At 43.6% G+C, this 576,716-nt stretch overlaps 3 protein-coding genes and 1 long non-coding RNA gene across 16 annotated transcripts; 3 read left to right on the top strand and 1 right to left on the bottom strand.

Moving 5' to 3' along the window:
* The first annotated feature begins 111,489 nt into the window (after positions 1-111,489).
* Positions 111,490-248,758, top strand: LOC142022198 (uncharacterized). 6 transcript variants are annotated; one of them, XR_012647879.1, is made up of 8 exons: positions 111,526-111,615; positions 153,453-153,589; positions 177,408-177,533; positions 181,720-181,860; positions 187,086-187,191; positions 194,507-194,794; positions 198,848-198,908; positions 199,004-199,438. It is a non-coding gene; the product is annotated as an uncharacterized LOC142022198 (long non-coding RNA). The 6 variants fall into 6 exon arrangements; XR_012647881.1 differs by lacking the exons at positions 153,453-153,589; positions 199,004-199,438 and adding an exon at positions 245,501-248,758 and having other exon boundaries at positions 111,490-111,615; XR_012647880.1 differs by lacking the exons at positions 153,453-153,589; positions 199,004-199,438 and adding an exon at positions 211,510-211,797 and having other exon boundaries at positions 111,490-111,615.
* Positions 156,822-387,515, bottom strand: PREX1 (phosphatidylinositol-3,4,5-trisphosphate dependent Rac exchange factor 1). 4 transcript variants are annotated; one of them, XM_075011780.1, is made up of 40 exons: positions 387,112-387,515; positions 295,268-295,339; positions 289,119-289,241; positions 281,974-282,078; positions 276,825-276,926; positions 262,465-262,626; positions 256,344-256,477; positions 250,438-250,553; positions 248,838-248,987; positions 244,179-244,326; positions 238,413-238,513; positions 234,038-234,141; positions 232,973-233,022; positions 228,902-228,977; positions 220,933-221,005; positions 217,860-218,002; positions 206,345-206,437; positions 201,763-201,911; positions 199,557-199,642; positions 194,544-194,680; positions 193,722-193,893; positions 188,895-189,061; positions 187,945-188,106; positions 187,121-187,331; positions 185,751-186,030; positions 183,829-184,029; positions 177,509-177,597; positions 176,660-176,742; positions 174,812-174,902; positions 172,230-172,358; positions 171,182-171,223; positions 168,511-168,728; positions 167,185-167,284; positions 165,548-165,691; positions 164,429-164,543; positions 163,854-163,920; positions 163,016-163,203; positions 162,230-162,332; positions 161,511-161,578; positions 156,822-159,125 (listed from the first exon to the last, which is right to left on the bottom strand). In XM_075011780.1, exons 1-40 carry the CDS (start codon positions 387,262-387,264, stop codon positions 159,083-159,085), a joined length of 4,950 nt encoding a protein of 1,649 aa, XP_074867881.1. In that variant the 5' UTR covers positions 387,265-387,515; the 3' UTR covers positions 156,822-159,082. The 4 variants fall into 4 exon arrangements, with proteins under 4 accessions (XP_074867881.1, XP_074867882.1, XP_074867883.1 ...); XM_075011781.1 differs by having other exon boundaries at positions 185,751-186,027; XM_075011782.1 differs by lacking the exons at positions 276,825-276,926; positions 281,974-282,078; positions 289,119-289,241; positions 295,268-295,339; positions 387,112-387,515 and having other exon boundaries at positions 262,465-262,756.
* Positions 387,516-447,585: 60,070 nt separating this feature from the next.
* On the top strand, positions 447,586-523,720 carry ARFGEF2 (ARF guanine nucleotide exchange factor 2). 3 transcript variants are annotated; one of them, XM_075011391.1, is made up of 39 exons: positions 447,591-447,949; positions 464,595-464,625; positions 470,575-470,698; positions 471,879-472,025; positions 472,781-472,960; positions 473,904-474,123; positions 475,616-475,687; positions 476,043-476,194; positions 477,186-477,316; positions 478,262-478,496; positions 479,140-479,239; positions 479,662-479,801; positions 481,179-481,287; positions 483,166-483,367; positions 487,862-487,973; positions 488,526-488,731; positions 489,711-489,795; positions 489,895-490,066; positions 491,716-491,867; positions 492,258-492,386; positions 492,880-493,038; positions 496,002-496,149; positions 498,524-498,623; positions 499,421-499,461; positions 499,550-499,719; positions 501,728-501,879; positions 502,010-502,182; positions 508,907-509,067; positions 510,095-510,225; positions 510,331-510,460; positions 510,990-511,125; positions 512,070-512,208; positions 512,290-512,344; positions 513,050-513,164; positions 513,557-513,687; positions 514,785-514,953; positions 516,227-516,365; positions 517,987-518,104; positions 519,312-523,720. In XM_075011391.1, the coding sequence occupies exons 1-39, from the start codon at positions 447,811-447,813 to the stop codon at positions 519,486-519,488; spliced, it is 5,382 nt and encodes a 1,793-aa protein (XP_074867492.1). In that variant the 5' UTR covers positions 447,591-447,810; the 3' UTR covers positions 519,489-523,720. The 3 variants fall into 3 exon arrangements, 2 of the variants coding, with proteins under 2 accessions (XP_074867493.1, XP_074867492.1); XR_012647839.1 differs by lacking the exons at positions 516,227-516,365; positions 517,987-518,104; positions 519,312-523,720 and having other exon boundaries at positions 447,588-447,949; positions 513,538-513,687; positions 514,785-514,921; XM_075011392.1 differs by lacking the exons at positions 512,290-512,344; positions 513,050-513,164; positions 513,557-513,687; ... (2 more) ...; positions 517,987-518,104; positions 519,312-523,720 and having other exon boundaries at positions 447,586-447,949; positions 510,990-511,111; positions 512,070-512,187.
* Positions 523,721-527,883: 4,163 nt separating this feature from the next.
* Positions 527,884-570,722, top strand: CSE1L (chromosome segregation 1 like). 3 transcript variants are annotated; one of them, XM_075011795.1, is made up of 25 exons: positions 527,884-528,011; positions 536,594-536,689; positions 537,320-537,462; positions 542,758-542,859; positions 544,135-544,280; positions 544,601-544,691; positions 544,942-545,049; positions 546,898-546,990; positions 550,340-550,507; positions 550,587-550,716; positions 551,975-552,040; positions 553,759-553,961; positions 556,221-556,305; positions 557,749-557,810; positions 559,271-559,407; positions 559,557-559,660; positions 560,530-560,627; positions 561,310-561,460; positions 562,483-562,691; positions 563,320-563,417; positions 563,607-563,692; positions 566,294-566,375; positions 567,184-567,330; positions 568,459-568,690; positions 569,550-570,721. In XM_075011795.1, the coding sequence occupies exons 2-25, from the start codon at positions 536,605-536,607 to the stop codon at positions 569,637-569,639; spliced, it is 2,916 nt and encodes a 971-aa protein (XP_074867896.1). In that variant the 5' UTR covers positions 527,884-528,011; positions 536,594-536,604; the 3' UTR covers positions 569,640-570,721. The 3 variants fall into 3 exon arrangements, with proteins under 3 accessions (XP_074867896.1, XP_074867897.1, XP_074867898.1); XM_075011796.1 differs by lacking the exon at positions 527,884-528,011 and adding an exon at positions 528,301-528,743 and having other exon boundaries at positions 569,550-570,722; XM_075011797.1 differs by lacking the exon at positions 527,884-528,011 and adding an exon at positions 529,883-529,901 and having other exon boundaries at positions 569,550-570,722.
* Positions 570,723-576,716: the final 5,994 nt, after the last annotated feature.

Here is a 576,716-nt window from a genome sequence, read left to right as displayed (position 1 = left end):
TCTACAATGACTCCATGACATAGTTTGTCTTCAGGAACCATCTGCAAAATGGGATGCTTAAATATCATACCAACTGATGGCCAAAGGAACCAAATTCCTCATTGGTCTGATTTCTGCCAGAGGGAAAAATATAGCCTAAAATATTTTACGGAGTTTGGCTCAGAAAGGAACAGGAATAGACCTATGCTGAACTTTAAAAATAACATGGGGCACTGGTTCAGTTTGGAGTTAGAGACACGGTTACCATTACAGAACAATTTATCCCTATTTCATGCAAAACCCTTTTCTTTGAAGGTCTCCCATCTGGGTACTGACCATCCCAGCATGCTTTAAGTTAAGAGAACTGAGCAGGTATATTTGCAAGCTACTAATATCTTATTTTTTGACAATTCTTACAAGTGAATTGACCTGGCAACCTCAGCTGCAGTGGTCATAAGATGGTAGATTTCAGGATCCTGACAAAAGGCAGAAAGGGGAGCAGTAAAATATACACCCTGGACTTCAGAAGAGCAGACTTGGGCAGGATCCGCTTGAAAGCTAATATGAAGGGGAAAGGAATCCAGGAGAACTGGCAGTATTTTAAGAAGCCTTGTTGAAGACACAGGAGCAAACATCCCAACGTGCAGTAAGAAAAGCAAATATGGTAGGCAACCAGCTTGGCTTACCAGGGAAATATTTGGCAAGCTCAAACTCCAAAAAGGATGCATATAAGAAGTAGAAACTTGGATGGATGATTGAGGAGTACAAATATATTGTTGGAGAATGCAGGTGAGTAATCAGGATGGCAAAAGCACAACTGGAACTGCAGCTAGCAAGAGATGTGAAGGATATTAAGAAATGTCCGTTGAAACTTGTTAACAATGAGGGTGATCAGGGAGGGTGTGGGGCCCTTTCTGGGTGAGGGAGATAACCTTGTGACAGATGATTTGGGAAAAGATGAAGTACTTGATGCTTTTTTCATCTGTCTTCACAGACAAGCTTAGCTTTCAGACTACTGCACTAGGAGGTGGGCAGCCCTTGGAGGGGGAAGAACAGGTTAAGAACTATTTAGAAAAGCTAGATATACACAAATCAATGGGTATGGGTTTGAGGAGAACGATTACAGAGCTGGAGTGCATGACCCATGAGGACGAACTGAGGGATCTGAGCTTCTTTAGTTTACAGAAGAGAAGACTGAGGGGTGATTTGATAGCAGCCTTCAACTTCCTGGAGTGGGCTTCTAAAGAGTATGGAGAGAGGCTGTTGTCAGTTGTGATGGATGGCAGAACAAGGATCTCAATTTAGAGGGGAAGGGGTAGGTTGGACATTAGGAAAACTATTTTACCAGGAGAGTGGTGAAGCACTGGAACACATTACCTAGAGAGTTGGTGGGATCTCTGTCCCCAGAGGTTTTTAAGTTCTGGCTGGGATGATTTAGTTAAGGTCGATCCTGCATTGGGCAGGGGGCTGGATTCTATGATCTCCTGAGGTCCCTTCTAGCCCTAGGATTCTATGATTAAGGTTTTGTTGAGCAGAACAATTGTTATTTTGATGCCAAAGTGAGCAGCTTGAAAGCATGCTGGGGAGGGAAAACCAACAATTCCCAGGAAGATTCACACAACTCCAGTGTTCTGAGCGCTTGCTCTACTGTTCAAATGTTGTCTCATGATGAGGGAGCAGGAGACATTCCAAGGTGATTGATGGAGGAAGGGGGAAGGCAACAGGAGAGGACCACAGGAGCCCTTTGCAGACTACACTGATTTGGAAACACTTAGGGGCCCCTTTCCAAAACATTCAGTAAGAACTGCCAAAAGACTGCTGCGTAATGATTGCCTGATATGAGTAAAATGGCTGAGTGTTCTTTTAAATTTTGCCCCTGGCAGGGAGACCCATGGTGCCTGCTGCCATATCAATAGCCTTTCGTGCATGAATACAGTTGAGTAGGAATGTCTCAATAGCCAGATAACAAACATAACAGACATTACCGGAGTCCTGATATATTCAGATGCCTGTGATCATGGAGACTACTGAAACTTGATGAGAGAAGTGCTTGTTGGCTGGGTTACAAGATAGCAAGTGTGAAAAATTAGGGTGAGAGGAGAAGGGTGGGTAATAAAATAAAGTCCCTAATATCAGGGTAGTTCTGATAATATCCAGCCATCTGATCACCTTGTTACTGGTTCACGAGAAGGGCATGTGTTTCCCAAGCCATGATTGTGTTTTTTCCTGTGGGTCAGGAAGGGGAATTCACTGCATCCATATCAGTCCTAAAGTTGCCACTTGGGGGAAGTGAAACTCATTTATTGGTATTTACAAATGTTTAGTGACTTTTCAGTCCCTCCTGATAGCATGTAATCCTAGTAGTGTAAGGATGCACTTTGTGGCACACAGTCTCGCTATTGTCAGGAGACAACATAACACATTGACCAAGAAGTGAGGAGACTTACTGATGTGTGAAGGGGAGGAACAAAGGGGCGACTCAAAGCAAGTGAAGCCATGCTTGCTGTGTGTTTGTAGAATCTCCTGGGCTGATTATGGTTTTACCGTGCCTTATGTAGGTCACTTGGCTGACATGCTGTTAATGGTTCTTAAATCAGTTATAGTTCTAGTGGTGATAAATGACTTTCTTCCTCGGGGAAAATGGGTGTTAAGGTTAGCAGTGTAATTGCCTTCATGACCGAGTCAGTGTGGACAGAGGAAAACGATTAACCTATTTAAATACAATTATTTTGGGGAAAGAAACTGTGCATTGACAGAGCCCAGTAGCAGTTCCATCATATAAGGAGACCATGGTCAATTATGTCCAAACAGATCAGCCTAGAAGACTGATGAATGGAAAAAAAATATTTGATATTGGTTTTTTAAGTTACTTGAATAATTTGTATATAGTCCGGTTAGAACAAGTTAAAGTCAGAGAAACTTCTATTGAAGAACAAGGTTAGTTGTACCTATAAAGTAAGCAGGCTAGTTCCCAACTTCAACTTGAAGTGAAGTTATTGAGTGTGATAGGAATTAGGAATTCCACCCACGGAGTAATCTCCATGCTCCAGATGCCAAGGAGATGGAGAGACTTTGCCCACCCCCAAGCAAAAGTCTCTCTGCTCCTTTTGTCTGGAAGCCATAAACCAGCCAATGAGAGCTGAGATTTTTGTAAAGGGAAGGGAGCAGTATACAAAGCCTCCCACTCCTTCCCACCATCAGGAACAGATTGCTACCTGGAGCAGAATTTGTTTTTTGTCTCTGAAGAACTGGTTTGTGCCTTGTTTTCTACGCTTGCAACACGTCTGAGCAGTGTCTTACAATAGAATTTTATAACTTTTACATGCAATATTGCTGCACACTTTACCAGGACAATAACAATCAGCAACTATGAATGTTTAGATTCTCCTGAGGCATACCTGTACAAAATTCATAAGTTTTGTAAAAAGGGTGAATATAGAGATTATGAGCTTGAAAATAAAAAAAGCTGTTTTGAAATACATACTTCATACAACACTAGTTTAGATTAATTTTGCTGCTGGTTTTGTATGTTATGAAAGCACCTTCTGATAGTGAGAAACTGGGAATCAACCACCATATGTGTAAATCACAGATGAAATATATTCAGAAATAATATTGTTACAGTAGAAAATTATCCAAGTGTTGATCTATATATATAGAGAGAAGCAGTTGCCAACTCCTGTCCTGTCCTAGTTGGAAGTGACCTGTTACTCCCTACTGTCTTCTTTCCACATTTTGGGGGGGCTTCTAATCTGTCTGGAAATGTCCTCTGGAGCAGAAATATAAAATTTTCCCTCCCTCCATTTTCATGGACTACATGGGACCAGACTCTCCCGGTATTTTAGCAGGTGATGCTCTGCTTCAGTATATCTGAGTTTAAAGGGCCTAGACAGTAGCTGACTTAACTCTGTAGTAAGATTTATGCATTTGAACACGAAAAATGGAAGAAAACATCATAGTTGAAATTTAAGGAACCTAAAGATGCATGTTATAACTATAACATCACCACATCAATGTGAAGTTCTTAAGAAGGTTCTTTTCGGAACAATGCAGACCTGTCTCCTATAGCCAGGTTACCTTTTTCTCCCAATGGGGAAGCTCTGCAAGAATTGAATGCTTCCCTTGTTCGTCCATGGTCTGTGATGTGACGCCCCACCAGCCCACATGTTTTGGCAGCCCTCATATTTTGGGGGCTGTAAATTCACTCAAATTATTTTATGGCCCAGTGAAAAGAAGTCAAAATGAACTTCAGTGAATTTACTTCCCTTTTCTGCTTGCTCATCAAAGCCAGAAGAACCTAATAAGCAGAAGATAAATGGAGCTCAGCTTGCAGAGGGAATAGGAAAAAATAACTGAGCTAAGCGCTGGAATTATTAAACAGAGGAAGATGGTATGAATAGCACACAGTATTAGAAACAATGTGCTCTCTGCACTGGTGCCAGTACTACTGGGTTTTACAGTAACCAAAAAAATTGATTTATCAATACTGTGCCATGGCATATACTGAACTCACGGTTTTGATCAGTCGCTGCTTTTCCCCATCATAGTTAACAATACATATTTTTAAATAAACTGCTGATTTGAGGGTCATTAACTTCTATGTTATGGGCGAGAACAACGGGCAACTTTCCATTTGCCCCTTAGGTGACTAAGGTCTTAATCCTCAACTACTATAGCAAGTGGGAGTTTTGTAACTGACTTCAATGGGAGAAGGAGGTGGACTTTAAGTGGGATATAACTTGTATAGAATTCTTTTACTGGGTGAATTTCATCCTTCACTCCATGACCCTGAAAAGCTTAGTGCACACCCTTACCTTTATGAATTCTGAGCAGTTCCTGAAAGCAGTTCCTGTAGTGTTTTGGGGCAATATATGGAGAGAACAAAATTTCAAACTTGAATGTCCAAGGTGCAGGTGTTTTACTCATTTAAGTACCTCCTTTTTCTTCTTCTTTTTCTTGGTAGCCCGTCGTGTATGACAATGACGTCTTGATCTTGCACAGGCTCATCGGTTGTGGACTCGCATGTGGCTGAGGAGTCCAAGCTTTGAATGGCATGGGTGTTCACAGTAGGAGCACGGGAATTGTCCTGCTCTGTTGGTGTGGCTGCTGCTGTTGCTTTTCTCCTCTCTCAGGCATCAATCAGGCATATGCGTTGTTGCTCTTCGAAGTAGTCATACGCATGTCGCACGAGAGCATGCCAGCCTGTTCCATCTTCTGCATGCTGCTCTAGCTGCTTTGGCTCTAATTCAGCATGAGCAATGTTGGCCTTCACGCAGTCTTTATACTTCTTTACGCCTGCCTTGATTCCATTTGCCCTGGGAGAGTTCACCATAGAGGAGCTGCTTAAGGACTCTTGACTCCTCCATTCGTATGATATGCCCTGTCCAGTGAAGCTGGGCTTTCAGAATCATGGCTTCCATGCTTGTGGTTCCTGCTGCATCAAGGACTTCCAGGTTTGTGAGTCTGTCCTGCCATCCAATATGCAGTCCTGACCTCAGGCTGTGTGTTGAAGCACTCCAGCAATTCCACAGGTTTTCTGTACAAGGTCTAGGTTTCACATCCATACAGGAGACTGGTCAGGACGGCAGCCGTATACACTTTCAGTTTAGCGAACTGTCAGATATTGTGCCATAAGTGTACAGTCATCAGCAAAAAGGGCTTCAAGGATGAGCCTCTCAAGCATCTTGGTTTTAGCATTCAAATGACAAAGGTCAAAAAGTGACCCATAAAGCTTGTACTTTATGTAGACTCCATGGTCCCAGTCCCTAAGTGTGTGGCTGAGGATGCATGTAAACAAGAGGTTGAATAACACTGGGGTCATCGTGCACCCTTGCTTTATGTCACTGGATATCTCAAATGGGTCTCACATGAGGACTTGCCATTTGAAAGAAAAAAGCCAGCCAAGTCATCATGGAACAGACATATGAAGTTAACGACTCTTCTTGGGCAGCCAAATTTTGACAGGATAATCCAAAGGGCTTCTCTGTTGACGGTGTCAGACATCTTGGTCAGGTCTATAAAGATGGCATATGTACCTAGATATGGAGTTAACTCATTTTTTTTGAGTGCTGAGCAATGCCTGACAAGCTAAGGTTATTCAGTGAGTGTTGTGTGTGCTTAGTGCCTCTGAAAATCATCACTTTTTAAAAATGTTTATGTTTAAGTATGAATATGTGCTTCACTTAATGTCAAAATTTTCATGTATGGATGTCTTTGCCCCATTTCATTCATTTAACTCAATTCTTCTTAGTCCCTCAGTGTTATCTTCCTAAATAAACAGTTTTAAGATGTATAAATATGGTGCCACATAGAAGACCCTCTAAATGTATCAGTTTAATCCAGGTGATATGCTGTAGCCATCTGAAAACAAACAACAATTATGTCCTGAAATGATGTGGAAATTTCCCCTGACTATTTCACATAAACAAGTTCATTTGTTCATTCAATAAACGTGGAGTACTTCAAAGCAAATGTCTATATTAAGGATGAAATGCAAAATTTTGGTTGGCAAAATTCTCTCTTCATACCTAAAGATTTGTTTATCTAACAGCTTGACACTAGAGAGCTAATGTGCGTGTACTAAAGGGACAGCTTGAGCTAAAAATTTAATTTTTTGGATAGAACATCTAGATGTGTTGGTCTATGTACTCATATGAATGGATACAGAATGACCAGTGTTAGCTGGCATGTCAGCTTTGGTAGACTAGCTTGAAGAACATGCACAATGGTTATGCACAGACTCCAATCCTAGTTAATGCAGCTTGAAGTGGCTCTATTGTTAAAATTAGAATGACAAAGACTTGGGCCACAGTCTGCCCTGACTTACATACTATGAAACCTCAGTGAAGTTGAACCTGGAAGGGCAAAGTAGTTTGTAAGTGAGAGCAGAATTTAATATCTCTCAGTCCATAGCAGGGTAATTGTCTTTGTATTTGCTCTCTATCCTTATTTTAATTTCTCAGTCAAATAGCATCTGTGAGTTTTCACTCAAATGCTGAGAGTTCATGTTTGGACCCCTTTTTTGTTCATTTTTTCCATGTGGATTCATGCAAATAAGTCTTTCTTCACCCAAAATTTTTGTGGGAAGTCTATTTTTTGCTTTGGAATATCTATGTTTGCCTGAGAACAATGATAATACTTATTCATGCTAGAAGTGCTTGTCCTCTGCTTTTAAAGCACGCATTATCCAATCTGGAAGAACAATAATAACCCATATGATTTAGGTGACTAACTGCATAAGACAAGTGACTGCTCAAACATATGATCATCAGCCAATTAGGTATAATGAACAAGTGTGTAAATACCAACATATAATTGCAGTCAGTAAATGGAAAAACAGTCAGTGTCTCACATTGCTCACTACAGATAGGTGGGCCACCTTTAATGATGTGGCTCAGATAGTAGGAAGACTCATTCATCACCTGAGAACCCTCCCATCCCCAACTTGTCTCTAATATATGCCACACTCGGAGACACTGGCTAACAATATCCTCCTCAGAGTGAGGTGGATTCTTCAGAGAAAACCTGTATGCCTCTGTTGGGTGTTTTCTTCTGCTTGCTGTCAACTCACGGCAATGTGGGCTAATCCTCGGGGGCTGCCATGAGGTGGGAGTGATCAATTTTGAAACACTCTTAACCTGGCCAAATCCTGAAACCCTTACTCTGTCTCAGCTCATACCCCTTGTAGAACTAGGAACAGGAGAGGCAGGAGTTTCCTTTGCTTTCTGTTTTGTGTGGGCATGTGTGTAAGGAGAGTGGTAGAGAGCTGTGGTTATCCTTCACAGAAGACTTTCATGAGATTTCCTGGGGGTAGGGTGGGATGGGGGGCAGCACAGGACCCATTTGTCTGGGGGCCATGTGCCACTGTATTAAATCTGAGCCTTCTGTGGCTCTGTGCTAACTGAAGTTGTGCTACTAGGGAATCTCCAGTTAGCGTTTTATCCCTGGAAATTCCTTTATAAAGGGGAGCCCAGCATGAAGGGGCTCCACATGAAAGATAATGCAGCATCTGACATGTTGAACTTTCCACTGTTTCTCTTCAGTGGGAAATGAGTGTGCATCCAGGCCTAGCTGTTCTGTCTCATCCCCATTTGCAGCTCCTCAGGAGAGGATAACAAGGCCGTTTGCCACTGGGGTCTAGGGCAAGATGGGAAGGGAGCTCGTATCTGCACCCCTGAAAGCGGCAGGGCCAAAGATGGTAAGCCCTTAGTGCTGCCCAGATCATGGTGCTGCCCCCCTCCCAGCCTGGACCTCTGGTCCCTTTGAAATTCTGGGCCCTGGGGCTACTGCCCCCTTTGCCCCTCCCCCCCACTGTTGGCAGGTGTGGGTGAGAGAAGGAAGAGTGGTGCAGAGATGGTCATTGCCTGTTCTGTGTAGGGCAGCCCTATGCAGAATCTAGGGGTGTGACCTGGGCTCCTGTTTTCATTCAGTGAAAGTTTGTGCTGATTAGCGCCAATGGGAGTTTCTCTAGAATAAGGCCTGCTTGCAGGCAACCCCTCAGGCTCTTAGCCTGGGAAGTGGTGATTTCCAGTGGTGTCATGAACACATCCATCCTCCATGGCTTTATGGATAAATGAGAGGCGAGACCCAGAACTATGCCAGGGGCAGATGATATTTTCTGTTCTAACATGGGTTCCTGGTATGGAAAAACCTGAGAACCACTGGGCTACAGACTTTGGCTCCCTATGCCAAGTGTGCAAAGAGTGAGTTTATTATTTGTATGGTAACCACTGGATTTTGAGTTGGGGCTACACAGTAACTCTTCCAATGCCACCAGCATGTCTTATAAGTCACCTCGGCTGCGTTTACACTACAGAGATCTTTTGAAAGAAGCTCTTCTGGAAGATCCGTTCTGAAAGAACTTCTTTTGAAAGACAGCGTCCACACACAAAAAAGCAGATCAAAAGAGTGATCTGCTCTTTCGAAAGAGAGCATCCACACAGCCCCCACTCTCTCAAAAGAATGGGCCAGGGACTGAAAATGAAGACTGTCCTTTCGAAAGAAGGGCCCTATGGAGCATCTACACAAGTTTTCTTTTGAAAGAAGCTTTCAAAAGGGGGAGCTCTTCCTGAAATGGGAAAGGAAGAGTGATGTCAAAAGGAGCCCCACATTCTTTAGATCTACTTTTGAAAGAATGCTTTTTGTTTTGTAGATGTTCCCTAGGCTCTTTTGGAAGAGTTCCCTTCTTTCCAAAAAATCTTACACAAGAACTTGCTAGTGTAGACTCAGCCCTCTACTTTTAGTCTGACCGTTCAAGCAACTTTGAGATGCTGTGTCTGTTTGCCTAAATATTGCCTGAACAGCTGAAGTGAGGGGGTAATAGGCCACCTTCTGTGCCTGCTTCCTTTTAACTAGCTACAGAATGATGAATGGAATGCTTTGTATGGCAGAATCAGAACTGAGATATTACCTGCCTGTACATATCCTCGAACGACAAGATGGGTAAGGGAATAGCTTTTATTGGGCCAGCTGCTGTTTGGTGGGACAGACAAGAGTTTCCAAGAGTTCTATGTGTCTCAAAATCTTGTTTTTCTTACCAACAGGAGTTGGTCCAATAAAATATTACCTCACCCATCTTGTCTCTAATATCCTCGGACTGACATAGCTACAACTACACTATGTATGCATGTCCAAAATTGTTTTCTGTTAACTTACCTAACAGTTGACAGTCTCTTCCCTGAAAAATAAAATTAAAATAAATTGGCAAACATATTTGTTGTTCAATGTATTAAATCTGTTAAGGATCTCTGGCCAAGCGACAAATACGCAATAGGCGTCAATTACATTAGTCATGGTGTACATTTTATAAAAATGTTGTTATCCTTTTATGCATTTGTTTCTGGAACTAAAGCATGTTGATAAGGGGCTAATTATAAACAGAGGTGAGATGAAACAGAAAACAGCTGATGATTGGAGGCATTGTAATGACACTTCCCTTAGCTACGAGAATGATGCCCGTTATCAGAGTTCTACACAAACTCTGCCTTCCTGAGGCTGAGGAGGAACTTGTGGGTGAACTGCAGGATCCTGTTAAGTATGATCTATTTAAGTAAAGTTTGGCTCAGATCCTCACCTCCTACTAAATTCTGTTTGCCCTGCCAGAGTGGAAGAATGGGATCTTAAACCAGCTGTAATGGGGCTACCATGGAGTCTCGGAACATGCTGACCTCACTCTACCTGTTCATCCACCTCTTCTCAGCATATAAGAGGGTATGTGAGGGACAGGAGAGGGTGTCAAATTATCCAAGGGGCCAGAATAGCCCTTTGTGGGTCCAGGATCAGCGAGGTTCAGAGTTCAGCCTGAGACTCTTGCTTCTTGTAGTTTTGTCCTGTCTTAATCTTGTTTTATTTAGGTAGAAGTGGAGATAGTGGAGTTCATTATGAAACAATGCATCCAACATCATATTTTTTCACAATAAGAGTGGGCCAGAACCAGAGCTGCTTAGCTTGAGTACCCATGTATGCTGAAATGTGGCGGTTCAGATTAAATTGGAACAGCATCCCTTAGCTTTGATTTTTGCAAAGCCTAAACCTAAAAAAACCCAAAAAACTCATACCGAATCATCTTCGGTTTTGCTCAGCTGTAGAGACAAATAGATTAAAAACAAAATAAGCCAATGCAAGAGCACTTTTGTGCTGGGAAACTCCAAATGCCAACTCTCTGGCCCATTGCTTCTGCTGTGTTGGGTAACCCAAACAAGCACCATACCAACAGATCAGAACATCCATAAAATACTGATCAACTTCTAAATCATTGTTGAGTTTTCTACTTTATTTTAATGCCAGGTGTTTAAAGGTGCATTAAAAAGTTGACTATGAACAACAACAGATCAATAAAAACAGAAATCCATAGTAACGGAGAGTAAGCCGTGCTAGTCTATACACTATCAAAACAAAAAGCAGTCAAGTACCACTTTAAAGACTAGCAAAATAGTTTATTAGGTGAGCTTTCGTGGGACAGACCCACTTCTTCAGACCATATCCAGACCAGAACAGACTCAATATTTAAGACACAGAGAACTAAAAACAGTAAGCAAGGAGGACAAATCAGAAAAAGATAATCAAGGTGAGCAAATCAGAGAGTGGAGGGGTGGGGGGGGAAGATCAAGAATTAGATTGAGTTAAGTATGCAGATGAGCCCCTATAGTGACTCAGAAAGTTCACATCACGATTTAAACCATGTGTTAATGTTCCGAATTTGAATATAAATGTCAATTCGTCCGCTTCCCTTTCTACAAAGGAGCGATAATTTCTTTTCAGTAACACACATACCTTGAGGTCATTGACAGAATGGCCCATTCCATTAAAATGTTGACTAACTGGTTTGTGGATCTGGAGTGTTTTGATGTCTGTCTTGTGCCCATTGACCCTTTGTCTAAGGGAGTTAGAAGTCTGTCCAATATACAAAGCATCTGGGCATTGTTGGCACATGGTGGCATATATGATGTTAGCAGAGGAGCATGAGAAAGTGCCCGTGATTCTGTGAGTAACCTGGTTAGGTCCAGTGATGGTATTTCCAGAGAAGATATGTGGACAAAGCTGGCAGCGGGCTTTGTTGCAGGGAAAGGTTCCAAGACTGGTGTTCCTGGGGTATAGACTGTGGCTGTTAGTAAGGATCCTCATGAGGTTGGGAGGTTGTCTGAAGGAGAGAACAGGCATGTCACCCAGGGCCTTCTGGAGTGTAGCATCCTGATTAAGAATAGGTTGTAGGTCTTTAATAATTCGTTGCAGTGGTCTGAGTTGGGGGCTGTAAGTGATGACCAGTGGTGTTCTGTTCTTGGCTTTTTTGGGCTGATCTTGGAGTAGCTGGTTTCTGGGTATGCGTCTGGCCCTGTCAATTTGTCTGAGCCATTTGTGCAAAGGAGCCACTTAATGCGGAGCTGCTACATTTAACTGTTTAAAATGGCATGAAAAAATAAGGAATATAGGTTGAAACTCTGAAATCTGGTATACTCTCATCTGGCAATATCTGTGGTCAGGCAGGACCATGGCTCTTCCAGAACCAAAGAGTCCTGGGGCTGTGAGGGGGAGGTGGGGGTGGCAGCTCGGCCAGCAGCTGGAGCTCAGCGCAAGGCAGCTACACCTGGGCAACAGCAAGGGAGGGCCAGCAGCAGCCATGGAGCCTGGGCCCAGGAGCAGCAGCGATGGAGCCTTGCCCTGAAAGGAGCGGTCAGGGTGGGAAGCTGGTAGCCCGGGCTGGGGAATGGCAGTTCACAGCAGCTCATCGCCACAGCCCAGGGAAGCTGCAGCTGGGTCTGGGAAATGGCAGCTGAGTCACAGCAGGGGAGCCTGCAAAGGTGGGTGGGGGAACAGCCGGTGACTTCTTGATGGGAAGCCCCGGAGCAGGGGCTGTAGGCCAGCGGGGGGCATTGAGCTCCCCTGGTCCGGCAAAATCCCCAGTCTGGTACCGTTCAGGTCCTGAGGGTGCCAGACCAGGGAGGTTCAACCTGTATATTATGTCTCCCAGCAGTCTAAAGAAATTGTCGTCACAACTAAACATTTGTGGAGGAAAAGGTGATGGTGGCTAATTAAAATGATCATTGGATGTAAGTCATAGATATTGGAAATGGAAAAGCTCCATTCCGTCATCAGTTTTCAGCTGTTGATTGTTAACTTGGTGCACAAGGAGCTGATTTGCAATTATTGATTCAAGAGGTTCCTTTCACTCATGTGCCAGCTTATTAAGAAAAAGGTGGAACAAAGGGGTTTGAGCAGGGACAAACTGATTGGCACTTATTCCCAAATCTGCCAGTTCAGCCAGTCTGTGTCTGCAGACAAATAACTCTATACTAAAATTTCTGCATTCAGCACCCCTATCTTGCAGAGTTGTTGAGGTACAATAAATGTTCAAGTGCTGTCAGCTCCAGAGGTGAAAGGTTCTGTGGGAGGGCAAAACTGCCTCTTTTTCTTCTTCTCTGTGTCTCTTGCAGTGAGAATTAAAAGTCACGCTGGATTCCTCCTTCCTTGCTAGCTGCCTGTGTTTTGGATAACCTAAGCTCTCCAAGCTGACTGGCACCAGCTGCTAAAGCAGCCTTGCAGACAGCCTTGCAGGCTTTCCTTTCCGCAGCGTGGTACGGTGCAGGGACTCTGCTTTCACTGGCCGAAAAACAAAACATTTTCACGGGTCGAAAGCACAGCAGCAAATTAACAAAAATATTTATGGCAGTAAGAATAGCTAGTTCAACATTAATTTTCTTGTGGAGATCAACCATTGCAAGGTAGTTTTCAGCATGGTAGCTGTGTTGGTCCCAGGTTATTAGAAAGACAAGGTGGGTGAGGTAATAATCTGCTGCTTTTTGTTTTGTTTCGTGGTTAGCAGTAATGCATATTTATTTACTGCAGAAGTTGGTCCGATTAAAAATATTCCCTCACCCACTTTCTCTCATTGAAATATGGGGCATCTTGCAAGAATTTCTGGTTTGGAATTTAGCTGAGAGAATCAGATCGCAAGAGTGACAAGGTGGGTGAGGTGACATCTTTTATAAGACCAACTTCTGTTGGTGAGAGATGAACATTGGGGCTTATGCAGAGCTCTTCTTCAAGTCTGGAAAACATACCCTGAATGTCACAACTACATACAAGGTGGATCAGATGGCTGGGGCACGGGGTCAAAATTTTGATGCAATCTGTACTTTTTTCTGGTCCCATGAATGGGTCTGTTATACAAACTAAGATTTCCTTAAGTCCTTTACATTTATTTACTTATTTAAACCTCCTTAAGCTACAGCTACACTGCATACTGCTCTCAGTGGTGTGTCAAGTATATAGCCAGGTAGCCCCCTTGGCACTGGTTTAAGTAGCAGCGCAGATGGTAAGCCACAGCTTATGCAAGTAGAATGCAGGCATGTCTGCACTTGCTCTGTGCAGCACCCCACTTACCCACGCCAGGCCTGCCTGTCTGCACTGCTGTGTAGTATGCTATTGTCTTCAAGCTTCTGGCGCCTTTCTCTGTTGTGGAGAGAGGCTCTGGCAGTACATGTTGGCGATGACTTGTCTAGGGCTATGTATATTCACTCAATAGTTGTCTAAGAGCAGTGTACACCCAAAAAGTATGTTAAAAGAATGCTATTTAGGTTATATAGTAAAGCACTTAAAAGTTAGGAAAAGTCAGATTTATGGTGGGCTGCACAAGCTGAATTTTACCCATTTGGCAATCTGTTCTGTGCACTGACTGAGGTGGGGGCCTGTAGGGAAAAAATAACACCTTAACTTGTAATTAAAGACTGAATTGTAATGCATATGTGCAAGGTGGAGAACTATGTTGCATAGGCAACCAAAAACCTGACAAGTGCTAGCATGTGAGTGCTTGATTTTTCAACAGAGAACATTCTTTTAAATAGTTATTTTCATTTTATTTTTACAACAGATTTTATTATGTGCAGCTGTAACATGTAGGACACAGAACCTCACCCATCCCTTCCTGTAATAGGCCCATAATGTCTGGCTGAGTTACCAAAGTCCTCATGCCTTGATTTAAAAGACTTCTAGTTACAGAGAACCCACCATTTAGTCCACTTTGAATGATCAAGTGACCCATGTTTCACACTGCACCTGGCTGGTTGGGAGTCCAACCCAGCCCATGTCTCTCTTTCTCCATGTTGCTAGGATGGGTGGAGGGGCAGTAGCTGTAACAATCGCTGGGGTAGTGTGCTAAGTATGTGGGTTCATGAAGGGAAGGGTCACAACCAGGGTCTCTTCTCAAAATTACAGCCCCTACAGCAACAACCTGGTATTCCCAAGGCAGGGTGTGCTGCTACTGTCTCTGCTTCAGTAGTAGTGTGTTCCTGAGTTTAGAATGGTCAGTGAGTTGGGCACCTGGTCAAAATTGTCCTGAGGAAAACAAGTTAGAGAAGGGAAACAGGGATTTTTTTTTTAAAGCACATAACATCTCACTAACTCTGAATGGAGTTTTCATGGCACTGAAGAAAGGCATTTTTCTCTAGCCCAAGAGCATTTGCTTTGACCAATAGCAAACGCCTGTTGCAAACAGCTGAGCTGGGTCACAAGAATCCTTCATACTAGAAAGTGTCTGGTCATGAAGAGATGGTTATCAGCTCCCCCTTATATGCTGGGAAAGTTTAATTTATATCTTCTGGCTCCACAGAGTGCAAATCACACCAAATTACCAGGATTATTAGCGCAAACTATGTGGAGCCCTATCTGTGCTTATTTTTCTGGTTAGTGGGGCAGGCATGAAAAAGCTGCAGTTGGGCCTCCTGCCTCCATGGGCTGTCACCTCAGAGCTCTCTCCCTGACCATCTTCATGGCTCTGAATGCAGAGCACATGGGGACCTGAGGCAGCTCCAGAGAAGTGATGGACTCAAGTACGAGGAGCAAACTGGACCTTGTGGAAAGGAGAATACGCTCGAGGCTCTGCAGTGGGGATGCAGCATGAGGTGTGACCTTGATGTGGGGGGGGCAGTAGAGAGGGAACCCTGTCAGGGGAGGAGCCTTGGCTAGGAGAGGAGGAGGTGTTTTGGGGTGATGAGGGGAGAACAGGGAGGTTTTTGGTGTAAAGGAAGAAGACACTGGACTTACGGGAGGAGGAATGAGCGAGGGAATGTTTGTGGAGAGGTGTTGTTTAGTGTCTTGGTGGTGGCTAGACTCACGATGGGGAGCTTGCACTCTGATGAGGGGTGGTTGTGTTTGCTCCTTTCTCTCTCCCAATTTTTCCAGCCACGTTACTGTACTGATAAGCTCACCAGACTGAGCACAGGATATAAAGTCTGGTCCCCTGAATTACTCTAGCCACTAGTTCCCTGAGGCTAGCTTATGTTATAGTAATGCTTTTGCTATTTTAGTGTCACAGCTGTGCTCATGGGCAAAACGAAAGGAGCTCAAGAAGATCGATTTTGACTTGTCAAAAATTTTTCAAGTTATTCACTTTAATAACTGCCTCACTTCACTTGTTTAACTCCACTCAGCCCAACTCATTACATGGTAAATGTGATTTACTGTCTTTAATGCAAACCTAACTGTGTACAAGGCAATTTTGTCAAACAAGGTTTACCCCTCTGGATAGAAAATAATAGCATCTTCTGGCAAAATTCTCCTCTTGATCCACATGCCGGATCTTGACTCCTATATTCTCTCTCCTTCCACGCACCTCACCCTCATTGGGAGAGTATCAGAGGCAAGATTCACCATGCAGATCTGAGAGGAGAATCAGACCCTTAATCATCATTGTTTGTTCTTTATTATGACTTGCTGAACGCCAATGGTATGTTTCACTCTGCAAATACATGTAAAGAGATGTCGATCTGAATCTTGTGGTTACACACCTTATTTTCAATCTTTATCTCATGCACGTGCATGCACACACACACAGTAGGTACAGAGGCAAGATGAATTGGAAAGGGGGGAATCCTGTCCAGTTAGTGATATTATAAGAATACCTTATTACGAATTTGCTCTAAGCTTTGATAACCTACCAGGGTCTTAACCCTGTACCTGAGAATCTGTGAATAAATTCCTGATGCAAAGGGGACTCTAGCTGCAGTATTAAATCTCTTCTTTTGCATCATTCACTTTGCAAGTGAAGCACAGGTAGAGAGTGGACATTTTGGCATCTTTCTTCAAATGGAGATCTCGATGATGAATATGAAGGGCTATTGAGAGGATGTCTTTTATGTGTACTCTGACATGTATTGGTGCTGTGCTGAAGTCTCTCATACTGTTGTCAGCAGCCTCCATTTCTTCTTTTATTTCAGAATCTTATCAGACAAGATGGCATGTAGGTTTACAGTAAACATACATGACTGGCAGCCCATCTTTTTTGCTAACGATGCACTTCAGAGACATAATATGAGTATGAGAGTGTAGCACTTCCATAGGAAAGTGTTCCTGAGAAAAGCTGAAGAGATTATATAGCCATATTTTTCTGTGCCAATGTCTGTCTCGTGTTGGATACATACACTGAGGTACATGGGACTCTTTTTTTTGTATAGGTGGGCACTGATGTGCACAGAATGATCATAACTCTACTTCATAGAAAAGAGAATATTTACGATATGGCTGTGAGGAGAATGGAACATGGGCTTTTCCAGGGATAGCCTCATATGAGCAGGTTTGGTGGGAACTCCTGTCACTTTATGGCCCTATTTATGGGTGGTGGAATATCCAGTGGACTGAGATGTCTAAGTGGGCTTCCACTCTGCAAGTACCTGTGAACCATCAACACTTAAATGTTACTCAGTTCACTCCACATATTTCCAATAACAATGGAATGTCCCCACCTTGCTTGGGTGTAAGTGTTTCTAAGTGAATCTGTCCCCACTTCCCTCTCCCTTGAAAGCAAGAACTGGATTTGTATCACAGGATGATAAAGAGCTGGCCAGCTGTGAAGTAGAGTTAACAAACAAAAGGACAGTTCATTTGTCATGAAAAGAAAAGATACAGCTGCACAGTATTTGGAGCTCACATTAATGCAAACGGTGTTTGGTTAGTATTCACCATTTTTCAAATACAAGTTGCATTTAGTATACATCTAAAAATTACATGTCCAGCTGCTTGCTAAAGGGGAAGAATGGCACAAAGGCTGACCCAAGCTGCTGGCTAAAGCCTCCTTCCCTGTTACGCAGGACTGCAGGGCTCTTGTCTGTGCAACAGTCTGTTACCTGCATGGGGCTGGCATTGTTCCTCATCCAAGCCCTGCCTGTCCACCCAGCACAGCTGTTGCTGCTTACCCAAACCCTGCCTGCCCTCTGCATGGCTGGCTGGCTGTTGCTTGCCTGAACTATGCTTCCCTACTGTGCTGATAGCTTTGCTGCTTACTCCCCCGCATGTTCCCCTGCACCTTGGTAGAGGTGCATGCCCCACTTTTTTGGAAAAAAAGTGGCATTTGTCCAATTTGCTGATGATCAGCTGGCAAGAGCAAATGGGATAAAATCCCACGTTTGTCAAAAAGTCAGGGCAACGGGGACAGGTCTCAAAAAAGGGACATTTCCAGCTAAAATGCAGTCATCTTAATTGTTGCACTGTGCTGAGATCCCCCAAAATAGGATGATTCATGGGAAAACAACAGATCCATGGCAAACTGCAGCACCATTTCAATTATGTGGGCTTCTCTGCTATACGAAGTGAGGTGAAGTTTGCAGACTGGAAAAAGACAGAATCAGTAGGAAAAGAAGTGTCCTATTTAAGCTCCAAAGATAGTTACACCCAGGAAATAAAATAAAATATTCTTAAAATCTGTGTAAAATATCTGGCAGTATTTTGCAAAGGACAATTGAGACACACACTTTTAAACATTCAATTGTTCAACAAATGTTATAAATAAATATTTTCAGAATAGATGTGAAGGCATTCATATCATTGCTCTAGTTTTCACATTACTTTTGCTTTTCACAAATATTGTTGTAGGTAAAGAAATTTCATCCTGCTATTTGAAAATTAAGAAGCTGTGAATGGTAGCAGCTGTCATCAGTGGGGTCTATTCTCAAGAATGGTCAGACATTTATTTTTGTTCCATTCTCCCAGCTCTACACTGAAATATATTTATATCAAGTGATTGAATAATATAAAATTTGCTTAAAAAAATCAAGTTTGTTACACCAACTGTGAAGAGCTGGATCACAGAAATCCACCTGGGGAGTTGTGCCCTGATGTGTTCATCAAGCCACTGATGCCCGCCTTCCTGCCCTCTGGGGCTCCACACCACCCTGCCCTGGGGTTACTGCCCCCCTGCAGAGCAACACAGATACTGAACTAGCTCAGCTATAAGGTCTTCGCTAGCAGCCAGGAATCCAAACTCCAAATGGGATCAAAACCCCAAAATGATATATCTTATTCTTTGTAAAACTTTTACACAGAGGAAGTTAATACAGGTGTTTGCCTCCTTTATCCAAGAAAGTATATGCACAGTGATTGCTCCCTACCCTAGGTAACAGTGATTTACATGGGGATTGATATTAAAAGTGTTAAGTATAAAAAATAGCATTTAAGTGATTGCGATTGAAAACAGACAGCTTAAAGGAAATTACGAAGTAAAAATAAACAAAAGGTGCCAGCTAATTCTAATACAGTAAACTCTTTCATATCCAGCAACCCTGGGGTGGGGAGGTTGCCAGGTGTTGAAATATTCCAGATAATAAAGAGCAGCTTCAGAATCACCAGTGGGAGGGCCTGGGGTAGGGACCCCACCAGCCCTGCAGCTGGGGTGCAGACTCCTGATGGCAGCTTCAGCCCCGGGGCCCAGCTGGGGCTGTGGGAACCCAGGCAGCCCTGGGGTTGGGAGCCAGCAGGGATGCAGAGTTCCACTGGCAGGTACAGCCCCAGGGCTGAGAGCCCCTCCTGCAGCTTGGAAGGAGGTGGGGCGCGCACTGCATAGGCTGGCTCTCGAGGGGTGGGGTGTTGCTCATGTGCTCCCGTGTTTGTGCCGGTTATCTGAGAGTTCCGTTTGAATGAATACTGGATAAAACAGAGTTTACCATATACAATGAAACTTGTTACACACAAATTCTTACCCTAAACAGTTGGTCTTACTTCAGGCCAGAGTTGATCTATTTCTGACCTGGGCCTACCAGCTTTGCCTTCACCATTTTGCCATGGTTCTTTTGTTTCCAGGTCTTTTTGTGTGTATCTTCTTAGGGTGGATGAGGCAGTTTGAAAGGGCACCTGAAGACAAAGATCTGATAGCTTGCCATTCCTTAAAGAGACCAAACCTGTTGTGCAGTCTCCCCATCCCCATGGAAAAATGGACTCCAGTAACAGGTGGCATGGACACATTCTGTGTCTTTTTAGGACCAGCCACAGTTAGGGCTTGCAGGAAAAACCTTTATTCTTCCTTAGCACAGTTAAATTAAAGCCAGATTCACATTTTATATTTCTAACTTCACATACAAGAATGATACATGCTCAAAAATAGGATATACACATTCAGCAGATTGTAACTCTAAAATTGATAGTTTACATGATGCATGTTGCATAAAGCATCTTTGAGCAGTGCATATTTATAGTCATAAGCCAATTTTGACACCAACTATTTGTGGATGTTGAGAAATGGGGGAATTTCACAAGTTAAACTCTTCACTGTGAAAAGTTCACCCAGCTCTTCTGGGGGGATAAAAATGAATGGACACTATGAGGTTTAAATTAACACTTTCCTAGACTTGTCACAGTCATTAGTTAACACACACACACACTGACAGGATTTCTTTTTTATCTTGAACACTAGCTTCTTAATAGCTGCATAGGGCTCTAAGTTAAAAAGAACTGGGACGTGGTGCAAAGAAGCATACATGAAACCTGAATATTTTATTTCTGGAAGGAAAATAGTAGGTTGTTAATCTTTAAGACATTCCTTTAACGAGCCACTTAGTTTCATCCAGGGCTAGTTTCTGCTAATGTTGAATTAATGCCCCTTTCCAGAAAAAATTCCAATAAACTGTCAGCTGCTGCTTCTTGAAACGATGCACAGCATTAGCTCCCTCTTTTACATTCAGATCCTTCTGGCATAACTTCACTCCTGACCTTTCGTGCTTTCTACACCATTTAAACTTTAAGTAGAATCATGAAAAAGGATATTTCACTCAATAGAGATGTTTAGCACCACCAGAAAACACAGAATCTGATGCACAGATAGCCAAACTTTGTATATCTGCAGTCTGTGTGGGTTATCTGCTAGGATCTCAGGGGCAGCGTATTACTTATTTGACGCAAAGAAGTAGGGCAGTGTTGCGAAGAGGGTAGAGCACACCCTGGGACTTGGGAGACCTGAATTGTGTTCCTGACTCTGATATTGGCCTGCTGTGTGACTTCGTACAAGTCATTTCCCCTGCCTGTCTTTAAGTTTACCCTTCTGTCAAATGGGGTTAATGATGATTACCTTCTTTCAAAGTGCTTCGAGATTTACTGATTAAAAAAACACTATATGATAATTAGGTATTGTTATTGCTTCATTAGTATGAGGGTTATGATCTGATGAACACATTTCATTACAGCATAAAAGATTCCATCCATTCCAGGTTGACTTCCAAAACTACAGAGTAAGTAGATATGAAAGAAGAAACAGCAGCAGCAGCATACCACACTTGACAAGAGTGTGTTATTGCCCCAAACCTATTCTCCATTTATTTACAAATCATCTTGGTCCTTGTTAAAGTTCTGACCTTATAAATTCTATTTATATCTCTTGGCCTACCAGAGACAACTCTCACCTTAGAGTTTAAACCCTTCCATTCTTGTAGACAATATGAATCCAGCTCCCCTTTCCAAATCTGGTTATTTTTGTCATTTGTAAGCCTTTCCTAAACATTGCATGGTGGAGAAAATATTCTGTGGCAGAGGAAAATATCCACTGAAGATCACAATGAATTTACATTTTACTGGGATGATATTTTGAAGTCAGTGCAGCATAGCAAAGAATTGCTCAAAACTGGCTGTAAAATAAGAGGGTACAGTAGATGCCCCAAAGTCGATTTGGAACAAGAAGCACCTCCTCTTTTACCTCTGATATTTCATTGTCAAAGCAAATGCATATTAAACAGGATTTCAGAGTTCCATAAAAGAAACAAAAGCTGTGAAGATGGTATGGAATATATGTGCAATATTTGCATTAATTAGCTTATCGGGGTAAACTTCGCAACATTCATAACATTTCCTTTGGATTCTCTAAAGCAAGGGGTCTGAATGATAATTTTTTTTGGACAATGGTATTTTCTTTCTTTCCATGCCAGAGTAATTAAAACAGCTTATTTTGCTTTGCGAGAACTGGCCCCTGGACCTTGTTTTGCAGAGGAACATTTGTCAGGGATTCCAGTCCACTGGATTTTATCTGTCTGAATAGCCCCTGAACAGAAAATGCTCCTTAATTTCATTTGGGTCATTAATGAGGCAGAATCAATGTTGTTTACTCAAAAGAGAGGCGTAGTATGGAATAAATTTGCACAGCAGTAAAAATAAACACAAAGACTGCATAAGAGTACAAAATGCAAATTGTATTTGTGTTTTGTTCATGAATGTTAGCTGATGGCTGGGTAATGTGTGGTGAGATACCAACTATGCCTTCATTATCATCCGAGACTTTAACTGCTAGAACGAGAAGTTCTTCTGCGGCGGGCAGCCTGGGTGAGGCTGACGGATGCCGCAGGGTCCTAAACACCCGAGTCTTTTACTGCTAGGACGGAGTCCCTTCTCAGTGGGCAGCCAAGATTGACTGATGGGCGCCCCAAGGTAGTACCAAGAGCCTCCTACACCCAAGACTTCAACTGCTAGGATGAACTGTCCCTTCACAGCGGGCAGTCAGGATTGACTGACGGGCACCCCAGGAGTCTGCCCCATGGAGGCAGCACGACTGTACGCTAGGCTCTTAGCACACTCACCAATGGCCAGGCTGTTATAGCCAAATGGGTAAGGTTCTTTTAATTGTGCCGGCTGTGTCACAGTAACAAAGAAAAGCAACAGTCAGGTTAAGGCTTAACTGGTTACAGGTTTATTAAGCTACAATTTCAAGCGTGTGATTACAAATGGCTATTGCCTGCTTCTTATATGTTAGCAGAGTACAGGTGTTAATAGGTCACATTACAATCAAATACAACGACATCAACTTATAGAGCTCTAATTCTTAAATGTGTACACTAAGGAAAGGAGACCTTAATGTGGGCACTTCTTACCCTCCTTGCATCTCTCGATGCCAGCGTAGCCAAGCCAGGATCGGTCACTCAATTCCGCGGAAAGACGAAGACGAGGTTGGCTGTCCCTAGTGGTGGACCTCGGGAAGCAATCACCTGACCCGACCAGCAGATAGTTGGTGAAAACACACTCAGAATCAGCGTGTTGCTGGGCCCATCTTTATACCCCTTGGGTCACGTATTCTCTTTCTTATCTGTAATGCCAGATTGTACTGGTGCGTCTTTGTGATGCCAGTTCTTACAAGGGTGGTTTCTACTTAATTTACACTTGTAAGAGAGGGAGATAAGTAATTTAGGAGTACAGGACATTCTTTTACTAGGGCGGGGATTTCTCTCCTGGGATGACTCTGTGGGTGCATCAATTATCAGTACCAGCCAAAGGCAGTGTCTGAGGCCCCTTTATTAACGGTTAGCCTGCTAATCCTCTTATCTATGTTTTCTGTTCCTCAGGGTCACGATGAGCCAGCACATCTGGGCCTCCTAGAAAGGCATCAGAGACTGTGCTGTTGACTGTTGTTTGGTCTCCTGTGTGCTTTGAGGCACCTTAGAGGGGCAGCAAACTGGTCTGTAACGGGGGAGATATCTGTCTGGCTACATTCCATCCCCTGATGCACCACACTACATCACAGAATGCAAGGTGGTGGTGATGCCAGCACCTCTTGCCCTCCTTGGAGAAATCTAAAAGTACCCAATGAACGGATCGGGGGACGTGGGATCGCGGAACTGGCTAGGATCACTTCCCAGCTCTATGTATCGGATTTGTATGGAGGAGATAGCCACATTAATCAACCGTCTAACAATACACAGAGTTATACAGAGAACAGTTACTACAATGAGAATGATTAAGACAGTGGTTACAATGGAGTGCAGAAATGGAGTGAGAGAAAATCCTAATTGTTGAGCTAACCATTCTAACCATGAGATCTTTTCATTCTCAGTTACAGCATGTAGGACTTTTACTGCATCTTTGATGGCAGATGCATCCTGTTCAATCTGTCCTGAGTGATGGACGTAAAAACAACAAGATTGATTTATTACAGCACAAACTGCTCCTTGTTGTGCTAGGATTGCATCTAGAGCTATTCTATTTTGGAGAGCGAAGTGAGCTACTGATTGGAGCTGTTCATTTAGGAGTCCTAATGTGTCTGCAGTGTGATTGAGGGCTATTTCCAATTGCCCTGAAATATTTACCAAAGCTTTTTCAAGTTCAGCTACTCCCAGCCAAGGGAAAAGTGCACGGGTAAATTTATGAAAACCTGTGGGTCGTTCGATGAAGGGATTGAGGGTGAACTTTTTCTTGGATCAGTGCAGGAAGCTTCCCAGGTTGGTTATGCCGGGAGCGGTGATGTGAGGATGTACTGTTAATCCTCCGGGCACAACATGTCCAAGCGAGCACTGTCCAGTCCAGCCTATTGGCAAATATTTATAGGCTTTTTCCCCACAGACGAAAAATAATCCGGGCTCCTTACTGAGAATAGGGGAGTAAGGCCCTTTGCACCACCCCTTCCCTTTGGGGTTAGGTTTGAGGGCATGATATAGGGTACAGTAGTCATCACTAGTGGTAGAACAGTGTAAAGCAAACAATAAGTCATGCAAAATTTGATCTGACTGGAAGAGGTCAGGCTTAGCACATTGGTTTGGTAACAAGGTGCTAGAATTTCATGAGGATGGGGTTACAGATGTGTCTCGTGCTAGGGAGAATAAAGAGAGAGTTATTATACCAAACTTAGCTCTCTGGGTACATATCAAAGTTTAAAGGGATAATTGCGGTGTTCCCAATACCAAGCAAAGGTCTGAGACCCGGGGAGACATTAATAATATTTCCCCAGCAGTTTAACGGTTCCCCTTCCTCCTGCCGTGAGTGGATGTCCCAGGCCCCCAATTTTTTATTCAATGATACAAGGTGAGTGCATTGATGATCATCTAAGCTGCCCAGCTGGGGCTCGGTACTCCCTTTGTTTTCAAAACAAATGGGGTACATTTCCTTAGATGATCCCACTACATACTCCACCGGTTGCCCCCATATAGTATGTTGCCATTGCCCCAGCCTACCCCAGAGTTATTGTGTAGACTGTCGTCAAACCATGCTGGTCCCCACCGGAAGATGTTGCTCTTGTTCCACTAGTCGTTTAGATTGAGCAGCACAAACTTGATTCCTAGTCCGGCGGAAGAGTTGAGCAGTGTACACATCCAGCAGTTGGTGGTGCCAGCGATGGAGGCGATGGTTTGAATGGCACCTTGGAGTGGGTGATCGGGTATGGCAATGATGGCTTGGACGAAGAGGAGGACTATGATGACTTGAAGGAGCGTGTCCCTTCTCAGCCGGGTTTTTCCTAAATAGCTCATTTTATAACTGAATACAACGATTAAAGATGATACAACAGTGAGCAGTAGATATACAAAGAGTTCATAATGTTCCTTAGTATTCGGGCAGGTCTTGGGAGGAGTCCATTCTGCCGAGAGGTTGTTTGGGGCCATTGAACTATCCTTGCAACAAATCACATCATCAGTCGGTCTTGGATATAATCCAAGCCTCAGTGATAGTTATTGGTGCCCGTCCAGAGCCGGTGGTGGTCCATACTCCCTTTCCTCTATATGAGTGTAGTACATAAGTCTGTGTTCCCAGGCTGGGGTGTTTGACCATTACAGCATCCCCGGGCGCATATTTAGAGGTTTTTAGTGGCACAGTGTGTGTAAAAGAGGTTTCCCTTGTGGGGAACAATCCCCTTCCAATTGGACTGCCCGAAGGGGTCTGTCGATAAGTTGGACAGGGTGGTGCAACGACTAAACAATCTCCCCAGGTACCGTCTGTGGGTTTTAAGTGACCTTTTAGTAGTCCATTCCAGCGTTCAACTATGCCATTGGACTGAGGTTGGTAGGGGAGATGGTAAACCCACTGAATTCCGTTTTTGATAGCCCACTCCTATATGACCTTTATTTTTAAAGTGTGAGCCATTATCAGATTGGATTTCCTGAGGTGTGGGGACGAGTGTGATTAAATGGTTCAGTCCCATGATGGTGGACAATCCTGTTGCCCATCGAGTGGGGTATGCAAACCCAATTCCTGAAACAACTTCCACTCCAGTTAGGATATATTTCCACCTTTGCCTAGTAGCAGGTAGTGGGCCAATGTAATCAACCTGCCAGGTTGCCCATAGTGTGTTCCCATCTCAGCCTGGCAAACCGTTGCCCTTTGGCTATGTGTTTTTGGGTGTTGGCACAGATAGCAGAGGCTTGCACCAGGTCTCTGGCCTGTTGGTGGGTGATAGGCCACCTCCTGATATGTGCTTGTCGTACTAGCTCCTCACTTCCCGTGTGTCCCAGGGTGTCATGCAACCATGTATACAGGCATTCCCAGTTTACCTGTGTGGCAAGGATTTGGGCTACTGCAACTGCAAAGTTATTTAACTATGCAGCTGGCGAATTATCCTTTTGGTGGGCCAACACATGGCCTATACTTAAGGCATTTTGGGTTGCATGATGATATATCCACTTCCAGTATTTCAATCCCCATACAGGTTTTCCTCCTATTTCCCAGTTGTTATTTTTCCAGTTGGTTATCCACTGAGTGGCCCCTGCCCATACTGTGTAGGAGTCAGTATACACTGTGTTGGCTCCTGCTTCATAAGCTAGTTTGATAGCAGCTAGTTCAGCCAGTGGGCTGATCCCTCTATATCTGTGGTTAGGGGTGCAGCCGACGCATCTGCTGGGACTGCTGCAGCTCTCCCTTTCCATTTCCCTTTAACCAGCTTTGCGCTGCCATCTGTGAACCATACTCCCTCAGGTTGAGATGGGTTAAATGGAGCAGCATCCTTAATGGGAGATGGCTATGGGGGTAGGTGGTATTCTGCAGGCATTCCCACCTTCCACAGGGATTCCTTAACCATGGTGGGGTTTTGTGCGGTGTCCACCCCACTGAGCCTGTGGTGTATGTAGAGTGCCCACCTCTGCACAGTCATCTTCTGGGCTACCCCAGGTGGCAACTCTTTCCCCTCTGATATAGGCTTGATGATTGGGAGAGAAGTGTGAAGCGTAATGGGTTGGCCTTGGGTTAGTTCCTCTGTCTCTCTCAGGGCTGTGTAAGCCGACAGGAGTACCTCCTCAAAGGTGTGTAGTTAGTCTGTGACCCCTGCCATGACTTTGAGCCAAACTGAATAGGGTGACGGGGCACAGCTTCACTCTCCTGCCATAAAGCATAGGAGGATCCAGTATTTCCCACCGTGAGATACAGGTGAAATGGGGCATTGGAGTGTATTGGGCCCAAAGCCTGATAGGTATGGATTTCACTTACTAGTTGCCTGAGGGCTTCCTCATGCATGGGAGCCCATTCCCATATGGCACTCTTTTTAAGTAAGTTGTAGAGGGGTCAGGCTATGATTGCAAAACCTGGTACATGTCTTCTCCAGAATCCTAGGACCCCTAGCATCTGTCTTAGTTGGGTCTTGTCCTCTGGGAATGACGCCTGACTCAATTCACTTACAGTTTCATCAGGTATTGACCTGCACCCTCCCATCCAAATAGCACCCAGGAATTTTACCTCATGAGGGGCCTTGACACTTGTCAGGTGGTAGATCTAAACCAAGGTCTTCCAGTGCTGTTTTTACCCTGGTCATGGCTTCCTGTACCTCCTCGGAGGTGTCCCCTCCTATCAGGATGTCGTCTATGTACTGTAGGATCTGGGTGTTAGGAGGCGTGACTAGGCTGTCTAAAACCTTTGCTAGTGTGCCATGGCAGATGGTGGGAGAATGCTTATAGCCTTGAGGCATGCAGGTGAACGTGTACTGGACCCCTCTCCAGGTAAAAGCGAACTTTTCCTGGTCCTGAGGTTGCAAAGGAACCACGAAAAACATGTCTTTTACATCTAATACAGCTAGCCATTCTTTATTCCAAGTTTGTATGGTACTTATAATGTCAGTTATGTTGGGGACTGCCGCTATTAGAGGCCCCGTGTTGCTGTTAAGTTTGCAGTAATCTATTGTGAGCCTCCATTTTCCGTTGGGTTTCTTTATAGGCCAAACGGGTGAGTTATATGGAGAGTTGGTGCGAATTAGAACATCCCATCTTTCCAGGTCTTTAATGAGCTCAGAGACTGGGCTTATGGCTTCTGCTGGGACATTATACTGTTTTATATTGGTCAATGTAGAGGGCGGGAGAGCAGGAGCGCTACTGAGTAGGTTGATTGTGTGCGTGGAAATGTCTCCCTCCTCTAAAACAGTAGTATGAGGCTTGAAACCAGCTCCGAAAGCCCATCTCTCTCTGTTTATTGTTCCTTCCTTTCCTCTCAAAATGTCCATGCCTAGTATGTTAGCATTTTCAAGGATCACCTCATGCTTCGAGGCTGTCTGTAGGGTTGCAAAGGGATGTCTAGCTTTACTTTGACCAGGGGGTATGTTACAGTGGTACCATTTACTCCTGTAACTAGTACCTGTTTCCGGCCAGAGGGTGGCAGGCTGTGAAAACTTTCTCGCTTCATCATAGACACTTGAGCTCCGGTGTTTACCAAAAAGGGTATTACATGCTTATCATTCACAGTTACATGGATTCAGGGGTCACTAGCTGATCTTTTCTCCCCTTTGGACTTGAGTTGATTGACAAGAAGGGGAGACTGACCCCTGCCATTTAGTTTCCCTGGTTGAGATCGATCGGGGACGACAACTCGTGTAATTGCTGCAGTAATGGCGTGTAAAGAGTATCTGAGTGGGGAGGGGCACTGGGAGTCGCATCTACCTTTTCCCAGTCAGTCTTTTAAAGGTAGCCAGAAACTTTTAGTCTTTCGGTTGGCAACCCGTGGATTACATCTCTGGGGTAGCCTAGAGCCAGGCACTGTTTCCATAACTTGGTTCGGAGTTCCTTTTCCTCTGGGGTTACCTCGTGTCTGAGCTTGAAGCCCCGCTGTTTCTTAGATTTAGAGCCTTCCTATTTGCCTTTTGGGTCTCCCTTTAGATTCCGTACCTTGGCCTTGGCCAGCGGTGCCTTGCCTTCCCCAAACTCTCAAAAATACTGTATCAAGCGGTGCAGTAGGCCTTGAAAGGTAACATTACTGTCGGCCTGCAGGTCAAGTCTGAGAGATAATGCAATTGCCTTATGGGCACTAGGAGCTCCCTTTAACACGGGTCTCAGATCGTTTACTTGGACCCGATGTTCCCATGGGCTCCTTTCTTCTCTTGCGGGGTTGTTATTTAACCGGCTGAGCAAACTGATAATGGCCACCATTTGAAGGGCTTGCTTAGCCTCCTCTATGTTCGTCCATGGCGCTACGGTGGGCTCATCCCGATCTGCCGGATGAATCCCTCCTGCCCATCTACAGGCTAGGGTCCAAAGTGATTTTGGGTTTTCATGCTTGGGGTGATCAAGGAATATTTCAGCACCTAGGTTAAGTCAGTCACACTCGCGGGTGGCAAGGCCTACGTGCCCTGCCCCGGCATTCTACATGCAGACTAACCATTCTGTTATTCCTTCCCTGGGTTCCTTAGCGAACTCCTCCTGTATTTCCTTCAGCTCTGAGGGTTTATAAGTTCGGGTGGTGACTCTGGTTCAGGGTACCTGTTTCTTTTCTTTCCCCCTTTTTGACTTTCTCTTCGAGCCTGTAAATGGCCCTGTGGCCGAGGCTGGCCCCTCGCTATCCTCTTCTGCTGCTGCACTCGAGTTGTCCCCTTCTGACTTTTGGTAGGTATAGACTGGTCGTAGCTGGTCTGGGTGTATCTCCTTGTCAGACAAGGGGGAAAATTCGTCACCGAAGAATCCCAGATATCCCCGTCCCAATCCTCAGCATCTAGCCACGGAGCAGTTTCTACTTTGGCTTGATTAATGCTCTGCGGTTTGGCTACTAGTTTCTCCCTGTGTTCAATACCTTCCTTCTCAATTGGGGGAGCAGCCTTTGCTAAGATGTTCTATATCTTTGTTCAGTGTTCGTACTCGAGTGTCTAAATTCTGGCATTCTTTATGCCGTGTGTCCCTCTCTGCCTGTATCTTAAGGAACTCTGTTTCCAGGTCCCAGTAGTTTTTACAGGCTTCTTGCCATATGTCGGTTAGGAGCCAAATGCAAGCATCTTTGCCTTTCCTTTCTTCATTTTGCAGGCAGTTCTCTAGTTACAGAAATGCTGCCAGATTTCCTTCAGTTTTCCCCAGTCTTTCCCTATCAGATCCTTGCTCCACTGCGGGTTGCCCCATCCTTCCTGGGCCAAATTCCTTTCTAAGTCGGGGAAATCCATGTTGTTTATCGTGACTGGTTTCATTTTGTTAGTGTTAGTACAGCCTAAGTCACAGTCCTGCCATGACTATACCAATTCTGTTAGCCAATGGCCGGGTAATGTGTGGTGAGATACCAACTATGTCCTCGTTATCATCTGAGACTTTAACTGCTAGAACGAGAAGTTCTTCTGCAGCGGGCAGCCTGGGCGAGGCTGACGGATGCCCCAGGGTCCTAAACACCCGAGACTTTTACTGCTAGGACGGAGTCCCTTGGCAGCGGGCAGCCAAGATTGACTGACGGGCACCCCAAGGTAGTACCAAGAGCCTCCTACACCCGAGACTTCAACTGCTAGGTCGAACTGTCCCTTTGCAGCAGGCAGACAGGATTGACTGACAGGCACCCCAGGAGTCTGCCCCGTGGAGGCGGCACAACTGTACACTAGGCTCTTAGCACACTCACCAATGGCCAGGCTGTTATAGCCAAACGGGTAAGGTTCTTGTAATTGTGCCAGCTGTGTCACAGTAACAAAGAAAAGCAACAGTCAGGTTAAGGCTTAACTGGTTACAGGTTTATTAAGCTACAATTTCAAGCTATTGCCTACTTCTTATATGCTAGCAGAGTACAGGTATTAACAGGTTACGTTACAATCAAATACAATAACATCAACTTATAGAGCTCTAATTCTTAAATGTGTACACTAAAGAAAGGAGACCTTAATGTGGGCACTTCTTACCCTCCTTGCGTCTCTCAATACCAGCGTAGCCAAGCCAGGATCGGTCACTCAGTTCCACGGAAAGACGAAGACGAGGTTGGCCATCCCTAGTTGTGGACCTCAGGAAGCAATCACCTGACCCAACCAGCAGGTAGTTGGTGAAAACGCACTCAGAATCAGCGTGTTGCTGGGCCCATCTTTATACCCCTTGGGTCACGTATTCTCTTTCTTATCTGTAATGCCAGATCATACTGGTCCGTCTTTGTGACACCAGTTCTTACAAGGGTGGTTACTACTTAATTTACACTTGTAAGAGAGGGAGATGAGTAATTTAGGAGTACAGGACATTCTTGTACTAGGGCAGGGATTTCTCTCCTGGGATGACTCTGTGGGTGCATCAATTATCAGTACCAGCCAAAGGCAGCTTCTGAGGCCCCTTTATTAACGGTTAGCCTGCTAACCCTCTTATCTATGTTTTCTGTTCCTCAGGGTCACGATGAGCCAGTACATCTGGGCGTCCTAGAAAGGCATCAAAGACTGTGCTGTTGACTGCTGTTTGGTCCCCTGTGTGCTTTGAGGCACCTTAGAGGGGCGGCAAACTGGTCTGTAATGAGGGAGATATCTCTCTGGCTACAATGACTTAATTCCCTGTTGATGGCACAACTCAACACTGGGGAAAGCGGGCAGTTTCCCTGATTTAAATAACTCCCTCTATACCTAACTTTGCTATGAAACTTTTAAATGCACCTCAAACTTGATGGCCAATAAAAGATCTGAGAATACTCATCTATTCTGTTTCCTCAAGTGTGGCCTTGTGGTTAAGGAACTTGATAGGGAAACAGGAGACCTTGATTCTGTTTGTGGCTTTTCACGTATTTCTTATGTGACATTGCACAGTTTTGATAATCTTTCCGTGCCTCACTTCTCCAACTCTAACCCAAGAATAATAAAATTTCCTTACCTCTCAGGTTTTGGTTGAGTAAATTCATTAACTTTTGTTACTCTATAGGTCAATTATGTGTGCTGTAGAAAATGACCTACCTAAAGAACTTCATTCATTCATTACAAGATTTATGTTCGGAGAAGGGGCTTCCCAACAGAGCATAATTAAGGGGAAAAATATGAAAACTTGTATGAAGGCAAATTAGGATTTGTGTCGTGCATGCTGTTATGCACGTGCAAATTTCAATTAGCTTGCACAGTTTATGGTTTGGCTGCACACCAGGAGGGTAGGCATTCTATTAATCACCTTTATTCTTTCTGCACAAATGATCCACCACTGTTGTCTTCTCCAATATATTTCTTTAGGCTTCTGCTGATATTCTCTCTGCCAGATTCCCTTAAGTATTCATTGTCTTTGGCATTCACAGCATAAATGGAGGTACCAGGCACACAGTGGTACAGAGTCTGCCAGAGTTAGACCTGTGAAAGGATACATTTGAGACTGGCTTACTATCTGCCACTGTCAGCTATTTAGATTCTTGAAATGAACCACTTTGTAATAGTGTTTGTGAAAGAATGGTGCACTGACCCCAAAATTATTTCAGTAATCTGGGACCTTTACAATGAATGAAAGTGAAAAGAAATTCTTAGTATGAAAACTCGCTCTCTAATGCAAGGTTTCTTAAACTTTTTGAGAGCACGGAAAACCAAACAATAATTTCTTTAATGTGGAACACCAACGAAAATTTTCTCCAAAAAATTGTTGTCAGATCAAAAAAAGTCAACAATATATGCAGCAAAAAAAAAAAAAAAATTGGCTGCTCCTTTCTGTGATAGCTACCTGGTTTTAATAACAGAACATATATACCATCAGTATATTTTTCCAAATACTTGTGGCACATCTGTGAGTTGTTCATGGAACACCAGTGTTCCGTGGAACATAGTTTAAGAAACGCTGCTCTAATGAACTCTTATTTTGTGCTGTTGTAGAAACATATTGGCTATGTCTACACTAAAGAGTTTTGTTGACAAAACCCTGGGTTTTCGACAAAATTTGCAAAGGGTCCACACTAAAAATGCATTCCATCAACAGAACGCTGCAATTTTGTTGATAGGCTTCTGCCTCTCTGCCACAAGACAGAATGCTTTTCTTGACACTCTATCAACAGAAAAGCCATGTGGGTGCTCTGGGGGGTTCTCTTTCGACAGACAAGGCTTCTGGGTCAATGGGCAGCCCTGTCTGCTGTGTTTCTGGTTAGACGTTCTGTCAAGACAGTGGCTGGGCAGTCTGGCTGCTTTGTCAACAGAGCGGACCAACAGAGTGATCTGCTTTCGTGTACAACAAGAAGTCCTGTGGTACCTTATAGACTAACAGATATTTTAGAGCTTGAGCTTTTGCGGGCAAAGACCCGCTTCATCAGATGCATGAAGCGGGTGTTTGCCCATGAAAGCTTATGCTCCAAAATATCTGTTAGTCTATAAGGTGCCACAGGACTTCTGTTCTCGAAGATACAGACTAACTCGTCTACCTCTCTGATGCCTGCTTTCATGCGTAATCACAATCTGTCAACAGAAGATTTGTTGGACAATATCTTCTGACAGTAACTTCCATCAACAGATCACTGTAGTGTTGATGTAGCCATTAAGTTTGCTTTTCATGCTGACTAAGCTGATAGAGGAAGTAGAATTGTGAACACAAACAACAGCACAAACCAGTACTTAAAAAGCCATGCGAATGCTTAGCTACATGGAGAACACTATAGACTTTTCTCAAACTTCTGCATCCAACCTGGAGTGCAGTCCTGCACTCTTTATTCAGCACAGCTACAAACAAAACATCCATTGACGTCAATGGGAGCTTTGCTTGAATGAGGTCTTGACCCTTGAATTGTAACTATATCTACAATAACTAGCCTGTCTGGAGGCTGAGACATACATTATACACAGTTTTTTATGGTTGATTTATGCACCATCTCCCTGCCCTCTCGCCCCAGCCTTACTTATGAATGCCTTGGAGGTATTTCAGAAAGTTAAATGGGAGCCCACTCATGGTCCCATGGAATATTACATTATATCTTGAATACAAGTCAAGTGGAAGACTAATCTCTCTTCTGTTTTATAATTATTGTGGGGACATAAATTGAGCAACGTATGCTTGGTTAGCTGTCCTACCTTTCTGCTAAGTAGTGAATTTACAGTGGATGCATGGGCTGAAGTGATTATTCTCAGAGTTTACGGGATCTGAGTTCTTTTTAACTGATAAATCTAATTTATATGGATTGGCAATTCTAACAATGCATTTTCTGGTTTCAGGGGGGCACCATGTGACACACGTTCAGTTTAATAACTTGCCCAGATTAGGTTTTGCATAATGTAAATCTGAGGTGCAAGATATTTTGTCTCTTACGCTATGAATGCAATTAGCAAGAACACAAGAGCAAAATTTATTTTCCTTGGAAAGAAATAGTCTGGTATGCAAAAAAAACCCACCATTATTTGCAGTACTGAAACTTCATAATATAGTCAGCAATGCACTGAGTGCATTTAGAATTCTGGGATGAATAAAACATGGAATTAATTGCCAAAGAAGAACCTTAGCCAGACTGCATGAGATCTACTACTGTACTGGATAAAAGCTGTAACTTATGACAAGCTGCATTCTAGTCCTAAAGGAAATGATATTAATACTGGAAAAGGTTAACCAGCACTTCACATAATTTGTGGTAGTCAATATTTCTCCCCTTGAAGATTCAGGCTGAGGGTGGGATTTGGATGGAGCCTACTGTGCTGGCTGCAGTTTTATATAGAGCTGTGGAATATACCTATCATCTTGCCTTAGGGTAATAACTTGGTTCAACGTGCAGTGGCTTATAGGATCAGAACACATTAGGAAAGAAAGAAAACTAGGCCAAAATTTTCAAACTTGAATGCTTAGTTTCTTAAGTATATACAGAGGCTCCTATTTAAAAGTGGCATGTATTTTTAAATGTGCTGAGTACCTATAAAATCCCTCCAGGGTAGCAGGGCTCAGCATGTCTTTAAAAAAAAGAAACCCAAAAAACAAAAAAAATCCACTTTTGTTTCAGAAACTAATTTGCATTTCAGAGCCTGCAAAAGGCACACATTTTTGAAAAATTTGTCCTAGTTTAGAAAACTTTGGATGAGAATTTTACTAAATAACTACGGATGGCTTCTCTTTGTTTTTACTGGAAAAATTTGATGCAGTTGTTGTGTGCCATAATCAAGCCCCAAAGGACAAACAGAAAATACATATTTTAAAAAATTTTCTGGAAACATATAATGGAGAAGCGTATCTGGTTCTGGTCTTTGATATGTCAAAAAGTTCCCTCAGGTTCACAAAACTGAGTTGTTTTATGGGCTTGCAATGAAATAAAGCAAAATCGGTGGTTTCATGTGGCCTTGATAAGAAACAAGGGAATGTGTGATGGTTGTCAGTGAATTTCACTTTGAGTGTGTGGGTCCACATGTTAAAAGAAAGATCCAAGGATGGAAAATTATAGAGTTCAAAACAAGAAAATATTCAAATGAACACCCTCAAAGTCCAACCAGCAAGATAGGTAGAGCTGGAAACAGAGTCAAAAAGGTTTAGGAGGAAATCCTTCTCTACCTTTTCTGGCTCCGTTGCAGTTCTTGCTGGCCCTTTTACACAGTGTAAAAGGGTCCTCAAAGCCCCCCAACTATTTGGGAGTGGATTCCACTGGTGCAGGGCTACAGACAACACTGTAAGGTTATCTCCTGAGGATCACCTCACAAGTCCTGGCATGGGAGGCATATTAGACGTGCAGCTGGGTTCAAACGGGCAGCAACACACAATGCTTGTAGAAATTTTCAGCAGCCTGGGGTTTCTTGCAGTAAGTGAGATATTCAGCATCTCAGTTCAACTGCAGGCCTTTCCAGGCTCTGACATAGCCCTGTATCAGGTGGGTTTACAAGTGTCAGGACCACAGGCCTACTAGGTCTTCGGATGGTATCCTTAGCCACTGTGCCACAGCAGTGCATTCAGCTGCTGGCCCTGACCAGTGGCCACACTTCCAGCCCCAGAGCAGATGGACAAGCAGGACTCTCAGTGGGTACCTGGACTGTATAACAGCCCCAGTGAGAAGAGGAAGCTGTCTGAGCTGGCCGGTTGCTGCCTAGACTGCCTTGTGCAGCTGCTCTGCATTGTCCTGCTGTTCTCCTACCTCCTCTCCCTAACTCACAGATTCAGCCATTTGCACTGGCTCTTCCAGCTACTGACCGCTGCAAGAACTCCGACCATTGCCCTGGATTGCTTCTAATATGGATTGACATATTGGCTCCTTCATCCCTTGTTCACCTTGACTACAGCTCTGGACTGCCCCCTTGGCCACCAGGGATTATAAAAGGTGGCTTAAAGCCTTGCTGCCCTGGGCTACCAATTTTGCACTATGCTGCTTAGAAGCAAAGCACAGAATCTCACTTTTAATCATGTCATGGTCCATGCTATCACTAATCCAAGGAGGACCTATTCCAATAAATGACCTACATAGATTTCTATTTTATTTTCATTACTTTTCTCCTAAAATGTTTCTTACTGGCACTGGATGCATCTATTTTTAGGTTCATTTTGAACAGAGCAGAATTGTCAGACAAGTTTTTTCAGGAGTGCAAAGAAACCCGTGGCCCGGTTCTCCCACACTTCACCTATTATTATTATTATTAGGCAGCCTGTGAAAAATACTTAGGAGACAGGATGTCAGATATTTTTAAGGGGTTATAAAAGTACTAATGTATTGGCTTAGTTTGTCTTCCTGCTGAAGATTGACAGTTGGATCAGAGCAAGTGGCAGAGACATAATGCTTTTGTGGGACTTTCAAAGGGTGCAGCAAAACTAATGAATCAGAGGAAGAGGAATAGCAGCTTTATTGTTTTCTACTTTTTGTACAAGAAATGCATGGACATACCTAGAGAAAAAGGGTGGCAAATATAAGAATATTTGAAGCTATGTGAGAGGTTCCAGAGTGACCCCCTCCCCACAGCCCCCTTGAAAACTCAACCCTTCTGGATACTGACTAAAATAAACGTTCAGTGTCATTCATAGATGGTGGATATGAGAATACGAACAATTGCAGCTCATGTCTTTTGTATGTAACCAGAACTATGATAGAGGTGGGAACAGAGGACTCTTAAGAGACTGGTGCATGCCCAAACATTTTATGCAAAATGTATGTAGATTTTTGAGGTCCTTTTCATTTCTATGTAAATTATGACTGAAAAGGCTTCTTTATTAATAGTTCAATAAGTTTATGGGAAATCAAGTGAGCATCTGGCTGAGTGAGAGAGATGCAGAATATTTGTCTGAGTAGTATTGCAATGAACAAGGCCCTTCACACCAGAGCAATTTTGATGTTAGTATTTGCCCTACTTTTATTTGTTTATTTAAGCAAGATGTTTTTTTTGCAGCTCCCTACACACTCCTGATGTGAAAAGTCTTTTTTTTTAAAAAGTTACAGCATTTTAATGAGAAATGAATATCCATACCTTGAGTTTATGTTTCCAGTATAATTAATTTGAATTTGTATCTTTTCACATGCAAATGAAGTTATTGAGAACACTGCCAGCTCTAATCCTGCCACTCTTTGGAGCTTTGCAAGTTCACAGGCTACGTTTTCAGTTGAAGACACTTAAAACTGAACCTTTTCTTGTGATTTGTGCACTACTGGGGTGTCCTGTCACATTACGCTAAAAGTAGCAGTGTGGCCAATTTAATGTAGTGCTAACTAGTATGTCTTTTTAAACTGTGCCAAGAATAGATGGGCATTTAGAAGAATTCTCTGGTTTTAGAATTACTTGCCACTTTTTGTGGAAGGTTTGTTTACTTCCAGCTGCACTATTTCAGTTGTTACAATTTTTTTTTGTTTGTTTTACTATTGAAAAGTTTCAGCTATGTCTGCCACAGCAGAGAACTACTATGCGCTGGACCTTTCTAGACGGTACTCTATTGTCTGGCAACATCCATGGTCTGACATGATTTTAGTTAGGCAATTACCACTTATCACGGGGGTGGCCAAGTGTCCTGTTGTCTCATAAAGATGGTTTGCATTCACCAGTCCTGACTCTCAGTGTTCTGTGCTGTTGTTTAGCTCTATTTACCCCTAGAAGTCTTCCAAGAGCCCAGTAAGCAGTGGAATATTGATAATGCCGCTAGTCTATATTGACCTCCCGTGATTCCACAAATTCTCTGGTTTGGCACTGGTTATGTCCCAAGGGTGCTGGACTAGAGAGGCTCAACCTGTAGTCAAAAAGTTTAAAGATTCAAGTTACAGACATTGAAACAAGGCACTAATTTAGTGCTACAGTTGAAGATTCTGCAACATTTTAATTCAGGCTATCGTGGGCCAATTTTTCAGCTGTGACTGCTATACATTTGCATGCAAATTGGTCTATCTCGGTAGCCAAGCATGTGTGAATGGATTTGTTTGTGTAAATGCTTGGTTCATATCTGAAAAACATGGAAACAGAGTTGTGGTGAGCTGAAAATGTGTCCCTGGACAGCACGATGGAATTATATGCTTTCCATTTATCCCAGAAATTGCTGTGTTAGGTAGGATTCCAGTTACAACAGTGTAACTGCATCCATGTTGACAGATGTACTGATATCATTTTGATTTAAAAAAAAAATCATGCTCCTTACCTAAGTAGTTACACTGGTACAAAAATTCTATGTAGACAGGGACAATATCCCTTATGGTAAGACTCAGTTGTATTTAATGCAGTGAGGAATCTTAAGGATACTAGACAGAGTTGGACCCTGTAGTCCTGGGTTATTTGATTTCCAGTTAGACTCATGCAGTCTGTGCTATGTAGAGTCAACACACAGAGATCTCTGTTCGTCTTGGTACTCACAAAGCAGCCCTGGCTGGGACTGCTGACTGCTAATAATATGCTATCTTCTAGAACTACTATCCTGGCCCCTCTCCTGCTAAGCAGTGATGTAGCTGGCAACATCCCTGTCCCATCTGCTGGGATGCCCTCTCCCTCACTTTGGGGGAAATATGGAACAAATGTACCCAGAGAGAACTATGACATGGCTATATGTGACACAAAGCCATCTTAGACTTTACAAGGATTTTGGGTTTGCTACAACACTTACCCCAGGCCTGTGTATGGATTGTATCTAACCCTCTCTCCAATCCTGGGAAATGCTGTGGAGAATATTAGTCCTCTCACTGGCAGCCAGATGCTGGGATAGAGGACTGATGGGGATTTTGTTGTTTGTTTCTGACTGAGGTGTTCCAGTCTGAAACTCTAAGGGGTGGGAAAATCGCTTAGTCTTCAGGGTTTGCTGGGTCCTCCTAAGATGCACATTTTAATGTAATCATTTGAAAAATGACACAGTGTGTAAGGGAAAAAAAATTGCCTGTTCTATAAACTGAAAATGTGACATTGCTGGCACTCTATATATTAAACTGCCAAGGGGGATTTTTCTTCAGTTCTGAGACACCAATAGACGTATTAAGAACAAGTCAAAAGCTATTTCTTTTTCAGCCTGTCAAACCTGCCAGGTTTGGACACATCCCTTGTTTGCTATGTGCCTGTCTGAAGCCACTTTGTTCTACATCTGTACGGTCATCTCCGTTAAATTTTAAAATGAAAGCCTGCTGCACGCGGCCTGGTGAACTGACATTCAGGGATAAGGTCACCATCTGCTCAGATGCTCAAAGCTTTGTGCTGAAAATTGCATTTTGCTTTGACAATGACAGGCCCTGGATGGTTCATAGGAAGGGTCAAGTGAAAACAGGAAAACCAACAGAAGGCAACTTTGATTTACTAGAAAACCTGACATAACTCCTTAGCTTTCAGTTTAGAGAGCCCAGTTTGCCTTCTAATATATTTGTGTTTTGGCCTTTACAACGATCTGCACATTCATTGAGTGCACTCCACTATTATGCTGTGAATGTCACCCATGGTGTATTTGGCTCATCTGTCCCTTTTCAGGTATGTTGTCTGCCCACTCACTCACCTCTCACTGATCTGCTTTGATTTCTTCTTCAGTAGCACACTTTTGGCCAGCCCTGAAAGAGATGGAGGTAGCAGACTTATATGGTACTTGTGTACTGTATGATATGTGGTTTCCTTGAGTAAAACTTAGAACCTGCCCCAGATTTCTCATTTGGTTTGCTGCTGTTTTACATCATGAAACAAGAACTAGGTTGACACTAAAATAAGGACCCAATCCTACACGTGCTCCTTGTGCAGAATACCCGTTGAATTCAACAGGACTTTTGGCTTGCAAGATTAGATCTGAGAAGTCTAATCATACTAATCAAAGAGGTATTGATAATGGGATAAATGGAGATGAGTTAATGTTTGCATTTATGACCAAAGCCACAGTTGAACCCAGTTCTCTAATTCATAGGATCTGATATTGCTTTGCTAGTACAGCTGGACAGAGAATAGATCTTTCAATTTGCCGGCAATTCCAAAAACAAAACAACAACAAAAAAGAAAACATTACTTTTAGGCCTACCTGAAAAATATTTTTGATGAATCAAAGTAGATTAATAACACTTTGGGTGACAATAAATGTTTTGATCCCAAAATTAAATGTTTTTGTTCAGTTTCAAGTATTTTTAGTTGTTTAAAATAATTATGTTGAAGGACATTTTAAATGAAGTTATTTCAAACTGAAAAATGGAAATATTTTGTTTTGAAAAAGTTGAAATGCTTTGACTTTTTTGGATTGTTTATATAAACAGTTTGGCAAAACCAAACTTGACTTCTGGTTGGTATTAAATCTACATTTTCCCTCAAAAAGATTAGCTAAAATGTCATGCAGCTTTGCTGAGCAGTTTTACACTAGTGTAATTTCACTGACTTTGAGTTACTTCTGGTTCAAATCTGTGTAAGTTACAGCAGAATCAGTCCCCATGTACATATATATGCACACTGAAAAATCTTTTCTTTGGTCTGTTCTGAAAAAGACTCAGTGTTGCAAAATTGTCAGTCGAGACTTGAAGCTTTAAATCTGTTTTCAGTAGACCTTGTACTCTGTTGCTTTGACAGGTGACATAAGTATTGACCTGGAAGCTATTTTGCTAACTGAGGCTTTACATTTCTCATTCTTCAGCATTTCATTTTGGGATCCTTTTTATTTTACAGAGCTCATTGTATAGGAAGCAGCACAGCTGTGCAAATAAAGTGAAACCAGCAAAAACATCTGCAGGGAAATCTTACTGGCAAGATGTGTACATGGTTATCTTATAAGTATGTACTGCACTGCATTCACATATTAGAAAGCAGGGGAGAGTTAATTAAGAAGCCCTAGCAACCCAGCACATATTGATTAAAATGTAATTGAAACTAAATGGAAACCTTCATTCTTGGCATCCATCCAACAACCTTTTCATTTCTTTTCATTTTCGAAATAAGTCTGAAAATGTGATGTTCACAATTAGAAAGTAATTTAATTAGTCACCAAAACTTTGATTTGCAAATTAATATTCAAATATATTCCGCCTCGTGGCTGCTGGTTTCTTCTCATTCTAATTTTTTCTGAAAGAGTGTCAGTTACAGACTGATGTAATTACAAGACCAAATATCAGACATCAAAGGAGCAGGTTTCCTCCAGGATCTGGGAAACTAAGAAAAGGGAAAATTAAATATCATATCAGAATAAGATAGTCAGATCAAGGAATATAGTGACGATAATTGCAAAATTCGGACTCTGCTCATGCAAATACCAGTGTGGTGTAAGAAGAAACTCACAGAAAAAAACATATTTACTTTTGAGACTTGTAATGCCATTTTCTCACTTCAGGTTGCCACCGTTGGGTATAGCAGAACATTCCCTAATCTTCCTGTAAATAGGGGGTGAGAAAATGTATTTTTATTAATTGAGCTATCCACACACTATACAAATTTCCCTTACTGTCTATAGAAGGCAATTTAGTGCATCACAGCTGAATTGAAAACATGAGTTCTCTAGACTGTGTTAATCTTATCCAGCTCAGGAGGGGTTAACATTAATTTCAGTAATTGTTAGAAGTAAAACTCTTTGTGGGATAGATGCACGTGTATGACCCTGTCCCCATTTGAGTTTGGGTATGCATTTTTCATGTGAACTTCAGGGAAAAATCTCTCCCACTGCCATCTTGAAAATGGAAGTCCAGATTCTTGGGTGGTGTAAATTTGTCTAGCTTTGTTAAAGCAAATGGAAGTGTTCATTTACACCAGTCGAGAACATGACCCTTTAAAGGTCCTCAGAGTATAGCTATCCCCTTTTGGAAGATAGCAATTTCCTTCACATAGGAACCTCTGTTTTGCCTAATGTGTTTGCTTTAAGAAATAATACATGAGTGCACACTCCTCTTCCCCTAAAAGGGTGTGTTATGTCCCCTCCCCCTGCCCTGGCGTGGTTGAATTAGTAGCTCTTTTAGCCACTAAAGTTGAAGCTGAGCAGCTGGCTAGTGTTGTGAAGGGGAAAACAAAAAAATCAGCACTGACAAAGCAGCAATAAACATGCTGAAGAGGAAAGAACTAGAAAGAGCAATGGGATTAAACACTGGGAAGAGTGCATTCCAAGAGCTCAGAGCAAAGATTGTTGTGAATCTGCAGGCTCAATTCTGGGAGGTGCTGAGTACCCTCAGTTCCCACTGACCTATAATACAATGCAGACCTCCATTACAATACTGAACATTAAGATTCTCAGGCCTTGCAAAGAGGTGCTCAGCACCTTACAGGTTTCTGGTGCATTCCCTTTTATTTTTGACTTCCTATCCTCAACAGCCCTGACCTTTTGAAATATTAACAGGTAAATAAATCTCTTTCTCCATGCCTCTAAACCAGTGGTTCCCAAACTTTTCGGCATCATGCCCCCTTTTGATTTTTGAGAAACCTCACGCCCCCTGCCACCTCTTCTTTACCACGGGCCAGCCACCCCCAGCTGCTTGTGAGCCACTTGCCTGAGCCCTTCCCCTCCCCTCCGCTCCCCCAAAGCCAGGCACCACCAGGCTCTCATCTAACCCCATCTTCCTCTTCCCAGCCAACTCTCACTCACTCACCTTTGCAGGAAGTAGCTAGCTCCACATGAGCCTTTGTTTTTTATAGCGGCTGCGCTGGGTTGCCCACATGAAATGGCAGGGGCTGAGAGCTGGAAGCAAGGGCCAGCTTTTTCTTTGTATGGGAAGAATGACTGGCCGGGGGGGGGCTGGGTTGCCTCGTGCCCCCCCCACCGAATTTCTTCATGCTCCCCCAAAGGGGTGCACCCCCCGTTTGGGAAACCATGCTCTAAACAGTCTTATCCCCGATCTCTGGGCCTTTTTTGAGATAGTGCAACCACATGTGTACACTGCGGACACTCTGCTGATCGGCTGAGTAGCATTTGAATTTCTCCTGGGTGGCCACCCAAGTGCTCAGCTTGCAGGGAACACTGGTAACACCTAGGTCTTTTTCCCATGTACTTACAGATAATTTTGCACCCTGCAGAATGAATAAATGGTTTAAGTGAAATCGTGGGGTGAGGGGAGGAGGGGAAATGGATTTAAATAGCATGCTTGTGAATTCCACCTACTTGTTTGAGTTCCCCCATGAAAAAGAAGCTATTTGACAGAGGTGGTTCTGTCATTGCTTATAGATGACCAATGCATAAATGTGTTGGAGACCTTTCTGGTGGCAGGCAAGTCCTGAAAGATCAGCCATAAAGCCTGCCATAGCCCCAGACAGTACACAAATTTCTACAAGAACTTTACAAAGGCAGATTTGATGTTCCATGTCCAGGGTGATAGTCTCCTGGGCCTGGGAGGGAGGAGAAATTGTGTCTGAAGTATGGTTTTCTCCACCTGTAATTTTATGTAAAACAGAAAACTAAGCGAAAGCGGAACATAGCCCTGTGTGCATTAGAAGTGGTCAGCAGGCTGCACGGCAGTAGTCGCTCACCCATCTTCCAGTGACAAAATGCTGTATCAGATAACATATTGTTAGCAGAGTTATCTGTACCACCACTCTGGCCATCTTCCACACTCACTTATCAGCTCCCCACCAGTGAGTGCTTCGAGTTCCTTCAAGTACAGTCCCAAGTGTATTCATCTCCTATACTTACGAGCTGTTTACTTTAAAACTGCATTACAATTTTAAAAATACATCCTTTTGTCCTTGTTTTTTTTTTCTTTCACTCTTGTAATTCATTGAATACATTTTGTGCCTTTCAGCTTCTGGTCTCAGGGCCAAAAATGATATTTCAATCCTTGACAAAGTGGCTATGGGGTAGAACTGGTGGCCAAATTCCGAAGTGCACTTGTCCCATCTCAGAGCTTAATTTGCAGTGTATCTGTGTATGCCTGACACATTTTTGACTTTATCATAAACATCAAGTCTCTTATGGTCCATAGGCATTGATGGTCAAACTCTCTTTCATTAAATGAGTGAGCTTGAAAAACCCCAAATGTTAGAAAGTTAGCTGAGATTGTCTTGGCTCAGAAACATCTCTCTAATGATATTTTTAATTGAATCTAAGGTGCATGTTTGTGTCCCATGGTATCAATCCTAGTTAAAATCTTTCCTGTCAAAATATATCAGCAGTGACTGACACAATGAATTTTTCCACCTCTGAGAATTGTTAGTGCCATTGCAATAAGACATCTTAGTTTCTGCAGAATGTGTATCATATTCTTCACATTGCCTCTTAAATAAATGAGAGCAAGTGGAAAAACTAAATTCCATTTCTTCAGCTAAAACCACTTTCAATTGAAAGAAGCTCTCAAATTCCTTCTGGGTAATTCAAAGACAGATGGACGGTAAGACAGTGAATACTGCAAAGCATTCTACTTCGGTGCAGATAGCATGTTTGTTAGTGATATGATGCCACCCTGATAACAACTCTCCCCCCATTACTGAAGGTGAAGCACAATGAAGTTATACAACAAAGCAAACCAGATCAAAGCTGTATTTTTTTTTAAAAAAAAGGAAAATTCCACCGACAGACACTGAACCTCTTTGAAAAATATTCAATATCCACCTATGCCTTTGCTTATCAGCGTATTGTCTCAAGGAGGATGGGCATTCAAATATCCAGTCCTGTGGTTCTCCCAACCCCAACCCCCCGTCAAAGCAATAATAATGCTATTACTATAGGTATTTAGTAGCTCTACCTGCATGCAGAAACAATAACAGATAATAAAAAGATGTAATAAACACTTGGCAATGTAATTAAATAACTTTTGGGTTAGATCCTAGTATTCTGACATGTTGTAGGCTGCCAGCTTTCCAAGGGTATGTATATACCTATATTGGCAGCATCTGACTAGTTAATGGTTTGTTATGGCTATACAGACAGACTACACGCTTCAGAAAAATAGACCCCAGGCATAGCATGCATAATGCAGCTTTCATTCTGGAATTTTCATGCTGGAGTTGAGCTGCATTTGTATCTGATTCTCTAGCATGAAACTCAGCTGAGTAGATGCACGTGTGCAGAAAGAGCTGCAGCCCTTAAGATACATTTTAGCTAAAAACAGTACTGGATAATCACACAGTAGCTGTGTCTACACGTGCACGCTACTTTGAAGTAGCGGCGCTAACTTCGAAATAGCGCCCGTCGCGGCTACACGCGTCGGGCGCTATTTCGAAGTTAACTTCGACGTTAGGCGGCGAGACGTCGAAGTTGCTAACCCCATGAGGGGATAGGAATAGCGCCCTACTTCGACGTTCAACGTCGAAGTAGGGACAGTGTAGACGATCCGCGTCCCGCAACGTCGAAATTGCCGGGTCCTCCATGGTGGCCATCAGCTGGGGGGTTGAGAGACGCTCTCTCCAGCCCCTCAGCTCACTGGTGGCCGCGTGGAGCGGCCCCTTAAAGGTCCCCTCCCCATCCCTGCCTCTGCAGGAAGCTGAGGGAACGTGCAGGCTGCAGCCTGCACACGCGGCCAGCCTGCACCACCCTCAGCCCCTGAGAGCTGCGATGGCCGCCCGGCAGCCCTCCCAGCGCCCCCAGGGGACCCCCCCAAGGGGAGCCAGGGCAGCCAGCCCAGCCAGAGGGCCAGCCAGGCTGGGAAGCGGCAGCGGGGCCCCTTCTGGATGGAGGCCGAGCTGCGGGACCTGCTGGGGCTCTGGAGCGAGGAGGAGGTGCTCCAGGTAATGGGGAGCAAGAGGCAGAACGCGGATGCGTTCGCTTGGCTGGCCGACGGCCTGGCTGCCCGGGGTCACCCTGCCCACACTCCTGACCATGTTAGGAGTAAGGTGAAGGAGCTGCGGCAGGGTTACACCCGGGCCCGGGATGCGGCCAGCCGATCTGGGGCCGCCCCGTCACTTGCCCCTTTTACAGGGAGCTCAGGGACATCCTGGGCTCCCGGCACACCTCCTCCCCTCCGGCCACCCTTGACACCTCGGCTGACGAGCCCCAGCAGGCCCTGCAGCCGGAGTCCGCCCTGGAGGCAAGCCCTGCACCCCGGGGGCCCCCCCCCAGAGGCCATCCCCGGGACATCGCGGCAGGAGGAGGAGGAGGAGGAGGAGGAGGGGGGCTCCTCCTCTGCAGAATCCAGCCTGCAGATCCTCCTCCTGCCATCCCGGAGCAGCAGCAGGGCCTCCGACCCCCGGGGATCTCCGGACCGTGGGAGCGGACCGACAGGTAGGTACCCCTCTCTGGTGGACACCCCTGGGCTTGAGGGGCGGGGGTAAGAGATATGTGTCCAGGGCCCCCCACATGCTCACATGGCCATGGCCCCAAGGACACCAGGGCCATGGCCCTCACAGCACTGCAGCCATCAGCCCGTGCCCCCCCCACCCCACATGACAGTGCCATGCCCCATCCCCGGGCCAGGGGGGAGCAGAACCTCGAGGGGCCCCCGGGAGGAGAGGGTGGGACACCCCGCAGCAGCAGCAGCAGCATGTGATGGAGTTGGGGGAGTGCCAAAGGGAGACTCAGGCTACATATGAGCCACAAGAGCCGAAGAGCTCCCAGGGCCAAAGGAGGATCCTGGCGCTACAGCTGGCAGGTGACACCTCTGCCCTGAACAAACAGGAGGGAGGAGCCGAGCTGGCTTGGAATTGGGGGGCGAGGGCGAGGGCCACAGGTAGAGGCTAGGGGAAGGGAGAGCTGGTAGGCAGCCAGCCTGAGGAGGGGGAAAGCTGCATCCCAGAGGGGCCCCCCTTGGGGTCTTCTCCCCACGACGGGTTGGAAGGACTGTCTCTTCCGACAGCTGGTGCTGTCACTCCTGCCAGAAAGTGGCCATCTGTGGCCTAAGAAACCTCTCCTGCTCTCAGACCCTGCGGGGTGAAGTGAGAGTCGCTCCCACCAGGGGACGGGGTGCAGGGCAGGGGGACCCCTGAACCCCATCCATCACAGCAGCATCTCCCGGGGACGGGGATGGGGAACCTGCAGCACAGGGCTGGGGGGACAAAGGCCACGGCTCGGGGCCCACACTAACGCCTGTCTCCATTCTTCTTCCCCACTGCCTCTCCTGTGTCCTGCACCTGCACCATCAGAAGGACCAGAAGAGAGCGCCGGCGAGGCGTCAGTTGTCCCGGAGAGCCCTCCGGGACCATCGCTCCAGGGCAGCCCCTTGGCCGAGGACCGACCGGCCCCGCGGCGGGCTAGACAGCGGACCCCGCGCCTCCAACCGCCGCCGGCGATGGACCCCCAGCTGCTGGCCATCCTCCGTCGGCAGCTGGAGGTCGCGGAGCAGCACCTCCAGCTGCAGGAGCGGGCGCTGGCCTGGCGCCAGGAGGCATGGGGGGCCTATATGCAGACATTTAACCGCCTGGTGGACTACCTGGCCCCCCATGCCGCGCCGGCCGACCCATCGCCCGCCCTGCCCGCTCCTGCAGCCCCACCACCAGCTGCTCCGCCCGTCGCCGGCCCGTCCGCCGTCGCCCCGCCACCCACCCGCGAGGGCCAGAGCGCCGAGGGACCCCTGGAGCCACCTGACACTCGCCGGCCCCCATACCTTCCGGTCCAGCCCGCTCCCACCCAGCCACGGACCAGGCTGCGAGCGCGGCGGGGCTCCCGGACGGCCACGCCCAGTGCCGGGCTATAGGGGCGAGGGGCCCGGGATGTGGCCCCCCCCTTGTATATAGTTGGACCCTGTTTTTTTGGTCCCCCCCGTTTGCCCCGTCCCCCCCATGTAAATAGTTCTCCCCTTTCTCCTCCCTGGTTTTCTTTTTATTATTTATGGCACACAGTTGTTTCTTTGGATTGTTTTATTTTTGTACATATTGCTTTTGTTGAACGTTTGTACCTAGTTTTCTGTTTGTGGTTCACGTATTTATTTACATCCAAAAAAAAAAAGGCTCGGAAAGAAAAAAAAAATTTACGTTCAGCCACAAGTGCGTGCTGTCATTTGTCCAGGACAAGTTGGGGGGGGCGGTGGGGTGCTCCATGGTGTGGGCTTTGGGGCAGGAGTGTGGGGGAGGAAGGGGCGGGCAGTAGGGGGCCTGGGCAGAGTTCACCCCGCGGCCTGTTCGTCGAAGTGGGCCTGCAGGGCCTCCCGGACCCGGGTCCCCTCGGGGTCCACCTGCCGACTGGGGGCAGCAGGTGGCTGGACATGTGCCCTGCCGGCCTCCGCAGCCCAGCCCTGCAGAAAGGTCTCCCCCTTGCTCTCGACCAAATTGTGCAGGGCGCAGCAGGCACCCACAATCAGGGGGATGTTGTTGGGGCCCGCATCCAGGCGGGTCAGGAGACATCTCCAGCGTCCCTTCAGGCGGCCAAATGAGCGCTCCACCACCTGGCGCGCACGGTTCAGGCGCTCGTTGAAGCGCTCCTGGCTAGCGGAGAGATGGCCTGTGTAGGGGTGCATAAGCCACGGCCGGAGGGGGTAGGCCGCATCTGCGATGACGCAGAAGGGCATGGTGGTGTCCCCCAGAGGGATCTCCCGCTGTGGGATGTAGGTCCCCGCCTCCAGCTGGCGGCACAGGCCCGAGTTCCGGAAAACCCGGGCGTCGTGGGTGCTGCCAGGCCAGCCCACGTAAATGTCCTGGAAACGTCCCCGGCTGTCCACCAAGGCCTGCAGGACGACAGAATGGTAGCCCTTGCGATTCAGGTATCGTCCGCCACTGTGATGCGGGGCGCGGATGGGGATGTGAGTCCCATCCAGAGCCCCGAAGCAGTTGGGGAAGCCCAGGGTGGCAAAGGCGGCGATGGTGGCATCTGGGTCCCCCAGCCTCACGAGCCTGTGCAGGAGCATGGCGTTGATGGCACGCACAACCTGCAGAGAAAGCACATGGGACAGCCCCAATGAGGGGTGAGCAGGGTGTGCGTGGCCCTGCCCTGGCCCCCCTGCCCTGCTCTGGCCCCCCTGCCCTGCCCTGCCCTCCCCCCGTGGGTTCGCTTACCTCCATGAAGACAGCCCCGACGGTGGCCTTTCCGACACCAAACTGCTGTCCCACGGATCGGTAGCTGTTCGGAGTGGCCAGCTTCCAGACAGCGATGCCGACCCATTTCTGCACTGTGAGGGCACGCCGCATGGCAGTGTCCTGGTGCCTGAGTGCGGGGGTGAGCCACTGGCACAGCTCCAGGAATGTCTGCTGGGTCATCCTGAAGTTCCTGAGCCAGTGGTCGTCGTCCCACTCCCCAAGCACCAGCCGCTCCCACCAGTCAGTGCTGGTGGGGTAGCTCCACAGCCGCCGGCGTGTGAGGCGGGGGGTGGAGCAGGGTGCTGCAGGGGTAGGGGTTGAGCCCTGCTGCCCTGGGGGCATCTCCTCCCCTGGGGCAAGGAGGTGCTCAGCTGCCTCCCACATGGCATGGGTCAGGGCAAGCCCTGCTCCTGCCGGGAGGGCTGGGTGGACCTCTAGCTGCTGCTGCTGCTGCTGCTGCTGCTGCTGGGGGTCCATGACTGCGGCGCCCGGGGTCTGTGTGCCTATGGCTCCTCAGACTGCGTGCTGTGCAGGCTGAGTGTGTCTGGGAGGGGCCCTTTAAGGGAGCGGCTAGCTGTTGCCCCGGAAGCGCTAGTCCGCCCTGTGACCCTGTGTGCAGCTGTGCCTGGCAGCCCTATTTCGATGTGTGCTACTTTGGCGTGTAGACGTTCCCTCGCTGCACCTATTTCGATGTTGGGCTGCGCAACGTCGAAGTTGAACATCGACGTTGCCGGCCCTGGAGGACGTGTAGACGCTATTCATCGAAATAGCCTATTTCGATGTCGCAACATCGAAATAGACTACTTCGATGTAGGCTTCACGTGTAGATGTAGCCAGTGGGTGCTAGAATTTTTTCTACTGATTGAGTGCTCCAGTAAAGTATACAGTATTTGCTGATGATAAAATGATATAAAAGGGGAATCAGAAGCCTTCTGTGCTCTTTTTAAAGTTGGTCATATTGACTTTACGTACTCTGTAACTTAGATACTTAGTGGTTATCTACCACCTGCGTGAAGCATCATGCCAAGATAGTACTGCACATGGTTCACTAGGCATTTTATGAAACAGTCCCACAGCCTCAAGCGTGCAGGTGCTTAAAGCTTTTCAGAACTGTTTAGACTCTACTCTGGAGGTCCTGTTTGCCTTCAGGAGCAGAGTCCTTCATGCTGCTTTCATGAGAACAGCACTCTTATCTGATTGGGACTCAGTCAAGTAGAGGGAAATGTAGGTTTATTAGATTACAGCTTTTTGGTGTGCTCTTCTCATCCCTTCCAGATTAAATAAGGGAGAAAAGAAAACATACAGTTTCTACCTAGCAGAGGAAGCCCAGAACTGTGAGTGTATGTGGGAACGGGAGTAGAGATAGTGCAGCTCTGCAGTCAGTTATATTGCCGCCGCCACCACCACATGGGCCAAATTTACAGATCTGAGGCATGCAGACTGTGACTTATGTATAGAATTGTAATTATGTATGTAAATTAGCTACATTTTCACGTATGGACCTTATGAAAGTTTGTTAACATAGGCATAGTACATAGCCGCACATAGCTAAAGTCACTAATCCTTCATTGTCCTAATCTTCAAATTCACCAAACTATAGACCAGTGTGATCTGGCATTTGAGCCCTCATTAATCTGTGGACGGTAATAGGACTTCAGCCGTTCAATATGAGTTTATGGAAAATGGATCTTGTCAAAGTAACACAGTTTATTTCTTAATTATTAGCAGTTTGAATGATAAGGGTAATAGAGGTGATGCCACTCACTTAGATCTCTTCAGGGTGGTTTTGACTGGGTGCTACTCAATGCTTTGATAAAGAAACTAGACCAATATAAAATCATAGCGCCATATATGAAATGCATATATATATTTTAATAATAATTGATTGGAGGGTGTCTTTGGGGTGGTCCCATAGGGTCCCATGTAGCTTGGGCTGGAGACAGATTTTGCCAGTTCTCAGCAATTTGGGGGTTGGGGTTTGGGGGGTGTGGCTCAGTTCTGGGCTCGAGGAAGGGGTGGGCCTTGGGGAGAAGTGGTGGGGTTAGGGGGCAACCAGGCCTCAATGCCATCTGGACCATACCGCACAGGGCCTCAGTGGCAATTTTTAAAGGCCTGGAGCTGCAGCCAGGCATGCTGCAATTTAACATTTTTTTATCATTGACCTGTAAAAAACATTATTGGTAAAATTTACATATGACAAATATTGGGGATATAACTAAACTAGCCATGAGAAGTGGATAAGGGTACAGAACAATCTGAGTCACTGGTCACGTGAGTGCAAGCAAACAATATACATCTTAATACAGTCAAGTGTACAAATTCTTCAGACAGGAACAGAGAACGTAGGCCATACTTATAGGATGGGAGAGTCTAGGCCAGGAAGCAGTGACTGAAAAGGACTTGTGATTTATGGGCGATAATCAGCTGAATGTGAGTTCTCAGTGTGACACTTGTCAAAAGAGCTATTGTAATTCTTGGATCTATAATTAGGGGACTATCAAGTAGGAGAAGGGAGTTATATTATCTCTGTATTTAGCACTGATGTGACAACTTCTTGGATAACTGTGTCCCATTCTGATGTGAGAAAGTCAGAAGTCATGTTGATAAATTGGAGGGGGTTCAGAGAAGAACTGTGAGAATGATTAAAGAATTGGAAAATCTGCCTGTCGTGAGAGACTCAAGGAGCTCAATCTGTTTACTTTAACAAAGAGAAGATTGAGTATATATGTGTAGACTGTGATCAAATCACCCCTTAAAGAATAGAAATTGGGTGGGAGAGGGCTCTTCAGTCTAGCAGACAAATGTATAACAATATGTAGTGGCTGGATATAGAAATAAGGTGGAATTTTTTAGCAGAGAAAGTTATTGGCGTTGGAACAACTCAAGGGCTGGGTCTACACGTGCCCCTTCCTTTTGAAAGGGTCATGTTAATGAGCAGGTTTGAAATATGCTAATGAGGTGCTGCAATGAATATGCAGCTCCTCATTAGCATAATGGCGGTGCGGCGATTTGAAAGTGCGGCTTTTCGAATTGCGCTCTGCCCGTGGAGACGGGACCTTCCAAAAGGACCCCCCCAGTTTTCGAAAGCCCTTCTTCCTATCTGTGATCAGAAGAAGGGCTTTTGAAAACTGAGGGGGGGTCCTTTCGGAAGGTCCTGTCTCCATGGGTGGAGCGTGATTCGAAAAGCTGCACTTTTGAATCACCGCAGGCGCCATTATGCTAATGAGGCGCTGCATATTCATTGTAGCACCTCATTAGCATATTTCAAACCTGCTCATTAACATGCCCCTTTTGAAAGGACGGGGCACGTGTAGACCCAGCCAAGGTGGATTCTTAATCACTAGAAATTTTAAAATTAGACTAGAACGTTCTAATAAAACAACCAGAACTTATTTAAGGGAAGGATGCAGCTTGTTTTATACAAACTACATAATCACAGTGGTCTCTTTTGATCCTATAATTTATGATTCTATGAATCTATTATTTTATTATACTATATAGGGATTTTCTTTGGTAAAAATAACTACTATGTATACTTGATCAATTAGCCTGTTTGTTTATCAGCTAACACCCTCCCCCCACCCAAGACGAATAGTCAAAAATGGAAAATTGCTCTGGTTCATTCATAAGCCAACCCTATATTTCAGGGCTTGACAAACTTTATATCCCAACCCATCAGGGTAAGATGCTGGTATGCCAGGACATTTTGTTTATGTGAATCATCAGCAGTCACAGAGCCCAGTGCTGCTCTGAGTGTCTGCAATTCGCTGTTCCCTGCCAACTGGTGGCGGACAGCATGTCCCTGAGCCCACACTGCTTCTCTCTGCCCATATTGGCCGGGAACAGCAACGGGATGTCAAAGGGATCTGTTTCTCTCGACGCTTCAAGTAAACAAACACACTGGCGCACCAGCAGCTTACCATGACAGGCTGGGTGCCCACATTTGCTGACCTATTCATAAGCTGACCCTTTCTCTTTAATTCACTTGTTTTAACCAAAAAAAAAAAAAATCAGCTTATGAGCGAGTACAAATGGTAGGTTGTATCTTGTTGAAAATCTTATTCAAATGTTTTTCAATGAATAAAGAGTTGAAAATGCATCTTCTGGATTGTACACCAGTTACATAAAGTGCATGTAAAATACAGGTTGTATGGTGAAACAAAGTCATTTGTCTTTGACACCTTATAGACTAACAGAAAAGTTTTGAGCATGAGCTTTTGTGAGCACAGACTCACTTCATCAGATGCTGGTTCAGTGAGTCTGTGCTCACGAAAGCTCATGCTCAAAACTTTTCTGTTAGTCTATAAGGTGCCACAGGACCCTTTGTTGCTGTTACAGATCCAGACTAACACGGCTACCCCTCCGATATTTGTCTTTGACAAACCAAAACATTACGTGGCTCAACCATGAAAAGTGTCCCGGTTCATTTACTATTCTGCCTCAAAGCTGCTGAGCTACGGCAGTACAACTAAGTTGGCAGCATGGTAACCATCTGAATGTAATGTAATGTGCTATGACAACTCATAACTATAATGAACTCCCAAGGGCAGGAGATACTTAGATACATTACCTGGCTATCGACACTTAGACTCCCTTGGTTAAGTGGGTAAATGACACTGAAGGGACTATCTGTGAAAGCACCATGAAAGACAGAAACAATTTGCTTTACGTTTAGGGTGTGAAAGCTCTGAATAATTCATATAGTATTCAAGCTACTTTGGATCTTTATTTATCAGAATATGTTCACAAGTTCCATTAGGGTGTTTAAATACAATCAATAGAGTATTGCTGCAAGCCAAGATTAAAATTGTGCCACTGTGTCTAAATGATGGTAACACGTGTTTTAAAGATCCCTGTTCTAGGAAATGATTAGCACTACCAGTAAGATTCAGTCCTAGACAGCGTTATTGATCTGAATGTCAGTCCTTGGATCCTTGAATTACTACTTTATGCCTGCAAGATACTTCTGTACTTTCAGCCCAAATGAAACAAGTTTCAAGAAGCGGAGCAATAATCTCCCTCCCTATATCACATGTGAAAATGCTTGATTTGGGTGCCTCCCAGGGTTGTGTCCTGAAAAATCACATTGCTGAGATTTCTCTGCTCTGATTCTTTCACCCCCGCACACAGTCCTTAGAAACGTAAGGCTCAAATTTTCACATGTCCTTACTATAACTATGCAAGCAAATCCGGTAAGTATAACTCCAAACAGAGAATTAGATGCATTTATTGCTGTGGGTAGCAGGTATTATAAACTGGGAAGGGCTGTGCACAACAGACAACCAGCAATGGCTCTGTCCATGCTCTGTTCTCAGGCACCCTCCTGTTTCCCTCTGCCTCTGCCACTGTGCAGTGGCCCTGGCTTGGGCTGGGACTATATCACCTGCTCTCTGACTCCCAGAACTCTGGGGCCAGGGAAGCTGCAACTGTGCCACCAGCCTTTCTGGTGCTCCATGGCTGGGGAACCTGGAGCCATGTCTCTTGCCTTTCCAGTGCTCCAAGCCTGGGAGTACAAACCTGTGCCAGTGGGTGCAGAGATGGGGGACTCTGGCCATCAGTGGGGGTGAGGGGTGGGGTCACAGGTGAAAGGGGCGTAGCTGGAAATTAGACTCCTCCTGCAAGTTGTTCATGCTCCACCCATATTTATTGCTGTATTTGCTGTGACTGAATGTTCGGTTGTAGTATGTGAGTATGCACATTAGGCAAATTTCTGGGAAAGTGGGCATAAGAGATCAGTTAGATGATTTGTGTGAGTAGTTGTTGTTACAGTGGGATGAGATGTGTATATTTAGCTTACTGAACACTTTCCATGAGAAAAGATTCTCTGAGAAGCCCCCTAAGCTTCTTTCCTTCTTTCAGGAAATAACTGGTTTTTGCAGATAAGGAAAGTAGAGTGGATCTCATATCCTTGGATTTCAGTAAGGCATTTGATATGGTACCACATGGGAAATTTATTTAGTTAAATTAGGGAAGAGCAGTGCAAGGATTGTGAGATGAATTAACTGTAGAAGAAAGAAGGCAATAGGTTGCATTGAAAGGTGAATTATCATACTAGAGCAGTGGTGGGGAACCTGAGGCCTGTGGACCCCCTGACTGTCTCCCTTTCCCATGCACCTCTCACAGACTGGGGCACTGGAGCCCTACGCTTCTGACACCTCCCCTTCCTCTTTCTTCCCAGAACTTTTGGAGGAGCTGTGAATGGCCTAACTTGTGCACTGTCCCTGCTTCTCTCCCACTCTCCCAGAGCTGGAACACTGCAAATCAGCTGTTCACAGTGTTCCAGCACTGGAGGAGAGATGGAGGAGTAGGGACAAAGCACAAATCAGGGAATTTGTGCGCTCCAAAAGTGCTGGGAGGAGGGTTAAGAGGAGGAAGTGCGGGGCTCTGGTGCCCTAGTGCATGAGCGAGGATGGCAGGGGGAGGCTGTGGGCCACAGGTGGAGACCTGTGAGCTGCTGCGGCCCACCAAGGGGAAGGAGGGCCGCTCATTTGGGGTCACTCGCCGGTGGAGGTTGCTCAGTGCTGGAGCAGAGGGATGTCACTAGTGGAGTTCCTCACGGATTGATCTTGGGACCAGTCACATGGCTGGTGGACCCTCAGGACCTTCCTCATCAGTTGCCCCTGCCCCTGCCTGCACACAGCTCCAGATACCCCCTCTCTGCACCTTGAGCTATTCCCTGTCTTAGCAAATCCCCTAGCTAGCCTCTCCCGGCATCCTAAACTGTTTTCAGACTTTTTGAGATAAGCCCATCTTTGAATTATAATTTTTAATTGCCTCCCCAAATCCCGACTGAGTGAGTGGCCAGTTGAAGGGAGTCAGGGGGTGGGGGTTGTACTCCCTCCTTAGACCCTTCCTGCAGATGGAGCCTCAGACACCTATACCCAAGGCCCTTCCCCTGAGGTATCCTCTCCCATGCTGGGCTCTGTAGTTTAAGAGCACTGGGGACAAGGGAGGGGGCAGGAAATGACCCCACATCCATATTGCGATGTTCTGGGTTCAAGCATTGTTGATAAGACATTGTCGAATTTATGTTTTTCTTTACGCACAAAACAAATAACACACACCATAGGCAGGAACACTAACCCAGGAACCCATCCCTGCAGCAAACCCCGTTGCCAACCCTGTCCACATATTTATACAAGTGACACCATCACAGGTCCTAATTACATAAGCCACAACATCAGACACTCATCTACCTGCACATTCACTAACACAATATTTGTTATCGAGTGCCAAAAATGCTCCTCTGCCATGTATATTGGACAAACCAGATACCCTCTGCACCAAAGGATGAATGGACATAAATCTGACATCAGGAATGGGAACACACAAACCTGGAGGGGAACACATTAACCTCCCTGGACACTCAATAATGGATTTGAAAGTAGCCATTCTCCTACAAATACTTTTAACACAGAATCACGAGGGAGAGGTGAATTGGAATTCATTTACAAATTTACACCTTTAACCTTGGCATGAATAGAGATCTTGGCTGGCTTATGCATTTCAAGGACAATTTCACCACCTTTTGATACTCACAGGAATGAAGCACATCCAATTTAATTTGCTTCATTAACTGGTCCTACTACTGACAGGTAACTTCCTTCCCCCACTGCTCTCTGCTGTATAAACCCTGGATTCTGTTTGTTCCACTCCAAATCCATCTAATCAAGTTGGTTTTACCCAGGAAAACTCATGATCTAGTAAAATTGTTAGTTTTTAAGGTTCCATGGGCCTGTTTGTTATTTCTGAGGTTACCGACTAACACAGCTACCCCATGAGACTTTTTGCACACAAAGTATGTTAAAAGTGTAGTAGCTAGACTGCAAAATCTAGAACCTGAAAATTAAGAAATGCCAGTTTTATGGTTGCCCATTTAACCATAATTCTGCCCTGGTGCCCCCCATTGTGATACAATCTGTCATTACTTGATACAGTTTTTCCCAAAAGAGGGGGTGACCATCTGTCCCCTACTGGGTGGGACAGTTCCGTATTTGAGATGCCGAAAAGGCATCCCGACTTATTTTTTAAAAGGGACCAAATGTCCCAGGTTTAGGCCCTTTGGCGCTGGGGGAGGCAGGGAGGGCTCGGGGGCGGGAGTGCCCATGGCCATTGCTTCCCCAGGGCTCTGGGGCCCGGAGTGCCTGGGGCCACCGCTTTGCAGGGCCAGGAGTGCCTGTGGCTGCTGCTTCCCTGGGGCTTGGTGCAGCTGGGAGAAGCCGCCTCTCACTCCCATATCTCCCAGTCATGTACTTGGGACAGGGATATATGGTTGCCCTACCAAAAGACCATGCTTCATTCATTACACAGGAGGGTCCCACAACAGTCCGGGTGGACTCTTGCAATTTTACCATGATTTCGAAGGCCACAGTTGCAGAATTCATCGAAGACTAACACAAGAGGGATGAATCAGGGCTGGATGGCAATCATAAGCAACTCCTAATTCCTAAACAATGTTGATAGAGAGAGTGTGAGTGTCATTTCTAAATGATACTTTTGTAAATCACCAACAACATTGTCTGGTAACAGGTACTGAATACAGGCAATTGCTGTTCTGAAGAGTTTATATTATCAGTAGAAGAAAAGGAGAGAACAGGATACACTGAGATGCCCAGAGGACAGTTTATCTTTACGTTATATTTTTCCTGTTCATTACGTGTAGATGTTAGGAAAGAAATAAGCCCTGAGGGGGATTCAAGTCTTTGGTTTCAACACTCTTCTTACTAAAGCCAATGATAAAACCCTCTTGATTTCAGGGGAAGTGGGAGCAGGCGTTTTCTTCTCTGTTCCCACAAAATATGAACTCCGTGACTTTAGCCAAGCTCCTGCAAGCTCTCCAAGTGTCTGTGTTTTGAGCAGTGGTGGAATCAGATTCTAATTCAAGGGAAGCAAAATTCTTTTTCTTCCACTTCTTGGGGACAAAAACATAAGGAAGAGGGAGAAAAGAAAGAGGTTTCCTTGCCTTCCCCTGTGCCTCTGGCCAAAGACCTAAAGAACATTGTTGCCCCTTTTTGACCTGAGTCGGTGGTCAAATTTTTAGACCCTAGGTTGTTCCAATTGGAAACGGAAAGTGATGCGGTTTGGCAAATGCTGGTGCTAGTTTCTGGGCAGACTTTAACTAGGCCTTGTTTTAGGTATGCTCTCCTATCTGTCTCTTACACTGTGTAAATGGAAGGTGCATTCACACATCAGTTTGAGTGAGGTTTTAACTCAACCTATAGCACAGTTTCATCTAGCCCATAGCAATAAAAATGCCTATGTATTGACATTGAAATCATATGCACCAACTTTTTAGAAATATTATACCCATGGTATTAAACGTGTTTGAAATCACTGGGGCTTCTACCCAGAATCCACAATGCGTTTTCTGTATTGCTGATCTTAATAACTATTAGCCAGATGAAATGCTGTGTTCTGTTTTACAGCAACATTCCGAAGACTTCTCTCCAAATTTGTACTATCCCGCAGTCCCCATCGGCCTGCTTTTTCTTTTATATGGAGACACAGTTATGTAACAGCATTTGCCTGCATTATTTCAATCCACTGCCTTCAACAAACCTGTGAGATAGACCCAATATGCTCACTGGCTGTGACTTCAGGAAGACCTCTGTCCTCATTTCCTGGACAAAGTGCTTGGTAGCAGATTGCTTGGCATATATCAATTGAAAATCATAAAGAAAGCATGCTAATAAATGTTAATATAATGGCCTGAAACAGTGCTCAGAATTTCTGCTTGTATTTTATTTGAGAATCTGTATTTTCCTGTGCTAGACAGTGAGTGAACAAAAATGGCTCCCAGCTAATGTTCCCTGTAAGCTGAGCACTTGGGCACCCGCCAAGGAGAGATTCAGGTGTTGCTCAGCTAATTAGCAGAGTGCCCACAGCTGGGAGCATGTGTTCCTATTGGTGGTGCACATCCAGGCATGCCTTGGTGCACAAAATAAAATTTACTCTGCCCATGAATGAAAAAAATTAGAGGGAACACTGCTTCCAGCCTACAGCTGCAAAAGACAATACTTCCTACCACAAGCTGAATTAAATAGCAGTCTTTCCAAAAATACATTCATAAGTTAACTGCTGGGATCCCTGATTTCTAGAAAGCCTCTACAGCTCATTCTGAATTACATGCTTGATTTATATGAAGGTGTTTTCTACATCCATTGAACATGGTTAGCATGAACTCCATATTGTTAGCAGTCATTGACTAACAGTCACAGTGACCTGCTGTTTTATGAAACAAAGCATCTCTGAACCCTGGGCTGGGCCTGAGAACTTTGGACATACTGGGATAATTTGTTGAATGGGCGTCAACTCAGTCTCGCCTTTTAACAGGTGCACTTTTCTGCCTTCCATTAATTAAGCCTGCAAATGACAGGCTCTGTCAATCCATCTGACTGTCCCCATAGACAATAATGTGTAGTTGCTAGGAACCATACTGCCAGTCCATTCAAGTAGGTAGGTGATTAAATTCTATAATTTCCACCTGCAATTTGTTGCAGGTGCCAAGATACACATGCTAGTCTCTGTGGGTATAAAATTCACCAATAGAGTTAGAGGCCATCTTTGAAAATTAAATCCAAATGTCAAAAAATGCGTTAGTGAAACACTGGTGCCATTGTTCAGTTCAAATCCACAAGAAGCCAGAAAATATGAACATTAAGTTTACGACGGAAATGTTACCTCAGCTGTGTTGCACAGCCTTTGCATTTTATGGCAGACCATTTGGTACTTAATGAGCAAGATAGTAAATGGTCCTTGCCTGAGGGACTTGAGATGACCTTTCAGGGGGCCTGCCTTTTTCAGTTATTTTTCTTTTTAACAGATAGTTTTGATTATTTTGATTTTAACTTTGTCTAGTGCCTACAGAGTGCTGGCTGAGAAGCACAACTGCAGAAATGTTTGAAGAAATAATTTTATTCCCTCCTTTCCACAGGCTGATAAACTGAGGCACTGAGAGGTGTGGCTCAGCATTTTCTAAACTGAGTGCTTAACGTTATGGGTCTATGCACATATTTAGGTGACTAAATGGTTGGAATGGTTGTCCAAGGGCTGTGCCACAAGCGGCTCTCACTGAGTTTAGTGGAAATTGTTGGTTATATGCCTCATAGAAAATAAGCCCTCATGTTTAGCGGAATCACTTTAGGCTCTCCTTCTTGATCATCTCAATGACTTGCACAAGCTCTCATTGATTCAGAAGCAGGACTAGACTCCATGAATTCAGAATGCCAGCCTCATTGTCTAATCATGTGATAAAAGGCCTTATCACAGATCTACACCTTGTGTCGTAGAACAGCAGATTATTTTTAAACATCATTTTTATTTTTCTGGGTGAGAGTTTCAAAAGTGTGCATGCATGAATATGCATTTGCATGCATGCTTTCAGAGAGCTGGCTCGTTTTCCTTTTGGTTCCTTCTCATCTGGTTTTTGTTTGTTTCTGGGCATTGTGTTTATCAAAACTCTACTGACAGTGAGTCATCACGGGATTAGGATTAATGGTTTGGCAATGACACATTAGTTACTGAAACACTAACAGGATCATTATGTTCATTGTATTTTTCTGAGATTTTTATCATCCCCAAGAAATATGTGCATCACACTGAACTTTAAGTGCTTTTCACTTAATTATCCTTTGAGAGATCCACATAGGCCATTGTTGAAGCTAGTCCTGAATGGAGAACCATTTAATGCAAATAAAATACAATTATTGTTTTAAAACTATTAAGAACACATTTGAAATTGCAAAAACATTTAGCTAAATGGAAATGATACAACCACTAGACACAGTTGCACAGATGTATTACAGTATTAATTTCAATTTATATTTATGGTCGTCTCATGTACCATAAATAATAATATACTATTCTACAACCTTTTGGGGTTTTAGAACCTTTCCCATCTTTCTCAGCAAAAAGATGGTAGGATTTTCTTTCCCTCGTGGTCAGGATTGCTGTTTGCAAGAGCCTCACATTAAATTGATACTTCTGTCACATCAGTTTTCTTCTTCGTCTGCTTCTTCTTCTTTCTTTTTTTTTTTAAACGAGCATGACTTCATTTTTCCATTTACAGGAAATGAGATGAAATTGCCGCAGGTAAGCAAGAGTCTCCTTGATCCTGTTATACGTCTCTCCTTTCATCATCAATTGAATATCAAGGCAATTTGTTATGCAGAAGTTACATTTGTGGCAACTTCAGTATAGAAGCACTGTTCTGAATTATTTATTGAAAAATGAAATGGCAGTGTGCCAGAGAGCTAAAATGAAATTCCTTCTATTGATAGGTACTTTATTTTTCAAGTTACAGAAACATATAAAGCCTGAGTAAGTTTTTCCAGTAACTCTTTCATTCCTGAAGCACAACTTATATGTTCCTTCAATCCAGAATTAATTTGAAAGAATTGGCTTTCTAGGGAGCCTTATCATGCCATTATATCCAGAAGTGTATTGTATAATGGCAACAATAAAATCATACCAACCTGGAACCCCAGAAAGGTGTTACTGATTCAGTGAGGCTAGAGGGGAAAGAACAATGCAGATTTTTTTCTTCCAAAAGGAAGGAATGTGCATGTTTCTCTGTATCCAGGAAGAAGACAGTTTGCCAGATTCTCTCTGCTGCACAATAATGAGAGGCAGCTTGACTTCTCTAGCATAACTTGACTTGTGAGATGTAGTGTTGAGATTGTGGCTGTTAGGTTTGTGAAATATTATATCGCACATTCCGTGCTTCCCTTCCCCTTCTCTTTCTGCTTCTTTGACACTTCTAGCAGGGAGAATTTTCTAGCAGGGAGAATTCTAGCTTGATAAATTTTTGCAGGTTAGGTCCATAAATGGCTATTAGCCAGGGATAAAGTATGGTGCCCTAGCCTTCAGAACAAAGGCAGGAGATGGATGGCAGGAGATAAATCACTTGATCATTGTCTTCTGTTCTCCTTCTCTGGGGCACCTGGCATTGGCCACCGTCGGCAGATGGGATGCTGGGCTGGATGGACCTTTGGTCTGACCCAGTATGGCCATTCTTATGTTCTTATGTTCTTAGAATGCATCAAAGACAAGTTATGTTTTCAGGATGTTGGTCCTTAGAGTAGATTCCTAGTGTCTGTTCAGATTCGATTGCTGAACTTACAGGCTTCTGACCACATTACAATCAGATACTTTTCTGGATGAATCCCATCTTTCAAGAATCTGTAGATTATGGTTCTTTGTAGAAATGTTTTGCAAGTGCAGAAGCTTGCATGGCACATAGTTTAAGAGCTGGACAAAAGCCCTGATTCAGCAACGCATTTAAGCACATGCTTGAGGCTCATTAAAATCTTTCATTAACTTCAGTGAACTTTGAATCAGGCTTCAAATGAGGGAAAAGGGCTGGCATAATAGGACCAGTGAATTTCACCCCGTGCATCTCAAGTCAGAAGTTTGTAGTGCCCAACCAGTTCTGAAGCAGTAGCTACTATATTGTATAGATGTGTTTTCTTTAAATTGTAACTGGATACTCCTGAATACTGTTCCTGTGTAACAAATAAATCAACCCTTTTTTATGTGTGTATGAGGAATGTGTGTGTTAGGAGAAAAGTGCGGAGGCCATCACCAGACCACCACTATAGTGGCTACTGCTATAATGAACTAGCCACATTATCCTGAAAGTATATTTATTGTTCAAACCAACTAGCCAAACTCAACTAGCCAAGTAGCCACATGTGGCTAGTGGTTAGCATGTTGGACACTAAGGAATAAATATTCGTATGGCCAAAAGTCCTCTCTCTGTGATAAAAGAACTACGTGTTAATGAAGCCTCTTTAAACATAGTATGTTGAGCTTTTATGAAAGTGGCCACTAGTACCCTAACCACAGGACTTGAACTTCTGATCAAGGTTGTGGTGTGGAGGGTTGATGGCTAAAGGGTCCTGCACTGAAGCTAAAAGCATTGCCAATGGACAGTTATTTGAATAGCAGGTAAATATAAATCAAGAGCAGTGTGTGTTCAAGGAGGAATGATGGTGGTAGAGCCTAACAGTGGGAATGCTGAAAGCTCAGATGCTAGAACAAAAGCACACTGGACTTCTCTGCCTGCACTGCTGTCTTTTTTATATTTTTCTTTACAAACAGTGTTAGAATCCTAAGCCCTGGGATAGATGATACATTAATGTGTTTTAATAGGTACACAGAGATGATATGTAGAATGATTGACTACCAAATCCAATTTAGACTAGGCATATTGGGGAAAGGGGATACTGCTGGCTTTTGTAGCTAAAGAGGTTTGCTGCTTTGCAAAAACAAAAGTTGCATCAGAACAAGACCATCTTTAGCTGTATTGGAGAGATGGCTGGAGGAAATTATTGTGAGGACTCTCCCTCCCCATCCAGTTGTTTCATCTAAATCTCTGAGAAATCTCTTACTATAATGCAAATACAAGATTTAATAACAGCATAGTGTAAGGCGTAGCATGGAAAATACATCTCTAACTTAAATTGCTGATACAAGGTTTCTCATACACTTCAACACTTCCAATTCCATGTGCATTAGGGAAAAAATTACCATGGAAACATGTCCAGTTCAACTTTCAGCAAAGATGAGTGGTAATTAATTGTTCAAACTGATCCCCAACCCACCCAAATCAGTTCAACAACCCATAACTATTTAGAAAACCTTGGTTTGTAGTAGTATTTCTATTGATATTAATCTGGTTTGTTTATATAAAGAATCTGTGTATAATCTCTCTCTCTGTGTAAATACTTTATGGAAACTGAGCTTTGGCTCCTTCCCCTACTTTTATAATACATCAGTTCAGCTCCTCTTTATGTGTTACAAAGAAGCAAAATAAGCTATTCTTAAATACCCTTTGCAGATCTCATTCAGCACTGGTCGCTATACCTAAGAGTAAAGAGCTTTAGATTTTCATGTTGGTGGGAAATTACCAATAGCATGTGCTGATGAAAATTCTGAACTTGCTGCAGGCTGTTAATGCACCCGATTTCCAAATATTTGTGGTTTTGGCAGAAATCCCCTTGTGCTGATAAAATAATCCAGTACATAACATATTCAGAAAATGGTTGAGTTGTGTGTATTTGTATTATAACAAAAATGTATTGTTAATCTAGTGTAAGGGTTCTCAAGCTGTGTTTTGGGACCCCCAAATGGGTCACCACCTCATTTTAATGGGATTGCACTCACCAAGGCTGGCATAGACTTGCTGGGGCCCAGAGCTGAAATCAAAGTCCCCTGTTCCACTACCTGAGGCCGAAGATTGAGAGTTTCAACCCTGTACATTGGGACTCAGGTTATAATCCCCTGCCTGGGTCAGTGGGGCTCGGGTGGTCTCTGGCTTCAGGCCCTGTCCTGGAGCAGAATGGTCATTTTTATTGTCAGAAGAGGGTCGCAGTGCAATGAATTTTGAGACCCTGATTAAGTGGTAAATACTAGAGTTGAGCTTTGGACTCTTGCTCCTGGCCAGCAAGAATTGGGAAAGCTTGAGAGGATAAAACTCTCCATCCCTGTGGTAGTGAGAGAGAAGGGAATGGGCAAACTCTCTAGCCAGTATATGTATTGCTCATGATGAGCTCTGGATGAACCATTTACATGGCTCCTGATCAATGTTCCCTCTATTTTATTCCATCCATGAATAGAAAATAAAATGAAGAGATATTTAGGAGAGCCTACAGCACTGCACAACTGAATTTTCAATTGATTATCCAGCAACAAAATGTATGATGGAAAGCAAAGCTCAAACAGAGGCCAAGCTAAAACCCACTTTGAGATCAAAGCTGGTCCAAAAGCATGATCCAAAATTGCCAAGGTGACAAATTTAGAATGGGTTTATGGCCTAATTGCAATGAAGGAATGAACTGACTCCTCTGTTTTATTAACATGACTGTTTATTAATCATGGGAAGTCTTTGGCTTCCAAACATTACAAGAAGAACTCAGCATTTGCTGCACATTTTTGTCCTTTCGATGATGATTTGTTAGGAAGAACTTCTGCCTATTACAGGTCCACATTTCTCTTCTCTGCAGCTGAAATTAACAGCTTCCACACCAGTGCAAATTATACTTTTTGTCAAGTTTTCTTGCTGGTGAATAGTAGAGTTGATAAAGCAAAATGTGATCCCTATTTGTATGTTCTTTCCCCTGGGATTTCTGCCATGTGCCCTTTGGACAGCCTAAAGGCACATGCTCATGTGCTTATACCAAAGATGTTTTTTAATGCATCCTGAAAAGAGAGCGCACACACTGAACTTTCAGTGGGGAGGAGGGGCAAAGGGGGCAGTTGCCACAGGGTCCAGCATTTCAGATGGTCCCAGAGCTCAGACTGCTGCTGCTGTGGCAGCAGCCGGAGCGCTGGGCTTCTGTGAAGTGTCGTGGCAGCGCTGCTGTGCTGCTCCTCATGGCTCAGGGAGTGGGGGGGGATGTCAGTGCCGCAATCCCAGCACCATGAAGGGCTGATGCCCTTGGTCCTCCCCCTTCCCCCAGCTTGACCCTGTCCCTTCCAGGGGGCACAGAGCTAAGACACCCTCCTACCTTGCCCCAGGGCCTGTGGTGGTTGTCAACCCCACTGCTTTCATGACAGTTTGTTCTTCAGCGGCCATAAAGTCTCTGATTTTTACACAAGCCTCAGTTCCTTGCAAGCAGAGTTTTGCAGCTATAAATAGTAATACAAATAGCTAACGATCTGTTTGCTCCTACATACGGAGTATCTGAAAGTAGATGTCCAAGTGCTACCAGCTGTGGGAACAAAATTGCCAAGCACTATTATGCGCATATACCAAATTGCACCTGCATTATTGGAGACCATTGTTAAAAAAAAAATGGATCCAGCATGTTTTCTCCTGATCCAAATGGTTACATTGATCTAGTGTAATTGTTGGGGAAGAAGGTGGTGTTAAAATATTTTAATGTGGTGTCCCTAGGAATGTGATAAAGATTGCCAAACACTCTAAAACAAACAGCTCTCAAAGATGCTATGTCTACACTTACATTCCTCTTTTGAAAGAGGAGTGCAAATGAAGGAACTTGAAAATGTAAATAAGACACTGATTTACATATCTCATGCTTCATTTGCATAATCTCTTTTTGGAAGAGATTCTTTTGAAAGAAAAGAAGCAGTGTACACAGGGTTCTTTCGAAAATAAACCCCATCATTGATAGAGCCCTTCTTCCTGAACCGAAAGACCTGTGGTGCAGCTGGTGTGCGGACATGCAGGTTCACGCTGGAGCTCTGATTTTGAGACCCTCCCCTTTGTGGGGTGTTAGGGTCCCAAACTCCAGGCTTCACCTGAATGTCTATGTTACAAGTTTCAGACCAATGGCCCTAGCCCCACCAGCCTGAGTCCGCTGACTTGAGCTTGGAGACGTGTTGCTGAGAGATTTTGGTTGTTGTGCAGTCATGTCCTTAGTATCAGAACTGTATCACTGGGCATAGTATATATCACCCTGTCCCAGCCAGCACTGCCCATCTCAGAGCAGCTCCTGCTCATGGGAGGACCAGATAGGTACAAATAGGAACAACTCTGACTCCACGGTCTCACATTTTGGAGGGAAAAGCATGAGAGGCTCAGTTCCATTGCAGACCCACTCTGAACTTCCCCAGTCACCAAAGTGGGCATCTTTGAATCCAAGATTTTGATCTGAGCTCATCTCTGGTAAATATTTAACCTGACATTTTTCCTTTCTCTTTTCCCCCAGAGGTAGGCAGGGCCCTACTTAATTCACAGCCATGGAAAAATGTGTCATGAACTGTGAAATCTCCTCTCCCCCCTGTGAAATCTGGTCATTTGTGCACTTTTACCCTATACAGATTTCATGGGAGGAGACCAGCATTTCTCAATGTGTTGTCTTGACCCAAAAGAGTTGCAAGGGGGAGTCACAAGGTTATTTTAGGTGGGTCATGGTATTGCCACCCTTACGTTTTGCTGCATTCAGAGCTGAGTGATCAGAGAGCAGCAGCTGTTGGTGGGATGCCCAGCTGGCAAGGGAGCACCTTGCCAGTAGTGTAAAGGATGACAGTACCATACCGTTCTTACTTCTGTGCTGCTGCCTTTAGAGCTAAGTACCCAGAGGGTGGTGGCTGCTGACTGAGGTCCCAGATCAGCAGGCAGCAGCACAGAAGTAAGGATGGCAATACCATACCATACCATACCATACCATACCTTCCTTCTGTGCTGCTGGCGATTCTTCTGCCCAACTCTGAAGACATAACATCCTGTACAATAACCTTGCAACCGCCCCTTCCCCCAAATCCCTTTGGGGTCAGGATCCCTACAATTACAACACCATGACATTTCAGAGTTAAATAACTGAAATAAAGAAATTTACTATTTTGAAAATCCTGTGACTGTGAAATTGACCAAAATGGTCCATGAATTTGGTAGCTCCTTACCCCTAGGTATTAAGTGGCTTTATTTAAAGGCACACTGTGTTCCCTCTTTAGTTCTTTCTTAGCTCGGGCCCTGCATTAGAGCTTGGTGAAATTTTTCAACCAAACCTTTTTGGTGAGACGTGCAGATTTGGGTCAACTGAACGATTTGCAAACTCCTGCTGATTTTGATTATTTTTTTTTCAGTTGCAAATAACCTAAAGAGATTCCAGAAAAGTAAATCCATTTATTTCAATATTTTCTGTACAAAATGTTTTGAGTTTTCCACTAGAAACAACTCTTTGTTTAGAAATTACCTTTAATTTAAAAAAATAGGAAAACTCAAAATTAAAACGAACCATTTCCACATCACTTTTTAATTAAGTGAAAGTATAAAAAAAATCATTTCACGTTGACCCCTCCGCATATTTTTTTAATTTCTGGAGAACTGGAAAATTAACAATCCACTAAGCTCTACTCTGCTGTGATCGTGTGAACTTTGCAAGATCTACTTTTGAATGTTTGCCACTGCAGTCTCATATTTTATGACTCCCACTGATGTAGTGTGACAGGTCTGTCCTTTAGTTTCCAGGACTGCTGAAGCCTGATGCATTTACTCTTAGTCTAGCATGCCCAGTGCTGATGCATACACATTCTCTGATTTCCAAGAACATTTATTCTAGCTGAAACAGTGTGAATTCTAAAGTAGTCATCAGATAAGTAAAGCCCTTCTTCTGGAGCTTTTGTTCTAATGGTTTGGCTTAAGATGCCTTGAGTAAGGAGATATACAGAGGCTTTCATGAGGGTATAGTGATAACATAGAATCACAGAGCAGGAAGGGACCTCAAGAGGTCATCGCATCCAGCCCCCTGTCCCAAGCAGGATCAACCCCAACTAAGTCATCCCAGCCATGACTATGTCAAGCCAGGACTTAAAAACCTCTAGGGATGGAGATTCCACTACCTCCTAGGCAACGCATTCTAGTGCTTCACCATCCTCCTGGTGAAGTAGTTTTACCTAATCTCCAACCTAGTCCTCTCCTTCCATAACTTCAGACCATTACCCCTTGTTTTGCTGTCTGTCACCACTGAGAACAGTTTCTCTTCATCTCTTTTAGACCACCCCTTCAGGAAGTTGAAGTCTGCTATTAAATCACTCCACAGTCTTCTCTTCTGCAAACTAAATTAGCCCAAATCCTTCAGCCTCTAATACTTAGTAGTATTTTCTTTCATTCTTTTAAATGCTCGTATTTTCAGTACTTCTGGGTTGCTGACCTTTCATAAAGATATCTATGCTTCACAAGCATACCTTAACATTTTCTTTAGCTTTCTAAAATAAATTTTATTTGTTTGTTATTTTGCGGTATTCAGTTTTATCCATACTGTTAGCAATGTTGGCCTATCTTTGGGGTTTTCATTCATGGATCAAATTTGAAACTGACTTGAATGTGAATATGAGTTGGATCCCTAATGATTTGCATCTTCAAAACATGACCAAAACATGTGAACATGACCAAATATTTTCAACAATCCTATAAGATCAGTAAGTATACATTATCCCCATTTTACAGATGGAAAAATTGAGGCAGAGAAATTAAGTAGTCTGCCTAAAATTGCAACAATTATCATACTCGAGCTTAAAACTCAGGAGTGGGTGAGCAGATGTCCAGATGTTATAGGGACAGTCCTGATATTTGAGACTTTGTCTTATACAGATGCCTTATTACCGCCCACCCCCCCATCCTGATTTTTCACACTTGCTACTGCTCACCCTAAGAGTCTAGGTCCCACTGCTGTGACCAGACTATAAAACTGCACGTCTTAGTAATTTTGTTATCCATTTTAACTTGGTGAATGGTAACATAAAATACTTTATATTCTGGTATAAATAAAATTAATTTGGAACAGTTTTTCTCAGAGCCCTCCAAAAGGAAAATAATTTATATCAATACATAGAAGCAAACATATGCTAAATTGCTTTGCAACGGTGCTGTTTAGAATTCCCAGCAAAGTCATCATGTCCTAATATTTTCAAACATGAACATGATCATTTAGGTAAGACCTGTACTGGAGTATCTGATTCATGACCTGCCATCATAACAAGACTGATTTCAGTCCTCCTTGCCTATCTTTAATAGCCTACTTCAAATCATGAATAAACACAAGTGGAAAAAACAAAAACTTATTGGAAGAATAAAAATAAAAGAGAATCCAAAATGTGTTTTGTTTTTTCATTAAAATTGTAATGCAATTTAACAACTGCTGAACATCTTGTTGTGTTTGAAGATTGTGTTTATTTCACATGAAGACAGCTTGGTTGTGTTTCAAAAAATGTTACTGTGCAGTAATCAGAGTTCTGTTGTTTATTGCATAATTCTTATCTGCAAGATCTCTGGATAGAGAAATCGGTTTGAACAAATAAATGCTTAGGTTTTATAACAACTAGCAGGCCATTAAAGAGTTTTAGCTTCATTTTTATTATCCCAAGGGAGACCCTTGTTTCTTTCTCACCTGCGACATGTGAGATGGATGTTTGAATGGCAACTGACTTCTATAACCATCCCATAATGCAGGAGCTTCAGCATATCTCTTGGTAACTCTGAAACATACAGACACTTTTTCACCAGTTCATCCAGACATCAGCAAACCAACTCTGCAGAAGGTACCAAATTAAAAGGCATGTATATTATTAAACAATTTAAACATTAATTTAGGTAATAATCCTGATATACTTGGCTAGTGAAAAGCAGTGACATGCCAAACATGTTTATACAGGTACAAACATGAATTTGACTGGTTATGACTAAAGACTATAATGAGATTTACCTTGTTTGTAGAGCTCTTTGAGGTGTACAGATGAAAAGCACTTTATAAAGAGGTGTAGGCACTATCATCTTTTTATTAGTATTTTATAAGTTTGCCAGGATGTTGGAGTAGAAAAAATACAAATAAAAAAGCACATTTTATGGGCTTAATTACTTTTAGACCCTTGAACAATATGGGGTCTAGTGGCAATGTGGACATCCCTCTGTTTTATGGCCATTTGTTACTCCATAAAAGATTTTAAACCACTTTGGTTTTATTTTTTTAGATTAGATTTCTCCAAGTGTCAGTAATTCATTATAGGGTACATGTGCATTATTTAATAAAGTGAATGTTATTTGAGGGAGTGTGGCCCAGTGACTTGGGCAATGGACAAATGATTCAGGAGATAAAGATTTTTATCTCCAGCTCTGCCTTTATTTTCCGGTGTGACCTTGTACGAGCATCTTCATCTCTCAGATCATGAAATTGTCATCTGTAAAATGGGAATATTGATTCTTATTTTTCCTTTATAAAGTTGTAATAGGGCAGCCTGCTTTAAGGGCCAGAGGCCTGGGATGCCTGTTCACTAATCAGACTTACCAGAGCAGGAGATAACTATTCCCTATAAAAAGATGTACGAAGCTCCAGGACAGGATCAATTGGTCTGTCTCCTGCAGTAGTTCCTGAGGAGGCAAGAACTATATGGGAAGCTCTGTGAATGGCGACTAGTGGGACCTGGCTGTGGACGGAGCCCCAGATGGCGTGCCGACAGCAGGGCCTGGCTGCTGGGTGGTGGATACTGTAGTTAATTGGAGCATGAGGCCCTGAGGGTGCAGGTCCTAGGGTAACTATCTTGCTCACCTTGCCCCAAGTCAGTCATAGTCAAGATTAGAACTTAGGCCTGACTACTGCTGAAGGTTTTGCTTTCCTGCTGTGACTTTGTGGGTGGCTTGGAAAATAAATGGGACTAGAAGGAAGGAGTGAAGACAGATTTGGGCTGTGGGGATAATTCCACAGGCTGTTGAGTAAAGCTGCTAATTTCCAAAAGCATTGTGAGATTCATGGATGAACAAAGTTATGTAGGTGCTAGTTATTACATTCTCACCGTCATCACACCATAGAGTACAAATGAAAGACATTTGCCTAACTAAGCAGGTATCACCCTGCTTAAACTTCCTAAACTGGGAAGTAGGCTGGTGCTTACACAAATCCCTCTAGATTCACACTTGCCACTCCACTAGGAGAAGTGACAAAAGTGCAGGCCCTCCACTGAGTACTTTCTGCCAGCTCTACCAGCATGTGCTGCAGCATCCTGCTAACCTTACACACCCTGGGGGCCAAAGTGAGAGGGTGTGTTGGCTCACAAGATGATTATGTGCGACACCCTGCACCATTCATGACAAGGAGAGTTTTGCCATTGGTTTCTGGGGAGCCTGTTCCCATAGTATTTCATCCCACTCTTTGCTTAGTATAAAAGAAATGTCAATAATCACACTGAGAAACTCTGGAAAGGACTTTATAAAGCCCCGGGGTTAAAGCATTATTCCTCAGCAGCAGAATAGTAGAAAAAAGGCAGTTCTTGGGTTGTAGCTCAGGCGGTCAGTGCACCATCAACCTTGTCATTCTTTGGAAACCCCCTGCGGTCTCTTTTCAGAGACCATGTGTAAGCCACACACACATTCTGGGTGTGGTGTATGATCCCCTGTTGTGGCAGTGAGACCACTTACAGAGAAGCGAATGAGTCTGCTCTACAGCCTTATCTGACAGGCATTTGGCTTTTAGTTTATGTGCTGGGGGCTCACGTTTTAAGTTCCAGAGTCCCAGGTTCAGTTCCACCTGTTAACATTTCACTGTCACATGCCACTTCCTATGCCAGAGGCATTGCTAATTTGCATACATACTCACAACACTTATGTGCACAAGACAATGCGAACAATGGGATCAGTACAACTGCCATGCCTAGTTCTATGATTTGTAGAGGGTTGGGTTTCCTTTGGGAAGGTGCTATGCTAAGTGGAAAGGCAAGGAAGAGAAGGGAGGTGAGCTGAACAAGGCAGGGGAGTCAGTGGCAAGTGTGGGGTGCAGCTGAGGTGAAGAGTGCCAGGATTTGGGGAATCAGTGCAACTTATGCATGCTGTGTGAGATTATGAACTCTTTGTATGTATCTCTACCAAGCTGGAGACTCCATTTTGAATTCGCACCACTTTGCCTTCTCTGTTGTCCTTCTACTTTTATGCAGGACTTAAACTACCAAGGGAGTAGTGATATAGGGGTGGCAACAGAGCAGAAGGTTGTTCAACTGGGCTGGTCTTCCGGTCAAATACAAACATCCTAGGCAATTAAGGATTTTCCAGATCTGGATTCTTCAGAATTTTCCAGATCTGAAGAAGTGGGTCTGTCCCACGAAAGCTTATTACCTAATACATTATATTGTTAGTCTTTAAAGTGCTTTTTTGCTTTGTCCCAGGCAATAGACTGTCTTCCACCCAGGAGAACTGGCTTGTCAAGAGAGATGTTGTTGGTAGCAAAGTAATCTGAGAAAGGTCTGTGATCATCTGAGGATCACGACCAACATCAGGAGACCACCTGACAGAGGGGTAGAAGAAAATCAGGAGCCAGTCTATTCAGGGTGTTTAGCTATTGTCACCATCTTGAGCAGAGGGAAGTTGTTTCTGAGTTCAGGCAATCCTGAACACAGAAATGGGTGAACTAGAGTGAGGGGCATTGAGTTCGGGGTACTTGTTGTTTTGTAAATGAGCTATATGCTCTGTGCTTTACTCCATCTGTTAGAAGAAATTGCGTCTATGTCATGCTGTACCTATGCTGTGCCCTTGAAGATTTTCCTGTGGTCTCAGAACACCCACAGAGCTGGAGGTCTGGAAGAAAGTATAGCTCAGCTATGGAGACTATGAGTTGTCAGTAGTAGTCTCAGGGAGTAGGCAGTTGGACTGTGGAGGTCTGAGTTCTCAAGAGGGGGTCCGAGACAGAGGATGTGCACCCTGAAGGTATGCCTAGACACCCCAAACTATGGGTACTGTACTGACTCTGTTCAGATTCCTGAAGCTTGAAGGCCACAGGGAATCCACATTTGAATCTCATAACAGTGAGCATCCAGGAAAGGAAGCTTGACTGGATTTGTTGCAGTGCTGACTGTGAGGGAAGGAGAGGGCTGGTGTAAACAGCCCATCAGCACAGGACAGAGAATATCGAGTTAAAACGGTAGGAATGTCCAAAGGCTCCTGTTCTGGCTGCTGCTGGTCCTACTGGCTGGAGTCTCTGCTGGCCCCTCTCAGATGTAGTCTATAAAGTTAAATATTCTGACTGACATTGATTTCAGGATGTAGAGTTGATTCCCAGACCTGAAAAAAGCTCTGTGTAGATATCTTGTCTCTCTCACCAACAGATGGTCCAATAAAATGTATTACCTCAACCATGTTGATTTCAGTGGCTGTTTAAATGTCCAATTAAGTCACTGGGCTGAATTTGCCCAAAAACATTTATTTGGACCTGGCACATAGGATAAAGTGACCGTGAATCAGCAGCAGCTGTGGGTGGAATTGATACTGAAGTTCAAGCCTAGAATACTTTAACTAGAGAAGTTACATCCACTGACCAGAGTCAAATCAAGGCTACCAGCAGGGGGGACAACAGAATTGCTGGGCCTGTGGGTGAGTGAGGGAGAAGCTGGCTTCATGTTACCAGAAGAGGTGGGGCCCCATGCAGAAGGGGCAGTGCTAGGGACAGCCAGCCCTCAGTGCCACCTCTACCACGCTATGCCCCTCCACACCCCCGCCCCAGCCAACCCTCTGAACTGCCCAGCGTGCAGTGTGCAGGTGGGGCTCCAGTGACAATTTAAAAGGCCCAGGGCTCCAGCTGTTGTTGTTGTACCAGGAGTGGTGGTTGGGCGCCTCAGGCCCTTGTAAATGGCTAGGCCCTGGAGCAGCTGCTGCCTGTGCTCCCTCTCTCCCTGATGGTGGGCCTGGCTATGAGGGGCTCAGCTGTTAGGGAAGGAGTCAGTGCCCTGGGTTCCAGGACTTAAGCTGCGTAACACCATTCTCTTTGTTAATCCTACATATACCTGTGCCGGCCTCTTGGCCTGAATAGTGGCACCTCCTTATCTTCTACTGAGTAGAGAAGGAAATTGCAATGTTCAAAAGCTGTTCTGAACTAATTGTCCTTTGCAGGTAGACGAGAATTTAATGTACTCTGTAACAGCGATGTTATTAGTTTAATGTTGTTTTAATCTTTTATTCAGGGTGTGTTTAGGTTCCCTGGAGTGGGAAACCGTTTCTATGAGCAGCAAAGATTAAAAGTACATTAAAGCCACTATCACCACTGCTACCAGGCAACACATTAATTCCTACTGCATATATCAGAGTTATATTCCTGCTGTGCACAGTGCAGCCTGAGTCTCCTTACAGAGTGAGAGAGGAGCCTAGCTCAGCCTCCATGGTGATTTGGGCATCAGCGTACCCTCTGCAGTCTGGCGGGTGGTATTCTGTCTGCCCCAAAATTCGTCCGATGTAGCCTCGTTGTTGTACACAAAGTACATTGGCTTTGAGCAGAAGACCTCTATGGGATTATAGAGACATAAGATGGATAGAAAGCAGGTCTATGTCTACACAGCATGCTGCTGCTGGCAGGGTCATGCAAATGAGGGCACTCAACAATGCAAATAGCCGTTCGTTTGCATAGTTGCACACCTCATTTGCATAGTCATGTGAAATCACTGTTCCCGCAGAGGTTTCTGTTGTCACAAAAGAAGCCGTGTAGTTGGGGGTCTGTTGGCAAACAACTCCTCCTCCGCCCAAATCAACAGGCTCTTATCCCTGAAAAAAAAAAAAAAGAGGGATAAGGGGCTGTCAACAAGGGGGGTTTTGGTCAAGAGAAATCCATGTACATGGCTTGTTTAGTGACAACAGAAGCCTCTGCCGGGACAGTGATCTCACACAACTATGCAAATGAGGCACGTGACTACGCAAATGAGCATCCATTTGCATTGTCAAGTGCCCTCATTTGCATGACCCTGCCAGCAGCAGCACGCCACGTAGACATAGCCCAAGAAGGAGAAGGGGCTGCACATCAGCACTGGGATGCATTGGCAAAGCTAGCGGGGGAAAGCTCGACCGCTGCTGCCTGGATATGCTCCATGCGGAACTCGACTCTCACTTTGTAGTACAATAACTTCAGTACTTAGTTGTTTTAATATATTGTAATGGGGTGTCTGTCCCACTCTGGAGAGAGAAGTGTTAAAAGCAAATGGGAGGCAGCATCTGCAAACAGTGAGAGGCTTAAAGGGAGCCAATCAGAGGGTGGCTTTTGCCATGAGCCCTGGTATAAGGAGCTGCTCAGCACAGCAGAGGGCAGTTGGGTCCTGGCCAGTGCAGGTGCAGGACCAGTTCCCAGAGGGAAACACATTGGATGGAGGAGTGCAGACCTGGCTCAGGGAGCAGAGAGAGAGAGGCACCAACCTGATACTTGCCTGCCTGTAGGCCGTGATACAAGGGCTGAGAAGGTGCAAAGGTCACGTGGAGTGACCCAGGGAACAGGAGCTGTCAAGGGGAGTGAAAGAAGGCAGGACATGGCTGCAGCTAGAGAGTCCCTGGGTTGAGACCCAGATCAGTGGGCAGGCTTGGGTCCCTACCTTGCCATGCACCGAAGCATCGCCTTTTCTGATTTCAGCTTGCCTTTGGGGCAAGGGGCTAGAATTTGGGGCTGCTGTTGGCCATGTTGGCAGGCAGAGTTCTCTCTATCTTTTTATCCACAGACAGAATAGATTTTGTTATGTGCAGGTGGACACCTCCAATAGAAACATATCCAGCCCACTGAGAGTGCCTGTAGACACTCGCTAATCAGCTGGGTGGCACCTGAATATTTCCTGCAGAAGCACTCATCTTACAGGGAGCACTGCGGCGGGTGTAAGGACTGAGGGCTGTTGATGCTGCTGGACGAGGGGCAGAACGGTGTGGTGTGCACTGCTGAAAGGCGGTCCCCTGAAGAGAGCACCGCGGTCCAGGAAGCAGTGCAGGTCCAGAGCCAGAGGGTGGAGACAGTGGATCAGAGTGATGATGGGTGGGGCACTCAATGGTCAGATCTAATTCCTGGTGTGGCCAGCAGGACATGCTGTAGCAGTGAGATGACCCTACTACACAAACATAGCAAAACCTTCCCATTTATGAAGTTTAATAAGTTATGAAAATAAAAGTGGTTCATGTTAAGATTCAAGATTTTAGAACTGGGCATACACAAAGGCATGTAAAATGTCACCTTTGTGTGTAATTTATGCATGCAGTTTCCATTATCATTTGTGCAGCTGAATGTGGCTAAAAAAAGTAGGTAATTAGCTGACTCCCTGTAGACTTGTATTTACCAGGTTGAAATGTGTGCAGTAGTAACATGGAAGATTTTATAAGCAATCTCTTCCCTCCATCCTCAGCCCCATCAGCTAGCAATATGTACAAGTTAGGAATAAAAGGAGAATACTTAGATCTCTTGCCATCTAGATTCTAAACTGCTCTTCTTAAATGTGTCATAATTTATCAGAAAGCTCTTCAGTCAGAAGACTGTTTGGCTGCAGAGGTAATCGTCTTGTGTATTTGGAAAGGGTACAAATACATTCTTTGAGAGTTGTTGTGGAAATAGCTCTGTAGTTAGCTGACAGGAGGGACAGTGCAGACGGGAATGGTGTGAAGTTATAATGGGTTCTTTCTAGCAGCCATCTATCTTCATGACAACAAATGCAAACTTTGCAATACCTCAGCTGGCAGATAATGAATAGCTTATAGTGCTACACTAACAAACTTCCTTTATAATTTCAGCAGATTCCAAAACACTATTCAGAGCATGACAGCTGGTTTGTCCTCTTTGGTTATCAATCTGGCAACCACTAAAGAACTGGAAATCAGTAAGATCCCATCTACTAATATAGGACATTTATTCAGCTTATACTTACACAGAGCTATACTGTTATTATGACAGCTTCTTTCTACTTATAAATAAGCTGCAATTAATTGTGCAGATATGACTGGAATTATTACCTAGTTAGGATGTTATTTTTATGTGTATGGCACAATAATATATTTCAAAACTTAAGAGTTAAATTTACTATGTTGTATCAAGTATCAGAGAGGTAGCCGTGTTAGTCTGTATCTTCAAAAACAACAAGAAGTCCTGTGGCACCTTATAGACAAACAGATATTTTGGTGCATAAGCTTTTGTGGGCAAAGACCTGCTTTGTCATATGCATGACTCTGACAAAGCGAGTCTGTGCCCATGAAAGCTTATGCTCCAAAATATCTGTTCATCGATAAGGTGCCACAGGGCTGCTTCCTGTTTATGTTGTATCAGATCTTCCAATGTTACTTTCTCTCCTTAAAACGAACTCTTGTCTTGCACTCTTTCTTACAGAGATGGCTATGTGGTTTTGGATCGTTATAAAACTTCCCCATGCCCCAGGACTGCCAATGTCAGATCCCATTCCAGAAGTTTAAGACTGCCATCTCAATAAGTATATGGTCGATTTTTAAAATCCCACTGGATTCCCCCAAAGTGCATAAAAAAGGAGTTACCTCATTCCTTGGCATAGTAAGATTTCATAAACTCACTGCTGCTCTTGTAGTTTCAGTGTTCAAACTGAGTGGGAGAGCAAGTAATGAAAGTTCAGTCTCTTGAGTACAGTATGGACTGCATATGTCAAGTCTTAAAAAAAATTCTAACATTCAGTTGAGTCTCATAAATTAGTTTTAGTATGGTACAAAGCAAAACATAGACAAAAGGAGACTTTTTCATTACACTCCATTGATTTATTATGGGCTTTTCCTGGATCCGAATCTCCGGGTTTAAATATTGCATCCCAAGGAAAATCTGTATATAGTACTTATAGTATATACCGTATATCAATATAAATGGAACCATTTCCAAATATATAGCCCTACAGTGTATTCATTATCTAACAGGAGACTATGACTCAGCTGCTTGACAAGTTTTAAAAGCTATAAAAAGAATGAACACCAAATTAGGCTTCAATGAAATCTGTGAACCTTTTTTTTAACTGTAGGCCAGATCCAACATCAGTGATTTTATTCATCCATTACATTTGTTTTCCGTGGAATTGACTAGTCAAAAGTGCAGACATGATCAAGGGCGTTGAAAGTTCTGTGATCTTGGTAATTTAATAAATCAGGAAATGTGGCTTGATGTTATGTGTGAGTACTGAGCACTATAGGTGGAGCCATAACACAAATAAGCAATAATTACATATCTTTCCATTACAGAGTGATGCCTCTGCAATGCCCTCATAAGATGAAGAATTCAAGGACAGAAGAGAGATTGTAGGAGGGGACTATAGGCCTGGGTGGGATTTAGGGAAAATCCCCTTTGGAGTTGGGCCTGACTAGTTATTCCCTCTCCTGGTTCTAGTAATGCTGGTCTGTCCTGATTACACCAATCCCAGAAATCTTTCATGTAATTGTTTTCTTAGAGTGAGCCTCCTTGGTTAGTCAGTGATGATGGTCCTGACCTAAAATTCAGGAAAGACCATACAAGTCTATTGTGCACAAGTCTTACTAACACATCTAAATGTGTTTTATGGGGCACAAGAAGTTATGTCCTTTAATTGGAACAAGGCCTGTGCCTCAGTGAGCAAGCATAAAGCAAGTTTCAGGTTTAGGTACCTTCCTAGGCAGGGTTTCAGATATATTGATTAGTGGTAGATAAGTGTCATTCTCAGACCGCAAAGGGGTAAATAGAGGGATTGAGCAGTGACACAACTTCCTCAACTTCACACGGTGTGCACGTGGCAGAGCTAAAGTGAAAACTCAGGAATTCTGCCCCCACCTCTGACTCATTAGCTGCATTGTGAACCAGTATATTGGTGAGAATCGTGAGAGAAAGTCTTTGCTATTTTAGTTCTGTTATGTGCGCTTCAAACTACAAAGGGAAAGACAGTGGGAGAATGAGTCTCAGTGACCACGCCTGCTGATTATGAGTTCAGAAAAAAATCGTGCTGGTGCAGCTGCCATCCTGCCATCCTGCCTTCCCTGAAGTTTGAGGAGATGGCTGAGTTTTACAGTGTAGAGAATTATCTCTTTCTCCGGCATGGAAAAACTACTATAAAGAAAGTCTTAGTGCCCCAAAAGCTGGCTGGTCCTGCCCTAAGGAATGGAAATAGAAGAGAAATTACTTTGCCCAAATTGTTAGTTTTCCCTTTTCTGCAGTGCCAGAATCCCATTTGAGCTGTAAAAATGGCTTTTTTACATTATAATACACGTGATTATTAGAATGTGAGAAACAAGAATAATAAACAATATATTTTACACAAAGACAGGGGAAATTTCAAATTGCCATAAATGATGCATTATGAGCTGCAGAGACCAAGGAACCTTGGCCTAGTAGAGAGTCTCCTGGTTTGAGTCAAGGCTCCGAAAATCAGTTTCACAACTGACTCAACTTGATCAGACCCATAGGTGACTCATGGTACCATTTGGGAGGTGCAGTGGCCTCCCTGTGTCCCTGTCAAAGTCTTAATTGCAAAGGGGGTGCTCCCTCATGCCCCTTACCTGTTCCTCTGGATGGCCCTACCTTGCACCCCCCCGCAGGCACCAGTGGCCTATGGTCAGACCAGGAGTGATATTCAGGGCAGGCATTCCTGTTTCTCTCTCGCACATAGCTGGGTGCTGCGGTGGAAGGGTAATAATGAGAGGAAGCCTCTTAGGCCCAGTTTTTTAAATGTATTTAAGTGTTGCTGCTACATGAAGCGTTGCAAACACTCACCTATGAAGAAGCCTAAAACTCACATCTAAAAATAATTGAAACACAGTGACAGTGGATGGGGTTTAGACTGCAAACGAGACTTAGGTTCCTAAGTCAGTTAGGTATTGCAGTGTTAGTGCAGCAATGCCTACATAAATTTAAAATTCTGTGCCTTTAAAATCGTAGTCCAGATCCCCTACCTGGATAATTTGTATAGCCCCATTTAAATCAATGGAGCTCTTCAGGTCATACCAGTTGAAGATATGACCTAATACTAATAAAGCTTGCAACGTGGTAAAGAAATATAGAGGCAATCATACATTAATTGTAGCTAGCTAGGTATCTGTTTGAGACACAGGAGGAATGAATGCACATCTATTTGCTCTGCACTCTGCTGAGTATTTTGGACTGTGTTTTCATTGCATGTTTCTCAATACAGGCCTGACCCATAGCCGGATGGAGTTAATGGAAGTCTTCAGCAAGCTCTGGATTATGTCCTATTTCTTATGCTGCTGTGAAATTGACTTAAACTGCCTAACACCAAAATTCCAGCTGAAGAGGCAGGAGCCTCAGGCAGAAGTAAACCTGCAACACACATCATAGGCTTCTTTGTGGGAAAGACTCAAATAAGAAGGCAGGCTTAGACCTGCTTCTGAAATGCAGGTTTTCAACTCAAGACCAATTCCCATCCAAATTCCCCTAGAACAAAGGTGGAAAAAAGGCAGACTTACCCCGTCCTTGAATTTGAAGGTATCAGACAGAATGTTATTTACCTCGGATCTTGATGGTTGTAATAAAAGACAACATTTTGTGACCTGCAGCCAGTGACTCAGAAAGGGTAAACGGAGAAGTCTGAAGTTTCCCTGACAAGTCCACAATAGGAGCCTGTTTTATAACTGTTGTTTTGATTTGTTGGGCCTTTCCCTGGGGAACCCCTTATCTGGCTTCAGAATACGAGCTCCTCATAAAGACAGTACCGTAATTTTCAGCTTGGTGAATGGGGAAATGTGTTGCTGTGTGGGGAAATCCTGCTGCAAAGGCACAAGAACTATGGAGAAGCTGAGATTTTCCTGTTCTGTGGGTAGGGCTCAAACAAGCACAGGAAGACAGTGGAAACATTGTGACCCATCTCTTTTCCTCAAGAGAACCCTGGCTAGATCTGCAAGGAGAGTCCTTTGTAAAAAACCCAACTCCTGCTTGGAGATGAACGTTAGTTGTTGCATTTTATGTTTCAAATGAAGACTTTTATCCTTTGTGGGGTCCAGTCCTGGAGGTCCCAATCAAGCTAACTCTATTCAAAAAGTGCTGCTAAGTCAAGCTGTGGGATGCCTTATTCCACGGCACACTACGACAACAGCCCCCTCTGCTGGTGAGCTCTGCCACAGGGTGGCTGCCTCATTCCCTGGCATCCCATGCCTTGGAGAAGCTCCTCTGTGAAGAAGCTACTCATTCCCCAGTGTGGCAATCCCTGCTGCCAGGGATCCACCGCTGTCGCATTCTCTGCCCCCGCCACCTGCCAGGAGGCTGAAGAGCCCCTATTTTGGCACCCCCCCAGGAGTTTGTGGAGCCCCCATCCTCCAGTCCCTCTCATTGGAGGGCTACTGAGCCCCCACCTCCAGTGCCCCACCATGTAGCAGTAGCCCTCATCACCAAAGAGCCCTGACATGGGGCAACAGTCCCCATCCTTGGAGGCTGGTGTCCTGTATCTGCCATAGGGCAATGTGGTCACCCTAAGTATCTGCCTTCCTCTTGTTAAATCAATAATGCAAATGAGAGATTATGGTCCATATCAGAACTCTCAGTGGGACATGAGTGACCGCTGAACTGTTTAATAATCCATTTCCTGCCAAAATTGCTGTTTATCTTCCACATTTATACCTAGAGCATTGCAGAGGGTACTAAATAATTGACACTGCTCTACCCTTTTCAATCCTTCCTCATAACCCGAGAGCTTGTCAGATTTACAGACTGCCTCAGGTCTTCATTTCTATATGGTGTGAAGATGTACTGCATTCTATTTAGACTGCAACTATTAGCACAGATCATCCCAACCTTACAGCTTCAGAGTCACTCAGAAGAAAAGGAGGAGATTGTTAGCCCAGAATGGGTGCTCTTATTATGTTTTCTAGGGGGTACATTATTTATGCTAATTAAATGGACAAAAATGTAAATCAGGTGTAGAAATGATCTCTGAATTGGTCAATTATCTTTCTCTAATGCATAGCCCTGACTGCTTGCTTACATGTACACTCTAAGCTTTAACATAGGAAAACCTAGGGATCTAATACCACTTGTATTTTAAAAAATGAGTAATTCCTTATGTGGTGGATCTGTTTCATTAGACCCAGGTAATGCAATACTAACAATAGTTGGTGAGTACTCACCAACTAGGGCTACACTGAGCTGTAGTGCCGACAGCTTGATGCAAATCAGCAGCCTTGAAAATGCAACTTACCGCTCATTTGCACATTCACACAAGATCACCCTGCTGGCAGAGGCTGCTGCCTACAGAAGATAGGCAACGTAGAGGTGGTTCTGTCAGCAAAAATGCCTTTTGTCGGCTGCCCCTCATGCCTGGAAAACATCAGGGATAAGGGGCTGCCGACAAAGGGGGCTTTTGGTGGCAGAGCCACATTTACATTGCTTGTTTCTGCTGACAGCAGCCTCTGCTGGCAAGGCAATTTCATGTGAATAGGCAAAGTAACCACACAAATCTGCAAATGCATATTCATTTGCGTTTTCAAGACCGCTCATTTGCATCAAGCTGCTGGCACTACAGGCCAGTGTAGCCCTAGCCACACTGGATAGCGTTTTAGTTGTTCAAAATGCCATAGAAACACTAATTAATCCTCTAAACACAGTGTAAGGTAGGTGAGTACTAATTACCTATAGGGATAGGTAAAATCCCTGAGGCACAGGAGGAAATAAAAATGTCCCTGAGCATTAAAAACCTGAGTGTTCTATTTTGCAATTACCAAAGATCCACATTCTGTTATTTCTGACCTATACGTGCAGGGCACCCTTGTGTTCGTTTGACTGAGTGTTCAACTAAGCAGGAAGAAATATCAACACGAAGAAAGCCTGTACAATGTCTCACTTTAAATGTGATCTCTTCAATAGTCAACATCTTCTGCCCCCAGTACTGCAGTAAGATCGGCAATGGGTGGATGAGGGGAGACATTGCTTCTTTATTACTGTGCTGCCTTTGAAACACTTTTCTTGCCAAAGGGGCTATTTCTCCCTCGTTCCTTTCAATGTACTTCTTCACTGCTGGATTCTTTACCCTCCTCTTGTGTTGTCTAATAAAGCAAAGATGTGCCCCACTTTCCAGGCATCATATGTAGATTTTTTTTGATAGGGAGAAGAAGGAAGCTTTGAAAAATCAGCAGTCAATGGTAGAGGGTGGGGAACGGGATAAAGCAGCTGGAAATGGCAGAGCTTTTTAGCATCTTGCAAAATAAACAGAGGCGAGAGCGAGTCCTTAAGCAACCATGACTGTCACAGTATCAGGGATGTGTCTTGTATTCTAAGAACTCAAAGTGGCACGTTTCTGGTGGTGGTGGGGAACCATCAGCTAAATATAAACTTCTGCTATCATTCTGCTTCTTGATAGCCTCAGCATGCTTTCCCTGTGCCCACTTTAAATATTATAAAGGATATTTAGCCAATTACTGTGTGAAATGTCTGTAAGGATATAATTTTACTTGCTTTTTTGCTCCTTTTTAATTTTTATCTTATGGTGATATTACTGTGAATCATTAATACCTTTGATTATTAATATAAGCATCTGAATAGAATCATTTATTACAAATGCATATTTTAAATTTTGATTTGCTTCATTTACAGAAATGTCCAGGCTACCATTTGGAATCTCCTGCCTTTTTCCCCCAACATTCCTTCCCCTTTTTTGACACAATATTTTTCAAGTCCTTAGTAGCTGAAGGCCTCACTGCAGTAGTCCACCCCTATTCATCAAAGCACTAAGGCCAGAGTGAGACTTAAAGATATGGCTAAAATTAAGCATATGCTTAGGTGCTTGGCTGAATCAGGGCCTGGGTAATTATTAAAATGCTAACACTCTTTAACAGCTATGACCCAAAGCTGATTGAAATCAAAAAGGCTATGGTTACATTACAGTGATCTGTCGACAGAAGTAACTGTTGGAAGAGATTTCCCAACAAAACTTCTGTCAACAGAGTGTGACCGCACACAAAAGCCAATCAGGAGAGCTCTCCGCTCTCTCGCCAGAGCGGCCAGACTGCCCGGTAGCTTTCTTGAAAAACCAGGCACCCAGAAGCACAGAAGACAGGGCTGCCCTGTCTGTCCTGGATGCCCTGTCTGTCGAGAGAAGGTAACCTCTCCCCCGCCTCCCCACTGAGCATCCACACAGCTTTTTCGTCGACAAAACCTGTTGACAGCAGCATTATGCCTCATGGCTGAGAGGCAGAAAGTTGTCGGCCAAAGTGCCGACTACTGTCAAAAAACTGTTGATAAAACACATTCTGTGTGTGGACGTTCCACCTGTTTTGTCAACAAAAACGGGGTTTTGTTGGCAAAACTTGCTAGTGTAACTGTAGCCCCAGAGTCTTTCCATTGATTTCAGGAGGCTTTGGACTGGGCCCAGAATGAATAAAATTGGCATCTGTAGGGAGTCTTGTGGTACTGCCCAAGTTACCTTGCTCCATCTCAAATACTCTGTATTTACGTTCACACTGTCTTCCCTATCCAGACTTACCTTGATCCCTTCAAGCAACTCACTCATCATTTCTGTGTCACTGAGCTTCTGGAGCAGAACTGTCTAATGTCTCCCTAAAGCCCACATGAATGTACACAGCTTCTCTGTTTTGTTATTTCATAAAAATGAAATCTCTCAGATTTCTTGAACTCGGATCTGTTTTTCCATTACTCCACAAGGATTCTTCCTAACTAAATTTTCTAGGTCTCCTTGTCGCCATTTGTACTGCATTATATAGGGCTTGTCTCATAATAATGTGGGGTCACAGAGGTTATTTGCTCAAGCTCAGGCAATCGTACAAGAAAATACCCATGAGTATTTTAAACAAATTAGCTTCAGCTACATATGAGCTCCTTGCACATTCTAATTTCATGCACATTCCTATACAAAGTGAATTTTAAGCTCATGTGCTCAAACACTCTTGGAAAGCTGCTTAACCATGTGCACCAAAAACCTTATTACAAATTTTTCATGCACCCAGTCGGGTAACACAAGTGGTATTGCAGGATATTGGTGAGCAATCTCATCTGAGGGAGACAGCTTGAATTTTGGATTTCAAAGTTTGACAGAGTTTTGTGTAATTTTCGTTCTGTCTATGGATTGCTTTGTCCAACAATTTCCAATAAGAATGCAATAAAAATAGACAGGTTGTGGACATTTTGTGAACATAATAATCTGGAAAAAATAATTTACTTGGCTTTGTAACTAACCCTCTCTCAACACAATAAAATGGTTTTTAATATTGGAATTTAGAGTAAATTTTGTCTTTATCGGCATTCTGTCATCCAGAACTCTCAAAATACTGGCATTTTAACCAATAGTATATTTTAGTTACATCTTCTCTAAGTTCAATATAGTGAAAGTAAACAAAAATAAATATAGCAAATACAATATAACTTTACAGTGTACAATGCTACTGTTGTTGGTAAATAAAGTACTCTGCATATATGCTTGTTTGTTTCTTATTATCTAATTTTGTTTTTCTTTAGCGTTATGCATTGCTAGGTATACCTCTCTATTATCCAGAATATTTGAATATCTGGCCACCTTCCAGTCCTGGGGCTGCCAGATATAAAAGAGTTTACTGTATCACAGCTTGGATTCCTTCTCAATGTGTATGCAATTAACATGTTAACACCTGAGCTACATTCAGACTTCACCATACTGTTTGTTCCTTTTTCTGATCCAAAAGAGGAACGGTATGTAGATTCTTAGGGGTTCTTGATACTTTTTGATAACTTCTTTTACAACAGTGGTTCTCAATCAGGAATCTGGAGTCTTCTGGGGAGGCATGAGTAGGTTTCTGGACAGAGCTAGTATTAAAGTTGCTCTGGCTCAGAGAAGCAAGCTGAAGCCTACTGCATGGGCCTGAATTTTGGGATTCCTGAGCCCTGCCACCTGGGGTGGAAGCCAAAGCTTGAGCTAAATAGCTTTGCAACATGAGGCCATGAGCACTTGTCCTGCTTGGTACCCTCTCATACCAGCCCTGGATTTTGTGTGCAGAAAAATAGTTATGACACATGTTGGCCATGGAGTTTATAGCAGGTTTGGGGGTTGGTCTCAGAAAGAAAAAGGTTGAGAACCCCTTCTCTAGAATTCTCTCAAACATGGAGTTTTGTCTCTTAACAGGCCAAAGCTGGGGATCTAATTAGGCTGCTTCAGTTGGCCTAAGTTTCTGTCTATGTGGGTATGGGAGGGGATGTGGTTAGGACATAATGCATTCTCATATCCAGCTCTTTCAATGTCTCATTAAGATCTGCTGCAGGCTGCCTGAAGTTACAGCAGCCATGAGACTGCTCTAATTTACACTGGAGGCCAAAAAACCTCCCAGGAGCAGAGGACTTTGGAGGAGGGGAAATATGGTTGTAGCTACCTTTGCCTCCTGTATGCTATTCTTTGCTGTCTGCAGTACATCCAGATCTGAGAACTGAGGCCCATATGTTTTGGTTTTACACACAATCTCCTTCCATTTTATTTCTGTGGGTGATGTGTCAGTTAATTCTCCACAAATCCTCTTTGTGAACACAGACTCAAATGATTAAGTAATTATATTTTAACAGTATTATTTTCTGCTGTTGATAAATCATGTTAGATGCCTCAACGGTTTTATTCCCTCTTTCACTGACGCATCAAATTTTTCACGTGCTTGACAAATGTCCAACTATTTATCTTAAATGCATGTGTAATCTTCTTTGTTTCTCACCTTAACCATTCCTATCATATTTATACTGTTGGCTCCCTTCTGTCACCTCTCCAGTTCTTGCTGTCTGTTGTTTTATACTTCCCCAATCCCTCTTTCATAACTTTGATTACTCTTGGTATGTTGTTGCTCATAAATGTTGATTTCTTTAATCCTAGTATTATTGGATGTAGGATACATAAACCCAGGTCAGGCACAAATTTATTTTCCCCCACTTTCTTTTCATGTCTGCTGCTTTGTTCATTTCATCTCACCACTTCCCACAGCCTTGCAAAATTTGCCCTTTGGAAGAAATCATGATTTGTGTTGGTTTCTCTAATTTCTAGCCATTTAAATTGTTTACATGCTCAGTCAGATTCTCTGATCTACAGGATGAACTCTTAAACTGTCATGTTTGGGTACCCTCCTAAGTAATTAATGTAATGATACAACCACACACTTATTTCACAGCATGAGGTTCTTACCACTCAATGGACATGATTTTCATTTACGTTAAGTCCCCTTTACAGTTTTCTGGCAATGTACAGCAGCCTTACATTTCCAATCACTTTGTAGTCCCTTTGCACTGCAAGAGTGTTGTAAAGGGGACTTACACTGCCATGCTGCCTACATTCTACCTGCTGCATTTCAAACGTGCACTTGCTCTACCCAAGCTGGTGCGCAAAAAGTAGCGGTATCTTGTGGGTAGCAAAGGCAGCTGCTCAGGCTAACCACATGACTGTGTTGGAGTCCAGGTGAATTTGTCCACAAGCAGCTTTCTGAGCTGAGCTAATGCCTATGCTACCCTCTGCTATACTGCTATTTTTAATGTGCTAACCTAAGCCTACCTAATGTGAGTCTGTCGACCTGAGCTGATTAGCACATTCCTAGCTGTAGTATGAACATACCCATAGCAAGAATCTGGCCCAGTCAATCTCAGGTTGTGTCTAGCTAATGGAAATCTTCCTTTTTGAACTGACAAGTTTTTAAACCTTTTGGGTTTCAGTTTATCATCTCAGTGTGAAAATCTTTCTGCTCGGGAGGTGTGTATAAAATTTTGAAGTCTATTTACTCTCTTCATGTCCCTGTAGGTTGGACGTAAAATTATATCTGTTGCTAGATCTTCCAGGATCTTTGATCTCAGCTTTTTTGTGAATTTGCTTTAATGTTTACTTTTTTGCTAGTTGTTCACTGTTTGTGTCCTCCTATGTTCTGTATGTCTCTTCCTGGCTTTTTAATGGTTTCTTTACGGTGTCCTTGACTGCTACCCAGGCCCTGTCTATGGTCCAGAGAGGCCCAGGCCACTTCCAGTTTTTAGGGTCCCTTGTCATATTAACAATAAAAAATGACGTGTGTGAAAGCAAAATAAGGCACCAAAAAGATTGAGACATAATCTGAATATTGTCTCTAGCCTTTTTCTGTACAATGCACTGATTATTGAGGAAAAGTCTAGTTTTGAGCCCCCCTTTGAGCTTGAGGCCACAGCCAAATGGCTGTTCTGTGGCTGCACACCCCTGAAATCCCCTGCCCTGATTGGCACTGCTGCTTCTCTATATCTGCTGTTTTCACTGGTGTAACATGGCCTTGTGGTTTGAGATTGGAGAGGGCTACGGACAATCTGGATTTTATCTTTTAGCTCTGCCTCTGGCATCTTGGGTGACCTTGGTCAAGTGCTGAAATTGATTCAACAATTTTTTCAACACTGGTGAGCCACATCTGGAATATTGTGTCCAATTCCGGAGCCCCCATTACAAAAAGGACGTGGATGCATTGGAGAGGGTCCAGTAGAGGGCAACAAAAATGATTAGGGGCTGGAGCACATAATTGATGAGGATAGGCTGAGGGATTTGGGCTTGTTTCGTCTACAGAAGAGAAGAGTGAGGAGGGATTTGATAGCAGCCTTCAGCTACCTGAAGGGGGATTACAAAGAGGATGGAAAGAGGCTGTTGTCAGTGGTCACAGATAACAGAACAATGACAATGGTCTCAGGTTACAGTAGAAGATGTCTAGGTTGGATATTAGGAAAATCTATTTCACCAGGAGAGTGGGGAAGCACTGGAATGCATTACCTTGGAAGGTGGTGGAATCTCTGTCCTGAAAGGAGTCCTGGCTTGACAAAGCCCTGACAGGGATGATTTAGTTGATATTGACCCTGCTTTGAGCAGGGGTTTGGACTTGATGATCTCCATCTCTTCCAACCTATGATTCTAAGAAATTTTCGGTTCCCTCTCTGTAAAACAGGGATAATAGTTCTCCCCCAAACAGTCAAATAAAGTTAAATTCATTAATGTTTTGGTGTTGTCAGGCCCCACTGTTATGGAGACCCTTTACTGTAAGTATCCAGATACTTATAAGATTCAGGGGCCACAAAGCTGTACAAAATCATACAGGGGCAAGTGTGGTTTGAAGCTACCTTAGCTTCTTCCTCTCCATCTGAACTGCTAACTCTGTACTTCACCTCTTGCGTCAGATCTACACCAAAGCAGAAGGCTGAATTAAGGTATGCAAATCCTGCTATGTTAATGATATAGATGGAGTCAACACACCTTTATTCAGGCTTCTTTGCCACCTCTGCTGTGGGAGGTCAATGGGTATATGTGCTCCCATCAACTTCCCTTACTCCTAATGAGGGTCAGGAGTATTGGCACAGGTGTAGGTGCTCTTTGAGTTCGATTTAGCATATACCTACCGGGTGAGTTAAATTGAACTCCGAAAGATTAACCGTCACCACATCAATCTTAACAGAAGTGAAGATGTAGCCTTGGAGAATCTCACTCAAAGCACTTAGCCAGTGAACGCACCTGAGCTGAATGCACAAATGCAGTCTTTGCATGTATAATAACTTGAATCTTGGAAGCACTATTTTGGAAGCTCACTGAAATCCTGTGTTCTTAAAACTTTGGCAATTGTAAAGCAAATGCATGGTGTGCGTTTTGGTAAGTCATGAGGATGGGTTTTCCCTCAAACAGTCCTTTCTGCCTGACATAAAGGCTGTGTCTACACTTGCATTCCTCTTTCGAAAGAGCATGCAAATGAGGTGCATATTTACGTATCGGGCACCTCATTTGCATATTCTTATTTCAAAATAGAAAAAGGGAAGAAGGATTCTTTTGAAGATGGGGTTTACTGTCGAAAGAGCAGCGTCTACACTGGTATTCTTCTTTCAAAAGAAGCTATTTCGAAATAAGAATATGTAAATGAGGTGCCAGATATGTAAATCTGCACCTCATTTGCATTTTTGATTTCCTTCGTCTGCATGCCTCTTTCAAAAGAGGAATGCAAGTGTAGACACAGCCAAAGAGCGGGAGAAGGATTTCATTCAGAACTGAACTAGCTGCCTACCTGCATTCCTAATGTGTGTGCCACTTTGAAAGCTGACTTTGGAAACATGGCCTTGTCAATATTTTGTATGTGTTTGAAACTGCTTTTAAATACCCCCGGTGTTCTCCCTTTTATTTGGTACTCACTCACTTTATTAAACTGTGCTAGTCGTTTGGTGTCTGTCAGTGAACATTCTTGTTGTGTCTGTGGTGTTTGGATATCTAGTGTAGAACTTAATCATGCTGGTAATGTCCTTTAATAAACCAGTAAAAAAGCCACTCACAAAAATGCGGGACTTGTTAAAATGCATAATCATTTGCTCTGCAGCGTGCTCACCTCTCTTGTCCAATTCCATAATGGGCAGCCTGCTCCTCTGATTTTGTATTTGTATTAATGTAATTGCGCTCCAAGTTTAGCTGACCTGAAATCAAGCTGAAACTTTTCCTTTATATACAACTCATTTTTTTTGTTCTTGTGTGCATCTTAATGGCTATAGTTAAAAACTTGTGAATAGTAGCAGTGATAGCCATTTTTGTATGTATATATTTGTAAGGGTGTGAGAAGAAGGCCAGCCAGGGCGGGGATTGAGCAGGGCCTGTTGGCCCAATCACAATATTATAAAAGCTGCAAATGTCATCCTGGGCTATATTTCCTCAGTCGTGCTTACACTGAAAATATATATATATATATATATCTCCTTTACATTCAGAATGAATGGAGAAAACCAATCAATAAAATGAAAAGACAAATAGTTCAGCAACCTTGATTATTTCTTGAGGAGAAATAGTGCCTTATGGGGTCTGTGACATGCTTTGTAGTACCCAGAGATTTCAGTTTGTACTTTTTTCCTCAGGCCACAATAAAAATCCTCCATTTGCCCTGAAAAGCTCCTCTCAAACTTAGAATTCTGATTGTCTGCATCATTGATATGCCTGCTACTGTGCAGAATCCAACAACTCCAATTCAAACTATGTCCCACAGTACTGCACTTAAAGCAATAATTATCTAACCTGCTGTGCTTTAGGATGGAACTGTGGTAAAGTCTCTCACCTCACTTTTATTAGGTATCCATCAGGGTATGAAGAACTGGTGTTGCTGTCTAGAGAAACAGGATTTAATAAAGCGATTTCTATGATGCCCGTGAGTTGCTGTCTTTTAGGGGAAATTGTTAACGCCATGCTTTTTTATTCCTTCTCTGTTAAAACCATGTAAGTTCAGCTGGAGCCACATTACAGCAGAAGATCAACCCACTCAGGGTTCATCTTTCAGGGTTTCATTTCCCTCATGTGAGGAATGACGCTCCCGGGGTGAACGTCGATCCATGTACTCCTCGTGAGAGGTGAGGAATAAGGAAGGTCGACCTTCTGCCATGTGGACAGACGTGGAAGTCAATCACAGATAAATCAATTTTACCTACGCAATTGGCACAGATACATTTGTGTATCAGTGGTAGACATCTATGTCTAGTGTAGACATAATGTTAGAAAAACAACTCCAAGTTGCACAGTAGGCACCATATTTATCTATTCAGTTTCAAATAACATTTGTTATTGCATATCGGTAAATGCTCTGCCTTACCATAGTCTGTCATCTCCTCAGCAACTCCAAGAAACTGAACTTGTCCTAAGAATTCTTACATTCTGAGACTCAGCTTTGTTGTACTGAGTGAAGACCTGCAAAAATGACCCTGAATTCATGAGTAGTGCAGCACATAGGAAGTTACATATGATCTGTAAGTCCTGCTCATTCAGTAGGTAAGATAATTGCATGGTACATAATAAAGGACAAAACTCAGAAGGAGAGAGGTTATTTTATGTATTAACTTCCTCTCACCAGATTGAAAGTCCCGAAATCAACTTGCAGGTGTTCGCTGGTTCTCTCCATGTATTTTTAAATCTGCGTTTTTTTGGTTTTTTTTTTTAGAGAGAGAGGGAGGGAGGGAGAGTTTTTGAAAGAGCAAAAATATTATTGAGCTGAAATCAGGCCTGGTTGCAAGACGGCAAAAAATTCCACTGATATCAGAGGAAGAGAGAGAGATCCTTTTGGCCAGGTTGAAATTTGGCCCTGTATTTAAACAGGCTTGATTTCAATAATTTTTCTTTCTGCATAGATTTGTAATTCACTGTTTGTTAAGAGAAAATAATAAAAATTGAGCACTGTCTCATCTGCAGGTCAAGGTCTAAACCCACCCTTTGTCTTTGTAATGACACTCTTATCTAAAAACCACACACATTCCTTTCTATCTGGTTAGCAGGGTAGTTAATTATATTACTCTTGGCTATGATAGGAGTGTTACTGCTGCGGCCATGCCTAATGTATATCTCCTTACAAAAATGTTTATCAGCTTGTCCATGCACAAAGGTAGTATTTGAAAAACCATAAAACAGAAGAGAAATTTCAACAAGTTGGTTTCTTTTGCAATTTCTTGACACTGGAAGTCCAGATGGCTTTGACGTTTATGAAGTTTGTCCTGCTCATTCCTTTCAACCTGCAGCATAATCTGTTTGCACCAAGACATAGTACTAAGTGGGTACTTCGTAATAAAGCAAAAGCTTAGTTATCTAGCATGCAGATAACTGGCATGTTGGGTTAATCAGCATGTGGTGGCTGCAGGGCTGGTTACCCATCCAGGGCCAGCAGCAGTCGAGCCAGTTACCCACGCAGGGCTGGCAGCTGTGGGTAGCTGGTGGAGCAGAGCCGGGGACCATCCAGCACAGTTGATTATCTGGCACTCCCAGTTTCCTGGGGTGCCAGATAATAGAGATTTTACTGTACAACCACCTAACGTTGAGATAGTTCTAACCCACAGTAATAGTATTGCCTCAGGTTCAGGAAAACACTTACATTTATGTGAGTGGAATTTTCAGAAGCACTCAGCACTGACCTAACTCTCATCCCATGGAAGTTGGTGGAACTGTTACCATTGATTTTCATGGAAGCGGTTAAGCCGGTGCTGAATATTATTGAATATCTCACCCACGTGGCTTTGCTTAAATGCTTAAAGGCTTTGCTGAATTAAGCCCATTTATTATCATTGTTTATTTTTATTAGAGTAGAACCAAGAGGACCTCGCTGAGATCAGGGCGCACTGCAAATTATTCATCTTATGCTATTAGTTACTAGTGAGCTTGTTGGAATGTTATGAATCCTTTACCCTTTCAGAGGTATTTTGCTGAAACTTCATAAAGGTAAGTGACAGCCCTAAAGAAAATAAGCCCAGATTTCGTGCCAATAGCAATAAATGTCAAAGTGTTCAAAAGCTTGAGGGAAAATTTTGCTAATGCTATTTTTTAAATTGCATGTTACAACATCACCTAAAGAAAAATAAATCCTCTTCTTTCTGGGTCTAGCAGTTCATTTAAAGTTGTTTCTGGCGTAAAAATCAATGGAATCCTGGCGACCCCACATCTGATCTTATGCCATTTCTTTCTCTGCATATGAGGCATAAACATGGTAGAGAGGCCGATACAACAAATGTTTTGCAAAATAGTGGGCTTGAGACAACACCATTTGAACAGTATGGGAAATGTTATAACTAAATTGTGCTGATGAAATAAGATGGAACGGACATTGCAGGTTGAACCTCTCTAATCTGGCACTCTCTGGTCTGGCAACATCCATGATCCGGCAAGAGTTTCGTTAGCCGGGTGGCTACTTATCGTGGGTGTGGCCAAGTTTCACATGGTACCATAAAGTTTCTTTATAGCCAACAGGCCTAACTTTCAGTGTCTGTGCTGTTATTTACCTGTAATTTACCCCAAGTATCTTCTAAGAGCCCAGTAAGTAGTGGAAGTGTTGGTTATGCAGCTAGACAATATTGACCTCCTGTGGTTTGGTGAATTCTCTGGCTTGGCACTGGTCAGGTCCCAAGGGTGCTGGACTAGAGAGATTCAACTTGTGTACCTGCACCATCACTTAGGACACATTTTAAGATTCGAAGGATAGAGTGGATTACTGTTCCTTCCTGGCAACTATGGAGTTTCTCTTGCCAAAGGTCTCTCTGATCTGCTGGCCCCGTCTGCGAGAGATTTGGGATCCAGGAAATCATATGCTTGCTCCTAGTCATGTCCCTTGTGATTACAGCTGTTAATTTTAAGGGGCTCAAGAACCATGACAGGTACACAGATGCATACATGAATGTGTCTGAAGGCACAAGGCCTTGTTACTGTGCCATAAGCATGTGTGCTCTTCAACAGCACCTGAGTTTAGACATGCAGATTGGGCTACTGTGCACATGTGGATCGGGCTTGTACCCTGGCATGCAAGCATGTGTGCATGCAGCCCCACACTTATACCTGGCATTTCACACTCTGAAAAGCAGTGCACTCAGGTGAACACACATGAAACATCTGGGCCTCAATGTTTTGCTATCGTACATGTTTCTCAAGTAATCTATATCTCAATTGTGCTTCACTCTAAGGGACAGAGCTCATTTTAGTGCCAGAGGTATTTAACTGCCACACAAACTTGATGGTGCCTCAATTTGTAGGAAGCTCTTCTACAATTATGGACTGTAGAAATTAGAGATATGTGTTTCATTTAATGGGATATTTCATTATTCAGTATGTGGTTTCTCCCAAATCAGAAAGGAAATGAAGACCTTCAAAATTTCCTACCGAATAAAATAGCTAAGTGGGTAAAAAGCATGTTTTGGGTCAATTGAAACGTGCTGTTTCAAAAACGGTGAAACACTTTGTTTCAGTTTGGAGGTTAATGTCTTTACATATTAATATAAGAGAAATGTTTTTTCTATTCCAGAAATATCATAACAGAACACTTTAACATTAGTGAGCTGTTTTTCCCCCATTTTAGTGTAATTTTTTTGCATAAATTCAACACTGCTCATATAAAATTTCAATCAATTATAGAATCGTAAGATTAAAAAGAACATAGAGCGGTCATTTAGCCCAGTCCCCTGCATTCATGTGCAGCTCAGAACTGGACACAACACTCCAGTTGAGGTCTAATCAGCATGAATTAAAACAAAAGTATTACTTCTTGTGACCTGCTCACAGCAGTCCTGCTAATGCATTCCAGAATGATATTGATTTTTTGCAACAGTGTTAGACTGTTGATCAATGTGCCCTCTAATCTTTCCATGCATGTGCAGAATAATTTTGCTATGTGCACTCAGATGTGTGGATGTGCACCACCAATAGAAACACAGGCTGCTGGCTGTGGATGCTGTGCTAATCAGCTGGGCAGCACTTCAGTCTCTCCTAAGTGTCTGCCCAAACACTCAACTTACAGGGAACATTACTGTTGAATCATTTTTAGATTGAGATCCACTCTGACCCTAGATCCCTTCCGACAGTTCGCCTTTCTAGAAAGCCATTTCCCATTTTGTATGGGTACAACTGATCATTCCTTCCTAAGTGGTGTACTTTGCATTTGTCCTTATTGACTTTCAGACTATTTATTTCAGTCCAGTTTGTCCAGATCATTTTGAATTTTAATCCTATCTTCCAAAGCACTTCTAACCTAACCCCAAATGCAAAACTTTCAGTTGGAAAATTATCTACTGGCTTTATAATGATACTAATCTCTTTTGTAAAGTGCTTTGAGATCTACTGGTGCAAAGTGCTGTAAAATAGCAAGGCATTTTTAATAATAGAGAATCATGAGCCTGAGAGTGTAGAATGTGTTAATTTACAAGAAATGTTGTTTCTCACAGAAATAGGTATTTTGTGTAGCTGATTGAGAAGTGGGTAACTGCAACAATGTGATGGTTAATAAGCAATAGAAACCCTTAGAGAAAAATACCTTACTGTGTTTGTAGACCTGGAATAAGGACTCTCTACATGGTGCTGTGTCTGAGCTAGCCTGACAAGCCTCAAGACTAAAGTCTGGCAGGCAAGTGTAACGTAAGCACCTCCCGCCTCTGCCTACATATCTGCTTCATAGATTCTCATCAATGCAATACTTCTCAGGGTATCAGAGACAGAAAAATATTGGGACTTTACTACCACCTGCTAGTTTGTGCCCCTCTGTTATCTTTTGTCTTATATTTAAACTCTTTGGGGCAGGGACTGTATTTTCTGCTCTGTGTTTGCACATCACCTAGTGCAAGTGTAGGCCACACACCTACTGGGTGTGGTACACTGTCCCATGCAGTGGCATTTAGACCACTTACAGAGAGAGAGAACGAGTCTCCTCTACACCCTTGGCTGAGAGCCAGCTGGCTTTTAGCACCAGTTGTAGAGACTCCTGCACGATGCTCCAGTTCTGCCTTTTGGTGGTTACACAAGCCCATGACTGAGAGTTCTAGATGTTACTTCAATATAAGTTAATAGTAATATTTGACAGTGGGTTTTAATTTTTACATATAGAAGTGAAGGCCAGATCATCAGCTGGTACGAATCATCCTATCTCTACTGACCAGCTTTTTCCAGATGGTTATTCTGTTTCCATACTCATTTTATTGCTGCATAACTCCACTAACGTCAGTGGACTAGTGCCTGATTCACACCTGTGTAAGTGAGCATAGAATCAGGCCTCTGCCCCCTGGGAGCTAGACTGGATCTCACTGATTTTACTCAGGTCCTCTTCAAGCAAGGAGAATGAGGAAATAATGTTCCCTCACCTTTGTCTCAGTCTGGATTCCACCCAGACAGCTAGCACGGAATGAGTTTGCTATACCTAACCCTTCAGCAGAGCCAATCATTCAGTTTTCACCCTGCCCACTCCTAATTCCAAATTACAGCACCTAGAGGACCTGCACATTTCCTGCATTATTTTCTGTTCTAAAGAAATATTACAGCTTTCTTCGGATCAATTTATATTCATTGCTTTTGGCAATTACCATGATAGAATTTATTCACACCAGCCGTATTCCCACTGCTGGGATAAAGAGGTGGTTATGTTTAGAAAGGAAAGCTCAGTTTTTCTATATGCCATATATCAACTCTCAAAAAGATCAGCTCCAAACTTACTGCTAGATCTGCTTCCACTTACCCCTCAATCAAATCCCCCTTCCCCTCTAAAGCACAACACCTACCTGTCTCCAGGGTATCCAAACATCTTTTCTCCATTTATACCAACCCCAGAGCAGTAACTCATATTCAGCTGGGAAATGCCTGTTTGCTATGTATATCATTGCCCTCTCTGAGCCAAATTAGTGCCGGACTTGCAATAATACTTTGGCTGTCTACACTAAGGCAAACATACAGGCTGACATAGCTGGCAGCATTACAGGTGGTGTATCTGAAGAGTGTGTGGTCATGGCCTTGCCTTCCTACCTCAACACACTGCTGATAGTGATAGCTTTGTGAGTAATAGAGCACAAAGAAGGGTGATGCTGGATCTTCTGATTCCTGGGGTGGGAAATGGACATGGAGGAGCAGCTGGGTAGGGGTGACTATGTAGCCAAAATTCAACAGTACTAGAAGTACTAGAAGTTCAGAAGAAGCAACTAGCAAATCGTGCTGTTGTTGGAAGGGGAGGAGGCCTGGAGAAATATACTTGGCCTGACTCATCAAAGGCAGGAGGACTCAATAAGCAGTGAACATGTGCATTGCTACATGCTTTTGTACTATCAAAACAAAAAAGCAGTAAAGTAGCACTTTAAAGACTAACAAAAGAATTGATTCGGTGAGCATCTGGGCATTGTTGGCACATGATGGCATATATGATGTTAGTTGAGGAACATGAGAATGTGCCCATGATTCTGTGACTAACCTGGTTAGGTCCAGTAATGATATATCCAGAATAGATATGTGGACAAAGCTGTCAGTAGGCTTTGTTGCAAGGAAAAGTCCCAGGACTGGTGTTCCTGTGGTTTAGACTGTGGCTATTGGTTAGAATCCTGGCCTGTCACCTAGGGCCTTCTGGAGTGTGGCATCCAGATTAAGGGTAGATTGTAGGTTGCAGCCCCCAACTCAAACCACTGCAATGCATTATTAAAGACCTACAACCTCCCAGCCTTATGAGGATTCTCACCAACAGCCAGTCTATACTGCAGGAACACCAGTCCTGGGACTTTGCCTTGCAACAAAGCCCACCGCCAGCTTTGTCCACATTACCTAACAGGTATCAGAGAGGTAGCCATGTTAGTCTGTAGCTTCAAGAACAACAAGTCGTCCTGTGGCACCTTATAGACTAACAGGTATTTTGGAGCACAAGCTTTCATGGGCAGCATCTGATGAAGCGAGTCTTTGCCCACGAAAGCTTATGCTCCAAAGTATCTGTTAGTCTATAAGGTGCCACAAGACTTGGACCTAACCAGGTTAGTCACAGAATCACGGGCGCAGAATCTCATGTTCCTCAACTAACATCATATATGCCATCATGTGCCAATAATGCCCACATGCTTTGTATATTGGACAGACTTCAAAGTCTCTCAGACAAAGAGTTAATGGGCACAAAACAGACATCAAAACACTCCTGATCCACAAACCAGTTAGTCTAAATTTTAATGGATTGGGCCATTCTGTTAATGACTTAAGCGTTTGTGTCTTATTGAAGAAGAATTTTCACACTGCTTTGGAAAGAAAGAAAGACTGCTCAACTCTTTCATATTCAAATTCAACACATTAACATGTGGTTTGAACTGGGATGCAAATTTTCTGGGACACTATAGGGGTTCTTTTGCATACTTAGCTTTATCTAATTCTTGACTTCCTCCCCTCCCCCCCCCCCCCCCCCGCTCTCTGATTTGCTCACCTTGATAATTTTTTTTCTGATTTGTCAATGTTGATTACTACTTTTTGGTTCTCTATGCCTTAAATATTGAGTCTGTTCTGGTCTGGCTATGGTCTGAAGAAGTGGGTCTGTCCCACAAAAGCTCCCCTAATAAATTATTTTGTTAGTCTTTAAAGTGCTACTTTACTGCTTTTTTGTTTGATAGTATATAGACTAGCACGGCTTTCTCTCTGTTACTTATTAGAAGTACTTACTTTTCATTAAGAAACTTTTAACCTCTGACATTTGACATGGCCTGTAGTCTTTGTCTCATCTTCATCCCTGAGCTTATTCTGCTGGTGTGTTGTTGTTTTGCATTTGTACAGATTTTAGAAAAATGAGTAAAAAGGTACAAAATGATTGGCAACACTGCTGTCCTCTGGGAACTGGGTGTTGCACACCATCTCATTTCAAATCCGTCTCCAAAGAACCATTAGAACTACTGACCTAAGGTTAATTTCAACTCGTGTGCTATAAAAAGTAAAAGGCTCTGTGTCCTGTTCTCAATCCCCAGGGTCATTGACTCCCACCTAAATTCATAAGGGATCACAAAAAAGCTGAAAAACAACAGCAGTCATATTTCTGTATATGCAGACAAAAATAAGTTCCTTAGTTTTTTCTTTTCTTTTCTTTTTTCTTTTCTTTTAAAAGTCCAATTTTCCCAAACTAATCAGATTAATGAAACTTTTTAGTGGCTGATGACTGGAGGAAAGCTTCGCTGATTAAATACCAAACCTGACAGAGTATCAGTCATTGCTCTTTTTGATTACATACAAGACTAATCTCTGTCACTGTATAATGAATACTCTGGCAAACAGTCTGTTGATGGTAAATCATTTACATTAATCAAATAAAGTAAGCAAGAGATGTCATTTGCTGTACAAGACAAGATGCTGGCTATCTCATTGCTAAAGACGCTGGTGGGACAAGCATGTCCTTGATGCATTGTGGACCTCTTTAGAGAGATGAAAACCTCCAGCTGGAATAGATTTTTTTATGGTCTTTTGTTCCAAAAGCAGAATATGGATTTCTTGACTCTTGCTTTCACTGACCCAGAATATTTCTATAAACAGTTCATCAGCAAAGCAAATTTTAAGAGGTAAGGAATTCCAACTATAAATAACAATGAGCAGAAAATTGATATTAAAAAGAAATCTTGTTCTTCATAGTGCTACATTTAGCAGAAGGATGACCATTGAACGACCAGTCCAAAGGAACAGCATTGTCCAGTAGATTTCTGTGCACTACAGTGATTTTTGAGGGGGTCACTGACTTAATAGATGGTGTTTATAGTGGGGGAGTCTATAGGAAATTAGTAGCTTTTGTACTCAGTTAAACACCCAAATAAAACTACACCTCCACTCCACAAATATTATTCTTGTTATATTATGCACTGTCAGATTGAGAGTAAATTTATGCACCACAAAATAAGGCATAATTGTAGTGCAGATAGGTGTATCCAAGCTAACTTTAAGCCAGCTAGCATGGGTAACAATAGTAGTGAGGGTTGGGTGAAACAGACTTCAGTGCAAGCTCACTGTCCTAGTGCTAGCTCACCTCGGAGAGTGAATATGAACCTGGGATGCTAGCTTGTGACAGGATCTATGTGATACAGACATATCTTAAGTGAGTGGCCCAAGCTCTCTTAGAAAGTTTGTGCCGGATCATGGAATTGAACCAAGTGCCAGGCTAGTGTTAAGACTTGAAATAAGATGAAGGTTTCTGACAATAAGAGGAGTGAATTTCTGAAACAGCTTCCAAAGGTGAGTAGTTATGTCTGGAAACTAACTGACTTCAAAACTGAACTTGCTAAGCATATGTGGGGATAGTCTAATGAGACTGCCTCTAATGGTGAGTAGCCAATCTGTTACTCCTAATGGCAAATATCCCCGATGAATGGTTAGGCCATGCTGGATGGGGAGGGCTCTGAGTTTCTGCTGAAATTTTTTTTCCTCTGTCTGGTTTCTGGCTCTTGCCAAAATGCTCAAGGTCCATGTGACAGTCACAGGAGTTGGGAAGGAGTTTTCCCATGGGTCAGATTGCCAGAGACCCTGTTTCATTTTGATTTGGTTCGGTTTTTACCTTCCTCTGCAGCACGGATCATGGATCATTTGCAGGTTTAAACTAGGATTCTGTTTAAGTTAAAATCTTTAAATTATGATTTGAGGACTTCTGTAAGTCATCTTGAGCTTAGGGATCTGTTACAAGAGGGCATGGCTGATATTCTGTGGCCTACTATGTGCAGGAGGTCAGACTAGCTGATGATCATAATAGTTCCTTTTGGACTTAAAATCTCTGAATCTATCCTAAGTGCTCTACCTTCATTCCTCTCAAGCCATTGCCCGGGAAGTTTTGATGTCTAATTGTGAAAGGGCAGAGAGAGACAGTGAATAAGTCCTTGCGAAAGTGGCCTGTGTGAAAAGAGGACTGGTGGCATTTCAGTATGTCATTAGGTCCTGCTGTAAAACTACTGACATCAATGTTACTGTGACACTGATAGACCAGATGCCAGCCCATGTCAAGGCCCCATGCCTCACTGAACACAGACAAATGTATAGTTAGAAAGAAGTCTGGCTTACCTGTGTGTTAATGTCCAATGGTAATGCTAAGTTGAGAAAAATGTGTTTAGACTGTTCAAAATGTTTGTGGGATACTCTGTGCATTGATCTCCCTTATAACTTCAATAGCTCGAGTCAATAAAATTACATTGTTTGCATTGTAAACCTCGAAATTTGCGTTACACCTAATCAGAATAGAAGCATTAATTAAGGCAAAGTGCTCAAGCTGGCCCATTGAAGGCAAATAAGGTATTGTGTTTCAGGGGTGTAGCCTTGTTAGTTCGTTTCACCACAAAGGAGAAGGAGTCCTGTGGCACCTTACAGACTAACAAATATATTTGGGCATCAGCTTTTCGTGTAGCATCAAAGGAGAAAGGCGTGCTGTCAACAGAGTCTATCGCCCTCCCCTTCTTGGAGGATGAACTCATCCTATCAGTTTGTACTCTGGAGTAGGTGGAGTAAAAATCCCTGACAAGGAGAAACTCAGTCTCTTTGCTGTTTGGACTCTTAGAACATCTGGAGCTAAGAAACAAAAAACAGGGATTCCCTGGGATCAGCCTGGGCTAGCTCTACAAAAACATTCAGTGCTGACAGATTATTATATCTCTGTCACCTTTTGGAACCATCACTCTGAGCTCATATGTGCACACATGTTAACTGCTTTAACTTGTAACTAACCAATTTCTCTTACTTTATCAGTGTACTATACAATTGAGTACCAGTGTTGTCTCTGGTATGAGATTTAAGGCACAAATTGGTCTGGGATAAGCAACTACTCTCTGGGGACAGGGAACAATCTGACCACTGATGACTGAGTCCAGGTTGCCTGGGTTGTAAGATAGACTGGAGTGTACAAGGGGACTGTCTGTGACTTCATTATAAGGCTGCAGTAGTAGTTTGAGAGTTCACATTTGTTACTTGGTTGGTGAAATCTAATGGTAGAACATAACATCTGTTTGGTGCGTCTCTCCTGCTTTTTGATGCTCTGTACTGAGATTGGCACGGTTGTGAACTGCTCCAGGTAGTGTGACAGTAGTTATGCCAGGAATGAACTCAGCCAAATGCTAATACGTAGATCAACTTTTGGTGGAACAACAGCATTTTTGTTCTGGGCTGTGATTGACTGAAATCTTTCTCCTATCATGTAATTGGTGATTGTAAGTTGCTATGTACATTGATGGCTCTACAGAAGTAATAAAATACCCCTGAAGAAATCACATTTGGATAAAGGCTGTGAGCAACCAGTAGCTAATTTGTAAAAGCAATGCCTTGTTAGTTTTTATATGAACAACTCAAGAAAAATGGGTTCCCTATATTACATGGCAGGCCTACTACAAATATGACACATGGGCTACGTCTACACATGCACGCTACATCGAAATAGCTTATTTCGATGAATGGCGTTTACACGTCCTCCAGGGCTGGCAACGTCGACGTTGGGCAGCACCACATCGAAATAGGCGTTGCGAGGGAACGTCTACACGCCAAAGTAGCACACATCAAAATAAGGGTGCCAGGAACAGCTGCAGACAGGGTCACAGGGCGGACTCAACAGCAAGCCGCTCCCTTAAAGGGCCCCTCCCAGACACACTTGCACTAAACAGCACAAGATACACAGAGCCGACAACTAGTTGCAGACCCTGTGCATGCAGCATGGATCCCCAGCTGCAGCAGCAGCAGCCAGAAGCCCTGGGCTAAGGGCTGCTGCCCACGGTGACCATAGAGCCCCGCAGGGGCTGGAGAGAGAGCATCTCCCAACCCCTCAGCTGAACATCGAAGCAGGGCGCTATTCCCATCCTCTCATGGGGTTAGCGACTTCAACGTCTCGCCGCCTAACGTCGAAGTTAACTTCGACATAGTGCCCAACGTGTGTAGCCATGACGGGCGCTATTTCGAAGTTGGCACCGCTACTTCCAAGTAGCATGCACATGTAGACGCAGCTCTGGTATGCTTTTGTGGTCCAAGATACTTTTTCAGAAGGAATCAACCACAGCAAAAAACTCAGTTAGAAACTTGAATTTAAAATCAAAAGACCATGATTTTCACCACATCACATGCAATTGTGTGCTTAATTTGCAAACATAATTACTGCACCTGCATGGGTGAACTAAGCAGTTATACATGCAATTGAACATCCCGTTGTCCATTTAGTGTTAAGAAATCAACACCCAATTTGGCATGTTGTTGCAATAACTGTGTGCAGTCCTCATTGGTAACATTTTCAGAATTAGAGCCCTGTAAGTGGAGAAGGGACTTGGAAGAATGGGAAGTGCAGAAAAGAAGAGGTCCAGTAAACATCCTAATTTTTAACGGGCATAGTCAAATATAATGTTTGTCCACTCATAGCTGTTATGGATTTTGCCTAGGATTTCTAGTCAAATGTAAGGAACCCAAGCAAGCCACCAAGACAGAGTACAAAGTGTATTACAAGTTAAACAGTGATAGCGGTAACAAAATTACAGCTCGAAAGCATTTGTACCCAGGGCCGATTATGAGATTTCATTGTTTATGTATGTTTTGCATGTACAGATGAGAGACAGACTGGGTCTTGTCTGCTTTTCTTTCAGCTCAGGACTTTTTAATGGTGATGGAAATTATATCGGCTATAAATAACTTTGAATGAAGTGTCTGAATTAAAGGTAACCAAAATACTTTGCACTACAGCCACAAAAGCATCTACTTAAAAATAAAATGGTGTACTTAAGATCCAAAAACATAGTAACTTCTTAACCACTGGGTATCTGAAGATACCGATAAATGTCAAGTGCAGAATTCAGATGAATATATAGTAGATCTAAGTCATAATCAAATAATAAAAGAGAATGGGTGGGATTTTCAAAGCACCTAAGGAGCATTTCAGGCAGCTCATTCTTCATCAGCTTGGCCTAGTTGATACATACTACATCCCACCAGGAAAAAGAAATGAAAGAAAGAGCTGGATGTGCCTAAATGGAGAGCCTTTGAAAGCCTGAAGAACACCGCCAAGAGCAAATTTCTTTTCCATTTTTAAAAAAGTATTTGTCCAACCAACCATGAGAGTTGGAACTTATGGCAAAGGATAAAAGGCTGCACCATCTCTGGAGGGTTGTTACAGCCAACTCTTAAAACAGTCTGTGTTCTGTTTGTTCCATTTTATGTTCCTGTATAGCTTTTAGCAGGCCCATGAAAAAGAATGTTATTAGTGCTATTTTTCTGTGATTGTCATAATAATATACTTTGGGAACAAAATGATACCTGTGCTTCTGTGATTATGCACTTGTGAAATAATGCAATGTTATAACACTGATTATAACAAGAACAAAAACACTGCAGACAAATTCATTGTTTTGACAGTTTCTCCATTTTGATAACAAAGATTCAACAAGACTAGGAAAGGGTATAAAAAGAATACTGATGTTGTGAGAGTTGCGATCATAATGTCATTGTTCTCAACAGAATGACTAGGGGGGAAGCAATTGATGAACACACTCTACAAAGAAAAGCATAGAGACAACTGCGCCATCCTTCAAAGCTAAGCTGGGCCAGTATCCATCATCTTAAACTGAGCCTTCCTTGTATTTATGTTATAAAACACAGGAGGTGATTTTTGCCTAGCTAGTACCATGGAGTTAAAATAATGGAATAAACAAAAGTGACAACCCACTGTCTTTTTAATATTATCTGAATCCCATTTTTTTAAAATATTCTACATTAGTATCTCTTGCAGTTAACATTTCGGGTCCTCATTACCATCTTATTTCATCTTCAGACGTAGGAACATAAAACCATAGAAATTACCAGACTAGATCAGACTCATAGTCCATTTAGTCCAGTATCCTGTCTCCAATAGTTGCCAGCTGCAGGAACAGTGTAAGAAACTGTGCAACAGTCAGTTGTGAGATAACCTACACACCAAAGGTCATTCTGATCCCTTATAATTAGAGATTAGTGTAAACTTTGATGCATGAAGTTTTATATCCCTTCCAAAAAATTAACCATAATTCTGCATAGTCTGGTTTTCCACATTTATATGGAATCTTGAATCTTGCTAAATTCTTGGCCTCAGCAATATCCTGTGACAATGAGTTCCATGGCCTAATTAAGCATAATGTAAAAAGGTAGTTGCCATCATGCATTTTGAATTTGTAACCTCTCAGTTTGGATAACCTCTTTTCCTTTTCATCAAAGTGCCAGATTCATTTCTTCAGCCTTGCCTGAAATAAATAAACATTAAACATTAAGAAAAGTCTTACATAATTTTCTCTGTAGGGAAAAGAAGTGGGAGTGAGCCAACCAGATGTGAGAGATGCTAGTCACGTTGCTTAATGCATTTTTGGAAAATAGCTCACATACCAGGGGTAGTATAAGCAGCAGAAAAAATATAATATCTTATCCTGGTTTTATAGTTAATTCTGTACTTCTGGATTGTTCTTGTTTGCTTTCTCAACAAATGTCTGGGCAAGATGGCCTTATTATAAAGGAATACATTTCCAAACAGTCTCCAAAAAGGCTCTTGGGTCATTTTCAAACATTCCTGTTCATATACATAACACCTATGTGATTATTTTAAAATTACAAGCTCTGCATCTCATGAAACTAATGTGTCATATAGAGGGGACCAAATCTCTTTACAAATGTCACATTGAAAATGTTCATTCAGTTTTGAAAGATTCTACACATTTGAATGACATGTCTTACACTTAATACGAGGAATGTTGTTGACACCAGAAACATTTCTAAAGTCAGAACCAAAATTTTGAGTCACACCACTGTATCTATATAAATATCAAGGGATGTGGCATCAACACCACACATGGGAGACAGTAGCCTAGGATGTGGAGAATGACGATGACTTGTCAGAGAAGGAATGTCAACTTTTGAGGAAAATTGCTGTGCCCTGCTCTCAGAAAAAAATGACAGAAAAGAAAGGACAGAGAGATGTTACGCAGCAATGATGGCCCAACCCTGACTTCCAACTCTACCTCCCATATCTGTCAATCAGCCTGTGGCTCTTCAGTTACTGAAGGACCCACAAAAAATAAAACTGGTGAAGGAGATCATCCTGGACATCAAGGATCACTGCTTTCTTCAGTAAAGAGAACCTCGACCCAGATGAATTGAGAACTGTGGACACAAACTCACTATAAGAAAAAAAATTCTCTGTGCAAAGCTGTCCAATTCATTCCAGACTGGTTAAGTATGATCCCATCTCTAAATTAGACATGGACACAGTAGATTAAGTGGGTGGTTTTTTTGACTATCCAGATTTCTGGGTCATGGAACTGTGAGGATGAAGCTGAGATTATATAGCAAATCTTAAGGAAATTGCCTTGTTAGCATATATGCCATTCAGCTTCAAATAGTTTGGGAACTTTGCAGGATGACCTTCAGAAAGGCCAATTAATCATGATATCAGGGGCACATATGCAAAATCTGAAACCCTGTTGACCGCTAAGGTGGGTAATACCTGTCTAGTTTCATACAATGCAGCCTTCAAAACTCAGTATTTTAGGAAGAGTTTTATGGTGTGCCAGAGACACACCTTTCAAATACCCCAAATTATATGTAAGAAGCTTCTGTAAGCTGGTCTGACTCTAGCAGATTCTGCTGTTATTGCTGCAGGATGTTGCTAGTACTTCAGGATTGTTCCTTGTTTGGCTTTTCTTAGAGCTCCAGTGTTAGTAGCCCTAGTGGAGACTGCAGCATGTTGATTCAGCAGAGCTCAGTCTTACTCATAATGAAAGACCACAGGCTCAAGTCAGTGGCAAAGGTGCCTGGCCAGGTTTCTTGCTGACAAAGCATGGGACTAGTACCCCATGGGAACTGCATGTGTACGAACACATATATGTCCTCAACAAATTCATTCAGCATATTAGGATGGTGGCTCCAAACTAGCACAGAGATGTCCCTCCTATGACTTCTCCTTTCATACATAGATACAAACAAGTTATATATTACACTCCAGATGTTGTTAAGTACCAACCTTATCCTGGTGCCTAATAGTTTAAACAAAACATCCTCATCTGTTATCCTGTGATTCCCTTCTATATTGTTGGAGCATGAGTGTGGCTTGTATCATCTCTTGAGAGTATGTTCAATCTTTGCTTCCAAGAGTAACTTCTGTAGACAGATGCTTCCAGTGTAGACATAGCCTCAGAGAAATTATTATGTTTGCTGCCTCCAAAGATGCAGAAGACACTTCACTTTAATACACAGCATGGAAATGGTTTTGTAATTGAGCAAGAATAAATTTATTAACAAAGAACTGAGAGTTATGTGCTGATAAGCAAGAGAAAGGGAGAGAGCTATGGTTACAAACAAAATAAAACATGCTTTCTGAAACTTAATTTCAGCACGTTACAATCTTTGCTCAAGCAGTTTTTGTATGTTGCCAGCAGCTCAAACCCAGGCTATATGTTCACAGAATGAAAGGGTGCTGTTCCTTTGGAAAATGATGGATAAAAATAGTATCTCTCTGCTCCCCTTATATTACCCAAAATCCATTGTCTCTGGCTCAAGACACAGGAAGGATTCCTAGCTTTCAGACTCTCACCCCTTGTACTCACTAAACTGCTTGTTGGTTTGATGGCTTCATTTACCTGAAGTGTAAATGTATTTTCCTTGTCCTCTGCCAGTAATCAAGACAGTCAGGTAAATACACATTCCTTTATCTAGGGCGGGCTGGGTTTATGAGCTGCCTCACAAACACATATACATGTGGGCTGGGAGTATTTTCTTAATAACTCTTTCTGCTCAACCCATGCATTCATCCTGCAATGGTTTTTCGGGCTGAATATGTTACCAGTTGGCATATGATCCTTACTTGGCATCTTTAAGATAAGTATTGTGACAGCAGGGTGTTGAGACTAATGAATGAGTCAAGCTTAATATGAGTTACAGTATAATGGGTTCTCTGCCAGTTGGCACTGAGTGGCTCTTAAGGCCACAGCTATGTCCCCACGGTTCATTATCCACACATTTGCTTTGAAATGAGCCTGCGCCATTAGCTTCAATGTATTGCCCGCATTTCCCCACATCTCACACGTGTGTCACACAGCACTGAGGAAATGCAATCTCCTCAAAATGTTTCAGGGTGTCTTAATTAAGTGCAATGCAATATACCCCAGTGAGTGATTCGAGTCAGGAATAGCCTTCACCTGCTTTCACAGCAAAGCATATGCAGGCTGTGGCTTGTGATCAACAACTTTTGGTGCCAGTGTTAGGTGCCAAGGGTGTATTTCATTGCAGGCCAAGTGTTCCAGGCACGCACTGCAAGTTTAGAAGTATAATCAAGTTATTTATTGAGCTGAGCAAAGTCAAAATTAGACTCCAGAAATGTTATGTACGTTTGGGGTCTTTGAATCATTTTGTGTGCTGAGATGGCTGTGGTATGTTATGCTTTTCATCAGTCATGGGCAGTGTCATTACTTTCAATCTCTGGAAGTATTTTACAAAAAAATGTCTATTGGCAGAGGGTAATATCATCTGCTCTTGCTTCATTAGTGTTGTTTTCCATAGATTTCTAACAATCAGGCAAAGGCTCTGATTTAGAAAATAAGCTATTAATAAGAACAAAACCCTTAAGCACATGGGAAAAGAGCCCTTTCCTGTACTTCTTCAAGTTGTTTGATGATGATAATATCAGGTTTTTTTAAGGAGAAACCACAGTTCCTTAGTTCAGTTCTCTAAGGGGGAAGTAGTTTTCAAATATTGTGTTAAGAAAAGGCAGGGATCTGACTCAGAACTGTGGATCCAGACATCCATGGACTTTGATAAAGATTCTGTATTAGAATTTGGGAAGATCTCTATCTCTAGATGAGATCAAACCAGAACCCCCGATCCAGCTGCCCCCAAACTAGAGAACAGTTCACAGCTTGTTGGGGTCCACCTCTAATTTTGTGCAATTAATGAAATGTATGTAGCTAATAAAATACATTTATTACTATTTTAAACTGTAATTTTCAGGAATTCAGACACAAAACTGCATGTACAGTGAACCCTCGAACTACGCGGCTGACAGCTGCGCAGCTGCGGGAAGGCAAGGAGAAGTAGCCAGGAAACTGATCAGCCACAGTGGGCTGATCAGTTTCCCAGGTCCCGCGGGCAGCACGGAGCTGGGAACCAAGCAGCAGCCTGGTTCCTGGCTCCCCACCCCGACTTGCGTGAAAATTTGCATCACACGAGGGTTGCAGGAATGCAACCCCAGCATAACTTGGGGTTTTATTGTATTTGCACTTATAAGTTATGTATGCAATAATCATAATTGTGCTGGCAATATAAAAACCTGGGTCTTCCAGTCTAGACATCTCCTGTCTCTTCTCTCCAAAATGCCAGTTTTACTCTACTGCAATTTCACTATTTTAGTAAAGATAATTCTAATTTACTGTAGTGCAAATGAGGGTAAAATCAGGTCCATATTCAGTTCAGGCTCAAGTGTTCTTTGAGCACAACTGTGAGCAAGGGATGCTGGCTAAGCTGCTGCAGAAACTGAGTCATAGTTCCCTCCCTATTTCCCTTGTGCTCTGTAAACTGCCCTGTGGCTGTGAACTGGTGCTGGCCTGCATCACATGTGATATCACCTGTGCTGGCTTAGCTATGTTGGCTTGCAAATTGCAGAAGATGAAGCTTCTGCCTGACCACTGTTGCCTGTTCTGAATGAGGCCAGGAGTAAAGGGCCTGAATTCCTGACTTCCTGCAAGTTGCCTGAACCCATGGTCAGGGTAGATCAGGGTAGATCACGCAGAGATTTAAGGGCATTCTGATTTTCCCTTGTGTCCATTTGAAGGTGAATAATCCAAGTCAGTTGGAACAGATTTTAAATTTATACTTTGTTAGTTGTGTTAAACATACCTGGAATTACAGACTGAATGTAGCAGTGGCATTATGTTAATGTTTGAATCTGCCAAACAGAACCTGGAGAGAAATATCACTCAGGTATCTGAACAGGATTAGCATGATGATAATACAGACTGAACCTCCAAAAACCGGTATTCACTGGTCCGGCAGGGCTATGGATGTTACGGGACCAGAGATTCTGGGTTGGGAGGTTAGTAGGGGAAGCCCGGCTGCCTTGGGTAGAGGAGCCCAGTGGGGCTGTGTCCTTGTACAGATGGAGCCAGGGTGCAGGGCCGGGCCGTGACCAGGAGCCAGAGCTTGACCAGGAGCCAGAGCCAGCTTCTAGGGGTAGGACCATGCTGGCAACCCAGAAGCTGGAGGTGTCACCTATGGGGTTGGTGGAGTGTCCAGCACCCCAGCCAGGGCTGGAGCTGGCTGCTGCAGGTAATGGGGTTGTGGTCATGCTGGCAGCTCCCATGGGGCCGGGACCATTCTCGCAGCCCATTTGTGGTGGAGATGGTGCCCATGGTGCCATCAGGATGGTGTCATCCTGAGCTGGCACCTGTGGCACTGGGACCATGTCTGGCAGTCTGGCTGGGGCTGGAGCCAGCCTCCTCATCTGGCAGCCTGAGGTGGTCAGGCCAGTGTCAACCCAGCAAGGGCAGAGGTCCAGGCAGGGGATAATGGGGCCCTGGGGCTAGAGGTGTTACCGGCGGGGAAGGTGAGGGGGGCAAAGAGAAGCTGATAGCAGACTGGGTGACCAAAGCAGGGTACCTCCCTTTCCTTCATCTGGTAAATTCTCTGGTTTGGGACAAGTCAGGTCCCCAGGGTACCAGTCAAGAGAGCTGCAACCTGAAGGGACTTTACAGTTCTTTCTGCACTGAAGATCTATTCCAGCTTTCTGCTTTCATGCAAAAAAATCAAAGGTTGCACTGCACAGCAGAGTGTCACACATGCATGTCCCTTTTCCTGCTTTCTCCTCAGGAGTGCCATCTCACCAGAGACATGATCAGATCATCAAAAATGAACCCCAAACACAGTAAGGCAACCTGTTATTGTCACCTTCTGTTTCCAGCCATACCTGTGCAAGGCTTGATTAATTAAAAACAATTTTCAGGAGATGCACAGTGCTACCACTGAATACCCACACAAAGAACAGAATTTGTATTGTGCCTTCTTGAATTATGAAAAAGGAAAGGACTTACACAGACTCTTCTGAACCCTCCAGGCATGAGCTAGGTTTCAGGGAATCTCCATTTTATGAGAGAAATTCCTGTGTGAGCCAGGGAAATAAATTATTTCTGGACACAATAAATAATTGGCTGTTTCTAGCTAATATCAAAAGAGTCCCAAAGCAATTCTTTGCAGAGGAGCTGACATATAGGATACTGCAATTGTGTATGTGCTTGGAGTAGAAGAACCTAATAGATACATTTTTCCTCTCAGTGAATGACATGCCTGCTGAAATCAAAAAGGTGCTGCCTGTCAATCTCTCCTTCCCAGGCTGGTTTTGGCTCTCCCAGCTGTCTCTAGAATAGCACAGAAGTGACTGCTGCATTTCAAAGAGAAAACAGACAGATTGTTGCTTGTGTGCATGGACCATGAAGGGAAACAGCAGACTGAAATTAATTGAAGGGGGAAAAAGAAACCATTTGGTAAGTAACATAGTGATAGAAACCACTTTATTTAATAATTCCACAATGAAATGGGTCACAGCACCTGGTGAATAGAAAACAAAAACTCTTATAAGTGTAGCAAAGAATTTTAGGCTGGAGTATGCAGGGTCCAAAATGTGTTCCTTTCTGTTTTGCCCACCTGGTGGGATGCTATGGACACTTTGCAGGAAGTCCCCAACTTACGGATGGGTTGTGGACCAAAAGTTCATTTGTAAGTTGGTTGTTTGGAACAAAGAACGCATTTTCCCATAGAAACAATGTTATAACAGATAGTTAGCTTCCTAGGCTAGCCAACAAAAGCCAATTTAACGCATAATGTTGCTGAAATGCTGTATGTTTGCAATGGAAATATTGTACCTAGTTTCTTTATTTCATCTTGAGTGCTGGTGCTTGAGGAGAAGGCAGGTTTAATTAGAGGAAGTAAGTGGGTACATGGAGATTCTGAATGGAACTTCTGGATTTTTTCCTGGCCAGCAAACAGCCCCCACCTACGACTGCACTGAACACCCACTCACCAGTACGCGTGAGAGCAGGCTGGAGGATTCTGGAGGAGCAGCTGGTGGCTGTAGAGAAGCCGTGTTTGCCCTTTCAGAGCACCACATCTCTCCAGCCACTGGCTGTTCAGCTGCCCCCTGCTCCTCTGGAGTCCTCCGGCCAGCACTTGCGCTGCTTGGCACTATTTGTGCCTCTTGCCTGCTCCCCTGAGGCTGCAGATGAGCTCTTGTTTATGTGTGCATCTCTTTGTAAGTTGGATGTTCGTAACTCAGGGAGTGCTGGTACTTTGAACACGTTAATTCTACCTGTTTCCATTTCTTCCACATTCCAAGCATGCTTCCTAATTTCTGTAGTCCGTCCTTATTGTCTAGGTAGGAAGAGAATGGGGAGAAATCTTGCAAATAGCCAAGAGCTGACAGAAGGATAATATCACTTACAAATACTTCCCCAGGGAAAAAGAACACAATCCACTCTAAAGTTAAGAAATCTCAGTTCCCCCTTTGGTTCCTTCATGAAGTCTGGCTTGGCATTGAGGGCCATCATTTTGAAGTTTGACCTGGCTACTGGAACAAAATGGACAATTGCATGCTGGCCACTGAAGCCTTCATGGGACATAAATTGATTGGAAGGCTGATGTTTGCTGCAGGCTAACCTCTATCGCTCCTAGCATAATCGTTTCTGGGCCAAACTTTCGCTATCTCTGTAATAACACAGGTGAATGGCAGTACCAGGGACAGCTGCAAATGATTAGTCTCATCTCAGCAATAAGAAGTTAATAGGTGTACTTAACAGCAAGTCATGCTGCATCTGTGCCTGACACACTTCCTAGTTTTATCCTGAACACCTGCCTCGTATGGAACAGCTAAGTAGTTATGGGAGCAATAACAAATAAGGCAAGGACCTTCATTGCAGATTAATGAGCAGGGGGACAAGTCTTTAAATATGCCACTGCTAGGAGAAATATGTGGTACTTCAGCTTAGAAAAGAGGAGACTAAGGAGGGATATGATAGAGGTATGTAAAATTATGAGTGGTGTGGAGAAAATGATTGAGGAAAAATTATTTACTTGTTCTCATAATATCAAAACTAGAGGACACCAAATGAAATTAATGGGCAGCAGGTTTAAAACAAATAAAAGGAAGTTCTTCAGACAGTGCACAGTCAACCTGTGGAACTCCATGCCAGAGGAGGCTGTGAAGGCTAGGACTATAACAGGGTTTAAAAAGGAGTTAGATAAATTCATAGAGGTTAGGTCCATTAATGGCTATTAACCAGGATGAGTAAGGAATGGTGTTCCTAGCCTCTGTCAGAAGCTGGAGATGGATGGCAGGAGAGAGACTGCTTGATCGATACCTCATAGGTCCACTGCCTCTGGGGTAGCTGTATTGGCCAGTGTCGGCAGATAGGATATGGGGCTGGATGGACCTTTCGTCTGACCCATTATGGCTATTCTTATCTTCTTCCTCTTCTATAAACAAAAAAAAAAATACAGTCTTTTACCTTCTTATGAAGAATGCTGCAGGGAGACAGAGACTGAAAGATGCTAGAAGGATGTTGCCCTACAGGAATTATGTTTCCTACAATAATAGCTAGACATAAAATGGCCGTGTCTACACTAGCCCCAAACTTCGAAATGGCCACGCAAATGGCCATTTCGCAATTTACTAATGAAGCGCTGGAATGCATATTCAGCGCTTCATCAGCATGCGGCCGACTGCGGCACTTCGAAATTGACGCGCCTCGCCGCTGCGCGTCTCGTCCCGACGGGGCTCCTTTTCGAAAGGACCCCGCCTACTTCGAAGGACTTTCGAAAAGGAGCCCCGTCGGGACGAGACGCGCAGCGGCGAGGCGCGTCAATTTCGAAGTGCCGCGGCCGCCTGCATGCTGATGAAGCGCTGAATATGCATTCCAGCGCTTCATTAGTAAACTGCGAAATGGCCATTTGCGTGGCCATTGAAGTTTGGGGCTCATGTAGACGTAGCCAATATGTAGCAATTTCTGAAGGGCTATACTAGCTTACACAGAGGATTTTGGTTATCTTTGTTTCATTGTAAGAACTCGGTTCTGGCTTCATTCAAAAGTATTGTGCAAACCTAAACGGAGATTACAGGGTGGTCTCCTTCACACCTGAGTAGACAGAGTTAAGAACCTGAAACATATTTAGGCATATTTACTTAAGTGGAATTATTTTAGAGGTGCTGAATATTACTCATTTCCATTGACTTCTGGACTTGAAAATGGAAGACACACACATGAGTTCTTTGAGAACTGTGCGTTTTCAGTGCCTCTGAAAATGAGGCTGCTTTTATTTAGGTGCCTAACTACGCATGTAAGTGTTTAACTAAGATGGGGAAAATGTGGATCTGGAATTAAAATTCCATAGCTCAAGAACATTTAGTTTTAGCAGCTAACGTGGCAGGATATGGTTGTAAATTTCAGATGTGGATTTCATGTTGGTGTAGCTCAGCTATGAGGTTCTAGCTTGGGTGCATTTCTCCTCCCTAGGTCTGGCCCCATCAAAGTCAGTGCAATGTTTATCTATTTCTGTGCTAAGTCTCTTGATGAGTTACCCAGATTGCTCTTGAATTTGGTTCAGCAATACGGCTCTTCATTTAATTTTTTTGAATGGGAAAAGATAGGGTGCTCCTTCAGTGCCTTTAGTGATCATCTGACTTTTCTTATCTTTGTAAATTTCAAAACATAAACATCAGTGACACGTTTAAATCTCTGCTAATTAGTTGCAGTTCAGTTAATGTATGTATTCCTCTAGCAATTAACAGATGTACATCAGTGCCAGTGTCAAAAACTGGAAAGGAGCCAGTCTGGGGCTTATTATCCCACCAGAAATCCTTGGTTGCTAATCACTGCTTGATAAAGATTAGACAGTTCCCTGCTGATGCTTGACTATTAAATTCCATTTATACTGTTGCCCCATAAATACTATAAATTCTCTTTCATTAGTGCACTGCTCAGAAAACCCTTTGAAAATGGAAGTTTCATTTGAGGATGACTGAACAAAATGAAATTTAATTAGACCAGAAGACCCCTAAACCGCCATTGCTTCTTAGCATGTAGTAACTCTGCAGTAACTCTTTTGAGGCAGTTCTGCTACAGTGTTTCAAAATAAATGTGTCGTATTAAATCAGTAGGGCATAGTGAGCTGGGACACACAATGGCTTTGGTCTAAAGGCCATAGATTTACAGATATCCCAATTCTCTTTATCGATTTTTAAGATGAATTGCACCCATTCTATGCTGCTCCTGTGCAAAACAATCAGTTTTCCAAAACAAGATGCTCCATTGAAAGTCAGTTTTCCAGCTGGAGAAATTATGTCTGTGTTTTTGCACACAATTAATGTGAGAAGCATTAGAAATTTAGAACTGAAAGACATTGATCCAGAATTTGAAGGGTTATGTTCTTCTGAGTTCATTATAGATAGGTGAATTACAGTACCTGGATACTCCTCCTTTCTTGTTGGGTAGATGGGTTTCTATTAGGAGCAATATATTGTGTTGTTTGATAATTTGATTGGTGAATGAGCTTGCAAAGACCAACTTGAAAGCCTGCCTGTCCTTTTATCCATCCATTTGTACATCAGCCCTAAAAGCTGGGTGGTTGGCAAGAAATAACCTTTGAGGATCTTGTGTGTAGGACATCTTGCCTAATGATCTGTGTCATTGGTAAGACTGACTGTCCTTAGGGTTACCTTACGGCTGATGTTATGAATGATCATCATAGTCAGGGAGAAGAACTGCTAATGCTCTAAAACATCTTGCAGAACACATGGATTCTTAATAATGCTGGTAATCTTTAAGTAGTATTCTTGAAGTATTATTCTTTTTTTTCTGCCTTTCCATCCCTTATTCCATCTTATTCACTCTCCAAGCTTCCTACAATTTTCTTAGATCCCCTCTCCCACTTTTACCTCTTTGTTAGCGTCTAATTGATTTTAAAATGTCCTACATTTGGTCTCAATCAGCCAATCTTAGTGGGTGGGGGACAAAGAGGGTAGTTGGCCTGGAGCCCAGTGATTCAAAGGGGCCTGGGTCTCCCAGCCATCACTGATGCTACAGCAGCAGTGATGGTGGCCAGAGCTGTAGGTCCTTTAAATTGCTGCTGGAGCACTGCTCTGCTCAGCTCCAAAGGCGGAGGGCATCCAGCACTGCAGTCTGGGCAGTGCTGAGGGCCAGCTGCCCCCAGCCCCACCCATTCCACCTGAGGCCCCACCCATTCCAGGGGTGCAGAGCCAGCCCCCCTCTACACACACCAGGCCTGTGGGCCTACGGAAGCTCTTGGGCCCCGATGACACACATTTTCATTTCTCTGAAGGCAGCATTTATTTGTTCTTTCACTGGGTCTTTTGTCAATGTGCTGCTAAAGCTCTCTAACTGCACCCGCTGTGCTAGTGACTATGACAGAAGGTCCACACTGGGAAATTATAGGCATGAACTTCAGGCTGGGGAAAATGCATAGGCCAGTAAATGTAAATATTACTAACTGTATCATACCTCCAGATGCTATTCTCCTTGGGTGACTATCCGTCCCATGTTATTTTTTAAAAGGGACTAATTGTCCCGTATTTGGGCCCTCCCCTGCTGACCTTTTCCACCAGCAGTCACTTCCCCAAGCCTCAGGGAAGCCGGGGGAGTGTGGGCAGCTGCCACCTCCCTGCTGCTTTCCCAGGGCTCTCGGGGAGTGCTGGTAGCTGCTGCTACCATGGGCTCCCCGGGAGTACCAGTGGCTGTCATCTCCTTTCCCAGGTCTCTGGGGAATGGTGGAGCTGGGAGGAGCCATATTTGGGACAGGGAGATACGATCACTTTATACACCCCTCTACCAGTCAGAAAGTTCATCTGCCACACTGCTAGTGCTGCTTATTAGCAACATTGAGGCCAACAACACACCTGCTTATTTCAACCTGCAGGAAGGCTACTCATTACTCATAAAAGAACTTACTGGGAGCATCTACACTAGGAACTAACTTGGAAGTTATAAATTTGTACTTAGCTACAGTTAGGCACAACATCGAAGTAGCCAGCAGAGAGTCTACACACCTTTTCCCTTACTTCGAAGTTAACTTCAAAGGAGGGAGCCCAACTTCAAAGTCGTTACTCCATTCCCGGGAATAGAGTAGCAGAGCCAGAGTGTGTGTAGATGCTCAACTTTGAAGTTGCTTACTTCAAAGTTGTACTTCAAAGTAAGCAACTTTGAAGTTATTTTTATTGCGTAGACACAGCCAATGGCTATATGTTTGTGATTTAAGAAATCTGAAGCCATGGAGCCATAGAATCAAAGAGCCTGGGGACACCTACACAATCTGGTCTCCCACACAGGGGTGTTTGAATGTTTGTATTACCTTGATATTTGGAATTACAGGTGAACTTTTCACATCCAGCAATCTCTTGTCCAGCAACATCCGGCATGATTTGATTTAGCTGGATGACCATTTATCATGGATGTGGCCAAATTTTCCATGGCTCTATTTTGTTTACAGCCACAAGTCCTGGCTCTCAGTGTTCTGTGCTGTTATTTAGCTGTAATTTGCCTCAGACATCTTCTAAGAGTCCAGTAAACAGTGGAAGTGTTGGTAATGCTACTAGACAATATTGATGTCCTGTGGTCCGAAAAATTTCAGCACTGGTCAGGTTCCAAGGGTGCCAGATTAGAGAGGTTCATCCTGTACATAGAAGTCATGTTTAAAAACGGCAAAGGTAAGGTGGGTAGTTGAACTACACGAGTGCGGTAACTATGTGTACAGGTATGTCCAGATAAGTAGCTTATTCAAGAAGTCTCTTCTGTCTCTGTCTTCCATTGAGAGTCAGGTAGAAGATGATTCAGCCCCACAGAATGACTGACTGTCTCTAGCACAAGAAAGGTGAACTCAGTGGAGATGCAGGTATTCTGTGCACCAAACTGTAAAAAAGTTGTCCTTGAAATTGTGTGGTACGCTGACTGGATCTTCAGATTTGTCCCATAAGAAATGTTATTTTGCAAGCTTATTATTAAAGTGATGTCAGAATTTCAAGGACTGCAGCTTCCTGTTTGAGGCTGCAATGTCAGAAGATAGACAGCTGTATGGAATGAACTGAGAAAACCCCATACTAATCTTGTCCTGCATTGCCCCATTGCATTGATCCAAGAATTCTTTCTGGAGCAAACTTCCATATCATTAACCCCCTGCTGCCATCTTCTGTGGTTGTGAACTGGGCATCAAATAGAAAATGAAATTTCGTTCTGCCTTTTCCTCTGGCACATGATAGTCCTCTCCACCCTTCTTGAAATGAGTTCTGGGCAAGTGGCTGAAATGAAAGAACTGTTTTGTTGCCAACATCTGGAATGCGTTACACCCACAAATGTCTGGAGCAAGTGAGCGTCATTAAAGTCTAAACTACCCAAAAATAGCCTCTTGCAGATTCTTCCCTATCCATGTCTTCAGCAGCTACAAATTTCTAGCAGTGCAGCTTTATCACTCAGAGTGTTACAAGTCCTTTGAAACCTGCCATTTTGATAGAATTTGTCCACCTTCAGTAGAAACAGAACAGTTCTGATTGGCGATATCTCCTACAGGTATTAGAAATATAAAAAGACTTATTGTTTTACCCAGTCTCTTACCTACTATAACAACAAGAAGTGCTGTGGCACCTTATAGACTATGCTCCAAAAGTCTGTTAGTCTATAAAATGCCACGAGACTTCTCGTTGTTTTTGCGGATACAGGCTAATGTGGCTACGATACTTGTCTCTTACTTACTGTAAGAGTTCTTGTGTTTGGTGCAGTCTAGTGCTGGTATGAGATAGGAACCAGACTGAAATATCTATCCACCATGTTGTAATACATCAGTAGCCATCTGGGTCTGCTGCACACTATGGCAGACTGACCTTCACATTGTAGAAGGAATAGAATTCTCATTCTTCTGTGCCCAGAACCCAAACACCTGTCAGTTGAACTCAGTGAGGCCGATAGGCACGACAGGCTCTGGGGCAAGGTGAGGGAAGGGGCAGTGCCAAGGGCGGAAGTGGGGAGGCTTAAGGCAGTCAGGCCTTAGTGCTGCTCAGACTGTAGTTCTGCTCCACAATCTGAAGAAGTGGGTCTTTCCCATGAAAGCTCATTACCTAATAAATACAATTGTTAGTCTTTAAGTTGCTTCAGGGCTACTTCTTCTGCTTTACCAGCATGTAGCCTACCACAAAAGTAATAAATCATTTTGCTTTATTAAAACTCTATAATTGTTAATGGTAGTATCAGGAATAAGAGTGCTGCTCTGAGAACTGTAGAATACGCTAACAGGATCTCAGTATCCACTACACTTGGTGACAGTGGCAGATAGTGACAATGGAGCATCACGTACCAGTGCCTTGTAATAACAATGCTGCAAGTGGACAGTCCCATTAAGGTCTGGCAGTCAGCTGGCATATTTCACATTAGGAGGCTAAACCTGTGCAATTGTATTTTTCCAATCAGTTTTTAACCCTGTTCTTGTTCTGTGGGGATAAGGGGACAAAAGAGCAATTGAAAATTGTATCCTTCTTTCTACACGTAGCTCTTAAAAGCCCATGATGGTTTGTGCTAGAAACGCCAGAAAATTGTTGAATAATAGATAGCCTTTCCCTGCCACTCAGCAATAATGTCAGTTCTCTGTGCAGAATCATGACCTCGTGTTTGATGTGTCTGCTACATACATGTCTAATTGACTAACTAACTAGGAAGAAATGGGTGTTCTGACTTTCCTGGCTGATGGCTACATCTACACAACAGCCTGATTTTAAAAAAATAGTTATTTCTAAATAGCCATTTTGAAATAGCTTACTTTGAACAAATACAACCAGACACAATATGCATTTCAAAATAGCACCCAGCTATTTCAAACAAGCATTTCTGGTTCCGTAGCATCATTTTGAAATAGTGCCATTGGAGCCCATTATGGCCTATTTTGAAACAGGCATTATTCCTAAGGGAATTATGTTTACCGGAATCAAAATAACGCACCTATTATTTTGAATTTAATTTCAAAATAGTGTGTGTGTCATTTAGGCACTGCCAAATTTATTTTGAAATAACTGCATTTATTTCAAGATAACATGGCTGTGTATATACCTAGCTTTTTATATGGATGATAGGAGCTGCGTCTACACGTGCACGCTACTTCGAAGTAGTGGCACCAACTTCGACGTTAGGCGGTGAGACGTCAAAGTCGCTAACCTCATGAGGAGATAGGAATAGCGCCCTACTTCGACGTTCAACGTCGAAGTAGGGACCGTGTAGACGATCCGCGTCCCGCAACGTCGAAATTGCTGGGTCCTCCATGGCGGCCATCAGCTGGGGGGTTGAGAGATGCTCTCTCTCCAGCCCCTGCGGGGCTCTATGGTCACCATGGGCAGCAGCCCTTAGCCCAGGGCTTCTGGCTGCTTCTGCGGCAGCTGGGGATCTATGCTGCAGGCACAGGGTCTGCAACCAGTTGTCAGCTCTGTGTATCTTGTGTTGTTTAGTGCAACTGTGTCTGGGAGGGGCCCTTTAAGGGAGCGGCTGGCTGTTGAGTCCGCCCTGTGACCCTGTCTGCAGCTGTGCCTGGCATCCCTATTTCGATGTGTGCTACTTTGATGTGTAGACGTTCCCTCGCTGCGCCTATTTCGATGTTGGGCTGAGCAACGTCGAAGTTGAACATCGACGTTGCCAGCCCTGGAGGACGTGTAGACGTTATTCATCGAAATAGCCTATTTCGATGTCGCAACATCGAAATAAGCTATTTCGATGTTGGCTGCACGTGTAGACGTAGCCAGGATGAGCTGCTCCAACATGTTAGAATAGTTTTTGTGATTTAAAAAGAAAAATTATTTATTTAGCTCAAAATGTTTCATTTTCAATTCATCTTTTAACAACAACAACAAATTAAAATGACAGCTTTCCAAGTGAACCTTTTATTATTTTTAGGAAAAATATTTCATTTAGAAATATTTCTCTTTAAAATTTCAGGGATTTTTAATTTACTCTCACTTCTTATTATTTCTCCTGGAAAAGTGTGAACAAATTTGAAAAGGGAGCAAGAGAATTATTTTCCTTGAATATTACAAAAAAACTGCCTTTGCAGTTTTATAATAGGAAAAAGGGGACAAGAGTAAAATAAAAGTGAGAGAGAATGGGCTTAGAGCAGAAATTTCCCTGCTCCTTTCATATGGAAAATTCAGATCAATTCAAAACCTTTTGAAAATTTGTCATTATGAACATTTTTGAAAGCCAACAGTCATAAAAAATAGACCTTTTGATCTTTTAAAATTAATTATGATTAAACATGTTATTAATCACTCTGTTAAGCAATAATATATACCATTTATCTAAATATTTTTGATATTTTGTACATTTGCAAATATATTGAGTTCAGTTAGAACCCAGAATACAGTGTACAGTGAGCACTTTGCATTTATTTTATTACAAATATTTGCACAGTAACCATAAAATGAATATTATTTTTACTTCATCAGACACAAGCACTATAGTGCAATCTCTTTATCATGAAAATTGAACTTACAAATTTAGAATTATGTACAAAAATAACTATATTCAAAGATAAAATAATGTAAAACTTTAGGCCAGAGGTGACAATAAGTAGTCTGTGGGCTCGATGTTATTCACCAGAGTAAGCCTCTTGTGAGCCCCCAGGCACTTAATTTACTTGAGAGTCCTCAGGCACAGCCATTCACAGCACCCACTGGCTGGGAACAATGAATTGTGGCCACTGAGAGCTCTGAGCATCCGTGCTTGCAGGTACTCAGGTAAATAAAGTGTCAGGGGAATTGTGTCTGCCTGTGGGTCTCTTATTGCCCACTCCTACTTAAAAGCCTATGAGTCCACTCAGTTCTAGTTCTTGTTCAGTCAATCACTCAGACAAATAAGTTTGTTTACATTTGGAGAAGATAATGCTGCCCACTCTTTGTTTACAATGTCAGCTGAAAGTGGTAACAGGCATTCTCAGGCTACTGTTGTAGCTGAGATTGCAAAATAATTACATGCCAGATGCACAAAATCTTTGTATGTCTCTTCATACTTCGAACACCGTTCCAGAGGACGTGTAGCCATGCTGATGAGTTCTGCTTGATAACCCTCCACATCAGCATAGACTGATGCATGTTCATTTTCATTATCTGAGTTAGATGCTACCAGCAGAAGGTTGGTTTATTCTTTCTTTCTTTCTTTCTTTCCTTCCTTGGTTCAGTAGTTTCTGCATCAGTGTTGCTCTCTTAAGACTTCTGAATTTATGCTACACACCTTGTCCCTCTCAAATTTTGGAAGGCACATAAGATTCTTAAATCTGGCATCCAGCATTGTAACTATCTTTAGAAACATCCCAGTGATACCTTGTGCTTTGTTAAATTGGAAGCAAAGGGATTTGAAAATGACCATTTACTGTATCATCATCCAAGTCCTTTATAACATGAAATATATGGCAGAATGCAGGTAAAACAGAGCTGAAGACTTACAATCCTCCCACAAGGAGTTCAGACACAAATTTAATTAACACATTTTTTTTAATGAGCACCGCCAGCATGGAAGCATGCCTTCTGGAATGGTGGCCAAAGCATGAAGGAGATATGCATATTTATTCTTCTGGCACATAAATACTTTGTGAGATTGGCTACAAAAGTCTCTTGCAAACACCTGTTCTTGCTTTCTGGTAATGTTGTCAATAGGAAGTGGGCAGCATTATCTCCCCTGAAAGTAGACGTTTTGTGCCAGGAACAGGAAATGAAACTGAGTGGACTTACAAACACAAAAGTTTTGCATTGTTGGTTTTGAGTACAGTGATGTAATTTTTAAAAAAATCTCCATTCGTAAATTGCACTTTCACAATGAAGATTGCACTACAGTGCTTCTGTGTGGTGAACTGAAAAATGCTATTTTTTGTTTATTATTTTACAGTGCAAATCAATGTATTTAAAAAATGTAGAAAAACATCCAAAATATTTAGTCAATTTCAAATTGCTGTTGCTTAAAACTGTGATGAATTTTAATCACAATTAAATTTGCGTTAATTGCATGAGCTGTATTTAATAGACAGCCCTAATTTTTTTTTATATTTGTGAAAAAAATCCATTTGCAGTGAAACTCCATGTTTTGCCAAGAACACATTTTGTCAGAATAACATTAGCCATATCTTATTTTCCTACACTTTAGTCTGGCAACCTCATGAAAGAGGCTATTGCAGAGTATGGAATTTTCGGGACCCTGGTAGTTCATGCTAGAGTTGGGAGGGTGGGATCTGCGAGGATGGGCGTGTGAGGGTGATAGGGATGTGAGGTCTGGGTGTGAAGGGGATGGGCACGGGCATTCTCCTGATGCCAGTCCAGGGGGCATGTATGGCTCTGCTCCCCACCCCCAGCTCCCAGGCACTGCCTCCCACTGTTATGAAAGTGGTGGGGGCAAGGCCTCTGGAGACACTTTCTGCTGCACTGCCTTTCCTCCATCTGAGCCAGGGGAGAAGGAGACTGCAGTATGCAGAACCACTTCCTTCTGCACCACAAATGTCTCCAGATTAGGGACACTTGGAGTACGGAAGTTCAGGTGTATTTGTTTTGAGTTAAAAAAAAGGCATTTACTAATTTCACAATTAGGTGTGAAGAACATATGTTCACCTGCACAGTACTGTTACTCTAGGCTCGTCCATCCAAACAGACAGGTGTGACTGTTTATGGAAAGGATGTAGATGCATTGGAGAGGGTTCGGCTCAGGGCAATGAAAATGATTAGTGGGCTGGAACATGTGACCTATGAGGAGAGGATGGGACATTTGGGTTTATTTAGTTTGCAGAAGAGAAGAGTGAGGAACGGCTTGATAGCAGCCTTCAACTTCCTGAAAGGGGGCTCTAAATAGGATGGAGAGAGACTGTTCTCAGTGATGACAGATGGTAGAACAGGGAGCAATGGTCTGAAGTTACAGAGGGAGAGGAGTAGGTTGGATATAAGGAAAAACTATTTCACCAGAGAGTGGTGAAGCACTGGAATGTGTTACTGAGAGAGGTGGTGGAATCTCCATCCCTAGAGGTTTTTAAGTCCTGGCTTGCCATAGTCATGGCTGTGATGATTTAGTTGGGGTTGACCCTGCCTTAGACAGGGGGCTGCATTAGATGACCTCCTGAGGTCCCCTCCAGCCCTGGATTCTATGATATCAGTGTAAACTATGATTCTATGATATCAGTGTAAACTGTCACCAAAAGCATCACCACCACACACCTAACATGGCAAAAGACAACAAGAACAAGTTTCTGAGGAATTGGTATACAGGGAATGGTTATGATATAGGCTGGGCCCCCCTTGGAGTGAAGACTACATCTTCCAGCTTTTCTCCAGTGCAAGAGGGTAGACCAACTTGCAGAGCCCTTGAGCAAAGTGGTGGGGGACTAGCTCGGTGCTCCAGTAGGGGCAGGGACTCAGGCAGAAGGGACAGGGTTGGGGCAGCCAGACATCAGCACTTCCTGGAGTATGCCAGAGCTGCACCATCCCGTCATCTGCAACCAGGCCTCAGAGCCTCAAAAAGCATGCTCTGCAATGTTCTGGTAGCAATTTAAAAGGCTTGGAGCTCCAGCCACCTCTACTTGTGTACATTGCTTCCCCTTTAGCTAGGTGGAGAGTCAGGAAAAGCAGACAACGTTACCAAGAGTTTGCCAGAAATGCTACTGCCCCTTTGTAAGAAGATCATAAAATGGCAGTCAATTGATATAGCCCATGTCGTCCAAGAGAACAACATGCCTAAGCTATGGTGAAAAGCCAGAATAGTAGCTATATAAAAACCATGAAAAAATTGTGCCGTTCCAGCTAGCTACTGTCCAATATTGGGTCTGAGGTGTGTTTACAAACTTCCGAAGTTACTGATTCTACAATGAATCAGACCCACACTACAGCAGGCTCTAAGTGTTGCCCTGGGAGCCTTCAGACCTAATAGAAACACTTATGTTCAAGTTCTTGCTCTTATCCCCTTTACAGAAAATTGTTTCCAACCAAAGAAGATGGGGGCAGGGGTGTATCTTGACTTGGTGGCAGCAGCTTATGGGACCGTATGGCCCACTGGCCCTCTGGTTAAGATGTCACCCTTGGGCTACGTCTACACGTGAAGCCTACATCGAAGTAGCTTATTTCGATGTAGCGACATTGAAATAGGCTATTTCGATGAATAACGTCTACACGTCCTCCAGGGCTGGCAACGTCGACGTTCAACATCAACGTTGCACAGCACCACATCGAAATAGGCACTGCGAGGGAACGTCTACACGCCAAAGTAGCACACATCGAAATAAGGGTTCCAGGCACAGCTGCAGCCAGGGTCACAGGGCAGACTCAACAGCAAGCCGCTCCCTTAAAGGGCCCCTCCCAGACACACTTGCACTAAACAACACAAGATCCACAGAGCCGACAACTGGTTGCAGACCCTGTGTATGCAGCATGGATCCCCAGCTGCAGCAGCAGCAGCCAGAAGCCCTGGGCTAAGGGCTGCTGCACACGGTGACCATAGAGCCCCGCAGGGGCTGGAGAGAGAGCGTCTCCCAACCCTTCAGCTGATGGCTGCCATGGCGGACCCCGCTATTTTGATGTTGTGGGACGCGGATCGTCTACACGTGCCCTACTTCGATGTTCAACTTCGAAGTAGGGCGCTATTCCCATCCCCTCATGGGGTTAGCGGCTTCGACGTCTCGCCGCCTAACGTCGATGTTAACATCGAAATAGCGCCCAACACGTGTAGCCGTGACGGGCGCTATTTCAAAGTTAGTGCCGCTACTTCGAAGTAGCGTGCATGTGTAGACACGGCTCCGGTGACGTAATATACCTATGGAAATGATATTTTGACCCTGACAATCCCAACTGATGTGAGCCAGTAAACTGAGCACATGGAGGATCCAGAAGAACAAACACCCTTGGGGATCTGTCCCCATTCCAACATCTTTTAACTTATTTATAAATCATCTGCCTCTAACATTTTGAGACCAGTTAAGTTGGCAGAAGATGTTGGCTGAGCTTCAAGAGACAGACTTCAAAAAAGATTGAGAAAAACTTGAACTAAGAGAAGACAGTCCTCAGTGAGTATTTGAAGTGGAGACTTAAGCCTAATGAGTCAAAGATCGTTTGGAGCTGTTTCTAGCTCAGTTCTGCCAAATCAGTAAACCTTTGATTTAATGGACTAATGTGAGGGTGGGGTGTCTGTTAATGCCAAATGTCCATTAAACATGAGGGTTTACTCTATTTCCCTAGCACCACCCCCCGGCTCTATCAGCCCCCCACCCCCAAATATATTGATGACGCACCAGAACTGTTGGAGACACTGGAGCCTCTTGAGCCACCGTTGTGGGAGGAGCTACTACACCAGGAGCTGTGGCTACAGGATCCTCCACCATGGCTGCAGGAGCCTCATCACGGCCTGGACTGCCATCATGGCTGCAGGGGCTCCTCCAGCTGTGGTGGCTTTAACTGCGAGATGGCTCCTGCTGCTGCTCCAGTGACTCCAGCCACAGTGAAGGCCCCAGCTGCGGCAATGGCTGTTCCAACAGTGGGTCCGGTGAGTACTTTCATGTATAACGGACTTCAAAAACAATGGGGGAGCGGCTGGAGGATGCCCATTGTTTCTGAAGTCCACTGACTCGAGGTCCACTAAATCAGGGGTTTACTGTCTTTCATGAGAAGTCAGTATCTTCTTGAATTAAGGGTGACTGGCCCATGACCCAAACCCAGTATCTATAGGAATAATTCTGTCTCAGAAACTTACCCGCAAAGACCACCTCATCAATGCAGCTCAGATGATGACAAGCAGAAACAGCCTTTTAAACAGGTGCGTAGGTGCAACTTTTGAACTAGTACATTGCTGAGCATGAGGGCTCTCTACTCAGGTGAAGAATACTGTGCTCCTGTATGGTGAAATTCTTCCCATACAAAGCTAATTAATAGAAAATGGAATCAAATGAAGAGAACAGCAACAGGGGGTGTGAGACGGACAAACATGAAATGACCACCCTCCCCTCTCATATCTTGCATTCTAACATCAGCTGCTTTGTTGCAGCAAAGAGACTCTTTTAGAAATTTTGGGGGATGCCACAATTGTTACATAGGAAGCACCTGGCCACCAACTCATCAGTAGAAGACCAATTTGTACTATGTTAGTGTCCATCTCTATGGCGAAGGATGCCATATTGTGCTGAGAAGTATGGGAATGAGGTTTTCCCTTTGTAAGGAACTCTTTCCTCATCACCCAGACTGGTGTAAGACCACCTGGCTTTAACCTGCTATGCTATCCCCGGAGAGACCTTACTCATTTCAGATCCTGGGAAGTGAGGGGTGCTTCAAAAGGCATCCAACTGAATGTCTGCTCATCTCATGCTTGTCTGTCAGGACAACATTTCAGACTCCACACTGCTGACCCACTTTTTGAGACTTTTGACATTTTTCTCCTGTTTTATCTTGTTAGTTTATATTTTGTGTTTTGAACCTTTGTCCATCTTTATTGTGCCACTAGTACATTCTCTAATGATAAAAAAAATCAGCTATATCAGCGTGATAAAGGAGTTCCACTGCATTATAGCTGATTTCATAGGAATGAGATCAAGAATGCAATCATTGCCCTCCCTTCTGTTTTTCTCCATCCCTGATCCCTTCTGCTCCTAATCCTGGGAAGCCTTACTCAAATGTTCAGCTTTACTTCCTGTGAAATGAGTGGCAGTACACACAATGGTATAGCTAATTTCTATGCATGTATAAGTTTTTCCAGGATCGGAGCCCATGTGAACACAGGGGGAAGTGAGTCCTTCATAGCCTATTTTCAGTATATTAATTTCACATGTTCTTTGTGAAAAGCTCAAAGGTTCTGACTTCTTCTATTTCCACTCTCAGGCTTGCATGTAATTAAAATAGTGGCAGACATCATTTTACTTCATGAGTAATGAAACCAAAGCAGATCATATGTCATTTGTGATATATGTGGTTAGTCAAGTGTAAACTACTCCCTCACTATTTTATGATGTGAGTCAGCAATACATACAGTGCAGGAGCATTTCTGGGGCTTATAGAGATCCTACATGGACAATCCTAAAGCCCAGGCATCTTTCTCATATGCCCTGCAGAATCAGACTGGTGCATAGTTTGAAATGAGTGCACCAGTTAAAAATACCAATGACCCTGTTTCCTTAACTGATGCATTGATCTAAGACTGTAGTCATAACCAAAAAGAATATTTTTTTTCATATTCTGTGATGAAATGTTCAGTTTTTTGGGGGAATCCAGAAATAAGCAGTATATTTTCTGACACCTTCTGTATTCAAATTCTGAAACTAATCCCAAAGGATTTCAGATGTTGTGTGCAATTCTTCCTTTCTGTCTTTCACTAAACATTTTCTCCCACTTAACACCACTGGAGAAAATAATTGGTGACATAGAAACAATAATAGAAACAATTTTTTTTCTCAGAAAGGTGCACTTGCCTTGCATCAAAGCCCAGCATCTTGAGCTGCTAGTGCCTTCCCCATTTCATAGAGATGGGGATCACTTTTGCGTTGCACCATTCCCATGTCATCTAAAGAGCCAGCAAATATTGTAGATGAATCCTGCCAAAACTGCAGTAATTATTCTCTGAGAAGTGACGGGCGTGTTATTAAGGCCATATGGTGTTACACATAGTTGATATAATCACTCGTCAGAAAGAGCAGTATTTCTAGGGCAAGAATATTTAGCAACATAAACCTGACTGATAGTCTTAGCATTATACACATATGCACTTCTTGCCAGGAAACCAAGGAAATCATCTATTCTTAGAAGAGTAAATGCATCATCTGGGTAGCAACACAAATTATTTCTGGGACCCAAGATAAAAATGATACTTGTGCTCTGTTTTCTGGTCAAGCAAGATTGAAGATGGCCATCATAACCCTTAGGGCACACTGCATATTCCTCTCTACTAGCATTTTTTGTTGTGGTTGTTAATGGTGACTTCACTTTGTGTATAGATAACCTCTGACCCCCGGGGCAGCTGCTCGTGCCTCTTCCCCATCCCCTGACCCAGACACATGCAGCTGAGTGGTGATACCGGCTAGAAGAACAGTACCAGTTTCTGCTGGAAATAGAGGCATTTTGGATGCAATACCTTTGTCTTTCTTGTCTGGTTCTAGGATTTAGAGAATAAATATAAACTAACACTGGAGAGTCTTGTTTTGGCTCAGATTGCACAGTTCTTACTGGCCTGCTGTTTCTGGGGGTGTCATGGTGCCACAGTAATGACAGGAGAGCACTACAGCCATAATTCTTCCTTTGTTACTTCCGGAAATCTCATTGTGCATCTCTGCATATGGCCGGTTTAGCTAGAGATAAGGAGTGCATGTCTAAGTGCTTGGTTTTTGCCAGGAAACTCTCTTTACAGAGGGTCTGATTCAGGCCCCTTGTTGATAGGAATCCTACTCTGAACATCGATGGCCCATGGATCAGGCCCTGGTGAAGAAAGCTGTGTCAGCTGATAACTACAAAAAGCCTCTAGCTGGAAGCTAGCTGGCAGGGGGTGGCACACATATTCATGAAGAGATATTCCATGCCTTAGAATGAGGATCATATTATAGCGATGTAGAGGCCCAAGTCCCTCAAGACCCCAACATGTTAGACATTGTATGCATGTAGCAATGTCATGGCACTGGGAACAATCAAAGTTATACTGTTCTCCACAATTAAACTGCTTATCTTTGCTTGCTCCATTAATGATGATGATTGGCTAATGCGATAATAGTAAACTAAAGGTTTGTAGCTGATCTCCACTTTTTGAGTTTGAGATGCCTACTGATTGATCAAGAACAATAATGAGCGATACTTTCACTGTTGCATTATGGATTTCATGATACATGCTGGAGATGCTGAGACCAATTATTCGCCAGTGGAATTCCACTGACCTAAGTGGCATCACACCAGGGATGAATTGAGACTATTAAATTACCAAAAAATAGCTTAAATCCATGGATTGATTCATTATTCTGAATGTACTGAATCTCTTCACTTACTGATGGTAGATGTGCATTCAGTCCCTCTGGCCCTACGTGTGTCAAGGTGGGTACACTAAATGGGTGAAAACCTTTGAAAATACTAACCATAGTCTCCCAGGCGAGGTCCTCAAACATGCAACTGTATAGGAGTTAGGCAGCCAAACATCTTTGAGGATCTGGGGCTAATTGTACTTCCCAAGATTATTGTGAGGATCAGTTGGGTCCTCTTAGTGCAGTAAAACAGAGACAAGTATTATAATGAATGAGGCATACATTTGCTCACTGAACTCATAAACTTCTTTCCAGGCCCATAAATTGCTGAAACTGCTCAGGAGCAGATAGCACTTAGCCTTTAAAACATATTTTCAATAAAATCTTTGTGATAATAAATCTTCTTTAATGTTTGTGTTTTTAATGCCAGTTTCTAAGTGGTTATTACATTCATGGTCTCCAAGGGCTCCAAGATATTTTGTTGTTCCCACAGAAATCCACAGTGAAAAGCCTCTGATGTTAACTTTGATATTTGTCCCACAGTTCTGTTCCTTTATAATTTTCAGGTGCAGAGTGTTTTTCTGTATTTTTTCGTGCTTGTAACATATATTGCCCAGTATTCCATTAACTAGCATACGGGTATTTTAGATACAGACTGTCCTGAATTTTGTAAGTTCAGGAAAAGAGAAACAAATGTATTCACTGTTAAGAAAATACAGAAGGCTACATTAATCTCTGATGTTGCTTTATGATTTCAGTGAGGTGACATGAGGGATGTATTTGACCTGTAGAAATTGACATGGTGAATTTCTAACATTCACAGAGAATTTGCTTTTCCTTTCATTGACCTTTGTGTGCACTTGATTATGGTGCTACTTCTTTTAGCATGGCCTGAGCGGAATGGTGCTTTATCTGTGGAGGAAACATGCTCAGGCTGTGACAGCTGGACAGCAGGATCCCATCTCTCAGTGGAATGCAGTGTATTACTTAGAATTGAGGCTGAGTGAACAGAGAGGAAGGTAGGGAGAAAAGCAAACCCTCCTGCCATGGATAGGGGTAGAAGCAGGCAATGAACATCTCTGCTCTGAGGAAAAAACTTTTAATCTTCTGTGTAATGAGTGTCACTGCTGTTCAGCTTGGATAGGTTGTCGGGTTGGATATGCTTCTGGAGTGAAGCTCCTGGCACAGCCTGTTTAATGCATAAGTAATGTCTGTATTCAGTGGAAATAAAATGAAATTAAATGTGCATTAAAAGCACTTACAGCATTTTTATGGCTAAGGTTGATGAGCTTGTGAATAAAGCAGGATTCCCCTGTAGCAAGGTGAGAGGCCATGGGGCAGCCAGGCCAGTGGTGGACAAGGACTTTGTGTGGTGTTCTGGGAGATGCACTATAGAAGATGTGAGATGAGGTGTACAACTGCTCCTATGGGGCAAAGGGCTAATTGATAAATGGGCTATAGCTGTCACAGGGCCGGGATGTACACAACGGTCTTCATGAGATGCAAACCTGCCCATACAAATTAAAGATCATCCCACAAGGGCGGGCTTGTATCGATGAGTGTGATCCAGAGCCCACTGAAGCCCTTGGGAGTCTTTCCATTGACTTCAGTGGGTTTGGGATTGTGTCCTATATGTGTATTCTGAGGCACTATCTATGCAGGAGTTCAGCCCCAGTGTAGTTGCCCTTGTGCCATTGTATAGTGTAGAGTAAAATAAATGTAATTTCACCAGTGAAATTTACCATGATTTCAAGTAAAGGAAATTTCTTCTGGTGCAAATTCTTGTTTTTCTTGTCTCTCCTAGGGGCTTGCACTGGGCAGCTGTGCCAATTGCTGGCCAAGGATTGCAGAGTTGTGGCTAATACCCTGTTTATATACCACCCCCCACCCCACACACACATTGTTTTAGTTTAAGGAGGAACAAACATCAAGGTAATAATGACCACACAATAATGTTTCTCGAGTGGAATGGAAAATGCCTGAATAAGGCAGGCTAGCTGTTGTCACTATCCAGAAGGTGAATCTAAGAGTGCTGGCCAGGCATGATAGGAGACGGGAATGAAAAAAAACCCCAGAAAACAAGATTGCAAAAGTGAGGGCACCTGCTGTTTAAGGACAAATCTAGTATAAATGGAGGAGCTGAGATGTGTGTGAATCAGGAAACAGGCTGTAATGTTACAGTATTATGATTCACAGTATGCAGACATGCTAAGTTCAGTAAGGGAGGCAGGAGGAGATGTGATAATATAAACAAGGGTGGACATTATGTCTGAAGAAAGAAATAACATTCACATTGGATGGTAAATCTGAGACCCCACCAGCTCAAGGCTAAATACTGATGTGGTAAAACAAAGATAATAGAAAACAATTACTGATCTCCCAGGGCAAGGTGAGAAGACAGATCAGGAAATATTTATGCACATAGGGGACTGTACCAGAGTTAGACCATTGATCATAGGAGACTGCAATTACTCTGCCATTGACTGGAACGAGAATTATGGAGGGATTTAGGAAGCAGAGGATATATATATTGACAGATTTCCTTATCCTGCATTCTCAGCAGCCAACAAAAATCAGAAGACCTTTGGAAAAAACTTCATTAGCCAGGTGAAGGGAAGCATCTGCTGACTGAAATAATCAGATTTGAACAGAGTCTGTCAGCAGTTAGCATAGTGTAGTTGAAGCAGAGTTTGCCTCTGGTTTACAAACACAGGAGGACATTGGAGGACCTTGTTATTTTAGTTTACTTTTATTGCTGTAGCTTTCGGTTGAGCTGAGCATCATTCTAAGGACAAGGCATCCGCTTTCAGGGCTCTCTCTCCTGCCCTTGACTGAAAAGTAACCACTTTCCATCTTCAATTACCTTAAACAAATGCAGGCACAAACACTGGTGATAAACTCATCTCCAGGAGAGAAGTCAGAGAGGGAAGTGCGTAGTTAGAGGGCTCATCTTCAAAACAGGAGCACACTGAGGCCACTATCTGATGTCTTCACTCTTCAGAAATTGCCCATGTTCCAGCTCTTTTTATACTTTGCATCCCTGAGAAGGGAGCAGGTACACCTGGGTCATGGGACTTATGTCTCCTCGCCCTCCTAATGCACCATGTTTAACCTTGCCTGCTCCCTCTTGCAGTACTCACTCAGCCTTATGCTAGAACAGCCTTACATTCCCTTCTAGGGATGTGCAGAATCCCCTGTAACTCTTCACTGAGTGAATCCCAGCTGCACTGTCTGAAAGATGGACTGACAATCAGGCAACCGCCAGATTTCCAGATCATCCTTTGACTTCAATGCAGTGCACATGCTTTGCTTAGTCATAAACTTATTGGCTAGTCAGTACAACCATTTGAGTCCCAATGTCGCAGCCGTCATCTTGACTGACACTGTAAGGTCCTCCAGAACTAAAATCTTGAAGTAACGTCTTTAGATGGGTCTATAAGAGAATAATGTCCTCTGTGGATTGGGTACAGAGAGGGATCTGGAACACACACCCCCTCCTTGGGTACATTAGCATTTCCTCTTGTAAACACCTGCTACCAACATTCTTTTTACTACAAAGCAATGATGAAAATAACATCCCCTGCTCACTTAATGTAAATAAGTTATCAACATTTCACAAGCTCCTTTGTTTTCCCATCCCACATTCTCTTTGCTGTGACCTCTCAAGCTTTCAGAAAATGTAGAGTGAGCTGAAGAATGTTGCTTGGCATCAGCGAGGATGGAGCCTGCTTTAAAAGAAAAACTAAGGTGAAGAAAAACCTGTAAAATTAAACTGTCAGAAATGACAACAAAAGCCCAGTGGGAGGAAGAAAATAAGCAAGGAGCAATGTTAAACATATACATAAACATTGTAAAAGCCATTTTAAAAACTTCCTGCGAAAAGGCAGAATAGGTAAATACAGGCTAATGGAAGAAAAAATATAAGTACTGTATATTCACCAAATAAGGTACAATACCACTTTAAAAAGTGCCCAGAGTTCACTATAAACCAGATAAATATTAATGCAAATGCTGGCATTTCTTCTCTGAATTCCAATGAGACAGCAGGCTGTAAATCCAGAAGAGAGCTAATGGGGGCTCCATTCATGCTGTTTTCATTAAGATCAGAGCAGCCTACGTTTGAAGTCAGGTGACACATGCTACAGTGCCCAACCCAGGGGTTCATTTTCAACTTGTCAGGGGACTATGAACCTAATTTGCATATCATGGCCAAGTTGTAGCATGGTCCTAATCATTAGCACCAAACTGTTCAACAGTCAGCCACAAGCATGTTTCAAGTGTGGTATTCCGTTTCTGCTACCCCCCATCATGAGGGGGTAGGAGAAGCTTTGAAGGAGCTGCTTATTTCAAACCAAGTGGCACTGAATTGGAAACTGAAATTAAATTGAAATAACTTATGCAATTTGCATTGTGCAAATTTTGTAAGTTATTCTGAGTTATGGCTACACCGTAACTGTAGCCTTGATGTTCAGTGCTTGCAGGATCAGATTCTCAGCCAATGCAAATCAGCATAGCTCTACCAGCCTGGAATACATGGCATGTTTAAAGTTTATATCTACTGAGGATCTGTCCCTGTGACTGAAGGAATTGATATGCCTTACATTTCTGACACAAATATGCATTGGAAATATGCTTTCTTGGAATAAGCTCTATAACTCTACACTACAGAGATCTTTCAAAAGATGTTCTTCCAGAAGATCTCTTCCGAAAAAACTTCTTTCAAAAGAGCGCATCCACACATAAAAAAAGCAGATCAATTCGCTCTTTTGAGAGAGAATGTGCACACGGCTCCCCCTCTTTTGAAAGAAGGGGCCAGGGATTGAAAAATACAGCACCATGAGGACTGCTTTTTTGAAAAAAAGGCCCGGGGGCATCTACGTATATATCTTTCATAAAATATATATATATATATGTGTGTGTGTGTGTATATGTGTGTATATATATATATATATATATATATTTCCGAAAGAAGCTTTCTAAAGGAGGCACTCTTCCTTATCCAGGAGCAGAAGATGGCTTCCAGAAGAAGAGCACATTTTGTGTATGGACGCTCTGCATGTTCTTTCGGGAAATCTGCATGTTCTTTCAAAAAAGGGCCTGATTTTCCGAAAGAACTTGCAATGTAGATGTGGCCTCAGAGTGTTTTGCTGTTTTGTTGAACAGCCCTGTCTGTTTACTCCTGTGGTAGAATATTGTGGGAATGGAACAAAAAAGGAAAGAGGTTAAACAAAGAAACACTTGTGTGTGATTGCATATACACACACACAGATACATATAGTTGCAGCATGTACTCAGGGTATAAGGGTTACTGGGTTAAGCCCACCACGTTTGTTTGGTTTTTGTTTTTTTTTAATTTGGAGAATGATTTTTTTAGAGACTAAGATATTCAGGAGGGATTCAAGACCAAAGGACTGGGTAATTTTGTGGTAGATATAAGACAACATATCACAGACTCACACAGGAGGATCATACAATAACTGGGCCTGTCTATTCCAGGTAAAAGAGGAAAGGCAACCACTGAAAAATGTCACACTAGGAAAAATAAATTCATGTTTAATTAAAATACTCAGCTACTCTTATCAAGTCAAATCACTTCCACAGACAAGGAAATAACTTTCTTTGGACTCTTACTTCTTGCTTTTTGAATATCCTGAGACTGACAGAACTACAACTGCACAGGGTACAACAGTATGAAGTAAGTTTGTTACTGAAGTAGATCTGCTTATGGGGAGGGGTTGTTTTGTCTATACATCCCAATGGATTCAAGCAGCTAGGCCCAGAGCTCTTGGTATGCTGTAAACCATATACCCCTCCATGCTATATTACTAAGCACAACAGCTAGCTATAGTTATAACACAAAGGCCATTGCTTTTTCTGTACCAGGTATGTGTGATGAGTTCTCACAAGAAGCTCCGACTTGTCAACCCTGGGAACCTTGTAGCCACCACCAATGTGTCTCATTCCGAGACACAAAGAGAAGATAAAAGAACAAGAAAAACAGCATAGCTTTATTTTTTTAATTGCATGGGATTTAATTTTCTTAATGTGGCTATAATAGGCTGTGTTTTCTGCAAGCGGCACGACTAAAATGGACTAATACCATAGTTCAACAAGTTTGCCCATGCAAAGAGAATTAGCACCATCTACTGGCCCTATGAACAAAATCATCCATCCCTTTATCTTGGCCAACTCTCCCTTCCTGTGGAAGCAAGACCACTTCGGCCTTGTGCCACCTTGTCACACTGCAGGCTGTTCAAGCAGTGTGAGTAGCTGTAGTACAAGCTATTCATTCTGCCATTTGGATATTTAGGTGATAGTCACATTATAAAGGGGAGGCAGCATATTCCTGCAGATAGGGCTCTGGATTAGAAATCTGAGTGCTCTGTTTGGCTCTGCTGTTGGCTCAGTGTGAAAGTTGTCAACTTTCTAACAGCAAAAACACCCTTGCCTGCCTCTACACCGCCCGCTCCCTGAGGCCCACACTCTTGTCCCACCTCTTCTCTGAGGCTCTCCTCCCACTCCATCCCCCTTCCTCCATTGCTCACTCTCCCCCGCTGTCACTCACTTTCGCTGGGCAATGGTAGGAGGTTGGGGTGAGGTGCTGGCTCCAGGGTGGGGCCAGAAACAAGGTGTTGAGGCCGTAGGAGGAGACTCCAGGCTGACGCAGGTGGTTGGAGGTGCTGGCTGAATGAGGGGTTCAGTTGGGGGTGTGGTTTCAGGGTGGGGATGGGGATGAGGAGCTTGGTGTGCAGGAAGGGGCACAGAACTGGGGCAGGAACTTGGGGCAATGGGAAGGCGTTTCAGTTGTAAGCTCTGGCCGGGAGACATTTACTTTGGGTGGCTTTTAGAAGTGACTGGAATGTTCCTCTGGCTTTTGGGCTCAAGGTAAACCAGGGGGCTCTGTGTGCTGCCCCCTGCTTGACTCACTCGTTGCCCTTTTGTGTCGGATCCACACGTCATGCTTCTGAGAGCCACATGGAGCCCAGGTGGGCAGGGAGCCTGCCTTAGCCCCTCTGTGCTCCTGACTAGACTTTTAGTGACCTATTAAAATCTCCCGGGTTGGTTTCAGTAGTGACTGGAAGCTTGGAGCTGATTCTGGTAGACTCGTGACCAACCTGGGAAGGTTGTCAGTCTTACACTGTGGGCAATTCATTCACTCTGTCTTTGCCTCCTTTCCTCCGCCTGTAAAAGGGGGATTACAATACCTATGCACCTTTTTATTGTATATTGAGATCTCTGGATGGAAAGTGCTGTGTAGGAGCAAATCATTACTACATGTCTAAAATGGACAGATTAACTCTCTAGAAATGGTACTTACAGAACAATTATGAGTACATTCCCCCTTTACAAAATCTGGCCTTTCGTGTTTTGTCTTCACATCCAGCTCACACCACCAATCATAACCTCAGCACACAGCTGCCTGAGGCTCAGGGACCAGCTGGGGTTAATGGCTGAAGGAACAGCTGAGGGTAATCAGCCCTTTTCAGCTAGTCACTTTTTGCCAGTAAATGTCTCATGTTGTCATTATTGCTTAAGTAATATCCTTGCTACTGCATGTGAGAGGAGACAAAGAGAGGGCCTTTGATTTATAGGATATGATCATTTCTATGTGGCATTAATGTGTCCCTCTAGAGCATGATCTTTGGTAACATTAGTTCGGCAGTGCTCATTCTTTATCAGAATGACTTGTCTTGTCCACAGCCAGATGAAATTAATGATTTGTTTCCAAATGTTTATGAAACTTTTCACAAAAATTTATTTTCAAAAAAACCCAAGTAAGAATCATCATATCTCTTTACTCTTCAGGGTCTCAAAGCTCTTATACAGCAATGGTTGCAACTGGTGCTTGTATGCAGCCACCTCTAGGATGAAACGTGCTAAACAGGACACTGCAAAAATACTGAGACCAATGAGTGAAGAATTAGGTTCTAGTGGAACTTGCAGTGGGGGCGGGGGGCATGTTGGATTGAAATTAGAGAATGTGGATGTCTTTACCCTGGGTGGAATTCCATGAAAACCCTGGAGCCTGTATTTTCAGTCCATTGAGAGATTCTACAGTAATAATTAAAGGTTGATTAGCTGTAGTGCAGGTGTGGAATGCTGCATAGCTAAGTTCATGAAACAGAGTAATGGATGGGAAGAAGAATGCAGTGGACACTAATTCTGCATTAAGAGAGAACTCACATTTGTATCTCATTGCAGGTCTGAGTCCAGAGAGGGAAGTGTACTGCTAGCACCATGTTAGCCTAATGAAGATCATACTTAAGTCTGTGTTCTCTATAGATGCATCACATCTGTTCGCAGACCCTACCTCTTTCTTGACCCTCCCCACCTGCAAGCAGTGGCAATCATTGAGTTTGGAGAATTCTGCCGAGCACACGTTAATCTTGTGCTTATTCTTGCTCCTGTTTATGTGTAGCCTCTGTTTACATTTGCTCTGAGATACAACAATCCCTCGCTCTGCACTGAGTTAGGACTTGCAGGATAAAGGTTTTTGGCTTTGATGTTTATTGCATATTGCTTTACAAGCAATGAACAGTTGAGTGGAAGAGCTTTGTATTTGATGGGTGTTTGTGCCATTTCATTTCACTCTTTGAGCTCCTGTAGAAAAGATGGAACCAGTGTGGAGGAAGTTTCTGGAGACTGTTAGGGATAACTTCATGGTACAAGTGCTTAAGGAACTGAGCAGGGGCCATGCACAGCTTGACTTGCTTCTCACAAACAGGGAAGAAATAATAAAAGGAGTAGAAGTGGGTGGCAAGCTGGGCTGCAGTGATCATGACATGGTAGATTTCAGGTTTCTGACAAAAGGAAGGAAGGTCATCAGTAAAATACAGACCCTTGATTTCAGAAGAACAGACTTTGACTCCCTGAGAGAATTGATGGACAGGAGCCCCTGGGAAGCTAATATGAAGGGGAAAGGAGTTCAGTAGAACTGGCAATATTTTAAAGAGATCTTATTGAAGGCACAGGAACAAACCATTCTGATGTGAAGTAAGAAAAGCAAATATGGTAGGCAACCAGCTTGGCTTACAAGGGAAAAAATCCTTGGCAAGCTTAAGCTCAAAAAGGATTCATATAAGAAGTGGAAACTTGGACAGATGGCTAAGGAGGAGTATAAATATCTGTCTGGAGAATGTCGAGGGGTAATCAAGAAAGGGAAAGCACAATTGGAATTGCAGCTAACAAGGAGTGTAAAGGGCAACAAGAAGGGTTTCTACAGGCATGTTAACAATAACAGGGTTATCAGGGAGGGTGTGGAGCCATTACTGGATGAGGGAGGTAACCTCGTGAAAGATGGTGTAACCAACCAGGCTTGGGTTCCCCAGAAACGAGGCTGCACCCAGAAGGCGACTGCTATATTTGGTTTATTGAAAGCACGTGACATCCGTGATGGGAGCCCCGGAGACGCCGCAGTCACCAGTGGGGGAAAACCCGACGCGTCGGAGCTTCGCTCGGGGAGAGGCTCTGTAACAGGCCTTCTAACACGAGCTGATAAAGCTGAACTCATTAACATAAGGTTGCCTAAAATTGACTATGCATTCCTATCACTATCTCTTGTGGCCTACTGCCAGCATAGCCTTGAAGTCTTGGCAAGTGTGCCTTGTTCTGCAGTAGTTCCCATGGCAGTTATGTTGCTGCTTTTCACCTTGCACAGACTGGTCTGTTTAGATTCTCCTGAGGATTCACAGAGGGGTCGGACTGCACTCTTGACCGTTACAAAGTCTTCTCACACCCTACAGGTGGTGTGGGAAAGGCTGAAGTACTCAGTGCTTTTTCTGCCTCAGTCTTCACAGACAAGGTCAGATCCCTGACTACGGCACTAGGCAATGCAGTATGGGAGGGAGGTGGGCAACCCTTGGTGGGGAAAGAACAGGTTAAGAGCTATTTAGAAAAGCTAGACGTACACAAATCCATGGATCTGGATTGAATGCATCCAAGGGTACTGAAGGAATTGGCAATGTCATTGCAGAGCCCTTGGCTATTATCTTTGAAAACTCTTGGGGATCAGGAGAGGTCCCAGATGACTGGAAAAAGGCAAATGTAGTGCCCATCTTTAAGAAAGGAAAGGACGGTCCAGGGAACTATAGACCGGTCAATTTTACCTCAGTCCCTGGAAAAATCATGGAGGGGATCCTCAAGGAATCTGTTTTGCAGCACTTGGAAGAGGGGAAAGTGATCAAGAGTAGTCAACATAGATTCATCAAGGGCAAGTCATACCTAACCAATCTGATTAGCTTCTATGATGAGGTAACTGGCTCTGAGGACATGGGGAAGTCAATGGATGTGATATACCTTGACTTTAGCAAGGCTTTTGACACAGTCTCCCACAACATTCTTGCCCAGAAGTTAAGGAAGTAAGGGTTGGATACATGGACTGTAAGATGGATAGAAAGCTGGTTTAATGGATGGGCCCAGCTGGTAGTGGTCAATGGCTCAATGTCTGGTTGGCAGTCGGTTTTAAGTGGAGTGCCTCAAGGATCAGTTCTAGGGCCAGTGCTGTTCAACATCTTTATTAATGACATGGATGAGGGGATAGATTGCTCCCTCAGCAAATTTTAGGTTGACACTAAGCCAGGGGGTCAGGTAGATTCACTGGAGGGTAGGGATAAGGTCCAGAGTGATCTAGACAGATTGGAGTATTGGGACAAAAGAAATTTGATGAGGTTTAACAAGGAGGAGTGCAGAGTCCTGCACTTGGGACGGAAAAATCCCAAACACTGTTACAAGCTGGGGACCCACTGGCTAAGTAGCAGTTCAGCAGAAAAGGACCTGGGGATTGCAGTGGATGAGAAACTGGATATGAGTCAACAATGTGCACAAGTAGCCAAGAAAGCCAATGGCATATTGGGGTGCATTAGGAGGAGCATTTCCAGCAGATCTGGAGAAGTTTTTATGCCCGTCTACTTGGCACTGGAGAGGCCACATCTGGAGTATTGCATCCAGTTCTGGGCCCCCCAGGGTGGAAAGAATGTGGACACATTGGAGAGGATTCAGTGGAGGGCAACAAAAACAATTAGAGGGCTGGAGCACGTGAGCTATGAGGAGAGGCTGAGAGATTTGGGTTTATTTAGTTTGCAGAAGAGAAGAGTGAGGAACAGTTTGATAGCAGCCTTCAACTTCGTGAAAGGGGGCTCTAAAGAGGATGGAGAGAGACACTTCTAAGTGGTGACAAATGGCAGAACAAGGAGCAATGATCTGAAGTTACAGAGGGAGAGGTGTAGGTTGGATATAAGGAAAAACTGTTTCACCAGTGGGGTGGTGAAGCACTGGAATGTGTTACTAAGACAGGTGGTGGAATCTCCATCCCTAGAGGTTTGTAAGTCCCAGCTTGACATTATCATGGCTGGGATGGTTTATTTAGGGTTGTTCCTGCTTTGGGCAGGGGGCTGGACTAGATGACCTCCTCAGGTCCCTTCCAGCCCTAGGATTCTATGATTCTACAGAGTTCTGATCCTCTTAGGGACAAAGCCTACTAAATGTAAAAGGCAAATCAAAGAAGACAGTGAAGTTAAACAAGGGTTTATGAGCTAAACACTCACAGTCCACAGACCTGGGCACATATTCAGCTCAGAAATAAGCTCTTTTAAGTGATTATTTAACCCCCACCCCTACTCCACCCCTCTGTGAAATTCTCTTGCTGTTATCAGATTCCCTGAAAACACCCAAGAATGCATTATTATGTGACACCACAACTGAAACTCAAGTATCAGAGATGATGCTTGAGGTTCCATTTTAACCTTGTAGTTCACCTTACATCTCTCTTTACAAATGAATTGTTGACCTCTGGTGGGTGCGAAGTAGAGAAGAATTATTCTACTCATTTGGCTTACTGCATTCAAAAGTACCCTGGTACTGTTAGCCAATGAAAACAGCATGATTCTCTCATGCTTCAGAGCTGTTTTCAATGATATATTTATCTGAATCTCAAAACAGGCTGGGAGTCAGCATGTCTACAACAGGACTCACTAACGGGTGCTTTGGCTGGAAAAATCACTGTTGTTATCCTTAGAAAGGGGTTTTAGCAAAGAACTAAGATGAGCAAAATCTAAGGTTAGCATCCAGATTATCATAACATACTAGAACTAGAAGGGACTTCAAGAGGTCATCATGTCCAGACTCCTGCCCTCACAGCAGGACCAGGCACCCTCCAGCTCATCCCTGCTCTTAAGTATCACCTGCTATCTAACTTGCTCTTAAATATCACAATGAAGGAGATGCCACAGCCTCCCTAGGCAATTTATTCCAATGTTTAACCATCCTGAGAGGAAGTTTTTCCCTCATGTCTAACCTAAACCTCCCTTGCTGCCCTCAGAGGTCAAGGAGAACAATTTTTCTCTGTCTTCTTTGTAACACAGTTTTAGGTATTTGAAAACTGCTACCATGTTCCCTCTGTCTTCTCTATTTCAACCAAACAAACCAAAGTATTTCAATCTTCCTTAATAGGTCATGTTTTCTAGACCTTTAAACATTTTTGTTTCTCTTCTCTGGGCCCTCTCCAATTTGTCTACATCTTTCCTAAAATGTGGTGCCTACAACTGGACACAACACTCCAAAAGCATTGATAACAGGTGAGGTCTCTACTTTAGATGTCATTCAAGGCTACCCAGGACCAGGTTTATAAAGCCTACTGGGAGTTTCAAAAGTAACTGAGTGAGGTGTGTAATTCATATTTGACTTTCAATTAGCAAAACATTTTACTTGACTTAAATCTGCATATTTTGATGAAAAAAGTCTGAGCTCAAAAACACTGCTCAGCTCTGTTTGTGTCAAGTGGTGATTCCTTCCATGACAACACTGAAGGAGGCAAAAAGAACATCCAGAGAGAAACCTATAAAGCAATTACCTCTTCTTGTGGGTTCAAAGAGGAAATGAAAGAACAGCTCATGCTTCACTCTAACTATTGCAAACTCTATTATGGGCTGCCACAGGAAAGAAAAAAAGAATCCTGGTGATTAAAACAAAACATGGCTTTTTAGTCTCTGTTCTTGCTGAGACTTTTAACAGTCTTATTTTTTATTACAAGCAGTGATGAGCTGTTAGTGACTGGTAAGAGAGAGGATGGATTATGCGCTTAGATTTACCATCTGACTAGGTTAATTTTCCAAGATGTAATTATTTATTTTCAGTCCTAACTATAGTGAATTTAATGGAACACAGAGTTAAAATTAGAAATCTGACAAACAAATACTGTTTATTAAGAAGCCAATGAATAATGGAACAATCTGACAATCCAAGACCTATGCCATCTAAATTGAACTGGAGTGTATGGGAAAGATGTTACATTCCAGTGCTTCCTAGCATCAATTTCCATTACTGGTGACACACTGCTCCAAATATTCACTAGCTAGGGTTGTTTCACTACTTTGAAAGGAGCAGGATTGGGAGTTTGTGTTATGTATTTTAAATCTATTTTGAGTGATTTTTGTGGGTTTTGAGAAGAATGCACTTTCCTGCACATGTGGAACCACTCAGCATGCCTGAAAATTTATATGGACTACAGTCAGTCTGAAATTAATGAGGCTGAACATCTTTGAAGCTAGTTACACTGTCTCATAAGAGCAGTCCATCACCTGTGGTTCCTCCAGATGAGCAAGAGTGGAAGAAAGTAGTATTACCACAATAATGATATACAGAAAATTACATCATGTGCAGAAACAATGAGAAGTCCTGTGGCACCCTATAGACTCTCAGATTTTTGGAGCATAAACTTTCTTGGGCAAAGACCCACTTCGTCTACATGCATCTGACAAAGTGGGTCTTTGCCTCTGCTCCAAAAAATATGTCAATCTATGAGGTGCCACAGGACTTCTCATTGTTTTTGTGGATACAGACTAACACGGCTACCCCTCTGATACTTGTCATAATGTGCAGAAAGTTACATGCAGTGAAATTAGTTTTTAATATCATCTTAAAACTGATCATTCGGCTGTATTGATCAAAAATTGCTTTCTAAAAGCCAATATCTAGGACTGCTGATATTTTACTCCCTGCTCATATTAAAAGTTGGGTTCTCTGTGAAAAGGAGCAGATCAGACATGATCTCTTTAACATTCTTTGACTTTTAAATATAGATAATTTCAGACCATAATTTCATTTATGTGCAGGTAAAGAATGTAACAATTTGGGGAAGAACCAGTTTAAGGTAGCTGCAACTAGCTGACCTACTTTAGTATTAAAATGCCTGGCAGGTCACATTCTACCTTTGTTGGGTAAAGGTTTTGGGTCCATATGTGTTGTCAGTTAAGAAAGTTCACCCTTGTATCACTCTGGATGTATAGATATATGGATGACTCTGTGTGTATAATGGCCCAGATCCAGAGCAGGTGTAAATTTAAATCAAGAGCTGATTAATACCCACTGAAGAGTTGGCCCAATATTTACTTTATTACTGATGTCCGTTAAGATCAATAGGAATCGGGGAACAATATCCATAGCAATTCTGCCTTAGAAATTGCTAATGCACCATCACTGTATTACGTCCCTGCACCATTATTGCAAAGCAATGTCCATGCATATTTTTCAGGAGATAATTGAAAAGTATTTAATGAATAATTCTTTAGGCTTGGGGTCCCCTCTCTCCCTGCACAACATGGGCAGTGGGTATCATAGGCAGGGGAAGGCAATGCCTTGCCGAACTGCCTCATCTGGCAGTGCCCATGCTCCGCCAGAGGTCCCCAGGCTCACTCCCCAAGCCTTTCCCTGTAGGGGAAGAGCCTGGGGCAGGCAGGCGGGGAGCTGCACCTTGCTCCTGCTAGGTCTCCAGAGCTCTGGCGACAGGGCAGGCTGCAGCTGTGCCACCCATTGGTTCCCCCGCCATGCTGTTCCCATCGATTCCATTGCGTATGCATGGGCAGGCAAGAAGTCACGGGGGGGGGTGGAGCCTCAGGCAGAAGGGGTGGGGCTCTGAAAGCTTGACTCCCCAAGCCATGGCGTTCTCTACCACCCATGTTGCACACCATTTGGAATAGCAGAAAATATATGTTTTGGAGTCAATGCATGGGACCGGTTATCACTTTAAATCAACTCTTCGTTGAAGATGAGTCCAACAGTATAAATTTAAAAGTAAGAAGTAGAAAAATACAAACCTCTGATAATATTCAAGCGGACAGCACAAAAGAAAGCACAAGAACTGTGTGATGAAAGGGGTAAGCTTTACTGGGATCTCTAAGATGGGCTGGGCAGCAGCACACCATGCTAGGAGGAAATGTGGGATATGATCCAACCTCAGCCACTGACATACACACATCACTTCACTTCTCCGAGTTGTTTAGCAACTGGCAGCTGCAAAGCACTTTGTGTTTGCTAGGGATTATTAATAGAGAGGTCTAATGAAATTATAGCTGTGTAGTGGTTCCTGACTGAGAAGTGCAGCCAATATATTTCCAGAACCTTTAATGAGAAGGGTTTGCTCTTGTGCAAGTGGCATCAACTTATCATGAATTCCTTCTATTTATTTACTTTAGTGTCTGAAAAAGCCTACTCTTTCTCTCAAAGCCAGCGTGGTTTTTACCTATTGCTGTGAAATACTGGTGTTTCTGTAGATTTCTTTAATGTAGTTTACAGTTTTATTAGTGCCTTCAACAAAAACGCTCTGGTTATGAGGAGTAAAACTAGTAAGCATTAGCTTGCTCAGAAGGTTTTATGTGGCTCTGAAATGATTGATAATAAAATCTGCTTTTGAAGAGTATTTGTGGTTTCATAATGGATGAAGACAAAGAAAACATACTGGATGGTAGGTGTTCAGAGCAGGTATTTGAGAAAGGGTTCCAGCGTCAGGCTTATTACATTTGAGACAAAGGGTGACTTAATAGTTAGTATCAGCTTAGGACTTAAAATTGGAGTGCTCCACCACAAAACTTACTCTGAAATCTTAGATGTCACTTGGCCACAGATCCACAAAGGGACATATGCTATGTCAAAAATATGAGCTAGTGATGTGATTCCCCTGCTTGTATATACAGAATCTTGGAATACTGGAACTGGAGGAACTTTGAGAGGTCATCAAGTCCAGTCCCCTGCTCTCATGGAAGGACCAAGCACTGCCTAGACCATCCCTGAAAGGTGTTTGTCTAATCTGTTCTTAAAAATACCCAATGAAGGAGACTCCATAACCCCCCTAGGCAATTTATTCCAGCGCTTAACCAACTTGGCAGTTAGGAAGATTTTCCTAATGTCCAACCTAAACCGCCTTTGCTGCAATTTAAGGCCATTGCTTTTGTCCTATCATCAGAAGTCAAGAAGAACAATTTTTCTCTCTCCTCTTTGTAACACCTTTTAAATTCTTGAAAGCTGTTATCACATCCCCTCTCAGTCTTCTCTTTTCCTGACTAAACAACCCCATTTCTTTCAGTCTTCCCTCATAGGTCATGTTTTCTAGATCTTTAATAATGTTTGTCTTTGCTCTGGACCTTCTCCAATTTGTCCACATCTTACTTGAAAAGTAGTACCCAGGACTGGACACAGTACTCCAGCTGAGGCCAAATTAGTGCAGAGTAGAGTAGAAGATTACTTCTCGTGTCTTGCTTACAACACTCAGTTAATACATCTGAGGAGAGCCAACAGACCTGAAGCAAAACAAACTCAGAGGGGAAATGAAGAATATGCTTTTAACATTGAGAATAATTAACCCTTAAAACAATTCACCAAGGATTGTGGTGGATTCATTATCACTAGCCATTCTGAAAATCATCATGGGATGTTTTCCTGAAAGATCTACTCCAGGAATTATTTGGGGCAGTTTTATGGCCTGATTTATACAAGAAGTCAGACTAGGGGATTGCAATGGGCCATTCTGGCTGTGGAATCTACTGTATGAATCTGCAGGCTGAACCTCTCTAGTCTTGCACTCTCTCATCCAGCAGCATCCATAATCCAACATAATTTTAGTTATCTGGATCACTACTTATCATGGGTGTGGCCGAGTTTCCCAAGGTCCCATAAAGTTTTTTTATAGCCATCAGTCCTGGCTCTGAGTGTTCTGTGTTATTCAGCTCTAATTTATCTTTAGATGTCTTCTGAGAGCCCACTATGCAGTGGAAGGGTTGGTAATGCTGCTAGAACATACTGACCTTCTGGGGTTTGGCAAATTCTTTCATTCTGCACTGGTCAGGTCCTGAGGGTGCCAGACTAGACAGGTTCACTGGCCGTGTCTACACTAGCCCCAAACTTCAAAATGGCCATGTAACTGGCCATTTTGAAGTTTACTAATGAAGCGCTGAAATACATATTCAGTGCCTCATTAGAATGCGGGCGGCCGCAGCACTTTGAAATTGACGTGGCTCGCCACTGCGCGGCTCGTCCCGACGGGACTCCTTTTCGAAAGGACCCCGCCTACTTCAAAGTCCCCTTATTCCTATGAGCAGATGGGAATAAGGGGACTTCGAAGTAGGCGGTGTCCTTTCGAAAAGGAGCCCCGTCAGGACGAGCTGCACGGCAGCGAGCTGCATCAATTTTGAAGTGCCGTGGCCTCCCGCATGCTAATGAGGTGCTGAATATGTATTTCAGCGCTTCATTAGTAAACTTCGAAATGGCCGTTTACATGGCCATTTCGAAGTTTGGGGCTAGTGTAGACATGGCCATTGTGTATAAGCGAAAGGAAATAAGGCCTAATTTGTATATTATCCCTTGTGGCAGGATATGGTAGGGCTTGTATTGGCTATAAAGTTGTTATTTCACAAAGCTATAATAAACTCCAATTGAAAAAATAAAAGAAGGCTGAGTTCACGTGGGCTCAGAGTTAAATGGTGCATCCTTTGCAGATCCTTCATTTCCTAATATTGTGTTCATATGGTAGCTTCATTAACTCCCATGCAATGATTTGAAAGACACTTTTCAACCAAAAAGCCCCACAATTTTTCAAGCTCTGCTTATAACGTGAATTTGATTTTTTACGCATTAAAACTGTGATAAAACCATGCTAATTGTTTTTAATTATCTGCAGACAAAAATGCCTCACTCATGTAAGTAATTATGTATGCAATTTCAAGATGATTAAATAATCACGATTCTCTGCTTATTGCCCTCAAAGTACCTTTAACTAAATTTGATTTTAAGAAGGATCAAGAAAATAATGACTTGTTTCAAACATTATTTTCTAATTTTAATTCTAGTTGATTAAAAATGAGACCTGTTTTTCCCCTGCAGATTTTTCAGGGCATTTATCAATTTATAGTGTCTTTTTTAAAAAAAATCTGGAGCACACAGTCCCTTCTAGAGACAGTGTGCAGATCAGAGTCAGTCAGGAGTCATTCTGCTTCCATTCTTCCGATCACCTAGGGCGGGGGGGGGTCATTTCCAGACAAACCCCCCTCCCTCCCTCAGCAGCACAAGCCAGTCAGCTCTGGCACTCCAACCATGTAGGGAGCGCCATGGCTGGAGCACCAGCTGGCTTGCACTGCTGTGTGGGGGGCAGAATTGGGGGATCACCTCTATGTGCTACTTGGAATTGCTCTGTGTGGGCACCAGCTGCCGTCACTCCAGTTAATGGGAGAGGCGGGGGGGCCATGCGAGTGGCTGCCTTCCCTGCAGCATGCAGAGCCACATGGCGTGAAGTATGTCCCTTCTCCCCAAGTAGGTGTGCCATTGCCCCCATCCCCTGCACCCTTCCTTCCAGCCCCTGCACCTCCAAATCCCTACGTACCTTTCCCCTCACCCAGACCCTCCCATTCCAACCCCCAGCATGCTCCTGCACCCTCCCTTCCACTCAGACCCCACATGCCCACCCAGCTCCTCCTTTCCCTTCCAGCCCTCTCCCTCCCACCTGTAGCCCATTCCTGAACACTCCCTCCTGCCCTGACTCCCCACCCACCCAGCTCCTGCACCAGCTCTCCCACAGCCCCTCCCTCCCCCACAGTCCCCAGGTGCCAGTCCTGAGTGCCGCACTTCAAGTAAGATGTGGACAAATTGGAGAGAAGACAAAAAAAATTATTAAAGGTCTAGGAAACATGCCTTCGGAGGGAAGACTGAAAGAACTGGGTTTGTTTAGTCAGGAACAGAGAAGACTGAGAGGGGATGTGTTAGCAGCTTTGTACTTCCTGCACCCTACCTCCCACCCAGCCACCCACCCCAGCCTGCTCTTTTACCCTCCCTCCTGCCCAGACCCTGCAGCTCCTCCAGCCCACTCTGCAGCAGCCCCTTCTGTGCACTGAACCCCCTGGTTTTGAGGGGGTTGTTTTTCCTTTTGTTTCTCACTTGCATGTAGTCCTTGACTGACTTGTCTCTGGGTTAGTGGCTCCCGACTCAGAAAAGCTTCCCCACCCTGACCTAGGTTCTCCACCCCAGCCAGACATCTCATTTGTAAAGGGAAAGTCCCAGAATTTAAACGCTCCCACAGGCTTTTTTTTTCTTAAAAACATGTAAATTGTCCCACACTTTCCATCTCCTGCCCCTCATCAGTACATTTTTTCTGCACACCACCTCCAGGATACAGCCATTCCTATCCATCCACACAGCCAAACTCTGACAGGCTCTGATCATTCTGTGACTCGATTACAGCAGCAGCCGTTCTTTGGCCTTGCTAAATGGAGCTGTTCTGCTCATATGCACTTAGAGTGCTGCGTCCAAGAGATCTTTTCCTAGCCTGTTACTTTGACCACCTCTCCCCTCTCTTCACACCACTCCACTGGCTCCCCTTCTCAAGAGCATCAAATAAGAGCTACTTGTTGTCATCTCTTTTCAAGGCTCACTTTGCCTTCCCTTACCTCCAATCTGCCTGTGATGCCAGCCTCCATGGACCACTTACTAACTTCTCAAACCAACACCCTTATGCTTTTCTCCCATGCTGTCATCGCTGCTTTTGAGCTGGGTGCCTGTACACATCCTCAAAACTCTTCATTATTCTCCTTCAAATCCCTCCTCAAAACTCTCCTTTGCCGTGATGCTGGCCAACAGGGGTGATGTGTGTGGGGTGCATGTGTGTGGGCTGAATCACTTCCAGTGGGGTGGGGCAGTGACACACACACACACACACACACCCTGGAGCAGCACAGCTCGAGAGCCGGGAAGCTGCTTTCAAGTTGTGCTGCTCTGAGGGATTGGCAGTGGGAAGGGGGAGGGACTGTACTTGGTGTGGATCTCCTGGAGGAAGAGTGGGAGGGGTACAGGCAGGGCAGAAATGGGCTGGAGCAGAGCATGTTTGGAAGGGGGTGGAGCATGGTTACACAGGGGTGCGGAGTTGGCAGGGCAGGGGCACATGGCCAGTGCCCACCCCCTAGATCCCTCAGACCAGTCACCACAGCTGACCAAAGAACTTATCAGTCAGTGGATAGGCTGCTGATGTGCTAAGACCACTGCCGGTCAAGCTTTGCAATATTGTCTCACTGGTTTCTTGAATTCCCTTGTCTGTCTGCCTATCGCCATCTGCAGTCTCTTGTCTTAGATTGTCAGATTTTCGGGGCAGGGATCATCTTTTTGTTGTGTGATAGTACAGCACCTAGCACAGTGGGATTCTGTGCCACGACTCTGGCTATTAGGCACTATGGTACTACAAATAATAAGTCACAATAATTAACAGTAATAGGTTCTTAGATTTTAAGGCCAGAAGGGACCATGAGGGTTAGGCTAGGGGGGATTCCATTTTTACTGATAAATGTCAGGAAACGTCAATTTCACCATAACCACCAAACTGACAAAAAGATTTCCATTGGTATTAGTAGGAATTTTAAATAGGCAAAATAAGAAAATGCTGCTTGAGAATTTATCAGAACCCTATCTGATAAAATGTGTTCCAATGCCAGTGATAATTATGGTCTGTCCCCTCTTAATAATATCCTTAAATTGTAAATAGGGTTATCATATAAAAAAGAGGATACCCCCAGAGAGGGAGTGTACCTGGATCAGTATCTACTAACTCATGTTGTATTCATGTGTTTTAATATATATGGTACGTCAGTACTGCGTTAGTTGGTAGATACCGATATATATACATTCCCCTCTCAGGGGTGTCCTTTTTTTTGAAAGGTCAAACTGTAAACATGTAAATTCCTAAACTATCTAAAAAGTTTTAAATGATTATTGTTGTCAGTGGAAATGATAAAAAATAAAAAAATGAATTATGATAGTCTAGTCTGTCCTCTTGCATTACACAAACTGTAAACTTCTTCCAGTCACTCCTGCATCTAACTCCACAAACCTGTTTGAAGTAGATCACTTCTAACAATATCTGAACACTCCATCTAGTGCTATAAGTGCAGAGTGATAAGAGCTTCCATCGCTTCCCCTGGAAAACTAATAAACCAAGGTGAATAGATTATACCATAGGCCAATTTTTTGACATTTAATTTAATTTTTTCCACTTGGGGATTTCATGACCTTTCCTCTCACTTCCTGCCCCCAGAGAACTCCTGATTAGTGGAGATAGAGTGGGGTCAAGCTTCTTAGGGTGGATCCTGGGGAAACTGCACCTTCCAAAAGGAATGATTCGACTTGTAGAAAACAAGCCAAAAAGCTGCATTTGCTCATTTCGTTTGCATGTAAAACATTTTTGGATTTACCCATCGTGCTCACTGTACCTTACCAAATCCTGGGACAAGGAACATGGGTCAAAGCAGAGACCAATAATTCATCCCTGTCAATCTCACTGGACATCAATGTAACACCAAGAAGTGGTGCCAAGGGAAATAGCTTTATTGAGACTGTGTTGAGATCAGTGCTACTCTGCCAGGTCTCTACAGTAATTAAAATCTGAATATTTGGGAAGAAACACCACAAAATGTTAGCTGGAAAATCAGTGTCGACCAGAGCTCCCTGCATAAAACAGACAGCCTGTGAGTTTAGTTGTAAGAAAAGAGAATTAACTGACTCAAAGGGATTGACAGTATCTGAGGATGCAGAATGGCAACTCAGAAAGGAAAAGGAACTCAATCAGAAAGTTAAGACCCTCTTCTCGGCAATGGTGGAAAAGAGCATCACGCAGCTGGGGAGTAGGAGTGGGAGAGAAGTTGTCATTTGGTCTCCACTGAAGCTGGGCTGGCCATGAGCTAGGCTGGCCCAGGGCTGTAGCCAAAGTGAGACTGAAGAGTAGGCAGAGAGGGGTGCAGCCAAACCTGATCAACCCAAGAGCTGTAAGCCACTCACTCATGCTCTGCTAAGGGTCCCCACTAGCTGTTGTACCATGGTCCCTGGCTGTCTCGCTGCTTCTTGCAAGGTGGGATTGGCAGGTCCATAGAGGATGGTGATGTTGCTATGAAGAGGATATGTTTTTTCCTTCTGTGTTTTGGTGCAGGGAATAACCATCCTAGAGTGGCTGTCCCCAGTTCCTCCATAGCAGGCCTCAACCACCAATTTATTTTGGTGCTTCTCTTGTGGGGATTCAACATGCAGGGCCTCAGGGCACTAATCGGGGAGCTGCTAGGATGTCATGGACTTTCTCTGCACACTGGCCAGTTTCAATGGGTTTGGTGTTTGTCGGGCTGTACGGAACAGGAACGTCTGGCCCTAAATAATTAAAAATGAGTGATAACATTATAAACAGACGAGAGAGCTAAGGGAAAGGGCAAATGAGAACTGCACTGGGGGTGTACTCATGCACAAGACAAATGGCTTGGTTTAGCATGCAACATGAGAGCACAAAAGAGCTGCCAACAGGCACATTTAGTCAGGCTGATGTAAGTGCCATTGATATGTCAGATGCTGACTCCAAGGATGATACAACAGAGAACATAATCAAACAAGGGCAAGGCTCCTGGAATAAATAACCTAATAATCAACATGCTGGAAGAGCTGTCCCTGAGAAAGAAATTGAAAGCCACCCAAGGGGCCTGGAAAGAAATGTGAGAATCATCAGGAAAGAGTAAACTTCTCCCTGGGGCCTGCAATGAAGCCATTATACACTGATTTGTACTGTACACAGAGAGACAGACACTCTGTGTGTGTATTTGTATCAATACCCTTTAAGAACTGATTTTCCAAGTAAGGGGGAAGAAATAACATTGATATTTATGGCTCTTTCCTAATTTCTAGTAATAGTGACAGACTGGTGAGAATTCCAGCATTTTGTAAGCATCTGACTCTTACCAACATACATTGGAAGCAGTTGCGAGTTTCCTGTTGCCGCTCTGAAAAGACATACTAAACTACATCATATTCATTCATTCCAGTTCGTAATTATGCACAGTATTGATAGACTATTGGTATAAATGCCTCATCCCAGAGCTCCTCATATCCCTAAATTCCTGTTGAGATCAATGACAGTTAGGGTCCTAAGACCCCTGTGGACCTGGGTCTTGCCTTCTGATACCACTCACTATTTAAGATATTGTCATATCATAGGGCAGGTTTTTGCGTTAGAGGGCCTAGAGCTTTAAAGTTGTAGAACTGGCTCAGTAAAATCTGTCTCTTTTAGAGAACACTGTGAAAACCTGCAGAGGCTTTACCGGTTTCCAACAAGCAAGGAGTTAACTCCCTGTTCAACTGCAAACTCTTTATTCAGCTGATTGGGGTAATTCATGAAGCACAGCTGGAGTGAAAGGTTCCAATCAGGTAAGGCAGGGACCTCTATAAGAGCAACTGCTGAGGGGAGAGCTGGGAAATGCCTCTGTTAGGGCAGGGTTCTCTATCTGGGAGGGATGGGCTAAGCTGTAGTTCAAGGGGGAAAAGGGCTGGTTCAGATTCTGAACTATATTAGCTTATATTTGTGTTTGCCTTGCTACCTACCTCCTATCAAGCCATGAGAAGAAAGATTTTCTGTTGCTTAACCCAAATGTCTCACTCCTGTTATTCCTTGGTTTTCATTTCCCCTCCTCCTTTTCTTCTTTCTACATAGATTTACCTGGTCTTTGTTTAAGGCTAGTCTTTGTTGTGTAGTTTGTAACTTAGGAAGAAACAATTGTACTGCTTCATCTAGTATACTGGCAGGGGAGAGGAGGTGTGTTTTATGTTACTATCTGGTCATGTACCACTGCAAACAATAGTGGCCAGAGAGGCGGCCATTATTCGTGACTGCTACCGGTGGAATTTTAGTGTCAGGCACACCTAGGCAGATGCATCACACAAGGGAGTACAGAAAGTTGATTGGAACAACCCCTTTGAATGCTTCTTAGCAGGCTAAAGCAGGCCCTTTGTTCAGGGACAGAGATTTTGTAGCTTCAGCAGAAGCATTGTTCTTTACAGGGCTCATGACTTAGCAGCACAATGGGAGCTTTTCAGGGGCACATTTAAGTTCACTACAAATGGAGCAGGGAATGCTAAAAACATACCAGCATTAAAATCTTAGTTTTCAGGCAACTACAATTTTAGACCTAAACCGCCTGAGTAAAACTAAACTCTTGTCCTATTCTGTCATGCAGTAATGGATCAGAACAGTGTTTTAGTAACAATCATTACAAAGGAGTCCTCTTGAGAGCTGCCCTTTCCTTTGGCAACATTTCTTTAAGCTCCTCTGAACAGCAGGTGACCAAACTGTTAGGTCCTGGCCAGAGGCAGATAAGAGACAGTTATTACAAGAGCTGACTCCATCTCAGTCTGCTTCCCTTTATGGGGAGCTTGCAGAAGGGTCTCCAGCATGCAGGTGTAGGCCGCTCATAATTAACACTGCAACAGGGGCTTTCACTGGCTGAGCTCAAAGTTCCAAACAAATGTTATATGCTGTAAGTGAGCATCCCAACTTCCCTGGGAGGTAGGAAACATTGCATTTCCTGTTCTACAAGGGGCTAAAATGAGGCACAGAGCGGTTAAGTGATGCATAAAGTGGCAGTGGCAGAAGGGAGTAAATTACAAGGACCCGGTCAGTCTGTACTTCCTGCTCTCATGACAATCACAGTACAGCAGGTGAAGCCTGTGTATGGGGCTGGGCTGAGGGGTAACCATGTACCAGACAACCTTACTTAAGCAATAAGCAGTTTGGGTTTTTTCATAAAATTGTTATCAGTGGGATAGAATTTGATCACAGGCTGTAGCCTCCAAATGCTGGGCAAAGCCAAAACTGTTTTAATCCAAAGCAGGAAACATTGCCCCCTGAGATCCTGCTCTTCTACAGAGGCTCTTAGCTTGTACAGCTGCTGTAGCACTCACAAATGCATCAATATGTGAGAGAATGATAGCCTCATTCCAACATTTAGGTGATACACATACTAGTTTAGAGAAGAGTTGTATTGGGGTAAATGGCTGAATCGGGGATCACCTTATTTACAAAACTAAATCCTCTCCTTTTGTGAGTAAGCTGGTTTGGATTGGCTGACATTGTCTTTTATCAGTGAGTATTAGCCGTGTGTCTAGAAGCCCATTGATTGCCTCTGGTACCATTTAGTATGATCTGCTGTGCCAGACATTGATGAAATGTTTACTGTAGTTATCTTGGAAGCAGGCCTGCTTCAAATGATGCATTCTGTACAGTGCAAGGGTGACAGTTAGCAGCTACTGTTTTATAATTTCGAAACATTTTACAAACATGACCTAATAAATCCTACAACCTCCCTGCCCCAAAGAGGTAGACACATGAGAATTCTTATACCTGTTTTACCATACAGATGGGCAACTGCAGCCTGCTAGTTATGGGCCTTCCTGAAGTCCAGGAATGGGCAGGATCACAGCAGGACTAGAACTTTGGACTTTGCCTCTTCCCCTGTTTGAGCCCTTTGACACAAGAGAGGAATATTTTCTACTAAGCAGATTCATTTCACTGGCCATCCCACTGGGATTGTTTTTCCACATGCAGCTCCCTGCCCTGAGTATCAGCTCCACAGCTTCCATTGGGTGGGAACTATAGCCAATGGGAACTGCCACCTGTGAATGTGGGCAGCCCTCAGAATGGGGCTGTGCATGCTGGCCACTTCCAGGAGCTGGCTACGTGCCATCCAACTTGCACCCACACCCTGAACCCCCTTCTAAACCCTAACCTCAAGCCTTGGGTCAGAAGCTCCTCATGTACCCAAACTCTCTCCTCCCACATTTCAACCCTGCCCTAGCCAGCCCGATGAGTGAGGGTGTGTGAGAGCAAGCAACAGAAGGAGGGCCCTCAGAGAAGGGGTGGGGCCTTGGGCAGGTCAGCTGAATAGGTGGGGGCAAGCAAAGGGATCAGTTTGCCCCAGGCCCAGCACAGCAAAGGTGCTCGGAGCTCCAGATCTGTTTCAAGTGCCGCAGCAGTGCTGCTTGGGCTGCGATGAAGTGAAGGTTGGAGTCCCCACTCCATGTCCTGGGTGGTGCTGAGAGCTAACTGGTCTTGGCCCTGCCTCTTCCACTCTTGGCTCCGCCCCTTCTGGAGCATTAAGCCAGGTCCCCTCACACCTTGCCCCGGGGACCTGTGCCAGCTGTCAGCACCACTAGCCTTGGGCTAAGGGTGGATAAAGGCAGTTTGGTTTTGTGTGATTAGAAAGTTGACAGCCCCACTTGGGCTATGACTCTTTTTTAGTTCTGAAGATTCCCGCTCCTGAGCCGGCTTTGCTGACTTCAGTGGTAATTTGGCATGAGCATAGCCTTCTACCTCCAACAGTGCTCTCTTTTTCAGGCCTGGCCTCAAACTTCACAACTGGGCAGCCTCAGAACTGCTCTATCCTGTTGTTAATGAGAATTCTGAGCTGAAGCTGCATCTGTAGGTGGCACTGCATAAACTGTCAGAGCTGAGCCTGACAAAGTCAGTTTGACCAGCTCTCAAAAACAACTTTTCTGAACGCTGTCAACTTTTGACCTTTCCTAACTCTGCAAAGTCCTAAACTTTGTTTCACAACAAAGATCTAAAGGGCGTAACTTGTATAAATAAAATCATATCCTCTTTCATTGTAATATGAACCGTTTAATATTAAAATGTTCTAGCACGTATTTAATGAGAAAACACATACATTTTAATGTAAAAGAGTGCACAGTGTAAATGCCCTTAGATCATCTTCTATGTGCCTTTCATGTCTGTATGAACGGCGTAAATGTTGGGCAGGATTCTCATCTGGTAGCAAAAATCATATATACTGAAGACGACAAAACTGTACTGATTTACCCCAGGAGAGGATACTGGCCCCTGTTTTTGTTTCTTGCTTTCAATAGTTTTTTTTCTTTAGCTATCATTACAGTGAGTTTTAAGGGATATCTGTCAAGAAATGTCAATCTTCTCCTTCCTAATCTTGGAAGATCTAATCTTGCCATCGTCTTACCAGCAACTGGCAAGATTAGATCTTCCAAGATTAGGAAGGAGCACAACTGCTTTAAAACAAGGTGCTCTGCTGATCTGACTGCAGCGCAACGCATTCTGCAGTAACTGGCTCTTGTGTTTGGGATGTAACAAGAGACAGACTCACATAAACCTCTGCTGTGGACTGAGGTGGCTCAGAAGGAACACTTAAAAGTCAACAAAACAAACGTGTGTTCCCCCACCCCTTGCAAAAACACTGTCTGAGAATGAAGGACACAAAAACATTTAATAACTCAGGAAGCCAACATAACCTCCACAGAAGTGTTGATAAGTTATTTTCTGCTATTTGAAGCAATCAGATGAAGAAAATCTCCACAGCCAAGTGGGAAGAGATGATTTTAATGTAACACTTGGGACTAGATTGCTAACCAAATAAAAATGGACTTCATTAATGCCCTTTTCAGCACAAAAATAAAACACCCGCCCCCAAATAAAAACAAAAACAACAACAAAAACCCCTTCATTCTCTAGAATGTACATCACTCCAAACAGATTCTGGAGTCTCCCAACAATGAATTGTTTTAAAAGATACTATGGCTTTTCTACAGTAAGAGAGAATATTGTTAGGTTCCTCCAGTGCAGCTGAATTTTGTTAGATATGGGTGAATTGTTATTAAGGCACTCACTCCAAGAACATTATTTCTGGCCTGAGACTGCTGACATTCAGTATCAGTCAGTAATTTGGAGAACATTACTGCACTAATGCTAATACTGACAGAATGGAGAATGATTTTGAAACAGAAACAAATAAAGTACATTATATATACAATTCTTTTTCTTTTAACTTAAAAGCCTTCCTAATACATTTTAATAACTGTATTAAAGACTACTTAAATACTGAAAGGTTTTAAATAATGTAGAATTGTGTCCAGTAAACTGGGATTAGCTGCGTAATTGCCAGCATATTGGTCCCATTTTAAACAATATAATTTTATTTAAATCTTGTATATATAATAACATGATCCAAAACAGATACTCCACTCCACATAAATAACTATAGTTCTTCTGATGTGGTTTTAAAAACTACATCTGTTCAAATATCAGACTATAAGACTGCAATTTATTTTCTTTGTAATTTCTCCTAAAAATCCTTCATTGCCAGACTCTCCTGTAAAATATTATTGTATTTCCAGAATACATAATAGACCATTAGTAAAAAATGTTAACCCCAAACCTGACTGCTACAGTAAGTAAGAGGAAGTGATGGTAAGAAGTATTATGGAATGTATACTCTGCAGCATACAGAGATTGGTTCTCACTGGGCTGAAGAGGAAAATGACTCTAAAAGAACTTTGGGTTCATATGTGAATAAACCAGAAACTTGAACTACTCATGGTCCAAAAGTGCAGGTCAGTATGTTACACCAGCAGTATTCCTGTTGCTTTACAGACGACCACTGACCAAAATGATGCTGGCAATTAAATGGATGCCAGCTACATTACTGGGAGAGTAGATGTGCTTCATCTTGCTTTGCTTTATGGATCCATAACTTGAAGGCCACAACTTTCAGCCAAGAGCACAGCTGAGTCCTTAGTAAAGTTGCAGTTTCTTGACGTGGAGTTGCCATTCCCTCGGGGCATTCTGGCCGAAGGCAGTTCTTTTGTCTTGGCTATAGAGTGATTATGGTTAGAGAACTTCTCCAATTAGCCAAGGAACCACAAGGATCTTTGCTTGTATACAGTAAGCTTTCTCAGCAGGTGGGCCTTCTGGAGTCATCTCTTACTGAATACATGACACCCAGCACCTCCTCCCTGGTCCATTTAACACCACTAGTGTCAGTTGTTATGGGTTCTTGGGCAGGGTTGATCTCCTCTGAATGCTTTAATAATTCCATACCACGGGTGTCACTTTCATTGTTATAAGTCCCCATCTAAAGGTGGCTCACATAGCCTGTAGAGTCTAAAAGGGAGGATTAAAAATTTATGTTACATGGCATAATGATACTAAAAGTTATTAGCATATGACATTCAGTTTCTTTATTGCTCTAAAAACAGTTACTGATGGTCTGACAGGAAAGATTCAGCTCGTTGTAATTAATCACCTTGCAAACTAAATGTGCCATTAGGGAATTTCTAATTAAAACAGCGCTGTTATTATAAAAATTACTTCTATTTTTGAGACCTCACTCCCCCCCACCCCTGTGCAATCCAAGTCAGATTTTGGCCCTTAGCTGTTGACAATCTGTAAATTATTTAACTATTTCTCCTAGACATTTATAACTGAGAGAACACTCATTTCACTGTGATGCCAATTAATGTGCTTGTCAGTATGGTTGATTTAACCTTGTTTACAAAGAAATTTCAAAATCACAGAAATTGGAGCTAGACAAGATGCTGAAAGTGGGGATTTTTCTCCATCACTCCAGTGCATGATGGTGCCCTGCAGCAGGTTCTCCAGCACTTTGTTCTAGTTTAAGTTTAAACTCAAATAATGAGGCTTCCCTAACTTCCTTTCCAAGCCTCAGAGAGGTAGCTGTGTTAATTTGTATCTGCAAAAACAATGAGGATTCCTGTGGCACCTTAATGACTGATATTTATTTGGGCATGAGCTTATGTTTTAAAGATGCCATAGGACTTCTTGTTGTTTTTCCTTCCCAAGATTATTCCACAGTCTAACAGACCTCACTGCTAGGACATGTTTCCTGATACTTAGCCCAAATTCAGTTTACTTGAAATTAATTTACCTTTGCTCACTTCAGCTCCATTTAGTCTTATGCACAGCATACTGATGAAACCAAGTAGGAACCTGTGGCTCTGGGTGTTTCAAAAATAAGCTGTCTAAAATGAAAGGTTCTTTAAAACCCTAACATCAAATATGAGTCTTTTCTTACCTTCATTCTATCTTGTAAACCACAACTCTAGCTCCGATGGTATTTATCCTGAACTATTGCAAACACATTATAACTTTAGGATCATAAAAATGGATCCTAGGTAATGCATATTCATTAGAAAGGGGAAATGTCACTGCTACGGGAAGCGTGATGGCATTCAGAAAATGACAAGACTGGGCATGCTCATCCCTTATTGAGCTGGCACTTGGAATTTGAGGTGGGGGTGTGCAAATGTAGCAGAACCAACATATTGTCCCTGTGCAACTTCTCTGAGAAAGCAAAATTAGGCCAAACTGTGTCACAGACAACTTCACCTCAACCACCCACTCCTGTTTTCATGCCATAGGCTTGAAATAACTTTCTGCAAGCACCTAAAAGGTGCCATGGTCACCAAAGACAAGGGATTATTTAGGTTGACCCAATGAGGTATAGCTAAGAGAAACTGTCACGAAAAGGAAAAGTTGACTCTGAAATATACTTATGGTCTAAGCCTCAGCTCATAGGCCCTCCAAAATGGATCAGATCAGACACTTTAATAGGATAAACCTGCACAATCAAGGAGGGATGCTGCATATGCCTGCTCATGTCTAGGCCCAGAGCTGACTTGCCTTACTTAACTGAATCCCAGTAACTTCCAAAGGAGCAGATGCAGACTCATTGACTTCCATAGGCTACTTGCATAGACATGCAGGATTTGGCCCTAGCATTCTATGAATGGTCAATGCAGCTATAATGAAACCCTCTTCTCTCTCCTGGGTCTGTTTGGGAGGGTTGACTATGAAGGAACAGGGAGAAGGGAAATGGGTTAAATCAATCTCTCTCTGGCAGTAAAAACCAAAAGGGAGACACACTGACTATCTTCAGCTCCTTTTGGTAGTCAAGAGAGATTTGCAAGTGTGTAGCACCTATCAAGCTTGACCCTCAGACAACAACAGAATGGCTGTGACTTTGAACAACTGGTTCATCTAGGAACTGCATCATCATAAATTCACTCTGATCTTAGCTGCTTGCTCTTAAACCTACTCTGCAGTAAATCATGAGGCACTCTGACTATTCCAGACACTTAGCAGGGGTCTGGCCAAAATATTAGCTCATGAATTACCTTTGCAGAGTTGCAATTAGATCTGCCATTCAAGCATTTCTGCTCCTCAGCATACCACAGATAACCGAGAGCATCTGAGCTTTAGCCACTCATTGGCACTGTCAAAAAAATCAGCAGTGATGTTGTATTTAAATGACATTGGAGTCCTATAAGTTAACGGCGAGTGACAGGGGATTTTGAACAAAGTTTTTTAAAATACTGGTGCAGTTGGTTTAGAATAGTGATGGTTGGAATAGTTTTGTGTACTACTGCTGAAAAGTTTGTTGTTTTTGAAAGAAAAGAAAATGTCACAGCTGGGTGAAAAGATGCAATACAAATACTCAGGTAACACATACTGTACATAATAACCTACCGAGGTGCAGACTGTGGCATCTGATCCATCACTTTGAGATTTTTAGCAGAGATTTCAACCCTTGGTCCCTAAGGAAACACAGAACTTATGGCATTCATAATATCAATAAAACATCTGACTCATAGGGGAAAATATTGTATCAGGAGTCTGATTTCTATCTGACAATCCATAAACTACTTTTAGTAGCTCTGAAATCTACTGGGTGAGTACATCAGTCATCTGAATTTACTTAAGATGACAGAAGTCCCAAAGCACGTTATAAGCACTGCTGTCTAACACTAGGAGATTTCCACCATGTCGTGTTGTATGCAAGAGAACACATTCTGGCATAAACAGGACATGTATGTACACATTGTGTACATGTACACAATATGATCTACATTTTCCAAGACTCTTTTGTATGCACACTTTACAAGGACATAAGCCTACATATTCTGTACATTTTTCAAATATCTGTGCACATACTTTAAATAATGGAAGCCCAGGCGTGCAGTTTAAATACCCTCATGCATACACATGGAAATGTTCAAATTTCCTCCTGCAAAGTGTGCATGCAATTGCATAAAAGTTACCATGTCTGGATGTGGATGTGTTTATTCATAACGCACAACTCCATAGAAATTAACTGATATCTCTGCAAAGAGATCCCAGAGATTACGATGGTGGCACGCAGCAGATCCAGCTAAGGAACTAGTAATAGAAAGGACCTAAATACTCACTTGCTTTCTCATGATGTCTATAGCCTGCATGATACATTTGGGTAAAAGTCCATGACTTCGAGCCAGTATGGCTGCTTGTTCCAGGGACACACTCAATGTACTTCTGGAAACAGGCACATAAAGAAACCATAAATCCACAAACCATTCTTTAAAGTTACCTACGACTTTTAACAAAGCTACTTCGCTACTAACTGCAAAGGGACTTGGCCACTACACCATTTTTAGGTTTACTTTCTGGCTTCCCATTTAAAATATATAACCATTTATGCAGCTCAGTGACTGCCTGCTCTGCTACAGCAAATGGGCTCCAGAAGCTATTCTGCAGTGATTTCATGGTATCACATGTCTGTGTTTCATTGCTGTCCTAATGTGGTTCGTAAAAGTGTCTTCCATCAGTTAAAACTCTTCCAAAAATAAGTATTTTTAACATGGATATTGTGGCCCCTTTACATAAATGGCATCATTGGAGTGTAAAAGAAAGGAAAATAAATAAAACCATTTCTTAGAGGAGGTCACTGAAAACTGTGTTTACAGAAAGACATAGGCTCTGTGTGAAAGGTTTTCAGTAGTTGCACTGGGACATTTTGTCTCAACCACTGTACAGCCATGATAGACCTCACAATCTACCCTAAAATACAACTTGCTAACAGAAGGGCTTTTTTCATTCTCACTTTTTTCATTCTCTCTCTCTAGCGTCATGTAACTGGCTTAGGTATATTGCTTAGACTCCTATAGGGAAAAAAATTAGGATCTCAACAGTACTATGGAAGGTTTCTTCAGTCTCACCTGTGCATCCCAGTGCCACACATGGCAATCTGACAGGCTCCGAGCCGGTAACAGAGTTCAGAAGATATAGGCAGCAGCCCAGCTCCTGATGTGTTACTACTAGGATATCCCGACTGGGTGGGTTTTGTACTAATGAAGGACTTCATCAGTCTGCACAGCTCATCCATTGCATTAATGGGGCGAATAAGCTACATAGGAACAGTGAACACACACATCAGTGGCATATTTATGCCTTCGTTTACGTTGACCTGCACAAGATTTTTTCTTCCCATGTGTAATGCTCTGTGTTAACAGCTCCTTGGCAGTTCTACAATAACCATTATTCAGAGTAGAGATGATTTGCAGCATAAAAGGTTAGGACATGACAAGGGTTTGAGACCGTCTCTTGCAAGTGAACACAAAGCATATCTATCTATTTTACAGTACATGTTAACACTGCACTGACGGAAGTCCCTGACTTGTCTTTTCTATAATAAAAAGACCTGAATCTGTTTGCTTCTCCAGAATGTGCAAACATTCACATGAAATAGCTGCCCAAAGACAGACTAGGTTCACTATTGAATTGAGTTTTGGGCGAGGGCCTGAGTGAGGTTGCTTTTATTGTGGTTTTATATGTTGTGAACAAAAGACCCAAGAAAATGGAATTAAGTGATTGTTCGTTACTAAACTGATGGCACTGATTTCTGGGTGACAGAACTTGAAATGATCCTCAGAAAGACCTAGTGAAGACTTTAGGGTAGGGAATGTCTTTTTGTTCTGTATTTGTATAGCACTTTGTGCAAGAACATCATGGACCACGAAAGGGGCTGTAAAGTGCTACCACAACGTGAATTAATACCTGATCAATCTTCACTGCTGTTGTATTGGAATCAGTAGGCAAGTTGGATCTCTCAAGGTAAAATGTCCTGCAATTAGCCATTAAGAATTGCGTTAGTAGGTGAGACTCTCACTTCACTAACTACTGCAAAACATCTCAGATGGATCTGAAAGGGCGTTCCTGTGGTCAAAAATGGTGCATTTTCTTACTGAAGCACTTGGATTGTTTCTTTCTGTAGTAATTAAAGACTAACAAAGTCTCTTTAATTCTACTTTAGCTATGGCAAAAAGAATCTGAAGTCCAATATAGATGGAAATTGCTTCTGACACAATCTATATTGTAGGAGGACTTTACAGTTAAGGCTACTTTTTGCTAAATAACTTGGGGCTTGCAGTCTAGAGATTAAAAAACAACATGTGAAATTTAAACAAATTATCTTTTTTCTGAGACCTCTTTTTTCATAACACAGGCTTATTCAGAGAATCACTGTGCACAAGATATGAAACCATCAGCAAAAAAAAATTGGTCTATGAAAGGTCCTAAACACACAGTCCCATTTTCTTTTGTATTGGCAGATGGCGGGAGAGGTACATTACCTGAGTTTGCGGTAATACTGCTGCACTTTTTCAAGTGAGACTCCATTTATCTGTTGCTGGAATTCTTCTAGAGATGAGTCCCCTGGCTGTGACTGGTTGTCCAGGCTTTCAAGAGCTGGAAGGAGACAAGATTTTTAATAAGTGTATTACTCTGGCTATCATTTTATCACTTGTTTTTCTCCCTAGTTCATCCCCCGGTAGACAACTGCCAAAATATGTCAAAGACCAATCCTATGGAAAAAATGAGAGGAACTGAATTTATTTCCCTTTGTGAGGATGTTTTCTGTGAACCACAGCTTTCATTATGACTTCACAGAGGGCAATGGCTCCATAGTACCAGATCACTGCAATATGATTGTACTGCTATTTCATTGCAGCAAGTATCCTATGCTGGATGCTACAACACATGAAAATGATTAGCTGGGCCACAAGAGGTCCCTCGACTTTGGGCCCAGATGATTCTATGAATACATGTCTTTGCAAACAAAATGCCTCTTTTAGTCTATGGCACAGGCAGATGGGCATTTCCAGACTGGAGCAGACCCATGGTCTGTCTTACCCAATATCCTGTCTCTGACAGTGATTGTATGCTTCACAAGAAGATTTAAGGCATCTGTAGGGATAATCTGCTCCCCAGGTGTATCTCATCCTAACCTTCTACAGCATATTAACCCCCTACCCTGTGATAGCAGTTTGTCATTTGGGGGGTGGGAATCATGTTACCTTTTAAAATATTTTTATGGAGTTGTCACTTTTGTGTCAATCACAACTGTCTGAAAAGTCTCAGAGAGGTAGCCATGTTAGTCTGTATCTGGAAAAACAAGGAGTCCTGTAGCATCTTGGAGACTAACTGATTTATTAGGGCATAAGCTTTCATGGGTAAAACCCACTTCCTCAGATGAACTGGAATGAAAAAATTTCCATTCTAGTTCATCTGAGGAAGTGGGTTTTACCCATGAAAGCTTATGCCCTAATAAAGCCATTAGTCTGTAAGGTGTCACAGGACTCCTCATTGTTTCCACAACTTCATGCTTATTCCTTAACAACGAACATTAAAATGTTTAGCAGCTCATTCGATTCACATCACTTGTTTTTCTTGGTCAAGAATTTTGGGGGCACCTTTTGTAAAGAGCACTGCGTGCAGTTTCACGCTCCCCCCGTTCTGAAAGCGAGAGGGCAGTTTGGAGAAGTAGTAGCTGTCCAGGTAAAAGATGATCTTCAAGGCCTGCCGACTTCCTTCAATGTGGTAAAAGACATGAGTATCTGGGGAAACAAAAACAAAGTCATTTGTATTTTACCAAGACAGATGTGACTGGCAGTATCTCAGCATGCCAGTCTATTTACTAGCATCTTGTGAAGCAAAAGTTAGAAGTTGTAGCAAGCAAAGGAGGTTATGTAGCAAGAGATGATATACTCAGAACCAGCATGTTGTTTACAAGACATGGCATCAGCGAACGAGATGCTTGATACCATCATGCCAATTGCTTTGCTTGTACACAAGATCCCGTTCCCCCACTGTGTCTCTCTTTTCCATTAGATTTCTAACTCTTCAGAGTGGGAATTGTCTACTCCAGCTCCTGACCCAACAGGGCCCTGCCCTTGACTTGCCCTCAGCTCTAGCTCAGCTAACATGGTTATTAATATTAGTACTGTCATGTGAGCTTGTACTGGGTGGGCATGGCAGGGGGCTGTGCCCTTGTCCTTGCAGACAGGCTGGTAATTTACAAACATCTGTCTAGACTGGCTCACCCCAGCTGCCATGCCTTTTCAGTTGCTGGGCAAGAAACACAAACAGGGCCCCTTGGTTCCCAATTGTAGAGATTTTACAAGTGGCATCATTAAATGAACAATGGCAGTGAGGCTGACATTATCAGCCCTACTATCACGCAATCAATTAACAGAGCTGAATGCAAGGTTCTCTGCAATTATTTGTAGCTGGGTATAACATCTGTTAAACTTCAGCCACTAGAGTTGCCAGAAAGTCATTCCAAATCACTGACACCAAATTGCATAGCACCAAAAAGCACAGACTGCACAATACCAGCCTGCATTCTTATAGTACCTTGAAGCATGTAAGATTCCAAGATGCTCCACACACAGCAGCTGTTAAGTGCAGCCACCTCTGGGGGTAAGGAATTATAGCCAGGTGGCACAGCAGTGGAAGGAAAGAAGTTTCTTGGCTACTATAGTACATCACTTTCTGTGCATTCATGGAAAACTGCCGGGCCTCTTTTAGCATGTAGTGACCACCCAGGTTTTTAAGGGCTTGTTTAACTGATTTCCATGCACAGAAAGTGATATGGTGCTCAGTGTAGCCATCTTAGAAAGATAAGGGGCTGAACAGAGCCAGGTAGGATGTGAACCTGCAGTCTGAGTCTAGCTATGCCAGAAGTGGATGGCTAGGCAAATAAAAGATAGCAAGGGGGATGCTAATCTCAGTAAGTCTCCCCATCTTGCTCCCGTGAGGCAAAGGCTGTCTAGGAGGAAAGCTGACTGGCTATGTGCCTTGCCTACCCAGTCCAGAGTACAGGCAGAGCTGATCTGAGTAGCCATTCTAGGGCCCAGTTGTGCACGTTAGCCTTGGCTGAGGTGCTGAGTATCTTTAACTCCCACTACCAGTCATGGAAGTTGAGCGAATTCAGCTTGTCAGCACCCTTCACGATTGTGGATTTTGGATGGAGTTAATATCATGGCTACCCAGCAAAACAAGCAAGAAAGACAAGCTCATAGGAAAAACTGAAGAAAAAAAATCTCACTTGCTACGAGGCTTTCGTCCAGCTGCTTGAAATAAAAGGCAACCTTGTCCAGCTCAGACAGAGTGACTGAGATGTCTTCTAGCATGACACGCTCTTCCTTCTGCGGTGGGGAGAAACAGGCTCAAATGGGTAATCTGTCCAAAATGAGAGTGGAACCGACGAGCACAGACGTTCGAGGTGTGGAGAGTGGGATGGTGAAGGAGACAGACAATGGGGGATGGGGTCTTTCACCAGATCCAGCACAGGTCAGTACTGAGTGACGGTTGTTTCTATTTGACGATTGTGTGAAATGGACTTTGGCTGCCTCAGACCAGTTCTCAGCGGACAGGGCTTGGCCAAAATCAGCAGTATCAATTCCCTTCTTGGTAGACTCTGAGGGGAGGCCAAGGAATGAATGGCTCTTGGAGAGCAAACTCCCTTCTCCAAAAATGCACCTGCTCCCCACCCCAGAGTAACCTGAGGACTAAGCCAATTTGTTAGTTAGGGTGTGCTCTCATCCCCTGCAAGTTCAAGGAATAACACAGCTGTACACAGGACTGTATTTAATTGTAACACATTGTCCATCACATTTCTATTTAACCATGGGCGTAAAATGTGTATAGCTCTTGCTTTTGTCAGACCCGATTTCCCTTCATAACTCCACACTTGTTTTCCTTTTAAAATTATCATGTTAGCTGAGATCCTGCAGGAGCTGGTGGCACTTGCTTAAGAGCTTCCAGGTCACCACAGACCAGTGGATTTATGACTCCCGCCCCTCTTATCCCCAGATGTGGGGCCTGTCAGGGTTGTCAAAGCCCATACGTCAGCATAAGTGAGAATATTTAATACCTCTGCCTGTGCTGAACTTGTATGGTGACTTCAGTCAGTACATGCAGAAAGGACCGGACTTGTAGTTTGCCCTTTGCTCTGGGAACACTAAGAACCATTTTTGTCAGCTTGTTGAAATTCATTTTCTCACCAGCAGAGGTCAGGTCACGCACACTTTCCCAGCAACTCTGAAGTGAGTCCATGTAAAGAAGGCAGCGTTAATCCAGAGAATGAAACCTCTGGATGGAATACCAACCTGCCACTTCTCTATGGGGCAGGCTGTCTATTATCTTTCACTGGTGAAATGGGTTCACCAGGCCAATACTCTAGCATTTTGTGGGGCTCAATGTGTGCTGTATAGGATATTACAATGAGAAGAACAGCAGGCTCCATATAAACAAAGTCAGAGGCTCTGGCCAGGATGTGAGTAGGAAGAGTGTGTCTAGGTGACCTTGAAGAGACCAAGGGAGCCAGCATTTACTGTTGACGGGGAGGCATGTTCTTTAGCATGTCTCTTACCACACTGGGGGACAGCAGGGACTGGTAGTGGAGTAAAACCCCAGTGGCAGCTATCTGCTCCAGCCATTTCCTGCTGGCGTCCCTGCTGCTCTCTTCGTATTCCCCATTGTTGTTGTATCGGTAGTTGAGAGCAGCCAGCAACTGCTCCGAGAAAGTGCAAATAGCAGCCACGAGGGCCTGGCAGAAAATGACATCACGTCTTAACTGCAGCTCGGTATCTGTCAGAGAGAGAGGGGGAAGAGAGGCATAAAGGAGTCAGAGGGAGTTTGTCTTACATTCTGTCTCAGACGATCTCGCTGTATGGCCTTTGGCTTGCACTGGGTCCTGTTATCTGTCCCCTGGTGGGAGTGGGCAAAGGTGTGTGAGAGGATTTTCCAGCCCACTCTCCCTTTTGTTTCCCCCCATACAGTTGCCCTGCACCTGCTTGTCCATTTGTCTGGTAAACGCTAGATGGGGCTCCCTGTGTTATCAGTGCCAGACCTGGCCTGATCCCCTTCCTTGACAACTGCATTCATAAAACAGGGTCTCCACTATTAAAGCTGTTGCTTCCCCTAACTCCCATGTTATGAAGGAGTCCTGAACGTGATGTCCATTAACAAGGGTGCCTATACGGTACCACTTGGTTCCCGTTTGCCTTGGGGAATCTGCAGTGTTAACTATGCTTCCACTGGGCTTGCCAGTCAGCCAAAGACTAGCTAGATAAACTGTGTCGCACTCCAGGGGATTGCTCCTAGTGCAAAGAACATGCAAATGGCAGGAAAGGGAAGCACATGAATAAATGAGGAGTGGCTTCCTAGGCCCCTGGGGTTCCTCCTGATGTGCACTAGGTAGGGGTGTTGCGGCCTCTCTAATTCCTGAGACAGTGTTTTCTGCAGAATGAAGTGAAATACATCACGCAGAGACTTTGAAGATAGATTAGTTTTATGAAGCACTGAATGCAACAGTAAAAGAACTAAGATGATCAAGACCAGTGACCTGATCCTCAGCCCAGGGCAAGTCCCCTTCACATTGTTGGAAATACAGCAGAGAGACCTCAAAGCTGCCCTACAGCCAATAGAATCCATCAGTGATGTAAAGGTGGCACAGCCAGCTCCACAACTGCTCCTCTGCCCTCTCTACAGGATGTTCCATAAAGGGCTGAGGAGGAGGGAGAGGATGGGGTGAAGCCAAAGCTACTGCAGCTCTACTTTACACCAGAGGTTGATTTGGACCCCACCCAGCCTCAGGGTTGGGGGAAGCAAAAAGATTGTTTAGAGCTGCCCTTGCCTTCCATCCTTACTTTGCGCAGATGAGACTCAAGCCCTAGATTTTCAGCCATCTTGTGATCCAGCAAATGCTGTGGACATTTTACTTGTTATTATGTATTACCTTTTATACAGATACCTCTAAGTATTTAAATGTGCAAATGAAGTTACTGCACAAATAGGGAGAGAGAGTGGTCTCTGATTTGCCAGTGTATAATTTTTCACCTTGGAAGGATGAGACCTGCAATCTATGCTGGTGCAAATTCAGGGTACATTTACAATGCAATGTAAGTCCAGAGTTCAAATTCAGACTCAAAAGCCTAACTCCTCCCCGCCTTCTGTTTGCTCAGCTAGGGCTTAGGCCAGGGTCCTGGGACACTATGAGGTAGCTGTCCAAGCCCGAGCAAAGTTGGGACCCAGAGTTCAAGCCCTATTGCATTGCCGTGTATACACAGCTCCACTGGACTCATGGTCTGGGGATCACACAATTCTGGGGGCTGACTTTTTTTTGGGCTCTGGGCAGTCAAGCGTGGCATACAATCAAGTTTTCCCACACTGTGACATGAACAAAGAGCTAGAGTGGTCCCATTTTGCGAGGGTGAAAGGAAGTCTGGGACATAGATGGTTGGACTGAGGCCTGTGTAATGCAGTGTAGATGCTGGGGATCCAAGGTTCCACCAATTCCAAGCTAGCTTACAAATGAGTGTAGACACTCAAGTGCTAGGAGGACAAACTCAGTGATTGCTAATTTATGCTCTTCTAAGACTGGGCTTATGTTGCTGTACAGATGGACCCTTAGGGTCTTCGCCAGCTCCTATTAAAATCAATAACAAACCTCACACTGGCTTCAGTAAGGCCAGGATCAAGCCCTTAGGATTCTGATATGTATGCTTGGCTCTCCTTAACACTCAAAGGTTTAAAGGAAGTGCACATCCTGAAATTACACACAGGGAAAAACTCAAACTCCTTATCTGTAGAATCTGTTTGAAGAAGGCCACAACTTCATAGCGAATTGTGCACTGGGTTCTCATTTTGTGTGGGTCTCCATCACAGCAAAAAAACAGTGGAGACCTTCTGGGAATGATGCTTCTGCAAGGGGAAGAAGATGAAGAAAGGGCAAAGGGACAGGGTGTTTGACATTTACAACATGTCAGGCGGTACAGGAGCATACAGCTTGCAACCTCAAGACTAAGCAAGACTGAGCAAAAAGGTAGTGAAAGTATGAAAGAGCTACCCAGCATGAGGGATGCAAGAGATGGCATAATGTCATCAGAGCCTCGCCAAACAAGCACACCCCTTACTTGGATAATGCATTGTGACTGGAGAGAGAGAGATTCAAATATACATATACTGGCCAAACTACGCATTTTCACCTATCTGCCACATGGCGATGTTTTCCACCCATACACCAAAGCAGAAGGCCTTACCTGTGCATTTTAGCAAGGCCAGAAGAAGTTGATTCTTCCCATCTAGAACAGTAAAAAGAAGGAAGGCCGTGATAAACATGACACAAAGATGTATTTGAGGCCCCTCTCCCTTTCTATTTAGTGTAGAATTAATCCTCCATAAGACAAAAGTTTAATAAGACAGAAAGGCATAAATAAGGCACCTTTAGAGATTAAATGCTCCCTTGACTACTCTGAATTATTGGGAATAAATTGTCCACATGGAGGTGCCCTACAGAGCCGACCTCAGGGCTGGGTCTTGCACTTGAAAGTAGAAGTCACCATGCTTGGTCATCCTACCTGAATCCTACCCGTGCTTTTTAAGCAAGGCATTGTGTGATTGTAATGGCTCAGGGAGTTACACAGGCTGATTACATCCACTGCTTTCATTCACCTCCTTCAGAATCGGCTTAATTTTTTCTATTTCATTTTCTTTAAGTGTTTTTAAAAATTACACAGGCAAGTGTAAGTCCCTCTGCCCCAGTTCAGTCCCTACGGAAAGCAGGCTAAGAAAACTTTGAATGATCTTGAGGAATTTTTTCTATCTCCTCCTGTGGTGCTGCACTACATCATCACTGATAAGAACAATAACCCACCTAACCCTCTAAAATCCAGGTTCATTGATAACCTATATTTTAATTACCAAATTAAAAATAGAGGACAAAATTAACTACCAGACTGGTTGGCGGAAATCTTCCTAGCATGGCATCTGCAACCTGACATAGTCTGTAACAACGGCTTCCGAGGAAGATGCAAAAAAACACATTCTTATTGGTGCCAGGGCTTAATCCTCGGCACCTCTGGGTCTGCCATATTGATTATGAAAGTAAAACTGTGCTCGAGACCTGGCATCTCTTTCACAGAAATTAAGCCCTGAATAAAACCATGCACCGGGCAGTTACAGAATAACCTGCCCCATGACTGTTTCCTCCTGACTCTGACGGTTAAGATGTTGGCATATGCTCTATAAACTAAGCATTCCTGTAACACTGAAACTGAAAAATGACCCCCCCCCGCCCCATTCACAGACCTTCCACATGTTTCTGAATGGTTTCGACAAGGTTCTTTATACGCAGTGGAAGATTCCAGGGATCTTCTTGCACACTGAACTGAATATTATTTCGACATCTTATTGTGGTTTCTTCCTTCTGTTTAAATTCTGTGGTAAAATAGATAAAATCAGTCCAGGGAGTGAAGAGAGGCCACATATCTCAGCATAGTCCAGTAGCTATATAATTTGCATATACGTGTAACCAATGAATACGCCACCTACTGCAACCATCCGTGGATCTGATACAGGTGGAAAAAAGAGTGCCATTTCCTATAGCTCTGTAAAAAGCAGTTCTAGCTTATATTTTCTGTCTCATTAGGGTGACCACCGACCCATCTCAGGTGGGACAGTCCTGTATTTGGGAGGCCAAAAAGGTGCCCTGACTTATTTTTTTGAGTTCTCTGAGCCTCAGTGAAGCTGGGGAGCCCAGGTGGCTGCTGCATTTCTGCCGCTTCCCTGGGGCTTGGGGAGAGCCATCGGCTGCGGCTTCGCTGGGGCTGGAGGCAGCGGGGGCGGCTGCCCCTTTCTAGGGCTCCAAGGGACGGCTGGTGGCTGCTGCTTCCCCGGGGCTCCTGGGGACCACTGGTGGCTGCTGCCTCCTTCCCAGCTCCCCAGGTCTTGGTGGAACTTCCCCTCCCCCCATATCTCCCTTGCCTGTATTTGGGACAGGGAGATATGGTTGCCCTATGCCTCATACACAAAAATTAGGCATGCAACTCACATGCACAATACACAGGAATTGTGTGATTGACTTTTTTTTTTCAATACATTACAAATATATCCCTAAGCACCTAAGTTCTGCATTCCCTTCTTAAGGCTGCTACTGCTGGGAACGTGTAAGTTAATAGCCCTCTTTGCTTCACCAGGTAGAATCCTATGTATTTTGAACTGAAGGGATAAATTCTATTCCCTCTTATGCAGGTCAGCCAAACAATTTGATGTCACTGATAAAAACCTACGGCCGCACACATACTGTTTGCCAAATAACTGTTTCCAAAAGAGAGACAGAATGCTATGCAAATTCACACCCACCGCTGACATGTGACCCCAGTGAGCTCTCTCTTTCATGCTCATTTACAAATCAGGACTGCACTGAGAAGATACTTTCGGCAAAGATTCCAGCTGACTTAGAATCAGGGTTTGTATATTTCTGTGGTGTGATTCTTGGAGATTAACATGGGACAATCCTGAAGCTGAAGTGAACTGAAAGGCTCTTTCAGTGCAATTGATCCAGTATGAATGGACAAGTCTGTGTTCAAGTGAAGCAAACAAAATAAATCTTGATGGAAATATATGCAGGGTGGCTGCCATTTCCTTATTGCATTCAAAGAGTGTGAGGGCAGGGACAGGTATTCTACAGCTATTTAAATGTCACAGGGCCAGGGCGTCTTCAAAATATTTCCAGTGTCCAGGGGGCACCTCTCCTAACTCCAAGGAAGAGTGATGCTGCACTTTTTAAAGTTGACAGTGGGAACGGAGGATAAGAGAAAGAGATTCTGACTAGGGCACCTGAAGATCAGCCAAGATAATAGAGGAGACTTTAGGTCCCAAGAGAAAAAGGAAATGCAGCAAATGTTTAGGAAATAAAAATCCTTTTCAGAGAGAAAAAAACCCACATTCTGGTCACCAAACTCATGAGACCAAATTTCCATCATCCTCTTTGGGGGGAAAAAACTCACAGCATCGTTTAGTGCTCTCTCTGGGAATGGGTTAGTTTCTGCAATGTGAGTTGGTGGTATTTGAGGATGAGCTTACTTTGGCAATTATCCAGCCCCCAAAAGAAGTTGCATAAGTGCTTAAGCATACTTATTCAGAATGTTTGGGTGTCACAGAGCTGCAGAATCTGACCCTACGTCAGCTTGTAAGAGTTTTGCTACTGAGTGTCTTGTAAGAAGTATAGAGACGCTAGTGAACAGAATACTAACAGTCAGCATGTCACTAGTCACTTGTATGTCCAGTTACTGTGACTGCGTACATAACAAACTATAGATCACACTCAAAAGCAGATTTAAAATTAGCCATCCTGCAACAAAAACACTTCAAAAATGGACTCCAAAGAGAAAATGAAGAGCCACAATTCTTTTGCAAATCTGACCTCATCAATTTAGTACTGAACAAAGACTGGGAATGGCTGGCCAACTACAAAAGCAGTTTCTCATCTCTTGGTGTTCACACCTCCACATCAGCTGCTGGATGTGGGACACATCCTCCCTGACTGAATTGAACTTGTCACCTCTGGTCTTTCTCTTGTCTGGTACTCCTTTCTTTCCATGTGCCTGTATATTTAGACCTGCCTCTGGAATCGCTGCTACATGCATTTGACAAAGTGGGTCTTTGCCCACAGAAGCTTATACTCCAGTATAGCTGTTAGTCTATAATGTGCCACAGGACTTCTAATTTTTACATAACTATTGTAACCGCATGTGCAAATTATGCATGCACAATTTTGTACATAAGCTTGGGTGTACTGATTTCTGAACCTCTAGTTCTTTATATTAAGGGCTTGTTGTTTTCAACAAAATTACATTTTATTTAATATAAGCAAACCATTTTTCTGTTACCTTGTAAACTGTGGTCCATTGGAAAGTGCTTGGTTTCTTCAAAGGCCTTGGATATGACTGGTCCTTTGAGGAGTGCATTGATAGCATCCACCTAGAACAGGAATTGAGTTAGGTTTTTTAGTCAAACTTCAGGAGAAATTTTGAAGAGTCTACGCATTGTGTAAAATAAGTTGCTTTTAGTGCAGGGGTGGGCAAGATCTGCCCCTAGGGCTACAGAGGGGGCCAAGGTTCAAATGTTGCTTCCGCAATCGGAGTTGAGATACTGGGTTGCACTGCCCCACCCCCAGCAAAATCTCTCAGCTTCTAATGGCTGGATGCATAAAATTGACCATTGGGAACAAAGAGATTTTTCTGAGGGTACGGACAGTGCAGCACAATCTTTCAGCTCCCGTTGTCCAGCTTCTGTCCAATAGGAGGTAAGAGATTTTGCTGGGGGTGGGAAGCCCTCCCCCCAGTACAGACAGCCACAGGGAGCAGCCTTTGGGCTAGGGCTGCTGGCAGTCAGCTCAGTGGTTTGAACATTGGCCTGCTAAACCCAGGGTTGTGAGCTCAATCCTTGAGGAGGCCATTTCGGGGTCTGGGGCAAGTAGATTTAAAATAAAAATGTTAGGAATAGTGCTTGGGCCTGCCAAGAGGGCAGGGGACTGGAACTTGATGAACCTCCCAAGGTCCGTTCCACCTCTATGAGATGTGTGTAATTAATTAAAGCCTGTCTGAGAGTGCTGCTGGCCAGGAGCTGCTTAAGCAAGCACCTTCTAGACAGAGTCTGCTTCTTGCACTGCACGCCTACTCCCTCCCAGGCTCTACACCCCAAGCCAGAACCGTCTCCTGCACCCCAATACTCCGCCCTAGGTCACAATCCCCTCCTCCATCCAAATGTCCTCTCAGACCTCCCATTGTCTCCTGCACCCCAGTTCCCTACCCTGAGCTCCCTTCCACACCCAACCTCCATCCCAGACCCTGAACCTGCTCTATAAAAGAGTGTGGCTATTAACCACTTACCAAAATCTTGGAGTGCCCCCCACATCAAAAACCATTGCACACCCCTGTTTTAGTGCATGTTGGCACTGACACATTTACTTAAGCTAAGCTGGGGGTCTCCACACCACAGTCTAGGTCTATTGATGTTGATGGAAGTCGAAGTCTTAGTGTATATAATTAAACCATGCCAACCTCAGCTTTTCCCATGAGTATGGTCTATGGGTGTATAGTGTGGGCAGGAAAGTAATGATGTGGGCTGTGGTAAACAAGCTGCACAGAGAAGAACAATTTAGGGAAGGTTATAAATGTGCAAAGACACCTTCTGGTTACATTCTTTTCCTCGAATAGGGGATACATTTTCCAAGAACTCCGTCTGAGATCGATTCTGATCACTCATAATCAGGGTTGCCTGTAAGCTGAGCTCTTGGGCAGCTGCCCAGGAGAGATTCAGGTGCCATCCAGCTGATGAGCAGAGTGCCCCCAGAGGGCAGCATGTGTTTCCATTGGTGCTGCACATCTGCACATGCCTTGGTGCATGTAACACAACTTACTGCACCCATGGATGGGAAACCCTAGAGGGAACACTGCTCTTCATAGGAAGATTTCACTCGTTGGTTTTCACACATCTATTATCAAAGCCTCTGTCATGAATCCAAGGTTGCAGGCCCCCCTTGCTGCAATCACATAAAGTGACTTCAATGTTGGTGGAGACAAAAATGTTTCCTCAAACTATCTCACATCCACTTCCTCTCCTCTTACTCCAAAACCTTGTTATCTGGATCTCTACTGAGAGATGATTTGGTGATTGTCTCTGATAGTTCTGGGACGGACCGCAGGCTGCCCCATGTAATTGCTAGTGTCCTATACCTGGTTAAAAAGATGCTCCAGACAGCCATGGAGTTTGTCTTGTTTGTCTGAAGGAATCCTCATGTCACTGGGAAGTTCATCACCTAACAAGGAAAAGATGAATTTTTTTATGAACCTGGCATGGCCAAACTGTGGTTCATGAGCTGTGACTTAAAGTGTGGCTCTCAGAGCCTCCATTTACCCCACTCCCCTGCCCAGTCTCTGCCTATAAAACTGGGCTGCTGGGAGTTTAGTGCTTTAGCCCGATGATGGGGTGGTGGGACTAGGGGCTTCTGCCCTGCAGGGATGTGGGTCTAAGGACTTTCGCTTCATGTCCCAGCAGGCACCATCCTATGGGTGCATGGCTTGTGGGTCCTGAATACAAGATTATTGTTTGTGGCTCAGAGGGTCAGTAAGTTTGGCCACTCCTGAAATAAACCATCTAATCACTTGTAACGTGGTCATGGCTCAGCCAAAAAGGCCCTGTGACAGTGGTTTTAACTATGAAGAACATTACTGCAATATAATAACCTCAAAGAGCTCAGTGAAGACAAATTGGGCACTTGTGAGCTCTCTTTCCCCAAGCCACAAATCAAAATATTTTTCAGACTAGCCACATACCTTCTGTAAACAAATCAGAAACAAAGAACTCTAGTTTGGCCTATTTTCTCCGCTGTACACCATAATTACAACAGTCCCGCAAGGAAAGCACAGTCTTTGAACTCCTTAATTATTGTGTGACAAGAACTTGGCCTACGTTCCTTTGCAGGGATCACCTTTGCAGCTAAATCACAACCAGAAAAGCTCCCGTGCCCGCTGACATTGGAGAGTCTTTTATTGTGCCTGATTGAGAGCCAGGCACTCACTCACCTGATCCCATCTCATCACTGCCCAGGTATGAGCTGTTACTCCGCACGCTGGTATAGGAGAGCACTGAGTCCCGGTTACTGTTACATTCACTGGAAGGAGAAGAAAGGGAGAGACTGAATGTTTTTCCTTACCCAGGGCTTTGACTCATTTATCACTCAATTTATATTCAACCCTACGGTCCCTCAGTGAAATTTCCTTACTCATCAATAGGAGTTTATTTGACTAGCGATTGAATAATACAAATAAGGTCTCCTGATTTGGCGAGTAAAGGTATGTCTACACCATTGTTCCCTGTAAGCTGAGAGCTTGGGCAGTCAACCAAGAGAGATTCAGGTGCTACCCAGCTCATTAACGGAGTGCCCACAGTGGGCAGCATGTTTTTCTATCAGTGGTGCACATCCACACATACCTTGATGTGCATAACAAAACTTATTCCACCCAGAAATGGAAAAAAATTAGAGGGAATGCTGGTTTACATTGCAGTTAAAAACCCATGACAGGCCCATGCCAGCTGACTTGGGTTATGGGGCTGTTTAACTGCAGGGGAGATGTTCAGGCATGAGTTGGAGCTGGGATTCTAAGATGCTGTGAGTTCAGATGGTCCTAGAGCTTGCTCCACTGAAATTATACAGTCTCTTAGCCCATGCCCTGGCAGCCCAGGTCAGCAGGCACGGGCAAGACAGGGGTTTTAATTCTAGGCTAGATGTATGCTAAGAGAGCTCATTATATGCATATGAGGTGACTGATACAAAATTAAACTGTGGGCTTGATTCTCCATGCTGGTTACAGATTCTCAGGCATCTAACTCAAGCATAAATTAAGGCTGCAGGAGTATGGGGATGGGAACCTTAATGACCTTATGCTAGTGAAGAAGTGGGCATAGTGGAGCCTTCCTCCATCATGCCCACTCCCTCCTCTTCCCTTGCCACACTCCCTCCCCTTCCTGCCCCTGCCATTGCTTTCTCCCCTAATACTGGGAAGGGATTAGTGCTGACACAAGAGGCAGTGGAATTGGGAGGCAGAGCTGGCTCAAGAAACAGTAGAGTCACTTCAGCCACCTTTACGCCACAGGAGATTCCTTGTTCACATGGGGAATTCACCACCACAATTCACCTCCTGATTCAATTTCACTTTGCCCCACATTCACGGTGCAAAGAGAATGGGATGGACTGGCAAATCCAGTTCACTATTTTTAATCTCTCCTTGCCATAGAATATTTTATGTCCTAGCTTTGGAAACCAACCAGCATTGATTTTAAAAAATGCAAACCTAAAATAGAAGGGCTCTTCACTTTGGTACTGGAAGCATGAGTATAATTTCCATCCTGACTCATTAATACACAGAACTTACAAAGCCCTATATCTCCCTAAAGTGGGTTTTGTTTGCCTTTGTAAGACTTATTATCAGTAAGGTCTGTTTTCGCTTCCTTCTGAAGAAGTTTAAAGGGTGATAGGCCAATACTTATGATTGTTTCAGTCAAGTACGAAGCCTTATGAGAAACATGGCTTCTGAATTAGCTGTCCCAACAGTCAACAAGAAAGGAGCGTGGTTAATGTGAACAAGGCATATTCTTATCTAAAATTTGCTCATTTTTGTAGTTCCTCAGTATCCATTTTCGGGATCAAAAACTATCAGAATACATTTGAGTAATTATTGTATCTGTTACATGTACGTAATTGCTTGCCTCTGTCTAAAAATGATAAGACAGAATAATCTCTCTCATCTTACATTTACGTGTAAAATTTTGAAGCAAATGACAGCTGCACAGAGAATCTATCTTTGATGTCACTCTGTTACCCATAGTAGATTAAGTTCAGTTACAGAATCTCTTTGAGTAAATCAGGGTTCAGAAATGAGCTTTCTATTAAAAGAGAGAGACAGTTCTTTATATTTCATTATAAGACTTTCAAAGCACATACCTAGGTTTTCATTATGGGTTGGGCAAATGTCTACTAGGAACAAATTTGAACTCACCAAAGTCACCTACTTGGTAACTAGCCAAGGGTTTGCACAAGAAAAAAATTTTTTTGACTTGTGACAAAACTCCAATTGTAGAAGAAATAAATGTTAATTCTGGTGATTGAGACTCTACAGTGCAAGGTATCACTGTTCTATAACAAGAAAGATAACGAAATAACACTTCTAATCAAACCATTATGGCTTATTTTTCCTCACTTTGCAGATCCAAAAATACATTGAGGCTGTGTCTGCACTAGCCTCCTCCTTCGAAGGAGGCATGATAATCAGCCTGAGCAGGGAATAGCAACTTCAAAGCACCAGCAAGCCATGTAGCTGTCGGCTAGTGTAGACAAGCCCCGAGGGTTCCATATAAACTGACATGAACATTTGCTGGTTCCAGACTGTTTTTTAGTAAATTTCAGTGTTCAGTAGACACTGCTGCTATTACATTCTCACAAAATCCTGTCTAGCGACATTTCCACAGCAGGTAATGCAGTGGACATACTGAGCCTATCTATGCATCACACAGGGCAAGAAGAGACCATGTAGGTAGTTGTGAAGAATTCCAGGTTACCAGCATCAGCTAATGCAAAAAAGCTATAATGGCAAATAGAGTCAAGCCTTCTATAAGCTGGATGGTCTGTTCAGATATGTTGGTGTAAATCTAGAATAACTACACTAAACCCTTGAAATGCATGATTTCAAGTTGCACTGAACTCACATTAACGTGAGTTAAGTGCAACTCAAAATCCCACAACCCCCACCTGGCTCACCACCCCCATGCATAGTCAGTGACTCCAAGTGCTTCTCCTGCTTCCCTGGCTGCAGAACATGTGTTCTGCCAGGGGAAAAAGCTGTGCCTCGACTTACACGAAATTCAAGTTATGCAAGGGTGCATGGGAACACAACCCTTGCATAACTCAAGCAACTACTGTATTGTCTTCACTGACAGACTTGGCTGGGGTTACAGAGATCAGAATAAGGACCTTTGCATCCTTCAGCCCCAGGAGCAACCAAATATGTGCTAACTCCAACTGGAGTCACCCAGGACCAAATCACCACTTCTGAGAGTTTATCCCAGCCTAGCACAGTAAACAGACGCCAAAGCGTTACCACATTTGCCAATCTGGTTTTCCACTGCTCTGCATCTTGTGTTGCCACTTGCATCAGAGCACAAGGAGAGGAGCATGCAACCATTCAGCTAGAGTAGAATTTAACTCTTCCATTGCATCACAGAACACAAGGCACTGGAGAACCAGGTCCATACTGCACAAGCTCCAGAGATGTGTGATTAGACTGAATTATTCTTATCTTTGTAGCTTTCTTTGATGAGCCTGCTGTGTACTAGAGCAGGCCTAGAACATGCAAATCCATCTCCATTAGAAAATGGGAAAAGGACAACTTGTTTCATCTCTTATGAAGTCCTGCTTTTAAAAATATACTCTCCCAAGAAAGACAGCTCTTGTAGAGTGTGTGAGATTTCCTTCAGCAGTATGTATTCCAGAGAAGCAGCAAGTCAATCTTGTCTCAAAAACAAGATTTTGAGACACCTGAATAAATATTTGGGTTTGTGGTTTCAAAGACCCATTAAAAAAGACTGAATGTTCATTTCTGCTTCTCGGCATTTAATGCTTCTGGGAAAATTGTTCACAGACTTAAATGAAAAAAATCCTCTCACAACAGAATCTATTATAAGATTAAGCCGTCGATAAAGTCTTGAGCATCTTTGGCTCATAATTATATGGCATAGGATGGAAAAAGTCACAACAGACTTCTAGATGTTCTGAGAAAATGTAACTTTCTAAAAGCCCTGGGTTTTGGGGGGTTGTGAGTGGGGTATAGGTAAGGAGCGTTGGCTCTGTTTTGCTCTGTGGTAATAAGTACAGTGAGATAACCTGAGCTTAATAATATAAAACTGGCTACAAAATAAAGCATCAACTTGAAAATACTGCTGTTTATTTCCTAAGAGGAAATAAACCCCAGAGAAGCTGGCTCTAACTTGAGCTGCACCCAGGGGTTCTAATCCCTAAACACATGGATTGGGATTTTCAGAACATTTAAGAAGACAGTTAGGTATCTTATTTCTCTAGGCACCTTTAAAAACACTAGCTCTGGTGGGCATCTCTCGGGACAATGGCTAGGGCACCGGTAATTAGGCTGTGCTGTGCACCTGAGACGAGAAGCTGGTTCAGAGTGCTAACAACCTGCAAAAAACATTTTTCTATGCTTAATTCTATCCTGCCAACCTGAAGAGGGACCCCAAGAGCTGACTAGCAGCTTCACAGGACTTTCTGCAAGAAATGGCACAGGAGCCTGTATGCCTACTGAAAAACCATGAGAAACACACTAATCTGCTTGAAATGAGGACCCCTCCCGGTCTTCTTGTACCCAAGGTAGGTCTTACTGCTTTCTCCTAATAGACTATAAACTATAGATTGATGCCCAGCTGATCAGCGTATTTGGGAACCAGAGGCAGGCAATACTGGAGGATCGTACATGGAGTAATTTAATGGGGAGTACATTCTGCTTTACACACTACATTGGTCTTATAACCTTCCCATGAACAGAAACACTCTTGGGGCCAGAATAATCCTTTGTGTATTTCTGCATACATGACTGGAGATACACCAAGGATAAATCTAGATGTCTGTGTTTGCCAGAGGAATTACATGGAAGTTTGTCAGCCCACAGTGCATAACTGTACCAAGGCTGTGTCTACACTAGCTCCCAACTTCGAAAGGACCATGCTAAGTAGGGTGTCAGGAGATTATTAATGAAATCCTGCGGTGCATATGCAGCACTTCATTAAGATAATTCTCTCCCGTGGCAACTTCGAAGAGGCAAACTTCGAAGTGCTGGCTTGCATGTAGCTGCGGCTAACCCACTGGTACTTCGAAGTCCCTTTACTCCTTTTCAGTACATTTTAAGGAGTAAAGGGACTTCGAAGTAGCAGTGGGTTAGCTGCAGCTACAAGCATGCTGGCACTTTGAAGTTTGCCACTTTGAAGCTGCCGTGGGGGAGAATTAGCTTAATGAAGTGCTGCCTATGCACCGCAGCACTTCATTAGTAATCTCCTGACAACCGACTTACCACGCTCCCTTCGAAGTTGGAGGCTAGTGTAGACACAGCCCAGGAGTAGTTATTGTAGCAGATCACCACACACACACACACACACACACATTGGGAACTACAGTCCAGTACACACGTTTATTTTGTTTCCTTATCATTCCATGTATTATCTAGAAACTTTCACTTCAAAACTAAAATCACAAGGGCCAAAGCAGCATAATTACAAGCCTACGGGTGAGCTCTCCTGAGAACTGGGGCTACGTTAACACTCTCTGCCCTCAAAAACTCAGACTGGGACCAAGATATAACCATCAGTATTATCACTACCAAAGTCTAATTAGTCTGTATTTTATGTTGACAAAAATATCTTGATACACAAGGCACTCAACCATCAGGACCAGAAACAGAAGCTGCTGTGCAGGTCTGGGTTACTCCTCCTGAACCCTGGGGAGAATTCCCACAAGAAGCTGCTGCACTTCACTGGAGAGCGGCTTTTTTTTTTTCTGACTTTCTGTGACTCTCTGATCTTTTGACCTTGCAGTAAATGGATCCTGTGATAGCCTGTGTAACGTATGAACCGTGTCCAACTGATGAGATGTGGTGAATCCTGTTCTAGATACACTTAAATGCGTAACATATGAGCAGGAACCGGAGCTTGTTCTTACGCTTTCTGATACCAGTGGGAGTATTGCCACAGGCTTCTGTGGGAATGGAATCAAGTCCTAAGTGTCCAGAATGATAGGCCCATTAATTAGGTAATGGGGAACACCCAAAAGCATTTACTGAATGGTAAAACTTGATATAACTTCAAGAAGAGTTGTGCTAAGTAAGCACAGTAGGGATTTCTGGATAAATTCTACAGTTTGGACGGCACTTTTTAAATTTCACAGGTGTAGCTGTGTTCGTCTGTTTCAGCAAAAACAACAAAAAGTCCTTTGACACCTGAAAGATTAACAAATTTACTGGGGCATAAGCTTTCATGGGCTGTGGAATCCTCCAACTCTTCTCATGCCCAAATAAATTTTAGATTTTCAAGTGCCACAGGGTGCTTCATTGTTTTCACTTTTAAGTGCAAGCATCATAGATAACTGCCACGTATTAGTGGTATAATTACCTTGCTAACCACAATTATGAGTCTCAACAACGTTCTCCTGTGTACAGTTACCTGACTTCCTGATTCTTAATCTGGCTTGATCTGTCTAGCTGCCATCCAGCACTGTAAAGTCAAGATTATATAGCCTCAAAGTCCCATGTTAACCACAATAGAGAGCCAGGTACATCTTTGAACTCACCTGTAGGAGTCTCTGAAACTCATCGTGTCATGTCCTGAGTCTTCCTGGTCCTCTTCCGAAACTTTGAAACAAACTTTCTTAATCCCACCATGCTCAGCTTTGTCAGTGTCACTCTCCTCAGCCCCCAAGGAAGGTGGGGATGTCTCCTCAGTGGACAGCGGTTCACATGTGCCAGTGGGTTCTGTTATGGTGGATAAAAGCCTATAAAGGTAAAACACATCATAGTCAGTGACTGGTACATAAACTTATGAGCAATGCAGTCACTATTGTGGTCTGAACCCAAGGGATGCTTGAAATCAAAAGCAACATTTCTACTCTTTGAGCCAGTTATATATAGATGTGAGCTACACAAAACTCACTCCATTTGATCCAAAGGGTTTCATGCAAATCTTTTTTGGTTTCAGTTTATGTGAACTCACAGTAAATGAATTTTGCATTCATTCACAACCTAAAATGTAACATGAGACATGGCTAAAACTGCCAAATTCAGACTAATTTAAGGTCAAAAGCACTGAGTTTCAGAGAGCTTGTACAAAAATATCAAGCCAGGCTCAAAACCCTAAGAAAATAACACTCAAAACTAGGTGAGTTTTGATTATGAGAGTTTTACACAGATCTAGAGGATCCCCAGAGTGTTTGGAATAAAAAGAAAAGACAGCAAACACAGAGTTGTCATACTAGGAACAGGCACCCACCCAGTTTTCTGCAAAATAATGTGAGACTTTAAGGCATATTTTAAAGTGTAATTATTTGCTGAAAATAAATTATTCTGCATAAACAGTCTCACTTCCATCAAGAGTGGAGAAATGGCACCTTGTTTGCCTCCTTTTTCCTACTGGATTTTTTTCTTGAAATACTAACTGGCACTCCAAAAGCCACAGTGTATACAACATAAATCTGCCTTTTACTTGCCAATGGAGGAAGGCCTCTCATCAGTATTTACTAATTCTCTCAGAAGAGCCCATCCAGCTAAGGCTGGCCTAAAGCAATGCAGATTTTTGTGCATGTTTTGAGTCTGCCAAAGGGTAATCACATTTATAAAGAGTCTTTTTTACTTGACCTATTAAGCTGACTCCAGCAGTGAAAGTCCAGTAAAAGGACTGAAAGCAAAGAGTGGTCTGCTTCTTCTGTTTGTATTAGAGTAAGAAAATATTATCCCTCACAATCCAAGTAGGATAGGTGTCAGAACCATCTATAATCCTGACCACACTCACAAACTAAAATGCACACACCAGGGACACAAGCACTGGCCTTTGTTTGATCTGATTTGTTTGATTCCCACTCCTGCCATATCCCAACTTCCCTCTTCATTCCAACATCATCAGCCTCATGTATTTCTTTCTTCTCCTGTTCCCATCTCTGCCCCTGTCCATGGAATGAGCTCTCCATCCCAGTCTGATGGGCCCTCCTTGTTCAAATCCCTCAGGACTACTGACTTCCTAGCTAAAATATCTCCTGCCTTTGGGCCTCCCAGAGTTTCGTACATTTTTATGGCAGTCTTATGGACAAACTCTTTGGGACAGGAATTTTCCCAGGGCCTGTGTCTCGTACACCACTTAGCCCACTCTTGAAGCTTAACAAATAACAGGAATCAGAACCAGAGTGGACAGCCTTTAGTTCTAACCCAGACGTCAAACCAGCAAATGCAAAAAGCAGCAACACTAGTTCATTATGTAAGTGGAACTGACATATACATAGATGGATCTGCATTTCAGCATGTCCATCCTTCTCCATCCAGCACAAGGCAGTGGCATGATGGGTGGGCAGGCACACCCTTACTAACCTAGTTTAATGTTGGGCTGATGGACTCAGAACATATTTCTGTGGTTGCATACTACCATTTTTGCAGCTCACGCATCCCTTTGTTTAGGAAGTGCTCTCAGCAGCCCACATGCAACACACACAGAGGTCTCTTTACTCACTTATTTATCTGAATAACATATTGCTTCATTTCCTTCACTGCCATATCCAATTTATTAAAAAGTTGAAGGTACAAGTCCTGTATCTCCCGGTCTTCTTGTTTCAGCAGAAAGCTCAGCCCTCTTTCCTCCTGGTTCACTCCCCCATTCTGTTGGCCAAAGTTACCCTCATATTGTTCATGTGGGTTGAGCTCGCCATCTTCTGTAATTAGACACCTCCATGATGGTGCAGCCATGGTGGTGATGCAATGTTGAGTGTAGGAGACTGGATTCAGCGTACCTACTAAACATGGAAGAAAGTAGTTAGTGTGACTATAGTGACAGTATGCACCGCTCTTGATACTTAGAAGAAAGTTTCTATGCAATTTAATAGAAATTAAAACCATAGGTTCATACAGGCATTTAAACGGGTTTGTCTCTAGAAACTGCTCTCAAGTCCTGCAGTGGTTAATAGAGATTGAACCTGAACCTCTGAAGCTTCTTTAAAGCATTGTGTTAAAAATATAATTGTCTAGTTGTTCTACAGGATTTCTCTGTGGCATGTAAACTAAGCTTTTCGACGTTGCTGTAGTTTAGGACCACACTACGTCATGTAACTACACTGCCCACTCATAGCACTGACCATCTGAGGAACTAACCACATTTTCAAAAAGCTAACAAATTTAAGATTGAAACAAACCAGTTAGGTTGATCAGCATTATTATTCCAGCTTTGCTGATGGGAAACTGACGCTGTTAATAGGAAAAGTAAAGAAAAATTACAGGTTGAATCTCTCTAGTCTGGCACACTTTCATTTGGCAACATCCATAATCTGGTATGATTTTAGTTAGCTGGACCACCAGTTACCATGGGCGTGGCAAAGTTTCCCATGTTCCCATGAAATTTATTTACAGCCACCAGGCCTGGATCTCAGTGTTCCGTGCTCTTATTTAGCTGTAACTTACTCCTAAATGTCTTCTAAGAGCCCAGTAAGCAGTGGAAGTGTTGGTAATACTGCTAGGTAATATTGACCTCCTGTGGTCTGGCAAATTCTCTCATTCAGCCTCGGTCAGGTCCCGAGGGTGCTGGACTAGAGAGGTTCAAACTGTATTTTCATTTACAACTGGAAAAACCCACCCCTGGGCATTTAATAGTGATGAGAAAACCGCATTGCTCAGCTGTTAAAGATGCTGGACTTGGAGCCATACCATGTGCCTGAAAGCACTGTGTTATTTTACTGTGGGCAGTTTAACAAAAAAAAAAAAAAAAAAAAAAAAGGTATATTGGCAAGGCAACATTTCTTTGGATCTGTCTTGAACTTGCTGAGCAGCTGGAAATGTAACTGATCTTTTTACTTAGATAATGTCAGTGAACCACTGGGAGTTAATTTCCACCTTGTTCCGGATCAAGACCAATTATAGATGGCTTCCTTCCAATGCGAATGCTGAATGACCTTCCTGCTGAGGTAGTGTTTTTGGGGTATGACACTTCCATGAGGTTAATGTGGCAGTTGGTGGGGCAGAAATCCATACTGTTGAGGGGGTGAGGCTTCATTGTGGCTTGTTTGAAGGCTGGGCTCACCTTCATTTTGAGCTCATCTGCAAACTGGGGATAAAGCAAGCTTGTGAGATTTTATTTGCAAGAAATGGTAATTCAGCTCAGCAGATCCTTATTTTCCCCAGCCAGCTTTCCATTCCAACAGCCATCTCATCTCTGCTAGCGTCCAGGGTCCTGTTTCAAAAATATCTATCACCAGAAAAAAATGGCACTTTGACTTCCTTTAAATTGTTTTAAAAATTCTTAGGGACAGATTTCAATAATGTCAGATAATTGCACCAAAATTACAGTTTGTATGGGCATAACACAATGTGCTTGTGCAATCGTAGTACCATATATGTACAGCACAGACACATGTGACAGCTCTTGTCATTACTGGGAGTGTTTAGCGGGTTGGACCCTCCATTAGGATGGGCAGGATGGCTCTGACTGCAGAGGAGAACAGGCATTCATTCTAGTCTGTCGTGAGGACAGCATAGTAAGTGCTCTACAAAAAGGTCCTCATTCCACAGAGCTTAACTTCTAGTACTTTGCTCAAACCAGTACAACACTCTCTCTAAAGCAATCAATGGAAAAAAAACCAGCAAAGAATATTCGGACCCCACTCTCTTGACAGCATAATATTGTCTAGATACATGACTGAGAGCTAATCACGCTGCACCTCGTGGTAGCTGGCGAGCCTTTTGCAGATACTCTCCAGCTTAGTGTCACAGGTTTGCCGGAAATCGTACTCGGGCATGGTCTCCACAGCTCTGCTCTGGGAGATGAGCTTCTTGCAATTCTTCACAAAGTGACTGTCATCTGCAGCAAATGCTTCTAAAATCTGAAGGAGACAAAATTCCAATGGTACAGGGCTGAGAGCCAGGAATACTGCAGTATCCTTCCACTGCCTAAGCAACGCACACCCTGCATTTTGGCATGTTTGGGGAAAGTGACACTCAGCACAAATCCAGCCTTTTGTTCCCTAATTACCTCTGCTGAACCACTGTCATGCCTAATCTCAACACTTCAAAACTTTGGCCAGAAGTTATTGGAATATATTTCATGTGCTTTGTCACACAGAATGTTTCATTTTCTGGCACACTCTCCCTCGCTTGTTCTTTCTGCTTTATCCCATCATGGACATGCCAATACGTTATTGTTATTTGATTCAGTCATTTATTGTTTGTCCGTTGGAGTGAACATCAAAATATAATATCAATCATTCCTGACCACACTGGGTCGAAATAATATCCATTCCTTGGATCAAGCAACCCAACCCATCTGACGGGAAAGCCTTCACAGTCTCATTCCAAGATGAAGCAAATGCTTGCCTGAAAGGATGAACCCCACATTTGCTCCAAGGAGTAGCAAACTCCTGGTCTACTGGACAGATATTAGAGAGAGAATTTGCTGGGGAGAGTTCCTAGCTCAGGGGCCCTTCTGCGAGAATGTCTTGATTCAAGTCCCCAAGTGCTGAAGTGAAGGGAGAGTCAGTGAAACTCACCCATATCAAACAGGCAAGGCCACTAGTATAACATGCTATGTCACCAAACAAAGTGGGTCTGCTTGGGTCATTGGTTTCCCTTACAGTGCTTGGGAGGGAGGCTGGCAGTGTATGGTAGCAGGTACCTTTGCAGTCAGGCTGAAACAACCCTTCGGCTCTATGATTTTCTCCAAAACAAAACACTTGATCCCAGCAGTGCTGACATATTCGTACACTACCGCGTGTTCCAGATGGACATTGTCCACGGTCAAGCTAATGACAGGCATGTCTTCACTCATGCTCATCGGAGACACTGGAACCAAAGGCAAGTTGTTAGGGGATCGACCTCAGTAACACACACATGCACAAATGCAGATTTATTTGCTGCATGCACACTCTAAGGACACATATTGTTTTAGCTGTCCCCAGCATAGATTTATAGCACAGATCCCAGTACTAGGCAGAGGCTCTCAAATGGGAATTAAATTACATTAGCTCTCAATGTCCTTGATGAAACACGAAACAGTTTACTTTCTTTGAAGCGCTGTTACACCTGTGTTCCAAATTGCAGTTAGTGCTCCAGGCTCACCCTGGTGGATGCAGTTCACATGCTGCAGAGCCAGAGGGACAGTCGCTCTAGAGAAGGGCAGGCCACGCTCTCACCACCTGATCCCCAAGGCAACTGAGAAATTCCACAAAGTATAAACATTGCCATCAGAGGCAGCCCAGAGGTGCTGACATGAATCTTGCAGCAACCTGTTGTCGGCTTTTTCTGGGCTGACCCCTGTCTTTAAGGGAAGAAGGAACAGTTGGAGGGGAGAGAGAGCTCAGTGGTTAGAGCACTGACCTGTAAACCCCTAGTTGTGAGCTCAGCCCTTGAGGGGGCCTTCCAAGGGCCTGGGGCAGGTTAGACTTTATTTTATTTAAAAAAAAAAAACTGCCAGGGATGGTGATAGGTTTGTTGGTGCTAGGTGTGAGGGCAGGGGATTGGGCTCCATGACTTCTCAAGGTCCCTTCCAGCTCTCTGAGATGTGCATATCTACATGTTTCTTGCCTTTTAGAAGCAGGGGCAGGCACAGGAATTTACAAATATGGCCCCTTTTAGGGAAGACACAAAAGTTCGCTGTATCCACCCCAGCCTTGGGAGGAGCTCTCTGTCTCAGCTGTGGGGGAGCTCGCTGCCTTCCTCCCCCAGGAGGAAGTCACTGCCCCACGCTGGCACTGGGAAGAGCTCAGACTTCTTTTGCTCCCTCCACCAGGCCCCCAGCTCTTGCTCAATATTGCTCTTCCTATTTCTGCAATGCCAGGGCTGGAGAAGTTCTATGGCCCCAGCAATTACTGAGGTGCCTCTATTCCCTCCTGGGGCATTCCCTTGTTTTAATAGCTGTAGTGTTTGGCTTCAGATCCCCAGGTATGTAAGGGTCTGCAGGCAACTTGCACTACTGTGAATATGATCCCAGATCTACTACTAATAGGGGTCCAGCAAGCTTGCACTCAACTGGTATATCCCTTGGAGAGAATTTGGGTTGCGTGTTTTTTGGGAATGTTCTCCTACATCAATTAACTTCATCCATCAGTATCTGAATAGGAAGTCAGTCTTCTTACGTAGCGTAATAATCTTCCACGCTAAGGGGAGGGTTGCCCATAGAAACAGATGCACCTAGAAATGTTGCTGACACAATTAGCACACTGTGGCTACGTCTACACGTGCACGCTACATCGAAATAGCTAATTTCGAAGTAGCGACATCGAAATAGCCTATTTCGATGAATAACGTCTACACGTCCTCCAGGGCCGGCAACGTCGATGTTCAACTTCGACGTTGCTCAGCCCAACATCGAAATAGGCGCTGCGAGGGAACGTCTACACGCCAAAGTAGCACACATCGAAATAAGGGAGCCAGGCACAGCTGCAGACAGGGTCATGGGGCGGACTCAACAGCAAGTCGCTCCCTTAAAGGGCCCCTCCCAGACACACTTTCATTAAACAGTGCAAGATACACAGAGCCAACAACTAGTTGCAGACCCTGTATATGCAGCACGGACCCCCAGCTGCAGCAGCAGCAGCCAGAAGCCCTGGGCTAAGGGCTGCTGCACACGGTGACCACAGAGCCCCGCAAGGGCTGGAGAGAGAGTATCTCTCAACCCCCCAGCTGATGGCCGCCATGGAGGACCCCGCTATTTCGATGTTGCGGGACGCGGATCGTCTACACGTCCCTACTTTGATGTTGAACGTCGAAGTAGGGCGCTATTCCCATCCCCTCATGGGGTTAGCGACTTCGACGTCTCGCCGCCTAACGTCGATTTCAACTTCGAAATAGCGCCCAACACGTGTAGCCGCGACGGGCGCTATTTCGAAGTTGCTGCCGCTACTTCGAAGTAGCGTGCACGTGTAGACGCAGCTTGTGAGAATTTGGTCTGGAACATCCACATCACTTAAATTACAAAATAGATATTATTCTAGCTGGAATTACTTGCAGACTTTTAATTTGCAACCACATCACCCACACATCTCCATGAAACACTTCTCCCTCCCTCTCTCTGCTTCTGCCATCACCCAGCCCTCAATTTGTGGGAGATGATAGCACACAGCTATCAAAAGTGCTCACTCCAGAAACTTCAATAATGAGCATCTCTCCTACAGGAGTAAGGCGGGGGATATGCCAATCAGTTTTCATTTGGCATAGGAAGCTACAAAACACAGATAGCATGTGGAAGAAATAAACACAGTAGCCCTGATTCTTGCTGAGGCCCTAGTTTTGCAAATGCTTTGTGCACATCCTTCACTGTATGCATGTCAAGAGAACTTCTGAAACCCATATGGCATGGAGGGCTTCTCCATGTGAGCTGGGCTAGCAGAATCAGCCCCAAAGGTTAGACTGTGCCATGGCAGAGAATCATGTCCAGGGCTTTGTTAAATTTGGTTAAGTTTTCTGTTCAGTACAAACACCCCATCTTTGTTTCAGTCACAGTCTAATGCCCATGACAGAAGCCAAATGCCAAAAGGATGGGGGGGGCAAATGTCTCAGAAGAAGAACCTCTTGGCTTGTCATTTTAGCCTTTCATTTTCATATTAGATTTATCTCAACATATGGTGGCTAGTAAACTCATTCATTTTGCATCCTTTACTCTAGCTGAGACCCCTTGCAGGGCTTGTTGAGTGTCCCATGGTCTAAGAGTTTATCACAGAATCAAAGAGGATTAGGGCTGGAAGAGACCTCAGGAAGTCATCTAGTCCAATTCCTGGCTCAAAGCAGGAACAACTAACTAACTAACCCCACCTAAATCATTCCAGCCAGGTCTTTGTCAAGCCCTTCCTCATAAACCACTAAGGATGGGGATTCCACCATTTCCCTAGGCAACTTATTCCAGTAGTGGGAGGCATGAAACTGGACACAATACTCCATATGTGGCCTCATCAGTGCTGAATAGAGGGGAATAATCATATCCTTTGATCTGCTCCTAATGCAGCCTAATATGATGTTAGTTGGCAACAAAGGCACACTGCTGACTTATATCCTGCTTCTCATCTACTGTAATCTCTGAGTGCTTTGCTGTATAACTACTGCTTCGACAGTCAGTCTCCAGCCTGTAGCAGTGCATGGGATTCTTCTGTCCTGAGTGTAGGACTCTGCACTTATCCTTGCTGAACCTCATCAGATTTCTTTTGGCCCAGTCCTCCCATTTGTCTAGATCACTGTGGAGCCTATTCCTACACTCCCATGTATCTACCCTTCCACTCCTCCACATCTTAGTGTCATCCACATATTTGCTGAGGGTGCCATCCAACCCATCATCCAGATCATTAATGAAGATGTTGAAGAAAACTGGCCCCAATAACAACCCCTGGGGCTCTCTGCTTGATATTGGCTGACAGCTAGATGTTGATCATGACCTGTTAAGCCTGATGATCTAGCCCAGTGTTTCTTAAACTATGTTCTGTGGAACACTAGTGTTCCAAGGACAATTCACAGGTGTGCTGCAAGCGTTTGGAAAAAATACACTAATGGTCTATATTTTCTGTTGTTAAAACAGATACAATGTTACTTCCTCGTTGCTATGATACTTGATCAAATTACATCATTTTGTTTTTGCTGCGTATGTTGCTATTTGGGGTTGTGTTGTTTTGTTTGTTTGCTTTTTTTTGACAATTTTATTGAAGAAAATGTTGATAGGTGTTCCACATAAAAAATATTATTGTTTGGTGTTCCATGATCTCAAAAAGCTTAAGAAACACTGATATACCCAGCCTGCTAGGTATCTTATAGTCCATTCATCCAGATCGTATTTCTTTAATTTTAATCAGTCCCTGCTTTTCAGTGAAGAAGCATTAGGAGAACTACCTAAAGAAGCTGAACTACGAAGTGGTGCAGGGGAGGGGTTCACTCTGTGAAAAATGTTTTCCAATGTGATGCATCTTGACCCAAAATTCAGAAACCCTGTAATTAGTTGGGCTGAGGCTTCATGTCACAGCTGCCAACTAGACAACTCCAGTTAGTACGCATTCTCTCAGCATGTGGGGCCCTCAGTCATTTACTGCATGCCATGGCATGCAAGAGAAAATACAAATCAGATGTACTGAAAAGAGGAATTTTTTTCTGCCTACCTAGCTTTGGGACTGTGGTACTCATAGAAGTTCCCTAAGCACCAGCCAGCAACAGGCATCTAAAAATCCCCACAATTATGTAATGCTGTCTCTTCCTTTCAGAGAAGGAGACATTCCTCTCTGTTGAGAGTCACGACATTGAGATTTCCATGTTCCATCCCAATTTAACATTACTCCCAAATAAACTGCAGCATGACAATATTTCACCTGGGAAGCTGCAGCTTTTCCCACACAGCTAGATTGAGAGATTTTCTCCAGCAATAATTACATTTCTCATTTCCACCACCCATTTTCTGCCAAGTAATCAGAAAAATGTCTGACTTGCCTGCCTACATTTCCTTCATGAAAGTGGGTGGGCTTTCCTTTACCTGCTTCCTGATGGCTTCTGGGAAGGGGTTCCAGTTCTCTGCTTCCTTCCACTGAGAGCTGTTCTTTGCTTGACTCAAGATGGCTGCCATTCAGGTACACATTAAATGCTGACTGCTGAGCTCTATCCTCTTCAGCATCTTCGTGTGTTCGGTACACCCATTGATACAATCCCTTTTAGAAGAGCAGGAACATTATGAAGGGATCCCTCAGCATCATCAGGGATATATACAGATTCCATGTGCTCTTCTCGCATGGATTTCAAACCTTTTTAAGATGGCCGTGAAAAGGTTTTCTTCTCTAGTAGGCTGGGTTTGTGTGCCGTGTGCGTGAGGGGTGAGTTTACTCTACTGGCAACTGGAACCTTGCATTAGTAACCTAAATACAATCATCTGAACACTCTGAGGAAGGGGTTTAAGTTTGGTGTATAAATCTGGATGCATGTGTGCATTTTGCAGCTGATCTCAATCTCCAAAGTGGGCTGTAGCAGAATCCAGATCCAATCCCTCCAGAAACTTAGACGCATGAAATATGAATCTGGGTTTCAATTTCTCAGCTCAAATGTGCCTCTGCTATTTTCTGGGATGTCTATGGACTGGAATACTTGTGATTCATACATATTTTACATTCTATTGAGGGAGGCACTCCATTCATCTTCATTAACTACAGCGGGGTCCCAAGGATGAGGGTATATAAGTGAAAATGTACTTTTGAAGGTTGCTTTTAAACATATGAAGAGTTTGTTTGTATAAGACTATTATATTATTTTTCCTTCTCACAATGTTAGGTTAAGTTCCACCCAGGTTGTACATCTGTGCACTCACCAGGAATTCTTGCTGCCTGTTCCTGTATGCTGTAAAGTGCTCCAGGACTTCTGTGTAACTTGCATTCATCATATTATTCCCATTAACTTTCAAAATATACTGTCCTGAATGGAGTCCCACAGCTGCAGCCTTGGAGCCTGAAACAGACAGACCAGAGAAGAGTTAAAATAGTTCAGCAACCCAAGGATGGAGGAGAATAAGAGACCAGAGGGACTGGAAAGCATGTACGGCTCAGATGTAGGCAGAAGCAGGTATTTGGGAAGCTATCTTATGCATTTGCTGGGTTTGGTGAAAGATCTCTGGAAGAACTTTATCATATGAGGGAAATGTTGTATATATCCATTGTCTTACCAATAACATTGAAAACCGCAGAGCCTTTTGTTTGGGACCCCAGCATGTACATTATTACGTAATGTACAAGGGGGATTGTAATTTACTCTCTGGTAAGTTTCTGTGTCTGATTTTCATAGTACTTGGCACTGTCTAGTCAGTTACGCCAGTGCACATGTCTACGTGGATACTAAGAATTTAGGATTGGAGGGGACCTAGAGTCCAGTCCTCTTCTATCACAGGCACCCACATCATCTACCATTTATAAACTTATCAAACACTGGCTGGCCCTGTCTCAGGAGAATAGGAAAACATGCGAGTCCCCAGCCCTCATTCACACATTCAGCTCAGAGTGTTTAGCTTGATTTCAGAAGGCACAGAGTATATATCAAAGGACTCGACTGGAGTGTTACACCCTGGAAAAGGCCTACAGGACTTCACTGGAGTGATTCCTGATACACACTGTTGTGAGAGGAGATTCAGGCCCTTTATATTTTCCTAAAACACAGTGACTGACAGAGTATATGTTAGGAATAGCAGGGTGTGTCTGTGCTCAATTAAACTCCCACAAAGGAGTGAGGGTCCCAGAGGCCAGTCTCCCACCCACATTCTAATGCCCATATCACAATTAAATAGACCCAAGTCAGCCGATCCATGCCAGCCACGGTTTTTTTAACTGCAGTGTAGATATGCCCATAGACTTCCTATTTTGACAGGCCTGTTTACCAACTCTCAGTGCTCTAAAGTGAAAACGGAATGTATAAAAAAGCCAGGAAGTAGTACAAATAAAATAATGTTGGTTACTTCATGTGGATTTTCTGCCAAGCACAGTATTTTATCAACTCTGCAGAAACTGGGTCTTTCAGGCTTGTTTTGCAACTTGTAAGAATTCCATGAGTTATTTTAACTTTTTCCCTCACTTATTACTGCACCTGGATGGTTTTAGGTAGGAGCTATCAGAGCAAGTTTTTGTAATAAAAAGTACTAGCGTGCAGCAAGTGTATTAACACTATATACTTATACTTACACTTTGGATCTTTGTCTAAAATTCATTCTAAAATCTCAGAAAATTTGGATACAGCTAGCTCATGCAGGTGGACATATCAGATGTGATTATCCTCTGGTCTCAGTGGATTTAATGCTGATTTATCTATCTGATTCACACCTATTAGAAACCAATGGAAAATCTGCTGTTCACTTCAGTGACCTTTGGATCACGTCCTAGTTTTAAGTAGGAGAAGGGAATCTGGTCCATTTAACAATGTAGAGTCCCCCTCTCTTTGACTGAAAGGCAGATATCTTTTTTTTCTGAAGGACTGCTTTTAAATCAACTTGAATTTAAGGTTCATCCATTCAAATAATGCAAGAACTAGGGGCTACCAAATGAAATTAAAAAACAGCAGGGCTGTGGCCACACTTGGCCAAGACTTCGAAATGGCCATGCTAATGGCCAAATCAAAGAATACTAATGAGGTGCTGAAATGAATACTCAGTGCCTCATTAGCATGCTGCCACTTTCAAATGCACCCAGCTTGGCTACATGGGGGTCCTTTTCGAAAGGACCCTGTGCATTTCGAAATTCCCTTATTCCTATCAGCTGAAATGACCCCCATGTAGACGAGTCGCACGCGTTCGAAAGCAGCACTTTCGAAGTGCCACAGCCAGCAGCATGCTAATGAGGTGCTGAATATTAATTTCAGCACTTCATTAGTATTCTTTGATTTGGCCATTAACATGGCCATTTTGAAGTTTTGGCCAAGTGTGGCCACAGCCCAGATGCAAAACCACCAAAAGGAAGTACCTCTTCACACAAAGTACAGTCAACCTGTGAAATACATGGCCATGTTGTAAAAGCCAAAAGCATAACTGGGTTCAAAATGGAATTACACAAATTCTGGGTCCATCAGTGACTATTAGTAAAGATAGTCAGGGATGTTACCCCATGCGCTGGGTGTCCCTAAACCTCCAACCTGCCAGAAGTTCAGTCTGGATGATAGGAGATAAGTCGCTTGATGGCTGTGTCTACACGTGCCCCAAACTTCGAAATGGCCATGCAAATGGCCATTTTGAAGTTTACTAATGAAGCGCTGAAATGCATATTCAGCGCTTCATTAGCATGCGGGCAGCAGCCGCGCTTCGAAATTGACGCGCCTTGCCGCCGCGCGGCGCGTCCAGACGGGGCTCCTTTTCGAAAGGATGCTGCCTACTTCAAAGTCCCCTTATTCCCATGAGCTCATGGGAATAAGGGGACTTCGAAGTAGGCGGCGTCCTTTCGAAAAGGAGCCCCGTCTGGATGCGCCGCGCGGTGGCAAGGCGCGTCAATTTCGAAGCGCGGCTGCTGCCCGCATGCTAATGAAGCGCTGAATATGCATTTCAGCGCTTCATTAGTAAACTTCAAAATGGCCATTTGCATGGCCATTTCGAAGTTTGGGGCATGTGTAGACGTAGCCGATAATTGCCCAAATCTGTTCATTCCTTCTGGAGTACATGGCTGTGGCCACTAGGGGAAGGCCAAATAGCATCTACACAATGCACTGCTATTTTGAAATAATTTTGAAACAGCGGTTGGCTTATTTCGAAGTAGGTAAACTTCATTCCACAAGCAATAGTGCTTATTTCAAAACAGCTATTTTGAAATAGATGCTGCTAAGACATAGAATAGAACCTATTTCAAAACAAGCCTTAGGCTGGGTCTACACGTGCCCCTTCCTTTTGAAAGGGGCATGTTAATGAGCAGGTTCGAAAGATGTTAATGAGGCACTGCAATGAATATGCAGCGCCTCGTTAGCATAATGACGACCGCAGTGATTAGAAAGTGCGGCTTTTCGAATCGCACACTGCCCGTGGAGACGGGACCTTCCGAAAGGACCCCCTCCCAGTTTTCGAAAGCCCTTCTTCCTATCTGTGATCGGAAGAAGGGCTTTCAAAAACTGGGGGAGTCCTTTCGGAAGGTCCCATCTCCACGGGAGGCACCCAATTTGAGAAGCCGCACTTTCGAATCGCCATGGCTGCCATTATGCTAATGAGGCGCTGCATATTCATTGCAGCACCTCATTAGCATCTTTTGAACCTGCTCATTAACATGCCCCTTTCAAAAGGAAGGGGCACGTGTAGACCCAGCCTTAGTGTGCCCAGTGTCTCTATTTCCAAATAGGCTCTATTGTGTTAGATGCTCTATTTCAAAATAGCTGAGGGATATTTTGAAATGCCTTTTGTGTGTAGCAGCATTATTTTGAAATAAGTTATACCAGAAAATCTCATCTGGAATAGCTTATTTTGAAATAACGCTGCTGTGTAAACATACCCTAACAAAAGAGAAGATACTGGGCTAGATGGACAATTGGTTTGACCCGGTATGACTGTTTTTACATAAACTTAGATACGCTCATGGCCAAAAGCTAATGAAATTCTTAGAGGGGAAACTCATCTTTTAGGAATTGTTGACAGTATTTTTGTTTTAGTCTTAATTAGCTAAAATGTTGTTTAACGTTCCATAACTATACAGTTTGCAGCCTGTCACGTGTTAACGAAAGAACCTGAATATTTTCCCATTAGGCATTTTGCCATAGTCTAGGAATAAGCCTCTAATGTCAGTTACACCACAGTAAATCCAGAGTAATTTACCTTCAGTAGATTTACACCAACAGATTTATTATGTTCTAATCAGAATTTAGCCCATAAAGCCTACATTTAAAGTTATAATTACTTTTTAAGATCAATTATCTAAGCAGAAAATAATTTTAGTCAATGTAATTAATCTCTTTTCTAGTAAAGGCTCCAAAATGAAAGCTTTCTTGCTAGCATGTTAAGAAAATGCTTTAGCAATTTGTCTTTAAGAAAAGTATATTTTGTGCTTGTGGAAACGTACGTAACAGAAAGGTGCTTTGAAGCAGGATACCATTGCCTGCTTATGGGATTATAACTCTTTGCATTGTTTCTAAATGCTGACATTATGTATTTGTACATACATACAGTCCTACTGAAGGAAGGAAGATGCATATAGCCGAAAGCTCTCTGCTGCTGCCAAGGATAAAGGTAGGAACAGAGTTTAATTTGTGGCTCATTGTCACATTTCAGTCACAGTACTAACGAATATCCCTGTATCTCGCTTTGTTTTCTCCTTTTAAAAGAGTTCAAGGACCCACTTCTCCTTTTGCTCATCATAGTGTAAAATAGGCATAACTCCACTAAAACCAGTGGCGTTGCAGCCGTACAAACTGATACGAAGGCAGAACTGATATAATGCATTGCAAAGGTCATGAACATTGGAGAGATGATCTGCCCACCTGACTGCAGAGGAGTGATTCCTACTGGGCATTGTCAAGGGCCTTCATCAAGTGATGAAGCTTCTTCAACAGCCCTTCCACAGTCTCTCAACACATTTCTCCTGGCATTGAGCCAAGCCACTTTTTGTTTCCCCTAGGTGGGAATACCCAGCTTTAATAGTGAAGCAATACTTCAACTGAACCTCAATTGTAAACTGTTTAGGAAAGGGAATGTGTTGTTGCTCTGTTTGTACAGCACTTAACACAATGGGGTCCTGACCTCTCACCAGAGATCCCAGAGGCTTCTACACTGTTTTCAGAACTTTGGGACAAAAGAATGTGGTTCTTGTTCTGTCGCAGCGGTGTGTTTGGCCGTATATATTTCCAGACTTAGCTACATCATACACCCCTTGCTTACCTCGGCCCACAGCACGGACGTATGGTGGTGCTGCTCCCCGTATCTGAAAGCACAGAGCTTCGTGGCAGTCTGGGATTTTTATAATCCTGTAGAAAACATGAAAGAAAGAAAGCAGCATATCAAACTGAGTAGCTAGACCTAGGCATACTGCTATCAGTTCTTGCATAAGATCCCACTTCTGTATGTTATCAGCTCAATAAAATATCTAGACTGTTTGCAAACAGCTTGAAATATACCTTTAATGTTTAAGAAGAGATGAGTTAACTCCATGCAGTAGCTCTTGTCACACAGGAGAACTTATTTTACCATTTCCAATGCCTTTCTGTCAGACAATAGTTTGACCTTTATTATATTTTGAATGTGGATTCTGGCCAGATTGACATGCCTGAAGGATAAAGATGTCTTCTGAGGAACAACAGAACTAGTATAGCCTAGGCATCATCAGTGCAAGCTTCCTTCATGCTGCCTGACATGGAAGGAGCCTTCTCTAGAGCTGAGGGGATAGATCGCCTGGCAAGAGTTCGCAGTTAGTGCTGACAGAAGCAGTGGAATTTATGATATGGACATCTGTCTTCTTGGAACTGTATTGAGACCCACCACAGTAACATAGGAGGCCACCAAACAATCTATTAAGGTAATAGCTTTTGACCTTGAACTAGATTTGAACCAGTGGCCTTGTGGCATTATGTACCATATGCAATAATGAAGCCTGGTATGGAACATTTAATCCTCGTATGCACGACAATGTTCTTTTGCAACTCATTAAATTAATTGTAGGTATATGGGCTTTATAGGGCCTGAATGGAGCATAATAAAGCCTACTCTGGTCTGTGTTTTTGTTGGACTGGTCCATATGGAAAGCCAGAGCATGACAAACTGGAAAGTAAACCTACAACACTCTAGCATGCTGTGCACTAGCTGCTTCAAAGTGCAGTAGGTCAAAGTGCACTACAGAAGTTTTAGCGCACAGAGTCAATTAATGAATGGTATGCAACAGCATTGTAGATTTACTTCCCATGGTGCTGAACATTAATTCTCCACATGGACGTGCCATGTAATAAAGTGACAAACAGAGTGAAGAAGAAACGAACAATACACCACGAAGTAGTTAAGCTCCCATTAGCACAGAACTGACCTGTCACTAAGTAGTTTGGTAGATTGTGTTTCTGACTGGAATGTCATCACAGCCTATGCAAATTACAAATGAGAGACAGCTGCTGCACATATCTCGGTAGTACAGCCTTCAGGGAAACTGAACATATGTTGGGTCAGCCCTCTGCCTGGAGATGCAGATCTAAGGAAGGCTACAGCTGAGCAAAGTGTGCAGGGAGCACAAGGGACATAACCTCAATTATTCTCCATTCAAAACAATACTTCTGCTGAGGTTTACCTAGAAGCCAGATACTCTCAGATCTTGCTGTCTCACAGCCCTATTGCTCAGAATGAAGCTGTGGGTTGTGTACCCCAGCAAACAAATATATATGGCATTAATACTATGTACATCATAACTAATTGGACCACCTTCCAGCCTGGATTCTACAGCAGTCTGGGCTAGACAATGAAATATTCAGACTTGCTAATTAATTTTGGTGGGGACACAGCAGGGTAGCGCAAGCATGAGTTACCTGTGGACTGGTGCTTTCTCTGAAGCAAAGACCTGCTGAGATGCTTTCTGCTGCTGATAAAGTTATATACCTTCTAACTCACAGAGAAGTAGCTATGTTAGTCTGTATCTTCACAAAACAAAAGAAGTCCTGTAGCACTTTAAAGACTAACAAAATAATTTGTTAGGTGATGAGCTTAAGTGGGACAGACCCACTTCTTCAGGTCAGATTTGAAGAAGTGAGTCAGTCCCATGAAAGCTTATCATCTAATACATTATTCTGTTGGTCTTTAAAGTGCTATAGGACTGTCTTTGGTTTTTCTTTTTCCCTTGTAACTTAGTTTCATTTGTGTACAGGGGGGCTAAGAGTTAGCTCTGAAGCACAACAGCTATTCCACATCTGCCTTAAAGGGCATAAGGATCATTAATGAGTAAGATTCACAAATTCTACCTTTCTAATAACTATATTTGTATCTTGTCTCAAATTAAATTGCAGACTCTGATGGGTAGCAAGTTTATACAGTTGCCTTAACAACAGACAGTTTAAAAAAAAAAGTCGATGTGTCTGGATAACCTTCTATGTCTGTCCCTCTGAGCACTTACTCTTTAGACTTGGTGGCCACCAGAAGTCTAAGTGGTCTCCTAGAGCAGAAAGATTGGTTTAAGATGGTTTCCACTTCTTGAAATGGACGCAGGAATACCAGGTCTTCATTAATAGAGTAGATCTTCCTTCCAACCTGCAGGCTGGCCATCTGCAAATGAAACATAAATACCACACATAAATCTAGGTCATTTGAAAGGTGTTTAACAGCTCAGGATGCAGGAAAGACTGGCTATTGTAGTACTCACTAATAGAGTCACTGAGATTTAGGGGGAAACATCAAGTATTAACTCCAGTACACACAGACAGAACTAAACATCTTACCAACACTCCAAGTCAGATCAATAACACAACACAGACAACAACTCAACAGTAATATACGGCTATAGTGCCATCTCTTGCTGGGGCTGCTGTCTACACCAATATTGCAATTTGCAGGTGTGGATCAACAGCTTTGACTCTTCCTTGAGTTGCAAGCTAGTAGATTATTAATGTCCAGAATACATATATATAAAATATAAATATAAATAAAATATAATATAGATATAAATATATATAATATAAAATAAAATATAAATATATATATAAATAAAGTTTATTTTTAAATTCTCTGGGTCACCAATCATTCATCAATTACATTTGGAGATCCTATAGCTGTCCACAACTACTAAAGGAATCTCTATCTTACAACAGTAACGTGGTAGTAGGGGATACCAAGAACATCCTATGACTTTGTGTTTCTTTTGTGCTTTTTGTTGGAGGATCACAAAATGAGCCTCACTGACCCTTAGTATGGCTATCCATAGCTGACAAGTGAAGAAACTGAAGCACAGAGACCTACATTTGCAATCATGAGTGACTAAATTTAAGCATATAATCTATGTAGATCTTTAGCTATAGATAGATAGATAGATAGATAGAATCTATATCTGGCCACTTAAATAAAGATGTCCTGATTTTAAGTAAAGCAGAATGTCTGCCCTGGATTTCGGCTTTCATATATCACTAATCATTTCATAATCACTCTTGGTTCCAATAGTGCTACAGCTAGCTCCTTATGCCCCCTAGGGTGAATTTAATCAGGCCCTGCTGACTTGAATACACTGGATTTTAATGTTCTTTGACCAGTTCCTTCCCTGTTCTTCTGTTCCTCCCTTCATGTTAATTGTGTTAAATGTCTGGTAACAATTAACCTTTTTACTGAAGACTGAAGCAAAATGGACATTAAACACCTCAGCCCTCTTGATGTCATCAGCTATTCACTTTCCCTCCCTGCTAAGTGGAAGAGCAGCATTTTCCTTCACCATTCTCTTGCTGCTCATATATTTGAGATCTCTTCGGATTGCTTTTTATTTCACTAATGTAGGTGTAACTCATTTTGTACCTTAGTCTTCCCGGATTTCGTCCCTACACGATTGTACTATTCTTCAGTATGCTTCACTGGCAATTTGTCCATTTCCACTTTTCATAGGATACCTCTTTGATTTTCAAAGCATTAGGGAGCTCCTGATGGATCCATATTGGTTTCTTACTATTTGTTATCTCTTCCGTTTACATCAGGAGAGTAAAACCTTTTATACCAAGTACATTTCAAAACTCACTGGACATTTTGTTTTTTGCTCTCCTACTTTTCCAGCAGATAGGTAGTTAAAACCCCAGTTACTAGGCCATGTATTTTAGATATTTCTATTGTTCCCTACTGTGACATCACCCATTCATTGTTCCCTTTTATCTTCTACCACACGCTGTCAACTGTTTGTCTCTTACCGCCTTCTAGACCTCAGAACATATGCATATATTCTTGATGTATAATGCAACACCTCCTCCCCTTTTACCCCTGCTTGTCTTCCACAATAAACTATAATTGTCTAATCTCTTTGCCAATTTTCCAGTCATGAATTTATCTTACCACATCTCTATGATGCTAAGTAATAATGTATTTTATATACTAATGCTTCCAGTTCTTTGTGTTTATTCCCCGTATGCCTTGCATTTAGATACAGATATATAAGATTCCGAGTAGATTCACTCCTCCTCCTTCTTCTTCTTGCTCCTACAATGCTATTATAATTTTCCATCCTCCTCTCCCTCAACCCCCAACATCTAGCCCTATTCTAAGGTCACCTTTATTAGCACCTAGATATGGGCTTTTGTCACCTGTTCTCTTTAATCTTGAGTAATTCTCCACTGAAGTTGACAGAGTCATTCCAGAGTCACACTAGTCTATCTGAAATCCTAACCTGGCCTAAAGATTTATGACACAATCTAATGAACCATGGTTGGGCACAATGAAGTGAAACTCCTTGACCTGGTTTTGACCCTTGAATGTTAAAACAGGCAAAGGATTTCCAAATGGTTTAAAGCTTCTGATCTGGCACAGAAACCTATGCTAGATAACTCTGTAGTATCAGAAAACAATTAAAGAGCCCAAGAATGTAATGAAATGCATTACTGCTAGGCTTTCAATCTTGGTGGATTGAGTTGACAGTTTTCCAGTTCAGTAAGATCTGGATTTGATTCCTTTAAGATTTTAAAGCCAAGTTGAAAAGATGGGCAGATGGTCACAGCTTGTTTGTCTTAGGCAGTCAAGAAGAAGATTCCTTAGAAAATTGTGTGCTTCTTTCGTCTCAAAACACAGATTTTCAGTGCAGGATATTCTACAGGCAGCTGGCCAAAGAAATGACCGACTGACTATCTGTCAGGCAACAGTCTCCCCCAGAGGTTTGCATTAATAAAATATTTGGCCAATGTATGTTAATTTGAGTATGAGATGAAGCATGAGCCCAGCTTTCCTGATGGCTACAAGAGAGAATAAGGAACAATATGATCATTTAATTCTAATATTAGACTGCCTTTTAAAGTTCCTATTTGATTTTGGCACTTTGACAGAATCCCAGTCTGGTTGGTTCCTCTCCTTGGGATCATTAAACAATCATAGGCAGCCCAGAGCAGTACCCATCCAAGCCTTCTGCAGCCCAAGAGTAGAAGTGCTAGGCCTGGATTTGGGAGATTAGAATTTTAGTTCCTCCTCTCCCACAATCTTCCTGTGTGATATTGGGTAAGTCTCTCCATGCCTCAGTTCTGCAAAATGGGAGTAATAGCTCTTCCCTACCCTGGGGTAGGGGTTGGGTGGGGGACACTGTAGAAATAAATACATTAAAAGATGTTAGATAAGCTAATATATATGAGAGTCCAATGTCCCCTCTGTAATGCCAATTACTGTCTCTCTACTCTCAGCTTAGCTTCTTCCAACACTGCCCAAGGTTTGCAATCATCACGCAAAGTTGTTGTCTGTTGCCTTACCACTTAATAAAAATGTTAAGAATGTTTTATGCAAAGCAGACAAACATTTATCAATGTACAGAGGCTGTTTATTACCAAAGGGACTGCGGAAGATCCCCAACTTCCTATTAGCTGCCACTGCCATGAAACAGTCTTCTAAAGCAGTGGTGTCCAATATGAATTGAAAGATTGCCACGCTTGTGGTTGTGATCTTTCTATATACAGTAGAACCCTGAGATACATGCACTCAACTTGTGTGTATCTTGGATTTACGTGACTTTGAATGGTAGGAAGCTGGCTCTGGGCTGCCAGGTGCCAGCTCCACACCACTGAGAGGAGCAGGGAAATCGACCAGCTGCTACGCTGGTCAGTTTCCCAGCTCTTGTCCAGGGTGGCAACTGAAAGCCTGACTCTCATCTGCCACCCCGACAGGAGTAGCTGCTCCTGACAGAAGCCAAGGAACTGTCCAGCGCAGCCTGACTCTTGCCACCCCGACAGGAGCGGTTCCCTTACTCTTGGCTGCTGCCCCTCATAGGAGCAAAGAAAATAACCTGCACAGCAGCGACATGCTGGTCAGTTTCCCGGCTCCCCGCCACTCTGGGGCACCAGTGCTGGTCGGTTTCCCAGATCCTGCAAGTGCAAGGGAGCTGGGAGCCAGGCTGCACCTGGTTCCTGCCTCCTCCCAACTCACATGAAATTTGAGTTACGCCAGGTTGTCCAGAAACACAACCTTTGCATAACTCAGGGATCCACTGTATTCACTGCAGACCCCCCAGCCAGGCTCTTCCAATACCCTCCTGCCAATAAATGCATGCCCCATCCTCCAAAGCCAGGCACCCCCCAGCCCTTCCACTGTAAATGCCTGCAAGTCACCAGAGCTGGAGCTGCCCCTGGGGCCACAGGAGTGACTGGGGCTGCGGCTGTGGTCAGAGCTGCATCAGTGGCTGGGGCTGCTGTGGCCACCAGAGAAGCTTAGAGGTGCAGGAGCCACTGGGGAGGGCCTTGGGGCTGTGGGAGCCACAAGAGGAGGGGGAGAGCTTTGGGACCATCAGAGCCACCAGGCACTTCTCCCACTGGGGTGGGGTGCACGTGTGAGCAGGAGGCACTCACATGTGGCTCTAGGAGGAGCTGCATTGAAAGGCTCCAAGAGCTGCATGCAGCTCCAGATCCAGTCACCACACCATGGCGTCCCCTTTGCCGCATGTGGTAAGTGGCAACTGTATTGGACTCCGCAGTTCTAAAGGATAGAAGCTTCTTCCCATTGGTAAAAGGGAAATGTTTATAATTGTCACAAGATCTCACCTCTGCATAAGACCCTCGCTGAACTGACTTGACCACAATTGCTTTGTTCTTTTCTTCAATGTCAAACCCATAGTCATCTTCTCCAGGTAAGATCTTTGAAACACAAAGAACAGAGGGCAATGTTTTATAGACATAGAAGTGTGTTTTGGAGGAGCTAAGAGAAGAGGGATTTTCACTTCTTGAGTCACTGTTGTCATAGATTCATGGATCTAAACATCAGAAGGGACCAACAGATCATCTAGTCTGATCTTCTATAACACAGACCCTGAAATTATATCCAGTCACTCCTGTAAGGAGCTTAATAACTCCTGATTTCTGTCTCAAATTGCACTGAGGTCAATCAGGTCAGCCTCATGCATTTTAGTGAATTTAACACAATTAATATACATCTAGTAAATAAGAACTGGGATGAAAAAGAAAAGTTTCCTATAATCTAACATATGCCACTATGAGATGAACATTACAGAAGATTATTCCCTTGTTCCTTGGCTTGAAAAGTGGCACAGAAATGTAGGACTATTAGTTTTATCACCATCACTTTCAATGAAAACAATCCCTAACTGGGGTTCACTTGTTTGACTTCTACACTACTAACAAGCACAAGACTTTTTCTGTTACAGTCAATGCCACCTACTGATCAACTTCCTCTTGTTATAGTAGTTCATCACAGCAGAAGATTATGAAAACAGAACTTCCTTTCCCTGTTCTAATCTAAATCTGCAGGTGCAAAATAACACCTGGGACACTTGAAAAATGCTTTGGCTATGGTTACACTGTGGTTTCTATTTCAGAATACATTTGTATCCCAAAATAGAAACCCTAGGGCTAAGCACGGTGCTCAAAATAGCCAGGCTATTTTGAGCATGGTATTTCATTCTTGCTACCCTTCATTGTGAGAGGGGTATTGGGAAGTTTGAAATAGGAGCTTATTTTGAACTTCAGTGCTGTTTGGATGGCACCAAGTTCGAAATAAGTTGCCTCGAAATAACTTATGTAATTTGCACTGTGCAAATTGTATATGTTATTTTGGGTTACAGGTACAGTGTAGCCCTAGCCTTTGAGAAGAATGCTACTCAAACATAATCACTACAAAGAGTTCCCCAGAAATGAGCACAGTGTTCGCTGGGTTTTGGCCTTGCACTGTTTCAAGTGGAATGAGTCTCAGCCCAACACAACGGGTAAGTGATTGCCTCAAATTTCGGATTCAGTTGAAAATGGCTCAAGCAACTCTTCCATTCAGCTGGTCATTTTCCATGTGGAAAAACATGCTCAGGGCTACATTTTCAACGCACCAAGTGGGGAGTTAGTCTTAAAATTGCCATGTATTTTGATGGGTGTCACATGGCTAAAGCCAAATGCAGAGTTAACCTTTTGGGAGAAAAATCAATCAACAGCATTAAGACAGGTTATAGGGGAAGAGTGATAATTTCAGATAGCTCCACTGGAAACAGTACTAACTCACTGTTCCTCTATTCCCTAATAACATGATAAAGTTGTCACTTTATATCACCTACTACACCTACTTGCAACAAAACTTTGGCAGCTTCTGAACATTCACATGTGGCATCCACATTTGGAACAGACCATAGGAAGAAAGATTAAAAAGACTGACTTTTCAGCTTAGAAAAGAGGAGACTGTGGTGGGAAAAGGGGTATGATGGGTCTATAAAATCATGACAGGTATGGAAAAAGTGAATAAGGAAAAAATATTTACTTGTTCCTATAACATACGAGATAGAGAGCACCAAATGAAATTAATGGCTAGCAGGTTTAAAACTAACAGAAGGAAGTTCACCACACAGCACACGATAGGCCTGTGGAACTCCTTGCTGGAGTATGTTGTGAAGACCAGGACTTTACAAGGGTTCAGTAAAGAACTAGATAAATTCATGGAGGCTAGGTCCATCAGTAGCTATTAGCCAGGAGGGGGTAGGTATGGTGTCCCTAGCTGCTGTTTGTTAGAGGCTGGAAATGGATGACAGGAGAGGGATCACTCCATGACTACTTTTCTGTTCACTCCCTCTGGGGCATCTGGCATTGGACACTATCGGAAGACAGGATACTGGACGAGATGGACCTTGGGTCTGACCCAGTATGGCTGTTCTTACGACAACCATTTTCAGCCCTCTGACACCTCTGGATGGTGAAATCAAATGATGCAGTATCTTAAAGATTCAGAGTATGTCTAGCCAGCAAGCAGCAGCCTACAGCCATAAGTCTCAGCACCCAAGTCAACAGTCTAGGGCTTAATGGACTTGCACCACACTACTAAGAATAGGTGTGTAGATGTTGCAGCTTATGCTGGGTTTGGGCTCTGAAGCCTAAGGAGCAGAGTAGGTTTCATAGACTTTGCTATAATGTCTTCAGAGCTATTTTTTGTGCTGTAGCCCAAGCTCTTCAACACAGGCGCTGAGAATCATTGCTGTGGGCTGCCACTTCTCCTGGAATGTGCACAGAGGTCTTGATTTACAAAACCCGAGAAGTCAAGGGCCACACAACTGGATGCCCAGTTTGTGTGCAAATGTCATATGATTACACTCCTTCATACACTGTTATTTTCTAATGACCTTCCTGCCCGTCTCAGCTCTAAAACTGAAGGCAAACGGAATAGTTTGTGATGTTTTTAATGTGAATTGTTTCAGTGACTATGATGATTTTGAAACTAATACTCCTGCATTTCTATGCCACCTTCCAAGCCAAAAGTTCCCAAAGCCATTTTATAAACTATTTATGCAAACTGTAGTCAGAGTTCACTTCATCTGTGGCTATGCAACAGTTTAAGAAAGCTGCCATGTGATTTCCAACTAATGAAATAGTAATACCTTGCATTTCAGTACAGTGCAACCTTTCATCCCACAGTAATTAAGAGATTTTCCAGATACAGGAACCACTTCTCTCACCTCTGAAATGCAGCCACTTTGGGAGTATAAAAAGGCAGCTGCTAAATAGTGAATAGCAGCATCACACCATCATACACTACAGGATGTAAAGAAGAATGTTCAATTGAAATAGCAGGGGAAGTTTAGACAGGCAGAACATCCTCAAATAGAATTTGGCCAGCACATAGGGAGAAATATTCTAAAAATAGCCCATTATATTGATTTCTATCACATCTGCTTTGCTTGCAACAGGTGAGATATGAGTTCCAGTCCTGGTAGCCCCATTTATTAGTGGCTGAACTCTTTCCCAACAGTCACCTGTACAGTGTCCATCATAACTGTTACATAGTGCTTTGTTTTGCTGATCACTCCAGTAAACAGGTTCCCTAGTGTGGTTTGCAGAGTCCTTTCTAGTTGTTCGTGTTTACAGATCACATGATGCTGGCCCTTCTTTCATTCCGAGCAGCTAAAGCCCATTAAAAGGCAGCTAAAAATACTGAAATATTTTTTTCATGATACCTTTCCATATTAGCTATTGTAGTGCCACAGGGCAGTCATGTGACTGCGAATGGGTGGAGGGCTGTCCATAATAAATTGTCTATTAAAAGATAGTCCATAATCCGGAAAAAAAAATCTGTAGACCCTCTACTTAATGTTAGCAGTATAATAAATATGTATATGGGACAGTGCTCTTAAGCACTTCTCTTTTCAGAGAGAAATATTGATTAAGATGTTCTTGTTGCAATGCACAGCCAGTTAGAACTGGACACAAAATAAAGCAGAGCTCTCACAAGCAACATATTCACAGAGGGTGTTTCTACACAGCAAAGTCATTTTGGAATAACGGCTGCTATTCTGAAACAATTTTGTGAGTGTCTACACAGCAAAACCACTATTTCAAAATTATTTTGAAACAGCGGATGGCTTATTTTGAATTCTGTAAACCTCAGTCTGCAAGGAAAAGTGCCTATTCCAGGACAGATATTTCAGAATAGGAGCTGTTAAGTCAGGGAACGGGCTATTTTAAAATAAGGTATAGTGCCTTCAGGGTCTCTAATCTGGAATATGCTCTATTTCAAAATAGCTGAGTGCTATTTTGATACCCAGTTTGGCTGTGTCTACACTAGTGAGATCTTTTGGACTAGCTGGGGCCCTTTCAAAAGATCCCACAGAGTGTCCATACATAAAATGCATCCTTTCTAAAGGAATTCAAAAGAATGAGGCACTTCTTTTGGAGGCCCTCTTCCTCTCCCAGATGAGGAAGAGAATCTGTTTTCTGAAAGAGGCTTCCAAAAAAAAAAAAGCATGTGTAGATGCTTCAGGGGCCCTTGTCTTGAAAGAGTGGCACTCATGGCACCAGATTTTTCCATCCCTGACCTGTTCTTTTGAAAGAGCAGGAGCTGTGTGGTTGCTCTCTTTTGAAACAGCAGATCACTCTTTTGATCTGCGTTTTTGTGTGTGGACCCTCTCTTTCAAAATATGTTTTTTTGGAAGAGATCTTTTGGAAGAACTTTCAAAGGATTGCTGTAGTGCAGAGGTGGCCTCAGTGTATAAATGTGCTATTTGGAAATAAGCTATTCCAGAAAAATCTCCTCCAAAATAGATTATAAAGAACACTGCTGTGTAGACATTACCTTAGTGATCAGTAAATGCTACAACTATGACCATCAGAGAACAAAGAATAAGATTATCTGTTCATTCAGGCTGTTTCCTTAAAAGTGGATGGTGAGAGAGGGCATGTTGAGAGTTCAGCCCTAAATTTTGACTTTGATACTGGTCAGTGAATTTTGTGGTGTTAAAAGAACATGGTATATGTGGATTTATTTGTTAAAAAAATTACATGAACTGAACAGCTCTATGCCAGTGTTCAGGTAAACAGCTAGGCTATGGCCACCCTAGCCCCGCCTTTTGGATGGGAATAAGGGGCTTTTGAAATCAGGGGGTCATTTCGAAAGGCACCTCCAGCTATATGGGCAGCTGTGTTTCAAAACCAGCAGTTTTGAAGTGCGCACAGCTGCCATTATGCTAATGAGGTGCTGCATATTCATTGCAGCACCTCATTAGCATATCCTAAAGTGCCACATTACCATAACCCCTCCAAAAGGAGGGGCTAGTGAGGCCACAGCCCGTAGTGCTGGACAAATAGCAATTCAATTCTATTATATCTTTAGAGCAAGGCTATTGGCAAAAGGGAAGATGCCTGGTTGGGACATGGCAGAGGCAGAAAGCATAAGCTTTAAGCTAAGGAGAATGTAACTGTAATTATTAGTCTGTTTCTGCCCTCAGATTTCCAAGGACAGCTCCCCACTGAAATCAGTGGGCTCTATGTGCTTCAGTAAACCAGTAGAACATTGTCGCAAGCCTACACTAGAAACATTGACAACAAAGAGTCATATGATTCAGTGAACATGGAACTATTTCCCTACTGTGCTATGGAAGTGGCCAATCATCGGGCAAGGGATTTTTTTCCAACACGGAAAATACATGTTAAACTGTTGTCAGTGGCCAGGAGATCGGATTGCAGTATAGTCTGTCTGAAAAAACAGTAAAACCAAATGGATAGCTTGTGGTGTCATTTTTCTCGGGTTAACCTTGATTTCAGCCATCTTCTGTACACAAAATAACCTGGGCTCAAAGAGTGTTAGGAGGGAAGCAGTGGTTATATCTGCTCCTCCCCATACACACTTTACTGTCGCTGGCTGACGGTGGCTATGCAGTTGGAAGGCTAAGAAAAAAGTAAAAGGCTGAAGATTTTTGCCATTACTTCTGTGTTTTCATTTTAGATCCATATCCTCCTTGCAAATCCCATTTACTGAGGCTTTGTTCCAGTTTTCAGAATTTGGCCAAATAACTGTGTGTTTAGGTGTTGCTCAGCTATATTAATTTTGAGCTAGACTGTGCTTCTTGTATCCAGCGTAACCTAAGATCTTAAATGCAATCCCCTTACAGATGCACATCAGTAAAACTCGATTGCATGGATGCTTGCAGAAATCGAACTTAAGGGTGGGCATGAACATGCTTGAAGTGAATTAATGAAAACTTCAAACACACATTACTGGGGAAAACATCTGCAGCATAAACCCAGCCCAGCTATGAGCCTTGCCAAGGAGGCCTGTGAGCCACTAAAATCTGTGGTGACACCGTTCACCAATCATTGAACACAAAAAAACCAAACCACAATAACCAAGATCCTTTTGATCCAGGACTTCCATGGTGAACTGAACATTCTGAATAAATTAACAATGGAAGGTTTACACTATAAGAAAGACTTACTTTCACTTTGGTGTTTGCTGAGGGTTTTAGTGGCCAAATCCACCCCAAAATACCCTTACCATGGCCTCCAACTACACCTGGATGACAGATGCTTCCTGTTATTGCCTTGCCAGCCCAATTCCTTGGGAGTTCAGAGATCCCTCTGGGACAGAATCTCATTAGTGACTCTGTTTCTGAGGGTGTTTTTAATCAAGGGTTTTGAATTCTCAAGCCTGAATAGACTTTGGGAAGTTAGGCTAATAAAAGGCAATGAGGCGGCCTCTCTCTCTCGCAGAAGCTGTGCTGAATGAGGTCATTTTAAATTAGCACAAGACACAAGAATAATTCCTCTGGAATAAGCAATGGGATTTTGTTAGCGAGCGAGCAGGACTTCTTTTTAAAAATGCAAGTCACAATTTGAGCTCTAAAGAAGAGGCATGTATTTTGTGGTACCGTCGTTTTATCAGCACATTAAAGGGGATTGCCCTGTTCATTGAATGGGTTCTTTCAAAAGTGCAATGAGATACATGAATGAGTTATAATGCTAATGAGTACCTACACACTTGTGACCCTGGAATGAGAGAATGCTATGTTATACAGAGTAAGTTCACAGTGCTATTATTATTTATTAATCTTATTTGATGGAGTACTTTTCATCTTCAAAGCCCCCTTCTCAATATGACAGAGGTAGTAGGTAAGTACCTTGTTCCAAAACATCTACAATACCAGGAAGCACTAATGTTGGTACTGACTTTCAGTGGTGGTTAGGGCCTTGAGGGGAGGTCTATACAGCAAAGTTATTTTGAAATAACATTCCCTATTTCAAAATAACTTTGCTGAGATCTACACAAAAATTATTTTCAAATAGTGGTTGGCTTATTTCAAAATAGGTAAACCTCATTCCATGAGAACTAGCACCTATTTCTGACCTATTTGGAAATACGCGCTGTGTAGACAGGAAATAGGCCCTATTGCGAAATAGGCCATAGTGCGTCCAATGGCCCTATTGCGAGACAGGCTCTGTTGTAAATTTACAGCTGAGGACTATTTCAAAATGCATTTTGAGTGTAGCAGTGTTATTTCCAAATAAACTATTCAGAATAGCTATAATTTTTTTAGGAATAAGGTTCTTTCGAACATGGGATTTACTTTCGAAAGACCCGTGTCTACACTGCTTTTTTTTCTTTTGAAAGAAGAATATACAAATGAGGCACCAGATATGTAAATCTGCACCTCATTTGCATTTTCAGTTTCCTCATTTGTATGCCTCTTTCAAAGGCACAGTGCTAGTGTGGACACAGCCTGAGTGACATAGGTCCTTTTGAAAAATAGGACTTAGACTCTTACTGTAGGGTTAAGCAAACTTTTTACATTGGGCCCCTGCTTTTCATCCCGGCAATTAGCAGAGGCCCCCTCAACCTGTTTTAATGTAATCTAAACCGACAGAACTAGTCATATGAAAAAATACCCTTTTGGCACATGTAAGAAAATAATTCTGTAGAAGGTAAAACTAGTATATAAATTTGAATACACACACATAAAACAGTAACATATTTCAACATTTTTAATGAGATGGATGAGCCTGAGACCCAGCAGCCAATTGTGGTGCATCCCTGTTATGAAATTTCATGTCCTCTGATGGGGCTCACCCCTGTCCTACAGTACTTCCTTAGGTGTTTTAGAAGCTGCTCCCCAAGATTTTTAAGGGCAGTATGTCTCCAATGATGGGAGAAGCTGGGACACCTCCCATTTAAGATCAGACAGATAATCCTGATGCTCTGGGTGTCACCAGACTGAATTGTGCATGTGACTCTTCTTGTGGATCCTACATAGCACGTTATATTCTTATAGCACATGCCTAAGCGCATTTGTGTGTCTGAGCTGGGAGTCATTAAGTGCTGGACCGGATGAGAAGTACAACTTGGAAAGGAGAATGTTGCAACACAGATACAAACCCTGTATCTGGTGGCAGTCAGAAGCTCTAATTACTTTAGAACTGTACAAAGAATGTTGTGTATTTTTTCAGCATGTCAAGATTTAGGTCCATAAATCAAAAACAGCTGCACAAATAAATGAATATCAAACTTTGTTTGAAGTACTTTTATTTTCCAGCCTGGAATCACTTTTCTTTGGCATCTGTGATTTTCACTGGCCAGAAAAGTCTTCTGGTTTCCCTCCTTTCAGTCTCAGGTTGTCCAAGATAAGGAAGTTGCGGGGAGAGGGGTCGAAGCTATCTCTACGTGGGTAGTAAGTTGAGTTTGTCACCCTTAAGCTATTTGGGTCACACTACAGAAGTAGTGTGTGAAATCCAGCAGAGAGGAGGCTGTGTTGCTCTAACTGCAATGCAGGGGCTTACAGGGAACCCTAAGGAATGGAGTGGTGCACAAAAGGCCAGTTAAAGGGAGACATGACAGAACTGTATTGCAGCCAGGGAAACACAAGAGCTGTATCTACTCTAGCCCCTTCCTTTTGGAAGGGGCGTGGTAATGAGCGTGGTCAGAAGATGCTAATGAGGTGCTTCCATGAATATGCAGTGCCTCATTAGCATAATGGTGGCCGCAGCGATTCGAAAGTGCCGCTTTTGAATCATGCACTGCCTTTGTATAGAGGGGCCTTTTGAAAGGAACACCCCAGCCTTCAAAAGCCCCTTCTTCCTAACACCAAATAGGAAGAAGGGGCTTTCAGACTGGTGGATCCTTTCGAAAGGACCCTGTCTACACGGGCGGTGTGCAATTTGAAAGCAGCACTTTCAAATCACCATGGCTGCTGTTATGCTGATGAGGTGCTGCATATTCATGGCAGCTCCTCATTAGCACCTTCCAACCCCGCTCATTACCATGCCCATTCTGAAAGGAAGGGGCTAGTGTAGACACAGCTAAGATTCCAGAAGCTTCTTATTGCTAACCAAAAAAGAGAAGTGTTAATGTTGTCATGAATAAATATAGTGCATTTCCGGTGCTTATATTTGTGGGATCGTCTATTTCACAAGCATTCAGGTAGCTCTTGGTTTGTTTGGGGAAACAGCAGTGAAGCGCAGTATTTTAGCATTTGAAAATCTGTTCCAAGAAACACGTTGTGTCTTATTTGCTATGCATCATTTGTTACTAATTTTCAACTGTTATCTTTTGTGTGAGATAATTGTGTTTGTGCACTGCCTAATATCCTGATATTCCTAATATTCTGATTTAGGAACTACCATACCAGTACAATAGGATCCCCACATTTGCAAACTTAAGGTTCACAAATTCAATTATTCACTAGCGGATGCTCCTCTGGGGCAGGGAGTGCCAGCAGCCGCTGCTTCTCCCAGGGCTCCAGGCAGGAGCACCAGAGGCTACCATTTCCCAGGGCTCCGGGGCAGGGACTGCCAGCAGCCTCCAGCTCGCCAGGGCTCCAGACAGGAGCCCCGGCAGCTGGGCTCCAGACAGGGTGTGCCGGTGGCTGCCATATTCATGAAATTCAACATTCGTAAGCGTTCTCAACATGGAACCCTCGCGAATGTTGAGACCCTACTGTAATATAATGATAAGTGTTTCTCCTATTTTAAATCTTTCAGTTAACCAGTCAGGGAGTCGATGTGACGTAAGCTGAGTCTACACTAGGCAGGTAAGTCAACTGCAGATATGCAATTCTAGTTATGGCAACTGCATAGCTAGAATTGTCTCATCTGCAATTGATTTACCTGGCTATCCACACAGAGGGAGGTCAATGGGAGTAACTCTCGCAATAGCAAGGAGCACAGGGGTTGACTGCTGACCCCAGACAGTTTGATTTCACATTTCCCTCCTAGGCACGAAAAATCAAACTCCAGGAAGATTAACCCTGACTGGGCCAATCTTCCCAGAAGTGTAGACATAGCCTTAGATGCTCAGTCATACACTACTTGTAATCAACAGCAAACAGGCAACGCGAACAGCCCAGGAGGCTGGAATATATCCACAGAAACTCTTCTATACTAATAAAAACACAATACATTAGCAGAAAATAAGATCAACCAGGTCTTCTGCTGACTTTTAAAAAGCTCACACGTTTCAGGGGTATAAAAAATAATGCAGTTGCTAGACAATTGCCCTTTTAAATGAGGGAGAGAGAGATAAGTGGAAGATGTACACTGGTTAATCTGTTTCCCCAGAAAAGGACCTCAGTGCACAGGGAAAAAAAATCAAAGTGGCTTGAGTGGTGACAGTCCCCTGTGGAAGAATATGAAGATGATCTCTGAGTGATTTGCAAAGCCCAGAATGTAAATTCTTGGCAGTTGGTTATTCCCTTAATAGCTTCTTTGTACCAAATGACTTTATACCAGGATGAATATAGTAACTTGACTCGTAGCTCACTACCACAGGAGCCGGGGAGGAGGTCACCAGTACCGTCCTGGAATCTCCAGAAATTACACCTTATGCCATGTGATGGAATCTATAGAAATACATTCAATCAAAACTGGCAACTTTATACGCAGGGAGCCAGAAGGGGCATCATTGCATGAGCTTTAAATATCACTCCTGGCCACTAGGACAAACACTGAATGATCACCCTGGAGGTAGAATAGGAGCAGGAGGGAACAATTTCTGCTATCTGCCAGGAAAACTCTTCCTCCTTTAATGGCCTCAGGCTCCTTTCCAGCAAAGCTGTTTTTGTTGTTACTGGCCTGGGCTTTCCTGCTGCTCCTGCATTCTGCCAGTTTTCAACAGAAGAGGGGAGTGTCTCTGAGCCACTGGCAGTAAATGAGGTTTTCTGCATAAATAGCGCCCAAGTCCAAACCAGGGCAGAACAGAATTTCCAGATCTGAAGAAGTGGGTCTGTCCTGTGAAAGCTCATCACCTAACCATTGTTAGTCTTTAATGTGCTATAAAACTGCTTTTTGTTTCAGGGCAGAACAGTCCACGTGCAGTCAACAGTGTGATGGTATTTAGCAGACTGGGGACCATGGGATAGAACTCTTTGCAGGGCAGTCGGCATGAAGAACACTATTATGGCCTGGAAAATGGTTTTCTTGGATCCTGTCTGTGATATTGGAACTGAAGCTTGAAGCAGATCTGTATAGGAATCCAGGCTATCTGAAACCACTCTGATAGTGACTCCCAAATATGTAAGAATCTTGGAGAGTCACCTGACTCTTATTACCTATGTACACCTACCATCCTGTTTATGTCCCCATGTTTAACTTCAGTCCATTGAATGCAAGGCCTCCTTTTGAATCTACCTTCCCTGTCTTGTGTCTCAAGAAAAAGAAATCTCACAGTGAATCAAAGTCAGATGCAATATCTGTCGACTGTAATTCCACAACCATCCTTTTTCTTCTGTACCATGGTATAAATTTGGTCTCTTAGAAAGCAAAAGATCACAATACCTTATATGAAACAAAAGCCAGATCAGCTCTGTCTTACCAGCAGGCTCTTTGCTAGGATGTTTTCAATGAGCTTGAAATCATTACGCAGCTGCTTGCTCTTGAAACTTGTACCTTCCATCTCCTCATCAGCATAAAAGCGGAAATACTGGGATTCATCCTTGAATTCGCTCTTCTCCAGGACTGAAAACCAAAGGTGACAGACGCACATGTAGAACACATATACATGGACAAAGAGAGGTAGAAGACAATGGGCAAGTTCTCCATTCTGGGAGTCATTTTGGTTTTGAACTGTTTGTACGAGAGCTACCATGGAAATGCTCACAGAATGGGTCAGGGTGTATGTCGAATTAAGAGTATTCAGAATATAGAGGAGAGCTGAAAAGGAGAGTGGGGTTCCACCCTCTGAGTGAAGCAGGCTGGCCTGTGTCTCTAACAGTAGCTTTTAAACCAGAGTCAATCTGGGTGCTTGTGCCCACAGACACCCATGCTGAGCCCCGTGATCCCTAACCCTACAGGTTGTATCCCCAGGGCTGCCTGTAGCTGGCAGTCAGCTATGGGGTATGTTTTCATGCTACTAGTGCTGCAACTAAAATACTCAAGGGGGAGGGTGCAGTATCTGCTCATTCAGCCACTCACTGGAGAAATTCCTGTCTGTAAACAGAGGCCTATTGTGAAGCTTCCAAAGGCCAGTTAGCTCCATACAACAACAAACAGCCTCAAAAGTATATTAACTTCTGAACAGAGCCTCTTTCCTTCAGCAGCTTTTTAAATCACTTGGCTGGCAGGGGTGTCCAGAACCAGTTGGGATGGGGTGTCTGTTTCATCTTCTGTAAACCAGCAACGGTGCTTCTGATTACAGCCTATATGTAAACACTACTGAGAAATCTACTGATAGTTTCTGGTGTGTCCCAGAGCAGCAATTCTTGATGCTCTCCTAACTCCTCCTCTTCTCCAATCTCAGACTCACCTTTTCCAAGGACACTTCATGGAAGTGCTTTTCAGACTTTTAATTTACCATTATGTATATAACATATATTTAAAAGCCTGCAGATGCTGCAAGGCAATGCACCCTAATACCCAGGCAATGGCCAGCGCATTTACTAGGGGTCTGCTAGAGATGGGAACTCTCCAGGGCACATTTTCCAGCTCTGTATTCAGGTCTCCATGCTTGTGCATTTGATTGCATGTACTCACTAGGGTGAAATGAAAGTTTTGGACCCCCTACTCAGTGTTCTAATTTTTTCCATCCAGGGGCAGAACAAATATTGTTATGTGCACTGAGATACATGTGGATGTGCACCATCAGGAGAAACACATGTTGCCAGCTGTGGGCACTCTGCTAATCAACTGGGTGGCACCTGAATCTCTCCTGGGTGGCTGCCCAAGCACTCAGCTTACAGGGAATACTGCCTTTGCTTCCCTGGGGATTGCTTATCACATGTCTCCCTTTCATTAGGCACCATATTCTGAGATACTTGCTCATGCTGAGTAGCACCTTGCCCTGAAAGGATCAGAGTGGCTTGTTGAGAGGTAAGGGACTATGCAACATGAACAAGGCTATCAAAATCTGACCCTCTTGTCCCACTTTCTTCAAGTTTCAGGACTGGGCTAATAGCTGCGGGCTGAATGGAAAGAGAGACAATAGAGAATTTCCACAGAGTACGTTCCTCCAATTCCACAAAATGAGATTAGCAGTGAGACTCTGGGAACAGGGTGTCTCATTACAATGCCTGCTTAGGGATGGGCAAGGGGGTGGAGAATGTAATGCAGTCTCTGAAGCCCCCCACACAGCTACAAATTCTCTGAATCCGTCTCCACATCCATGTGATTCTCCACTGGCTTTGCCCATCTAAATTGCCCATTGAGAGCTGGTACCTGTTCATTTGGGGGCAGGAATCACAGGGATGCTCCTTTACATTCCCTCACTAATTTCTACTCTTGTCCTGAACTGGGGTTTTGGATATTTCAGCTGGGTTGCCCACATGCCACATCTTGATGCCCATGAGGACATGGGAGACAGTATTACACCGCCAGCCCTTTTATTTTAGAGCAAATCTTTAGTGCAGTCAGGGTGCAAAAACAATCTAAAATAGCCAGGAGAAATCAAAGAACCAGGCAGACCTCAAACCACAGGGCTGAGCTTGAGAAGCTGGCAACTCCAACAGCATAGCTCCGGGGCTGCCAAGGCAGCTCTAAGGGACAGGAACCAGACTGAGCAATTTGGCAGTTCCTTTAGAACAGCACAGACTAGTGTTTGGCGACTCAGCCTCTGTCATGTACCTGGGACCCACTAGAGTGTATATCAGTGCAGCATTTCTGAGGGCACCAAAACACATGGTGAGAAAAATAACTCCCCTCTAAACTGGCAAGGTCAGTCATGCGCACCCAAAAATAGGGAGTGGGCTGCATGAGTGGCCCTCCTTCACCTCAGTGGGGTGCAAAAAACTCATGGCCAACTGGGGTTCTGCCTGCAGAGCCCCTGTCTTCCCACCCTCCCATGGGCATTTTGCACACCAGAGCTCTGGCCTGACCTGCTCCACCCCCTCCCTACATGTTAGATGTGCCACAAATCCACCAATTCCTCTCCTCTCCACCAGTCCCCACCTCTTCCCTCCCAGAGCTGAAACAGTCACAAACAGCTAATTTGCAGCATTAAAGCTCTGGGACAGAGGGGAAGGAAGAGGGACAAACACGAATCAGTGGATTTGTGGCACTCCTGAAGTACTGCGAGGGAAGGTGGAAAGTGTGGGGCTATGGTGCCCTGGTGGGCGAGAGGCAGGCGGGGAGAAGGGCAGACAGGGTCCATGGGTGCAGGTGCAGCCCCAGTGGACTGCAGATTGCCCACCAACAGGCTAGGTGCTGCAGTGTTTACTATGAACACAGTCAGTGTGGGAAACCTAAGGAAGTACTCTTGGTCCAAGCATCCTGCATTGGCTCAGTAGACTCTCTGGCTGCAACTTCAGATGGATCCTGCTGGTACCTCTGTGACTGTTCGAATATCAACATGTATGGCACAGCCTATACGAGAAGGATTTGCTGATATCTCTCATTAATGAGACAGAAGTGAAAGTTCTGTTAATTGGTGCTGAGATGGGTTATTGGTACATTACCATGATGCATGAAGCCATTATTGCAGAGTCCAACACCCAGTGCGACGGCTTCCTCCCGAGTCTGACAGTCTCCCTAGAAACAGGAGGAGAAATGTTACACCTCAGACTACTTCCTAATCTAAACAATTTCCCCTCCCTGCATTGCAGCTCTGAAATTAACAGTGTGCAGAGAACAATAGTAAGCAATTAACTCAGGCTTCCCTTTGCCCGAATCCCATTCATTCCTATATATAACACACCTTCCCTCCCACAGGAATTGGGAGGACAAAAGAGCAGAATTCTGAAAAGCAGCTATTTTGCCCGCACAGACATATAATATTACACCAGCGTGGAGACTTTTTTCTTTATTACCAGCAATGGTGATAACGACGGAGTTCGGTGCCCATTAGCCACAGACAATACCACCCATTCTTAGAGAGATTTTTATCTCTCTCTAAACCAAGGCAGGGAAAGCTCTTTCTGCATAATCAGTTCAAGTGAACTCCCAAAGTTTTTATTTCATTAAACTTCTCGGTACTCTGCTTTCTTCTATAGCCAAGCTGAATTAAAAAACGACTTGCTCGGTTAAATATCATTTGAAGCCCTTGGGCCAACATTTCAAAGTCATGTGCAGGAGGTGAGTCTGCAAACGTGCCTGTTACAAATCATTAAAAAGCAATTTGTGTGCACAACATTGGTTGTTCGCAATAAATGTGGAAATTCTGTATATGCAGCAACTTATTTGGTGTGCACAAAGGAAGCCTTAGGCAGGTGCTTGATCACTGCCAGAGCCTGCAAGGTGCTGAGCTTGGTTCACAGCTCTGAACAGCATCCCACTGAATTCTGCTCAGGAGCAGGTCTATTGAGGTGCCTTTATTACTAAAATAGAGGCCTCTCTTGCAGCCTAGTTGTTCTCATGAGGGAAAATACAAAGAAGCAAACAAAAATATATCTATGAAGAAGGACTAGTCTCTGCCCTGCAAACAATACCAATGTAGTGACACTACCCATGTAGTGTTGGGGACTCAGCATTCAGATTAAGCACACAGTTTGACCACAGGTCCCATACTGTGTAGGCCCACACCCTGCAGCTGCCTAAGAATAACTGACATGCTTAGCATAGGTTCCTATTGCCTTGGGACTTGTTTGCATTTAGGCTCTCTTCTTTCTACTTCCTGATCCTCTGCTTGCACCAAGAGATGGTGTAATTGCCACTGACAGCAAGACAAAAGCCATGAGCACTGCAAAACAAAAAGCAATGGATGCACCCTGGCCAGGATGCAGCATGACCTCCGGGGGTTGCCTGAATTGATTTCACAACCTCCCCTCCCCCAGGAGACACATGCAGTGGGTATTAATAAATATTACTCTCATTTTTTACTCTAAACCAATTTCACGGCTGTACAAGTCTCTTCTTCAGTTTCAACATCCTGCCATGTGACAACTCCCAGCAATCACTGTGACTTGCTTTTTAGACTGAACGGATAGCTCATTCTATATAGGGGCTGGGGTTTAAAATCCAATTTAATTCTGTAATGGGGAATAAAGTGAAGGGGAAATGCCTTCTGATATCATTCTTAAATTAGCCTGTGGGATCTGGTTCTCTTCCAGGCAACTGCCCATTAAAATTGTAATGTGCCGTGATTCTAAAGCAAACTTGGCTAGTCCTGACGACCTTAGGGTGCCCTCAGATCACATCCCTTGGAAACCAGCACCTTTTAAATTTTGAAGATAACTGACAATAGAGCATTTCAGATCCCCTCTGCATATTTCCAAATAGTATTTGGCAATCCCTTTAATATGAGCAGTAATACGTAGTTATAAAAACAACCTAAGAGAGAAATCCTTTAACATTCTACACATGATTTTAGATGCATCTTTTGCAGAAACTGCACATAATACTCAACACACCATCATGTTACTCTCGTTTTATACCTGCCTAAGCATATTGCACTCAATGGAGCTATGCCCGGGAAAAAAATAAGCTAACGTTGCGCTGAATGAGGCCCAATATCCTTTTATTATTATTTGTATGGCAGTAGCACCTAGGAATCCCAGTCATGGATTCCCCAATGTGCTCAGTGCTGTACAAACACAGAGCAAAAAGACATTCCAATTTACGCTTCAGGAGGCAACAGTGGAAACAGACAGGAGTACAAGGATAAGGCAATTGGCCAGCATGGTAGGCAGTGTTTTCAGTACACCAGCAGTCAAACTGCAGCTAAATTTTTTTGTAGGCATCACTGAAAAGGGAAGTTTTTAGAAGGGTTTGAAGGAGGAAAGATAAGTTAGTTTGGGGGATGTGTACAGGGAGCTCCCACCAAGGGTGAGGAGTATCAAGGGAGAGAGTACAATGGCACTTCTTTGAAAATTTTAGATGGCAGTGACGGAGGGTGGCATCACAGGCCAACTGGAGGCAGCAATGCTGGAATAATGTGTAGTGTGGGAGCGCTGAAAGCCACTGAACCCAACTAAAACCTTGTTTACAATAGAAACCACTTCAAGCCAGGGGATGCTGTAGCACTTCCTGCAACCCTAATTCCAATACCTACGATCCAAGGTGGGAATTGACATCTCAGCAGCATATGAGAGCTGGAAAGTGGGGTGGGGACAGGCCATGAAGGGCTTTCAGAGTGAAGACACATAGATGATGTTCAGTGCAGTAAAGAAGGGGGAGTCAGTGGTGAGGAGAGGGGGTTGAGGAGGGGGGAGGGGGTTGAAGAGGGATGACATGGTCAAAGCAATGGGCAAGGAGAATGTTCTTTGTAACCACATTCCTCTTTATGTTCTTCCTTTTACCTTCAGACCTCCTTTCCTAGAATTACCATGTCCAGGTCGTGTGTGGACCAATTATTGGTGGAGTGCTCTATGTCATCGCTGGGGATTTGGATTCAAATTCTGACAGGTCACAAGTGAACCGATTTGGTCAGTACCAATATAGTCTCCAGCAGATGCTTGTGATTCTGATAAAATCACAGTGCCATGTTGCACAGTTTTGCAGACTGACCAAGAGCGCTCTCAGGTCTGCATAGTCTTTTGTTATTTTCAGGGCACTTGCAGCTCACAATAAAGTCAAATTCAAGTCAATGGGACCTGCAAGAACTCCCTTATTATTCAAACACTTATTTAGGTTGGGAAACCTAAGGAAGTAATGCTCCCACTTTAAGGTACACACTTTATTTCCAGGGTATAAGCTACCCAGATTCTCATTCTAGTTTCAAATTACTTGCTGCCAATTCAGTTGCCACAGCTGATGTGGTCTTATGATGGCCTGAGGTGATGTAGTAGCACCTCCTCTGTAACTGTCAGGACATTCTGTGCCTTAGAGATGCTTATTTTCCTCCGTTACATGTACAAGCAGATGGTATGTTGCTTATAGAAGCTGAATTCCAGAGAAATTGGCATTGAAGAGAGCATGGAGGAACGAAAAGGAAGGAATGGTTCATCCACTACAAGCATTCCTAGGAAAAACTTTGCATCATTAAGATTCACAGCCTAAACCAGAGTCTCTGCTGGTGTAAATTACCAGCATTGCAAACATGTCAGTAGAGCTATGCCTGTTTACACCAGTTGAGAATCACGCCCATGCTAAACAGGGAAATGCACAGAGATGCACACAAACACCCCCATGGTGAAAGTTTTACTGGTAACCAAAGGAGCTGTCCTTTGGTATCCCACTGGCATGCCCTCTAGGATACTTTCATTGGTGTTCTGTCTTTGGATTGTGATTATTATTTGGATTACAGTAGCAGCCACAATGTACTAGGTGCTGTTTGCACTCATAAGGAGACAGTCCTTGCCCTGCTTACAATCAAAGAAGAAAAGCAGCATATAAAAGATGGAGGGTAAGTCTAGAATATACAGTTACAGGTGCTACAGGCTGAGCCTTGTAACAGTCTCCTCACACTATTTTGATAATAAGAAGGGGAGGTAAAACCAACCAGCTGAACACTTTTTTCATACAGGAGATTCTCTGCGTGGCACAGGCTCCCCATAGCTAGCCTACACCACCTGCTTTGTAGCCCCAAATTTAAGAGACATGACCTAGAGAAAAGGACATGGCCAGGCTGCTCTTCTGTTAGGGAGATCTTTTGCCATTAGAATGGCCTCCTGGGGGCTGTTTCAGCTGGTGTAGTTTAGAGTAGCCGTGAAGTTGCTCAGAGTTTCTCTGGAGCCTGAACTGGCCCTTGGCTAGCCTCAGGATTGGAAAGCTAGAAAGGTGGGTGAGAGCCAAATTCACCATCAGTTAAGTGGCTCCCTATGCCAGCCTACTGTTGTTTGGCCAATTTTTTGCATCAGGATAGAACCAGACCTGGAGTCAGGATCTTAAGGAGGAAAAGGAAGTGGCCTTTACAGGTCAGTTCAGGGAGACCATCCTGTGTATACATAATGGTGCAGAAACAAGCCAAAAATGATTGCTGGACTTGCTTCCTCACAGCTACAGCTATTTAGTTTCTTTCTAGTACAATAGCCCTTGTTCCTAAGGGAAGGCCCCATATTCACCTCTTCTCATCCAGCTGTCAGTGAGAGGTAGATGAGGTTGGAACATGAAAGGGATAGGATCCAGCAACTCACCTGCACGAATGCCTAATGGATTATTTATAAATTTCCATAGGGACCTATCATTAAACTGAGAGACACCTTCAGTTGCAATCACAGAAGTTGGAGTAGGTACTTCTCCTTTCAGGCTAGGACTGTTGAAACCCTCACCCAACAAAGTTCAGAGGACCCCCTGAGAAACACCCAGCACAGGCTTTCTTGCTAGTCTTCATTTCCAGGACTTAACCCCACGCCATGAGATGAGACAGAAATACTCCTCATCTTCTGTCTGCAATGTTGCTAGAATGTTTCTGGCTTCAATATCATGGCTAATACTGCGCTCAGGTGTCAAATACAGAACACACCTTAGAAACAAATGCGGGAAACTGAATCTAGCCATGGTGAGCAAGAAATAACTAATAGAAAAGTCAAGCAGGATCAGTGTTAAATCCCCAGATCTTAGAGAAATCTCTCAGCCTCCCTCCCTCACACAAAGACTCTCTGATGTCGCATATTCGGTGCTAGTATTCACATTGCACAGTTTAATAGGCCTGATAGTGAAAAGTACTGATCAATGGCACCCCCTTTCTGTGAGGAGAGACTAGAGGTCAGCATCTGTCAGCATCTCTGATAATCAGGCAGTTAGTGCCTCTCTTGGCCTAGATTCTGAGAGTGTATGATACACAGGAGATCGCTTCACATATTAAATTTAAATGGCAACACATTAAATGCAAACATGGTTAATTCAGCTTGATTGTTAATAAATGCAAGAAAATATAATATTCCCCAAATAGGAGGCAGGGTTTAGGATCTCCAGTGATGACTAAAATATAATTTCTTCAATAGGGAAAAAAAGCTCTAACTCCTTTGTGTTACTGAATTTTAGAATATTTGTGAGGGCCAAGAAAATGAAAACCAGCATCTTCTACTAGTGTAAGATCCCCCAGAGTTTGCCGGTCCAAATTACAAACAGAAGGCAAATTCCATCTTTCAAGTACTATGCTGGGTCATTGAATATAAAGGAAACAATGATGCATACTATTTTTACAACATTGCTAAATCAAACCATGATTCTACTTAAAATTGTTACTCGAGAGGGCTTGTCGGAACCAAGAAGTACATTTTTTTCCAAATTCCTTTTTTGGCAGTTCTAATTATGAAATCCCATTAGACACCACAGCTAGTATTTTCAAAAATGTGGTCCTAAAGTTAAATTCCTAAAGCCCTATGTGGGTAACTGAAAAGTGGTCTGATTCAGAGCTGAGCACTCATTGCCATCAGCTGTCAAATACTTTTGTAGAAGATTTGAATTGTGACCAGCTGTAAGAGCATTGTTCAACTTCAGGGTAAGAATTCCAAGCAAGTGCACAGGAAAGCTGCTGTTTGTAGGTCTGTCTGAATAGAAATCTGATAGTCATCACAAATGCAGGGTGCTTATTCACAAGGATGATAAAACCTTAGTGTAGCCATAGTAAGAAAAGTGACCATGCAAAAGAGGTATCGTCCCCAGACTTAACATACTGCATATGCTCCCCTCAATGCCTGGAAGTTGCATCTGCTTTATTGATATGAACATCTTTCCATTCCTACACAGCTAACGCAGTTCTGGAAGAGCAACTGGGAGTCTCTTCTGTTCAATGAACATTAACAAGGCCACCAGCTGAATTCTAATGACAAAATCTTTATTACTGCACTTGGAGAAAAGTCCTAATAGAAGTCTATAGAAGTGCACTAGGGTTCTAGAGAAATGTTCATATACCAGCAGAATTTAGTAGAAAATAACTATTATCTATATATTTCTGAATTATCCTATAGGTTTCCCTGCTATGGAAAGAATTTTTATTAACTTCTATGGGATATTAAAAAAAATATACAAAAGAGATAATTTTAAGTTCCATAGGACTTATTCATAAAGAAAGGAGATGACATAAGTAGCAGGAAGAATCCATCTGGATTTTTATATTCATGGGAGAATTTGTAGTGCAACCAGTTAGAAAAAAAAATCATAGTTTCGATGTTTAATTTAGAAAATCTGGGATCCAGTCCGACTTCCACTAGAGTCAAAAGAATGTCTCCCAGTGACATGAATGGGAATTGGACCAAGGCCTCAATGCAGAAGTTAGATGTTGACAATGTTCCTATTAACTAAATTAATACGCTGGACATTTTTCTCATATAACACATGCACCAATCTAGCCTCTACACATAGATGAGTCAAGCCTAATGCATGAAGTGTAAAGAAAAACTCAGTGAACAGCAAACCTGCAGGCTGCATTAACGTAACAGAATGAGCAAAAGTAGGAAATAAAAAGGGGTTCACTTTCTCTAGACCTAAGACTGATTTTTCATTTTGCCCTCTGAGTCATCCTCTTGCCTACAGAACTGTGATAACTACCATCATGGCAGCATTAGATTGATTAAATTGCTCATCTTTAGCCACAGCAATCTCCTTTTCCCCAGTTCTCCATGGACCCTGTTGAGCCAAATGGAACAGATTCAACTACTCCAGTCTGCCTGTTTTCTTTCTGGCTTTGATAGGCAGGAATAGGTAACCCACCTTCAGCTGTTCTGTTTGATTTAATGGGGCTTAAATCACAGTCCTTTCCTTACCATCAAGAGATGTCAAAAGCAATTGGAAGGAACATTTCTGAAAAAGAACTTGCCACGCCCAATCCGCATTTACACATCGACCCTTCTATGTCATGCTGGCAATACAATAATACCTAGCTCTTTATGTAGTGCTTTTTGTCAGTAGACCTCAAAGTAATGGGGTCTTTATGTAAGTGAGAATCAGCTTCTTCATTTCACCCAAGGATGCAATCTGAATGTTAATTCTATTTTCGCTCTGCCTCCCAGGCTGCTCTAGAACATTAAAGCTCCACTGAAAATTCCTCACGGCTAGATTCTGATCCTGTGTAAATATGCTGATTTTATTTGCACTGGTGTCAGTGGCATAATTCCAGTGGCAATAACTCAAATGCATGTGTAGTTACACAATATTTACCCTGGTGTAATTGACACCTAAATCTGTTTCTGTATCTTCATGGAACCATAGTTGCAAGGTATTGAAAAGACCTATGAGAACAGGTTGGATAAATGGTGCTTGGTCCTGCTGTGAGGGCAGGGGACTGGACTTGATGACCTGTTGAAGTCCCTCCAGTCCTAATATTCTATAATTCTATGAGATCATCTCCCTGAGGGCCAATGCAGGATTTCCTTCCTCTGTCCATTGCCAAGTACTAAGGAGGAAACGCGTAAATAATAACACACATTGAGTTTAATGAGTTTTAAGAGCACAAATGTCTAAAACATATTGTAGTGCTACTTAACCTGATGTTTTATATTCACTGTACAATTGTGCTCAAGTGTTACTATTGTTGAAAGACTCAGAAGCTGTCAATGATAGCATGTGAGCAAGATACACAAATACTATTTATCTAAATCTTCCTACCTGTGTGATCAGCCAGTCCACTAGTTTACCAGCAGGGATTACTGATTTGTAGGTCTTCAAGTGGTAGTCTCGGTCTCTTAAGTCAAAACAAACAAACAAACAAAAACAAAACAAAACATCAGTACAAAAATGTATGCAATTCTATTAGGCTGCATAAATAAGTAAACTATTTCAACACAAATTTTACTTAGCAAGAGGAATTATAGTTAGGAAACACCTATGAGGTCAAGCAGATCTTCCCTGATTTTTGTAGCATTTGTAACTAAATGAAAGGAAAGAAAATGCTAGAAGATAGTCTGCCCTTGTAGAAGAAAGGACTGAGATTTAAACTGTGGAACACCTCACAGCCTGAATGAGGAACATATTCCAGATCCACGTGTCCAGATTCAGATCCCCATTTCTCTAAAACTTGGATATAGACTTTGTTTCCCCCCATATCCAGGTAGACGTGGACAAACACGGCATTTTTGAATTGCCAGTACTTAGATCTTCTAATAAGGACCACATTCATGCCCTTATCTAGAGCAGCACCATTCCTGAGACAAAGAAGAGACATTTATAAATCACTGCTCCTTAGAGGACTTGTCGATTCCCGTTCCAAGGTCAGGGAAATAACAGATGCTTTGAGTCTTTTTGAAAATATATTTATATCTTGAATCTTTAAAGCAAGGAAGATTAGGAAGCCCATGATATTGTCCTAAAAAGCCTTTTATCATTAGGGTACTGGACTGAATGCTTCTCATGGCAGTTGTGAATGAAAGTTGTTTTCATTTTATGGCGATTCACTGACTTGGGTGAAATGAGTTTGGTGATCTTGAGCCAATTCCTAGTGCCATGTTGCAATAGCCATTCTGAAATTAATTTGTATTAATTGGCTTGCTCTTGTTGGCAGTCTCAGCAGAAAAGCCAACTGATGAATGGAGGATGAATTCCCCTCTCAGCCCAGCGGAGGTCCTTCCAATTCAGGCTTGAGGCCCATTGGCACAACTCTGAGGGGAAAACTTTTACAGCCACTACCAAGATGTTCCTGTTCTGTAGCTCCAGAGAAGATTTTAGTCTCTGATGCTGTCAACTCAGCCCCTTTAATTAGCACCAAATTATATAAAAGTGCAGGGAGGGGTGGGGGTGTTGATAGAAAAAAAAAAGAAGAAAAATCTAAAATTAAAATTCACCTGCATGTATTTTTCCTTCACAAGTCACCTACAGAGGCAACTGTGCTGTGTGTGGCTGTTTTAAATAACTCCAGCAGCAGCAATGCCTGCATGTTTGCATAACCCAGAGAGTGTATGTGAGAGAGAAGGGGAAGTAACATTTCCAGAACTTGAAAAAACAGTGTGACAGAATTTCCAGAAATGTGTATCCTCAAAACAAAGCTTTCCCCATAGTGCTTACACACATTTTTGGCCTGGCTTCCAGTAATGCACTAAGTTCAGCACAAAACTGTGGGAGTTTTGAGAGCTGCTGCCCATATATCATGAGCAAATGCGCTTGGGAAATGTCAGCATAATAAATCGGAGCATGAAAATACTGAGCGCTAAGGAATAGGGTTTTGCATGTTGGGAATGACGGGTTCCTGGCATTTTAATGTTGGATGGCAGCATTCAGGGAGAGCTTTGACGCTGGAATGACAGCTCTAACGTTTCATTTGCTTTGGGCTCTTGGGCCAAGGCCCAGCTGCAGACTGCTGCCAGTTGAATGCTTGTGAGGAAGGATATTTGAACATTAACTCGCTGACCCATCGATTGCAGGTGAAGCCACTATATGAAACATATCTTGTCAAAAGCTGGATCTTAGCCAGCCACCCTGTCGCAGACAGTTAAAGTAGCACGATGCCTTTCTCCATCAACAGGGAGGTGTTGTCTACCACTCACACATCAGTGCCAGGGGAGTAAACAAATGACCCTGCTATGATTTCATGGTCTTGAGCTGGCCAAGTGCCCATTGCCAGTCTTCCACAAATCTATCAGTTCTCTGTTGAGATGCCCTCCTCATGCATTTTGCTCTTGAGGACACAAGCTCCAAAAGAAGACTTGCTCTGCTGCCAGTGGTGCCATCTTCTTTTGCCTCAACTCTTTATAAAAAGCCGTTGGTGGATGAGAACAAACTGCAAAGGCAGATGCTGTTTCGAGGCCACTGTGTTTTCAGTGAAGGAAATGGATTAGGGTTGCCACAGAGGGAATAGCTACAGAGCAATAAAATCAGACACTTCCTGTTTCCTCCCCCCCATTACTACTTGGCATTTACACACAGCTATTCCAATTGCATCAGGTCTCCCAGCTTGCTAGAGTGTCAAGCACGCTCTGAAAAGTGGCCTTCTTCAACCCAGAGCTTATGACATCTGGAACTGTAGGATCAGGATGCCAGACAGGGCAAAGATCGAAAGGCAGAACAGGTGGGTATTGGGGTGACTAAGAGCTGAAAGGTGCCAAGCTGCTGCCTGGTGGGAGAGGTGGAGACTTGTCATTGAGCAGTAAAATCAGACAGTCGGGAGAATAAGACATCAGTCCATGCTGTGGAGTTTGTTTGAAGGACGATGGGCTTCAAAGAAGAGTCTGAGAGTGTTGAAGGTACATCTATCCATGGGGAATCCAAGGTTCCAGTGCTTGCAATATTTCCCAGTACCAGCTCATACTCAGTTTAAATCCACCTCTGTCCTAAACTTGGATTAATCTTGAAATAAAAGAATGGCTAAACAATCTCCTGATAGCAAAAATGCTGCACTGAGATTTTTCCCTTGCAGATCTCATACCACTGCTGCAGCACAATCCATCTGTTGTGGCAGGGACCCTTAGGTCAGGACATTTTTTTCTTGGCTCAATTTTTTATTAGCTGTCTCTGCTTTACATAATAATTGCTCTCTTAATGGATGAGGCACACATACAAACATACACACACACAGCCACTTTGCCTACACAGAGCTTCACTGCCCTCCAGGGTAACTGCGTTTTCAATTAGGCAGTTAGGATTCATGAAGTGTGCCCATTCTGCAGATAGATCATTGTCATGCCAAAAGTATCTTATGCCTTTGAACATCTCCTGAGCATCTCAAGGACAGGAAGTCAACTCTGCTCAAACTGGGACTCCAGCCCTGTCCTCATATTAGTTTTTTTCCTAGGGGCTATTCTTTGTCAACAAAATTATATGAACCTTGAAACAGAATGTTCCTGTGAGTGAAAATGTCCCATTCTTAACCATGGGCAAGTGGACAGGATATCCAAATGGTTGTTTTGGAACCTCAAATAGACTCATGATACAGCCTTCAGGAACTGCAGATCTGGACGTTCCATTAAGGCATTAATGTTTGAAAAACCCATGTCTTGAAAGCAAATTACGTACTGCACCTCAATTATTGCGGTGCCTTGGGTAGATATTTATTTACACAGGATTACATCCCCATCCTGCAGAGGTCAGTAAGTTTTGCCAAGTTGGGACTTAACCCTCAGTGTTTTTTATAAATGTATATAACTTAAAGAACAAAACAAAGAATACTGCCTGCAACAAGCACCAGCAACAGCTGCATCTCCATGATCTTTCCAGGCATCACTTATTAATACATCCCATTCTAACTCCAAATTCAGGAGTATACCTGGGTAAATAAATGCTCTAAAGTTCACCAAGGGAAGGGTTGTGCTGAACAAGCAGAGAAAGCAGACTCCTGACACCAGTCCTCCAGAATTCAGTTCTATACTTCTTCAGCAAAAACACCCGTTAATCCCAGGCAGTGCTTTTTTTTGTGCCAGTACGTGCCACTATGGTGTACAAGCACCTTTATTCCCTCAAAGCTGGAGATCCTGTGCATGGGGCTGCATGCGGGGCTCTGTGCCCCAGCCAGCTCCCAGCCGCTGGACTGTGAGTCTTCCCATACTTGGCTGGCGGGTGAGTACCAGCACCTGTGCTTTTACAAAAAAAAAAACCCTGATCCCAGCTGTGGAGGTGGGATGGTACAAAAGGACCCTGGATAAGCTGAGCAAACTGTTTCATTACAGGTTATAGGGAGAAAGAGAGAAGATTTCAAATGGCAGTATGCTAGTCCCTTGAAAAAGACAAACACAACAGGCAAGTGGAACTTACTTTATCACGGGAGTATAAAGACTGTGCAGTCGGCAATAGAGCCTCACACCCTAAGAGGAAAGAAACAAATGTGGATTTATAATTGTGTATCAGATCCAGTGGTTTTTTTTAAACTATACTGAATGGAACTACAGTAGCGTGGTCATGGACAGCACCTGCTCATCAGGAATTAGACTGATCAAATGTTTCTTGAAACTCCTCTCCTTCTCCTCATTTTTCACTTCCAGCAATCTCTCTTCTCTCCCCAGCATTTAGGTGTTGCTCCTAAAACCCTTCTTTCCAGCATCCAGACCCCATGTAAGCCCATGCAAACAAATGCTGCTAAGACCATTCTGCCTGATTTACACCCTTGGTTGAGTCCCCAGTCATTGCCTTCCAGAGAGTCACTTCACCAAACATAAGCTTCTCATCTTTACCTTCACGTACATTTCCAACTCTCTCTCAGCTTTTCCATCTTGCCTCTTACTGAATCACCCCACATCCTTTGCCCTGCCAACAGCGGCAGCCGTGAGCGTCTGCTTGTCAGCTTCTCCCACAAACATCTCAGCTTCTTCCATGCTGCCTCTCCTCTTTTGATCTTTCCTCAAGAACCATCTCTGACGGGATGGCCATAAGAAACCAGCCAATTAATAATGGATTGGGGGCAGATGGCAATCACTGGAGCTCACCCTAGCTATATGTAAGTATCAAGGAAAAAAACTATGTATTTACACACAATTGCTATATCCCCTCTCTTCTCAGACTGGAAGGAGGCCTCAGCTGGTATAAGTTTGTCTATTGTGCTTTTTATGAATTCAACCCCTCATCCTGACAGGGGGCTTTGGGTGCAACCATAATATACATAAATAGTAATTTCTCACTGGGTCTTGCTTTCTCTCCTAATCAAATGACTCATCCAAAATGGAACTAAAAAGTGGGCAAGATGGGGAACGAGAGGGAGAGTATCTCCCACACTACCATGGTGGCAGGTTGATACAACAGAAGCGTTTTATTAGCTTTGCACAGTGTGTTGTATTATTCTTCACAGTTATTGGCTGGCTGCAACCTGGAAGGGAGATTGAATACCTTGGACATGATATCTTCCAATTCACTTCTTGGTTTATACGTTCCGTCATCATACCGAAACCTGTACATCACCTGCTCATTCTTAAATTGGTGCTTATCTGAAACTGAACCACCAGAGCAATAATTAATAATCCATCTATGCCTCCTCCCAGGCCACACATTATGACAGCACAGTATTTCTGCATGCAAAGAACCTGCCATTTTCAACAATACCTCTAATGGCGAAGGTGCACAATTGTCAATTTTGCACACACACAATTACCAGTCCTGCTGTTTAGCATCCATTGAAGAGGTGCCTTTCTGAATGGCTGGCCCCAAAGGGATGGTCCTCCAAAATGCTGCAAGTTCAGTAAAGTGAAATACCCCACAAATGTGGTGTTCTTCCACCAAGCCTTTTTCAATTGTTTACAGCCTTGGAACCTGCTTCACTGAAGTCAATGGGGGGTCTTTCCACTTACTTCAATCAGCTTTGAGTCAGGCCCTTGCACATTCAGTAACCCTCTAATATTAACATGAATGAAATGATTTTTGCAGCTGCCCATGGCTCTGACACAGGGATCTGCTGCAGTTCCTAAAGGAGAGAGCACGCTGGTGAGAAGCACAGCTGTTGGATGGATTATAACACCAGTGCCCTTGTTTTTAATAAGGTGTTAATGGGTTCAGTGATGTAATTAAACAGAGCTCTCTAGACACTACTTACTTTGCTAAAATGGTCATTCTGTAGTGGTGCAGCTGAGATCTTACTAGTCCACGCTGTACTGTAATGGTGACTATAAGTGACAGAATATAATGCATAGGGGATAGGGACATGCCCCAAAGGGAAAGATGGGTCTAAAACTGAAAACAAATACAGAGGAGGAAGGGTGTGGGAACAGAGCAACCAAAGAAGCAGGTAGGGGTGAAGATGGAGAGAGTAGTTCTAGTCAGCCATGCCATCTCTAAGAAGACATATGACTGACCAAAACTATCTGGCAGCCACGTGGCTTTTTCCGAAGTTCCGCATTCTGGACTGGGAACAGTGCTTGATGAATTGACTTAAAATGTGATTTAAAACTTGCTCATTTTAGACAAAGTTTGGCCAACTTATGAGACTGGGGAGTCACTGGTTGGCCAAAGTGGTTTAAACTGAGTTAGCCTCAGCCAGTTTAGTCCCAGATTTCTGTCTGAACCACAGAATGGAGGGGGCCCTCCTTTACAAGGCAAAGATTGTTATTCTTTTGTGGATATTTGGGGAGCGGGCAGAACTACCTATATTCACTGGGACCTCCTGTCCTGTGGGTGCCTATAAAGATGCTTGCTCTCTTTGAAATGGTATGCAATCTTTCCTTCCTGCCAAAAGGTGAAGCTGATTCCATATTGCAGAATCCAGTCACCATTCTGACACAGGAACACAGGACTAGAAGACACTTGTGGTCTCCTCTAGTCCAGTTTCCTGGTACTGACGGCAACTCCATTATATAATCCTGTTCATAAGCTTCTCAAGTTCCTACAGACATAGGGAATTTTGGGGGCCCACTATGATGGCTGCTGATTCGTCTCTCATTGAGGATCTGCATTCTCTAGGTCTGATATTTCTGAAGCTGATTGAAACTGGGTCCTGTGGAGAGGTCCCTTTGATCCTTCAGGCTTGGCACAGGTGAGGACAAAGATCTGATTAAACTCCTTTAGCTGGCTGTTATGTGTACAGGGCTGCCACTTACACACCAGCAGCCCCAGATAAAGGAGCCAGGATTAAAGGAGATGAGGAGGCAGCAGAGAGATAAAATGCACAAAGCTCAGCACTCCTGCAAGCCTGTGATTTGCCGTGGGTTTGTTCTGCCTTGTGCAGAGCCCTGTTCCCAAAGGAGGGAATGGACAGGCAGGCTACATGCATCAGCAATTTTCTTCTAACTGGTCATATTGTACCAAGGGAAAAACCAAAGATAAGACATATTGCCTAATGTGGGGCTACCTTGCAGTTTTGTTTTTAACTCAATTCAAGATAAGGAGACAGATACTGTGACTCTTCATGTCAGTAAAACTCAAAGCCTAATTACAAGGGATGTTTCCTCAGCTAAAATTAGGGCTGAAGATGTCTGCTGAAGTACACTAATTGTCACCGGGAGACAGTCACAATAGGAGCTCTAGACACAGGCAATATTTTAACCATCCATAGGGATCTGCTCTTTGTCAGGGGCCTCTCATGGAGTTTAATATTTAACTATTTTCATTTCTTGGTGCTGGGAGATTTTGCTGGGGCAATTGCAATCTTAAATCTCATCTAAGAATGACCAGTTCCAGGACAAGGGTGCTCTGTTAGAGCAGCCCAGATGGCTGTAATAAAATATCAATTTTGGATCATACAGTCTCAGCAAAAATTCCAGTGCATTGCAAGTAAGTCGTTGTGTGTAAGTCTGACCCTGCCTGGACAGTTACGGTCATGGACACATGCAGCCACACTTTCAAAGGCTCCAAATCCACAATCAGGGCTCAGTCTCTATACAGGCAGGTATATGAGCCACCAGTGTGAGGAGGGGTGCTACTGGGGAGTTTATTTTACCACCTATTTTGTTGCCTAAATGGGATGTGAGTTGCTTTGAAAGTGGGGCCCATAGTGTAAGTGTGCACGAATCAAGGTGTCTGCATGTGGGCAGCGTTAAGTGCTTGTGCATGGGGAAAACTGATGCTGCTGGTATTAGAACACTGCGAAGAACAGTTTCCCTGTGTTTTGATTAAAAGATGACAACAAACATAATTTCTTAATGCAGTTATAATCACCTGTAAGAAGCCCTTGAGGAGCCGTAATGCCAACAGATTAGTGCTTAAGTAATACTAGTCTAATTAGTAGCTTCCTTATTTAAACTGCATTAGAGAGATTGCATGGAAATGTGGACAACTGGTGACTTAAGACCTTAAGGAATAAAATTCTCATTCCTTCTAGCCACATACACTTAATGGCTAGACATGGGGCACCCGTTGTTTAACTCGTGTGTGACTGACGTACTCTGTCTTCTGAAATGGAAAAAGAATGGGAAAGAGGAAGGAAAATCTGGGCTTTGAAGGGCACAAAATGTAGGAGAACCCTTGTGCTTTACTAAAAAGACAGGCAGTGAATCAGATTTTCAAACAAGGTAAGTGCACAAATGCTCATGCAACTGCTCACACAAACAGGCCTGAGAGCCTTAAAAATCTGCCCTGGGAGTTTATGCAGAAGGGGCATTTTCTGGGCTTCATCAACAAAGTCACATGATGCTTTTAAAAAGTTCTGCTCTTGGAATGTGAGCTGGAAAGGCCAAATACTCCAAATGCTCTATGGCCAGGAATCTCACGGCATAAGGAGAATACCGTCTACCAGGAAATACTCTGAAGTTTTGCAGCTTCTGAGTCTGAGCCTCATTTTAAGGGGAAATTGGCAAATGTCTCTATAGTCAGCCAGCTACAGACCCCACAACCACCCCCGTTAATCCAATCTCTGGCCCTTTCCAAAGGTGCCCAACTTGGCCCTCCTCTAGCTTTCCATAGTAGATATCCAGAATCCAAGGCTGGAATTTTTTAAAACGGGAAATGCAAACCAACACACGGTTTTTAGGCTGGTGGGTATGGGTGCAACTACTGAGATGGTATCAACAAGTCAAGTAATCCCAGGTGTAAATGGACACGTAGGTGTGTTTGTGCATCCAAGTCGGAAAATGTGGTCCTCCCCCAAAGAAACACAAGTGGCTGTGTTGTCAGAGGTGAGGGCACTGCAGATGGAATGCCATTCTTCTCCCCTCTTGCTCAGTAGAACAGTGCCTGGCCACGGAAAAAGGAGTCACTTACTCTGTAATGCACTGGTCTCAAATTCAAGGGTCCTTTTTCCTCCACGTGCCACTAAGGGTTGTTCCCCAGTTCCAAGTTCAGACCTGGCCTTGGTTTACACACGAATGTCCCACATCCCATCACTGGAAAGATGCAGCTTTGCCTTAGGGGTGATGCTGAGTTGTCATGTTATGACACCACTAGTGTGCCCTGTATGCTGAGCATTTGGGTGGCCGCCCAGGAGAGATTCAGGTGCCATCCAGCTGATTAGCAAAGCGCCCCCAGCTACCCACAGTGGGCAGCCTGTGTTTCTATTGCTGGTGCATATGTGCACATGCCTGTGTGCACATAACAAAATTTATTCTGCCCATGGATGGGAAAAATTAGAGGGAACACTGGACACAACGACCCCAAATATGCCCCGCCAACGTGTATAGCCCCATTCATTGCCGTAGGAGTTAAACAGTCTCACACAGTGGGGATAATGAGGATTTGATGCAAACGAAGGAAGCTCTGTGAATAATCACAAGTGCCGACACACCTATGTCTCCAGGGTCTTCCTGAGATCTGGCATCTTGCTATGACTCACAGCACTCACCATGGTGAATGATGCCATTTTCCAACAGCGCCTGTCCCAAGTTGACCCCTTCCTCCGGCTTGCTTATTTCCCCAATCTCCATGAGCCAGGATACAAATTCACTGCATGGGGAAGCAGAACAGCAAAAGCAATTAGCTCTCTCCCCCTAAGGGCAGGCAGACATGTCTCTGGCAGACATTAACCAACCCCAGGTGACTTGCTCCTTGAAGCACCGCATTAACATTTACACACCACTTTTGGCTACGGTTGCCTCTTCCACCCAGCTGGATTTCCTACATGGCTGTAGGAAATGTGCTACAGATGAAGCATATTTCCTGTGGGAAACATTTCCCTTCATTCTCCATTACTAACAGCCTTGGGGAAAGAGAAGTTCCAGTTGCATCAAAAACATAAAAAGTCTACAAACGAGACTTATTTTAATGAGCACTCCAGACTCCCAGCTGAGAGCAGGAAAGGATGCGTTATGGATGCCCTTAAAGAGCAATACATCATACAGTCAACAAAAGGAGGTTTTTACCCTTGTATCCCTCAAAGCAACATAATCACCTTACGTCATTGGGTCTGATTCTCCTCCCTCACTGGTTTTGCACTGGTATAACTCCATCATTTGAATGGACTTATGGCAATGTCCATGAGAGAAGACTGAGTTCAAGTCCTGTTGATAGGCTAAGTTAGGGAGTCACTACATGAAAGCTGGGGCCTGCCTTTAAAATAAAGGATTATCAAGCCCTCCTGCTCAACTAAAGTCAGTGGTAGCGGGACTGCTAATTCTGAATGAGGAGGTGAATCACACAGCTTGTTTCTATGGTGAAGGCAAAGCTACAAACATGGGCAAATGAAAACTTCCAAATACAGCTTGCTATGTAGCGTGGGACTCAACTAGAGTGGTAGTAGGTATAGAAAATATAAACGGCAACAGCCTGATGAATGGGACCCTGCCAGTGCCCTTGGGGGATGAAGTAAGTTTGTCAGTTTACTCAGCGACTACATCAGAATGTGTCAAATTCATAGAAAAGGCATATTTGAATGCAGGGCAGCAGATGGGAAATTTGAGTTCAGTAAACCAGTTGGGTGCCTGCCAATTTGTGTAGGGTTGTTTTTTTATCGAACTCAGCCTCCATGCCTCCAATTATGGGCTTTCACTGCAGTATTTTTAGTCTTTCTGTGTTTGTCATGGGCTGACTCATCCCAGCCGTAGGTAGTGGAACTGTTTTGCTTTTAGAACAACAACAATAAAAAAACAGTTTCAGCTTGTTGAGGGACTGCCATGTAATTGCAAGGGCAAAAAAGAAAGCAGTATATCCATTACATCAGCGTCATCCTATGGAAACCAAGAGTTTGTAAAACACCAAAGTAAAGTAAGGATGTCTCAGGCCCAGCATCTTACGGGAAGCCTCACTGGTCTCCCAGTGATTCTGAATACGGAAATAAACTATCGGAACGATGGTTGGGAATCAGATGCTCAAGTCCCATTACTGGGAATGGGAGCTGTGCTACCTAATTATTTGCCTTCGAACTTGCATGCATGTCTGATTGCATCCCCTGGCATAGCTCCCAATAGGCTGTGCAGATGCAAGTGATACACTTGTGTGCCAACTGGTTTTAGGTTATTTAAAGGGAATGTACAAACATTAGGCTGGGCATAGGTGTTTGCAGCTGCAAAGTACAGATGCATTCTTGCCAATGAATGACTTTGTGTGTGCACAAGTAAAAGCTGAGAGTTGGAAGACTGGCACCCGATATTTTAGGGCAGGGGCAGGTGAAATAACTCTTTAAGGAGAGACAAACACTTTGAATTCCTCTTGGGGCTCAGAAGACCCTTTGCTTTCTCCCAGGGATTAAAGCTGAAGAAGGATGGGGTGTGTCTTTTCTCTGAGCCAGTCTGTGCTGTTCCTTGTCTCCCAGATCGGGCCACCAACAAATGAAATGAGGAACTGAGGCCGAGGGACCCATGGGAGACCAAATCAGACACTCCGAGTCTGATGTTTAAACACATGTAGTGCACAAATTAACATGCAATTAAATTGCAGAAGTTACCTGCAACATTATTACCTTTGTGCAAGGAAGTCATGGAAATCAAGTAATTGTGTGCATGCAAATGGTCAGTCAGCAATGCCTACCTATCCATTTGCATATGCATTATCCTAATCTCCATATGCATCTGCATGAACAGCATCCATGAGGCACCCCTGCCTAACGAAGGCATGAGGTTAAAATTCCATCATGCTGTACGCTCCTTGATTGTCTTTCTTTGGTTTCAAACAGATTGTTTTTGGCAACAGGCCAGCATCTGCCAATATTTCTGGGTCACATACGTCTAAGAGTTTATTAAGCCTGCAGAGCAAACACTTACTAATTTTGCTTGCAAACCAAATGCCACAGAAATCTTAAAGCAGCACTTAAAGAAAACCCGCTCACATTGCTAACGGCTTCAAGGTCTCAGGGGCAAAAATCAGTTCATTTTTTTAATCATCTCTTACAATCATCATCAATTTTACATTGAGGCTCTAGTTCTAAACAAAAACAAGCAGTAGCTGAAAGGGCTGTAGCATCTCTCTCAGATCTGGGTATAAATTTTCAGAGCACAGGTCAATGAACAATTTGTACCAACTGAGCAGCTGCCCAGTGTTGTCTAAAACATGGTTTCACTCCATGGTCTGTGCATTTGGAATGGGGCACACCACTGGTAAGCAGAGTTGAGCCAGAAGGCCAGCAAAGAGTAAAATCTACACTAAACTCAGGCTTGTCAAGCATCCAGTTTTTAACCGTAACACCTGGCTGAAAAACGATCCTTGTGGCTCTAGTCAGCACAGGTGGTCAGGCTATTAAAAGTCTGGTTGGTGGTGCAGCAGGACTAGGGCAGGCTCCCTGCCTGCTCTGGCTCCAAGTAGCTCCCAAACCTGGCCTGTGGCCGCTAAACAAAGAGTGCCCAAGAAGGCTACCTACATGTGTTGCCTCCCACCCCGAGTGTAAGCTCCACACCTCCCCTTGGCTGTGAATCGCAGCCAGTAGAAACTATGGAGGTGGTATCTATGGACACTGACAGTGTACAGAGCCTCCCAAGCCATCCCTGTACCTGGGGGCCACAGGGACATACCAGCTACTTCTGGGAGCCACACGAGGGACAAAGACAAGGTACTCCACTTACAAAGGAACAATCAGTTATCATACATACAAACTGGGAAATGACTTTCTGGGAAGGAGTACCGAAGAAAGGAATCTGGGGTCAGATTGGACCACAAGCTAAATATGAGTCAACAGTGCAAAACTGTTGCAAAGAAAGCAAACACCATTCTGGGCTCTATTAATAGGAATGATATAAGCAAAACACAAAAAATAATTCTTCTGCTCTTCTCTGCACAGATCAGCACTCAATTTAAGTATTAGGCCCAGTTCTGGAATCATTTCAGGAATGATTTAGACAAATTAGAGAAGGTCCAGAAAACAGAAACAAAAATGATTAAAAGTCTAGAAAACACAACTTGTGAGGGAAGATGGAAAGAATTGGGTTTGTTTAGTCTGGAAAACAGAATATTGAGTGGGGACATAACAGTTGTCAAGTACTTAAACAGGGTTACAAGGATGAGGGAGAAGAAATATTATTCTTCACCTCTGCTGATAGGACAAGAAGCAATGGGCTTAAATAGCAGCAGGGGAATTTTAAATTGGACATTATCAAAAAACTTTCTGTCAGGCTGGTTAAGCACAGGGATAAACTTCACAGGGAGACTGTGGAATCTCCGTCACTGGAGATTTCTAAGCACAGACTAGAAAAACACCTTTCAGAGATGGTCTACATGGTGCTTGGTCTGCCATGAGTGCAAGGGACTGGACTTGATGACCTGGAGGGAAGGAGCAGGAGTGGGGACTTGGAGAAGGGGCTGTGCTTCTGCATGGCTGTTTTGCTGGTCTTTCGAGCCGCTCTGCGGTCTGAACGAAATCTGTTGACAGAAGTTTTTTTGCAAGATATCTTCCAACAAAAACATCTGCCAATGAATCCCTCTAGTCTAGACATAGCTAAAGCTTGTTTAGATGTCTGCTGGTGCACCTGAAAAGAACTTTGGAAGATGGATTTACTCTCTAATAAAACATTCTTTGGAATCAAATTCCCATAAATAAATACGCTTGAAATTTCTATAATTCATAACACTGAGGTGTTGGAGGCATTTATGTCTAGTTCATGGCACATCTGTATTAGCTCTTCTCTCCACATCCATTCTTTCTCCCTTGAATCATTTAGAGCTATTGCTCTAGTGCAGTGAGATGCTGTGAGATAATCTCAGGGTGAAGTGAAATAAGTTTAACAGCCTCATTCATCTTCTCAGCTGACACCTGCTTGTACCTCAAACCACTAAAAACACATGCACAATTCAACATGACTGTAACCTCTTCTTCAAGATCCTGGGCTGTAAGGGCCAGCAAACTTGCAGGTCACTATGGAAATGAATTGTTCAGGGCAAGCCTGGGAACAGAACAGCAAGTTTGCAAAAGATAAGGATTGAAATGCCTTGGCTGAGCTATACTGGGGACCCAGCACTAGAAAAGCAAAGTTGTTTTACATAACAACTGACATGCACTGGCTAAGCTACTTTTTATGGAGCGTGATTGGCATTATGGATTAAATAACAGCTACATGGTATTTCTAGTGCATCGGCAGGTAGCTGGGACCTAGGTGGGGTCTGGACTGTGGGGCACTGGCAGAGCTGCATCAAGTTTGCAAGACTGGACTACCAATGTTGTTCCCAGGTTGGACTGAGGGAAATTCCATGGATGACTTTGAGAATGAGGCAAAATATGGGGACTGAGCAAAGGATCCAGTATTGTGAGAACATCACCTTTAGATCTGGCACTTCTGGTTGTGCCTAAATTGGAAAATATTAGAACTTGCCTCACATCTAGAGCCCAAGCAAAAATAAAAAGGAACAAAGTGCTCTCATTCCACCAGTCTGTTCACCACCACTGCTGTCCATCAGGCAGGAAGACAGGCCATCGCTTCCATGTCCCATTCTGCCTCTTTACAGTGACTGGGAACAGGAGGAAGGGGAAGCATCTGGATAAGCTGTCTCTCAAAATTATTTTTCCCAGCTGATAATTTCAATGATAGTCAGAAAAGTCTTCTCAGGTCACCAGCTCTGACTCCCCATGAGATACACAGTACATTGTCCTACAATAGTTTCCCTAGTGTCTTATCTAGTGTCTCTCCTTGACTGCTTCCAGTAATGGTGCTCTGGCACCTCCATAAGACTTTAAGAATTATGTCCTAATGTTAAGTGTGACAGAGAGAATCTTCTCCCACAGAAAAGTCCTTTTGATCCCTTCCTTCTACAAGGCATGCAGCCTCCTGGTGCAGCAACCACTAAATGTGCACACTCAGGATTTGAAACTGAAGCTGGTATAGTTCCACTGGGCCCAAAAGTTCCCCTTTAAGCATCCCCTTCTGAACAAAAGGGGACACAGGTTGGCTATAAAAAGAATCGGGCCCCTGGGGGAGTTAGGCTCTGCTTCTTATTCCTGCTGACTATCCAAAATAATTGTCATGAAATATGCCACACTGGAATGTGCTGCTACTGTACAGCCTGGGCAGAGCACTATGTAGGAATTCATGATTAATTTTAATAAACTGCAGCTGTAATTGGGGTTGTGGCCTTTCCAATTAAACCCCATCAAAGCGCACCCGGACTGCCCTCACAATACCATCCACAGAAAACCTACAGTCCCTTCTGCTAACTGGCGTGAAAGGCCCCTTTCAATCCAAAGACCACTTACTTGCCAAGAAAGCACTTGGGAACTGTGCTTAATTTTCTCCTCCTGTCTTTGATAAGGTTCACTTTCTTGCTCATCATCATGTGATACAACTTCTCTCCTTTCTCTGCAATCATGACGTACGCATCCCTCTCCATTCCCAGCTTCAGACCTGGAATACAAAGCAAGGGGTTGCCTCAGACCCTGGCCATCAAAGTGTTTACTCAAAGCCAAAAGCTGAGGCCAGCCTCATACACAAAGCAACAGTCACCACATGGAACAATAAGAGTTTATGGAAGCGTATTTTTTGACAAGTGTTAGAAAAATGGGCCCCTTCACCGTGTAGATGTAAAACGGATGGTTGGTTCAGTGTGCAGGTGAAGCTTGCAGCCTTTCTTCTCAGTTTCCCATGGAAATTGCTAGCTTAGATACAAAGGGCACAAATTTGAGGCCCCCAACACAAACCACAGTGTGGAATGGCCTCCGGAAGATGCACCGTGAACATACACAAGTTGGAACAAGCAAACAAATACATCACTCGTAATTCATTCCTGGTGGAGCTGGAACCCTCACAGGACTTTGTTCAATATGACAGAAATCTTCTCAGTACAGATGATTTGGAGAGACTTCCATCAGTCAGGGCCAAAATTCTGTTGACACTAAATCCAAACCCTGACTTAAACACAAACCCAGACAGGAATGGCCAGTAAACAAGCTGTTTAGGAATGCCCCTGTGTTAGAGGGTACACTTTGGCTACCGTATCAAGCAGTCAGCTGGAGAGATACTGGATGACTGAGGCGAGTGATGATAGGTTATCTGAAGGCTGTCACCTCCCAGCTGTCAGTTTGTTTATGACTCAGTTTAATTGTGACTGAAAGTTGCAACAAGCAGACAGCTGGTCTGAAATGACTCCAGCTCCTAGGGAATGCACATCCACATCACAGCTGGCCTTTCTTAAGACAGACCATGTAAACCTTATTAATTAATTGTCTTTATGAATGTCCCTGGCATTGAGGGTTAAGGCACTTGTGTGAGGTAGAGCATGAATGCAGTGTGCTCACCGGTTGTCCGTGCTGTATCTGTCTGGCAATGAACGGAGGACTTAGTTTTTCAGGGCTTTTTAGCATCTTTCACTATACATTCACTTTACAGACTAAAGCAACACCCTGAAAGCCTAATTAGAGAGGGTATATAATTATCTCTAAAGGATGCCCAGTTTACACCTTCTTGCCTTATTTTATTATTAAAGCTCTAAAGTTGAACAAAAATTAACAGCCATGGCCATCAAGTACTCCCCACACTGTCTCTGGGTTTCTTTAAAACAGTTATCGCATTTGTTTCACAGGTTTGCTACATGTGCTAAAGAAGTGAGAGCCTCATGCAGTACTTCATCCTGCAAAGGTAGCATTTGTTTCCTGTATCCAACATCTGCCTAAAAGTTTTGGTTCTGCCAGCCTGCTGACTTCGTATTCCCCACCTCCAGCCGCTGCTTCCCATGATCTGATTCAACTATGCATGTTGTCATATGTAGCCAAAGCTAACTTTCAATGAGAATTTGTGATAGAAAACAGCCGGTGTAATAGTACCCGTTTCACTCTGGTCTGACATCACTGAATTCCCCAAGCTCTGATGTAAACAGCAGGCTGCACACTCTACACAGCTCAGTCCAGGATCACACACCATTTGGAAGCTCCCCAAGGTTTCCAGTCCAAACACTGATAGCTCGGTGACCTTACAAGTACTCTGAGTCCAATCAAGCTTTCCAATAAGGTCTGGAATGTCTGCCACGACAGCCATGTTTATCCGGAGTTCCTGTCATCGACTGCCACATCATAAACCAGAATGGTGAAAAGCAGCAGAAAAGAAATCGTAGACTTGCTGACACTGAATGGAAAACTTAAAAAAACCCATTTCTTGGTGTGACCCCAAAGTAGGAGACTATTGTTTCCCATGTTGTACAGAGGCACACATGATGGTACACAGTTGATGCAATCATAACTATCAAAAAAGTAACCAACAATCCTGGATCAAGGCGATAGAACTGGAGCCTGTGTCTAAGCAAAATGGGTTTTTTTTTTAAGTTTTCTATGAGGCAGTTTTTTGGGAGTGAAGAGGGAGAAAAGAGCAGGTCTATACAAGACCGGAAAGTCAATAGTAGATACGTAATTCCAGTTAACCAATCAGCGTATCAAAAATCAATTTATCAAGCCGTCCTCACATAGTGAGGTTGACAGGTGAAACTCTCCCGTCAACCTCTCTTACTCCTTGTGAGAATCAGGAGTACCAGGGTCAACTGTCAAGCCCTGATGGTTTGATTTTAGAGCAACCTCACTAGGCATGTTAAATCAAACCCCAGGAGATCGAACATGCCCGGGTTGATTTTCCAGTAAGTATAGATGTACCCACAGTGTACATTGCATACTTTTTTCCCACTGTAGGTTTCTAATATTTACCTGTAAAACTATGTAGCATATTACAATATGATATCATAATACAATGCATGTGTGCATCCATGAGTGTGGGTAAAAAGAGCTCAGCTCCCTTGTCATCTCACATATACCAGCAAAGAGCCCATATCATTAGAATACTCTAATTGTTAATGGTTCTTGAGGTTTTGCTTTGTTCTCAAATATCCTGACGGTTGGTTCTCCTCTCCTTTGCCCAAGTGTTTATTTCACAGTGATTTCACTTGTCTCACCTTTTTTCCTCTTTTTTATTTTTAACCTGACGCACAGGAATTTTCACAAAACATCAAGTTGTCATAGAACAAGAGTTTTATCTGCGTTGAAGATTTCCCAAATCTTGGGAGTGATGTGGGCCACTGTTCCGAATGAAGGCCTGGGTGCTAGGTGCTTCATTTTTATGAAAAATGTTAAAGGAGAAAAGCAGGATCCCTCTGTTAGACTGTGATGCAGAACTGATTAGGGAGCAGACCTCCCAGCTACTAAGGATTAGAAACAGTCTTTTAAAAGTCAAAATTCTTTCACTGTACTTCACAGATATTCCTTTGCTTAATGATTTTGGTTAGAGGTTAGAAGTTCACTTTCATTTATGCTATAGTTGAACAGCTATTGGCAGGTACCTTGGCATTCACATATGGCAAGGCCTGGCCCACAGATGGGGCTGGGGAGCAACAGGAGCAACTGCCTCAGGGCCCAGTGATTCAGAAGGGCCTGTGGCTCCGAGCAGCCACTCGTGCTACTGCAGCGGCCCTTGGCCCTTTAAATCACCGCTGGAGCTCTGGGTGGCTCTGAAGGACTGGTGGGAGGAGCCAAGCTCCCCACTCCCGCCTGTTCCCCTGAGGCCCTGCCCTTTCTAGGAGCACATAGACAGGCTTCCCCACCTTGCCCTGGAGCCCAGCAATTCTGCTGGTTGCCCTGGGCAAGGCACATAATATATGATTCTTGTATTCCAAGATAACTGCCCCCATTGTAATTTGTCTTGTACTATACTACACTGTACTGCAGTAAAGCATTGTATTATAATAATTAGGACAAGGATTCCCAATGCAGTCTAAGGGATTAAGGCACCCAACTCCGATTCAATTTCAATCAGTTTTGGGTGCTCCACTCACTAAAAATTCTTTGACATTCCTAATGAAAGCCAGGATCACTTAACCTGGATAGGGCTTAGGTACCAAAGGGGTCTCACACTGACCTCGGTTAGCAGTGGCTAAATCAGGTAGTTTCAGCTATAAATGAGGCCAACTGCATCCATAAAACATTGCCTGCAAAATCGGAGGAAACCTCTAAAGGTCAGTCTCCCAAACTTCAAAGTAAATCAGGAATGTTAACCAGCAATGCCTCTGCCAATGAGTACTTATTCCCATACTGAAGACTGGGAAAAATCAGAGATAAGAGGCTACCAACAAAGTGGGTTTTTACTGGCAGAACCACATCTACACTGCTTGTTTTCTGCCAGCAGCAGCCTCTGGTGGCAGGGTGATCTCACCCAAATATGCACATTAGCCACACAAATATGTAAATAAGCATCCATTTGCATTTTGGAGACTGCTCATTTTCATCAAGCTGCTGGCACTATGGGTCAGTGTAGATGCAGCCTGACAGAGAACAGTTCCACAGACAATTGTGTGTTCTCTTCAGTTCCAGAAAGATAAAAGTGACACAAACATTGGGACACATTTGTCAGCTTTCCTCAGCTGAGAAGCCCAAACATTCCCAAAGACGTTCTCCCTGAATTATTTTATTTGACTTCAAAACCCAGAAACATTTAAGCTGACTCCTTTTGAGGGTGAGTCTGTAGCATGGCCTTGTAAAAGGCTATGTTTTCTCCCCGCAAAACTGTTTACAAATAAAAGACTTAAAATCAATTAAGTAAAGACAATATTTTGAAGTGTTTCAGTGCATGAAATAAACTGATTATTTGATTTCTCTAAATATAATGAAGAATGAGCATTAAAATGCCCAGAGGTGAATTAAGATGTAGCTACTTCCAGTCACTTGAGTCTCGTCATTAAAATTGGCCATTAAAAAGCAGCAACCATCACATAGAGAAAAAAGTTTAAGAAAGCAGAACAGTTTCTCTCTCCCTCAGACACATTTACAATCACCCAAATATGTATGCACACTCTCATGTACACACTCATACACAAATACATGTTCACACCGATTCCCTTCCGTACAAGTCACTCGGTGCTGTTAGAAGATATGCTGTCCACTTACTCTCTCTCTGCTCCCTTTCCTTGATTATAGCATCCAGCCATTTCTGTTTGTCCTCCGCTGTCTTGGCCATGCAGACAAACCATTTGTTTTTGGCAGTGTTGTGTATCTTCCAGCCATTAGTCACCGTGTAGCCATGGCTGTGGTAATCTGCTGCAGAAACACAAAGCACGGCCCAGAAAGTGAATGGAAGGCCTGGCCCTTCAATGAAAACAAATTAACCATGGATATTTTGGGCATAATTTCCATATTAAATTCCCTGAACGTCCCAGATGTTGGACACTTGCAGCTCTTATGAAGGCAATACGAGCTGAGGGTGTCTAGCTCCTCTGAGAGTCTAATACTCATGTAGGTGCCTATCTTTAGTGTGCCAACTTCGAAAACTTTGGTTCTGAAACTGTGACTGCTCCCCAGTCAGAAATCCCATTGATGGCAATGTGAATTCCACGCCTGAGCTGCAGTCCCTCAGCCAGCAAAGGTCTGGGCAAGAGCCATGTCAACAGGGGGAAGCCTGGAGTTAGCTCACCAGCGCCGTGTGGGACAGTGAAAATACACTGATACATTTCTGTTCTGTACTGGCCAGTCCCTTTGTGCAACGTCCTGTCAAAGCACAGCCCTAGAGACTGAAATTCTCTCCTCAGTCCTGCACAAGTGACACATAGCAGGCAGTGGCAGTGCCCATTTGGAAGCGACACACACTCCCTGCCCTACAGACACACCTTGCTTTCCCAAAAGATCGCCTCTACTTAAAGAGGGATTCGTTATGGCTGTGTTATAGGGGAGGACTGACTACCTGATCACAGCAGTCCCGTCTGGCCGTGGAAGCTATGAAGCATCCCTCTGGTTTCTCTGCTACCACTCAGACCTGCAGCAGCCTCTTCTAGTGTGAATCCCTTTTAGCTTCCATGCTTCCTGTCCTCGGCTCCCAAGGGGGTCTAATTAATGAAGCTTTATAGATGAGTCTCATTGCAACAGAAGTCAAGCCCAGCCAAAGAGTCTGCAGGGCCAAAGCTCACAGCAGGGCCTAATGCAACTGGGCCTGCTAGAATCTGGGACTGCTAGAAGCTTTCAAATGAAAATCCCTATTTGGATCTAACATTTTGAGTGAAAAACAATCTGCTCTTTGGCAAGACTCTCCATTCTGAGCCTCGTGGGAATCCACTAGCTTCTCCACAGCTTACATTGGAAGAATTTTTGCATAAAGAACATAGGGACTGTCACATTGTCCCCTTAGCCTGCCTCTGGCCTTAAGGACAGAATACCAACCCATGACTCAGTGCAAGAGCAATAGGTGTTGCTGTGCCATCGGGATTAGACCAGAAACCCTCTAGCTGTTTTCGATCAAAGCTAGATTCCAGCATCAGCACACAAGGACAGTGACATCTGATCATATTTCATTCAATGCAGCACATCTTTTATAAATGGCTTGATTCTCAAATGGCCAGGGAATACAATACTTTGTACTGCTCACCTAGGGCCTGAGCCAAAGCCCCAAGGAAGGTATGCAAACTGCAACCAGACGTGGTAAGTTTTGTATTTCATAGTTCACCAAGGGAGGAAGTGTACATGCTCTGTTCATAGCAGGAGGAAACTGGTCCCTTACCTGTCCCATCTTCAACATTCTCCACTTCCATGACCTCTGTGTTTATGCGGCCCCTGAAGATGTAGAGGGATCCATTGATTGACTTGGTACGTTTAGATGCTTTTTTCCCAGCAACTCTGAAATTAGGAATCAGAAATGCAATTAATAGCGCTCCTTTATCTTTGCCCAAAGGATGAAATTGGATTTTGTAAATGTGTTACTCTTCATTTAAATATCTTTAAAATAATTTGTGGTAATCCTGTTTTCAATTTGCTTTGTTAAAAGCTCAGAAAGGAATTATTAACAGGTCAATAAAAATAATACACTAAATGCAATAAAAATCTGGGACCGATGGATTTATACTGTTACCAATTCTACATGGTGGTGTCTACATGTGTCATTTCTTCCAGAAGCTGCATGGTAATGAGACAGAAGATGCCAGAGAGGCGCGGATGTAAATTTGCTGAGCCTTATTAGCATATGGGCAGCTGGTTTGGACTGCGGAATAAGCTCTTCTGGACTCCAAAATACATGTGCAGACGCACGGCCTGAGGGGATCTTCCGGAAGGAAACCCTCCTTCTGGAAGCCCCCTCTTCCTCAAAAGTTTGAGGAAGGAAGGGGCTTCTGGAAGGAGGGTTTCCTTTCAGAAGACCCCATGGGCTGCGTGTCTGCACATATATTTTGGAATCCAGAAGAGCTTCTTCCAGACTCTGAACCCTGTGCCCATACATTAATGAGTCTCGACAAATTTACAGCTGTGCCTTATTAGCATCTTCTGGATGGCTCTTTACCATGCCGCTTCCGGAAGAAGTGGCACATGTAGACACAGCCCATCTGAATAAACATTTGGAGATACCATCACTGGACCTAACCACATTAATTCCAGAATCATGGGCACATTCTCCTGTTCCTCAACTAACGTCATATATACCATCATGTGCCAACAAGGCCCACATGCTTTGTATATAGGGCAGGCTGCACACATTCTTCAGCAAAGAATAAATGGACACAGAGCAGACATCAAAAATCTCCAAATACACAAACCTGTCCGCCAGCAGGTTAATGGAGTGGGCTATTCTGTTAAAGACTTGAGAGTTTGTGTTCTGCAGAAAAGAGACTTTAACAACCGTCGACAGAGAGAATGTTTGGAACGAACATTCACATTCAAATTCGACACAATAACACATGGTTTGAACAGCGAGAGCAATTATAAGGACCCATTATAAGGACTCTTTCACAAACTTTGATGTTTGACCTAACACTTCCTCACCCCCTCATCCTCACTCTCTCTGCTCTTCTATCTGATTTGTCAACAATGATAACAATTGTACTGATTTGTCAACCTTGATAACAATTTTTGGACCTCTGAGCTTTATATATTGAGTCTGTTCTGGGATGGCTATAACCTGAAGAAGTGGGTCTGTCTCATGAATGCTCATCACCTAATAAATTATTTTTTTAGTCTTTAAAGTGCTACATGACTGCTTTTTTGTTTTGACTGAATAAATAAGTATAGCTAAAAACAAACCCCTTGCTTTAAATCTCATGAATACTAGAAACAATAGTTTTGCTCTGTTTGAGATATATTAACATAAAATAACCCACCATGCCAACTGCACCCATATTGTTCCAAATTCGCTTTTCACAGGGACCTGACCACTTAACATATTAATTTAATTATTCTATTATACAATGTTGTTTTCAGCATAGCAAAAAGAGCTGTTGAACAGCTGCATTTTGCAAGGTTTAATGAGCATTTTGACCTCTCTGAGTTTTACTTTGTTGTGGGTTTGAACCAGCCGGAAATGTCAGTGGGCACAGCTGAATTCCACGTGGTTTTTTGATGAAACCTCCTATTTCATGAGTTTGATGTAGAATGTTAAATTTGGCCTCTGCTTGGTTGACAGTTTTGGAAACTTTCAGAATTTCCGTTTTGAGTTCCTAGCTGGCAATGAAACACACAGAGGCTAGCGCAGAGGTCAGCAACCTTTGGCATGCAACCCATCAGGGTAATCTGCTGGCAGGCTTGTGGCTTGTGAGCTATTTTGTTTACACTGACCATCTGCAGGCATAAACTGCTCCCCCTGCCCTCCCCCCCCCCAGCTCCCAGTGGACACGGTTCACCATTCCCAGTCAATGGGGCTACATCAAGCGGTGCAGCTTGCAAGGATGTGCTGGCTGCCACTTCTGGCAGTTCTCATTGGCCAGGAATGATAAATCACAGCCACTGGGAGCTACCAGGGGCCATACGTGAAGACACGTGACATAAACAAAATGTCTGATGGCCCATCAACAGATTACCTAGATGGGCTGCGTGCCAAGGGGTGCTGAACCCTGGGGTAGTGTTACATGGTTTGCTGTCTGCATTTTGAAAGTCTCTGCATGTTGCATTCGTACCAACAGTGTTTGGCTTTAGAGCCCCACTGATGCGACTTTGCATCAGAGTAAGTACCCTTTTTGAATTTACAGAGTCTTTGTCAAAGTGTCTTATCAAAAATCCAGGAAAGCCCTTTTGGTTGGTATGTCCTAGATCTTCGTTCACAGAATACATCTAAAACTATCCAGCCCACACTTGCTGTGCTTTCATTAGTTCTCATATTTGAAAAGCAGCCCACTAAATGAAGCAAGGCAAACTTGGTCAAATGAACGTATTTTCAGATGGCAGGTACCCAAACTGTGACATTAATGGGTGGTCATCATGACTTGCCTGGAGCCCAAAAGACATGAATAATGTTGCGATAAAAAGAACTAGTCAGAGAATTTCCATTGAAATGAAAAACAGGTGTCAAGAGGTTGGGGCAGTGGAGAATTATAAAAAAAAATGAACATTATCTTGCATTTTCCAACTAGAACTGGCGATAAATAGAATTTGGTAGTGACCAGATATTTACATTCCATTAGATTGACAAGGGCTGAAATTTTAGAGGTGTTAGATCATTTCCTGAAGGGGACTGAGCTGATTCCAAAAGAGAAGGTCTCCAGACAGCCCTGATGAAGACCTTTGGATAGACAGCCCATTTCCCCAAATGAAGCGTATTCTTCCTGACAGCAGGATGCAATCTGAACAGCACTTGAAGCTGCTTCTAACATAACAGAACAATACTCAGCCCTGAAAACCTGTGTCATCCCTTTGTCAGACTTTGCTAGAGCCCCATTAAATGTGTGGGGAAGAGATAGCTTAGTGTTTTGAGCACTGGACTTCTAAACCAATAGTTGTAAGCTAAATCCTGGAGGAGGCACGGTGGGGCAAACAGATTTAAAAAAAAAATCTGTCAGGGATTGTGCTTGGTCCTGCCAAGAGGGCAGGGGACTGGACTCAATAACCTCCTGAGGTCCCTCCCAGCTCTATGAGATATGTATCAAATCTGTATGTAAAAATCTGGGTCCTGACTCTGATTCAAAACTCATTTTACATGGATGTAACTGCATGGAGCTCAACAAACCTTCTTCTGATTCAAATCAGAGTGAGACCCCCATGTTTTCCAAAAAAGCAGCAGCATTTTGTTTTCTTGTTGACATTTTACTGAAAGTTGTGGGCCTGATTCTGATCTCAGTGACACTGAAGTAAATCAGGATTAAAGCCATGTGAAGTCAGCCCAGTTAAAATCAGCATAAATAAGATCAGCATCATGTGAGGACTGTCAGCCAGGCACTGCTGTAGACAGTTCAAACCCTCACAGAATCTGCATTCCATTAATGTGTCACTTGTTTTTTATGCCGCTGGCTGACGCACAATACTATCACATGTGCACAGACTTTCATTGCCACTCAGGACTAGGTTATGAATAGCAACTAGACAAGGGAAATATCCAAAATTAAAGCAGCCCTTTAGTCCCTAAATAGATCTTTCATATTACGCAATGCCCAAAGGCTTCATAGACTACTCTGTTTTTTAATGGAAATCATATTTTGGAGATTTGGACAGTCTGTGGTACGTTAATAAAGAAAGACAAACAGCACCGATCCATTGGGGGAATTCAAGGAGTTAGCGCAGCCAGTCCCAAGCCAGAGTACAGGGCAGCTCAGTAACGTCTGCTGTACAAAAACACAGACACTGGCTTAAAAGGCAATGGAACATTTTGTTTCCCAAAACTTAGTGTTCCAGGAAAAGTGCATGGGGGAGGGGTTGTACCAACCTGAACGACAAAGAGAAGCAGAAAGAGAGAAAGCTATTAGGCAGGCAGAAATGGAGCGGTGAAAGGTCAGATGCAACATTCTGAGTGTGAGCCTTCCTTCAGGACTGATTTGTAAAGGGGGAAAATTAGCACACTCAGTGGAGAGAAGAATAGAGAAAATTGATGAGGGTCATGTGAGGGGATAAAATAAAAAGCAAGGGACGAGGAAGCAACAGAAAATTAAGAGAAGTGTGGGAATGAGATCAGAGCCACGAAGGAAGAACTGAAAACTGAAAGGAGGATTAAGTCAATAAAATGTGGACTAATTGCTGCAGTACAGGTTGGACCTCACTGATCCGGACCCCCTAGGGGTCTGACCTATCCCAAATGAGGGAAATTGATGGTCCAGGGGAGGTCCCCTGCCTTCAGACCCCCAAGACTGCCCCCTTCCCAAATGATGGCTCTATTTCCGCACTGGCTGGCCCCACTGCTGCTGGCTCAGTTGGGCTGCCACGATCCTCAGCCCTGGATGTTGGTCTCTGCCGGGCTGCCGTCAGGCCTGCAGATGCCAGCTCCAGCCCTAGCCCTCCAGACACTAGCTCCAACCCCCTGCCAGGCACTGGCCCAGTGGACATCAGCTCTGCCGGGCTCCTGGCACAGCCGGGCTGCCAGCTCCCTGCAACCGGGCTCCCAGCTTCTGGCTTTCCTCCCACTAGGGCGGTTCAAGAACATCCATGTTCTTACCAGATGTTGCAAGACCATAAAGTCCTGGTTTTGGCAGGTGCAACAGGTAACACTGTCCGTGAAGAGCCATGCACACTCTGAATGCTACATCAGTAATAATGGTCAATATTAACAGGGCAATAAGGTGGCAAGATAGGAGAGTTAGTATTACTAGCAAAAGAAGGGAAAATAACGCATACAGCTCTGTGCCTGAGAACCTAAAGACCCTGGGATCCCTTGCCTAGCGCAGTCCTCATTAAGGTACTGCCCCACTGCCATAGACCATGGAAGCCCTGGTTCCCCAAATCTAAGCAGTCTTCATGGAAATGCTGCCCTAGAGCCATGGACCCTGGAAGCCCATGCTCCCCAACAAACCATCAGGCAGAATTCCATGGTCCCCATACCTATATTTCAGTGAAAATTCATCAAAACTGACAGAGTTCTAGAGAATGTTGCAGTTGCAATTAATCTACATTTTACACCAAAAAACAAAATGAAAACAAAAAACAAAAAAAACTGTTCCATGAGAAACTTGCTAACCAGCTCTACTCTGGCGGCTGTCACATTCCATTCATTCTGGACTCCTCCACCCACTCTCTACTTCAAGTCTTCTTTCAGGTGATCCTGTTAGGTGTGGAACAACCTGCCAGTGAATGCTGGGGAGCTGTATGAACTCATGTCTTCAGACTACAGTTTTCAGAATAGGGACTCTGTTACTCTGCAAACCTATCCTCGTGTACAGCACTTTGTACATCCATGGGACTGAATGGACAACAGTAGTAAAAAGCAGATGAAAGGAACAGATAATAAACCTGTCACTCAGTCCTAGAGGCAGATGGGAAATAGCATAGATGGATGGTTGCTGCTTCTTGCCTGGTGGAGGACATACACTAAAGAACAATGAGAAGTCCTGTGGCACCTTATAGATGCATGCATGCATCTAATGAAGTGGGTCTTTGCTCATGAAAGCTGATGCTCCAAAAAATCTGTTAGTCTACAAGGTGCCACAGGACTTCTCATTGTTTTTGCAGATAGAGGCTAACACAGCTACCCTTCTTATAAACTTAACAAATGCCTCTGGAGCTCACCTGGATTTCCGCTTGCAGTAGACCAGGAGGTTATCAAACAGAAAGAATGTTCTCTCCTGGATGTTTCCTGCTGAGATTTTCAACAAAGTCCCTTGGAGCAGGAGTTGTGTGCAGATATCAGTCAGATTGGACCCCTAAATCAGAGAGAAACAATGTTACTTATTTTACCTTTTGTTTTCCCAGGGTTCATTTGCATATCACACCTGCCCAGCTAGGGCTGGGTAAAAATTTTCAGAGAGGCAGTTTGTTTCCCAAAAAGTGCAATTTCAGGTTGACTTAAACTATTTAGGAATCAGAATCAGATTTGGCAAATAGTTTTGAGAATAGAAAGAAAGAAGGAAAACAGTTCTATCATATTTGGAGTTGCCACTGAACAGAAAAACCAATTATTTGCTTAGCTCTTAATCTCAGCTACTGAATAGTGAACTTTGCACAAGTGAAATGGAAAAACTACTCTTTTCTTAATTTTGGAATGTAACTATATATACTGACCTCTCCCTTATTGAAAACCTTCTTTACCATAAGATTTCCCTCTTCAAGTTCATGACCTTTTCTTTCTCAGAAATCCCTTCAAGCCCAACAACTATTGTATTGCCACCTGTGTATATACTCTCTCCAGACCATCACGCAGACTGCTTGCCCAGTATTGCAAATGAGAGAAGTTGTAGCCTAAAGATTGGGCAACAGAGCCGGTTTGCTACTGCAGCTTTGTCAAGTTCTCTATTAATCATCTTTCTGGAAGATGGACTTACCAGAGATCCATCTCCTCAGTGCTGCTGCCCCCTAGCACAGATCGCTGCTCTCCCTCCACAAGTTCTCAATAAACATGTCCAAGTTAGAAACAAACCCTTGAAAATCATACGGTTATGTATTCTGTGGGCAGACTGTGTTCTGCAACAGTCCATGAGTGCAAAGATGGCTGTGCTAACTATTCAAAGGTTCCCTCTACAGGGACACTGTAGCTGGTTCCAGACCATCCTCTCCTTGTACCACTGTACACAGTATTGCTGCAGTGCCCTAGAACTTGGTTGATTCAGAGCTGGTGAAACAAAACCTTAATGGCCATTCCCTTTGGGCACAAAGAAAGCTGTAGGGATGTGCTAACTTGCACTAAGGGGTGAATCAGTTCCAGCCAGTCCTATATTCCAGGGACTATAACCACCTCTCCTTCCCCACTAAGCTTGAACCAAGGACAGTTTAGCCAATCCCTAGGATCTAGCCCTATGTTCCTAGGTTTAGTGTTATTTCACAGATACTGGTAGGCTTGGAAGTATTCAATCTTTACCAGTAAGATGTTGGCAAACATCAATTTCACCATACACACAAATTGATGAAAAATATTACTACAGATAATTGAAACTTCTAGATAAGCAGCATTGCTTGAGAACTTTATTCAAAATTATTTACTTTGTATATTCGGACAGGTGATACTGACCATTTGTGTTTTAAACCGTTGAACACCTTTAACTTGTTTAATCTCAACACCACCAGGACATAATTATTATCTGACCCTCCCACTGTCTCACCCCCTCAAAAAAGTTTCCTGCACCTGTGAGAATTTAAAATGGTAAAAATAGAAGAAATGTTTAAAATAAACATTGATATTATCTGTCAAAACTATGAAAAAACACTGAATTCTGCTCAGCTTAGTTATAGGGATTCAATTTACTCTGTGTTAACAAGGATACACTTACAACAAAAACACTGAGGCAATGGTAATGCATTTCATTTCTGTCTGACTCTGTGAGTAACACTTTTTGCATTTCTAATTTAGTTAGAAAGAAAAATACATCTTAGTGTAGCTGTGACTTTTTTAGACTGGGCAGTACGTCAGAATAGGAACTACATTATATAATTTGACCTTGAGTCTTACTGGAAAAGAGACATCACTTTGGATCATAAAACATATCAGCTCTACCGCTTAATTTGCAAAGAATTTATTAACACCATTTTCACAAACCCCTGCAACAATGTTGTGAAACACATTTAGACCCACTGAGATTGCAGATACATCTGGGCACAAGGGCTGAAATGTACCCCTGTGCAGATGATCCATTCCAGATGGGTTTAAATGGCATACAAGGATAAAGTTTCCCCATGATGTTCTTTATAGGGTGACCTGAGGTCTCTGTGGTATTATGTGATGCTATCAAGCTATTTGAAAGCCATCACTGACAAGAGTTCAGACTTTCTGAACACAATACTGCCCTGGTTGTTCTAGAGGATTGAGCTATGCTGGGATCCACAGGTTTCCAACCCCACTCCTTACAACTGTATTGCATTTTTCAAGCTTGAGCTTAGTAAAGGAAGCAGCTACTATTCAAAGACTGCTGTGTATGCATATCAGCATTCATGTGTTACACATCTGTGACTTTGTATGTTTGTTTTTAACACTAAGCAGGAACTGTTGGAAATATTTCCATTTCGTCTCCTGACATGTTTCATTTTCTTAAACGTTATATGGGACATTCTAAGATTTGCCCCAAAATGAAATGTTCTTTATTTTGAAGATTGTTAACAAAGTGAAGTGGCCAGCTGGTTCAGACAATAGAGATCGCTGAGTTCCAGAATCATGACACATACCCAGCCCCCACTCGCAGCTGCTCCTGAATAATTGAATTGGCCAACCTTAAGTTCGCAAATGTGGGGACCCTCCTGCACTTGTTAAAGATGTTGCAAATAGAGGCCTAACTGAAAAAATTCTTTTAAAAATAAAAATAGTATCTAGTGCTAACCTAGACTGAAGGTACACAAGGGTTACAGTCAATGGTCCCTCTATTTTTTTCCATCCATGTGCAGAACGCATTTTATTTTTTGCACTGAGGCATGTGAAACTGTGCACCACCAGTAGAAATGCATGCTGTCAGCTATGGGCAGCTGTGAGTGCTCTGCCGATCAGCTGGGCTGTATCTGAATCTCTCTTGGGCGGCTACCCAACAGCTCAGCTTACAGGGAACAGTGATTACAGTATAGACAAGGCACAAGAAGACATGATGGGAGCATGGGCCGACACCTTTCAAAGGAAAAGGGAGGAAGTAGGGGAGAAACAAGATGTCACACTGGCAGTGTAGATGGCAAATAGAATGAAGATTGGAGGACCCCTGCCTTTGACATCTGGCAATGAAGGCAAAAAATCTGCCGTGGTTTATTTAATACTGCATATAGATGTGGTCGTCTCTTCTCAAAAATGTTACATTCTCATTGGAAAAGGTTCAGGAAAGGGCCACAAAAATGATTAGGGGTTTGGAAGTAGTGCCGTATGAAGAGAGATTAAAAAGGCTGGGACTTTTCAGCTTAGAAAAGAGGAGACTACGGGGGATGGTCTATAAAATCATTACAAGTATGGACAAAGTGCCTAAGGAGAAGTTATTTGCTTGTTCCCATAACATAAGAACTAGGGGTCACCAAATTAAATTAATGGGTAGTGCATTTAAAATTAACAAAAGTTTTTCTTCACCCAGTGCACAGTAGGCCTATGGAACTCCTTGTTGTGAAGACCAGGACTTTAACAGGGTTCAAAAAAGAGCTAGATAAATTCATGGAGGTTAGGACCATCACAGGCTATTAGCCAGGATGGGTAGTAATGGTGCCCATAGCATCTCTTTGTCAGAGACTGGAAATGGATGACAGGAGAGGAATCACTCAATGAATATTTGTTCTGTATATTCTCTCTGGGGCATCTGGCATTGGCCACTGTTGGAAGACAAGATACAGGGCTAGATGAACCTTTGGTCTGACCTAGTACAGCCATTTGAGCTCCCCCCAAATTAAGTGTGCAGACTTAAACTGAAATCAACAAATTTAAACTGAGCTGCCCTCAGATTCTCCAGATAGCCGTGTGGGTTCCTTGGTAAACATAAAAAAGCTCAATATTGTATTGAGGTGATATCTGCTGCCTATTTGACAATGTACAAGCTGCGGATGAAGCCTGCGGGAAGCAGGGGGCTTTGCTGATTTAGAATGGCTGGTGCAGAGAGCTAACATTTCAGGTGCCACATCAACACCACTGCAAAGGGAAGAAGTCGTATTTTAAACACAACACTGTGATCAAAAGATTAAGAGAAAATGAGAGGAAAATCTTTCCATGCTTCTTCTCTTTCCACACCCAACACTGCAGCTGATATCACTGCATTGTTAAAAGAAACTCTTTTGCCTATAGTCCAGCAGATGGACGATCCCAATGATTGAGAGCACTGGGAACCAACTGTGAAATGTAACTGAAGACATGGTTCAGATTTGCGAATGGCATCTGGGCACTCTCACTGCTAGCGGTGGCCACCTTATTCAAACATGACATCATGTTGTGAGACCCTGCCAATGTGAAAGCCCAGGGAAACGAATTACAAACCAGCTTCCAGTGTGCTCACATGTACTTCAGAAGAAATGACATGGTCAATATTGGTATCTTTCTGCAACATGTAAAGGTACGTCAACCTTCAAAGCACCAGTAGGAGCCTCAGAAATGTATTTCATGGCCTATTGCTAGTGAAAACCCCTTCTGAGCTTTCAGACTGGCGGGCTTAGCGGTATTCTTGTGAAGATAAACTGATACAGTGCAGATAAACAGACCACAAACTCTGCTCTTCCCCACAGTGTTACTGTCCATTATTTAAGCCCTTAGAAAACAGGAGCAGTTTGAAGGGAGGGGTTTATCTCACATCACAGACACTGGCACAGTAGCCACAGAGGCTTCACAGTTCAAGACATGCCTAACTGACCCCAACTCATCATCAGACCTGTAGAGGCTTTAACTACTTCTGGGAGCCTTGATATATTGAGCTTTCTATGCCTTTGTGTGCTTAGCTTGCTCTCCAAAAACCACCCCACTGCACATCTGTATTGCTTCCATGTCTTAAGCTGCAGGCTAAGAACATCCTTCAGGGGAAAAATGAGCCAGGTTTAAAAGAAACAAACAACAACAAAAAAAAGTAGTCCTGGAGCACAGCCAGAAGTCTGAACATGAGGAAGTTTACTTGACCTCCGGAAAGATGTCATCAGAGATGGAATTCTTAGCAGGCAGCACTCAGCCTGGAAATTTTAAACATCAGGCGTACTAAACTCCCCATGCCAATTCCTCCAAGAAGTCATTTAACACCACTAGCTCCCTGTGGTGGAGTAAAAATGAGCTCTATCTCTCACTCCAGCCTCCACGACTGCTAATCCCTTGGCCTGGGCTAAAAACATCCAATTGCGAAACTGACAAACTTTTTTTTTTTTTTAAATTAAATCTACTGCCAGAATCTGCCACTGGATGGCTCCCTTCCAGGTCACCCTTTCCCCCAAATTTCACATTCTGTCTCTCAATCTTTCTCTCTTTCTCTGTGTTTCGTCCCCGGCATCAGCTAATGAATACATCACTAGAATCCCTTCTACGACTTTCTTAACTGCACCAAATATAGACAGAGCAGCCCCTCACTTGCTGTCATTTTGTGAGGGGGGAGAAGGCAGAGGGTCAGAAGATTTTTATGACAGCAGGTGGACTAACTTTGAAAACTCCTGGGAAACATCAAGACTTGTAGGAAGAGGAATTTAGAACCCGGGGTGATGTGTGGAGGTGCACGGGGGTCACGCGCACCCCAGTATCCACCACCGCCACCCACCACACACTCACCATCAGGGCTGCACCACTGCTGGTGAATGCGGGGGTGGTCCCGAAGGAAGAGGCAGGACATGGGTAGAGCAGGACCAGGGGGAGGGTGGGGCATCGACAGAGCAGGGCTGGAGGAGAGGTGGGCATTGTTGAAGCAGGGGCAAGGATAGAGCAGGGCAGGTGCATCTAGCCAATGGCATCTCTACCCCGGAATCCCTCTCAGCAGTGGCCACTGCCCTAGACTTCTGTGTTCCTCAGATAAGATCTCCTGATTTCCATTTTAAATTCCTTCAAATCTTACAAATTTCCTTCTTTCATGAAACCAGTGACGCACAGCTCCCGCTCCTAACCAAAACAGTGAATTCTAAACCCCCCTAAGTAATGCCACCCACACCTTTAAGTGCATTTGCACACCACATAAGATATACAGAGGTCCCTGTACACCCTGTGAATCATTACACCCCAGCCCTTTGGGCTATGCCATGTAATTAGCTCCTTTCAGGGAGCAGCCCCACTGATCTGCCAGCATACCTCCCATCCTTCAATGTGGGATTGCAACTGCTCGAGGGCCTCCAGCTTCTCCATCTGCCTCTTGGTTTCATTGATATTGGTGCAGACCGTCTTCATTGCCTGCAATGCAGTCTGGACTGCTGGGTGGTCGGGATGCTTAGACGGTGTCCTCTTAGCTAGTTCCTAAAAAGGGAAATGGTAGACTTGTGAAAGGCCTGGTTACTAGCATGGGATTTGAGTAGAGTTGGTAAGAGAAGCACTCAGGCGCTTGTCGAATTGAAGAAAATTGTATGTGTGTTGCTGTGCATGTTGGTCTCTGAAAGGCTGTCAGTCAGGGTGGGAATGCTAGCAGACATCAGTGCTTCTAAATGACTGCAGGCACTGCCTGCTGACAAGTATGCCAAAAGAGGAAAGATATGCAAAGCATGTTGTATTGTGCAATGGGGGTTTGGTGCTAACAAAAACCATGCTTAATTGCATTAAGTAATTACATAGAAAAACAAATCATTTCCCGCTGCACATATGCAAACAGACCTGGTCTGAATGACAACCCTTTTTCAACTGAAGTCAGCTGTGCACCTCCCATTACATCAGTGGTGAAAGCCAGGATCGACCATTCAGATTTTCAAAACAGCTCAGCCCTCAGTAACCTACAGAAGCTGCTTTCTTTCGAAAATCTAGCCCTGCATGTGCAGATGAGAGGTTAGGTATCTCCATGTGCAATGCTATGAACAGTAGTGATAGTAACACTGGGAAATCCTGGGCTGAAGGCACTGTGCAAGGACACAGCATTAATTAATCAATTCTACCAACATTTCTGGGTGGCAGGACCGTATTGTCCCTGTTATTCCACAGGGAAATTCAAGGTAGAGAAGATTAAGCGGGGAGAGGGATAGCTCAGTGGTTTGAGCATTGGCCTGCTAAACTTGGGGTTGTGAGTTTAATCCTTAAGGAGGCCATTTAAGGAGTGGGACAACTAGATGTCAGGAATGATGCTTGGCTCTGCCAAGAGGGCAGGGGACTGGACTAGATGACCTCCTGAGGTCCCTTCCAGTTCTAGGAGATGTCTATCTCCAATTCAAAAAAAAAAAAAGGTGACATGACCAGTGGTCACAGAGCTAGCCAGGGGCACAACCAAAAAGTCCTGACTCACACAGCACTGTGATAGCCCTAATGAGCTAAAGGCCTTTGTGGCCCCCCAGACAAAACACACAGCGATCACAGGTGTGTCCCAGAAAGGAAAACCATACTAAACAATCTAGGGTGGGCAGGAACAAAAGAGGACCCAGAGAGCTGCAAGACCTCAGCAGTTCTTCACTGGATGAAGTGTAGTTAATCAGTACATGTTGTCTGGACAGATTCACATAAATATGAGCAGACTGTCACCTGTGGAGAATTCTTAGGAGACTCCAACTCACATGGTTCAGATCAGAGTAGCCCAGCTGCTGGGGCACAGCCATGGGAATAGTTTGGAACCTGACAATAATCACCAATGATGAGGGTTTGGCAAATAGCGTAACCACTGTCAACTCATAATTCATCATTTTTCAGACCAATATTATTTTATTGCCAGCCTCAATTGGATAAAATAGCCATTAAAAACCCCTGAGTAAGATTAGCTGTTTCCACTTGATATATAATATGGTGTTTAAAATCCACATTCTTAGCCCAGCTGGAATATTTCACTTTCCCTCTATATTCTTTTTTCTTTTGAACATGGTTGTTTTTAAGTTCTGCAATGGAATGGCAAACTGCAGCTGAGCTGCCTCATTCCACATCTCCATTAAGGGGGCTTCAGTGAACCAAAGTGCTGGCACAGCAGAACAGGCTGCCAGAGTTAAGAACCGTCCCTTTGGGGCTACCCTACCCAGGCTGATGGCCTTCCCTCTAGGATGGACAATTGGTTAGGAGACCTGGCTTCAATTCCCTGCTCTGCCACAGACTTCTCATGTGATCTAGGACAGGGGCGTGCAGAGTGGGGGCACACCCCTGCAGTACCCTCTTCCCAAGCACCTCCCACATCCCTTCCTGGGATCCTCCCTCAAGTTGGGGAGACCCTGCTAATTGTAGGGACGAAAAGTGGGGCCCAACATAAAAAGCTGGCTCACCCCTGATCGAGGGCAAGTTGCATAAGCTATGTTTACACTGCAAAAAATGCAGCAGTGAGTCTCAGAGCTCAGGTCAAGCAGCTCAGGCTCACAGAGCTCATGCTGCTGATGGTTTATAGACTAGCATGGCTATCTCTCTGTTACTAAAAACAACAGGTTAGAAGTTCTCTTCAGGCTCTGGAACCTAGTGATGGAGCAAAGTCTTGGAGCCTCAGGACCAGCCCGAGCAGGAGCAGGACCTCCATGAGGGCTAGTGTGTTTGTTTGTTGATTTTTTTGACTTACCCTTAATCCTTTCTGTGCCTAAATTCCCCATCTGTAAACTGAGGACAAGAACACACTCTCCTCCACAGGGCGGTTGTGAAGAAAAATACTTCTAAGAGTTTGAAGTGTTGAGGTGGCAAACTGAATTGCACCAAAATGCCTTCGAACTGCAAAAATTACTATGTGACTCCAAAAGGCGGAACTGAAGCCTGAGCCTGTCGGAGCCCCATCACCCCAAGTGGGTTGGGGGGGGGGGGAACCTCAGGTTTCCAGCCCAGGCTGGGGGCCTGTGACCTGAGCCCTGCTGCCTGGGGCTGAAGCCCTTGGACTTCAGTACTGGGCAGTGGAACTTGGGCTTTGTTTTTGGCCCTGACTGCCAACAAGTCTAAGCCAACCCTAATAACCCCACTTAAAATGGTGTCACAACCCACTTTGGGATCCTGACCCAAAGTTTCAGAACCACTGAGCTATATGGCTACCAGGGTAAGCAAGGTGGGCGCAGATACGTACCTAAGACACAATATGGAAGTTCATGAGTCAATATCTGGATATGTTTAAAACTGGTAAAATTGAACATGAAAGAAAAGAATTAAAGAAGAGACCCAAAGCTAAGATTTAAGAAAAGACTCTCAGACAGTATTAAGGATTTAATAACAATATTATAAAGCAGGAGTAGTATTTTGGAAGTCTGGGTTTCATTTTTGTCATTGTCCCTAAATTCTTCATATAACCATGGGTAAATTATTTAATCAATGTACCCAGTTTTCCCCACTGTAAAATAAAGATAATAGAATCTACCTCACATGGGATATTGAGAGGCTTAATTAATTGATTTATGAGAAACCATTTAAGATCCAATGCTATAGAAGTGTAAAGTACTTTCATTACTTATTTACTAACTAATCAATTTTACATAACCTTCTAAAATGAAATTCACACCACGAGGCTAAACTACTGTTCTCTCGTGAGAATCATGATACACGGGTACTGCATTTTCTGGGATCTCTCTCTTGGTCTCACATATTGGGTGCTGCAGATAAATGAGTAAAACTGATCGTCTTTGTACAGGAGGAGATATATATATTTGTATTAATAAGTAACCATAACATTCAAAACAGTAACAGAGAGAAAGCTGTGCTAGTCTATATACTATGAAAACAAAAAAGCAGTCCAGTAGCACTTTAAAGACTAACAAAATAATTTATTAGGTGATGAGCTTTCGTGGGACAGACCCACTTCAAAACAGATAGTTTTAAAGAATAAACTCAGGAATTTCACTCCCTTGGATTTTTTTTTTCAAGCTCATCAAACCCAGAGCCTCTTTTTACATCATGTATGGAACAACCTATTTTGGGAACTTACTCCCAACTACAGACTTTCCTTCCTGAAAATAAGTGGTAATGGACAAAGGCTGTTGTCAGGCGGGTGATGGAGCAGAATATATTGTACTGACAACCAGGAGTCCTATTAGGGGAGCAGAGTTAATTATCTTAAACTTTTGGGTGATTTACAGACCGCGTAAAACATGCAACAGGGAAAAGCACTGGCTGACCAGTTTTCACCCTGCCTATAATTGTCAATCAAAAATTACAGAAGGAGATCCCATGGGAGGGATGTTCTTATTTCTAGTGGGCTCCAGGTAAAGCAGGAGGTGAGTGTTCAAAAAAAGAGAGGACAATACGACATGCATTCCAGTCATTTCACACAGCCTCACTTAGTCGAAGTGGTGCATGCTAGTTTTACTGGGTGACTCCCATTCGAATCCATAAAAGGTGTTCACATCTCAAAGTCCCAGGGACTGCTTTGGAAACGTACATGTCAACAGCAATGCAGTTTATACAGCTAGCCCTTGTGAAATACCACCGAGGTGTGGAGAAAACAGCTCGCCACTCCCAATAAGCCATCACACTAAACAGAAGCAAGAATTCTTCCTCTTCCAATAGAATATCTGCCTGTGTTTTAGATCAGACTCCACAGCCAGCGTATGGGTAAAAAAGAATGGCTTGCCATAGACTGGCAGAAGGCCACTCCCATTCAAACTTGCAAGAACTGAGAGTTTCCTGAGCCTGTACTCTGACATGTATCTCCCCTGGAAGGGCAGTGCCCAGGACTTCTGAAAAGCCGTGAGGTGATTTTTATTTTAGCAATGGATATATGAATGCTCCGAGCAAATTCTGAGAGCATTTGACAGCATGTTGCAAAGCACTCAAAGGACAGTGACCATGGGCTGGACTGTCCTCCTGTCCATTAAACCCATATATACTTTACCTGGCCTGAGTAAGGATTGCCAAATGCCTGGCGGATAGTCATTTATGTGCAACTGATCTTGCAGGGGGAAAGTAAGGCTGCAGCTTATAATAAACATACAATCACACAGGAGTCCTTACCAATTCACAAAATACACCAGCTCTCCGAAAAACCTCCACCAGGGAACTGAAAAGCCTGAGCTTTTCCAATAGCCATTGTCGTCTCTGTCAGGGACCTGGGATTTAGGTCTTCCATGTGAAAAGTGATTATCATTTCAAATGCATTGTTTTAACTTAAATTAGGGAATGAACCCCTCCCCTTGTTAAGGGAACTGAGATGACAGTGGAAACTGTGGCTGCTGGGTCTGTCAGGACTAGCTCTCTCACACACTCCTCCAATGTCTTGCAACATCACTTTCACAGGTGCATGGCCACACAGACACGCCACCCAAAGCACCGCAGCCAGAGCACTGCTAAATATCCTGAGATTTGGGAGACAGACAGGAATGTGCTCCTTCCTCTGGGGCTCCTCCTGCAAGTTCCTTCTGGTGTTCTCAAGCATTTATGTGTATCAGTGTGTCATGAAGAAAGATGGTCCAGTGCTTACAGTACTGGTCTGGGACTTCAGAGACCTGGGCTCAGTTCTCTGTGCTGCCCACTGTGACCATGGATGTGTCACTCAGGGCCTGTCTACAAGGTGGGGTAATGCACATTACAGGGGCATGATTTCTATAGTTCATTAACATGTTGAGCATGAATTGGTCCAGGTGGCCTGGTGCACATTAAAGGTTCTCTAATACACTTAAATGTAACACTACCTTAAAGCACCTTTAGCACCAGTGAACTATCTTAGGTGACCTTTAGTGTGCATCACAAACGTACACAGACAAGTGAACGTGCAACACAGTAGTGCACTTCAGAAATTATACTCTTGTAGTGCACATTACTGTTTTGTGAAAAAAACTTTATAGTGTCTCTGTGGCTCAGGTCCCCATCTATAAAATGGGGAGGCTTCCTGGGTAGCTACATGGAGGAATGTATTAAAGATTGTAAGGGGCACACAGATGCTACAAAATTATGGGCCACTGAAATACCACTGATGATAAGGCATCTGCCTTGGCAGGATTAGCATGATACAATATTGTTAGACTGTCTTGTAACAAAAGCAGAAAACTGTCACTATCGTGAATCTGTGACAATATACAGTGAACAATTAGGCTGTTGACATTGCTTCTCAACATTCATATTGGCTTGTACCATTCTCTTCTCATAAAACCTTCCTTTTGCACAGGAAGTACTCAAGCTTTTAAGTACTGTGTTATTACATTATTGTTTGGCTTTGTTCATGTAGTGAAGTACAATTAATGTTGAAAAACTTCTAAAAATGTTTAACACAGAAAGAAGTCTCTCTCTTTGTTTTGGCCCACAGCATTCACACAGAGGAAGCAGCAAGCTGTTCAGTTTTTTAGCATGCCTAATGCCAGAACCCAGCCCTTTCTGACAACCCTGGAATACAGGGTATTGATGCTTCATGGCCTTGCACCTTAGGCCCTTATTTATACCTCTGCAACTGCACGTACGCAGAGACTGTAGGATGCTACTATTCTGATGGCATACATGGCGCAAAGCTGGGGTGAATTGAGTCCTGCATATCCTCATTATTGCTAGGCCTTTCTGAGAGAAGTTTGTCCAACTAAGGCTGGTTCTGAGTTTCTTTAAAATATATGGGTATGTCTGTTATTTTCTCCCCTTTCATTGTTTTTAATGGGTTTGGTGCTAGAGAAAGATGCTAGCCAACATTTATACATGCAGAATCATACCTTCTCTTTGTTCAGAGAACAAATAAGTTATGAGCAGTAGCAGTGCAAGATTCTCCCATAGTGCCCCAACAATTTGACTCCACTCTGCCCACAAGATGCTGCCTCTCTTTTAAAGCACCTTGTGCGCATCAGCTGTGATCATATGGGTTGAATACAGCTTCTCTACCTGATGCTGATTTTCAATTTGTCTCCAGTATGCGAGTCGTTGAACCTCTCTAATCTGGAACACTCATCTGGCAAACTCCACAATCTGGCATGATTTTCGTTAGCCGGATGACCACTTAATCACGGGTGTGGCCAAGTTTCTGATTTGTCAACCTTGATTACTAATTTTGATTCTCTGTGCCTTAAATATTGAATCTGTTCTGGTATAGCTATGGGCTGAAGAAGTAGGTCTATCCCACAAAAGCTCACCACTTAATACATTATTTTGTTAGTCTTTAAAGTGCTAATGGACTGTTTTTTTGTTTTGATAGTGTATAGACTAACACAGCTATCCCTCTGTTACTTTTCAACAGACAAAAGCATGTGCTTGTTAATTGTGCATATCCCATCAACTTAAAACTAAGACCGGGTGAAGACGACTCAGTGTAATGTGTGTTTTAAAGGAAGGGAAGAACAATGCAAATTATTTAGACAGAGGAAATAAGAGGTTTTTCAAATATAAACTCAGCTGTAATACTTCCTAGAAGAAAGGATGTAATTCAGCTAAACTCATCTTTTGTTTAAAGACTCTGCCAGCCTCCACCCTCACCCCCATCAAATTATCTCTGGCTGTAGACTATAAATTGATAGCTGAGCACATACTTTGCAACTGAAAATGACAAGTATCCACATAAAAATATTTCCATCTCTCCTCCTCCATACTTTCTAGAACCACTCATATTTAGGACCATACACTACATTTTCCACACTGGAATCTTCACACTGCACTTTTATTGCTAATGCAAATGGTCGCCTGCCAGGCTGCTTAGATTTGCGCAACAAACTAGTGCATGTGTAAAATACAACTAAAGGTAGGGATCCTGTGGGTTGCATGTTGAAAAGCTTACGACAACAGATAAAGAGAACAAAGACACCAGATTTCCTGTTCTAACCTACTTGGAAACAAGCATTAATCGTTCAGCTCCAAACTATATTTTTGCAACAAAACCTAATATGAATGGAAATGATTCTATGCGTTTAATTGTTGTGTGATTCACTATTACTTTAAAGTAACTGGAATATTAGTAATAATAATAATGCACTGTCACCTTTAAAATTTAGTCTTTTTTACATTAAAGTTTACTTCAGTTTGTAGTTCTGTCCCTGAGTCTGCTTGCCAATTTATATGATTTTATAATCCTATTTTAAATGTATTTCTCCCCGCTCCTGATCTATGAAGGACTCTCACAAACTGTGGGAGAAACACTAGCACGGATTATACACAAAGTGCTATAAAATCCACAAAGTGAATGATCAGTAAATGCCAGAAATATTTTTTTTCTTTTTCATGGATGGGAATCTTATCTATCATTTGTGGAACTAGCAGATAGAATTATTTCATGCATAGGTGGGATTCTCAAATTGAATGGTGTTCCTGAAGATCAGCATGTCATACATTTATCAACACACATTTTTAAAATTTCAGTTCAATTTAGGGGAATGAATTAAAACATCTGAGAGGGGAAAGGGGAATTAATTTAAACATCTGATGCAACGTTGTGAACCCAAATACAATCCCGTTGTCTCTCTGAAGTGGGAAAATTAGATGGTAACACATTAAATGTTGGCTAATTAGATGTGTCTTTTCTTTTAAACAACTCTGAGGGGAATGTAGGGGAAGGAAGCATTTTTCCATCCCACTCTTTATCTGCACCACTGGCCTCATTAATTTTCATTTCAAAATTCAGGCCCCATATTCATCAGGGTTTACATATGCCTCATTGTCCTGTGTTACCTTTCAAGTGCATTCTGAGTTTGACAGCTCAGCTTTTGCCTCCAGGTCCTTCTTTCCCTCTCATGACCTATGTCTCTCCTGTCACATGAGGCAGCACATAATTACCACCTTGGATTTTCACTCTAGCTGTGCATTTTATGGAGCGCATAAGAAACAATGGTCTGGACCTTGAGGGTAAATGTGTAGCTAGATACACAATAACTCCTACACGTAATATGCATAAAACAGGAAACGTTCATAACCTTGTGGCATGCCATCACAGTGTTCAGGTGATTGCAGGGAGTGTGGAGTATCATGTGCTACACATTGTTGTTATACAATATCAAGTAGAGGAGGAGAGGTGAATGTGCCTATGACACAGGGCCAACACCCACCGCAGGCCCTGGAGCAAACTGGAAGGGAGGCTCGGCTCTACTCCCCCGGAAGGGGTGGGGCGAAGGGTAGAAGCCAACAGCACCACTCAGACCACGGGCCGCCCCCTCCCAACCCCCAGAACCTCCCAGAGCAGCACTGCCACAGTGCTTCAAAGGGGTCTGGAGCTCCAGCCACTACCACCGCTGCTGCTGCTGTAGTGTCAGCAGCAGCAGCCAAAGCTCTGGGCCTCTTTGAAATGCTGAGCGTTGGGGAAACTGCCCCCTTTGTCCCCCTCCATTGGCAGGCCTGCACCTATGGGTGTGATTACCTAACTTGCATGGTCACCGTTTCCCCACGTTCTGCTCTCACTGATATAACCACACTGAGGGGAGAGAATGGCTGTTTTTGTGCAGGGATTAGATATCCCACAGCAGCTCTTACTCCCAATGAGTGTAGTTCTCAATATAGAGTCCTGTGATTGTTAGCAGGGAGACAGAGGCCCTTTTAAATCACTAGGCCCTGGGGCAGCTGCTCCCTCCACTGCCATTGGCAGCCCTGTCATCTGGTAGGACTGGATGATGGTTGGTACTGTCAAGACATGTGCTGAGGTCACCTGATGTTGGAACCCATTTTGAATGTGGTACTTTTTCCATATTGGGTGGGGTGAAAGGGTTGAAGTTGAACATAAAGGATTCCCGCCCTGGGCAAAAATCTATTTATGGGCAGGGACCCAGACAATATGGGAGTTGGAAGTTGCGAGTCACCAAGACACCCCAGCTTACCATCAAGGTGACTGCTGTAAACAACTAAGACTGAACAGGTAGAAGAATTGGGCCCAGCCTAGGAGGCTGCCTCGTTTGTGAGAAAAATGATTAAAACTACTGTTAAGGTAAGACGTTGCATGCAGTAGTTTCTTAGACTGTTCAGCTTAGCTGGAGTATTTTGTTCTATTTTGCTTAGTAACTTTAGTTTATCACTTGCAATCACTGAAATCCTACTTTTTATACTCAATAAAATCACTTTTGTTTACTATTAAACCCAATGTAATTCATTGTTACCTGGGGGGTGGGGGATGACAGCTGTGTATATCTCTCTCTCATTGATAAAGGGGGCAAACTTCTGAGCTTGCTCCGTGTAAAACTTGTATGCACAATAAGATGAAATTATGTGGGGTTTTGATCCCATTGGAGCTGTACAGCTGGGTGCTGTGTGAGCTGTTCTTATTAGCTGCGTCTACACGTGCACGCTACTTCGAAGTAGCGGCACCAACTTCGACGTTAGGCGGCGAGACGTCGAAGTCGCTAACCTCATGAGGAGATAGGAATAGCGCCCTACTTCGACGTTCAACGTCGAAGTAGGGACCGTGTAGACGATCCGCGTCCCACAACGTCGAAATTGCTGGGTCCTCCATGGCGGCCATCAGCTGGGGGGTTGAGAGATGCTCTCTCTCCAGCCCCTGCGGGGCTCTATGGTCACCGTGGGCAGCAGCCCTTAGCCCAGGGCTTCTGGCTGCTTCTGCGGCAGCTGGGGATCTATGCTGCAGGCACAGGGTCTGCAACCAGTTGTCAGCTCTGTGTATCTTGTGTTGTTTAGTGCAACTGTGTCTGCGAGGGGCCCTTTAAGGAAGCGGCTGGCTGTTGAGTCCGCCCTGTGACCCTGTCTGCAGCTGTGCCTGGCATCCCTATTTCGATGTGTGCTACTTTGACGTGTAGACGTTCCCTCGCTGCGCCTATTTCGATGTTGGGCTGAGCAACGTCGAAGTTGAACATCGACGTTGCCGGCCCTGGAGGACGTGTAGACGTTATTCATCGAAATAGACTATTTCGATGTTGGCTGCACGTGTAGACGTAGCCATTGTCTGTATGGCTCTGCTGTGGGCTATAACCTCAACCCTGTGCCTTTGCTGGGGAGACCAGAGCTTTTGGCCCAGGAGAGGGTGGTGAGGCACCCAGAGGGCAGGTAGGTGGGCTCAGTGGCATGATCAGACCATCAGGTGACAATCTCAAGAGAATCTCTGTGACCCAACTTGTCATACAAATAATAATGCCTTTGGTTGCAGCTCAGCTGGGCTAGATTAGAACCTGTGGCTTAGAAGCACCTATTCCAATGTCCTTCCCTTTTCTCCATTGGTAAACCAACACATTCTTTATTAAAACAAAGCAGGAAAAACTGGCTCTATGGAAATTCTAATCATGGGCTGTATCGTCTCCTGGCAAAGAACCGATCACTGGCACTGAGTGCCTTGCACCACAAGCTACAGAGAAGAGACAGTCAGAGGGTGCCAAAAATTCATCATATCGCTAGAACTGCTATCTGACAGTCAAAACTGTCTGTCTCTGGCTGAGATGTTTCCATAGCAACTATGTGCACAGTATTTAAACAGTGGCACATATCCCATCTGTCTCTGAATGAAGGAGCTGAGGTTTCAAGATTTGCTTTAATAGTTAACAGTGTATGTTCTAATACAGGGGTGGGCTTTTAAAATAGAATGCAGACTTCTATTTGTGAGACAATAGGTAAGGGTCTGCATAGATCTACACCGCTTGGTAGAAATCCATGCTAAAGTATCTTATTTTCCAAAGACTTAGGAATTTACCAGCCCCGTCAGCAGTGCACAGGCTGACTCAGCAGGCGAGACTTACCAGATGTGGACAGAAAAGCAGAAGGCATTGAAGTGTCTGAGAGAAACTCCAAGTATGTGACCCAGTTGAAAGAAAAGGCGGAGGCAGAGAGAGAGCAAGACAGCAGGGCAAACGTAGGCATGGAGAACCAAAGGCCTGTGAGAAGCAATAATTTTCTTTCTCTTTTAAGACTCAGTTCGCTACTCTGCCCATTTTCCACTAGGTGCATCAGATGAGATCCCTGATTCTCTAATCAGCCCTGCACACAGGTGAAAACAGTCCAGGGACCATTCCCCAGTTAGGGGATGTCATGCACTAGCTGCTCTGACCATCCATAGCCAGAATGTCCTCACTGTGTTATACAAAGAGAGGTATAAAAGCCAGTTCTGCCACCTCTGCGCCTACTGTGGATTCTCCCATGAGGAGGAACTTTCCTGTACATTGCAAAGAGAAGCAAAACAGAAGTAAGAATCCAGTCCCTACTCTCCTGTGCGCGTCCAGGGCTTTGAACCCTTTGGAAACTCCAGGGAGGTCAAGGAACTTCAGATTTTCAGTCTCCACTATGCTGGATTTTAACTCTCTGATAAACACAGCTGGGAGCCAAATAAACAACCAGCCACAATGTGGAAACAAGGAAGCATAAATATTAGTAAGGTCCTTGATCTGGAATGCAAACCAACCACATTTTAGATTCTTCCTTCTTCTGGCCTGTTGACCTTATTAGATACCTCAGCAGCCATCTTTCCACGTTCAGTACTCTTGCTCACAGTCCTAGCGTAAATTCAAAGACTGAGCAGACACCCAGTCCTTCACCACCTAGCCCACATAAACAAATAAATCTAAGTATCTATATATCTAGATCTAGATACCAGGAGCTGAGATACCATTCAAACCTGGCTTCACATGGATGAGATATACCCAGTCTCATGGCCAAAGATAAACCAGAACTGGAGACACTGTAAGACAGGATATTGTCCTCTTTCAACTACTGCTACCAGGAAGGAAGCAATGTTCATAGCAGTCTTACTTTGACCTACATTTCTGCTGCTTTTGTTCACGCTCTCTTGTGTATGCAAACCTGATGTGGACTCGGCTCACACTTGGTTTGCAAACAAAACAGGTTCAGCGTATGTAAATCATAAAAGCTGCACCCATCCATGGTACGTGAAAAACAGCACATGCAGTGACTGGCTGTGTGCACAGTTGCACATGCATAAATGGAAGGCACACTTTGAAAAACTGACCCTGAAAAGGCTAGTCAAGTGTCTGGGATGAGCAGAAGGCAAATTAACAGGAAATAGAATAATATTAAATAAACAAACAGTGGGTTCATAAAACAAGAAAAAGACAAGAAGTCCACACCTAGACAGTGATAGTTTTCATGCATTTGGGATTAGTACAATGGTATTCTGTGACATACAGCAGCACTACAACATAATGCCTAGCAAAGCCGCTTCCCGAGCCCTGATTGGAACATACATTTTCTTACTTCATTACCCATGAAGGGACTTTTCTTTAGAGAAGCAAGGCAGTTGCTTTTTTTACTTTTAAGCCGTGTCTACACGTGCACGCTACTTCGAAGTAGCGGCACTAACTTCGAAATAGCGCCCGTCACGGCTACACGTGCCGGGCGCTATTTCGAAGTTAACTTCGACATTAGGCGGCGAGACGTCGAAGCCGCTAACCCCATGAGGGGATGGGAATAGCACCCTACTTCGATGTTCAACATCAAAGTAGGGACCGTGTAGTCATTGCACGTCCCGCAACTTCGAAATAGCGGGGTTCGCCATGGCGGCCATCAGCTGAGGGGTTGAGAGACACTCTCTCTCCAGCCCCTGCAGGGCTCTATGGTCACCGTGTGCAGCAGCCCTTAGCCCAGGGCTTCTGGCTGCTGCTGCTGCAGCTGGGGATCCATGCTGCATGCACAGGGTCTGCAACCAGTTGTCGGCTCTGTGGATCTTGTGTTGTTTAGTGCAGCTATGTCTGGGAGGGGCCCTTTAAGGGAGCGGCTTGCTGTTGAGTCCGCCCTGTGACCCTGTCTGCAGCTGTGCCTGGCACCCTTATTTCGATGTGTGCTACTTTGGCGTGTAGATGTTCCCTCGCAGCGCCTATTTCGATGTGGTGCTGCGCAACGTCGATGTTGAACATCGACGTTGCCAGCCCTGGAGGACGTGTAGACGTTATTCATCGAAATACGACATCAAAATAGGCTACTTCGATGTAGGCTTCACGTGTAGACGTAGCCTTAGTCTTAATAAATGAATGTGATTCTAGCAGAGGGCATGAGACAGGCAACCCAGGAGACTGTTTTACCTCAAAATAGGCACGGTATGGACAGTGGTGGTACAAGTTCTCACATGTTGGCCTTCTTTTGCCTACTTGCCTCAGTCCTGACCTACAAGGGCCACTGTTAGGGATGAGAAGTTCAGTCCTCATTGCTTATTCGTTCTTTGGCTCATCTGCTAAGGTTGCCAACAAGGGGGCCAATTAATGCTAACAGCAGGGGTGGTTTTTGCAATGTTACCGGTCACATGTCATCTGAGCTGAAACAACTGAACACATTTGAAAAAAGCTGCCAAACATCAAGAAGTTGTGATCCCTATGGACACAGGTAGATTCAAACCAGTGACCCAGAGATTAAAGGCTTGGTGTCCTATTACTTGTCTCCTGACTCATATCAACACCCAAAAGAGTGATTCCTTGTGTTTGAAAACCACTTTCCAGGAAGTGACTAAAACAGCATGGACACTTTTGAGCATGCATAAAAGGTTCTCAAGCAGGAAGGCATGACCTAGTCAGTACATCACTCTTTCTCACCTAGCCAAACTAGGGTGGTAATCACGTACCTGTTAAGACTCCAGCCAGCCTTTGACTCCACCTACAAAATTATTCATGCATAGGTGGACATTAACTTTTAGATATGCAAACTGAGAAAGCAGAAGTGCAGGTGAAAGAGCCAGATCTGAAAAATCTGCGGAAACACCAGGGACACTACAGCCAGCTGTGGAAATTCTGTTCTACATCATATACCTTTAGGAGAAGCGGGTATTTGCAAATTCTCTGAATTGGTGTCAGCAGATAACCCTCTAGCGGAATGTCTGTCGTCCTTCTGCCTCCCAAAAGCATGCAGCTCTGTAAACAGAAAGCAAAACAAACATAATTAATAGAAAGCTCCCATGTCCCCTTTATAATGACTTTACAGGTCCATAGCAAGGGTGGCCAACGCAAAGAAATGAGGCACCTGCTCTGAGCTGCACGCTGGGAGCACTTACCACTGCTCTGGTAAGCGTGGCACCCCCAGCCCCTCCCTCAAACTAATTCCCCTTCCCTCCTCCAGAGCCAGGCATCCCCAGCTCCCCCTCCCCCGCCCTAATCCAATGCCAGCAACTGACTGGAGCCACCACCACCGCTGCCGACACCACATGCTTCTCCCTCCAAGCAGGGGGCCGGGGGTGCCTCAGTCCGGAGGAGGGGTGGGGAATTGGGTTTGAGCAGGAAGATGGGGGTGCCTGGCTCTGGGTCAGGAGGAGGGCATTGAGCTATGAATTATATATTTATTTTCTATATCTATCTATAAATATATAGATATTATATGTATCTATATATAGAAATATTATAGATATAGGTATATGTTTCTATAAATCTAGAAAGAGAGGGAGAGAAATAAATATATAATATGTGGCTCTTTACACTCTATCCCCAGCTATCGTGGTTCTTCAAGTCTAACTGGTTGGCCACCCTGGCCCATGATATTGTTCACACATTATGATCCCAAAACACATTGTACAGGAAATAGACTCACTTCATCACCACTGCGGAGCAGCCTCCTCCTAGAAGTTAGCAACTGTTTATCTGCTGCCATAACACTTTACAGCATTTCATAACAAGAAATTAAGAATGCTGCATGCACAAATCCAGATGGACTGGCAACTCCTAACCTCTGTTTGGAAATGACATTCAGAGGAATTCTCATAAATTTTCAGGACAGATCAGAGGTAGGGGGCCAGTAGATTATAAATTGTATTTTGGGAGCACCTACATGCCCCACTCATGGACCAGGACCCCAGTGTGCGAGGTGCTGGACAAACAGAATGAAAAACTGTCCTTCACCCAAAGGAAACAATAACTCACACTAATAACAATTGATTGAGCTTGAATTCTGTATAGCGGTTCCCATCAGCCCTCTGCAATTATGTTCTTTTATTTTCTTTTTCTTCCACATTTTATATCCTTCAGTCTACTGTCCTTTTTGGTGATGGAGCTCAGCTCCCTCCAGAAAACAAGAATTGGACTTCACCTCCTAAAAGTACTTGCTGAGTTCACACACTGACAATACGGGACAATCCACCACCATGCAAGCCATGCTGAAACTCAATGGACAGGATAGTGGGTGATTTATGTATGTAAATGCTCTATGCAAAGGAAGGAGTTAAGTGCTCAAAGCTCTCCAGGGCTGTGTCTACACGTGCACGCTACTTCGAAGTAGCGGCACTAACTTCAAAATAGCACCCGTCACGGCTACACGCGTCGGGCGCTATTTCGAAGTTAACTTCGACATTAGGCGGCGAGACGTCGAAGTCGCTAACCTCATGAGGGGATCGGAATAGCGCCCTACTTCGACGTTCAACGTCGAAGTAGGGACCGTGTAGACAATCCGCGTCCCACAACGTCGAAATTGTGGGGTCCTCCATGGCAGCCATCAGCTAGGGGGTTGAGAGACGCTGTTTCTCCAGCCCGTGCGGGGCTCTATGGTCACCGTGGGCAGCAGCCTTTAGCCCAGGGCTTCTGGCTGCTGCTGCTGCAGCGGGGGATTCATGCTGCATGCACAGGGTCTGCAACTCGTTGTCGGCTCTGTGGATCTTGTGCTGTTTAGTGCAACTGTGTCTGGGAGGGGCCCTTTAAGGGAGCGGCTGGCTGTTGAGTCCGCCGTGTGACCCTGTCTGCAGCTGTGCCTGGCACCCTTATTTCGATGTGTGCTACTGTGGCGTGTAGACGTTCCCTCGCAGCGCCTATTTCGATGTGGTGCTGCACAACGTCGATGTTGAACATCGACGTTGCCAGCCCTGGAGGACGTGTAGACGTTATTCATCGAAATAGCCTATTTCGATGTGGCGACATCGAAATAGGCTACTTCGATGTAGGCTTCACGTGTAGACGTAGCCCAGGTGTCAGAGTCATTAAGGTAAAGATGGTGGTTTGGAGGGATCTGAAGCCAAAGATAAATGTCAATGTCAAACAATGTGAAGGGGAAAGCGTTCCATCAAAATAAAGGAACCCAACTAGCTCTTTACTCCCCAATAATCTGGCTGAACTTAATGTGACCTGTCCTGTGAGTTAGTTCTCACTTAACTAAGTCTTCCACCATTCACCCCACCAAAATATCAAACCAAAAGGGCTAAAACAAGATACCTTCATTAGGAATAACGTAAGAATATTTTGGCCAAAGTTTGCGCTACAGAAAACCAAGTTCACTGTACCCCATAGACAGTCTCACAGCCTAATCATCATGTCTGCACCCACTATTTGGTTCCAGAGTACGTTGTGTTTACCCTGTGTGAGACACCGAAGCTTCCAGATGCAAAAGGGTGTGTGGGCATGTCTGTACCCAGGATAGGGCAAACCCACACAGTTTTGGTCAGACAGAGTTAATGAAAGGGACAATATAAACACTCCACAAACTATACACTCAACTAAGTTATTGCTGATACAAGAAGTAAGAAAATTCAATCCAAACCCAAGCAAGTCCAGGTGAAAGGGTCAGAGCTGTTCCCTAACTCATTCAAAATGTATTTGAAAGACTCACAAAACCAAAGCTGAGTGCTATGTTTGTAATGAAGCCCCAAACAAGCTAAGCTTCACCTGCTTTGTTCACTGAGAACACTTTCCCAATGCATTGTTGTTTGTAGTGGCCCAGAAGTACTCTGAGAGCTGGTGCTTTTGGGGCTGTAGGTTTAATTGTCTCTATTTTCCAACAGCCCTCACAGACACCATTTATCAGCAGCCCCGAGAGAGATTTTTACATGCAGTCTCCTGCACAATAACCACTCTCCAAGCCATTCGAGATCTGTGATGCTTGCTACCAGCTCACGAAACTCTCAGTTCAATTTTCCAACTGTCTCGTCTGATTCAATCCTTCCCATGCTTCTTCTCCGCCCGTTGCTCCAACGCTGGACTCAGAAGTGCCATTGAACTCTTACTGAGTTTTCAGATACACTCACAGATCTTCTGAGGCTGGGCTCTGTGTTTCACCGGCTGCAAGACGGCGCCTGGGCCAAACCGTTCACACAAGCAATGCTTTGTATTCCTAGGCAGCCCTCACTGCGTGGTGAGATTATAACATGGGCTTTCAGGGGAGATTGGGGATGGAAGGAATTACAGCAGCCATAGCTAAGCACAGACTTTAGTGTTTGCCCCATATTTACAGCTATTTTAAGAATCTTTTGAATTCAGGTGCTATGGAAAACGACAGTTGGCAGCACATCATCAATCACTCTGGGCCTCCTGCCCAGTTTGCCAGAGGAAGCCAACAACATAGCTAATGCTTTTTGTCTCTGTTGGCCCAATTAGCAAGTGCAGAGAACACTCTGAAACAATTGTCCTGTGCACTTCTCTCTCTAGAGCGGGGTGGGCAAAATATGGCCTGTGGGCCAGATCCAGCCCGCACCACAGCAGTAGACTTAGCTAGGTGCCCTGCCTGTCCCACTCCTGCAGGCTGCTCAGAGCAGCTCTCTGAATGCTGTGAGCCTTGGCAGGAGGGGAGGAGGCTTTGCACAGTGCCCCCACCTCCAGCACAATCTTGCAGCTCCCATTGGCCAGTCTCCAGTCAATTGGAGCAGTTTGTGAAGTACCCTCCCCCTGGACTTGCAGCATTCAAAGCAGTACACATAGGCCTTGCAGCTGGCTGTTCTGAGCATGTGCAGGAGTGGGGTAGGCAGGGAGCCTGCCCTAAGGACATGCTGGACTGATGGCCAGGAACTGCCCAGGTAAGCATCTCCCAGCCCCAGTCTACCTCTGGTGCCCCAGTCCCTCCCTTACACCAACCATCTATCCCCCTACCGCCCACCAGACACTACTACCCCCAGTCCCCTTGATCCCTCCTCCAGGTCACCTCCCAGACCTTGTACGCCTTCCTACACCCCTGCCCAAAGTCATAACCCCCTCCTGAACCCACACCCCACCCTGACTCTGCAGCACCTTCTTCACCCCAGTCTTCCACCAAATTCTTGGAGTGCCCCCCCATCGAAAACTGTTGCCCATCCCTGCTGTAGATCTTCTCCCAAATAATTCTCCCTGTGCCATGGCACACAGAGAAGCCAACAGACCAGAGAAGGAGCCATTTCAGTGCTTCAGAAACATGGTGATGTTATGGGACTAACTCAAACTCACAAGAGGGAAGAAGGCCTGAATATTTATGGGACTGAACTCTTGTTCTTCATACTTCCTGTAAGGTCTAGGAAGTGTGGCTAGAAAGTGCCAAAGGATGAGGGCCTACTTTGGAGGAATACTCATTCAGAAGAGGCTTCTGTTTCCCTCTTTAATCAGGGAGGACTAGGCCTTTGGTAGGTGGGAGACAAGTGGGGAGTAGAAGGCAATGTTATAAAGGGCCGTATTTTCAGAATGGCAACCTCCTTTCTACTTCGAGCCATGCTGCAAGAACTTAGCTTAACATCCTGACTCACCCTATCAGCTGATGGCAATGCCTGCTCCCAGTGCCTGGAGCTGTGGGGGGAAGGAAGGAAATATGACCTGGAACCAAGGAATAAGGGGTGAGGTTGTTAGAAGGAAGAAATGACATCAAAGAGAAATTAACGAAGAAGCGTTGTTTGCTTTTTTCACAGGGAGCTCTGTCTGTTGGTTTGCACACAGAGTGGGAAATCAGATCCACTGGCATTCTCGTCCTATCTCTGCCACTGACTTGCTGGGCAACTCATTTGATCCCTTGTGGGTCAGCTCACCTTTGGACAAAATGGAAATAACCTTCTATTGAAATTGCTCATTCCAGGGCTCAATTTAGTTCTGTGACTCAGTTTGTCAATCAAAACAATAGGTGTACTAATATCTGCCCTACCGGCAGTAGTGAGGCTCAGATAGTTCACAGCTTTAAAGGCCACAAAGGGTTCCTTGTATGTGCAGTACAAAGCTGGCTTGTAAAGTACAGGATGCAAAAGAAGGTGCTTACCAGGAGGAATGCCCTCACTGCTGGAATTTTGTTCAGTTCCATTAGAAGCCTGAGCGCTTTCTCATGGTTGCTGCAATATTCCTCATATACGAAGAACTTGTCTTTCTGCAAGAGAAAATAACACTTGTTGACTCAGAGTGTGATGGCATGGACAGAGCTATTTAATATATTTTGTCAGAATAATACAGATTAAACACTTTTAAAAGGAGTCTGAATTTAGGCACATTAACAATAAATGGAGGTGCTCCTCTAATTCCTCGCCTACTGTGTTGTAAGTAAACAAGACCCTTCTGGCCATAGACATGATGTCACACTGGCAAGCTGAAATGAAGTTTCCCTGTTAAAAGTAGAAGAAGCAGCTGGTAGTACCATGTTCTGCTTTGTTTAAACCACAGGGTGACTTTTTTTCTGAGTGTAATAGATTAGTGAGGCTGAGGCCACCGCAAACACCATATTTGGAGAACAACGTGCAATATTTTACAGAATGGTGACAAAAAAACATTTCCAGCACCTTGCAGTTTAAAGGCTGTTGTTCCCAACCTGTGGTCTGCAGATGCCTGGGGGCCAGCAAGTGTATTGCAGGGGTCCGTGAAAAAAAAAACAAAATAAAAATAAAAATGATCATAGCAAATAAGTTTTAAATTAATTGCAAAGTTACAAGCAATTATTATTTTTAAATTAATTATCTTTCAATAATGTTGCTAATTGCTCTCTGAAAATCTTACATTGTAGTTTCCCTTTTCATTTAATGAAGCGTACATAGTGGCTAAAATTGGTTTTGATTGGGTCCACGAATGGTTTGGGGAGGTGACAGAGGGTCAACACTAGTGTAAAGGTTGGGAACCACTACCCTAGGGAATGAAAGCTCATGTACCCTCCTATATTCAGGCACCCAAACAATCTGCCACAAACTATGAGAAGGGCACTTTTAGAAGCAGTATGTTGCCGGTAGTTGTCCAAACAAATCTTCCTGTGCAAACTGCAGACCAGATACTTGCAGACTTAACCACTTTATTTAGGTGGACATGTACAGATCCAAGCAAAAAATGTGTCTGTTTGAAACAGTTGAGTTAACATGGAGCTGGAGAAATATCCATCTGCATCCACAATGAAATCCACAGTGAAATCCCTTCCCTGTGACCTCACGGAAGACAAACTGTTTACATGCTGATAACAGGATTCTAACTCAGCATTCAGGTCAACAGATTGAGGACTGGACACGTGAACATGAACTCAGTAGAATGCTGCTTGGTGTTTTTTTTTATACCAAAGGAGCACTGATCTGATGAGCATTTGTTTCTCCTTTTATTGATGGGTGTAGAGCAAAGACTAAATTGATGTCTCCCCAAACACTATCACCACAATGGCAAAAGGAAAACAAAGCAGCAGTCACAAAGAAACTGGAGTGTGAAGCTGGCAAGCAGATGCTCTGGACTTTCATCTATCAGTTGCACAGCTTACATCAGTCAGTGGCTTTAATCCTGGGGAGCTAGATAGAAAGGTCGGCTCCAGACCGCCGAACACAGGCTGGGTGTATGAGTCACATGGACGGAGGCAACTGAAAATCCTAGGGCGGATTGTGTCTCTAAAAGAGCAAGCTGAAGAAGGAGAACTGGGTATATGAGCTGCTCAAATATTTTGCTCTTTGTGACTCCCACTGGCAGCTCTAGATGCACAGGAGCTGCACACCTGAAAACTTGCTTCCTAGAAATAGCATCTGTTAACAGGACATTTGTCGCAGACCAGGAGAAGAACTTGTAGCAATGCAACAGGAGCACATATCATTGCTCAGGTTACTTACTGCACCTCTGTGCCTTCAACACTGTGGGAGGTTATTGTTAGATCATGACAAAATCCCCCTACTATATTTGACTAAATACAATAATTACACATGCACCGGAGTGCTTTCTTCGATTCTTTCCCAGCTGCCTCTCATGTATAAGACCCACAAGCATTAGAGCTACCCCAAAACCCTGCCCCAGGTCACCACCCCCTCCTTCACCCAGCCTCCATCCCAGACCCCACAACCTCTCCACAAAAAAGTGCAGCCCTTGACCAATTACCAAAATCTTGGAGTGGCTCCCCATCAAAAATTACTGCCCACCCCTGCCCTAGAATAATGAGCCTTCAGTTTACCACTTTAATTATGATCAGAAAAGAGACCTTGTAACATGCCACCTTCTTACTCAGCAGATGTGCTCCCCAAGTGCAGTCAGCACCAGAGCTGCCGGAATGACAAAAGTAAGTTTTTACTGCTCCAAATTGGAATATGCCTAAAAGCCTTGTTCCACAGTGCTCTCTCTGAGCCTCACATGGAGTTCTGGAAGTGGGAAGAGAAAGTTACTCCCCAAAGGAGCCCCTCAATCCCCAATTCATCAAAGGACTTAAACACACGTTTAATTTTAACCATGCAGCCATTAACCATGCAGTCATTTCCATCCTTAGTCAGGATGCATCCTGACTTAGTTAGGAACTTAAAGCACATTCTTAAAGGCTTCGAGCCTGCTTCATGTCAGTGTAGCTTCAACCTTGAGACAAAATTGTATGATCAGACTCACATAGCACTAGACAAACAGCTTGTGTATCTAATTCAGTTATTGGGATCTCAGAAAGCTGGTAAGACCAAGTAAACCAGCTCTCCTCAACTGGAGGGTTGGAGCTGCATGTGGTACATCTACACACTATTTCTGATAGTCTTTCTTTTTCACAGCCAGTAAAGCTCCTACCTAGAGCTAGTAGCTTAGTTAGTCAGCAACCTGTCTTGTCCTCATCACGGCTGATCTAAGACAGAATGAAGGCTCAGATTGGCTTACAGAGCCAGCCAGTCACGGATGCATGCAGATGTGGTCTCCTCATCTCAGAAAAGATATACTGGCGTTAGAAAAGGTTCAGAAAAGGGCAACTAAAATGATTCAGGGTTTGGAATGTGTCCCATACGAAGAGAGGCTAGAGAGACTGGGACTTTTCAGTCTAGAAAAGAGGAGACTGAGGGGTGATATGATAGAGGTATATAAAATCATGAATGGTGTGGAGAAAGTGAATACAGAAAAGTTATTTACTTGTTCCCATAATATAAGAACTAGAGGACACCAAATGAAATTAATGGGTAGCAGGTTCAAAACTAATAAAAGAAAGTTTTTCGTCACACAGTGCACAATCAACCTGTGGAACTCCTTACCAGAGGAAGCTGTGAAGGCCAGGACTCTAACAGAGTTTAAAAAAGAGCTCAATAAATATTTGGAGGTCAGGTCCATAGAAGGCTATGAGCAAGGGGTAAGGTATGGTGCCTAGCCTTTTGTCGAAGGCGGGAGACGGATGGCAGGAGACAAATCTGGGCTAGATGGACCTTTGGTCTGACCCACTATGGCCGTTCTCATGTTCTTGTGTTCATAAGCATGCACTGATAGATGTTGCTTGGCAGGTTTGTGCCTAACTTTTGTGACTTTGATGGGAAGCCCCATTATTCCAGGAGGGAGCCATCAAGTAAAAATAATAGTGAACGCAAAGTCCCTTGAAAATGCTGGTGTGGCTTTTGGGTGCGGGAGAGGAGGGGATTCAGTGTTTTACTGAGACCATAAGTTTCATAGCAGCAGAGCAGGCTTGGCCTCTGAGGCTGTATCTCCGTAAGCAGGTATTTCACTACGATCCGATCCAGGAGTCTGCACGCAGACTTCCTGTACTTCTTCTACCCGACATGAATCAGCTCTGGCAATAACAGAGAGACCAAGGTCTGGCCAGCTTTGTGCATTTCTGCTCTGCAGACAGCCTGATGTTTCCATGGCCTGCACAAAAGAGCCTTTATGACAAGGAAACTCAGGGAAAACGTTTAGAACTCAGACATTCCAGAGGAACGTCAGGAAGAGACACCTCTGGGCTGCAGGCACTTGAGATTCTCAGCAGTGTTCCCTGTAAGCTGAGTGCTTGGCTGGCTCCCCAGGAGAGATTCCGGTTCCCCCCAGATGATCAGCAGAGCGCCCAAAGCGACCCACAGGGGGCAGCATGTGTTTCTGTTAGTGGGGCACATCTACACATGACTTGGTGCACATAATAAAATTTATTTTACCCATGGATGAGAAAAATAGAGGGAACCCTGAGGCTACGCCATGTAACTTATGGTCTGAACAAAACACAAAATCCTCTCCTCTTCCCCCACCCAAAAGCCCAACACACACCAGCATTTTCAAGGGACTTTCAGTTGTGTCAACCATGAGGCATAACACGGCGGTTGACAGATTCTGTTGGCAAAAAGGCTGTGTGGACGCTCAGGTGGGCCTTCTCTCAACAGACAGGGCGTCCAGAACAACGGGCAGCCCTGTCTGCTGTGCTTCCAGGTGCCTGTTTTGTCGAGAGATAGAGCCAAGCGCTCTTGTGATTGGCTTCTGTGTGTGGCCACACTCTGTCAATAGAAGTTCTGTTGGGAAGTCCCTTCCGAAAGTGACTTCTGTTGACAGATCACTGTAGTGTAACTGTAGACTGACTCTTTACTGAATGTAAGAGTAATTTTTTTTACAACAGCTATCGGCTGCAGGGGACCATCTGTTCTAACATCTGGCAGGTGACACAGAAGTGGTACATATCATTAGCAGAGATGATCTTGCTGTTAAGCCAGGTGATCATGAAGATACACGGGCACCAGGTGTACTACAGGCTCAGAGAAATACAGTTCCAGGAAGCAGAAGGGAGATGGCTTAATTTCTGGAAGCCAGTGGACTTCCAAGAAGGGCTGTCGCACTGAAGGGGGTTTCTCTAAGGGACCATATGGAGAAGAGAGTGTGTGTGAGTTCTGGGAGTCTATGACAGAGGTGTAGACAACACCTTTGTAAATCTTAGACATAGTCTGCAGACCCATCTGCAGACCCCAGGTTGAGAAGTACTCTTATACACTGTTACCAGAGGTGTAGTTGTGACCGTGTCTGTCCCAGAATATTCAAGAGACAAAGTGGATGAGGTCAAGAAAAAGAGCTGTGTAGCCTGGAAGCTTGTCTCTCTCTTACCAGAGGTGGGCACATTAAAGCATATTACCTCACCCACCTTGTATTTATATACAGTACAACAATCATACAAGAAAATACAATCGCTGAGGTTAGTGGCATTATACACCAGGACTGAACATGGGTGACTGACTATATACTAACATTTCTATGGACTCAGTGCTATTTCATAACAAACCCCGCAGTTTTCCAGCATCCCCCAGGCAACATCCTGTTTTAGTATCTCCAGTTAATACATAGCTGACAACCAATCTGTCCCATTGCCAGGCAGTAATATTAGCAGGTATTCAATGTATCCACCATAAGAGCAGGGCAGACAAACACCAGTCAGGGATGGTCTAAGTGGACTTACCCCTGTCTCAACACTAGGGGTGAACATAAGAACATAAGAACATAAGAATGGCCATACTGGGTCAGACCAAAGGTCCATCGAGCCCAGCATCCCATCTGCCGACGGTGGCCAATGCCAGGTGCCCCAGAGAAGGAGAACAGAAGACAATGATCAAGTGATTTATCTCCTGCCATCCATCTCCTGCCCTTGTTATGAAGGCTAGGGCACCATACTTTATCCCTGGCTAATAGCCATTTATGGACCTAACCTGCAAAAATTTATCAAGCTCTTTTTTAAACCCTAATAGAGTGACACCTTGAGGTTCAGTCCAGCCCTGTATTTCTATTATTTGTTTTGTTCTCCTGTGTGTTTGCATATCTATATCAGGGTGTGGCCCTATGCACCATGGCCTCTGGGCACTACTACAAAATAAATAATACCTTCTGCTACTAGTAATATTTAGATAATTGTCACATAATAGACAAACTAGGATCTGCAAAGGGAGTAGGTGATATGATCCTACCAAGGTAATGAATGCCTGTATATATTTTGTGCACTCAGAACCAGGAACACCGTAAAACAGTGGTGGGCAACCTGCAGCCCATTGGTGCTCTACCTGCAGGTCATGGACCCCTTAGCTGCTCCCTTCCCAGGCCAGCACTTCCTTGCCCCTCCCCGCTCCCTCACCTACTTTTGGAGCATGCAAATCACCTGAATCACACCCTGTCCCTCCTCCACCCCCTCCATCCCAGAGCTGGCCCAGCCTCAAACTGCCTTCTGGGAGGGAGGGGAAGGATTGGGGATGGAGTGCGAATCAGGCTAATATTATGCTCCAAAAGTGCTGTGAGGGAGGGGAAAGAGCAGGTAAGTGCAGAGCTCTGGTACACCAGTGGGCGAGAGGCTTGTGGGGGCGGAGGGCTGTGAGTCACAGGTGAAACCCCAATGGTCTGTGACCCACTGAGGTGGAGAAGGGCCACTCATGAGGCCCACTCACCATTTGTGGTTGCCCATCAATGCTGTAAAGTCCAGATCACCCCAGATAATTGAAGCATGATGGACTAGATCTGAATGGAGAGTTGCTACTGTTACGGATAGCTATTAGAGGTCTCAGCAACGATGCTGTGTGAGAAGTGTCAAATTTTCAGACTCCTTGGGAGTGCAGGGACATGTACAAAATGTCTATGCAATTAAGTATTTTGGTATGCAGATCACGTAACTTTGCATGCAAATAGCACACGAGTGAAATGCCAGTCCAACTGTACACATGCATAAGTACCTGTCTTACACACACAAAACATTTTATGCGCAAATTTGTCATGGGACTGCACACCTAAATGTTTGAAAATGAAGCTGTCATCGTGTAACCAAGTTATTAAGGATAACTGCTACAGTAATACAGAACTGCCTTAGTTTTGAATTTCCTGTCTTTTGACAATGAAAATCTCTATCTTATTTTGTATTAAAACATAGAGGGTTTTGCATTGATTCTATTTAGAATGGAGATAATTTTTGAAGCTTTTAGAACAAAAGAAAATGAACGCTTACCAGTAAAATGTGGTCAGCTGGATCAGAAGAAAAGAAAAAAGAAATTCTATGCAAAGGAAGAGGAAGAATTTCTAAAAATACCTCCTTGCTGGGTTTGATCTGGTTTCCATTGTTCCAGTCTCATTCATAAAGACTTTTCCCACCCCACATAGTACACATAAAAGATACACATTGTCGCAGTACAGCTACCCAGCCTAAGAGATTAGAGCTAGCTAAGGAACATAGGAGCATGTGACAGGAAGCTGCATTTACAGATAGCATTAAATCATTGTACTCACAAATTTTAGGAAAACATTTCCCAGTTCATGCTGAGATTGAGGTTCTGGTTGTAAACAAAATTCCAGGGCAGCCAGGAACTCCTTGTGAACGTCAAGAATGTCTTCGATGTTGGAAAACAAGATCTGAAATACCAAAAGAAACCCAGTGTTCACAGTACATGAAGGTTGGGGTGTCTTATTAAAATAGACGTGCCTAAATACAGCACCTTTCCTTTTGCTGCCAAGAAGGAATCAAAAGCACAAGCAGTAGTTTCATTTTAAAATGTCTCTGGGGTGTGAATGATTATGTGCCTTTCACACTCCCAGTCTTAAGCCAGGGAGGATCTTCCTATTTTTTTTGCCCTTGCCATTGACCTATCTATGTAAATAAAAATGAACTTTCCAGGTATCTAGCCCTGATACTCATCACCAACTTCTGTTAACTCTACAAAATGTTTCCCACAAATGCTCAAGAAAATAAATGGGAAATACCATGTGTGCTCAGAAAGGCCAAAATCATATCAAGGGGACAGAGGCAAAAAAAGTCCTGTGCCTTCCCCACCCACTCAAGACAAGTCATCTTTGACAGAAAATTGACACTAGAGGTCACTTGACCACCTCCACACTTGTGATCATTAAGGAGCTTGTGGTACTTTGTGCATGATGTCAGAGGTTAGCAACAATGTTCCAGGCAAACTGGCTGCCATCATTCTTACCCTTGAAATGATTATTATATTATTCACTCATACCATATGCACCATTTTGTCTGACCCTGCACTACAGTGTTGCTGTGTGCTGTTAAACAGCAGCCATGTTCCACACCCTTGGTGTGTTTTCCTAGTGAACAAAGCAGTTCCAGCAAACACAGTACCTAATGTTTAATACCATAATTAGGCATGTATTTACTTATGCACAACTGCACACAAAGGGCTTGACTCCCAGCTTGTGAAAACATAGAGAAGTGCACACGTGGAGATGACGGCTCCATTCTCCATTACCTTGCTCTTTGTGATAACAAAATCAATATAAAAATACTGTCCAATCAGCATAGCAGCATCTTACTCCCACTTTGCACAGATATAAATGGCACACACGATGCAGATGACAGAGCATTAGGCTCCTAATTTGCATATAGTCTACTGTGTGTTGGTGCAAGTTAGGTATTTGTGCATCCTCTCAGTAGGTAAGCGTTTTGCTAACCATGTGTGAAAATGATTTCTGACTCTGTGAGCATCTGTGGTAGTGAGTGTGCACAACCGCTTATGTGCAAATACACACACTCAGTTCTATCAAAACAAAAAGCAGTCAAGTAGCCCTTTAAAGACTAACAAAATGGATTATTAGGTGAGCTTTCGTGGGACAGACCCACTTCTTCAGACCAGAGCCAGATCAGAACAGACTCAATATTTAAGGCACAGAGAACCAAAAACAGTAAGCAAGGAGGACAAATCAGAAAAAGATAATCAAGGTGAGCAAATCAGAGAGTGGAGGGGTGGGGGGCAAGGTCAAGAATTAGATTGAGCCAAGTATGCAGACAAGCCCCTATAGTGACTCAGAAAGTTCCCATCATGATTTAAACCATGTATTAATGTGCCGAATTTGAATATAAAAGCCAGCTCAGATGTTTCTCTTTCCAAAACGGTGCGATAATTCCTTTTCAGTAACACACATACCTTTAGGTCATTGACAGAATGCCCCATTCCATTAAAATGTTGACTAACTGGTTTGTGGATCTGGAGTGTTTTGATGTCTGTTTTGTGCCCATTGACCCTTTGTCTAAGGGAGTTAGAGTTAGAGTTAGTCCTCACAAACAAGAGACCCAGCTAGGCAATACGCACTGGCAGTCACTAGAGGAAAGGCTTAGCAGCTGGTACACTGGATCTCTGCTGGGAGAGTTGTATTACGCTGTATTTTCCAGTCTTTCTTCTATCCAGGCCGGTTTCAAAGCAGGGAGGTATGTGGTGAAGCCAAGCCATCTCTCACACTGCAAACAGCCTCCCAGCTCTGACTTCATCAATCAGTGACACACTTAGGAAGGAAACAATACAGGGAGAAAGAGGCAGTTCTGTAGCACCTGAATGACTAACAAATTCTGTTCTAAATAAGGAGCTTCCATGGGTCAGACACAAGTGGGTCTTTCCCATGAAAGCTCGTTATTTAATAAATAAAATTGTTAGTCTTTGAGGTGCTACAGAACTGCCTGTTTTTGTGAAGCTACAGACTAACATGGCTATTCCTCTGAGACTAAATACCAGGGAGAACATAAGAATCACCCTACTGGGTCAGATCAAAGGTCCATCTAGCCCAGAAGCCTGTCTTCCAACAGAGGCCAATGCCAGATGCCCCAGAGGGAGCGAACAGAACAGGTAATCATCGTGATCCCTCTCCTGTCATCCATTTCCAGCTACCTCTGACAAACAGCAGCAAGGGACACCACTCCTACCCACCCTGGCTAACAGCCACTGATGGACCGAAGCTCCATGAATGTGTTTAGTTCTTTTCTGAACCCCGTTCAAGTCCTGGTCTCCACTACATTCTCCGGCAAGGATTCAACAGGCCGACAGTGCAGTGGGTGAAGAAAAACTTCCTTTTATTAGTTTTAAGGCTGCAGGCCATTAATTTCATTTGGTGGCCCCTAGTTCTTCTGCTATGGGAGCAAATAAATCACTTTTCCTTATTCACCTCTTCCATACCAGGCTCCCAGTTTCCTGGCACTCACTGAGTGAAGTGAAGGAGGCTCAGAAGCTTCCAACGCTCTTCCCATGCGCCCACATTTTAGCTATCATGCTCTCACCTTGCGATACTGTGTGCTGGATTTTACCTATTGGCTGTGATGGCACATGCTTCATTCAGACTGTTTTTAGCCTCTTTTGGGAGGAACCACCTTGAATTCAAGTCTGAATTCTCCCCAAGACGGGAGCACGTACAGTTCACTTGTGGCCAGTTTGTCTGGCCCCTGCCAGCAAGTGCAAGATTGAGGCTTCAAAGAGCTTCCCACTCTACCTAAAGCACAAACACAATTGTGTCCTTCCAGGAGGCAGTGCTACAGTCTCCTTCTCCACACTGGCAGGCTGGATGTGCACAGAGCAGCATACCGCATCCTCCTAGCAGAGCTGCATTGTGCTTGCTCTCTTTTCACTGCAGGAAGCTCTGCACTAGCCTTCAAACAGTATAGCCTGCACCACCCCAGAAGCAGGCCTGCACCCTCAAAGCCATCATTTGGCTCAAAAAGTATCAAGCATTCCAACCTTGTGCATTAGCATGGTTGGCCTTTGAACAGCTCCGTGGGCTCAAGCAAAGAGAGTGCAGGGAGGAGGAGAGGAACACAAGCGTCTCTCTCTCCACAGAGGGATTTTTTGTTTGCTTCCAAAAAATTCCCAGTGCAAATCCTTGCAGAACATACCAGTTCTCCAGCTCAGCTGTGACCGATGTTATGATACGTTAGCCTCTTGTTGCAGGGCCAGGAGGAAAGTTGTGCCAGAAGGAAATTAGCAAGGAAGAGGAAAACATCTGTCAGGCATGACTTTACCTTGCAAGGAGCAATCTTCAAGTGGGGTTGTATTTTATGATCCAAGGAACATCTGCTGTGTTGTAGACTGTGTTTGTGCTGGTCAGTGGGATCCAAGCTCCTTCGGTAACTAAAGTCACCTGAGGCTGTGGAGAAATCTTTCCTAACTTTGCTAAAAAGCCACTTTGATAAGAAGTTTCTGTTTCCCGGCATTATATCAGGAATTTGCACCTGGGGGCTTGTCTACAATCACTGAGTGTATCACTTTAACGACACCTGTACAGTACAAGTATGACAAGCGTCATGATGTGGCTGCAGTTAAATCCATACACACAGCACTTTATACTGAGATAGCTGTCTCCACATAGGAAGGTCTTACTAATGACAAGTAGCTTCCTTTTCCTTTCTGCTTTATATACACACCCTGTATTCTGTTATTTCCACTCCAACGCATCTGAGGAAGTGGATTTTACCCACAAAAGCTCATGACCTAGTACGTTTGTTAGTCTCTAAGGTGCCACAGGACTGCGTGTTCAGTTTGGCTTCCCCCCCGCCCTCCAAAAAAAAAAAAAAGGAGAGTAAATGCTGGGAACTCACTGGAGCTGCCGGTGCTGGAGGAGCTGCTGATGTGTCTAGGGCTGCAGGAGGGAATGGCGCCACCACTGTGGCTAGAGACAATGCCATGGCTGAAGGGGCCACTGCAGTGGCTGGGGCCACCACTGCTTCTGGGACTGCTGCCCTGGCTGGGGCCTCAGGAGTGGCAGGAGGAGCTGCCAGATTGGTTTGAGGGGCTGCCTGGGCTGGAAGAGCCACCAAGGCCACCACTGCTGGAGCCGCCACTCACTCCTCCCACTACAGGTGGGGCACGTACGCAAGTGCCACCTGCCAGGGCGTACGTGCCCGACGCCTGGTGAGAGGAGCCTGTGACGGTTCCAGCAGCAGTGGCTCCTCCGGCCCCAGCCACTCTGGTGAGTCGCCGGCCTTTATCCGGGGGGTGGGAGCTGAGGGAGTCTGGCTGGGGCACGGGTGATGGCGAATACAGTAAACCACTTGGATTTAACAAACTTTCTGTTTTAACAGACCCCCCTCCCGCCATTAGTCTGTTAAATCGAGGGCTTACTGTGTACTCTTCAGTCTGTGCCACAATCCAGCCAAGGTGCCAGCTACCTCACAGCTCCCTGGTAATCAGAGATACGCAGCTCAAGTGATAACCTGCCTCAACAGGGCCCCAGTGAGGTAGTGAGGGCACCAGTGAGATCCTGGGGAGGCCATGAAGGCTTCAGGAAACAGACTGAAACTGCTTTTGGTGAGAACAGAAAGGAGGAAAGACTGTTCATACTGCGCCACCATGAGCCCACCTCCACTGTAACGTACACTGGCCCTCATTGCCAAAGGGAAATGTGGTTACTGCAAGCTGGTTAAGATAATAAATAATCATTAATAAAGAAGAGCCTTTAAGGGCAGTGTCAGGAAGGCCCTCTGGGCACCAAGCAAAAGAAGAAACCAAAAATATAGTGATGCCTTCCCAAAAAGGTGCCAGGGAACGTCAAGCTCAAACCCATTGACTCAGCAGAGAAAGTGAGGTGTTTTCTAGATGGGCTGGTGGTTATTGTGTTTGATTATGAAACAGTCATAATTGGAACACGTTTTAGTAGTAAGTGAATAATAGTACCAAAAATAACATTGAGCCACATCTTTGTCTGTTCATCAAATCTGCAAATAGGTATGTGGGTTTATTGGTTTACTTGTTACATCTTTTGCAGCATGCATGTTATTCCCACACCTCCACTTAGGGATGCCTCATGATGCCTTCACTCTGCCTCACTTGCCCACGTCTACTTCTCCCTCCAGCTGCTCCCTGCTTTCGCCCAATCCCCCTCACCACATGCAGAGGGACAACTCCCTGGTAAAATCTATATCCTTATTCTTTTAAATCCCTCCTTCTAACCTCCCCTAATGCTTCGCAATCATTCCCATGGGGCACAGCTGGACTAAGTGACGAGCTGTGACTTTTAGCTAAACTCTTTTCATTTTATAGTTACCTCATCTTGCCAACTCACCTTCCCTTTGGTTTGTGCCTCCCATCTGTTCTGTCTGACAAGTAGATAGTTGTCTGCAAGCAAGGCCTGTTACTTTGTATACACCGAAGAGCACAGCCAAGGCATAAACATTGATTAAGAGTCTCTAGACATTATAGTCATACTAATTAATGAAAGGGAGGAGCCAACTCTGAGGAAAAGTAGGGGTGATCGATTCCTTATTCATGTCATGAAGAGGATGCTACTGCTGTCACGTTGTTTTGTTACTGTCAGAGCCTCACCTTTGCTCTCAGCAAATCTTTCATTGATTTCATCAGTACATGAGTAAGCCCCAATTCAATTTGAGCCTTAGATCAATGGCTGAAACTGTAGGACTTCCATATCTGCCTGCCAAAAATTTCACTCTCCAAAGGTTCCTCAAAATTATTTCCAACTAAAATTCCTAGAAGTCAAATGTCACTTAGAACAAATGAAAAACAAAGTGTGAATATGACCTATGGGCGTTTGGCTTCTTATTCAAAATATTCATGAATATTTTTTCCCAGGATTCTCTGCTCCTAATTATGAGTTTTTCACATAAATTAATAAATTTGCTAATAAAATGAGAAAGCTGGAAGAAATACCTTGACATTCTCCTCTGTTATGTATTTCTCGGCTTTGTCCACAGCATTCTGTTTGATTCTATGCAGAAATGCCTGAAGGGAGAGAAAAGGGGATTATTTTCAAATGACTTAATACTGATTGAGTTCATTACTTGTGCCTTCTGGCTTCTCCCTAGCCTCCAGCCACACAAGGGTGCAATGTTATAACACAACAGACCCATCGCTGCTGAGATCTGAATCTAAATCTACATCAAGTCATTACTGGGACTGTAGACCTAGCTTAGCATTTTAGATACATAAAACATATTCCCTCAAAGATGTTTGGGGTTTGCTTTGTAATGAGTATCTTGCCTCAGAAGCTCCACTGACACTTTTTGATTTAAACAGCTGTTAGCACTGGCAGACTAAAGTGAGGGACTGTTTGCTTATTGTCTTGAATGCTCCTCTTCTCTCCTATGGCTCGTCTATACTATCACAATAGATCAATCTAAATTATGCCACTGCCGCTACACAAATAACGTATTCATATTTAGCTCTGATTACCATGGTGCCTTCACTGTAGTGTGTTGACTGGAGATGTCCTCCTATCACTTCCAATTGTGCTTCTCAGGGCTTGTCTTTACTACAGGGGGAGTCTGATTTAAATTACACAATTTCAGCCCTGTGAACAGAGCAGCTGAGGTCGATGTACTTATCACCCGGTCTTTGCTGTGATGCACTGACATGAAACACTCTCCTCTTGACTCTCTCTGTGCTCCTCATTAAGGGGAAGCACCAGAGTTGACGGGAGAGCGATTGGCAGTTGATTTATTGCATCTATACTAAAGGCGATAAATCAACCCCTGCTGGATAGATTACTGCTCCATCCATTGAGCCCATAGCAAAGACATGCCCTTACAGACACAGCTGTTTTAACCTGACTGTCGGAGGCAAACCCCTGTCTCCCTTCAAGGTATATGTCAATGAGGACAACTGCAAGGAACAACAATGAATATTCACATTGCAGAAGCTGAGGGCATGTCAGAGCTAAGACCAGAGACTATGGACAACTTCAGTGTACCCAGAACTTGAGGAAATGGAATACTGCAGATGATGCCTGAATTGAATTTTCATTTCCATTTCATTTTACTTAGACTAGTTGAAAAGTGCAGGCAAACTAACGTCAGAACTCCTCCGACTCAGTACAGTAGTAGCTATCTATGACCACAATGTGTTTGACAAGGATTTATCAGAGGGCATTGAAGATACAGTGGTGTGGTTTAAAGCCTCCCTTGAGGTGAGAAGGGAATTTTATGCTTCTCTTCCACAGCATCCTAGCAAAAACAGAAAGCACCCACACAGGAGGCTGACTGCGGGGGAACCCAGAGGAGTGAATTTGCTGGGATCAATTAAAGTGGTCTGGACATAAAAGGAGAAAAGCTTTTTTCCTGTCTGTCCCTGTTATTGGTTTCTATACTCACCTCCTACATCAAAGGGCTGAGCCCTGGGGAATGTGGCAAGCAGGGGAAGAAGGAACCTTTCTTACCCACCTGAGACAAATAGGGGTGTGTGTCACTCCTTTCTACTTATGTGACAAAGAGGCCTAGCCACTGAACAATAATACAAGCCTTAAGAAACTGGACTGTGTCTGAACAGGGTCTATGCTGGCAGATGCAGACCCAGCTAATTTTTTATTCTGTTTCATGTGGAGCTGGCGATGACCTGTAACACCATAGGGAGCTGCACTGCTGAATCAAACCTGTAACCTGCCACTGTCGCTGCCTCTGGTTTCTTGCCTTGAAGAGTATAAGCCTGACCCATTTATATGCCCTTCAGCACTGCCTGGGCACCTACTCAGCCCTGGCTCTCTCACTCTCTCATTTGTTACCCCTGCCCCAGTGCAGAAAGGAGAGAATTGGGTGGTCAGACACTACAAGGAAGGGTGCCAGTACACAGTTAACTGTTGGGTGGATGGAGAGTTGGAAACAGACAAGGCCTGTCATAGATATATAATTTCCAGACCATTGATTCTCAACCAAGGGTTCACGAACAAATGTCTGTGGTCACAATCATCTTTCTCTTCCTAGATCACTGCATGGGAAGACATAGATCCCAGCTAAGTATGGGTAGTGGAGAGCAGAGTACCAGGATGGGAAGGTATGAGAACCAGTATTTTTAAGGGATAGAATATTTTTTGTAATGACCCAGGAGCCAGTCTATAAGAACACAGCCAATACCCTTAACCAGCAAGCTTGGTGAAGTTACCCTCAACTGTAATGTGCTTCCAAAGGTCCTGGCAGTAACTGGTGAAGCCATTAGGATTGTCTGAGATGAACTGCACATCATGACGAGCAATGGCACCAGAATTGTAAGGAAATATGGTGAGAGCGAGGATGGGGAGCATGCTGCCCTCCCAGCTCTAGCTTTGGGTATATCTGAGCACTAGGCATCAGGTGTCAAGATTTATGGAAACAGAAAACCTGTTCCGTTAATTCTAAAACTATAAACCAAGCAGGGACCCTTCACTTGCATTAATACAGGCTCCTTTCACTATTTGGAAATAACAAATCCAATTGGAATAATTAATTAATCATCAAGATTAGCAGCTCCACTGATGACTAATATTTACCAGCATCTAAGTCCCAGTAATATATATTTCTAATAATAGAAAACTGGTAGGAAGAAGGTGCAAATCACATTAGCTGTTACGGTCTAGTCACTAAAAAGCAGAGCCCGTGTTAATTTGAAAAACAGCTTTGTGTGATGCCTGTCTGAATAGATCATTTTGTGTGGGTGAGAGTGAGAGAGAGCGAGGGTCGTGCACAGAGACAGTGAGGTGAGAAAGCAGCGAGATGCAGGAAAGAGAAAAAAAAGAAAGAGGAAAAGGGCATGCCAGGGAGAAGAGAGACAGTCTATCTGTTCCAGCCTTCTGATCATTTTGATGTGCATAAAGAACAATCTATCCAGTATCCAAATAAGACAGTTGTTATATTACATTGTAGTTGTTGGGGGCAGGGTTATTTTTTTTTAATTTATTTACTTATTTTGTCCTAGAAACCTAGTAGCCAGTTTTTTCAAAATATAACCATAAAAATCTGGACTCATTAAAGCCAAAACTGTCCATTCTCTGGTTTTAAATCCCTTCTCTTCTAAAATCAAAACCTTTTGCAACGGTCACTGGGACTAAACTAAAGAAAACGGTCCAAGCAGTGAAATAAGAGCCCTTCAGCTAATGTTCTTTGTTGGGTTAGTATGACAATGCTACCTTCCTTCCAACGTGCTTCCCGGTATCCTTGGGGAAATAAGTCTTTTTCAGGGACATTTTCTTAAATTCTTTGAGTCAACACTTCACCAATCCTTTGCTGGTAATGCTACCCTGGCTTAGACCACACCCACACCAGCACCATTTCCCACTCAGTTGTTGGCATAGAAGTAGGGCACACTTTGAAGAATCTGCCATGTCTAGGGCAACCTTACCTCCCTGTCCCTTCCCTGAATTATAAAGAAAACTATGGCTGGTGTGGGAAGGGAGAGCAGCTTAAGACATACAGGATAAGAAAATTGTAAGTATGGCTGCATATTCGTCATGGTGGGAAATGTGTCACGGATGCTCCGATTTCCCCATCTGTCCATGACTCATCTTTGAGTCTGTGATTTTAATAAACTCACCCTGCAGTGATGTCTCCTGAGGCTTTTGTCCCATGTGATGCGTCCCAGCTCCCTGCTCTGGGAATTGTGAGCTGATGTGCAAGGTCACAATCATTGGTCCCTCTAATGTTTTCCCTTTAGGGAAAGAGTAAATTTTATTATGTGCACCAAGGCACTGTGGATGTGCACCACCAATAGAAACATCATGGCAGTGGGCACTCTGCTAATCAGCTAGGTGATACTGAATCTCTCCTGGGCACCCACCCAAGTGTTCAGCTTATGGGGAACACTTGTCACAATGCTGCTCAGGTTTGATCTGGTGGCTCCTCCTCCCATAATCGTGAAAGGGAGGCTGGGCCAGATTTCAGTGACTGGTGTTGAGACCTGGAACATAAGATTGACGTGTTGTTCAGATTCAGCGTGGTGGCCCGGCTCTTGTCATGACAGAGGGGTGGCCAGGCCAAACCTGAGCAGTGCCATGACTCCGTACAGTAGACCCCCAACTTATGCAGAGGTTACGTTCTTGTGCAACCCCAAGTAAGTCAAATTTCCCTGCTCCTGTGAGTGGCGGGCAGCCAAAAGCCAGGCTCCCAGCTCCCTGCCACTCACTGGAGATCGAGATATGTGCAACTTGAATGTGCGTATCTCAGGGTTCTGCTGTACACTAGGAGATTATACTTGGAGTGGAGATCTGGCCCCACATGCAGGACAGAAGCTGCAGGAACAATCTTTGCTGGGTGCAGGCATGGTGGGATCATTATCTTGCCTTCCCCTGATTCGTCCCCTTCTTCTCATTTGTGATGGCATTATTTTAAATCAGAAACAACTTTTACTAAATTTCCCATGAACACTCTGTGATTTTTAATTGAAAAATCCTGTGACAAATCTGCAGCTAAACTGTGAAGGTGTTCTGGTACCATGGCAGTGAACCTGGAAGGACTGGACGGACAGTAGACAGATACAGCTCCAATTCTAGCTGCCCATATACCTTGGTCCCATGCAGCCATTAGGCTGCATTTTACAGAAGCTCCAACTCAGTGGTAGATTGCTGCATGCACAACGGAAAAGGAGAAAATGGTGGCACACCCGCACAGAGAGGTAGAGCCTAGCTCAAAGCACTAGGGCTACACAACAAACATCTACAAGTAAATAGGGAATCACTCAAGTCAATGGCACAAGCCAGATCTGTAGAGGAAATTTTCCTTCTTCTTCTACTTCTTTAGAAACTCGAGGTTCCTGCTTCCCCATGTTTGTGCTAATTGCTTTAAAAAAGGCCCTTGCAGAAAAAAAGCCCGTGGAGGACTTTGGTTTTGTTTAAAACTCTGCTGCTGCATCAACATAATATTTATTTGCGTACCATGAGTCTGTAATTTATTGTCTTAAAGTTCTGCTGGCTTTCCAAACACAGTACGCCATGTCGGACTCACCACACATCACACATATTTATTTACTCAAGGTGCAAATGCCTCGCTAGATTTATGCAAACCTATATTAAGCGGAAGAGACATGAAGTGAAATGTTTCAATTCTGTACCGTGTGACAGGGAATTCTGCATCATGCCTTTTGATAAGAAGAGGAAAAATACAGTCCTTTCCATTCTTACAGACTCAAAGGGAAATGCACAATATTGGAATATTCAAACAATAGTTACATAGATATTTTCTTTTTACCAGGTCACATTTTTTAATGCCTCCCTTTGAATGCAAGTCATATGGCACTCAGTTTACTATATTGACAGTATATTGTCAGAACTGCTAGTCATTTAGTTTTAATTGTGCAACTCAGAATCTCCACTGCCTGTAGCATTAAGTTTAAGGCAAGAATTTGTGAATAGGCATTTTTTTATAGATCAATAATCACACTGGAGTCTCTCTGAAATGGGTTCTGATTGTGTCTTGTTGGGCCTTAATTACTTAGGCTGGGGTCAGTAACCAAAAGAGTAAGAAGACCTATTTTTTTCGAATTCGGTAAAATAAACTCAATAATTCAAGAGCTGCAATGCATGTGAATACAAGATGGTCCTTAATAAATAATGTCAACCCATACTTTTTGTAAGCTCTATTTTAAGAATAGTGCATACACATATCCCACAACAAACTGCACATATTAAATAGGGAGTTATCCAATGTTTCAAGATCACGTATCGTTTGCTATTTAGATATGAGTTGTTTGTTACTGGGCTTTTAGATGTTCACTAAAATATCAAAAATAATCAGGAGCATATTTTTGTTTTTGTTTTACTTTGCAATTATAACTTCGGGAGCCACAAAAAAGTCCTTAAAGAGCCACAGCTGGAGCATGCAGACCCCAGACTTAAGCTTTGTCTTCACTAAGGTTGCGTCTCGATTGGAGCAATCTGTCGACAGACCTGTCTGTTGGAAGATCTCGTCCAACAAATCCTCTGTCAACAGATTGCGGCCAAACTGCCAAGTGTGCAAACTTCTGGTGTCCTGGAAGCCCTGTCAGTCGATGGAAGGGCCCCCCTCACCCGAACGTCCAGACAGGCTCTGTCGACAAAGGTGTGCCTTGTGGAGAGCGGGATACGGCTGTTGACAAAAGTGCTGCGCTCTGTCGATTTACTGTAAATAGAACGACTTGGGAATCTGGACGCTCCCTGCATTTTGTCTATAAAACACCAGTGTAGACATAGCCTAAGACACAAGCCGTGTTTTTACCACTTGTTAGTAAATGTGATCACATGATAAATGCTGGTGTGGACAAGACTGGTGCAGTTTTAACGTGTGTTAGGAGGGAAAATTAAACATACCTCAGTACTTAGTTACAATGCATTAGCTAATCTGTGGTAAGGGCACTCATTTTCCTTGTGTGTACATACCCTGATGCTCAGCTATCTTCCTGTCTCCCCCTTTTTCCGCCACAAACCACTAAGAAGGCTTGTTAAAACCACACTCCAAGAAGCTTTGCACTCCCAGCCCTCAACAATATTAACTTCCAGACAAATGGAACCACATTCAAAAGTGAGTAAGACCTAACAAACTAGCTCTCTTCATAAAAATAACAGCACAGTGTTTGGCTTTGCAGAGCGACTGGATTAGCAGTAGCTGCTGCATCCCCTGAAATAGCAGCTCAAGTGTCATGTGCACTGGAATTTCAACCCCTCAGTACCTGATGGGCCATCTAGCTCCACCTTAAAGCAACACTTACCTCAAGCGAATACTAGTCTATGCTCTGGAGTTCTGCCAGCATAGCTATGTTGGATGAGATGGTGAAAAATACACACTCATGTAAGATAGACAGCAGAACACTCAGGATAGAAGTAACTACAGCTCTATGCCGACACAAGCTCTGTGGTGTGGACATGACCTAGAGATATTTGAGTGTGGATGGGAGCCAGGTTAGAGGCCAAACTTGAGTCATAGCCCTAGCTAATCATGCTGGGAGGATAAGTTCTAACCTACCACATGCAATACACAATGCAAGGTTAGGCTCTCACCAAATCTAAAACCAGTGATTACAAAGAAGAAATAAAAACAAGGAGAAAACAAAGTGGAAAAAACCTTGTGCCTAAAACAACAGAGCAGAGATTGCAAGGAGACCCATGCATAACTTCCCTATCCAAAATACAAAGCACACTTCCTCAATCGTGCAGTAAGAGAGAGAGATTTCCACGTAAATACAAGGAAGAGAAGCTGTGCATTACTTGGGAAGAAATGAAAAAGGGAACAGAAACAACCAAACAGAATCGGACAGCCCACCACAAAATCAGCAAGGGCACTATCTTGTAGCCTCTTCCCTCAACTGGTAGCTGATGCCGTACATGGGCTTGGATAAGGTATTTGACAGACTACATGGTTATCCAACCTCCGCTTATCCAACACTCCATTTTATCCGACACCAGCTGAGACAGTGTGGGATGAAACAGAATGTTGGATAACTAGGGGGGTTGGATAATGCCCCCCAGCATCGGAGCAGCTCCACCTGCAGCCTGCAGACCCTCTGTCTGCCCCCTCCCTGCCACATGCCTCTTGTGCATGAGGCCCCTGCACTTCTTATTCCTCAACCTCTCTCCCAGCACTTTCAGAGCACCAGGAATTGCTTGTTTCACACTTTGTCCCCACTCCTCCCCTGCCCTCACAGAGCCTGAATAGCTGCAAAGAGCTGATTAGCGGGATTCAGGGTTTAGGTTCAAGGAGGAGAAGGAAGTGCAGGGCTCCCATGCCCCAGTGAGCGAGAGGTGCATGAGAAAGGGGAGCAGAAAGGGGGCTGTGGACTACAGGTGGAGCCCCAGTGGGCCACATGTTGCCTGCCCACCACTAAGCTAGGGAGACTGAAACTAATAGATTTTGTGGGGCCACCGTCAGCTCTGGGGTGAGGCCAGAAGTGAGGGGGGGTTCAGTAATGGGAGGGGGTACTAAGGAGCAGGATGGGATGGGGATGTGGGGTCTGAGCACGAGAGAGCATTCCCTGCAAGATGAGGGTTTGGGCTGCTGCCCAGGAGAAACTCAGGTGCCACTCAGCTGATAAGCAGAGTGCCCACAGTGGGGAGTGGGCAGTGTGTTCTACTGGTGGTGCATGTCTGTGCATGCCTTGGTGCCCATAACAAACTTTATTCCACCCAAGGATGGAAAAAATTAAAGGGACTGTGGGAGTGGGGACCTGCAAATTTCAGTTCAGATAACTGGGCTAGTTCATGCTTTCTGGAGTTATTCTTTCAGGCCCCCTGCAAACTCAGACATGAGTTAGTTACATGCAGGCCACATTTTCAAGCTTTTGCTGCCTCTCGGAGGGAACAGAAACGTGCTTTTCAAGTGAAAGCTGAGATTCTGAGCTCATCATGTGCCTCCAGAAAGTGGGGCCCTGGCCACAGTTTCTATACTTTAATCAGGCAAGGCTGGGAATAACACCCATTTGCACTGCCCCACCCCCAACCGCTATGTGTGGAGAGGTTGCACACCACGCTGGTGTGTTTCAAAGGGGCCCAGGCCTGGACCTTTGGCCACTGCTGCTGCTACGGCCGCGGCAGCTGGAGCTCTGCGCCCCTTTGAAATGCTGGGCCTGGGGCAACTGCCTTTTCCCCACTTCCCCTGCCCACCCCATCAGTGGGCCTAACAACACCTCCTTGTTCTTCTCATTGATCTGGTGAGCACTGCCCTTGGGGGACTGACACAATGTGGTTTGGACCAATTGGGGCACCCGCTTGATGCTTGTATAACTTAATTATCTTAGCACAGCTCCTCAGAATCTCTTCAGGAACATGGATGTATTAAAAGAGTTGGGCAACTTCGAATGAACATTTGGTGAAACCCAGGTTTTGAATGCAGGTGCATCCTAGTTCAAGTTGCTTAATTGCGAGCCCTCAACCACTGCAGAGCGCTTGTGTTCTTCCAGTGTGGACTAGATGCACAAATCATAACCTGTCACCCTGCAGCAATTACAGGAGACATGAACATCCTTCATGCTCCAGGTGACAAACGCTCTGTGAGCCACAGATCTGCCCTGTGGGGGGAGAGAAGAGGAGGCCAAAAGGGGAAGTTGCACTGGGGCCCAGAGCTCCAGACACTGCTGCTGTGATTCTGAAGTGCTGCAGCATCTCTGGACCTGTGTGCAGCTGTGAGGCAACGGTAGGCAGGGCAGCCCTGCAGTCTGGGCAGTGCAGAGAGCTGACTGTCCTTGACCCCATCCCTTCCACTCTTGGCCTGGCCCTCCTGCTTTGTCCTGGGGCCCACAGGGCTGTCGACACCTCTGATGCCATGTGAGCTATTTCCAAGCACTTCAATTTGATGTGAGACATCTTTTCATATTAACACTTTCCAAGTAAACATGCAGGTCTAAGGAAAATCAGGCTTTGGGTACTTTTCCCTAAACAAATTGGAAACCACCGAAAGCAAGAATTTACATGAACTCTGCCATATTTCCCAGGCATCTTCAATTACAAATCAAACACTTTCACCTGGAAATGTAATTCTTCTTGTCATTTCTAAACTGTCCCATAGTGCTGTGTGCTGTTAAAAAAGCTAATTGGTTCCACTCCAGCGAAAGCTGGATTTTAGTAATGAATGGAGTGGTCTTGTCTCTACATGGACTGTATGGTATGTAAAACTATTGAGGCTGTGTCAGGATTAAAGCCAGTGTTTCACTGTACGCTATCGGGCTTGATTCAGATTTCACATATACAGGCTTTACATGGGTATAACATCATTTACATGAGTGTAAATCAGAGCAGCGCTGCTGACATCAACGACATTACACCCATGTAAAACTAGCGTGAGATCAAAACTATTTATTATTATAATTTACTATCACCCCTTTTATATTGCAGTTTATACTGCCCCAATTTATTGTGTTAATTGCAGAATTACTGACTGCTCATATTTAGGCTCCTATCAAACTTGTGGTAAAGGAAGAAAAGAAATGAAATGCCATCATATGAGTATATTGCCAAGAAATACTTATGTGTGGTGTTTACCACATGAAGAGCATTTTCTACCCCTTTGAAACAGTGGTAACAACTGAGATGAAGAATGAAGCTTTAAGAAGGGGTTGAGACCTAATTAATTCATTTGCAAACAGCTGAACAAGGACTTGCCTCATGAGCAGAGGTGTTTAGAGGCAGGAAATAGTATCACAATGTTCTTTACTGCCCTAATTTTGTGCTTCCTGTGTATTATGTTGGCTTCAAAGTCACAAACCTCACTGGCACATATTTATATGTCAATCTAATCTCTGAAGAGGAACTGAAATGCTAAATATCCTGAAATGATAAAAAAGAAGCAGAATGAAAGCAGTGTATTATACACGGGCAAGTCTAGAAAGCCCCTCTCTGGATCTGTAAGCTCAGGAGCTTGCATCATTGCTTTTTTCTTAGCAGAATATCACATCTACTTTTCTGTACCAATTGGCACTTTTTCTTCAAAGATAAAAGCACCTGCAGTGCACTGGGCTCTGTTAGCCCTGTGATAAGGTGGGTTAATAGCAATAATCACTTGTGTTTAGTACTGTACATTCCATCACCTTTTGTATGCGTCTATGCTTTCTGCAGAATTCTACCCAGAAAATTATTTTCTCTTTCTTGCTATTGTACGCTCCCTGCCTCCTCTAAGAGATATTGGGGTTTTTTTTCACTCAGATGTTCTCAGTCTTTAGGTTTATGCATGTTTTATGAACAGGAATCTTAGAGCAGTGTAAGGACCAAATCCTCTGCTCCTCTGAAAGGCTGCGTGAACATTTTTCAAAGGTAGCCTGCCTGTGATAGTCACTAGAAAACAAACACTGCTTCAGTCACAAAATCCAGAAGCAACATCTGCCTCTCGGAACAAACACTGGGAGAAGCACAGAGGATACTGCTGAAGTGTCCTTGAGATGGGTCAAGCCATGCTTACAAAGACCACTTTCAAGAGATTTTTGTAACCTCCTCAGACAGATAAATAATAATTATGTCTATAAGCATTATAAAACACATACTGGTACTGGCAATCTAATAAATAGGAGTTAAGCCCAAGCCCTGTTACAGGCTACAAGAAACCTTTTGCTCACACTTTTTAACACAGTATATGAGAAACTCCTATGAGGGCCAAGTGCACTGTGGAAAAGAACGCAGAAACTCAGCTGTTTAAAATTCAGAAGTGAATGAATAAACTGAAGGATTATTTCTTTAGATGTTGGACATGAGAAGTGGCTGCTGCTTACACAAGCCAAATCCTTAATAGCACGGCATTTATCCTTCCCCTTAACTAATCCAGCACCAAAAAGACCACCCGTACATCAAAATGAACGACTGACGTATCTAACAGCCGTCCTGTACGTGGGTATCATGCCATATAAAACAGAGGGTAATGAAGAGGACTGCAAAAATGTAGATATTGCATGGGACTGGGATTTTCAGTGGAGCCCAGGAGAGTTAGGCACTCTAAACCCCTGACACTCCTTTAGTATCCATTTTAAATCTCAGCTGATGTGACCAGATTGTGTCTGCAAGTCACTCAGTACCCAGTGCTGGCTTGCCTGGCTGGCACCAGTCTCACAGTGCAAACAGAAAATTCAAGAGCAAGTAGTGAAATGTAAGAGAATCGGCTCAACTCGTGTGTGTGACCGTGTCTCTCAGCACATAAGTGTGTCAGCATTCTTGCTTTGCAAGCTGCAGTTGGGATTATTGTTCCTGCAAAATGAATATGCATATACACATGGATATTCTCAGTAGAGCTGTGTTCTCTGGATCCATGACTTGTGAATTTTGTGACCTCACCTATCATAGTTTCCTGGAGAAAATCATTTACAGAACAGGGTAGGAAAGGACCTAGCTAGCGTCTATATTTCCATCATACTAATGTTTATACTTGAAACCTGCAAAAAGGGAACAAAAGTCATTTGTGCCTTGATAGCATAGAAAGGTGAGACCAGTGGGGAGTGAGAGCTACACGTGGCCAGTCTGACACTTCCGTCCAGAGGGGGAGATTCCTTTCTCATGGACGGTTTGTATTCATTACAATTCTAAAGACTGCTGCTTGCACTGACTGAGGGTTGTTGCTGCAAACTGGCTGAATAGCCCTTATATACCTTTGCCTTGACCTCAACCTAAATCCTCTTGGCTGTCACCACCTCCCACCTTTACACTGCAGCTTCCACATGGCTTCTCCCAGACCCAGCTCCAGAGGCAGCAGTGGCTGTAAAATGCTGCTGCTGTTCTCATTCTTCAGCGCACCAAGAAGCCAAGCCCATATGATCACATCATCAAGCGACACTCAGGATTTTCCATACATTTCCGGTGCCAAGTGACAATTGCCACCTGTCTTTTGAAAACCTTTTGTGGGCATGCTCCCGCATTCCCCATCTCCCTCCCCTTCCCACCAATCTGCCCTCAGTCAGTCAAACCCCTGCACATAATCTCACCTCTTCTGTGAGTCTTCTCCTGCCATCTGGGTAGCTTCTCACTGCTACTCCAGGTCCCTTCTGATCTCAGGTGAAAACAAGCCAGCTGGTATTTTCCAAGGGCTCTGTGTAAGCTGCATACCTATCTTCCCTAGGCTCCTTTGAAAATGCCACACAACTGCTATCCTTTCCTAGGCCTCTTCATTTGTCCCTCCCTATGCTTCTGTCTGATCTTTTTGCTGCCTCATCTCACTCTGCATAGTGCTTTAGGGCGCAATTTACATGAAAGGTGCATCGTATTCTATCCCTCTCTTATGTGGTCCATGAAACCAGAGGGCCAAATCCTGAGGGCCTATATTCAGCCTTTGACTTCAGTGGGAGTCAGCCAGAGGAGAAAGGGCAGAGTAAACACCGTATAAAGATCTCAGGATGTGATCTATGTTACCTAAACCGCCTGAAAGAGAGCTGCAGGCTAAAGCCAGTTCTAGCCCACCGACGCCTGTCCAGTGAAACAGAGCCCAACAGTGACAAGGAATGCTGGGATGTGTTCCACTGCTCCATTCTCTGTGAGGCAGTCGGGGGGGTTCAAGCATCAGAGTGTCCACAAACATCAACTGGTGCCAAATTCAGGTTTGGAAGAGGACCCACACAGGCCTGCTGAAGGTTAGGGGAGGTGCACAAAGGGCACAACTGTCCCAGGGCCTGGCCATTCAAAAGGACCCAAGCTCCCTTGAAATTGTTTCCGGGGCCTGCACAGTGTGTTCTGGGCAGCACTGTGGGCTAGGGAGGTGGCACACAGTAGTCTGGGCAGTGCTCAGGACTGGCTGTCCCCAGCCCCATCCCTTCTGGGAGCGAGGCGCCAAACCCCTGCTCCCCCAAACCTTTCTTAAAGACGCAGGGACGCTGTCGGTTCCCCGGCCCACAATCACACACAAACCCATGTCCAAATATTAAACTGGTGGAGAACAAATGGCTGGACCCTGTTGAATTTATACCATGATTGCAACTATATTGGTCTCTTCTGCTGTAACTGAAGAACTGAGAGAATGGGGAAATGACTGTCTCCAACATCTCCCTCTCTCCCTGCTCTTTTTCTTCTGCATGATACGTCCTTAGTCAGAATATCAAATACCTCACAAGGAAGTCTGAATTTTTTTAGGTTAATATCTTACCTCATTTAAATTAATGGAAGTTTTGAGGCTTATTTCAATGGGGCTGGGATTTTACCCTCCTGGGTCTTCCAATGGTGCGGAAGGGTCATTTCTGCTGAACACAAATAAATGACTGGACCAGGTGTGAACCTCCAGAAATCCACTAAAGGGCCGGACTAAATGCTCAGCTGAGGTAAATAACCATAGACTCACTTCACCAAAACCAAATTACACAGCTAAGGCTCTAGCCTTTGGTCTTCAGATTCCTCAGTTTGTTGAAACAGGTGAGATTCAGTCTGTTGCTACAAGTTTTATAGCCACCCCCAGCTTATAACCCCATCTTGCTCCTGGGCCTCACGAAACTGGGTGACCCACAAGCCAGGTATATGTTTTAAGCATACAAGAAAATCCTAAAATGAACATGTGTTTTGTATTTCATTAGGCACATTGTATTTCATTAGGCACATTTTGCTCAATTCTAATTGTCATCTGGTTAAAGGGCCAATGAAGTAGCTTAAGTTCCAAACTGGACCTTAATATTCAGATGCTGCTGTGGGACATATGCTCGATGAAATGTAATTTCATAGAGGCCTCACACTGGTCTCTATTTGTGTGTCTGTAAGTGTGTAACGAGCTGCATTCACAGTTTTGTGCATTCTGTCATTTAAAAGCCCAAAAGGTAACCCAATTGCCCACACAAAATGCATCAGCATTTGTGCATCTACTTTGCACGTGCAACTACATTACTATTCTAAGGTACCCTTTATAGTACAGAAAGAATGAGGTCACCAGTTCTGTACTTTGATCTTTGCATTAGATTTTAAAAGGACCCAGCAAGATACAGTGACGGAACAAAGATGATATTTCTCTGGTACTTTTCTGAGCCGCTGTAGTACAAAACTAAAAAGGAACCAAATAAAATTTTAAACTAAGGCAGACTTTCCCATCTGCAGGGATTTTCCCCAGGGCACAGTTATCCATGCAAGGGATGCTTGTTAGCCAAACTTTAGCGCTGATAAAGAGACGACAGCCTCAAAGCCTCCATGTGCCCTCCACATGCAGAGAGCTGCTCTTAGAATCTGGCAACAGCTGCCATGAATCCACTTCAAAAAACGTACTGAATTCCAGCGAAGACATATGGTGTACCTGAGTTAATATAGCAAGTGTTAATGACTGTTGTTATCAACCCCCCTGCTCCACATAAACCTTCTGAACAGGGGTGTAGGTTTGTGTGTTTGGGACCTGCATTGGTGGAGTTGGAACAGCAACTCCTCTAGTTAGTTCTGAGAATCATGCCGGCCTGGCACGGCATCTGTCCTTCTATGATGCATGGTTCTAAAGGTGTCTGGAGCATTCAAAAAGTCTGTTCAAACCTGGCACCTGGAGCTCCAGTATGGAACACAAACAGTGTAACTCCTGGTCTTTACCTCTGTGAATATCCTGCCAGGAGAACTTTTCTAGGCGGCTGTGATGCAACAGTGGAGAGCTCAGCTTTCTGCAGAGGCAGCACAAACCCCACAAAGGGCCATGACAGGCTGGGATTCTCACCGTCAAAGCATACCACCAGAGGCTGTTTCTCTGCAGCCGCTGGGCACTTTCCAAGAAATGCAGATACATAGGAAAACCTGTGATTTAGTGAAAGGGCAAATGCAGGATGATCCTCCCCTGGCATCTGGGAAAAAAGATGATTTCTCCCCCACCACACTATGCCCCTGAGAGTGTATGGCTAATACACTTTGGGCTGCTTTCAAAAAGCAAAATGAGCATTGAGGTTTTCTTCACTGTGGACTCTTTCACCTCATAAAACAAGCGGTTCGAGAATGCATGTCTGTCAGCTGCAGGATTAACCTGCTCAGGATAAATGGAAAAGAAACTCAATCTAGAGAAAGGCACATATTGAAATCCTCCACAAAAACTAAGAATATAGGGATTCCTCCTGCTCCTATTGACCTCGATGAAAGCAAGATCAGATCCACAGTTTGTTTATTTCTGTGGGCTTTTCAGGGAGGGAGGCATGTCTGAATTCAAAGTAATACTCCCTTCTACAGTTGGGTAACAAATACAACCATTTGTTTGAAAGCTTCCACCTTCCTTTTATTTGGCAGGAAATGAGAACAGAAAGCGCTAACCATGTATTTTTTTCTTAAGGAGCAACTTTGGCCAAGTCAAACATCAAGTCTGAAAGATTTCAATGCACAGTGAAATATTTGTTTTATTTGCTTTTTCATATTTATTTTGCCAAGCACTGGTCCCTGTGGCAGGGTTCTCAGCTCTCAATCCCAACACCAATTTGCTCAATTTCACGGGAATTACTGCAGCAAACTTCAGCTGAATTGTTCGGCCCTCCACAGCCTCTCCCCAGTACACAGCTTCATATCCACCTCTAAATTTTCCTCCCATTTTTCAACCCCCACCTTCCTTTTCAGCCTTGCATTGAGGGTTGTGCGTGTCTCCACTACATGGTGGATCAACACTGCAGCAATCAACCCACCAGCCTCAATTTATCGTGTGTACTTAGACATGATAAATTGATCTCTGGGTACTCTCCCATTGACTCAGGTATTATACCAAGAGTAGCCAATGTTAATGCAAAAATAGCCCCCAACAACCTTACTAAGTGGAAGATGCCGCAGTATGTCAACTTCAGCTACACACAGTTGCATAAAGTAGATAGACAAGAGAGTTTGTGTAGGCAAAGCCTATGAGACTAAGGACTGCTCTCATTTGCTATTCTTGTCCCAACAGCTAACCAGCTGGAGGTGCTTACAAGCAGAACAACTGCTGCTACCAGGCTTCACCCACCCAGTGCTGAGATCCAATATCACCAGTCAATATAGAGCTCACTTCTAAGCTACTTCTACTCAGTTTCAGAAATGTCCAATCTTGCTTGTGCCCATTAAGGTAGCTGTGTTCACCTGAAATTATCCACATGTTTATGCAGGATTCTTCATTTTCCTCTAAGAAAGAATAGCCCTGAATTATAAGCTGCAAATAGTCAAAGCCTGTAGGAGCCCAGAACAGATAAACATAATGCAGCGTTTCACAAATATTGCCTATTGAGCCCTCTGACTCCTGTTTGAAGCTAGCAGTAAAAATCCACATTTTGCAGATGAGGAAAGCAGGAGAAAGCTTAATGATCTATTCAAGGCCATACATGGAGTTAGTATCAGAGATAGAAAGTTTCTTATTTCCAGGTTTGTGGTGAGATGATCAAATCGTACCTTCGTCTGTAAATCAGGTAAAATCATCAGTAGAATTAAACAAGTCTTTTCCATTCTTCAAACCCTGATGCGTCCTCGCTCCATTCATTATTCCTACACACCCCGGGCTTGCCTACACTAGCCCCCATCTTCAAAAGGTGCACGGTAATCAGCCCGATCGGAAGAGGCTAATGAGGTGCTGAAATGAATATGCAGCACCTCATCAGCATAATAGCCATTGTGGGAACTTCAAACTTAGCAACTTCGGAGCACTGACAGGCAGTGTAGGCGCAGGTGCTTTGAAGTACCTGCAGAACTCTAAAGTTCCTTTACTCCCAAAACAGTTTGCATCACAACACCTCATTAGCCTCCTCCAATCGGGCTGATTACCATGACCCCTCCGAAGAAGGGGGCTAGTATAGACAAGCCCCCAGGGTAAAAAGTCAATGGGCGTTTTGGCACTGATTGCAAGTGAGGCAAAGCTGCACTTCAGGACTGGTGCTTCCATTTCTACAGAATGAAAACAGGAAGGCTTCTATGTTGAATTAAAACTCCTTTGTCATTAATGCTATTAATGTAAATTGTCTTCTTATAACAAACCCTCTCTTTATAGTTGCAGAGGAAGAAAATAACGGGCCAGATTTTGACAAGCTCAGTTCGGTATGCTCATAATTTCTGAAGCTTGCACCCCAGTCGCAGGTTAGGCATGCAAATCCTGGGGCTTACATGCATGTGACTCTGACCACACACTTCTGCACTTCTCAAATTTTGACCAGAAGGGGGTTTAGTTTTCCTGCAAAAGAAGTTTCTTTTCCATGTATGTTTTTTTTAAAAAATGATTAAAAGAACATGCTGAACAACTCACAACTGACAACATTAACAGGAACAAATGGTTCAGCTGATGAAAAGCTCACTGATACCAACCTGAGTTGCACTCTTTACTAAACCCACCACAGCAATGAACAGTTAGCCACTTGAGCGCAGTAAGACACAGAGATGTGAAGATCACTATCACAAAGTCAGCCCTTTATTTTTCTCTTAGCACCAGGACCCTGCAACACTGACTAGAAGATGTCTGTGCACCTCAGCAGCGTGCGTTAACACAAAAAAAAAAATCTCTGATCAATGAAAATAATGCAGAGTTGGGCAAAAAGGCAGGGTAAAATCCTCACAATGAAGAACTTTGGCCCCAAATTCTGAACCAATCCAAAAATTGTTCTGGAAGTGAAATGAGTCCGTTTTTTCCCTCTTTTCGCAGTTGCCTTTGCAGCCCTCCACACCATGGCCATGTCTACAGGAGAAGCCACTGTGGACAGAAGTCAGTTGGAGGGGATTTCCTGGCAAAAATTCTGTTGACAGATCGTGTCTACACACAAAAGAGGATCGAAAGAGCAATCGGCTCTGTCAACAGAGAGAAGCCAGACAGCCCAGCCCTCTCTCAACAGAATCGCTGACTCGAAGCTCTGCAAACAGGGCTGCTCGGTGAACTGGAAGCCCTGTCTCTTGTCAAAAGGGCCCCAGAGCGTCTACATGGCTGTTTTATTGACAGAACACTTTTTTGAGAGAGGCGTTATACCTAACAGGCAGAGGTATAACACTGCCAATGGATGTGCCAGGTTTTGTCAATAAACTGTCGACAAAGCACATTTGCCATGTCGACGCTCCGTGTTTTTTTCCAGCAAAAGCTCAGTTTCACCGGGAAAAGCCACTCAAGTAGACATGGCCCATATGGAAGAGCGAGCACCAAAGCGCTGCAAGACAAGGCTTCTCATCTACAGTCTTCTCCAGCTCATAGAACACACTAGATTATCTCCTAAGAAAGCTTGTCCCTGTGAGATTTCCTTCCCCGTTTTGCAGACTTCAAAAGTCAGGATTGTTCAGAGAAGCATCTACCATTTGGAGGCTACTTTTCAAGGCTGCTGTCCTGTGCCTCCCAAAACAAACATGAAATTGGGTGTCATTTCACCTGATCAGAGAGCTAGACAGAACACAATCTAAAGATATCTGCTCCCCGACCCCTCCAAACTCACAAAAGACCGGGTTTCATACTTCCCCTTCACATACATTTGTTTTGCCGTGATGGCTGCTCCTCGTTGCAGCATTTCTTCCTTGAACACATGTTCTTGCAGAACACAATCATATCACACACAGCCTCCAATGCCCACTTCCTCTGAATCAGGGCAAAGAATCAGACCATTATGTTTTAAACATAATGCAGCAGTTGAGAAGCCAGCTACTGTAACCTGACCTGCCAGCAGTGGCGGGGCAGGACAATTGTAATAAGGTATGCAGGTCTACACTTCCATGCAAGGCATGACTTTGCATGCCACAGGTCTGAGGTCAGTGTGAGAAGGATGCCATATTGTTCTACATGGCCCCCTCCATGTGCATTTGGGGACTGGCACAGCCAGTCAGGAAGTTGTACTCAGTGCTTCCATGGCATGCAAAATGCACACTACTGCCTGAAATGCAAGTCACCTGCCTTTCCAGCATTCCCATCACCTCAGACTGCATTCAAACACTAAGGCCTGGTTAAGTCGATTGAGCGCTTTCCCCAGCAGGCTTCCTCCTCATGTGAACTATGAGTTACTGGTAGAAATAGCTCAGTGACCGCGTTCCCCGTAAGATGAGCACTTGGGCAGCTGCCCAGGAGAAACTTACGTGCTGCCCAGCTGATTAGCAGACAGCCAGCAGCTTGTGTTTCTAGTGCTGGTGAACATCTTCACAGGCCTCAGTGCACAGAAGAAAATATGTTCTGCCCATGGATGGGAAAAATTAGAGGGAACCCTGCTCAGAGGCAAAGCAAGGAACCTACTGCCCAGACAGGCATCTGGAAACTGGGACAGCCTCTATGAACATGGGCTATTTGAAAATCCTAGATCTGAGGCCAGGATTATCCAGGGCTTTGGCACCCCAAAACACGAAGCCTTAAGAACGGCCCCTACTAATAGGAAAAGCACATTCATGATTCGTCCTGCATGCCAGCGCGCTGACTGGCTGGGCTCAGCAGCCCATTCATTCAGGCTGCCATATTCTCCTCTCATCCCCCTCCACCCCCAGCTGCCCTTTCATTAGCTGCTGAATAGTAGCACCTAATTTTGGGCCAAGAAATGCACACAAGGAGTTCCCTTTGGAACTGACACCCTGGCCATTCATCCTGTCTGTCAGCGTGGGAGCTGTGCGTCCAAGACTATCAGCATCCTCAGCCATTCCAAAGGCTGCCTGCACTGCATTCCCCACATGCTCCTTCTCCGTCAGCCCCCCAGAACAAGCTCATGACCGTGCTGCCAAAGCCCAGGTCTCCCACCACAGTGTCCCCGGCCAAGGCAAATAGTTGATTTACACTTCCCCCACCAAGTTTACACACTGATTGCATTTAATCTTTGTAAGAGTCCAAACCGCACGAGTGAATTCAGCTGAGTGCCAGTCACTGAGGGCTCACATAGAGCAGAGACTTTATTTGCAATCAAATACTGAAAGTAGAAAAAATAGATGAGTTTTTTTAATAAAAGCAACACTCGGCGATTGCCAGTGATTTGTGGTGCATCTGAAGAGATGCTCAGAATTCCGTATATAAATCTGGGCTTTCAAGTCCTGCCAGTTTAATAAATTCTCCTTTTTAGTCAGAATTTTGAATTGAAACAGTAACCAATTTTACTGTAAAATATAAAATAAAATGAATAAGATTGGCTCTTAAGTGTGAGGTCCTGATTTGGAAGAAGTAGACTCTGCTATTGGGTGCATTTCCACACAGTTACAGAGCCTAACTAGCTATTTGCACATACCGCACACCCAATTTGCATACCCAACCACAATTAAATCATGCAGGCCACTTTAAGGGCAAAAATGTTCACTCAAAAATGCATGCAGACCGTGGGCCTCTGGTTTTGAAAATCTTGCCTTAATTGTCCTATTCACCTTTTGACCCTTTATGGAATAGTCCTAGTGAACACGATGGGGATTAAAGCAATACGGATTACAGAAATTGAACGAGTTTACACAAATTATTCAAAGTCTACAGAACTCTAGCGCTGTTTCAACCTGTTTTACCCACTGCTGCAGCTAAGGAGATTGAATTAGTTCTTCTAACACCTTCTAAAACACAACTGAAAACACAGTATCAGAGAGGTAGCCGTGTCAGTCTGTATCTTCGAGAACAATAAGAAGTCCTGTGGCACCTTATAGATGAACAGATATTTTGTACCACAAGCTTTTGTGGGCAAAGACACGCTTCAAAGCAGTTCTACTTCAGAGCATGTTAAACCAGTCACATTAAAGAGGGGGAGGGGAAGGACAGGCATTTACAAAGGGCTGTCTTGACAAGACTTTAGAAGGTGGTAATTAGATAACATCACACCTTTAAATCCTAGTCTGGATAAGGTAGAATGATTTGGCCAACACATATAGATAAAGCTTCATGGTTTGTTTGCACTTGTTTACTGTAGACTAGCCTTTAGCCTATAATGTAAATGCAGAAGCTTAATGCTTTTTTGTGTAATATCTTGTGGTTAACACCACTGCTTGTGTGTGCACAGAAAAAAGTGTTAATTAAATGGCAAGTGTACATAAATCAGAGATTTGTCCAAGAGCAACCTAGGGGCTCGGGGTTGATGTTACATGCAGAAAACTACGTTGCAAGCCCAGAAACTTGCCTGCAAACAGCCTTCAGGTTCCAGCTTTCCCTATTGGCTCAAGAATACTGGGTGTTTCCTTCAGGCCAACTCTGTACAACTTCCTGTCACAATGGCCACCTGTTTGTTTTTAAACCATAGATTTTAAAGTGCAGTTAAGGAGTTTTATCAACAACATGAGAGGATTCTGGCATTCCTGTCAAACGGTGATTTGCCTCTGAATTACTGGGTCTTCCCCTCTGTTCATGCCCAAAAGGTTTTTCTGTTTTATTCCCTGTTCCCCACATCCCATTTTCACCCCCTTCATGATGTACATCGGATTTCTGGAATTCAGACGGAGTCCCACTTTAGAACTGCATGAGCAAGAGCAGAGGAGACCAATGAATATCCAGTTTGTTGGTCCTGTTTCCCCCATTTAAGTATAAGGAAAGACAGGAGACATAATTAAAGCCAGGCCTTCACTGGGATTGGCTCTGGCTACAGCCATCAGTGGCTGGACACAAGGCATTAGTCTGGCTATACCAGTGTAAATTTCTAGTGCAGGCTAGGAAACCTGTTATAGGCGTCAAATGGCACCAGTGCGCTTGCCCTGTTTTCGTAAGCTGTACTGGTTCAGCTAGTGGCGTTCACTAAGGGTTTCTACAGGTGCAGCTTCACCAATGACTTGTCAACAATGACTGTAACTAAGAAAAATCCACAGGGTAGGCAATGCTTCTGTTGAAAGACAGAGGACTCAGTCAGGTGCATTTGGTAATGAAGCTTTAGGGTAATGTGATGGAGAAAGGGAGCAACTGGAAAGCTGAGTGAAGAACCCTGATGACATTGACCCAAACCTAGAATAGACAATATACTGGCCTAGTGAAAAGAGGAGATCATGGCTGAGTTTGTTGCTGTATGCCAGATGCACATACAACTTACACTAGCTCTTTATTTATTAACAAACTTTGAGTTTGCTAAACTATGCAATGCTTAAAGGTCAGTGTACCCAGACTGGTTCCCATGAGAGATGTGTCATGGATATCCTGAAGGTGATACCTTATTTTATCCTGCCAATATCTGAAAGTAATATATAAGAACTAGAGGAGAAGAATAGGGACATACTTTTTAACTCCGCTGAAATCCATCAGAGCTGGAGAACTCTTTGTGTGAACAATCGGTCAATATTTTCTTAGAGATGTACAACCTGAAAACTCCCTGGAGTCTCAGTTTCCATCTTCTCCAAGGTTTCTTAGCCCTTCAGCATTTAGAGATTGAAACATGGAGGTCTGCCCAACTTGCTGCTTGGGAGTGTCTTTCAGATCATGTACAAATGAGGTTCTGTCTACGATGTATGGATGAGAGATCATCAGAGCAGGATCTTCCCCTAGTTTCCCCAGTCAATGTTTCCCTTCTCCATGGGATGTGAATACACTGCGTGCTCACTGCCCACCTCAGTGCACGTCTCCTTTCTCAAGTGTTTCTCTTTGTCAATGATACACATGCATATTTATGGAGCCTCTTAAGACAGATGGCATGTCACAGAAATCTAAAACATTTATTTGTGGAAGCCAGGTAGTCCATGCTGAATAACATACCAGGGACAGAAAAAGCAGATGCACAATCCCAGCTAATTATTTTCATGTACATTAATTACACCAAACCTGCTATCTATTGTTTTCCTCTCCCTGGCTCCATACATTTCACAATAAATGATCAATCTTTATTTGAAATGTGCATATTTATTGAACTGGAATAATTTTAAGAGATTTTAAAATAATACAGATCTCCATCCCTAAGGTGACAGCTCCATTCTTTTGACAGTGTCAGAGGCTCATTATCATAGTGTTAATTTACCCAGCTTTAATCATGCTGCTTGTGATGCCTTGTCAATTATTGAACATACAGACAGACTGGTACCTCTTCTTCATTCTATCCCTTTTGCTGGAGCTGCCAACAATGCCTCTAATTACAGAGGGATTGTCACAAACCACACAATCACACTTCTTTGCAGCATAATTTTTAAAGGAAGTGAGGAATGTCAGAAATCTGATGAGGTATATTGTACAGTCCTGATCATTTGTAGTTATTACTTACAGATCCCCTGGCACATTCCGCAGGAATTTGTGTATTAATCCGGCTGTCCAGCCACCTTTCAGTCGGGTAATTAATTGTGCACACTATGGTTACCTGGAGCCTCTTCCTATTTTCACTTCATTCCCTTTTTTAAAAAAAGGGTTAGCTGTTTTGTTTTGTTTTCTAAAAAAAGGAAAATAAACCACAATACTTCTAACTGTATGCCATTTATTATTGAGATCCCTCAATGAAAGATAAAGAGATGAATGAGAGATTTACTCCCTGGGAGATGATGAAATATTTCATTGTCATATTTTATATAATAATAATTTTCATTTAGTTTGATTAATTCATTTTTGAGATCAAACCTTGAAGCCAGAAAAAAAAAACACATTGTGATTTTGGGAAAACCAGTCTAAAGCATTTCTTCGGTTTGTTATCTTTCCTGCAAAGAATTCATAAATAACCCTTAATAATTTTGCAGCATACAGGAGGGAGTGGAGGATGTCACAAATCCTGCTAGATGTGAAAGGGTTTGATGGGCTTGAGCAAAGTATCTGAACAGTGCTAGGGCATTTCCAAGCCTCACTGTAAGCTGAATGTTTATAGATATGGCTCGTATTTAAAAGAGCTGCAGCTCAGTTTTGAAGTGTAATTCTGAGAGGACCTTCAATCAGAAAATTGATTGCAGTGCATCCAGACTGTGTTAGCAAACAAAGCTACAGGTAGAAACAGATAGCCGGCAGAACAAAGGGAGAGGACTATATGGGAAGATAAAAACTGATCTGAGCGAATCCAAGTTCAAAGTTCTCCCATAAGCAGCTTAATTTAGGAACACCAACTCTCCAACATTGCCTGTTAAGAGTAAAGAAAGGTTATAGAAGCAGGTCATTCAAAGTTCTTGTTTTCCTTTGCCTTCTCTAAGAATAGCAGTCAGGGTAGAGGGACAAGGTAGGGGAAGGAGAAGGAATGGCTTCAGATATCATGTAATCCCTGGTTCAGGAAGATGCTAAAAATACTAAAGATACTAAAGCACATGCATAACTTTAAGCACAAATCTCATTCACTGCAATGGGAGTTAAGCACTTGCTTAAAGTATAAGTGTTATGTACAGTCCTGCAATGGGCCCTTTTCCTAAATCCAAGCTGATATCTTGGCTATGGTCTGAAAGGTATTACAGCAATATGGAACTGTCCTGTATGTATTACAGTCACACATCTTTGCCAAGATTTCAGTGTTTCATCATCATCTCTCTCTCTCTGATTGTCCCAGTCCTCAAAGGTCTCGCTTATTGATTCCCAGCACGCAGTGTGATCTGAACCCCCTGATGTATGGTGGAGAGAAGTGGGCACGTGCAGCTCCTGGATGTGGTAGTGTTAACAAGGCACTAGTAAGTCAGGAGCATCTCTCCACCAGCCTCAAACACAAAGAGCATCCCAGAGTGCTTCCACACAGTCAGGTCAGGGAGATCTCTGCAGGCAGCTGAGCTGAGGCATTGGCCAGCTATACCCCTTTGTTTTGTGTTGCTCCAAGGTTCACCCTATAGAACATAAGGCTGCCTCAGAAATCCTTCAGGACAGGAAACTCAATATCTGCATTACTGAGATGCCTGAGTTTCCAGTATTTGGCATTTCTGGTGCCTTTTCTTGCTACTAGTCTATGATAAAATTACCAGATTCGCTAGATCCACAGGTTCAAATTTTGTCAAGCTCCCCCCTCAATTCTCCTTTTTCCTCAACAATCCTAGGTTCTCTGATCTCCATACACAGCTTGGAGGAGTCCCCCAACTTCTCCCTTAATACTTTCTTCTCCAAAGGCCTGCATTACAGGTGCTCCCCATTGGCATGGGAGGCTGGATGTAGCTTACTCTAGAGCTGTGAGTTCCAACACGTTAGCCACATGTGGCTATTTGGCCAGTTTAGTTTGGCTAGCTGGCTTCTACAATAAATATATTTTTCAGAATAATGTGGCTAGTTTGCTATAGCAGTAGTCATTATAGTGGCAGAACAGGTTGGACACCACAGGCTGTCAATGAAGCCCCTGAAATAATCCAGCATTGTCCTATGTGGTTGGTGGCCCGGGGGCTTCCTAAGAAACTATCACAAACAAGCTTCGCTTGGATCAGCTGAGGAATGTTTTAGCTAACAATAATTTGAATCCAATGTCAAAACAAAAAGCAGTCAAGTAGCACTTTAAAGACTAGCAAAATAGTTTAATAGGTGAGCTTTCGTAGGACAGACCCCCTTCTTCGGACCATAGCCAGACCAGAACACACTCAATATTTAAGGCACAGAGAACCAAAAACAGTAAGCAAGGAGGACAAATCAGAAAAAGATAATCAAGGTGAGCAAATCAGAGAGTGGAGGGGTGGGGGGGAAGGTCAAGAATTAGATTGACCCAAGTATGCAGACGAGTCCCTATAGTGCTCATCTGCATATTTGGCTCAATCTAATTCTTGACCTTGCCCCCCACCCCTCCACTCTCTGATTTGCTCACCCTGATTATCTTTTTCTGATTTGTCCTCCTTGCTTACTGTTTTTGGTTCTCTGTGTCTTAAATATTGAGTCTGTTCTGGTCTGGCTATGGTCCGAAGAAGTGGGTCTGTCCCACAAAAGCTCACCTAATAAACTATTTTGCTAGTCTTTAAAGTGCTACTTGACTGCTTTCTGTTTTGATAGTGTATAGACTAGTACAGCTTCCTCTCTGTTACTATTGAATCCAATGTGTTTGGTCAATTAATAACAACCCAAAAAGGCTGGCAGAGAATTTGTTCAGCTACGTAAAGATTTCCTATGGCTGAAATGGAAGGGTCTTCTGCATTGTTACTTGTTAGGTACCTTAACCACACACATCTGGATGTGCACCTGCACATCCAGACAGGTACACTATGTACAATAATCTTCCCAGCGTTCCCCTCTCTTCAATTGTCTAACGCAATCCAAAAGTTTTGCTTTGGGAAAAGAATTACACAGGGAATCTCAGGAGACTTTCTTTTCCCCTGCATCTAGAGAACCCTGATTATTTTTACATTCTGTCTCTTTTATATATTGTTTTCAGAGAACATCTCCTGCAGCTACACAAAGCAACACACCCAACCCACCATGGCAATTATTTACTCTGGGCCAAGGCACAAAGAATTGTTTAGGAAAAATTATTTTTATTTGATTAGAAATCATTCACTTTTGATGTCAAGGATTAGTTTATATTGCTCTCCAGTCAAAAATCTATTTTTGCTGGCCTTAAACCCATGACAAGGAGCCAAAAATTCCTGAGAGCTAATTCTATCCTTATAAAGACATAATCAGTAATCTGGAGCAAATCACCAAATTCTCAGCCTTTATTTCTCCATCTGTAAAATGGGAATAATACCATTTGCCTATGTCTTCATCACTGTGAGGATGTATTAGTTAAAATATTAGTTAGTTTTGAGACCAAAATTCTGGGTGAAACATTGGATCCACTGAAGTCAGTGGGAGTGTTACCACTGACCTTGATGGGGCCAAGATTTCACCCCTTAAGCATTGCCGACCATTAAATAAGCAGCCTTAACGCTGAAAAAGTTTCTAATATCCTACCCCTTTGTGCAACCGACTGTAACACTGAATGATTTTTTTTTCACTTTATTCCAAAGGCTTTTCCTTTATGGTCAGCATATTAAATTTTTAATAATTTTCTACCTACTACATTCACACCTTGAGTATCCACATGAGATTTATTTTATGAATTTTAAAATTAAAATTATATATAAATATTTGGATATGAGTTGAGAAATGTTTATCTTTCAGACAGCTTTGAGGCTGGGGTAGTTTACATTAACTGGTCAAAGAGTGTAATGTAATTAGTGTAACAGTATGTGAGCAATCTGAGGCGTTCACGGCAGGAGAGAGCATGGCATGCCAAAAATGAATTCTAAACAGAAAATATCCTCATACAATGTTGCTTTTAAATTATGACCGAGCAGACCAAGAGTGGGCCCAGTCCCACAGTCCTTATTGTGGCAACATTCAGATTGACTTGAACCGAAGCTGTGGACATTTGTCATCTCTGAAAATTAAGCCCTGTTTATATAACATTGGACAGCTAAAAATTAAGGCACTCAAACAGAAAGGCCGCTTTGGAAAATTTGGACCCGTTTACCTTGTCTGAAATCAAACAATAAACCAGTACCAGAGCCAGGATCAAATCTTACAAGTTCTCATTAGAAGCCTGCTTCAACCACTAGCTCCACTTCCTGCTCACATGGCTTGTATTCTTGAAAGCCGGGATAGAGAAGGGTTTTGGCTGGTGAACAAATGAAAACTGCAAATCCTTCACGTTCAATAACTCATTTCTGCTGGCGGGAAAGGGAACTGGGGGACATAAAGGTAACCTTTGGGAAGAGAGAAACCCAGGCTATCACATGTAAACAGAGACTAGTCTACCTACTGTTACCTGCAAAACATGAGAGAAATGTCTTGCAAACTTTATCAAATGGACACTAAATCTCTGAGAGAAAGAAGGACGAAGTTTAGTCTGTGATTTTAGGATGTAGTCCAAGCCAAAGTAATGAGAAGTACCAGCCTACTAACCTTGAATGTGTTTATGCCACACAATGCTAATCAATCATGCCTGTGCCCTTTTAAATCCTCAGACTCTTTTTGCACGAATCTTCAGCTATCTCAAAATGTTCTGTCCTGATTAAAGAGGTTCTAAAGAAGGGTGTGTCTTGCTGTGACACCTGACATTTTACCCAGACCCCATTCTCTAACATCTTACCTTCCTTCAGGCCCACAGGCAGGAGTGTGTGCGAAGGGTGCGAGTGCAACCCCCCACCCCAATGTCCAGTTTCTCTTCCTTCCTCCCTGCTGCACTATACAGGGGGAGCCTACAAGGCATGATGGGGGAACCCAAAGCACCCTGGGAGCTGTAGTTCCTTGGCCAGCTCACTGTCTAGAGAGCTGGCCCTGGAAAAAGGAAGAGACTACATTGCCCAGCATGCATTTGGCTGCCAGCAACAGGAAAGAGAGCAGGATGAGGGAATATTGTTTCTCACTTATGATATTACAGCAAGTCCCAGAAGGTAATTTCAATAAAACCTTTATTCTGCTATTCATTTTAGTATGCTATAACAAAATCATGTTACCGATCACTATTTCCACTCAATTTTTTCCTTTAACCTTTCTTATTCACACCCATTGCATGACTATCTTGAACTTCTTTACATTTAAAAGAATTACAGTTCACATTTACAAAAAAACACACACAGCCCCCACCAAACTTCCTGTGTACAGGCCTGTTCTTATACATTGGATAGAAACTGTTGAGCAGTTGACCTCACAAATTATCCCCAACAGCGAGAGCTGCTGCCGTGTTGCTGAGCTGGCTCTGCTGTCAAGGGCTTGGAAAGTCACATTCCAGGGACAGAAAAAATAATTGGACAATGTCATCGAAGATGGCAGAGATTTATGGCTCCTTTCCCCACATCCCAGCAAAGGCTGTTACAACCACTGGTTCCATATTCACCTTCTGACCCATTGTTCGTACTGTGACCTTCAGTTCATTTACAACTGAAAGGATGAGCCAACCCTATCTTCTCATACAAAAAGGCTGTCAGTGGGAGGGGACTGTCCTACTGAACTTTGTTCACATCCTGTTCCACAGTAATGAATAGGGAAATATCTTGGCTGCAGACTAAGTGAAGGGTGGAAAGAACAATGATGGTGACAATGACACAGAGGTGATGCCAGCTACTGAGATTTTGTACCTTGTGCTAACACTTAAAGAGGAGACTGTAAATCTGATGGCAGTACAATAAAAGGGAGAGAGTCACATTTATGTCACTTCTTTCTTCACAGCATCTCACAAACGTAGAATTAAATCTCACAGGAATGCTGAGATGTTGATCCAGCTCTGTTTGGACAGTACCTACCACAGTGAGAACCTGGTCTGTGGCTGATGATACTAGAATATAAAAAGCAATAATAATAACAGGGTAAGTGACACTACTGAAATGAGATACAGAAAATTTAAGCAACTTGCCCAAAGCAGCACAGCAAGTCAGTGACAAAGCTAAACACTGAACCCAGAAGCTTCCTCTCTCTGTCCCCGATACAACCGTTAGGAAGACTTCCGTTAACATGCCCTTTAAATATTCTGCAGGTACCTCCAAAGATCCCAGTGCTGCAAAATGCTAATAATATGAATGAAGACAAAAATCGTAGAAATCTGGGACTCAAACCTTTCGTCCTGCACAGTTACAAGAATATTTGTTCAGAAGTTAGGTGCTGTCTAAAGAACAGCTCTCAGCAATTCTGCAGTTTGATTCTGAGTTATTCCACCTGCCTTGCTTTCTGTGAGAGAGCTGCAAGTTACTGGGAGGACTGATCTTTTGAAGGAAGGGCCCACGGAGCATCTACACATGCTTTTGTTCTAAAGAATCTTTGAACGGAGGTGCTCTTCCTGATCCGGGAGCAGAACAGGGCTTCCAGAAGAAGAGCTGTGTTCTTTCGATTTATTTTCGAAAGAACACATTGTGTGTGTGGACGCACCCCTTGTTCTTTTGAAAATGGATAGATTTTCTGAAAGGAACTGCTAGTATAGACACAGCCTGCGCATTCCTAAGCTCTCTCTCTAAAAATAATCCTTGTTCAGGTATTTTTAACAGTAGGAAAACTGTAGAAAGATGGAGAGAGTCTAATTCAAAATAATTACAATTCGCTATTTAGTGCCACAGAGAAGTAGACACACATACCGCGGCTGATGACAGACTTTACTGTGTCCTGGGTAATGGAGGTCCCGGCTCCAGGACTCCCCCATAACCAAAGGGGCATGGCCTTGAGTGGAAGGGTGGAGCCAGGGTCAGCCATCCCTCAGAGCTGCACAGACTTTGCAATGCCTCCCCAAGCCAGCCCTCAGCACCTCCTAGGGCTCCAGCCACCACTGCTGCGGCTGTAGCAGCAGCAGGGATCTAGAGCCTCAAGCCCTTTTAAATCACTGGGCCCCAGGGCAACCGCCTCCTTTGCCTCCTTCCACCAGCAGCAGCCCTGATGTGGATGCATGCATGCGCACACACACAAACATCACAATATTTCTTTTGTTTTCATTTGTGGAGTCAACACTCACATAATGCAATCAACTGCCATTTTCCAAAGCCAACAGCTGCACAGCCAATTAGTCCCCCTTATAATACTCAAACAGATGCTTAGGTTTTAAGCCAAAGTTTTACAGGAGAGAGGGAAAAGTTACCGAAACCTGTTGGTTATTCTTTTGCAAAGATAAATGCAGCTAGCCACTTTCCTGCTAGGTAGACCATGTCTAACCCTTTCACAGGGTGTCCTGAGGGACAAGTCTGTCCCAGAATATTAAACTTTTCAAAAAGATGCAGCTTTTTAAAAAAAATTACAGCATTTAGAAAGTGATTATTTTTTCTCTCCAGTGCCTTTGTGGGAACAGCTTTGAAAGAAGCATTTCAAGGTTTACAATCCTTTGATGAGCTCTGCCCAGAACAGGCTGATTTAAGTTTAATAATGCCAAGAAGAGAGATCTACATGTCAGGAAAGCAAACTTGGCTTGCAATTGCTTCTTTGTCAAATATTCGCCACAGCTACGGGGCATATTTCTCAGTAAGCAAAACAGTGAAACACTGAAACTAGGGCTTGGTAAAACTAAAAACACACCATTAATAACTTGATCCTTCAGACAAAACCTGAGCTGACACTTGATTGTATAGTATCAAAACAAAAAAGCAGTCATGTAGCACTTTAAAGACTAACAAAATAATTTATTAGGTGATGAGCTTTCGTGGGAGCTTTCATGATAGAATACAGACAACACGGCTATATCTGTCACTATTCAACACACAAGGCACTTTGATTGTATACTGTGTTTAGTGAATTATTTCTGCATTATTTTTCACGTCGATGCATCTCTGCTCTTCAGGCTTGCAAACAGAAGTGAATACCACAAGAAATAACAGATTTCATACAATTTCCAGACAGAAAAACATTACAGGAGTAACTGGGTAGAATTTAGGAGCTGTGAGACAGGAAGGAGGTGAAGGAAAGTTTATATCATTTTATTTCAGGGTCATATGTGACTGAGCAAAAAAATCCAACTTAGATCTGCCCCCAGATCATCCTGTTAATTTGTGCTGCAAGTCTCAGTCAGAGTGCCAACCCCGTGAAGCTTTGTTCGACTCACTGATATTTGCATAACATTACCTACTGCTCTCTTGATTCAGGATCCTGCTTTCAGCTCCCTTTCAGTGATTGCATTAACCTATTCTCCTGTGCTGATTGCATTGACACTGGCTCCTGAAGGGCACAGACTGTGACACTAGCTTGCTCTGGGCGGGGGTGAAAGCTCAGAAGGTATTTTAACCAGCCAGGGAAAGTGATTTTAAAGTTTCAGTGTCAAAAGCAACGTCACTGTAGCATAGCAGTGCAATGCAAGTCCCTGCTCTTCAATAGCAACCACCCTAACTGACACGGCCCGCAAACACACTCAATGAAAATACAGTTCTATGTCCTCCAGTCTTCCCTGTGCTGTCTAGTTGCTCCATTTACCCCAGCTGAGGATCCAGCTGATTGTGAGCCATGAAATGCAAGTTTGCCTCAGTCCTGGAACCTGTGGCACACCCACAGCATTGTTCTTATTCATTTCACTCGCAGAACAATAGGCTGCCTACACTTGTGCCTGACTGACTGTCTTTCATGGTTGCTTAAACACCTCACAGTCCTTTCCTGTCGACAAAGGGAAAGCCACTTATGGGAAGCTGACAGCCCCTGGGGCTAGATGTGAGAGGGCCCAGCTCCACATCCCCAGAAGGGCAGAGCCTCAATGGGAAGGGGCAGGGACAAGGGCAGTGAGCCCCTCATGTCACCTACAGCACAACACTGGCCCCCACCCCAACCAGCCAGGCGAAGCAGTGAGGTGACGCTCCTGCAGCATTTCAAAGGGGCCCGGAGCTCTTGGCCACCTCTGCTGCTAGAGCTATGCCAGGCCCCTATGCAGTTGTCCCGTTGGCCCTCACCCCCATCAGCGCAGCTGGAGGTAAAAGTGCAAAAGTGCAGAGAAACGCTGTTCACACACACTGACTTTCAATGATAGGGCTGGGTCAACACAGCCTCCTTGCTAAAAGCTGAGTAGCGTAAACATCACAACGTGGCAAAGATACAGGCTTGGATCAAACTCCCCAAATCGCTCTTGAGAGGGGGCCCTGCCAGTTCAGATGCAGATAAAAATACTGTCTCTCTCTCTCTCTTCCTACGGCTGGAGAAATAATGACAAGATTAGACTGTAACTCTGGGCTTTCAGATCACTTCTAAAGAAGCTGCCACATTGAACAATAAGCATTTACTTCCCCAGTGTCCTCCTGAGAAGTATTCACCAGCTAAGGGAAACACCAGCAGTTGTGCGACTCCTTCACAAAGAAAGAAAAGCTCCACTATGAAAGTGTCACCCAGCAACATTAGTTTTCATTGACCCAGAAGCATCAGTTTTACATTACAGCAATGACAAGATGGCACGGCAAGCCTCCTAGTGCAGGCGTTATTCTTAGCAGTGTATCTGCACATAGGAAATGTCTTTTCTCACCTCTCTTAAAGGCAGCTCCACCAAAATGTATTTACAAATCAGCCCTCACATAAGAGCCAGAGGATGTCTGACAGTTAAACGCAGGCAAAATTAGCAGCTTGGAGCAGTTAAAGGCAAAAGCAAATGTTATTATGTGTATTTAAATTTCATTTTAAATGGAACAAAAAAAGTTGGAGAGCCCACATGTCACCAGGAAATGAAAGTCTGCTCTCAAGAGGCCTGGTTACAAAATATCTCAAGGTTATAACCTGCAGAACATCCTAGTGAGTCTAATCACAATTCACAAGTAGGAACATCAGCTGACAAAATGCATATGAGGCTCAGCAGCCTGGTGTAATTAGAAGAACCTTGAAATCAATCTGAAATGTTACAGGCAGCTGATGTGAAGATTTCAGAACTGCAGAGATCAAGGTCTTTGTGTTCCTAAGGATACCACCTTTTAATCCCCTTCCTTTCATTAACATCTCCTGGAGAGATGTTGGTTCTGAATCCTTCCCAAAGCATTCAGGGACTCTCAGCCCTGGAAGGTTGCCTAGAAGGCTTGTAAACAGTTCTGAGAGGGAGGGGAAGGTTCCCTCTCCAGGGAATTGAGATTTGCACGGCTATTGAAAATTCAGTTGCAACATTAGGAATATAAATCCATGTGAAGACTAGAGGAATGTGGGTGGAAGAAACTGTGCTACCACTAGCCACAGTGGGGAAGAAGCTAAGCCCCTTCGACCCAGAATGGTGGTGTAATAACCACACGCTTCATGTATTTCCCTTAGCACATTAATTCACAGTCCAGGAGTTTGGCCAAGCATCTAACTGTGCTGCTTGTTACTAAAACTCAGCTGTCCTACTCCCTCTGTCTGCCCCAAAACATACTTATTCTGCACATCAGTTATTTATAGCTATAGATCTGGCTTTGGGAAAAATAAAAAATGGAACTATGCCCTAAAACAGACATAGAATTGTGAAGCAAAAGCCACTGTGTCCATTACCGGCTCCCACAGACCCCTGAGGTCAGAGACACCCTTGTAATTAGAATCCAAATTTCCCAGGCTCATAGGCAGAGCTAGTTGAAAGTTTTCTGGCAAAAAGTTCTTCCATCAGAACACGCAAATTCAACTAAATCAAAACATTTCATGGAAGCATATTGATTTTTGTCAACATTTTGGATGAAACTTTACTGAATTGTTTCAATAAAGTAAACATGTTTCATTTGGACCTTATTTTGATACAATATAGAAACAACATATAGCGACCTTACTGGAAAGCCATGTTTTGATATCATCATTTTGACATTTCTGAGAAACTTACTATTAATTTGATTTTTTTTTTCATTTGGGTTTGGGAGAAAAGCAAATTTTGAAATGTCAGAATTTCTTGCAGAAAGGGAAACCCGTCCATCTGCACAACCACTATGCTCTTGTAGCAAGTTTGTGGACTGTAAAGAGATGCAACTTGCTTAGATTTGTTCATTCATTCAAGGAAACCCTCACAGCTGTTGGACGCAGGGTTTGTCAAGACATAAAATACTGCCCATTCTTCAGCCTGCCACTTAATAGTGGAGCCCAATTGAGTTTAATATCCTAGAGATCTGTCACTTAAAAAAAAAAAGAAAACTCTGTTAAAAATATAGGCGTTGAGTGAAAATTGCAGCAGCCCTTCAGGTAAAACATCACTGGCAAAATATATTGTAACTGCTCTTGAAAAGAGATGTAGATTGATTTATAATTGTAATCTAGGGGTCTATTGAGCACTTTGTATTGATGTTACTAATGACCGAAGTTCTTGTAATAAGCAAATGCAGCTGCCTCTGACAATGGCCTACAGGTCTTGGTGGGCGAGGAGAGAACTGTACGGTGAGGTTAACGAGGTTAGTCTGGATTTTAAATTTTGTAAAACAAGCAGAGGAAGACACGCTGCCTTGTAATACACATATGAATACATTCTTGGCATATCTGCAAGAGAAACCTTCCACATTTAAGGAAACATTGTCAGGCCCCAGCATAGGTAGACGTTTTAAAGAGAAAAAACAGTTTCTGCTACATCTAAGACCAGTAGAAACTTTTTCCATATTTTTTTTATTTCATGGAAAATTTTTTCTCAAGTCTGTACCAGGCTGGAAACCAATCGATCCCAATGTGAAACTGACTAGATTATTTTTAACATGCTAACCTCATTGCAGAGATCAGGGAAACACTAAAAATAACCAAGAAAAATAAATAGTGACAGCTAAATTATTTTAATAGTCTTTTATATTTTAATAAGCAACAATAAATTAACAGTTAAGTAAATAATAATTACATAGGATAGAAAATGAAGACTCAACAACAGAAGCCTAATTTAAAGTTCCTAAGACCATATTTAAACACCTACATGATTTTCAAATCTACTGAGCAACCAGCAACTCAGTCAGATCAAGGGAAGCTGATGGTTGAAAGGCACTTCTGATGATCATGCAGGTATCCAAATGAGGCGTCTTTAAACATGGGATCTGATTCGGCTCTTGCCTTTGCTGGGTTTACTTTGTGTAGCTTCGCTGACTTCAGCAGATATTCTGATGTATGCTGGTATATGTGAAGTCAGAATAAAGTTCTGGATTTTTTACCTGGCAATATGCCTTTCATATGCTGCCCAGCAAGGGTAGAACACAGAGCTAAAGGCTGATGCTGCCTTCCAGACTCTAGCCTTGTGACTTGACAGAATAGGCTGCTGGTCACACAATCCCAATGTCATGGGTATATGCCTCCAAATCTGTTAGTAATTAAGACTGTGAGTTATCCTTTGAAGAAGCAAGATGTGCTCATGTCAATTCATCATTTTACTTTGTTCATGTTACCCCTGTACAAAAGATCTCCTTCAAACCCCTCCTGCCTGTGGTGACTTCCCACTGCTTTAGCCAAATGAGGCTCAACTCCTAGGAGCTTGCCTCCAGGGGAAACTGGAGAGCATCAGAAACCCACTGAGGATAAGACGCAGGCCTCAAAAAGGATCCATCCTCCTGCTATGTCACACATAAGCACACGCTTGAAAGGTCTCTGCACACATGTGCCCAGCTCTGCTTCCCACTCCAGTCATGCTAAGAGCACATAAGAGAACCTCTTTAAGCGTAGATAAGGGAGGCCTCATTTGGGGTTAGAATTCCACAAACAGGAAGACCCAAATGAGCCTGAGGTGGAGTGACGAGCAGCTCTTTCAGATAGGACAGAGATACAGATAACATTCAGATCCCACAAGAGGGCTCATTCTGCAGGTATCGGATCAGAATGACTACTTTGGAATTGCCCCAATTGGCGGTATAGCCAATGCTGCTTTATATCTCCTGGCCATCACACAGTGTACTTTCAGGTGTCCATTGTTCTGAAACAAGGGTTGGTTGTTTTATTTTCTGCCAGGCTTATCTGCAGAGCAGTTAAAATTCTCTCCTGAGGCCACAAGTGAGGCAAGTAGCAGACGCAGGCAGAGCCATCCTGCTACTTACAATTCATACACAATACGCTGCTACAGCTGCTAATCAATTACAGAACAGGAAAGAGGGCCCTGGATGGTTCAGGGGACGGGTAATGATACACAACTCTCCAACCAATCACCAATTTCAATCCACATTGGACTGCTAGTGCCTGAACCTTGTTATCATCTGACAGGTGATTGATATCCTACAGGTCCACCCATAGCAATAGTGGGCCCCAAGGTAGAAATCAACGGGCCCCCAGCCGCCACTGCTCCCCAATTCCCCTGTCAGGAGAAGCCCTAAGCACCCCACCCACCTCTGCCAGAAGAGCCCTGAGCTGGCCCAGGCCTGTCCTCTACCTGGTTGGATGAGCCCCTGGGCAGTTACACTGGGCCACCCCTCCTTCTCCTGGACCCAAAAGCCTCTTGATTCAAAAATGCAAGTTCTGGGGTCCAGTCATCCAGCCCAGGAACCTGCATGGGGGAACATCAAAAGCACCTGTGAATCATGATGCTTTTTGGTAGCACCATGGTGGCTGTGGCCAGAGCTCTATGCCCTTTTAAATCAATTGCCCCCTGGGCAATTGCCCCTTTTTCTGCACCCCAAAACTCCCAGTTCCTCACCAGGTCATTCGGATTTACACTGGTGCTGCCCAGTTACCCAGGAGAATCACACCAGAGTCGATCATGCCTTGCCCGTCCATTCCTTATGCAGATGAGGATCATAGACACAGTAGCAAACACAAAGCAGCCACATCAACTCTTGCTCCATTCAAACCACTGTGGGATCAATAATGCACATTTTCCAAGTATGAAAGGACATGTGCCGGTTGGGCTAAATGCTTTGAGCTGCATTCTGCTCTTACCTAGGCTGGAGTAAATCTGAGCAGTTCCCTTTCCAACTGAGCACTAAAGCTGGCTGTTGAACATTTAGCCTCTTCAAGAGAAGAGTTAAAAGTAGCTTAAGCCTTGAACCCCTTCCACAGGGTTCCACCCCAGAGATAGAGAGGGTATATGCCCACTGATTTCTCTCCCTGCAGTAGCTCGGGATTGTTCCTGATCCTCCTTCTCTCAGCTCAAGGCTTTATCGAGGCTGGAGTTTGACATTTGGGGCCTATCAGCCACATGTCAATGGCTTTTTAACTACCCAGAAGGTAATGCTGACAAGCATCCCTTCTACACCATGCCTACTGCACTAGTACTGCCAGGGTTAATCGTCTGAGTTAGTGCTGCAGATGTCCTCCTTCCCTCCTACACGCTACACCCGTGGGAACTGCTCTGCAGCCCTTAGGAACCACACCCCTAATTTAGGCCTAGCTGCCTCATATGCTCTGGCACCAGAGCCCTTTCTATTTATACTATGGCTTGTGATGTGGCATTCAATATGCATATGTGTGTCTGAAGCATGGGCACTTGGAGGCCAGCACCACCTACCACATCTGCTTCCGCCATTAGGCCACTCTGGCCTGCTTGGCAGGGTCACCTCAGGAAAAGGGGGCAGAGGTGAGGAGCCATATGATTGTGGCATTGTGTGTCTCAGCCCACCCCCTTGTGAACTCAGACGCAGGAGGCTCAATGGGAAATCTCCAAGGCCCATGTGGAGCAGCATATCTTTGGCTGCTCCCTTCCAGGCCCACAAGATTTATCTGCAGAGGTGAGTCAGGAGAGGAGAATCCAGTGGGGGGAAAGAGAAGAGCCATAGATCACTCCATGCTCTAAGCTGAGGAAGCCGTAACCCATCCTCCACAACAGAATGGACAAGCTGCTCCGAGAAGGGAGGCAAAATGTGAGAAAATGAACATTTGACCCAAAAGGTTTAAACATTGAGGGTTGTAACATTATTCTTTGCCTGTCTAGTAGAGACCGCAAAGCCCTATCCTCTGGACATACTGACTGATGAAATTTCAGATGCTCCTGAAGGGAGCATTATTATCCGCCCTATACAGAGGGGCAAACTGTGACACAAGTAAAGGATCATAACTGGCCTCAAAATGCCTAGTGACTCCCTGGCAGAGCTGAGAAAAGAACCCCGGGGTTCTGTGGTTCTGTCTTCCTAAATGAGCCACAAGACCACACTCCTGTCTCCAGCAGGGCCAATAGCTCCACACTCCTGGCCCCATGCCCCCCGAAGAGCGGCGCCTCAGGCAGAAATGGGGATGGCGAGGACAGCTGGTCCTTAGTGCCACCTGGAGCATGGCACTGGGCCCCCTCCCAGACCTCAAAAGACATCAGAGCAGCAGAGTGACACTCCCACACCATTTCAAAGGGGTCTGGAGCTCCTGGCTGCTGCAACTGCTACTGAGGCAGTGGCGGTGGCTGGGAGCTCCAGGTCCCTTTGAAACGCCCAGCCCCTATGAAGTTGCCCCCTTTATCCACACTCCCAGTGGGCCTGCCTTTCCCACATCCTGGCTACTTTATCATAGCGATGTGAAGGTCTAATTGGTTACCTTGTCCATCCCCCATTGTCCTGGCAGCTACAGCTCTGTGAGACTAAGAAATAGTTACTATTCATTCCGACCATCAACAAACACTAGCCAGAGAAGTGCTGGACGTCAGTGCGCTTGGAATTGAGGCCATCTACTTGGAGTCCAAAACACCTTTGTACAGCTCAGGCAGAAACTGCTCCTGCAATCGTGTTCATCAGCAAAGGGATGAGCGAAAGGGAGGAAAGAGGGCTCGTTAGGGTGTGTGGGCAGCCTCCTCATTTACCAGGGGTCACACTGCACCCTCGCACAACAGTGCCATGATGGTCAGCGAACTGACAGGTTAACGAGGGGGAAAATGTGCTTGTCGTCTCTTTCTCCCATTGAAAGCAATGTTTAAAAGCAAAAATCAAAGCAGTTTTGTAAGACAAGGCTAATGACACACTAGGGTAGCTCTGTGGCCATCTGCCTGTTATGTCACCATTGTCTGATGAGAGCCTACAGTACAACATGCCTGACGCTGTACAGTATGCAGTCTGTATCCTGCCCCTGCCCTAGTGCACAGTCTAAAGAGAGACGGAAAACATTAAAAATATGATCCAGCACCCTATGATAGGAGTCCTGCTGATTTTATGTCACTCACTGAATTCAGCTACAATCTAACCTTTGCTATTTAGGACAAAATCTTTAAAGCCCTACCTCCAAAGTCACCAAAGCTCCCACCAAGGGGCCTCGTATGACTAAGCCATGTGGCCTGAACTGTCTCACCCCTATAAATGGTCCATGCAGGCTGGGCTGAGCAGGACTGGGGTACACTGACAGGGAAGTGTGTGTGTTTCATCATCGTCGTCATCATGAACAACCATGGGCTCAGCACCCATTGACGTCTGATGCCTCTCTATTTCCTTCCATCTTTCCCAGTCCAGCGCGGAGTGGCTTAGTTTCTGTAGACTAGCTCCGCACCAATCCACTATATCACCTACCCATTCTCTGTGGGGTCTGCCTCTCCTATTCGAACCATCCATTATGCCAAATACCAGGGTCTTGACTGTTCGTTTGTTGTTCATTCTGCAAATATGCTGTAACTTCCGTTGTATAAACTTCTGCAGTAGGTTCTCTTTCGGCTGTATCTTCCTATATAATTCCTTCTTGGTGACATTCTGCATCCATCCTATTCTCACGATCTTTCTATAACAACTCCTCTCAAACATCAATATCCTTCCTCTCAAATGTCAATATCCTTCCCTTGGAATCTTTCGTTATCACCCATGTCTGTCTCACATCTGTACAACATGTTGCTGAATACACATGTTTTCAAGACGCTCAGCTTCATTCCTAAACTAATCGCTTTGCTTTTCCTGATCTCATCCACCGCCTTCAAATTCGCTCTTTCTTTCACTACTCTAACCGATTCTAGTGTGTGCATGTGTGTGAAAAATAAAGAAAAGTGGACATATATCAGTACAGAAGTAAATGACAAGAGAAAAAGCCCGTATTTCAACTCAAGCATCTCACCTTCAGTCTTGTTACTGCTCTCACTGATGTCAGTAGCAAAACTCCTAGTGACTTCAGTGGGGGAACAGGACTAGGCCTTTTGTGCCTTCCTGTCTACAGTTTGCGTGGATTGCTGACAACAAAGGACAGGAATTGAGCACCAAGCTGCAGGGGCTCAGTGAACGATATAATACCTTTGCCAACACAGTTTCCAGCTCCTAGATCCGCTACAGAAAATAAGTCTAAAAAATCCCCTCTTGTTTTGCTGAATACTCTGTTTTATGGTGCCCACAGCACAGAAACCTGAGGAGAGTCCAATCCTTTTAACAGCTCCACATTGCCCTTTGTCCATCTGGGGAGAACAGATCATTGGCCACAACTCTCTCCTGGAGGTTTGCTCCCGTTTTATTCCTGTGAGCTTCTATATAAGCATCTCACTGGGTGGTCGCAGAATAACAGATGAGTGACAGTGGGTGCGAGGTGAGCTCCATCTGACAGTGTCTCAGTGAGCCCCTGCCTTTCTTCAGTTTTCAGAAGTGGATTTGAGATATGAGAATTACACAGATTAAGACATGAAAAGCTCAGATCACTAAAAAAAAATGCACGTGTCATAAAAGCCAAGAACATCATATGGCTCAGACAGGATAGGAACAGAGCAAATTTACTGAGACAAATTCTGCTCACAGCAAAAGTCCAGAGTAACTTCCCTGATTTCAGGAGCTGCTTTCATGGCCCACGCAGGCCCCACTCTGTCCACTGTGCTGTTTTGTACCTCGTCAAGTCAGTATTTAATACTGCACGGTTTTCACCAACTGTTTTTCCTTGAGTGAATTCCAGTGTTGATGATGGAGTCACAATTCTGGAGATTACGTCTTCCATTTGTCCCCACAAGAGGGACTACATAGCCTGGACAGCATTGCTACAAGCATCCCCACTGGATGCACATCCCCAGATTATCCAGCCAATAAGGAGCAACCTTGATCTGAACTTCCGCATGATGGGAGGCTTGTTGTCTCCATGCCCACAGCCGACCTGGCCCTTTTGGTACCATTGTCATTAAAAGATAACTAAGGTCAATGCTATACATGGTCCAGTTGAGCAGACATCAGATGGTAACAGTTCTCAACCACCAATGACCTGGAATGGTGGCTTTAATCGATGTATCACACATGCCTTCATCAAACTTTTGAACCCAAAGGGTGCCCAAAGGGTGGGCAGGAGAAAGCATGGAGGATTTGCTGGACATGAACCATGACTAATACATGAAATGTACATTCAGCCATTGAATGCATCTCAGAAAGTGGTTTTTACCAACGAACCCTGGCACTCAGATAAATCCGTTAGTCTTTAAGTTGTCGCAGGACTTCTTGTTGTTTTTGCAGATGCAGGGAGAGCTACGACAGTTCACACCAGCTGATGATTTGGCCCCATGTCATTATACCCCTTTCAACTTTAATGCTTCCCCTGAACTTTCTCCATGGTGTGAGGCCAGTTTTTCTTACCACCATTGGTCTTTTTTTATAAATAGCCCCACCTCCCTTTGTTTTAAAGCACTGATATTTTCAGTGGTGATGATGGCATAGAGTTTGTATTTCTGCAAGCCACAGCCTCTTGGCAAGGAGCTGTTAATATATAGCAAGTTGTTATTGTGTAATTATTTATTCCCACTGATCCACTACCACCTTCATGTTCCACAAGAAGCTAAGAATCTATCCAGCGAAGCCCAGAGAAGTCACCCCCATTGTTTATTTCCAAATCTGAATAAAACGTGAAGAAGAGGGGAAAGAGCATCTGGTTGGATTAGTGGGAAGAGGATCAGAGCCCAGCTGGAGTGTGTGTGACATGTCACTCCTTTTTGGTACCAACATATGGCTGGTGGCATGGGACAGCCACAAAGCTGGTTTGTGATCCATGTCAATTCCAGCTGTTTGTATGCAATCAATCTTGTTAGGAATGAAAATGTGGTTTTCCCTGTCCTGGTTTGATTCCCATGTGGCTCTAAAAACCTCATCCCCACATCAATAAATGGCACCCATCCCCTTTGGTCCCAGTTTGTGGCCAAGCAGAGCATTGGGGGGGCATTGGGAATGTCCATAGGTAAACTTCTGAAAATGTACTTCATTTTCTAATCTGTAAGGAAAGAGATTTTTTGATGAATGTCCTCATTCAGGAGGGTGGAGAAATTGCAATAATAAGCAGTCCTGTGGCACTTTAGAGACTAACAAATGTTATTAGGTCATGAGCTTTCATGAGTAAAACCCATTTTTTCATGTGAAGAATGGAGAAATAGTGGGTTTTACCCATGAAAGCGCATGATGTAATCACATTTTAGTCCCTAAGATGCCATAGGACTGGTTGTTACTCATGAAGCTACAGACTAACAAGGTTACCCCTCTGAAACAATTGCTCCAATAGTATTGAAAAGCTGAGCAAGAGAGCCGCCTTTGGCAGCAGAGCTAATGCTGCCATGGCTGCCTTCTGTTACAGCAACTTAACCTAGCTTAGGACAGCTCATATCAACCTGTGACCATTGCCCCTTGAGTATGGAGAGTGTCTGCATGGAGCAGACTCTGCTAATTGCTCTGGCCCTACCAATACACAAACCACTAATTCATTCAACCCAAGAGTAATGTGATGTCTGATTAGCTGTTTCTGAACTGAAAACCACCAGTGAAGGTAAAACGATAGTGTCTTTGTTCCTGAGGTTTCACAGCCACCTGTCACTGCCTGGATGCAACCTGCCAAATCTATCCCTGGTGTAACACTGACAACTTTAGAAAAGCAGCACTAGGACTCAATTTACAGAAATATTTTCAAAAGCTGGGCATAAGGATTACAGATAGAAATTCTGCAGGGGACAGTCTGCTCTTGTAGGGCGAGAAGATGGGTTCCTTATGTAACCTCAGTTAGGGCTGGAGGCCCAATTCACAACCTTGCAAAGGAACCAAAGAGGCATTTAGATGGCTGGAGGCCAAGAGAGAGGCAATAAGCTGTGAGAAAATCAATTTAACTTTAATCCTTAGCACAACATACACTGTTGAATAATTAGGGGCCAATTCCTACCACCTGTCATCCTCCTCATGCTCTGACTTTGATGGAAGCTTTGCCTCAAGATACGGCCGCGGGTTCAGATAAAACCAAGTCATGGAACAGCCCCAAAAAGCAGGAATGCAGTACAAAGTGACGGGGCTGCCTAGCTGGGAAATGGAGGCTTGGGAACACCAGTTCACTGCTCTGAAGCTGCTGCGAGAGCCAACGTGCTACTTCCACAAGCTTGAGGTGCCTTATGTCCAGGGTAGAGTCACTGATTCCAATCCCAGGCAGCAGTTCCAGTTGCAGGTGCAGCTGTCCTGGGTGTAGCCACCTGCGTGGAACATGGCTGAAGGAGCACAGGTTGCAGGACGGAAGGATTTGGAGGAAGTGTCTGTGGGCTCAGAATACTAAGAGCAGTTGTGAGCTACAGCACTGAAATCAGTCCTCTTAATAAAGCCTGGACTGCTTATTACCCAGCCCATGATGCATGAAACACTGGGGAAGGAGGTTGCACAGCTAAGCCACCCTGCCTCAGCAGGAACTTTAGGAGACACGGGGACTCAAAGACGAACTCATGAGGGAATGTGTCCATTGACACACTTCTTAAGGGAGTGACGTGTGTGCTCCTTTCCTTGGCCTCCTTCACACTCCTGCTAGGGTGCTAGCCTTGTGCTTGAGCTTAGGGGAGCACAGAAACCGTTCCTTGTAGCCCCACCACCACCTTGAATGCCAACACGTAGGGGCCGGCCCCAGTCTGGCTGTAATCATGACTATACTGTTTACCAAGGATGCTGCACACGAGCACTGAGGTAAAGAGGAACCAGATTTGTCCCACACTTACAAAAGCCGTCAGAATAAGAGTGCTGGAGCCCTAAACTCATGTGACACTTTTAACACACAGTAAAGAATGGGATACTTTAAAAAAAAAGAAGCTAACTCTCCAGTGGCTGCCTGCCACAGGGTAATAATCAGTTCCAGAGGTTTGTTTTAGGCTGCAGAGACAACTCCTGCAGCCGCCTGAAAGGCCTTGCAAGATAAAAGGTTCAGTCAGGCAAAGCACAACACAGCCCCAGTTATTTTGTGATTAAGGCACAGAGATGGCGGTACAGAGCAAACCTCTTCCAACCTGTTTTCATGCAGATGGAAAAACATGTCCCCATAAACAAGCAGAAAAGGAATAAAAATATAAACAGAGAGAACCTCCCTTTGAGCACAAAGTTTTGCCCGAGATCAAAGTGCCAGCTGGAGCAGTGACCGACAGAGGAACGGTAGGAGCAGTGGGAAGAGGCACTGCAAGTAAAAATGCCCAGTAACGCTTTGCTCTAACACAAATAGAACCTTTCTGGAGATGCACAAACAGTTTGTGATTTTTGGCTTGTTTAATTTTGGAGTCCCTCTGAGCTCTCTGCAGCTGACAACAAGCAGAACAATACACCAAGAAGAGGTTTGTATAGGGTATTTCTGAACCATCCACTTCTCAACAGATTTCAAGACCAGCCTTTTCTTTGTAGACCGAGGCATTTCAGGGACTTCAGAGAGACCTGGTCCACACTACCTGGTGCTGTTGATCTACTTCAGCTATAGTAACAGAGAGGAAGCCGTGCTAGTCTATACACTATCAAAACAAACAGCAGTCAAGTAGCACTTTAAAGACTAGCAAAATAGTTTATTAGGTGAGCTTTCGTGGGACAGACCCACTTCTTCAGGCCATAGCCAGACCAGAACAGACTCAATATTGTCATATTCTGTCAATATTCTGTCAATATTGAGTCTGTTCTGGTCTGGCTATGGCCTGAAGAAGTGGGTCTGTCCCACAAAAGCTCACCTAATAAACTATTTTGCTAGTCTTTAAAGTGCTACTTGACTGCTTTTTGTTTTACTTCAGCTATGTTATTTGCACAGCCAAAATTGACATACTTACCACAGCATCTTGCGTGTGCTAAGGTGGACAGGAGCTGCTCTCCCATCAATGCCAGCTATTCCTGACATAGTGTCAGGGGTCATCAGCTCCCTGGCACGCACACCACTGGAGCCAATTTTCATCAACATGCAAGGTGGGAGCTTAGCTCCATTGCTCCTCCCTCATGAAGCCCCTCCCTCATACTCAAAGCCATGCGCTGCCTGTGGATTAACAAAAGACCATGCCCCCTTCAAAGTTCAGGGCTAGTCTAGACACAGCCAAGATGAGTGCTGGCAGCAGCTAAGATTGAACAGGGAGAAGGATCAGGACCAGACTGGGAAGCTTTCCAGCTTGTAAGAAAAGATTATTAGAACTGCTTTTAGGATAAGATATTGCATGTAATAAGACTTTCATTTAATGGATGTGTTTTGTTTTATTTTTGCTTTATAACCTTCACTGTTCTGTCTTGCTATCTCTTCTGACCACTTAAATCCTCCTTTTTACACTTAATAAAATCACTTTTGTTTAGTAATGACCCCAGTGTAATAACTGTTACCTGGTGGGGAGCAAACAGCTGTGTGTATCTCTCATAACATAAGAGAGAGGGCAGACAATAGGAGCTGGGTCTGTATAAAACTTTATACAGAGTAAGACTGATTAATCTGGGGTTCTGGTCTCATCGAGGCTGTGCATCTGGGTGCTGTGGAAAATCCTGCAACTGTGCCCTCCCAGAGTTGAGCTGATCTCAGCATCTGTATTACTCTGCTGTGGGCTGTGACCTCATCTTTGTGCCAACTGGGGAGGAAGCCACCCAGACACAATCATGCATGCAGAGCTAGGCTTCTGAGATACCTGTACTCTATTGCCAACCCCAAGTGTTCAAAAATCATGATTTATCATAAGACTGGCTTAAAGGTAACACAGTCTGGCTTCCTTCTGTTACATTTCTTTTTAAATCTTTTAGGATTCATGTTTTCAAGCTTATCTTTGCAACCATGAAGGCAAGAAATCTCAGGGCATTTTAAAATGAAACCTGAAATGTTCCCACAGCCCATGATTCCAGGAGCTGAGACTATAAGAAACACCAAGTATTAAAAGACTGATCATGAGATCTGAACAAATAATTGATTTTTAAGTTTAGTGGCTGAACCAAAAAAATCTGAAATTTTGGTCCAAACTAATTTGGGGCAGGGCAATTCGTGAACAGCTTTGGTGCCCTCACCACCCTTTTTTTTTTTTTGTTAAATTTATGATATGCCAAAAACCCATTACGCAGCTTGACTCATAATAAAATCATGGCAATGCTGGCCAGAGGCAGGGAGGGAATGCTGGCAGCCGGTAGTGAGCTTTCATCAGGAAATGTTCTGTGCCTTGTGGAATCCTCTCATTAAAGACCCTGTTAGCCTCTGTGTGATCCCCAGACTTCCAGCCAGTCCAAGGCCAGTGATCAAAGCAGAGCCTTATGTTGACACAACAGGTCAAATTTCCACCAGGCCTCCCAAATTGCGCCTGCAAAATTTATGGGTGCACCTCGGCACCTGCTATTGTGGTTAAATGCATGCAGGTTCCCACAGTGTCCATATGCATAGTATACACCAGCCTGATATTTGTGGGTGTCCGTCAGAGACTTATTTAAAAGTCTGCCCCTGTATATTTTTATAATCATCAGGAATGTTTGGTTTGAGGGTGACTAAAGCAGTAAGTTACCCAGAGCTTGCATAGCTGACTCTGCTCAAAGTTACAAATACCTGTCAGAGGGTTATTTAACAACTACATTTACACCGAGCAGATAATTTGCAGACAATTGCTATCAGGCAGCCAAATGTCTCCTTTAGATGATAACTAATTCACACAAGGTTGTAATAACAACAAAAAAAACTATTTGCTTTGCAGCTTTCTGGGTCTCCTCCCTGCTCAATGATAGCAGGATGGGGGGATTGTAACCCCTTGCCACCAGCTCAGACCATCTCTTCAGACACAGATGCAGAAAAGAGGGTCATTAAGTTGGTTAATGAAGACCAGGAGCATCAACTCAGTGCATCAGCCTAAGGGCAGGTCTACACTAAGGGACAAAGTCAAACTAAGTTATAGAACTCCAGCTATATAGCTGGAGTCAAGATAACTTACTTTGACTTACCACAGTGCCCCCACTTCAGGGGGTTCAATGGGGACTTCCCTTACCTCTCATGACCCCATGGAGTAGTAGGGTTGACAGGAGCAGCAATTGATTTAGCACATCCATACCAGACCCACTAAATCGACCCCTCAGAGATCAATCTCCCAAAGCGTTGATCTGCGGGTAAATTTAGACAAGCCCTAAGAAGCTAGGGGAATAGCCCTTCTCTGACTTCCCTCCAGCGTTCATCTGTACAGACAGCCTGGGTGCTGAGCTGCAACAGCACAGACTGAGGCTTGGTCCATAGTAGGTAGATAAGTCAATTGCAGATGTGCAATTCTATCTACAGAAATTATGTAGCTAGAACTGACTCACCTGGCCATCCTCACTGAAGGAGGTTGACGGTCAACCTCCCTTACTCCTTGCAATAGTGAGGAATACAGGGGTCAACTGCAAACCCCAGATTCTTTGATTTTGTGCGTGTCTACTGGGTCGATCTCCCGGTAAGTATAGACAAGCCCACACTTTCACTTCCCAGAAACAAAAGCCCATCCTGATCCCTTTATTAATTAATGCACTTGCTTCTGTTTAACTAGATGTGCCCTACTATGAACCTCCCCCCAGCTCTCAGAAGAATAATAAAAACACCTAGTTCACACAGCAAGGTTAACGCACATGCATTTCAGAAAGTGTTTCACAGATCAATGACAACAGCCAGGTTCTGAAGACCTTTCTCATTTCCACTGAATTCTTATGCTATCAACTTTTCCACTGATTTCAGTGTGTTTTTCCAGAGTGAGGATTGATGGTTTGGGAAGGGAGAGCGGGGGGAGAGGAAGTCCTTCTTCCAGCCTGACAAAGGGTCCTGAATTTCTGAACATTCTTCTGTCCTGGGCTTTTACTGTAAAAAGCCAGCAAAACATACCTGGGTGATCCATAAAGCCGGCAGAACCACCCAGAAATGCTCCTTTCAGGCCAACTACTTGGAATCTGGAGAATAAAATGGACATAGGCATCCTGTCCTGAGGTCCCTCACATGAGGATCTGTTATTTCTTGCATGTTGCCTGACCAGAGCACTCTGTGCAGGAGCACAAACACTTCACAGGCCCCCTTGACAACTACCCTTGCTGTCAGTTCTTCCGTGCTGAACTGGTTCCTCACTGATTAGTAGAAATTTGTGGAAGTGACCTTCTATACTGAATCACCACTTGCTTCTCCGCATTCTGGCAGTTTCTGCACTGCAGAGAAGAGGTTCACTCAGCACACAGCTACAGGAGCTTGGCCTTCCACATCTGGAAGGTCTGGACTAGAGTCAATGGTTGTCGTCCCAGGTTAGTATAACAATCAGGTCCCACTATTCAGTGCATGTTGGACACCACCAGCATCGAGGGCAGTCACTCCACAACCAGATCAAACAGAGGTGCAGCCATCACCTTCATGTGCGAGTTACCTTGTCGAGTCCATCTGCCTTTCCAGTACACTAGGATCATATGCCCTGCCTGCTTGATGACAAGAGCACTACATTCCTCTATGCCTCATCCCCATTGCTGATAAGCCATTTCGAATGCTGTGTGGGTAAATGAGGGATGGGGGACAGATCAGACAAAGATCTGGGCATTTGATTCCCCTCCTGCCACCAGCTCCCAGAATTCCCTGCAATACCAGCAGTCATCCCATAACACACAACACACATTTCCCACAGGACAATGAGCCTGCAGCCGTGCAAGGAATGCCAGGCTACTTATTCTAAGTTGCGCTATACCCAATAAATATTACACCAGTGCAACAGCTGTGTATACAGAGCTCTTGCTAAAGACACCAGGATGGGGCTAAGAATGGTGACATTACAGAGTACCAGATGGACAAAGTGAAGGACAAAGAGGAAAAGTGAGTTATATGTTGTACTGCAACTAACTGGTACAGATTGGAATAGGAGTCTGAAGTCTTGTTTCCTAGACCCCACACTAACCACTAAAACCACTGCCTCTCTGGAGGCAGATTTTCATAAAAACTGGGTGCACAATTGCCTGCATATGATCGTGCAGTTTCCAGCACTTCATATGCCAGTCTAGTAGCTATGCTTGCAAATCACCATAATGATCAAAGGCACTTGCAAAACATGCTGGGGCTGTCTAGGGGGCAAGGCAGTCTGGGTTTTCAGGAACAATAGGACACTGATGAAAATGATCTGAGACTTATACAGGCTCTTTAACGCCAAAAAATTCCAGTATGTGTTGAAAACTGTAGCTGATATCCAAATTATTAGAAAATCCAATCTGGCTAGAGACTGAGGCGTGCAGGGCTGAGAGGAATGGGAGGGGATGTTCTCTCTTCCCAGCCAGCAGAGGTTACTATGGACACATACAATCATGAGCAGACTATAACTGGGAGAGAAGCTGAGCTTTCACCCTCTGACCTGAAGAAAAACAAGGGCCCTCCAGGAGCCCTGAGGCAAGCCCACAAAGTGTGGATCCTGATTCTTTCTGGTGTCTCCATTCGGTAAAATAATCCAGGGGGAAAAAAAACTCTCTGGGTACATGTCATTTTCCATCGCAAAACGGGAACCAGTTGAGGTTATCTGGGCAAAAGATCAAGAAAAATTCAGGCTGCAAACAATGCACTTCCAAGCCAAACATCAATGGAGGCTCACAGAGCCTCTCTGCAAAGCTCTCTGGGAGCTTGGCCTGGGGAAGAAACCCTTCTGCTAGAAAGGGGCCCTGCATCTTAGCACTGTGAAATGAATAAAACCTCCCTTTGTGGCAGCGTTCAGCAGAGCAGGACAAAGGGCCTCTGCCACTGCCGAGTTTCTGAATGACAGAGGCCTCCAGCACCCCTCCCACCCACAGCAGATCCCAGGAAACTGAGTTTTTATTCATGACATGGGGTCTGTCCGTTTTCTGAGTTTCTCCCTGCCTCCTTCGCTGCTGAGCATTTAACAATCTCCTCTTTTAGCTCGTCTCTTGTCTGCTGCTTCCGCCTTTAATTGCAAGTTCATGGGTATTAAGTGGCCTGTACAGCTGAACTAAGTCATCTTGATTTGAAGTCTCCCTTTCCTCAAAAAAGAAAAGAGAAGAGAAGAAACAGTTCTTTCTCTGTTCTCCGTCCCTCGCATCTTTCCCTTTCTCGGCTTACTTTTCCCCTTCTCTGTCCTCCCCTCCAATCCTTTCCCTGGTCTCCTTTTCTTCGTCTGACTCTCCCTGTGCATCTGCTCAATAAGAAGGTATGGGGAGGAGGGGACTCTAAGAATCCCAACCACCTGCTTCCTGAATTGCCTATTCCCAGATTTCTGCAGGAGTTTCTACTCTACCACTATGTTCATAACCAGTAGTCTCTGTAAGCTGAGCACTTGAGCGGCCTCCCAGGAGAGATTCAGGGGCCACCTCGCTGGCAGTATGTGTTTCTATTGGTGGTGCACACTGCGCATGCCTTGGTGCACATAACATTTATTCTGCTTTGGTTTAACAGATGTGCCTGGCTAGATGACAAGCAACTGAGATCAGCAAAAGGTGTAACGCCTGCTGCAGCAGTGAGTTACAAATTGTGTATAGACCACACCCTGAAAGGCACTTGTACATGCCTGGATGTGACTTCTGTGCAAGTTACCTCTTCTTCTTGTCTTCTTTAGAGAAGTAGCAGTAAGGGGGGCTTTGCTCATACACAGACGTGCACACTCACTCATGCCTACAAGTTACATGCCAAGCCACAGAGATGTACAGTCTAAACCCTCACCAGCACTGGGTGTTCCCAATCACGCTCATAGTTGTGATCATGATGAGATTCTGGCTTACCATCCTTCACCCACTGAAACAAACTGATTTTGTGGAGTTGCCACTGTAACCCAGAGGAATGAACACAACAACAGGTGCCTGGTTGGAAGGAGCTGGAGTTTGTGCCAGTCTCATTACACTTCAGCTACTGTCTCAGCCAGGGGAAAGCAAAAAGCTGGTGCCAAAACCAAAAGCCACAGCAAACAGCAACCTCAAACAAGCAGAAGCGGGGCTGACACCTGGGACATAGATTCCCAGAGCTAATTGTGACATATGCTAACCAAAAACCTCACATTGAATTTTTCTTCCCTCCTCCCTGCACCCTGTCTGCAGCCATGCATGGAGTCATGATTCAGCCAGCTGGGCTCAGGCAGCCAAACTTATGGTTCAGGCAAACCTCACATTTAAAAACCTAAAAGGCTGATTCCATGTTGTGTGTGACTTTTCCGTTCTGCTTGAGTTCTGTATGGGATGAGGTCTGCTCACTGGCTCCTGGCTAACAACGAATGTTTTCTGTTCTAGGACAATAATATCAGCACCTTCCAATGACATCAAACCATCCTACAGACATTAATTTCTTTTGTGTACACTTGCTGTAATTGTCCCCTTCCTTAGAGAGCAGGCACTGAGAAGTAAGCGGACTAGTCTAGCAGCAAGTCACTGCGAGGGCAGGGAACAGAGTCCTGTGGTGAAATATGGGTCCTATTGAAGACAACGGCAAAAGTTCTATTAACTTCACTGGGGCCATGATTTCCTCTGTAGTCTTCTGAGTCCTATGACCTAGCCACCCGATAATACTCCATGACAGAAATAGGGAGGAAAACGAAAACCACCTACTCATTCCTCACCCTGACAGAGGGCATATCACACAAACCTCATTGAAAGGTTTGGATCAAAAACATTTCCAGTTAGAAAGCTGAAATTTTCCACAGGAAAATGCCCATAAGCATGAAAATGTTTTGATTTTCCAACTGGAAAAAAAAATCAACATTCAGAAACTGAACTGTTTAAAAATTCCCCAAAATTCCTGGCTGAAAAATTTCAAAAAAGGGGATTTTTAATTTTCAGGAAAAATGTGGGTTTTCCAATCAAGCTCTGAAAGGATGTTTGATTTTAGATACCCTGTCGGCAGATGCCATCCTAAGCCCCTGGTAAAACAGATGAATAGATCTTTGCCAAAAGGCAAATCTATACATTAAAAGTGGGGAGGGAGAATACAATACTGTTTGCTTTCAATCTGGTCCAGATCCTGCATCGGGGTCTCAGCAGCATTTGTTGCTGTAATTAGGTTACTCTAGTCAACCAGCCAAAGCATCAGCAGATTAAATAATAAGCATCTGTTTTGGATTCCCATCTTCCAGATCCCATTGTTTAAATCAGGAAGAACAAACTTTTATAACTGGGCCATACTTTTCGTTCCCGCAATTAGCAGTGCCCTTCTGCTCAACCTGTCTAATTTAAATGAAGCTGATGGAAATTTTGGTTACATTCATATGAAGAATCCCTCTTTTGGCACGTGTAAGAAAATAACTATGTAGAACGTAAAAATGTTATTAACTTGTATAAAATGTGACTGCACAGATACAAAAACAGCCACCTATTTCGACATTTTTATGAGCTGGATGAGCCTGACACATAGCAGCTGATTATGCTGTGCCCCCCCTTTCGAAATTTCACCCCCGCAGGGGACCCACGCCCCACTTTGCTCATCCCTGGTTTACACCAAAACTCAGCCCCTTTTCCCCCCTCAAAGGGAGGGGCCTCAGCAGAGAGGGCCTAACATTTGAAAGCGAGTGATGACTTCTATGGAGACTGCAGAAAACGTGCTAGGGTCTGTGAGCACGAACTGCCTCAGCAATCATATGAATTCAGGAAATGGCATTTAAAGGAGTTTTCTTAATGCATTCATTTTATTTATTCAATTACTGCCTTCATTATGATTATGCAAAATAACAGAACTGGCGGGGACCGGATCGCACACGTGGCCAGGAGCGCGCAAGGGAGCGGCGCGCACCGGCGCATGCGCGGTCTGGCAGAAACTGCTTGGAAGATCCGATCTGCGGCGCCGGGCGAGCCCGACACCTAATGTGGAGCACCCACGGGGACACTCGAAGAAGAATTGCTCTTTTCCCATGTGTCCCATAGTCAGCCTGGCACAGAATGACCCATTGTGTGAAAACATGATTTGCTCTAGTATGTAAACGAGGATCTGGGTTATGAGTCGCAACTACCACAGAGTGAGTTCACGTGTCCTTTTAGGGAAATCCACCATCAAATACTGTTGCATGAGTACTGGCATTTTAAAAAACAGAGACAAAGATCTGAGTATTCATCAGCTGGTTGTTTTACACTGACAGACACTGACAAAAGGAAGCCTGAGTTCCGAGCTGCCCGCCTCAGCATTCCACTAGGAACCTGCATATTGCAGACAGAACGGCACACTGAAGGAAGAGGCCTGGGAAGAGAGCTGATCCATCCTGCTGCCATTTGCACAACCCTTTCTTAGCTCTGAAACACGAATGGTCACGAGGTGCATGCAACCCTGCATGGCCCAGCATTGGTTCTATTCTCCTGAATACGTCAGTCCACACAAAGGCTACCTACAACAAAACCACAGAGCGGGCAGACAGACATCGAGGCACACCCAGCCCCACATATCAGAGGGGCCATAACAAGGAGAAAGCCAAATGCCTCCAATGACAGGCTGTGAATGCTGAATCTCTCCCCGAGCCCCAACTAACTCTGTGACCTTTATTTGGCTGTTTTGATGAGTGAGCTGCCACTAGCTTGTTACATGCACTGTTGCCACCTGAGCAGGGACTGTGACTCACTGTGGGACTCTGATGCACAAGCAGCTTTTGCCCTTGTGGTAGGTTGCATGCAACTGCCCTGCACCAACTCCAGTAACGGATGCTCAAGCTGGAAGTCACACATTTCTAGTGATTTTGATTCTGCCACCTCTTTCAGGAGCTGGTCTTGTTCCTTAGTTGCCTGAGGAGATCTATGCAAAGTTCCAGCTTGGAACAAACGGCTAAAGGCAAGTTAGGTCAAAAGTCAGAAGTCTGTGGCACTAGCAGAAGGCAGTAGCATCTCTCCTCCTCTTTGCCTGCGTTAGCCAGCTCGGGACCCAACCCTCAATCTCTCTGTTCCGTGTGGGTTTTGAGGCCCTAAAGCAGGTCCCCTCATGTTTCTGTATGGCAGAAGTAAACAGCAGCCACTGGGACTTCACTGAAAAAGTAGGGTGTTTAAGGAAGCTGTAGTCCAACTTTGAGGTCAGACCAGCAGTGGGCAACCTGTGACCCAGGGTCATGTGTGACACATCAAGGTTCTGTGTGGGTCCGACAAGACATTCTGTTTACCATTGCCATGAAGAGGGTTGCCACATTCCACTGGTTTCTGTCCGTGTAGCTGTTTTCCTTCCAATATTACTGAAGTGACAAGCATGTAACGCAAGGGCCTCTGAAGTGAAGTGTGTGCTGATTGCACATGATATTGACTGTGAGAGCCATGCACTTCTTTCGGCACCCAATTAAAGCACTGCCACAGTTCAGTCAGCACATCGCACAAATTCTAGGTATTTAAGTGCAATTAGCAAAACTACCCCATCCCAGGAGACAATCTTATGACGATCTTGTCCGCACTGAAGTGAAGGTTGGCCGCTCATGCAGCCCACTCACTAGTCTCAGTTGCCTGTTGCTGGGTCAGACTCTGAGCCATTTGGTGCTGATGGTTAATACCAACTTTTGCCAAGTCTCCCACCCTGAATATGGGGGCCTAAGAAGAGCAAAGGGGAACCGCAGTTCTGCAGCCCTTTGCAGAGCTTTGAAAATGTCACCAGTTCCAGATGAACACTAGGCTTGAAGGCTTCCGATGAGTTCTTCCTAATGATCAAAAGGTATTCATTGTCCAGTCAAAGCCATCCATGTCTGACCAAGCCTTAGGTATGGGTCCATTGCCCTTTCAGAAGCACCCAGTTCAGGTTTACAGCTGTAGAGGCAATGAGTCCCAAGCTATCGTTAAAGGCAATGGGACATTTCAGGCTGTTGCTGCACAACAGCCAGCATGACTTCTGGCCCCAAAGAGAAGCAGCACAGCAGCATGAGGGGCAGTATGATGCAGTGGAATGAGCAAGGAACTCAGGCGCATGCCAAACAAGCCTCCCCCTATGCCACCTGCAAATTCTCAGGCTGGCACTGTGCCCAGCGGTGCCATGACGGTCGACAAGGAACTTTACAAATGGAGGGAAGGGGGGAACGGTCTTTTGGGGAAAAAAGATTGATTGTTTTTCAGACACACCACAAAATGCTGGCCTTGGTATACTGTAGAGCTCTCGTGCCATGGGCAAAAACAAGTCGTCATCCCAACTTTGACCATGAGGGCTAACCAATGAGTTACAGGACTAATGAAATAGGCTACCCTACTGCCAGCCCCTTTGTGGTCATGTTGCTTGCCTTTCAATTCCTGAGCTGCTAGGGTGAACTGACTTCGCGTTATCAAGCTTTTCGCAAGCGGGGGTGGGGGGAGCAAAGTGAGGGATTAAACTACTCAGTAATAGTGACCATAAAGTAATTAAATTTAATATCCTTACGAGGGAAAAACACCAAAGAAACCCACCACAGTAGCATTTAAGTTTAAAATAGGGAAACTACACGAGAAAGAGGAGGCCACTTAAATAGAAATTAAAAGGCACTGTCATAATTGTGAAATGCCTGTGAGCTTCATGTAAACTTTTAAAAACACCATAAAGAAGCTCACATTAAACGTAGTCTTCAAATTTAAAAAAAAAAATAGTAAGAGGACCAGAAATGCTGCTGTGGCTACACAACAGAATAAATGAAGCCATTAAAGACAAAAGAGACAACATTTAAAAACCTGGAGTCAAATCCTACCGAGGAAAATAGAAAGGAGCATAAACCACAGCAAGTCAAGTGTAAAAGTATAACTTGACAGGCCAAACGAGAATTTGACAAGCAACTAGTAAACGACACAGCAACTAACAGCAATATATTTTAAGTACATTAGAAGCAGGAAGTCTGCCAAGCACTCACTAGGGTCACTGGATGATGGAGGCAAGGCTGTTGCAGAGAAGCTAAATGAATTCTTTGCCTGAGTCTTCACTGCAGAGGATGTGAGGGTGATTCCCACACCAAAGCCATTTTTATTAGGTAATAAATCTGAGGAACTGTCTCAGACTGAGGTGGCAGTAGAGGAGATTTTGGAACCAATGGATAAATTAAACAGTACTAAGTCACCAAGACCTGATGGCAATGACCCAAGATTTCTGAAGGAACTCCAATGTGAAATTGCATAATCACTAAGACCATGTCTACACTAGTACCCCCCTGTTTGAAAGGAGGATGCTAATGAGACACACTGGGATATGCTAATGAGGCACTGCAATGAATATGAATATGCAGCACCTCATTAGCATAATGGTGGCCGCAGCACTTTGAAAGTGCCGCTTTCGATCGCGTGCAGCTCATCAACACAGGGTCCTTCAGATGTTGAAATCCTTTTATTCCTATTTGGTTATGTGTGTAGGCGCTCTGCGGGCTCTTTCAAAAGAGCCCCCTTCTTTCTAAAGCTCTTTCAAAAGAACTTGCTAGTGTAGACAGGAGACAGCCATAGATAGGAGAGAGCTAATGGATTTAGTGTATTTTGACTTTCAGCAAGCTTTTGACAAGGACCCTTACCAAAGGCTCATAAACAAAGTCAGCAGTAATGGAATAAGAGAGAAGGCACCCTGACGGATCAGTAACTGGTTTAAAGATACAAAACAAAGAGAAGGAAAAAAGCTGTCATTTTTTACAGCAGGAAGAGGTAAATAGCAGGGTCTCCCATGGATCTGTACTGGGGCCAGTGCTATTCAACATATTCATAAATGGTCTTGAAAAGGGGGTAAATTGTGAGTTGGCAAAGTTTGCCGACAGTAGTAAATTCACTCAAGATAGTTCTGTCCAAAGCAGACTGTGAAGAATTACAAAGGGATCTCACAAAACTGCATTACTGGGCAAGATGAAATTCAGTGTTGCTAAAAACACAAAGTAATGCACATTGCAAACTATAATCCCTACTATATATACAAAATGATATGGTCTAAGCTAGCTGTTACCACTCAAAAAAGAGATCTTGGGGTCATTCTGGGTAGCTCTCTGAAAACATCTCAAGAGCCGTGTCTACATGTGCACGCTACTTCGAAGTAGCGGCACTAACTTCAAAATAGCGCCCGTCACGGCTACACGTGCCGGGCGCTATTTCGAAGTTAACTTCGACGTTAGGCGGCGAGACATCGAAGTCGCTAACCCCATGAGGGGATAGGAATAGCGCCCTACTTCGACGTTGAACGTCGAAGTAGGGACCGTGTAGTCGTTGCGCGTCCCGCAACTTCGAAATAGCGGGGTCCGCCATGGCGACCATCAGCTGAGGGGTTGAGAGACGCTCTCTCTCCAGCCCCTGCGGGGCTCTATGGTCACCGTGGGCAGCAGCCCTTAGCCCAGGGCTTCTGGCTGCTGCTGCCGCAGCTGGGGATCCATGCTGCAGGCACAGGGTCTGCAACCAATTGTCAGCTCTGTGTATTTTGTGTTGTTTAGTGCAACTGTGTCTGGGAGGGGCCCTTTAAGGGAGCGGCTTGCTGTTGAGTCCGCCCTGTGACCCTGTCTGCAGCTGTGCCTGGCACCCTTATTTCGATGTGTGCTACTTTGGCGTGTAGACGTTCCCTTGCAGCGCCTATTTCGATGTGGTGCCGCGCAACGTCGAAGTTGAACATCGACGTTGCCAGCCCTGGAGGACGTGTAGACGTTATTCTTCGATGTTGCTACATCGAAATAAGCTATTTCGATGTAGGCTTCACATGTAGACGTAGCCAAGGTGTGCAGCAGCAGTCAAAAAAGTCAACAGAACGTTAGGAATCATTAGGAAAGGGATCATTAGATTGAAAATAGCACAATGCCACTATATAAATCCATTGCATGTCCACACCTTGAATACTGTGTTCTGTTCTTGTAGACACCGCTCAAAAAAAAATGGAAAAAATGTAAAGAAAGGCAACAAAAATAATTATATATAAGGCACAGCTTCCATATGAGCACAGATTAAAGAAGACTGGGCCCATTTAGTTTGGAAAAGAGACATCTGAAATTAATAGGCAGCACGTTTAAAACAATCATAAGGAAGAACTTCTCTACCCAAAACTCATTGCTGGAGATGCTGTGAGGTCCAAACGCATAACAGAGTTCAAACAAAGTATGGAGGACAGATCCATTAATGACTATTAACCAAGAAGGTCAGAGATGCAACTCCATGCTAGAGGTGTCCCTATACGTCTGATTGCTAGAAGCTGGGGATGGACGATGAGTGGATTACTCAATAAATTGTCCTGTTCTATTCACTCCTTCTGAACCATCTGGTATTGGCCACTGTCGAAAGATAGGACACTGGGTGAGAACCAGTGTTCACTGTAAACTGAGTGCTTGGGCAGTTGCCCAGGAAAGATTCAGGTGCTGACCGGCTGATTAGCAAAGCAACCACAATGAGTAGTATGTGTTTGTCTTGGTGGTGCACATCTGCACACACCTTGGTGGTCATAACAAAATTTATTCTGCCCAAGGATGGAAAAGATTAGAGGGAACATTGGCTGGGTTGGACCATTAGTCTGAGACAGTATGTTCGTTCTCACGAGAGAGAGAGAGAGAGATTGAGAGAGAGAGAGAGAGTGAGGTGAATATGAAGAGAGATCGGCATGGGAAACTGAAATGGATAGGATGTGAGCTGATATCAGATACTAAGCTCAGAGCATGAAATTTGTGAGCAGCATGAACACAAGCTCTCTAGAACATACACTATTAAATAAATGTGACTGTGTCTTTTTGTGGCTGGCATTCTGAGAAACTACATACCCTGTGTGTCTCTAGCCTGCCAGAGATTCATATGCTTCTTGGTGCAAAGCTAATTCTTCTTCTTAATTGTGTCACTAATTGTTATTTTATCATTAAAAACATTTTATTCTTATTAAAATAAAAGGCCCAAGAGTTGTCTGGGAATAATTATGTTTAGTACACCATCACCTGAGCTTTTTTAAAAATAACAATCAAGTCTAAGCAATGTTTAGACATTGCCTAAACTGCTGTGGCATACATAAAAGAGCCAGTTCCCTCACCCTGGGCATTTCTAGAAGGGTGATTTTGATACTGCACATTTAAGCATGAAACCAGAAATCAGATTTCCTGAAAGCCGCCGAATGGGCATATGCTAGCGCAGATCATATCTTGCAAACAGATTTCAGAAGCAGACTTTGGAAAACAGCACCATCTGGATTGCATTTGCAGCTCTGTCCATAAATAAGGAGGGTTAGCTTATGGCACTGCTGCAAGTGTATTTATAAAGTGCGGGAATACCAGGCTGAGGAGGGAGAGCATTAAAAGAAAAAAATGCTGTCTAGGGGAGTGAAAAATAGAGCTATGCCACTGTGTGTAGAAGCTACTTCCAAAGAGTAGTGATGCTAATCAAGATAAGGGATATCGGAAATGCTGCGGAGAAATGCAAAGAACACAGAGCAAAGACAAACCAAGTTCTGGATCCAGAGTTACTCACAAACTATGGGCAAAATTCTCTGGCATTTGCCCAGCAAAGTTCCACTATGCTCTGATGCTCCTTCGACTTGCACAGATCTCAGAGAGCCAGACATGTAGGGAGAATCCAGCTAAGGGTCACAAAATGTCAGGAAGGAAAACTTCACAAACCAACCTGAAGATTATCATGTGAGACCTGTGTAAATATATTAATAATTACACAGGTCTCACATGATAATCTTCAGGTTGGTTTGTGAAGATTTCCTTCCTGACAGTATCATGGCTGTACAAGGCACAGTACAAAAACACTCAAAGTGGCAAATTCCTATCCCATGCCTTTTATAATCTAGAGGATGTTTTCAATTCAATAGAAATACATTAGAATCACAGACAGTCAAACCAGGACACCCCTCTGATCTCATCTCATTTGATATGGACTGAATGAGATCAGACTTTGACATCCAATAGGCCTCTGAAGCTGTGTCTACACTGCAAAGTCTGGTCAACAGAAGTCACTGTCGACAGTTATCTCCTGACAGAACCTCTGTCGAGAGGTCATGTCGACAGAGAGTGGCCAGACTGCCCAGCCCTCTGTAAACAGAACAGCCAACTGGAAGCTCTGCAAACAGGACAGATTCTGTCGACAGAGACACTATGCCTCGTATGGTCAAGATGGAACTCTGCTGGGAAAACTGCTGCGTTCTGTCGACAGATTCTCCAAAGAACGCATTTGTATCGTGGACACTCCCTAGTATTGTCAACAGAAGGCCTCCTCTGTTGACAAAACTCTGTAGCATAGACCCAGCTGGTGTGCTTAAGTTAATCTCAGTTGACTCCCCTGTCCCAGTGCCACAGCTACCTCTCTGGAGTATTGATTCCAAATGTGGATTCACCTTTCAGCAGCAAATTGAATTTTTCCTTCAGCAATATCTGACACCCCAGGAAAACTGTTCTGAAAACTATTCTCCAGTGTTTTCTCTGCTGTAATCTTTCCCAAGCATAGGAGCAAAGGAGAAATGAATGGCAAGTGTTGTGGCAGATGAGTGGGTGGGAGGATGAATGAATCAGAGACAGAAATGGGTATTTAACCATCCCAGGGAACAAGAGTCACAAATTCTCTTGCAAGGATTGTCAGCAGTGTTCCCCGTAAGCTGAGTGCTGGGGTGGCTAACCAGGAGAGATTCAAATGCCACCCAGCTGATTAGCAGAGCACCCATAGCTGCAGCGTGTGTTTCTATTGGTAGTGCACCTCCACTTGTGCCTTGGTGCACACAAAATTTATTCTGCACATGGATGGCAAAAATTAGAGGGAACAGTGTTAGACCATTCTTTAAAATAACTTATATCCCTAAGGACCTGATTCTACCATCTACACTTACATTCACTCAGGGGCGCTGGGACAATTTGTACAGTGAGGATGCTGAAAGCCACTGAACCAAACTGTAAACTCCATAGATGATCACAGCCATGCAGTCAGTTGCTATTAATACTTCATCAGGGTGTGCTGTTGCATGCCAGTGCCCAGAGTGTCAGCATCACTGAACTAAGTTGCACCTTTTTTAATGAGCCTCTCTGGAGGGAGAATTAAGGGTGGCAGAGTCTGGCCTGAAGTGAACTTAGTTATCACTCAAGGTGCTGGAAGTAGGGCAACTCCCCTGTTTGTGCATGGGATAGCAAAGCACTGCCAGTAGCTATGCAGGCATCCTCTGTTATGCAGGGGGACAGACGTGCTAAGTTTGATATAAACCAGGGGTGGGCAAAATGTGGCCATGGGCTGGATGCAGCTCACCAAAGCTTCAGATTCAGCCTGCCGTGATCCTCCGGATGTTGATGTCCCATAGCCCAACAGGACCCTGGAGCAGGCTGCCTGCTTACCATGCCCTCACCTGCTGCTGAAAACAGCCAGCTGCCAGTGCCACTGCGTGCTTCTCTGCATGCCACATGCCTCTCGGAGGGGAGGGCCTCCATGCCGTGCCCCGCCCCCACTCCCAGCACAATCCTCACAGCTCCCCTTGACTGAAAACTGGCCAAGGGGAGCTGCCTGGGCCAGACTTGAAGCACAGGCAGTACGCAGAGCCCCCACCTCCCCACCATGGGTGTGCAACACTGACATACGCACTGGCCGCAGCTGCTGGATGCTTTGAGCGGCCTGTGGGGACGTGGCAGGCAGTGAGCATGCCTGAGAGTCCCACGGGGTGCAGGCCAGGAGCTGCCCAGTGTAAGCACCCCCTGGCCAGAGCCTGCACTTGACAGTCCCCCCCACTTTCCCCCAATTCCCTGCCATAGGTCACAACCCAAACCCTCTGCACCACCTCCTGCACCCCTGCCCCAGGTCATACCCCCTCCTAGACCATGCACCCCCTCCTACACCACTCCTTCAGGTCAGAATCCTCTTCTGCACCTGCACCCCCTCCCACACCCGAATCCTCTACCCCACGCTCCCTTCTTCACCCAGCCTCCATCCCAGATCCCGCACCTCCCTCCATTAATATCATAGAAGAGTGCAGCACTTGCCAAATTCTTGGAGCTGTTCCCCCACATCAAAAATTATGGCCCACCCCAATATAAACACTTGCTGTCTAGTAACTAGACTGCACAGTAACAACATAGAATTTGATATAACTAGTAACTCACTGGTATCACCCAGGCTTTGCCAAAGAGAAGTCCAGCCTGGAGCAGCAATAGGAATTAGAGAGTGGGGTTTAAATGCTTTCACAGCTGGAGTGACTGGGCCAGAGCTGTAGCATGTAGATGGAGTGCATTGGCAGAGCTATTTGGGGGACCCCAGATACAGAACAGCTGGGTCATCAAGATTAAAATGCAGAGCCGTTGGGGCAGGCGGAGGGGGCTACGCTTACCCTGTGCCTCACTCAGGAACAGCAACAAATTCATTGCTGAAAAGCAAAAACACATGGAAATGCTATAAAGCAAGCATCTGAGTGCCAAGCCTGCTCCTCATGGAAGACTGATATTGGTCCTGCACACATCTTTCACATTAATGTGTTTGGGACAAAGAGAGTTAAATCCTTCCCCCCACCCAGTCACTAAGACCAAGATAGAAATGGAGGACATTTTCTGGGACGTGCGTGTTTTCTGAAAACGTAAAAGTCATAATAATAGCCAACCCACTATAAGAGGAAAGCATTTACCAAACCCAAAAGACTCACATGTGGGTTTATTAGGACATCATATTTGCAGGAAATACCTGCAGTTTATCTAGGTGAGCATCAGTTCTGGAAAAAAAAATCCCTGGCAGAAAACACTCATGCTCCAGGAAAACTTGGGCAATATATTTACCCAGTTAACTACCTCAAGATGTGGTAATATGCTTCCAGTGTCACAGTACGTGACATACAAGATTGGTTCCACACCTGTGGCTAGTGGATGTATTTTTAAAACTACATTCCAAGATCCAGCACAAACTTAAGGGAAGCTGCCAGTAAAAACTTGCCTTCATTCCACTTCCTTTATCCTGAGATTTCCCAGCATCAAGCATCAAGTCTTCCTATATTTCATATATATATTTTATATGTTTTTTGTTTTGGGAAAGAAAGGGTAAAATTTTCAAAAATACCTAAGTCCTGTTTTTGAAAGTTAGGAGCCTAAGTCCCGTTGACTTTCAGTGAGGCTACAGAGATAGGGTAAAATGAGACCACATAATCAGAAAGGGAAGCTACCTAGAAGGAAGGAAGAAATGGCTGAATCTATCTCTGCTGCTCATGCTGAGTGAAATGTATAAACAATGAGCTTGAATGATAAGATGCAAATCAGACTTTTAAAAGCTCTTTCAGTTTTAATAGCTTATTAGCTGCACACGAGGGAATTTGTTTTATTAACAGTGTGTGATTTTTAAGCAGACACTGCTTGTCCCATTAATTCATATGAGTTCTTACAATTTAGTCTTTCTTGCTCTCCTACAGGGCTTTTGCTTCTCTTATTTGTGCTGCCTGTCTCCTGGCAGTGTGCTCTATGTAGTACAGTACTCAGTGTATGTGAGCACTGCAGTTAAAAACCCAGGGATGGCCTGTGCCAGTTGACTCAGGCTAAGGGACTGTTTAATCGGGCAGAAGACATCTGAATTCAGACAGAGCCAGGACTCTAGGACCCGGTGAGGAAGAGAGGGTCCCAGAGCTCAGGCTGCAATTCTACACTGTGATTAAACAACTGGAGTCACAAGGAATGGGCCAGCTACATGTGTCTAATTGCAGCATAACCATATCCTAAAGAGTGACTGACTACTTCTGTCCCTAATCCTCCCTCTCCCTCCCAAGGCCCTGCCACCCATTGGAGCTAAGCTCTCCCACCCCACACAGAGGCAGGCCTCCAGCCCTGGAGCATGGGGAGGGCAGGCAATGTGCAGACACAGCCTCCCCAGCACTGGAGCACAGGAAAGACAGGCAGGGCACAGCCACAGGCTCCCCTGGCCCAGAGCAGCAGGAAGGCAGGTGTCCACAGTCTCCTGCCCTGGAGCTAAAACAAAGCATGCTGCCCCAGTGTCCCCAGCATGACAGGCATCCAGGGGCAGCCCGGGAACCACGCTGAAGCAGAGGGCATGCTGGGACAGAGCGTGTGCAGGGCTGGACTGGCAGTTCAGGAAGCAATGCCTTCCCTGCCTCTAATACCCACCACCCAAGCCTCCTTATTACTTCTCCAAGAAAATATGAGGGCTGCTCTTGCCGGCAGGCACAGGCCTGAATCAGTGTGTTCTAGATCAAATGCCCAGCTGGGAAGCGTGAGTTTGCCGCAGGCTGAAATGAGTGATCAGGAGCCCGTCAGCAAGAAATGTGTGGCCAAATATTTCTTCTTAATGGTAACTGAGAGAAAGCCATGCTAGTCTACATACTATCAAAACAAAAAACCAGTCCAGTCCCTCAATTCTCGATTCCTGTGATTGTAGTGATCATCCTTGTTGCCCTCCCAGCAGGGACTGAGCATGCTGCCTTGGTACAATTACTCCTTCCTCTGCAAGATCGCTGCCTCAGTTTCCATCTCTGCATTTGTAACTTCCATTTCTTCCTTAATAAAAGCCAAGCCAGACTCCATCATCACTGCTTCACTGTTCATTTTAAAGAGACCGTACAAAAACATTCCTTCCTCCCCACCCCCACAATAATTAATTCTTAATCCAAGCTCCTACAGAGTAGAGAAGGGAAACAGCAGTAACTTCTCTCCCTCTGATGTCTTAGTCAATGAAACAAAACACTTTTCTAAATCAAAACGGATTTGTTGTTATTGTTTAAAAAATAGCCATTGCGCAAGCAAACAGCTAGAGACCTGGCAAGCCCTGGGGAACCACTGGGCAGCCTGGCCAGGAGCAGCATCATATAATACTAACTTCACACACTCTGTGCATGAATGCTCTTCGTAACTCATTCCAGACTCTGCTTAGATTTGCAGCTGGCGAATGCTTTAACAGTTGGTGCCATGCATCAATAGATTATGCATTTGGAGCCATGACTGCTATGTAAACTCGTCGGAGCTCCACATTAATCTTCAGTAATGACTGAGCATTCCCTGTCCAGCACGATGCAAACCCTAATTCTGTCATTGTTGAGGAGATACGGATGAGTAGATAGAAGGAATATGCAGAGTTACTGATATATTAGAATGCATTTACAAACACCAAGTAAACATAACAAATTGTGACATATACATAACCTTTTGTGGCACACATAGGATATGTCTAAGTTACACTCAATTTCATCTCTGCTCCCCCCTTGCTTCGGGAAGGTTATATCAGCAACAAATCACACCTTATATCAGCAACAAATTACACCTCCATAACCTCTCTGGCTCAGCTCTGTCCATTCCTCTCCCTCCCCAGCCACCTGTCTCTGGGATGGAAGAGTAAACAGATGTGCAGCACCTTACATCAATGTGCCCGGATCTAAAGTCCTGGTAGCCCAGCTGCTGGTGTCTGTGGGACACTCTTCCTCCTCTGTGTTGGTACAGAGCAGCTTCTAGTCCTAATCCTTTTACTTCTCTTTTGTAATCTGCATACGATTCATATTGTGCAGAACACCCACAAGAGAAATGGTTTAGAAAAATATATTGCTCCTGCTTTTGTATCCCCTGGTTCATATGAACACAAACGTAGCCTTCAACTGGAGCTGAAGCCACATAAAAACACCTGAAACCTATTCATTTTAGGGTCCACTCTAATCCTAGGTCCTTTATTTTCTAGAGAATTTACTGTATTTATTTTCTTGTCTCACTGGGGACATTTACATTAGGTGGGGAATGGGGTGGAGTTTCTTCTACTTCCTAATAGTTCATCTGCTTCCCCTGTCTAACTCACCTGAGATTAAAACCCTGCATGGCACCAAACTCATTGCCAGAGCACCTGCTCACCTGCCCACTACTCCAGAACATGCCTCAACACATCCAGGATTCCGGTTGCAGCTAGGGAATAGGCAGAAGGAGCAAATCAAGTCAGGAATAAAGAAATTACTTCTGTACAGCTGTCTCTAACAAAAAACAGTAGCACAAAGGCAGAAAAATTCCCACGTTATGTATCAGCAGAATTAGCCTCCAAACGAGCTGTTTTATTGAGTTCCCCATGAAACATGAGTGGCTCTTTAAACTGCTATTTGCCTCCCTTTCTGACCCTATGAAAACTTGTCTGGTCCACAAAAGGGTCAGTTTGTAAGCTGAATTATCTGTGTGTGTTCATGTCTCAAGCTACAACCCCTCTTCCAGAGCGAGAAATAAAAACGTGGAGAAACTGACATTTCTCAGCCTCCCAGCCTCTGAACTGAAATATGTTCCTCCTGAAACTCGAGGAGACCCTCCTCAGTGGTACGCAAAATGTTGCACACCTAGCACAGATCTCCTTTCAGGGCTGATTAAAGAAAGATGTGGAGAGAGAACTTGCTATAGGATTTCACTCTTTGTCACGACTTTGGAGCCCACATTTAAAATTCACGTGAAACAGATATGCAGCTTCTCCTTCTCCCTTGCTCCGAAAGCAAGCAAGAAAGAAAGAGTGAAGAGCCATCACTGATTCATCATGCCAGAACAAACAAGAGCCGAGGGAACCATATTAGGAAAGTATATCAAGGGGTCTCAATCACATTTTTCCTTCCATGCTAAAGTCAACCGTTCTTGTGTAGCTGTACACCAGATTCCTTGCAGCTCTCATAGAACTTCAAATGAGACTTGTGATCTGATAACGTGGGTTCTAGGCTGAGGGATGGTCTTGATGGGTAGTCATTGTGCAATCTACACAACAGTGTCAAAGGGCATCCTTGGGGGGCAGGGGGCAGGAAAGGTTGGGAGGAGGATAACATCAGGGGAGATAACAGAATTAGGAGAACTGTTAAAGGCTCAAGACATTGATTGATGTGTAAAACACTGGGGGAAAGAGGCCTCTTTCAATGCCCATGAGACCCTTCTCCTTCGAAACAAAAATAACAGCAAAACAGCTTTGCCCCAAGAGGAGGGAGGCTGGTAATGATTCACTTTGTGCAATTTAAGATTAAGGCAAATGAAAAAGACAGAGTTATCAATCCCTAAATAAGATTTGCCATGGAAAAGCCAGGAGACCCTTGATGCGCAGCAGATAGGGCTAGTATATATTTCACTCTCATTATGGTTATCGAGAGGATGTCCAACCCCAAAAGCTCCCTTACATGTATGTGCACTGGAGTTCCTGTTTCTTGTTAAAGCCTCAACCATTTGACTATATTTCATCAGTTCAGCTGAAGCTGCTGTTTACACAGCAAACCTAACCAACGTCATCATAAGCCCATAAAACAGAAGTAAAAAAGGCAGCAAGAGAGCTCTCTTTTTTTCCCTACATTTATTTCTTTTGAAGACATCTCTCAAGTACCTTCAAAAACAACAAAAGGTCTTGTGGCACCTTATAAACTAACAGATATATTGGATCATAAGCTTTCATGGGCAAAGACCCACTTCATCTGACGAAGTAGGTCTTGGCCCACGAAAGTTTCTGCTCCAATATATGTTAGTCTATGAGGTGCCACAGGATTTCTCATAGTTTTTGCGGATACAGACTAACACAGCTACCCCTCTGATGCTTGTCAAGTATCTTCTGCACTCAGCTTTGAACCAAGAAAAAGCTAAGGGCTTGGCTCCCAAAAAGCAAGTCCTATGCCAGACTATAGCTTCACTGCAGAGTGAGCCCAAGTGACCAGCACCCAAGTCTAAGTCTGAGTCTGGTTAATCTAGCCCAGGTGTGACTGTGCACACCACAAACCCTTACCCAAATTACAGCGCTGCTCTCACTCACTGGTGTTTTGGTCTACCATGTATGCCACTAAGGCTTTTGGGGGCACAGCCAATGGTTCTTTGTGCTGGAGTTAGTAACTGAGCCACTCTGAATCTTTCTCAGTGAATTCTGGAAGAATGTGTCTGTCCTCAGTACATGAGGGGAATTGTGGGAAGACACTGATGGATTATCAATACTCAAGTGGACTCTCACTGCGAAGTGAATTACCAGCCCCGAGTGAGCACAGAATCTGAGGCCCACCAAGTCAGACAGGTTCAAAGCACTACAAAAATTAACTGAGAGGGGTTTGTGTGTTGACAGGAGGTGGATGAGGGGTTACACCTGTCTCAGAGCCCGAATGAGTTCTACTGTGAGGACATACCCACAGAACAATGCAAAAGAGAATAGGAACAGGATGTACTCTTAAGAGGAACAGAGAAGTTAAAGATTCATAAATACGCTGGAGATAAAGAGACCCACTGCAGAGATCAGCATTTGTATCTGAAAAGTTCTACTTATTCTGCACGCCACATCCAGATTTCCCACACCTGTACCTCTAGTTTGGAAGCCTCCTCAGAAGAAGCTTCTTTCTGGTGGCATCTCCACATCTCTGTCACTAGGCAAAACCAGGAAGTGCAGAAGAAGCTGCTCAACTGAAGCATTCTCTGTTTTCAAATTTGAAACTACCCACACCTGTAAAGCTCACGGAAGGTGCAGTTCAGGTCCCAGTCAGCTTGTATTTTACTAAAACAGCTCTGCCCACCCCCAAGCGACAGAGAGGGCATCCTGGTCAGATCTCCTGACAAGACAAGACACGCCACCTGAGAGTTGCAGTTTGCAGCTGGCATTGAGCAGAGCAAACATGGATACAGACTTCAGGAGTGTGCTCACCTCTTGGTTAGAATGAGCAATTCCCTTTAGCAGTGAGATGAGATTGTTTCAGCACCATGTGTGACTATGAAAGCAAGTAAAGAACCAGATGTCTAATTACTCAGTTGTGTGAGCATTTGCTGAGATTGCTGTGTAATCACAACTGCTTGCACAACTGCGATCAAGCAATTGGACACAGATCTTTATTATTCATTCCAAGCAAGAAGAAGAAGGTGACTGACTGATCTGAAGAACAACGTCCTCCTTTGGCCACCCAACACTTTATTAAATGCTTCCATACCCATCTGTCCCAGGGGTACAGCAAGAGAAGCTTCCAGAAATGGATTCATGGAGAACTCCTTGAAGTAAGAAAAGTGTTATTCTCTCTGGCCCCATCAATTACTAGTGTGTCTACTGAGAATGTCAAACTGGCCAATTAAAGCCAAGTGTAATGCAGGCACAGCTCATCTGGGAACACCATCTCATTCTGCATGGATCAGTAAAGAGTTGCCAGATGGTTGTCAGAAAAATGAGTTAAAGCTCCTTCTTCATCCTTTTCCATCAATGGAGAAAAAATTTGTATTCTGCTTAGTCTCCCATAATGGGCCCAGGAGACCTGAGAGCTATTCCCAGCTCTGCCACTGACTGCCTGTGCAGCTCTTGGGCAAATCCCTTTGCTTCTCTGGGCCTCTGTCCTGTAGTCCTTTTGCGTCATGGAGAGGGTGCAGCTGCAAAAGTGCTACATAAATGCAAAGTAGCAATATTCTGTCTTTGATGTACTTCAAAGTAAAAGGTCCTTCTCCAAGTAAAAAGACTTTTCAGGAATTGTTTTTCCAACTGGGTTAAACTGTTTCCTGGTAACACTGCCTGACAGCACATCCAGAACCACATTAAAAGAGAACTTATGTCAGAAAGCACTGCCCCCAAACATGCCTCCTGGAACCAGTGACTGCTGCCACTGCAGTTTAATTCTTGCTGCCTGGTTGCAAATTTCAGTTCCTCTGGCTGTACTGCAGTAAAATTTTGATTCATACTTTACTTTCCAAACACTGTGGCTTTTTCTTGTGCAATCACTTACGAAAGATTCAGTGTTCCTTTGTTGTGTAAAAGAACACCGCCTTCCCACACAACACACACACAACAGGCACAGTCAGACAAACGGTTATTCCTTCTGGACATGTTTTTTGTCAGAATACTTATAAAGCTGTTCTTAAATGGAGGAAGGAAACAGGTTCAACGCAAAAGTGTCTGATGCAGGTTGCAGGTCTTGAAGCTTGTTATCTACACACGTGATCCGGCAGTGTGCTAGGCACCTCTTAACAGGGGCTGAGTTCCCTCAAATCCCTCTAGCTTTCACACTGCTCAGGATTGAGCCCCTGAGCAGACCAGAAAACTGGAGATACATTTGACCATACAGGTCTCAGAGGGGGATTTTAGTCAAAAATTGCTGTTTTCTTCTGCTCCTAATATAGCCTCAGTACATTCCTGAGACCCTTCATTCCAACACAGACCCTCTCTTTGTCAGCTGGCCAGCTCTGACTCAACCAGCAGCTGATCATGTTAACATTCTCTTCCCTTAAATATTTAACAGCTGAAAAAAATGGTCCTTCTTCAGGGAATGTTTTGTTCACTGTGTAAAACTATACAGAGCGTTATCCTGCTTGGCAAACATACAAAAAGTAAAGTCACAGCTCAGAAAAACCACATACAACTTCCAAGACTGTAATACCTGGAGTTGCTCACAGCTGAGTTTTTACAGGGCACCATAATAAAGATGGAGCAGCAACAGGCTTTATTAAATGCTTCCAGAGCCATTTGCCTACTCTCTCCAGTAATCTCACAGATCTTTCCTCCCTCGCTCTCAGCCCCTTCCATTAATCCAGTATCAGCCTCCTTCCTAGTTACTTTTAGCAAAAGAGCCTTGTCCTCTCTTGCAGCTTCCCTTCAGTGGTGCATTTTTCTTCCAGAATCTCCTGCCCGCTCCCCTCCTTCTCTGAGGGATGGTTACACTGTAATGTCCTGTGTATCATGTTGATACTGTTCGTGAGCATGGAAAAGGAGGAACATATGAAGATGAAAAAAAACGCATGGGCCAGGTCTTTTTTCGTTCAGAGTCTGTGCAAAGATTTTGCAGGCCAGTTGTAAGACTGGAGCTTGGGTGCACTGGAAGCTCAGACTTTTAGCCTAGAAGCAAAGCTGCAAGCCTGGCCTAGTTTAAAAAAACAGCTGCATTTTAAACCAGAGCCCGTGACAGGAAATTCTGCATTTGGTGCGGTGCAGTACCACACAGCTCTCTTCACCCTCCGGGCCTCAGTGACTAATGATACCTGATGCTATTTCCCCCTGGACACAGCTTGCAAAGATTCTAAATATGAAGGTGAGCTGTGCTTAATCTGTACCACATGGCAGAAATTCTGCCCTGTGTACTGGACCTGCACCACCGACAATCCACATTAAGGGCTTAGTAGAATTTAAATGGTCCAAAAGGCTTTATAGAAACCCCATGTCCTTCAGTGAATTCCACCACCCTGGCAAACATACAAGAGAGAACCCTCCTGCCCAAACGCCCTGCAGCACTGATTTGCTCTGTTCAACTCAGTTCAAGCGTTCAGGTCACTTGGCCTCACAGTTTCACTTGACCAAGAGCCCTGCGCAGGCGCAGACAGGGAGCTGTGTGCGCTCAAGAGGAACGCTTGCACATGCAGTGCTTTGTTTTCATCTGGAGGCTGCATGAGGGACATGGTCTGGAGTTTCTGAACCACCCCTTTTCCATTTCTCTTGTGGGATCACATCTTCGTCAGCTGCAAGCTCATGGCAGATGCAACTCTGAAGCTTTCTTGAGAAACGTTCCCCAGTTGCTCTTTCCTTTTTCCATAAGCATCTTGACATACCCTCTTCTTCAGACCCAGCAGCTCCCAGCTTCCCCCCACATCTGAGCAGACGTCTAGTGAGATGACACACGGCGCGCCATTCAAGTGCCCAGCTCAAGAGACAACATGGGGGTGTCCAGCAATGATCATTCAAAGCTTCTAATTTCCCTTGTCACAAGGGGCAGAGAACTGACAGATGTGCCCAGACAGCACATCTGGATGTGAAGGACCTACATGCACTGTCTGGAATATCCCACCTCGCAGACATTGGCAATGAATTTCCGAGCAAGCCAGCCACAGTCAATCTGTACTGCCTGAAAGAAGAATCCTCAACTCTGGGTCCCTCTTACTCTGTCCCAGGCCGGCTCACAGGAGGAGAAGGGCACAAAGTGAACAGCTGCCCTGGGGCCCAGCGACAGCAGCAGGGGCTGGAGCGCTGGGCCCTTTAAATAGCCATTGGAACACCATGCGTTCTGGGTGGCACTGAGGGCTGGAGCACGCTATGGTCCAGGCAGCTCTTTTTTTAATAAGCCACAAACCCACATGGCCCTCTCACTGTCAGCCACCTCTGACAGAAGCATGGCATCTGCACAGCTCGCACTGTGTCATGAGCACTGCCTAAAGGCACATGATCTCCTAGTACTCACAGAAACACTAGAACAGCCACAGCAGGGAATATTATGCCTTCCTGGAGGCCAGACTGGGCACAGTGGACGAACTCAGTAACGTTTATCAAAAATCCTTAAGTATTTGACTTCTAGGTCACGGAGGGGGAGAATTATGAACCAAAGGAGACCTGTCTACTTATCCAGTCTTATTCTAGGCCTGGTTTATGTTACACATTTAGGTCCACAGCTTGCACAAAAGGAGCTTTGCATACGTCTACGGTTCAACTTATCTCATGCCGATGCAAGCACCACATTATGGCAACTCATAACTTCACCTTCTCGAAGGGAACTGAGGAAAGGTTGATGGGTCAATGCAGTGACAGTATAGACATGGTTTAACTTAAGTCAACCCTAGCAGTCCGCCAACAGCTGTCCCACAATGCCCAACACTGACCACTCTGGTCACAGTTGTGAACTACACTGTCCAGGGGTTATAGACACAGGAAGCCACACACTCCCTTAAAATGCCATCAATTTTTGAAATGCCTGTTGTTTATTGCACAGTTTGGATAGCATAGCTAGGAGCTCTCCCATGTTTTGTGCAACCACCCAGTGGACTATGTCAGCTACATGCTCCAGATGCGGTCCTGCCTGGGTTGACAGGAGGTGTTGTCTATCCTGGGCCTGCAGAGGGAAGAGGTGATGCAGGAACAGCTGACATGTATGAACAGACTGCACAGGAGTATGACAGAGATCAGCAGCTGTGCCTCATGAAACTGACGGAACTGCAGCAGGCATAGCAGACCAAGGGAGGCCATCAGTCAATCCCATGCTGAGCTGCAGACTTACCACTTTTACAAGCTATAAACCATGCAGGGCCATCCTCAGAGAGGAGAAAGGCCTGAGACAATCCTCTCTCCACCCTAGTCCCCACCCCTACCCTGCCCAGCCCCACCCACACTCCACTCTTCCCCGAAACCCCAGTGACGGGGCAAAGTGGAGCAACCCAGCCCTGACTCCCTGACTCACAGCCCCATCACTTCACTTCCTGACATAGCCAGTGAATGCAGGGGTAGGCCTGACCCTTGCTCCCAGCACCCGGCCTCCCAGGGCTCACAGGGCCCCGCAAAGCACAGGGCCTGAGGTAGTTGCCCCAGATCATCATGGATGTGCCGGCTCTGATCTCATGCTTGGTGGAGATCCCATGCTTGGTGGAGATCCCATCACCACCTCCATGGACATCTTCCAAGAGCATGAATCACAAGCCTCTGCCATGAACGGCAAGGAGAAGAGGAGAGGGGGGGCCATGCAACTGGGGAAGTCCACCCGTTTGAGACCACTGTAGCCGAGCCAGTCAAGCACAGGAAAGCCTGATGCAGCTGAAGGAACCTCCTTAAATGTGTGAATGCATTTCTCATTACAACTCTAAAAGGCTAAATGTACTGAGCCAGCTTTGACTCTTCAGTAATGGACTTCACTAGAAGAGACTGTGGGTATAACAAAGGGAGATGAAGCTGTTATCTGCTTTTCCTTCCTGTGTAGAGCTAGGCAGGGGAGGGGAGGAGAGGTGAGACATGCTGTGTAGTTTGTTTACCTACACTGGGGTGTCCCTTGAATCCTCCTAAGGCTGAGTGATCAGGAGGAAACTTTCCTGGAGGTCCTTCCTGGAAGACTTTGAGGGAGAGCAGCCTTATTTCTTCCTCCATGTAGGCCACTTTCCCATGCTGCTCTGGGATCACTTCGGCATGTACCATTGCAGTAAAAATACTCGTAGCCTACAGGCCAAAGGGGCTTCCGGTCACCAGCAGCAGCAGCACTCTCTGTGTCTTTGTTATCCTCCTGAGTGAGATTTCAGCCAAAACCACCACCACCACCTGTGGAAAGCAGTGCCAGCACTCCGTGCCACTGCCCAATGCTGGCTTCATGCAACTAAACGAGCATCACACAGTGCCTAGCAGGCCCCAGAGCTTCAAGTCCAGGTGCAGTGCAGCCCATTACACTATGTTACTGTGGCTGCTGGCTGCAGAGCTCCCTATTGAACTTCTCCAAGAGCCCTTGACTTAGCTGTTAAAACAGAGCAGACAGTCGCTCCACCTCCGACCTGCCCAGCTGGAGACAGTTAATGGCACAGCTCACCTGCATCAACGTTCCCTCTTTTCCATCCACTTGTGGAATAAATTTTTGTCTGCATGGAGACATGTGCAAATGTGCACCACCAGTAGGCACAAAAACCTAGCTGTGGGCACTCCGCTAATCAGCTGGCTGGCACCTGAATCCCTCCCGAGTGGCCGCACAAGTGCTCCGCTTGCAGGGAACACTGACCTGCATTCCAACAATCCCCAGTGTGGACTTATCAACACCAACATGCTATTCTACCGACTGGCAGCAGTTTGGCACTGCACACTTCCATAAGCCATCCCCACTCGCAGCACAATTGTCAAAGCCACTCTCATTCTGGTGCCCTGCTCTGGAGGGCTGGGGCAAGCTTGGCACACAGATCTGGGAAGCTGGTGTTTTGCCTCCAAAAGTACTGCAGCCACATCCCAAACCTGCTTTTGATATGATCCCACCACTCAGCAGTGTTCCCTGTCAGTTGCGTGCTGGGCAGATGCCCAGGATGGATTTGCCACTCAGCTGATTAGCAGAGCACCCACAGCTGACAGCATCTGTTTCTATGACTGGTGCACATCCCCTGGTGTACATAACAAAATGTATTCCTCCCATGGATGGAAAAAATTAAGAGGAAACACTGCTGGTCAGTGGGTGTTTCTTGGTCCCAGAAGCAGTTGCTCCACTGTCCTTGACTAGATTGTAGCTAGCTACATCCCAGAGAGCACAGCATTTTTACAAGATTAAAAGTTTTATGACCCTCTGTGTCTGCTCCTTCAAAGAAAAGGAGAGGGCCTACCTTCCCCTCAGTCACAACACTCAAAGCAAATGGCTCCAGTGGGGCAATGAATTCAAAGCAATCGTCAGATTAGGCAGCCAACCCCTCAGAGCCAGAGACTCTTTGCTGCATCACTGAATCTCACCCACCTAGCTGAGATAAGGGCACAGTTTAGTCCAGGCCCCTTATTAGCACTTCATTCTTAAGACTTGGCCCCCCTACCAGGTAGAGGATCCTCTCCCCTTTCAAGAGCAGGGAACTCCCATCGCCAGCCTCTATTCCCCTATCCTGTTCACTGCAATGGTGCTACAAGGAGGAGGGAGAAAAATTATTCTCCTTAACCTCTGATGATAAGACAAGCAGCAATGAGCTTAAATTGCAGCAAGGGAGGTTTAGGTTGGATATCAAGAAAAAAACTCCTAACTGTCAGAGTGGTTAAGCACTGGAATAAATTGCCAAGGGAGGTTGTGGAATCTCCAGCACTGGAGATTTTTAAGAGTAGGTTAAACACCTAGGACATATTCAATGACCTCTTGAGGTCCCTTCCAGTTCTAGTACCCTATAAGTCTATGATTGGTATCCCCAGCTCACTTTTGCAGATATGGAAGTGGATGCATGTTTTGTATCTAGCACCCTGCAAATCTGCGGCCTCCGCTTTCTATCCGCGGCTCATCTTTGTGGATACCAATGCAAAAGAAGATATAAAATTTTGTCTCCATGTAGGGCTCTACTTCTCCAGACTGCTGGAAAAGCCACAATGCAACTCATCATGCTACTCTCTGTTCTTCCAGACATGCGTTTCTCTCCTGTTTCGTATCAGGGATCAGACAGCGTTATCATAAGAGTTTCCTAAAGCAATGCTAGAGGCTTTTAACAGCATGGATGCAAAACGGCTAGGATGACAGCACCCAGTGTAGAATGGTTTCATGGGGTCAAACTGTTGTCCCGGGGGATTTCAAGTTTGTTAGCTCTAGGACAGTGGTACAAACCCAGCCCAGTGCCCCAGTTAATATCTGTGGGCCATTCAGTGACTCCTCTGTAAAATGAGTTTGGCAGGTTTCTCCCAGTTTCATGTCCACACCACGTTAGCAGTCTCAGCAGTGAGGCTCAGGCAGGCTGGCCAACAGGAGGGGAAGGGGGGCAATGTTTCAAAGGAGCCCAGCACTCCCACTGCCGCAGTAGCAGCAGCAGTGGCTGGGTACTCTGGGCCCTTCTGAAACACCATGGAAGCATCAGTCCATCACTTGGTGCTGCCTCGGGGAGCGGTGCTAAGGGCCTACTGCCATTGGCCCCACCCCTTCTGTCTGAGGCTCCGCCCTTCCGGGGCACAGAGCCATGCCCCCCTAGCACTTGCTCACTGGCCCAGGTGTCTGCCCCACTGGGCTCAGGAGGCATAACAACTGGGCTATTCTCGTCTCCTTAGAAGGGTCGGCCCAAGGCACATTGGCAGAATACACTCAGAGCTGTCAGTAGTAGCACTTATAGCCGACGTGCAGGAAATAGCAACTGGAAGGAGATAGGCCTGTGCCACTGAACCTATGCAGCCCTGCTTCCCCCAGCACTTTGATTAGTGCAGTCCAAACATTTACATGTGCATCCAAGCGCATGCCCCAGCCAGACAGCTCTGCACCTAACATGGACTACATGGAGCCTAGGAAAATGTGGCCCTAAATGCTGGCATCTGACAATTCACAGGGGGAAAAAAAAGTTCAGTTGTCTGGCTGTAAAGCAAAGCCTCTTGCTATTTGTCTAATGCAGCTCTTGGGACCACCTGAACAGCAAGCAGCCTCTGTTTTTGCAGGGCTAAACAATAGGGTCTGAAAAAGTGGGCTTGCATCCATTTTAAACAGGCAAACTAGACACTTCGGGAAGCACCACCCAACCTGTCTGCCGAGATCTGGGATTTGCACGTGCAAACCTGGGAGTGCAAAAATGAAGGTCAGGTTGAAATTGGCTGAAATTTCACCCTCTGGGCCCCTGAAGTCAATGGAATTACAGCAGGGATGAATCTGTGTGTAATTACTATGGTCCCTCAGTAATGACCTGCTGCAGGAAGTTGATAAGCTCCAATCCACTAAGTAACCAAAGGTTTACCTAACCTGAGCATAAAAGATCCCTCAGCTCAACACTCCACCCACAATCCAGCAATCCTTGGGGAACCTGGCCTAATCCTGAAATGACAACAGTGCAGAAATCTCTCACCTTTTCCCCAGTCCAAGCCATAAAGGAAGAGGAGGGCTGCAGCTGTGCTCTGCATTGTATAGCATCAGGCCGCCTAACACTACACAAGTCCCTGTGCTGCAGTGGTGCTAGGAAAGAGAGGGATGTGATTTCCTTCTGCTGGAGCCCCAGAGCAGTCAGACCCTGTCTTTCCGTCACCCAGCCTCCAAGTGCCTCTCACAGCTGCCAGTCAGCCCCTGGCAATCACTATCTCAGGGCCTGACATCTGGCTATCAGCTGTGCAGGCAGGGGGTTATCCTCCTAATGAGGAGGGCTCTGCTTTTTCCAGTTGAAGAGGGAAGGAATACAGCCACAGGTCTGTTTTCTCTCACTCTGGCATTGGTGGGTATCTGCAGTTCAAAGGATTCCTGAGGCTTCACTGAGAAAGTGTCCTCTGGGGCACGGAGGGAATTTGATCAGCAGAGCAGCAACAATTCTGGAGAGTGGCACCTCCCACGGGTTCTTTCCCCATCCAGCTCTGCCACCAGGTCTGAAGCTCCCCAGCAGCGTGACTCATGCAAAGGTCCCAGTCAGGACTTCAATCTGCAGCTAGACACTAGCTCACAAGTCTGCTTAGGTGGCAACTATAGCACTGGCTGCACTCCTGAGGCCAGATCTCAGCTTTTGGCCCAGAAGAGAACGGGAGCACTGCAGAGGCAGCAAACCCAGCCCCTGCATAAGAGGGACCATGTTGCCCTGCTCCATTGTGGCTGATGAAGAAGTGACACTGCTGGGCATTTCAATCCCCTGCCCCAGTCTCTGACTGAAAAGGGGCTGGGGAAGTTGCACGCATTCCCAGGAACACTTCAGATACATAACTTATGAGTGACACATAGGACAGGTCTACACTAATGGAGAAGATCAAATGAAGACACACAACTCCAGCTAAGCTGGAGTCAAGGCACCTTAATTTGCATGTCCACATGGTCTCTGCTGTGGATGACTGAGGGGACCAAACATTCCCATCGACTTCCCTTACTCCTCGCAAGAAGCAGGAGTGCCACATTAGCTGCTGGAAGTGGGCCACATCCTGACTGAATTAACCTCGTCAACTCTGGCCTTCCTCTTGATTGGGACTCCCTTCTTTCCATGAGCCTGTATAATTAGACCTGCCTCTGGAAAATCTCCCTCACACTGCATCTGACAAAGCAGGTTTTTGCCCACGAAAGCTTATGTTCCACAATATGTTAGTCTATAAAGTGCCACAGGACTTCTTGTTGTTTTTGCGGATATAGACTAATGGCTACCTTTCCGATACTTGTCAGCATTGACGGGGGTGCCCTGTGAGTTCATTTAGCAGGTTCCTACCACACTCAATCAAACTCCAGAAGAAGGACCGCAGCAGGGTCAATCTTCCAAAATACGTAGAGAAGACCTGAGAGAGCTCCAGAAGGGAAGCGTGAACATCTTCCATGCTTTGTGGACAAAAAACAACAGTTAAAATCCAAGACGATGACTGTGCCTTGCCCCTGCTTTTTAGCTCTTTAATCCAACTGACCTTCGTGTGTTTAAAACAGCACCACCTAAGTGATTATATTAATGAAAGAATCATCTGTTAATTCAGGGTATTTAACAGAAATACTGCTGTGTAAACATGGATTAAGTGTCCCACCACAATACAAAGAGGTTGGGAGTAAGCAGGCAGCACTAATGAACTGCACATTCTTTCCTGTCATCCAAAGTACAAAACAAAAGGCTCGGCTTTTGCACAGCTGAAAGTCGGGCTGCAGAGGATTCATGCCATGTTGTCAGCGAGGGGGGAAAGAGACAGCGGTATGTGAAGATTAGAGAGATTTCATGGACAAGACAGATTTTTTTTTCACCATAATGAGAACTGTTACTAGCAAATAAAAAATCTCTCCAAAATAAGAGTCTATGGTCCACCTCATTCCTCTCCTCCTCTCCAGCACCTCCGGGCTACCAGCAGCCCCACTGATAAACTCCTCCCCCTCACTTCCAGCACCTCCCACACGTCGTTCCCTAATGTGTAAAACTGGTGTCCCCTGCCTTCAGCCATATAGGCAGAAGATTCACTCAAATCTCGTGCCAGGGAAGGCAGCCAGAACTATCTTCACTAGCCATGATGGTTGTTTTATTTTTCTACCCACAGGTCCTTTGCTGTCAGAGCCCCAGGCTCTGTCCCTCACTTGCACTCAACCAGCTGCTATGCTGCTTCTGCAAAAATTAGCAGCAGAGATACCAAAGAGGCTGGGACACCATCAAACAATTCCTTGCTCCCTGCTCCCTGCCCCCTTATAATGACACATGAGCTGCGTCTACACGTGCACGCTACTTCGAAGTAGCGGCACCAACTTCGACGTTAGGCGGCGAGACGTCGAAGTCGCTAACCTCATGAGGAGATAGGAATAGCGCCCTACTTCATCGTTCAACGTCGAAGTAGGGACCGTGTAGACGATCCGCGTCCCGCAACGTCGAAATTGCTGGGTCCTCCATGGCGGCCATCAGCTGGGGGGTTGAGAGATGCTCTCTCTCCAGCCCCTGCGGGGCTCTATGGTCACCGTGGGCAGCAGCCCTTAGCCCAGGGCTTCTGGCTGCTTCTGCGGCAGCTGGGGATCTATGCTGCAGGCACAGGGTCTGCAACCAGTTGTCAGCTCTGTGTATCTTGTGTTGTTTAGTGCAACTGTGTCTGGGAGGGGCCCTTTAAGGGAGCGGCTTGCTGTTGAGTCCGCCCTGTGACCCTGTCTGCAGCTGTGCCTGGCATCCCTATTTCGATGTGTGCTACTTTGACGTGTAGACGTTCCCTCGCTGCGCCTATTTCGATGTTGGGCTGAGCAACGTCGAAGTTGAACATCGACGTTGCTGGCCCTGGAGCACGTGTAGACGTTATTCATCGAAATAGACTATTTCGATGTCGCAACATCGAAATAAGCTATTTCGATGTTGGCTGCACGTGTAGACGTAGCCATGGTCAGACAACTGGCATCCTTGTAGCAGGGGAAAGGTTGCATGGCAAAGGGGCAGAATGCTGGGGACTGTAATTCAGGGGAGGGGTAAATGCTGGTCTTCAAGCACACAACAGAACTCTGTTCAGGTTAGACACCTTGATCTGTGGAGGTGGTGAGCACCAGGACAGTGGCATTGAAAGAAACCAAACAAGACTCAGAAGTGCATTGGGCTGGAATGAAACAAGGAGAACAAGAGAAACAACACGTTAATCCCCACCAAATGGGCATGTCTTGTAGCGAATTGGTGACCACTGGGCAGTACGCAACAATTAGATCAGGGGGTTTTAGCACGTAACAATACCGTGGGTGACATGCACCACAGAAGAAATAGAGGTTCCAGTTCTCTTTACCGGAGTCTTGTTCATGCACCAAGGTGTGGCAGGGCAGGGTGGCCCCTTTGCATCACACTTGAGGTGGCATCTCTAGTGCAGGGTCTGCTTTGTTTGGTCATTGAGATGAAGAGGTGATGGCCTGGTCTTCAGACATGCTGAGCACCTATTGCTCACCTTGCCTTCAACTGGAGCTCTGAATGCTTAGTGCTTCTACCAATCAGGCCCTGAATGTGATCTTAGGGCTCCATCCATGTGCCACCTACTGTTTATAACAGACAATTTAAGGGACAGAGTGTCCCAAGGAGCAATCCATGAAATAACACTCATCCAACACACAAATACAATCACTGTTTAAATGTCCCTTTGGACTAGTCTGCACTCCGCAGCACCATGAGCTCAGTAGTCTGAGGCTAGTTCTGGGAAGATTGCAGTGAACAGGGTCAAATGTAAAATCTATCCTCTGCAGTAGGCAGGGCTCTGCTATTCTATCCATCACGTGTATGCAGAAAAGAGAATTTATTAGAAAGCAACAGTAATACACGGTAATTAAACAGCTCCCTTCATCCAAGACACCTGCAGCACCTTTACACATCTTAATTAATGAAATCTCCCTGCCAGGTAGCTATTACACTCCCCATTTTGCGGATGGAGAAACCCTTACATGAGCTCAGAAGAAGTCATTAGCAGAATCATAAAAGATTAGGCTAGGAAGAGATCTCAGGAGGACATCTAGCCCAATGGTGAGTGATCTTTTTATATCAGGCCCCTCTTTTTGCCCCTGCAGCTAGCAAGGCTCCCCTGCCACCATCTAATGTAAGCCAAATTGATTGAAATTTCCATTATGTTTATATGAAACCAAACTTTTCGGCATGTCTAAGAAAGTAAATCTGTAGAATGTAACAACATTAATTGGTATGTAAATGTGAATACAGAGACATAAAAACAGTAACATATTTCAACATTTTTAATGAGATGGATGAGCCTGAGACCCAGCAGCCAAACATGCTGCGCCTCCTTATGAAATTTCATGCCCGCTGAGGGGATCTGCCCCTGCCTTTGCGCATTCCTGATCTAGACCAACCACCTGCTCAAAGAAGGACCAATCCCACCTGAATCATCCCAAAAAATCATCCCAGAATCAAAAAGACAATGGTGGATTCCTTGTTCTCAATCCCCCGTTCCAGTCCTTGAGACCAGGGGTAGTCAGCAGGCATATGGCAGGTCAAATCTGAATCTGATCTGATCTGAATGGACCACAAAATCTTTTTACTTACTTGTTATCATCATTATTGTTATTGCTGTGAGAAAAACGTTTCTCTAGAGTCTGAAGCTTGTCTATACTTTGACCAAGAAATTTGGACCTTGACAAAAAATAATTGACTACCCGACCTTTAGACTATATTGTGTTGCTTTCCAATCACTACTTTAGAAGGAGGGTGAGAGGAAGCTGCTTTTACCTGCGCATTAAAACAAGTAAAAATGGGAGGGATCTCTCAGCTTCACAACACTTATAACAGCAAAACCATCCAGTCCCTAGAGTACTGTGCTCTGAACTACATGAGATGACTTCCACTGTAGGCACTGACAACAACTTAAAGCAGCAATGGTCAATCTAGGCTAGTCAGTGGGCCACATACGTGGCCCTCCTTCACCTCAGTGGGCTGCAAGATTGTAGTAACCAAGACAGTTTCCCAGGAGAGGTTATTCTGCTAACTGCACATGTGTACCTAGAATTTGTGGGTATGCCAGTGGAACTGCAGCAGTACTTTAATTGGATGCAGAGGAAGCACACAGCACTCACAGGTAATGTTGTGTGTAATCAGCACACACTTCCCTTCATGGGCCTGTGCTTTTCTTGTGTGTCACTTTCGTAATACCAGTAGGAAAAAAACTATGTGGACGGAAAGAAGCGGAATCTGGTAACCCTTCACATGGGCAATGGTAAAACAACACCTCTCGTGGGCCACACATAGAACCAAGATGGGCCGCATGTATCCCGTGGACCACAAGTCACCCACCAGTGTCTCTGCAGCCAGTTGGGGCAGGGAGGTGGGTGTGCCAGGGCAGGCCCCTGCACTGCCAGCAGGGAAAGAATGCAAGAAGCTGCATTCTAAATCTCCCTGCAAGAGGGGTGTCCTGGCCCACCTCTCCCAAAGCCCCTGCCCTGGGTCCCTGCTGCCTTTTATCCCCAGTCCCTGCTTTCATGCTGCATGCCTCGTCTCTGCATGACCCTACCCCTCCTTGCTTATCTGTGCTTCCTGCCCTCCAGATTTGTTGTGTGGAGGGAAGTAAAATCCAGATCACAGATTACAGATCAGATAAGGAATTGAGTCTACTGGATGCAGATCAGATGCGCCTCCATATTTTCGCATTCACACATTGCTCTAATGACACTGTCTAGGGTGAATCACCACAGTAGCAGCACATTTTCAGTGTGGACAAGCCCTTAGCATTCAGTTTTGCTGTACACTTACCCAGGTTGGAAGGGAAATCCCTTTTACAGAAAGCAATATTGTCAACCCCAAACATTCAGGTACCATGACTCAGGCCCCTGAAAAAACTATGGGATTTAAAAAAGAATAAGGCATTTGGAGTTTTCTTTTGCCTTCCGAAAGGCAGCTATATTTCATGTTTCAAGCTTTCCTCTACAACCTGGAGGGCTAGAAACTTTTTTTAAAAAAGGAAAGGGGAAATTCTCATGCATTTATACAACTGTGCAAGCTGGAGCTTCAAAAACAATGTTGACTATGAGACTCACAAAGAAAAGTCATAAGAGTGAGCAACACTGAGAATGTTCATGATTTTCAAAATGAAAACAAACAAGCTTTTAGTGCCTCTTACATACACTGCAGTAATAAATAAGTATGTGGCGCTGATTTCCAGAAACAAAAGGACAGCAATGCTGATTCAGATCTTTTCCCAGTGAGTTCCTTTCCCTGTTCCATTCTGCTCCTCAGACCCTCGTTAGCTGCCTTCTAGCAGAGAAACAACACTGACCTAAACCACAGGGCACACCTTACTGCAAGCAGAGCTTATCTGGATCTACTGAACCTGAAACATCGTAGAACAGGGTGGGACAGGAAACCACACTGCAAACTGGCTGTTTTCTTGACTCTGAACCCCAAAGCACTGATTCTGAATGCAAACAAGCTGGGGAAAATGAGAAAGAAAGAAAAAACTTTGCCTTTTACATGTTGAGATGGGTGGAGTGCAGAGGTCAGAGATACCAGATTGATTACAAGGCAAAGCAAGTAACAGAAAATTCTGCAGAGTACAGAACAAAACAATTTTAGTTGGTAGCATGTGGGCTAATTTATGTGATGGCACATACCCTAACGTATCACATTTACACAAATGATAAGCTGGAGAGAGATTTCTGGATTCTATCAAAAATATTATATAATATTTTGACCTAAAAATAGGTTGAGTGCAATTTCTTATCTTATACAAAACCTGACTTAGAGAGGAACAGTCTAATTTAAAAATTATTCTCATACCACCACCTTATACACAACAGTTGCTCCAGTGACCAGAAGGTATATTCCATTACAAGTTAGCAGTTTGATTTTACAAAGATGAAAAGTGGAGCCAACTTTTTATACAAATTGAGCACAACTTAGACCTATATGCTAACAGTTTCTGATTATCAGGCACAATTGTGGTAGCTACATGCATAAGTAAGGGCTCGAAGTTCACTGAAGTTCAAGGTATGTACAGAAATGTGCACACAATAGGGTACCTATATTTGCAGTGGGATATGTGGTTCATGCAATTATCACAATTCCCTAATTAGATCATATGATTACACTGGCAAACTGTCTAATGAATATGTAAATATGTAAGTCTGGCTATTTGTAAGCACCAGTATTTGGCTTGATCTTGGAGTCATAGGAAAAGAGCATGCATGCAATAGTGAATATATTTATTTCTAAGTTGACTTTCAGGCCTCCCTTACCAAAAATATGACCTCACACACTTGCAATGCTGCAGCTTTGATTAGGGGCTTTTTGAAATGAATATAAAGAAAAAACCACCAGTCTCCTTCTATTCTTTGAATTTATTAGTGAATTTTAGTGCTTTGGTGAAATAGGCAATGCTGGGGATCTCTCTTTATTCACAGACTAGATACAGCATGAGCACTAGTAGTGCTAAGCCAACATACTTCAGACTCACAGGCTACATCTATACTAGAAGTATCTGTCCACAGAAGCATCTTCCGACAAAACTTCTGTCGATAGATCACATCCATACACAAAAGTGGATCACTCTGTCGATCCACTCTGTCCACAGAGAGTGGCTAGACTGCCCAGTCCTCTCTCGACAGAATGGCCATCCAGAAGCACAGCAGACAGGGCAGCCTTGTGTGAAGACAGAGTCCCCTCGAAGCATCATCGCTTTTTTTGTCAACGGAATCTGTCGACAAAGGCGTTATTCCTCATGAAGGAGAGGCAGAAGGTTGCCAGCGGAAGTGCTGAGTTTTGTCAACAGACTATCAACAAAATACATTTTGTGTGTAGATGCTCCGTGGGTGTTGTCGACAAAATGCCAGTTTTATCGACAAAACCCTCTAGTGTAGAGGTAGCCAAAGACAATACTCCATTCTCAGGGATCTATTCCACTGTAGGCCTGTGTGATGGGAATACCAGCCAGGGCCAACAGAGATGGGTGGGGTGGTGGAGTGTATGCAGCTGGGCACTGGATTGAGATTAATAATGGATGTTCACGCAAGCCCCTGATCACAGCTTCTCATTTTGTCACACAGACCAAAGAACCGAGAGGAACCTTTCCAAAATCACAATGAAGAAAGTTAAAACAGGCAGCAGCAAGGGAGAGAATTAATTGAATCTTTAGGTTCTGGAGATTAAAAATTATTGTGGCTTACAATCTCACCAGACACCCAGGATAAAATTCTTCTTATCTCTCTGAAGCCCATTTTGTGCCTTCAGTGACTTTCAGTAAAGTTCCACCCTTTCTATTTTATCTCCTATTTGACCAATATTCCTTTAACAATGTTGGCATCCTCAGGTGTTCACCTTTCCCTCTCAAATGATGGTTTAAAAAGTTGTTGATGGAAAATTTTAGTCCCATCTGCATCACAAATGGCTGTAAAGAAATTATACTGTCTGAGTAAAATTACTCATGTGTGTACATATTTGCAGGGCAGGATTCTCATCTTCTAATGCTTTACACTATGGCTATGTTCATACTTTGAACTAATGTCGTTCCCAGCTCACAAAAACATACTCATGCTAGCTCTCCTCCAAGCTAGTGCATTAAAACTAGCACTGTAGCTGGGACAGCATAGGCAGACAGCCTGCAACCAGCACCTCTGAGTACACACCTGCCTGAACTCCCTGGGTGTGCATGCAGCATGGTTACTCTGTGCAGCAACTACCACTGCCAACACCATCCCAGCCTCAGTGTGCTTTCAGTGTGCTAGCCCTGGCAAGCACCAACACAATTATGTCTAAGAGAACTAGCAAACACACCTCTACTACCTTGCAGAGTAGATTAACAGCAGGAGCAACAGGAGTTTTATACCTCGCAGTTTCATGCCTGCTTAGGAGTATGGAACAGATAAGTGTGTGGGGGCGGTACAACATACATATCTACAACCATGATAAAATCCTTAGCCGTGGTTCATCAGTGGGTTGCCCAGAAAAAAACTTTGACTTTTTTTCATGGTGCTACACCTTAATTTAAGACAATTATAGGCTTTGCTGGCTCAGAAGGATAGTTAAAAGGCCATTAAAAAGGTTAGATCCAAAATCTAATTTTGTTTAAAAAGGCTGCAATTAAAGTGAAAGGGAGTGTTTTTATGAGATCTTGAAAAAAAATAAGTTGTTGGTTTTAAATAAATCTGTTTCTCCAGGATTCTGAAACGTAACATAATGCTACCTCCTATTCAAGTTGCAGAAAAAAGGCAGCAACAAAACTGTCTGGAGATTCTTTTCATTGTCCAAAGTTAAATGAAATGCAAAAGTTAATCAAAAGTGTAAAGGTGAAAATTTCATTAAATATTTTTAATCTTGCTAGATTGAACAATTTTAGATTCTAAACTATTATCAAGAACATGGAACATCCACTTTTCACGCCTGATTATTTTGGTAAAGATACTTTAAAATTAAATGTGGTATTTTATTTAGATACATAGTTATGACTTGACAACTTAGATCAAATGCCCCTTTCGTGGTATATCTTGTTATTCGTCAGGAGAAAAATATTCAACAGTTTTTCATGGTGACTGTCACAGTTTTTGTTGTGAACCTAAAAGAGGCTCCATTATGTAACTTCCTTGATGGTCACTTGACTGAGCCTTGGAAGCAAAATAAAGGGTATAGAATCTTTTATACAAAGCAAATAAAGGCTGGGCCTCTGTATGTTTAGAGACCCCCACCTAGCTTAGGGGGAAAAGGTCTCTAAGCACCAAAAAAAAAAAATCCTTTCTCTTTATTGCTACATGACCACATACTAGTCTTTCTAAAAGAGATAAAAATGCTCTTAGTTACTTTGATTTATTGGCAAATCCATAACATCAAATACCCATGAGATTCCTTTACATTACCAAGGAAGAGGCTGGTAGATGTCTGTCTCAACGCTGTGAATAAACCCACAGAATTTTGTTGTTTGTTTTTTTAAAACATTGTTTACGGAGAATACTAAATGAGGACGAAGGCTTGAATAGCAAATGTTAAACAGGGGACACGACTCCCTCTTTTCAATGCTGATCATTTTGTCTGAGTAAAGATGGAAGGATTTACCCTCCCTTACATTTATTAAACTAATATTTAATTTTATTAATGAAGGGAAAAGTGGTGCCACGGCCCTTAGGTCTCCCCTCTCAAGCTCTGACAGGAACCAGTTGGCCTCAAACCCAGGAAATGCACAGTGAGAATTCTGCCCAGACTTTTGCTCAAACTGGGCCAATAAATTTCTACTGCGTCCACCTCATGGCAATAAATTCCGCACCATCCAGTGAGCCGAACATGTTCCTCAACAACACTTGAACGTTAACTAGGTAGCTCCCTCAGAATGGGAACAGTTTACACTCACTTTAGAAAGTGCCAGGCAGTGAAGGATCAGGCCCACAGATGGGAAGCAGCAGTTCTTCAAAAATACTGCTGAAGGATGGTGAAAAACAAAGGAAAAAGGAGCAAAGTAGATCGAGGCATTTGCAAGGACCAAGTGCTTGGAAGCACAGGGCCATCTCTTCTTATGAGAGCCACAGGGCAAAATCCTTGCCCTACAACTGACTCCACCAATTGGATTATCCTCGATGTTGAAGATGAAAAGGACTGAATGGGTCACCCCAGCACCTCCTGAAAACCAGTGCAAATTGTTCCCTGCATGCATTAGAATTTAAGGCCAGAAGGGTACATCAGGATCATCTAGTCTGACCTCTTGCATATCACGGGTCAGTAAACACAACCACACACCCTCACGACCAGAATTAGACCAAAGTATTACAGTTCTCAGAACGCTGCAATTTTTTAGTGATTTATGCACTCAGATTTTGAAAGTACCAAGTTATGGAATTTGCACAACTTCCCTGGAGAGGATGTTCCACACCCTAGCAGGGTGTTCATTCCTAATCATTATCCTAAGCTCTGCCTCTCTGTTTCACCCCATTCAGGGCTGCTGACATGGGGGGAGGGGGAGGGGGAGGAGCACAAAAGGGGCAGCTGCCCTGTGGCCCAGTTATTTAAAAGAACCTGGGGCTACCATGGGAGCAACAGCAGCCAGAACCCCAGCCTCATGGGGAGTCGGTGACCCCACAGGTAGGGGAGGCCAGACTCTGCCAGCCATGTCCCTTCTGCCCAAGGCCTTGACCCCACTGTGGCCACTGCCCAGCTCCTCTCCCACACACAAATAAAGGGGTCGATGGCCCCCAGCTCACCAGAGCTTGGCCCCAGAGCTTCAGGCAGCTCATATGCAACACATCTGCAGCTGTCCTCAGAGCTCCAAAGAGCCAGCAAGCAGCATGGCTGCCCACCCACCAGCCTTCCTTCTCCAGCCTCTGCCACCCACAAAAGGAGGCTGGTGGAGGGAGCCTGGGGGCCTCCAGGAGAGCATGGGCCATGCCAGGTGAGGCAGTTTGGGAAGGTATTGCCTCCCCCTGCCTATGACACCCACCACCCACTCCTAGCTCTTTAAATTGCTGCTGGAGCCCTGCGCAATGCAATTCAGATGGCACTGAGGGCTATGTGGGAAAAGCTAACCTCCACCCCTTCTACTCAAGACACTGCCCCTTCTGGGGAGCCTGGATCCAAGCCCCTCCCCATCCACCTTGCCTAAGGCCTAGAGAAGTCTGTCACCAGCCCTTACCTCATGAGTCCTAGTCTTACTCTCATGCTCCACACTACATCCTTCTTCTCCTTTGCAGGAAAATATATTTATACATTTATTTATAGTGGGTAAGTATGCAGTAGCGAGCGTAGAATCTGGCCCATAAAAACTAGGTCTATGATTCAGGAAATCATCCTTATCCAGGGCAGTGCTTAAGCCCTTCAACACCAGCTTAAAGTTAAGCACATGCTTAAGTGTTTTGCTGAATCAGGGCCTATGGGTGGAAAAGACCTGTTGGGTCACCTAGTCCCTCTCCCAGGCCTGGTTTCAAATATTACTGCAACCCAAGTTTTCCAGGGATGGCGGGGGGGGGGGGTAAAATTATGTTGTAACAAGACAATATCCAAGCCAATCAACACCCAGCAGCCAGTGCAGCACAGAAGGATGGTGAAAGACAGACACCGCCTGCTGCTCTGTTCTTAAATGTGGAAATGGAAAGAACTGCCTTCCTCGGGGTTTCCCTCTGCCATAACATAAGATTGCCCTGAAAACTGTTAATGACAATAAATCACTAAATACATGCATTTGCTATTTTTTAAAACACATGAACCCCCCCCACAGACTGAAAAGGCTTTGATACACATTGAAGCAAAATATACGCAGCTGGATCTCGCCAGTGACTGACATTCCAGCTTGCAGATGACAGAATTGCAAATTCAGTACTCAGGACAGAGGAGTTTTTCTCCGAGTTTTTTATTTCGTTATGTCTGGAACTGGAAGCAGGTCTAGGAGCTTGCAACTTGTACGATTTTAGAGAAACTCTTCAAACTGAAATGGAATTGTATTTTTCAACCAAGCAAACTGACAGTGTCATTGGGAGCTTTCAAAATGTACAGACTCTGGAGTCTGTGTTCATTTGTGAGAGAAAAGGAGGATTTAAGCTGGGGCTAGTTCATAAAACATGAACCACAGTCTTTTCATTCAGCTTTTTATGTTAGAAAATTTGCCACTGAGGCAACACTGAAATACCCCACAGCCAAACTGATTTTCAAAAAGGAACCCCAACAAACAAGCCTGCCAGAAAGGACAATGGAGAAAGGATTCTGGATATAAGTTAGATGAATCCAGGGTTTAGGAGCTGGCTAGCAATCCACCAGAAAGAATTTCTGCCCTTTCAAATCTGCATGCAGCAGTTTCCCCAGCGTTGGCTCTTGAGCTATTACAATCAGTGTATTTAGTCTTTTCCTTTCTCTCCCTCTCCTCATGACACCTGTTATCTAGTTACTTTTAGTGAAGCCTCCTCTGGTTACTGCCATGAACGATTAAATCCTCTAACTAAGGTGCCCAGAAGTCTGTTGCCGTGGTGGTGAATTCCAGGTCTAGCTCCCCCCATGCAGACAGAAGGGCTGTGTCTACACTACAAAAATAACTTTGAAGTTGCTTAGTTCTAAGTACAACTTCAAAGCAAGCAACTTTGATGTTGAGCATCTACACACACCCTAATTCGACATTAAACTTCGAAGTAGGGCACTACTCCATTCCCGGGAATGGAGTAAGGACTTCGAAGTAAGGGAATATGTGTGTAGACTTTCTGCTGGCTGATTTGAGGTAATGCCTAACTTTGTTAACTTCGAAGTTAATTCTCAGTGTAGACACACTCAAAGAGATGGAGCTTTGGCTTCTGAACTTGTCCGCAGATAATTTCAGGGGAAGGGTATAACTGTCCCCACCCAATGACCAGCCACCCCCACCCCAGCTCTGGATTTCTGTGTAGTGTTCAAGTAAAAACCAGGCCACCAGGGGAGAGTTCCCAGCTGGGTGTAACAGACAATCACTTCTCCACAACAGCCAAACTAAAGCACAAGCAAACCTCAGTGCTCTGCAGCCTTATCTTACAAGGCACCAAAGGAGAATTCCCGCTCCCTCTCCCCCCAGCAGGAGGGCAGAGCTGTGGGACACCGCCAGCACGGGCCGCAGGAGGAGGCGCTCAGAGCAGTTGGCGTTAAAGGGTTTTCTTAACGTAAAAGAAAATGCTGTTGCTAACAGCGATGCTCTTCCCAAAGTGCCCGCGTGCTTCCCCATACTGTGCACACATCCGCCCCCCACCCCCATACATCTGCCCCGCCACACACGCCCCCACTACCCCCCAGCCCTCATACATCCACTCCCCCCACCCCACCACACACACACCCCACTGCCCCCACCCCATATATCTGCCCCGCCACACACGCCCCCACTACCCCCCAGCCCTCATACATCCACTCCCCCCACCCCACCACACACACACCCCATATATCTGCCCCCAGCACACACACGCATACAACCGCACACACGCCCCCCAGCCCCCATACATCCGCCCCAGCGCGCGCACACACACTTCCGCCCCCCACCACACACACCAAGACTCCCGCCCCTAGAACGCGCCCGCGCCTTGGCTCGCACAGCCCCCTCCTGCGCCGCCAACACTCCGCTGCGTAAGCACCACGACCGGCACCGTGTAAAAACCACACCCGCAAAGCGGCAGCGCCCCCTGGGCGCTTGCGTCCCGTGCCCCCTGGTCCGTCCCTTCGTCCCAGACGCTGGCCGCGGAGCAGAGCGCAGACCTCGCGGGCGCCGCGCACGCGTTCCTCGGGCAGTGCCCGGAGAAAACCCAGCTTGGATCCCTTGTGTCCTCCTCGCTGCCCCGCGCCGGAGCCCCGCGGACCCCCAGCTGGCTATGCTGCAGCGGCCCCGGGGACCCGCGCCGGAGCCCACTAGAGACCGTGCCCCCCCAGCCTGCCCCACCCGCGGTGCTCACCGACTGCAGGAAGCGCAGCGTGCCCACATAGTCCCGCTCGGTGAGCAGGATCTCGCTGAGGACGCAGAGGCGGAGGCGCAGCTGGCGGTCCGTGTCCTTGGGGCAGCCGGCGGGCTCCGGGGCTGAGGGGGCCCCCGGGGGCTGCGCGTCCATGGTGCTGTCGCCTCCCTGCCCGGCTGCGAGCGCTGCTGCCTCCGGCTCTTCCTTCCTGCCGGGCGGCTCAGGCTCCCTCCATCCCCGTGCGCTGCCCGGCGCGGAGCCCCCACTGCAGCCGCCCCGCGAAAGGGGGGCGCTGCCCGGCTACAAGGGCCGGCTGCCCAGGTGGGCCCGGCTCCGGGACATGGCGGGACAGTGGCAGCGGCAGCGGCGGCAGCAGCGCGTGCAGCAGTGAGTGGAGCGTGGAAGGGAAGCCCCGGCTCGGCGGGAGGGAGGGAGGCGGGCTAAGGAGGCGGGAGGGGTTGAGCTCAGCGCCGGAGGCGAGGGCTGCAAACTGGAGTGGAGGGGCGAGGGTGAGGGGCGGGCAAGGCACAGCCCGCGGTGCAAGTGCCGGGGAGAGAGGGACACACGTACACACACACACACACACACACACACACACACAGCCAGAGACTGTCCCCTTAGAGGCACCCGGTGCGACACACACACACACACCATCCGAGCCACAAAAAACGGGGAGAGAAAGAAACAAAAACACACACACGCAACCGACCAACGGCACCAGCGCAGCAACACGCTACGCCAAACAATCCCAAACTAGCGGAGAAGTCCACGCGACTATACGGCCCCGCAGAGACAAAGCAGAGGTAGGCAGATGCAGAGAGAAACAGGCATAGGTAAAGAAATGCGTGTGCACTCAGAAATATAAACACAAGTGACACACACAAATAAATGAGCGCACATGCCGAGATAAAAACACAAAAAAACGTGCACAGAGAGGTACACAAATATATGCCCATACACAAGTACACACAGACAAGCAAGTACACACATCGTCATCATCAATAACTGTGGGTTCAACGATGGTTGGTGTCTGACGCCTCTCTCACTATTTCCTTCCATCTTTCCCCATCCAGTGCAGAGTGGCTTAGTTTCTGTAGACTAGCTCCACACCAATCTACTACATCATCTATCCATTCTCTGTGGGGTCTGCTTCTCCTATGCGAAGCATCCATTATGCCGAATACTAGGGTCTTGATTTTTTGTTCGTTGTTCATTCTGCAAATATGTCCAAATAGTTGTAGCTTCCTTTTTGTAACCTTCTGCAGCAAGTTCTCTTTTGGCTGTATCTTCCTATGTAATGCGTCATTGGTGACCTTCTGCATCCATCCTATTCTCAGAATCTTTCTACAACAACTCCTTTCAAACGCCAATATTCTTCTTTTTGAATCTTTCATTATCACCCATGTCTCACATCCATTACCGAAAGAAAATTACACCTAAGTACACATATACTTAAACATAAATATGACAGGTAATGGAGAGAAAACCGTGCTAGTCCATATAGTTTCAAAACAAAAAAGCAGTAAAGTAGCACTTTAAAGACTAACAAAATAATTTATTAGGTGAGCTTTCGTGGGACAGACCCACTTCTTCAGACCATAGCCATACCAGAACAGACTCAATATTTAAGGCATAGATGGAGTCTGTTCTGGTATGGCTATGGTCTGAAGAAGTGGGACTGTCCCACAAGAGCTCATCACCTAATAAATTATTTTGTTAGTCTTTAAAGTGCTACTTTACTGCTTTTTTGTTTTGATAAATATGAAAGGCTGCACTCACAAGTACACACAAATATACTTGAAGAGAGAGAATACACACACACTACTACCCCCATATACACCTATACAAACAGATAAACATATACTGTACATACAGACACATGGAGGGATGAGCCATTTAAAATGGTGACTTGGGGCGTTTTTCTGTTGTCCACACACTAGTACCATGGCAGAGCACAGGACACAGAGAAAAGACTTTCTTCACTTGAGGCAAACAAAATGCGACTCTTTAAAAAATGGCCACGGGATTGTATGTGCTGAGGAGAACTGGGCAGGTGAGCTGGGATCACAGCAAATGGGCATGGTTCCCATTGACTTAATGGAATGATGTTGATTCAGTGTCTCCAATGGCTGTTGAACCCTAACAAAGCAGCCCAAGAGCCATGCATTCTGCAGACTGCAGTGTTAAAAGATATTTAATCTCTTTATAAAAACATTTTAACATCTCCCAGGAAAATTATGTACGTTAATATGAGCTATTAGTTATATCCTTAGATTTTATTGTTTTATTATATTGTCCAGAAGAAGGACAGAAAACTTATTAGATACATATTTAGGATTTATCTTGCTCACAGAATCACAGGATCATAGGGCTAGCAGGGACTTTTGAGGAAACCTCTAGTCCAGTCCCCTGCACTCATGGCAGATCTAAGTATTATTTAGAACATCCTTGACAGATTTTTTTTTAACTTGCTCTTAAAAATCTCCAGTGATGGAGCTTCCGTAACGCACCTAGGCAATTTATTCCAGTGCTTAATTACCCTGACAGTTAGGAAGTTTTTTCTTAATGTCCAACTTAAACCACCTTTACTGCAATTTAAGCCCATTGTTTCTTGTCCTATCGTCACAAGCCAAGGAGAACAATTTTTCTCCCTCTTCCTTGTAACAACCTTATTTGTACTTTTATGGACTTGAAAATAGTTACATATGCCCCCTCTCAGTCTTTTCTCTTCCAGACCAAACAAACACAGTTGTTTCCTTTATTCTTCCTAGGTCATGTTTTCTAGACCTTTAAGCATTCTTTGTTGCTCTTCTTTGGACTTTTCTCCAATTTGTCCACATCTTTCCTGAAATGTGGCACCTAGGACTGGACACCATACTCCAGCCGAGGCCTAAGCAGAGCAGAAGAATTACTTGTGTCTTTCTTACAACACTTCTGCTCATACGTCCAATAATTTTATATATATATATATATATATTTTTTTTTTTTTTTTTGCTACAGTTTTACACCGGTGACTCATATTTAGCTTGTGGTCCACTATGACTCCCAGATATGTTTCCACAGTACTTCCTCCTATGCAGTAATTTCCCGTTTTGTATGTGTGCAGCTGATTATTCTTTCCTAAGTATAGTACTTTGCATTTGTCCTTACTGAATCTCACCCTATTTGCTTTAGACCATTTTTCCAGTGGGTCCAGATTATTTTGAATTATAATCTTAAACTCCAGCGCTCTGGTACAATTGAAAATGGGGTGCAGAATGTGTAGAGCTAGCCAGGAAACTGAATTTTAGTTCTAGGAACACTTTCATATATTCAGATACATTTTTCATCCTGAATCATGACAACAGCACAAAATCTCAAAAATATTTGCAACAATGAACTGGTACAATATTTCATTTTGGACATGTGGCTTCTGAATGGCAACAAGGTGGGGGTGCAGCTTTTGGGATTTTAAGCTTCCCTTGTACCCCTCAGCTGTCCTCCTGGTGGTGGAACCATGGACCCCGGAAGCTCTGGTAGCTACTTACTGAAACTAACAGGATCCTTGAGGTTTTCACCACAGCCAAGAGTTGAACTGCAACCATGAAACTGACCAGACACTTTTATTGTTGTCAAGTTAACACCAGTCTGGTCAGTTTCATGACAGCAGTGAAAGCTTTGGAAGCACCTCTCCCAAATGGAAGGCTTCTAACTCAGTGGGTTGCCAAGAGGCAAGGTAGGCAAGCTGACAGGAAACCAGGAAACAAAGGTGATGTGTGGAGATGCACAGGGAGTAAAGCAACCATCCATTCCATGTTGGCTGGGACAGCCCCATCTTTCGGGCACTGGGAAGGTGTCCCAATTTAGTAATAGAAAGGAGCTAATTGCCCTGTATTTGCTGGCTCCTGTCTCCCCACACCATGGGGAGCCAGAGCCCGACCAGCACGCCTTCTGCCAGGTTCCCAGCTCCCCACACCTGGGGGGAGCCAGGAGGATCACATGCACGGCTGGCCCACATCATGCATGGCTGCTGCCTGGCTCCCCGCTGCTCTGGGGAACCGGAGCCCAAGTAGTGTGGCTGCTGCCTGGCTCACAGCTCCTGAACTGCAAGGAGCTGGCAGCACACTGGCACTGCTGGCCCAGATCTGGCTCTCCATGGCTTGGGGAAGCCAGAGTTGGACCAGCACGGCTACCACCTGGCTCCTGACTCCCAGCTGCTCATGGGAGCTGGAGCAGGAGCAGCGTAGCTGCTGCCTGACTCCCAGCTCCCAACAGCGTGGGGAAGCTGCAAGCTGCTGCTGCCGCCCGCAGCCAGGGAGCACCTCCCCCCGGCAATGTGGCATCCCCACAGGGCAGCCACCGCCTGGCTGGTAGGGTGACCACCTGTCCCGTTTTGGTCAGCACACTAGCTCATCCCCTGTCTTGTATTTGGCCTGGGGAGGTCTAGTCACCCTAATGGGGGTCACATACATCCCCCCATGCTGCCTCCCCCTTCACTTACTGGAAGCAGTGTGTCATTTCTACACGAAGAGGTGGACAGGAGCAGAGCAGGAAAAGTGTTGTAGCAAGGGTGAGGAGCAATGTTCCCTGTAAACTGAGCACTTGGGCAGCTCCCAGGAGAGACTCAGGTGCTACCTGTCAGATTAGCAGAGCACCCACAGCCACCCACAGTGGGCAGTCTGTGTTTTACTGGTGATACACATCCACACGTTCCTTGGTGCCCATAACAAAATTTATTCCACCCATGGATAGAAAAAAAATAGAGGGAACACTGGCAAGAAAAGGGCAGGATGTGGGCAGAGCCTGGTAGGTGGGGGAAGGACATAGGCGGAGCAGTTCACATGGCTAGTGCCCATCCTGGAATTCCCACACCAGTCACTTCTAATTGAAAAACAATTGTTTCCACAAAGCATTTTGATTTTCACCAACTGGCAAATTCCTACCAAAAACAGTTTGTCAGGATTTTTCCAACCTTTTTTAGACTTTCTATAGGCAGACAGACACGTTTTACATCTTGATACACCGTAACACCATAATAGTCCAGGCTCTGCTGAAGTGCATCATCTCCAATTGTTAGGGCGCAACCTGAGAAGAGAAATGTTTAGCACTCCTGGCACCCTGTAAACAGGCACTCTGTGAGAAGACCCGTAGGGGAGGTGGGAAAGCAATGGAAGTATTCTAACATTGCAATGCAGGTCCCACTCAGTGGGAGATCAGAGAACAGCTGCAGTGCAGGCCCAAATGTGGAGGTGTAAGAGCAAGCCCTGAAGAGCAGATCTGATGAGATCCTCAGATTAATTGCTCTGGCGTTGAAGTGTGATTTAATTTAATTTTATGTTGCTATCTCAAAGTCACTGCTGCATTTTTTTTTTTATTTTTCTGTTGCCATGAGTTAAATACTCTCAGATACTTTCTCTGTTACAGGCCAGTGCCAGGACCCAGCTCCTTTTCCTGACATAATTACAAACACAAAGCTTCCCTCTGTTTCTGCTGGGGAGCTCGACATCTCCAAAGCTGTGCCCCCACCCTGGGTCTGAACCAGAAAGCTGGTAGCTTGAAAGTTGGTGATTTGCCAGCTTTGTCTCCTGTGGTTACCTCAAAAGTGAATTTCATTTGCCTTTAGCAAATGCTGATGCAGAAGAAAGCCAAGCAATCAATGCAATGCTAACTGGGCAATATTTTAATTGCTGTTTAGTGTGTCCACCTTTTTCGTTGGTGCTGCTGCTGAACTATCTGGCTTTGAAGAGTTTCCTCATTTAGAAGCTAACTTAATGACTCCGTCCATAGAAAGGTATTACAGTTGCTAATGTGCTAATCTATGTCCAAAAAATCTCAAATTGCTAATAAAAGGCTTTCATTCTGGAATTAATTACTTCAATACAGGAGTGTTGAAAGAAAGACATAAGAACTAACTCTTCCACTCTATTCTGCACTGATTAAGCCTCAGCTGGACTATTGTGTCCACTTCTGGGCAGCACATTTCAGGAAAAATGTGGAGAAATTGGAGAAGGTTCAGAGACGAGCAGCAGAGACGATTAAAGCTCTAGAAAACATGGCCTATGATGGACAATGGAAAGAATTAGACTTGTTTAGTTTAGAAAAAGAAAAGACTGAGAGGTGACATGATAATAGCTTTGAAGTATTCTCCTTAATCTGATGTTAGGAGTAGAAATAATGGGTTTAATTTGCAGCATGGGAAGTTTAGGTTGGACATTAGGATAAACTTCCTAACCATCAGAGTGGTTAAGCACTGAAATAAATTGCCTAGGGAGGTTATGGAATCTCTAGCATCTGGGCTACATCTACACTAGCCCACTACGTCGAAGTAGTTTATTTCAAATAAGAACATCGAAATAGGCTACTTCAACGCGTATCATCTACACGTCCTCCAGGGCTGGTGCCGTCGACGTTCAACGTCAAAGTAGCGACGGAGAACGTCAAAAGGAGCCACCCCGGAAGGCAATGCAGAGCGTCCACACACATAAGTGCTCCCCATCGAAAGAAGGGGCCAGCAAAGCCCCAAGCCGCTCCCTTAAAGGGCCCCTCCCAGACACACTCGGCCTGAAGAGCACAAGATCCCCAGAGCTGACAACCGGTTGCAGACCCTGTGCACGCAGCGTGGACCCCCAGCTGCAGCAGCAGCAGCAGCCCTGGGCTAAGGGCTGCTGCACACGGTGACCATAGAGCCCCGGAGAGGCTGGACAGAGCGTCTCTCAACCCCTCAGCTGATGGCCGCCATGGAGGACCCCGCTATTTCAGAGTAGTGGGACGCGGATCGTCTACACACACCCTACTTTGACGTTGAACGTTGAAGTAGGGCACTATTCCTATCTTCGGATGGGAATAGCGATTTCAACGTCTCGCCACCTAACACTGATTTCAACGTCGAAATAGCGCACAGCATGTGTAGACACGACACATGCTATTTCGACGTTGTGCTGGCTACTTCGAAGTAGCCGGCTAGTGTAGATGCACCCGGAGATATTTAAGAGCATGTTAGAAAACATCTGCCGGGGATGATCTTGGCCCTTGGTCCTGCCATGAGTGCAGGGAACGGGACTTGATAACCTGTCAAGGTACTTTCCAGTTCTATGATTCTCTGGTTTCTTATGAGATGTTCTTGTGAAAGTTATGTCAGAAAGTTACTTTTCATATGGTCCACTGCACTGTAAGGATTGAATGGTTCACAGGGAAGAAATATGATGTAATAGTTAGAGCAAGGAATGAGGATTCAGGAGACCCAGATTGTGTTCTGGGTTCTGTCACTGACTCACTGGCCCTGTCTATGATAGCACACTTGATGCATATTTTTCAACACTGGTCTAGTTGCACCAGTAACAAGAATGGTGAAAGCACTAGTGTAACCATGTGTGATGGGGGTCAACATGCACCTCTCACAAGTGTCCCTCTAGTTGCATGTGTCTGCATTCTGTATCCTCTGGTGACCTCCTTTTTGTGGCTCTCAGGCATTTTCTCTCATCCCAGCTGGGGCTCTGTCTCTGAGCAACTCCAGCCCTGGCAGGAAGCCGTATCCCCAGGGCTTTCCCCTTGTTCTCCTGGATCCCCCCACATGCTCAGTTTTCACACAATCCCTGCAGCCAGCCAGGAGCTCCCTCATTGCTCCCCTAATCCCTGCTTGCAAATTTTCTTAGCTTTGCCCAAGCAGCTAATCAGGAGCCTCTCACTCCCAGGCCGCATCTATACATGCATGCTACTTCGAACTAGTGGCATCAACTTCGAAATCACGCCCGTCACGGCTACACGTATTGGGTGCTATTTCGAAGTTGAAATCGACGTTAGGCGTCGAGACGTCGAAGTCGCTAACCCCCTGAGGGGATGGGAATAGCGCCCTACTTCGAAGTTGAATGTCGAAGTAGGGCACGTGCAGACGATCCGCGTCCCGCAACATCGAAATAGCGGGGTCCGCCGTGGTGGCCATCAGCTGAGGGGTTGAGAGACGCTCTCTCTCCAGCCCCTGCAGGGCTCTATGGTCACCTTGTGCAGCAGCCCTTAGCCCAGGGCTTCTGGCTGCTGCTGTGGCAGCTGGGGATCCATGCTGCAGGCACAGGGTCTGCAACCAGTTGTCGGCTCTGTGGATCTTGTGTTGTTTAGTGCAACTGTGTCTGGGAGGGGCCCTTTAAGGGAGCGGCTTGCTGTTGAGTCCGCCCTGTGACCCTGTCTGCAGCTGTTCCTGGCACCCTTATTTCGATGTGTGCTACTTTGGCATGTAGATGTTCCCTTGCAGCGCCTATTTCGATGGAGTGCTACCCAACGTCGAAGTTGAACGTCGACGTTGCCAGCCCTGGAGGACGTGTAGACGCTATTCATTGAAAAAGACTATTTCGATGTAGCATGCACATGTAGACGTAGCCCCTGGGTCCCTGCCTTGCAGTTAGCTGTTGTTTTATACTGCAGTTCCTTCAGGCAGCTGGGCATGCATTCCAGCACCTTGTAACAACTCACTCCAACAACTCTTACCAACTCTTCTCCCTTCTGCTCTGTTCTGACACTCCTTTTTATATGGGCCTCCTGGGTCATGATTAGTTACTTCCAGTGCAGCCACTCTAGCTTGCTTGGAGGACCACTCCACTGCTCCCTTCCTGAAATGGGTGTGGCAGAGCCCCAAGGTCTCCAGCAGGTGAACTTTGGGCTCCATTCAGTCCCTCGCACAAGGGCTGACATTTTTTTACAGCTATGTCCTAAAGTTATGTACCCTGCTGCTATCACTCATACCAAGCTGATGACAACTATCAGAGCTCACTGAACTGATTGTATCAGCATGTTCTGTCTATTGAATCTCCATCAATTACCTCTGTATTTTATCAGGTACTGCAGTTCCATTCTGGCTTCTGTATTAGTCAATGGACACACTTTTGCAAGATGCATCTTAATCAACTGAGGAACATAATCAATTTATGTGATTAAAGTAGAGAAGGCCTGAGTTAGTCCTTTAAGGCAAGTAGCATAGACAAGCTAGTGATTTTTGAGGTGACGAGCCTCAGGTTTTTTACTGATGGGAAATTTTAGAATTTGTTTGCGGATGTGAACTCTTTACATGAGTCTGGCTTATTTGATCTCTTCTTCAGCCTATCTGCTCATCTGACTAGCAGAACCCCAAGAAGCCATATAGACCCAGAAGAGAACAGATAAAAAGACTTCAAGTAAATCACCCCAGGTATGGAAGAGACAGTGACTGAGGCCCAGTAATCTTGTTGCAGGTCAGCAGAGCACTTAAGCATATGCGTAATTTCAAATACATGAGTAGTTCTATTGTTTTCCACAGGTACTTACTTAACCACACACTTTCCTGAAGAGGAACCTGAGAAAAAGTAAGATGTCTTTTTGAGAACTTTTTTTGCCAAATAATAAAGTTTAATATCTCCAGAACTCTGGGATCGGTGGAATTTTGTCAGAAGATATCTTCCAACAGAAATGTCTATTGACAGACTGTGTATGTGTAGACATAGCCTTAGACTTATGAAGGAAGAAAGTACTTCAAGAGACAGTCTGAGCCCATAAGATGACCACCTGCCTCTCTCTGCTTCTTTTTCTCTGTTTAACTGCCCTGGATCATCCAGTTTTTGGGAGAACATCTGTTCAGCAGAAACAGAGTGGTTCCTTGAAAGTCTTCCCAAAAACACACTATTTTGTAGGATTGCCTGATGATCTAAAGGTCCAAGCTAAAGTCCATTGAAATCAGTGGGATTCTTTCCACTGACTTCAGTGGACTTTGGAGCAACATATATTACCTCTTGTGCATGGTGCATAATCCATTCAAACTGCATATGTGATTTATATGAATCAATCCTATACATTTATATATTTATTGTGGTGCCGAATAAAAGCCAGGCTCACATGCCTTGATTTATTAAAATGTTTATACAGCTTTTCAGTGAAATGTACTGCACTGCTGATTTGCAGTTTATTGTATCTCTCTGTGGTCAGAATTATATAGACAAATGAAGAAAGTGTAGTAGACAGCATGAGTGTAGGGGTAATATAACTGTGTGTTCTTTTGCAGTGTGGATGGGGAGGGTTCATGACTAGTTTTTTCCCTGTGGCTTTGTCAAAAAAGCAGCTAAATAGTGGCTACTTCTAAACTACTATGGCTTCGCAAACTCACAGTCACATTGTGAATATGGGCCACAGGAAGTCTTCAAGGGGACCTTGTTACTTTAATATACATTTTATGTGACAATATAATTCTTGAATTGAGATGCACAGTTCTCACAAATTGTTCCAGCAAATTCAGCTGCTACCTACTGACAGATTTTCCAGGGTCCATTGTGGCAGGACCAGGATGGAGGGCCCCCTCAGAAGGAGCCCAGACAAACAGAAGGGACAGCAGGAGAATCACAGGCAGCTGGGCAGGAGATGGCTCAACCTTACTGGGGCCAGCTGACCCCATGACTGGGCTAATGAGAGGCCTTTAAAAACCCTTCACAGGAGGAAGGCTTGGGAGAGGGTGTGAGAGGTGAGTAGAGGGATGTAAAGAAACCAGAGGAATGGGGGAGGGAAAAGAGCAGGTTTGAGAGGAGCAGAAGAGAGAACTAGGAATTACAGAGGGGGAGTGTGGAATTTCAGTGGATCAAGAGTGGGAATTTGTGACTGCTGCAGCCTGGAGAAGGTACCAGAGGGAATCATCTGGGGAAGTGGCCCAGGGAGGAGAGCTGCTGTGCTAAGGGAGTCAGCCCTTCCTACTAGCAGCTGCATAGGGTCCCTGGGCTGGAACCTGCCATGAATAGGTGGGGGCTGGGTTCCCCCAGACCACCCTGACACCAGCAAGGGCAAATGGGGCTTTAAGCCAGCCCAGTGGACTGAATAGAGGCCCAAGAATAGGACTGACTTTGTCACACCATATATTTCAGGAGGAACCTCTCAACAAATGCTGTTCAGCAGTGTCAGGCTCCTGATTAAGGATTACTTCCTTTACAATGTCTTCTTCTGTGGGGGGGGGAGGAGAAAAGAGAAGAGGTGCTGGTACTCAGAAGACTTGCCAGTCTTCTGGCTGGGGCTGCTGAGGTGCCAGTGCTCAGTACTGGTGCATGCACACACAAAAAAAAAAATTGCTGCTTTCTTAGCAGTCTTCTAGAGCAACAGTTGAACTATAAAACAAAGAGAAGTCCTGTAGCATGTTATGGGCTAACAGATCTGTTGGAGCATAAGCTTTTGTGGGCAAAGACCCACTTCAGTGGATGCATTGGACTTGTCTTTGTTTTTGTGGATCCAGACTAACACAGCTACCCCTCTGTTAATTGACCTATGTAGACACATAAGCTGTGTCTACACGTGCATGCTACTTCGAAGTAGCGGCACTAACTTCGAAATAGCGCCCGTCGCGGCTACACGCGTCGGGCGCTATTTCGAAGTTAACTTTGACGTTAGGTGGCGAGACGTTGAAGTCGCTAACCTCATGAGGGGATCGGAATAGCGCCCTACTTCGATGTTCAACGTCGAAGTAGGGACCGTGTAGCCGATCCGCGTCCCGCAACGTCGAAATTGCTGGGTCCTCCATGGCGGCCATCAGCTGGGGGGTTGAGAGATGCTCTCTCCCCAGCCCCTGCGGGGCTCTATGGTCACCGTGGGCAGCAGCCCTTAGCCCAGGGCTTCTGGCTGCTGCTGCGGCAGCTGGGGAGCCGTGCTGCAGGCACAGGGTCTGCAACCAGTTGTCGGCTCTGTGGATCTTGTGTTGTTTAGTGCAACTGTGTCTGGGAGGGGCCCTTTAAGGGAGCGGCTTGCTGTTGAGTCCGCCCTGTGACCCTGTCTGCAGCTGTGCCTGGCACCCGTATTTCGATGTGTGCTACTTTGGCGTGTAGACGTACCCTTGCAGCGCCTATTTCGATGTGGTGCCGCGCAACATTGAAGTTGAACATCGACGTTGCCAGCCCTGGAGGACATGTAGACGTTATTCATCGAAATAGCCTATTTCGATGTTGGCTTCACGTGTAGACATAGCCATAGAGACAGATATCCTCTACTGTTAGAAAGCTTTTAACAAAGACCTATTTGGTGGCTCTAAGTAAATGAGATGTCACTCTGGTGATGAAGTGAAACACATGGAGAGCCAAAATCTGACCCTCCCCCCCACCACCCACCCAGTGAGATAAATCAAGACTAAACCTACTGGAGTTATGCTAATATAAAACCACTACAAGTGAGATCAGAATCCAGCCAGAGGTTTTTGTCTGGTGGCATGATGCAAACACTTATAAATCCTGAATTAAGTTACAATAGTGCACTGCTCAAAGAATACAAGTGTAGCTCAGACAAAGTAAGTAATAATTTAGGCTGCAGCAGTGGGCTCTGTAAGCTGGGCACTTATGTGGCCATTCAGAAGAGACCCTGGTGCTGTCCGGCTGATTAGCAGAGTTTTTTTTTCTACTAGTGGTGCACATTCACACATGCCTCAGTGCACATAAAAACTTATTCTGCTCATGGGTGGAAAAAGGCCACACATGACAGGAAATGATTAGAGAACATTGGGCAGTGGCCCACCTTCTTTACACATCCCTGTTGGGCCAGGGTACAGCAACAGATGCAATATGTAAAAATGTCAAAGGTAAGTAGACAAGAGAGCCATGATCTAGGTGCTTCACTAGCTTGGCAGAATGGGGTCGTAAAACTAAATCTCCTTGCTCTTCTGAGTTTCCTGCATCACTAGGGTGATCAGATGCCACATTTTTAACGGGACAAGTCCTGTATCTAAGATCTCCTGTGGATGTGTCAACTTTTCAATTTGTTTTAAACGGGCAAATTGCCCCATATTTTCTGTTTCTTCCCACCCATCAATACTGGTGGGTCCTGCTTCTTGCCCATCCTGCTCACCAACCACCTGCTTACCAGAAGTGAGTTTGTGGGTGGGGGCATCCAGTGGTTGATGATAGCAGTGGGTGTGCAAGGCTGACGGCTGGATAAAGCTGCAGTGTGTGTGACCAGCTACTCCCCCTGCTAGCCAGGGAACACAAGGCAGCTGGGTTATGTTGGTGGCCAGCAGCAGCTTGGGGGTGTTAGCTGCTTTTCTGCACTGTACAGGTAGGAAGGGAGATGGGAAGGGAGAACCTCTGGAAAAACATGCTAGGAATGATATGGCTCATGTTTTTCCAGAGGTCCTCCCTTCCCTCCTGCTCATGTCCCGTCTGTCCCTCTGGTACTGACCTTCAGCTTGTTCCTGAACTCTGCTCACCCTGTACCAGCTCTTACCAGCAAGCTAAACCTCTCCAACTGGAAGCAGCTCCCTTCCCTCCCACACAGCAGCAGCCTTTCAGCATTGGCCACCTTTTGGTTTGTACCCTGACAGAAACCTGGGGAAGTGGGCCTGTGAGCCCCGACGTGGTGCCAGGTACCAGGAGAGGCAGATCCATCACAGGGGTGCTGCCAGTCATTGAGCGGGGAGAGCACTAGGTAGAGAGGATTGGGTCAGGTCAGTCAGTCATCCCTGCCCCCATCTTCATGTAAGACAGGTGTGCAGGAATGTGTCACCTCTCCCCATTCAAACCTTAAAGAAGGTAAATAAAGACTCCAGCTACACAGTATTTCTTTTCAAAGGGGTCGGTCAGCTTGATGATCATTTGAATGTTTGTACTGCATAGTTCTGATTGCTTGCTGTTGAACTTGCTTGACTATGAGTAATTTTACCAGTTGTCTCATGTTCAGCATAGGAATATGGTCACCCTAGGCATAACCATACCATTACTACAGCCTAATTTTTTTGGCCTTTCATTTCCTTCATCCAATTTGTTTTCCCTTTTACCCCCAGGACATTGTGTTGCCATCATTTTGTTTTACACACTGACTGCTGGTGAAATCCTTTCACTTCCATAATACACACTGTAATGGTTTCCCTTGTTGGCCTCATCTGGTGATGTTTTTCTCTTAACTTAAATATTTATGTTACTTTCAACATTCTTTACTTTTCTCCAAAGTATTCCAGTTGACTTCTGACTATATGAAATCTATTGTCTGAGTATAAACTTTAAACTATTTTTAGATTGATCTGGAAAGATTTTGAAATTTTTAAAACTTGGGGCATAGTGAGGTACTACGTATTTTAAGAAGCATGATTCAACTGATTAGCAGTTTGTGTACAAGGTTTCTTGCCTAGTGAGACTTGAAACAGATGAGAAGTTAAAATCAGTGCTGGTAAAGGATACCCGTGTTCAATAATGGCACTTCTGAATGCAGGAAGTATAATTATACCATGCTCCATGCACTTTGATATAACAGGTATCCCAGTACAGGGCCCACCACTGAAAAGATATAGGAAATGAAAGTAGATTTCTCAAATACAGGGTCAAATTCAGTAACTCCTTTGAATTTAATGGCTCTACATAGATACAAATGCAACAAGAATTCAACCTAATGTACTTATTCATTACTCCCCTAACATATCACTTCATTTTAGGATTCTCAGGGCATATGAACTCTGATAAAAAGCTAGCTGGTAAGGAGACTGGGCAAATTCACTGATTCAAAGATGCCCAGTTTCTGATCTTAGTTACGTTGGTGTAAATCCAGAATAATTCCACTGAAGATAAGGGAGTTACTCCAGATGATCACCAGTAAAAGAGATCAGAATCTGACCCGCATAAAATTGGAATGAATCTTATTACATGTACCCCATTTAATTTACTCCACTTCATAGACTCCAGTAGCACCATTCATGATCTATATCCCCATAAGGCAACTCATAATCAGCTCTTTCTCAGGCCTTTGTTTCCTACAAATGAATTTTCTATAACCAAGATAAATTGTGTTAGTTTTCAATGAGCTTTGCAGAAATAATTTCGCGAGTTCTCACTCTTCAGGAACAATTGCAGGACACTTGCATTTCTTTTTTCGGCATCCTCAAAAAAATCCTTTTAAAAAAAGTTTGAGGTGCATGACTACAAAATAATCTTGAACAAATATAAAGAGCAAAGAAACAGACTTGGGATGGTAAAAAAAAATGCTTGCATCTTTCACATGAGGATCTTAAAACATTTCATTTATTTAGACCAGTAAGACTTCTACAAGGCAGACAAGGGTTATCATGCCCATTTTAAATATGCAGCAACTATAGCACAGAGAGATGAAGTGACTTGCCCAAGGCCACATAAAGTCTATGGCAAAGCCGGGGATAAAAAATCACGAGTATTTGACTCTCCGTCCCCTCCTTTAACTGACAGGTACCATTTAAAGAGAATCTGCCACTGTTGCTGCCTCCAGTTCAACTCACTTGGTGATACAACTTACCCAAACAGGGTTCCATGCTACTACTGGTATTTTAACAATCCCACCATTCAGACTTCTTCTGAGCATGATAATAACACAGTGGTTAAAACATTGGGTGCTGCTTGGAGCCCAGCTGAAGCTGCCACCAGTGCAGGAGGGGAAATGTTATAGTATTGATACTCTTATGTCCTAGGAACCTCAGCCCTTCAGGGATAGGGGCTACATCTACACTTCAGGGAAGATTGATGTTACCACAGTCAATCTTCCAGAGTTTGATTTACTGCACCTGGTTGGGATACACTAAATTGAACTCACAAGGCACCCACATTGGCACTGGTAATTCTGCCCCTCCTTAGGAGTAAGGGAAGGTGACGGGAGCATTCATTCCCAGTGACCTCCCACAGTGGAGACAGTGTAGAAGCCCAAATTAAGGTACATCAACTCCTGCTATGTCCTTAATGTAGCTGGAACTGTGTACCTTAACTTGACATTCCTATTGAGTGTAGACTTGCCCTGGGATAAGAAGCATTTTGCTATGTCTCTTAAAGATATAGCACATTGATCTGAAGAAGTGGGTCTGTCTCATGAAAGCTCATCACCTAATAAATTATTCTGTTACTCTTTAAAGTGCTGTGCTACTGCTGGTTTGTTATATTATGTAAAATGCTACATTACAGGTTGGCTTAGCAAAAACCTGATGTGCAGTTTGGGGACATGGTAGTTGTGTGTGTTCAGCACTAGGATTTGAAATAAAAGTTTTTAGTACAAGAGCTGGTACAGGGTGAGCAGATCTGGTGCGGGTAAGAGCTGGTAAGGGTGAGCAGAGTCCAGGAACAAATCATGGATAAGTAACGGAGGGACAGAAGCCAAACGCCAGAGCCAGAGTGTCAACCGATATTGTAAGCCAGAGGCAGAGGTGGGGAGTAAAGTCAGAGGAGTACACACCCTGGAGCAGAGCAGGAGCTGTGAGGTGAGGCAGGGACTGGAAGCAGAGACTGGAACAAACTTCTTGTGTGGCTTAAAAAAAGTCTAGTTTCTAGAGTCTAGTTCCTAAAAATATTTCCTAGCTTTGTAATCTTATTATATACTTGCCTGTGTGCTCCTTTCACCCAATTTAACCCATCTGTTGTATTTTCCCTTCCCTAATTAACACTCATCACATTCCAAGAAGGGCATGATTGGGTTTTTATGATGCTGTTTCCTGACATAATAGTTTTGATTATGTGATTAAGAGCTCTCCTCAGGCTCTTGAACTCAGAGAAGATGTTGGGCTTAATCAGAAGACCTCAGTTCAGTGTATTTGTATATTTTAAACCTGTTCAATGCAAAAAAAAATCTTCATATAAAAGAAACCACAGATTTATCTGAGCCTTAATTTGTACAGCATTAGGTGATACCTTGTGTTGGACTTGATCATTCTCCTGTTAAAGTCAATGATGAAAATCCCCTTTGGGTTGAATGACATCAGGGTCAAGCCTTTACTAGCTGAAATATAGTAATCAGAGCTAGGGAAATAACTTGTGGCTTAAAAAAATTCAAGATGCTTTAAATGGGAGGATTTTTGTATCTCATTGCAGGTTTGAAATTGACCCCATTGTCATGAAATGCTCACATGAAAAGGGGCCCTTTTCCAAGTACAGCTGGCTTTCTTTCTCTTCCCCATAGGAATCGCTTAAAAATTCCAGATTATCATTTCTTGTGAAATTTCATGAAGCTTTTGGAGGATCAAAGAGAAGTATAACAAAATTACAGGAAACTTTACAAAAGTTGTGAAATATTTTTGCCCAGACCTGTAAAACAACCAAGCACAAGGCCACGCTTACATGTTTGCACTTGCAAGTAAATAATAAGCAATAGAGATTGTGGTTATTTTTGTTCATAACTAGCTGCCTTCTAGATGCATGTGTCTTGTGCTATTTTCCACTAGCCGATTCACTTGACTTGAAACACCCTTTCCTTGGGGTCAGTTTGACCAATGAAGATGTTGCATCTATAATTATGCAGCTACTTCTAAATTCTTTGTGGTTTCTTTAAATGGAACCAGAAAAACTAATTCTCCCTGCAAGAAGAGAGAATTAGAGATCAGACAAACATTGTCTTGGCAGATAAATATAACATACACCATCTCTCTTTTCCTTCTCGCTACCCCTCTCTTCTGCCTCTTTCTTTTCTGTCTGGATAACTCAGCTGATGATGACGGAAGCCTCCTAGAATAGCACAGTATCCTCCCTGTATGCCAGAGGCTTTCAACTTAAACACATGCCTAAGAATGTTGTTGAAAGGAAGGGAGTCACTCATTTCAAATCTTGCTTAAGTGCTTTGCTAAACTGGGTCCTCATTCCCACTGAGAGAGACCTCTTGAGTTCTGTGAGGGAAACAGACCTCATGCAAACATCTGGGGCGACATCTGACATCCATTTAGTCACTGCAACAAGCTAGTCTGAGCAAGTTGTTCTACACTTTTATTCGCAGTCTTCACCTGTCCATTTGCTAGTTTTCTTCCCCTCTCCTTGCTCATATTTTTTTCCAAAGGTAGCGGAGGATACTGTGTAACATTATGTACATGTAAGCTGATGTCTGAGGTGCTTTCTTTTAAATTGAAAGCACATGAGAGCACTGTAGGGTTCTGCAATATGTTTGCAATATCAGCATCTGTTTTCTTCTCTAAAAAGGCAAGGGTAGGTGGGCCCACAAAATACCAGATCCCCAGCAGTCACATTACCTTGCCATTACAAGTCACTTTCTGACAGTTGTATATTCAGGATAAAATGCTCTTCTGAGTTATCAAAGCATAAACCCTTTGGCAGTGGTGGGATTGCACTGATGTACCTGAGAGGTGAATTTATCCCTGCTGTGTAATTTACACCCCTGAGTTCAGCCCACAGAGGCCAACTGGAGTTAAAGCTACTTGTAGGAAGACAGAATCTAAACTAACATCTCAAAGGAGAGGAGCAGAGAGACAGGACCATTCCAAGGGAGGTGCAGAGCCTAGGGCAACCCCTCCCCCAAGCCCAGAGCAGCTGGCCCTGTTCCACCCCTGCTCTGCCCTCTGCCTGAAGACTCCTGCCCCCATGCAACATGAGCTGGGGAATTACTGGGGGCGTGGAGTGGCAGAAAGGGTTTCCCCCCAACATACACGCTCAACAGCGACAGGAGCTGGAGCCCCCACCCCAAGCGGTCTTATGGGCAGGATGGCTCTGTAGAGGGAGATCGTGGGAAAATGCCATCCAGCTCTAGCAAACTACTAATTAACTGAAGAAGTCACACTAGGTAAAGCCAGAGACAGGGAATGATAAGTTTTCTGCCTGATTGGTATCACTATAGCACACATTATCTTTTCTCTTGCAAATGTCCTGCTTAAAGTTTAATGAAGTACAATCTCTCCCCACCCCCTGATAAACTGACAGTATCACTCATGGACTTTCAATTCAATCATACAGCAAATGTCAAACAAGTCATAAGAGGAAACCACTGACAGTAAGTAAAGCACTTCAGGCAAGGCTTGCATGCTCTGCTGACGAAGATGGTATTGCATGGAAGTTCAAAATGATTTAGGCCCAGATCCTCTGAGAGTTTAGCACCTAATACCTCTGAGGACTGGTAGGTGTTAGGCTGAAGATGTAAGGAAACATATCAGATTTCTTGTTCTTACAGCTTTTGTGAGCAACTAGAATTACAGGGAACGCTGTGAATGTTTGTTATAACGCCCTTTTTTTCTGAAACTCACTGCTTTGGGGAGAATCTTCTTCCTAGGCCTAAACCTCCTGTACCTCCCTCACTCCAAAAATCAAGAATTTGAAGTAATTTGGTTGAGATCATTTTGAGTCTGGAAGGATGCACCCATAGTCTTCACAGCAATGGTGTTATGATTATGGCATAATTATGATCTAAGTTCCCACTTGCACAGCTAGGCATCTGCGCAGCTATCAAACAAGCCCTATACATGGGCACAGAGCACCCTGCTGCCTGCCAGCCCCTGCATGGAGCTGTCTGGCCTCATATTGAGGCCAGGAGAGGGCCACTTCTACCTGCGCAGCAGTAGCTCTGTGCTAGGGATGGGAGAAGGGCGCCTCCCTCACCCAGATGCAGCTGCTCCATGAGGGGAGTGCTCTGTCCTGGACACAGCAGCTCCATGTGGGCATGGGGCAACTTCCCTAGTTATGGATGCTCTGTACCAGGTCTGGGCCCATTCCTCCAGCACCAGCTGCTCTGTGCTGGGGCCAGCAGAGGGGTGCCTCCCACCCAACTCTGGCAGCTCAGTGCTGGGGTCAAGGGAGCAGCCCATCTGTCCTGGGCACCTATACTGGGGTAGGACCTAATTTAGCATTTAGTGCAGGAGGTTCAGAAAGTTCCCATAGGCTTTATTTTTGTCCCTTATGCATCAGGCTACAGCAGCAAATGAGCTCCTGATCAAACGTGCCCATTTTACTCTTCCAGATACACCTGTAGAAGTCAGGGGGCCTGCTCCCACTGCTATTTATGTCAGCAGATGACACATGCATAAGGCAGTGCTTGGCCCTGAGTGTATTTGAATGGTTCCTATTGATTTATAGAACATCTGAGGAGGAAATAATTCCCCATCCCCAATGCTTTCAGTGAACACTTTGAAGAACAATTTCAGTTTCGAGTTCCTGATAACACCAAACAATGATGTTTATGGTTTCATTTCGCTCCTAGTCAATGCAGTACACTGCAACATCACTTTGTATAGGATCTGACCTACAATTGTATCTCAGAGTTAAATAATATGAACACAGTCAAATATCAAGGAGGGAGAGAGACTAAAGGGGACTTATAATGAAATCTGAGAGGAGCCAGGATGGGAGGAAGCAGAGAAGCTCAAGAGGAGGAGATGGCTCTTGCTGCAAAACTGTGAAGATTAAGTGACTAAGAGTATGTCTTCGTTACAAGCTGGATCGATGAGCAGCAACTGATCCAGCAGGGGTCAATTTACATATCTAGTATAGCTGCAGTAGATAGGCTGCTGAGATCTCTCCTGTCAACTTTGATATTCCAACAAAACAAGAAGAGTAAGCGAAGCCGATGGAAGAGCACCAGCTGTTGACTTACCACGCTGCAGAAAGCAGATGAGAATAAGTGAATTTCAGCTATGTTGTTCATGTAGCTGAAGCTGTGTAACTTAGGCTGACTTCCTCTGGTAGTGTAGACAAAGTGTCAGAGGAGGTCATTGCTGGATGGCAAGGAGCAGAATGGAGAGTGGGATACAGGACGGCTGTTCCAAATGGCAGGAACCTCAGGAAAATCAAGTTTTAGATCCTTGGTGGAGCTGGCTGTATTGCCAGTTAGAACAAAAGTACCATTTGGTTTGTAAACTGAGCTGATTAGACCTCAGATGAATGCAGAAGAATCAGCGTGATGCTCCAAAGGGATAACTGTACACTTTTTGCCTCTTTCCTTTAATCTTTCTACCCATCAAATACCATGTACCTCTGTAAAGCCTCAAGGGTAGAGGTTACGGAAGAGACACTCTGCAGAATTAACTTTAATTTTACAGAAGATCCCCAGAGACATGGACAGAGCTCCTGTTGGGTTGAACATGTCAATTCCCACACCACATGAGGAGAAAGCAAAGGGTAAATCCAGAAGAGGTATGTTGAATCCTTGAGGAGAGGTAGGTTTGATTAGAGAAGGATAAGGATGTAGGTGTAGATTCTGAAGGGGACTTCTAGGCATTTCCTGGCCAGCAAGGTCTCCACCTTCCCCGCACAGGCTCTGTGCTGGCTCCTGCAGTCAGCTCCATGCTCCATCCCCCAACCATCCTCATGCCCTGTGGGCTACAACCAGCCCCTGTTCACCAGGTACTGGCAAGCAGCATGTGTAGGCTGGAGGACTCTGGAGGAGCAGGGGCCAGCCACGCAGCTGGCAAAAAGCAGCAATATCTCCTTCAAAGCAACATGTCTCTCCAGCCGTTGGCTACAGGATCACCACTGAGTCCTCCAGCCACCACTTGCATTGCTCAGCACCATCTCTGCCTCTTTCCTGCTCCCCTGAGGCAGCAGGTGAGCTCTTGCTTGTATGTGTGGCTGTTTGTAAGTCAGAGGTTTGTGATGCAGGGAGTACCTGTACATCAGTTCCAAAGTGACCTGTAATTGCTCTGCCACCTTCTGTTTTTCAGTTTAAAATACTTTCTTTTCACAGAGCTATCCATCCAGGAATACAACCAATGCAGTGAAATTCTGCAGACAGCTTGTGATGACTTCTTAACAGTGGGACTTTTGAAATAGCCTATATTGTTCTTCAGTGCCTCTGATGAATAAGCCCTGGAAACCCACCTCCTCCACTCAGCTAATCCCACCAGGAGTATTCTAAGAAGAACCCAGAAGGCTATCAAATAGTGTTCCAGAAAGATACTTAAGGTCACTTCCGGCTCCCAATGAAGTTAATGGGAAAATTCATACTCAGTTCAATGGGATCAGAACATGGTTTGCTGAATGTGTTTAGCTCGACATTTGAACAGTCTATCCAGTGAGAGTCAGGGTGTAAATTTTCACATTGCACCGAAGACCACCAGGTCATGAGTTGGAAAAACTCTTGGGCTGCATCTACACTAGCAAGTTCTTTTGAAAGATTTTTCAAAAGACGGCTGTTTTGAAAAGATCCCATGGAGCATCTACACACACAGCATTCTTTTGAAAGTAAATTGAAAGAATGTGGTGTTCCTTTCGAAATCGCTCTCAAAAGCTTCTTTTGAAAGAAAATGTGTAAGCACTCTGCAGGCCCTTTTTTCCCCAAAAGAGCAGTCCTCACGGGGCCTGACTTTTTTGATCCTTGGCCTGCTCTTTCAAAAGAGTGGGGGCTGTGTGGATGCTCTCTCTCAGAAGAACAGATCACTCTTTTGATCCGCTTTTTTGGGTGTGGATGCACTCTTTTGAAAGAAGTTCTTTGGGAAGAGATCTTCCGGAAGAGCTTCTTTTGAAAGATCTCTGAAGTGTAGACTCAGTACTGGAGTTTTAAACTGCTTATACCTGGCACAGAGGAACCCTCAGTATGGCACATTTCAGAAATTAAACAGCTTACCACAGACCAACCTATAGCCAATGGCAAATCACTCTTTATTATTGTATGTTGAGAATCAAAGTTCCCCCTCATCATTGGGCTGATGCCATTGAGGCGTACTGGTTTCATAACCAGCATCATGTCTGACCACCTTTGACTGCCCACAGCCCAATGGATAAGGCACCTATTTTGCAGATGGGATAGCGGGGCTTGGCTTTTCAATGTGGGAATCAACCCCTCTGCACCCCACAGCCTCAGGACAAGAGCAGAGTGCTTTTACAAACAACCCTCCGGAGAAGAGCTTCCCAGCTCTTTGCAAAGCTCTGCAGTGTTCATAACAGTGCCATTAACAGGCTGACAGCTTGATCCATTTTGATGCTTTTGCTTTTACTTTGGAAAAATCACACAATAGAAAAATGACACACACAGAGCTGGGCCTGCTGGCTTGAGGCCCCACCTGGCATTGGCACAAAAAAGGCTTTTTTTTTTTGTAGGCTCATTAGAAATGGGCCTTTTGCTCACCTGGCTGATTGCCACTACATGATACTGCTCCATCTGGAAGCACCAAGCTGGGGGTGTCCTCATGCAGTTGTGATGATGCCTCTCCTTGCTGGTCAATTCTCAAATAAATGTGTTTCCTGTTTTCCTAGTAAGTACAAAAATGTGACTTGAAATGGGTAGTGGAAAAACAAGCTTCCAGTAACCTTTTTCTGCTTGCACCTGTGGGTGAAATCACTGATTCAAACTGTTCTCAAAAGAGATCTTGATCAGAAACAGACAATTGCTGAGCATGGATTACCATTCCCTAGTATGGGGGGAACAGTTTGCTTCAGTGCTGTAGCTACTCCATGTTGCCAATGATTTTATTGTTAGTCTCTCAATATTGAGTGGGTTTTAAAAAAAAAAAACAAAAAAAAACCCAGTTCCAGGCATTGTGATTCATGGGACTTTTAGCTTTAGCTTCCTCCTACTTCTCTTCTCTTTTTTTAAAAAATAAATAAATAATGTAGGAGCTTTCTACAGGTTTCCTTGATCTTTAATAAAAGACCTGCAGGGTGAATCAGGAAGCTTTTGCTTTTTGTGTATAGAACACACAAAAATTTAAAGGCAGAATCAGACAATCCAATAAATTTGCCTCTTTGAGAGAGTCAATCCAGAGATTAACACCATCAAAGCTATTTAATCCCCCCTTTGCCTAACACTGAGGGTTTGGGTAGAATGAAATTGAGGTCCAAAGGACCCCTGGTCAAGAAGCTGTTTTCCAAGAACTAACCCCAGTTCTACCCCACCTCCAGTCTCTGCCTTCTCTATCAGTTGCTGTGGCAGGGTAGAAAAATAACCCTATATCAGTCAGGAACCCACTGATTGTGGCATGCTCAGGCTTTGGAAGCATGACATCACATTGCAGTGACTCTTGTTAGTGCCTCAAATGTGACAATAATGCTTGTGGCAGCTCACATGGGCTAAATGAATGGCCAGCCAAAACCTGGGCTTTGTGGTTTGTGGCAGAAGATGAAAAGCTTTCATGGGCATGCTAGAGAGTTGTCTAGAGAGAGAGAAATCTTCATTGCCTCTATGCAGGCTTACAAGGAACAGCCAACATGGGTTTGTCAAGAACAAATTGTGCCAACCCAACCCAATTTCTTTCTTTGAGAGGGTTACAGGCCTAGCAGGAAGCTGTGTGTGTGACAGATCTTGATTTTTGGCCATGCTTTTGATACTGTGCCACCTGGCATTCTCAAAGGCAAACTAGAGAAATGTGGTCTACATGAAATTACTATATAGTAGATATATAACTGGTTGATGGATTGTGCTCCAAGAGTAGTTATCAATGGTTTGCTGGCAGACAGAAGTGTGCATTTTGTGGTGTTCAAAGGTTATGCTACTATTCAATATTTTTATGAATGACTTGGATAATAGAGTAGAGAGCACACTTATAAAATATGCAGGTAGCACTAAGCTGAGAGGAGTGGCAAGCACTTTGAAAGATAGGATTAGAATTCAAAACGACCTTGACAAATAGGAGAATTAGTTTGACTTCTAGAATATGAAACTCAATACAGACAAGTGCAAAGTACTTCACTTTGGAAGGAAAAACCAAATGCACAACTACGAAATGTTGGCTAGCTTCCTAGTTAGCAGCACTGCTATAAAAGGCCTGGATCACAAATTAATATGAGTCAACAATATAATGCAGCTGGGAAACAAAGCTAATATGAAACTATTCTGCACCAATGAGGCCTCAGCTGGGCAACATATCCAATTCCAGGCACCACACTTTAGGCAAGATGTGCATAAACTGGAGGGGGGTCCAGAAGAGAACCACAAAACAATAATCAGAGGGGTAGCCGTGTTAGTCTGGATCTGTAACAGCAACGAAGGGTCCTGTGGCACCTTATAGACTAACAGAAAAGTTTTGAGCATGAGCTTTCGTGAGCACAGACTCACTTCATCAGTTCCAAGACTAGCATCTGATGAAGTGAGTCTGTGCTCATGAAAGCTCATGCTCAAAACTTTTCTGTTAGTCTCTAAGGTGCCACTGGACCCTTTGTTGCTGTTACAAAACAATAAAAGGCTTAGAGACTTGAGCTTTGAGGAAATGATTTAAAAAGGGGCATGTTTAGTCTTGAGAAAAGAAGAGGGGGCCTTGATAACATTCTTCACATATATCAAGGGCTGTTACAAAGAGTATGGTGGTCAACTGTGCTCCATGTCCACTGACAGCAGGAAAAGAAATAATGGACATAATTAGCAGCAAGAGTGATTTAGATTAGATGTTTGGAAAAAGTTTCTAGCTATGATGGTGGTTGAGCTCTGGAATAGGCTCCCAAGGGAGGCTGTGGAATACTCATCAGGCCTGCTGATGGGGATGGGAGTGAGGAGCATGCAATTTCCATTGTGCCCCAGTGATACAAAAGGGCCCAGAGTTCCCACTAGCTGGAGCCCTGGGCTCTTCAAACTGCTGCTGGAGTACTGCATGCCAGCTCCAGGTGGCTCTTAGGGGAGATGGGAGCACTGTGTGGCATGCTCCAGGCAGTGCTGAGGCCTGGGAGGAGAGGGTGTCATAGTGCAGGAGGTGTTGAGGAGCAGATGCCCCCAGTCAGTCCTTCTGCCCAATGCCCCACCTCTTTGGGGGGTGCAGATCAGACACACCCACACCCCCACCTTGCACAGGGTCTTGGCAAGACTGTTGGACTCGCTCACCCTCATCAATGGTCACTTTTAAGAACAAGCTAGACAAATACCCATTGAGGATGACCCAGGGTTAATTGATCCAGAACAAGGAGAAGGATGTGATTGTCATATAGCACACCAGCAGACTGATCTGCAGGCCTAAAGGCCTCAGAGAGCAATAGTGGGAACTTTCATTCCTGTGGCACAACCAAGTTCCCATTCCTGTGTTGCAGCCTGTTACAGACTTGAACCCCATAAACATAAACATGACAGCCATATCATCCCCTGACACCTGGTCTTAGGCATGGGAACCAGAGACCAGTAGCCAGGGCAACCTTGGCTTGAGCCCCAGGGGAATGTTAGAAGTGGTGTCGAGTCAGTATGTGCACACCCAGTAAACAGCTAAGAGATAAAATCACTGTAAGGTCACCTCATAGCTGAGTTTTGACAGGGGATTCTCAGCCTCAGGAGCGTGCTGGACTTTCCCCCAGCTGGAGCAATGTCCGCCACAGCCCTGATGTGAGGCAATTTGGGACTGGAACTGTTATTGGCAGGAGGGACGTAAGCACTCCAAATAGCCTCTTGTCCAGACCTATACGTTCCTGTTTATTTGGCTTATTAATGTGTACCTTGTGAATAATTTGCAGTAACATGGAGCAGATAAGCTTAATAAAGTACTATTATCCCTAATTGGCTCTGTGTTGAAGCGAATCCCATAAATGCTGTCCAGCCTGGGCCTTGTGAGTTGACCATGATGACTTCTTGAGATGCCTCCTACCCCTCCATTTCTCTGATCCTATATAGAGTGAAACTGCAGGGAATTTTACTTCTTGTGAAATTGCTAATCACATTGCTTTCTTGCAATAGCTGGAGTTTTTTGCATTGCTCTCACATTCTCCTAGCACCATGAACTGGCCTGCATCCTGTACAGAGCTGAAGCAGTGCACCAAAGCTCAGCTTGCCAGTGTGGAAGGAGGCAAAAGATTCAAGGTCTTTGACATCAAGATTCCAGGCTGGCAGTAGCTGAATAAAATACAATTGTATGCCTGCAAACACATTTGTTTATTTTAGGTCTGCATTAATTGATGCAGAAAGGAAGTAGCACTTCCATTTTATGTCTCTAATTCCTTCTGCTTTTTACTATTTATAGAAAGTGTTTCTCAATCAGGTGCCAGTACTAACACGCTTGCAACTTCCCAGTGCTACATTTCAACATGACCAATGTTCTGAACCACTGCTGAAAGCACTCTCTCTATTGTGGAAGAAATGTCAAACACCTGTCATGTGTTTTTGCATCAACAAGGGTGTGGATTCATCCAGGGACCCCAGCAGAGGCTCAAACACCACCTGTAATGGAGAAGGGAAGTGTCATACTACTTAAGAATAGGCAAAGCTTGTAGGGAAAAGGACAAATTCTGTAGCATGTCAAGTTCAGGACAGTGTTTTTTACTGTGGGACTCTACCGAAATGTTTTAAACTATAATATAAGAGTCATGTTATTCTGGAGAGTGATAATATTATTCATTGTGTTTATCCATAGTTCTTTGAGACCGAGACCATCTTTTTGTTTGCTTAGCTGAATGGGCCATAGTCCATGAGTGAGTTCCTATATATAACAACACCCTCCCTCTTCTTTTCACCTGACCCAAGACATCTGATGAGACTTCTTACCTGTGCCAAAGGTTGTGAGAACCCCACCTGCTTAGAAAGGGTGTCACTAATGTCCAGTTGCAGTAGATGTCAACACCACTGTAATCGTGCATGTAAATCAGATTATCTAATTCTGAAAATCTGGTCCTGTTTTGGGAATACTGATGTGACTTCTTGGAAAACTGCTAGTTTGCTCTTGTTCCCGTTGCCTTTTGCTGCCTTTTTGGGTATAACAGGATTAGAATTCTCTCGTCTTCAGTGGAATCAAGGGGCTTCTAGAGATGAATGGTGGTAATATAGCTCTGTACTAACTACAACAGAGATTAGTAAGATGTGTGTCTTGATGTTCTCTCTTCCAAAAGACCTTAGCATGTCTGGGGCCATCAGGTGGCTCCCTTTGTTCAGGCTTTTTCTTGCTTTCCCTTTTCCTTCCCTCTTCTCTGTTCTCAGCAACCACAGACACACTGTAGAGAACTTGCTTAATTGGGAATTCAGACAAGCGTTTACGTATCAAAAGGCATCCAAAGCATGTTTGGAAGAGGTTCTTCATGCTTCTTAGTGACAAGTTTTCATGTTCCTAATCTCCTGCAAACTTTCCATCTACAGCTCAGTGAGGGACCCTGAAATTCAGGAGACCACAAAGAAAACTGATGTATCAAGACTAGTTAGTGGGAAACTACTTCCTTTTGGTTTCATACCTTGGCAGCACATTGAGTGACTTAGTACAGATTGAACCTCTCTCATCCACACCCTCAGGATCTGGCCGGTTTTGAACGAGAGAATTTGCCAGACCACAGAAAGTCAGTATTGTCTAACAGCTTTACCAACATTTCCACTTCTTACTGGGCTCTTAGAAGACATTTGGAGTAAAATACAGCTTAATAACAGCACAGCACACTGAGCCAGACCTGCTGGCCGTCAACAAACTTTATGGGACCAGGGGAAACTTGGCCACACTCATGATAAGTGGTCATCCAACTAATTAAAATGCTGGATTACGGATGTTGCCGGACAAGAGAGTTCTGGATTAGAGAGGTTCACCTTGTAAACCAAGTGACTGTAGAGGAAACCCATACTCCATTATGCTGGCAGCTTCAGAACTCTGTTATTTGTACTTGGCTAATATAGTTCCATTAAAAAACGGTATGCATGGTTTGGGACCTGACTCGTGATGTTTGTGTGCTTGGGATGGACAGGATGCCACACTGGCAAATCTATAACACATGCCTATGCTCCATGATAGGAAGTGGGAACACAGTTCAAGCAACAAATAGCATGGATTAGTAGCCAAGATTTAACACAGTGAATACAACTTCTAGATGGATGTATTTTGTAAGGATCCTCAAGACAACTTCTGATTTTGGCATGTATGACAATTTGTTCATGAATATCTCACTGCTCAATGAATAGTAACAGAGAGGGAGAGAGGTATGTAGCATGAATCAATTGCATATGAGTTTATTCCCAAGAATACTCTGGCTAACTCAAAATAATTAGGTCAAGTTTTAGGGTATCGTGGTGTAGGCAGGAGGAATCAGTTACAAGTGTGGAAGTAGGTCAGTGGTAAAATATATTTTGCAGGAGTACCCAAAATTACAAAAGTATGGCCCACAATACATTAGCTCAAACCTCTCATATCTGTGCTGGGGATTCCTTTCACTTGAGGATTAGTGAATACTTGACATTTTATTTTAAAAATTATTTTAAAAAGGTGTTAGTCTGTATTCAGGCAAAACAAAACACCAGAAATGTAGCACTTGAAAGACCAACAAAACAATTCATTTGATGATGAGCTTTCGTGGGACAGACCCACTTCTTCAGATCAATCGCATCACTAGTACAGAGTGACATTTTACAGAGTGAGATTTATAAGTACCAGGTCCAAAAATTTTTTTAGTTTTTTGTTTTGTTTTGTTTTTTAAGTTCTTATTGCAATTTTATGGACCGCTGTACTTAAATGTCACTCTGTACTGGTAATGGGATTGATCTGATGAAGTGGGTCTGAATAATTTTGTTAGTTTTAAAGTGCTACATTTCTGCAGTTTTGCTCAATGAATGTCAATAATGTATGCAAAATCAGAAGCTACATTTTGAAAAGTTTACGTATGAAGGAGGGGAATAAAATATGTGAACTAATTATGTCAGCATGTTAAACAAATGGTGCAGTAGCTCACATGCACTGTAAACACATCAACTTGAGCTAAAGAAATACTTTATAAATAGTCACAGGACGTTATTTAAAACATACTCGGCTTGGCTACTCCATTAGTCAAATGATTTATCTGTAGAAATATTATTTTGCATACGACATTAATTGAACATTGATTTCATTTCTTATGGGGCCTGTAAATGGGGTTTAGCAAGTGCTATGTGGTTTGCATGAAAATGCAATTGTGAGGCAAGCAAAGGTTCTGCTTATAGATCATGTCTGCCTAAATAAAGGCTGCCATATACATAACCTGGGAAACCTAGGGCAAAAATGGCCTCTTGAAGAGGGGAAAGTTGAGAGGTAGATAGGAGGGACTAAATGAAATAGACCCTTGAGAGGTGCCATAGAATCAGTCTGCCAAAGACTGGCCTACTGAAGGGTAACATCACAGTAATGGAACATACAAAGATTGTCAGTGAACTAGAGACGTGTGATAGAGGAAGATGAAGGGTCAAATCTTCAGGTCTCTAGCCAGTTTTCACTGATGCCACTTATCCGGGCAAAACTCCAATAGAGGCCCGTGGCAATTTTCTCAGGAAGGACTCGGAGAAAGCTGAGAATGGATGTTAAGATGTGGCCCTAATGTGCTAAATTTGGCACAAACAGATGCTTTGATTCACATGTTATTTATGCAAAGTGAGCTCTGGAGATATGACCTTAAATGTCTTCCAGGCACTAAATCCTGCTTTTATTTAGAATCATAGGGCTGGAAGGGACCTCAGGAGGTCTCTGAGTCCAGCCCCCTGCTTTAAGCAGGATCAACCCCAACTAGGTCATCCCAGCCAGGACTTTGTCAAGCCAGGATTTAAAAACCTTTAGGGATGGAGATTCCTCCACCTCTTTAGACAATGCATTCCAGTGCTTCACCACCCTCCTGGTGAAGTAGTTTTTCCTAAAGTCCAACCTCCTACTCTCCTTCTGTAACTTCAGACCATTGCTCCTTGTTCTGCCATCTGTCACCACTGAGAACTGTTTCTCTCCATCCTCTTTAGAGCTCCCCTGCAGGAAGTTGAAGGCTGCTATTAAATCACCCCTCAGTCTTCTCTTCTGTAAACTAAATAAGTCCAAATCCCTCAGCCTCTCCTCAGAGGTCATGTTCTTCAGCTCCTTAATCATTTTTGCTGCCCTCTGCTAAACCTGCTCCAGCACATCCACATCCTTTCTGTACTGGGGGACCCAAAACTGGACACAATATTCCAGATGTGGCCTCACCAGTGCTGAATAGAGGGGAACAACAATTTCTCTATATCTGATGGAAATGCTCTTCCCAATGCACCCCAATATGCCAGTAGCGTTCTTGGCTGCAAAAGCACGCTGTTTACTCATATCCAGCCTTTCATCGACCATAATCCCTAGGTCCCTTTCTGCTGTCCTGCTGCATAGGCAGTCGGTCCTCAGCCTATAACAATGCTTGGGAATTCTCCCATCCCAGGTGCAGGACGCTATACTTCTACTTGTTGAACCTCATCAGATTTCTTTTTGCCCAATCCTCCAATTTATCCAGGTCACTACTGATCCTATCTCTACCCTCCTATGTATCTACCTCTCCCCCTAGCTTAGTGTCATCCACTTTTGCTTATTCACTTTCTCCACACCAGTCAGGATTTTATAGACAGCTCTCAAATACCTCTTATGTGATGTCTTTTTTTTTTCTCTTACGTGATGTCTACCTTATAGCATAAAGTCGCTTTTAAGGCACTTAGCTGAATTTTACAATGTGACTGTCTTCACTGCAAAAATCATTAGGTCAGTTTTAAGGAGTGCAAAGCTCGACTTTCTTGCATTGACATTCCGAGGTGGCATAATTCCAGGTTCGAATTTAAAAGGTCAAATTAATGCTAGTGTGGAAACAGTGTTACTTTAAATCAATTATATTGCTCTCCAGAAGTGTCCCACAGGTATCCCACAGTGCCCCACAGTCATCCTTTCTGGCTGCTTTCACCTGCACTGCTGTCCAGATGCACAGGAAGTAGGCAACAGGAAGCCTAGGCATTTGAATTCGTTTTCTTTCTGATCAGCATGAATAGCATGCCTCAGGAGCCATCCATCGCATCTAGCCATCATGACTACTACGGTTCTCCTAATCTGAGTTCTCAGGGTTGCAAAAGAGCTCCAGCATGGAGCCACAATGAGATTTGTGATCTCATTTCTATGTGGGGTAAAGATTCAGTGATGAGCACAGCGAGAGTCAGCAAATGAAATGCAGATATTTATGAGAAGATTTCAGTGGGCACGATTGAGAATGGTTATGCCTGGGATGCTCAGCAATGCCAGGTCAAAATAAAGGAGCTCAGGCAGAACTATCACAAAGTGAGAGAAGCCAACAAGCGATTTGGGTGGTCTCCCAAGACATGTCACTAGTACAAGCAGCTGGATGCCATTCTTGGGAGGGATCCAACAATGCTCTGTGAGGCAAACCCGGACTCTTCAGGCCAATACAGAGGAGGCGGCCAACATTTAGCAGGCACTCGATGAAGCTGATCCTGCCAGGCCAGAGCTCTTCATTGACCTCGACCCAGTCCCCTCATCAATATCTGATGCTCCAGGGTCCAGCAGTGGTGCAGGGGGCTCTTTAGGTCAGTATTTTTTGAGAATGCTGCAAGTGGGTTGCGTCTGCGCTGGGGTAGAGGTTTACTTCTGTGGAGCACATTTTTTAAACTGCTACAGGTGGGTTGTGGCTCAGGCATGGTGGATCTATGCCCCTTAGAACAGCTTGTTAATTTTTCTGGGGATGGCGCATTTATCCTTTTTTGAGATTTCCATAAAGGTCTCAGCCAGGTACTCTTTTATTTTTAACATGAGGTTTTTGGGGAGGCCTGCTTTATTGTAGCACCTTTTCTGACCATCCCATGTAGATGTTGGTGAAATGACCTTTCTGATCCACCAGTGCCTCCAACACCATGGAGAAGTACCCCTTGCGGTTTATGTGCTCTGAGGCCAGGAGGTCTGGGGCCAGAATGGGGATGTGCATTCCATGTATCGCTCCACCTCAGTTAGTTAGGAAACCCCATGGCAACAAAGACATCGACTATGTGCTGCACATTTCCCAGAGGCATGATCTTCCACATCAGACCGTCACAGATTGCACTGGCTAACTGCGTCACCGCAGTCCCCATTGCAGCTCTGCCTACCCCAGACTGGTTTCTCACTGACCAGTAGTTGTCAGGTGTTGCAAACTTCCACAGAGCAATTGCCACTCACTTGTGAACTGTCAAAGCAGGTCTCATTTTAGTATTGCAGCGCTTCAGGGTGGGAGAGAGCAAATTGCAAAGTTCCATGAAAGTGGCCTTGCACGTGCAGAAGTTCTGCAGCCACTGCTGGTCATCCCTGACCTCCAAAATGATGCAATCCCATCCACTTGTGCTGGTTTCATGTCTCCAGAACTGGCACTTCTCTGCATTCAATGCATCCAGGACAGTCAGCAGCTCTACATTCCTGTATTCCAGTTCTTGAGTATCATCATCTGAATCATCCAAATCCATCTCACCCTCCCACAAGCTTTGTCTAATTAAATACTACATGACACTTCAGGAAGTGGCCATAACACACTGTAGATCAGCTGGATTGATCACTTCCCCAGATAATTGGACCAACAACTGTTGGCCACGTGTGCTAAGTTCACAAGCAAGTGAACTATAAGCACGCCCCAGTCGGGGTTGACTATATTTATTAGAATAAGGGTCTGATGAAACCACGTTAGCAGGTTATTCCTTTCCCACAACCAATAGTTCTCCACAGTCAGCACTGGAGTTAACTATCTTGATCAGTTTAGTATCACCTGCAAATTTCTCCACCTCACCCTTTACCCCTTTTTTCAGATCATTTATGGATATCTTGAATAGGCTTGCTCCTTTGCAGGACATCACAGCTACCCCTTTTCATTCTGAAAACTCACCATTTATTTCTACCCTTTGTTTCCTTTCTATTAGCCAGTTATCATTCCATGGGAGTACCTTTCCTCTCATCCCATGATAACTTACTTTACTTAAGAACCTTTGGTGAGGGACCTTGTGAAAGGCTTTCTGGACATCTAAATACACTATATCCCCTGAATCCTCCTTGTCCAGATGCTTGGTACTCCTCTAGAAGAATTCTAGCAGATAACTGAGTCATGATTTCCCCATGTTGACCTTTCCCCTGCAAAATATATTTGTGTCTGACAAGTCTATTCTTTACTAGAGTTTCAACTAATTTGCCCAGTATTAGACTTACTAATCTGTAAGTGCCACCTCTAGAGCCATTTTTAAAGATTGGTGTCATGTTAGCTATCTTCCAGTCATTTGGTACAGGGGATAAATTACAAATCACAGTTAGTAGATCTGCAATTTCACATTTGAGTTCTTTCAGAAGTCTTGGGTGAATACCATCTGGTCCTGGTGTCTTGTTACTGTTTAGTTTATCATATTGTTCCAAAATCTACTCTAATGACATCTCAATCTGGGACAATTGCTCAGGTTTGTCACCTAAAAAGAATGGCTCAGGTTTGGGAATCTCCCTAACATCTTTGGCCATTGAAGACTTGTGCAAAGAATTAATTTAGTTTCTGTGTAATGGTCTTATCATCCTTTAGCATCTCAATCCTTTAACATCTCAATCATCTAATGGCCCCACGGGCTGTATAGCAGGCTTCCTGGTTCTGATGAACTTTCAAAAAATTGCTATTACTTTTTGAGGTTTTGGGTAGCTGATTTTCAAATTCTTTTTCGGCCATCTTAATTATAATTTTACATCTAATTTGCCAGAGTTTATACTCCTTTCTATTTTCCTCAATAGAATTTAACTTCCACTTTTTAAATGATGCCTTTTTATCTCTCACTGGTTCTTTTACTTGGTTGTTAAGACACAGAGAAATTTTTTAGTTCTCTTACTTTGTTTTTTAATATGGGGTGTACATTTAAGTTGAGCCTCTATTCTGGTATCTTTGAAAAGTCTCTACACAGTTTGCAGGGATTTTACTTTTGTCACTGTACCTTTTTAATTTCTATTTAACTTACCCCCTCATTTTTATGTAGTTCCCCCTTCTGAAATTAAACGCCACCCTGTTGGGCTGCTGTGGCTTTTTTCCTCACCACAAGAATGTTAAATTTAATTATATTATGGTCACTATTTCCAAACAGTCCAGCTATAGTCACGTCTTGGACCAGATCCTGCACTTCACTTAGGAAAAAAATCAAGAATTGCCTTTCCCCTTGTGGGTTCCAGAATCTTGTGGGCTCCAAGAAACAGTAATTTAATGTGTCAAGAAGCTTTATTTGTGCATCCTGTCCTGAGGTAACTTGTACCCAGTTGGGGATAGTTGAAATAACCTGCTATTATTGAGGTTTTTCATTTTTATAGCCTCTCTAATCTTCCTTTGCATTTCACTCTCACTATCCTGATCAAGTGGTTAGTAATATATTTATTCTATTACTACTATATTCTTATTATTAGAGCACAAAATTATTATCCATAGAGATTCTTTGATACAATTTGTTTCACTTTAAGATTTTCACTTAATTTGATTCTATACTTTCTTTCACATGTAGTGCCACTCCCTCACTGGCAGGATCTGCTCTGTCTTTCTAATATATTTTGTCACCTGGTATGACTGTGTCCCATTGATTATCCTCATTCATTTATTTGTAAATTGTTAAGCCTGAGATACAGTATTTTCCTCCTTGAGCCTGCTGAGAAAGGCCCATTCACTTCCTGGAGCTAGGTTAGATCTTTGGTGCCCTCAAGTGGAGGATTCTGGTTTAAACCAGAGTAAGGACAGTGGAAAAATCCATCTTAACTAGGAAACAGTTTCTAACGTTGTAAGAAGAGGAAGGAGACAAGCTTAGGGAGAGTTTCTGAGCATAGACATCCAGTCGCCCGTGTTGCTAACACCAGGACGACCCTGATGCAGATTGGCAGCTAGCTCCTGCTAAGTTTTAAGTCCTATGTCATTTAACTGTGCTTGGAACACCATCAAGCTTAAAGAAGGGCTTCTATTGCTACACCCAGGCACTTAAATAAGTGATTTGATTTTTGAAAGTGCTGGGTACCTGGCACAAATGCTTGATGAGTATTTGCTGTCTGCAGACATTTGTGTGAACAGAAGTCAATGGCTCCCAAATTCAAGGGGCCAAAGTACAGCCAGAGCAAAGTGATTTTAAAATGTGTGCACATCCTTGCTCCCTTAGCAATGACAGATATGTCAACCAGGCACAGTGGGAGGAAAGCTATTTGCACTGGGCATGCAGAAAGGCCAGCCTTATAGGCAGAGAGCCCTGTGTTTGCCTGGGTGCATCCTGGCCACTAGTGTGTTCCCAAGTCGCTGGTATTGCACCAAAACTCCTAAAACCTGGCCCTCTTTCTGCAGTTGCCCCCGTCACACTACTGTCCTCATGGCAGTGTTGAGCACTCAAATGTAAGCTATGCAGGGTAGGAACCATCTCATTGTGTTGTGTGTAGCATCCAGGCCCATTGGCACTGCTATAATGCAAGTACTAAACAATTACAAAGTTCAGTCTGTGATTCTTTTTTGAATTACAAGTTTAAAAATATCTATCCTCTCCCTCTGCGACTAGCTCTCCTCTGTATCCCCATGCAGCCTTCAAGGTCACCATCTGGGTCAAACACCTGATTATGTGGTATAAACAGACCAAGCACCTTTGTCTTAGGCTATTTCCAGCTGCAGCCTGCCACCTCTGTGCCAGGCAGATGGACTCAGACATTTGCTATTTAAAAAAATTATGCTAAATGCAAAAGAAGAAGAAGATTCTATTGCAAGAAAGCAGAAATGAGAGTATCTCAAGGCTGTGGTCATAGTGCTGTATTTGGAGATCTCTGGTCCCCCTCCCCCGACCACATGTGGGCGCAGCTGGTGTGTCTATAATATTATCTACTGGAGGCAAGTTACTGCCGCAGAAAAGTAGGTGACACCATCAGAAAAAAACACTGTATAAATAACAGCCTTGGTATTCTCCATCATTAAGCCCATGCTTTATCCAGCTGGGCCAGTTTTGGGGAGGCTATGTAAGAACTTGCTCAGGAAGTGCAATTCCCTCATGAAATAATGAAAAATGCCCCTGGGTCTTTTTTACTGTAGCTGGGGAAGTCCTCTGCTACACTGTCCGTGCCACTTGGAAGTGTAAGAGGGGTATGACATTACTGGAGCAGCATGATATGTCATCCAGTGATTATCCAGGCTGCATTTCCTGTTACTGAGCCTGTGAAAAGGTCCCTATATATTTCACTGAACTGTTTGAATGAATGAGACCTAAAGCATGAAGTCTTATTTTAGGGCATTGGAAATAACTCAGATGAACTTGTTTAGAAGCTGGAAAGGAACAGTGAATGATGACTCAGCCAGACAGAATGTATCCCATGGAATGTGTAGGTTCCTTTTTACCTTCCTCATGTGAGTTCAGTTTAAAATGTGGTGAGTGGGTTTGCTAAGGAGTAGAGCCCTCAAAGCCTCCAGGAGCTTTATTTGTCTATTTTCAGATATGCTCGGCTTGTCTTTTGGGAATGCTACCCAGCTGCCAAAGGACGCACAATTTGCTGCAAAATATTTTCTTTCCAAATATGTTATTCTTGTGCCCATAATTGCATTGAGTGGGCATGATGGCAGGGAAAGACATGCTCCCGGGAATTCTCATATAAACATAACAGCTGAAAGAGAAGACATCCACTTGGTCTACAAGTATTTTCTGACTCTTAAAACTCCCAAGTCAGTATCTGAAAACCAAGCTGGACCCTTCCTGTTTTTCACATCAGAGCTAATGCTCCTGTACAATACAGATCTGAAAATCAGAACGTAGCTGGTAATTTGGTTGAAAACACGTTAAGCACTCTTTCGCAGCTTTATTTGTTCTGCTCTGTGGCTGCCAGCAGTAAAACAGTTGTTTTTGTTTGTGTCAGTAAATTAAGTAAAAGATACAGGAAGCCGTACACTCCTCTTATTTATGACAGCTTTACACCACTGTAAGTCCACTGACTTCATCACAGTTATTCCTGATTTTTACACCAAGGTCAATGAGAGAAGGCCATCAGGCCCCAGGGGCAAACTTGGACTGTCCCAGTGTGATCACTTCAGAGTCACTTTCCTGGCTATGAACTCTTGAATTATTTGAACTGTACTGGTTTGAAAAGCTTATTCTCAGGGGCTATGGTTACACTAGCAAGTTTTGCTGGCAAAACCCTGGTTTTGCCTGCAAAACTTGTGGAGTGTGCACGTGCAAAATGCATTTTGTCAATAGCATCCGGACAAAACACAACACTTTTGCCAGCAGCTTTGAGGCAGAATGCTGTTGTCGACAGATTCTGTCGACAAAAAACCTGTATGGCTGCTCTGGGGAGCTTTCTTTTGACAGACAGAGAGTCAAGGACAATGGGTGCCCTGTCTGCCATGCTTCCGGGTGCCCATTTTATTGAGAGAGCAGCTGGGCAGTCTAGCTGCTCTGTTAACAGAGCGGAGCGCTCTTCCAATTGGCTTTTCTGTGCGTCTGCACTCTGTCAACAGAAGTTTTGTTGGGAAATTTCTCCCCACAGTGACTTCTGTTGCCAGAGTGCTGTAGAGTAACTGTAGCCAGTGAGCATAGAGAAAATATCTGGACATTGAAGTGAGTAATACAATCTCCACAGTGCATTGTGCAGAGTCCTGTGTAATGTGCAGGGACTTTAACTCCTTAACTTCTGTGTCTCTCTTATAGTCAGTAAATGCATTTCAAGGGAATATACTTGCTTTTTGCTGCAGGTTTTTCAGGAAAAAATATACCTGCATGCACAACAGACATCAGGCCAGATGCTCATCAGGTGAAAATCAGCCTCACATCATAAAAATCAATATCTCAATACCTCTTTACACCAACTAATGATCTTGCCCACCAACACCATCTTTTTTGCAAAGAAGAACTCATAAATGCTCAAACACATAATTAAATAAGAACTGAGCCTGGACTCGGCTACATGCAGCTGTGAGCAGATGTGCTTAACTACTGGAACAAATGAACTGCTGGGGCCTGATTTTCCTGTGACTTACACCTCTGCAGGTCAGGTGTGAGCCTGTTGTCATTAGGTGAATTTTCAGTCTCTAGAGCCGTGTCTACACGTGCACGCTACTTCGAAGTAGCAGCACAAACTTCAAAATAGCGCCTGTCACGGCTACACGCGCCGGGCGCTATTTTGAAGTTAACTTCGACGTTAGGCGGCGAGACGTCGAAGTCGCTAACCCCATGAGGGGATAGGAATAGTGCCCTACTTCGACGTTCAACGTCGAAGTAGGGACCGTGTAGTCGTTGTGCATCCCGCAACTTCGAAATAGCGGGGTCCGCCATGGCGGCCATCAGCTGAGGGGTTGAGAGACGCACTCTCTCCAGCCCCTGCAGGGCTCTATGGTCACCATGGGCAGCAGCCCTTAGCCCAGGGCTTCTGGCTGCTACTGCGGCCGCTGGGGATCCATGCTGCAGGCACAGGGTCTGCAACCAGTTGTCGGCTCTGTGGATCTCGTGTTCTTTAGTGCAACTGTGTCTGGGAGGGGCCCTTTAAGGGAGTGGCTTGCTGTTGATTCCGCCCTGTGACCCTGTCTGCAGCTGTGCCTGGCACCCTTATTTCGATGTGTGCTACTTTGGCGTGTAGACGTTCCCTCGCAACGCCTATTTCGATGTGGTGCTGTGCAACGTCGATGTTGAACGTCGACGTTGCCAGCCCTGGAGGACGTGTAGACGTTATTCATCGAAATAGCCTATTTCGATGTTGCTACATCGAAATAAGCTATTTCAATGTTGGCTTCACGTGTAGACGTAGCCTAGGTGAGTGAAGAATCAGGCTTTGCACTATTGTTAAGAGCAAGGCCAGGTTTACACTACATTTGCCACTTATGGGCCGTGTCTACACGTGCCCCAAACTTCGAAATGGCCACGCAAATGGCCATTTCGCAGTTTACTGATGAAGCGCTGAAATGCATATTCAGCGCTTCATTAGCATGCGGGCGGCAGTGGCGCTTCGAAATTGACGCGGCTTGCCGCCACGCGTCTCGTCCAGACGGGGCTCCTTTTCGAAAGGACCCCGCCTACTTCGAAGTCCCAGTTCGAAGTAGGCGGGGTCCTTTCAAAAAGGAGCCCCGTCTGAACGAGACGCGAGGCGGCAAGCCACGTCAATTTCGAAGCGCCGCTGCCGCCCGCATGCTAATGAAGCGCTGAATATGCATTTCAGCGCTTCATCAGTAAACTGCGAAATGGCCATTTGCGTGGCCATTTCGAAGTTTGGGGCACGTGTAGATGTAGCCATGTTGGTCTGGGGTGTGAGTGACTTAACTGTGCTGGACAAAGCCCCCAGTATTGACATCGTTATCCTGGCAAAAACGTATTCAGCAGAGACTGGTGATAGGGGGTTCCGAGCCATGTGCCCCGCCCAGTACCCCTGTACCCCAAGGTACTCCCCACTCTGCACTTGCCTAGCCAGTGCCTCTCTGCTCCCTGCCCTTGCCGCTCTCCTGCCCCTCCCTTACTCTCAAGCTGTGCTGCTCCACGGGAGGGGCAGAACTACCCCACACTCACCAGAAGTGGGGTGGCACTGACAGTGAATGGGGGGGGAGGGTTCATATGGCATCCTCTCCCTGAACCCCATGTGTTGTCCCTGACTGTACTTTTGCTAGTACTACCTATTGGCTTAGAGTGGTAACTGGAATAAATTATGCTGGCAAAAGCATTGTTTTGCCGGTATAAACTCTGCACACACTAGAAGCTCTTTGCTAGTACAGCACATAGCTATCCCTGTACCACTGGCCCTGTTTTCAGTTACACTCACGTTGAGTTCCACCAGCTCTAGACAAGTTCACTGAATTAAGTCTACTTTAAAAAAATCAAGCAGCCGTGTTTGGAGGGCTGTTTATTAATTATTCTGCATATCTGATATCTGAGTTGAAGAAGTTCAATACAGGATAATGTTCTGTGAGCAAGGCCAACCTAATATTTTACAAAACGATCACAAAATATCTTTACCTTTGTTACTTATAATGTCCCAGGTGTTTAAAGCTAAATGGATTTTTTAAAAGTTAAATGTAGTTTTTCTCACCACTGAAGTTTGTTTACTGTGTTCTCTTCATTCAGCTGGGGCAGTGAAACCAGTCTCGTTGGTTTCCAATTTTCCTTCTTACACAATGAGATGACATTTGGACTCCTTGCCTTGAGCTACTCTCCAGTGCATCTTCACTGGACTTGTTTGTTTTAAATGTCACGGAACAATTTCTATTCCTTTTCAAGCTGGTAAAATCAATGAATATCCCGCTTCTCAAAAAAAATCTGTATTTCAGATCAAACCCACTTTGTAGCATGGGCCCATGTTTCCAATAGAAAACTTTTAATAGGCCATGACCGATCCAAAGTCAGATTAATGTTTACAAGCACAAGGTTCTCCTCTGCCTGGAGGCAGAGAAGGTCTTCCAGCAGAAGGACTAGTGCAGTTTTGCTGAGCAAGCAGAAGACTGGATGCGGATGGGGGGATCTTTGAGTGTTGTCTTTCTTTCAGTGGAGGGAAAGTGCTAGGCTGGAGCTTCTAGGCAGTCTCTTACAGGAAGGTTTCTCCTTGGATGGTCAGGCTGGTTGCTTCAGAGTAGATTTGCACAACAGTGAAAAAAACAGGTACTTGATGATCTGAGGATGCAAATGCAGAGAATGTGGTTGTCCTTGTAAAATACTAATCTTTGAACATGGTAGTCTGTCCCTTTAAATAATGTTAGCTGTGGTGGGGAACTCTGAGTTGGATCAGCAGGATGTTTTCAAAGCACAGGCAGCAGAGACTCGTGATCACCAGCACCACTTCCACAATCATCCTCCTCAGGGGCTGTGAGTGCATCACACAGACCAATCAATCTCCAGCAGACAGGAGTTTTTACTAATTAATGGGGAAGATCTGAAAAATGGTTACACTGGAGGTTTTGTGAAGGGTATAAAGAAACAAGAAACAGAAGGATTAGCAGCATTCCCTGTCAGCTGAGTACTGGGGCAGCCACCCAGCAGAGATTCATGTGCCACCCACCTGATTAACAGAGCACCCACAGCCTTCCACAGCCAGCCATATGTGTTCCTATTGGTGGTGCACATTGGCACATGCCTTGGCACACACAACAAAATTTGGTCTGCATAAGGGTGGAAAAAAATTGAGGGCACATTGGTCACTACAGGTAAATCACCAAAGGTAAGAAGTTAAGAGAAGAAAAGTGTAAGTGCTTATTCAAATGACTTGGACTGAAAAATCTCATGAGAACAGATTTTCTTGTGAGGTTACCAGGGAATTCTGGTTTCATCCAGGTCACAAATACTTTAACAACATATCAGTAGAGCTATCCCAGCAAACCTGGCCCTATTTTCAACCAAACAGAAGCCTCATGTATAATATTTCTGCATCTAAAGCCAGGAAATTCAGTCATGAGTGAACGTTTAAAATAAATTGCTTAAAACAGGAGTTGCCAACCTGGGGTCCACAGTATTGCAGTGGGTCCATGAAAAAATAAAAGGTAAATAAAAATGATCACAGAAAGTAGAATTAGTTTTGATGGGGGTCTGTGAACAGTTGGGGGGCAGTGATTGGGGGTCCAAACTTGTGAAAAGGTTAGGAACCACTGGCTTAAAACATTATTTGTTTGTAAAATTCTATTCAGTTTGGACCTGTGTTTATTTCATGTGGCACCTCCCAGAAGACCAAGCACAAACAGGAAATTATAGATCCTTCAAGTAACAGCTCTTTGCTGGTTAGACAGGGACATGACTAACAACTCTACAGAATACCACTGACCCTCAAAAGCAAGGGTCCACCCTATTGACTCCCAGGAAATTGCAAGAAAAAGCTGGAACAGACCAAACACATTGTCACAAAGTCACAGGAAAGGAGTGGCTTATGGGCTTTGGTACTATTGCAGGAAGGTCTTGGATTTACAGGTACTCATGAAGCCTAAATCTTTTCTTAGCACAGGTAGCAACTGATCTGTCATCATCAAGGGATTCATCCTAGCCTTTGCCAGTCTTGCAATGCAAAGCACAAGGAGCCATTGCAGACACGTAGGACCATATGGGATTACAGACTGTGAATGCCTGGAAGTGGTTCTTAGACAGCTGTGTATGGCTAGAACTCCCCTTTTCATTTTCAATCACTCCTACTGATCAGACACCAAAACTGCGCAATGTGGTAGGATGAGTCCTCTTTCAGAGACTTCAGATCCAAGGATATCAATTTAATGCTGCCCACCTGGAAGTAAACTGTCCTGACATTCACTGCTTCTCATATTAACTTTTCCTGACTTGCACAAAGTCATGCCTGTCACTGCAGTTTACTGACCAGCAGCAGTCATGAATTGATATCCTTGAGTGGGGACCTCTCTGCGAGCTGGATAGGCTGGAACAGCACAAGTTATTGAGGTTCAAGCAGCTTTGGAATTTATGGTGAGCAACAGCAACTCTGCTGATAGGCATTCAACCCAGAAGCCCTTGCCTCTGCAGAGAGTGAAAACAACTAACTGGACCAGTCTGACAAACTGGGCAGCTAAGTCAGTTAGTGCAAGCCTTACTTTGAATTTTCTGTGCTAGCAAGGGCATCTTCCCCTAATCCAGACTCATCGTCACCTGCACAAAATTATCTGTCTCTCCTACACTCTCGGGGCACACACCTTTATGCAGTTCCTAGGTCTCCAGGTGTAACCTTGTTAATTTAAATACTCCCTCTTATCCAAATCCTAGGGTTCAGGGCTTAACTTCCTGTGGATTTCCAGGATCTTTTAGCAGTGAAAGAACTTTATGTAATAGTATCCTTACTCTCTGTTGATTAACAATTACCAAGCAAGCATATGCTGAGCACATAGTTCCATGTTCACCAATCCTGATCGAGGCAGGTGAACTTCCCCTGTTGGCCAGACAAGGTCAGTGTCATCTGGATTCTAGTTGCTGCATGTCACTGTCATGCAAATGATTCTTGGCAGCTCTGGTCTTAGGCATTATTTTGGAGGTGAGCCCTTCTTATTAGTCCTCCTGTTCCTTCTTTTCCTTTTTTCATTTCTTTTCTTTCTTCTCCTTGGACCCAGTTTATATAGTGAAACTCAAGTCCTGCTTAGATACACCTTAACCAATTGTTTTACTAAAATGTTATTAACCAAGCCTAAGATACTGTAAAAGAATTACCTAACGAAGTATACCCCCTCACCTTAATTTATTAACACCTAGCAAAATTAATTATACAGCAGACACAAGAATTAAAAACTAGACTGTGATCATACAAACAATAGGAAATAGGAAAAATTGCGTAGGGAAGTTGTGAAACAAATTTTGTTATGTGCACCAAGGCATGTGTAGACGTACACCACCAATAGAAACACATATTGCCAGGTACAGACAGCTGTGGGTGTTCTGGTAATCAGCTGACTTACACCTGAATCTTTCTTGGGCAGCTGCCCACACAGCCAGTCAGAAAAGCTGATGAGCTCACAGTGCTATCAAGGGTATGTTTGCCATGTTTGATGTCATAACCGTGTAAAGTGGATCCATGCACATGCAGCAGCATTGTGTGTCAGGGTTGCATGGAACTGGGACAGGGTTTCTAGCATACATGTATTGCTCAAGCTATGGCTTGGAGAAACTTGGACTTTTGTTGCTTTGTGAAACTCTGGAGACTTTTTTAGTGACCTGGATACCTAATTAGTCAAATCCTGTTACCAGTTATCTGGCTCCTTCTGCCTTAAACCCCACATTAACTGATACATGAGCAGAACCATTCTGCAATATTACCCTCTCCCATGCTAACAAACCTGTAGCCACTTACTATGTACTACTCATAATGGGAAAGGAAGGAAATAACCTTTAACCAACAAGTTTCCACACCTCTTTGGCTCCCACTGCATACTGAATGATTTTGAGTTACTGTGCAAGAGCTGTGTGAGTCTCGTCTGCGTAACAATATGTACAAGGCATCAAAATCCAGAGAAAGGTGTCTTGAAAAGCCTCCTAGGAACTAAGGCAGAAGTTATCATAGTGTTGGACAAAAGAAGATTTGGTTGGGACCAACAGTGAGAGATGGTTACAAACAGGTGTATAATCGGGGGGCCGAGAGAATTGCCAAGCCCCTGGGCAGTTTGCGGGGGAGGCTCTGTGCTCCTGAAGGGGTGGGGCTTCAGGCAGATGGGGGCGGGACTGAGGGTTAGCCTCCCACTTCCAGCCCTTCAGCGCTGCTTGGAGTGCACTGAATGGGGGTCTGGCAGTGATTTAATGAGCCTGAGGCTCCAGCCACTGCATAGCTGGGAGGTCTGGGCCCTTTAAATTGCCGGGTCCCAGGACAGTTACCTCCATCGTCACCCTGCCACCCTCCCACCTGTTGGTGGGCTTGAGTACAGTTTGCTTCAGAAGCACAAGAATTAGTCTCAGGAGCTACATACTTGACCGCAGAAACCACTTGCAATCTGGGACACTGTAACAGAGCATGCTGGGTCTTTAAGGGAATGCATGGTCCAGCACAGCTATTATGAAGCTTCAAGCCTGCTCCCAGTCTGGTTGAAGTCCCTTGGTGGAATGATGGACTTAAAAGAAGCAACTAACTTGGGGCAAGAAAAGCTTATTGAGGGCAGCAGGATATAAAAGCTCCCTGACCTCAGCGTTAGGGAGACTCTGATGAAAGCTGCAGCTCTCCCAGGTCTGGGGTCTGGGCTAGTGATTCCTTTCCGAGAAACAGCATGGAAGACCTTAGGAAAGGAACGCCCAGAGAGAAGAGGCTGAGGCTGTGTCAAGGGAGGAAAGACTGTTTGAATTGCATGAACTGAGGGCAGAATGAAAGGCCATACAGACTCTGTTGGTGCCTCTAGGTTCCCCGCTAGCAGCAATTTCCACGAACTAAATCCAGGTATAAGGTGTTATCTTCTCTCCATGCTAGGGGGAAGATCAGGGTTAAACTGGGATTATTTAATATAGTGGTTCCCAAACGCTTCAGCAACACAGCACACTTCAATGAGCCAAAGACCTCCACGGCACACCCACTTTCTCCAGCTGATTTGATTGCTCATAAAAGTCACATTTACTGACATTCACTATGGTTAGAGGCTTGTTTGAGAGATTTGCGATGTATTAGTGCATACAACAAGCTAAACAAGGATTAATGTTTCCAGTCCACCACAGAATATACCATCTGAGACAATGAGTACTGACAATTTGAAAATCTGCTCAACATCATTGTTGAGTAAGCAAGTAACCAAATTTTAGTGGTTACTTGATTACTCACAGGTGGGGGAGGTGGCTTCAGAAAGCAGGCTCTGCTCCCTGCCAGCCCCTTGGAGCCAGGAGGCTGCATTTAAACAATGTGTCAAACAAGCTCCCAGCTCCTTCCCTCCCGCTTGCCACAGCAGGGAGCGGGGATGTGCTCTCCACCAGCATTTCAGCTGCCTCCTGGCACAAACAGGGTCCTGCGGGGTTGGCATTTCTCTTAACGATAGCTCTGTAAAGGGAGGGGGGAATCGATGAACTCTGCGCCAGCTGGAATGCGGTAGCCTTGCTGCTTGAGCCCCAGCTGGCACATGGGCGTTAATTTCCCCCCTCTGGTGGCTCTGCAAAGAGCCATCACAGGGGGAAGTTGACGACATTTCAGGGCACACTTAGTTCTCATGGCACACGACTGATCTGACACATGCTAGATAACTCCACCTGACTTCAGCCTCTTTATCTAAGCTAGACAAACCCAGAGTTGAAATGTTTCATCTCTTTAGGATGGCCCATGTGAAATTTTCAAACCACGCTCTAAAACCACATGGGTTGCAGTCATATAAGATGTATTAAAAACAGAGAGCAGGAGAATCAGATTAAAGCAAGAGAAGCGGTGCGTATAAAATAGCGAATCTTGTGGTTTGCAATGGTTAAGCTAGCGCAGTCCTCTTCATGCTGTCACAGGGAAATAAATAACAGCTGACCTTTTTAGGGAATGTGCCTTCTCCTGTCCAGCTTGTCCCTTTTGGTAGGACTGTCTAAGATAGTCAGTGTGAAGGCAGCATTCATCTATTTTTCCTACCTGACTTACCGCTAATACATTTGTGATCTGGTATTCCATATGCTTTATGAAAGTATGCTTATGACACAAATAGAACATAACTGAGATGTGTTTTTTGCAGGATAGATCATGTAAGGTGTTATTGAAAAGGTTAAGATTTACTGCATACGAATATCCCATTCATAGGCACGTATCATTTTGGTATCTGAAGTTTAGAATATTGACCTATGTCAAGGGGGAAGGGATTACTTGTCTCATGTCTTTGCAGAGCTCCCCTCTACCCAAATCACACCCCACCAGAAAGCTGGAAGCAGTTTGTTGCTTCCTGTATGAACACTGCAGAAAGGCAGCTAATACCTCCAGGCTTTTGGTAGCCACTGACGTAACCCAGCCACTTCCTGTTCCAGCTACAGTATAGGCAGGAGGGGGTTAAGCCATAAACATACATTATGCAGTAGACCTAGGGAAGTGTTGCCAACTTTCTACTTGCCTAAAAGCTAACAACCTTGCCCTGCCCCTGCCTCTCTCTGGGATCCTGTCTCTGTCCTGCCCCTTCTCCAAGGCCATGCCCCCCCACTCACTCCATCCCCTCTCCTCTGTCACTTGCTGTCCCGATCCTCTCTCACTCATTACCTCATTTTCACTGGGCTGACTCAGGGGATTGGGGCAGGAGTGGGTTGAGGCTTTGCCTGGGGATGTGGGTTGTGGGGCAGGGGATTTGGAGTGTAGACGGGTGCTTCAGACTGAAATGGAAGGATTCGGAGTGTGGGGGAGGAGTCAGGGCTAGGGCGGGGAGCTGAGCAGAGAGAGAGGGAGGAGGGTTATGGCTGAGGTGCAGATTCTGGGGTGGGGCTGGAGATGAGGCAGGGGTGCAGGAGGGTGCTCCAGGCTGGGCTTGGAGGATGTGAGGGGGATCATGGCTTGGACAGGAGGTAGGGTTCCAGGGAGGGACTCCGCAGTGCAGGTTACAGGAGGTGCTTACCTCAAGCAGCTCCTAGAAGCAGTGGCATGTCCCTCCCACCTTTGGCTCTGAGGTGGAGGCCCAGCCAGGACACCCTGGCTACGTCTACACGTGAAGCCAACATTGAAATAGCTTATTTCAATGTAGCAACATCGAAATAGGCTATTTCGATGAATAATGTCTACACGTCCTCCAGGGCTGGCAACGTCGACGTTCAACTTCGACGTTGCACGGCACCACATCGAAATAGGCGCTGCGAGGGTACATCTACACGCCAAAGTAGCACACATCGAAATAAGGGTGCCAGGCACAGCTGCAGACAGGGTCACAGGGCGGACTCAACAGCAAGCCGCTCCCTTAAAGGGCCCCTCCCAGACACAGTTGCACTAAACAACACAAGATCCACAGAGCCGACAACTGGTTGCAGACCCTGTGCCTGCAGCATGGATCCCCAGCTGCCGCAGCAGCAGCCAGAAGCCCTGGGCTAAGGGCTGCTGCCCACGGTGACCATAGAGCCCCGCAGGGGCTGGAGAGAGAGCATCTCTCAACCCCCCAGCTGATGGCCGCCATGGAGGACCCGGCAATTTCGATGTTGCGGGACGCAGATCGTCTACACAGTCCCTACTTCGACGTTGAACGTCGAAGTAGGGCGCTATTCTGATCCCCTCATGAGGTTAGCGACTTCGATGTCTCGCTGCCTAACGTTGAAGTTAACTTCGAAATAGCGCCCGACGCGTGTAGCCGCGACGGGCGCTATTTCGAAGTTAGTGCCGCTACTTCAAAGTAGCGTGCACGTGTAGACACAGCTCCTGTGTGCTGCCTTGTCCACAGGGGTTGCCCCGTCCATAGCTCCCATTTGGGTCTGATTCATATGTACATCTAAGACCTCTTTTATACCACTTGGGAAACTGAAATGGGCCTTAAAATGAGGGTAACTGTGTAAAAGGGCCTTAGTGCAAATACGAATCAGGCCCTTTAGTTCCTAATTAGCATCACCTACTCCATGGGTAGTTGGCTCCTTTTTCTTATTCAGCAGCGTCATTTTCTATCCTGTTAATTTTGCCCTGTCAGGCAACTGTTTGCCTTTAAAAAGACAGGATTCAATGGCTCCCTCTTAATTTTATGTCTGTGCTCTATCAAAGATGAATTATTGACAGACCAAAGAAGATCTGTCACAACCTCAAATGGAGATTTTTCATCTGATTCTGACTACTTCACTTACACTAAAAGTCCAAACGCTCTACAAGGTTTTCATGTACACCATGGCACACACCTGCCTACCTCTAGGATACAGACTTCAACACTGGTGTTTCTTGTGAAGCTAATCGATTCACACACACAGATACAGATTCTCCTTGACTGCAGAGCTCACTACCACAGCTAACCTTCTTCTCTCTTTTCTCTTCTCCTCTTCCATTCATCTCTCGCTCTGTTTTAGCCTGTCTCAATTCCTTTCCTCCTCCCTCCTGCATGTGAGGGATGATTTAGCTGGAGGCAGCAGTGTTTGATTTCCAACTATTGGTGAGGCATATTAATCCCTTTCATTTCTAAACTAAATGAGTCAGGAAAGAACTGAAATTGTCACTTAATTTTTATTCTATCAGAGATGGGGCTTTTAAGTCTGTGCTGTATTTTTTGCCCTACAGATCAGAACAAATTAAATTAGATGGGGCTCAATCACTGAGACACCCTGTGGAGTGGATTAGAAAGCTTTTGATAGAGTGGAGCTGTAAGGAAGAATTCAAGGGCACAGCTGAGTCATACGAAATCTCCACAACCTTCCTAATTCACTACGAGGAACCCACTGAATCAGTACTAATCTGAGAAGCTGATTACCAGCCTTTGCTTTTTAGGCCCAGATTTCTGGTTTGAAAACTATAGTTAGATCCCACCATTTATCACCTTTAATGCTGATCCAATCTACCAATGGGACACATGACACCAGAACTACTCGTCAGTGCTGTTGGGACCCCACAGATTTTGCAGTGGTGTGGTGGCATGTAAGGGATTGAGACATAGACCAGGGCTGCAAACCCCCCTGATATTGTAACAAATCTGGAGGAGTATTTTGAGAATGTCTTGTGCAATTTAATAGCCCAGCATGCAAAATACTAAGCCTAACTGTGCGTTTTCAAAACAATCTTTTAAATCTGTAGAAATACTCTCCAAAGCTGCAGTATGCTACTCCAGTCATTCTGTGTTACCGTCCAGGACTGGAGTCATTCTGTTTCCCCCTAGTCTCTATTTCCCTCTCTGGCATTGCTGATTTGGTGACCTAAGGCACTTTATCTCTCGAGCCTCATTTTCTTCATTTGCAAAATGAATATTACGTGCCAGATTCATCCGTATGTAGCACCACTGATTTAAACACATATATAGTAGGCATGAATTTGGCCCTTTAATATTGACCAACTACACAGAAGACTTGTGATGCTTAACTTGCATTTTAAAATACTTCAGGAACTTGGATGAGAGTTTTGAGACACTTCTAACATCACATCAGAGCAGAGTGCATTCTGGGATTGACTTTCTGCTCAAAGACAAATTCTCAGGATCAAATTGGCTTAAAATTTAGTTTTATAGTTTTTAAATCATTGTAAAATCCAAGCCCAATAGAAATGTCTCCATGAATTTAAATCCCAAATATGTGTATGTGTCTTTGACTTAGACATTTTTCTGCAGTATTCCTTTTCCAAATTTTGCAGGATTTTTAGTGTGTAAAAATCTCAAAATTGTACTAAATAAAATGGAAATCATTAATCTGATTCCATTGTTGACACTGTTAGAAATGCTAATTGTGAACAGCATAAATAGTGAGAAAGAGAAGACACCAGATTTTCAAAAAATTAAGACGTAATTGTGAATAAAACTGCATATGTCGTTTCAGTGGTTGCTTGAAAACTGGGTAATTGTGCATGAAAATTTAACTGTTGTGCAATTTAAGCATATAACTTTAATAGCTTCATCTATAAAGTCGGCATAAAGTTCACATGCATTTTTTGTCCCCACCCCCGCCATTATTGTAGCAGTTTCCAGGTGCGTGACTTGTGGGTGCATCATGAGGTATTTGTAGCAGTTTCTCCTTAATATTTTACACTTCTGTATTTGGTACAGCTAGTAACACTTGTGTCATATTACAAACGTTAACTCAGGAAAATAATGAGATCCTATTCTCTATGCTGCTCCTGCAGTTGCCTGGAATAGTACTTGGAATTCTAACCCTTGACATCAGCATGCACCCACAGCCTTGATTCTATAGAAATTAAGGGAGCCGGATGCGTGGAAACATAACCCTGCTCAATTATGAAGAGTCGTCTTCTCATTTTCCCTGCAGAGGTTGAGAAAGGAGTCACAGAAATGTCACTGACAGATCAGTGATGCAGCCTTATCTAGCCAAGAGACACCTGGGGAGAAACATTTCTAAAGGAGGAGAGGAAATTAAAACTGAATGTTGAGTTCTAGCAAGATTATGAAGTCAGCAAATGGTCCTGAAATTGTTTTCAGTTCTACAAACTGTTCTGATTTCCTATTATTCCAACAAATGCAACATGGTTTTGTATATTTTCTCCTAAAATATTAGTGGAAAGTTACGCAAAGAGGCAGCAGAGATGTATATCTGAGAGCTGCATCTCATGAACTTCAGTGACCCCAGGAGACTGGATTTCTGCAAGGCAATCAGGCTTCCATTAAAACTACAGTAGGGTCACAACATTCACGAGGGTTCCATGCTGTGAACCCTCATGAATGTTGAATTTCGCTAATATGGCAGCCGCCGGCGCTCCCTGCCTGGAGCCCGGCTTCCAGGGCTCCTGCTCACAGCTCCAGCAAGGCAGCGGCTGCTGGTGCTCCCGGCCAGGAGCCCTGACAACACAGCACCTACCAGTGCTCCCTGCCCTGGGGAAGTGGCGGCTGCCAGCGCTCCTGCCCAGGGCCCCGGGAAAGCAGCAGCTCATGTATAATTGAATTTGCGAACCTTAAGTTCGCGAATGTGGGGACCCTACTGTATATGCAGAAGAAAGAAAGAATCACAGTGAAAGTGCATGTGTCCAAAGAATGACATGAAAATCGGTGGTTTGAATTTGGGAGGCATCACAGGTGTGGATTTTGTACAGCAATCCTTATCTTTCTACAATACACGTTGAACCTCTCTAATCTGGTCCCCCTCAGGATTTGAGTGGTGTTGGACAAGAGAATTTGCCAGACCACAGGAGGTCAATATTGTCTGGCAGCATTACTAACACTTCCTTTGCTTACTGGGCTCTTGGAAAACATTTGGGGTAAATTATAGCTAAATAACAGCACTGAACACTGACAGCCAGGACTGGTGGCTGTAAACAAACTCTATGGAACCACAGGAAACTCGGCCACACCCACGATAAATGGTCATCCAGATAACTAAAATTATGCTGGATTACAGATGTTGCCCAACAAGAGAGTTCCAGATTAGAGAGGTACAACCTGTATCACAACTTAAAAGCAATGCATAACCCTAATTTTCAGAAATGCTTGTGCACAATTGTATCACTACAAAATCGAAGCAGTTATTTGTATCTTCATTTAATCTAATTGCAAATTCAATGGTGCTAATTGAAGACTCAAGAGAGATGCACAAATGTTCGTGCAAGATAGAAAACTATGAGCTATGCTTTATTAAACAAGGAAAATGCAACATTATTAAGGAATGTAGACTCAAGATTCATTCTGAAATACTAGATACAGAGGAACAATAGCAACCTGGGACTTTGCAGGAAAATACCAGAAAAGAATCTGGACTATTTAGCATTCTATAATTTCAAGCAATTCTTTAGATGTTTAATAAAGTAAGTTGGTACTTTGAAGCTCACATTTTCTTTACAAGGCAGTCCAACATTGTAGGGAACATGTAAGAATTATCCATATGGTTGCTATAAAGAATGTGTACCAAATCTGTCCCTGCCTTAAACACACTGAAGTCAATGGAATCCTGCTGGAGATTAATACATGCCTATGTGTCAAATTCAAATGCTAACAAAAGTAAAGGTACGCTTTAAAGAAAACCTGAACTCACTAATAAATTTTCAGGTTGGAGGAGGACTTTTGGCAGAAAATTAAACCTACATGAAGGCTTCAATCCTGCAATGAGCTCTGTCTTTTAAACATTTTCATAGTTCCTACAGTCTAATCTTATTTAATATTATTTATCTTTGTCTTTCTAATTTTCCCATCACCATAATGTGTAGCTTCCAAAGTCCTCCTGCTTGAATAATTCTTCCTGTCTGCAAAGCCTGGCTCTTTACACCCTAATGCATTGGTTCTCCCTGTGGGTCACAAGGGCGCCCAGAGGGGCAGCAAGCAAGTTCCAAGGTGTCAGCTAAGATTCTCTAGGATAGCATTTCTCAAAGTGTGGTCCACGACCCAGTACTGGTCCTTGGTAAAAAAAATACCGGTCCTTAGAAAATATACAAATTATCGTGCACGATACTATTAATTTGGTACATTTCATATTTTCCTACGTAATCAAGGTAACAATAAGTTACGCACTTAAATCTTGATATAAAATGTTTATATTATTATGTACTATTATTATTGGGAATAAACACTGAAAATTTATTCATTTTTCATTCATTGTTCTTTTTATATGTGTTTATATTTTTGGGCCACAGAAAAAGGACCCAGGGCAGGTAATTCATAGAATCATGGGCACAATCTCATGTTTCTCAACTAACATCATATATGCCATCATGTGCCAACAATGCCCAGATGCTTTGTATATTGGACAGACTCCAAACTCTCTTAGACAAAGAATTAATGGGCATAAAACAGACATAAAAGCTCTCCTGATTCACAAACCTGTCAGTCAGCACTTTAATGGAGTGGGACATTCTGCTAATGACCTGAAAGTTTGCATCTTAATGTAGAGAAATTTTCACAACAGTTTGGAAAGAGAGGCTGATGAACTCTTTTTTATATTCATATTCGACACATTAACACATGGTTTGAACCGGGATGGAAATTTTCTAGGTCATTATAGGGGCTCTTTTGCATACTTGTCTTAATCTAATTCTTGACTCCCCCCCATTCTGGCCCCTACTCTCTGATTTGCTCACCTGGATAATATTTTTCTGATTTGTCAACCTTGATTACTATTTTTCATTCTCTGTGCCTTAAATATTGAGTCTGTTCTGGTATGGCTATGATCTGAAGGAGTGGGTCTGTCCCACGAAAGCTCATCACCTAATAAATTATTTTGTTAGTCTTTAAAGTGTTACTGGACTGCTTTTTTGTTTTAAACAGACCAAAGATCTAAAATATATGGTAGATAGCTGTCCCTTTCTCCATTGCTGCCACTATTGTGGCCAAATGGAGTTAGAGCTGTCCTGGCCCCCATTTCTGGGTGCTTGCTGCCCCCCCGCGGTCATTCTTCAGTATAATTATCCTTCCTACTAGACTCCCCTCCCTTACCATTTTATGAGAAACAATCAAATTCCAGAGTCATCCCATTGTCCTGGCACAACCAACCCCTTAGCTTCCTTTAAATAATAAGAGGAAGCTGCTAAATTTGCTGGTCCTAGCTCTTATGGTTTAGGAGGAGTTCTTGAACAAGCAGACTTCAGATGGATGGACAGAGACACACAAGGTTTCTAAGATATATAGCAGATTATTTTACTGTACTAAATATCACTTGCATTTGTTTTTGTCTGTTTATTGTGTTATTTTGTCAATACCCCACACAATCTAATTAAAACAAAAAGCAGTCAAGTAGCACTTTAAAGACTAGCAAAATAGTTTATTAGGTGAGCTTTCGTGGGACAGCTCACCTAATAAACTATTTTGCTAGTCTTTAAAGTGCTACTTGACTGCTTTTTGTTTTGATAGTGTATAGACTAGCATGGCTTCCTCTTTGTTACAATCTAATTAGTAAATGATGTTAGCACCTACTTCTGTGTTTGGGTCTGGGTTCGGGTTTCCACTGGAAGGCACCTTTAAAGTACCAAAATAATCACCTGAAATTGTAGAATTCGGGGTTGCTGCCAAAGATAATATAGTAAAGACTCCTTCTCTATCTCAGAATAGTAAATAGTCTCAGAGGGTACCTGTGTTGATCCGCAGCTTCACAAAAAACAAGCAGTCCTGTACCTCCTTAAAGACTAGCAAATTTAATGAGCTCTCATGGGTAAGAAGTGAAGTGTGATGTGAAGAAGTGGGTCTTTTATCTTAGCATACTTAGTCTGAGTCATTTTGATAGCCATCAGCTTGGACTTTTTCCTGAAAACTTGATGTTGATTTAGGGTTTCAGGCAGATGGGTTTTCCTGATGTATATGATCTACAACTTGGTTGCTTTAAAACTGCAATGTCAGCTCCTTGCTTGCTAATAAAAACAGTTTTCTTTAAGTCATTTCCTCCCTCCTGCTCAGTCAGGGGACTAAGGTCTTTTAAAATGAGAACTTAATTTTCTTTGTGTGTGAAATCACTTTTCTTCTTCATTATCTTTACTTGTGCCAAGACATCTGTTTGTTATCCTCGGCTCCAGCTAGCCTCCTCTGTGGAATAGTACATCATCTCTCAATGGAGGGCAATCACACCTGTTCCCTGTGTACAGACCTTGGGTTAACATAATAACATAGCTTCACTTTCCTTTAATATCTTACCTCCAAAGGTCTCAGAGCATTCTGAGCATTATTAATGAATGAAGATTCAAAACCCTCTTCCCTTTAAGACAGTGAAATATTATCCCAGAAAAGATAAGCAATAGCTGGACAGCCAAGAAATAGTGTGATTCAGGAATGTTTTGAGGGAGGATCTGAAAAGGAGCAGTGAATGGAAGGACTGGAGTAATACTTTGTGGGAGTGGTGGATTGGGGTCTTGATTTTTGACTGGGAGATTAGTTGAACATATGTGCAACTTAGTGGAAACTGTTTTAAGTCCTGCTCCCATCTGAAGTCCTTGTGTTTTCTATGGATGTCTCCAGTTCAAGAATGGATGTGTTACAAGAGTGATTAGCCCTGAGATCACTATCTACTGTAGGTGTGAGTGCAGACAAAGCCTACTAGTTCTAGTTCTTCTAGAGCTAATAGGTTTGGACTTCTGCTGATAGGAAATATGCAGTGTAACACAAGGGAAAACTACATGAAAAGTTTAATATCCTCCTGGATATTGCTCCATAGTACTCCTCCCGCTGCCCTGAAACTCACTCTGAAGTCACCATATTGATTTCAAGCAAAGGAAAGCACCCATGAGCTGCCTTACAACAATTTCAGCAGATGGTATTTCCAGGAGGATACTAATATTTACGCATAGTTTTCTCTTTTTTTCCACTGCATATTTCCTATCAGCGAAAAGCCAAGGCTACTAGTAGCTGTAGAGCTATTAAAACTAGTAGGTGGTGTTCCCTGTAAGCTGAGCACTTGGGTAGTCACCCAGGAGAGATTCAAATTCCACTCAGCTGATTAGCAGAGTGCCCACAGCACCTGCAGATGAAAGCATGTGTTTCTTCTGGTGGTGCACATCTGCATATGCTGTCGTACATATAATAAAATGTATTCTGCACAAGGATGGGAAAATTAGAGGGAATATTGCTAATAGGTTTTGTCTGCACTCACACACCTAGTACAGTAAACCCTTGATTTACGCAGAGGTTGTGTCGTGGGCTGGCCCACGGGGGTAAGCGGTGAGGCAGAGTACAAGAAAGTAGGGTCCCCCCGGATTCAACTCGCATTAATATAAAAACACATAAGTCGAGTCCATGCAAAGTGATAGTCTCCTGTAGACATTGATATCACTCTTACAACACGGCTTTTCTTTGGAAGTCTCCAAGTCAAAAATGGACAAGGACTTCAGATGGGAGCAGGGCTTAAAATTGTCTCCACTAAATTCTCCATTTGCTACCTCTGAGCCTTAGTTATTACCGTCGACTGATTCTACTCCCTTTGAATTATTTATTTTAATGCTGGTTGAGTCTACAGTCCTCATTGGCTTCTGGGCAATGGAATTGGTCACAAAGCACCCATCGCTCTTTCCTGAACGAGTACTCAACCAATGACTCTGAAAAATATTCCCTTAGGACTTCTTAGGCATGTTTTGGGTAAGACTAAATCCCAGTCCTGGCTGCTTAAGGACAGTTCGGTGCCATTTGAAAGGGTGGTGCTTCAGCCACAAGGACCTGGAAATATTCCCACTGACATAAAAATCAAGATAACCTGATTTGCCCTTGTAGTTTCAATTGGACAGTATACGTTCTTTTCTGTCTAGAAAGTAATGTAATGTATCCAACCCAACTAAAGCTATTAAATTTCCATGATGACAAGTATTTCAGGTAGCAGCTCAAGCACCCAATAGGGGTAGCCATAGGAGTATATTAAAACAATTCTCCAGAGATTGTTTTCAGTGTGGTAAGTGTGACATTCATTCAGTTATGACTTGGACCTTTGAACAACTGTGTCCCCTATTTCTCAAGCCTGGGGTGCCTTGTATACTACTATACTGTCAGAACAGCAACTCCACAGCCATTAGCATATAAAATCACTTCCAGATGCTTACACGAATGCTGTCCCAGCCATTCATGAAGAAGTGGGTATGTCCCATGAAAGCTCATCACCAAATAAATCATTCTGTTAGTCTTTAAAGTGCTATATTTCTGCTGTTTTATTTTGTTGGAGTACAGACTACCACGGCTACCTCTCTGTTACTATTAAGCTAGAAGATGACTCCATCAGACCCCTCAGTCCCAGCCTTGTTGCCCACAAATGTGTGTCTTCTACTGTGTAGTAGGCCACAAAACTCATAATTTAGTCCATCATTCCAGCCTTGTCCTACAAAGTGATTCCCCAAACACGTCAACAAAACATGCTGGTTTTGATAAAACAATAAACAAGTTTATTAACTAGAGAAAGATATATTGTAAGTGGTACAACTGATAAAATACAAAAGTCAGAATTGGTTACTAAAGAAATAAAAAGATAAAACTTCGAGGTAATACCTAAACTTTACCCATGCTCATAGTTCTAGAGATTACATAGGTTTTCTCACGGTTAGGTACAATACATTTCAGCAGCTGCTTCTTTTTCCAGTCTGGGACTGCTCCTCTTAATTCAGTGTTATTTAGGTATTGAGATCATGGGAGAGGAGAGGGTAGAGGTGGCTGGAGACCTCTTTCCTCCTCCTTTTATTTTGATCCTTTTTACTGGAAAAGTCTGCTGGATTATGGGGTCAGCAGTTCCACAGCATTTGCACTTTGCAAACTGTCCATCAGGAGAATTGTACATGTTTGTTTATTACTCCCCTGGTGGTCAATCTCCAAGCGTGTAACAGACTTTTTGTGCCTAGCTGGCATGCCAGTGTGCCTTTGTCTGAAAAATTGGTCTGAGGGCATTTTCCAAAACTACAGCATATTTCAATAGCAGTATCTCACAATTTTACACACATTTCAACAGGATAATAATATCCAGCAGATTGTGAGTTTTTAAATGATATCTCACCAAGCATACTTTGAATACTATATATCATAACCATATAATATGTGTGAACATGGGATACAGGTTATTACATGGGACACAGTGTGTCACAATGGGGCATCTGTTTTGAGGCCAAAGGGTCAAGAAAGAAGAAATGAAGAGGCCTTGGGGTTATAAAAAGAGACTGGGTGTCTGGGATCCTGAATCTTGTATCAGTTCTGGCTTTACCTCACAGTATGACCTTGGCCAAGTCTCTAACCCCTACACTTTCTCAATTTCCCAATTTATAAAATAGGAATAATTCTTCAAAAGTTAATATTGATAAAACATGTTGAGAGCATGTGATTAAACGTATGAATGAACAGTATTATGTTAACCCACCTCTCTTTCAATATTCATAATATTGTGCATACAAATAACAAGCAGCATTACATTGTTTCTGCATCTGTTTCTGGATGCAACTGAAGTTATGTGGACATCTAAGATCTAATGGTTCCCACACATCAATTCAGACCCACCAAGTGGTGGTGACAAAATGGGCAGCCATGATGACAGCCAGAGCCATGGGCCCTTCAAATTATCACCAGAGCACCAGCACAGGTGCTCTATGTGGCTCTGAGGGCTGAGAAGGGGAGGAGTGTGCTGGAGCAGCATAAAAAACTGACTGCCTCCTGCTCTGCTCTTCCTCACGAGGCCCTGCACCTTCCAGGGATGCAGAGCAGGGCTCCTCATCCCCACCTTGCCCACGGGCACAGCAAGGCTGTCGGCTGTGCTGGATCAGTTACACATTTTACGTGGTATGAGCTAGGCATGTAATAGCTTGTTCCCACAAGCACTGGGACAAGAAATGTGGCCAAATTTTCACCAGCCAAACAGGTGCCAAAATCCACAGTGTTAGGGTTTTGGAGCTCCCTTTGCTTCACAAAATCAGTTGTGCAGGTATAACCCAGGTACCAAAGAGGGAAATAGCTCGTTAAGAGACCCATAGGGAGGAGGGAGTTGTGTCAGGGTTGTTGTTGCTAAGCAAATTTACCACTCCACACCCAGAAACTTCTAGAATTGGGTGTAGTTTTGCTGTCTGCTCTAGTAGGTTCTCTCTCTGTTGCTGGGGTTAGATTCCAGGACAGCAAGCAGTCAGGGCAGCTGCTTTAATGGGCTATGCAGGGGTGCTGGAAAAAAAATATAGCAGAGGTACTCAGAGCCATTGGACCTGGCTAGAAATCCTATATATAATGGAAACCAGTTCAAACCAGGGTTTGCTGCAGCACTCCCCACACCCTTAGTTCCAACACCTATGGGGCCCTGTGCACTGTGGGAACTTAGAGAGCTGAACCCTACAATTCTATGATTGCTGATTCTGGCTCTGTCTGCTAGGTCTGGCTGTGATGAAAGATAAACGAAATAACAAAAGGTTTAGAAAACCTGAGCAGGCTTTAAAAAATGGGCACATTTAATCTTGAGAAAAGAAGATTGAGGGAGGATATCATATCAGCACACTCACTGATGCAGGGGACGAAGAGGGCAAGTGACCCAGGGCTTGGTGATTTAAAAGGGCCTGGGGCTCCCACTCACTGCTGGCATGCTCCAGGAAGTGCTGAGCACTGAGTGGGAAGCACCATGTTCTGGCTGGTACTGAGGGCCTCGCCCCTTCCACTTGAGACACCACTCCTTCCAGATCCAGCTTCTCCCTGTCTTGCCCAAGAGCCCAGGGAGTCTGTCAGCACCCCTGGACAACAGTATTCAAATACATTAGGGGCTGTTACGGAGAGGCGATCTTTTGTTACTTCTTGTCCAACTTTTAATAAACGTGGTAATTGGCTTCATCTGAAAGAGGGGAGATCTAGGTTCCATATTAGGAAATATTTCTTAATTGTGAGGATAATTGAGCGTTGGCATCAGGTTTTCCAGTAAACCATGTGCTTGTGCAGCCGCTCAGGAGAGATTCCAGTGCTGCCCAACTGACTACAGTGCCTACAGCTAGGTTTTCTGTCTCTACTGGTGGTGCAGTCATGCGTGCCTCAAGGCACATACATTTTGTTCCCCAAACGTAGACAGATGAAAAGATTAGAGGGAGGTTGTGGAATCCCCAGAACTGAAGGGTTTTAAGAACAGATAGCACAAACATCTGTCACAGACATTCTTGGTCCTGCTTCAAGGCAGGGAGATAGACTAGATGAGCAGTTCTCAGCCATGGGTCCAGAGTCCTCTAGGAGCCCATGAGCAGGTTTGAGGGAGGTCTACTGCTAGTGAGGCAAACAGAGTAGGCATTCCCATGCTAGCTGGCATGGGTAACTCCAGAACAGTCAGGACAGGTAGCAACCCACGCACAAGCCCTCTGAGGACCTTGCAATTCACACTCAGTTGCTAGCAAAACAAAAAGCAGTCAAGTAGCACTTTAAAGACTAGCAAAATGGTTTATTAGGTGATGAGCTTTCGTGGGACAGTCCCACTGCTTCAGACCATAGCCAGACCAGAACAGACTCAATATTTAAGGCACAGAGAACCAAAAACAGTAAGCAAGGAGGACAAATCAGAAAAAGATAATCAAGATGAGCAAATCAGAGAGTGGAGGGGTGGGGGGGAAGGTCAAGAATTAGACTGAGCCAAGTACTATCTAATTGGTTACTATTCAGTTGCTAGCAGTGCAGAAGCCAGGGCAGCCATAGGTGGCTAGCTAGAGTCAAACTGGTGGTGGGGGGGCCATAGGGGTTTCCCCTCCGTTCCCTGTAAGGCCCCCAGTTGTGACCTCATTATCAGCCCAGACCTCCCCCATCTTCCAGACAGCATGACCACGCCCCCCGCCAAGCCACACCCACACTCCCAGCTCCGCCCCTTTCCTTCTCCTTCTGTCACCATTGGCAGCTTCGTGGGAGGGTCAGAGGTCACGCCAGAAGTCGGGGGAGGGAAGGGAAGGGAAGGGAAGGGAATCGCCGGAGGAGTCACGTGACGGCTTCAATATGGCGGCGCCGTGTCCCTGTCTCTATTGCTGCTGCTGAGGGAATCGCGTCTCTTCCGAATCATGGGGCCCCGTCGCGGCCGGAGCCTGTGAGCCCCGTCCCTCCGCCCAACAACCCGCGGGGACCTTCGGCCATGCAGCCGCCGGCCCGGGAACAGGACACCCGAACCAAGAGCATGTTCGTCTCCCGGGCCCTGGAGAAGATCCTAGCGGAGAAGGAGGCGAAGCGGCCCCCGCATGGCCAGCTGCGAAGAGCCTGCCAGGTGGCGCTCGGTGAGTCCGCCCCCGGGCCCTGTTCCGCTGGAAGCCCCTGCGCTGCGGGGACCCTGAGAGGTGGCGGAGGGAGCGTCCGGTTTGCCCCAGGTCCCTTGTATTCCTAGTGGGGGGATTCCCCTCCCTAGCTGTGGGGGACCCTGACAGCTGGCTCCGGGTGACTTCCGGATCAGGGCCCTCCAAGTGGTAGCTATGCCCTTTGCGTGCCTACGCTCGTGTAAGGAGAGCCCGCCTGGTGTGGCTGGGCGAACCCTGCCGGGACTGGGAGTTCCTCACTTCCCCCAGCGCGCCTCGCTACAGGGAGTCATGCAATCAGCCTGCAGCCCTTCTGCCAATGGGCAGCTGCGTTATCAGTGACTGCGCCTGTCATTAGTTACTGTTCTGCAGGTTAATCTGCCACGTTGGATCCTCTTTGCTCAGTAAGCAAACAGTCTGCCCGACTCTAGATCTTCCTGTCTTACCAGCACTCTGTTATTCCTTGGGCAAATTGGTTTGGGGGCGGGGCGGTGTGGAATTAAAAAGAAACCTTTTTAAACTCAGAAAAAACAACAAGATCCAATTGATTTACTTCTGATGTTAACATAAAATATAAATGTGTGGTTTCTTCTTGAACTAGTTTACAGGCCGTACACCTGTACCTAGGAGGGACTGTCAAAGAACTATTAACTTTAATACTAACCCTATCAAGATGCTAATTCTTAAACTTTTTTTTCCTACAAAGAAATATGTTGGCTAAAAACTATTAGCTTTTCAGATATGTAGGTTCTGTCTGAAATATTTTATTGATTTAAAAAAAAAACTTGAATCAACAGTGCAAAAGTCTCTTGTGACTGTAATTGATTCTTTTATTGAATCAACCAATTTAATGGACTTGGGGAAAGTTACAGTGTAAAGGATAATGGAAATTAGTGTTTGAACAGCAGGGAGTGATATTAGATCAACCACTCCTGTTCACATAGTCAGAGTTTTCTGTGGCCCTTTTTGTTTGAATTCTTGGATTTCTTTTTTTTTTAAATTCAAAATTCAGGTCCTACACTTAACCTAACATACTTGTAAAGCCACACAATTGTAGAACAGTGTTGCTCTGTTTGTTTTGTTTCTTTTTAAGTGTATTCCCTTAGCATCATGTGAAATACGTAGAAGAGGAAAGGACTTTTTCATGGAAAACAATGAAACTAACTAGAGATAAAATGCTGTTAAATATACTGTGTAAATAAACTTAAAAAATACACTCCCCACCACAACTCTGCCTTATAGAAGCATTCTTGTGTTAATTGTTATGGCATTAGGTTGGAAGGTGGGGTAAGGAATTAGGTGTAAGTGATTTTTTTTTTCAATAGGTAATGTGAGTGTAGCATTATGCATGTTTCCTTAAGACAACCCAGGCCCAGAGATGCCGATGAAGATTAGGGACTCCCTTGTGCTTGGTATTATACAAATATACATGGAAAAAATGTTTTTTGTCCTAAGGAGTTCACAATGTAAGCTTCCCATCCTGCAACTGGATGTGTATATAGGCACAGGGTCTGCAAAGATTTAGTTGTAGGCCTGGTTTCTAAAATAATAAGATATAACAGTTGTGATAACTAGCACATTTCTAATTCTTTAAAAAAAGTTTAAATAAACCAGAGATTTTAATGAGATGGGAAATACAATATTAGCTACTAGTAGATGCCTGGATCTTGGCTGGTGGTTATTTTATCGCACTTGAGGTAAAGCAAAGTGAAATCTTGTGGTGCTAATTAGTGGGGCGGGGGAAGCTTCAATTCATTGTGTAGGATTATTTCTAACGTTAACCCTATGGTTACGCTAGTGAGTTTTGCTGCCAACAAAACTGGTGGAACATCCACCCACAAAATGTGTTTTGTTGACAGTTTGTCAACAAAACTGAGTGCTTTTGCTAGCAGTGTTCTGCCTCTCAGTCATGAGGCATAGCTCTACTACTGACAGATTCTGTTGACGAAAAAGCTGTGTGGACATTCTGGGGGGCCTTCTCTCGACAGACTGCACGTGGAACAATGGGCAGCCCTGTCTGCTGTGCTTCTGGGTGTGTTTTGTTGAGAGAGCAACTGAGCAGTCTAGTTGGCAGAGGAGAGCAGTCTTCTGATTGACTCTTGTGTGTGGCCGCACTCTGTAAACTGAAGTTTTGTCATGAAATCTCTTCTGACAGTGACTTCTATCTACAGATCACTGTTGTGTAACCATTGCCTATGTGAATAGCTGATAAAATTATTGTCTAGTTTCCTTTTCTTGAACTGCAGAATATCAAAAAGTACTTAGAGAAGTGATCAGAAAATATAGAGCTATTAAAATTTCTTGTGGGTCAGGCCATAAGAAGAGTGTTATAAGTGAATTTGGAACTAATTTCTTGTGTTGTTGTAAATAGACTGTCCTTGGGGAAATCTCATGATGGTTGCTGGCTGGAAGTTCACTTTTCACATTTTTGGATTTATGTGTCCAAACTATGTTGGGAACAGAGTTGGGCACGGGCAGATAATCTATTGCCCAGCTATTCCTGCTCATGTAGATCCTTGATTGCTGTGTTAAAGGAATCCCTGCAAGTTGTGTCTGCTGAATGTTGCTGAATTACTTTTTCAGCAGCCAGCATGATTACGTGCTCTTTTATTTATGCATTCAGGTATTAATATTTCACTACTCAATCTTACTTCATACGGGTGGCTGAACACCTTTTTCATTTGAAGGACAATAACTTACATTGGAGTACATTGGTATGAGTCACAATTAAGGAATCTTAAATTCTTTAAATAACATTATTAAATATGTATAGTATGAAATATACTTGGAAGCGTAGGAGTAACACAACCACTGCAGTTTGGGGAATTGAGGAAAGACTGCCTAATCCAAGGGACTGCTTTGGGACAATAACGCTGCAGATTTGTTAATAATTTTTGTTATTAATTAGCCTTTTTGTTTTTTCTGGCCACTCAAATCTTAAACATTCCTGTAATTGTGTTGTTTCTTTGCTATTGGCTATCATATGTTAGTTAGTTAGTAGGCATCCTTCGATCCCGAGGGATCATGGGTTTGCGCTCCAGTTGGACTGATTCGAGCAGCATCTTCTGTGGCTGTGCAATCCAATCCGGGAGTGGCAGTGCTTTCCGCACTGTGAGCAGCAGTAGGCAGATGTCGCTGTGGTATCACGGGCACAGATCTTCCTGAGGGCTCTCCTGCCTTCTGCTTCCTTCATCAAGGTAGTTTTATACATAACAAGGGCTTCCTTCACTCCCTGTTTCCAGACATGCCTGTCTGAGGCAAGCGAATGCCAGGTGCTCACACTGATAGAGAGAGCGCTATCACATGTAGCCGTTTTAAAATTAGCGGTCTGCCAGCAGAGCTAATTTAATGGAAGAAGAGCACAGTGCCAAAATATGATCGCGCGCGCGTGTGTGTGTGTGTATGTTTGTTTGTATTGACTCATATTATCCAGTTATCTGTCTTTTCTGAAATTTCTTACTTGAAATTCCTCTTGTTAGAATACTAATTTATTAACAGATCCTCATTTATTTCATGAGACTTGCTGTTTTATGCTCTGGCATGCTATTAAATTCAAGTGAGACCACAACACATTAATATATTAATGACACCCACTACATGTACCAGTGGAGAATATGATGCAGCTATGATGAATTCTCATCCTAAATAACTGAGAGGGTGAGGTTGTCTACTCCATTCTTCTAAGTAACGATTACTTACTATCTAGATATATAACAGATCAATAAAACTTTCTGGCTGGGTCTACACTACAGAGTTTTATTGACAGAAGGGGTCTTCTGTAGATATAACTCAGGGAGTGCCTACACACTTAAAGCATTCTGTTAACAGATTATCGGCATTCACATTTTCCTCAACACTATTATCCCTCAAAAATTTGAGGCACAACAATCTCTGGACAGTCTCTGTTGACAAAAGTGCAGTGTAGATACTTCTATTGACAGAGGGCTTCTGGCTGCCGGGCAGTCGTTTGCAGAGCTGCCATTCTGCTTTCTGGCACCAGAGGGCAGTGCAGTATGGCAGTTCTCGGTCGGCAGAACAATCTGTTGCGAGTGGTTTGTCGACAGTAACGTCTGTCGACAGATGCTTCTCTTGTAGGCATGGCCTCTACGTCCTGTGTAATAAACTTGACCCTTGTAGCATACGCTTGGGAGCTTAATTTTTCTTTTTAACTTTAAAAATCCATCTCCCATAATTCTTGCCTGATTTAAGAGGCACATTCAAATAATTTTTAAATTGTAATGCAGTTATTTAAATTTGTGTGTGGGATTTTGAGCATTGGGAAGAAAATACAAGTGAGATTAAATTATTTTAGCAAATAAAACTGAATCCATAGGTCCCATAACTGAATTACTCTTGCAACTGTATCTTAAGTTGAATATATACAAATAATTGAGGAGTTCCTCAGCTATAGTATAAAAATATTAAAGGAACTATGAAAAGCTGAACTTTTGTTAAGTTTTTAACAGTGGGAACAATTTGTGAAATTTTGAAATCAAACAAATGTGTTTGATGAGAAAATATCACTGACATGTGAATTGCCCCTGAATATTGTGGTAGCTCCTGTCCAAAAGAGCTGGAGATCAGTATTCCTGCTAATTCTTTTCCATCCATGGGTGGAATAACTGTATTTGCACAAAGGCATGTACAGATGTGCACCATGAATGAAAACACAAGCTGGTGGCTGTGGGCACTCTGCTAATCAGGTGGGCAGCACCTGATCACTTCTCAGCTTACAGGGAATACTGGTAGAAATACTCTTGCTCTGTAATTTCAACGTTTTGGTACTGTTGACTTATATCACAAGATTCCTGCTCTCTGTGGTTGCAAGTAGATCGGCAACCTACAGTTTTCTCGAAAGAACTTCTCAATGTCTAGCATAAAGTTCATCATGCTGTGAAGATTTTTAAGTTGTATGTTAAACAGGAATGAAAGGAAAGAACTTTCCAGTTATGCTTCTAACTATGTCAGGACCTTTTTTGGAGAGACTCCACCCAGCAGGTCGATCTTCCTTTTAAGTGTGGTTGTAACCTAAGGTAGGAATGTACTATGAGAAATAACAGCAGACAAAACAATTTTGTCTCCATACATGTGAAAATCTGCTGTTTAATTTAAAATGGTGTAAACTCTGAAGCTTAAAATAACTGAAATGTTTTCATTAAGTGTGTCGCTGCTGATTACATAGGCTATGTCCACACTGCAGCATAAATTCGAATCTAAGGCGCTTAATTCAATTTTAAAATGTGACTGTTTACACGTCAACTACCATTATTATGAATTTGGGGGTGCTACAGCAGTTATTTTTACTCCAACACCTGAGTGGGATTGACAGGCAGTTTGAATGTAAGCATTCAGATTAATGGTAGTGTGGAAACAGCTTCCAATTCAGTTGGTTCTGTTGGCCTCCAGAGGAGTCCCATATGTATCCCACAATGCCATCAGTTGTCTGTTCTGGTTGGTTACATCTCCGATGCTTTCCAGGTGCTCGGGAACTAAGGTAACAGGAAGCCCATGAATTTGAATTGTATCGGGAATGCAAATTCATTTTCTTTCTGACCGGCGTGAATAGCACACCTCAGCCATCACATCCAGCCATCATGAGTACTCAAGGTTTTTCTCTGGAGTGAGTCCTCAGGGTTGCAGAAGAGCTCTAGCATGGACTCTCAGTGAGATCCTGGATCTCATTTGTGTGTGGGGAGAAGAATCCATAATGAGCAGACTGCATGTCTGCAAGCAAAATGCCACCATTTGCAAGAAGATTCAGACGGTATGACTACTAAAGGGTACAGCTGGGATACTGAGTAGTGCTGGGTGAAAGTAAAGGAGCTCTGGCAGAGCTACCATAAAGTCAGAGAAGCCAATGGGTGATCAAGATCATCTCCCAAGATGTGCTGATATGAGCACCTGTACAGAATTCTTGGGAATGACCCAACCATGGTCCCCGAAGCTAACAGGGACTCTTCAAGAGACCATTCTGAGGAGTGCAATGTGAGCAGAGAAGTGGAGCAGGTGGAGGCTGATGATGTTCAGCTGACACCCATGGAAGCTGATCCTGTCAGTCCAGAGCCATTACCCTCCTTATTGACACCTGAAGCTATGGTGTCCATTGTGTCCAGCAATGGTGCCGAGTGGGGCTCTTCTAGTGAGTATCTTTAGTAATGCTACAAGCTGGCTGAGTTTGGGGTATGGGTTTACTTTTGTGGAGTGCTTTTTTTTTTTTTAAACACTGCTGCAAGCGGGCTAATGATCCAACACACGCAGTGACTCAAAGCCCCCCCCCCCCTTTTTTTTTTTTTTTTTTTAAAGAAAAGCTTGTTAATATTTCTGGGGATGGAGCACTTACCATAATTGGAGATCTCCATAAAGGTCTCATACAGGTATACAGGTACTCTTTTATTTTTTTGCCTGAGGTTTTTGGGGAGGCCTGACTTACTGTGGCTTCCACAACAGCACACTTTGTCATGCGAGGCAACCATTAAGTTAGCTAGCATCATGGCTTCACACAGCATTTTGGCAGATTTTCCAGCCTTGCGCTGACACAGTGTGAGCATATTTTCTTTTTCACTCTCTGTTATTCTTAGGATGCTGATCTTTCTTTTTGCAGCCTGTAAGAAGCATGGGAATTTGAATTAGTTTTTTGCACTGCTCCCTTGCCTTTTCAGTTTGTGATGACTGCCTTGTCACACCACTTGGCTGACAGGCTCTCCATCTCCCTCCAACATACGGCTGGCAGGCTTTCCTGGTCTTCTCCCCTTCCACCAGACTGCTGGTTTTTCCCCTGTACAGGATTGATGAAGAGCCAGCCCTCAAACACTTTTTGGAACTCCTTTCATTTTCCAGGGATGAATTCCCCCTGGCTTGCCGTGTGGCTGGTGGAATTGAACTCTCCCTATCCCCCACCATGTGGTTCCTGGGTTGTCCAGACCCTGTTCCCAGAGACTGGCATGTACAGCACAAGCTTTTCTACCTTTAAATGGCTTTTTCTGTGTACAGGATTGATGCGAAACCAGCCCCTGAGAAATTTTTTTGGGGCTCTTTTCGTTTTCCAAGGACAGGAATGACCCATCCGCACCACCCCACCCTTCCCAGGCTGCCATGTGGCTGGTGAAATTGAACTCTTTCCCCCCCACCCCCACCATTGATAAGCCCAAAAATCACACTATGTCCACAGAGAAATTGGCTAAATACTTTATGCTCTGCACAGGCTGCTTCAGTGTCATCCTTAAAAAGCCAAAAGTGGCCTTGGAAAACAAAAGCTTGATTATAAAACAGAGCCATTCAGTCTATGGGTAATCACTTTGTCATATTTGAAATATGTATCTACATTTTGACCTTCACTGTCTTCCATGGGCAGCTTATGTGGGGGAGACCAGGTTGGCATGATGAGGAGGAAGAAGAGGAGATCCAAGTAGGACCTGATCTTGCAACAAGTAGAATAGCAGACAGGGAGCGAGCCAGAGTTGTTGTTTGACCAAAGGTGGACACGGCAGTAGTGCCAAAGCGTGCTCCAGTCCAGGAGCAAGGACTAAAGCGAACTCAGGCTCAGTTCCTGTTGCCTGCCCTCCCCTCCCTGCCCCATTGTTGGGGTCACTGAATGCTGGGGGAGGGGTGGGGCGGGAGGATGAGGACGTTGTCCTGCCCCACCACCAGGACCTCCCCTGATACGAAAGGCTTACATACCACCAAACATGATGGCTTTTGCGTTTCTCTTTTTTTTTCTCCTAAATGCCCTTTCCCCCATTTAAATAAAAAGAAACTTAAAAAAAAAAAAAGTCTCATTTATTGGGTCCTATGTTGTATGGTGCACTTGAAGATGCTTTCAGAAAGATTAATTGGAAATAATTCTGTGGTGTGTGGAGAGCAAATTCATTGTGTGAATGTAGGCAACAGATTCATGTGGCTATGGGCTCATTCATAAATCTGTTTTTCAAAGCTTCCCTGATTGCTATTGCTTCTGCATGTGCATTTGCAAATGCTCTAGTGTCCGGCTGTGCATAAACCCTGCTCGTGGCATCTTTCTCAGCAACCCAGGCTGGTATTACATTTTTTGCCTGCTATTCGCAAATGTTATGCAGAATACAACAGGCTGCAACCGCTTTGGGGATGTTTGGGAAAGGTCCAAATGGGTCAAAAGGCAACAGTTTTTCAAATGACCAAAGGTATATTCCACCACGATTCTGTACTTGTTCAGTCTATAGTTGAAGCAATCCTGGCTACAGTCCAAGTTGCCAGTATATGGCTTCATGAGCCAAGGGACCAGAGGATAAACAGGTCCACCCAGTATCACAGTGAGCATCTCCAGATCGTCAATCTTGATTTTCTGGTCAGGGAAGAAAGTCCCATACTGGAGCTTTCAGTACACACTGGAATTTCTACAGATGTGCGTATCATGAACCTTTCCCAGCCATCCCATGTAGATGTCGGTGAAACAACCTGTGTGGTCTACCACAGTAACACCACTGAAAAGTACTCCGTGCGGTTTATGTACTTGGAGGCCAGGGGGTCCCGGGCCAGGATGGGAATGTGAGTCCCATCTATTGCCCCACCGCAGTTAGGAAACCCCCATGGCAGCAAAACCATCCACTATGTGCTGCACGTTTCACAGAGTCACGATTTTCTTCATTGAGGGTCACAGATTGCATTGGCTACCTGGATCGCCATGGTTCCCACAGTGGATCTACCCATTCTGAATTGATTTCCCACTGACCAGTAGCTGTCAGGCATTTCAGACTTCTAAAGAGCAATGACTACTCGCTTGTGAACTGTTAAAGCAGGTCTCATTTTCATATTGCTGCGGTTGAGGCCAAGGGCCAGCAAGTCGCAAAGTTCCATAAAAGTGGCTTTCTCATGCAGAAGTTCTGCAGCCACTGCTGGTCATCCCATACTTCTAAAATGGTGTGGTCTCACCAGTGTGTGCCGGTTTCCTGTCTCCAGAAACAATGCTCTACTGCAAGCAATATGTCCAGGGCAGCCAGCAACTCCGCATTCCTGTTTTCCAGTTCCTCCATATCATCTGATACATCTATCCTATCGTCCCACTCTCCTCTAACACTAAACTGCTAAATGACAAATTGGGTACTGGACATTATGCACTGTGCAATGGCTATGAGCTCTTGTGTATTCATGATGGCACTTTGCACGGCATGCCCAAAAAAGGTCGCAAAATTCCTTTGACTCTCCCTTTGTTTTCCAGTAGTGGGTGCTTTGCACTATGGGAAGATGATGACTTTAAGCACCCACCCTCCACTGGACCATGTGGCTGACTAGCATGGGATGGTGGCCTTTTTACCGCACAAGATATAGTAGGAATGTCTGAGACCTCCCCCCTCCATTGTTGGCACAAGCCCCTTCCTCACCACACCACATGGCGGCTAGGCTTTGGGGGTCACGTTTGTATGAGAGGCTGAGAAACTTCTTTTCTGCAGTTCACATTTGTACAAGGGCAGCTCCCTTCCCATCCCTGTGCGCACACACGCAGGTGTCATGCTGTTGGGATCTGTCCCCCACCCAACCACATCACGTAGCTAGCCACTGACTGAACCAATAAAAGCATGTGCCTGTGGGGCAGTGCAGACCGTGCTGCCAGACAGCAGAATGTCCTGGCTTGCACGCGGTGAAGGTTCCAAAGGCAGAAAAGATTTTGGGGGCTGGCTGTTGCCAGGGTGGAAGTCTTTCCCCCATGGCAAAGATTTTGGGGGCTGGCTGTTGATGGTTGAAAGATTTTTCAGAGATGATCGCTAGTGGCTCGGATCCCTCCTCTGAGTTCCTCGAGTACTGTAAGATGCTGCCCAATCTCATTAACAGGAACAGATTACAGCTTGTGATATCTGGCACTGGGGGGCCGGCCCCCACAGTCAGTGGCACTTGGGGCTGGCCGACCTGCTGGAGAAAGTCCTGGAAGGGGCTATCTCAGCTGGCTGTTCAACCACCTCCCCCAACACAGCCCTCATAGAAAGTAGCCCCTGCGGTCAATGGCATTCAGGGCTGACTCCCCCCCACCCCCGCCAAAAAAGCCCCTGAAGGGACCCTGTCAACTGTCCCTTCAACCACGTCCCTTCATAGAATGTGTGTGGCAGGGCGGGGGGCAGATATCACAAGCTGTAATCTGTTCCCGTAATATTTTCACCCAGACTGGGTGGCCAGTTGAGATGGTACAGTCACCTGGGTGATCCCAGGGCACAGAGTCATTCTGGTGTGTGGGCATGGCAGTCCCCTACCTGGTGTGCTAATTGGGTGATCAGGCAAAAGTTGTACTTGAAGGTAAGCAACCAGTTTACATGATTCTGAAGCCAGCCTATTTGGTTTTCTTTCTCCTAGGATTCTCTACTTTTCTTCTGAAAAAATGGCCATTTGCTTTCCACAGGAGGGGAATGAGGGCAAAGCAATGTGGGAAGATGACATCACATACCTACAGTCACTTGTGGGACATTTTTTCCCCATACTGCCCCAGTGAAAAAACCCAGAATGCCATGGGGCTGAGGGAACTCTGGGGTAGGTTCCCACAATGGACTGCTGCAACAGTCGATCTTTGGTGATTCAGTGTGGCAGCATGAACTTGAATTTGTGGGGTGGTGAGGATATTCTCATTGAAATTTAAAACTCAGTGTTACACATTCCAATTTCATAAATTTGAAATTCTCATACTATATACATAGCCAAAGAAAGTCATTTGTTTTGGGATTGTGGGCAAAGCTTAAATTCCATTTTCCTGCTTTAATCTGACTTTTGGACCTCAGCATTTTAAACAAATAAACTATGCCCAGCAAAAAGTCAGTATGTTAAGCATATTATTCCCATCCTCAAAACGCAGTGTATGTGATCAACATTACTTAGTAGTGATATAGGTTCAGGCCACTGCACAGAAAGGGGAAGCAGATGGTTTATCAACATGTTGCTTTTATTAGCTACGTGCAGTAACAATTTTGTTTCCCATTTATTTCAGCTTCCAACATAATTTGTAGGATCCTCTTAAGGTAGCTTTGCCTGTTCATTCACTGTAATCAGCATTCCCATCATTGTGGCATCTCGACAGCAAAAGCAACATTCTTGTCTTTTTATGGAGTTTGACTACTCCTTGTTGGTGTTTGACTTAGTCTTTATTACTTGACATTATTTACCAAAGTACACAGAAAGCCACCTTGTTCAGCTTTTTTCTTCTGACTTTCATCCATGAAGATGGACGGCAGATCTTTTTGTTCTAATATTTCCTGATTCCTAAACATAGGAGATGGGATAATGTTAAGAAAAAAAAGGCCCTCCTCTTCAACAGATCTGCACCCTCCATTTCAGGGGTTCTCAACCTTTTTCTTTCTGAGGTCCTTCTAAAATGCTCAATTCCACAGCCCACTGTTCCTATAAAAGCCAGAGTCAACATTAGCAAGCAGGGCAGTTGCTTGGGCCCCATGCCATGGTGGCCTCAGCAAGAGAAGTTGTCGAGACTTGGCTTCGGTCCTGTACCTGGGCTTCAGCTTTGTGCAGTGGGGCTTTGTCTTGCTCTCCTGGGCCCTAGTGAGTCTAATGCCAACCTTGCTTTGCTGGCTCTCTGAAACCTGCTCGTGGCCCACCCAGAGGCCCCTAGATTCTTGGTTGAGAACAGCTGCTATATGTGTTTGGGTTCATATCGTCTTATGATTGTGACCAAAAAAAATTATTTCTGTTAACCGTGCGGAATCAGCAGAGCTTAAGAAAAGTGAGAATTCTATTCTAGCTGGTGTATATGTAGCAGAACGGCTAAATTCTGGAACTAGAAGTTAGCTGTTTCTCGTGATGATGCATGTCCCATAAAGCAAACAGTTGGGTTCTTGAGTTCCAGCCTGGGTTCGCCGAGCTAATAGTGGAAATTGTCTTTGTAAACTTCTGTTGTGTCAAAAGAGCTGCTTTCTGCATTTTTATTCCTGATTACGTAATGCTCAGGAAGTTTGCTTGTAGTTTTGCTGTTTCAACCCATTTAAAGGGCTAATATAATCCTTTGAGGGGTGCCAACAGGGATGTGGACAAGACATATCCAGTGTATAGAGTGTACTAAGATTTTCAGAAAGCCTTCGGAAAGATCACCAACAAAAGGCTGTTACTGAAAAGCTGCGTCTACACGTGCACGCTACTTCGAAGTAGCGGCACCAACTTCGACGTTAGGCGGCGAGACGTCGAAGTCGCTAACCTCATGAGGAGATAGGAATAGCGCCCTACTTTGACGTTCAACGTCGAAGTAGGGACCGTGTAGACGATCCGCATCCCGCAACGTCGAAATTGCTGGGTCCTCCATGGCGGCCATCAGCTGGGGGGTTGAGAGATGCTCTCTCTCCAGCCCCTGCGGGGCTCTATGGTCACCGTGGGCAGCAGCCCTTAGCCCAGGGCTTCTGGCTGCTGCTGCCGCAGCTGGGGATCTATGCTGCAGGCACAGGGTCTGCAACCAGTTGTCAGCTCTGTGTATCTTGTGTTGTTTGGTGCAACTGTGTCTGGGAGGGGCCCTTTAAGGGAGCGGCTTGCTGTTGAGTTCGCCCTGTGACCCTGTCTGCAGCTGTGCCTGGCATCCCTATTTCGATGTGTGCTACTTTGACGTGTAGACATTCCCTCGCTGCGCCTATTTCGATGTTGGGCTGAGCAACGTCGAAGTTGAACATCGACGTTGCCGGCCCTGGAGGACGTGTAGACGTTATTCATCGCAATAGCCTATTTCGATGTTGGCTGCATGTGTAGACGTAGCCAAAGTGAGCTGCCATGGCTTAAGAGGGAATGTCCTCTCGTGGATTGGCAACTGGTTAAAAAACGGGGAGCAAAGGCCAGATATAAATAGTGAGTTTGAGACTGGTCTGTAAAATCATGACAGGTGTAGAAAAGGTAAATAAGGAAGTGCAATTTACTCTGCATAACCCAAGAACTGGGAGTCGCCAAATGAAATTAATAGGCATCAGGTTTAAAACAAGCAAAAGGAAGTAGCTCTTCACACAGCACGCAGTCAGCCTGTGGAAGTCTTTGCCAGAGGATGATGTGAAGGTCAAAAGTATAACAGAGTTCGAAAAAGAATTAGATAAATTAGAGGAGGAGAAGTCCATCAGTGGCTAATAGCCAGGATGGGTAGGGAGGGTGTCCCTAGCCTCTGTTTATCAGAAGCTGGGAGTGAGTGACAGGGGAAGGATCACTTGGTGATTGCTTGTTCTCTTGGTTCCTTCTGGGGCACCTGGAATTTGCTCTTGTCAGAAGACAGGATACTGAGCTAGATGGACCTTTGGTCTGACCCATATGGCTGTTCTTATCTTCCTTTTCTTAGAGGACTTCTTTTGGACTCTCTCTCTTCTGCTCTGCTCCCTCATAGTGTAATGTGGCATAGTCTGTCTTTTTTGAGAGAAGTAGGTTCGATCTCTTGCCAGTAGCACCTTGCCAGCTTGTCAGCAAAGGAAACTAATGCCGAACACTATGTTTGACATTAGGCAAATCTCTTGATGTGTGGTTATAAGAGTCTCAGCATGGCTTTCAAGTTTTCATGCTTGTGTTTTGATGCTAGTATATAGTCTGTATTCCACTGAATTCTGCATAAGCAAGTACTGTCATATCACAGAGGGTACAAAATTTAATTCTCCTTGCCCAGTAGTGCTTTACAGGTAACTAATGAAGCCACATGGCATGCTTGTGGTGTACTGCTGCTACTGTTTTATAGATGGTGTAACTGTGGTAGAGCAATTAAGTGAATGGCCCAAGTTTCTACAATGAGTCACGGAAATGAAACTGCAATTTAGCTAATCTTTCTTTTGATCCTAAGATGTCTCTAGCCACTTCCTCAACTCACTATAACTTTATATACTGAGCTAAAGGGACTGTCTTAAAGTAAATTCAGCTTGTGTTTTAAGCTTTTGATTATTCTTCCATATTATCCTTTAAACAGAATGTCCTACTGCAGTGAATAATGATAAAAGTTTTCAACTCATCAGCTCAGAAATTCTTTAAAAATATATTAAGTTTGTATTGATATACAGGATTTTAATACTAAAATTACCTTACCTTAAACTTGTGTTGGGGAGACAGCTAGAGGATGATTCATAATAAGGAGTGTACTTTGAGCCTTGAAGACTGAGAAATAAGGTAGCTTAATAAAGCAAGACAGCTTTCCTTGCAGGCTTATGGGAAGAAGTTAAGGCCAATACTATTCAGTTGGAAACTGTTTTTCTTGAGTAAGCCAATGTCAGTTTGGTATCTGCTGCAGCATTAGAAGGAAGATGTTCTGATCCGTTAAAATTGATTACATACAATGAAAAAAAAGAACAGCTTTTAGTGGGGGAAGGAAACTCAGAAAAAAACTGACTTGAACTATATTGGAAACTGAGGGCTTTTATGGGGAAGTTGTTTCCAGAATAAGATCTGGCTTGAATTTAAAGTACTATAGCTATTGTGAAATAATTCCCCATGTAAGTGTTTATTTGATAATTAGAATGCCTTTGTAGGCTAAACTGCAAAGAAGCAGTCGTCTTCTGGGAATAAGAAGGTTACACAGGGGAGTTATTCTGGAATAGTGATGCTGATTAAATTCCCCAGAAAACCAAGCCATTGCATTATCTGCTGTTTGAGTCAAGAAATGGCTAGTCTAAGCAGTTGTAGAGAAGTCATGTTGCATAAGAGTGATGGTGAGCAGTTTACATACAAGCATGACTGGTTCAGAGAATGATTAATTCTGTAATTCTAACAAAGGAAAATTAGTTTTTAAGAGCTGAAAGGAAGAAATAGCAACAAAGTTTTTTTGTGTTTTTTTGTGACAAAATAGACATTAATGAGTTTGGGAAATGCCATTGACCATATAAAATCTGTCTTCCTTCTGCACCACCATTTTGGGCCACTCTCATAGCTTCATGTGTTAGGCTATGCAGTAGAATCCTGACATATGCACACTCAGGTTGCGTGAATCTGGGGTTAAGGCAACTCTGAATGGCAGGGAGCTGGCAGCTGGCTCCAGTCTGCCCACAACTTGGGAGCAGGGAAGCTGACCAGAGCTGATGCGCTGGTCATTTTTCCTACTCCTGTGAGCTGTGGGGAGCTGGAGCCTGGCTCCCTGCTGCTCACAGGAGACAGGGAACTGACCAGCGCTGCTGAGCTGGTCAGTTTCCCAGCTCCTGTCACTGGCAGCAGCTAAGAGTCAGGCTTCCACCCCTGACAGGAGCTGTGAAACTATGGTTTTCCCGCTTCAGTCAGGGGCAGTGAGAGTCACGCTGCTGCCACTGACAGGAACTAGGAAACAGACCAGGCAGCAGCACTGATCAGTTCCCTGTCTCCTGAGAGCAGGGAGCCAGGCTTCAGCTCCCCACAGCTCACAGGAGTGGGAAGACTTACCAGCACATTGGCACTGGTCAGCTTCCCTGCTCCTGCGAGTGGTGGAGAGCTGGAGTCTGGCTCCCAGCTTTGTGCTGCTCACAGGAACCTGTCCAGTGCTGGTGTGCTGATCAGTTTCCTGGCTCCCCCACGAAAGGCAAAATTTGACTTACGGGGGTTGCACAAGAACGCAACCTCCGCGTAAGTCGGCAGGTCTACTGTGTAGTAAAGCCCAAGCTCTATCCCCTCTTTCTCATGCATGCTCAACTTTACAAACATGAGTAGTCTTATTGAAGCCAATTCATGTGAGTAAAATTAGTTGAATCAGCAAAGTATTGTTTAATTTTATCTGGCTTTTGACAGCACCAGGAGAAGCTGCCACTTGTTATAAACTGTTTGTTCTTCTTTCCAAAATAAAATCTGGTCAACAACAGTAATGAAAACTTTGTTAAAATACTGCTTACAACCATGCCAGGTCTACACTGAAACCTTCCTGATAGGACCACTCCATAGACATCTTTTAATAAAACTCTGAATTTCTGTAGTTCCGAGTGTCCAGTGAACTTGGGGTATTTCATACATCGATATGCTGCTTGCCTGTATCTCAACAAACCAGATGGAAGCAGGATTGTTAACCATGATATACTATTAAATGTCTAGTTAAATGTTTTTCAAGCTCTTACACTTCATTAACTTGAAGCTTGTTCTGAGCAGAATAGATAGGGTACTGCCCAAAGATCTCCATCTGTTCATGGGCTATTGCTAATTGCCAGGGTCTCTTCCTTCCCTTCTTTTAACTGCTGAACAGCTTGACCTTTGGTAGTATGATATTGAATGAGTGTGGCTAATAATACTTCTTGAGATGGCTTTGAAGAGCAAGTGCTGAGTTTTTCTCCCATCGTTCAGGATTATCACTTGAAAAAAAATGAGAGAGCATAGTATCCTGTCTGGGATACCGAGTACCATCTGCTATTGAAAATTAGGTCACTGTTTAAAAGTACTGGGATCTTAAATTATTTGGTGTTCTGACTTCCCTGCAAATGTGGCTTAAAGACCATAACATTTACAGTGTGTAATTCTGATTGATGGTGAAGTTTGCAGTATTGATGCTCCTGAAACTTACTGTATTTAAAATATTCTGTTAACTGTTAATGTACACGTAGGGGGATTTATTGATGCTTTGAAACTTTGTTTCATATAGGAATAGGAGGCACTAATGAATATAACACCTAGTTTGAGACTAGTTTACTTCATAACCACTAGTATGTAAAATGAGTGTAATCACCATTTTTGATGACTGTTATGATATCTTAACTGTTTGGTTTTTTTTTCCCCCTAGATGAAATAAAAGCAGATCTAGAAAAGCAAAGGTAAGATCTTAATTGGTACATTTTTATAGCAATCTCATTGGCTGTTACTTGTCAAAGATTGCACAGTAGTGAGCATGTGAGTATCTGAACATCAGTTTTTACGAAGTACAAACAGGTTGCTTGTTGGAAAGAGTTAGAATAGCTTTGGTACTGTGCCTGTGTAAGGAAATGTGTGCATGTGGAGAGTACTAATTATGTAAGGCTTGTGGTTGTGGGTGATACAGCCATAACTGCCAGCACATTTCATTAAAATAATTGCCACACTTCTGAAGGATTCCAGTTTTTCACTTCTGTTAGTTAACTAAGTTGGTCTGTTAATAGTCATGACCATTTTAACTAATAGAACATCCTAACCCCTTCTTTATCGTTCTTTGTGTTCAAGTAGTGTATGCTTTTAGTTGTTTTGATCACTAATGCTAGTCTACAATAACATTTAAATAGCTACCGGTCAGTCAAGTCACTGGATTTCTTTCTGATATTAGCTGTTGTTTGTATCGGTGTAAAAAGATATATATATGGTATGGCTCATCTCTCTCCCTCCCTCTTCTCGGTGGGATGGTATACCGGATTAATGGTATCTTAAAGGAAAATTTTTTTATGTTCTATGTACTTCTCAGTGTTTTAGGATGGTGGTTTGGAGTTGGAGGGGGATAAGCTGACAAATAGTGATGTTCTAAAACTTAATAAACCAGAATCTAATAAAATATTTAAGCAATACCAGGTTGCTCGTTAAAGCCATAGATGGCTTTTGAGGAAGAGAGTACAGTAGACCCATGACTTATGTGGAGGTTGCGTTCCTGTGCAACCCCATATAAGTCAAATTTCCCAGCTCCCTGCCACTCACAGGAGCCAGGAAACTGACCAGCGCTGCCACCCCTGACAGGAACTGTGAAACCTCTCTTCTCAGGGGTGACAGCCAGACTCTTGTCAGGGATGGCAAGAGACAGGCTGCCATTACTGTCGGGAGCGGTTTCCCCATTCCTATCAATGGCGGCAGCTAAGAGTCAGGCTCTCAGCTGCAGCCACTGACAGAAGCGGGGAAGTTGACTAGCACAGGAGCGCTGGTCAGTTTCCCCACTCCTGTGAGCGGCAGGGACTTGGCGCCTGGCTTCCAGTTGCCCGCCACTCCCAGGAATCAGGAAACTAACCAGTGCTGCTGCACTGGTCAGTTTCCCTGCTCCCCTGAGTGGTGGGCAGCCTGGAGCAGGTGTCAGCTCCCCACCACTCAGTCGCGTTAACCCACGATTTGCACAACTTGAGTGCGCGTATCTCTGGGTTCTACTGTAAAAGTGTGTGCATGATCTTACGAACCAAGTGTGAAATCAGAAGTACTTTAGAAAAGACTCTTACATTTGGGAGGCTGTGGGGGAGGGGGAATTCAGGTCATGCAGATGTTTGTCTCTGAGAGAGATTTTTTTTTTTTTCCCTGCTCATATCACATTCTCCTTCAGAAATAAATTTTCAGTATGAACATCAAAATGTAATTTAAAGGCTAGTTCTCTTTGAATTAACAGCACATTTATTGCCATATAAAACGTCAGCTGACGCTGCACATCACAAACTGAAGGTGAATCTACGCTACTATGGGAGATCGATCTAAGTAATGCAACTTCAGCTATGTGAATAGTGTGGTTGAAGCTGACATACTTAAGTTTACTTACTGCAGTGTCTTCACTGAGATGTGTTGACTGGAGATGCTCTTCTGTCTGCTCCCCTTGCATTTCTTGTTGAGGTGGAATACCAGGGAGTGACAGGTAAATGATTGGTGGTCAGTTTATCATGTCTGGTACTGATGTGATAAATCATCTTCCCCCAACACACACCTGGATCGGTTGATGCCCCATTGATCCTACTGGTAGTGAAGACATGCCCTGAGTGGAAAATTGGTGAGGGTAATTGTCAGAGCCTATTTAAATGCTAAGAACTGCTACACTTAATTGAAATGCTTTGGCAGTGTGAAAAAGCATTACTAATTCCCAAATGGCTAAATGGCAGTTAAAATTTATTTCCATACTTGAGACTTCAGATCATAGATATGCCATAGTTTCACAGACTTATCAACCTTGGGGTCTGTAAATCAGTTTCTGAAAATGTCACTGGCTTCTCTTGCTCTGTCTGTCAAGAATAAGAGTGTCTGTCTAACTCTCAATGCTTGTTACTAGATTGCAAGTTTGAAAATATCAGGAATTCATATAAGTCTCTTTTTTAAAAAAAATTGCAAACACACAGCTTGCTGTCCAAAGACTGAACACTTCTCATCCATATATTAGACTTTCACTTCTCATAATGTAGCTTGTTACATAAAATATTTTAAGTCTCCAGTTCTGCAGATAACTCCACATAGTGTCTGTGCTACGCGCTCTTATCACCAAGATCTTAGAATCATGTTAGAAGGGAACTCAAGAGGTCTTTTAGTTCAGTCTCCTGTTCTCATGGCAGGGCTAAATATTACCTCTCTAGACCATCCCTGACAGGTTTGTCTAACCTGCTCTTAAAACATCTCCAATGATGAACATTTCACAACTCCTGGGGCAATTTATTCCAGTGCTTAACCACCCTGACAGATAATTTTTTTTCCTAATTGCAATTTAAACTCTTTTTTTGCTGCAGTTTAAGACCATTGCTTCTTGTCCTATCCTCCAGAGGCTAAGGAGAATAATTTTACTCCCTCCTCCCTGTAACAGCCTTTTATGTACTTGAAAACTGTTAACATATCCTCCTTCAATCTTCTCCAGACTAAACAAACAATTTTTAAAATCTTTGCATGTGTCCTTGAATAATTTTTGTTGCATCTCTGCATTTCTCCAGTTTGTCCACATCTGTCTGTGGTCCCAGAATTGTATGTAATTCTCCAGTTAAGGCCTAATCGGCGCATAGTAGAGCAGAAGAATTGTTTCTTGTGGCTTGCTTACAATAATCCTGATAATGCAGCCCCAAATAATATGTGCGTTTTTTGCAGCAATGTTTAACTCTGACTCATACTTAGCTTGTGATCTACTGTAACCCCACATCCCTTTCTTCAGTGCTCTTTTGTGGGCAGTCATTCCCGATTTTGTATGTGTGCAGTTGAGGTGTTCCTTCCAAAGTGGAATACTTTGCATTTGTCTTTGAGTTTCATCCTGTGTACTTCAAATCTTGTCTCCAGTTCATCAAGATCATTATCAATTATCCTCCAAAGCACTTGCAACCCCTCCCAGTTTGGTATCACCCACAAACATTGTAAGTGTGACCTCTATGCCATTATGTAAATCATTGATGAAAATACTGAACAGAGCTGAAACCAGAACTGGTCCTTGTGGAACCCCACTCATTATGCCCTTTTTATGTGACTTTTGAATCATTGGTAACTGCTCTCTGGGAATGGTTATCCAACGAGTTTTTTACCCACCTTAGGGTATGTCTACACTTGCTCCAAACTTTGAAGGGGACATGGTAATCAGGGGGATGGGAGATTACTAATGAAGTGCAGTGATGGCTGCACTTAACTTTTTTCTCCCCTTTCAATAATTTTCAAATTTTATAAACTCTGACAGGCTAATTCTCAGAATGCTGAATGTAAGGTGCCCTTAAAACTTCTACAGCTAGCTCTCATCTTCCCCAAATCCCACTGTCATTTTGTTTCATAGACAAACAGAAATATGAGCTTTCCTGCTTTTTCAGCTCCCAGTTGATTTCTTAGCTTTGAGTGAATAATACCAAACAATGAAAATATTTCCTCTGTGCCTGCAGAGGAAAGTGCTTCTGTGAAAAGTTGACTTAGCAATTGAGGAGTGATTTTTGAGATGCCTGTTCCACGGCAGGAGCATCATCTTCAGAAGTTAGGCGTCAACCATTATATCTGGGGTTAAAAATGTTTGTAAGAAAATGAGGTGAAGTTAACGTTTGATCCATTCTGTTCTTTGTCTGCAGTGTAACTTTCTGGTGAGGTATTTTACCAATTTTTCTTGAAGTTCCTTCCAAATTTTATCAGCATCAGCAATGCAGCAGCAATTTCTCTGAAGTTTGTTGAAGGCTACGGATAATAGGTTTCAGTATACACTCCTCTTTAACCCATCGTTATGCGCTTTGGAGATATTTCTGTCTAATCCCAGTTTTCTTCACAAAGTTTAATGATAATAAGCCAAATCTTAATAAACTTTTCAAAACCATCAACCACAGAATTCCATTAAACATTGTGAGAGGGAATTTATTTGGACCCTCCTTTTCGCTGCAGTGATGCTGAAGCAAAATGGTTGTTATGGAAGTACTTTGTGTCTTCAACAATGTTTTCTTTCCTTCCTGGAGAAGGTGTACTTACGTTTTTGGCTAAAAGATACATTAAATGTGCACCGCAGCCATATGTTAGAAGAAGAAACAGAATAATATTCCTGAATAAGTTTCTTCTCATGTTTGCAGCGTTGTTTGTGACAAAACTGTGCATGCCACGGTAGAATTTTTGTTCAGTCTATAACAGATTTCACTGCCACTTCTTTTAAATATTCTGTTTGGACATTTGCTGAGGTATCTGTTGTTTCTGAAAGATATACAACCTGGTCTTCTGTTGTCACACAGACACATCATACTTATGGATCATTATGTGTATATCATTCTACTCATGAAGTTTAAACTGTAAAATTTCCCCTCAGTATTTCATGCACATCAGTCAAGTTCCTTCCTTGTACACTGTCTAGCAACTTTCCACCAATATCTATTCTATCAGGTAGAGTGTAAGTTTGAGGACTCAGCCATGTCAGTGAAGTTTTGTTGTTAACAAAGGTGTATATTTGTTCTTTTTACAAACTCATCCATGATAGTACTTTTACCAGGTGATTTGAAATCTTTTGCTTGCTGCTGATACTTTGTTGTCTGAAATATGTTTAGTTGCAGCACTGCTGCCAAAATTACCAGTGAATGACGCAAGTTGGTGCAGATAGACTGAGTTTCTTACACTTATGTGGGAACTGGAAAAAAATTGAATAATCATTCTTCAGTCTTATTCAGTTAACCACTTACATTTTTTTCAGCAAGAATGCAGATTCAATTCCATGTTACCAAAAAAGCTAAGGCTGATGGTGTCTAGAGTGCACTGAATTTTGGAGTAAGCCCCATTGAACTCACTGCTACTTCTGTTTTCTGAGAAAACGAGTATATGAAGATGTTCCATTCTAAAAGTGGAGTTATGCTATAGTAAAATGGGCAATAGATGTATGGCATAACCATTCTGGTTTGTGGCCCTGATGTCCCAAAATAAGAGACGTGTAATATGAAATAAGAAAATGACACTCAGTGGCAACTTGCAACTCTAGGTTTCTCTTACTGCAGCCTTCTTTACTGTATACTTGTCTGATAGATGTTAAATCTAGTTAGCTGATTAAACAAGCCACAAGGATTAGCTAAACTTTTTGTTCTAGCATCATACAACACAGCAAATAGCTTGGAAATTTACTTGTCAAATCATTTATACTAAAAAATAGAGAGTTTTGAAGCATAATGGATTGCAAAGTGAATTATTTAAATTTCTAACCTGTTGAGTTGCATTGTTCTTCAGACAGATCTGCTTCTTGATCCACATCATTTTCTCCCAATAATCAGTTCCTTGCAACTAGGCCCTGTATCATTTTCTTTCACTGCTTATTTTCCTTTTTAACCCTGGGAATGAATTTCTTCAGAATAGTCCCAGATGGGGTCACTGACACCCAGCAAAAGTGTGGAGGAATATAGAAAGCTGTGTGTGCGCTCAATAACGTCTTTCCAGTCCACTCCACTCTTCCTTTCTGTGCTGCCGCCATCCTTCCCAATACAGTTAACCTTTGATGCGTGATTTCAAGTTGTGCTTAACTCACATTGACATGAGTTAAGTGCAACTCAAAATGCTGCTGTGTGCCACTTATGCTTGCTTTGATTTTGAAGAGAGAGAAAATGTAGTAAATTTCAGAACACAAGAAATAAATTGTTTCTCCCTTGAACTAGGCAAGGTGCTGCCCCGCCACCAAAAGCAAATTTCATTGAAGCAGATAAGTATTTTCTTCCATTTGAGCTGGCCTGCCAATCAAAGTCCCCACGCATCGTCAGTACCTCTCTAGACTGCTTGCAGGTAAGTGTTCTGTCTAATTTAGAATAGGGTAAGCTATGGGCAAAATTGCAGGTCTAAAATATTTTCCCTTTATTAGGAATCATGACACTGAAGGCCTGACATTAGTCAGAATGTATACAAGTTACTTCTGCTGGTCTTCTGTGCCACTGCGTAATAGAGCATTTTGATGCAGAATTAATTAATAAATAATGCACAAGTTATTTTATCTTCTCTCCTTGCCCATCTCTCCTGCCGGCCACCAGCCCTAGGTGGCTGGGGTGCTAGCAGCATCATTGTGGTGTTTTTGTCAAAACAACACATCATTTTGCAGAATTTTAAAATTCCACATGCGGAATTTTTAATTTTTGGTGCAGAATTCTCCCAAGAATATTTTCTATGTTAAATCACACAGACTGAGGCTTGACAAAATTGACTGAAAAACTGAAAGCTGGTTTTTGATCTGGAAGTGAGAAGAGTAAATGGTTTCTGTGCAGTTTCCCAAAGATCCCTTTCTTCTGCCTTTCTTCACATCATTTTTGGACTAAAACATACATCTGCTTTAACTTTTCAGGCACTTCAACATTTTACATAATGTGGTAAAGCATTTTCTGTAAAGATTTGAAGATGGAATCTAGCATTCCTAATGGAGCTTTGTAATAAACCCTAGAACTGCCTTGTAGCACCCACCTGAAGTCAGTTGGCGCTTTGGGTGCAGGATCAGGGCCTTTGTTTAGTGTCCATTTTTATCAGCTGCGTCTAATAATTTTAAAATGGGCTTTTTCAGGAATTTTATGATTTAAGCAGACAGTCTTTCTGGGGTGTTGGAAGTAATACCCCAGGACAAAGCTTGTTCAAGCTACAAGAGAATTTTGCTAATGCATATTTGTATTCTGTTGCCTGTAGTATGGACTGACAAGCCTTTTTGTGAGGGCATTTTGCATCTGTCTGCTCATTGCTGTACAAAGTTGCAAAGGAATGATCTATCTGTTTAAAAAAGTTGTTTTCAAGGTTAAAGCTTTAGTTGTCTGAAATATGAACAGTGCACATGATTCCAGTCTGGTTGGGCTCATTTTAGTGCTGTACTGTAGGAGACTGTTATTGGTCAGGAGAGCCATTTATAAATATATTTTCCTGTGCTGTATTGCAGATTGTCTTGTAGGTGACCACATGTACCGCTCTAATTTCTATTCTCTACATGTAGAAACTCATCGCCTATGGACATATCACTGGCAATGCTCCGGATAGTGGAGCTCCTGGAAAGCGTCTGATTGACCGAATAGTTGAGACCATTTGCAATTGCTTTCAGGGTCCTCAAACAGATGAGGGAGTGCAGTTACAAATAATTAAGGTATTTTAGTTTACCCTTTTAAGGTTCATTTTAGGACTTTGTTTGCTTAATGGAAAATTCTTTACTTCTTGTATTGTACATTGCTGCAATAGAATTCCTAATTTTGAAAGCCTGTTTAAGGCCCAAGTTCTTCTCTTGCTTACTCTTTATGCAGCCCCATTGATTGCAGTGGGGTTTCAAAGAGTGTATACAGGTGAGGAATGGGAACCATATATCTATTTCTTGTGATAAAAATGAAAACAAATTGATCATCAGTTGCTTGAGAGTCATATTTTGGTGGCTCAATAGACAATTCTCTACTCTATATTGTGCTCAGGAGATTTGGTATGCTAATGTCTGGTTTTGGTCCAGGCATATTAGAGTATTGCAGGTCAGAGCAAAAGTTTTGCTTGGTGGAGATTTATAAATCATTTTTGAGGCAAACATTGATGAACTTTTAAAAGAACTGTAGAGAATAGATTGTTTGTTTGATCTCTCCAATGTCTTTACAAATTTCAATTATAGCATCACAGGGCTAGAAGATGCTGTAGTCTAATCCTCTGCCAAGATGCAGGTTTTATCACATAATCTTCTTCCAGTCTAATTTTGATTTCAAAGAAATAGAAGCCTTATAAAGGTAGATTAGACATGTGTATTCCACAACAAAGCCACAGCCTACTTACTTACCTGTGTAAATTTTCTAAAATATGGTTGTTCCTGCTTATTTGGTTTTCTTTCTTACTGTATGTGGGTTTTCTGTTTTTGTTTTTCTGAAGGCTCTTCTTACTGCTGTGACATCTCCGTATATAGAAATTCATGAAGGGACCATCCTTCAGACTGTTAGAACCTGTTACAACATCTATCTAGCCAGTAAAAATCTCATTAATCAGACTACTGCCAAGGCTACCCTCACTCAGATGCTGAATGTTATTTTCACCCGGATGGAGAATCAAGCTGTATGTCATTATTGCTTTTACTAATAAATTTTCTTTAAGATTTAGCCTTGAAAAATGGATGCACAGCTTTACTTTTGTGTGTGTGTGTGTGCGTGTGTGCGTGCGCGTGTGTGCGTGCTGTTGGGATTCAGTAACTCTTGCTCTGTAATGGAGAAAATCTGGGCCAAACTGGCCTGAAATGTGTTGTTGGTAAGAGAATTCTACTCTGGAATTTAGGCTTAGTAGACTGGTGTAAAGAACTGAATGCACTGTCAACAATAGAGCTGCATCCTCGAGGACTTTTGTCCTGGATTTGCCCTCAGAAGAAATTATATACTTTTTAATGCCAAGATAACATGACTGTATTAATATTGGCTAATCAAATACCATATATGCAAGCACACTGTATAAATATTTGATTTGATCTTCAGAATGAAGCAATTTGTTACACAATCAAAGCATGGGAGGCTTCAGACAAATACAGATATCACTTTTTTTAAACATAATTTTTGAATCAATTCATTAACATTCAAAATTTGAAAATAATGGAAAAAATAGGGCTTAAGTTTAAAGGGGGATCTATAATAAAACAGCTTGAATAAAATTTAAGATGAAAAGTCCATGAAACTTGTAGCTAGAGCAGAATGCTTGGTTTTAATTGAATTAACCATTAAAGTAGGTGCAGTCAGTAGGCAGACTGCAGGTCAAATTCAGGTTATCAGGTGCTTTTGAACAGACCCTGCAATATTTTTATTTATTTTATTATTATTTTTTTCTCTGGAGTCTGAACTTTGACTGAGAAATTTGGACCTTGACAAAAAATAGACAGCTCCACCTGTGAATTGTGAACTTTTATGTATTCTTATTGTATATTTCATTGTCTGATACTTCAGTTGTGTGTTAAGCTTCTTTTTGCTTTATTATGGGGTATTTTTTACAGAAACAGTATCACCTTGGTTTTTAGATACAAGAGGCCAGAGAATTAGAAAAAACAAATCAACAAAAATCCCAATCTCCCATGGTTCAAGCTGTGGCAGGATCTCCGAAGATTAATCTACTGCAGCATAGCCTGCAGGAACGGAAACCCTCAACCCCTGAAAAAACAGATTTAACAAATGGCGAGCCTGAGAAGAAAGAGACTATAGACCAAAAGTCAGAAAGCGATATGGCTCCTTCACTCTCAGGTATATAAGATCATGTTGCTTGTGCTGACTTAGATAAAATAAGTTGCCCATAGAGGTAATATTGAGTATATTCCTATAGTCTCTTGTAAACTTTTTGGGGTTCTTTAATGATTTATTGAATTGTGAAAATAACTCTGCCGTTCTTTTGGCGATCGGGTCTGCCTGGCCTCTCTTCCCTCCTGTTCTCTACTCTGGAGCCCAGGCCAACATGGCCATGTCCGCTGATGGGAATTCCGGGCCCACAATCAATGGGCCCCCTGCCCTCCTCCCTCAAACAGTGCCTCAAGTTACCCCTACCCAGGAAACCCCAAGTGCCACCCTACAATCAGAGGACACCCTGGTCAGTCTCAGTCCCACCTGCCAGGAGGTGCCCCACCCTTCTTCCACTCTGTGCCACTCCCATCAAGCTTGCACAGCTCTTCCCCTTGGTTCTTTTGTCTCCAGCTCAGCCCCTCCTGATTTCTGCTCCCAAGCAATCCCCTGCCTACCTTCACCCACGCCCGTCTGCTTTTTTCCCTTCCCAGCCCTGTTTCTCTGCTGCCTTCGCCCTCACTCCCTGCAGTGCTGTGTTCAGGTCTGCCCCAGAGTTCTGTCCTTCCTTCTCTTCCCAGCCTGGATCTTCCCTTCCCACTCGCTCACACAGTTACGATCTTCAGACCCCCTCCTCCTGCCTTGCCACTCCACTGATCCCAGCTCTGGGGCTCCCTACAGTCCTATGCTGCTGCTACAGTAGTGCTATTTAAAAGTTCCTGGGACCCAGGTAGGGCTTTGGCAGCAGTGTGAAAAATTTCTTTGTGTGCAAAAACAGGATTTTGGTAGTGAAGGTGTTGAAATGTAGGTTTAATTCTCAGAAAAGCAAGTCTTATCTAGTTCTGGAACTACCAAGACACACATTCTAAGATAATGCATTTATGGCATTTTTCTTGTGGACTTGTCAGTAAAAACAAATAGATATCCTTGGGACTCAAATATTTTCTCTACCAAAGTCTAACCATTTTAAAATGAGGGAAATGTTAGTCTTAAATTTTATATTACCAAATAGCGTATGGGTGCAGGGTTGTACTGGGTTTTGACTTTGTTGTTTACAGATGGAGGGTAAGGAGGAATGGAGAAGGTAAGATGTGTAGAAACAACAGAGCTAAAGGTAGTTGAAAGTCTTGTGGGGAAAAATTGTGTGTGAACATCTACTTCAAAACATTTCATAATGTTACACTCAAAGGTCTGAATGGAGGTTGCAGAGGAGGCCTTAATTCTGGCATTTCCTAATCTTTCAGTGCTAGATTTTCATACTTAAAAACTTTACAGTAAAAGAACATTTAATTTTGTAAAACAGTACTACTAACACATTTGTGCTTAGTAATATTTGACGACTGTAAACACAGTGTAGAATGGTGGTGTATGTACAAAACACATTTAAAAGAAAATACTAAATTGCAGTATTCTTCCTCCTTCCCCCCCACAAAAACACCTATTTCTTGGCATATTTAATCAGAGGAAACAACTGATGGAGGGAAGGAAATGGTTACAGCCATCTTGGAGGATGTGGTCATCTCAGCTGTTAAAGGTAAAAAGTCTCTTGAGAAAGGTTCTTCCCATATGAAACACATTTGTCCAATTTTTGCTTTGTGCTTTTAAAAGTATGGAATACCTTTGTCCTTTAAGAATTTTCTGAGAGATCCACATATCTTGTCTAGTACATATGGAGGCCTAATGCAGCAATCCTGTCAACACCCTCCCATTTATCACTGTAATCCTTTGTTTGGGTCACACTTAGACAAGCTCTCTCTGGCCAGTTAGTGTTGTTCTTGTCCATGAACCACAAGAGTGCCACCTATGTGCCCTAAGCATTTGTATGACGACATTCATATTTTAGTGAATTTATATTTCAAGGATTTGGATTTTTCTTTTTTTTTTTAAAGAGGCTGAAGAAAAGCATGTCGTGGCTGAAACAGCTAGGCCCTCATCTGAACTAGAAGCTTCGGATCTTGCTCCAGCTGCTAGTATTAATGAAAATGTACAAACAAATGGAATTCCAGATGACAGACTGTCTATCTCCTCCACGGACAATCTGGTAAAAACCAAACTTGAATATTGCAAATATCTTCTGGGAAAAAGAGAAATCAGAATGTGTTCAAAAGGACAGCCTTTGGTTTTTAAAACTGGGAATGGGACAGTATATTAGTTTTTGCTTTCATACCTAAAAGCTTGCATTATAAGAGCATGAAAGTAAGATCAGGTTGCATTATACAACTTGACATAGGAACATTCATACCTGAATGCCTGTAGGTATTAGTTTACATACATAGTCTGTTTCAGTACCCAGCTCTAGTCATTTTTCGTGTGAAAGTTTGGAATGACTTTTTGATAGGTAACTTGGAAAAAACAACCCTTTCACATTTATGACGAGTTAGTTTTTATCCTTACAGTCCCTCCTGTTTAATGCCCGCCCTTATATTACTAGCATCTTAGGGTTTGTCTAAATGAAACCTTAGTTTGTGTCAGTCCGGGCTGTAAATATATCACACACTAGCCTGCAATGAACTATATTCATAGACGCTGCTGGCCCACACTGAAGGGTCTCTGCTGTGCTTTGAGCTATTCCTGGGAACTTGCAGTGCACAGCAAAAGAGGCTGCACAGGCACTTAGTGCATAGCCAGCTTGTCAGAGTAGAATTACATCCCAGTTCTCCAGAAATTAAAGATTTATATAGTCAAGTCCATAAATGGTTGAAACAGTGTGTTTAAAAAAAAAAATAAAATTTACTCTGTTTGTGGAGTCTTTTACATTTCTCACATTGGACAGCGTAAGCAACTTAATTTAACTGTTCTTGCATCACAGTGCTGCTTTGATTACTATCACAGCAGATGACGACTTTTGTTCTTTATACACAGATTACAGTGGACCTTCAAAATAAACCATTGCTTTCATGCTACGTTGTGCAAAGATGACTTTTGCTGAACTTAAATTTGTGGCTCAACTTGGCATTACAGTGACTTTCATTTTTCACCATTTCAGTTGTTGTTGTAATGAAGTTCTGTTGTGGTGTTTCCTTGCTCATTAGGAAACTGATGTATCTGGATCTCAGTCATCTGCCAAATTCTCCCATATCCTGCAGAAGGATGCCTTCCTTGTGTTCCGGTCACTGTGCAAGTTGTCGATGAAACCACTTGGCGATGGACCACCAGATCCAAAGTAATGAGATTATTTTTAACTGTTTTCCTCTCTAGAGCATTTAATTTTAGGAACAAAGGGAATCGGATTGTGTATGTATTTTATAGTACAGCTGTAGATCATTCAAAACTTCAGTTCCATCCCTATTTTTGAATATGTTGAAAGACCTGTTTACACTGGAAGTTTCTTGTATGCAAACCATTGTGTGCAGATGAAACAAATAGTCAAGGAACATAGTACTACAGGAAACCATTACGCAGTAGTTCATGAGGACACAAGTTGTTTTAGCTGCAGTAACAGCGAGAAGTTCTGTGGGACTTTATAGACTAACAGACTTATCGACACTTAAGCTTTTGTGGGCAAGGACCCACTTTGTCAGATGCATGATGCACGAAGTGGGTCTTTGCCCTCGAAATCTTATCCTCCAATAAATCAGTTAGTCTGTGTTACAGGACTTCTCATTGTTTTAGCAAATAAAGACTAACATAGCTTCCCCTCTAATATTTTAGCTACAGTGTCCCTGCAATTCTGTAGTACGAACATCTACTCCTGCAGTTTGAATCCTGTGCTTTATGCAAACAGTAGGATAAACTGACTCCATCCCATAGGTTGCAAGCATCTAACAGTCTCTTAAAGAAGACTTTCTTAACTTAGAAAACAGCGACAAAGGGTCCTGTGGCACCTTATAGACTAACAGAAAAGTTTTGAGCATGAGCTTTCGTGAGCACAGACTCACTTCATCAGATGCTGGTCTTGGAAATCTGCAGGGCCAGGTATAAATAAGCCAGAGCAAGGGTGGGGATAACACCCTTAACTTAACTTAGAAAGTTTCTCTTCCCTGGTATTTTTAGCAAAGAATTCAAGCAAGCTGTTATCCCTGAAATGAGCAGAGGTAGTGCTCATTTCACTGAGTAACAAGAGAGAGAAAAAAAGAAAGAAACCAGTTTTCTTCTGTTTCTTCCCTAGGTCTCATGAGTTGCGTTCAAAGATAGTGTCCCTCCAGCTGCTTCTCTCCGTATTGCAGAATGCTGGAGCAGCATTCAGGACACATGAAATGTTCATCAATGCAATCAAGCAATATCTCTGTGTAGCTTTATCTAAAAATGGAGTCTCGTCTGTTCCTGATGTTTTTGAGCTGTCTCTGGCCATCTTTCTCACACTACTTTCAAACTTTAAGACCCATTTAAAAATGCAGATTGAGGTAAGAGTGCTTTGTCTTCATTTTACCTAGAAAATGTTAGCTCAGTGTAGTTTGCTAATAATGCAAAGCAAAGTACAATAGTTTAAAAATTACTACAGGTTGCACCTCCAAAAACCAGCATTTTCTCATCTGGCAGCATCCCTCTTCTGGCAGGATGAGGATGTTCCTGGAGCAGAGACCCAGGGCAGGAATGTTCCTGGCCCAGTAAGTTGGAGGGCAGCAGGGCTGGAGCACTGGCAGTCCCTGGTGGGTCACCAGGGCTGGAGTGACGGTGTTCCCCAGCAGTCCCCGGTGAAGCACCAAGCCCAGGAGGCCAGCTGTGGTGGCGAGCTGCAGCTAGGGAGCTGAGGCAGAGGGCCAGAGGAGGGTAGCCGGTCATTAACTTCCCCTGGTCCTGCAAAATCCCTCATTTGTGACCTCAGTGGTCCTGGGGGCAAGGGGGCGGGCCAGACCAGGGAGGTACAACCTGCACTTCAAACTTTTGCTTCTTTGCAAGCTGAAGTACTACCTTCTTCACAAATTGTATGTGTATGAGGTGAAGGCTCTGTTCCAAGTGAAATTACTGAGTATGCTCATTTCAGCATGTTTGAGAAATTTTGCAGTAGAAAATTGCAGACATCTTTGTCTCATTTGGTATGCACAGGTGTTTTTCAAAGAGATCTTCCTGAATATTTTGGAGACCTCCTCAAGTTCTTTTGAGCACAAATGGATGGTGATTCAGACCTTGACTAGAATTTGTGCAGGTATTTTGTTACAAAAGTTACCCATTCTTTACAATGTAGAAATAATTTTCATTTAGGTTTGACAGTGAAATGGGAATACTTAAATTGGCTAATATCGGAGTTGTGCTTCTTTTAAGGAAACACACTTTAAGGAGCATGTGTCTCTTTATTTTGATGTAATCAGAGAGGAGAGGTGTTCCGACATATATTTTCTTAATTAAAATATTTTGAATATACAACTGTATGTCAGAACAGCTCTCCTCTATGATTAAGTATATGTCTAAGGTGTGTTTCTTCTGAGAACTGTGTGCTCTGATACCGTACTCATGAGTATTCTTTAGCAAATGGACTTAAATTCTTTCCACCTTCTGTTCTGTTCTGTTTTTTTTTTTTAAAGTTCCATAACTTTGAATTCTAATGCTCTGATTTTTCTCATTTTTAAGATGCTCAGTGTGTGGTGGATATTTATGTTAACTACGACTGTGATTTAAATGCTGCTAATATTTTTGAACGCCTTGTAAATGACTTGTCTAAAATCGCTCAGGGACGAAGTGGACATGAGTTGGGAATGACACCTCTACAAGTAAGAGCAATAACAGTGGAGATTATAGTATAGCTCTGTTTTTCCCTTCAGTGCTGCCTCCTTTAAGTAATTAGTTTTGCTTAGTTTTTAGTTGTATGTAACACAACTGCAGTTGGTTTTATTGAGAGTAATTTATGGTGGTCACTGGGGAGGTGGTCCTGTTGTTTCGTCTTCCAGAGAGTGTAGGTGTTTACATGTCCGATGATCATACTCATAGAAAATGTCCTGGCTACTCATTTATTGGAGAAGCTGAGGTATGGTTAGCACTTCCAGGAGATGATGCTTTTCCCTACTTACTCACCGGACTTCTTTCTGTGGATAACCTGGAGGGTAGCAATCTTTTGGGTTACAGTACTTGCATTGTGTGGAGTCCATTGCTTTGACATCACAGCTTGGACACACATTATTTTTTCCTGTCTTTAAAATGGCACTCTCATACCTGCAAGGAATGAGGGGGCGTAACAATTCTTCTTCAGCAAGTGCAAAACTATCCTTCCAATATTGCCGCTGAGTGATGGTAACCTATTTCCAGCTGACAGCAATGTAGGGGCCATTCATTGGCATTCCTTGCCATGGAACTAAACTCGCCTTTCCCTCCAGAGTCACAGATCCATTAACATTCCCCCACCCTCCTGCCAGCCCCTGAAATCTATTGGCCAGGGAATGAAATTGACCTGAGGATTTATAGCTTGATTACCTGCCTGTCAAGGTAATGCTGTGCAGCTCAATTACTGGGATGCACTATTTGCTTTTATTTAGAGAGGGTCTGAATTGTAAATCCTCCTGCAACTATTAGCAGTAGTGTTCAGAACATTTGGATGTTATTTACAACAATATTTCTTGAAATAAAAAAGATTGAAAATTGGGATCTGTGATCCAGAACTTACTCGACAGACCTTGTCCAATGTCAAAAAAGAGGGCTAGATCAAAGAACTGAGGTAGCTTTGTATTCCTACCATATTGACATTCTTGTCTTAGTCTCTTCTGCCATTCTTTGAAGTCTTGGTAACAGCACTGGTTCCACTTTACCCTTGGAAGAGCCACTTTATCAATAGTTGCATATAACATGGCTCTTCAAATGAAACTACTAAAACTCTTTCAAGTTTAAACTCCCCTCTCCCCTTGACCCCCCACAAGCTGTTACCACTGGTGTCTAAAGGCAACAGTGCTGCTGTACATCAGAACAGCTCTCCTCTGTGATTAAGTATATCTCTAAGGTATGTTTCTTCTGATTTTTATGGGTGTGATGTAACTAGAGAATTTTTTCACTTGTTGTTTCTGCTTTAGATGTATTGTCTCAGCACAAATGTGTAGGCTTTGACTTATCAAGAACAATGTGATTGATTGTTTGTTTGTTTGTTTTTCCTTCCCCCTCAGGAACTCAGCCTGAGGAAAAAAGGTCTTGAATGTTTGGTTTCTATTTTAAAGTGCATGGTTGAATGGAGCAAAGACCTGTATGTGAACCCTAACCATCAGGCCAGTCTTGGTGAGGTTTTGTTTTTTTTTTAACTTTTCCCCAGCAGTAGAAAAATGCATTAAAATTTAGTTGTCAGTCCACGTGTGTATTCAACAAACATATAAAAAGTAAGAGAGAGAGACAGAAATCTTCTTAAGCATACAGACTAAGAATTTTGTATATTATTCAAAGTAGTGCTGTTACAAGAGCAGCAGTGTGCTGTGTGTTTCCATGGCAAACAAATAGAGGTACCTGTCCTGAAGGGCTTACAATCTAGAAGATGGACTGTGAATGAGGAGACTGGGGGAAAAAGGAGAGAGCACTGGTTTCAGAAATAAGATTGTGACAGTTTGGTTAAACATACAGTCCCATGTCTGTAACCCATTTTCTCCTTTTTTCCTGGTTTTCACTCCTGGTATGTGAGCCTCATTTCTCGGGCAGTACAAATGACATGGCTGTACCTACTTGAGATAGGGTTTTTTTTAAACAGCCAGCAAAACTTGTGGAAGCTTTAAGCTGGAAAAATATTATGTACTTGGTAGACTGAGGAATATCAAAACTCTGCGGCCATGTCTACATGAGAAGCCTCTGTTGACAGAAGTTACTGGTGGACGGGATTTCCTGGCAAAACGTCTGTCGACAAATTGCATCTACACGTTAAAGCAGATCGAAAGAGCAATCCATCATGTTGACAGAGAGCAGCCAGACTGCCCGACCCTCTCTCAACAGAACAGCTGACCAGAAACTCTGTAAACAGGGCTGCCTGGTGAACCAGAAGCTCTGTCTGTCGTTAAAAGGGCCCCGGAGCGTTTACAGGGAGAGCTATAACGCTGCTGATGGATGTGCCAGTTTTGGTCAACAAATTGTCAACAAAGCACATTTGCTGTGAAGACACTCTGCATTTTTTTTTTGTTTGTTTGTTTGTTTTTTCTGGCAAAAGCCCGGTTTTGCTGGGAAAAGCTGCTTGTGTAGGTGTGGCCTATGAAAAGTGAAGTTTCTTATCTATGAATGGATAGTTCACAGTGAACAGAGGCCAGTTTATGTATAAAATTTTCTGTTTAAAAGCTGAGGGTCTAGGAGTTGAGCAGGAAATTGAACTTGATAGCTCATATGTTTGTTAGTAGTGTCTGTAGGCTCCAGGAATTTTTAATATATCACTCATGAGATGGGGTGCTATTTAGTAGTGTGCTATCCTGCTCTCATCCTGATCAATTAGATGTGAAGCTGGTGCTATTGTAAGTACCAATAGCAGTTGTTCGGCATCCTATATACCCTTCATTTTTAGGCGGAGGGGCAGAGAACTTTCCTCCACTGTTCTTCCTCACTGCTTGGGGAAAGTGGTGTGGGGCATGAAATGCTCCTAATCATTACGGGTGTGTCTACACTAGCTCCCAACTTTGAAAGGAGCATGGTAAGTAGGGTGTTGGGAGATTATTAATAAAGTGCTGTGGTGCATATGCAGCACTTCATTAAGCTAATTCTCCCCTGCAACAACTTTGAAGTGTTAAACTTCAAAGTGCTGGCTTGCGTGTAGCCATGGCTAACCTGCAGGTACTTCAGTCCCTTTACTCCTCTGGCTAGCCGTGGCTACACGCGAGCCCGCACTTCGAAGTTAAACACTTTGAAGTTGCCGCGGTGGAGAATTAGCTTAATGAAGTGCTGCATATGCACCACAGCACTTTATTAATAATCTCCCAACACCCTACTTACCATGCTCCCTTCGAAGTTGGGAGCTAGTGTAGACAGAGCCTAAGTGTTTGGGGTCTGTTTGCTGGAGAAAGTGGGGAACGTCTGGTAGGAAGAAGGCTTGGATGTTTTTTGGGATTGTTGTTCAAATGTTCCTTGGGTACACATTGGCTTTTCTCACTAATCATTCAGATGCTTCTTTCACTCTTCACCTGCATGCAGGTCCTGATAGGCCTTCCGATCAGGAAATGGGTGAAGGTAAATGTTTGGAGACTGGAAGAAGACGGAGTAGTGTGAGTTCCTTGGATTCAACAGTGTCCTCAGGAATTGGAAGCGTTGGGACCCAGACTGCTGTCCCTGATGATCCTGAGCAATTTGAGGTCATCAAGCAACAAAAAGAGATAATTGAACATGGGATAGAATTGTAAGTGAATTGGCAGGGAAATAAAGGCATTCTAGCGTGAATGTTGGATGCATGTTCACTTTTTCTGATGTAGTCACTACTTATTATAGGAACCATGTTTGTCACATTATCAATTTAAAGGGACAGTCATATTAAAGTAGCACAGACAACTAAACATTACGTGCCCTTCTGAAAACCTTTGTCTCCTCTTTTCACAAGCTAACTATTGAGGGTATGTCTGTGGATTATGATGTCAGCTGTCATGGGCTTCAGGGCTAAAAATTGAATTGTAGATGTTTGGACTCAGGCTGGAGCCTCATGGCTGTCAAAGCCCAGGCTGCAGTCTGGGCCCAAGCATCTATACTGCAGTTTTTAGCACCATAGTCAGACCACCATGTGTCTTAGTTGATAGGGGTTCCGAGCCTTTGCACAAATGTATTTTATTTTAGTGTAGATGATCCCAAATTCTATTATAACTAAAAGAACTTGGAGGTGAGGGACTTGTGTACTCCGTGCTCTTGACACAAGTTTGTGGTTGTCTCGTTTTAGGCAGACATCCGCAAAAGACAAATCTTTTTCTTAATTAAAAAAACCTGGTAAGTTATTAATTGGTTTAGGGCAGGTGTAATATCAAAGACTGCTCTTTAATTTTAAAAAATGGTCAGAATTCAAGTTGGTAGTGACCCTTTTAAAATGCTATTTTATAAAATGTCTTCCTTCCTTGTATCACTGATGATAAATCTGAATTCTGCTTTTTCTTCTGTCTTTCATACCGTTTCTTAACATAAACCCTTGTACTCCAGCTGGAGCATAGGTCATCTACAAGTCTCCTCCACTTCACTCTGTCTCGAGACAAAACTTCTAGCTGACTCCCAGGACTACCTCAGTTGTTGTCCTTCAATCTCAGTAGATCTCTTCCACATCGTCCGAGGTCATCGTCTTTTGTGTTTTCCTTGCAGGTTCCATACGAGAGCTTGACACGCTCTGCTGGGTGGTGGTTTTCTGAGCGTGTGGCCTAGCAATCCCTGCTTTCTTCTCTTGATTTGAATGCCAAGTGGTTCTCGTCCTGCTGTTCCAAAGCTCCTCATTTATGACAGTCTTGCCATTAGATGTGAAGGATGTATCTGAGGCATCTGTTCATGAATGTCTGTAGCTTGTGATTTGAAGACTTGTTAGTATGCTAGGTCTTGCATCTATACAAGAGCACATGCTTCCCATGTGTGTTAAAGATCTTCAGTTTCATCTTCACAAATATTATTTGTAAGCTCCATATGGGACACAGTTTTGAATGCAGCTGTTGCTTTTCCTATCCTGGCACTGATGTACTTGTCTGTTTTTCCGTCTGTTGCCCATAATACTCCCCAAGTACGTGAACTGCTCCACATCTTTCAGGTCATTCCCTCGCAGTGTGGTGGTGGTATTGGACTGGCTGATCCTCATTGTCTTGGTCTTCCCCTTGTTAATGCTCAGTCCAGTCACTGAGGAAGTTTTGTCTAACATGTGACCTTCTCTTCCATGCTTTCATGTTGATGTGAAAGGAGTGTGACATCGTCAGCAAAATCAGTATCCTCTAGCTGTTTGAAAAGTGTCCACTGAATGCCCTGTTGATGGCTATCTGTTGTCCTGCTCATAATCCAGTCCATTGTGATCAAGAACAGGAAAGGTGACAATAGGTGACCTTGTCGCAGTCCTGACAGTAAGCTGAAGGATTCTGTCAAGACACCATTGTGAACAACTGGCATGTCGAGGGTTCATACGTTGAATGGATCAAGTTTAATAATTTTGGATGAGATGCCACAGTGTTGCAGCAGTTTCCACAAAGTGTCTCTATCAACGCTGCCACAAGCTTTTTTGAAGTCTTTGAAGGTTATGTACAGGGGGAGTTCAACTTGAGTGACTGTTCTCTGATCACTCAGAGTTGCTATCTTGGTCACTACAAGACCTCTTGCTGTGGAAGCCAGCCTGTTCTTCACTGAGCTGTCTGTCAATTTCTGTCTTCATTCTCTCGGAGAGAATCCTATTGAACCTGGAGTGGACAGGAAAGTGGTGCCCTTCCAATTTTTGCATTCCTTCAGGTTGCCTTTCTTTGGAAACTTGATAAGGTAGCCATGTTTCCAGTCTTGTGGGGTCTCCTCCGTGTCCCAAATTTTCCTAGCTAGATTATACATCATATTGACTGATATCTCACTACCTGCCTTGATTGCCTCTGCGGGGATGTAGTCTGGACCAGCTGCTTTTCTGCTTTTAGGATGGGCAATGGCTTTTCTGATTTCTGCTGCTGCTAATTTGTGGCAGTATATGTGCAGGTGGTAACTTTGGAGGTTCCATGTAGTTAGGGCAGTGCAGTAGCTCTTCAAAATGTTCCTTCCATCTCCTGAGCTACTTACTTGGGTTTGTTAGCACACACCCCTTCTTATCCTATACTGGCTGACCCTCTGTACACTGTGACCCAGCTAGCTTCCATGTGATGTCAAACAGCTCTTTCAGGTTTCTCCATCTTGCAGCGTGTTCTGCTTGTTGTGTAAGGTTTTCCACAAAGTTTTTCTTGTCCTGTTTTACAGCCTTTTTTACTTCTCTGTTGGCTTCTGAATAGAGTCTCTGAGCTTCCACTTTTGGCTACACTTGTTTTGCTGTTGTTGATTCTGCGTTTCTGTACTTTTGTTTCTCCACTTATTTCAGAGTTTCTGCTGTGATCCATTGTTTGTGATGCCTTGTCCTCTTTCCAAGCTGTTTTGGTGTGTTTCCAAATTTGTTCTATGGTAGCATCTTCCATGATAAGGTTTGTCAGAAGTTCATATGTATTAGGCAGCTCCACTTGCAAACTGGCTCTTGCCTCTAAATCCTGCAGTTGCTTTGTGTTGAATTTCAGTCTTGGCTTGGTCAGTTTTATGGTGTACCTCTTGAGCTTGAATTTCAGTTTTATCGTGACTAGATGGTGGTCTGAACCTACATCTGCTGCTCTTCGTGCATGGACATCCTGCATCGATCTTCTGATCACGTGTGTATCAGCAGTTCTTTCAATCTGGTTTTCTGACTGATGGTCTGGTGAAACCCTAGTGACCTTATGGATCCTTTTGTTTGGAACAACACCGTCCCCTATCACCAAACTGTTGAAGGAGCAAAAGTTACTTTTCGTTCATGTTACCTAGGCCGCCTTTTCCAATCTCTGTCCTCTGTTTGTATTTGTTTCCAATTTTCTCATTGAAGTTGCCCATCAAAATCAAGGTATCCTTCTTTGCTTTCTGGTTCACCACACTTTGTAGTTTCTCATAGAAGTCTGTTTTACATTCCTGAGCTGCTTCGTTGGTTGTGCAATGTTATGCACCAATCAGTACTTTCTGGACTTTGATATAGAATGCGGCTTTGGTACACGATGATACTGCTGTCCACTCCATTGAAGCACCAGATGCCTCTCTTGATAACATCGAGCCCATGCCTTCAGTGTATGGTGTGCCCTCTTCTTCATGTCCTGAGTAGGTGACAGCTTTACCTGTTGCCGGGGTAGCTGCCCTCATTGTCTATCTTGTTTCACCCAAGCCCAAAACTGCAAGCTTGTATTCTTTCATCTCTGCTGCAATCTGTGCTGTCTTACCTGCTTGATACATGGTCCAAAAATTCCACATATCAGACTGGGTTGTTGTCCTGAATGAAAGAAGGGACATCTGCAGGGCAGCTTCCTTTCAGCTTTCCCTGCCATGCTTCATACTGAATCTGTGCAGATTGCCAACTCCTCCAAAGACTTGTGTAGTTGTAGGTTTCTTTATAATTTTTTTTACGGATAGGGTTGTTAACACTAAGCCAACCCCTTTTACCTTGGGGAGAAGTGATCCAAATTTGTTTGGTCTCTATCCTTTGACCTGTCCAGCTTGGGTGACCCTTCCAGGAGCTGTAGCTCCTGCTAGCATATTTCTCCAGGTCATTGAGACACCCAAGCCATTTGTGAGACACCACAACATGCTTGGACCGTGGGGTGGTGCCATTTCTTACTCATACAAATAGGTGAATAAAACAGTTTGTAAAGTGACGACAACTGAAATTAGACTAAGGTAAATTATACTGGATGTTCCTACATTTCAAGTGCTGTAGAAGAGCATTTCTTTAAAAAAAAAAAAAAAAATCCAAACATGCACACGAATTTTATTTAAATTGTTTTTAGTTTATGAAAAAGCTATTTATAGGATTTGGAAAAAAATAGGTTTTTTTAATTAAATTTAAAAGGGTCTTGACAGCCTTAATTGTAAAAACAGTGGCCTTTGACTATATCACATAATACGCAGGATGGCATGTCCTTGTGTTTCCTAATTAATGCAATAACATTTTCTTCACAATTCCAGACATCATCATTTTCCTAGCTATGCACCTTTAAGAGAGAAGTGATGTGATTTTTAACTAAGAGCTCTGTACATGCAAGTAAACTTTATGTACCTTGATGTCTTGAGAAATTGTATCCCAAATGTAAGCTGTAGCTTTTCTGCCTCTTATTCAATTATATTTATTTTCTGTCTGTATGAGTAGATTTAACAAAAAGTCAAAAAGAGGACTACAGTATCTTCAAGAACAGGGAATGCTTGGCACTACCACAGAAGACATCGCACAGTTTCTGCACCAAGAAGAACGTCTATGTTCTGTAAGTCTGCACGTGACATGAGAAAGTAACTTGTTTTACAAGGATATTCCTCCTCTCTCCCCACCAACACTCGTTGTTGCTTCTTTCGTATTCCATGCCACCTTACTTAACTTTTCTTTAGTTGTAGGAACTCTAATGAAGGTTCTCCACTCCCTCCCGTCAGGTTAACATCAAACCACCCCCTTACCAATGCTGCCAATTCTTGTACTCCCTCCAGGCCCTTTGCAGAGTTATTTTGGCAATGGAGAGTTAGGTAGGATTCCTTCATGCTTTTTAATGATGCTTTCATAATGGCTCAAAAGGGCAAGCTAGCTTCTCACTGGCATTGACTTCCAAAGGTTGTGCTAATGACACTTAATGGGTCATTATGTTGGTTGAGCAGATTCAGCTTTCCATATCCAACAGTGGTTTTGCTTACTATGAATAGCATACCAGCCTGATTATGAAAGTGACTACAGTGCAACTGTTCTAACAGAAGTTCATTGAAATATAAATGGAGAAGGTACAATTACTTTGATACATAACATTCATAACTGTGTCTTTTGTGTTTAGACCCAAGTTGGAGAATTTCTAGGGGACAGCAGTAGATTTAACAAGGAGGTGATGTATGCCTACGTAGACCAGCTTGATTTCTGTGGGAAGGACTTTGTCTCTGCTCTGCGAATATTTCTGGAAGGCTTCCGGTTGCCAGGCGAAGCCCAGAAGATTGATAGATTAATGGAGAAGTTTGCAGCTAGATACATTGAATGCAACCAAGGGTAACTTGAAACGTATTGGATAAACTTAGGAGTGATCACCTTGTAGGCAGTCTTAGGAAGTAAAGCATGGCTTGACTTGAGTGTGCACCACAAGGTTGAGGCACATTGTGTGGGGTGCAGGGTGGTAGATTTTGCTGGTGCTGTCTGTGCTATACCTGTTCTGTGGCTAAATGGAAGACTTGTGGGATGGTCCTGTAGCAAGCTTACTAAATCATCCTGAAGTCTTGGACAGTAGGTGTACAGTATTGCCACATCAGAGAGAATTTTCCTCACAGATGCATGGGATCTCACTGAGCAAGAATTGCTGTATGTATACTTGGCCAATTCAACAAAATCACATTTTTGTGAACCTTGTTAGTGAAGGATTCAAAATCTGGTTTGGTAAGAAATGTATCTCTGTTTAATGAGACATTTTCCCACTTGCCTTCAGCCAGTCAATGGGCCAATATATATGACACTATAGAACATTTTACTCTAAAACAAATCTGAAAATGCAATTCTTGCTTGGACATTTTGACACTGTCTGCTTAATATTCCAGCCTTGATCAATTGCCACTCTCCAAATAAGACACAGATTGCTGTTATAATAAATCTGAGTATATTTAGAAAGTAAACCTTGATGTTGGTGGATAAGACAATAGTGGATAAATCTTACTGTAACTGCTTGTTGAAAAAAGCAAACGTATCCTTTTATATTCTAAAGAATAGCATTTTTAAAATGCTTTTCTCTGTAATCTTGTAAATGTGTGGTCTCGTCACAAATGTTTCACTTTGCCAGTCATTGGCCTTGCTGTATCTTTCAGTGTATGGTATTTTAAACTTACTTTAATATAAAAGGCTCACGCGTGAGATTCCTTATCAGGTTTTACTTTGTGTCTGAGTGTGAACTGCTTCTTAACTCTCTTCTCTGCATGTGCAGAGAGCTAGTGGATAGAGGATCTAGAATTTTAAAACTTTTTTGTTTCTTTGTTTGTTTCAGGCAAACCCTGTTTGCTAGTGCTGACACTGCCTATGTTTTAGCATATTCAATTATTATGCTGACTACAGACTTGCACAGTCCCCAGGTAAGGAAAAATCACCATAGAACTGTTAGAAGTGCTTGTGTCTAGAACTTTGTTCTCAGAATTTAACACCTGCATTTTATTCTTCTCACTTTTTGTCAGGTGAAAAATAAAATGACAAAAGAACAATATATTAAAATGAATCGAGGAATCAATGACAGTAAAGACCTGCCAGAAGAGTATCTGTCCACTATCTATGAAGAAATAGAGGGGAAAAAAATTGCAATGAAAGAGACAAAAGAATATGCAATTACAACTAAATCTTCTAAGCCAAGTAAAATTTTAATTAGAAACTCAATATAATGCTCTGTGACTTTTTTTTTTTTTTCCAACAGCATTTGTATTTCAGGATTAATTTTTATACAAAGAATTTAGTTTTGCCAAAACTTACATGAAGTACACAAGGCTGTCTGGGGACCCTTCTAGCATTTTTTCAAATGTGGCTGCTAAAGTGTGGCTACTTCTGTCCAAGAGTATCTAGCACAACTAGACACTGTTAAGGAGAAGAAGTGAATACTGTAGCAATTTGAAACAGCAGTGGGACTTGAGAGGCAGAATGTAATATAATCTAATTTAGCACTTGGCCCGGAGAAAGAAGCTATCAGTCCTCCTCCACTGTGTATTATGTGACTCATCTTGTGTTATGCTTATCAATTGCACTTCATAGTTGAGACTGATTTGCTGTTCCTAAGGAATTTGCAATCTGAATGGATAACTCGGGGGCTGGTAGCTGACAAGATCGTAAAGTCACATGAAGTTAGCTGATCTTTCTGTACCTTTATTACAAAACTAGCTCTGTGATAGGTCACCTACAAAAGATAACATCTCCAGCTGCACTATGCTCTGCATAACATACCGAGGAATTAATGGTAACGGAGGGAAGAGAACCAAGTAGTAAATCATCAGTACTACCTCCTTCAGGGCTTACATGCTTTGAGTTCTTCCATTCAGGTATTGACTCTTTAGCCTCAAAGTGGACTAGTTCATAGCCTGATGTGTTATGGCTGAAGGAATAAAGAAACAGGAACAGCTGTTTTAACAGGCTCTTATACCACTTACGTCTGTATAACTTATGTCACTCTGGTGTGGGGGGAAAAAAAAATCTGCTGAGTGACATAAGTATCAGAGGGGTAGCCATGTTAGCCTGTATCTGCAAGAACAATGAGATATCCTGTGGCACCGTATAGATTAACAGAGTTCTTTGGAGCATAACCTTTCATGGGCAAAGGCCCATTTTGTCAGATGCAACCAAAGACCATAGGGGGTCTTTGCCCACAAAAGCTTATGCTCCCAAAAATTTGCTAGTCTGTAAGGTGCCACAGGACTCCTCATTGTTTTTGAGTGACAAGTTACACTGACTGACAGGTGCTGGAATGGACAGCTTCTGCTGCTCAGTGGGGGTGGATTAATTCTGTGGATGGGAGAGCTCTCTTCAGACAGTGTAGAGCAGCTGTACTGAAGGTCTGAGAGAGGCACCGCTGCATCAGTACGGTGGTGCCACTGTAAGCTCTCTAGTTTAGGCATAGCCATGGAGTTGGTTATGCAAACTTGGGACTAGAAACGGAAGCATTTCTAAGCAGTTCACACAAAGTAAATTATTTACTGAAATATTCCTCTAGACTTTTAATTTTATGTGAAGCAGGTCATAAAGTGCGTTAGGCTGTTAAGGAGAGAGTCATGTAACTGTTGTACTAGAAATGTGTGGCGTTTTTTTTCACCCAAAGGCGTATGCTTTATTTTGAAGACAAAATTCCATGACCTCACCTTGAGTAAATTCAGATGCTTCTGGAAAAGGTTTTATAAACTGCTGTCTCTTGGTAAAAATTAAATCTGTCTTCAGCATTTGATATCCAGAACTTAAGGAGTGGTGTCTGATAGCAAAAATACAAATAATAATTCATATTTTTGGGATGCTCTTCATAGATGTAGCCAATGAGAAGCAGCGGCGGTTACTGTACAACCTGGAGATGGAGCAAATGGCTAAAACAGCAAAAGCCCTCATGGAGGCAGTAAGCCATGCAAAAGCTCCTTTTACTAGCGCCACTCACCTGGACCACGTGAGACCCATGTTCAAAGTGAGTGCACATACCTTTGCTAGGTCATGTAATGCTCTTCATTCAATAATGTGCCTCGTTGAGAGTTATGCTAATTGCATGATGGAGAGCAGCAGTACATCTCTTTTGTCTGATGTGGCTAGGAATGTTGTCTTCTGCCTTGAGTAAAGGCTCAGGAGGGCGAAGAGAAAAGCCAAGAATATTGCAAGGGAGGAAAGGTGTTTTTTTTTTAAATATGGGATATCAGTGTACTCTAGATGCTGCAGAAAAAGATGGTGAAATTTGTTCCAATGCTTCATTATATAAAAGGGAGACTGTGGTTTTCATAGGAGCAATATCTGTGCTAGCCACTGCTTGAGCAAAAATCATGATTTAATTGTAAAGAACTTACAAAGGTTTCCTTTTTGCCAGCTTGTGTGGACTCCATTATTGGCAGCTTACAGTGTTGGCCTTCAGAACTGCGATGACACTGAAGTCGCATCTCTCTGTTTGGAAGGAATACGATGTGCAATTCGAATAGCCTGCATTTTTGGAATGCAGGTTTGTATAGCTTAGCCATACTGTATCTAATACACTGGACATCGTGATGGACTCCAGCGTCTCAGATAATAACATTTTTACAAAAATGTTAACTTAGCAAAATCAAACTGGAAGATGAAGTAACTGAGCTACCTGGTCATCTGAAGCAAGTGAAGATGATTAGCAAGCAAGTTAACATACATCTATTGTTTTTATGAACGGTTTTAGTTTTAATCTGTCTTGAGCTCTTGTTCATACATAAAGATAATAGTGGAATTTTATTCTTAATTCTCAAATGCCTCCCACTTCTGATGCTTTCATGAAGATCATTTCCTAGTTCATCTCCAGCTGTTCTATAATGTGCTGACTGGGAAATATTTTACCATAATTGCAGTCACAAAGCCATACTAAGAAGGGAAGATAGCCAAACCTGTACATTTTAGGGCGAGGGTGCTTTTGCTGTAGTATTTGCAGACATTTGCATTTCTCTGGCTTGTTTCTATTCCCATTGTAGCTTGAACGAGATGCCTATGTACAGGCCCTTGCCCGCTTCTCACTGTTGACTGCCAGCTCTAGCATCACAGAAATGAAACAGAAAAACATAGATACCATCAAGACACTTATTACTGTGGCCCATACAGATGGCAACTACCTTGGGAATTCCTGGCATGAGGTACAACCCTGAATATTAAATGTCTTTAGTGTGCACTCACAGCTTGCAAAACTTTATTCACGGGGCACTGCCTACTCTTTGCACAGCCCATGGGATTTGAAAGTCCAGCCCATGGGATATGAAAGTCCATAGAACTCTACTGCAATGAAAGTATTTATTGCACAAACTGTGCTCTGGCATCTCATTTTTTTTTCTGTTTAATAAAATTTGTTTTGCCTTTAATTGTCAAGATGCCTTAAACATAGGGTGACCATATCTACCCCAGCCAAATATGGGACAAGGGGGAGTGACGCTGTCCCAGCCAAAATGGGATGGATGGTCACTTTACCTGGAAATCAGGCAGTGGCTGCCCTATGGGGGCTGTCACCTTGCTGGGTGGGTGCAGGGGCAGCTGTGGCTCACGGCTGCCCCATGACTTGGGCTACTGAGAACTAGGCTGATGTCCCACCAGCAAAGCTCCTGGATCCACCCTGCTGGGGGAAGTCAGGCAGCAGCCACCTATGCTAAAAAAGAAGTGGAATACGCGGCAATTAGCCCCTTTGGCAAAATAAATCAGAATACCGGGATGGTGCCTGAAATATGGGGCTGTCCCACCTAAAACAGGACAGATGGTTACCCTACTTAAACATGAACATTGTAGCCAGTACTTTGGTTTTTCTAGCCCATATGAAATAGTGTTCAAGTCTGATTAACTCTGAAACCTAATGATGTTTTGGAAGTAAACTTTTGTGAACTATTGTGCCATTTACTTTTGCAGAAAAATATATGCTTAGTCCATACCTGAAACCCTTTCTTTCAGAAATCTCTACAGTGTTTGTCAGTGCATATGCTTTTGTACATTGAAAGTGGAAATATGCGGAAGAGTAAAACTGAATTGAATCTGAAAAATGCAAAGACTACCCTGACTAAGAGAATGTGAAAAGGGAGTCAAAAGTTGGGATATAATATTTATTTTTAACCAATCTGGAAACTTCTGAAGAAGTGGACCTTGCTGCAGAATTTAGGTTCACTTCACAATAAAGAACACGTGTTCTTGACCTAGTTGTATGTTTACGTTCTCCTTTGGTTTTCTGGAAAACTTGTAGGCTGTGTCTAGATTTGGCCTGTCTGCTGGCAGTGTGGTGCAAATGAAGGTTCATGAAATTGCAAGTGGCTTTTCATTTGCATATTCACAGCAGAAAATAAGCCGTGTAGACATGATTCTGCTGTCAAAATGCCCCCTGTGTCACCAGCCCCTTTTCCTTGAAAAAAATCAGGGATAAGGGGCTGGCGACGGGGTTTTTGCCAGCAGAACCATGTCTACGTGGCTTGTGTTCTGCCATGAATATGCAAATCAGCAACCATTTGCAATTTCATGAATCCTCGTTTGCATCATGCTGCTGGCAGCCAGACTGAATCTTGATGCAGTCATAAAAAATAATTTTAAGCCCCATAAATCTGGGGTAGATGCCAGATACTGAGGTCAAGAGCCATTTCCATTTCCTCTTAGCCCAACTAATTTCTTCCAGTATTTCTCTCAATATTCTTTCAAATAGATCCACTGAAAGTATATAATTCACACAGTATTCTTGTGAGTGTTGCTGTTGTAACTCATTTGCATCCTTTCATGCTCCATTGTCCACACAGATAGCCACATCTTCAGGACAGCCAGTAGCAGAGAAAAAGCAGAAAGGAAGTAAAATTGAGAGTTAGTGGCGGTAACTGCTGAGATGGAGACTGTGAGAAATTCAGTTCTTCACAAACACCCTTTCCTTCCTCTACCCCACAAAAAAATTAAATAAGGTGTCTGTTATAGTCTGGGAAGGAAGGAGTCACTTCTGTTTTACTGTAGGGCTTGTCCACACTACAAGGACAATTTGACTTATGTTAGTAGCACAACTCAAATCCAACATAGCTTAGATCTGCTTACCACAGAGTCCACACTATGAGGTGGCGGTGGGGGGGTGTCAATGGAAAAACCTTTCCCATAACCTCCCCTTACTCATCTCATTCTGCTGGAATACAGGAGTCAACAGGAGAGTAATCAGCAGTCAGTTTAGTAGGTCTTTACTAGATTTGCTAAATGGACCACTGGTAGATTGATCATTGTAGTGTCAATCCACCCTGTAGTGGAGACAAGCCCATAGTTGGGTGGTATTTGGAAGCCACATTCAGTAGAGACCGTGTAAGTACCTAGGTAAAAAGATGTTAGTATGCCACTGTCTCCTACTAGAAAGGATATCGGACTAATTGAAGATACTGCAGTTCTCTTGAATTAGTTGACCTAGCAGGATAGCATCTCTAGATCTTCAGAATAAGGCCAGTCTTGGAGTAGAAGGCTATCCAGCATCTATTTTCTGTGTATATGTTGTCATTGATCTCAACAGTTGCTTTATATTTGAGAAACACCAGCTTTGCATTTAGCTATTGAATCTAGTTTCCTATTTGTGTTCAGAGATTAATCTAATAATGTTGGCATCAGAGAAGGGAGTACATAGACTTCGTGGTGCATGGATGGCTTTGAGAGACTGCACTAGAACTGAAGTAAAACACAAGACTTGTCAAACTAAATTGAAGTTATGAAGTTTAATTTGTAATCTTTTTCAGTGATACATTGTGGGAATTTCATTGCAGTGCCATGCATAGTAGTGGAATCTCGCTTATTTATCTGTGTGGGGAAGAAGAATTATTGGCTAATTACCCCAATAATATACACATTTTTGCACGACCCCCAATCCCATTTCTTAAAAGAAAGAAACTTAATTTATTGACTAGAGAACTTAAGAGTTGGATTTCAGCTGCCACTGACTCATTGTGATTTGGGCAAGTTGCTTAACTCCATTGGAAGTTAGTAATAATATTTGCTTACATCCCAGGAGTGCTGAGATGTAATGTTGGTAAAATGGATTGTGAACCTGTGAAGTATCATGAGGTAAAACATGTTAGTGATTGCTTACATTATTGAAATGTGCCTTTATTATTAGATCTTGAAATGCATCAGCCAGCTGGAACTAGCACAGCTTATAGGGACTGGGGTTAAAACTCGTTACTTATCCAGCTCTGGACGTGAAAGGGAAGGCAGCATTAAAAGTTACACGTCTGGAGGAGAAGAATTCATGGGTCTGGGACTAGGTAAGATGAATTGCTCTGTTCCCGCACAAGCCTGCATTTACAAGTTAATTAAATCTAAACATTTATCATTGTGGGGTAACAAATGATCAGTTTGTCACGTGATACTGGGTCATATATCTACCTGCTTTCATTTTAACGTAGTGACATTAGTCTCCACATAGTAAGTAATGAAAGTGGCCATTACTTCAACTAGCTTGGTAATGATTAAACATCTGAACTCATTCCAGTGTCTGTAAATCAGTTACATAAAATGACTTCGTAGCTCAGATTAACTGCCTTGTAGGAACTTGAACATGGTCGTAACTCTGTTAAGGGTGGCCATAGTCTTGTTACAGACATTAAAATCTCTACTTTTTTCATTACATTTTATAATAAAATGTTTAAAATTACTGAGATCTCTGTGCATACTAAATTTTTGTGCTGATAGTAATTTTGCTTTGAAAACCAAGTAGTGCCACATCTCAGGTTAATGATTTCATCTTAGTGTATGTTGCATGGTTTAAAATCCAGTTTTTAAATGAGGATGAAAGGGAGTCTGCCTTCACCTGAGAAATGAAGTACACATTCTCCATGCGCAAAATGTAGAATTACTCTAGACTTCCACTGCGACAATATCATATTCTGTATATGAATGTGATTAAACTACATATGCCCCATACTGATTGCTCAGATTCAGTTCGAAATGTTAATGTAATACCAGTGTTACACTGAATTTTAATTCCAAAGTTTTTATTATAGGCTTTAGGCATAACTGTCAAGATGACTTTTGTTTAACTACTAATGCATTTCCCAAATGTTAAAGTTGTTTTGTAACAGAAGGCCCTAGGTGACAGGCCTGTCCTTTCCTATGGACAACCTCCTAACCTAAAGAACGGTCTTACCAGCAATCACAGGCTACACCACAGTAATTCTAATCCTGGAACTTTTTCCTTGCAACAAACCCCGCTGCCAACTTCACGTATTTATTCTGGGGATACCATCACTGGACCTAATCATGTTAGTTACAAGATCAAAGGCACATTCTCATGCACTTCCAGCAACATTAGATATGCCATTATGTGCCAACAATGCCCTGCCACTATGTGCATTGGACAAACTGGGCAAAACCTTCACCAAAGAATAAATGGATGCAGAGCAGACACCAAGAAACTCAATACACAGAAGCCAGTCAGTGAACACTTCATTGGAGTGGGCCATTCTGTTAAAGACCTGAGAATTTGTGTCCTGGAGCAAAAAAAATTTGAAAACAGATTACCTCGATAAATTTGCAAGTTGGAATTCATATTCAAATTCAACATATGAACATGTAGTATGAACAGAGACATCAGTTACCTCACGTATTACAAGGATTCCCTTCCTTTGATGCTCATAATTATCTCAGGCAGAACAATTAACCATCCCCCCTTCCTCCAGTCCTATGTATTTGATTTGTCAGTTTTTAATTGAAGTTTTTTTTTGGTTTTTTTTTTTTTTTTTTTTTTTGGTCCTCTGTACTTATAAATGTCAGTCTGTATTGGAAATGAGATTGCTCTGATGAAGTGAGTCTGTCCCACAAAAGCTCATCACCAGATAAATCCCTTTGTTAGTCTTTAAAGTGCTACATTTTTGCTGTTTTGTTTTGTTTGTAACATTAGTGTAATCCTCATGACCTGCCTTCTTATAATGGATGCCAGCCAGAAAAATGAAGGATTTGTAAAATTATATCCATTAAAACATCTCTGTACGCTCATCTACCACAAAATCTTCACATGCTCATAATTTTTTGCTGAAATATTTTTCAGGCAGTTAATGGTTTTTAGAACTCGCTGCTTTGAGACTAAACCTTCAATAATCAGGTGCATAATTTCTGACCTGTAGCATCTGTCCTACATAAATTTTAAGCTTCTTAGGAACAAGGAGCCATCTAACTTCACCTACGTCTATACTACAGAGATCTTTCGAAAGAAGCTCTTCTGGAAGATCTTTTCCGAATGAACTTCTTTCGAAAGAGTGCATCCACATACACAAAAATGGATCAAAAGTGATCTGTTCTTTTGAAAGAGAGTGTCCACACAGCCCCTGCTCTTTCCAAAGGATGGGCTAGGAATCGAAAATGAACACTGTTCTTTCAAAAGGGCCCTGTGGAGCATATCCACGTGTTTTCTTTCAAAAGGAGTGCCACATTCTTTCTATATGCTTTTGAAAGAATGCTTTTTGTTTGTAGATGCTCCATGGGCTCTTTCGAGAGAGCCCCCTTCTTTCGAAAAAATCTTCCAAAAGAACTTGCTAGAGTAGATGCAGCCTTCCTGTTTTGTACAAAGTTGAACATGTGATTGGTATTTAATCTGATGAAGTATTCATAATTAAATTTTTGGATCTGAATGTTTTATTGTAGGTAGCCTAGTTGGTGGTGGAGTTGATAAAAGGCATATCGCCAGCATTCAGGAGTCTGTTGGTGAGACCAGCTCACAAAGTGTGGTGGTGGCAGTGGACAGGTACTGTAGTGCTTTCTCTTTGTCTGTCTACAATGACTGCCAACTCAAGAGTTACTCAGACTGTCCTGATCTCCCCCTGCAGACTGACAGGGCAGTCGACTCTCAAAGCCTGCCATAAAACCAGTTTAAAAGGAAGAAGTTTACATTCACCCTGAATGGTGCAAAATCTCCTAGACCTGATCATGATAAAATGCTGTTTTTCTGCTTCAGTCCTGCAATATTAACGAGAAGCAAAGACTGTTCCAGTAAACTAGTCTCATGTTGCCGTTGATAGCTGCATAACTGGAAAAAAGAACTTATATAAGCTAGCGTAAGTGGGCTTTGAGGGTGGGAAGAAAGAAGAGAGAGGATTTTAACCCTTTCCATGTGGAGAAGTGGAGACCAGAATTCATTAAATTGGTGGATATGTACTGCAAACTTGGTGCTTTTTATGAAGTGTGTCTGCTACTGTGATATTTGGCCAATTAGACTTTTTGCCATTGCTCGCTAACTAACCTGAACTAAAGTGTTGCAAATGAATCTGTGCCCGCTATTAGACCATGTTGATTTCAGTATTTCATCTTTCCATTTTTTAGTTCCTCTCTGCACCTTACTCTTTCCACTGTTGAGGCACTGGTGGAAATCGTAATGCGTTACTTTAAGTTCCTAGTTTATTTTAGAGCATCATGAGAGATCAAGATTTCTTTATAAACTTACACCTTTTTGTCTGGAAATACTTCTGTCTGTTATGTCGTTCTCCTTTATTTTTTTTAAAGTATAACCAAAATTTTGTCTCGCATCTTGATTTTGTTCTGTAGAATATTTACTGGATCAACACGGTTGGATGGAAATGCTATAGGTATGTAAGCTGAGTGTAGGAGTAAATTAACTGTGGTGCAGAAGAACACCCGTAAACTCATGGTTTTTAATACCTGTTTAATGTTCAGTTGATTTTGTCCGATGGCTGTGTGCTGTTTCCATGGATGAGCTGGCTTCCCCACACCATCCTCGCATGTTCAGCTTACAGAAGATAGTAGAGATCTCATATTACAACATGAATCGAATTAGACTACAGTGGTCAAGAATATGGCAAGTGATTGGAGATCATTTTAATAAGGTAATTCAAAATGTAAAGGTTGTAGAACAGGGGTGTCCAACCTTTTTTCATTGGGGTCCACATAGTGATTTTTTTTTACGTCTTCCAGGGGCCAACCACAAACTCTTCACAAACCTTCCCCCGGCCCCCAATCCCCAGGCTTAAACCCTCTCAGCCCCAAACACGTTCTTCCCCCCCCCCCCCCCCCCCGCCCGGCTTAACCACTCTCAGCCTCAAACCCAAGATTAATTGACCTGAGACACAAGCTCCGCACACTGCCAGTGCTGCCCCTACACTGCTTTTTTGCAGCTGCCACCGCCTCCTCAGCACAGGTGTGTGGCTCCCAACAGCCCTCTTACTCTCTTCCCCTAACTGCGGCGTGGGCGACTCCCTGCCTTGCCTTGCTGAAATAATGCAACTCAATTAAATTGGTTTAACGGCCAGATCCCTCGGGGATTTCAGCATGGCAGGGCAGGAAGCTGGAGGAGCAGTCACCAGCAGCAGTGTCTGGAGGCGCAAATGGCTCCTTAAAGACCCACATGAAGCTCGAAAGCTGCAGGTTGCCAACCCCGCAGCCAGTTATCAAAATGGCCCCACTGCCAGCTCTGTGGGCTGGATTCTGGCTCGTGGACCAAATGTTGGCCACGCCTGTTATAGAACATGCTTTTATAATACTATTTTTGGGTCCAGTTGGAATCATGAGCATCAGCTTTCCCTTAAGATATGCAAGAGAGTATCTTGGAGGGCTTTTCTGCTTCAGATGTCATAGGTTTTGACAAGTATTGATCCACATGAATTTAGTTGAGACCACTATATTCTTTACATTTGAGTTAGAGAAATCCTAAGACTTTCATACATGTTTGGCTTTTAACGGAATCTGTAGTGTTGGAGCTATAATATTGGCATTATCTTAAGTGGAAGGGGAAAAGTGTTTGTCCCCCTTTTTGGTAATTATATGACAGCTCTTTTTCTCCTCTGTTTCCCCTTTTTGTTGAGAACATCAGGACATGGTTTCTGTTTTTTTCCCTGTGCTTTCCTCCAATATTTAGGCATTTTTCTTTGTGAATCAGTAATGCCTGATTAGCGTTACCTTATAAAATATGTGTAGCCTAAGAGGCAAAAACCATGTGAGTTCTTTTATGGTATGTTCGGATTACTTATTTCTCTCTCTTTGTAATCTCTACTGTTAATTCTCTCTTCTACAATCAATCCAAGCAAGAAAAATGCCCATCTGATTCTCTTACTTTATTTTTAAAATTCTGAATTTTCAATTTGTTTCACTAATGCAGGAATTTGTTTCCTTAGTTTGAACGTGAGCAAAAGTACGCACATTGACTTCAGAAAAACATAGTCTAGCCAGAATATCTAGACTAGGATGTGATACTTTGGTGACGTGGAGCAAAAATACCTGGGTACATGTACATGAATCTTCAATTTAATGAAATTCCCCCATTCACATTTCATTTGAATGTTTTGGCAAGGATTTAGTTTCCTAAAATGAGGGAACTAAATCTTAGTTCCCTGACTTCTTCCACTCCCTATAAGGTATACTGACTACCCATAGCTACTATTGAAGTCCATGGCTGAGTGGTCAGAATCTCTGGAAAATAATCTACTCGTTACGATCCCTGTCTCTAAGTTTTGGCATTTCAGCAAAATGTTGATGCTTGAGGTTTGTTCTTGCTGTGGAGTGTTACCTTACTGAAACTAGAAAGATAATGAGTATACAGGGAAAGCCTGAGTGTTTGCAAACTCTCGTATTATATTGACTCTCTGACACAAAATGATTTGTATGTGCCCTTGCCTGTTAACATGGTAGTGTACACCTTCTCTCATGATGTCCTCAGTAAACTAATCCCTGGGGTTCTTTTAGATGGCTTCTATATGTCTGTAAGAACCACTGAGTAAATAAAAGCTGAGTCATGACAATCAAACTCCCTCTGGTGGATTTGTCTAGTATAGTTCACACTAACGTTTTAAATGGACACTTAAGACAACTGCGCCCCCCATTTTTCTTTACTCTTATTAGGTTGGATGTAATCCTAATGAAGATGTGGCCATCTTTGCTGTTGATTCATTAAGGCAGCTGTCAATGAAGTTTCTTGAGAAGGGAGAATTAGCCAATTTCCGTTTCCAGAAAGACTTCTTAAGGCCCTTTGAGCACATTATGAAGAAAAACAGGTGTGTGTGCACTGAAACTTCTGGTCTGGGCTTGTTTTTTGTGCAGCACCAGGTTTCCTGTGCTAATGTGGGTGGGATGTCCTCTTGTGTAGGTAGTGGCAAATAACTTGGCGGTTAATTTGTTTTTAAGATCTCCAACCATTCGCGATATGGTAATACGCTGCATTGCTCAGATGGTGAACTCCCAGGCTGGTAACATTCGCTCAGGATGGAAGAATATCTTCGCAGTATTTCACCAAGCAGCATCTGACCATGATGGGAATATTGTGGAGTTGGCTTTCCAAACAACAGGGCATATAGTTAGTAAGTAGTGAACACCTTATCTAACGCTCTCCGTTGCTGAGGCTTGTGCTGTAAGGGCCTATCTATATAATAAACTCTATTGTGATGGAGGGGGTGTGCCTTTTTAAGTGCCCAAATTGCTCAGAATATGTAGTTGTCTTTCCTGCTCCCTTAGCTCTGACAATTCTGTATTATGGAAGACCAAACTGTTATATGGTGTCTGAGAGTTTATGGCATTAACCTGCAAGCATCCTCCTGTATAATCTCATCCACTCAGGTACATGAAGCACAGGGTTGGGATCAAAAAATACGTATTCTATTAAAAGTATAATGCCTCTGGGCACCTAGATACATTTTCCAGCCTTACAGATTTAGTTAAGTACTGTGTCGCTGATATAGAACCGCCTGCAGAAGTACTGATGGATGCCTTAGAAATGTCACGGATGGTGAAAAGAAAACCTTAAAGTCCAAGTGTAAGCTGTTCACCAGCCATTTACCATGGTTAATGCAACTTAAGACAGTACCCTTCTTCTTCGAGTGTCCCCGTGGGTGCTCCACATTAGGTGTCGGGCTCGCCCGGCGCCGCAGATCGGATCTTCCAAGCAGTTTCTGCCGGACCGCGCATGCGCCGGTGCGCGCCGCCCCCCCGCGCGCTCCCGGCCATGTGCGCGATCCGGTCCCCGCCAGTTCCTCTTAACCGCCGTCGGCTGCAGACGGAATCCAACTAGGCTAAGGCCAAGTAGTGTATTCAATGGCTTTATCTGTTTTTTCTTAAAGTTTTTTCAGGCACTTAGGCTACTATAAGCTAGCCGTTTGTTATTTTGTAAAAAAAAAAAACAAAAAAACAACAACGAACAAGCTAGGAGAGGGACAGCTCAGCCAGTCCCAGTAACAAGCGCCGGAGGCCAGGAGCTAGGGCTATCAGCCCTCCGGCTAAGGCAGACCATCGGACGGGGAAAACGGCACAAAGAAGGTGCTAAGTACCCACTTAAAAACACAAAGACTCACCAACAATGTCCTCTTCAGGCTTTAAAAAAAAAAAAAAAAATGCTGCTTCTTGACAAGGCCCTCCAGCCAGAAGTGCCGGAGCGGCCGCAGCAGGAGGGACCCTCCGGGGCCCTTAAAAGGAAAGCTGCCTCCCTCACCCCATCAGCGCAGAAACGGAGGAAAGTATCTCCAGCCCGATCCCTGCCGGCAGCAACAGCGAGCGGGACGGGAGGAGCAAGCAGCCCCCAGCCGCAGCAACAGCTGATCGGCGGCGGCACGGAGAGCCACGTGGAAGCGGCTCAGCCTCCAATACTCAGCCAGCCGCCCCGCACCGCAGGCAGGGCGGCGGCTAAGCAAACGCCGGTACTGGCGGCACCGCAGGCAGCGGCACCGACCCCCGGGGAACCGGCGGTGCAGAGCGCGCAGGCACGCAGCCTGCCGGCACCGGAGGACACCGCACATGCGGCATCGCCCTCGAGCGTGCCGAGCTCGGTGCAGACGGGGCCGGAATACCCTGTATGCTCCCCAGCCTGATCCCTGCCGGCAGCAACAGCGAGCGGGACGGGAGGAGCGAGCAGCCCCCAGCCGCAGCAACAGCTGATCAGCGGCGGCACGGAGAGCCACGTGGAAGCAGCTCAGCCTCCGATAATCAGCCAGCCGCCCCGCACCGCAGGCAGGGCGGCGGCTAAACAAGCGCTGGTACCAGCGGCACCGCAGGCAGCGGCACCGACCCCTGGGGAACCGGCGGTGCAGAGCGCGCAGGCACGTAGCCTGCCGGCACTGGAGGACACCGCACGTGCGGCGCCGCCCTTGAGCGTGCCGAGCTCGGTGCGGACGCCGGAATGCCCTGTATGCCCCCCAGCCCGATCCCTGCCGGCAGCAACAACGAGCGGGACGGGAGGAGCGAGCAGCCCCCAGCCGCAGCAACAGCTGATCGGCGGCGGCACGGAGAGCCACGTGCAAGCGGCTCACCCTTCGATAATCAGCCAGCCGCCCGCACCGCAGGCAGGGCGGCGGCTAAACAAGCGCCGGTACCACCGACCCCTGGAAAACCGGCGGTGCAGAGCGCGCAGGCACGCAGCCTGCCGGCACCGAAGGACACCGCACATGCGGCACCGACTTCGAGTGTGCCGAGCTCGGTGCGGACGTGGCCGGGATCCCCTGTATGTCAGGGGCGGAGTTACCTCCTCAAGGGAGGGGGAAGACTGCACACAAGAGGAGGCATTGCAGCCCCTCTCCGCACAGGGCTGTGTAGTTGCTTTCTCACAGCCCTCCGCTATGTTGCAGACTCCAACTAGAAGGCAGGGGTCCCCCCCCTCCTTGGCCTACCCAGAGCCCCCTTCTCCATTTCTGCAACCAGCCTCACCCTGGCTGGGACCACCTCCACCCTTCCTGGGATTTGAACCGCTGGACTATTAGGCAAAGTCGCTCTCTCCAGGGTCTCGACGGTCTCCCTCCCCCAGACGCAAAGGGTATGCACCAAGGGAGTGGTCTAGGTCACCTTCCCAAGACCAGTGCTTATACTGCCGTGGTCGCCCCTACCACGCAGGGCATAGACACCATCGGCAATCTACTAGGGAAAGATCCCTACGAACGATCTCGTACCCCCAAGGGCAATTGTGACCGGGGACAGAGACTTAAGCATCTCAGGGGGGACTGGTTATGGAACCCCGAGATTTTTCCTCGCACACCTCTAGTGAGAGGGTGTACCATCATCAGCAGGAACCGGAAGGGTCCAGAAAGACGTACCCCAGCAGTTCCTCGCTTTCCTCCCCGGATGAGGCTACGGCCCCGGGGGGCGTCCATCCTCCGGACGATCTCAAACAGTTCCAAGAGCTGTTTTACGAGGGTGGCCTTCACGCAAGGCTTCCAGACAGCAAAGGTGCAAGAGCAACACCATAAGCTCCTCAAAAATCTGAGACCTCCGGCCTCCTCCAAAATAGCAATACCGCTGATGACGCAATCTTGGAGCCTGCCACTATGATATGGCAGACTCCTGCGACTATTCCGCCTGTCCACAAAAGAGCGAAAAAAGAAAAAAAAAAAAAAAAATACTTCGTGCCCACGAAGGGCATGGAGTTCCTGTTCAGCCACCCACAACCAAATTCTTTGGTGGCGGAGTCGTCGCAACGTGGGGGAATAAACAAACATGCCAAAAAGCTAGAGCTGTTGGGCAGAAAGGTCTACTCCTCCTCCACGCTACTGTTGCCAATGGCAAATTACGCAGCGCATCTAGCGAACCATAATTTCAACAACCACATTAGGTTGACCTCCCTCATGGACTCGCTTCCAGAGGGCACGAAACCAGTGCTCAAGGCCATCATCCGACCATTTTATAACCAGTGGCAAAGGATCACCACAGACACATGGGTGCTGGAGATCATAGCCACGGGGTACGCCATCCCCTCCCAGTTGCTCCCACCGCCATGACCTCCACCCGGGGCCCCACCTCCAGGAGACCTCCCATGTAGCGAGGCTCAAGCAGGAGGTAGACCATCTCATGCTCGTAGGGGCAGTGGAAAGAGTGCCGGAGCAACTGCAAGGGAGAGGGTTCTACTCGAGGTACTTCCTCACGGGGAGGTCCATCTTAGATTTTCGAGGCCTCACCGGTACCTGCGCAAGCAACGTTTTCGGATGATCACAAACGCCTCCATCCTTACGGCACTAGACGATGGAGATTGGTTCGCAGCCCTCGACTTACAAGGTCCTACCGTTTGGGCTCTCCTCAGCCCCCAGAGTCTTCACCAAGACCTTGGCAGTGGTGTCAGCCTACCTGCACAGACAGGGGGTATTTATATTCCAGTATCTGAATGACTGCCTACTCAAAGGGGCCTCAAAGGAGGAGGTACTACGCATAATATGTGTCACAGCAGGCACGTTCTCTTCGCTCGGCCTGCTTATCAATCTGACAAAATCAAAGACAGACCCCACACAGGACATAGAGTTCGTAGGGGCACGCATAAATTCTATTACAGCGAGGGCGTATCTACCAGAGACTCGCTTTCGGGCCATCGGCTCCCTCGCGCAAGGCTTCACCTTCAGCCCTATGGTGCCGGTTCTGACGTGCTTACAGCCGCTGGGCCACATGGCAGCAGCAACGTTTCGTACAACAGAACGCCAGGTTACACATGCGCAGCATGCAGCATTGGCTGGCGAGCGTATACAAACCGGCAGCACACACTGTTCACAGGATGGCGTCGCCCACAACGGAGGTGCGCAAATCCCTGCAATGGTGGGTAAACCCAGAGAACCTGCTAACAAGGGTACCCTTCCACCAACCACACGTATTGGTTTTTCTTACTACAGATGCCCCCCTCATAGGGTGGGGAGCACACATGGGCGAAGAGGTGACGCAAGGGCTGTGGTCCTCTATGGAGCAGTCACTGCACACAAATATACTGGAGCTCAAAGCAGTGTTCAACGCCTGCAGACACTTTCGAGACCAACTGAAAGGCAAGGTAGTCGGGATCAGTACAGACGATACCTCCACCATGTTTTATATAAATCGGCAAGGAGGAGCTCGGTCCCGTGCCTTATGTGTGAAGCAGTCCGGTTGTGGAACTGCTGCATCGCCAACAATGTAACCTTGAAAGCCTCGTACTTACCAGGCGCTCGCAATGTGAAGGCAGACCAGCTGAGCAGGCGTTTCGCACTCACGCACGAGTGGCAGATCCGTCCCGATCTGCTGCAACCGATTTTTCCACGCATGGGGTTTTTCCCCAGATAGACCCTGTTTGCTACTCAGCACAACAAGAAGTGCCCACAATTCTGCTCCAGGGCAGGACTGGGACGGGGGTCCCTGAGGGATGCCTTCGCGATCTCATGGAGGGGCCCCCTGCTTTACGCTTTCCCTCCCACAGTGCTCATCCACAAAGTGTTGCAGAAAGCCAGGAGGGAAGGAACCTGAATGATCCCGATAGTCCCAACGTGGGATCGACAGCAATGGTTCCCCCTATTCCTGCGCATGTCGGACCGGCCACTGAGGTCCCCTCCGGTGGCGCGGGATCTGCTCACGCAAGCCCAGGGGTCCATAGTGCATCCGCACCCCCAAAGCCTGCGACTACAAACGTGGTTAATCCATGGCTCAGCTCCCTAGAGAGCACATGTACGGAGGAAGTGCAGCAAGTCCTAGAAAGTAGCAGGAGGACTTCCACCAGGAAGACCTTCAAGCAGAAATGGACTCGCTTTACGGCATGGTGTTCTACCAAACAGCTAGCCCCCTTTCGGTGCCTATGGCTGTGATATTAGAGTATTTACTGGACCTCAAGAGAGGAGGACTCTCGCTATCCTCGTTTCAGGTCCACCTGGCCGCCATTTTGGTGTTCAGACACGAAGAGGAAGGGCACACGGTGTTCGCCCATCCCATGGTTACCAGGTTCTTCAAAGGGCTGGTAAGCCTATACCCCCCTCAGAAACCGCTTCCACCTCTGTGGAACTCGGACCTGGTGCTTAATGCGAAAAGGGGACCACCGTTTGAGCCTTTGGCCACGGTTTCCCTCCGCCTCCTTATGATGAAGACGACCTTTCTTCTCGCAATCACGTCAGCTCGCAGGGTGAGCGAGCTTGAGGCAGTTATGGCAACGCCGCCCTGCGCTGTTTTTCCAAGGAGGCGGTAACCATACGGCTGCATCCAGCTTTTGTTCCTAAAGTTTCTTTCTGAGTTTCATACTAACGAACCTATTGTTTACCCTTGTTTATCCAAAGCCTCATAACTCTAACAAAGAGGTGCGCCTACACCTCCTGGACGTGAGCAGGCGCTAGCTTTCTATATGGACAGGACCAAGTCCTTCCGGAGAACGGATAGGCTCCTAGTCTCTATCGCTCCCAAATCAAAAGGAGAATGTCTCTCTTCGCAGAGAATCTCTAAGCACATCGTATCTTGCATAAAAATGTGCTACAAACTCAAAAAGACTCCTTTACTGGCCACGCCCAGGGCTCATTCCACTAGGGCGGTGGCAGCATCAACAGTCTTTTTTCAAGGGCGTTGCGCTAAAAGACATTTGCAGAGTGGCGACCTGGTCATCCTGTGACACCTTCGCCAAACATTACGCCCTTCACAGGGTATTCCAAGAGGATACCCGTCTCTTGGCAGCGGTCCTCTCGGGGACAAGCTGCACATAATCCGATTACCCACCTCCTATCTTGGGTTACTGCTGGGTAGTCACCTAATGTGGAGCACCCACGGGGACACTCGAAGAAGAAAGAAAGGTTACTCACCGTAGTAACGGTGGTTCTTCGAGATGTGTCCCCGTGGGTGCTCCACTACCCGCCCATCCTCCCCGCTCCGGATCTCTGTTTAGTGTTTTGCAGGAGCATCCGAGGCGGTTGGTCAAGGAACTGGCGGGGACCGGATCGCGCACATGGCCGGGAGCGCGCGGGGGGGCGGCGCGCACCGGCGCATGCGCGGTCCGGCAGAAACTGCTTGGAAGATCCGATCTGCGGCGCCGGGCGAGCCCGACACCTAATGTGGAGCACCCACGGGGACACATCTCGAAGAACCACCGTTACTACGGTGAGTAACCTTTCTTTATGCTTCATTTTTCACATGGGTTTAAAAAAAACCCTATAAATGACTTGATTTCAGGGTTGGACTAGATATTCCAGTAGTACTTGCTCTCCTTCTTCTGCTGATACAAATTGGTATTAACCTCATTCACTCAGTGGAGGTGTGCAAGTTTATATCAGTGCAGGATCTGGATCAAAAAATTGAGGCAATATTAGTATGTTTAAGACATTTCTCTTTCCTTTGTTTCCCCAGCCAATATTTTTCAACAACATTTTCCGGCAGCAATAGATTCATTCCAGGATGCTGTAAAATGTTTATCTGAATTTGCCTGTAATGCAGCATTCCCAGACACCAGCATGGAAGCAATCCGACTTATCCGATATTGTGCTAAATATGTTTCAGAAAGACCACAGGTATTTCCTCTTCCTGTAAGAACTCCTAGTTTTAAACTACGATTAGTACTGTAGGTAGGAATCAGCTCTTTAAATGTAGAAGTTAGGCTCTTAGCAGTGAATATCATGCTGAAATGTTTACCTCAAGTTAGAAAACTGAGGCAAACCTTGTTTCAGTCAGGTGTGGAAACAGCTGGATAAAATTGGCCATAGCAGCTTTTGTTTAAAAATGCTACTTTTAAGGGCCTGCTTCTCTGCTGCTGCTGCAGTGGCATCTGGAGACCTGGGGCCCTTTCAAATTGAGGGCCATGGAGTAGCATCCCCCTTTTCTCCCCCCATTGGTGGGCCTGTGCATAAGCACCAGCATTGACTTATGCAGAGCTATACGCACACATCTGTCTGGATGAGCAACAGTGTATAAATGTGGGTGCAGTTAAGGAGTCGATCTGAAATCGTGTCTCCAATGTACCAAAAGAACCAAATATTTTTAAACTTAGGGCATGTCTACACAGCAGCTTTATTTCAAAATAAGCTTTTCCAAAATAGCTTATTTTGAAAAAAAAAATGCTGCTACACACAAAAAGCATTCCAAAATAGTGCTCAGCTATTTCAAAATACAGTGTCTACACACATTGAGCCTATTTTGAATTAAAGCCATTGGATGCACCATGGCTTATTTTGGAATAGGGTCTATTCTCTGTCTACGCAGCCCCTACTTTGAAATAGGCGCTATTCCTTGTGGGAGGTTTGCCAATTTCAGCGTAAGCCAACTGCTGTTTCAAAATTATTTCAAAACAATGGTTGTGTAGTGTAAACGCTAGGGTAGTTACTTGAAATAACTGTGCTGTGTAGATATCCCTTAGAATAGGATTGTTTAGAATGAGGGTACTTGAAGGAATATCCTAAATTAGGAAAAGGCTAATCGTATATCTTATTTGACTACTCACCACTTATTTAAACCTGGAGTAGTCGAGTTCTGTTTAGAAGATGCAATTTAGTTTTTAATTTTAAAGTCTTTCAGATGTGACTTAAAGGTAATGTTTTTCAGGTATTGCGAGAATACACAAGTGATGACATGAACGTTGCTCCTGGAGATAGGGTCTGGGTCAGAGGATGGTTCCCTATTTTATTTGAACTTTCCTGCATCATTAATCGATGCAAATTAGATGTTCGGACAAGGTACTGAGGATCTTTGCTTGTTACCTGCATTCAATTACTGAAATTCTGATCGGAGGCACGCATTATTGCATCTTATTTTTTTTTATTCTTCTTTCCTCATTGTAGAGGTCTGACAGTGATGTTTGAAATAATGAAGAGCTATGGCCATACCTTTGAAAAACACTGGTGGCAAGATCTGTTCAGGATTGTATTTCGGATATTTGACAATATGAAGCTCCCTGAACAACAAACGGAGGTAACAAAAGCCCTCTGAAGGATCCTGTTGTGACAAAATAAGAGGTTTCCATACAATTGTGAAATTTCACTTAGTGAAATTCATCTCTTCCTGAAAGGAGCCAGATTCTCAGACCTGGTAGACTAACATCTGGTATCTTCATTTAAAACAAACTTAGTCTAGCATGGGGAGTGGCATTGTGCATGTTCCCACTCTACCTTGCCACTGTTCCTCAATCATTTTCTGAAGGAACTTGCTCTAGGGCTTAGAGGATTTCAGTGTCTTAGGCTTCACTCCCTTGTGTATGAGAAACTGATAGCTTAATTGAAATATATTCTGGGAAAACCCCAAACAATAACTAGATTTTAATCATCCCTCTTTCAAGGTACTTACAAGATGATTCAATTTTATCCAAACTATGTTCCTCTCTGTACAATGCATCTCTTTTTGTATAGCCATTCATATCCCACATACAACTGTAATACCAGAATTCATTCTTTCAGTTCAACACTCACTGTAACAAAAATAAAGGCCTGTCCTTGTCTTGCAGAAATCTGAATGGATGACCACCACATGTAACCATGCACTTTATGCAATCTGTGATGTATTCACGCAGTTTTATGAAGCTTTAAATGAGATCCTTCTTCCTGATATATTTGCACAATTGCACTGGTGTGTAAAACAAGGTAGCTTATTTATATATATATATACATATACACATTATGGTTTTAAATGCAATGTTTGGACTTTTTTAACTTTAACTGCTTTAACTTTTTTCCTAAGAAAATTAAAACAAGAAAAATAAACTGCTATTTTATAAGTAAAACTTGCAAGAATGTTTTCATGCCTTTTAATCCATTTGTGACTCTTCTCCATCTCTGTGATTTTTGCCAGATGTGTGTACTTCTACAATACTTACAAAAGAGCTTTTGTAGTGAAGCAAAAAAAGTTAACGCTTTGCTGCTATTCTTTCTTCATTTGGCAAAATTAGCATTTTTTCTTTGCTGCATGAATAGAATTCAATCTCTATTACTTTCTCATTTCTGAAAATTGTCCCTATGTCTGTATAAACAGTGCAAGAGGCATATGGGGTTAACTACCATATATTTGTTTCTGGAATTTTAAAGTATATAATGTTTTTACGCAGACAGCACTGAGCATGTGGGGAAGACTGGAAGGGGAAAAAGTGGCTTGTGAATTACAAACTCAAACTGTTTTTAAGTCCTCCATTGTACCTGGTTTATTATTTCATAGGAGACTAATTTAGGTCACTACTGGGAATCGGCAGACCTCATCTCTGTTACTAGCTCTGTCACTGGCCTGCTATGGCGCCTGGCCAAGAGACATTGTTTTTCTGTACCTCTTTCTGCTTTTACTCTTCGTACTGTCTGTTAAGCTTGCAGATTCCTCAAAATAGCTTTGTATACTAGATTCCTGGTCTTGGGGCTACTGACACACAAATGATTACACGCTAAACAGGCTTTGAGCTATTGAAGACTTGATACAAATACCAGTGGTGGTATAACATCAAACATGTATAATGATCTGGCAAGCATGGTAGATGTTTGATTCACATTGCTTGAATAGAAGAGCATGTAAAGATTCATAAATAAGGGTAACTATTTTACAGATAATGAACAGCTGGCCCGATCGGGTACAAACTGTCTAGAAAATCTGGTAATACTAAATGGACAGAAGTTCAGTCCAGAAGTCTGGGACCAAACATGCAATTGTATGCTAGAAATCTTCAAAACCACCATTCCTCATGTGTAAGTTAGTCTAACAAAAATTTTGTTTTGAGTCCAGCTGTCATGTGAAAGTTATTTATGGTATCTTTCTTCTCTGTGAAGCTTGCTGACATGGAGGCCGGCAGGAATGGAGGATGATTCATCTGAAAGGCATTTGGTAAGACTTAAATTGTTCTGCTAAGAAATATGTAGGTGTAGTAAATCTCTTTTCTAAAGGCACATATAGAATAAACCACAGACTAATGCTGTATGCTAAGGTCAACAGGTAATCAAGTCAAATGTGAGATCTCAGTACTTCAATAGTAGGAAGCTTAAGCCACATTAGTTATCTCATGGCTGCGGCTATACTAGCAAATTCTTTCAGAAAATCTGATCCTTTTCCAAAAGAACCTGTGGAGCGTCAGAACATAAAACACACCCTTTCGATCTGAAATCATAAGAACGTTGTTCTTCTTCCAGAAGCCTTCTTCTGCTCCCAGAGCATTAAGAGCGCCGTTTTTTTTTTTTTTTTTTTTTTTTTGAAAGAATCTTTCGAAAGAGAAAAAAGCATGTGTCAGATGTTCTGTGGGCACTTGTTTCGAAAGAGCAGTCCTCATGGCGCCAGATTTTTTGATCCCTGGCTCTTTCTTTTGAAAGAACGGGGGCTGTGTGGATGCGCTCTATCGAAAGAGTGGATCGATCTTTCTATCGCCTTTTTGCGTGTGGATGCGATCTTTTGAAAGGAGTTTTTTTGGAAGATCTCTTCCGGAAGAACTTCTTTCGAAGGATTGCTGTAGTGTAGATATAGCCTGTATGAAAAAAGAGTTGACACATTTTAAGTGCGTTGGATAAACAGAATTGTATGTTCGATTGTCACTTTTAGGACGTGGACCTAGATCGCCAGTCTCTAAGCAGTATTGATAAAAACGCTTCGGAAAGGGGACAGAGTCAGTTTTCAAATCCCACAGATGACAGCTGGAAGGGTGGTCCTTATGCAAGTAAGGATGCATTTCAATATTAATTTCTTTATCTTAACACACACTGTAGTCCCTGACAGTCTTTAATTTTTTTTTAAAAAGCTGCTAGCTTAAAAAAAAACAAAACCACAAAACAAACCCCAAAAACCAAAACCCTAAATTTATATTTCCAGTCCCGTAGGTTTTAATGAAAACTTACTAACCAAGGCACATAATCCACTCTCCCATTTCTACCATGATTAGAATGGAGAAAATGTTTGACTAGGCCATGTGGGACTTAAAAGATTATACATAAAATAAGTGGGTGTGGAGATGCTGGTGGAAATAAGAATTTGTTTTCTCATTTAACACATACTTTACCCTAAGTTACTTGTGAAACTAGACTGAAAACCAGAGTTGCTCTATTCTGTCAGACCAGAAACTGTTTGCTGGCCTTCTTATTAAGTGTGTGGTGCAGCTGGAATTGATACAGACCATTGACAACATAGTATTCTACCCAGCAACTAGCAAGAAAGAGGATGCTGAACACATGGCTGCAGCCCAGGTAACTTATCTCAAAGATTCCAAACACAATAATCTTTTTGTCTTTGCATCTTCATACCATAGTAATAATTCCCACTTTTAGTAGTGCTTGACAGTGTGTGGAAGGCTGTACAGCCACTAAGAAAACAAACATTTTGAAATGGGTTCAGTAGAATAACTTCCACAATCACTTTCCCCTTTCTGAATAGGCTATACACTGTAGTTTTTGGAAGGGGTATCTCTCTTGCTGCAATAATTTTGCAGACAGACCCTTGTCCTTTGTTGTTGTACCTGTTTGTGCATTAGAATGCATATTCACTGTGGGAGAAGTTACACTGTTTAGCATCTATTCTTTGCATTCACCTATGCACAACTTATACCTCTTCTTCTGTGTACCCTCTTAGATGTTGAGCTCAGCTAAAATGGTGCACCTTGAAATAGCGGTGTCTCTCTTTTTTTGATCGATTGTAGGAGTAAGCAAAATACAGCCCACAGGCCTGATCTAGCCAGCCAAGCCACTGGATCCAGGCACAGAGCAGCCAGTCACTGCTTTAAGTGGCTTTCTGTTCCATGTAGTTCTTTGCTCCAGAGGGCAGGAAGGAGGGGGAGGCTTTGAGTGCTGCTCCTGACCCCTTGCAAAATATCACAGCTCCCAATTTATGGCTCCTTCTGCACCCAAACTCTATTCCAGACCTTGTACCTCCTCCATTAATATGGAAGAGTGCAGCCAATGACCACTTTCCAAGGAATGGAATGCCTCCCTCCCCTCCCTCTGCCGCCATCAAAAAGTATTGCCCACCCTGATCTTGAAAATCTTACCCCAATAGCTAAGCTAAATGACGTGAAGCATTTTTGGAAATCAAACTAGTTTGAAGGAGAGCACTAAATTACAGGACAGCACTGGAACACATAGCCCCGACATTCTCCAAACCCACCATATCTGTTTCCAAAAGATCGTAGCTATTTTTAGCCAAACTTTGTCATGAATGTAAATGTAATTTACTCAGTGTCTTTATTCTGGACTCAGATGCGTCACTGAATGACACAACCGAGGGTTTTGTTGTTGTTTTATTTTACCCCTTCTCTGCTTACCTGCACCCATAACTTGATTCCCTGTAGAGAGATGCACTGGATGAAGATATCCACATTGACACAGAGGAGCAAGGAATGTACAAATACATAACTTCACAACATCTTTTTAAGTTACTGGATTGTTTGCAAGAGTCTCATTCCTTTTCAAAAGCCTTTAACTCAAATTATGAGCAGCGAACGGTCCTGTGGAGAGCTGGTGAGCACATGTTACTTAGTACTGATTTTGAGTTTCCTCACTTGTGGGTTTTTAAAAAAAATATTTACTCCAACCTAGGAATGTGTAGGATAGCAAAGGTGACTTTTTCCAAATATACTATATAAGTTTTTAATCACATTGTGCTTCTTAACTAATCTATATTAGACTTGTCACTTTTCTGATGGCCTTTGAGCTATATTTCAATTTTGTAGTTAAAAACCTATTTCTTTTACAATAAAATAGAAACAGGGAGGGGAAACATTGGGTTTTATTTATGTAATTACAGTTTTGTCATATAAACAATACATGTATGTAGGGGCGTTGGGCCAGGGAACGATGGAGTCTGATCTTTTGGACGGAATGGCTCGTCACCAGTGATATTAGTTTTTCTGTGATTTAAAACAAAAAAAAAAAAAGCCCTTCTGATACAAAACCATAAAAACCTGCTTTTTTCCATGATGAAAATGCAATCCTGAATTTTTGTTTCCCTAACCACAATATTAGGTTCAGCACAACCCCAATTATCTGATCTGGAGCCAAATTGGGTAATCAAAAACTTCAATCATCAGGAGAGCTTCAGCCCTGTGTGGGGCCAGGCTCAGGCTGTCAGTTTGAGTTTGGTCAATATGGGTATCTGGATAACAGAGGCTCAGATAAACAGGGTTCTACTGTGGTTTTTACATTTCATGGGGGAAAAAAAAATGCAAATTCCTTCTTTTTCCGTAGCAAATGGATTTCTAGGATCCCTGCTAGGGATTTCTAGGATCACTAGGCTACTTTATGGTAGTATCTTTGACCAACTCTGCTACTTGATTAATAATTCTGTATCAACTTAGGGAGCTATTTAAAAAAAAAAAAGTTAAATCATGCAGTTGTGCAAGACTCTTGCTTCTGACTTCAGGCTATATGTGGGTGTGGGTGTGTCTGTCTTGTCTCAAGGATAAAACTGTTGTGTGCTGCACTGACTTTTTGGTGGGACCATATCTGGACTGAACAGTAAAATGCACAGGTATTTTGGAGGCAGATCCAAACTGCACACCACCAAAGGCCTCAGGCTCTGAAAGCGTTCCCCTCAGTTGTCATGTCAACAGCCTGCACAATTAGTTGTTTTAAACATTTTTGTGTAATTAAGTTATCCCTTAAGATGATTTAGACAGCACTGCAATAAGTTGATCTGTCTAGCTGGCATCTTGAAGTTTTTATTTCCCTTTTTACTGCTTAATGAACTATGTGTAAAGTAGTATGAATGTATCAAATTGTAATTCATTTATAGGGTTCAAGGGTAAGTCAAAACCCAATCTTTTAAAACAAGAGACCAGCAGCTTGGCTTGTTGCTTGAGAATCCTCTTCCGAATGTATATTGATGAAAGCCGCAGAGATTCCTGGGATGCTATACAGCAGCGACTCCTAAAGTAAGAATAGTGTTTTACCTAATGAATTTTGGGCTTCAGAAAGTCTCTTTAGGGGTAGGTGGTCATGCACTGTTTTTCCAGGACTTACCACAGTGGGACCCTGATTCTGATAGGAGCTGTTGAATGCTAGAGCAATACTAATCATGCTGCTGTTCAAAGTAGCTGAGCAGATGGAACATAAATTGATTAGGGAAAGAAAAGGGGGAACTCTCCTAAAGGGATTTTGGCAACCCAGAGTAAATCCACTAGAAGTAGAGACCATGTGTCCAGACAGCCGTTCCCACTGAGAGGGAGGTTGGGTACAGTGTGAACATCAGGAATTGGGCTGTGTGAACATTTCCAGGTATCTCTTGCCTCGCAGTTTGGAACTTTGGGCAACAAGAGGCAATAAAGAGACCCTCTTCCTTCATACCCTGAAGGTGACTTGCTGCTGATTAGACGCACAGAGGGTTGATATTGAAGTTGTGTGTCTGGAAAACTTATAGGTTGTCAGTTCAAATCTATCTGAGGCTGGCAGCAGAGTGGTTACCATTACCTGCTGGCTAATTATTACTTTCTAAAATCAGTGTGTGTAATGGGCAGTCTTTCTTCCTTTTCTAGTCAACGTAGCAGAAATCACCACAATAAATAGCACTGATTGTGCCTCTTTGTTAGCGGTCTTTCCAGAGGAACAAAAACTCTGCTTCTGTCACTAAAATGTCGTGACAGATCGTTATTAAAAGGATGGTGGTTTGGATGGAGAATCTTGCACTGCTGTTCCTGTTGGGAGGTTCAGGAAAAGATTTATCTTCATGAGACTCATCAAATGGATATCTCTTTAATTATGATATATTTTTAAAACTTCAGTATGGGTGGAAGGGAGATTGAGAGAGAGAACCTTTTGTCATCCTGCCAGCAGAAAAGTATTAATTTAAAGCAAATCCCAATGCCAATTAATTGTTAATAGCAACTGGGATACATTAAAATCTATAGGCTACCTGGAGGGGTCTACATGGGTGATTTGTCAACAGAACACAGTCAAGAGGGGCATTATACCTGAATGGGGATAGGTATAATGCTGCCGGTGGATGTTGTGGATTTTGTTGACAAACTGTTGACAAAGCCCATTTTGCATGTAGATGCTCCGCAGTTTTTCCCAACCAAAGCCCAGTTTTGCTGGGAAAAGCCTCTCATGTAGACGTAGCCATAGAGACAAAGCATTATACTCGTTAGCAAATTTTGATTAAAAATGTTGCTTATACAAAGAGGAGAGAGAGCTCAAAATGCAGCTTGCATTTAAACACAAAATACTGCTGTTACAGATGGGGTAAACTTTATGGCTATGTCTATACTAGAGAGTTTTGTAGACGAAACTCATGGAGCAGCTACACACAAAATATACTTGGTCGACAGAAACAGTTGACAAACACACTGTGTAGACGCTCCAGGGGTCATTTTGTCGACAGAGTCGCTCAAAAGCTTGATCCACTTCTATGTGTAGACAGGATCTATTGACAGAAATTTTGTCGAACATCTGTTCTGAAAGTAACTTCTGTAGACAGATGCTTCTAGTATAGAGAGCCTATTTTTGTTTGCTGTGCCTTTATCTGCACTGTTGTGTGTTGGTTTTTTTTTTTTCCAGTGTGTGCAGTGAAGCCTTGTCCTATTTTATCACAGTAAATTCAGAAAGCCACAGGGAGGCCTGGACCAATCTCCTATTGTTGCTTTTAACAAAAACACTTAAAATCAGTGATGAAAAGGTAAGATTGAGCTGGAAATCATTTATAGTTGCATCCAAATATACTTTCTGTTATCTTCGCTGCTGCTAAGAGGTTTCTGTCTTATGAACTCTCTTGTGTTTCAGCATATTTATTAGTTAGCTTGTTAATTTCCTTTGCTGAATGTGTGGGGTTTTTTTTAATTTTGTTTTGTGAGTGCTTCACAGTTCATAGTGGGGATTGTCAGTGAAATGTACTTATTCACTAAGGTATGCAGGAGAAATATTTGCACACCAATGTAGATATTCATGGTGCTTTAATGTACAAATGGATAATGTAAGGTTGTGAGGATATTTGGGCTTATGTCGCATATGTTCACAATAGCGTCATACAGTTTAGTTTGCAATTGTAAAGAAAATTTATGTAGTAAACTTTCACATCCAGCATTCCATTATCTGGAACTCTCAAATGACTGGCATTTTAGCCATAAGTAAATTTTAGTAAAGTTTTCCATAAGTGCAGTAGAGTGAAAGTAAATATAAATAAATACAGCAAATACAGTATGTTTAGAGTGTACAATACTAGTGATGTTGGTGAATTAAAAGAAACAAAAATATATGCAGAGTACTTTAATATCTAATCTAGTTTTTCTTTAGTGTTATGCATTGCTAGGTATACCACTCTATTATCCAGAATATTTGAATATCTGTCAGCCTCCTGGTCCCAGGGCTGCTGGATATGAAAAAGTTTATTGTAGTTGTAAATACAAAAGACTCCTGGGTTTTCTGCATCCTTCAGGATGTGGACCATGCAGAGGAAGATCTCTATAAAAAGTAAAAGTAATATGAGGCTATTGGTATTCACTGCCCTGTGGTTCACACAGATGATTACGAATGGTCCAGTGTTGCTGCCACAGCATTGTGTTGATAGTCAGAAATAAGTATAAAGCCAAAACTTAACTAAATCTTTTATCTTATAAATACTTTACTTAACTATGCATTATTATCAAAACAGGAAATTCCCAGCACTGATTTAGTGCACTGTTATATTGTCTGAAATGTAATCTTGCTGCTCTGCAGAGTTAAGAAATTGGCTTTAAATATGGCTCAAGCGTATAATAACAATTCCTTCTCTTTAATGGGAAAAATATAATGCCAACTCCAGAGTTTTATTGTTGTAACACTCTAGGTAATGAAGGTAACTTTGTTTTTGACTTGCATTAAGTCATTTTATTCTCTTTTCACAAAAGTTTAAAGCACATGCTTCAACTTATTACCCGTACCTCTGTGAAATCATGCAGTTTGACCTGATTCCTGAGCTCCGAGCTGTGCTACGGAAGTTCTTCCTGCGTATAGGTGTAGTATTTAAAATCTGGATACCACAGGAGCAATTACGGACAACTGGGACCCGTTTGCCTTCATGGTAGCCCCAAGTAAGACTGGCCATTGCTGCTTATTCACAAAGCTCTAGTCATGCTACATTCAAGGAATGGATTCAAGAAGAGGAACAAAAGTCATTGGTACCTCTTGGTAACCCAAGAAGGTTGTAGATCATCTGGATCAAGTTGCCATGTTTGGAAAAGTGGATTTTTGTTCTGTTCACCCTACAAAAATATAGCTGTCAGCAGTTCTGTGATTTTATTTAAGTTGTTACCTACAGAGTTAACAAAGTAGATGTAAAGTCCGTTTTTCAGTGCTAGTCATTCTTATAATTCTTTTTCTGCAGATCAGTTACTTGTTTGGTTTTGTACGTTCCAGCTTATTCTCATAAATCTGCTGGAAATGGTTCTTCAGTGGAAAGTACCCCTCTTGGAAATAGTGAATATGGTTGTATAGGCTCTTAATGTTAGCACATACGTTAATAATAAAATATATTGCAATGGCTAATGGCCTCCAAAAGATCATGCTGGATTTTTTTTCTTTGAGTGCACATGACTAGAACAGTTAGTGTGGGTTTCTTAACTTTGTTGTAGAGTGGCAGTAGATACACCATCTGGGGGGAAGGCTTTCCTCTTTCAGGCTATGTTTTAAATTGGTTCGCTACACTTTAGTAGCAGTGTTTACCTTCCAAGATCAGCTTTCATGGGGGGTTGATTTGTGTCAGGAGTACATAGTAACAAATACTTTCAAATGAACTCAGAAGAATCTAGGTGGTAGAAAGCAGTATAAGTCCATTGGCTTTATCTTTTGCCTGATCATCTAGGTGAGAGAGTAAAACTAAATAGGGTTATTTATTTGATTTTTCTTTGAAGTGCACGCTGAACAGATTAAGTAAAAATTATACTGATTTATCAACCTCTTCTCTTCTGAATTTATATTTCATAGCAAAGATGTCTATTCAAGCAGAAGTAATCTCTTCAGTATATCAGGACATATCTGGTTTTACTGCCAGTTTGTGAGTATTGGTTATTCTAATGCCTCACCTTTCAAGTTCTCTCACTATGGCTTAGGAAAATAGTCAAGCTCTCACCAGGACTACTTTAGTTAATTTTTTTTTTTTAACTTAAACACACACCTATCACAACACACCGCCAATACTTTTTTTTTGAAAGACCAGACTCCAGTGTTCTTGTTACAGTGATTTCTCTAAGGCACTTTTGGTTTTAACTGAAGTTCAACAGAACTGAACCTGTCCATAGGATTTATCTGTATTTTCAAGTGACTTTTTGAATGTCTAACTCTCTAAAGACAGCATAGGATCCATATGGAGGGGTGGGAGGAAAGTTGCCACCTTCCTTAATGTATTAAGTATGCAAGTGAAAAATGTATTATATCAAGCACTACTTGTGCTATCCATATTTGCATACAAGAACTATATAAGTGTTAACTAAATGAAATAAAACATTTGTCTTAGAACTAATCCTTTTGCTTTGTAAATAGAGATTTTTCCTGCTAATGAAGTCTGTTAATATGCCACTGGAATTATCCAAGCTTTGGATTTGACAGGAATTCCCTATTTGTGGGCTTCTTCAGAGTCAGAATGGTGCTCTTAATTTATGTTGATGTGGTTTGTTTTTGCTAGCAGTGCTCTGTGATTTACACTTAATTTTGTCTTTTTAATTTTTCTACCAAAGAAAAGTAAATTGCAGATATGGCTTTTTACTTTAAGTATACACTAGAAAAATATATACATTCTTTCATTAGAAAAGAGTATATGGCTATAATTTACCATAAATAAAGACTGAAAATAAGTAATTGCACATATACTGACCTCAAATAGAGCAAGTTGGTTATGTCCTTGATGTGGCATTGTAAAGCATAGCAGTCACTTATTCCCTGCTACTGTTTCACTTCATCAGTTACAGTAAGAAAATAAATTGAACTATTCATGTACATTTTATTTAATGTTTGAATTCATTCTCCTTTGTTAAGGAATGTGCAATGTATGACGTTAGTCCTGTCTTCTGTTAAAACATTATCTTTCAGGGTGCATGCTTTCTGTTCCTCTGAGGTAGCTTGATATCAATACAACTAAGTCTTAAAATCTGAATTATAAAAAATTGAACTTTTCCTGAAAATTTTCACAATTACATTATGGATTTTCTTGCAATATAGTTTTGAAGTGGTTTTAATGAACATGTCTATACATATATGGATACTCAAGATAATAAAATTAAAGAGACTTTATCAGTATTGGAGAGCCTTTAACACAGCCTTAGAGTTGTGTGACTATTTCCTTAGATCAGGTGTCTGCAACCTGTGGCTCTTTAAGGACTTCTTTGTGGCTCCCAACGCTACATTTACAAAGTAAAAAACACCCTTCCTGATTATTTTTGATAAAGGCAAATGTCCTATAGTAAACATATATCACATTACCAGTGTGCGCACGGTGTTCTTAAAATAGGGGTTACACAAATTATGGTTTGATGTTATTTGTTAAGGATCATCTCATATTCACATGCATTGCGGCTCCTGAATTGAGTTTTTTTACCAAACTAAAAAAGTTGCTTCTTGCTTTTGTGGTTGCAGACCCTTGCCTTAGATTGTTTCCTTTTTAAAGGAATTACCACTTAACCACTTATAGACTGCTGGTAATTGATCCTACATAACAGATGAAACATTCTAGATTTACCATCAAAACAAAAAGCAGTCAAGTAGCACTTTAAAGACTAGCAAAATGGTTTAAAAACCATTTTGCTAGTCTTTAAAGTGTTACTTGACTGCTTTTTGTTTTGATAGTGTATAGACTAGCACGGCTTCCTCTTTGTTAGATTTACCATGTAATGCATGCAGTGAGGAGAGAGTGTAGCAGCCTTGTTCCTGTCTCAGAAGTTTCTGAAAGTTTCTGCTAAATGCAAAGAGAATGGTACGTTAGTAATTGTAATATCTGACACCTTTAATTTTACACTAGTTGTTTGCTTCTCTGTACCTTTTTGGAAAGACAATAACCCATGAACATGATGATAATACTAAGGCTATGTCTACACAGCACTCTAATATCAAAATAAGATACACAGTTTGCCTGGCGCAAATTGCATATCTTATTTTGAGTTTATTTCAAAATAGGCTATCTTGGTATTGGGCGCTGTCTATATACAGCAAATGTTGAAATAATGTGCTATTTTGGAGCATCCCTAACTCCTCCTACAACAGGGAGTACAGGGATGCTAAAATAGCACACCTGTTGTTTTGAAAAATATTTTGAAATAATGGGCATATTTCAAAGATGTGGTATACTGAAATAGCTCTGCTGTATGGACATAGCCTAAGAGTGCTCAGTCAGACTCCAAGAGTAATGACTTTCTGGCTCTCATCCTGAACCAGAGCACAAACTCCCACACTGTGGAGTCTTAGTGGCTTCTGTGGGACTAGGAATGAGAAGAAGAGTTAGCATATTCTGATAAGGATCTAGGCATCCATCTGCACTACATTGTATCCAGATATTGAATTTTAAATGGTTAAGATGTTAGGCAACATATTACAGGCAGTCTTACAATTTAATGGTATTATTGTGGAGTATCTGCAAGTTTTTATGATTTTGTTACTTTTTACTTGGATCCTTTTTGAAGAGGTTGGACAGTGGGAGAGTTATGCTAATTATAATAAACCCTCAAAATTCCCTTCATCCCGGTGCTTCTAATGCTTGTTATGGTGAAAGTGGACTATTATATTGAACCTTGGTTACTTTTCTCCCTATGTGATTACGCTAAATTCTATGGCTTCTAAAATGCAGGCGTAAAATTTTAGTTCAAAACTTCTACCTAAAAATTCTGACATTATGGCAGTATGTTGATGATGATGATGATGATGAATGTTTTCAAATAATAAAAAAAAGACAATAGACAATATTCTGTCCTTGGCCTGAAGTAAATTTACAAGCTTTTGAAGATAAAGCTTGCTTAAAATGTCTTTAAACTTCATTCCATCACTTTTACAACTTCAAACATAATGCTATTTCTGTGTACAATGTATGTTTTATGTATGTAAAATGCCTAAATTGGTTACCAGTAACTTTTCTGAAAGATCACCATATTAAGTGCATTTAATAAGTTAATGAAAAGCATTCCTTGCCCGATGGATGTATACATTTTTGAGACAATAACAGAAATTATATAATATGAAAAAAACTATGTAAAGTTTTCTACATAAAAAGATTGTGTATAATACTGTTATAATCCATGCTTTAATCAGGTGGTAAATCAATAAAGTTTTAAGAAGTGAAGTGGTTTTTATGTCGTGATTAAAGCTTATGTGAAACTGTATTGTTGTATATCTGGTTTATGAGATGTAACCATTCCTGTTTTCTAACTTCTGAAAATCAAAACTTTTCTCTTTTGGTGAGTAACAAATATAAATGGTCATAGTCTAAGTTTCCTGTATGCTGTGCAGGTTCTATTTAGTGCCATGCAGGGCAGGAGCCTGTGGTAGCCGGGGGGAGGGCTGCCTCAGCTCCAGTGTTGCACTCCAAAGTGCCATGCAGGGCAGGATCCTACCATGGCTGGGCATCCTGGCCCTGGCTCAGATCCTGCCAAGGATTGGATGTTCTGACCTTTACCCGATAGAGCAGCCAAAACCCAATCCTGCCATGACAGAGTTGGCTTCACATCTCCCATGGTGTGGGGAGGAAGTGCCATTTCCTACACACCCACCTCCCACTCCCTCTGTTATGGTGCTGCTGTGAGGAGAGAGAGCAGAGTGAGTCTTGTCTTCTTGCAGTAGCCTCAGGGCTTCCTCCTTCCTCCAGTCTCTGTCCCACTACATAGCTTGTATCCCCACCCAAAGCCCTCACACCTGTGCACCCCAACCACTTGCTCCATTTCTGAGCCTGTCATTCCTGACACAAACCAGAGCCTGCACCCCCTCCCAGAGCCCTCAGAGGCTTGCACTCAACCCTCTACCCCGTGCCAGAGCCCACTACAAACCCCGTGGTTTCACTTCCTGACACATGAATTTTATGTGCATCAATATGAAAATAATGTGTCACAACTCACCTACATATTGGTGCACATACAAAAATTCATTCTGCTCAATAGTGGGAAAAGTTAGAGGGAATGCAGGTGGTCATGTACTTTTTTTAAACCACAAGTTTTCAGAAAAGGCAGACATGTAGATACATCTTGGTTACCTACATAAAGGGCTTGTCTACACTAGCTCCCTACTTCGAAGAAAGAATGGTAAGTAGGGTGTTGGGAGTTTATTAATAAAGTGCTGCGGTGCGTATGCAGCACTTCATTAAGCAAATTCCTCCCCCGTGGCTGGCTCATGTCTAGCCACAGCTCACCCACCAGTATTTCAAAGCCCCTTTATTCCTTTGAGTAGGCAACTTTGGGCTTGTCTACACTAGCTCCTTGAGGAGTAAAGGGACTTCGAAGTACCGGCGGGTGAGCCACGGCTAGACGCAAGCTGGCTGTTCGAAGTTGCCCCGGGGGGAGGGGGGGATTTGCTTAATGAAGTGCCGCATATGCACTGCAGCACTTTATTAATAAACTCCCAACACCCTACTTACCATGCTCTCTTCACAGTAGGGAGCTAGTATAGAAGAGCCCAAAGTTGCCTATGCAGTTTTGTTAACGAAAGTGATTTGTTTAAACACTAGTGTATAGTATATGTAGGAAAAATTTTGCAAACTTTAAACTGGGGACAATTTTACTGTGGGAGTTACCTAGTAGAGGCTATCTAGAAAGCACTTATAGAATTGAAAGCTATTTTTCATCTCTCTTTAAATGTGTATGTGGGGGTTACTAGCATGTAAATTCCTTATGATTCTTCTATGAACAAATGAAGTACGAGTTCTTATGTATACTTCCATGATTAGAAGAGCCCTTTTCTAGGTTACTGTTCCATAGAATACCTGTTTATTGTTCTTATTGTTTTTGGGGGCGGGGCAGAGCAAGGAAGGGAATATTCAGAACAGGTAATGTTAATGAATCAGAATGTTATGAGTTGCAGAACTATCATTTCTAACTATCATTACTACTCATCTGACTCGTAGCTTTTCAGAAGGTATGAGTGTGTGGGTATAACTAGCAGGCTCTTGTACAGCACTGTGTGCTATGTTTTTCAGTACCACTTCAATTATATCAAAACCTCTACATTAGTCTTAAATGTTTCCTATTAAGTTGATTTGCAACATATTCAAGTCAGAACAACTCATAATCTGTCCACACTGGACAAACAGTGCCTAGTTTGCACAGTCAGCTGATGTGGAACCATGAGGCTTAGTTTGATGTGATCTGCCTGAGTATCAGTTTCCTTATTAGCTATAGATTATGACCAATCTTAATTTTCTGTTGACTTATTTTGCCACCAGCTGACATTCTTTTCTGGTGAATAGTCACAGAGAGGTAGCAGTGTTAGTTGGTGTCTTCACAAGACAAAAAAGTAGTCTTGTAGCACTTTAAAGACTAACAAAATAATTTATTAGGTGATGAGCTTTCATGGGAGAGACCCTCTTCTTTTGATCTGGAAATTTCCACATCTGAAGAAATGGGTCTCTCCCACAAAAGCTCATCCCCTAATAAATTATTTTGTTGGCTTTTAAAGTGGTACATGCCTGCTTTTTTTGTTTTGTGATTCTGTTTTGCCACAACTGGAAAGTCAAGAAAAACACTCTGCCTCAAGAGAAATGAGACTTAAAGGTGTTACAGCAATCACAGGTTAGCAATTTTTGCAATTGTGGGAGTTCAGAAATAGAACAACCACTGTAGGTATATCGCCAACTACTGTGGGTCTTCATCATAAACTTTCTGCCCAGGATCATAATTATTAATGCAAATGGAAGACCATAAATATGCACACTTAACACAATGTAGTATTTTGTGCACACAGATGAATTTTTTTCAGCTAGTGCTTTCTGGAATCATTAATGGATTGGGGAAAGTGCATTTAATGACCACTTTAATTTGATGTAAATCCTCACAATGTTATGGATTAAGATAGTGCTTTCCAATGTTTCCTCTAGCAATCCTTAATACTGCTGTAAAATTACTAGTGTGGTCTATTATCCAAACTTTTATGAGTCTTAGGTGCCACCGGCCTCATTGTTCTTGCATGTACAGACTAACATGATTATGCTTCTGTGGCTCAATAGAGACACTGGATATATTGTTTATTGTAACAATCTATAACCCACTTTCCCTTCTTTTGAATGGAGGAGTTTTACAGGCTATTTCACCTTGAATGTTCCCTTGAAATGTGTTAAATAGTTAAGCTAAAAGTCTTGAAGTCCTGTTACACCTTATAGACTAGCAGCTTGAGTGGAGCATAAGCTTTTGTGGGCAAAGACCCTCTTTCTCAGATGCATGTCACAGTTACTGCATTTGAGGAAGTGGGACTTTTGCCCGCCAAATCTTATACTCCAATAAATCTGGTAGTCTATCCACATTATAGATGAACAGCTACTGCTCTAATGCTAATGTATGGGGTTTTTTTTTTTTCATTTAGTTGTGACAGTAAGTCTCCCCATTTTTAAAAAAAGCAAAACAAAAAAACCTGTTTTCTCTCAAAAGCTTGTCTCTGCTGCTAACAGATGTTGGCACAATAACAGGTATTACCTCACCTACTATACTATTCATAGGGGCAAGTTCAACAACATTGCCCCGTTGAGCACAAGGGCCAAGCTATGCTGTCAGTTGTTGGTTTTGTTTTTTTTTAACGTTTACAGATGCATCAGATAAAGTGGTTTTTTACCCCCAACCTGATGCCCAGATAAATGTTAGTCCCTTGGGTGCCACTGGACTCCTTGTTACTTTTGTGGATACAGGCTACCACAGCTGTCCCTGAGAGACTTGTAAAGCTCATGTATCAGAGTGGTACCCGACTTAGTCTGTATCTTCAAAAACGACACGAATATAATACATTATTTTGTTAAAGTGCTGCTGGGCTGCTTTTTTGTTTTGATGGTATATAGACTAGCACGGCTTTCTCTCTGTTACTATTCAACATGAGGACCTGTGGCACCTAACAGCTATTTTGGAGCATAAGCTCTCTGCCGCTGGTGATTCAATACGTGCTACAGGGAGGCATTGTTGAGGGGCTACTAATGAGACAGGTAAGTTGCCCTGGTGGGAGCAGCAGCCATGGCACGAGCGCAGGCGCGTCCCTTACCGATCTGAGGGGGCGGGGGTGACTCTGCTCGGCTGGGTGGCTTTTAGGTGAGTGGTCAGCCATTGGGCTGGAAGGGGGGGCGGAACGTAGCGATAAACTGAAAAACGTGGCCTCTGCAGGCCCCCGTACACCGCTATCCAACGCCCCGTAGACATGCACAGTTCCACAGCGGCATTGTGGGAGGAAGCTGGTGATTGGCAGACTCAAGGGCAAAGACGCCGGCGATTGGTCCACACTGGGGCTGCTCGGACTTTGCAGATTGGCTCAGCCCCGCGCGCGTATTGTCGCTCTGCGTGATGCGGTCAGTGCGTCGCCGCCGTAGTCGCCGCGCCCTCTCGCCGTGGTTTGAATGTGAAGCGGAGCCGGAGCTGTCGCAGCTGCAGCCCGCAAGGGAGCCGCTTTAGGTGAGGTCATGCTGCGCGCGCTCCTGTACGCGAGATTCGGAGGGTGGGCCCCCTTCTCTGTCTACGCTGGTGTTCCCCATTAATGCCGGAGTCGGGGTGGGCTCAAGGCCCGTGGCCCAGCGGGAGGCGTGGCCCCGCCTCCTTCGCTTGTTCTTGGGCTGAAGTAATTGGGGGGAGTCCTCTCTCATTGGTCAGTGTCGCTGTCAGTCTTTGGGGGAGCGAGTTCGTGTGAGGGGAAGGAGGGTGCTGTCTCAGTCTCTCTTCCCGGGACCCTGTGCGCGCCCCTTGGTGGTAGGTCCTGGGCGCCCAGACCCGCTGATTTAGTAGCAGCGACTCATGGTGGCGGTGCCGCCCCCTATGTCCTCTTCAGCAGACGCTCAGGAATAGTCTCCCCGCTCCTCTTGCGCGAGCTGCTCCGATCGCGCAGGGAGAGGATCAAGGAGGCCTCCTGTGTTCTCCGTTACGAGCATCTCTCTCCTCGTGCACGTGGTCTGGTTTTAGTATGATGCGATGGGTAGAGACGCGCGGCAGCTGGTTTGCACGGCAGTGTTTCGGAGGTCGCTAGGTGATAACTATCGATAACCAAGAAGCCTCTGCACGTGGGTGGGATCTTTTCAGTCTTCGCTGCAGAAGTCTGGGGTGCTGAGTCTCATTCTCTCCTCCAGTTCTCAGTACATACTGTATACTCACCGTAAAACCAAAGGGGAGAAACTCAGGCTCTCCTTTCTCCATGTAAGTTGGGTTCACTTTATAACACTGTAGGTTTGGGAAGGCACCAGCCTTAGTTCCAAAATACTTGTGTGCACTTAGTCCTTGTTCCAGTTTAACTTTATGCCTGGTTACTGGCTGCAGTTGGAAGGGAAAAGATAAGTTAAGATGTATTTGTGAAAATGAGCTAAGAGTTAGGGAAGGAGGAGGAATATTTTGATCCAATTATTGCTTTGTTTGGGCACTGTAATCAAAGCAAGTGTTTAGAAACTTAGAATGGGTAGTGGCGGTGATTGTGAAAACATAGTAGGCCTAATTGTTTTAATATGTTTGTGGATTTTCAAATTAACTCCCTTTTTTCCCTCCATATCTTTCCTGCTCATTGCAACACAAAGTGGGAACAAGAGCTCTGCTGCTAGGGTAAATGTGATTACTTGTAATTTTGAGAGAAGCATGGGATGAAGGGAATGGGCAATAACAGCTTGGAGAAAAGTACCAGAATATGAGAGAGCCAGTACTGCAGTGTTGGGTATTGACATTGTGCTCTTCCATTTATGGAAATCTACAACTGAGGTCTAGGTTGCTCCTAATATTTAGACTGGCCTCGCTGCTTCACTCAGGACTGTAAAAAATTCATGCTTCCAAAGGACGTAGTTAACTCAACTTAAACTCTGGTGTACATATGGCTAGATTAATGGAAGAATTCTTATGTCAACCTAGTTGACAGCCTTTCCAGGGGGTGGATTTACTGTATTGACATTAAAAAGATGCTCAGATGATTGGTTTTGTGGTATTTTGGTGGATCATTAGAACAGTAAACCATACCACACAGCATTGACTTTGCCCGAACTCTGTCTTGCTTCAGGTAATATACCTGCTATTATTTGTTTTCAAGGCATTGTGGCTTAGTCAGTAGATATTCAGTTTACTATGTTTTCACCAGAATTAAGGAAATAAGTATTCCTGGGAATGAAACTCATGTCTGATAAGTGATGTAACAATTTAAAGCAGAAATTCAGTGTTCCCAAAAGTTTTTGATTGTGTACCATAGAAGTGGAGTGGGGAGCGATGTGTTGTCTTTTTTTTTTTTTCTTTTGTGACCGGGTGCTTGCGAACAGGAGGGAGTTTTTGAGAGGCTCTCCTGGAGGAGGAGAAGGAAGGAGCAAACTAAAGCAACTTTGGGTAAGTGGCTGCTTGTGTTTGGGGGTTCTGGGCTTGTGTGTGTTTGTTTGTTTGGAGTTTGGAGTGCTGAGCTGAGTGTTTGTTTGAAAGGCTGTGTGCTCAGGCAGGCAGTTGGAAGCTGAGAGTCTTGATTAGGTTTGAATTGAAATTGAATTGAAACACCGTGTGCTGATTGGCTGAGCTGTAGGCAGAGGGAGGAGCTATCAGGGAGGCCGAGCACTTAAACCCGCTAGTAAGCGACCAGGTGCTTGCGACCAGGGTGAGTGCTAACAGGAGGGAGTTTTGAGAGGGGAGTTTAGAGGGGGAGCTTGGAGGGAGCCAGTGACTTCTATTGCCCTTAAACCCAAATCCTTTATAACAACCTGTATCTGAAACATTTAATTAAACCCTCATATATAATTAGAGTAGGAAATGGAGGCAGAAGCCCAGCAGCAGAGTGGGGGCTATCCTGTTTATTGTGTCGAGTGCAATATGTATGACTACCTACCCTGTGGGTGGGTGGCGTATGTGTGCACTCGATGCAAGGAGCTCCTGGCCCTCAGAGACTGAGTGCGTGCTTTGGAGGCCAGGGTGGCTGAACTGGAGGAGCTAAGGAAGGCAGAGGTGTTTGTTGATGAGACTTTCCGGGACATAGTAGGGCTGTCCCACCTCCAATCTGACAGTCCTGATGCTGTTACGGAGGATGAAAGGCTCAGGGAAGGAGAGCAGTCAATGGGAGCAGAGGGAAAACATCCCATAGTTGGGACCCTCCTTCCAGAGGGTGCTATGGTATCCTCTCGCGCCGAGGATACTTCTCCGGGGGAGGGAGTGCCAGCTGTTAGGAAGAAGCAGGTTTTAGTAGTGGGGGATTCGATCATTAGAAATATAGATAGTTGGGTTTGTGATGACCGGGAGAACCGTATGGTGACTTGCCTGCCTGGTGCGAAGGTTGCGGATCTCTCGAGGCATCTAGACGGACTTATGGGCAGTGCTGGGGAGGAGCCAGTGGTCGTGGTACTTGTTGGTACCAATGACATAGGGAAGGGTAGAAGAGATGTTCTGGAGGCCAAATTTAGGTTACTAGGAAAGAGACTGAAATCCAGAACATCTATGGTGGCATTCTCTGAAGTGCTTCCAGTTCCACGCGCAGGGCCAGATAGACAGGCAGAACTTCAGAGTCTCAATGTGTGGATGAGACGATGGTGTAGGGAAGAGGGGTTTAGATTTATTAGGAACTGAGGACACTTTTGGGGTAGGGGGAGCCTATGCAGGAATGATGGGCTCCACCTAAATCAAGGTGGATCCAGACTGCTGGCATTAAAAAGGTCATAGAGCAGTTTTTAAACTAAGAGGGGGGGGGAAAGCCGAATGGTGCGGGGGGAGCACGTGGATCGGACGGAGACTTCTCTTACACGAGGCTCCAGAGATAGGGATTCCCTAGAAGTTAGTCAGATAGGGAACGTGGGAAATAATATATGGGCAAGATCAGATGTGAAACAATCGCATATAAAAAATCCAAGGTGTCTGTGAAAGGCAGACATATAAATAGTGGTAGTTTTTTAAAGTGCTTTTACACAAATGCTAGGAGTCTGTCTAATAAGATGGGTGAACTGGAGTACCTCATATCAAAGGAGGAAGTTGACATAATAGGCATCACAGAAACATGGTGGAATGAGGACAATCAGTGGGACACTATCATACCAGGATATAAATTATATCGGAAAGACAGAACAGGTCGTGCGGGTGGCGGAGTGGTACTATATGTGAAGGATAATATAGAATCAAATGAAGCAAAAATCCTAAAGGAATCAAAATGTTCCATAGAATCATTATGGATAACAATTCATTCCTCTAATATGAATATGGCATTAGGAATATATTACCGACCACCTAACCAGGACAGTGATAGTGATGCTGAAATGTTAAGGGAGATTAAAGAGGCTATCACAATAAAAAACACAGTAATAATAGGAGATTTCAATTATCCCCATATTGATTGGGTACATGTCACCTCAGGACGGGATTCAGAGATTACATTTCTTGATCCCTTACATGACTGCTTCTTGGAGCAGCTAGTACAGGAACCCACAAGGGGAGAGTCAATTCTCAATCTAGTCCTGACTGGAACGCAGGATCTGGTCCAAGAGATAACTGTTACTGGACCGCTTGGAAATAGTGACCACAATATAATAACTTTTAATATTCCTGTGTTGGGAAGAACACCGCAACGGTCAAACACTCTGGCATTTAATTTCAAAAAGGGGACTTACACTAAAATGAGGAAGCTAGTTAAACAGAAACTAAAAGGTAGAGTAACTAAACTAAAATCCCTGGAAGCTGCATGGAAACTGTTTAAAGACACCATACTAGAGGCCCAACTTAAATGTATACCCCAAATAAAAAAACACAGTAAGAGACCTAACAAAGAACCACCATGGCTTAACAGCCATGTTAAAAAGGCAGTGAGAGAAAAAAGGGCAGCTTTTAAAAAGTGGAAGTCAAATCCTAGTGAGGAAAATAGAAAGGAACATAAACACTCCCAAATTAAGTGTCATAATGTAGTAAGAAAAGCCAAAAAAGATTTTGAGGAACAGCTATCCAAAAATTCAAAAAATTATAGTAAAATGTTTTTTAAATACATTAGAAGTAGGAAGCCCGCTAAAAAAGCAGTGGGGCCCTTGGATGATAAAGATATAAAAGGAGCAATCAAGGAAGACAGTGCCATTGCGGAGCGATTAAATGATTTCTTTGCTTCAGTCTTCACGGCTGAGGATGTTACAGAGGTTCCTAAATCTGAGCCAGCCTTTTTTGGTGACAAATCTGAGGAACTCTCCCAGATTGAAGTGACATTAGAGGTGGTTTTGGAGTTAATTGATAAGCTGAATAGTAACAAGTCTCCAGGACCAGACGGTATTCACCCAAGGGTTCTGAAGGAACTCAAATGTGAAATTGCGGAGTTATTAACAGTGGTTTGTAACCTATCCTTTAAATCCGCTTCGGTACCCAATGACTGGAAGACGGCCAATATAACACCAATATTTAAAAAAGGCTCTAGAGGAGACCCTGGCAATTATAGACCGATAAGTCTAACATCAGTACCAGGCAAATTAGTAGAAACAATAGTAAAGAATAAAATTGCAAGGCATGTAGAAGAGCATGAATTGTTGGGCAAAAGTCAGCATGGTTTCTGCAGAGGGAAGTCGTGTCCAACTAATCTATTAGAATTCTTTGAAGGGGTTAATAAACATGCGGACATGGGGCACCCAGTGGACATAATATACCTAGATTTCCAGAAAGCCTTTGACACGGTCCCACACCAAAGGCTTTTATGTAAATCAGGCGGTCATGGGATAGGAGGAAAGATCCTTTCATGGATCGGGAATTGGTTAAAAGACAGAAAACAAAGGGTTGGACTAAATGGTAAATTTTCAAAATGGAGAGGAGTAACTAGTGGTGTTCCCCAGGGGTCAGTCCTGGGACCAATCCTTTTCAACTTGTTCATCAATGATCTAGAAAATGAGGTAAGCAGTGAGGTGGCAAAGTTTGCAGATGACACCAAGTTGTTCAGGACAGTCAAACCAAAAGGGATTGTGAAGAACTACAAAAAGATCTCAGCAAACTGAGTGATTGGGCAGCAAAATGGCAAATGAAATTGAATGTGGGTAAGCGTAAGGTAATGCACATTGGAAAAAATAATCCAAATTACACGTACAACATGATGGGGTCAAATTTAGCTACGACAGATCAGGAAAGGGATCTTGGAGTTATAGTGGATAGTTCTCTGAAGACATCCACGCAGTGTGCAGCGGCAGTTAGTAAAGCAAATAGGATGTTAGGAATTTATTAAAAAAGGGATCGATAATAAGACAAAAGATATCATACTTCCCCTGTATAACACTATGGTACACCCACACCTTGAGTACTGTGTGCAGATGTGGTCTCCTCACCTCAAAAAAGATATATTGGCATTAGAAAAGGTTCAGAAAAGGGCAACTAAGATGATTAGGGGTTTGGAACGGGTCCCAGATGGGGAAAGGCTAGAGAGACTGGGACTTTTCAGTCTGGAAAAGAGGCGATTGAGGGGCGATATGATAGAGGTATATAAAATCATGAATGTTGTGGAGAAAGTGAATATAGAAAAATTATTTATCTTTTGCCATAATACAAGATCTAGGGGACACCAAATGAAATTGATGGGTAGTAGGTTCAAAACTAATAAAAGGAAATTTTTCTTCACACAGCGCACAGTCAACCTGTGGAACTCCTTGCCCGAGGAGGCTGTGAAGGCCAAGACTCTATTAGGGTTTTAAAAAGAGCTCGATAAATTTTTGCAGGTTAGGTCCATAAATGGCTATTAGCCAGGGGTAAAGTATGGTGCCCTAGCCTTCAGTACAAGGGCAGGAGATGGATGGCAGGAGATAAATCACTTGATCATTGTCTTCTGTTCTCCTTCTCTGGGGCACCTGGCATTGGCCACTGTCGGCAGACGGGATAGTGGGCTAGATGGACCTTTGGTCTGACCCAGTATGGCCATTCTTATGTTCTAATTGCTGACACTGTAATCCCTGCTTTCAGTTAATTTGTCTCGCTCCTTAATATTTGAATTATTTTAGTGTCTGTCAGCATAGACACTCGCGTTGTGAAAAAGTGCAAAAAAAATTTTGCTTTCTCAAGGTGAAGTTGTAGTCTGTTAAGGAAGATAAGTTATGTGTAGCAGTGTATAGGAAATAAAATCTGCTGGTAGTATGGCACCAAGTGTTAACAATATTTATGTGAATGGATTCATTTTTCCTTTGGTTGGTGCAGATATGGGCTCATTAATATCAGGGGATTATTTATATAGGGTAAGCAATATTTAGTCCAAAATCTGAAACGGGACAGTGAAGACACACTTCAGTTTCATTCTGTTTGAGTTTTTTCTCTTACTTTATAATAAACTCTCCAAGGAGTAAAGCCCATTCTGTCTTAGTGTGAAATTACAGAGGCTTGGAGATGGGCTTTCTTATGACCTTAGAGCAGTGTTTCCCAACCTTTTCAGTAACACGGCACACTTCAATAAGAGACAATTCCATGGGACACCCACTTTTTTTCAGCTGAATCGATTGCTCATAAACATCACATTTACTTACATTTTCTATGGTTACGGTCTTACTAGAGAGAATTGCAACATAGCAGTGCATACGACAAGCTAAAGAAGGATTAAATGCATTAATATTTCAAATACACAGTCAGTGAGCTCAGGCACATTATCACAATCTGCTCAGTGCTATTCTAGGGATGTTGAGTAAAGGAGTAACTACTGAAAGCAGGCTCGCTGCCCCAGCAGCCCATTGGAGCCAGGATATGGCATTTAAGCCATGTCTCAGATCACAGGCTCTTCCCTCTTGCCACAGCAGGGCATGGGGGTGGGCTCCCTGCTGACTTTTTGGGCTGAGAAGCAGCATTTCAGCTGCCTCCTGGAGCGAATGCAGTCTTGCAGGGTTGGCATTTCCCCTCACTGTGTCTTTGACAAGAGCCTTGCTGCTTGAGCCCAGCTGGCTCAGGATTTTCAATTCCTCCTGCCCCTCGCCCACCCCCCAACCTCTGCAAAGAGCCACAGTAAAGAAAAATTGACAAAATTTCACAGCACACTTAGACCTTGCACCACACCACTGTGCCATGGCACACTGGTTGAAAACCACTGTCCTAGTGTATGAGGTACTGAGTAACATGCAAGATGCCAAAAAGGGCTTTGAAATTCTTAACTCCTACTTTGAGATCAGAGAAGGAAAGTAGTCATCTGAATTCAAAGCTGTTTCAAACATCAGTTTCCTAGAGAGGAAATCTCTGAAAAGCAAATAAATAGGTTGAGACTGGTGGGAATAGAATTTTAATTCAGTAGCGCATGGCCAAAGTGCCTTTTATTTTCTGATTGTAACAAGGATGAAAGCAATCAATGAGATCCGGAGTATGAAATGGAGGAAACCTGTTGTAAAGATGAAAACTTGCTACTTATCCCTACTGTAAATCCCATTCACCTGGGATTGTACGAAAAGGGCACTGTTATGGTTCGTTTCTTATCACTGCAGCCATGTGTTCAAGTCTAATTATTCACAAATGATGTGAATTTGAATAGGGCAGAGTATGTCTGTATACCTATATTGTACAGCTGCTTACCAAGACCAATGTGGGGGAAGGAGATGCGGGGGTGGGGCACTTGAATGATATTGAAATGTCTTGATTCTGTTTGAGCGATATTGCCACTTGAATGATCTCAGCTAAACACAGATGAGCTGGGAAATGTGTAGGATAATGAGGGGAGAGGAAGAGTAGCAGAGCTTGGCTTGAAAGAGCTTTCCTTCATAGGGTGTGGATTTTATTCTGAAAGTTCTTTGCAGAAGAAAATGCGCTCTTAAGCAAGAGCCAGCTTTGCAGAGAACTTAAAACTGTTCTACTGGCAGTCTTCTAGGTGCTGAGGCATAACTCAGAATAGTTGTTAGCAATTGTACATAATTGAGAGAAATGTCATGCTTTCTGCTTTTTTATGTATATTTAATTTCACAAGTTTTGTTTGATTCTAATATAGGTTATAAAGGCACTTTCTGAAATTGCAGATTATATTGTAGTGTAAACCTTAAATAATTGCATGCACAACTTATTGGGCTGGTAAATAGATTGCATAGGAACCATTTTTTACTTTGATTTCTTAACCAGATATTTTTATGAACCTTTAGGTTCTGTAGTTATGGAGCTCAGTGATGCCAATTTACAGACTTTAACAGAGTACCTAAAGAAGACGCTAGATCCAGATCCTTCTATACGGCGTCCAGGTAAAATAGTTAAAAATGCATAGCTTATGGCTGAAAAGCACAGTAGCCACTCAGCTCTTCTGTCTGCCTGAACTGCCACTGAGGTTTGTTAGACACGATCTTTTTCCTACCTTTAAACTATTTTGAATTGGTTTCTAAAGTAGTTGAGTCTCTGAAGGAACCCTGCAACAGTGTACAAATAAAAGCCATCTATAACCCCTCTTTTTCCTTCTCTTCCATTTCCCTTCTTTTCATAATTTCATATTTTGTTGACTATATTAATATCATTGTTGGTGAAAAGAAGCAACACTGCTTCCAAGCATAAATAATGCTAATTAAAAATAATCCAGGATATGATGCTGGGGTTCGTTGCTTTTTAGAAATGGTGAGGATGCAATATTTCCATAATCAGCTCTGCATTAAAAGCTTTTATTTGTAATGGAAATGCTGTAGCATCACTGTTACTAAATATTTGTCAGGTTTTCTTGCATTATTATTACATTCTATTTCCATACATCTCTTCTTGAGACATTTAATGTAACGCTAGTCTAATTAACTAAGTGGTGGCTTGTTTTCTGTCAGCATTGAGAAATAAGACTTTGTGTAAAAATTGATGAATTTTTTTGTTAAATTTAGCATATTATCTTACAGCGGAGAAGTTTCTCGAATCAGTTGAAGGAAACCAGAATTACCCATTGTTGCTCTTAACACTGCTGGAGAAGTCTCAAGATAATGTCATCAAAGTCTGTGCCTCTGTAACATTCAAGAATTATATTAAAAGAAACTGGAGAATAGTAGGTATTTTGGTGACTAGATACAATAAAATGTAATGTAACATCTCTGATGTACAGCAAACTATTTTTTTGTGACCAGTAATTCTAGAAAATGTTTGCATACCCATGCTTTGAGAGATGATAGATGCATCATTCAGAAAAGTACAGATCTTGACTTATTGAGAGGATAGGAACTTACAGTATTTGGGCTCTTGATATCTGAGAGAAGATGGTCAGCTTCCTGTTAATCTCATTCCCTTGATGTGTCGTAAGAGTGGAGGTGGATAATGAAATAAAGAATATAGAATTTTTCATTCACTTATCTGTAAAATAAGACAACCGTACTGCAAGCCCAATCTAAACACAACATTTCAACTAAAAGCGATTTAAAAAAAAAAAACACTTGAGATATATCAGTACAATTTTGTATGTAGACCCTCTTTACATTAGTTTATCTTTGCTTACGTCAGGCTGTAACTAACATGCTAACTCAGTTTAAAGACTGCCCATATTTGGGCATTCTATCATTTTAGTTAGTCATGGTGATTTTCCTGAAGAGCAGATTGACTGATTGATGTGGGATATATTGAGAACTAGTTCACGATTGTTGTTGGCATACATGGAGCAGCTGCAAGTATTGGAATGCTGGTTTTGGCCCTCGGAAATGGATACTGACCGATGGGCTTGCATCATAATGCAGGCTTGAAATGAGGAGCAGTGGCTACAAAATACTCAGATATGCACTGCCATGTTCCTAACAGCCTTCCAGTGCGGGTACACATGAATGAGTTTCACTGAAAGTGGGAAAATGAGTGGTGGTCATGCTGTGGAAACTTGCAAAGCCAGTTTGTTACTGTTACTGCAAAGTCATTTTGGAATTGTAAAATCCACTGTAGGGACTCTTGTCATGGAAGTGTGCAGGGCCATTAATCATATCTTTCAACACAGGATTGTAACTCAGCAGTGTGCAAGACATTACATTCATGGATTTGCCGTGGTATGCTTTAACTGCAGTGGAGGAACAGGCAGTATGCATCTATTTGTTTTGACATTGGAGCACTTTGCCTCAGAGTACATCAAGAGAGAAGGATATTTTTCAATGGTTATGCAAGTGCTGATGGCTCATCAGGGACACTGTACTGAAATCAGTCTTGGCTGCTCAGGGAAGGTGCACAACACTAGCATCTTTAAGAACACAGGACTGTTGAGAAAGATACAAGCAGGGACTCTCTTAATTGGAAGATTACCATTGATATATGGAAATGGCAATACTGATCCTCAAGTGCTCAGCCTATCCTTTAGTCCCCTGGTTCGTGAAAATATATGCTGACCATCTTGGTCGTGCAAAGGAAAGATTGTTATTGGCTCAGCAGTAGGGGGAAGGCGGCTCAATGAATATGCTTTTGGTAGGCTGAAAGGGTGCTGGTGTGTTTATTCAAAAATTGAATCTCAGAAAGAAAAATATCCTAATGATCATAGCTGCCTATTGTGTCCTGCATAATATCTGTAAAGTAAAGAGTGAACAGTAGCTGTCCACTGAATATGAATAGCTAGACAAGAGTTGTCGAAAGAGCTCAGCGTGGAGCTATATCATTCAAGGAGACTTTGAAAGACCATTTTAACAGCAAGTTGTAGTAATATATTATGTACTGTGCTCTATTTGGGCCTGTAGTTTAGGGCTTGATATGAATTGTGTGGTGCTTGGTGTGCATCTGATAATGACACTTAGTTCACTGGTTCTATGAATTATGTTACAATGTATAGTAATGAGGGGGGAAGGGGGCATACTTTCAGTACCACAGGGCATTCTACAGCATATATTAGAACTAATAAAGATGTTTTTTCCCAAACAATACTGTCTTTTTCAGTAAATGAAAATACTTAAAACAATCTGTACGAGTTAAAACTAAGTACACTAAAACTTTAAGAGACTTTTGTGGAACAGAGCTTAAAGAAGGGTGGGGGAGGAGAAATAGTAATGTCCATTTGAGCAACCTATACACTGACCTGTTAGAGCCATGACTGTTATATTTGAAGTTGCGGCTATCCTTAACATCTCCCAGTATGATGTGGTAAGGATGTGGCCACTGATGCCACATGGAATATGGGGGTGTACTGGAGTTCCCGTGGACTTCAACAGGAGGTGAACCAGGGATTTTTTTTGAGTCATTAGGGCCAGAAGAATCCAAAGCAACTGTGTTGCCGAAAAACCAACAAACTCCAACTCCTGTGCTTTTCTCCTGTTTGATACTTTCTTTTTCCTGTCATTGATAATGTTCATCTTCCAGGTCCTCTGTTCATGGTCTGATGCAGTACTGGCTTGAAGTTTTTGCTAAAAATGTTATCCCAAGTCATTCTTTCTCCTGTGGCTCAGACATTCCACCAGTGTAGAAAGCAAACGCCCCATTGCTGCAACCGCATCAGCTATGGATATAATACAGAAAAAACATTTTGAGTATAGTCAAAGTGAGAGTTAAGGTTCAGAACCCCCTTCCACTGTTCTCTAAATGTTAAAAAAGGGATTCACTTTTCTGCTTCAGTGGGATTGTGCACCATGCCACTCACAGCTTAGCCACGGCCTCCTGAGACTGAGGGAGATGAAGGTGGCCCTGACTTACAATTCATGCAATCAAGTATGGGGCAATGGCTTTAAATACTGGCATTATTTTTTGCATAGGCACGGACTGCAATGAAGTGTCAAATAGGTCCTTGCTAATGGTTTAACCATTCATCACCCCCTGGTTGCATGTCTCCCTGTCGCCCTCATCCTTGCTGTTCGTACCAGGGATTTATGATTTGGACTCTTCAGTGGTATCCAAAAGGGAGTGTAGGGTGGTGGTGGTGGCATCCAAGTATGGCATGCAGTTCTTTGTAAAAGTACCGGGTCTGCAGCTTAGCTTTGGATCAACTATTGGCCTCCTTAGACTTCTGATATGCCTGCTAACATTTCTTCTGCTTTGATGCAGCTGATCCCAGTCATACGCCTTCTGTTTGCCCTGTGCAGTCTGTTCACAGTTCATGTTTCTATGGCTGGTCCATATCTGTATTTACACATCCTCTTCTGCCCTTTGACCCAGTAAATCCAATTCAGTCTTCTGGCTGGAGCACATCTGGAGCATGTAGCTGATCTGGTAAGATGGGCAGTTGCCCAAAACAGTGGAAAAGTGGTCATTGTGCTCAGTGAGATGGACAGTCAGGAAAAGACATTTCAGCAATGTACAGAGCTTTAGTGAGGGATTTCCCTTTTCTGTGGTGATTGGCCAGTGGAGTGACCAGAATGATGGATGTCAGTATTGTGAGACAATTGTTGGAGGACTGTTAGGATCAACATAGTCTCAGAGGGGAAGCTGTGTTAGTGTGTAGCTTCACAAATAACAAGAAGTCTTATAGCACCATACAGGCTAACAAATGTATTAGGTCTTGAGTTTTTGAGGGTAAAACCCACTTCCTCAGATGAAGTAGAAAAATAGAATCCAGGGTTTTATATAACGGGGGTGGGGAACAGGGGAGAATGAAAAGGAGAAAAGGGATTACCTGTCACTGGTAGGATCAGTTAATGAAGCAAATTGAGTAGGATGGGTCACCTGTTAATATCAAAGGTGGGGAGATTGTAATGCGTAAGATAGATATGCTCTCTGTTCAGGCCTAGGTTAAACGCATCAGATTTACAAGTGGATTCTAATTCAGACTTCTCCCTTTGTAATCTTTTGGTAAAATTCTTTCATAAAAGAATGGCTACTTTTAAATCCATTATTGAATGTCCGGGAAGACTAAAGTGTTCCTCTATAGGTTTACGTGTATTCCAGTTCCTGATGTTGGTTTTATGTCTGTACATTCTTTGGTGCAGAGACTGTCCAGTTTGTCCAATGTATGTGGCAGAAGCGCAGTGCTGGCACATGATGCCGTATATCACATTAGTGGATGTGCAGGTGCATGAGCCCCTGACAGTGTGGCCGATGTGGTTAGGTCCAGTGATGGTGCCGTATTGTAATACGTGGACATAGTTGGCACCATGGGTTGTTGCAGAGAGAGGTTCCTGGCGTAGTGGTTCTGTGGTATGGTGTGTGGCTGCTGGTGAGTGTTGGGCAGTTGCCTGTAGTAGAGGACTGATCTGTTGCTCAAGACCTGTAAGAGTGAGAGATCATGTTCCAGTATAAGGGAGCTAGTTGTCAGTGATGTGCCCTAGGTTACAACAAGTGCTGTTCTTTTTTTCTTGTTAGGCCTATCGTGAAGTAGATGACTTATGGATACTCATTTGGCTCTGTCAGTCTGTTTCTCTCCTTCCCCCAGGAGGATAATTGTTTTAAGAGTGCTTGATAAAGAGCTTGTATGTTTTTCTCTGTCCATAGGATTAGAGTAGTTATGGTCGTATCTTAGGGCTCGGCTCATGTGATGTCTTGGGTGGAAGTTGGAAGCATATAAGTAAGAAAACAGTCAATGGCCGTGTCTACGCTAGCCCCAAACTTCGAAATGGCCATGCAAATGGCCATTTCGAAGTTTACTAATGAAGCACTGAAATATATATTCAGTGCCTCATTAACATGCAGGCAGCCGCGGCGCTTCGAAATTGACGCGGCTCATCCAGACAGGGCTCCTTTTCGAAAGGACCCTGCCTACTTTGAAGTCCCCTTATCCCTATGAGCAGATGGGAATAAGGGGACTTTGAAGTAGGCAGGGCCCTTTCAAAAGGGAGCCCCATCTGAAGGAGCCAGGCGGTGGAGAGCCGTGTCAATTTCGCGTCAGTTTCTTGAGCAGATGTTTTAGTGTCTTTTGGTATTCTTCAGTGGGATCAGAGGAAAGAGGCCTGTAGAATGTGGTATTGGTTACCTGGCAGCCTTTTGTTCATAGTCTGACCTATTAATGATGACTACAGCTCCTCCTTTGTCAGCCTCTTTGATTATAATGTCATCTGTTCTGGAGGCTGGTCAGTTTCCCAGCTCCTGCAAACAGAGGGGAGATGAGAGCCAGGCTTCTGCCTGGTTCCTGGCTCCCCACCGCTCACAGGAGCAGGGAGCTAGTCACAGCAGAACGGAGCATGAACGTGGCAGGGCCCCTCCCCTACCCAGTCTCGACTTGCATGAAATTTGGCTTATGCATTGTTGCCCAGGAACACAACCTACATGTAAGTTGGGGGTCTACTGTATCATTAAAAATAAAGATGATAGCAAACACTCAGTTTTCTGTGCTAGGTTTCCTTATAGTGATGCAACATGCTCAACTTAAGTGAAGAACGCTAAAAATATTTGAGTATTTTTTTCCTTTTCTTGCACCAAGGTGTAAAATATGTTTGTCATTTAACTAATGTTTTACATTTAGATTGAAGATGAACCAAACAAAATATGTGAAGCAGACAGGAGAGCTATTAAAGCCAACATAGTCCACTTGATGCTGAGCAGTCCAGAACAAATTCAAAAACAGGTAAGATGACAGAATGAAATGGGTTTTTGTTTTTTTTTCGGGTTGTTTCACTGAGACCTTCAGGATACTCTTGTGCCCAGAAGTCCTGAAAGGAGATCAGAGCCCTGTTCTCTCTCTAGTTATATACAGGTTCCTCTCTCTGAGAACAGGTGGATAAAATGTGTGGGGTTTTTTTTCTTTAATTTATAATTCCCCTCAATCTGACTCACCTACAGCAAGTGAGCGTTTGAGTCTTTGTCATGTGTCAGTCACTGTATTCTCCGCAGAGACTTTTGCACCAGAAAATAAAAATTCTGTGCACAGTATTTGAGAATTCTGCATATTCTATTTATCAGTTTAAAAAAAAAAAATCTGGAGGCTCAAGCATGGCAGTGGAGAGCACAGACCACTGGCTGCATGGAGGTGGGAGATCATCCGGCATCCTAGCTCCTGGACCCAGTGCTGGGTGTGCTTCAGACCCTGGCATATTCAAGGGCAGGGCCAGCTCCAGAAACACCCTCCAACGCTTCGCCCCTTCCTGCCATGCATACCAAGATAGCAAGTGATAGGGACAGAGTTTTGCATGCCTGTCCCTTATCGCTGATTCAGGTGTGGGGCAACCAGATTTAGTTCAGTAGGAGTCAAGTGTAAAGGGGCTTAATACAGCAGAATCTAGTTGTGGGATGAGGGGGTTTTGTGTGGGACAGTCTGGGTGTGGGCAGTTTAGTGGAGGGGGGATCTGGATGCATAGAAACTATTTGAGAGGTTCCGGGTGCAGGTGAGTGGGATTTCAGGGGCAGGGGTTCCCAGTGAAGGAGGTTGGGGCTCAGCAGAGATGGTCTGGGTGTAGTAGCAGAGGGCCAGATGCTTGCGGGGAGAGGCTCAGCAGGTTTGTGGTTGAGGATTACGGTGGTTGGGGGTTTGGGTATGAGAGGCTCAGAGGGGTCTCTGCATGTGTGTTTGGGGACCTCTGTATATGGAGGGTCGGGATGCATGGGCGTGGAGTGGGAAGCAGCACTGTACACTAACCACACCCACCATAGCTGAGGAGCCAAGGAGATAGGAAGTGCTGGCTGGGTTACAGAGCTTCCTGCAGTCCATGAAGGCTTCTGGAGGTGGCCCTGGCTGCTCTCTGCAGGGGAAGAGGAAGTTCATCCTCTGCAGCCTAGCCAGTATTAGCAGCTGACCTCCGTGCCGGGTAGGAGCCACTAGCAGTGGCACATAGTGATCAACACTTATGCCATCTGTGGACAACATAGTGTAATATATGATATAATGGTTAAATTTCATTTCCAGTTAAGTGATGCCATTAGCATTATTGGCAGGGAAGACTTCCCTCAGAAATGGCCAGACCTGCTGACAGAAATGGTGAACCGTTTTCAGAGTGGAGATTTCCATGTCATTAATGGAGTCCTTCGTACTGCCCACTCCTTATTTAAAAGGTATTAAGGGATTAATTTGTGGATTCCAGAACTTCTACTAAAATGCACATACCTTTGCTTATTAAATTGAATTTCATGGTTGTGTTCATCATTTGCGGCTTCTAATTGAAGTTACTGACTTTGTAATGATTGATAGCTTTATTTAAGTGGTTATTGAATTTCATACCTTACATGGGTATTTTTAATAGTAGCATTTGGTTCTTACATTTGCTTGAATTGACTTGTCTCAAGGTTCTGAATTCCGTATAAATAATTAGACAGACATTAAATTGGAATGAAGTGCTGTTACCATTCTTTTTCCCCCTCCCTTCATTTACCAGGTACCGCCATGAATTTAAATCAAATGAACTGTGGACTGAGATCAAACTTGTCCTTGATGCCTTTGCACTGCCCTTGACAAATCTCTTTAAGGTACAGCATTATTTCTGAAGTTTTGTTTATCTTCTTTTAGGGATGATTTAATGCTTCGGATAGACTTGTAAATTGTCATGGAGTGCAAGTTATTTAGACATTGTTTCTTAGAAACATGCTGAATTTTAAACTGACAACTGAAATCTGTGCTCTGTAACATGCTCTCAATAAAATTACAACATTATGTGGCATTTGCAATACACACAGTACTTTTCTGTTGGTTTCCTGTTAATTCTTTCTTCTTTTCTAGGCTACCATTGAACTTTGCAGTACACATGCAAATGATGCCAGTGCTTTGAAGGTTCTCTTCTCTTCTCTAATTCTGATTGCAAAATTGTTCTACAGTTTGAATTTTCAGGTGGATCTTACTTTTTTGTTCCTACTTACTGGGTTTGCTCCAAAAAAGCCTAAGCTGTTACAATTATTGCTGTAGAATACCTTAAAGTTCCCTTGTGGGACATGTGATCTGGTCAAGTATTAACCTGTGCCTACACGAGGGACTGTGCAGAGGCTAAGATTTGACTTAGATGTTTGCCAACCTGAAGCTAATTTTTAGTCTTCCTGAGGTGGTAAAACCAGGGGTGGCCAACATGTCCCCCGGGGTGCCAGAAACAGGCCTGTGGAGCCAGCAGTGGTGCCATTTTGAAAGCCGGCTGGGTGGTTCTGAGCCGCATGTGACTCTTTAAGGAGCCATTTAAAGCTCTGGATGCTGATGCTGCTCGCTCCCTCCTCTGGCTCCCTTGCCCTACTGTGCTGAAAGAGTAGAACTCAATTTAATTGGTTGAACAGCCGGCAGGAGGGATCTGGCCGTTAAACCAATTAAATTGAGTCCCGTTATTTCAGCGTGGCAGGGTAGAGAGCCACGCACACTGTATGATGGAGAGGGGAGTAGGAGGGTCGGGGGTGGCAGCATGTGGAACTCCTGTGTGAGGTAAGTTACTCCTGGATTTGGGACAGAGAGAGGTTAAGCCCTGGGGGTAGGGGATGGGGCAGTTTGGAGCTGAGAGGGGTTAAGCATGGGGGTGGGGTGCCGGGCAGGTATGGGGTTATTTTGTGTTCCGTCCCTGGTAGAGGTAAAAAAAATTGTGGCCCCTAATTAAAAAAGGTTGGCCACTCCTGGGTTAAACTCTTTAAGTAGCGGATAAGACAGGGAAAAGTACAAGGCTAGTAAGTTGCAGGTGAATTGCTAAACGCTCTTAGAAACAAGAACTCTTTTTGTGGCCACTCTGCTTCTTCGTGATGCATAAAGTTTGAGTCCTGAAAAGCTTTTGTTGTTTCTTATAAGTTAAACAATAATTAAAACTATCAAGACTGTCAATTTGGGACTTCTCTATTTTTGTTTGAGTGTTCAGTGTTAATTACAACAGCAATGGTGGCATTCACTGGACATTGTTTCCTAAGTATCAGACTGTTTTGCATGCCTAATAAGGCTTGGCAGAAGACAGCTGTGAAGTGTCTCAAGCAAATCAAATGTAAAGTGATTTTATTAACTTTAATTTTATGATAGTAGGATAATTTCACTATTGTGTTGCCATAGAATCAATAAAATATAAAACAAGCATATCTGCTTTTAAGAACAAGCTAACAAGCATACTTTTAGATTCTGTAAAGCGCAAGGGGCCCATGTGAACATGGGCCCTAGAATAGTAACAGAGAGGTAACCGTGTTAGTCTGTACTCCAACAAAACAGCAGAAATGTAGCATTTTAACGACTTACAAAATGATATATTCTGTGATGAGCTTTCATGGGACAGGCCCACTTCTTCACATCCTAGAAGTGTGACACATGTTCCCCTTAGGCTGTTGAAGTCTACTCCTGTTTCTTTCTTCTTGGACTGAAGAGAAAGATTGAGCAAAAGGAGCAGCCTGCACTTTTATATTTTGAGCCAAAGGGAGGCAAGAGGAGTGAGGACAAAAAGGACCATGAACAGATTCTCCCCTGCCATCTTTCAGAGGAGAAAATCCAGCCTCCCTCATGGCTCAAACGTTCGCTAATGTGGAGTCTACAAATATTAGAGACAGAAGCAGTAGTGTGTGGTGTCTCTATACCAGCCACGGTCTTGCTCTGTTTCCTATATACTTTGTCTTCCTTTTTGAGAAAATAAATTGTTAATGGACAGTGGACTGTAACTGTATAAAGCTATCAAACAAGTAGAACCCCTGGACTGACCTTACAACATGTTTGTCATACTTTCCTCCTTCATAGGATCTCCCTGAGTTTTTTGAAGACAACATGGAAACCTGGATGACAAATTTTCATAGTCTTTTAACATTAGATAACAAACTTTTACAGACTGATGTGAGTATTCCATAAAATTTCCCTCTGTTCAAAACTGTTTGCAGTGGGAAGGAATGACTAAAAATTCAGGTCTGCCATTATCTGAAAATCCTAATTTCTTGCATGTAGGCACCAAGGGAGTTTATACAGTTGCAAACAAGGAACATATTTTGGGGAAATTTAGAAAACCCCATTACCTGAAACCATTAGGCTCAGATTGTCTGTCTGAACTGTATGCATGAAAATAAGTGTATAGTGGCATAGCAGAGTCATGTCCACCATTGAGCATGTGCAAGTGAACAAATTCTTCAGAGTCACTGTATTTTCCCAGATTACTCTCTTAAAGAGCCTGAGCCATGTGGCTGTACATGGTAATCCTGCACATGAGCCTAATTTAGTTATAGTACCCAGAGCTAATAAATCACTGAAAATTTGTCAGCTCAGGGAAGAGACTTCTTTACAAGACTACCTTTATGTCTCAATCCATTGAAAGTGCTGGGTATTGGCCTTTGTGCTGTGCAAGTCATCTGTGGCATTGTGGGTATTTTCTCAAGTAGTGTTATTGTTTTCAGATGCTCATGTGCCTCATTTTAAATGACTCCAATAGCCAATTCTCAAAGTTTGAATCCGTGGTCTGGGCCTTACTGCATTTTTCATAATTTTAAGAGTAACATAATTGGTTTGCAAATATGTTCCAACATAGAGGTATAGTAAAACCTTCATTTAACAGACTAATCAAGGGGAAGGGTGTCCGTTGTTCTTGAAGTCTGTTAAATGCAAAGGTTGACTGCCCCCACCCAAAAAAACCCAAAACAAACCCCCAAAAAACGAAACCAAAAAAACCCTGCCAGTCATCAAAGCCACTGCTGAAGGAGCCCCCGGACCCTCCCTGGCTCAGATCCCTTCATGCATCTGGGACACCACCAATGTGCATGGCTGGAGGCACCTGCTGTGTGCAGCTAAAGTCTCCTCGCTGTGCACTGCTGGAGGTGCCACCTCATGACCTGTGGGAGCTAGAGCCGCCACTCACTCCTCCCAGCAAGGGTGAGGTTTGTATAGAGCGCCATCTGCGGCAACGATAAATCCTCCTCCTTTTGGTAGGGGGGAGGATTAGGATTTTATGTACTCCAGCAGACTTTGGGAACAACGAGGGTTGGGGGGAGCATCCATTGTTCCTGAAGCCCACTAAATCGGGGTCTATAAAATGGAGGGATTAGTGTAGTACAGTGTTCTGCCACTTGATGGAGCCAAAGCATTTTAAGAACACTGCTTTAAAAAGCTGTAGGAAAGTGCAGTGAGTAGCTACAGCTTTTTTGGAGGAAACCCTGTCAGTATCTGTTCAGCTGCGCATTTCACCAACCTAAAGGTATTCTTCTGTAATTGAATTCTTTGCCAACTCTAATTCACATCAGAAGCACTGGAAGTACGTCTTCATAGCCGCTTTCAAACTCTTTACGTTAAGATAATTATATTTTTATAAAGTTGTGACTTTGTAGTCAGTAAGTTCCAGCATCAGACATTTTAATAGTTCCAGGAAAATGGGGCTTTGATCTTTTAAGAAATCATAAGAATGGCCCTACTGGATCAGGCTCATGATCCCTGTAGCTCAGTACCACTGCCAGATGATTCAAGGGCAGTGAACAGAATGAGACAATTGAGTGATCTGTCCCCTATTGTCCAGTCCCAGGTTTTGGCAGTTGGAGGCTGAGGGTCTACTGGAGTCGAGGGTTGCATTCTGACTATCTTGGCTAATAGGTCCATTAACAGCTATTTTAATACTGTTATATTTTTGGCTGTCGCAAGATCTCCTGGTAGTGAGTTCCAGAGGTTGATTGTATGTTGTGTGAAGAAATACTTCATTTTATTTGCTGCCTATTAATTTAATTGTGTGACACTCCCCCACAACCAGACACATTGTGTGTTATGTGAAAGGTTAAATAATACTTCCTCATTCACACTTTCTCATAGCAATCATGATTTCTACCCTTATTAGCCTCTTTTTCAAAGCTTGAACAGGCTGTCTTTTTAATCTCTCCTCATATGGAAGCTTTTCCATAGCTCAGTCATTTTTATTGCCCTTCTCTATACTTTTTTTTTCCCCACCCAATTTTAATATATCTTTTTGGTGATGGGGCAACCAGAACTTCACATATAATTGAAGGTGGGGCGTACATTGATTTTTATATAATAACATTGTGATGCTTTTTTGTGTGATGTACCTCTTTTGTACTGGTTCTTAACATTCTGTTAGTTTGTCTCATGCTGTCCATTGTTAATAGTTCTCTGAAAACATCTGATCAGTGACATCAAGATCTTTCTTGTGTGGTAACAGGAAAATTAGACCCCATGTTTTCCAATGGGTATTACTTTATTTCAGGACTGAATTTGATTGCCCGTTTTGTTGCCCAGTTTTCTGAAACCTTTCTGTAACTTCATGGATAGCTTTAGTCTTAGGCTACATCTACACTACCAGATAAATTCAATTTTATTAAATTTGATTTTATAATGCTGGGTTTTATAAATTGGATTTTGAGCATCCTCACTTTCCACAAAGTCAAGTTAATAGCGCCACTCTGAATGGCCAAGCATTGACTGTTGCAGAAGTGCATTGTGGGAACCTATGCCACAGTTCCCTCTGCCATGTATTCTGTGCACTCCCCACAGGCCCTGCTGCACCCCCACCACTGGCAGCACTCATCCTGCTACTAGATTCCCAGCTCTCCATCACTTACAGAAGCTGGGAAACTGACCACTCTGATCAGTTTCCCAGCTCCCACAAGTGGCAGGCAGCCGGGAGCCAGGTGCAAGAGCGCCAGTCATCCTCTGAAGGCTAATGAATTGGATTCAAAGGCATGGCGCTTCCACAATAACCTGTATTCGAACGGTTAAATTCAAGCTTGATGCTACAACCACACAGTTCCAACAATATTATGATATCGATGTTAGTGCTCCTTAAATGGAGCTAGTGGTATTTACAGGAAGACAGTCACTTGATACAATCAAGCTAACTGCCTTAAATTCAAATTTCTCTTGTAGTGTAGATGTAGCCTTAAGCATGTTGGATAATTTTGTATTGTCTGCAAACTTTCAAGCTTAGTAGTCACCATCTTTTCCAGAACATTTACAAATATTTTAAAAAGCCCTAGACCCTGTACAAATCCTTGAGGGAGCCTGTTATGTGTTTCTCTACATGGTGACCATTCACTCTGTATCTCCTACTTAGAACTGTAAAGCACAAGTAACACAATATTATAAAATACTTTCCTCCTTTTTATATTGGTTCACTAGTGTTGAAATGTTTGCATGTTTTGCAATGTTTTGCAATGTTTTGCATTTGCATGTTTGAGTTTTTAGTTTTGTTTTATATGAGGATGAAGAGGAAGCTGGATTATTGGAGCTGTTGAAATCCCAAATTTGTGATAATGCTGCTTTGTATGCTCAAAAATATGATGAAGAATTCCAGCCTTACTTGCCTCGTTTTGTCACAGCGATCTGGAATTTGTTGGTCACAACAGGCCAAGAAGTTAAATATGACTTGGTAAGTTGTTTTATATTTCCATCTACTTTTAGAATTTACTGTTCCATTATACTAAAAATGGGTCTGTTTTATATTCTAGCTAGTAAGCAACGCAATCCAGTTTTTGGCCTCAGTTTGTGAGAGGCCACATTATAAACATTTGTTTGAAGATCAGAATACCCTGACAAGCATCTGTGAAAAAGTTATTGTTCCCAACATGGAATTTAGAGGTAATGCTAATTCAAGGCATATTAATAGCAATTATCACCAGTGAAAGATAATTTTGGGTGTAGTGGTGGTTTTGTTTACATCTTTATTAATGTGAGGACTGCATGGTTGGTCCCAGCACACCCGTGCACAAGAGACAAATCAAGTCTGTTGTATAGTGTGTTGCTTTACTGTGGAAATAATGTACAAAAATCTGTTTGAGAGGAATGATGGCAGCCCCATCTCTTGTAATTTCAAGTTAAGCTATTACTATGAATTTTTAAAATTATTGCCGCAAATACCAGAATAATTCTGCAGTGCAACGAGGGGATGTTTTTGTAATTCTTCTGTCCGGCTCATCTGACTCATTTTGATCCTAGCGCCTGTAAGATTTAACTTGAAAGGAACATTTACAGTAATCCCTCAAAATGCATGATTTTGAGTTGCGCTTAACTCGCATTTAATGCAAGTTAAGCACAACTCAAAATTCCACTCCCCCAGGGCCTTCGTGGCCCCATTTCAACCCCCCCCCCCAACTGTGTGGCCCTGGTTCAAACACCCCCCCCACCCCGTGACCCTAGCGCACACTCTTACATGTGCATGCGCACACAGCTCCAACTCAACTCCATCCCATTACCACCACCCTTTGCACATGGCTCCAGCTCCCCCCTTCTCTGCAGCTCTAACCCACCCCAGGCTTTGCCCCACTCCCTCGGCCTCAACCCACCACCACCTCTCCCTAGCTGTCCCCCACAACCCAAGGACTTACCTTTCAAAAGGCTCTCCAGGTGCTCCTGTTTCTTCCCTGGCGGCAGAATGTGCATTCTGCTGGGGGAAAACACCACCCCCCTCAACTTGTGCGGAATTTGAATTATACAAGGGTGAGTGGGAATGCAACCCTTGCATAACTCGAGGGACTACTGTATTGTAGCAGTTGGAAATTTCCTTTTTTTTTAAGTGCATGAGTTTGAAATCCTCTTGATTCAATTACATTTAAAATATATTGAATGTGCCCCGCATTTTCTACATCCAGAGTACAACAGCTCATGACCATGAAAGGAAATGAATTACTTATGTCAATTAAAGCACATTGTGCAGCTTGTGATGTAGCAAGCTCAGTATGCTGTGTAGTAGCTGGCAAGATCGCTTAATCCCATTAATTTCACAGAACACTGTTAACTTATCTCAACATTTATGATTTATCTCAGTTTCTTGACATGAACCAGCCAAACAAGTGAGTTCTCACTAGTGAATATCATAAACGATCTATTTTCTCTGCAGCTGCGGATGAAGAAGCTTTTGAAGATAATTCTGAAGAATACATAAGAAGGGATTTAGAAGGATCTGGTAATCCACAGACATACTGGGATATTTAACCCTAACCTATAATGCCAAAGAATGGAAGCAGTTTACTGAAGTTCGCCTATCATTTTTCACTCTTGGAAGGTTTTTTCCTAATATCAGTTACAAGGGGCTTTATCCAAATCTAGAGAAGGTTGACTGCTAGAGAAAGAGTGGTTAAAAATCAGTTCATTGCAATTGAAAGACACAGCATATTTTTAAATTCCACTCCTATCTGGAGTTAGCCATACTTCAGATTTACAGCAATAATAATACCTGGTACTTGGTTCTAATTTAGTGCTTTTCATCCATTGATCTCAAAATGCTTTATAAATGAAGTCAATATCATCTTCACTTTACAAGTGGGGAACTGGACTAGAGTTGAAGTGCTTTGCCCAAGGTCACCTTATAGAGCCAGAAAGAGAGCCTATGTCTTCTGAGGCAATACTGCCTTCACAATTGGTATTTAGTCATTAAATTCTATGACCAGGCCTGCTGACAAGGTGGCAAAGTGTGCAGCTGCTTCAGTGCCCAACAATTTAAAAGTGCCCAGGACTCCCAGCTTCTGCCACTGCTACAAACATGGACAGTGCAGACCAGGTGGCACTGAAGGGCTGGCTGTGGGGGAGGGTAGCTTCTAGCCCTGCCCCTTTTGCCCCAAGGCTGTGCACGTTCTGGGGGCCCAGAGTCAGCCCTCCAACCCCATTTGCCCTGAGTCCAGTGAAGTCAATCCCACCTGATTACATATATGAATTTTGAGGCTATTTGGGATTCTAGGAAGTCAGCTTGTTGCATCTACATTTGGATCTGATTTCCTTTTCCTTGGTTATATTATGTTGGAGACTATAAACTGCAGATAGTTATGAAAAATAGGTTGTTACTTGGTACTTGTGTTTATCCAGTTGGAAACCTTAAATTTTTAATCCTTTTTAAAAGCATGTCTTATATCTCAGGTTTCTTTAGAATAAACTCTAGTGTATGTTTTTCCTCTTTGAAAAGAAGAAAATGCTTTACAAAATTGTCGTGCAAATTAACTAGCCCAGGTTCTTTTATTGTAAGGGTAAAAGAGAAGATTATGATAAAGTAGAGTGTGCCCTGCGTGCCTGTCAAAAATTTTTTTCATGAGGCAGTAAATGTGGAGCGCATGCTATCATCAGCGTTAACATATTTTTGCCTATACCCAAAAACGGTGTTTCCCAAAGTATGGTGTGCGGCCCAGTGCCAGTCCATTTGGTGGGGAAGGGGGGGAATACCAGTCCTAAGAAAAAATACAAATTAATTTGGTACATTTCGTATTTTCCCACGTAATTAAGGTAATAACAATAATTTAGTCACTTAAGTATTTTATATCAGGATTTATATTATGTACTATAATTATTGTGAATAAATAATGAACAGTGAAAATTTATTCATTTTTCATTCTGTTAAAATATACGTTTATATTTTTGGGCTGGCAAAAGGTACTGAAAGAAAAAGGGTTCCAACTTTATAAAGTTTGGGAAAACCCTGCCCTAGAACATTGTCTAGCTCTCTGTTAATCTATTGCTTAAATTTTCTGCATGGACTTAAACATATCATTCTATGTTCATAATGGTAAATAAAATATTTGACTTTATTGTACATGATAATCATTGTTGGCAGTCAGTATGAACTATATTAGATAGGTATGTGACCTAGGTCCATTCATTCTTGCATTCTCAAATAATCCTTTTTCTTTTATTCAGATATTGATACCAGACGCAGAGCAGCCTGTGATTTAGTACGAGGCTTATGTAAGTTTTTTGAAGGACCTGTAACAGGAATCTTCTCAGGCTATGTTAATTCCATGCTGCAAGAATATGCAAAGAATCCATCTGTCAACTGGAAGCATAAAGATGCAGCCATTTATCTTGTAACATCTTTGGCATCCAAAGCTCAGACACAGAAGGTACTTTTACATTTTTAAACCAATATATTTGCATACTAACATCATAGAGTTTGAGGCCAGAGGAGACCATTAGATTATCTGACTCCCTTGGCTATGTCTAGAGTAGAGGGATTTGTTGTCAGAAGCTTTTGTCAGAAGATCTCTTCCAATAAAAGTTCTGTTGACAGATCACAGCCAGACAGCCTGGCCACTCTGTCAGCAAAGCAGACACCCAGAAGCCCAGTAGCCAGGGTTTCCTAGGTTTCTGGAAGTCCTTTCCATCAATGGAAGGCTGCTCCTTCTCTTTCCCTCCCCCCCCCCCACTCCCCCCCGGATGTCTAGACTGGCTTTTTGTCATAAGATCTCGGACAGAGGCATTCTTCCTTGTGGAAAGCGGAATACAGCTGTCCACATAAGTGCTGCATTCCATCGATTTACTGTCATCAGAATGCCCGTGGGAATCTAGACGTGCCGCAGGTTTTGTTGACAAAACGGACGTTTTGCTTACAAAACCCTCTAGTCTAGACATAGCTATTAAGTTTCACCAACAGCTGCCATCACCAGTACTTGCATACTAAACTCGAGCGAAAATTAGGTCTAAGTATTACAACCCACAGGCAACTGAACTCTTACGTGCCATAGATTGGTCGAGTGTGTTACACAGTATACACTGGCAATAAATTTGTTGAAGGGAATGGCATTACGATAGTTTAAAGCTGACGGTCAAAATTTGGCCACAATATGTGAATTGGAATGGCCTTATGAGAGAGTAATAAAATCATCTGGAATTCAGCTTGTGAAAAATGTTGTGCAAGCTTCCCTCTTGTTCTACCAAAGTACCCCAATTCTGCCCTGTAGCTCTCTTGCTTTCCAGTTGTGAGCCACGAAAGAGCGGTTTCCAGTTAAGGTACATTATGTGGCCATGATATAGGTGAGCCTTGCAAGGATTACAAAACTGCCATGAAATGCATCTCCACATGATTTAAGAAGAATTTTGATTTCACCTTTACATAAGGGCAATTAGGACATTAATCTACAGTGACATCCATTTTACCTTTCCTACTTTGTTTAGTGATTAACATTCTAATTTCTGTTACTTTGCACACTCAGTTGGCAAATATTAATTCATCTCGCACCCCTTGGGTGAGTCTACACTAGCCAGCTACTTCGAAGTAGCCAGCACAATGTCGAAATAGCACACGACGCGTCTACACATGCCGTGTGCTATTTCAACGTTGAAATAGACATTCCCATCTGAAGATAGGAATAGCGCCCTACTTCGATGTTCAACGTTGAAGTAGGGCGTGTGTAGATGATCCGCGTCCCGCTACTTCGAAATAGCGGGTCCTCCACGGTGGCCATCAGCTGAGGGGTTGAGAGATGCTCTGTCCAGCCCCTGCTGGGCTCTATGGTCACTGCATGCAGCAGCCCTTAGCCTAGGTCTTCTGGCTGCTGCAGCTTGGGGGTCCGTGCTCCACGCACAGGGTCTGCAACCGGTTGTTGGCTCTGTGGATTTTGTGCTGTGCAGGGCAAGTATGTCTGGGAGGAGCCCTTTAAGGGAGCATCTTGGGGCTTTGCTGGCCCCTTATTTCGACGGGGAGTGCTTGTGTGTGTGGACGCTCCACATTTCCTTCCGGGGTGGCTCCTTTCGATGTTCCCCGTCGCTACTTCGACGTTGAACATTGACGGCACCAGCCCTGAAGGACATGTAGACGATACGCATCGAAGTAGCCTGTTTCGATGTCCTTACTTTGAAATAGGCTACTTCAATATAGTGTGCTAGTGTAGATGTAGCCCTTCTGTTCAGTAGATATAATTCCCTTTTTACATATGGGGAAGAAATGAGGCAATGAGCTGAATTGACATGCCTAGGCCTAAAGAAGGAGTCAAGCCAAACTTAGAAATCAGGAGTTCCTACCTCCATCCCTTTGGAACAGATTGCATCTCAACAATATTCACATTACTGCTTTTCTACTAGTTTATATTTAATGTTTTGACGTAGTACTTACCATGACACTTGTTAATCCTTTCTCAATTCTAGGCCATATTATGTTGAGCCTTTAGCATTGCAGCTAGAAACTGGATGCCAAAACAACTGTGTGTAGAATAATTGGAGAGGATGTTCTGAATGAGGTACCTATGTAGCATCTAGACTGGTGATTGAGCACTTTATAAATAACTAGATAAATTTGGGTGCCTCTTGTAAAACCACGTGGAAATCTATTAGAAAAATAGATGACTGTTGGTGATTTATCTTTTATTTATTTTTTTTTTTCTTAGCATGGAATAACACAAGCTAATGAACTTGTAAATCTGACAGAATTCTTCGTGAATCATATTCAACCTGACTTAAAGTCTGCTAATGGTAAGCTCAGGGTCATGTATGCCATAATGTTCCTTTTATATCCTACCAAAAACCTCTTTGGTGGTCACTGACATTTTATTCATGCACAAAAGTTAATAGTAAAAACACTGATGGTCTGCCTGTAGCATATACCAACTCTTTTTTGAATAAGGCAGCTAAGTCTGAAGTTTGGTTCTTGGAGACCAGGGCCGTTTCTACACAGGCCACTTCCTTCGGAAGTGACGTGCTAATACAGGGAGCGAAAGATGCTCATGAGGCGCTGATGCAACTTCCCTGCACCTCATTAGCATAACATGTGATTTGGAGTCCAGAAGACCGTTCTTCTAGACACCAAAACGCCGTGTAGAAGTGCAGCCCCCAGGGAGTGGGGGGGTGCTTCCAGAAGGAAGTCCTCCTTCCGGAGGCCTCCTCTTCCCAAAAATTTTCAGGAAGAAGGGGCCTCTAGAAGAAGGACTTCCTTCTGGAAGCCCCCCCAAGCGGCTGCGCTTCTACATGGCGTTTTGGAGTCCGGAAGAATGGTCTTCCAGATTCCAAATCGTGGCGTTATGCTAATGAGGCATGGGGAATTTGCATCTATGCCTCATTAGCATATTTCGCTCCCTGTATTGTAGAAATGGCCCAGATGTTTGGTATTATGTTGCAGCTCTTTATTCAAGTAATTGGTGGGGATAGTGCACAGGTTAGTCAACGTTGCTGTTACGCGCTGCTGCAGAGAGAATCAGATGCCACCGACCTGATTTAACATAGCTCCCACACCTAGTGTTTTTTTTTTTTTTTTTGTTTCTACTGGTGGTTCACATTTGCACATGCCTGGATTCACATAACAATTATTCCACACATAGGTGGAAAAGCTTAGAAGGAATATTGGATGAGAGTGAGAGGTTTTTCATATTCCCAAGTCATTTGATCCATGATAGAAAGCTGTCTTCAACACGGAAATACACTTAACTGTTAATGTACAAAACACCTTTAGTGTGTGTGTGTGTGTGTGTGTGTGTGTGTGTGTGTAAAAACACACACATGCACCCTTTTAGATATAGATATATTTAAGTACTTCTTTGAACTGTCCCTGGGTTACCTTGAATCAGTTCCGTGATCTACTGTCAGTGTGATGGCTAGTGCCATGTTGTATTGTTGCATGTCAGGCACATGGATAACTTATCAAACCAACTCAAAATCCATATCTGATCCTAAAATTATGAAAAGAAAATATGGAGGGGGAGAGAGAGAGACAGAGAGACATAGTGTTTTCACAACTGCTATATGTTCTGCAAGTACTCCTGAGCAACATGCACAGTACAAAACATGCACGTGAGGGGCACTAACAATGTACAGGTAACTTAGGAAGAATCCTTTCAGACCCTGTCAACTCTACGTAATTTTATGTTAAGCTCCAAAAGCCATAATTCCAAACAACTCACTAGCCATCTCTTTCATTTGTAGTGAACGAATTTCCTGTGCTTAAAGCTGATGGCATCAAATATATCATGATTTTCAGGAACCAAGTAAGTTGCTCTTTCAATCTTATAGGACTGTTGTCATTTTATACGTGCCAATCCTAGTGAACTAATTTCCGCACAACGTATAATAAATTACTTAAATAGATATTCCAGTACTGCGTTTCATGATAAATTAAGTCTGAAGGTGAATATTAGTGGTATAAAATGTTCAGTTACTGTTGGAATAGTGAATAGTTAGGATTTCTTTTCCTTTCATAAGCTTCCTTGGCACACCAAGAAATGAAGTGACTTTTAGCTTTGGCATGTCAAGTACTTTGTCGTGACATCTCTTGCTGTAGGAAATATAGTAGTTTTCCCCTCTCCTTGACTTTTGAGATGTAGCAAGATAAGACATTAGGTATTCAATTTTATACTCTATTTTTGGCAAGTTTTCCAAATCACAGATCTGTATTATTTTCGAAGAAAAAAGGGTCTGATTCCACGCTAGTGAAGTCAGTGTGATCCTTTTTTCATTAACTGTAATGGGAGCAAGATAGGGCCCCAGAATAAATAAACTGGAGCCATATATTCCTGCCCTTAGTCCTGTTGAGTAGTACCATATTCCACAAGATTTCCTGATCAAATTGATGTCACTTTTCATGAAGAGATACTGCTCACTCTAATAATGGAAGTGAAAAGTATTAAGAAAGGGAAGAAAAAATATTTAAAGTATAGGTTGCACTTTCAAAACCCATCACTTTTTTGATTTGGCAACATCAATTGTCCAGAAGGACCACACTTGCTCCTGAACCAGAGAGCTTGAGATACTAAGGGTAGGAGGGACAGCTAGGGCCCAGGGCAACAGGGTTGGCAGCCTGGCTAGGAATGGAATGGCTAGGAATGCCCTGTGGCAGTCCTGGCAGCCTGCCTGAGGTCAAGGACAGAGTCCCACAGCTGGAGCCAGATCTCATGCTGCCTAGGAAGCTGGTAGTAGCTGGGAGGGTGGAGGCAGGGTGTCTGTTAGGATGATAGCCTGCTGGCAGCTGGTGGTTTGCTTGGAGGCTGGTGTCCGGTGTCCTTCCCTGGTGGAGCAAATTCTCTTGTTCTGGACTGTTCAAGTCCTGGTTGTGCTGGGCCAGGGAGTTCCAACCTGTATATCAAACACTGCTAGAGAAGTATATAAAAATGATCATCTTTGATACTTACTTGGGGAAAAAATACTTAATTTAATCCTAATTTAGTGATTCTTATGTAATAAACAGCAAAAAAAATTACAAAAATTATATTGATAGGATTGGTATGTTGATGCATAAGAGATAACAGAAACAAGGTAGTCACCCTCTGGATATCAGTTGGTCAGGGAGTGATAGTTACTAGAGAAGCCTGCTAGAAATTCCTTCTAGTCCTCTGCAGAACGTCTCATTCCAATGAAACAGATTCTTGGGTGAATATTTTCTCAAAAAACAGGTGTCTTGATTCTGAAATGTCAATTTTAATCCACAAATGTTGCCACTGTGTTTTCATAGGTACCTAAAGAACAACTTTTGGTGTCTATCCCTCTCTTAATCAATCATCTTCAAGCAGAAAGTATTGTGGTTCATACTTATGCAGCCCATGCTCTTGAGCGATTGTTTACCATGAGAGGCACTAACAATACTACACTGTAAGTTTTCAGATATGAGCAATTTTATCTTTGGGTTTTTGTCATCATTTTAGGGTCTCCCCGCCCCCCCTTATCAAAGCATCATAAGTTATTCAAATAGCCTTTTGAATAAATCACTGAAATGTTGCAAAACTGTTTTTTATCTACAGCATAACAGCTGCAGAAATGGCAACATTTGTAGAAGTGCTACTAACAAACCTTTTTAAAGCACTGACGTTTCCTGGCTCATCTGAAAATGAGTATATTATGAAAGGTAAGAAACTCCTCATTGCCCTGAGAAACTCACTGAGCCTGAGCTAAGAAGCTGCTAGCTGTGATCCTCTGTAAGTCTGATTTCAAACACCTGATTATGCAGGGTTTTTTAAGTGGATACACCCACTCAATGCAAGTGATTGATTTGGGTTAACATTGCTCATTTTCCCATAGCCCAAATGTGGAACCCAAGAAAAATAGTATTTGTAGCAGGTTTGTATGTAATCAGAAATGTGGGAAGGCCTCAGAAAAGGAATATCAGTCATTCTTAAGACTAGCAGGGAAATAGATTAACAGCTGGCTTTGTGTGTACTAGGCTGTGTCTACACTAGCCCAGAACTTCGAAATGGCCATGCAAATGGCCATTTTGAAGTTTACTAATGAACCGCTGAAATACATATTCAGCGCCTCAGAATGCCAGCAGCCGCAGCACTTTGAAATTGGCGTGGCTCGTCCAGATGGGGCTCCTTTTCGAAAAGACCCCACCAACTTTGAAATCCCCTTATTCCTATCTGCTGTTAGGAATAAGGAGATTTCGAAGTTGCTGGGGTCTTTTCGAAAAGGAGCCCCGTCTGGGCAAGCTGCGTCCATTTTGAAGTGCTGCGGCTGCCAGCATTCTAATGAGGCGCTGAATATGTATTTCAGCGGTTCATTAGTAAACTTCAAAATGGCCATTTACATGGTCATTTTGAAATTTTGGGCAAGTGTAGACACAGCCCTACTGTCTTGTAGATAATGCACTAGACAAAATTCTGAATCTTAGGGTTTGATTCTTGGCTTTACCACAGATGTATGTTGAGCAAATCACATAATCTACTAGAATTAAGGATTTATACATATGGTTGTAAAATTCACTCTCTCAATTTACAGCTATCATGAGGAGTTTTTCTCTGCTACAGGAAGCTATAATCCCATACATCCCTTCTCTCATCACTCAGCTTACACAGAAACTACTGGCTGTTAGTAAGGTAAACAGAAGGCTATCTGAACAGAATGCTCACTTCACTGTTAACTGCTTTTGCTATTTTTAAGGCACAAATCCAGTCTATAAATCTGTATTTGTCACACAGTCACATAAGTTAGTGAAATATGGAAGCTGTAAATGTTATGCATAAAAATGTTATACGTAAAGAAATTAACTCTTGCTCTTGATGTCATTAAATCTCTTGATCACTAGCAGATCGTTTTCAGTTCAAGTTGGACTGCAATATTTGAATATAGAAATTCCTGTGAAGATTACAGACCACCTTTAACTGCCAACCAAATCAACTCCTTAAAAAAATTAAAGCCTACATTCAATGTAGGGAATAGTGGGCATTTGTGTAGATAAAGAAATTGTCATTGTTATGTAACTGCAAAGAAGTTTCAGTAACTTCCCTCATTGTTTGTTTGAATTTGTTTTGTTTGTCTAGTTATAAACATTCTGTGTACTTCATAAACTTTAGAAAATTTAATGTTAAAGATCTTGCTGTTTCATCTCTAGTGTCAATTAAATTTATTGGTCATTAGCAAAAATAGTATAATGTCCTTATTCTTTGGTTAAAATTAGATTGTAGGATGATGCTTTAGCTTTCTATTTAACTATAAGTTGGTGTATAAAATAAGTGACTTCTTCAAAGTCTGAATTGTTTATTTGTAATTTGTTTTTAGAACCCAAGCAAACCTCACTTTAACCATTACATGTTTGAATCAATATGCTTGTCCATAAGGATAACTTGCAAAGCAAACCCTGCTGCTGTTGGAAGCTTTGAAGAGGCTTTGTTTATGGTGTTCACAGAGATACTACAAAATGATGTGCAAGGTGACTAAAAGCAATAAGTAACTATAAAATGCTGTATCCCAACATCTGGTTGTTCCTAAAGGACATGTCAACTGAAAATTTATCTAGTTTTATAAAAAAGTAACTTAAGACTCCTACCCAGTGAATCATACTGTAAGGTTTTTAGCTATGTAACACTTCAATTTTTTTTCTCCTCTCTGTTGCATTGTTAAAGACCCACAGAGAGAATTTGAGTCTGACCGTACACAAAGGTCCTTGCAAAAGTATACAGTAAGTAGGGCCTTACCACAACATCATGATCCATTTTGATCAATTTCATGGTCATAGGATTTTAAAAACCTAACTTTCATATGTCAGCTATTTAAATCTGAGATTTGTGTTGTAATTCTTGGGATCCTGGCCCAAAATGAAGTTGTGGGGGACAATGACAAGGTTCTTGTAGCTGGGGTTGTGGTACTGCCATCCTTACATCTATCTGTACTGCTGGTGGTGGCAGCACTGCCCTCAAAGCTGTGTGACTGGAGGGCAGTGCTGTTAGCTAGGATCCCAGTTCTGAAGGTAGAGCCAGTGCTAGCAGCAGTAAGAATGATACTGTGCTGCTGCCTGCATAGCTAGGCCTTCAGTCAGCAGCCACCACTCTCTAGACACGCAGTTCTGAAAGCAGTGCAGAAGGGGAATTGTGATATTGCCACCCTAAAATAACCTTGACCTCTAGCACCTCCCACTTTGGGTCAGAGCTCTCAAGTTGAGAAATGCTGTCTCCATGGTGAAATCTATGTAGTACAGGGTAAAAGCCCACAAAAGACCAGATTTTAAGGGCTGGGGGTTGAGGGGGAGGAAGTGTGATTTTTAGGACTTATAATGCTTTTTCATGTCCATTAATTTGGTAGGGCCATAGCAATAAGTTTGTTTTTTTTCCATAATTTTGTTTACAGGGATTCTAATATTGTAACAATAGAATTCAGATGGAAATGTGTTTGTATGAATTGATGGTGACTTTTTAAATTGTATGCAAATGTAACTTTTTACTCCCTTTACAACAGAGTTTATTCCATACGTGTTTCAAGTCATGTCTCTGCTATTGGAAATGCACAAAAATGACATCCCATCATCCTACATGGCATTGTTTCCTCATCTCCTCCAACCAGTATTGTGGGAAAGGACAGGAAACATTCCTCCTTTGGTGAGACTCCTCCAGGCATACCTCGAGAAGGGTGCCAATACAATAGCAAGTGCTGCAGCTGACAAAATTGTAAGTTGGGTTAATTTGACTGCAACCTACCTACTCACTACACTATTTAATTAAGCAAAATGATAATGCCACTTAACAGGCAAGCACCTGTTTTGAATTACCTCTGGCATTCAAGTAGTTTTCAAAGTTAATAGTAATTCTTGGAACCAAGGCCTGGCCTACAGTAGGGATCAAAGTTGATCCCAGATACAGGATTCTAGCCACGCCATTTGCGTATCTAGAGTCATCATACCAGGATTGACTCTCTCTTCCCGGGTGTAAATCAGAACTTCGGTTTGCATTGATGTTCCTTACTCTATGCCTCAGCCTGGAGTACCAGGGTTGACAGCTGAGCCCAGAGAGATCCATTTTGCCACATCCTCATACACTCCGCAAAATTGATCCCTCTAAGATCATGGTGCACCAACACCTGCCCCGCCCCAACCCCACCCATAAATATAGACATACCCTAAGTGTATGTCCGTGTTTTTTACTAAATGCTTTTTGTCCCTAACTGCAAAAGTAAAATTGTCTCATATTTATTTGATTCACCTTGATAAACTATTTTAGGGAAACAGGAGCATGACTTTTACATATCTGCTAAGTTACATGAGGAAAAAAATGTTGTTTTTCATTTGTTTACTTACAGCCTGGATTATTAGGTGTGTTTCAGAAGCTGATTGCGTCTAAAGCTAATGACCATCAAGGATTTTATCTTCTCAACAGTATTATAGAGCATATGCCTCCGTGAGTATAACCATGGGTGACCTGGATTCAGGCATAATATGTAAAACTAGACGTGTATGTACTTTGAATTTACCAATGGTATTTTCAATCAAAGATTATAATTGTAAATTAAACTTTCATATATACTTTCTGTAAAACTGCATTAGTAGTATGCAGTTGTAACTTGAAATAATTGTTTTACATTTCTAGAGAATCAGTTGACCAGTACAGAAAGCAAATCTTCATTCTTCTATTCCAAAGACTTCAGAATTCCAAAACAACAAAGTTTATCAAAAGTAAGTGCTGTGTCATGTATGAATTCTGATATACAGAAAACCCAATAACTTAGAACACAAAAATTGACTAGATGAACTTAACATAGGGAAGAGTTCTACAGCAGCCAAGGGGGTTGACTATATAGCCTACTGGGTCTTTTGCATTTCTGACTTCTGAGATTTATACCAATTTATTTTCATTAGCAAACAAAAACTACATCTTGAGACAGTTAAGGTTGCAGCAGGGCACACTCCATCTACTCAAAACCTAAAAAATAATGGAAACAAGAAGTTAAAGACTTATGTTCATTTCCATCTTCATATTGCTGAAATCACTACTGATAAAAAAAAAACCTGTAAGGCTATGTCTACATTACATGATAAAGTAGATTAAGGCAGTTAGCTCGATTTTTACAGTGTTACTGTCTTCACTTTAAATACCAGTTTGCTCCCTAAACCAAACAGGCTGGCTTCAGAAGGTGGTGTGCTCCAAGCAGGGTGTCTGTGATACTGACTTGGGATCACCCAAGTGTCTGTGTCATGTCAACTGCCCTTCCAGCCACTCCCCTGCCCCCCCCCCCACCCCACCTTGCATCAGAAACATCATCCCTGAAAATATTGTAGGAGCAGAGCACAGCTTGAAGAAGGAGAAGGATAATAAAGCTGAGATAAGGTTTAGGGAGCACTAGGGTCCATATTATAATATTGTCGAAAGCGACTTGGTGTGGCATCAACTTCAAATTAAAAGTTCATACTAAGGCTAGTGTTGAAACACCATGTTTTTAAATAAACTTTATTAGCCTCCAGAGGTGTCCCATATGTATCCCACAATGCCCCAGTGTTGTCCACTCTGGCTGCTTCCATCTCTGGTTCTCTCCAGGTGCACAGGAATTAGGTAGCAGAAAGCCTGTGAATTTCAGTTTGGCACCAGGAAGCATGTGGCAGCTAGCCTGTATGAGAGGCCAAGAAACTGGCCCCTTCAACAGGAAACCCCACATTCCACGACACACCTACTAGAATGTGTGAGGGGCTGGCTATGGCAATCCCATTTTGCCCAGGTAGGGGTGTTTTCAAGGTGGGGAAGCAGTTGAGATGACACAGACACCTGGGTGATCCCTGGGTGCACAGAGTCATTCATGCATGTGGAAATATATTGAGCTCCATCACCTGTGTGTAATGAAGTGTGAAGCCAAAAATTCTGCATCACATTTTTTTTTCTTTTAATCTCAGCTTTACTTTCCTTCTCTTCAAGCTGTGCTCTGTTCCTACAGTATTTTCAGGGATGATGTTTCTGATGCAAGGTTGGGGGGGCAGGGGAGTGGCTGGAAGGGCAGTTGACATGACGCAGACAGTTGGGTGATCCCAAGTCAGTATCACAGACCCCCTGCTTGGGGCACTACACCTTCTGAAGCCAGCCTATTTGGTTTTCCCTCACCTGGGATTCCCTACTTTTACTTCTTTTGCTCTGGAAAAATTGCTATTTGCGTTGCCCTCAATCAGTCCCATGGAAAGCAGTGTGGAAAGATAACATCACATACCCACAACCGCTTGCTGGACTTTTTTTCTCATATTGCATCAGCGAAAATACACAGAATGCTATAGGGCTGAGGGAACTATGCTGTAGTTTCCCACAATGCAACAGTCGATGTTTGATGATTGAGTGTGGCAGCAATAAGCTGACTTTGTGAAGATGTGAGGATAGTCAAATTTGAAATTAAACACAGCATAAAATTGACCTTTAATAAAATCGAATTTACATCATAGTGTAGACGTAGCCTCAGATTCATTCTTATCTCCAGTTGATCCCCAATACAATATGTACCCCAACTTCATCAAACTTGCACTTTAAATACAGAACCTTAACACAGCTCTCAGGTTCTCGTATATTAATTCTACCAATAAATCGGTACATGAGATTCTTGTATTTCATGCATTTGGGAAGTTATTCTGCCCTTAAACAGCTTTGGTCATTAAGGTTTTGTGTTACATAAGCACAGTGCATGACAAATGACTGAAATGTGAAGTATGTTCTGTTAATTTACAGATGTTATATAGTACAGATTCTTGCTTAATAAGATTGTCTTTCACTATGTAAATCATTTAATATGCTACAGAATCTTTAATCTTGTAGTTAAATTAGTATCTTTGGCAGGAATGAGTGTTTTAACAGCCTATATCAAAAGGAAATTAAGCAATTCTTCTTAAAAACTTAATGTATGTCAGCCACATAGGAAAGAGCATAGAGAATTGTGTTCCAATGGCTATAATTTTTAGTTTATCTAATTGTGACAGGAGCTTTAGCAGGTTGCTTGAGAAAATTCACTTTGTTCATTTCTTTTGAGATATCTATAACTGTACCCCTTACATAACTTTTTGAAAAAAAATCTTGATAACTGGAATTAATCTAGGTCCCTTAAATTACATTCTCAAAATCACCATTTCTACTCCTATCAAAAATGCCACTTTTTGATATCCTATGTTTTATGCTAGGTTGCCTAGTAATATTGCAGTCTGCGGCTCATTTTAAAGCTTGTTCTGGGAAATCTCTTATTGAATGTACTCTTGTATAAATATTAAGATTTTTTTTTTAACCTGTCCTTTTTTTTCCCCCCCACCCAATAGGTTTCCTAGTCTTCATTAATTTGTACTGTGTAAAGTATGGGGCATTAGCACTTCAAGAAATATTTGACAGCATACAGCCAAAGTTAGTATCATTTAAGCCTTTTGTATATTCACTACTGTTAAGGGGGAAATCGTTGGTCTGCTGTTTTAGAAATCAGAAAACAAGTGGTCCTTTCAACTAAGTAGTCATTTTATTCCCCAACTCTTTTGGAGGAGAACTTTATTTTCTAAGGTTTCTTCTACTAAATCAAAGGCTCCATGTACAAGTAATACTTTCTTCTGCTGAAAGTAGTTGATTTGTGGTTGTTTCCTGAATCATTCTGCTTGTCTGAGTATGCACCAAAGGGTATCACCAGAATGGGAACAAAAGGTGTTTTCTGTTTAACCTCAGTCCATAGGAAGAGTGTGCTGCCTATACAGAATTTCCAGCTTGAGTCCTCTGTGGGAATTCTCTGTCCATGCTAGATACCCCCATACTTGTATGGTTTACTGATGCCTTTGTTGTAAGACTGGGGGTTTTCATGTGTTCTCCAGTGGTCCAGTCAGTGCAGAGACATACATGTAGAAATAGATGTGGTCTATGATAATAAATAGGTTGAGAACCAGTCTAGTCTCTCTTCCTAGCATATAAAATCTCCTTTTCTGTGTGATTTCTATTGAGTGAACTCATTAGATCATTTCACTGGTGACCATGGAGAACTGTGAAGTTTTTCTGTTCTCATTAGGAAACTAATCTTGATCTGGCTTGAAAACTCTGTGATATATCCTTTTCTTTGCTTTGCTTTAGAACACTCCTTGAAGATTACATGTATAGTTGAGTATATGTTTATTTCAATTATAAGTTCCTCTCATTTTTATTTACACTTTTTCTGTTTATAATATCACAATAGGATGTTTGGAATGGTTTTGGAGAAAATTATAATTCCTGAAATACAAAAAGTATCTGGACAAGTAGAGAAGAAAATCTGTGCTGTTGGTATTACTAAAATACTAACTGAGTGCCCTCCCATGATGGACACAGAATACACAAAGTTGTGGTAAGTGCACAACACCTTGTGATGGTTTGTTGAAGATAGTAATTATCAGTAATGCAATTGAACTAATCAGACATTCCTTTTTTTATAACAATTGTTTGTGATCTTTCTGCTTGCTGCAATATGGGGTGACTGTTCAGGCCTTGTTGCTCTTACTAAGAGAGAGATTACACTATTCTTTCCAGAGAAGATGTCAGTATTGTTTTGAAACTTATCTGATGGGGATGCAACACTGGACGGATCAGGATGGACCTAACTAGTCCAGGACTATCTGGCCCAGCAACACCTGAACCAGAGAAGGTCAATGCCAACCCCTCTGCTCCTGACTTTCAGCCACCAGCTCCCTGATCTCTCACAGCAGAACCACAGATGTTGCCAGACTAGAGAGCCTAGTCATAGCTGGGAGCGGTGCCAGGGCTGGAGGCTGTCTGCTGGGAGCAGAGTTCCGCAGCTGGAGGCCGAGTGTGGAACATGTAGGCCTGCATCAGAGGGGCTGGCAGTGACCTCCCCTGGCCTAGCAGTTTCCTGGGTCAGAACTGGTCAGGTCTTGAGTCAGACCAGGGATGTCCAACAGATATTACTTTCCTTTTGGCTTTGTAATACTTATGAAAAATCAAGCCAGATTTTAACTCGCTTGTCTTCAGTATGGCAGCACGAGTGAACCTGTGTGTAACTTTGAATTCTTATGTTGCCATTGTTCTGTGAGTAGAATTCTTGTTCGCCATCAAGCCTCACAGAAGTTTTATTGTCTATGTGGCAAGTAACATATTTTGTGTGTTAAAAATTATTTGTATCTTGATGTTCAAATATTAGGAAAAAATGAAAACAGCATGGAATGAAGTAATTTGAAAGAGTTGCTTTCTTTAGACACTTGAGCTTGAGACAATCCAAGATGAATACATTTTCCATCTTTTTAATAAGACAACCCAACTAGTGCCAGTAATTTTTCATAAACATTCATTTCACCTACAAAGTCCTTACTTGCCCCAGTTCAGGACACATTCTGTTAATGCCTGACCCTTTGTTAGTTCAGGTTCAGATTAATTTCAATTTTCAGTGTTCTATTAAAGTCTGTCCACACTGACATAATGTGCTTATACTTTGGTTTTATCTTCCTTTGTCTTGTGATAGGACTCCTTTACTGCAGGCTCTAATTGGTCTCTTTGAACTGCCTGAAGATGATACCATCCCTGATGAAGAACACTTCATTGATATAGAAGATACCCCAGGATACCAGACTGCATTCTCTCAGCTTGCCTTTGCTGGGAAAAAAGAACATGATCCTGTGGGTCAAATGGTGAACAATCCTAAAATCCACCTGGCACAGTCTCTTCACAAGCTATCTACTGCATGTCCAGGCAGGGTAGGTGACAGTTAATATATGGCATGTTAATCTCCATTTCTACAGAGGAAAGGAACCATTTTTATGACTGATTTCTTTTGCTCAAGTGACTTTGCTAGCCAGCAAAATTGAGTTGTTTTACTCATTTTAGAACTGAAATATTTTTCTATACGGTATGTTTTGCTAGGGTAATAAGGGTCCAGATCCTTTTGTTTTGATTCTGAGAAGGGATTATGTAAAATGTCACTACCTTTTAGGGTAAATTATCTCCCCTAGGGCATGGGGTGGGTTGAGGTGAAATTTTTTTTCTGAATTAGAGTCTAATGCATTTATTGATCTTTTGGGGATGACGGTGCTTGGACTGGCAGTAGAATCCAGATAAAATATCCAGTGCCACTGAGGAGTTAAATGGAATGGTAAATCCAAATCAGTATCTGCAGATGTTACTGTAGTCACAGAAAACATCTTGCCATGACAAATAGTTACATACCTGGACATACTAGTAGGTTGCAGTTAAAAACAACTTAAACTATGTAATAGTTTCAAGTTTTCATAACTCTTAGAAATCTTTAAGATTCTGAGAAGCTGAGAGATCAGGGTACAGCTTACTGGAAAAAGGCATCTGGTTTTGTTTTCATTTTTCTCATTCTTCCCAAAGGGGTAATATAACAACATAAGTGAAGCTACTCTCAATTTGTTTCAAGATGCAGAATTAAAAAATGCTGAGAATTAAGATCTCTGATGCTGGCAGACACTGACACATCTGATGCTCGAAGTGCTTTCACATAGCACTACTCGTGTCAAATTCAGCACAATCCTGAAATGAAAGAGGTATTTAATGCACACACACATTAATTCCTTTATCTTATTTTTGTTTAAGGTTCCATCAATGCTGAGTACTAGTCTGAATGCAGAAGCTTTGCAGTACCTCCAAGGATACCTCCAAGCCGCAAGTGTAACACTGCTCTGAATTGCATGTTTGAAAAGCAAGATCAAAAGCTGTTTGAGAAGAAAGATGACATTGACTTTCTTTTAAGCAGAGATCAGACAAGATGAAGTTGCTACTTCATAATGTATCGCAGAATCCATCTTGTAAAAAAGATTAAATGTTGCTTTAAGCAGAAACAGAAAATTGGGTGGTTCATGTGATCATAAATAGCAGCTAACTTCCATCTCCAGTTTAATTTCAGAGAGAATATTAACAGCAGTTTCTCGTGTGACATTGATTTGAGTTCTGCATCTGCAGTGTTAGGATAATAATTTGAAATGGATGGAAAGCACTGGCTATAGAAACATCTTCTGTCACTTAAATTTCTTTTCATTTTGATGTTGTCATTTGTGTTTTCTTTTGTCTCTGTCTTTAAACTATCTAAATTTGTGAATAAATAAGAAACACTTGTTTAAAATGTCTACAAATGTGCTCTTACTGTTGTAATCTGTAATCATCAGAAAATTCTAAAATTTAGAACAGAAAACGATAGTGGAACTTCAGACTTTTTTTTTTGTGCTTCTGATTCTGAACACTGTTCAAAACAAAAGTAAAAATATATTTGGAAAAAAATTCAAATCCAGTTATTTGTCTTTGAAATAGGAAGCAGTAATAGTGCTTATAAAGCACCCCTTCTAGGCAGTGAATAATAGCATAACATACTAAAAACTAGTAGATTCTTTTCTTTAAATGCATTTTTACTAATGCATTGCATTAAAGTTGCCATCATATAAAATTATTCTGTTGCACTTGAATAAAGACTTTCTCATCCCTTCAAATTTATATAGAAGAAACTGAAATTGTGTGGGTGGGTGCATTTAATTTTAACTGCATCTCAGTTTATACCTAACCTTGGGACTTATGATCGCACATGCCGATGTTCAGTTAAGTGCACTACTCATTTGTATTTTTGAATGCTCAGTTTGCACACCTGTAATGTCTGCAAATCGTGCCTTCATAGGACTAATACCATAGCGAGACAAAACTTAGGAAACCCTAGAAACAGGAGCCAGAGAGAACACTTCAGAGCTTTATCAATGTCTTGGGGCAGAGGAGGTCCTGTGGCACCTTATAGACTAACAGAAAAGTTTTGAGCATGAGCTTTCGTGAGCACAGACTCACTTCATCAGATGCTGGACCAGCATCTGATGAAGTGAGTCTGTGCTCACGAAAGCTCATGCTCAAAACTTTTCTGTTAGTCTATAAGGTGCCACAGGACCCTTCGTTGCTGTTATAGATCCAGACTAACACGGCTACCCCTCCAATACTTGGGGCAGAGGGTGGGAGGAAGTATACTTCTAAGGAATAAAAGAAAATTCAGTGCTTGTCAGGCTTGCTGGCAAATTACTGGAAACAAAATTTCTCCTGACGGATCCACAGGGGCTAGGTAAATCACCGAAGAAATATGTAAATATTACATTTTCTTAATACATTGGATAAGATAATAAATACTCATGCTTTGGGGGCACAAGACAACCTCTGATAAGGGTTCATTTATGGACAAGAATAAACTTGTTTATTTCAAAGCAACTTGCTATGTCTCAAATCATCCAGTACCGGGTATTGTCACAGACAGGATGCAGTTCTAGCCAAGTTCTTGTGCATCCACCTAACTGATAATGATGTATAAACAACATGACTACTAGGTTTCACATGGGGGATCCATTCACCTTTTCAGTTGGAATATTGCCGATCAGGATGGCTTTACTGAGAAGTTGTGTGCTTAAATTTGTAAAGTCAAATTTTGAAGATGTGTGCTTTGTACTCAGTACAGAAAATGGTAAGTATGTTGGAATAGATATATCAGGTAATCCCTCAACAAATGATTTATGTCCACTTCTAGATGTTCTTAGGTTGTCTGGTTGTGTTTTGCAACTACCTTTTCACTCCCCTTTATTATGAGACTAAATCCAAAAGGGCTAATGCAATCCTTGGGAGCATCACTGGGAGTCACCAGTGCTTTTTTCCTAGCAAAAAAGGTAGTGGAACTCAAGTCACAAGCTGTGCCCCTCTGGCAGTTTAAACCCACCCTCCCCCATGTGGGGCCCAAACCAGCCCCTACAGCTTAACTGCCCCCCAGCGGGGCCAGAACTGCTCCCTGGTGGTTTAACGCCCCACCCCTGTCCTGGGTATGGGACCTGAGCCAGACTGCGCTGGCCCCCTCCCAGTGTGCCCAAGCCAACCTCCATCAAGCCTAAGCTGCTCGCCCCAGCAAACATACAGGGCCCAAGCTGGCCTGTGTGGGGTCCAACTACCCCCCACCCCATGTGGGGCATGAGCCAGCCCGAGCCAACCCCAGCATGTGGGGCCCAAATTGCCCTCCTGCATGGGGCCCAAGCTGCCACGTGCCCCCCCCACACACACACAGGGGATGAGCTGTGGCCCAGCCACTGCTTGCCCCAGCTCCAGATCCCCACTGCGCGCCCCCTCTTGCCCCAGCCCTACCACATACCTGAGCGAGGCCAAGCATGATCCTGGCCCAGCAGGGCCGGAGGCTGTCAGGCAGGGAGGGGCAATGGGCTGCACTGCTGCAAATGCCTGACTCTGCCCTCATGCCACAGGCAGGGAGGTGCAAATGGCTATTTAAAGAGCCACATGCATCTCAGATCAGTCTATCTGCCTTTAAAAATAGCAGCTATGGGGGGGAGAAGGTAGCAGAACACTGTTCTGCAGCGTTCTGTGAGGAAAAAAGGCCCTGGGAATCACAAATTGGGCCAGATATTTTTGACTGTATTTGGCACTGGTGTAACCACCACTTGAGTACTGTGTCCAGTTCTGGTGTCAACTGCTCAGACAAGAGCCATAAGAATTACTAGAGGATTGTCAAACGTGCTTTAAAGTGGTAGATCAAGCAGCTCAATCTACTTATTAACAAAGAGGAACATTGAAGGGATGACAATTGTAGCTTATAAATACTTCTACAAGTAATGTACGGCTTGTTCATCTGCACTTCTACAAAGACAACAAATATTTAATTATGGGCTCTTCGATCTAGCAGTGGAAGATATACGATCCAGTGGTTGGAAGCTGAAACTACACAAATTCAGACTGGAAGTAATGTGGACATTTCTAACAGTGAGTAATTAATCATTGGAACAACTTATGAAGGGGGACAGACCATTTTTAAATAAAAGTGTATTTTTTTCTAAAATGTATGCCTTGGGAATTATTTTGGGACAGTTCCGTAGCCTATTATACAGGAGGTTAAGCAAGGAGATAACAGTGGCCCTTTCTGGCCTAGAATCCTATGAACATCTGATGTTGCATTAAAACCACAGAGTGTTGCTGACTCTTTGTATATGGTTTGAAGTATTAATGCTCTTACTTCTGTAGAACCTTCCATTCAAAAGTTTTAAATCATTTTACTGAACAGATTCTCTGTGGTCCTCTCTTCCTTCTCCCCATCTCCCCACAAAGCTTCCTGCAGAAATTAAGGCCCAAAGAGATTTAGTGGCTTGCTCAAGACTAACTAAATCTGTAATACAGCTGGGAATAGAACCCAGATTTCTTCATTTCCCCTCCTTTCCATTAATCACAAAACTATGCTTCCTTTTTCTGGCCTGGCAATTAAACAGGAGCTGGACAAACACCAGGTGCTGTGCATCATATACACTTTCAAGCAGTCTATTTTGAATAATTTTTCATCAGACAGGTCTTTAATAGCATAATCTTATATGTTATATAACAGTACTAATGTAAGGCGTGTGAAGCATAATTTGCAAGTTTTTTTAATTTACCTGGCTCACCAAACAGTATACTTGAGGTACTTGTCATTTTTCAATTAAAGTAAAACTTGTGCAGAAATGGTTGTTCATTCTGACCATGTCTGTCCAAAACAATATGGTTCATGCTATTAGCCTTTGCCACCAAAGTGGTGGCAAAAGTCACAAGGAATGGTATAATAGAGGTTTTCAACCTTTTTTCATTGCAAACTCCTAAAAAATTTCAAATAGAGGTGTGGATCCCTTTTGAAGCTTTAGACACACCCAGGCAGCAAACAGGTTGAAAATGGCTGCTGTATAGTAATGACCTTTCATAGACCCTTAGACACAATCTGCATACTTGGAGGAATCCATGGACCATAGGTTACAGAGCACTATGAGACTAACTTTAGAACCACTAACTTGCATGGTGCTTCACAAAATAGGTAGGTAGGTTCCTTTCTTCAAAGATAGTATTATCTTAGGTGAGAGGAGCATCCAATGTGACAAAATGTTTTAAAGTTAATAATTAATTTAATCCTTCCTGACTTGCAGAAAGTTATCATTTGTAATGTATAAAAATGACTGACTCTCCCTCTGGATAGTGTTTGACTTTTTACCTGCAAAATACAGGGAATGCAGGCCTTGGCTCCTCTGCTTTTGTTGCTGGATTCTTTGGATGAGGACAATCAGGAAACAGGAATCTGCACTTTCTCAAACCTCAGATGCAGGTGGGTGAATCACAAGGTTTTTCTTTCAAGTATGTCAGATGTTTGACTTAAGTGTTAGCAAAAACAAAACTGCTAATCCTCCAATAGCTCTGATTTCAGACTTGTGATTGTAATTGCACAGGTCCTCCCTCAAAAGAGATGTCCCAGACCTGACACTTGTAATTTTGGAGGATGGAGAAAATCTTTTTGAAAAATTCTTTAGTTCAATTATGCAGCAAAAAAGGGAGGCTTTTTTCTTTTGGTGCTTTCTTTTAAATAAAATTCCTTATGCCTAATAAGGAGAAGCCACTATTACTGTTTGTTATAGAGAAGGGAGGTGTTCCTGACGCATACTAAGCAAAATGGAAACAAGTGAATAGGATGTAACAAAAAACGAAGACTGTATAGAGATCACTTATTTTAGTTGACAGCTAGTACAATCAGGCTATGGCAACACTACAGACATATTTCAAAACAGCTATTTTGAAATATTTCAAAATAATACAGCTACACACAACGGCTACGTCTACACTACAGAGATCTTTCAGAAGCAGCTATTCCGGAAGATCTCTTCCAAAAGAGCTTCTTTTGCAAGAGTGCATCCACACTCACACAAATGCAGCTCAAAAGAGTGATCTGCTCTTTTGAAAGACAGTGTCCACACAGCCCCCACTCTTTTGAAAGACGGGCCAGGGATCAAAAATGAAGACTGTCCTTTCAAAAGAAGGGCCCTGCAGAGAGACTACATGCATTTTCTTTAGAAAGCAGCTTTCGAAAGGGGGCGCTCTTCCTGAAACAGGAAAGGAAGAGCAATTACGAAAGGAGTGCTGCGTTCTTTTGATTTACTTTTGAAAGAACACTTTTAGTGTGTAGACACTCCATGGGCTCTTTTGAAAGAGCCCCCTTTTTCGAAAAATCTGTCCAAAGAACTTGCTAGCATAGACGCAGCCAACATGCATTTCACCTGGCTATTTCAACATAGTATTTCCAGACACAAAGTTCTGTTTTGAAATAGTGACGTTGGGCACCATTATGGCTTACTCTGTGTCTTAATAGCACCTATTTTGAAACATCTATTTTGAAATAGGCATTAGTCTTCCTGCAATGAGGGTTACCAATTTTGAAGTAATGCACACGCTATTTCAATTTTATTTTGAAATGGCACATGCATACTATAGGTGCTTCCAAAGTTATTTCTAAATAACAGCTTTTACCTCAAAATAACTCTGTAGTATATGTGTAACCTCACAGAGCATTTCAAAGGGGTGAAGGCCTTTCCTTGACGTTATCACTTTATGACTACTGAAAATTAATGAGCTTGAATTACTGTGCCAGTGTTTGGAGGATATGATTGGACCTCGTAAAACCTTATGTTCTTCTTCGAGTGTCCCCGTGGGTGCTCCACATTAGGTGTCGGGCTCGCCCGGCGCCGCAGATCGGATCTTCCAAGCAGTTTCTGCTGGACCGCGCATGCGCCGGTGCGCACCACTCCCCCGCGCGCTCCCGGCCACGTGCGCGATCCGGTCCCTGCCAGTTCCTCTTAACCGCCGTCGGCTGCAGACGGAATCCAAACTAGGCTAAGGCCAAGTAGCGTATTCAACGGCTTTAACTGTTTTTTCTTTAAAGTTTTTCAAGTACTTAGGCTACTGCAAGTTAGCCAGCTGTTATTTTTGAAAAAAAAAACCAAAAGCAACAAACAAACTACAAGCAGGACAGCTTCAATCCAGTCCCAGTAACAAGCGCCGGAGGCCAGGAGCATCGGGCCATCAGCCCTCCTGCTGAGGCAGGCCATCGGACGGGGAAAACAGCACAGGGAAGGTGCTAAGTACCCGCTTAACAACTGAAAGACTCACCAACAATGTCCTCTTCAGGCTTTAAAAAAAAATGTGAGTCCTGCCGAGAGGCAATTAAGGAGAGACAGGGAGATGCGGCTTAAAATGCTGCTTTTGATAAGGCCTTCCAGCCAGAAGTGCCGGAGCGGCCGCAGCAGGAGGGACCCTCCGGGGCCTATAAAAGGAAAGCTGCCTCCCTCACTCCATCAGCGCAGAAACGGAGGAAAGTCTCCCCAACCCGATCCCTGCCGGCAGCAACAGCGAGCGGGACGGGAGGAGCGCACAGCCCCCGGCCGCAGCAACAGCTGATCGGCGGCGGCAGGGAGAGCCACGTGGAAGCGGCTCAGCCTCCGATGATCAGCCAGCCGCCCCGCACCGCAGGCAGGGCAGCGGCTTAAAACTGCTTTTCATAAGGCCCTCCAGCCAGACGTGCCGGAGCGGCCGCAGCAGGAGGGACCCTGCGGGGCCCATAAAAGGAAAGCTGCCAAAAACGGAGGAAAGCCTCCCCAGCCCGATCCCTGCCGGCAACAATAGCGAGCGGGACGGGAGGAGCGAGCAGCCCCCAGCCGCAGCAACAGCTGATCGGCGGCGGCAAGGAGAGCCACGTGGAAGCGGCTCAGCCTCCGATAATCAGCCAGCCGCCCCGCACCGCAGGCAGGGCGACAGCTAAACAAGCGCCGGTACCGGCGGCACCGCAGGCAGCGGCACCAACCCCCGGGGAACCGGCGGTGCAGAGCGCGCAGGCACGCAGCCTGCGGGCACGGGAGCACACCGCACCTGCGGCACCGCCCTCGAGCGTGCCGAGCTCGGTGCGCA

Source organism: Carettochelys insculpta, chromosome 17, assembly GCF_033958435.1.
Source record: "Carettochelys insculpta isolate YL-2023 chromosome 17, ASM3395843v1, whole genome shotgun sequence".
NCBI lineage: Eukaryota > Metazoa > Chordata > Testudines > Carettochelyidae > Carettochelys > Carettochelys insculpta.
Note: the sequence above shows the minus strand (reverse complement) of the source record. Positions and strands in the feature narration are given on the sequence as shown.

Excerpts from the sequence above, each read along its gene's own strand:
- PREX1 (XM_075011780.1), bottom strand. The coding sequence starts at position 387,264 with ATGGACGCGCAGCCCCCGGGGGCCCCCTCAGCCCCGGAGCCCGCCGGC. Across the intron at positions 250,554-256,343 it reads TACTGCAAGCGGAAATCCAG|AGTTGCTGGGAAAAAAGCAT; the intron begins GTGAGCTCCAGA and ends TCCTAATTTCAG. Across the intron at positions 234,142-238,412 it reads AAATGGCATCATTCACCATG|TTTCAGATAAGCACCAATTT; the intron begins GTGAGTGCTGTG and ends CTGGTGGTTCAG.
- ARFGEF2 (XM_075011391.1), top strand. The coding sequence starts at position 447,811 with ATGCAGCCGCCGGCCCGGGAACAGGACACCCGAACCAAGAGCATGTTC. Across the intron at positions 489,796-489,894 it reads CAGACTTGCACAGTCCCCAG|GTGAAAAATAAAATGACAAA; the intron begins GTAAGGAAAAAT and ends ACTTTTTGTCAG. Across the intron at positions 518,105-519,311 it reads TTAAAATCAGTGATGAAAAG|TTTAAAGCACATGCTTCAAC; the intron begins GTAAGATTGAGC and ends TTTTCACAAAAG.
- CSE1L (XM_075011796.1), top strand. The coding sequence starts at position 536,605 with ATGGAGCTCAGTGATGCCAATTTACAGACTTTAACAGAGTACCTAAAG. Across the intron at positions 552,041-553,758 it reads AAGGGATTTAGAAGGATCTG|ATATTGATACCAGACGCAGA; the intron begins GTAATCCACAGA and ends TCTTTTATTCAG. Across the intron at positions 559,661-560,529 it reads AAATGAGTATATTATGAAAG|CTATCATGAGGAGTTTTTCT; the intron begins GTAAGAAACTCC and ends CTCAATTTACAG.